The 576,716-nt window shown below is 37.2% G+C and overlaps 3 protein-coding genes and 4 long non-coding RNA genes across 33 annotated transcripts in view; 4 read left to right on the top strand and 3 right to left on the bottom strand.

The window, feature by feature from the left end:
• Positions 1-242,505: 242,505 nt before the first annotated feature.
• Positions 242,506-259,922, bottom strand: LOC102901339 (protein FAM170A-like). 9 transcript variants are annotated; one of them, XR_006598228.1, is made up of 8 exons: positions 259,877-259,922; positions 257,854-257,972; positions 255,916-256,050; positions 253,639-253,779; positions 248,879-249,013; positions 247,726-247,875; positions 245,455-246,489; positions 242,506-244,442 (listed from the first exon to the last, which is right to left on the bottom strand). XR_006598228.1 is itself a non-coding variant. In XM_045057962.1 (6 exons), exons 1-6 carry the CDS (start codon positions 257,921-257,923, stop codon positions 245,801-245,803), a joined length of 1,320 nt encoding a protein of 439 aa, XP_044913897.1. In that variant the 5' UTR covers positions 257,924-259,654; the 3' UTR covers positions 242,506-245,800. The 9 variants fall into 9 exon arrangements, 1 of the variants encoding a protein (XP_044913897.1); XR_006598223.1 differs by lacking the exon at positions 259,877-259,922 and adding an exon at positions 259,733-259,871; XR_006598219.1 differs by lacking the exon at positions 259,877-259,922 and adding an exon at positions 259,698-259,846.
• Positions 257,011-262,349, top strand: LOC111560553. Its single transcript, XR_002742554.2, has 2 exons — positions 257,011-257,109; positions 261,850-262,349. It is a non-coding gene; the product is annotated as an uncharacterized LOC111560553 (long non-coding RNA).
• Positions 260,005-484,526, bottom strand: LOC109499940. 18 transcript variants are annotated; one of them, XR_006598296.1, is made up of 14 exons: positions 483,702-484,525; positions 381,030-381,106; positions 377,908-378,049; positions 331,482-331,625; positions 286,065-286,168; positions 283,070-283,150; positions 274,588-274,851; positions 274,367-274,460; positions 271,356-271,403; positions 270,386-270,467; positions 268,279-268,344; positions 267,697-267,866; positions 262,151-262,341; positions 260,005-260,064 (listed from the first exon to the last, which is right to left on the bottom strand). It is a non-coding gene; the product is annotated as an uncharacterized LOC109499940 (long non-coding RNA). The 18 variants fall into 18 exon arrangements; XR_006598292.1 differs by having other exon boundaries at positions 260,009-260,064; positions 262,116-262,341; XR_006598299.1 differs by lacking the exon at positions 260,005-260,064 and having other exon boundaries at positions 262,168-262,341; positions 483,702-483,813; positions 483,984-484,525.
• Positions 272,392-277,391, top strand: LOC123385544. Its single transcript, XR_006598308.1, has 3 exons — positions 272,392-272,993; positions 274,419-274,679; positions 277,003-277,391. It is a non-coding gene; the product is annotated as an uncharacterized LOC123385544 (long non-coding RNA).
• Positions 343,340-343,579, top strand: LOC101092231 (transmembrane protein 258-like). The gene has a single exon (XM_045058021.1). The coding sequence runs from the start codon at positions 343,340-343,342 to the stop codon at positions 343,577-343,579; it is 240 nt and encodes a 79-aa protein (XP_044913956.1).
• Positions 396,945-483,708, top strand: LOC111560548. The gene is made up of 4 exons (XR_002742544.2): positions 396,945-397,250; positions 419,073-419,179; positions 472,135-472,265; positions 483,281-483,708. It is a non-coding gene; the product is annotated as an uncharacterized LOC111560548 (long non-coding RNA).
• Positions 484,527-485,493: 967 nt separating the features above from the next.
• PRR16 (proline rich 16) overlaps positions 485,494-576,716 on the bottom strand; it is a 953,840-nt gene continuing 862,617 nt past the window's right edge. For both annotated transcript variants that reach the window (XM_023254546.2, XR_002742536.2), the window contains exon 3: positions 485,494-486,783. The gene's annotated coding sequence lies outside the window, so the exon portion shown is untranslated. The remainder of the gene's footprint in view (positions 486,784-576,716) is intronic.

Here is a 576,716-nt window from a genome sequence, read left to right as displayed (position 1 = left end):
ATCATGAATTAAAGTTTGACTAATGCTCTTTCTCCATGTATTGATGATCATTTTACTTCATTACAGTACTGTGATATAGTGCATTATATTGATTGGTTTTTAAACACTGGCACACTGGCACAAACTTCCATTTCTGAAAAATTTGGTCATAATATATTGTAATTTTTATACATTGCTGAATTCTATTTTCTATAATTTTTAAAATACTGTGTCTTTATTCATGAGGGATAATGGTCTATAGATAGATTTCTTATAATGCTTTTGACTGGTTTTGTATCAGGGTCCTTATAAATGCTGTCCTTATAAAATAAATTCAGACATGTTCCCTCTTATTTATGGGAAAAGTTTGTGTATAAAGTGTATTTGTTTGCTTAAATGTTGGGTAGAATTCAGTAACAAATTTATCTGGACCAGGAGTTTTCTTTACAGGATGATATTTAACAATGAACCCTATTTATATAATGGCTAAGATTATACAAAGTATCTACTTCTTCTTGAATAAGTTGTTAGTTTCAGCCCAAAGGAATTTTTCTGTTATTTACATTATCAAAATTTGTTGTTGTATAAAGTTGTTCAAGCTATTTACTTATTATAATTTTATTGTAAGATGTATGGTTCCCCCTTCATTCATGACATTGTTTTAATTTTATCTATTAATCTTGCTAGAGTTTTATCACTTTTATTAATTTTTTAGAAAGAATCAGCTTTTGGTTTTCTTGATTTTCTGTGTGTGTATGTCTTTGTGTGTGTTTCAGTATGTATTTTTTGTGTGGGCAGGAGTGTGTTTGTGTATATTTCACTGTTTTCTGCTCTTCATCATCACCTTTCTTCTTGCTTTGCATTACATTTGCTCTTTATTTCTATGTAAGGTAGACATTTGGGATAGCTCTAATTTTCTACTGTAAGAATATAATGCTGTGCATTTCCTTCCAAGCATTGCTTTCACTGCATCTTTCAAGTTTTTTGTGTTTCCCTTTTCATTCAATATAAATATTTGCTAATATCATCTGTAATTTTTTTGAATCCATGTACTGTGTATTTAAATTAAAGGAGATTTTCCAGGTATTTTTTCACTGTTGATTTATAGTCCAATTCTACTGGGGTCAGAAAATATACATTGTACATTTCAATAACCTAAGTAATATGATCCTTGTCAATGTCCAGGTTTACTTAAAATCAGCAGGTACCCTTGAATTGCTGGGTAGTCCGCTAAAAGCTAAAAAGGTAAAATTATTTCATTTTGTTGTTCATGTCCCATACATCCTTATTAATTTTTTGTCTATGTGCTCTGTCAGTTACAGAGAGAGGAGCACTCTGTACCTTATACTTATATTTCAGGTATAACTGTGGGTCAGTTTTTCCTTTCAGTTCTTTCAGTTACTACTTTATATAATTTGATGTCATTTGTTGGGCCTGTAAATGTTTAGGACAATTGGCATCTTAACAAAAGTGACCTTTTTCATCCATCCACATGATTTGTTTAAGTTTTCTTTATTTTCTTCCAGCATATTTTGCAAGCTTGCCTGCATTACAGAGAGCTTCTGCCTTCACAATCTTCTCGCCCATCCCCCAGTAGCAAATTGCAGTTGTGTACCATTCATGGATAACTCTGTTTAAGCCAAAAGAATATTCTCAGTTTCTTTGTCAGATCATAGTCTTAGGAAGTTCTGTGCACTTGGGAATGGTGGTGGTGGTTGGTGGGAGGAATGTCCCGGCATTCCTAATCCTTTCCAGTACATGACCACCATTCTGTGTTTTTCAAGCCTAGTGGATTGGGCAGGAATAAATTTCCTTTCTCTGCCCACATCTGTACCAACTCTCTTCTTTATATTGATACAAGGTCCCAGGAGCAAGAGATTTTTCTTTCTGGAACAATTACTGGAGGTCTTTGCAGAAAAGCACGTGTGTCTACAAGCTACCCTTGTATCTGGAAACCCAGTTGTTCTAAACTGATGTCGTAGCCCAAACTCAATTTTAGAAATTTATTTAAGTTTGAGATAATTTATTCTTCCCTCTAACTATGGCAGCCAATTTTTCCTTCCATAATTTGTCAAAGGTGAAATGGTTCATGTCTTGTCTTTCTTCACAGGATTATGTCATTTTTTGGAATTCAGTTCCCTTGATTGCCTTCAACTTTGATGGACTCAATAAAAGTTATGGTTTTGTAGACCATCCAACTTTTACTCATTTGTTAAAACTGAGTGAGTTTCTTTTTCAGCTTTCTACATCCCAGGCAGAGGAGAAGCTCTGCTAAGTCAATCTTGAAGAAAAATAACACTACTGGAGGACACAACAGCTGCCAAATTTAAAGACTTACAAATATAAGAGTGAGAGCTTGGCAAAAAGCAGGCAAATAGAACAAGGAGACAGGTTACAGAGCTAATTAAATGAATGCACACATTGATGTCACTGATTCATGAAGAATACATCAAATATCAAGAAAAGAGTGTAAAACATAGGGATGTCCAGCTGGCTCAATCAGTAGAGGATGTCACTTTTGATTTCAAGGTCATGAGTTCAAGCCCCACATTGGCCTTAAAGCTTACTTCAAACAAACAAACAAACAAACAAACAAACAAAGAATAAAAAGAATATAGAAATATAAAAGGTGGAAAGATAGTAATGATATGGTATGCAAATTGACTAAAAAGAGTTGATGTAGCTATATTACTATAGATACAACAGATTTTAGATAAAAGTTTGAGATATAAATGATTGTCTCATAAATAGACACATATAGTTACCAAAAATATAAAAATTGTGTATAACCCAGAAATGAAATATAGAAAAGAAAACAAATTACATAAATATATAAAAAAAACAAATCAACAATTATACTGGGAGATGTTTAATACATCTCTCAGTAACTTACAAAATAAAAAGGCCACGTGCATTAAGTATATACAAATATTGAAGACTGTAAATAACAAACATCTTAATAGATATGTACAGAGCACTATACTCTAGACTTATGCCACACACACATTTTTTAAAGCCTTCATGAAACATTTATAAATACCGTATACTGATTCATACCAAATCTCGATAAATTTCAAATACTGAAGTTACAGAAAATTTCCTGTGCCTACAGTGCAATTAATTAAAAAAATTAACAGCTAAAATATAACTAGAACATTCCTGTGTTTCTGTAAATTAATAAGTCCATTTATAAACAATTATTGGGCCAAAAGAAAATTACTAACATAGTAAGACAGTATTTGGGACTTCATTTTAACAACAATATGACACAATAAAAGTTGTGGAATGCCATTAAAAGAGTGTTTTGAAGGAAAAATCAAAGATTCCAATGCTTCTATTAGAATAACAAAGGAAAAAATTAAAAGCTAAAATAGAAAATAGAAAAAGGACAGCAAAAATAACAGAGAAATTAATGCAACATATAGAGTATGAACAAAACAAATTATTTCTGTTAAAAAATAATTACATATTTTTAAAAATCTGTCTTATAATTGATTACAAGAAAAGAAGGTAACAGTAATTTTCACGAGTGCCACAGGCAATGAAATGATATAATGAATATTATAGAAATTTTTATGCCAATAAACTTATAATCTATGCAAATGGAGAAATACCTTGAAAAATTATTAATATGGACTGAAAAATAATGACTTTCTCTTGTTACTAACTTCTCTATTTATTCTACCCACTGGCAAACTATTTCTCTAATTCTCTGCTCTCTGTTTGTGAGTTTGACCTTTTTTTTTCTTTTTTCTTTTTTTTTTTTTTTAAGATTTCACAAATATTTCATACCATGCAGTATTTGTCTTTCTCTGTCTGGCTTATTTCACTTAGCATAACGCCTTCCAAATTCATCCATGCAGTATCAAATGACACAATTTCCTTATTTTGTACAAATGAATAATACTCCACTGAGTAGATGTTTTAAATATATAAATGCAAATACATATACCACATTTTCTTTATCCATTCATCTGTCAATGAACAATGGACATTCAGTTTGTTTCTCTACCTTGGTTATTGTGAATAACACTGTAATAAACATAGGAATGCATATATCTCTTCAAGATCATTTTGTTTCCTTTGGAAATATACCAGGAAGTGTGATGTCTGGATCACATGATAGTTGTATTTTTAAATTCTTAACAAAATTTCATACTGTTTTCCATCGTGGCTGAACCAATTAACATTCCCATCAACAGTGCATATCTTCAACATAATTGTTATTTCTTGGTTTTTTGATAACAGACGCCCTAATAGGTATGAAGTGCTATCTCATTGTGGTTTTGATTTGCATTTCCCTAATGATGATTGATGCTGGGCAGCTTTTCATATGTATGCTGGCCATCTGTATGCCTTTGAAAAAATGACTTTTCATGTCCTTTGCCCAGTTTTAATTGAGCTGTTTGGTTTTGTGCAATTGAGCTGTATGAGTTCCTTACATATTTTGGATATTAATCCACTCTCAAATGCATGGATTACAAATATTTTCTCCCATTCCATAGGTTAATTTCTCATTTTTAAAATTGTTTTCTTTCCTGTACAAAAGCGTTGTAGTATAATATATTCCCAATAGTTTGTTTTTGCTTTTGTTACCTTTGCTTTTGCCATCAGATCCAAAAAAGTCATTGCCAAGACCTGTGCCAAAGTGGGAACAGCCTACATTTTCTTCTAGTAGTTTTATAGTTTCAAGTCTTTAGTCAATTTTGAGTTAATTTTGTCTATACTGTAAGTAGTGGTCCAATTTTATTCTTTTGCATTTAGTTATCCAGTTTTCCCAGCACCATTTATTGAAGAGACTGTCCTTTCCCCACTGACTATTCTTGGCTTCCCTGTCATAAATTAATTGACCATATATGTGTGGGTTTATTTCTGGGCTCCTCATTCAGTTCCATTTGATCTCTCTGTTTTTATGCCAAGAATAAAGTTTAAAAAAATGAATTTACCCAAGAGATTTTAAAGAATTTAATACATAGTTAAAATTTTTCAACAGTGAAAACAGGAGACACAGTTAAAAAAAAAAAAAGAGTGACACGAGTGACTTGCATTTAAATTATCACCCTGTGTGCTATGTTGAGAAGATATTGACATAAATGGGATGAGAAGCAGGAGAAAAGTTGAGATGGTATAGTATTAGTCTCAGTGCGATAACAAGAGCAAGGTTATGACAGTGGAGATAACAGATGTCAAACTTGGGAAATATTTTGGAGAGAAGGTTGACTGGATTTCCTGATATGTTGAGTGGGAAATGTGAGTGGAAGAGAGTTGCCATAGATAAATCCACAATTTGGAGGTTGACCAAATAAAAGGATAGCATTTCTATCATTTGAGATGGAGAATAATATAGAAGGAGGAGGCTTAGAAATAATATAAGAAATTCTTTGGCTTTGGGGTGCCTGGGTGGCCCAGTCAATTAAGCATCCGACTCTTAGTTTTGGCTCAGGTCATGATCTCATGGTTCATGAGTTTGAGGCCCACGTTGGGCTCTGTGCTGACAGCATGGAGCCTGCTTGAGGTTCGCTCTCTTTTCCTATCTCTGCCCCTCTTCCATGCTTTTCTCTCAAAATAAATAAATAAATAAATAAATAAATAAATAAATAAATAAATAAATAAATTTTTAAAAATTGGGTTAGAAGTGTCTACTAAACTTTAGGACAAAGGGAAATAGTTTAATCAAGACACAAAAGCACAGATCATAAGTGAGAGGACTGAGAAGACTATACTAAAATTAAAAATATCACACAGTAAAAATACAAGCCCTGAATAGAAAGTTATTTGCAACCACACAAAGGATTAATATTTCTAATAAGGACATTCTATGGATTTGATTCAAAACATTTGCTCTATACTTGTGGACCCATATGCAATTCATAAGTGTACCATTTCATTTTAAATTGGGGGGAAATTTCCTAGATATCTTTCTTTTGTATATTTCCAGTTTAATTTCATTCAATCAGACACAAAATAGGAATTTGGGAAGGTAAATATTACTAGCTTTAATTTTAGTCATGCACTTTCTCTGTAAAGGAGTCCAACTTTCTTACATCTATTGTTTCACTCTTATTTGTCTTCAATTATTTTTCAGTGAGTAACTGATTAATTCTCATACTGCTAACGTTAACGAGTGCTAGGTGCCAAATGAGTCAGTCTATTTAATTTATAGGTCTGCAAATTTCTTCTGTTACCAATGTTTTTAAAAAATGTGTATATTAAAATATATCTTACAAAATGTGGGGAATAAGCTTAGCAATTTCCTGGGCTTACACCAATGGCTTAACAAGACATAAAGAATTACAAATCCATAGGATGCTCCCACCTGAGTTTGGGTAAACAAGATAAGGCACCCCATAATAGAGAGGGGTGCAAAGGCACTCAATACATAGGTATATGAAATAAACAAGATTAGGTATTCAGGGCAAAAGTGTCCCCCAATTTAGTACTATAGCAAAAAGCTGCTTTCACAGGATAGACCAAGTTAGGTAAACAGGTAAATTGGGCTATAGACCCCTGCACTGCAGGTGAAGGAGCCCAGAGCGGAGATGATTAACAAAAGAAAAGGTGCCTTGTTAACCCTGAGGCTATTTCCCCTATCTGCCTTATACTCTAGTTTATCTAAGAAAAACAGACAAGGGGCCTGCTGTCTGCCATTAACAACCATCTACCCATCTGCCCAGTGCCAGAATTTTGTTTTATACTGACCCAAACCCCAAACACCATATGTCTTCAAAACCCCCTTTGCCCTCAAGTCCCCAAGTTAATGCTCCCAGTTTCTTTGTCTCTTTGTGCACACCCATCACATTTGTAAGCCTTCTGATCTTAATAAATACGGGGCAAAAACCCTTATTCAGGGCTCTTGTCTTTTCCCAGACATTAACCATCTCTCACATTTTAATCCTGCATCCCACTCTTTTGCTGGCCAAAAGAGAACTTTAGACTTAGAGTCTACGACAACAAAATAACACATATACAACAAATTATACAACAAATTTAAGGGATTTAAAGAGGAAGAGTGAACACAGAAGAAACTACCAAATTGTAAGAACTAGAACATTATCTGTTCCTTTGCATTGCTAAAAATGCCTCTCTTGAGCTTACTTATATGGAAAGAAGCATGAGATATCTAAGTAGCATCTTCCTAAAGAAGCATTAGTCTGGAAAGTTCTTGTACACACAGTTCTTGAAAAATTTAAATGATCATGTGAACAAGCCTGATCTAACTTTCTGGAAAATGAAACAATAACAACAACACATGGATAAGATCTCTGGTTCTTCACTAATCAACCTCAAAACTCATGAGCAATGTTGTTTCAGATTATCTCATTGGCCAGGTGACTACAGATACAAGAGTTAGCCAAGCAGAGATTAGATAAATTTGTTCATAGAGAAGAACCACATAACAATAACTATAAACAACAATAAGGTCACTAACTTTTAGAGTGGTTTGTTATAGAGCAAAAGTCAGCTTATGCAAAGGATCACCAGTAGCAAAGGACAGAGGTAGTAAGGTGACTTGAAGAGCTTTGAAGAAAGGTTAGACAGATCTCTGGCAACAAGGAAGGTTCCAGAAGAACAAACAAATAATCTCAAAAGAATCAACACTTCAGTGACTGCTGCCACAAGAAACCACCTTCTAGTTAACACTAAATGGGGAAGAAATGACAACAAACTGAAAGAGCTCAGCAAATTTGGTACAGTCAGTCAAGCAAGAGGAGCGGACATCTGCTTCTTACTACTACCATCTCCATTCCATCACCAAGAGATAGATGCAAGAAGGAACACCGTAATACCCACCACTCCTGAAGTTGGGAAGATACCTGTTGTGGAGCTAATCCTGTATCCCTTCCCAACCTGAGGTTCAGCGGCATAAAACTAGTAAGTTGACATCAGCCACTGTTAGTGTATTTACACCACTCAAATTGGCAGATGCTACAGATCAGAGCTGCTTTTACCTTAGAAGGTCAGTAAACATTTACCGCTACAAACACTTTACATATTGTAGATCTTCCTTGGATTCTTTAACTTTAACTATATTTACTGAGATAGTTATTGGGATTCTTTAACTCTATTTACTTGGAAATATCTTAATAAAAATCTCAAATAATAACACAAAAACTAGATAGTATCTTAGCCTCAAATTTGCCATTTATTTTAACCTTGACTGACACTTAACATGAAACCACACTCTGAGTTCATGAACTATGAACTCAGAGTGTGGTCAACTCTCATGAAAAAAATATGTATACTGAAGACTTTTATACTACAGATCTGTTAATTTCCTTGATACCTTAAAACTTGAGGCCAACTTTACCTGTGGGAACTGTTGGAATATATTTCTCTAAAAAATGTTTCTCAGAATGCATGTTTCTCAAAAGATCTTTCAGAAGAAGCAAGCATGTGTTAGGTCCAATGATTCTATTTCTGATGGATATATATTCTATCACTGAGAAAACAACACATAATAAATAGTATTACATTTTGGCATTTACAGCAGTCCCTCCATCTTTCATGTTTAAATATCACATACCAGTATGTAATCAACAAAACACCTCATTCTTATCCATGCTGTCAATTCTTAGGACAAACTAGCATCAACTGTACCATAAGAGTAATAACTATTATTATTAGTTAATATCATTAATCTTATTATTATTATATAATTATTTGAGTTCAGTTCTTTTTTATTATCTTATACTATCATTACCAAGCTAGCCAAACGTTTCTGAATTCAGGGGTAGAGTGGGAACTAGAAGATAATTATCACGTAATATCTATTTTCTATAATGGGTACAGTGATATTCATTTATAACTTAGGCAACAGACTGCTGTTATCAACTCTTATTACATTCCTGATCAAAGGGTGATTTTTCATCCTTTTTGTTACTTTACTACAAAGCTGCAATGAATACATGTCCAAAAACTCAGTGTATAAAGCTTCTCTCTGAAGGAAAAAATAAATGACAGCCTTCATCAGAAAGAGTCACTCCTGTGTTCTGCCTCCATATCAAATGGCTGTAATTTAATGCTTTCTGAAAGCTCACTTTAGACTTTTGTATTAGAGAGAGATAAAGAAGGAATCTAAAGTGGTGTTTGCAAATGAAAGCTTATTAAAAATATGAACTCTTGGGGCACCTGGGTTGGCTCAGTCAGTGAGCCTCCAAGCTCTTGATTTCAGCTTAGGTCATGACCCCAAGGTTGTGGAATCAAGCCCTGCCTTGGGCTCCATGCTCAACATGGAGACTGCTTAAGAATTACTCTCTCTCTCTGTCTCTCTGTCTCTCTCTCTCTCTCTCTCTCTTTTTCCCTCTGCCCCTCTTCACTGTTCACACTCTCACTCTCTAAATTAAAAATAATAATAATAGTAAAAAGGAAAAGCAAAAATATGAACTCCTATATCCTAGACATATAAAATCATAATCTTTTGGAAAACAACAAAAATCTATTTATCTGCAGTCTCATAAGAGATTTAGAAGAGATTCCAAGTTTGGAGACAACTTGTTCGTAGAAGCGCACCTTTCAACTCTAAAAATTCCACAGTTAAGTAAAAAGAAAACCAAATACCTGCATGATTTATTCTTTGATCCTTGTGAAATAATATCCCTAAAAGTATGATTTATATAAATAAAAGTATATAAATAAATATATTTATTTATTATTAAATACTATACAAATATATTTATATAAATAAATATATTTATGCCCTTGACACTTTAGAAAATACCTATTTCAAGAATGTTTTTCATATTTTTGCAAATCCACAGTCACATATGCTATTGCAGTTGACCCTTAAACAACATAGGTTTGAAATGAGGGTCCAATGACACGTGGATTATTTTCCAATAAATACAGTAGAGTACTATAAATGCATTTTCTCTTCCTTATGACTTCTTAACATTTTCTTTGCTCTTGCTTACAATCTTATAAGAATACAGTATATAATACTTACATAAAATATGTGTTAATTGACTGTTTATGTTACTGGTAAGATTTCTGGTCAACAGGTTATTAGTAGTGAAATTTGGGGGGAGTCAAAAGTTAGACACAAATTTTCAACTGTGCAGGGGATTGATATTCCAACCCTTTTGTTGTTTGAGGGTCAAGTGGAATTACGCTATCCCATGTCTCTTCATGGATTCCTTTTATAATTTAACAGCTAATATTAGTGTTTCACTACATAGCAAACACATGTCGCAAAAATAGACAAAATATAAACACATTCTACTTCAACAAAGAAAAACTCTGTCCAAAAGTAAGTGGCTTTAGAGGCCGAGTTCTACTACCATGATTGAGAAGAGAAAGACAAGGATATTCAGAGATAAGCTGTTTTGTAGGAAAGGAGTTTATGTGCATGTGCTCTTATAGTATCAGATGCTAAATATCCAGGGCTGGGCTGTGGTCTCATGTTAAAAGCATGGAAAAAACCCAACAGTGGGTTTCAATGAGCATGGAATAATTATAGGCAATAAAATGAGATGGCTGTAGAGAAACAAGCTACCTGAAAACACATTCTACTTTATACTGGTGCTTTATTCCGGTCCTACAGTAGGAATTTCAAAATTCAGGTTAATGGCTTTTGAAGTGAAGTTGTATTTATACACAACACAGTATGTAACATTTAGAAAATAAGTCATTAATGCGATTGGGATTTAGACAGAATATTTGATCTGTAAAAGGACAACAAACCAGATCTTTCAAGTAATCCGAGCAATGAAATAAACTAGTAATCATTGTTGAAGTAAGTTTGTCTGCCTTTAAAAAGCTGTGAATTGGTATGCGACATGATCAGCCACATGGCGAAACCATTGCACAGTGTCTCATACTGAAACCCGAGAACGAGAGAGATGATAAAAGAACCCTGTGTAAGCAAGAGCTATTGGCAATGTCAAAGTCCCAAAGAGAAATATCATATGTCCAAATGTATAAAGAACATCTCGTTAAAGTATAGTCAAATGACCTGCTTGCTAATATTTGATGAGACAAAATAACATTTTTCCAAATCAATCAAGCAAGCAATAGTAATTAGTCTTTCTTGTGAAAAATTTTCTACTTCCATTATTCCTCCAGTTTACTTTTAACAATGGCATGGATTTAAGTTTTCAATCTGTAATATATTACCTGAATCTTTTCCCACGTGGGATAAATTCATTCTGCCATATTTGTGTCTTATTTCCATCATCACCCAAACTATTCATTATGTCTCTGCAATATGACATTTAGTTGTACCAAATAAGTTCAACATGAAGGAAAGAGGATCCAATAGAGACCATATGATCTTCATCTTTTCCAGCTTTGGTGACATATAACGGACATATAACACTGTGTAACTTTAAGATATACAATAGGATGATTTGATATACACACACATTGCAAAATGATTATCTCAAAAACTTAGTTAGCACATCCATCACCTGCCACGAAAAAATGTTTTGGTGAGGTGAGAACATTCAAGATCTACTCTTTTGTCAAGTATAAAATATAATATTGTCAGGTCACCTGGGTGGCTCAGTCAGTTGAGCATCTGACTTTAGCTCAGGTCATGATCTCACAGTTCGTGTTTAAGCCCCACTTCAAGATTTGCTCTGACAGTGAGGAGCCTGCTTCAGAGTCTCTGTCTCCTTCTCTCTCTGCCTCTACCCATCTCATACCTCTACCCCACTCACCACCCCCCCCAACCCTAGAAACTCTCTGTTTCTATGAGCTTGGCTGTGTGTGTGTGTTTTAAGATCATACAGTATTTGTCTTTCTTGTCTGACTTATTTCATAACACAATGCCTTCAAGTTCCATCCATGTTTTCCCAAAAGAAGAAAATATTTTAATCACGTTAATGAAGAAAGATTTTTATTGATGAGGCACCAAAAAGCAAGGGCATTTTAAGAGTAAAATATTAACAAGTTTGATGTATGTATTTATAAACTGTAAAGAATACAAAGAAGTCTGTGAGAACAAAATAACAAGTAAATAAAAAATGAGCAAAGAATATGAAGGGCAATTCACTGGAAAAGAAACACAATAGGCCAACGCACATATGAAAGGAAGTTTCATCACGCTGGTAATCAGGGAACTGCAAATTAAACCTCTCATCACGATTAGTTTGGCATGAATAAATAAATGTAACAATATCAAAACTATGAAAACTTACATAAATCCAAGTCCGAGCATACCTGTGCAACAACAAAATTCTTAATTATTTTCATAGTAGCTAAATATGCCAATCAAGTAAGTGGAAGATTGCTTCCAAAGGTACTCCAAGAAAGGAATATAAATAAGAAGTTATAGAATGAGTTTAACAGAAATTATTTTATTCCTTAGGCTGTGATAAAATGGAGGCACAAATAAGAACTGTTTATAAGGGGATGCCTAGGTGTCTCTGTCAGTTAGGTGTCCGACTCTTGATTTCGGCTCAGGTCATGATTTCCTGGCATCAGGTTGGACTCCATGCTGACAGCGCAGAGCCTACTTGGAATTCTCTGTCTGCCCCTTGCTCTCTGCTCCTCTCCCACACCATGCGCACATGCATGTACTAGCGCTCTCTCTCTCTCTCTCTCTCTCTCTCTCTCTCAAAATAAATAAATACACTTAAAAAAGAAAAGAGTGGTTTATAAGACAACACTTTGATGTAGAAGTAGGTTTTTTTTGGGTTTGGTACAGCTCATCAAAAAGATCAAGGATCCAGCACTCTGCCTTTCTGCTCTACTATTTGCAATATACATGCGTTTTATTCTTAAATGTTGTCCTACATATGTCCTATATATGCCAATGCCCTAAAGATTACATCCACCATAGGGAAAAAAGACAATCAAAGGAATATAGCTGAAAGAGTGCCCCTCTTTAGACATACTCTTTTTATTCAGGAAGAAACATTTTCCCAGAAACCTTGTGACAGATCTGACAAAAGATTTACTGGGCAAAACCGAGTCCGGGCAGCTTGGCAAACAAATACAGGACAAATGTATTGGGGAAAATTACTTTATATATACCTCAGTCCCAGTGTCTTCTTTCTGTGGTACAAGGTAGGGAGCAAATAATCTATGGTGAGTATAACATAATGTATAAACATGTTGAATCACTATGTTGTACATCTGAAATTAATGTGACATTGTATATCATCTAAAGAAACTAATTTAGGGGTGCCTGCGTGGCTCAGTCGGTTAAGCATCCGACTTCAGCTCAGGTCACGATGTCGTGGTCCGTGAGTTGGAGCCCCGCATGGGGCTCTGGGCTGATGGCTCAGAGCCTGGAGCCTGTTTCCGATTCTGTGTCTCCCTCTCTCTCTGCTCCTCCCCCGTTCATGCTCTGTCTCTCTCTGTCTCAAAAATAAATAAACGTTAAAAAAAAATTAAAAAAAGAAACTAATTTAAAAAAATAACACATGTTGATTGCCCGAAATGATGAAATTAACCAGATCATTAAATAATATCATTTATTTTCCATGGTATTATTTTAGTAGTGAACATCTTTGAAATATTTTTAATAAAAGTTAATGTGATCATCCTAATGAATTTTAATCTTGCCTAGAATGTCCCCCACCCGAAAATCACAGTTTAATTTTTTTTTCTTATGTTTATTTATTTTTGAGAGAGTGAGATAGAGAGAAAACAGAGGAGGGAAGGGAGAGAAGCAGACACAGGATCTGAAGCAGGCTCCAGGCTCTGAGCTGTCAGCACAGAGCCCAATGTGGGGCTTCAACTCCCAAACCACGAGATCATGACCTGAGCTGAAGTCGGACACTTAACCGACTGAGCTACCCAGGCGCCCCCAAAAATCACAGTTTAAGTAAATTAATACCACATAACAAGACAATTATACATTTTTTTGATAGTAGAGAAATATACAAACGTTAAAACCTAAAATTCAATTTCTGATATATTTTTGCTTCCTAGATTCAGAAAATTACAAAAGCAACATGTGTATGAATGCTTCCACATCATCTTCAGTGAGATTAAACTGTATGCATTTCAATTAGACAGTTTAATTATATTTTGCATATCAGTATTCTTAAAACTAAATCTGAAGGAAAGATTAATAACTGAATTAAGAATAAGAACAGGAGGCCACATTATTAATTAATGAAGATATTTTAATAATTATGGTCACACATAAACAACAATACAAACAATGAGACAGTGATATAAATTACAGAACAGTGATCTTTGGATTATTATATAAAGTAATTAGCAATTTTATTTATTTATTAATTAATTTATTTATTTATTGAGTATAACTGTCATGCAATGTTACATTAGTTTCAGGTATACAACATAGTGATTCAACTTCTTTAAATATTGTTATACTCACTTCAAGTGTAGGTGCCATCTGCGACTCTAGGCTGCTATTGGTAACAATGTATTAACAGTGCTATTAATAACGCGGACTATATCGCTTATACCTAAAAGGCGAATTTCCCTGATTTGTTCACTTTTTACCTGGAAGCCTGTACCACTTCCCTGCACCCTTTGGCTCCTCCCCACAAGCCCATCCGTTTGACAACCATCAACTCGTTCTCTGTATTTATAGGTCTGACTCTGCTTTTTCCTTTATTTGTTTCTTAGATTCCATATGTAAGTGAAGTCATATAGTATTTGTCTTTCAGCCTGACTCATTTACTTAGCATAATAACCTCTAGGTCTTCCCATGTTGTTATGAATGGCATGAGCGCATCTGTTCTTATGGCTGAGGAATATTCTATCACACACACACACACACACACACACACACACACACACACACAATATCTTCTTTATCTATTTGCCTGTCAATGGTCACTTAGGGTGCTTCCATATCTTCACTACTGTAAAAATGTTGCATTAAACCAAGAGGTACATTTATCTTTTCAAATTAGCATTTTTGTTTTTCTTTAAAAAGATTTTGTCACAAAGATTTTGTCATAAAGGAGTTGGAGTGCCTTTGGAGAGTTTGATCAGAGTAATGACATTATTTAATTTTTTTTTAATACTCAATAATGGAACACTGGATCATACTGTGTTTCTCTTTTTAATATGTTGAGGAACCTTAATACTGTTTTCCACAATTTCCACTCCTACAAACAGTGGACAAAGGTTCCTTTTTCTCCGCTTCTTCGCCAACACTTGTTATTTCTTATATTTTAGATTTTGGCTAGTCTGACAGGTTTAAGGTGATATCTCACTGTGGTTTTGATTTCCATTTCTCTGATAATGAGTGATATTGAGGATCTTTTCATGTATCTATTGGCCAGCTGTAGGTCTTCCGTGGGAAAAAAATCTATTCAGGTCCCATAATCATTTTTAATCAGATTATTATTATTATTCTTTTAGTATGGAATGTAAATACATCATTAGAGTCCAGCATCATCCTGATATTAAACTAAGACAAAGACATCACAAAAAAAGAAAACTATAGGTCAATATCCCTGAAGAAAAATTCTCAAAAATTATTAGAAAACTGCATTCAATATAAATTAAAAAGGATCATTCACCACAATCAAATGGGATTTATTCCATGAATGCAACCATGGCTCACTATTCGCAAATCAATGTGACATACCATATCAACACATCTAAAGATAAAAATCATAGGACCATGTCAATAAATGCAAAGTATGCATTTGATCAAAAAATCTGTTTATGATAAAAAGTCTCAGCAAAGTGGATTTAGAGGGAGCATACCTCAACAAAATAAAGGCCACATATGAGAGAAAGCCCCACAGCTAACATCATACTGAATGGTGAAAAACAGAGATTTCCCTCTAAGATTAGGAACAAGACAAGGATGTCCACTCTTGCTACTCTTATTCAACATGGTCCTGGAAGTCCTAGCCAGAGCAATCAGACAAGAAAAATAAATAAAAGGCATCTAAATACTGGTAAAGAAGAAATTAAACTGTCACTATTTGCAGACAAGATACTATACATAGAAAACCCTAAGTATTCCACCAAAAAAACAAAACAAAACAAAACAAAACAATTAGAAGCAATTTTCTTCCTATTTTTTTTTTCTTTTTTAACTTTAAAGACCAATCAGGGCACTTACTAGTGATTTCTGAGTTAGTTTTGAAAGACCTCTGTACTTAATTATCTCCAAACTACAAAGAAGACAATTCAGAGCAAGACTTTATAAAAATGTGAGACTCCCACTACCAGAGAGAATATTTATTATGAAATTAATCTATATATTTGGTTAATTTTAATACTAAAGTTGCATGCTTTAGGGTTCACTTGGAGTTCTCTACACAAAATCAACTTGCCCCTTCAACTGCATTTTTTTTTAACGTTTATTTATTTATTTTTGAGACAGAGAGAAACAGAGCATGAGCAGGGAAGGGGCAGAGAGAGAGGGAGACACAGAATCAGAAGCAGGCTCCAGGCTCTGAGCCATCAGCACAGAGCCCAATGCGGGGCTCGAACTCACAGACTGTGAGATCATGACCTGAGCCGAAGGTGGACGCTCAACCGACTGAGCCACCCAGGCACCCCCACAATTAATTCTTTAATGTAAGGAACTAGTGAGAATTAGAAGAGTATACAAAATTCTTGTAAATGGCTTTTACTCATTAACTATACACATAATAGCATGCATGGATGCATGTACGTAGCAGAATCTTCCACATATATTCATTGATTAGATTTATCAATAATTCCACAGCTTCCCATGTTTCAATAAAGAGAAACAGGATCAATTAGGATTGTATTATGACTTCTGTGGGTCATAGGCAATTTTGCCTTCCTTTGCCCCTTCTGCATGAAAACACACACAAAAATATTCAAAGTTCTGTTTTGTAAGTACATGAATATAAACATGAATATATTAATATTATATTCAATATGTATTATTTGACCTAAGAGCTCATTCTTTTCTTGTGATTTTAAACTAAGTCAAAGCATTTTTGTGGGTCCCTAAAAGTAATGAGCTCCCCAGCACTGTAGTTAAAGGAAAAGTTGGCCCCCAGTTCAATAGGAAAAGCTTTTTTTTTTTTTCTAATTTTTATTTATTTATTTTTTTTCAACGTTTATTTATTTTTGGGACAGAGAGAGACAGAGCATGAACGGGGGGGGGGGGGCAGAGAGAGAGGGAGACACAGAATCGGAAACAGGCTCCAGGCTCTGAGCCATCAGCCCAGAGCCCGACGCGGGGCTCGAACTCCCGGACCGCGAGATTGTGACCTGGCTGAAGTCGGACGCTTAACCGACTGCGCCACCCAGGCGCCCCTTTTTTTTCTAATTTTTAATGTTTATTTTCGAGAGAGAGAGAGAGAGACAAAGCACGAGCAGGGGAGGAGAGAGAGGGAGACACAGAATCCGAAGCAGGCTCCAGGCTCTGAGCTGTCAGCACAGAGCCCCACGCGGGGCCTGAACTCACAAACCCTGAGATCATGACCTGAGCCGAAGTCAGAAGCTCAACCGACTGAGCCACCCAGTTGCCCCCAAAAACTTTTTCTTTGAAATAATTTCTATTTTAATAGAAAAAAAAATTGAAACTGGAGGCTACTTAGAAGTTATACCAAAATTTGATTTTAACAAAAATATCTGTCTTCAAAGTACCTCCCTCCCTAGAAGTAATAAGAAGTGGTAAAATGGAGTGAATTGAAATCCACTTATTTCCTGTATGACATATGAGGGCAGGAGAAAAAAAAGAAAACTGGAAGCATAAGTGTGACATAGAAAACCAGAAATTGCTACGGATTTAAAGAGTCATCAGGGAAATATCTGAATTTCTAATAATAAATAATCTCAGGAGTTACCTCAAAAAAAATTTGCTGTGGTTGGCCAATGGAAAATGAGAAATCTTGTGATTTCCTAAAAAAAATATAGATTTTATATTCCAGTGGAGAAGGATTTTATATAGACTAGGAAGATTCTACCTTTAGTAAGAATTGAATAGAAAAAGGCAGATAGAGGCAAATTCTCACTGTTAGGGAAAAAATATATGGCTTAAGTCATAAATTTAAAAATACCAAACAATATATGGCTTCAGAAAATGAATTAAAAGATAAATAAAATGAAGACTAAAGTGATAATATAGAATTATTTCCAGGCAATGAAAATACCCATATGATTTCTCACAGTTTTGCTAATTACAATATTTAAATATATATATATATATATATATGTATGTATATATATATATGTATGTATATATATATATATTTAAATATGACCTACCCTAATTGAATGTCAGAAAAATGACTGAAGTGTTCTATGAAAACAAAACTAGCATAACGAAGTTACAATGTACATTTATGTGGTTCCCATTTGCTCTCATCCTGAGTGCCCAGAAATATTTTTCAGGCAGACTATCATATCCTTAAAATTTTGTTTTTTAAAATGATGTTTTCTATGATATCTCAGAGTCCACAAGACTGCATGAAAAAGTAATTGGTGCTAAATAAAATACATACCAAATGGATAAAAGGTTGAGATTATTCACCAACCTAACTTGTTCACACTTGTGCTAATACACAGACTTGGTTTATTTACCAAAACGAGCGCTAACAGTTACTATGCTAACCACACGTTTTGTGGAGATACAGTATTTATGGTAGAAGCTATTAAGAAATCATTATGAAGGGTGCTTTACAGAATATAAGTGAACCAAAAGGAACTGGCAAATGTATACTGGCCACAACTACAATCTGAAAAACCAAGAATGGACTCAACTGTATTCTTTCTGACTGAGGAGAACTTTGGGGCGGCAAAGGGAATCTAACTAATTATTTTTAATGTCTATTTATTTATTTTGGGGGGGGGGCAGAGAGAGAAGGAGAAAGAGAATCCTAAGAAGGTTCCACGCTGTCAGCATGGTGCCTGATGCAGAACTTGAACTCACTAACCATGAGATCCTGATCTGAGCCAACATCAAGAGTCCCACACTTAACCGAGTCACCCAGGAGCCCCCAGACTAATTATGTTTAATACTACATTTCAAGTGAGAAATTAAAGAACTTAAAGTAAGTATGTGTGTATATGAGTATGTGTCTCTATTTGCTTATGGAGATACATGCATTGATAGATGGATGGACAGATAAATATAAATTGATATGATAACACTGACTGAATTTATAAGGAACCAATTATATCCCTATTTGAGGTTTCAAAATTGCTGTAATGGTCAGCAACTTAAAAATACAGATTTGTAGATTATCTCCTGAGAAAATGAATGACATATACCAGGTATTGTGTGTATTATCCTGTAAAATCCTATCTGTTTATGAATTATTTGACATCACGTCTTAAAATAATATTTGCAAAATTAGCTTGAATGGGTTTGGAGAAGAACAATTATGTAGACTGACAAAGGGCTCTAAATTTATAAAGAGAGGGTAATCACACCTGTCATTGAATTGGGATGTGGTGAGTGTCGAGAGAATGTCTAGAAGGGCTGGCTTAAGTTGTAATGTTCTTTAGTATTAAATTAATGAGGTAAAAAGGGAAGCAAACTGCACATTTGTGGGAGGTGTGAACGATAATAAACTGGCAGGTGTACTAAAGAGGAGAATAAACAGAGAAATAAATCGAACCACACAGACTATGAATATAGTAATAAACAGAAGAAAATGAAATTCAACTCAGAAAAATGCAACTATGTCAGACAAATAATCACCTCCAATAGCAAGATCATAGGACTTTTAAAAAGAGCGTAAGTTAAAATTCAATAGCGTTAGAGGAAGATAAGAAACAGAGAAGGGAACTGTGTATTTGTGTGTGCATTTAGATATTATTTTACATAAGAATAACCAATATAGTTCCATCAGCTTCTATTCTAGAGCATTCTAGAGCCACAATAGGCCATTGATAACCAGTGCCTCTTGGCAAATATATTTTTTTTTCAACGTTTTTTATTTATTTTTGGGACAGAGAGAGACAGAACATGAACGGGGGAGGGGCAGAGAGAGAGGGAGACACAGAATCGGAAACAGGCTCCAGGCTCTGAGCCATCAGCCCAGAGCCTGACGCGGGGCTCGAACTCACAGACTGCGAGATTGTGACCTGGCTGAAGTCGGACGCTTAACCGACTGTGCCACCCAGACGCCCCTCTTGGCAATTATATTAATAAGAATTAGAGTCTTAGGACCTAGAGTCTACTACAGAGTGTGGATAAATACAGAAAGAGGTAGACCTGCTATTTTTACTACTCAATAACCATGTTTTTCATCTGTCCCCAAGAGTTACATCCCCACACTTTTTATGCTCAAATGTAACCAAAGTATGTAAATGTTCTACATACCAATGTACTCATAACTGAAGTCCAGTTTGAATGAAAACACCTCCAGTCTTTTACACTTTCTTGTCATTTGTCTCAGAATTCTTCCCCCCCCCCCTCATATTCTGTATTTTACAGATTATTTCCCAGCTGACTGGAAAATAGATACAAAGTGAAGAAGTGAAATCCATAGAATATTCCCAAACGGTCTTTTAATCAGTAATAAATTTCCCTCCAAACTGTTATACGTAGATTAATGTTAAAAGGTAAGTGATTTAATTACAAACTCTCTCTTTTCAAAAGGTAGGTAATGACATCATGAAGCGATCCTATCCTTGCTTTTTAATTACTCTTGTCCATATCTCAGAGATTTTTTCAGAACTCTGGGGTTTTAACGTCTCAAGGATTTCACAGGTATTTGTACACACAGCCTTCTGACTCACTAATTCAAAATTCCTCAAGTTGTTTCATGAAATACCCAACTTATATACATATATATACATGTATTTTTTAAATAGTTCTGTGATCCAACTGTTTAGAGAAATCTTGTGCTTATAACTTTGGAGAAGAGATTAAACTGATGTATTTACTACACGATTTATCAGAACCTTTTTTACTGTGATGAGGATGTTTATGGCATTGATTCTGGTGATAGTTTTACGGGCGTGTATCTCCAAACTCATCAAGTTGTATACATTAAATACAGCTTTTTGCAAGTCAACTTCACCTCAATCAAATAGTTTAAATAATTAAATTATTGGGGTACCTAGGTGGCTAAGCTGGTTGAAGGTCCAACTTCAGCTGAGGTCATGATCTCACGGTTCATGAGTGCTAGCCCCGCATTGGGCTATGTGCTAACAACTCACAGCCTGGAACCTGCTTCGGATTCTGGGTCTCCCTCTCTCTGCCCTCCCCCACTCATGCTTTTTCTCTGCCATTCAAAAATCAATAAGCATTAAACATTTTTTAATAAAAAAGATTTAATTATTGATCTCACTTTTTCCCGTACTAGGCCCAAAGTTTATTGATAAACTTTTGTTAATTTTTTTCATGTTTATTTATTTTTGAGAGAGAGAGAGAAATAGAGTACAAGCAAGCAAAGGCAGAAAGAGAGGGAGACACAGAATCCGAAGCAGGCTCCAGGCTCTGAGCTGTCAGCACAGAGCACAATGCAGGGCTCAAGCCCACGAATCTTGAGATCATGACCTCAGCTGAAATCGGACACTTAACTGACTGAGCCACCCAGGCGCCCCTGGTAAACTATTTTTTAATTAAAAAAAAAAAGATATGAACAAAAGAATACACAAATCATAGGTATATGACTTAATGGATTTTCACAAAATGGAAGAACTTAGAACCAGATCAAGAAACAAAATATTGAGAAGTTCTTCTTATGATCGTTTTCATTCATGACCCTCCCCACTATCCTGACGTGTAATGCCACGGATTATTTCTGCCAATCTGGACTTACTTTTGTGGTTGCTTTATTTATAAACTTATTTTAAATTAAACTATTTATTTTGCCATAGTTGTAAATTCACATGCAGTCTTAAGAAATAGTATATACAGATTACATGCACCCTTCTCCCAGTTTTCCCCAATGGTAAAATTGCGCACAATTGTAATTAACATATCACAACTGGAAAACTGACATTAATACAGTTCAACAAACTTACTCAGATCTCACATTTTGCATATTCATATGTGCACGTATTGTGTTCTCTGAAATTTTGTCACATGTCTATATTCATGTAACTATAAGTATAGCCAAGATATAGGTACATGTAAGTATAGCCAAGCTCCAAGAACAGTTGTAATGTTACAAGGATCCCTCATGCTTTGCTATCGCTTGCGTAGACACATCCACTTCCTATAGCATTCTCTCCCATCCTCCCTCTCCTTCACCCTTATCCCTAACCCTGGGAACCGGGAGTCCATTTTCTATCTCCATTATTTTGTCTCTTCAAGAACTTACACAAATGTAATTGCATGGCATATAGCTTTTGAGATTCGCTTATTTCACTTAGCGTAATTTCCTGAGATCCATCCAAGCTATAGCATATTTCAATAGTTTGTTCCTTTTAATTACTAAGTAGTACTCCATGTTATAGATGTACCACAGTTGTTTAAAAATTCACCCAGTGGGAAAAATAAATCACCCACTCAAGGACATTTGAGCTGTTTCCAGGGTTCTGTTACGGTAAACAGAGGTACTCTGAACATTCATGCACATGGTTTGTGTGAACATAATTTCTCAATTTCCTGGGATCACTGAGCAGGAAAGCAACTGCCAGATCACATGCAGGTGTATGCTTAGTTTTGTTCTGTTTTTTCACACACTGCCCAGCTCATTTCCAGAGTGTCTGTGCCGTTTTATATTCCCACCGATGTAAGAGTGATTTGGTTTCTCCACACCCTTGCTAGCATGTAGTGTTCTCACTCCTTTTTATTTTATCCATTCTGATAGGGGTTTAATGGCACCGACCGTGGTTTTAACTTTCATTTTCTTAAGATGACTAATAATGTCGAACAATTTCATGTGCTTACTTGCCATCTGCATATCTTCGTTAGTGAAATGTCTGTGTAGTGTTATTTCCCACTTAAATAGATTACATATTTTTGTTTTCAGAGTTCATTATATAACCTACCTACATTTTTTTTGTCAGATAAGCATTTTGCAAATATTTTTTCCGAGTAGACAGTGAATTTTCCCATATTCTTTACAAGAACTTTCACAGAACAAAAGTTCTTATTTTATAGTATTTGTATGAAATCCAGCTTATAAATTTTTCCATGTATGGGTCATGATTTTGGTGTCAACTCTAAGAACCCTTTGGCCAGCCATACTTCTTGTCTAAAACAAACAAACAAACAAACAAAAAATTCTGGTATTTTAATAGGAATTTCATGAAACCTACAGATCAGTTAGGGGAGAATTAACATCGTCACTTTTTTGATTTTTTTCAAAAATCAAATCTTCATTTATTTAGTTCTTTTTAAAAAGTTATTTCATTAGCATTTTGTAATTGTCATATAGATACCATACATGTTAGTATGGTACAAGCTTTGCACCTAAGTATGTTATTTTTCGTTATACTGTGTTTTCCTCGATACTGCAAAAGAGTTCCACATTTTCCCATCTTACCCAGCACTTGGTACTGACTGTTTGTCTTTTCAATGTTAGCCCTTCTGTTATGTTAGTGGTATAATACTGTAACTTAAATATTCCCTGGTCATTCATGATGTTATTATTTTCTTATGTTTCGCCTCTTCTACAAAGTGCCTACACAATTCTTTTGCCTATTTTTCTATAGACTCTTCTGTGTTACTGATAGGGAATAATGAATACACATACACACAGTTATATATGTATATACACACACATATATATACACATTTATGCTAGATATGCTTTTTGTCAAATCTATATATTTCATATATCGTCTCTCCATATACTTTTCTTATACTGTAAGTAGTGCTCCCAGATGAACAATTCCTTAGTTAAAATAAAGTCCAATTTGTAAATGCTTACCGAATAAAGCTTTTTTTGTGTGAATTTAAGAATTCTTTGCCTACTTCAAGGTTAATGCTCTTCTAATTTTTTTCCTATGTGCTACATACATATTTTTAAAGTTTATTTATTTATTTTGAGAAATAGAGAGTGGGGGGGAGCACAAGTGGGTGAGGGGCAAAGAGCAAAGGGGAGAGAGAAAACCCCAAGCAGGCTCTGTAGTCAGGTTGGAGCCCAGATGTGGAACTTGAACTCACAAACCATGAGATCATGACCTGAGCCAAAACCAAGAGTCAAGTGCTTAACTGACTGAGCCACCCAGGCACCCTGTGTGCTTTATATTTTTTACCCCATACCTCTTTATTAAAGAAACATTTTCTCATGCAGATAGAGAAATGTCACTGTAAATTTAAGAGTTAAGTGCCAGAGTTCTTTTCATGGAATATATATTCATCATGGCTGTGTTAACCTTTCCTAACAGACAAGATTTGTGGGTTTCCCTCTTCTTTCAATTAGTATTGTTTCAGATGACTATACTATTCCAATATTTCTCTTAGTGGTAAGACAATAACTGCACACTGAGTAATCTCAAAGCTTCAGGGAATAATATCAACTGAATATCTTAAATCAGAATTCTGGTTCAGTTAAGACTACACTCTGGACTCTATAGTATTAAGAAAAAACAATGTGATTTTTCCTTTCTGTCATTTTGGCATAAATATACACCACATTATGATGAATGAAAGCGGCTATGAAAATATATATTGTGCTCAAACCTGTAAGACAGAATTTGGTATATTCTATAGAAGCTCTTTTCCTCCAGCTGTTGGGGCCTACATAATGAAACCAAAACCAATTATAATATAGTTCAATGCCAGTAAGAATACTTTTTCTTAGAAATGAAACTAATTTAGAGAGGTATATGGGAAATGGAAGACCTTTTGATCTACAAAAAAAAAAAAAAAAAAAAAAAAAAAAAAAAAAAAACGGCAGCCAAACCCAACAAAGGCATATATTTGGAATTAAAAGGAAGATACACAAAGTGCATGAGTGTTATATATTGAGTGTATATATTATTTGTTAAAAAAAATCAGGGAATGAATCTAAACACCTGATCTTAAAACACGTATTACTTCACAGTATCTTATTAAAGCAATTTTTTTATTTCACAAATGTAAGGTTGGCAAGGTTTGAGGGTGAAGTAATTTTTAGAATATTTTTAAAAAATATTTTTCATACCTGCATTCTCCAAAAGTAATAAAACATGAGCTTAAAGCATTAAAAAGAAATTTTAGAACTTAATTTAGTACTCATAACAAATATGAAATCAATAAGGCAAAACACATAATTTCTCTGATATACAAGTTAATGTATTTGAAATAAATGCTAATGACAGTTTCAGCCGATATTGGGCCTTGAATCATAGATAATTAGCCTCGGACGAACAGAAACAATATTTAGATGCTACTGCATGGTGTATATTTGCTCTATGCATCTACTACTTGTTGACGTTACTAGTTCTTATCTTGACTAGCTATACACTAAATGGGATCTGTTCCTATATTTTTATAAGATTATTTGTTATCTGTGCAAATAAAACTGTGCAATATTAAAGCATTCAAATGAATGGAAATAAATGTAAGATTCTACATGGTTTTTATTGAGACCTACATACTTACCTGAACTTGCTCTTGCTAAGAGTAAGGTGATCTGTCTCCTGTTTGTAGGACGCCAATGATTATGTTTTTAATACAGAATATCTGTTAGTTTCAAACACAACTGTTTCCCTGGTTATTGTTACAGGGAAAGCGTTGATAATACGTCACTTTTTTTACAAGTAGTTCACATCAAACATACGACATGTGTTATACGGCTCCTTGGGATGGATAGATCACTAGAAGATTTAGAATAAAAGCTTAAAATACATGGCATGAAGCTTAGGTAAACCATTAAATTCTTTATCAAATTAGAGGATAAGGAAAGCAAAGTAAAATTGTTAGACACAGGGGCATTATTTTAATTCTAGCCTTCTTCCACACACACTTATGCAAAACATTCATCCTTCCCATGCCCACACGCCATCACCAACACTGGCATTCACAACTATCTTTAAAAGTAACCAGAGAAGTATGTTGCCCTAAACGTTTCAGGTACCTTACACACATTGCAAAGAATATACCCTTTTCTTAAATGCCCCAACTGTAGAAACAAATGGTAAGACTTAAACCTACTGTTGGAGAGAATGCTTTGCTGAAAAATCAAAGCTTAGGATGACCTAATTGCTTAGAAAATCATTGTAAAAGTTGCATAAACCATCCATATCGATCACTTTCATAGAGTGCTTCTGAGACAAGGAGCATTTCCTATCCCTTGTTTATCCCACTTAATAAAATATTTGACACCCTCACCTTTTTTCTCCCTCCCTTTCTATTGTCTAAATACTTTCACCAATATTTATTTAAAAATATATTCCAAATTGCTGAGAATCTTACCTCACTAATCCAGCCTCTATCAAAATTGCTATTTCATACGAGAAAAGATTGCACTTGGGAATGTACAGTGATTTTATTTTGAATACACTACTGGAGGACAAACAAATGTTTGGAAACAATACTAGAAAAGTCTGACATTGGATTTATTTTTTGCTTGTTCCAAAGCCACATTTTAGTGAACACTTTAAAAACAAAGACTGCATTTGCTTGAGCAGACTTTTATTATTTATGCCCTTGGAGTATAGTTTACTTTTGTAGGACAGACAGATGATGTTTCCACTCTATTTTATTAATTTAGGGGGAAAAAAACTAATTCTTTCATCTTTGAAAGCTAAAAACTTACGTCAACTGGCATATTATTTACACAGATGGTTTAAAAGGTATTTCCAGTTTCTTTCTAAGAAAACTGTTTACCTGTTCCCTTGAATTATTGAGGAAAGTTTCAATTATTCCTTTGTATCACTCCTTGCCAAATCTTTATTTATTTATGGCATAAATAAAATGACGACGTACTTATTTAATGTTAGCTGCAAGACTTTTTCCAGGCACTGAATAAATGCTGAATGATTTTATAGAATAAGTATATGCAACTTAAATGAGTCAAATTACAAAACTACTTTCTGTAGAATGTATGGGTTGTATTAGGAGAAACATACACGTAACAAAACAAGTGGAAGTTACCTTAGATATATGAGTTTTGAGTTGAGACATAATAAACACAGAAATATATTTAGGATAATTTGGCAGCAAAGAGTTCCTTGAGAAACTGGGATCTGATCAGGTTTTTGAAAATCTTACACAGAGTAGCGTCGAGGTGTTGAGGCAGTGGGAGGACAGAGGACTCTCTGCCAGATTCGCTCTGAGGAAGAAGTGAGTAACTCACACTGGAAATGCTGAAGAGGGTTTCACTGAACTGACACCTCTTCATCATCATCTGCAACTACCAGACACCAAGAACTTTCAGAAAACTGTGTGAGTTGGTGGGACATTGCGAGTTGGTGGGACAACCAACTTGGCTGTGAGTTGGTGGGACATTTTTGGGACAGGGTACACTGCCGTAGCAACATGAAAGTGAAATTAGCCCAACTACCACTCCATGCCTCCCACCTTCCTTTATCACTTCATCCACAACAAAACTCCACGCTAGGGTGTCCTGACATCCAAGGTTATAATACAGACTACGCCCGAGGACCTTGTAAAATGGACATAGTGGTATTTCACAACATCACTATTGTTTAATTGATCAGTCCTGGCTACCCAGCACTGTGCCAAGTGCTTTCTATTTATTAGCTATTTACTTAAATGGCATAATAACTCTGTAAGTTAAATACCAGGCAATAAACCTGAGATTTAAACTTAGGTCTACTTTCACATTTTAAACTATTATTCTCAGTTCTCAGATCCAGAAGCAAATGGTATTCATTGAGAAGAGGTAATTTAATACATGCCCTTTGGTATTTGTATATAAGATGTTATAAATATGTAATATATAAATACATAAAATAATACAATGGTATACACACACAACAACAACAAAGTACACAACATAAATTTCTATTGTCGAGAGTTTAGCTAAGCTGTCTTGGCATCCATTTTGTTTGGCCGGCCAGTGTGCAGTGACCTTATACTGACACTAGCCCCTTCATGTAAGCATATGCCCCAGATAACAGCCTGCAGAGTCACAAGGCAACACAAATTCTTGATATGACTTCTCCAACAACCCTCATGATCAAAACAGTCTCCCCTGTCTCACAGGGCATTTTGCTATGTGCCTTTTAGGTAAAACAACCATGTGGCTTGCCAAAACCCGGCTTGTTAAGTTTGAATTGACCAATATGGCATTAGTCTGGGAACCCCAAAGCATGCTACACATGGGCTCTAATAAAAAAGTATGTGCCCCCAGATTTTGCCCTGCTGTCTGCATTGTGTCTTGACCTCGCTATGTGGCCTCTCAAAGTGCCTCAGGTTTTTCCTCTGGAACCTATGAATAATAAACTTCTCTATTTCAAGTCCTCTTGAGATCCACTGTGGAGCCAAGGCTCACCATCTTGCAGCCTGTGCTTCACCTAGTAGGTATTAATTTGACAAATTCATAACATATATAAAATCCACTAAACTTCTATAAAACACTATTCACTCACTGTGCAACCTGTCAGATTAGTACAAATGTAAATAATATAAGGAGCAAATGCTAAAGGATGTGACAAAGAAAAATCGCAAAAGTGCTAAGGTCAGATCTTTAATCTTCTGCTTCTTCTATAACAACCTGATATAATGAAACAGACGAAAACCACGGCGTACCAAGCAAGTTCAAATTCTGATTTCAATGCTCAGTTGCTAGCTGACTCTGGCAACTTAGCTTCTGTTATCTTTACTTTCCACATGTATTTCATTTGCTTAATACAAACTATCGTAAATTTTGAGGACTGGGCCTATTCTAAATACAAGGATTAACAAAGAGTAGCTGCCCCATAAATAACAGGAAGTACAATTTTTAAAATATTTCCACTTCCTCAAGAAAAATGAAACTACTTCCCCCCCAAAGTTTTGAAACTGAAAACAGAGGCACCTTGGGAACAAACTGGAATAAAATATGAAATATGAAGATGGTAGGACAGAAATATTTACATATAAACTAAAATCAATCACGTAATCAAAATGCAAAAAGGTTAAGTGGGAAAAATGGTGTTTTAATTTTTAAATAAGAACCAGGATTAGAATCAGAATGTTAAAGCTATCATTTATAATGTAAATGTGAATAAATTAAAACAACGTTGCTTACAATGTAAACAAAGAAAATGAACTTGAGAGATAATGTTTGAAAAGTAATAAAGCAGAATTGAGAGATGATTTGCAGAAAAGAAAATTACAGTGAAACGTTTCCAGTGTTACATAAAAATGGAAAGCATGGCTGCTCTTAAGAAGAAAAATAAAGAGAAAGACTTACCCAAAGCAACCCCAATGTTTATATTTCTTACTTGGCAAAAGTTGCCATATTGCTATATTAAATGGGAAGAAAAATAAAAGGCTGGGTTTAATTTCTTATGAATAAAAGATAATATGTGTGTTACTGACTCCCAAACTTCCTGACCCCAAAAAGGCATTTAACTTCCTACTTTGAATTTTGATATCTTTATGATTTTAACCTAGTCCAAGATAAACATTATTATGACTTTAAAACGTTGAAGCCCTTTGAAAGCACTAACCAGTTTCTTACCATGTCAACTCCACTGACCACCTCTATAGCATAATGGTTGTATTTTTTACTTTGATTTAAAATTAAATTAATTCCCTGTTAATAAAACTGAATGTCCTTGCTCTATTTTCCCAAGGATGATTTTTAAAGTTGTACTTTAACTACACCCATCATGTTTTTACTGCTTGAGCCCAGACCCATTGAATTCCTCTTTCCACATAGTTTCATCTCATATGGAGATTATGGGTTCCTGTTTTCTCAGCTTGATGTTGGCTCACGGTCACTATTTTTCCATCATTGACTCGTCCAATCTACTTTTAAAGCATTAGTATATTTCCCCAGGCAGACTGTAATTAGTTAATAGTGAGAATGTGGAAATAAAAATCACAATCCAAAATCTGTTTTAGGGTTCATAGAGATTTCACTTAAAGTAATAGATCCATTTGGCAATGAACTATTTTTTCATATTTGAGGGATAACCAAAGCATTTTAACTATATCATGACCTCAATGGGTGTTACTTAGTATAGTAAGAGATTTATATTTACACAGGACTATTGTTCCCTGTTTTCACTTCAAGATGAAAAATGAAAAGTTTGGCTGAAACTGTACTTGTGTCTAAGTTGTTGTTATATTTATGTTTTCCTTTATAAAAAAAACATTTTTGATAAAATAAATCTTCTGTAATCTTCACAACCATCTAAAGAGACAAATAGTTGTTTGTTTGTTTTTGTTTGTTTTTTCTGTTCCACAGGGATAAATTGAGGGGTACCTGGGTGGCTCAGTCAGTTAAGGGTCTGACTCTTCATTTCGGCTCAGGTCAGCATCTCACATTTCATGAGATCGAGCCTTGGGCCGGGCTCTGCTCCAGCAGCATGGAACCTGCCTGGGATTCTCTCTTTCCCTGTCTTCCCCTCCTCCTGCTCATGCTCTCTTTCTTGAAATAAGTAAATGAACATCTAAAAAAAATAAAGTGATAAACTGAAGCAAGGTAATTTTAATTGGCTTGGTAACATTCATGCAGCTAAAATCAGATGTTGAGAATCAAATCAAATATATACATATACATATATACACACATATATATATGTATATCTATAATTTTGCCTGTAAGTACTGTTTTAGTTGGTTCTCTTAAGTCCATATGTGCCACAATTTCATTACTATTCAGCTGAAAACATTTTCTAAGTTGTATCATGATATTATTAAAGATTCGTGTGTTAGGGGCACCTGGGTGGCTCAGTTGGTTGAGCTACCAACACTTGATATCGGCTGAGGTCATAATCCCAATGTCATGAGATCAAGGCTGGTGTAAGACTCTGTGCAAAACACGAAGCCTGCTTAAGACTCTTTCTACCTCTGACCCTCTCCCCAGTTCATGCTCTCTAAAAAAATTTTTTTTACATTACATTTAAAAAATCCATGGGTTTTTGAGAAATATATATGCTAGTGTTTGGGGATTTTTCCATTATCATTTTTTTAGTTTTATTTTTCAGCCATTTCCACTCAGGCCAAAGAAAATGCTCTCTAATTCTAATTGTTTGAAAGGTACTCTAACTTTCTCTACTTTCCAGTCTGTGGTCCATTTTTTGTAATTATCATTTGTCCTTCACGAAAACAATGGTATTATATAGTCACTGAGTGCAAAAGTCTACACATGCTCATTACGTAAAGCTTGTTAAGATGTTTTAATCTTGTGTTTATCAAAAGTTATCATTAAGAGAGTGAGGAGGCAGGCCACACAGTGAGAAAATGTATGATAAATATTATGTTTAATGGAGAAATCTTCCCTGTAAGACTGAGCTCAAGACATCGCTATATAAACTACTATTTAGTCACTGCTGTTAGACATAAGACATCATTAAAATAAGAGGAAGAAATAAGAAGTCCAGGTTTGGAATTGACCGGTACGAGTGCTATAATTGTGCAAGACTATCATCTGCACAAGAAAAGCGGGAAAACAATGGCTACATCAGCGTGGAAGAAACGCGAACTCCAGAAATAGCTTTGCAGAATGGATGAGATATTTGTGGAAAAATAAATTTAGACTCGGATCTCACATCTTATATGGGAATACAGATGGAGACTTAAATGTAAATAAGAAGACCAGTAAGATATGGAGAATACAAAAATAATAGAAGGAAACAATAGAAAGTTGTACCAGTTGTAGTTTAAATCTAGGAGTGGGAGTGACCTTTTTTAAGTGTGACCCCTAGAACTAGAACTCATCAAAAAGAAAGTGCTGTATCTACTGACATAGTCCCTAAGTACCAAATTGCTACCTAATAACGTCCTTAGGTACCAAAATTATTTCAAATGCCTATTTCCCCTAATAGAGGTCTCAATTCTCTGCAGCTACAAAACAAATTTCTGGTGTATTGTTATAGGATATTAACCAGATTAATCTTATTTTTATTGAAACAAAATAAAGACAAATGCAATGCATTTCAAACACAATAAAGACAAATGCAAAGACAACTATTTGAATGCAAATAGTTATTCACTGAAAATGAATAACAAAGAAATGGTATTTGCTCTCCAACTAATTGAGATATATTATCAAATTTCAGAAACTAAAAAATATGCTAACACTTTCAGAAGAGACAAAAGACAGATGGGATTAAGGCAGAATTTAGCTATATTCATACTGTAACACAATTTTATACTGCCAAAGGGGGCCGTGGAAACTATACTGAAGACAGTGTTCAGGAAACTGGATTTCTCTATGGAGAAAAAGAAATTATACATCATTTGTTTATTCAATCTACAAATATTGACTGAACACCTTATAAATGCCACGCTTTACCATCTGTTTCAAGGACCGAAGATACATTCATGAACCAAAGTCTCAACCTTTATAGAAAGCACAATCTGGTGGAAGAAAAAAGTAATTAGGGAAAGAAATATATGATATGTCACATGGTGGCATGCTCACTGAGAAAAAGAGTCAGTAAAGAGGCTAGGAGGTTGTGATGGTAGTCACGTGACACTGAGGCAGGGGTGGGGCTGAGAGGCTGGGATGATGGGGAGAGTAAAGAACGTCAAGATATAGTGGTGCTCGTGTTCATGGGGGTCATGGTGGTGGCAGGGCAGGTGTTCTTAGATTGGGAATCCTTTAAGTGTTTTGCTATTTTATTAGTTGTTAGAGAAGACCTCATAAGTGTTCTTTGGACACATAACTGAAAGAAGTGAGGAAGTAAGCAAGGCAGACAGGGAAGTGTAAAAGCCATGTATGTAAGTTGCATTTAGCATGCATTAGGAATAGGAAGGAAGCTTGTATGCCTGGAGTAATGGACATATGATGTGAGGATATACAGAAGAGCTGTGCAAACTCATGATGCTCAGAGAAATGAAGTGAGTTAGCATGTAGAAAACACACACACATATACAAACACAACATACACAAAGTCTGCCTTCAAACAAATCTTTCTCTTTCATTCAACATTTAGTAATATTCTAACGTGTTGTTTCTCCTGTAGTCTAAATTGCTCATGTTTACTGTTATTCCTATTTATAGCAAATCCTTGGAATGCTGTGAATGTTCAACCTGTTAATCTTCTAACAGAATTTTGTCTGTATCAAGAAAAAGATTAAAGAATATACACTGATGCAAATGTGTTTTTTATGCTTAACCCCTTGATTTTAACAACTTAGCCAATTTCAAAGTCATTAATTTATGTCAATTCTTCGTAATCCTTTAAGTAAATGATACATTTCCTGGTATTTTCACTCAATATTTATTTCATTTTAAATAAATCCAGAAAAAGCCTACAAAAGTTCACAAGTCAATAACTGGCTAAGCCACATATCTTACTTATGTGAAGTAAGTCAGATTTACATAAATAAGTCCAAATTTCTGGCTTAGTTTTGTATTCTATTAAACGGAACACTGCATATTGAAATGAACGATTTCTAAAGAGGATTTTTGGTGCATCTACTAAGACTGTGTCTCTAACAGTTTTTACTGTATCAGTCCGTTTGGGAACCAAGTCGGTTATACCTTGACTTGTTTTAACTTGATTGTCAATTTAGTCCCATGGAAGACCACGAAAAGAGATGACAATTTTAATGTACTTAGGTTTAAAATTTCCTTGGTGAAAATTCTAGAGGTGAATGTTAGTCCTCATCCCTTGGCCTGATGTCAGGTCATTGTGAAATAAGATGTACAATCATGAATCCACATTCCAGGCAGCTAAGCTCCAGTTAACCTTTTGCTGTCTGGCAGGTGGCATGAGGCATGTTCTCAGAAACAGGACTAATAAAGGACCTTTAAAATATACAAGTAATACACTGAATTGAAAAACTTCGAAAAATGGAAATGATACCAAAGAATTGCTTAAACTCTATGAATCCTTTAAGTCCCTATCAAGGCTCAGCTCTATTATCAGGTTTTTATACTTCTCGACCTTATTGTATGTACTTACGTAGAATATAAACATCTGTCAGATATATGATCAAGTACATATCTGGCTGATACAGTAGTATGTGTCAATGTGCTTTAAGTATGAACTGACGATTTTTCTTCTACTTTTAAAGGTTAAATGAAATATATATATATGCTTTTTACATCTATACAGGCTATCTATCTAAAACAGGAAGTACGAAGAAGATGCAAAGACTGGTATATACCTCAACCCTACTATTATTGAGTCTAAATTAGGCTTATTATGTCATATTAATTTTAAAAAGTAGTGCCAGTGTCAATATCAAATATGATTCTAAATGAACACATGTACTTCATGAGAACAGGTATCATTTCTGTTCATCAATGTGAACCCAGCACCTAGGCATGAACTCTCATGTTACTATGCACTCAAAAACTGCTGCATACTCAAATGAATGCACTGAGGGAAAAGAAATGATTACAGATACAACGATGTGGAAATCTAGTTAGAATATCACCAAAGTCAAACTTGTTTGGTGAATTAGACCCAAGAGCATATCCAGAGAGAAACATCTGGTAACCCCATCATTTAAAACAGATTATTAAGCCAGCAGCATTATAATGAAGTATAATTTCCTTTCCCTAGAACAGAGTTGGCCAGTGTGTCAGAATGATCACTGGCATCTGAGATTTCCTATTTACATCATCATCACCACTTTTACTTGTATTCCCACCTGCTTTTGCATTACTTTGGTTCAGTTTGCTCTCCAAGTCAGCCATACTTATTTTAGGACCTCAGTTTCCTATCCCACGTACAATTCCCCCTCTATTATCTGAAGAACCATTTCAGTCACTAAAAACTTCCAAAATTAAGAATTAACTAGCATTATTCTTTCACAAATAAGATAACACTAATTTAACCAACTTATATCTGAAAAGAGATTAGTATACCCTTCCACATATAAAGGCATTTCTGTGTGTATTTTTCCCCACACTCAAATTCCCTTGTGCCCCCAGATGAAACTTTGTGGAGAAATTTAATTACAATACATTCAAAAATGAAAATACAGCTTCTTTTGTTAAAATTGTTTTTAATGTTTGTTTTTGATAGAGAGAGAGAGAGAGAGAGAGAGAGAGAGAGAGAGAGAGAGAGAAAGAGTGAGAGCGGGGGAGGAGCAGAGAGAGAGGGAGATACAGAATCTGAAGCAGGCTCCAGGCTCTGAGCTGTCAGCCCAGAGCCCAATGCGGGGCTCAAACCCACCAGTGGTGAGATCATGACCTGAGCCAAAGTTGGACCCTCAACTGACTGAGCCCCCCAGTTGCTCCAAAAATACAGCTTCTTTATTTTCCTGTTCTTATTTGGTTATCCTAACAAACCACTGTCCTATAATTGGCCTTTATTATTTTGCAAAGCTACATCCCTAGTGACAGCTACCTCTGCCTTCCTTGGCCAAGCTGGTATGCTTTGTAAACAAACTCCAAACCATTCCACTGCAGTTCAGGCAGGGCTCCTGAGGAAGTAGACATGGGCTCAATCTGCCATCAACATATGCAAGGTGAATAAACAGTATGGGTGGGTCACAGGGGCCAAGTGGGAGAATTCCTTTCACCACAGTATGCACCAACCACAGAGACTTTGCTACTCTTCCTTCATTCCAGAGCTGTTAGCCTTTCAGTTATCCAAGAAGCTACATCAGAATAGCCAGTCAAATGTGGTAGATATCTCCTATAAGGTCCCAAAGCCAAATAAATGTGTGCTGTTTCTGTCATCAGCTTATCTGAACTTGGTTTTATCACAAAATAATCAGAAATTCAAAAATTACTTATATTCGCTCATTAGGTGATCAGATATTCAATCTAACTATGTCTTAATTATGCCGCATTTTTTTAATCTCTATTTTAGATTGTCAACTATAAGGAGACAAGTTTTATTCATTCCTGATAATTATATCCCCACAACAGTGTCTTTAGAAGACAGTAAAACCTTGGTTTGTGAACATAATTCATTCTGCAAACATGCTTGTAGTCCAAAGCACTTGTATATCAAAGTGAACTTCAAGAACCACTAAGTTGTGATGTGATGTTCAACATCATGTACTACTCGTATTGTAAGGCATTGCTCGTTTATCAAGTTACAATTGATTAGAAATGTTTACTCGTCTTGTGGAACACTCATAGAACAAGTTACTTGAAATCCAAGGTTTTACTATATTTAGGTTTCGAAAGTTTATTTATTTTGAGAGAATGAGAGCATGCGAGTGGGAGAAAGGCAGAGGGAGGAGAGAGAGAATTCCAAGCAGGCTCCACACTGCCAGCCCAGAGCCTGACACGGGGCTTGATCTCACAAACTGTGAGATCATGACCTGAGTCAAAATCAAGAGCAGATGCCTAACTGACTGAGCCACCCAGGTGCCCCCAGAATATATCTTGATGCATTAATAAGCGTAAATTCAATTATATGTGGTATGCTCTCGACATTTTTCCAGGCAAGGCAATTTCTTTCTTGATTTCACAAACCATGTTCTTTCTTTCTAGAACTAGGAAAATACCAGCTCTAAAAAACTTTCAACTTATCTTCCATTACAAATATATTAAGAATTACAGTGTCAGTCACTGAACTGTACACTCTATCCCTATAAAATGTCAGGTTGTTATAGTTATACTATTAATTATTATTACTATTTCTTGATGCCCTGCTGATCCCCTTGAGAAATATACATTTAGAGAATTCAATACATTTAACTCTCTGCTGGAAACATTTGGACTAGTGGAAACAGCAAATCACTAAATCATTAAAGCTGTTAATTCTTATTATGTGTAAAAGCAATTTACCATTAAAGAGTAGTTTATCACAGCCAGGGTCATCCCCACTGAGGACTCTTTCACAGGGTTTTTTTAACCATGTAGGGAAGACATATTCTATAAGAGTATGAATAAAAATTATAGTTGGATGTGATATGAAAGCTTAAAATATATATTTAATTGTAGAGAAAGAGAAGTTCAAGATGAAGAGAAGGGAAGGCAGTGTCAGCAATGCTTATATTCAGAGATGTTCATAATTTTGCCTCTACTATGAGAACTGTATCCCTGGAAATATTAATAGGAAAACTGGAAGTGAAGACAATAGAATCAGAAGTTTAAGATTTGATAAAAGGCTTGTCATTTCCTTATCAACCTGAGATTGTGTCTTCCCAAAAACATCAAATAAAACTTGGAAAGATGGCTGTTCCTGTTCAGAGATTGGAAGACTCACCCTTGTCAAAAGGTCACTTCTTCCCAAATTGAACTATAGAATCAATGTAGTCTTAATAAAATCCCAGCAAGTTATTTGTAGATATCAATAAGCTAATTCTAAAATTTATGTGGAGAGGAAAAAGACCCAGAATCGCCAACACAATAATGAAGGAAAAGAGCAAAGTTGGAGGACTGACATTACCAGACTTTAAGATTACAATTAAGGTACAATTGCCAAATAGTGTGATATTGGCAAAAAAACAGAAAAATAGATAAATGGAACAAAACAGAGAGACCAGAAATAAACCCCATAAATAGAGTCAACAGATCTTTGACGAAGGAGCAAAAGGAAATAAAATGGAGGAATGATATTTATTGCTAGTTGGGGAACAACTAGACATTGATATGCACAAAATGAACCTAGATACAAGTCTTAACCCTTCACAAAGGTTAACTCAAACTGGATCACAGACTTAAATGTAAAATGCAAAAATATAAAACTCATAGAAGATAATACAGGAGAAAATCTAGATGATCTTGGGTTTGGCACTGACTTTTTTTTTTAATGTTTATTTCTGAGAGAGAGACAGAGAGACAGAGACCAAGAAAGTGTGAGCGGTGGAGGGACAGAGAGAGAGGGAGACAGAGTCCGAAGCAAGCTCCAGGCTCCGAGCTGTCAGCACAGAGCCCGACACGGGACTCGAACTCACAAACTGCGAGATCATGGCCTGAACTGAAGTCGGACGCTTAATTGACTAAGCAACCCAGGCGCCCCTTGGCGTTGACTTTTGAGATACAGTACCAAAGCCACAATCCACGAAAGAAAGAAATGATAAATTGGGCTTCATTAAACTAAAACTTTTTGCTTTATGAAAGACACTGTCAAGAGAATGAAAAGCAAGCCAAACTGGGGGAAAATATTTGCAAAAGGCACATCTGAAAAAGGATGGTTGTCCAAAATATTAAAAGAACTCTTACAATAGAATAATCAAAAAATAAACAACCCAATTAAGAAATAGGTCAAATTTTGTGAGAGACACCTGACCAGAAAAGAGATACAGATAGCAAACAAGTAAGCATATGAAAAGATGTTCTACATCACATGTCATCAGGGAAATGCAAAGTAAAACAACAGTAAGAAACTACTACGTACCTATTGGAATTGCCAAAATCCAGAACACTGACAGAACAAAATACTGGTGAGGATGTTTGTGGAGCAAAGGGAACTCTCATTCATTGTTAGTGGGAATGCAAAATGGTACCGCCACTTTGGAAGACACTTTGATGGTTTCTTACCAAACTAAACATACTTTTACCATACTATCCAAACTAGCCATTGTGCTTCTTCGTATTGACTGAAAAGAGCTGAAAACATGTGTTTACACAAAAACCTACACATGGGAATGCTTACAGCAGCTTTACTCACAGCTGGCAAAACCTAGAAGTAAGCAAGGTGTTCTTTCAGTAACTGAATGGATAAGTAAAATGTGGTACAGCCAGATAATGAAATATTAACCAGTACTGAAAACAAATGAGTACTGAAAATAAATCAGTCTGGGTGGCTCAGTCAGTTAAGCATGTAACTCTTGATTTCACCTCAGATCATGATCTCATAGTGGTGAGTTGGAGCCCCACCTGAGTCTCTGTGCTGACATCTCAGAGCCTGGAGCCCACTTCAGATTCTGTGTCTCCCTCTCTCTCTGCCCCTCCCCGACTCACACTAGGTCTCTCTCTCAAAAATAAACATATTTTTTTAATAAGATAAAAAATAGAATTAAAAATAAAAAATAGAAAATGTTAAATAAATAAATAAATAAATAAATAAAGCAACAAATGAACTATCAACCCATCAAAAGATATGGAGAAAACTTAGATGTGTATTATTCATGAAGTGTATGCTCAGTAGACATAAACAATACTAATGGTTCTTCTACAACTAAGTGAAAGAACACAATCTGAAAAGGCTACCTATTTAATGATTCTACCTATATGACATTCTGGAAAAGGAAAAACTAGAGACAGTGAAAGATCAGTGGTTGCCAGAGTTTGGGGAGTAGGAAGGATGAAGAGGCAGAACAGAGAAGAATTTTAGGACAGTGAAACTAGCCTGTATGATACTATAATGGCAGTCATATGTCTTATAAATTTGTACAAACCTACAAAATGTAAACCACCAAGACTGAACCATAGTGCAAACTACAGACTTAGAGTAATTATGACATTCCACTCTGGGAGTGTCCTCAAGATAGTAAGTTCATTTTGTTAAGTTTATCAGTTGATTACTATAGTCTACAGAACACAGAAAAGTTCATTCCATTTCCTATAAGACAAAGGATGAATAAAAGATTTAGATTGGAGAAAGTATGTAACATCCATATAATTCAAAAAAAGGTTCCCAACCTCTGGGTATTTGAAGCTTCTACCGATCACGTAATAGCACATACTATTCAAGGCTTCCCCCATGCTAATTTTCTTCTTCTGCCAATTTTTGCTTTCTCAAGTCATTTTCTCCTTTTCTGCTCTTCTTACAAAACTGGTGTCTCCTCCCATTAAAGGGAATCACTCCTCAAATATTGTGGCTTCATGTTCCTTTTCCTGACACCTAAATGATCTTTCTCTCAGCTACTTTCTATCTCTATTGTCAATAGGCAAAGATCACTATGTTCTTAAAACACTGAATGCGGGGCGCCTGGGTGGCGCAGTCGGTTAAGCGTCTGACTTTAGCCAGGTCACGATCTCGAGGTCCATGAGTTCAAGCCCTGCGTCGGGCTCTGGGCTGATGGCTCAGAGCCCGGAGCCTGTTTCCGATTCTGTGTCTCCCTCTCTCTCTGCCCCTCCCCCGTTCATGCTCTGTCTCTCTCTGTCCCAAAAATAAATAAACGTTGGAAAAAAAAAATTAAAAAAAAAAAAACGCTGAATGCAATGAAAACCCAACTTTCATTGTCTTCAGGCACTTTATTTTTCTCATTTCCTTCAAAATGTCTTTAAATAATTTGGGGCGCCTGGGTGGCTCAGTAGGTTGAGTGTCCAACTTGGGCTCAGGTCATGATCTCGCGGTCTGTGGGTTCGAAACCGCATCAGGCTCTGTGCTGACAGTTCGGAGCCTGAAGCCTTCTTCGGATTCTGTGTCTCCCCCTCTCTCTCTGCCCCTCCCTGTCTCATGCTCTGTCTCTCTCTCTGTCAAAAATAAATAAACATTAAAAAAAAATTTAGTAATAATCTAGGGGCACCTGGATGGCACATTCAGTTGAGCAACTGATTTCTGATTTCAGCTCAGATCATGATCCCAGGGTCATGGGATCCAGCTCCACATCAGCTCCTTGGGATATTCTCTCTCTCTGTCTGTTGCACCCTGCCTCTCTCTCTCTCTCTCTCTCTCTCTCTCTCTCTCTCTCGCCCCCTCCCCCAAACCCTCTGCTCACATGCCCACTCTCTAAATAAATAAATAAATAAATAAATAAATAAATAAATAATAGATAGTTTAATCAATCAATTTATTAAAAGAATAATCTAAACTCATCATCTACAGATCATCGCCTCAGATTCCTAACCTTGTCATAGTTTGCAGATCTGAGAATCCTTGTTATTTCCACAAATTTGGCCAGATGCTAGAGACATTAGGTTGCATAATTACGATCTTCTATAGCTTTTGTTTCTTTTAAGAAATTCTTTGTTTTTAAGTTTATGTATTTATTTTGAGAGAAAGAGAGCACAAGCAGAGGAGGGGCAGAGAGAGGTAAGAGAGACAATCCCAAACAGGCTCCGCACCATCAGCGTGGAGTCCGAAGTGAGGCTCAAACTTAGGAACCACGAGATCATGACCTGAGCCGAAGCCAAGAGTTGGACTGTTAACCAAATGAGTCACCCAGGCACCCCTCTTCTATAGCTTTTAAGTGTCACACTGGGTCATGTCAATGTACTTCTGTGCCACTTCTGGGCGATACACCACATCATCTTTTCATATTATAATGGACCTCATGTCATATAGATCTATGCACTGTCATACTTCCACTAAGGACATGTTAGAGTTATTTTGAGACACTTTGTGGCATAAACAATATTATTTATTTGAGGGGCACATTAGAACAAAAAAGATCTTGCATATCTAATGGTCTGCATTTCTGAAATACTATGAGACTCTGAAATGCAATTCGAATTCTAGAATCATCTCACTAAAAAGACTCTTCAGCTAAAACTATTACAAATGTGAGAAACTTAATATTTCCTTAGGGTAATCCACCAAAGCTCATTTCACACATTTTTTCCTCCTTACATTTCCCTTCTGCTCCGTCTGCTGAAGTGTTTATACTACATTAGTATCGCTTAATATTGTAATCTTCTAATAAAAGGGACTGAAATGTTTCCTAATATAAAATCTTTAAACCCTGATTTAGTTCAATTCTCTGTATCATGGTTAAGGACTTGCTAAGTCCTAGCACGGAAAAGAAAAATTTGTTGAAGAATTCACTCTCGTCCTGGCCAGATACATTCCAGGCCTTCCTAACCAATTCTAATTGGTCATTCATTCATTCCTTCATTTATTCATTGGTGTGGTCCGAAAATGGAAAACTGTCAGTATTATACATAAGAAGGTCACTGGAAGCATCAATGTTCTATTCTGTGACAGCTGACACCCAATTTTCCAATGATACAAGTAAAAGTGCAAGAAATGGCAAGAAATGCCTTTAATAAGAGAATCTCAGAAACAATCTTTTAACACAAAAGGTTCTGTATAACCAGCAAAGTCCCTTCCACTGTCTCTTTGCTTCTCAGAAGTAAACCTCAGAATTACAGCTCACCCTGCTCAGACCTTCTGCCTTGGACTAAAGCACCAATTGCCACCATCTCTATTTCTGGCCATAGGCAGCTCTCGGTCACAGTCCTTTTTGTCCGCTCTCCTTTCTCCCTCTCTCTCTGGAAAAACTTTGGAGGTTACGCCACCACAAGCTTCTGCTCTCATGTTATGGGTACTCAAAGTGTATGTTATCCAGATAAACAGATCTAACACACCATAACATTTGGCAGAAGGAGCCCAAAGTAAACTTCAATGATTAAGAGATGCCAGTATCATTTCATCTGGCTAAAAACTGCAGTTTAAAGAAAGGCAAAGTCGTCACTTTCAGTTTCATAATGACTTATTAATGGCTTTAAAAATAAGAAACATTGAGCTCTCAAAGCTATGGCATACTATTTTAAATCTTTAAGTTTTAGTTTATAAATACGGAGATTTTATAAACTGCAGTGGAAAAGAAGCCCATATAATATTCTTGATACATAGATGACCTCAGACAAAATTAGAATGAATCAATCACTTTGATTGTAAAACCATACGGAGGACGAAATAAGCTTCTGTTAGAACAACTCTCTCCCTGGAGATAAGTGCAAGCTCTGGACAGAATACAGAACATGGCCTCTCAAAGTAGTAAAGGGAGAACAGAGGCAGATGGGGTGCCTGGGTGGCTCAGTCGGTTAAGCGTCCAACTCTTGTTTTTGGCTCAGGTCATGATCTCATGGTTCGTGGGATCCAGCCCTGCACTGGGCTTCTGCACTGACAGCGTGGAGCTGCCTTAGGATTCTCTCTCTCCCTCTCTCTCTGCCTCCCTCTGCTTGTGTGTATGTACTCTCTCTCTCTCTCTCTCTCTCTCTCTCTCTCTCTCTCTTTCTCAAAATAAATAAACTTTAGAAAAAAATTAAGAGGCAGATGATTCTGGAAAGGGGATGATATTTGGAAGAAGAGAGTGGCAGTGGGTGAATTTCGCATTTTCGTGCCTTCTGGATTGAGGCCAGATATGGTTGAACCAGGAGAAACTCTAAATGGCCTGAGGAGCTGGAGAGAATATGAGACAACAAACTCGGAGATGTAGGGAGAATCACATCAAGAATAGAACTAGAGAGGAAATATTCCAAATCTGTATGTAAACTCTTCCAGAATCTCCAAGCAAACCAGAGTCATGCATGAGTAGGTCGTACCCCAAAGCAGCCCAGCCAGGAATAGAAGAACATATGTAGACTTTTGACCTGACACCGAAATACAAGAGTTGACAGTTTGAGTCCAACTAATTTAATGCCTACTAGGCTGAAATGAAGACATCAATACTCTTCCAAGAAGCACAGCAAAATCCAGAGTCCTCACAGCATGATATTTACACTATACATCTAAGTAGTTCAACGTTATCTTCTTGCTCCACTATCTGATTTTAGTTAACTGACTAATCAATACACAGTTGATGTCCATTCGCCAATATGTATCATTGAGATATGCTCACAACAAAGGGTTCGCTCTAAGGGAGATTTTCTAATGCAAGCAGTGGAAATTTTAGAGATGTTATTTTAGGGGTGGACAGAGGCCACTGTCTTCAAAAAAGTCCTTTCAGAAACAACTGAGAGTTAGCTTTTGCCCATGCACAGATTTGGCCGCCTTCATTTTCTATAAAACGTGTATGATGCTCTTTCCCATAAATATGTAATATCTTTTAACTTAATGCACTGCAACTCCCTAGGATTCTAATATTCTTTGCCCCAACTTGATTTCTCATAAAGCACTGTAGGTTATTTTCCTTTTGATGGCAATTTACATGTTTCATCTTTGATTAAAGAAATTCAAAAGGAAAAACTGCCAACAAGTGAGAATCTTTGTAATGCTATGAAAGACCAAGTTCTCTCATTTCTGTCTGACAAAAGCAATTAGTCTCATTAGTTAAAACTGATTCTAAGTAATCATGCACCAAAAATGACAACTTCTTTGTGGAAAAAACAATACACTCAACGAGAGCCATTTCCTTTGGAAAGTGCATTCCAGAGGTGAAACATTTTTTTTTCTGATGTTAGAATTTCAACACACTGGATAATGATTAAAAATTAAACATCATTTTTAAATGCCAACAGTCATCTATTATAATTACTGTCAATTTTGCAAAGAGAATTTAGAATAAATTATGAGTGACAGGCCCAGCGTACTATGTTTGGGGGTGGGAAGAGGCTAAGGTTAAAAACATTGCCAAGAATCGGGGTGCCTGAGAGGCTTAGTCAGTTAAGCATCCGACTTTGGTTCAGGTCATGATCGTGTGATTCATGAGTTTGAGCCCCATGTCGGGCTCTGTGCTGACAGCTCAGAGGCTAGAGCCTGCTTCAGATTCTGTGTCTCCCCCTCTCTCTCTGCCCCTCTCTCACTCTCTCAAAAATAAATAAACATTAAAAAAATTAAAAAAAAAAACATTGCCAAGAAAAAAAATCCAGAATATAATACTTTGGATGAAATATGAAGAAGCTGAAATGGAAAAGACTTAAATTATGAGGAGACACTGAAGATCAACAGAGAGAAAAATGTATAAATTACTAAGACAATATGTAAACTCACTAGAGAGCGAAATGAATAAATGTGTTTGGGAAGTACTATATCTAACAGCCCAAAGATGCCAATTATCACTCAAATTGCATAAAATTAGTACAAAGAGGTATGAAAATGTCAATTACTTATTTAAAGGATCTAATAGGACTATACACTTCTATTTTACCAAGGTATCCAAAAGTTCAACTCCTTTTTTAATGTCTTAATTTTTCATCCAGTAAGCAGTTAATAAGTTCTTCCTATTGGTCAGGCCAGACACTCTGCTAGGGGCTGAGATACCAAACCAAACAAAGTGACACACTGAGGCGTCCAAAAGGGAAGGTACTTCAGGGAAATGCATGCACATCATTTCAGTGGCGAATTCATTACTATAAATTAAGAAAAGAAAGACCAGGGGCACCTGGGTGGCTCAGTCAGTGAAGCATCTGACTTCAACTGAGGTCATGATCTCATGGTTCATAGGTTCAAGCCCTGCAAGGAGCTCCTCACTGACAGTGTGGAGCCTCTTTGGCATTCTCTCTCTCTCCCTTTCTCTCTGCCCCTCCCTCCCTCCCTTCCTCTCTCTCCCTCTCCCTCTCTCTGTCTCTGTCTCTGTCTCTCTCTCTCTCTCAAAATAAATAAATAAGGGAAGAGAAGGAAAGGGGAAGAGCAAAGAGTATGGGAAGGGGAGGGGAGGGGAGGGGAGGGGAAGGGAGGGGAGGGGAGGGAAGGAAAGGGAAGGGGAGGGGAGGGAAGGAAAGGGAAGGGAAGGGAAGGGAAGGGAAGGCAAGGCAAGGCAAGGCAAGGGACAGGAATGGGAAGGGAAAAGAAAAAGGAAAACGCAAACACCAGACCAGATTAGTGGTAGGAAATGAACAAAGGAAGATGATAAACCGGAGGGTCGGAGAAGGCATCTCCAAAAAATGACAGGAACTGAGAACTGGTGGATGACAAGCGGTTAACTAAGAAGAAAGGGATGGGATGGCAGGAATTTAAGACCGGCTTCCAGAAGTATAGCAACTGCCCCTACTATATGGAAACCCTTCCTGTTATGCCCAGTAAAGTTTATCAGTCCCTTTAGCTGTTCATTTTCTACTGCCTCACTTTTCACACTATATCATAATAATGTTTGGTATGTTTTTACCCTACTGAGCTCTCTAAAGGAACAGTTGCTACGAGGGAACTTTCTTTGCAAATTTAGAGAAACAAATCACTGCAGTTTTTAAATTCTGCAAGAGGTAAATGAGAAGTTTATGAGATAAGATAGTGCCTTTTTTGGTATAACTACTACCTTCCTTGATGGCTGGCTTCTAACAGATGATCAATATATACTAATTTTGCATTACTTATACATATCTATGCCTGTTTATGAAGATTAATATAAAAAGCAGTAAACAGTAACACTGTGCCCTCAGACAAACATATACCACACACATAGACACATGAGATACAATGCATATACACACAAGCACATGCACGGAAATACATACCTGACCACCCTAATTCCCATGATAACTCTTGATTAAGAGCAAATTTCAATTTGCAAAAGCCTATGTGTATTAAGTTTGAGTAGATGTTGGGGCGCCTGGGTGGCGCAGTCGGTTAAGCCTCCGACTTCAGCCAGGTCACAATCTCGCGGTCTGTGAGTTCGAGCCCCGCGTCAGGCTCTGGGCTGATGGCTCAGAGCCTGGAGCCTGCTTCCGATTCTGTGTCTCCCTCTCTCTCTGCCCCTCCCCTGTTCATGCTCTCTCTCTCTCTGTCCCAAAAATAAATAAAATTTGAAAAAAAAATTAAGTTTGAGTAGATGCTAACATACAATCTAAGTCAATCATATCCAAAACATAGTATTTCATGACACAAATAACATTTAATAGAGCCAAAGAAGTTAAGAAATCTTAGAGTATGTGTCCTAGAATGAAACCTATGTTATTTTTCTACGACTTTAATTAAATAATTGAAGGAAATGCTCAAAGTCTTAATAAAAATAAGGGAATAAAGTATGCAACACCTGAAAAGAGCTGATAATAATGTAATAAAAATTGCAAAGATTTCCAATTTTAGATATCATTTTAAGGTTTCTTTAATGAAAATAGGAATTTAAGAAATAAGTGCCCTATCTCCAGATATCCCCTTGAGAACATAGAAATTATTATCTAAAAATATACAGTTCTTATTTCTCTACTATAAATTGAGGTCAATATTTTGAAAACATTATAAATCATCAAAATAATTTGAGAAGAGCATAGTTCTTGCTCTCTAGAAATCTATAATGTACCTAATTGTAGAATATTAATGTAAAAAAAAAACCCTATGTATCCACTTATAGTCCCATTGTGTATGCATTGAATATCTTGTCTCTTCCTTGATTCATTTTGGAGCAAATTATTAATGCGCAGTTACCAAGTTCAAGTATATCTTATTTTGAATCTAATGGACCTCTTAACATTGAAGTATCCCAAAACTCACTTATGAGTCATCTATTTAAACTTATAGCATTAATTTTCTCATTGAGTCTTTAAATAAAATCTGTATGATGACTATTAAAAAATGTCTAACTCTAACACAGATCTTTTGAAGAACTCTGAACTCTTATATGCAGCTACCTACTCAACATTTCCACTGAATGTTAAGATGCCTCCAGCTAAATCTGTCTAAAACCTCTCAGTTGATGGTGGCTCCATTTGTACTTTTCCAAACAACAAAAACTACGGATGGCTATCTCACCTTTTTCTTTCTTTCGTGTCATTTTTAATGAATAAAGAAATCCTAGGGTCAAGCTTCTATATAAGCTTGTCCATGGTCTCACTCATGGCACCTTAGTAGATTTTTAAAACTACACAGGGGCGCCTGGGTGGCGCAGTCGGTTAAGTGTCCGACTTCAGCCAGGACACGATCTCGCAGTCCATGAGTTCGAGCCCCGCGTCAGGCTCTGGGCTGATGGCTCAGAGCCTGGAGCCTGTTTCCGATTCTGTGTCTCCCTCTCTCTCTGCCCCTCCCCCATTCATGCTCTGTCTCTCTCTGTCCCAAAAATAAATAAAAACGTTGGAAAAAAGAAATTAAAAAAAAAAAAAAACTACACAGAAAAACTTTTTTTTTTTTAATTAAAAAGTGGGTGCCTGAATGGTTCAGTCAGTTAAGTGTCTGACTTCAGCTCAGGTCATGATCTCCCAGTTTGTGGGTTCAAGCCCCATATTGGGCTCTGCGCTGACAGCTCAGAGCCTGGAATCTGCTTCAGATTCTGTGTCTCCCCTCTCTCTGCCCCTCCCTGGCTCACGCTCTGTGTCTCTCTCTCAAAAATAAATAAACATTAAAAATTTTTTTTAATTACACAGAAAAAAAAGAAGTTCATGAAGAATGCCTAGGACATATTGAAAAGCACTATTACATTTATACATTCATGCTAAATTCATAAAAATAACAATAATAACAACAATACTGACTTAGTCAGCCTCTATGGCTCTATTTATACTTCTTGAATTCATTAAGAAATTAAAATGCATTTTAGATCAAGAGATAGTCAACATGCTGGGAGTGCTGACTTTCTTGCCCTACTAGGAGAACAATGTCCACAGGAATAGGGCAAAGAATTAATGAGTTTTCATGGGTTCTGAGGTGTCTAGACAATGAAGTACTTACTGGTCAGTTTGTGACATAAAATCTTGAAGAGAACAAGACCTAGCAACAGAGTCTGGATCTGTGCATGTTTTAACATGGAATAAACTATGACGGCAGATATTAAAAATACTGAATGATTCCCCATGTATGTCATTTGATACGAAGTTCATGTTCACCATTTCAGCACCTAAAATAAAGCCCCGTCTGTCTGCATCCTAAGACGTGACTTTCCATATCACTTCAGTATCAACATCATGTCATTGTCATCATAAAACGAACCACCCAGGGATACAGTGTGATAGGGAACAGAGTACTTCATCTTACTTAAATGCACAGACAGTGAATTCTGAGAAAGTACCTGTCAGGAAGATAAAGATGATATATTGAAATCCACCTAAGACAAGGTAGCTATCATTAAAGCAATATACAATACTAGACTCCATAAAAAAGTATATTTATAAAACTTATAATGATTAACAAAATACTATAAAAAATATCTTTTTATCAGGTGGGTCTGGGAAGAGAAATATAACCCAGGGCCTTTAAGCACCCTCAATTAGCCCAACAGAGATCCTGTCCCTTAGAGGAGAGGAAGAGATACTTCTTTCTGCCTGTCTGTCTTCTGTCATCATGGATATTTGTCTCAAAGGCTTGGGAAGCTTTAAAACCCAGCACTCAGAATTATTTCTTGCTCCTCCAAGAAAAAAAATTCTACTCATTATCCCAATATCTCAATTTAAGTTATTCTCTAATTCCAGACAGACATTAATAAATCAGTTGACAAATTTGAACAAAATGGGAAAACTGTCATAGTTTCTTGCGACCAGTCAGTTATTCAGACTGTCAGGTAACATGGATGAGCCAGCCATGCGCTGTGATCAGAGTCCAGCTTGTTTGAAGCCATGTGACTCTCCCTCTGACTATTTATCGTGCACTCGGGACAAGTGGAGACGGCACAAGGTGAATAGAGAGCAAAAAAGGAAAGAGACCTCAAAACGAGTCATTTGTCATTCGTCTGCTTAAAACCACCCACTGGCTTTCAATCCCGTTTAGAAAATAATCCTTACTCCTTTCTAAGTTAGAGAGCCATACGTGGTTATCAGCGTTCGTCACCCCAGCCATCTTGGATTTCTTCAGAAAGGAAATCTCCAAACTCAGGCCCTCCCCAGAACTCTGCCCCTGCTCTTACCTCTTTATTCTATCTGATTCTTCCATATATCCCCCTTATTTCATTCGTGCATAAACTCAAGCACTGCTTTCCCAGGGAAGCCTTCTCCAAGGACGTTCTTTACAGTAGCCTCTCCTCCATCGCTGCCGTCCTCCTTACTTTCTACCACCTATTGCTTGACCTACCCTGAACTTTAGTCAAGGTGATTATCACTGCTTAGTAGTATATACAATCCACAGGTTTCTGCTGCCAGTACTTGGCCCATAATAGAAAACTGAGGCAAGGGTTCCTGTTGATGATTTATCCCAGGCACTAAGAACAGTGTCTGGCACATAGTAGATATTTAATAATATTTTCAAATTAACTATTAGTTTAAGGATATGTTTAAAAAGTATGAGAGGACATTTGTTTCTCCATTTACTTTGTTCCCTACTTACATTTAGACTAACTTATTTTAAATTTTAGCGGCTCCTTTGAGATGTGGCTCCTTTCTGAAATTTCCATTTGTTTCCAAATATTGTTTGGAAATATTAATTTGTTTCCAAAATATTAGTTTCTGGAAAATTGGCAAATGGGTTCATTACTAGCCCAGGGCCATCTTGCTCTGGATCTGATTTCCTATTACAAAATCAGTTCTAACAAAAGATACTATAACTTCTAAAATCATCTTTTGAGAGTTTTGCAAAATGGAAATATTACAATGATGGAAAGGAATGCAGATTTAAAAACAAGTACAAGTGATATTCGATAAAAATTGAGCATCTATAGACAATAACCTGATATACAAATTAGTGGCATAATTTAAATCGCTTTAAATCTTTAAATTGCTCTTTTTAGAGTACTACCTTGTTGTCATAATCAACAGAGTTACCTATGGAGTGTTTTTTAGGCTTAAGACACAGTTCTGGGCACAGTGTGAATAATAACGAAGCTCCAAGAATTCCAGTTAAATCATAAATCTAAGATATATATTAAAACACTGAAAACAGAAATTTCAGACAATACATGATAATTGAAAAAGGGGGGGGGGCGGCGGCTACCCTGGGGAGCACCTGCGTGGCTCAGTCAGCTAAGTGTCCGATTTCGGCTCAGATCATGATCTGGTAGTTCGCGAGGTGGGGCCCTGCGTCGGTCTCTGGGCTGACAGTTCAGAACCTGGAGCCTGCTTTGGATTCTGCGTCTCCCTCTCTGCCCTTCCCCCATTCATGCTCTGTCCCGCTCTCTTTCAAAAATAAACTTAAAACAAATTTAGTAAAAAAATAGCGGGCCACCCTGGGTCAAAAGACTGTAGGCTGAGACAGCTGACTGGAAGTGGAATATAGCAAGTGCAATTGAAGGCCATCTGTGATTTACAAAACAGATTGAAAAAAGAGTAACTCAACAGGGATAAAAAGTTAGGGAAGATTGTGCCCAGCATTTTGGACATCAACAAGTATGCTGAGCCTTATAACAAAAGGGAGGTTCTGCAACATAAAAGGAAAAGATAGACCTACAAAAAAAATTTTTTTGGCCACATTGTTGAAGTGTTCTGTAGGTATCAGAAAACATTATTCTAAAATTTTCTAAAAGTGAAAATATGAGTTAATCTTTCATAGTAAGAAACAAATTCCTTTATAGAGTTTCGCTTAAACTGATGCTGATGTGGATAGTTTTGTTAGCATTTGAATATATATTTTTCACCTCTGAGAGAATCTGCCTTAGTAGTAATACATAATCATATTTAAACAAAATATGTGTGCTTTCCTTATCATGAATTATATACTTTTGAGGCAAAACTAGCTTAATAAAAGATCCAGAAAAACTTCATGAATTACTTTGTCTTCATCATCAAGTCAGGGAAAAAGTTTTTAAATTTTAATATGAATATAGATATATTTTCCAAAACATTTCCTAAAGCAAAGGAGAAGAAAAATATTCCTTGAAGGATAAAATACTTTTGGTATAATATGTCAAATGCAGGTGTGACAACTTCTAGGATTCTTTGATATCGCACACAGCAGCATCCCAGAGGCACAACTGTTACCCTTTCTTCGGCATCAGAGGAGCTGAAATTTAAGCACCTGACTGAACACAGGGCCAGGACCTGGCTCTCATTCCTAAAGCCTAGTAGTTTAGGCTCCACACTTGGCTGCATTCCCATACTTAGTTCATGTAGACTGAGGCATAACCCTAAGATATTTGATGCAAACCCACTAACTTCACTACGCTGAATTTTATGAACAGTCTACTTGAACACTCGTAATGTGAGGAAACATTCAACCACTGTCCTACAAAAAAGAAAAAAAAAACCCTGATATTCAGAATACTAATTAGCAGCGTCAAGACAGGACTTCCTGATTAGAACAACATCTGACCTCCCCTGGAATGTGTGATCTTAATGAGAACACTTCCTGTACCTGAATTATAGTTTAAACTGCAAAACACACACCATGTATCACAGTGTGTGGACAAATCTGAAAGTAAATGATAGGTGTTGGTCTAAAAAATTATATGTATTTCCTCAAGTATACACTTTAGTCTGTACTCACCGTGGTGTATGAAATTGTGGTAATTATTCTAGTAAAAATATTCATCTAATTCTAGAGGTAAACACTAAAGAGACTAGGATAGCCCCATACCCTTTGTGAAGTGCATATAGCATCGGATTAATGTGAAGCAATCTTACAGATGAGCGTATTACAAAGATATTTGGGAAGAGAGATGTGGGGATTTAGAAGTTGCTAGGATGTCTTCTACACGGAGCGCATGGGGAGATAGCTTCATGGAAGAGTGGAGCTTAGCTGGGCTCAGAAAGAACAAGCAGAAGTATAGAGCAACAGAATTCTGTTTCTTTGTTTTTGTTTCGCCCAGAGAGAATAACTTCGTGAAAACCATACAGTGAGAAAATAAGCTTTGTCAGAGTATCACATAAAAATACACTGGTAAGTCTGGGACTTCTTTTAGAAGTCAGTATTAGGTGTCAGTATTTTTTAATCATTCTAAATTTCGTAAGAACTTAGAGAATTTTGATAATATTTAGATTTAAAAAAAAAAGTGACCTGGAGTTTGTTGTGGAAGATTACTCTGAAAGCAAAGCGGAAGTCAGAATGGAAGCTAAGAAAAGAGTCATGGAATACAGCTCATTCATTCATTTGCTTATTCAAATATTCCTGAGCGTTCATGGACTATGTGCCAGCCACAGTAATGGGAAGAGACAAATGTGTAAGCTATGTAGTTTATGGTAAGGGAAAAACAGTTAAACGCTGCAAACCTAATTTAAAATCTATTTCTTAAAAGTTACAGTTATCCCTAGAAGCAGAAAGATAAAGAGGGAGATTGGAAGACAGGCCTGTTTGGGGTTGGGTGGTAACGTAAGTTTTCTTTCAGGAAATAGTATCCAAGCTAAATCCTGAAGGAGACAAAGGAGTAAAAGAACTCTTGAAGCAGAGGGGACAGCATGTGTATGGAATTCAAGGTGGGAAAAGTCTCCAAGTAGCTGAGAGAAGAAAAACATGACAAGCAATTTGTACACAGAACAACATGAGATAAATTTACAGCCATATGAAGACACTAGATACTAAGGGCTTTAAAGCCCACTTAAAATTTTTATCTTTTATCCTACATGCAACCAACTTACACACGACTTTTAGATCTGAGAGTCAGGTTGATGTATTTTAGCTTAAAGATTACATTATGCCCAGGTAAAACACAAATAATAGTGAACACGGGTGATAACAAGAGAAATGAAAATAAGATGACCCAGGAGTTTATAAAAATTTAAGTTTAAAAAAAGATAAGTTTGTCAGAACAGGGCAACCAATTGGCTGATATGAGAAGTTGATAGAAACAAAAAGCTGTAGTTACAGGTTGAATAATAGGCCCATGAATAAAAATGAGAAAAAAAATGAAGAGAAGCTCGTGTCTAGACATGATGAGTTTGTATTAGACACTGTTAACATCTCTATCACAGCATGTATCTACTCATCAGCCACTTAAAAGGGGGCATAGATCTTCTGTGGCCAAGATGAGCATGGGACCTGATTGATCCTCTTGCCAGAAACAATGAAAAATACAGACAAAATAGATGAAACAATGCTCTTCAACATTTTGGAAATGAGGTAATTAGAGATCATGCTCTCTGAGAGAGATAAATAGACGTGTAAAACTTACAACTGTCCTAGCTCTATGCCTGAAGTAAATCGACAGATCTTGGTTCAGGCAGTTGGAAGCCAGACAGAGCCCAATAATCTACGTGACCTGAGGAGAGAGAGACCAGAGAAAACAAGGCAACTGAACTTTCTGAAGGAGAATATTCGAGAAGCGAGAACTACTCATAGAGGGAACTCTGGAAATTTACACAGGGTGCTCACGGATTCAGTTGGGTACTGAGCAGCACGTATACATGAGCAAACGACTCCAAGAGTAGGAAAAGAACCACCCCCAAAGACTTAGAAACAATAGTATGTACAGATCAGACAGGACTGGGATAAGTGCCTGCTTCTGTCAGCTAGACTGAAAATCCTCCTAACTCACAGAACTTTCTAGAATTCAAAAGGATTCTGCCTTATGAGTCAGAAAAAAAAAATAATGCTAGACAAAACATTGCTCTTGTCTCACATAACAAAGCTTAAATATAAGACCCCAAATTATGAAACTGCTTCCAAGTAACTTAACCATATGCCAGAATAAAGCTTGAGAATATTTTTGAGGATACAAAAATATCCGCACTCAAGAGGGTAAAATTCACAGTGTCTGGCATCCAATTAAAATTCATAATGAAAAGAGAAACCAACTGATCAAACTAAACCAGAAATGACATGGGCAATATTAAAAGTTATTCAACTGCCCCTCAAGAAGCTAGAGTAAAGATTTAATGTGTTAGCTAGGGACACAAGATATGTTAAAAAGAGACAAATCAAACTTACGGAGTTAAAAATAGCAAATACATTTGCTGAAATAAAGTGGCAGATAAGATATTGGAGGAAAAAAAAATATGAATAAACCTGAAAATAAAATAACAGAAAGTATCCAAAATAAAATAAGAGAGGAAAATTAAACAGAAAAAGTAAACATGATATCAATGAAGAGTGGTGAACACCAAGCAGCAAAATGTATTAATGTGTGTGTATAAATGTGTGTATATATATTATAAACAACTTGATAATGATGTGATCTAATATATTTTTAAGCTACTTTCCTGCCCTAGTTATTTCTTCAATTTTCTTGAATCTATTTGTTTATAATTTCATCAAATTTGATGCATCTTTGCCTATCACTTCTTTAAATATGGCTCTGTCCCCTTTCCGTTCTTCAGTGTCTCTCTGTGAAGAAAATTGATGACATATCATAAGGCAGCATTATGGGGGATTTCTCATGGATGATTGTAGAGATAGATATTCTGAGGCCTACCAATAAGCATGTGAGAAAACTTAGAAAAAGAATCTCCTCCAGTCAAGTCTTCAGGTGAAGCCCCAATCACAGCTGAGAACTTGACTACAAACTCATGAGAGACTTAAACCACACCCACCATTCAAGCTGTGCCCAAATTCCTGACTTACATAAACTATTAGGTAACAAACATTCATTGTTTTCAGCCAGTAGACTTTGGAGTAATTTGTTATTAAATAGTTGACAAATAATACACAGTAACAAATATAAAAAATCTTAGAAGCTAGAGAAAAAAATAAAATAATAAATTCCTTATTAGAAAACATGCAAGATGGGGTAGGTGGCTCAGTCGGTTAAGTGTCTGACTTCAGTTCAGGTCATGATCTTGCAGTTCGTGACTTCGAGCCCCGCATCGGGCCCTGTGCTGACAGCTCGGAGCCTGGAGCCTGCTTTGGAGTCTGTGTCTCCCTCCCTCTCTGCCCCTCCCCTGCAGGTTCCCTGGCTATCTCTGTCTCGCAAAAATAAGTAAACATTAAAAAATGAATAAATAGGGGAGCCTGGGTGGCGCAGTCGGTTAAGCGTCCGACTTCAGCCAGGTCACGATCTCACGGTCTGTGAGTTCGAGCCCGGCGTCGGGCTCTGGGCTGATGGCTCAGAGCCTGGAGCCTGTTTCCGATTCTGTGTCTCCCTCTCTCTCTGCCCCTCCCCCGTTCATGCTCTGTCTCTCTCTTTCCCAAAAATAAATAAACGTTGAAAAAAAATTAAAAAAAAAATGAATAAATAAGGGGCGCCTGGGTGGCTGAGTCGGTTGGGCATCCAACTTTAGCTCAGGTCATGATCTCACAGTCTGTGGGTTCCAGAGCCTCTGTGCTGACAGCTCAGAGCCTGGACCCTGCTTCAGATTCTGTGTCTCCCTCTGTCTCTCAAAGGAAATGATGCCAGATGAACACATGGATCCACACAAATGAATAAGTAGCAGAAACAGCAACTATATGGGGAAATATAAAGACAATATTCTAACTCCTTATATATCTTTAAATATCTACCTAGCTGTAAAAAAAAAAAAAAAAAAAAAAAAAGGGAATTACCTGAAGTATATCTGAGAAGAAACATACAGTAAGAAACTCTGGATTAGAGATCTAAGGATTGACCACAGGTAGCCCTATTCTTATTGCATAAGGCTGGTTCAGGTCTTATCTGGAACAATTCTGACAGCATGGGATGGAGAAATAAAGACAGTGAATAGAGTCATTATTATGTATTAGACATTTCCAGACTGTTCATAATTCAAGTAGTGGGTGACTTACGTTTATTTTTTTTTTCTTTGTATTAGTTTTTCATTTTGTTTTAATGTGTATTTATTTTTGAGAGAGAGAGCGCAAAGGGGGCAGGGGCAGAGAGAGAGGGGGACGCAGAATCCAAAGCATGCTCCAAGCTCTGAGCTGTCAGCACAGAGTCGGACGTGGAGCTTGAACTCAAAAGCTGTGAGATCATGACCTGAGCCAAAGTCGGATGCTCAACTGACTGAGCAACCCAGGTACCCCTATTTTTTTTTCTTTAAAAGCCCACTTTATGTGCTAGGTCTCTTTTGAGTCACAGTATAGATACTAAGCAACCAAGTTCCAAAAAACCAATTATAAATGGACATATCTAGAGATTTATTTTTACTTCTGCAAAACAGTCTTATACATAGTGAATCAGGAAGTCTCAACCCAATGTGTGGAAGTCTCTTTGTACTTTATTTGTAGTTACTAAAATGAATATTTCCAAAGTGACATTATCTGAAATAGGTCTTATAAATCATTGTATCAATAGTTTTTTTAAACATCAATGCAATATTTTAAGACGCACTCGAAGCCTAGACCCATACAAGTTAACTTAAAATGTCCGTTATTTTAAGAATATTATGGCAACATTTTTATAAAATTAGTTTACAATAAAATTCTGTGTTTTCTAAATCCACAAACCTAAGATGTGATCATTGAGATCAAGAAAGAAAGACACAAACTCAATAATGTTTATCAGTTTATTTAGTGATATTTTGCTGTTCAAAATGAAGTCATGTGATATATAAATTGGGACTAAAATATGGTTATAAATAGCTACCTATCATCCATCATGCTTACAGCTTAAATTCATTTGAAAGACCATGAATTGCTTTAATTTGTATTAAAAGAACATACTGAAGATTCAATTTTATTTCAGCTACGCAGATAAGGCCTATTTACACTTTCCCAGTTCACAAGTTGTAAAGTGTTTATGCTATTTCTAAATGTATTTAATGTCCATTTTCTGAGCTATACTGATGGCATTGTAGAGGTAAGCATAGTTATCCCTGAAACACACAAGATTGTCTGCTTGCTTTTGGAGGTATGGCAGGAGGGGACAGCTATATTTCACTGCTACGTCTACATTGGCAGTAAAACATCTTTTTTTGCGAGTATGACAAAATGTAGGGTTTTTTTTTAATGTTTTATTTATTTTTGAGAGAGACAGAGACAGAGTGCGAGTGGGGGAGGGGCAGAGAGAGAGGGAGTCACAGAATCTGAAGCAGGTTCCAGGCTCCAAGCTGTCAGCACAGAGCCCGATGTGGGGCTCGAACTCAGGAACCGTGAGATCATGACCTGAGCCAAAGTCGGATGCTTAACCAATGGAGCCACCCAGGCACCCAGGTTTTTTTTTTTAATCAGCCCAGTAGGCATTGTTATTTGTTCTTACAAAGACACTAGTCTTTATTTCAAAAGACAATAGTTTCTTGCTTCAGCTGTTTTCAGCAATTTAAATTTGACACCTCTCTTTTTATTCATTTAGATTCTGCCTTATGTATGTTTTTTAAAGGGTGAATGTTATTTTGTATTTATTTCCACAGTAGTAAATGTAACCGGTCCAAAATGACTGAGACAAACAGAGTTTACAGCTCATCTTCAGAATGGAGCAGGTCATTCCACTCTGTCCCTATTCCAAGAGTAAATGATGCTGCTTTTATGGTAGTTCTGGCTCACCAGAACTCTGTTATTTATTTACTAAATAACCTGCCCACTCCCATCCATGCCTTTGCCCTCCCTGGACACTACCTATTCCCTATCCTGCCCAAATGCGTGTTATAAACACAGGAAGAAGAGAAGAAAGTGCTGTCACAGAAATTCACCCATAGTCTCCTTATCAGATATTATTTTTAACCTGTGTTAAATTTGGATGTTGCCTTAAAGATATTAGGAACTGGGATAAAGGGGTCCCTGGGTGGCTCAGTAGGTTAAGCATTCGATTCTTGATTTCGGCTCAGGTCGTAATCTCACAGTTTGCAAGTTTGAGCCGCATGTCAGGCTCTGTGCTGACCCCGGGAGCCTGCTTAAGATTCTCTGTCTCTCCCTCGCTCTTTGCCCCTCCCCTACTCGCTGTCTATCTGTCTCTTTCAAAATAAATAAACCTTTAAAAAAACAGAACTAGGATGAAACGATGACAAGAATATGACTGAAGAGACACAGTGTTTTGATGCACACAGGAAGAATGATGCCATGCATAATAGACAACACGCACATATTTCCTAAAACAAAACATCATGCCTGAATTCAGTATTTATCCATACCAAACTATTTATAGTTTTTACAATCACCATGCTACCTGGGTATTCTTTATACACTTTTCCTCTTTTGGGAATGGATTTCCTTGTATGTTCTTCATGGTAAATTCCTATTGTTTGAGACTCAGATCAAACATGCTTTTACTCCAGGAAGCATTTCTTGCCTTATTCCTCCTAAAACAAAGTCGATCAACTTTTCTTTACACCACCACACTGGCTCTATTACCACATTTGCCAAACTGTTCCATCTGACAGCCCCAATATTGATTCTACATTGTATCCTATAAGCAACTACAGGGCAGGGAATGTTTATTATCTGTCTCTGCCTCACTAGCACCCAACAGAAGCCTGGCACATGGTAGATACTCTATCTTATAATAATAAATGAATAGACAGATTTATAATAAATGAATAGATGTCTGAGTGAATGAATGAATGAATGAATGAATGAATTCAGCATCACCCTGAGATAAAAACAATGGATACTAAGTCAAAATTTCTTCAACACCATAAATGCTCATTAAATCATGCATTTTAGGCTGGAGATACCTTCACAGTGCCAAGTGCATTACATGATGTAATTATTAAAACTTCATAAAGTGGCCGTTTTACTTCCGTTTTAGATATGAAAATAGTGAGACTGAGAGGTTAAATAACTTATCTTAAAATATTTAGGCAAAGACAGCAGAAGCAAAAGTACAGTGAAACTAAATCGGACTGAAAAGCTTCTGCCCAGCAAAGGAAATCATCAAAAAATAAATAAATAAAAAGGCAACCAAATTTAAGAAATTATTTGCAAATCTTATACTTGAGAAAAGGTTAATATACAAAGTATATAAAGAACTCATAGAACTCAATCGCCAAAAAACAATCTAATTTAAAACAGGCAAAAGATCTGAATAGACACACAGATGGCCAACAGTTATGTGAAGAGATGCTCAACATCACTGATCATCAGGGAACTAAATCAAAACTGCAATGAGATTTCACTTCATACTCATTAAAATGGCTATTATTAAAAAGAGAAGAAATAACAAGTATTGGTGAGGATATGGAGAAAAGGAAACCCGCATGTACTGTTGGTAGAAATGTACAATTGTGGAGCACTATGGAAAATAGTACAGAGGTTCCTCAAACCATTACAAATAGAAACTACTAGGGGTGCCTGGCTGGTTCAGTCAGTTAAGTGTCTGACTTTGGATCGGGTTATGATTTGACAGTTGATGAATTTGAGCCCCACATCGGGCTCTATGCGGAAGCCTGCTCTGGATTCTGTGTCTACCTCGCTCTCTGTCCCTCCCCCACTCATTCTCTCTCTCTCTCTCTCTCTCTCTCTCTCTCTCTCTCTCTCTCTCTCTCTCAAAAATAAGTAAACATTAAAAATAATATCGGGGCGCCTGGGTGGCGCAGTCGGTTAAACGTCCGACATCAGCCAGGTCACGATCTCGCGGTCCGTGAGTTCCAGCCCCGCGTCGGGCTCTGGGCTGATGGCTCGGAGCCTGGAGCCTGTTTCCGATTCTGTATCTCCCTCTCTCTCTGCTCCTCCCCTGTTCATGCTCTGTCTCTCTCTGTCCCAAAAATAAATAAAAAACGTTGAAAAAAAATTAAAAAAAAATAATAGAATTACCATATGATCCATTAAGTCTTCTTCTGGCTATTTTGCAAAGAAAATGAAAATGCTAACTCCAAAAGAATAATGCACCCCAGTGTTCACTGCAGCATTGTCTACAATAACCAAGGTATGTAAACAACCTAAGTGTCCACCAATAGAGGAATGAATAAAGAAATTGTTACAAACACATGTGCACACACACACACACACACACACACACACACAATGGAATGTTATTCAGCTGTAACAAATAACGAAATCTTGCCATTAGTGACAATATGGGTGAAACTGGAGGGCATTATGATACATAGAATAAGTCAGGCAGAGAAAGACAAATACCGTATCTACTAACTTATATAGAGCATCTAAAAAAAAATCCAGAAAACAAAAATCTGAGTTTATAGATACAGATAATAGATTGGTGATTATAAGAGCTAGGGATAAGGAAGTGTGGGTGAAACGGTTGAAGAGGTTCAAAGTTCCAGTTCAAATTTCCAATAATAAAATATGTATGTCTTGGGATTATAATGTAGAGCATGATGACTAAAGTTAATAATGCCATATGTATATTTGAAAGTTGCTAAGAGAGATCTTAAAAGTTCTCATCCCAAGTGTGGCACCTGGGTGGCCTGGTCGGTTAATCATATGACTTTGGATTTCGGCTAAGGTCATAATCTCAAAATTCATTAGAGGGAGCCTCCATGTGGGGGTCTTAGCTCAGTGCCTGCTGGGGATTCGTTCTCTCCGCCCCCTCTGCCTCTCCTCCACACATGCTTTAGCTCATTCTCTCTCAAAAATAAACATCTTTTTTTTAAGTTCTCATTGCAAGAAAAAAAAACACATTGTAATGGTGTGATGACCACTGTTCACTAGACTCTGTGATCATCACTTCCCAATATATACAATGATCAAAACATTAGGTTGTATACCTGAATCTCATAAAATGTTATATGTTAGTTATTCCTCAATATAAAATATACTCATTTATCTAGCTACCTCTACGTTGAACCCAGACAGTCTGACTCCAAAGTCATCATATAAAAATGGCAAACTAGAGTAAAAGGCAAATGCAGAGAACTCCCTCTTTAAAATGGACTTAGACTTGTAAGGTTCCTTGCATAGTACCACAATCTAAAATGAACCCCCACTGGAAATTATATTTTCTTAAAATTATTATAGGTATATACACTATCATAGAAATAAACACAAAATCATTAGGGATACTGAAAGTTACAGTGTCGTGTTCCTATTAATACATGTTTTAATCGCTTATGAAAAATCATCAGATAATGTGGAATATGAGCACAGCCTGAAGGAGAATCTCTCATTAACACTAAATTAATCAAATGAGTATTTTGTTAAGCTCTCACTATGCAACGTCTATTGTGTCTGAATCTAGGAGTGGAAGATATGGAGGAGAATTAGGAAGAATTTTCTTACTAGATGGGTTAGTTATAATCACATTGGTTAAGTATAACCTATTCAAATGAAACTAGTGACTAGCGTTTTATTTGCATACGCCCTAAAATTGCTTTTCCATCCGTCATTTCTCCCAACCCATCAGTTCTTATACTTTTTGACTAGTTATCTCCTCTTCTCCTTCCCATCTAATAATATTAAATGTAACTGCTTTCAGGATGTACTCTTTAATCCTTAACCTAGGTTATGATGTGTTAACATGGATTTTCTGTAGCAGCAATGCCCATTACCTATTGGAAAAATGTACCCTACTCCATCATAATCTTCCATTATGTCGCTGTTTTTCCATGAAATCAGAAGTTCCCTAAGGACAAGCATTACCTTGTTCAACATTGTCTTCATAGTGCTAAAAAAGCAGTATTAGGGAGACTTGCATTAAAGACTTAATGTAGACAAAACTATGGGAAAAAGCAAAACCCAGTGTGATACAAGGAAAATCAGGATACTCCCCCAATTAAAACCAAGTCTGTTTGGGTACCTGAGAAATAGAGACCAGATTATAAAAGACAGTGAAAGGTAGGGTGTAAACTTTGTGAGAGAGACTTTATTCTGAGTCTAAATCATACAAGTGAACAATAAATGTTGTGTTTCAATAAAAATAGTCTGGTGGCCTAAAAGGAGAAGTGATGGAAGCAGAGAAAACCTGAAGCTAGACAGAGAAATTAGGACTAAAGATAAGAGAGACTCAGGCAAAAGAAGTCCTTATCACAGTGACACTTATTGAGAGCTTACTCTGCTCTGTATGCTTTACAAAGACCAATTCATTTAAGTGAGACTAGTATCATTAGTCCTATTATGCAAGAAAAAAAAACCCAAAAAAAGTGACATGTTCTAAGGACGGTAGGGACCAAGATCTAAAACAACCCTCAGTGATCTCTCCCTCCTAATATTCACACCCTTGTGTAATTGCTCCCCCTGAGTTTGGGTTGGATTTACTGACTTTCTTCTAACAACATCAGCAACAACAAAAGACATGGCAGAAGTGATCAAAAGTCACTCCTAAGATTAGATTGTAAAAGACTGTAGTGTCTCTCTTGCAAGCTCTCTTACTCTATTTGACTCTTTTGCTCTGGGGCAAGTCAGTTGCCATGGTCCGAGCCAGCCCTGTGGAAAGGGCTACATGAGTTAGCTTGGAAACACACACTCTCCAACCTAGACAAGCCTTAAATTAACTGTAGCCTCAGTCAATATATAGATTGCACACCTTTGAGATATCCTGAACTAAAACCACTTAGCTAAACTGTTTGCACATTACTCATCCACAGAAAATAAACTGTGAGATGATAAACTTTTTTTTTCTGTTCTTAGGTAGTAAGTACTGGGGTGAATTGTTACACAGTAATTGATAACTGGTACAGAAAGTGATAAAGGATTAAAACCCAGGCTCCTGAGTTTATAGGTGTCATCGTGTACCAAGGTGACACTGAAACAGAATTGTTCCACATGAGAATGTTACTTTTTATGTTTATTTTAGCAAGAGATCATGCACGTAGGGGAGAGGGGCAGAGGGGGAGAGTGCATCTTAAGCAGGTTCCCTGCTCAGCATGGAGCCTAATGTGGGGCTCGACCCCACGACCCTGGGATCATGACCTGAGCCAAAATCGAGTCAGAAGCTCAATTAACTGAGCCACCCAGGCACCCCACACATTTTGTATTTCAACAGTTGAAAAGTAAAGGAATGTACATGATGAAACTAGTGCCACCAAATATATATAATCATTTTTCTTAGATACTTTCTTTGAGAAATACAGTATTACCAGCAAGACTAAAATTTACTACACATTGCCTTTGTAATTCTTCCAACAGAGCAGAGTTACAACTTCAGTATTCTCTAACCCCAGGGCAACAAGGCGAAAGAACGAGATACTGACATTTTCAGGGTCATAAGCGTGATATGGCAATTGAATGGGAAATGAAGACGTTGGTCCTTGAAATGAATGATTAATGAAGAAAATTCTTATAGCAGATGCCACCATGTGACTATTCAAACTCTTTTCAAAGATGGATTTTTTTTCCCCATAGTACAAGACCTGATGACTCAAGCAAATCTTATGACATGTGTTAACCTTCGGCTCAAGCCACATTTAGTGACCTTACTTTAAGTGGACTGTACAGGTGACGGCTATAATAGGTGTGAGAGGGCTCCGTATACTTGTTGTGCAGGATTGCAGAAATCTGCAAACATATACAGGCACTGCATATATTTCAAGTTATCCCAGCGTAATCGTCTACAGAGGTTTCCTTACAAATTCATTTTCCTGGCACTGACAATTCCCTTTTTCTAATAAAAAGCAAGTGTCTCACATCTCACTTAGGCTTATGCATCTTCCTTTGTTACAGTTGGGTTCCTCTTCTTTAAATGTCATCATTTGTAAATTAAACTAATTTATTATATATGATTATCATATGCATTATCAAGATCATCAAATTATTTTTTGGGGGGCACAAATGTATTTATCCTCCTGATGAAATGTCAGTTACTGAGACAGAAAGGGCCGTTCAGAAGCTAGATGGCTACTGCAGGTTGTAAACCAGTTACACTCTGATAATTTATGTGCCTTCAAATTTCCTGGGTTTAGGTGGTGCCTGGGTGACTCAGTCGGTTGACCGTCCGACTTCAGCTCATGATCTCTCGTCAGGCTCTGTGCTGACAGCTCAGAGCCTGGAGCCTGTTTTGGATTCTGTGTCTCCCTCTGTCTCTGACCCTCCCCCATTCATGCTCTGTCTCTCTCTGTCTCAAAAATAAATAAATGTTAAAAGAAAAAAATTATAAATATATACACATATATAAATGTATGTGTGTGTGTGTGTGTGTGTGTGTGTGTATATATATATATATATATATATATATATATATATATATATATATCCTGGGTTTGCAGCACTGTTTACTCCGGCAGGAACACTGTCTGTTTTCTTTTTCTTTTTTAAGTTTTTCTTTATTTTGAGACAGCAAGAGAGAGCTAGGGCAGAGGCATATGGAGAGGGAGAGAGGGAATCCCAAGCAGGCTCTGCCCTGCCAGCACAGAGCCCGATATGGGCTCGAATTCATGAACAATGAGGTCATGTTCTGAGCCGAAATCAAAAATCAGACTCAAACAAATGAGCCACCCAGGCGCCCCCCCCCTCAACACTTTTCTTTTTTACTTATTTTTATTTTTTACCTTTTAATTGTCATTAAAAAGAAAACCTCCACAATCCATAAGATTTACCCCTTTAACAAATTTTTAGGTGGAGAGTATAGTCAATGTCATTGTACAGTACAGTTCTGTCAACTCTAAGCCCAAGAGAATCCAGAACTCTCATGTTGCTTGACTGAAACTCTGAACACATTGAACAGTCAGCACTCAGTTTCTTCTTCCAGCCCCTGGAAACCACCATTCATTCTACTTTGTATTTCTTGAGTTTGACTACCTTAGATACTTCACATAAGTGGATGAATCTTGAGGGCATTATGTCGAGCAAAAGAAGCCAGTAACAGAGGTATGCATACTTCAAAATCATCATCATCTTTGAAGCAACAAATTGCTTCTGAAATTATTACCACAAACACAGAAGGGCATTCACACTCCCGAATGCACACATGCGAGAGTGACAACAAAGATAACCTTTTGGGGCACATGGGCTGGCTCAGTCTGTCAAGCCACCCAATCTCGATTTTGGCTTAGTTCATGATCTCGCGGTTCATGAGTTCCAGCCCCACGCCGGGCTCTGCACTGACAGCTTGGACTCTGCTTGGGATTCTCTGTCTCTCTCTTCTTTTCTGCCTTACTCCCCTCTCTTTCTCAAAAATAAATAAATAAACAGACAAAAATAAATAAAGAGCCCTGTTTGTTACCATATTACAGCGTGTAAAACAATCAGGCAAGAATCAGTATCGAGTCTTTCCTCGTGACAGCTGTGAACCTACTTTGTGAATGCACTGATTTAGATTATGGGTCAGGATAAACATTTAAAGACCTGAATCAGACTATTTCATGGTTTGCCACTTTGTCTCTTTTCGATTAACCCAACACGTAAGCCATCACTTTTCCATACTGTCTTCTGACTCCAGAGAATTGAAGATCTGACCTGGCATTCAATGGACAGATATTCTAAGGCACATCAATAATCTACTGAAGAGGGGCACCTGGGTGGCTCATTTGGTTGAGCATCTGACTTCAGCTCAGGTCATGATCTCCTGGTCCATGAGCTCAAAACCTGCACTGGGGTCTCTGCTGTCAATGCAGAGTCCACTTTGCATCCTCTGCCCCCACCTCTTTCTGCTCCTCCCCCTGTTCGTGCTTTCTCAAAAATAAATATTTAGGTTTTTTTTTAATGTGTATTTAGTTTTGAGAGAGAGAGAGAGAAAGAGAAACAGAGCGCAAGAGTGGGAGGGGCAGAGAGACGGAGAGACACAGAAACTGAAGCAGGCTCCAGGCTCTCATCCGTCAGCACAGAGCCCTACATGGGGCACAAACTCACATATTGTGAGATCATGACCTGAGCCCCAGGTGGACTCTTAACAGACTGAGCCACCCAGGCGCCCCTCAAAAGTAAATAGTAAGAAAAATAATCTACTGAAGAATATCAAAAGAACTTCAGAATTATTTATTTAAAAATAATATTCAAATGGGAACAGAGATCTAAATCTAATATCACAACTTAAGATATTAAAACATTAAACAAGAACCAGCCGGATGTGGAGAGGAAATACAAATGTTACTGCACATCTGAAAATCACACAGGTACACCGTACTCCCTCCTTTCCCTGCAGCACCGCACTCGATTAATAAAAAAAATGAATTCAAGGCAGCACGAAGCAAACTGAACCGCATCACTGTCTGCTGTTTCAACATCTGTCTACTGAGTGCTATTTTTCCTACTGCCATATGGACATTCTAATAACTAACTTTAAGGCACACGTACGGATAAGAAAAACACAGCCGTTTCCCACCTTGATGGGTCCTCTGGCCGATATGTACTCGTCTCCAAATCCTGTCACCAGATGGACATTCAGAAAAAAAAAGAAAAGAAAGAAAGAAAAAAGTGGGCAAGGCTTCAGCAGCTTCTTATCCTTTCTAAAGAAAGGAGTATGGAAAAGTTCAAGTTTTTTTCTTTTCTCTGTATTCAAGCCTATAAGCACAAAATAAATTACAGACGACTAATGATCTGAGACCTGACTGCTATGGCCTGTGTTGTGCCCTCCCAAATTTAAATCCCAATGTCACAGTGGTTGGAAATGAGACAGGTTCAGGTAAAAGTGGCTTCATGAGAGTGGGGCTCTCCCAATGGCATCAGTGTCCTTCTAAGGAAAGGAAGAGACTCCATAGTTGTCTCTTGACTAGATGAAGAAGACACAGTGAAAAAGTGCCTATGAACAGAAGAGAGCTCTCACCAGGATCCAGCTGGCTAGTACCTTGAATTTGGACCTCCAGCTTTTAACTATGAGAAATCACTGCCTACAGTTGAGGCCACCCAGTCTATAGTATTTTATGGTAACTAAGCTATTTCCACATACATTAGCAAACAAAAGGGATGAGAGCATCACTTCAAAGTAACCCTTATCCTTTATTTTCCCTCAGTAAAGCTTAATTTCAGTGTATTTAGCAAGAAAATAAAATGAACAAACCTACAGTAATCAAGTACATGTATCCTAGGTTCACCAGTTTCACCGTTAACATTTCTTCCACATTAGCAAAAATAAATGAATTCATTTAAACACAGTGCTCTTTATTTTCTCATTCACCTCTATTTACTTAGCTTCACTGCAATAATAATCTCCTCAGTTAAATAGCAGAAATGATTACCGAAGATGATTTCCCCATCACCTTGATCCAAAATAATTTTGTTCAAACCTCTCTATCTCTTGCTACCATAACAAACAGTATGATTTAACACATTTAATTGATACCTGGAAACAGAAATAATGCTGATTTACCATCTTTTTAGGAAACAATGTGTACTATTGGTTTTACTGCCTTGTCTCAATAGGTGACTGTATTTTAGTGTAATTCTAATTTGTGAGTTCTCTTGAATCTAAACTTTTTCTATTTGAATCCCTATCTCATTAGCTGTTTTTGTTTGTATTTTATGTTGCATTAATGTTATTTTCATTCACACTTTGGTACCATTAATTCAGGCGATATTTTATTCTTTTCTAACATCTTGGGTTTATTGCTTTTGCCAAGCGCAAAAATAGTTATTAAAAAAATGTAGTTTCATGTATACTTATTTTGGATAAATAAAGTAAATTACTACGCTACATGGAAATAATAAACCAGTGAAATTTATCCTAAGATTTATAATATAAATGGTGAATATTAGGATCAATTCTAATGAGAATAGTTGAAATTCCCAATAACATTAAATATTGATCATTGTTTCCTCAAATCTTTCTGCATTTTATTTCTTAATTTTTTTTTTTGTTCTTTAACTTGTTCAGGGAAGACAGATAATATTAACCCCAGCAGAAGGTCCTGACAAACCCATCCACCAAGTCATTAGTTGAACTGCAACACCTTCAGAGTAAATGATGGCTTCACAAAGGAATTTGTTACAAGTCAGTTAGCCACACTGATTAGCAAGGCCAGACAGGGACATTCTCATAAAATTCCACCACAGAAAGTGGAAAAAAAAGGAGGTTATACAGTTTCGATATTTTTTAAAACTTGATTCACTATTTGTACAGTGACAGAACCTTAAGAAGTCTGTCAGTCATTTGAGTCCTTAATGCTGATCATGGCTCACATTGAATAATTTTAAGCTTGAACATAGACTTATTCAATTGTGAACTTATCTAATTACATATATGTATCACAGGTAGGTCAAAGATTCATTTTTTGTCTAAAATTCCTCTCTACTGACCTGTATTACAAATGTGACATATTAATATCACCTAAAAAAATGTACAACCTGTATAATATTGGGGAGACAGGTAAATCCTTAAGAAAAGCACCTTTTGTGTGTTTTAATTAATTGTAACTTTGACAACCTGAAATACATGTTAATCTTTAACAAGTGGACAATTTTTACCCTCTCCACTTAAGTAGGAGTTAGTGCCTATTTCCCTGATTCGGGCTTTGGAGGCAACATCAAACCCAGGAGGAAATAATTTTTGAAATGCAAACACTATATGACATTCTGATGGTATATCTAAGACAGAATGCCATGTGAAAAGCAACAGAGAAATGGGCAGGGCGGAAATTAAACTGCTTTTCAATCTCCTTGAACAAAATATTCACGGCGTGACTATTAGGTCGGGTTTAAATTAATTTCAGAGAACGACTATCTATTCATAAATAAATATTCCTGTAACCATGCACATTGCACTTTCACGTTGCTTAGAGACAATAGTAGCTACAGCCTTAAAAATGAATTAATTTTATTAGATATCTACCATGCACAAGTCTCAGTTATGAAAAGGAGATTCCAGGAAACGATAACATGTGCCAAAAAATATGTTGGGGGTGTGAACACGAGAAAGCCTACAAACCAAGATGTGGATCTGAAACCTTATAAAAGGAAAGAGAGAAGGAAGAAAATTGGACAGGAAAGGTTTCAGACTACAGGAACCATGTTTCAAGAAATTTCTGCCTGGAGCAAAGAGTCTTCCCTCCAGATTTAGCCACTGGAGGAGTCCACATCTTGCCATGATGGGTCTCTGCCATGCTAAGCCACTGGGTGGAGCTTCCTGTGTTGCACGTGTCCACACCATAAAGGCAGTGATGGGTCCAGAGGTGTGCAGCAGGGTCAGTAAATTATGGCCCTCACCCAAGATATTGTAGTAACACATGTCTATGGTCATCATAAACTCCATGCTATCATTAATTATCCATTCTTTTAACATATTATCTATAATGTTCTAGGCCTATTGTAATATTTTGCTTTTGCTCATCTTCCCTGCATGGAAAAGCATCCCAAACAAAATGTGAGATGAATGACCATCACTTCTCTTGACATTACTCTGTAATATTACTGCAAATGCAATCAAAGATGGACCAATTTTATCTCTATTTCAGTTAAAAAAAAAACAGAGAGAGACAGAGTATTCTAAAACTTATTAGGAGAAACAGTGCACAAAGGATTCAAGATATTATGAACAATATGTAAAACACAAGGAGTAAATACAAATTTTGCAGCCATATTATGAAAACATACAATAAAAAGTTCAGTGGCAAATACTGTAGTGAGGTACTGCTAAGTGTCAAATATGGCAACATAAAATTTAAAAGTGAAAAATTTGTATTTAGAGATTCATATAAGAATTGACATTTAAAATTTGTGTGAAAAGAAATGTGTAAGACAACAAGTGTTATTTTATATCACAATAATTTGGAATAAAATTGATATATTAAATGTAAACATTAACTTGCAAGTGACTGAAGCATTCAACATAATTAATCAGAAATGCAGTAAAAAAGATACTATATATATGAGTTGAGAGAGCCTTCTCGAACATGACAAAAACAACAACTCCATTCTTTTCTGTGATAAATATTACAACATCAAAACTTAATAACTTATTTGAAAAAAAATGTATTGGGACACATAGATGACTCAGTCAGCTTAGCGTCCGACTCTTGATCTCAGCTCAGGTCGTGATCTTATGAGTTCGATCCTCACATAGGGCTCTTCACTGACAGCACTGACTTTTCGTAGAGTTATCTTTCCATCTCTCTCTGCCCCTACCTCCACTCATGCCCTTTCTCTCTCTCTCTCAAAAAAAAGTGCACCCTCCTATAAGAGGTTTAAATACTGCTCCCCAATAATGCACTTCCCATCCATTGACATTAGGCTTAGCCTCACTGTTGGTTTTAACCAGGGCACGTGAGCAGTAGTAGTGTTTGCCGCAAAGAAGAAAGAGACACGAGCCATATACAGAAGCTTTGTTTTCTGTTTGGATCCTGGAATAGGAAACACAGAACAGAACTACAGAAAACTCAACCTGTAGATAAACAACAGTATGAGGAAGAAATCAATCTTTTTGTAAGCTACCTATTTGTGGTTTGTTGACACTACAACTTTACCTAGCAAAGAATTCTGATAGATACAACATAGTAGAGGTAATCCTATCCTTACAGTTGCCCAAGACAAAAAAATCTCTTCCACATCCTGTGTCTCACATTCTTTTCTTTTTTGTCACAGATGGTCGAAAAAAATATGTGAATGCAAACTAATAAAAAAAAAAAGCTAAAAAGACTGATAGTTGGGCAATACTATCCTCCTGCATCTCGAGGACATAAACTAGTGGGATAGTGGATTCTAAAGCAAGCACTGCTTTTTTCTATTTTAAAAAGCATGATATGTATCCTCTAACTAAAGGATCTGGAACACAACTTAATGAACAATGCACAGCATTTATGATGGGTTATAATCATGACTTTGTTGTAAGTTAGCACTTAGGGAGAATCCATAAGGCAGGTGTCGTTAATGCTTTGGACTGCCCATGTCCTACCACAGCAGTAAATTAGATCTTTCCTTTTCCAAAGTGGGTTCCCAAAAGATGCTCCAGAATAAATGTGGTATGGTCACTGATGTTGGGAAACACTGTCCACCATAATTACCTCCAAAAACTGAAGTAACCACTCTCACAACTCAAGATCTGGTCACCATGAGGAAGATAAAACTATTCAATCTGACCCAGAATTTCCAAGCTTATTTCTCTTGGGGGCTTTTTAACCAGGAATCGCTGTCATCCTGCTAAGCTATTTTGCACATTTTAGGAAACGTGGTATTACATGATCCAAAGAAGTAAAGTGAGGTCATGTAAGTTTAACCTCCCAAGAACTAGCTTCCCTCATTTGTATCTTCAACACTTTATTTTTACATCATGACAAAAAATTAGCATATATTTTAAAAATATATCTTTCAGCAAAGTGATAGTAGATACCATTTTTTATTGTTGTTATAGCCCAACGCCCCCTCTTGAAAGAATGAAATAACAAAATACTTCTATAATGTAATACTAAAAGGAAACATTTCCCTATGTGTGAGCTTGTATATTTTCTTTTAAAAAAATTTTTTTTAGAGTTTACTTATTTTGAGAGAGACAGAGAGAGCATGAGTGGCGGAGGAGCACAGAGAGAGAAGGAGAGTCCCAAGCAGGCTCCACAGTGTCAGCTCAGAGCCCGATGTGGGGCTCAAGTCCACAAAACTGTGAAATAATGATGTAGGCCAAAATCAATAGTTGGACAGTCAACAACTGAGCCAACAAAGCTCCCCACATATTTTCTTTTAACACAACGCAATAGTTGGATTTAGCATTTAGAAAAGTAAAAACCTAATTTAGTGCACTAACTTCAGTAATATTTTTGGCATGTTTTGACAGGTATTTCTCTACTGTTTCATCAGTTTATTTGTTGAAATATGGATCTTCAGTATTATGTTTAATTTGGATAGACTGTCTCACCTCTTATCACAAAAGAAATCAATACATTTAATAAATTTTATGATTTTCTAAATAATAAGTGCTCACCTAGGGCTGCATCTTTATATATACTCAATGAACTAACAAAACAATGCTATTATATAAAGTTAGGAACGAATTGGACTATGCTATCAAGAGAACCAAGTTCTAGATATAAAAATAATTGGCATGTAAAGTGGAAAATTTCTCTTCACTTTTATGAGTCTCCTATTCCTCATCGGCAAAACAGGAATCATAAAGGACCTACCTCATAGGTAATCAGAATTAAAGAACAAAGTGATGCCAACATATAAATATTAGTTACTTCTAATCATTGGTCATGTTTTCGTGGCTTCCCTGAAAGCAGAGCGACTGTTCAAGAACAGCAAGAGACCTTTCTCAGAGCCAACAATGTAGCCAGCGTACCCCAGTTTCAGTTTTCTAAACCAGGTGTTATACTCATTCTTGCCTCTTCTCTCAGGTAAAATGTTTAGTTGTGGTGAACAGTCATGATGAAACCAGCAAATCTAATTAAAACAAAATAAAGCACCTCAGTTATCCCTCTCTCCCTTCCTCCTTAACTCTGTGTCTCCCTCCCAATCTTCTTTATTAAGCTTGTTTATTTTTGAGAGAGAGAGAAGGAGAGAGAAAGAGCAAGAGAGAGGCAGAGCAACAGGGAGAGAGAGAATCCCAAGCAGGCTCCGCACTATCAACATGGAGTCCTACACCGGGCTCGAAGCCATGAACTGTGAGGTCATGACCTGAGCCGAAATCAAGGTGCACACACTTCTTACTGAGCTTCTGACTGACTGAGCCACCCAGGTGCCCCTCTCTCCCAATCGTAATATATTCTCCCACCACCCTTTCTTGCTACTATTGCTGGAAGACTGGATGAGTATGGCCCATATATGAAAATAGATGACAATAATTAAGAAATCTTTTGTGTTTTAAGTTTATTTATTCACTATGAGAGAGAGACAGAGAACACAAGTAGGAGAGTGGCAGAGAGAGAGGGAAAGAATCCCAAGCAGGTTCTATGCTGACAGTGCAGAGCCTGAGGCAAGGCTCGAACTCACAGACTGTGAGATCATGACCTGAGCCTAAACCAAGAGTCGATGCCCAAGTGACTGAGCTGCTCATGAACCCTAATAACCATGGAATCTTTAAGACAATAAGTTATGACAATTTTAGCACTCATAGCTTCCCTACTGTACTTCCAGACTCTTCTACTCAAAGTACTGCATTCCTCAGGCCTTTAGATGAAAGCCTAACAGATCTAAATTTACATGCCATTTGGTCATTTTGGTCAGTGAAGTATTTCTGGGCAAACTAAAATCTGATTTCTTCATTGTTTTCCTGTCCACTTAGTAGAAGATATCCAATTCTCAATTCTGACTTTCTGGAATGAATTAAAAGGACATAGAACCTTTCAAGAACTTGCTGAAACGACCTTGTCAGTAAGGAAGGAAAGGAGGATAGAATCCGAAACTCCCAGATACCCGTACCTTTCTAGATCTTACTGACGGTTGTTCAGAGAAAGTTATTTTAGTTTGGTGAAGGTGAAGTAACATGAGGCATAACAGAGCCACTGTTTACAGTTTCTCCTGTGTGAATAGGCATCTGGCATATTCAGATACTTTTGAAAACTTCTTCCCTGTGAGTGCCATTACTGACTGATGCGCAAATCTTGCCTACTTGATCTCCTTGGTGGTTTATTTACCCCTGAGGCACGTGGTTGAGGAGGCTGGATGTGGCAAAGCATGGATTCCACTTACAACAGGAGAGGGAGTAGCTGGTTGGGATACATAACTCTCTCTGTGTATATAACCCCCTGCTTCTAGCTGTGAAAGCTCCTAACAGACTTTTAGAAATTGAGTGAATTGGGCCCAGTGGTGCCCTGCTGCTCTATCATGCATAACAATACTATATAATTTATCTTGGTTGTCCCTAACAACAGAAGCAATATATTTAAGAGACACCCAGGGATACAGAAAGAAATGGAATTTATGTCTGCATGCATTTGAAAATGCTGACAATTAAAAGCTAAATTGAGGAAAATAAAATGAGAAAATCTTAAAAAAAATTTTTTTTAATATTTATTTTTGAGAGAGGGAGAAAGAGAGAGTGTGCAAGCGAGCAGGGGAGAGACAGAGAGAGAGGGAGAGAGAGAATCCCAAGGAGGCTCTGTGCTGATGGCACAGAACAGTGAGATCATGACCTGAGCCAAAATCAAGAGTCAGATACTGCAAGGCTGAGTCACCCAGGTGCCCCAAGAACTTCTTTTAAAGGTGAATATTATCAACTCTTCCTAATAAACTACTAAAATAAGGCATACTCTTATTGTTTTAATTATGGATATGGGGAGGGGTGATCTATGTGAACTGAGAGAGATACAAGACACAGATTAAAAACAGAAAAATTACATATGAAGAGTGGATTTGGTACGAAGTCTTTAGAATTAAGAGGTGATGCTCGTTTTCCATGACCATCAAGGATTCCATACTATAGCAGGACACATGAGATAAGAAAAAAAAACATAACACAAGACAGTATGATTAAGTGTTTCATTCAAAATTTAAGTATAAGACAGAATGAAGAATAGAGATTCAAATTTCCTAGGGCCATTTTTATTTCAATCTTATCAGGTTTCTTAAGTTTTTGCAGCACAAATCTGATTTGCAAGTGGCCAGTCTTTTTTTTTAAGAGAGTGAGATCTTGAGGGAGGGGCAAAGAGCAAGGCACACAGAGAATCCCAAGTAGGCTCAGTGTGGTCAGCGCAGAGCCCAGTGCAGAGCTTGAACTCACCAATCGTGAGATCAAGACCTGAGCCGAAATCAAGAGTCAGACGCTTATCCCACAGAGAAAACCAGGTGCCCCTGCAAATAGCCAGTCCCAGTTTTTGAGACCTGGAGTGAAAGGGAACATAATCAACTTTGTAAGTGCCCATCAAGTCCCACGTGCAACATCAGCCCATAGTTACTATGCTCTTTGATTGCTACAACAACCTTTTCAATAAGTTATTACTAGCTGTATTTTACAGATGAGGAAAGCGAGTCACAACATTCAGGTAGTTAGTCCCTGGTTCCTGACCTACAAAAAAAAATGGAAGGAAGAGGACTCTTGGATTAGAAATCTTTTTCGTTGTCTTGCCTTTTTTACCATGAGTGTTTGTTTAGGAATAAACAGAACAAGTTTATATTTTTCCTCCTAAGATTAAGTGACAGTCTGAGATATAGGTGTGCTGTTTCAAAGGGACACATGCATCGCCATGTTTAGAGCAGCACTATCAACAACAGCCAAGTATGGAAAGAGCCCAAATGGACTGATGAATGGATAAAGAAGAGGTGGTATAAATACACAATGGAGTATTACTCGGCAATCAAAAAGAATGAAATCTTGCCATTTGCAACTACATGGATGGAACTGGAGGGTATGATGCTAAGTGAAATTAGTCAGTCAGATAAAGACAAAAATGCTATGACTTCACTCAGATGAGGACTTTAAGAGACAAAACAGATGAACATAAGGGAAGGGAAACAAAAATAATATAAAAACAGGGAGGGGGACAAAACAGAAGAGACTCATAAATATGGAGAACAAACTGAGGGTTACATGAGATAGGTGGGAGGGGGGATGGGCTAAATGGGGAAGGGGCACTAAGGAATCTACTCCTGAAATCACTGTTGCACTATTTTGGATGTAAATTTGGATGTAAATTTTAAAAAATTAAAAATAAAATTAAAAAAAAAAGATTAAGTGACAGTCTCCTATAAAAGGAACCCTCATTGACAGTGAAGCAGCTGTCACAGTTAATGAGGAAATGCAAATTTGTATTCTATTAAGAAAAACATTATGAAAACAGTAAGGCTAAAAGAAGCAATAAGGAGTTATTGGCGCACATGTGGAAGATAAATTCTTAATCTTTTCTCAATTTTTTATATGGAATATATATGTATATTTACACACAATATATAACTTATTATATACATATGACATATATATTCTTCTTGCAGACAAGAATATTAGCCTCTTTTGTTCACTAGTGTAGCCACATTCCTAGATCTAACACAAGATGGGTATTTTGTTGAAGGAAAGAGCAGAGGTCTCAAGTTCAAGTGGTACACGGGCAACACCTTTCTTGCAAATTGTACAATATAGCCATGTTCTAATTATTTCTGAAAAGTGTGTGCAATATTTATACAAAATAAAACTAAAATTTACATACCTACTTAAAATGAATACATTTGGGGGACCACAATTTGATACCCTTGAATTAATGGAACCAATACAAGAAGAAAAAGAATGAGTAAGAGAATTTGTGCTTCCAAAAATCAAGTATTACAGATTCAAGACTAAACCTAAACTACAGATCAGACATGTCTGTGTACAGTCCGGAATATGCATGGGGTGGCTCAGTCAGATATGTATGCATGAGTATCTTATGAGACTCTTGGAAAGAACTAATCCCAAAAGAAGACAGAGCCCCATGTGACAAGGATAACACACTCATAAAGCCTCAAGGACAGACAGGAGATGAATGTGGAGAAGTGTAGTCAATGTAGTATTTATTTATTTCATCATGGACTTCTCCAAGGGTCCTAATGAGAAGAACCACTAATAAATATGGGAAAAAAATGGTAACTTACAATTCTGTAACATATAAAAGCACACATAGCAAAAGTTTCATGACTTTCTAAAAATAATTTCACACAAAAATAAGAAAGAAAATCACAAACTCCAGGGTGTCAGAAACATCACTGAAAGAACATTAGGACATTATCAAGAGACGAGATTAAGACACCCAGCACATCTTGACACTGTTCCCTGAGTGTGCAGTGAAATCCAGCCACGGAGAAAGCAAGTTCAATGGCAGAAATTGTGTAAAAAGACATCACAAGGTGGCTGACCAGACTTGTGCATGAGCACAAAGGAGTTAACCCTGGGCATTCCTAAAAGTATTTAACCTAAACAGTGCCAATAAAAGAGACATAAAGCCAGGAAATGTGGTCTCATTTGTAACTGCTGATAATTACACACGTGAAAATTAGGAAACTACAGTAAATCATAAGAGAGAATGACAACATTTTATACACATTTTCTAATGTGAATACATTATTACATAACACAGAAAAGTGTTAAGTATTAGCGTGTAGCTTTTTGTTTGCACTGGGAATTTTAGGATTACAATTGTTATTCTTTATTTTTTCAGACAGCGATTTCAAAGGAGTGTCATAAAATATGTCCCTTCTTGTTTTGCTTTTCAGTGAACAGACTCTTTGGAAACAAAGAAATAGTAAAAATATTGGTTTAGTCCAGTCCTTGAGAAGATATATTCTCCAACTGATCTGTGTATCTTGCAATCCATACATTCTAAATTTACTATTGTGGAAATGCCTAGAAACTGGTATACCCACCATCTGTGGTTGTATTTTGTGCCCAAGACAGCCTTCATCTCCCTCTCAGCTTGACTCAACTTTAGATAGGTTTCTTCCTCACTGCAGACCTCTGATCTCCCTTTTCTTAGAACATTTACTTCAGAAAACATTTCCTTGTAAATCCCTTCACTGCCCTTTTAGATGTAAATCTTTTAAAAGGCTGCTTGCAAGTTTTATGATCTAGGCAGTCTTTCTCAAGGACTTGGGAGCCCTCCCTTGGAAGTATAGTTCATCCGGGAAGATCGATCCCCAATTTCTCAGTATCTGTGGGAGGATAGGAGCCCACCTTCTGCAAAACAACTTACTCCAAATTCTAAAACTACCTCCCATTATGAAAATAAGAGAAAGTTTACTGTTGCTCTGATTAAAGGCAATTAACAAGCAGAGATGTCCTATGATCTCCCCAACTTAGCTTTTAGAAATTCGTGAGCCTGTATGACTCAGGCATAAAAAAGAATGAAATGTTGCCATGCGCAATGATGTGGATGGGGCAAGAGTATTATGCTAAGTGAAATAAATCAGGAAGAGAAAGACAAATACCATATGATTTCACTCATATGAGGAATTAAAAAACAAAACAGATGAACATGGGTGGGGGGGAGAAAAGAGTGAGAAACAAATCACAAAAGACACTTAATGATAGAGAACAAACTGAATGTGGATGGAGGGGAGGTGGGTGAGGGGATGGGCTAAATGGGTGATGGGCACTAAGGAGGGCACTTGTTGAGATGAGCACTGGGTGTTCATGTAAGTGATGTACCACTAAATTCTACTCCTGAAACCAATATTACACTATATGTTAACTAGCTAGAATTTAACATTTTTAGAAAAAGGGGGTAATGGGGTTTAAGGAGTGTACCTATGATGAGCACAGGGTGTTGCATGTGATGAAATCATTCACTTGTACACTTGAAACATTACACTGTATGTTAACTAATTGGAATTTAAGTAAAAATTTGGAAAATAAAAATTTTTCCAGCCCAATGTTTCAAAAAAAGTTGAGCTCAGAATGGCTTCTCCAACCATTTATTTATCCTTAAATAAAAGCCTTCCTTTACCTGTTCAACTTGGTCCAGTTTATGTTCAGCAGTTTTTGTGCTGACATCTGCTAAAATATCAATTCTACGTCTTGTCCATATATTTAAATCAACATTCTTCATTTGAAATAATGAGTATCAAATTCTGCCTATGGGTTTCCCAAACATTTATTTCATTTGTCCAATTTCCTGTTGTCTGTTTAAGGCTTTGTTTTCTTGTTTGTTTTGTTTTGTCCTAGTAGGTAAACATAAGAAAGTAGAGTAGGTACTGCGAAGTTTACAAAAATTGTTACCATTTCTTAGAAAAATATGTTTGTTATGTGGGGAGGTATAAAGAAAATGGGTAAAGGATGTTTTAAAAAATAATCCATAAATTTAATTGTGCATGCTGTATTTCCCTTCCAGCTGCCAAGTTAAATTAAGAAGTGCCTAGTTTTGTAAACGCTCAGGGAAACACATTAAAAATGAATACAAATATCCAAAGATAAACTAACTGATGGCTTAACCTAAATTTTTAAAATATATTATTTCCCAAGGGGTCTGGAAATAATTAAGAAATCCAATGTCTTTAAGTCAGTATACCCAAAATCTGTTCTGTGTAACACTAGTCCTCCAAAACGCTATAGGAAAATATACTTCCCTTGTCAAATAATTGTGAAAAACGATGCATAATACATCAGCAACATGAAGATTCAAACTGCACATTAGGTTATAAAACCTGAGCATTTTGCAGTAAACCACGAGAATGTGTTTAACTCCATAATTCCCAAATTTGCTTTTCTAAGGAACTTTTCTTGCTAGTTTATGATTCTCTTTGCTGAGCTCATTTAATACAGATATCATATATATAATATACACATATTTTTTAAAAAAATTTTTAACGTTTATTTATTTTTGAGAGAGACAGAGACAGAATGCGAGTGGGTTGGGGCAGAGAGAGAGGGAGGCACAAAATCTGAGGCAGACTCCAGGCTCCGAGTTGTCAGCACAGAGCCTGATGAGGGGCCCGAACCCACGAGGGGCGAGATCATGACCTGAAGTCGGATGCTCAACCAACTGAGCCACCCAGGTGCCCTAATATACACATGTTTTTATATACTCTATAAAAATGCATACCATATCAGATAAGCCTACATTTAATTTTTAGGCTCTTGGTATTTTTCTTATTTAAATTACTTCTTGGTTCCTAGGACATTCAGGCCAGTTACACACATATGCTGAGCATTCTTTCTACATCGCAGCTCAGATTTCAGGCTGGAAAGCTAACATGTTCTTGGGTACATCAAGATCCCTTAAGGAGGAACATTAAAAGAAACACTAAAAGTTCTTGGGTCATTAATATCATCCTGATTTTCTCTAAAAGTAGGATTCAGCACTTTTTTAGTTTTAAAGACTTATCAGCTCCCCATTCCTCCTAAAGCAAAATGCAATTACTGTAAAATAGTATTCAAAATCCTTCCAATCCCCCACCAGCCATCCACACAAACATTTTTCGCTCACCCCATCTATTTGTGCTTCTCAAAAATAAACTTCAGTTCGTTTTTATTTATTTTCCTACTTTACAGTTGCCAACATCTTCTTCTGCCTAAGAACTTCTTCCAGTTTCCTCTCCTGGCACATTTTTATTCTTCTTTAATGCCCAGTGCAAACATTTTAGTAGTGTCTAGGGTGAAATGGCATTAACCATGCAGCCCATCTCAACCCGCTTCCAATGGAAAAACCTCCTCGGTAGAGACTGGGAGGCTAAAAGTTACATTTTCTAGAATCCTCTGCAGCCAGGGTCGTGGCTAGAAGGAATTTGGTATCTACCAGTCAGATGTACTCCAAATGTGGAACTCAGAAGGGAGACATAGATTTGAATCGTACTGCTGTTTTTATTGGCAAATAAAATCTGGGTGAAATTATTTTTTCCTGGGGAAATATTAACTGCGGTTGCAATGTGTAGTCATTGGCTTTATGGCTTTCAGAGGTGTGGAGCATTTGATCTGATGGTAAGGGTGATGGCAAGTAGGAACTGTTGTTTTTTTTTTTTTTTTTTAATTTTTACTTTTTTTTTTTTTGATTTTTGATAGGCAGAGAGAAAGCACAACTGGGGGACGGACAGAGAGAGAGGGAGACACAGAATGAGAAGCAGGCTTCAGGCTCCGAGCTATCAGCACAGAGCCCAACACAGGACTTGACCCCAGGAACCATGAGATCGTGACCTGTGCAGAAGTCGGACCCTTAACCGACTGAGCCACCCAAGCACCCCAAGCATGGAATTGCTCTCATGCTGGGCGGTTAAAAAAGTCAGTTCCTATCTGCCTTCCCCACTGCAGAGTGGTGATCTGGTTCTAACTCCACCAGCTACCACTGAAACTTGCTGAATAGTCATGCAGATTCCTGATCCCAGGAGATGAAGTTTCTCAATGGCTCAGGTCTGGAGGGTGGCTTTGGGGGCCAATCCTAAAAGCCAAACTTCTTGATTCTTCAGATGTCCTAAAGATTTAGCATCTGACTTAAGTATACAGGAATCAAGGCTCTTTCTGCTTAAACCAGCCATAGTGTATTCTGTTCTCTGTAACTGAATTCTGACCTTTAAAAATATCATATCGTCTGTGAGTTACAATTTCCTGGGCATTTAGCTGTTTTCTTACTCCAGCTGGTATACATTAATAGTATTTATTAAATTGTATTTTTATGCCCTTTCTGTTCAGTGAAACTTTATTGTCTTTTACGATTGCTACCTCTTCCTTCTGTGCTCACCAAAAGGCAAAACTTTTCTTGCATCCAGTCCTTTCTCTGAGAGATGTGTCATCTTTTAAAAAATTTTTTAATGTTTATTTATTTTTGAGATGGAGGAGGGGAGGGTCAGAGAGAGAGACACATACACAGTCCTAAGCAGGATCCAGGCTCAGAGCTGTCAGCACAAAGCCTGATGTGGGGCTCAGACTCACGAACCCATTGAGATCATGACCTGGGTGGAAGTCGGGCCAGAAGCTCAACCGACTGAGCCACCCAGGTGCCCTGACCTGTCATCTTTGTTAATTCAACTGGCTGTCTTGAGACTCAGCTCCTTCATGGGCTTTACCAAATTAAGCATTTAAATTATCTATTACTTGCTGTTAGGGTGTAAGTGACCCTCTCTTGTCAATTTCTGCATTCTAAGTGGAATCATAAACTACTTTTGTTTTTATGATTAGAAAATATTTTCTAACAATGATCAGATATATATTTTCAGCGTGCAATTTATAGTCATTTTAAAAATCGTATAATCATAACTAGAATTAACCTGGAATCTAATATATAATTTGAAAAAAAAATTGTTTTTAAACAAAAGGTCCTTATGATTTGAGATGCCAATTTTGTCATGCGCCATGAATGATGACCTCTATCCCAGACATCTTCTTCTGCTCCAGTGAGTATTCCTAACATGAAGCAGATATTATCAGCTTGTTGCTTTCAGAGTAATTTGATAATATGTTTAATAGATGACAGTGCATGTATTCCCATCTTTACTTTGAAAAAAATTCCATGTAATCTCAATTTTTGTTTACTTTTTGTCAGACGGAATTTTGGATTCATTTAATTTCTAGTAACAATCTCAGTGAAATAATTCAAAGTTTAGAGGTAAATTTGAAGAATTATTCAGTCCTTTGAAAATTAAGCCTTCCTATACAAGACCGAAGGGTCACTCTCAATTGATTCCGATTCTCTTTGGTTTTGAAATGAAAACCTTTATTTTCATTCATAGAGATTTTGAACATTTCTTCTGATTTTTACTGCTTTGTAGTTGGTATTATGAAAGGAGATTTTAAAAAGCATTCATTTCTAATTAGTAAATATTTGTTATTTATTTTTGAATGTTGATTTTTCAACTTTCCCATTTTATAAATAATTTATGTTTATAATCAGAAGTATGTGACTCTTAGGCAGGCAAACCATGGAGACTCTTAAATACAGAGAACAAACTGAGGGCTGAAGGGAGGTAGGGGGGTGTTAAATGGGGACCGGCATTAAGGACGGCACTTTTCAGGATGAAGCAGGCATCATATGTAAGAGGTAAGTCTCTGGATTCTACTCCTGAGGCCAAGATTACACTGTACGTTAACTAACTTGAGAATAAGAAGGTAAAATTAACTAAATAAATACAATAAATGTATGATTCTTATTATGAGCCTTTATGAAATCTATTAAGATAATATCCCTTCTGATTAATTGCTTATCTTGATCCCGATGTTCACTTTCTCTTTTTAGCAACCAGGTTCTTGAGCATTAATCTACTTCACTGACCTTTCTACAAAGAGCTTACGGATTTTTCAATTACGTTATTTTTTGTTTTCTAATAAATTTGTCCTTTGCTTTCATTTTTACCTTTCTTTAATTTCTGTTCTTTTGTTAGTTGGTAATGTCTCATTATGACGTTCTGATCGGTGTTTCTTAACATTTGCTGCACGTTGCAATCACACTCCGTGTTTATAAAAGACAAAATACCGTGAATGCCAAGATCCATAGCCAGACTTCTTTTCTAATTTAACCAGATAGACTCAGGTGGGATTCTTCATATGATCCTAAAATCCAGCCAATGTTCAGCTAATTTGGCTTCAATATTTCAGATTCATAATCTACACTCTTAGTGATTTTTTTATCAATTATTAATACGATGTCATTCCATAAGTATTGTTAGATGTCATTTCTCTCTCACCAATTCACATTCTATAATTTTAGTTTTTATCTCTTCATTTTCTTTAATTTGTCAGTTTTATTTTCCTTTGTAGTTGTATTCTTTTTTGCTATTATTTAAAATTGAATGATAATGTCCTAAAATTATGATAAAATACAGTCTATATTTTGTATTATTTACACATTAGGGAAGTTTTAACTGGTTGAATATATGCATTTTATATGTAAATAGTTTGATTTTGGAAAGACGACAAATTATCTCCCTTTTCATTGTCATGTCTATTCAATGTCATGTCTAACTATTACCTACCTTTCATAATGATAAGGATAAAATATATGTATCTATACAAAAAAGTTACCTTTTTGGTAAATGTCATATCAAAGACAGAAAAATTCTTAAACTTCCACAGTAAACCTGTATTCTTAACAACTTTTTTTTCAATGTATATGTTTATCCTTTTCTAGTTTGTTTAATGTGGTATTTTGATACATGAATGAGATATACTGATTTTTTTATTTAACTCGTTCTATTTTTTATTATTTTAAATTTACATCCAAAAAAGTCCCTTCGAAACAGCATCCTGTATCCCTTGGATAAATGCCTAGTATTGCACTTGCTGGGTGGTAGGGTAGTTCTATTTTTAGTTTTTTGAGGAACCTCCACACTGTTTTCCAAAGCAGCTGCACCAGCTTGCATTCCCATGCGATATACTGAATTTTACATTATTTACATTTTTATACAATGACCTTTTTGGTTTAATGTAATGATGTTTTATTAGTAAAGTTTCTATTGGAATTGTAACATCTCTTGCCTTTATATTATGTATCTTATACAGTTGCCCTTTGAACACAGGTATGAATTGCACTTGGCCCACTTATGTGCACACATTTTTCAGTAAATACAGTTCAGTACTGTAAATATATTTTCTCCTCCTATGATTTTCTTAACATTTTCTTTTCTCTAGCTTTCTTTTTTTATTGTTTTTTTCAACGTTTTTTATTTTTGGGACAGAGAGAGACAGAGCATGAACGGGGGAGGGGCAGAGAGAGAGGGAGATACAGAATCGGAAACAGGCTCCAGGCTCTGAGCCATCAGCCCAGAGCCTGACGCGGGGCTCGAACTCACGGACCGCGAGATCCTGACCTGGCTGAAGTCGGACACTTAATCGACTGCGCCACCCAGGCGCCCCTCTAGCTTTCTTTATTGTAAGAATACAATGTACATAAAACACAAAATAGGATCTCATCAACTACTGATTTTATTGGTAAAGCTTCCAGGGAAGGGTAGGCTATTAGCAGTTAACTTTTTGGGAAATTAAAGTTATATACAAATTTTACACTGCACAGGGGTCAGTTCCCCTAACTGAAGTGTGCAGTTCAAGAGTCAATGATATACCTCTTTTCATGTTTTCATTTTTAACCTGCACCATTTCATTTTTATGCGTCTTCTAAGCAACCTTACTTAATTTTGCTTTTAAGCAAATTTAGTGAGGTTTTTTTTGTTTTAATTTTTTTCAATGTTTATTTACATTTAAGAGAAATAGAAATGGAGCGCAAGCTGGAGAGGGGCAGAGAGAGGGGGAGACACAGAATCTGAAGCAGGTTCCAGGCTCCACAGAGCCATATGTGGGGTTCAAACTGACAAACTATGATATCATGACCTGAGCCAAAGTTGGACGCTTAACCGACGGAGCCACCCAGGCACCCCAACAAGTTTAGTGAGCTTTTAACCTCAGTTTCTGATGCAACTCGTAAGTACTATAATAGGCACTGAGTTTGGGTGTTTGTTTGTTTTTTAATCTTTTCGACTTTCTGGTTTTTAAAAATATTGTTATTTGCTTTTTTAAAATGTGAAATGCATCTCTGTTGTTATCCACTTTGCAACATGACATTTGAAACACCTAAATGTTGTTAATTTACATACCCATATTTGAACCTATATTTCCCTAATTTGAATATGAACAATAAGTTGCACTTGACCAGTCAGTCATATAACACAAGGAAATGAGCGTGTCTTTATTCTACTCCTAAGCACTTCTGCTTGCCAGTATGTGTTCATGAAATTAAGATTTTAAATTCAGACTTTATCACCACTGATTATTAAATTAGTAAAGGATTTCATTATTATTTATGACATTTTATTCTGCTTAATAGCAACATCTATAGTAATGCTCACACAGAAAAACAGAAATCATAACACCAAAAATAAGAGTATCAATATGAACTCAAAGAAATACTTGGACTGACCATCCTAATCAATGTAAGAATAAATCAAGCTTTCACACCGCAGGATGATTATTCCAGAAAACTGTATCAAGATTGCACCATCACCATATTCACTGTCATTGTGTGGGAAGTTCCAAGGCAATTTATATGCCTAATTTCATTAAATTTTCTATAACTGTCAGCACAAGAAACAACAACAATGAAAATTACTTTAAAATACATACTTGCACACAAGCTAAGTCAAGCAGATAACAAAAGGGCCACTAGTTCTGGTTCGGTGATTTCATCATTTCCAGAGCTCACAAAATAATAGCTATTATTGTCTTTTCTTCAACATATTCACGTAGGAAAAAAATAACCACTCCAGAGTCTAAATCAGAGTAGTACCGCAGTATCAACTTAAGTAAAGTATGTTGGTCACCGTAAAAACATTTACAAACAATCTTCTATGAGTCGGGATCAGTTAAAATACTGAAGTGGACAAACTATGTTTTAGTTTTAAGAGATAAGAATGCATTTCGTGTTTTTTCAAGACACAATGCAGTTTGGGACTAAAACAATGTGGATGTTGGTATCAAACAGTAGTGGATTAGCGTTTCAACTCACTATTACCGAAGAATTCTATAAAATTTGATTAATCTCTGGTGTTTCTGTTTTCCCTTTAAAGGGCTACCTATAGTGGCCCCTGGGTGGCTCAGTTGGTTAAGCAATTGACTTTGGCTCAGGTCATGATCTCACAGTTTGTGGGTCCGAGTCTCACATGGGGCTCTGTGCTGACAGCTCAGAGCCTGGAGCCCGCTTCGGATTCTGTGTCTCCCTCTCTCTCTGCCCCTCCCTGACTCATGCTCTGTCTCTCTCTCTCTCAAAAATGAATAAACATTAAAAATAAATAAAAAATAAAAAATAAACGGGGCTAACTATAGTAGCTTACTCGTGTAGTAGCTGTGAAGATTTAAATAATTAATGAACAAAAAGCTTTCAGCACAGTATCTGGTATGGACCAGTACTCAATAAATGCAAACTGGAGACTGATGGTCTATTGTGACTGGTTTATATTTTTCAATAGTGAAATAGTGAAAATACCTCTATGGACCTACTCATTCCGTATTATATGCAGAAATGGTATTCAAAATATACACAGACCAGTACAGTATATAAAAATATACATAGGGGCACCTGGATGGCTTAGTCGGTGAAGCAATCCAGCTTCGGCTCAGGTCACGATCTCACAGCTTGTGAGTTCCAGCTCTGCATCAGGCTCTGCACTGACAGCTCAGAGCCTGGAGCCTGCTTCAGATTCTGTCTCCCTCTCTCTCTGCTCCTCCCCTGCTTGTGCTCCATCTTTCTCTCTCTCAAGAACAAATAATAAAACATTAAAAAAATGCAGAAGTATATATAGACCTGTATCAGAACAGTCATCTGACCAATCAGAATAGTCCATCATGCCTGGCTACTGGTGCCCAAATGCTAAATATCAGTAACAAGATAAAAAAATTTTAAATTACACAGTGAGAGAAAGCTTCATATACATACCACTTAACAGTTGTTCATATATGTTCTTGTGTTTTTATTCTTATGAATTAAGAAATATAGATAGATAGATAGATAGATAGATAGACACAGTGCTCTTGATTTTCTGAGAAAATAATACACATGATCAGATGTTGAAGAAGTCACCATATTAAAGAGAACAAGAGAAATAAGCCAATACAGGAGTAATCCACTTGATACCATCATCTAATGTTATTTTTTTAAATATTTTTTACGTTTATTTATTTTTGATAGAGAGAAACAGAGCACAAGTCGGGAAGGGGCAGAGAGAGAGGGAGACACAGAATCCAAATCAGGCTCCAGGCTCTGAGCTGGCAGCACAGAGCCCAAAGTGTGGATGTTATTTTTATATATGTTTAATGTTGTTTAAGATAATAGTAAAAGAAAAAATAGTAAAAGAAGAAAATAACATGATTTTTTAGTTGGCAAGTTTTTTTTAAGTTGAACTGCTGAACTGAGAAAATTATAAATTACCTTGTGTAAGAAAATGTTAATATAACTTTATATATTATATATGCATATGCTCATCATAATCATATATATATATATACACACACAAACAACTTAATACAGCTTAATATTTCAAATTGACTTTTGAAATACTACAACAGAAGAGTTCCAATATTGAATTTCTGAAGTATGCTGAACTTACTGCGTCAGTGTTACAATATAAGGAACAGGTGTAATTTACATGATGTCATACTGTCACCAGCTAGACCCCAAGACCTGACCCTTACTGCCCACCTGCTTGTACTCACTGACCTTTGATCCACATTCCTTCTGAAGCTCTCTTGTTTCCAGCTCCTCCCTTAGTTCTGGTAAATGGAAAGCAAAACCACCCCTTGAGCAAAAGCACCTGACTGGACAAGACCTCCACCTGGCCCAGACCACCCAGATCACTTTGAGCCAAACTCTGACTTGTACTTGTGGACGATGGAGTGACTTCTAATTTTTTTTTAATGTAATGTTTATTTATTTTTGAGAAAGAGAGAGACAGAGCGTGAGTGGGGGAGGCACAGAAAGAGGGAGACACAGAATCTGAAGCAGGCTTCAGGGAGCTCGAACTCACCGAGATCATGACCTGAGGTAAAGTTGGAATTTTAACCCAGAGTCACCCAGGCGCCCCCCATGGAGTGACTTCTAGAATGACATACAAATACCCTTACCTCATTAGGATACAAAAAACTCTGCCCAAGGAGGAGCACAAGCCTCAGTGGCATAACATATGTATGTATAGGCACGTTCCCTTAAGGCACATGTGTGACCTTATGCCCACCTCTATATCCAATGACCTGGCTTCCCTATCTAAATATTCATCCTAACCCTAAATAAAAGGAACCCATCCATCCTTGCCCTGGAGGCAAGCCTTCCCCCTGATCTCCATATTTGCTACAAATCAAGGTTTCTTTTGTGCATCAACTCAACCTGGCACAGCTTCTGACTCACCAAAAAGTGAACTCACTGTTGGTTTGGTTATAATACACTGAGAAACCTAACTAACTACACTGTTTGCAGTGAGTCTTCTCAGGGAATAGTGAATGAAAACAACCTTTCCACTTAGATTTTTTTTTTTCTATAAAAGTAAGTACATTAGAAGGCCATGCAAATACAATTTAATCAACTTGCATCTTTTTTTTTAACGTTTGTTTATTTTTAAGAGAGAGACAGACAGAGCAAGAATGGGGGAGGGGCAGAGAGAAAGGGAGACACAGGAACCCAAGCAGGCCCCAGGCTTTGACCTGTCAGAACAGAGCCCCACGCGAGACTCAAACTCACAAACTGTGGGATCCTGACCTGAGCCAAAGTCTGATGCTTAACCAACTGAGCCACCCAGGCACCTGAAATCAACCTGCATCTTGAATGATTAGGTAATTCCTTAACAGTTTCCTTTGGGTCCCTAGAGTTTTATTTAAATACACATCTTTAAATAGCAAGGTCTGTGCCAAACAAGAAAATGGGACTAGGTGTTTATGTGAGATTTATTTTTTTTAGTGAAGATCTATGTAGGCAATGACTTTTTAGGAAGATTAAGAGGTCTTCAAAAATTATTATTCTTAATTCATTTAAATTTAAATGCATTTTCCAAGCCAACAAGTACAGCTCATTTATCAAGAAGAGTGAAAGAAAATTTAATAATTAAATAGATCACTTCGAATTACAGCCCTTTACTTTAGCAAATATGGCAACTTTGAAAACTGTGTGCTCCTCCTAACTTAGGGAGATTAATTCTGAATTTCAGCCTACCTCTGTTAATAAGAAAAAGTGCAGTTATTACAAATTAATAACCAATACTGCAAATGGAAACCCCAGATCCCTAGGAAGAGCAATGCTAAATAAGGTTAAGAATGCAGGTAGTAAAAAGGTTCCAAAAATGTTACAGAAATGAATGGCAATGGTGACATGAACATAGAAAAGGAGGCACCACAAAAGATCTCATTGACACTAAATCTTTCAGTTAGGTATTTTAAACTGACAACTAATTGTAGAGGTAATTATTTTTCTATTGACTATGTGAAACGATACAATTGGCAGAAAGCAGACAAGGTGATCAATACTGAGAAATATAAAGGAAGGAACAGAGACTCAGATGCCTTGTTATTTGCCTACCTATTTGTTCCTCTATCTGTTTAAGAGGGAAAGAGAAACATAGCAAAGGGTGGGCTGAGTTATCTTTTCTATGAAATTTAAATTTCCTCTTTTTAAATGTAAATTGTGTCTTCATTCTATCTGTGCTTTCTCAAGCCATTTTTTTTTAACCTAAGTTATTTTTCTATCTGCCCTGGAGGGTGAGGTTCTGCCCCCATTCAGACACCTTGTTGTTCTAACAGGTTTTTTTTTCAACGTTTTTATTTATTTTTTGGGGGGACAGAGAGAGACAGAGCATGAACGGGGGAGGGGCAGAGAGAGAGGGAGACACAGACTCGGAAACAGGCTCCAGGCTCCGAGCCATCAGCCCAGAGCCTGACGCGGGGCTCGAACTCACGGACCGCGAGATCCTGACCTGGCTGAAGTCGGACGCTTAACCGACTGCGCCACCCAGGCGCCCCCTAACAGTTTCTTTTCATCACTTAACAGATGGTTTGGGCTGCCTTGATTTGGTTTCTGAAATGTAATGAGTGTTGTTGTTGTTGTTTTTCCTTATTTTCTGCTCAGTTCTACGTAAATTTTTCCATGTCTCTTGAGTTTAGAGGTTCCATGCCTATGAAATCAAAATGATCTAGACAGAATTCATAATTTATTTATTTACCTAGACGGGAATACAATTCATAAACAATGACACTCATGACTTACCTCACACAATGACATTTAAATGAAATGATTTATGTAAAAAATTTAGCTTAGTTCTTGGAAAATATTGCCTTAAATTCATAATGGCAAGTTCTTATTGTTTTCTAGATGGTTCCTATTTTCTTTTTACCTAGAACCTTGGTTATGTTATTCATCTCATTGGTTGTCCTGCTTGTTGGTTTTGTCTTATCTTTTAATTACACACATACTAAATGAATTAACACTGTAAAAAAATGAAACAAAATAGATTAAATATGAAATCCAACTTGATACTTCTGTCACCAAATACATCTCTCTAGAGGCTGTTTAGTGCCAGTTTTCTAGTCCTTTTGATTACTCAAATGTACAATATCCATTACAGTTGTGTAAAAGAAGACACAATATAATTCTACCACAATGGTTCAATGCATATTAGTTATTATAATTACCATGTATATCATTGTTATCAGCATTGGCAATAATAGGGATAGTAGTATTATAAATAGTAGTATTTATAAAACAATAGGTCATTAAGCATACTTGGAGGAAGACAACACAATAAAGTCAAATAAGCAAGAATCACAGGTAGAGAATTTCACATTGTGGGATACCCTTGGTTAAATAATATTGATACAAAATTAGAAATGTAAACAAAAGCCTAATAAGAGCCTTGAGACACTGTGAGGTAAGAAAAACTCACTCAGTAGGTATTTATTGAGAAGTGAACATGTCTTACGTTCTCCTACTGTGTTCCAGATTCTTTGCTTGGATCTGAAAATGAAAGCTGCATTCTGGACATAGGACACACCTAAGGGATATGTAAGAGCTGGGCAGGTGACTTTGAGCAGGACAGTAAACGTCCAACGTGGGGTAAAGCCCAGTATCAAAGGAAGTAGAGCAGCTTGAAAACCTAAAAGTCAATTCGCTGGCTAGAGAACAGAAGGTAAGATTGAATATGGAGACAGAGAATCTAAAGAGATGGGCAGATTACATCAGTCACTGAAAGCCTTGTCCCAAGAGGTTTAGCTATCCTAAAATTATGGGAGTACCATTAAAGTAAGTGTTTTTAGGGGTACCTGGGTGGCCTAGTCAGGTAAGCGTCCAACTCTTGATTTCATTGGTTTCAGCTGAGGTCATGATCTCATGGTTTGTGGGTTCAAGCCCCAGGCTGGGCTCTGCACTGACGGTGAGGAGCCTGCTTGGAATTCTCTCTCTCTCAAAAATAAACAAACATTTAAAAAAAAAAAAGGTAGTGCTTTAATACAAAGAGTGGTAAAATCAGATGTCATTTTACTTTTTCGTGGGGGAGAGGAGATCAATAGGTCTGCAGATTACAGGTGAGAGAGAATATGTGAGAGAGAAATAATTCCAATACACATTTCAATATTTTAGTGTGGCACTACCATGACGGTTATAGAAATAGGAAAAAGAAAAAGAAAAAGAGCACAGAGTCCAAACACATTTGGTGATGAATGACAGGATGGAACGATTGGCTGGATAGGGGATGACTGAGTTAAAAGCAGTTATGAGAGATGCCTAAGATTCTGATTTTAGGTTACTAGTTGAATTGCAATGCCCTTTACTCAAACAGGAAACAGTAGAGTACAAACACTTTGGGAAGAGATAAGAATATTTGAAATACTTAAATTGTGGTTCCTCATGAATATTCAAGTGAAAATTTCCCTTCACAAAAAGGGTACATAAATGTAACTCAAAAGATGCAGTAACACCCCCTTATCCACAGCTTTGCTCTCTGTGGTTGCAGTTACCCATGGTCTAAAGGGCACATGGCTCTCAGGATATATTGTCAGAAGGTCAAAAGTCGCCTAACTACATCACCGTGTCCACATCCTTCGCTCCATCACATAGCTGTCTTATCATGTCCACGTCAGCACAAGAAGAAGGGTGAGCATAGTACAGTAGTATCCTTCAGGAGAGAGGGATCACATTTGTGGAACTTTTAATTTTGTATATTGTTATACCTGTTCCATTTTACTGGTTATTGTTTTAATTTCTTACAGTGCCTAATCTATAAATGAAGCTTTATCGTAAGTGTGCGTGTATAGGAGAAAATATTCTACGTAGGGTTTGGTATTATCCACAGTTTCAGGTATGCTCTAGGGGTCTTAAGTGTGTCCCCCAATGGAAAAGGGGAGATCACTGCATTTAGAATTTATCAGCATAGAGATTGCACTGGAAACCAGAGAGCTGAGAAAATTTCCAAGAAGCAGAAAAAGGAAGAGTCCTTAGAACTGACCCGTGGGGATGACAGCAGTTAAGGGCTGTAAAAAACAACTCCAGAGGCGCCTGGTTCGCTCAGTCAGTTGAGCATCCCACTTTGGCTCATGTCATGATCTTGGCTCAGGCCAGGATATCCAAGTTCAAGAGGGAGTTTGACCCCACATCAGGCTCTCTGCTGTCAGCACAGAACCACTTCTGATCCTCTGTCCCCCTCTCTCTCTGCCCTTCTCCCACTCATGCTCTCTCTCTCAAAAATACACATTTAAAAAAAGATTCTAAAAAATTTTTCTTCAGAAACTCTGCCCACTTTTTTTCACTTTTTTTAAAAAATTAAGACTATTTTCTTACAGCATTTTAAAATTCACAGAAAAATTGAGAGGGAGGTACAGAGATTTCCCATAAACTCTCTGCCCCACACATGCACTGCCTCCCTTATCATCACCATTGACACATGATTATTACTGAGAGCCCATAATCTACAGTTCAGTTCACTTGGGCTGTTCCACGTTCTATGGGTTTGGAAAAATGTGAAATGATAGTTATTCCTTATTATGGTATCATACAGAGTATTTTCACTACCCTAAAAATCCTACGTTCTCTGCCTATTCATCCCTACCTTACCTCCTTAACTCTCAACAACCGCTGATCATTTTACTATCTCCACAGTGTGCATTTTCCAAGGGCACCTGGGTGTGTCAGTAGGTTAAGCGTCCAACTTCTGCTCAGGTCATGATCTTGGGTTTGTGACAGGGATCTCTGCTGACAGCTCAGAGCCTGGAGCCTGCTTCAGATTCTGTGTCTCCCTCTCTCTTGGCTCCTCCCCTGCTTGTGGTCTTCTCTCTTTCTCTCTCTCAAAAATAAATAAACATTTAAAAAATAACTTTATAGTGTGCATTTTTCAGGATATAATACAACTGGAATTGTATAGTATGTAGCCTTTTCAGATTGGTTTCATTTAGAAACTTGTTTCATTTAGTTCACTGTTCATTTACTTCATTTAGTTCCATTAAGTGGCAATGAAGTTTCTTCCATGTCTTATCATAGCTGGGTAGCTCATTTCTTTTTAGTGTTGAATGATATTTCCATTATCTGGGGGTACCACAGTTTATTTCTGCCTCCACTTAAAGGACCTCTTGGTTACTTCCAAGTTTTGGCAATTATGAATACAACTTCCATGAAATACTGGGTATATGGGCTTTGATATAAACCTTTCTTTCTACTTCTTTGGGTCAAGACCAAGGAGCATGATTGCTGGATCGCATGTTATGAGTATATTTAGTTTTATAAGAAACCACCAAACTGTCCTCCATACGGTGTTCCATTTTGCATTCCCATCAACAATGAATGAGAGTTCTTATTGTTCCACATCTTCACCAGCATTTGGTGTTGTGAATGTTATAACAGACTTGGGTCATTCTAATACTACTGTGGTGATATCTCGTTTTCATTTTCATTGCCCCGGTGACATGTGATTTTCACGTGTTTATTTTCCACTTGTGTATCTTCTTAGGTGAGTTGTGTTAAGGTCTTGCAACTATTTTAAACTGTATGTGTGTGTGTTCGTTTATGGTTGCGCCTTTGTATTTTTTGTAAAATAGCCCTTTATCAGACATGTCTTTTGCAAATAAGGCTAGAAAAAAAGGATTGTTCGTGGAGCTGTGAGTGACTCAATTCAGTTAAGAGAGCAGCAAGCAGAATGGACAATAATCACTGTTGAGAGTGAAAGGGGCTGAAGAAAAATGCTTACGTATAGGACAGTGATGGGGGTGTGTGTGCACTGAATACCAAGGTAAAGATTTAAGATTTTATTCAGCAAGGGATGGAGAGCAAAACAGGTATTCAAGCAGGAAAGTGACTCAATGAGAGCTGAATCCACCATTTTATTTATAAGCACAATTAACTCTTAATTACATTGTGTCTTGTTAATATAATTAAGCTTTTAAACCTGGGTTGCTGAGCACTGCCAGGGAAAAGTACACAATTGTTGGAATTAGAGCCACAAAAATTTATGTTCCCCAACTTCAGCAGTATCATCAGGAGTATCGTCAGCACTGCATGTAAAAACTTTACATTTCCCTGGTCAGGAGTCATTCCCCGCCTACCTCTACCCCCAAAAGCCTTTAAAACACTCTCATTATTAACCAGTCCTTTATATAGAAATTACAGAGCTTCATTTTTTGCTTAAGAAAGGTCTGAATTGAGGAAAAATAAAAATGCATTTAAAATAATGCATCTATGCAACATTGATGGGATCCTAACAAACTAGTGAACATAGCAATTTTAATGATAACCTCCAATATGTTATTTTTGAATGAAAAATTAATCCTAGGTCATATGATGTCTAAGCAGAGCCCTTGCTTGACATGTTTGGCTTTTATGTTTTTCTGTAGAAGACACGAAACTATCACGAATCATAAAAACGAATTTAAGAAAAAGATAGAGCAACACAATCACTCGTCTCACGTAGTCCTAGAATTACTAGTATAAGCACTAAACTGTCACCGATGATATCAATTATGCAATCCTGACAGCAAATTAATGATGGAGAATTGAAATACGCTACACTGTGGGTGACACATTACAGCATTTTATTGAAAACTATATCATTAGGTAAGCACCTTACAAAACCACAATATATTCTCCAAAACACCAACCATTCCAATTATCCTAAAATATTTCAAACCCAGTAAGTTTATCTGTTATCTCTCCAGGACAAAGAGCCAGGGGCAGGTGACCTTTAAACTGCAGACTTATAGTTTTATCACTGAACCTTACCTAAGTTGAATGTCACTGCAAAGCAATGATTAAAGAAATATTCTGGAGGCGCCTGGGTGGCGCAGTCGGTTAAGCGTCCGACTTCAGCCAGGTCACGATCTCGCGGTCCGTGAGTTCGAGCCCCGCGTCGGGCTCTGGGCTGATGGCTCGGAGCCTGGAGCCTGGTTCCGATTCTGTGTCTCCCTCTCTCTCTGCCCCTCCCCCATTCATGCTCTGTCTCTCTCTGTCCCAAAAATAAATAAACGTTGAAAAAAAAATTTTAAAGAAATATTCTGTATTTGTAGTAGACATATTAACTGTAGTCATCAAACATTGAAATATTACAAGTGATAAAAAGGGTGCAGGAAGCTAAAATTCTCTCTGATGAATTTTGGGGAATGTAACTCACTACTTTTTCAGTATCACTTCAGTCAGAGGGGCTGGTGTCCTACCTAGTGTGATATGCTGGGTAGAATTAGTACCAGAATATCCTTTCCCCCTGATGACCAGCAATCAAGTTTACCCTGTTCACTAGAGGATGACTCACTCTACCTACGTTGTTATAATTTCAAAAGACTGCTCTTAAAATATAAGTGTATTACCTAAAAATTATAAGCTGATTAGCATCTATAAGGTGATGTAATTTTCAGGAGCTCTCATCTAGTTTAGTAATGTCTAAACAACATGAGAAATTAAAAGGGTAATAACTTTTATTAGAGCCTCTTATATATAAGGTCCCACCAGAACTCTAAATTAGTATAATTAACAGCAGGGGGAGGAGCCTCAAAAGTAGATCAAGTTTTCCTCCTCCTCCCATGGAAGCAGTATCTTTTTTCATAAACACAAATGTTAATTCTCTCTGTCTTTCTTAAGGTAAAGCCCTCCTGAGTTATTTTGTGTTGCTAACTATAAGAATTGAGAGACAAGACAGACAGTAAGACAAAGTTCATGTAACTCTGCCTGTGAAAAGGCCAATTTTTCAACCCTAAAATCTCTATTCTTCTTCCCCTCCGAGGGGAGAAGAGAATCATAACATAGAGGCCAGAATGGGTCTCAGCCCCTAAGAGGCAGTTGGGATTCTAATGAAGAAAATTTATTGATTCTGCATTTTGAATAGCTCTAATTTATTAGGTAATGTATTGACAAAAAAATCATGTGGTTACAAACTGAGCATTTTGTACTAGATAAATGTGATATTGGTTTATTTTATTGCCCAAGTAAGCAACTTTAAAAATATAAAAAACAGGAATGTGAAATATGAACTACTCACAACAAAGTAAACAATAGTGTATTGTTGAGTTGATCATTTCATTTCCAAGGAAATACTTCGTCTTTTCCAACGAGGTTTTCAATTGGTCAGTCAGGTAATGTTTAAGTTCAGAGTGTTTTACAGCTACAAGAACTGTTCTCTCACCAAGGAGGCCTTAAATTTCCTTCCCCAAAATAGCTACATGTTCTTTTCAAAGTAACTCCTTCCCAATTACTTATGTAAATACTGTCATAAAACAGACTTAGGATCACTAGATCATGAAAAATAGTGTATGGATCATAATATTCAGAAGATGTACTAGTATTTGAGACTATTTTGGGAAAGCAATGAATACTTTGTATTCTTTGACTTTGTAGTAAAGACCCTTCTATCAACCACCATGATTTTAAAAACTATTTGAAAACAGCAATGCATAACTACATACTAGAAGTACTCAACATGAAACAACAAACATATTAACCTTTGCTTAGGCAGTAATTTTTTCTGGGTATATACTTCAACATCCTTTAGAATATATGTAAAAACTACAAAAGTGGTCAATTTTAAAACATGAAGAAAAATATCTACCTGAGCTCATGTTGTGAAATACATCTGAAGCAAAGAAGTCCTCCAAATCAAGTAACAAAATACATGCCCATTTTTGTCCCAAATGTTTGAGCTTTTTTTTCCTAGAACATGCTAATATTTCAATAATTATCTGAATTTTTCACTGTGTAATCATTGAATACCATGTCTCTTATAATGTAACAACTATACAGAAACACACACACACACACACACACACACACATTTCATGATTTATTTTATTAATTACCTATCACCCATCTAGCCCATCCCCATCCATCTCCCTCCTCATGATTTATTAATATGAAAGATTAATACATTTTAGGTCTTTATAACTAACGTTTTTCTACGTAGACTTCTGTGTGTGTTAATATTAATTGTTGTCTGGATTTCTAACCACCATTTTAGTCTAGATCAATGTGATCATATCTAAAAACCACATTATGCTAATAAATTGTTTTTAAAAATTCAGTTTCTGTGCTATTCAAGATGTTTATTCTGGGAGTCTGGAATTCTAGATCTTTACAAATAATGTTATTGGTGATTCTTTGTCACATTATAATCTAGATCACTTATTTTTTTAAATAGATACATGCATAAAAGAAAAATCTCCTTTTTAAAATTACTTAGATAATTATTTATACTATCTAGTATCTATACATTATTATGATTATATGTGCATCACATAGTAGCTACCTATGTATCAATTCATCTGTATCTACTTTTTATATATAGCAAATTTGAAATAGTTCCTGATGTAATTAAGTCATAGCAAGTATGAAATGAAATGTATGGGTTAGAAATATCCCTGAATAAGGGGTGCCTGGATGATTCAGTTGTTGGGTGTCTGACTCTTGGTTTTGGCTCAGGTTAAGATCTCACGGTTAGTGGGATTGAGCCCCATGTCTGTCTGTCTGTCTCTCTCTCTCTCTCTCTCTCTCAAAAAAAGAAAAAAAAATGTAAAAAAATACAAAAAGAAACTTAGTTTCTATACAAAAGAAAAAAGAAATATCCCTGAATGGACATATAACTTGAAAAAGGGAAGTTGCTTATACTGATGGGATTTAAAGCTGAAGACTTTTGTCTCCCTTACTGAAGAGTAGCTAATTAAATAGTTTTTTTTTTTTAACTTAGCAGCACTTGCCCCTTGTTGCAAATTTTTGCAATGCTATTGAAATTAAGGAAGGATATATGACCTACAGAAATGTCAGTGTAGTTATAACTTGTATTCTTTTCACCAGTACCTCTAGTTATTAAATTTGGTCCTGATTTTAAGTCATGCTGAAAAATAAAGATTAACTGGCAAAAGTGTGAATTTGTATATGAATATAATTATCATTCCAAGATAAAAGAGGGAAAAAAACACTAGTGGATTCAATCCTTCACTCCATCTCTCTAATGTCTACCCCCTAACTTCCCAGAAATCCGGAATACACCACCTTCCTACCACATAGACATACACAAATTAACTCACATTTTCATAAAATATTCACATGACTCAGAAATTGCATGTTCAATAAAACTTGTTCCCATACAAAAATTTGGCCTCTAGGTTCTGATTATTTCTCTTATAAGATGATTCAGTATCTCTGTCTAAGATTAAAAAGCTTCTGCACTGCAAAGGAAACAATCAACAAAACTAAAAGGCAACCAACGGAATGGGAAAAGCTATTTGCAAATGACATATCAGATAAAGGGCTAGTACCCAAAATCTATAAAGAACTCACCAAACTATACACCTTAAAAACAAATAATCCAGTGATGAAATGGACAGAAGACACGAATAGACACTTTTCCAAAGAAGACATCCAGATGGCCAACAGACACATGAAACGATGCTCAACGTCACTCATCATCAGGAAAATACAAATCAAAGCCACACTCAGATATCACCTCACGCCAGTCAGAGTTGCTAAAATGAAAAAATCAGGAAACTATAGAGGCTGGTGAGGATGTGGAGAAATGGGAACCCTCTTGCACTGTTGGTCAGAATGCAAACTGGTGCAGCTACTCTGGAAAACAGTGTGGAGGTTCCTCAAAAAATTAAAAATAGATCTACCCTATGACCCAGCAATAGCACTGCTAGGAATTTACCCAAGGGATATAGGAGTACTGATGCATAGGGGCACTTGTACCCCAATGTTTATAGCAGCACTCTCAACAATAGCCAAATGATGGAAAGAGCCTAAATGTCCATCAACTGATGAATGGATAAAGAAGTTGTGGTTTATATATACAATGGAATACTACTTGGCAATGAGAAAGAATAAAATCCTGCCATTTGCAGCAACATGTGTGGAACTGGAGAGTATTATGCTAAATAAAATAAGTCAGTCAGAGGAAGACAGATACCAAATGTTTTCACTCATATGCAGATCCTGAAAAACTTAACAGAAGACCATGAGGGGAGGGAAGGAAAAAAAAACAATAGTTACAGAGAGGGAGGGAGGCAAACCCTAAAAGACTCTTAAATACAGAGAACAAACTTAGGGTTGATGGGGGGTGGGGGACAGGGGAAAGTGGGTGATGGGCATTGAGGAGGGCACCTGTTGGGATGAGCACTGGGTGTTGTATGTAAGCCAATTTGATAATAAATTATATTTTAAAAAGTTTGTTATATTAACTTAGTTTCGAAGATAATTTTTTTTTTTCAAATTTAACACTGGGTAAGAAAGAATAAATTATAATCCTCTCAGTTATTCTAGTGTTTGATTAATTTTATGGGTAATGTTTGTCGTATTAGCTTTAATCGTTCACCATCTTGCCAACATATTAATGGGGGGAAAGGAAAGGCTCGAAAAGCATACTAGTTGTTTTTTAAGCAGTTTGCTCTCCTATCCTCTCCTCTCCCTTTTCCCTTTTTGTCTTCCCTTTCCCTTTTTCCTTTTCCTCTCCCCTTTCCTTTCCCTTTCCTCTCCGCTTTCTTTTCCCTTCTTTCATTTTTTCTTTCATTTTTTCTTTCTTTCATTTTTTCATTTTTTCTTTCTTTCTTTCTTCCAGAGAGAGAGAGAGAGAGTGATGTTCCAGAGAGAGAGAGAGGAGCAGAGGGCAGGAAGGTGAGGGAGATGGAGAGGGAGAGAGAGAGAGAGAGAGAGAGAGAGAGAGAGAGAGAGAGAGAGAGTAAGAATCTTAAGCAGGTTCCATGCTCAGCATGGAGTCCAATGCAGGGCTTGATCCCACAACCATGGGATCCTGACCTGAGCCAAAATCAAGAGTTGGACACTCAACCAACTGAGCCATCCAGGTGCCTCCAGTTATTATTATTTTTTAATATATGCTTTCAACTTGATAAAAGATCACAGTAAGGGACAATATTGAAACAAATAAATCAGGGGGAGGGGGTTGCTTTTCATTGTCCTTAATTCCTTCATCTGTAAAATGGAAGATTTCCATTTTTTTTCTCTCAGAAGAGAGAAATATGCAAGTACATATTATCTATGAAAATATATTTCTCTTTGTCCAGTATTAAAATTTAGCATCTGTTTTTCTTTCAAAACTTGTTGTCACTCTACAATTTTTTGACATCTTGAAATTAGTGCTTTAAACAGACAAGGAATAAAGAAAGAAAGGAAAAGAAACAAAGTAAAGGGAGAGAAAGAATGAAGAAAAAAATTATTCATTCAGCAACCATTATAAACTACCGACCATGGGCCTGCATTAGGACACAGGAGGCAAATGATTAGAAATATTTAAAATGCACTGTGTTAGGGGCCCCTGGGTGTCTCAGTCAGTTAAGTGTATGATTCTTGGTTTCAGCTCAGGTCATGATCTCATACTTTTATGAGTTCAAGCCCTGCATTGAACTCTGTGTTGACAGCATGGAGCCTACTTGGGATTCTCCCTCTCCCTCTCTCTCTCTCTGCCCCTCCCCCACTCAAGCTGTCTCTGTCTTCCTCAAAAATAAATAAACTAAAAGAAAAATACACTGTGTGAAATTTTGACAGTATATTAGAAGATGTACTTCTCTTATGTGCTTACGACAGTACTAGGAAGTTAACATATACTTTCTTATTTAAATCTACTAAAATAGATTTATGTATGCTTATGGTAAGATGAAAACAAAAACAAAACCACTTTCAGGACCCCATAGAACTATGGAAATAGCATTCATTTCATAGTTTAAGTAAAAATAGAGGGAGAAAAGGGGTATATGTTGACTTTCTGACAGTTCTATCAAAAGGAGATTCAGATTTTGCCTCATCTTCACTTTTTCTCCCATTAAAAAAACTTCTTTCAATTTTTATTTATTTTTGACAGACACAGCGATAGAGTGAGAGCAGGGGAAGGGCAGAGAGAGAGGGAAACAGAATCTTAGGCGGGCTCCAGGCTCTGGGCTATAAGCACAGAGCCCAACATGGGCCTTGAACCCACAAACTGTGAGATCATGACCTGAGCTGAAGTCGGATGCTTAACCAATTGAGCCACCCAGGCACCCCTTTTCTCCCATTCTTTATCAAACTACAGGCCTCAGCTGTGAAGTGTTTTTTCCTCATCCCTCTGAAGCTCATGGATTTTGTCCTGAGTTAGCTCAGCCCCATTTCCCTAACTACCTTACATCAACATGCAAGAATCCAAAAGGCTGCCCAATATACTGTGGGGAGGTTTGCACATGAATGGAAAACCCTGGAATCTATGCAGCCTGTGGTAATTTAATACTTATAATACTACACTTATCCAAAGAAAATTCTTATTTGATACAATCACGACTGCTTTGTCTTAGGAGGAGGAAATCTCCTCTACCCACTAAAGAAAGTCGAGAAACCTTCTACTACTTCTTCCCAACCTTGTCCTAGCAAGAGAATGCAGGCATTGATAAGTGTTAGATAGCAGAATGTCCCTTCTGGGTATCTGTGCCTCTCTGGAAAGTAACAGGTACACAAAGAGTTTAAATTGTTTCAAGTTTCCAAGGGCATAGACCTCTATTGTTCTAGGAAGTTTCTTAACCAGACAGGTCTTGAGGAATGACCATGGCTGTGCTTCCTTCAACAGAAACTCTCTTGCCTCTTCTACTTTTCTCTGGCCTGGTTCCCTATTTCTTTGTGAGAAAACTACCTTACTTTAAACAATTTATATTTCTTCTTAAGTTAGCTGTTACAATAAACAAGCCCAACCAAAACATTCCTTCTCATCCAGAGGGGGATGCAGGACAGAGACCCAGGATGGGTGGTTACCTTAACTTGACAAGAGAGTCAGCTGGTCATGGTCAGTTTTTAGTAAGGCATTAAAATATAAATGAAGCAAATTTGGGAAGACAGTTAATCCAGAAGAGGAAAAAGTAAATAATCTTCGACTACATACATGCTGAATCATATGGTATAAAGTCCGTGTAATGTAAGTGTATAGAGAAAGGCAGCAATCACTAGAAAAATCCTGTCCACTTTTTTCCCAAGATTCAACATTCTAATAAAAAATCCTACTCTCTAGTCTCTCTCTCTCTCTGTATATATACACACACATACATATGTGTGTATGCAATGCACACATATGTGTACATGTGTGTACGTATGGATATATATACATATATAAGCATAAGCCATTAGGAATAAGCAGCATTCAATCCTTAGACTTCACATAAAAATATAAATTCGTTTATTTGCTGGGACTTTAAATTGGATTTCTATTAGATTTTTAAAAATAATTTATGTTCTGATATTGCATTAACATAGTTGATTTTTCTCATCACTCCACCCAGAAACACTGTGGTCTCACAAGAATCCTATTCTGGACACCACATTTTCCCATGAAATTATGTTTGACATGTGCTTGGAAAGACAGTGACTAGAGCAACTCTTTGCCAAGTAAATGATATTCCAGAAATGTTCTACAATTCTGTCAGCTGTGCTTACTAAGGACTCCCAGATGTGGGGGAATATTCAGACAAGCTCCCCAAGGCTAACAGTGTGATTCACAGGTCAGATTCCCAGACTTATCCATTCTTTAGTTACTTACCCTCTTAACATTGCCCAGAAGGAAGCATGAAAGATTGAAACAGACAATATACACCAAATTCATCAGAACTAGTAATCAAACACACTATAGCACCTAGAAATAATAGAAGATTGAGAGCTCGTTGAATGTTAATCAGATACAGACACTATGAGCTATAAACAAACTTAATTATATCACCTGCCCTTTTTGAAGGTTGTAATTCAATCCTTTAAGGGAAAATAAATTCAATAACCACATATTTTTCAGCATGATTGTCTGGTTTATAAATAAATTGAGGGCCCAACCCCCCAGAGGTCTACAGACGTATTTTGAGTCATTCTTTGCAGCAAAGCTTACAGAACTTAATTAAATTATTTATACAGCTTCTGAGAGAGATAAAGGAGGATAAAGGACGTCTTAATTTATGCTAATCTAATCCTAAGAGGATGGCATTTTAAATAAGGCAGTGCTTCTAATTAGGTAGCTATTTCAGAGGAAAAATAATTTCAATTTCACAAAATATTGCATTTAGAACAATTCAAGTACTTGAGAAAAACTGTGGAAAAAAGAACTTGAGAAATTTAGGCAACTATTTCTTAGGACTTCACAGCACTAATCATGAAAGGTAAAAAAAGATAAATGGAAAAAACTGATAAAAATTATAGGTGATAAATTAAGTTTCATCAAAATTAAAAACACATGCTTTTGGAAAGAACATGTTAAGGAAATGAAAAAGCAAGCCACAGCCTGGGAGAAAGTATTTCTAATACGCATGTGACAAAATATTTATATCTACAAAATATGAAGAATGCTGATAATTCAACAATTAGAATGTAAAGCATTAAAAAAAAATCACAAAAAGATTTAGACAGGGACTTTAAAAAACAGTTCTGTGAAACGTAAACACATGAAAAAGTGCTCGATATAACTAATTCAGGAAAAATGCAAAGTAAAATGAGATACCACTGCACAAGACTACATGATAAAAGTTTGACAATATGAAGTCTCAGCAATAATGCAGTGTAATTGAACTCCCGTGAATTATTAATAGAGCATAACACTGTGTAGCCATTTTCAAAAAGAACCTGGCAGTTTCTTATAAAGTTTAACATAGATTTACCACATGATTAAACCCCTACTAATTTATCCAAGAGTCATAAAAACACATGACCACACGAAAACTCATAGTGGTGCCAAACTGGACACAACTCAAAAGTCTATAAATAGGCATGAGCTTGGGGCACCTGGGTGGCTCAGTAGGTTGGGCGTCAGACTTCGGCTCAGGTCATGATCTCACGGTTCATGGGTTCAAGCCCCACCTCAGGCTCTGTGCTGACCGCTCAGAGCCTAGAGCCTGCTTCGGATTATGTGTCTCCCTCTCTCTGCACCTCCCCTGCTTGTCCTTTGTCCATCTCTCTCTTAAAAATAAATAAACATTATTTTTAAAAAAAGGCATGAGAAACTGATATACCCAATAACCTGCTTATGCTGAGAGAAAGAAGCCAGATACAAAATGTTACATACTATTCTATTTCATTTATGTAAAATTCTAAAAGAGGCAAAACTACTCAATACTGAATGAAACATATCAGCATCTCCCCGAATTTGGGTGTGTAGGGGGATATTGGCTTATGAATTTAATACAAGGGGGTAAGAGGAAGGTTCTGTGATAGAAATGTTGTGTATCTTGATTGACGTGGTGGTTACATGGATGCATACATTTCTCAAAATTAACCCAACGGCACATTCAAAATGCTTGCATTTCACTGTTTATAATGGTGAGTAAAGATGATTATTGAAAGTTAATTTTAAAAGTTAAAGTAAGTGAAAGAGATAAAGGAGATTAAGAGTACACTTAATTGTGATGAGCACTAAGCATTGTACAGAATGGTTGAATCATACTGTACACCTGAAACTAATAGAACGCTGTATGTTAATCCCACTTCAGTAAAAACAAAAAGAGAAAAAGTTCAATTAAGAGATAGTGATCATATCTTTTCAAACCTACCCAAGAAATTTTAATATGCTGTCATGCAGCTAGGACTGAATTCGGTTTTTAAAAGATCCGCATACTCAAGGGGGTCATCACACAAGATCCAACACTGACCATGAATGAGGAATAATAGTTCTTCCCACCAAAAATATTTAATGCTGATTATCTCTTTTATTTAGAGTAATAATTACCACTATTTAATGAAAACTTGCTTCACAACCATTTTTTAAAAACCGTCTTTGTAAATATTAAAATGAAACCCTCCTTGATAGGTTTGAGCTAAACCAATTAAATTTAAAATATGGTAGTAAAGATAGGAACTGGATTTTTCTTTTTTTAATTTTAATAGTTTTATTTTGAAACTATTTTAGACTTACAGAAAAGCAGCAGAAGATACTACAGACGGTTCTCGTATAACATCTTACGTAACTATGCTACACTGATCAAAACCAACACGGATTCAGGATTATTAACTAAACTGGACACTTTATTTGGATTCCATCTGTTTTTCCACTAATGCTCTTCGTGTGTTCCAGGATCCAATCCAGGATGTCATACTGGATTTAGTCCTTATGTTCTTAGCCTCCCGTAATCTGTAAAGATTCTTCACCTTCCCTTGTTTTTGCTTGTTTGTTTTTACTGCCTTAGATATTTTTTGAAGAAGGCTAGAACATCCCTCTTTCTGTAGAATATCCATTGACTTGGTTTGTCGATTTTCTCTTAATTAGGCTGAGGTTATAAAGTTTTGGAAAGACTATCACAGAAGTGATGTGCCTTTCTCACTGCACCATGTCATGGGATACATGACATAAACATGACTTATTATTAGACATACCAACCTGGATTACTTGGTTAAGGTCATGTTGGCCAAATTTTTCCTCTGTAAACTTACTGTTTTTTCCTTTCCCCCCACTGGGTTAGGAGTGATTAACTATGTCTTAACCATATAAAAAGAACAAAACAGTAAAATCCATCTCCTGATAGGAAGAGTATCCAAGGAACTGTGGACTTAAGTCAGAAACTACTATAATAATTAATAGATATCAGGCAGAGAGTTCTTTTTAACTGCAACTGTACTGTTTCTTCTTAAAGTCTCACCAACTAATTTTTGCCAACTAATTTTAGTGTTCCTCAGCTATGTTTACTGGGGTGCTCTAGTAATTTTATAATTCCTTCATTGTTTTTATGTGCTTTCTTTGGAAATCTTTGCCCTATTTAGTTACTTACTCAACCATTTATGTATACTAGCATGGATTCATGAATAGTGATTTCACTATTTAATTATAACTACAATTTTTTTTTCCAAATTGTTTGATTTTTGTCCACTGGGGGCCCTTTCAGACTGTCTCCTGTATCCTTTTTTTTTTTAATGTTTATTGATTTCTGAGAGAAAGACCATGAGTGGGGAAGGGATAGAGAGAGAGGAGGGCAGAGGATCCAAACTAGGCTTTGCGATGACAGCAGAGATCCCAATGCTGGACTTGAACTCACAAACCATGAGTTCCTGACCTGAGCCCAAGTCAGACAATCAACTGACTAAGCCACCCAGGTGTCCCAGTCTCCTGTATCCTTTTAAAATACCTCATCTATTGCTTGTTTTGTACCTTTTTACTTTGTGTCTTATGCTGCCCTTGGTTTAGTTCAGATTTCCCTCACCCAGACTTCAAATCAGACATTTCTTTAATGGCCCAGTGTCCTTTGAAAACCAAGATCTACCTGAAATCATTGCTCCTCGGATATCCCTGTTTCTAACCTCTCACAGAGAAAATATGTCTATGTGTATGTACATGGCTATATTTATTTCTGTCTCTATTTATAAGTACATTACAGTAAATATGAGTTCATAATTGTATCTGTGACTATAATCCAGCACTGCAGCCTCCATGATAGACTTCCTCTTGATTATTTGTAACTTCTTTTCTCTGACAGTAGAAAACCTGGCTTCTGTTATCTATAATTTATTTGCTTATTTGTTCATTCCTAGCACGCATGTCAAGGTGCTTCCGGATTATTAAACCATACCCATGTGAAAAATAAATTTACCAACTCAAGCAGAGTGTTTACGTATAGTTCTTTTCATATTTAGCCTTACAGTATCTAGACAAGACACTGCTGCCAGAGTTATTTAGCTCTGCTTTCTTTTCTCTTATCTCCCGTACTGAGTGTCTACCATACATTCATAATACGACTGGATTCATTTGCTATACTCTACACTTCATCCTGGATTTCACCTGTACCTTTGTAGATACATCTTTAAGTAGGCAGACAGTAAAAGTTTATCTTTGGGATGTACCTTTCTACGGGTTTAGATAAATGGCATAGTCACGTCTCCACCATCAAAATGTCACACGGAGTAGTATCATCATCCTAAATACTCCCTTGTAAAGTACCTTATATCATCAAACACAAGGTCATATAAACTTGTGTCCAAGATGTTTTATAGTCTTACATTTTACATTTAGGCATCTAGTATACTTTGAGCTAATAGAGGTCTAAGGTATGAAATACGTGTCAAGGTTAATTTACTGGCATATGGATGTCCAAGGAGGCAAATGGAAAAGGCTATCATTTCTTCATGAAAATGGCTGTGAATCATTGTCAAAGGAGCCGACTCTATTTGTGTAGGTCTATAAATGTCAGTTATGTAAAGATGGTTGACAGTGGTGTTCAGGTCACCTATATTCTTACTCATGTGCATCCTTTTATGTTATTACTGGCAGAGATGTGCTCAAGTACATGACTATAGTCGTGAATTTTTCTATTCCTTCTTTTACATATACCTTTTGCCTCACACAATTTTCAAAGACTGTTAAGTGTATACACACTATTAATTATTTTAATTACCCCTCTATTTATACATCATTTTACTCTTTATCCTTGATTAGGTTACTTGTTCTGGTACCTACTTTTCTGAAATTAACGCAGCTCTTCCAGCTTTCTTTTGGTTATAATTTAAAGTGAATATTGATAAGATTTAATTAATATTCTTATTCTAGATCTTTTCCATTCGATGCACTCGTTGTGTATTTTTTTCACTTTTTGTGTTTTCTATGTGCTTAATATTTTTGTATGTTTTATATCCCACTTTATCTATTTAGAATTACTCTGTATAACTCATTAAAAAGACTTTTAGGAGGCTTGACAGTGTTTATAAGAAACATTTAAATAATTTCCTATGCCATTGAATATAATGACACTGCTTCATGTTTTGTTAGGACCTTACAAAGGAACCCAAATCCCTCCCTCTCATTCTTTATGCTACTAACATTATATATGTTTGTATACGCTTTCTCGTATGCTTTAAGCACACGATACATTGCTATTGCTTTGCTTTAAATGGTCATCTTTCAGAAAAATTAGAAATGAGAGGAAAAAGGAATTTATCTTTTCAAAATTGTATTTCCAATGTTCTTCATTTCCTTGAGTAGACACATTTCTGACTTTTATGACATTCTTTCTACCTCCATAATTTCCTTTAACATTTCTTGAAGAGTTGGTCTGCAGGCCATACATTGCCTCAATTTTTGACTGAGAAAGTATTTTGGTCTTAATTTTTACTTGAAATAATTTTAGAGTTACAGAAGTGTTGGTAAAATAAGCCAGAGAGTTTCAATATACATATTCTCCTTTATTGTTTTTAATGTTTATTTACTTATTTTTGAGATAGAGCGACCAATCACACAAAAGGGGGGAGGGGCTGTCCGTGCAGAGGCTGATGTGGGGCTTGAGCCCAGGAGCTGTGAGATCATGACCTGAGCCAAAGTCAGATGCCACCAAGGTGACTGAGCCATGCAGGCACCCCAAGCATCTGACTCTTGATTTCGGCTCAGGTCATGAGCTCATGGTTCTCGGGATCAAGCCCTTCATTGGTCTCTGTGCTGACAGCATGGAGCTTGCTTGGGATTCTCTTTCTCCCTCTCTCTCTCTCTGGCCCCACCCCACTCATGAGCTAGCGTGCTCTCACGCTATCTCTCTCTCTCTCAAAATAGGCAAATAAACAAAAAAAAATGATGAGCATGGTAGGATGAGCATGGTAGGAAATAAAATGAGGGAAATAAGGCAGAGGACCAGATTATGTAGGACCACTCAAGTCATAGTTCAAATTTTTACTTTTTCTGTCTGAGATGCATATTATAATATTTGGGTCCTCAACCCAGGCTGCACATAACTGTCACCTGAGTAGTTTCAAAAATATCAATGTCCAGGTTTAGCTGAGAGATGTAGAGACCCAGAAAGTGTGAATTCCACTGTTATAATAATTTTCTTAAAATTTGGGAGAATTGATAATAAAAGACTTTTCTGTAACTCCTGAGGGAGTGGAGGGCATAGGGCCAAGAACTCAGCTGAAATATGGGCAGAGAAAAAAGCCTTCAAGAGGAAATTAGACCCAAGCATATGGGGCAGATGTTGATGAATGGATATAAGCCATGAAGAAGATTCAGTGAAAAAAATCCTTAACAAATTGCTGAAGACCGTGTGTGGGCCAACATGAGAGCATCAAGCCAGAAAGCTACAGATATAAGAACTCTTTTGCAGGTTTCTCCTTCACAAATTCTACCAGACCCACACAGGGAGGATCTGGGAATTGTGAAAAGCATTTTTTTTTCTCTTAATTCTAAGAGGGGAACAGCAGCCACTGTGAAAGAAAATTCCATCTAGACCCAACTTCCTTTTTCTCCTAAGGAAAAAAGAGTGCTTTATTCTGGTGGAGAAACATAATGAAAGTGCTTGCTTTGGGGCACCAGTGAATGCTTCCTGTGACCAGAGGAGAGCAATAATTACAAAAGTCTACCTCAGGAGAAAAGCTTCCTAGACCTGTCGCTGCAGCTGGATAAGAGGCACAGACATATGTAAAAGCGACAGTGTTAAGTCCCAGGTTTACATTGCCTGGACTGAGGTTGAATTAGAGTGTCAGAGAATGTCCTTCCTTATCCTACCCCTGACCCACCACCACTATACTACCATACTTTAATAATAACACCAGACCATGTCTGACAGACCCACAGAAGCTGTATTTTATCTGGTGCACAGTGCAGGGAGAATATTCTGGTTAAAGAGTGAAGTAGATATGGTTAAAGAGGAATCAAATGAAAAACAAGTTATTACTCAAGAAATGTGATACCTGTCGTGTACTGAGTGTAACCATAATGGCAAACTCCAATTCTATGTCAACTCCTGACTACAAGAACGCGAAAACTCAAGCTAAAGCCTTACAAAAGGAAATATGTGGTTGCTTACAATCACAAAAAATATTTACCTCCATGTCCACCGACCTATACAGTTTTTTCAGTTTCCGATAAACTGCTGGAATAAGGTAAGAGAAGACACAGTCTGAAGAGGAAGCAATCATCTGAACGAGATGCAGCCTCAGAGCCTCCAACAATTCTGCAGGTATCTGCCCATCTCATTCAAGAACATTTGATCCACTCCTCTATGTGGAAGACAATGCCCCACTGAATCATTCTTTATTCTCTTATACGTTTGTATTCCTTTTTCAGAATTAATAGGAAACAAAGAACTCAAAGCTTTCTAGGTTTTTGAGACTGAAGGATGAAAATACTATTCAAAGAAAGGGTCTTTAAAATGTGGACAAAATCCATGCTTGTGTTTTTGTATTTATTATTCCATAGACATATTTTATTTGCATTTATGGATCTATTATCTCTACTCACTGGAATAGAAACTCTATGAAACGAATGATTTTAGTTTGTTTATTGATTCACTGCTTCTCCCTTCATTCTTAGATCATCATCAAGTACATAGTTACAAGCCAATATTTCATTAAAATACGGATGGTACACTTCTTATTTTTGGACGTGCCTCCTGTGTGCCAGGTAAGCATTAGGGATTAAAATTCAAGGTATAATGTGTAATATCAAGAGTTTAACGTCTAATTTATAACATGAATAAAGTCCAGCTGAATGTGCAATCCTAGGCTGGAAGAAGTTTGGGTAGAAATTATGAAGGATTCCCTAAAAGGAAACCTGATGTGAACCTGAAGGCATTAGTGGACATATGACAGATTGTTTCAGTAATGTTATTATACATGCAAATGAGTTTAAAAAGACTTTTTTTTTTTTTTTTTTTTACCAAGAGTATAATATCTGACTCATAGGATTCCACCATGGGGCTAGGGCCACTTTCAAAGCATAGTGGAAATGGGAATTCTGTGATGATCTTCCCACCTTTGCCATGAATGCTTCAGAATAATTACCTTCATTACTGGTGCCCACTGCCTCAAAATATCCAAGCCATGCCTAGTTTCAGGAGAAGAGAGTTCCTCTTTCAATCTGACTGCTTTGTGAGTTGAATTCTAAGGTCCAGATGCTTTTGTTTTCCTTTCTTCTTTTCAAAAATGTTCCTTTACCTGCTCTCTCACCTCACCTTCTCCCTCTTATCCTGTAGGTCTTAGTCCTAGATCCTCATTCTGTTTCAAAATGCGTTCAGACAATAGTCTGAGAATTCTCACAGGAAGAAGAACAAAAGTAAAAGTTAATATGGGTTTTTAAATTATTCGATAAGACAAGGCTTAAGAACACGAATTCAATGTGACAAGCCATTAGGGGATCTTGCAGGTTTATGAGAAAGATAAGTGCAGTGAAAGCAGTGTTTTAAGAGGATTAGTCTGGCATCAGAGGACTGTGTGAATTAGAGGTGGTGACTCCCTATTCCCAGAGAACAGGCAAGGCAGTTAGAGAGATCCCGTGGTGGGCGGGGGGGGGGGGGGGGGGGGGGGTAGTGATGAAATTTAATGACAGAAGAAAGAACTCTAAGGTTCCTATGTTGTGAGATCAGAAAGATGAAAATGGGTTTACAAAATCACGTTTAGAGTAAGAAAGTGCAAAAGTACATGAGTGATACATTTTTCACGCTCCTTTTATTTATATCTGTGCTCTCTGTAGTAGCAGAAGGTCTCGGTAATGACTTAATAATTTCTTTACATTATCTCTAATAAAGCACAATGATAATTATCATTTTAGTGAGATAATGATAAATTGTTACAGCATGATTTTTTATAATTTAAGCAATCTGTAAGCACAGAAGCCTTAAATAATTCAACACTAGCCTTGAGACCAAATATGAATTCTATTTCATATATTATTTTCCTTTACCCCTGAGATCTATGAGACTTAATATAAATTTGTTAGTCTAGAGAATAAAATCCAACTTGAGGATATTAAATATTAAGAGAAATTTTATGGGATACCATGCAGCTTTTAGGTACTAGCAATATATTCCATGTAATTAAAAGAACTCCTGGTAGATCAGATGGCCACCAGATATAAATATAATTCTATGAATTTCATATTCATGACATTTGCCAACATAGTAAATATGTTTGTTGTTTCCTGCCCATCCTACCCCAAAAATACTTAGGTCTCAAAGTTAGTCTATGTGCATTATCCAAATAAAGTTTTAGGTGTCATATTTTAAAAATAAACTCCCAATATGAATTATAATTTATTTTTCCATTAACTTAAAAATGTTTTCTCAAAATCTCTAATATACTTTAGTGTTTGGAATAATGAAACACTATGATCATTTGTTAAGGATCTTATATCTTACATATCTTAATATATCAAAAGAAATTAAAATTTGAATAAATATGTAAAGACATTGCATGGCCAACACCCAGTGCCAGGTATTTTTCAGTCATGTACTCTTATCGATTTAGAATGTATTTTTCAATTTAGCATTCAAATTCATTCTATCAATGAACTGTAAATATTGTTCTGTAATAGGTTAGATAAAAGTAATGATATTTTAAAACCTCAAATTTCAACTTATTAAATAATATTATCTTTAAACCTCTTTTTTGGTAATGTTATATAAGTGTATATATTTTTAATGCATGAATAAGAAAATACATTAACACATAAAAACGTGGATTATGAGTTTGAGCACCACATCAGGCTCCACACTGACAGCATGGGTCCTGCCTGCTTGGGATTCTCTCTCTCTCTCTCCCTTTCTCTCTGACCCTCCCCTGTTTGTGTGCTTGCATGCTCTCTCTCTCTCTCTCTCTCTCTCTCTCTCTCTCTCTCTCAAAATAAATAAACTAAAAAAGAAAAATTAAAATGTCTATACTACCCAAAGCAATCTACACCTTTAATACAATCCCTAATAAAATACCACCAGCACTTTTTTTTTTGCAGAACTAGAACAAACAATCCTAAAATTCGTATGGAACCCTAAAAGACCCTGAATATCCAAACCAATCCTGAAAAAGAAAGACAAAATCAGAGGCATCATGATTCTGGATTTCAAGCCATATTACCAACATGTAGTCAACAAGACAGCATGGACACATAGATCAATGGAACAGGAAACATAGAAATGGACCCACAAATATATGATCAACTCATCGTTGAGAAAACAGAAAAGAACATTCAATGGAAAAAAAGGCAATCTCTTCAATAATCCAATATGACATCCTGTTTTGTCTATGGGCTAAACATTAGTCAGGCTTCTCTCCCCAGGGACCCCTGACCTTTAGTTTGCACCTCCTTCTACCACATCTGAGCAAGTAATGAGATGCAAGAACACATTCCCAAAAAAGTTAATCCCAAGAATGAGGTGAGCTCAGCAAAAATATTTCCTCTCAACCCCTCAATCCTGTTATCTATTCATGTGCCCTCCTTGCCCTATTTTCCCTTAAAAGTGCCTGCTAACTCTGTTTATCCCTATCTAGAAAAGAAAACAGGTTTTCAGGTTTTATTTGGAGGTGCTGCACATCCTGAGATCAAAGTTCACCATATTGCCATAGTTCTTTTGAAAAAAGTCTCTCTTATCTAATTCCATATTTTTTTATTTGACACACGCAAGCATGTACTCTGATGCTTCAAAATCTGTTCATATTTGTACTCCCATTATGATTTTGGATAATTAATGACTAATTATAAACATCTTCCTTATGCTACCGTCTGCTGCAACTATTAATATAGGATTCCTTTGGCCAATAATGCAGTCAAGGCTATAGCTGTTTCTTATTTTCAAATCTTTCTCTCTTAATACAATCAAGTACACAACTGGCTGATTTTAAATGTTACTGTCTCCAAGATGATGCTCCAAATAAGAAAACAAGTGTTGAGATTAGCAGAGTATTGCAGAGTGTGACAGTGACCTTCCAGTTGTCTGGTTGGTGGCAGAATAGTTCTTGCCAATCACTATTTTTCTGTAACCCAGGATATGATACACAAGGACAATCAGTTATGGGGACATTTCTTTAGGATTGAGTTACTTTTAATGTTTCCTATATTATAATGCGATCTCCCCTAGTTTTCCAGTATTAGAGTAAGGGGAATGCCCTTCTTTCCTTTGAGTCTTATTTGCATTAATTTTATTCAAATGAAGATGCAAACCCTTAATCATTAGAGTATGGGCTAATAATTATATGTATCTGAGATTCAAATATGCTCAAAAGTGTGAATGCCATTTGGTAGAAACTCCTTAAAGATTATACCTAGATTATTATATCCATAAGTGTTAAACATAGGAAGATCAAACATACTCTAGAGACATTGCAAAGTGAGTTTGCAAATCTTTACTAACATAGATATACTTTCCCTAAAAACTGGAGGTCAAAAATCTGTGTAGCTATAGTTCAAAATCAGAAAGATTGATGACCCTGGCCTTTCTGGATTTGAGATCTAAAGCAAAATGAAGGCTCTAACTCCACCCAGATACAATATTAGTAGACATGTTTATATGCCTTCTGTTTATTCTTCCAATAGTTATTCAGTGGAGAGCAACCATGAACTAGCTGACGTTGTGATGAACTGTTCCTCAGGAATCGTGATGATCCTTCATTGTGAGAAGCCTATTCAGTAGACTCCATTACACACCATCACTACTTGTAGAGCTACCCTTCCTCAAGCGATATTGTAAAGTTATGATGGTGGAGGATTAGGGAGACCCTAAGCTTGTCTTGTCCTTTGAACACAGCTGGATAGTTATCAACTCATTCTGAACACCCAAGAAATCAATTGAAAGTCTGAAAGAAAAAACTACAAGTTTACACATAGAAATGCAATCACCTTCTAGAAAGTAGAGGTGCAGAGAGTTGACTTAGGGGAGACATAGCCGCGGGTACAGTGATAGGGAGGGAGCCTGCTTACAGAGGTTACCAGAAAGTATTCTAAGCAGCAGAGTGCGAAATCTGAACTTTGAGAAGTCCGCTACAGTGGGGTATGTGCCTGGTGGTAGTCAGGTGGCAAAGCAGGGCAGAATCTCAGGAGTGACAATGTGGTCTGAGGATCCCCTGGGTCTCAAGATGGTTGGGTGGTTCCAACATGCTGTACTGTTTTCAGGCATAGGAGGGGGGACTGGGACTGAGGGCAAAAAGCAGTGGTGTCAACTTTCTGCTCTGTTTTATTTTTTTTAAGTTAATGTATTTATTTTGAGAGAAAGACAGCAAGTGAGCTGGGAAGGGGCATAGAGAGAGGGAGAGACAAAGAATCCCAAGCAGGCTCCTCACCATCAGCATGGAGGCTAACTTGGGACTCGAGCTCAGGAGATCATGACCTGAGCCAAAGTCGGACACTTAACGGACTGAGCCTTCCAGGTGCCCCTCCTCTGTTTTGACAAACTCTGAACTGCTGTGTGGCTATGGAACTGCTTTCTTCACTTGGACAATCAAAAGCAAGGTAAGACCCTTCCCCAGAGGAAGAGAGTGAGTCCACATGTAGGAGACCCTAAAATTTGGAGTTTTGAAAGTCATTGGCACAACTGAGATAAAGAAAGCTTGGATACAGGTGGGGTGAATGCAGTGTTCTGACAGGAACCAGGGAAAACAGAAGGGTGATTAATTGTTCTTCTGTAAGGGTTCCCTGAAGAGTGGGGGGTGTGATACTTCAGCTCCAGGGCTAGAGAGCAGGGCACTTGCATAATCATCCTATCCATCAGTGTTGAAAGACTTCAGCAAAAAACACCACCTAGTGGAGACAGGAGCCCCTTACACCAAGCCCGACCCCACTATACCCTGGAGGCACATTTCTACTGAAACAAGTCAGCCAGAGAATCAGCGTAGCAGGGCCCTCTCCCAGAAGACCAGCACAAACAACTCCCTTTCACCAAGTCTACTGATCATACAGTACTACAAAGCATCAGCTCTAAGATAAATTGGACCTACCTTTCTGTTTACTTTTATTCTTTATTTTTTAAATTATTTTTTCATTTATTTTTTTTCAATTCCATTTTTTTATTTATTATTTATTTTCTATGTATGTGTTTATATATTTTTAATATTTTTTGATTATTTTCTTTTTCTTTTTCTTTTTGTATCTAAATTCTTTTAACAAGCATACCAAAATACAGACAGGCTCTAGTTTTGTTGTGTTTTGTTTTTTGCTTGTTTCATTTTTTTGTTTGTTTGTTTATTTTTGCTTTTTTTATTTCTTACTTTCTTTTGCGGACAAAGTGACATGACAGAGAAATTCACCCAACATAAAAAACAGGAAATATAACTCATGGTCTGGGATTTACTCAATACAGTCATAAGTAAATAGTGTGAACTAGATTTTAAAACAATGATAATACGGGGTTAAAAAAAAGCAGAGACGATACTAGAGAATCCCTTTCTGTAAATACAAAAGAACTACAATCTAGTCAAACTGCAATTAAAATTTCTATAGCTAGATGCAAACCCAAATGGATGCCATGAGAGTAAGGATGGATGAGGCAGAGAATTGATTTAGTGATGTAGAAGACAAAATTATGGAATATAATGAAGCTGAAAAGAAGAGAGGAAAAAGGTCATGGATTATAAAGGCAGACTTAGGGAACTCAGCAACTGATTAAAAGATAGTAACATTTGTATCAGAGGAGTCACAGAAGATGAAGAGAGACAGAAAGGGGCAAAAGGTTTATTCAAACAATTATAGTTGAAACCTTTCCTAATCTGGGGAAAGACACAGACATCAAAATCCAAGAAGCACAGAGAACTTCCATTAAATCAACAAAAGCCAATCATCACCAAGGCGTATGTAGTCCAATTACAAAATACACAATCAGGAAAGAATCCTGAAAGTAGCAGGGTAAAATAAAAAACAGTCCTTAACCTCCTACAAGGGAAGACAGATAAGGTTCACAGATCTGTCCACAGAAACTTGGCAGACTAGAAAGGAATGGCAGGATATATTCAATGTGCTGAATGGAAAAATATTCCAAGAATTTAACCAGCAAGGCTGTCATTCAGAATAGAAGGAGAAATAGTTTCGCAGAAAACAAAAATTAAAGGAGTTTGTGACCACTAAGCCAGCCCTGCAAAAAATTTTAAGGGGGACCCTTTGAGTGCAAAAACAAAGACCAAAGCAACAAAGGCTAGAAAGAACCTGAGTGTATCACCAGAAACAGCAATTCTACAGAGAACACAATAGCACTAAATTCATATCTTTCGGGCATCACTCTGAATGTAAATGGACTAAAAGCTCCAAGAAAAAAACATAAGGTATCAGAATGGATTAAAAAAAAAACAAGATCCATCTACATGCTGCCTGTAAGAGACTCATTTTAGATCTAAACACACCTTCATATTGAAGGTGAGAATATTGAGAACAATTTATCATGCTAATGGACATCAAAAGAAAGCCAGAGTAGCCATACTTATATCAGACAAACTAGATTTTAAAACAAAAACTGTAACAAGATGAAGAGCATTATATCATAATTAAGGGGTCCATCTATCAAGAAGATGTAATGATTTTAAGTATTTATGACCCCAGCTTGAAAGCACCCAAATATAGAAATGAATTAATCACAAACATAAACTCACTGGTAATAATACAGTAATAGGAGGACTTCAGTACCTCACTTATAGCAATGGACAGATCATCTAAACAGAAATCAACAAGGAAACAATGGCTTTGAAAGATACACAGGACCAGAGGGACTCAACAGATAGATTCAGAACATTTCATCCTACAGCAGCAGAATGCACATTCTTTTAAAGTGCACATGGAACATTCTCCAGAATAGATAACATACTGGGTCACAAATCAGCCCTCAACAAGTACAAAAAGATGAAGATCATACCTCGCATCTTTTCAGATCATAACACTATGAAACTACAAATCAATCACAGGAAAAAATTTTGAAAGCCCTCAAATACATGGAGGTTAAACAACAGCCTACTAAAGAATGAATGGCTTACCTGGGAAGTTAAAGAAGGTAATTAAAGAAGATATAAAACATGCACGGAAGTGAATGAAAGATGCACCAAGGACAGTTCTAAGAGGGAAGTGTATTGCAATTCAGGCCTATCTCAACAAGTAAGAAAGTTCCCAAATACACAACCTAACCTTACACCTAATGGAGCTAGAAAAGGAATCGCAAATAAAGTTTAAAGCCAGCAGAATACCAGAAATAATAAAGGTTAGAGAAGAAATGAATAATAGGGTATTTTAAAAAAAAAACAGAAGAACAGATCAATGAAACTAAGAACTGGTTCTTTGAAAAAATAAACAAAACTGAGAAACCCATTTCCAGACTTATAAAAAAGAAAAGAGAAGGAACCCAAAGAGATAAACTCATGAATGAAAGAGAGATCACAACCAACAGTACAAAAATAGTAATAAGAAAATACTATGAAAAATTTTATGCCAACAAACCGGGCAATCTGGACGAAATGGACAAATTCCTAGAAACTGACAAATTACCAAAACTGAAATAGAACAAAACAGAAAATTTGAACACACCCATAACCAGCAAAGAAATTCTACCAGTAAAATCAAACATCTCCCAACAAACAAGAGTCCTGAGCCAGATGGCTTCTGAGGGTAATTGTTTTACCAGACATTTAAGGAAGAGTTGGTATCTATTCTTCTCAAACTGTTCCAATAAATAGAAATGGAAGTAAAACTTCCCAACTCATTCTAGGTAGCCAGAATTACCTTGATTCCAAAACCAGAGAAAAACCCCACTAAAAAGGAGATATAAAGGCCAATATCTCTGATTAACTTGGATGCAAAAATTCTCAACACGATAATTGCAAATCAAATTCAATACTACATTAGAAGAATAATTCACCATGATCAAGTGGAATTCATTCCTAGTTTTCAGGGCCGGTTCAATATTCCCAGATCAATCCACATTGTGCACCACATTAATAAAAGAAAGGATAAGAGCCAAATGATCCTGTCAATAGATGCAGAAAAAGCATTTGACAAAATGGAGAATTTTCTTAATAAAAGCCCTCAACAAAGTAGGGAAAGATAGAACATACCTCAACATCAAAAAGGCCATATATGAAAGACGCACAGCTAATATCATCCTCAATGGGAAAAACTGAGAGCCTTTACCCTACAGTCAGAGGTAAGACAAGGATATCCATTCTCACAATTACTATTTAACAGAGTAATGGAAGTCTTAGCCCCAGCAATCCATCAACAAAAAGAAGTAAAATGCATCCAAATAAGCAAGGAATAAATCAAACGTTCACTATTTGCAGATGACATGATATTTTATGTAGAAAACCCAAAAGACTACCAAAAAAATTGCTAGAACTGATACATGAATCCAGCAAACTCACAGGATATGAAATCAACATGCAGAAATCTGTTGCATTTCTATACACCAATAATAAAGCAGCAAAAGAAAGAAAGAAAGAAAGAAAGAAAGAAAGAAAGAAAGAAAGAAAGAAGTCAAAGATTGATCCCATTAACAACTGCACCAAAAACTGTAAGATACCTAAAAATAAACCTAAGAAAAATAGATCTATACTCTGAAAAGTATAGAACACTTATGAAAGAAGTTGGAGAAGACACACAAAAAAATGAAAAAGAATTCCATGCTCAAAGATTAGAAGAACAAAAATTGTTAAAATGTCTATACTACCCAGCAGCACCTGGGTGGATCAGTTAGGCAGGCAACTCTTGGTTTTGGCTTGGATTATGGTCACACAGTTCATGAGTTCAAGCCCCACATCAGGCTCCACACTGACAGCATGGGACCTGCTTGGGATTCTCTCTCTCTCTCCCCCTTTCTCTCTGACCCTCCCGTTTGTGCACTTGTGTGCACTCGCTCGCTCTCTCTGTCACAATAAATAAACTTAAAAAGAAAGGAAATTTAAAATGTCTATACTACCCAAAGCAATCCACAGTTTTAATACAATCCCTAATAAAACACCACCAGCATTTTTCTTTTTGCGGAACTAGAACAAACAATCCTAAAATTTGTATGGAACCCTAAAAGACTCTGAATAGCCAAACCAATCCTGAAAAAGAAAAACAAAATCAGAGGCATCATGACTCTGGATTTCAAGCCATATTACCAACATGTAGTCAACAAGACAGCATGGTAGTGGCACAAAAATGGACACATAGATCAATGGAACAGGAAACATAGAAATGGACCCACAAATATATGGTCAACTCATCTTTGAGAAAACAGAAAAGAACATTCAATGGAAAAAAAGGCAATCTCTTCAACAAATGGTGTTGGGAAAACTGGACAGTGCCATGCAGAAGAATGAAACTGGACCACTTTCTTATACCATACACAAAAATAAATAAACATGGGTGAAAGGCCTAAATCTAAGACAGGAAACTATCAAAATCATAGAGAAGAACACAGCAGCAACCTCTTTGACCTCAGCCAGAGCAATTTCTTATTAAACACATCTCTAAAGGCAAGGCAAACAAAAGCAAACATGAACTATTGGGACTTCATCAAGATAAAAAAAAAAAAAAAAAAAAAAAAAAAAAACAAAAACAAAACAAAACAAAAAAAACACTTCTGCAAAGAGAAGGAAACAACCGACCAAACTAAAAGGCAGCCTACAGAATGAGAGAAGATATTTGTAAATGACACATCTGATAAACAAATCTGTAAAGAACTTATTTATCAAACTCAACACCCAAGAAAAAAATAACCCAGTTAAGAAATGGGCAGAAGGCATGAATAGACACTTCTCCAAATACATCCGAGTAACAGACACATGAAAAGATGCTCAACATCACTCATCATGAGGGAAATACAAATCAAAACCATGATGAGATACGACCTTAAACCTGTCAGAATGGCTAAAATTAACAACACAGGAAACAAAAGATGTTAGTGAGGATTCAGAGAAAGGGAAATTCTCTTGCACAGTTGGTGGGAATGCAAACTGGTGCAGCCACTTTGGGAAACAGTATGGAATTTCCTCAAAAAAAACTATAGATAGAACTACCCTAAGATCCAGCAACTGCCCTCTTAGGTATTTACCCAAAGGATACAAAAACACACGTTGGAAGGGATACATGCATTCCAATATTTATAGCAACATTATCAACAATAGGCAAAGTACGGAGAGAACCCAAATATCCATTAACTGATAAATGGATAAAGAAGATGTGGTGTGTGTGTGTGTGTGTGTGCACGCGCATGTGTATAGACTATTACTCAGCTGTAAAAAGAATGAAATCTTGCCATTTACAATGCCATGGATGGATCCAGACTGTATCCTGCTAAGCGAGAAAAGTCAGGGAAAAATACCATATGATTTCACTCATATGTGGAATTTAAAAAACAAAACAGATGTACATGGTGGGGGAGGGGGGGAAGGGAAACCAGAAAACAGTGTCTCAACTATTGAGAAAAAAGTGAGGGTTACTGGAGGAGAGGTGGGCAGGGAATGGGTTAAATGGGTAATGGGTAATAGAGAAGACACTTGTGATGAGCACTGGGAGTTGTATGTAAGTGAAGAATCAGTGAATTTTACTCCTAAAACCAATATTGCACTGTATGTTAACTAACTAATATTTTAAAAATAAACTATCATATCAAAAAAAATCATTCGGTAAATTTATACAAAAACAATTTTCATATAATTGTATTTCAAATATGTTCAAATTGAGCATAATTATGTTTAATCAAACTGAACAAAATGTAATATTCAGAATATAATCACAGTAATTAGGAACTTATAGTTCCTTATATATATGCATATATATACATATATATACAAACATATATATGAAAATAATTATGTCTTGCTTTACATTTCTTATGATTCTGATGCTTATGTTTTCTGATATTATATTTTTGTGAAACTGCTAATCATATTGGGCAGTGTTTATTGTGACACTGTGTTCTTCAAATACTTATGAATAAATTTTAATTTTGGGGAGCTACATTTTCTAGTTGCATTCCATTTTGATAGAATTAAATATGTCCTTCAAGCTGGAGAATCAGTCCCAAATGTATCCATTTAGTTATTTGGCAAATTTATTCAATTACTTCACTGGGAATCATACTGTGTTTTAGGAAAAACCTAAATCCTCAATTTCTTAAATAACAATGACTCACCAATATGGCACTCCTTGCAATAATTTTTTACATTTTTATTTAAATTCCAGTTAGTTAACATACAGTGTAATATCAATTTCAGGTATAAAATATAGTGATTCAACAACTCCATACGACACCAGTGCTCATCACAGTAAGTGCACTCCTTAATCCCCGTCACCTGTTTCATCCATTCCCCCAGCCTCCCTTCCCCGCTAGTAACTATCAATTTGTTCTCTACAGTTTAGAGCCTGTTTCTTGGGTTGTCTCTGTCTTGTTTTGCTCCTTTGCTCCTTTGTCTTATTTCTTCAAGTCTACATATGCTTAACTGACTGAGTCACCCACCCCTCCATGTTTCTATTTATATGTAGTTCAAACACAGACAGAACTAATCTACAACATCAGATGTTAATAGGCAAAAACCTTCTGTTTGGAGGCTCACACAAACCACTAATATGGGTGAAAAATCAGTAGCCTTACTTCGGAGGAGGAAGATTTAATTTGAAGTGGAGGGCAAAACCTGTGGTATCATGCCAGTGTAAATAGCAAACACATTAGAAAAGAAAAAGGAAAAAACATGTAACTCTTCCGTGGAGTCACTATCCCAAGTGGGCAAGGAAACCTGCTTCATCCACAAATATAAGGCAAAGTAAGTCCCTCTCATATACTTTGCTGGGAAACTCTGCATGTTTCCAAGGAAGATCAGGCAGGGTGCCACACAAAGTAAAAGCCAAGATGGGGCGCCTGGGTGGCTCAGTAGGTTAAATGTCTACTTAGACTCAGGTTGTGATCTCATGGCTTGTGGGTTTGAGCCCTGCATCCAGCTCTGTGCTAACAGCTCAGAGCCCGGAGCCTGCTTCAGATTCTTTGTCTCCCTCTCTTGCTCTGCCCCTCCCCCACTCATGCTCTGTCTCTCTCTCTCTCTCAAGAATAAATATTAAAAAATTAAAAAAAAAAAGTAAAAGCCAAGAGAGATGTAAGTACAGGCTGAATTCTGAGGATATTGTCCAGACCATGCAGATCCAAGAGCAGAGGTTAGCAACCTTGTGGGTTAAAGGAGGTTAGACATAACTGCTACCCAAATAATTGGCTGAACCCAATAACATGCAGACAATGGGACAACTGTTCAGAAGCCAAGCAAAAAATAATAAAAACTAAGCATTTAAAGAATAAAGCAACAGCAACCACATACCAAGAAGGAGACAGATTACATCAATTAAGTACAGAAAATATGCTAAAGAACTTTCAGGAAAATATAAAGACTCCAGAATTGCCATAATATATCATCTACCATGTATAGCTTTCAACAAAAATTAAAAGGCTTGCAGAAAAAGTGAGATCCATAATCAAGAAGTCTCAACAGAGAAGTAAAAACTCTCCTACTCCAACAGTGAGAACAAGATGAATTATCTACAACATGCTTACTTTAACCGTATCAAAGAGCTGGTGCTGCAAGGTAACTTAATAAACTAAAATCCAATAGGAAATTTCCCCCAATGGACACAAGCTTTCTGTTCTGGCAGAGAGTGGAGGAAGGAAGGAACCATTACAGATGCAGAAAACATGCCCAGATTCTCAACTAATTTGCAAAGGTTGAGAATGAGCTCCTGAATCCTTGGGTACCCCAGTCACAAGGAGAATTTGCACCCACCTGCCAATTCTCTTTCACAGGCTTTGATGAAGCTCCAAAAATGGTGAGAAGAAGAAGAAAAATGAGAAAGACCTCCTGGAAGGCACAGGTGCACCAGGTATGAGATGGTCTGAAAGTTGAACAGGAAAACCAAGCAAATTTCTACAATCAGGGTATGATAATCCAAGTGAAAGAAACATCCCTGAGAACTAAACAAACCACTCCTTCTGTATATCATCTGAAGGCAGAGCAGGGATTCCAAAATTCTCCATACTCCAGGTCTTTCTTACAATGGGTGAGGCACTGGCCATCTGCAATGAGAAGAACCTACCAGTTTGTAAAGTTTAACCAACTACTATTTACATAGGCCCCTTGGGAAACAGGGATGCTCCATAAAGGACCCTTACTCATCTGTCCTCAAGTCTACCTGGTATCTCTACCTGATACCTCAAACATCTCACGTATGTTAAATTTATAAGCAGTCTTTAATTTTTTTTTCAATTTAATTTATTTACTTTGAGACAGAGACAGCATGAGAGGGGAAGGGACAGAGAGAGAACAGGAGAGAGAGAATCCCAAGCAGGCTCCATGCTGCCAGCACAGACCCAAGGTGGGGCTCAAACCCATAAACCATGAGATCATGACCTGAGACAAAACCAACAGTCCATCACTTAACTGACTGAGCCACACCAGTGGCCCAATAAACAGTCTTTACGGCATGTTGTGATCAGTTTAGAAAAGGAAGCTCTGTTTTTGGCAATATCTGTAAGGGTTAGGGAAGGTTCAAATCCACCCAAGTGGTTGGCAACTCACATGAAATGAAATCTTCCTTTCACTGCTGTAATCCTGCCTTTTCTCCAATCACCTGTCACCACCAACTTCAGGCCTCTGAAGGCTCTCCTCCTTTGAGAATCTCTGTTAGTGTCAAGACTAATACATTTTTTATTTCTTATGTTTCATGTTCATCCCATCATTAGCACAACCATCAGTAAGTCCCCAGATTGCCGAAGGAAAGCAGGTTTTGGGAGCTCACTTTAGGGTCAACCAAAACACAGTCTACCACTAGGTAAGGGGTAGAACTGGGAGGGACACCCCGAAGGTGCAGGCACATGGGGCAAGTCAAAGTAGGAAGACAGGATAGAAAATGTGAGACAAAACTTCCAGCCCTCAGCTTCTCCTTAGTGTGCCATTGGCTGGCACTGAGATTGATAAAAGGAAGCTTACGGCCCACCCTCCAAAATCAACTGAACTATATACACTACATCTAACTAGAGCAAAAGCAAAATCCAGACCCAGCTAAATTACAGCATAAATTGACTGATATCCCCACTCTAATAGCCTAAAAGAAGAATAAGCAGGCTCTTTTGGAAGAGTAAGCAAAATTTATCTCTCCCATACCATTTTTAAAAAATTAATGTGTATTTATTTGTGAGAGAGAGACAGAGCTCAAGGGGGGAGGGGCAGAGAGAGGGAGGAAGACACAGAATCCAAAGCAGGCACCAGGTTCTGAGCTGTCAGCACAGAGCCCAATGTGGGGCTCAAATTCACAAACCAGGAGATTATGACCTGAAACGAAGTCAGACGCTTCACTGACCGAACCACCCAGGCTCCCCTTGGGGTTTTGTTTTGTTTTGTTTTGTTTTGTTTTGTTTTCTACACACACAATATCCAATATGCAGTCAAGAAGTGTAAGACATGAAGAAAGCAAGAAAATGGCACCTACTGTTGAGTAAGGAGTCAATACAAGCAGACTCAGAGATGGTCCATTTGTAGAACTTTTAGACCAGAACTTCCAAACAACTAGTGGAAAAGTTGGATGACATATGTGAATAGCTGGGAGATTTACTCAGGATTGAAATCATTAAAAAAAAAAATGCCAGATGTTACATTATGGCCATTAGTGATAAAGAGTTCATTCAATGGATATATAATTGTGTTAAATATAAAAGAGAAAAGAAGTGAACTTTAAGGACAGAGCAATAGACATTATCTAAACTGAAAGATAATGGGGAAAAAGAGTACTAAAGATGAAAAAGAGTGCCCAAGTTCTGCAAGATAGTATCAGTCTAACAAGGGGTAATGAAGTACCACAAAAAGAAAATCACAGAAGAAATAACTTGAAGAGATAATAAATCAATGCAAGATGTCAACCCACACAAATCCAAGTAGTTCACAGATCTCCAAACAGGAAAAACACAAAACAAAACACACACACACACACACACACACACACACACACACACACACAACAAAACAAAAACAAAAATAAACCAACAAAAATAATATACCTAGCACAGCATAATCAACATCCAAAACAAAAGCAAAAACCATTAGCGCATCCAGAAAGAGAAAGAAAATGGTGTTAGATTCAATGAAAGAAATACATCACACACAGTGAAACAATCTTAAACATTGTGTCTCAGTCAAGAAGACCACAGAATTAAACCCCTGAAGTACTGAAAGAAACAAAATGCCTGTCCTCAGGAATTCTTACTAGCTAAATTTGTCATCAAAAATTAAGGCATTAGAAATGAAATAAACACGTTAAATAAAGACACTTGACAGCCGAAAAATGCTTGCCGTACAAGAATGAGGACTTTTTTTATTATTCTGGAAGGAAAGGACACGATTTAGAAAGTAAGTTTTATGGTAACAAATGAAGTGTGGAATGAGTAATACATTGATAAAAATAAAGGTCTTTAAAGAAAATCTCATTAAATATTACTGACTTTTTAAAATAAACATAACACCGATGTAATACTGAGCTTAGAACATATATAAAAATGAATTATATGACAGTAAGAGTACAAAGGATGGGGAGGTGATCATTTAAGTACTAATGTCAACCACCGTGACTTATTTGCCATTTATAGAACACTAGATTCAACATCAGAATATATGTTCTCTTCAAGCACACATGGAACATTCAGGGACTGTTTAGGTTTTAAGCTTCTAACCAAATGTTCTCAATTCTTCTCTTTAAAGTAGTTGTAGTTTAAAAACTGCTAAGTGTACGGTATTCTCAGGTTAGCTAGTAACATACAATATTTCCTTTAGTATTTCTCAATATCCTTATGCCCAGATGTATTCATGTAATACTGACACTTTGGAGCATTTGTCATTTTGAAACTCTTATATATTCTTCCGAGAAGTAATTACAAAGGGTCATAGGAACACCTAGAACACACAATCACAGAAGTATATGCATTGCTCTCAATGAATTAGAATAGAAATCCATTCTGCCAGACACATAAATAGCTGAGGACATGCCGTGGGAAATCCTCAGACATTTTTTTTCCAAAGCTCTCATTTTCCTCCCCACTCCCCAGGCATCCCTATCAAGAACTCGAGAAAGAACAGGGGATTAATTACATGTTACAGTGACTATTTCTCTCCTCCTGTTTTTTCCCTATGGCTAATGTCTCATAGCTCTCTTTCAAAACTCCTCTGAAATCATGAATGCTCGACAGTCTGAACTTTGGTTTGAAGGTTCATCACACCTTGGTGTGAGAATCAGAATGCTATTTTTTTTTTAGTGTCCAAAACTTTTAATGTTTGCAAACAAAACTTCTAGAATCCTGTGCTGTAGAATAGCATCAAGCAGATGGGTTGTTTTTAAATAATTTACATCTTTTGTTCTCAAGATGCAAGCACATGTTATTTTTCACTTAAAATTGTGAGAATATATAGGAGATGTTTACCAGATAGAGCAATTTTCAGAGAGTTACATATTTTGTTTTTTATGGCCTATCTTTATATTTCCTGACTTAGGTGAAAAATTGTCAACTAAGGCCCTCTGGTTGCTGTTACCATGGAGGTTTTTCCTATCTGTGAGAGTGAAAAATGCAAAGTAGTATAAAATAGGGTACACAATTTATGCACAGTGAGGTGAGGGTAGCAGTCTGGGTCCGAGGTACCATTATATCCCCTACTGTTCTTAAATAAAGACATAGCCATTCTCTATAATTATTCATTTATTCTTCAGGGTACTCAAAATAATTAGCAAAAAACACATAGCCTTTCCAAGAACAGCAGTGATTAATCTCAAGATTGCTGTAAAAATCACCATAACCATTTTACTTTGAATTAGCCAGATTTGAGCTTTCCTCAAAATCCCCGAGCAACTCACAGAAGGATGACCTGTTTCCTTTACAGAAGACTTGACTCACTGCTGATCTTTGTCTGCTGAGGATCAGTCTAGGTCATCCACCAATGTTCAGAAAAATAGTAAGATGTAAATAAAGAATTAGCACCAGTTAGTGTGGCAATGCTAAGCAGATACCCCTGGCCATCCTTAAATATCAGAGTTGAAGGGGCTCCTGGGTGGCTCAGTCGGTTAAGCACCTGACTCTTGGTTTTGGCTCAGGTCTTTTCAGGGTTCGTGAAAAAGCCGCATTGGGCTCTGTGAGGTCAGTGTGGAGACTGCTTGGGATTCTGTCTTTCTCTCCCTCTCTCTCTGCCACTGCCCCGCTTGTGCCCTCTCAATCAAAATAAATAAATAACTTAAAAAATGTACCACAGTCAAAGACCTTTTATTCTTTAAAAGAGAGTAAATATATGTCACAATACATCTTAAGCCATAATCATGTTTATGGATCAACTAAGCATCTATTTGTATACTGATAGTATGATTTACCTTTAACTGTCACAAAAAAACGTAAAATGTAATATGGAGTGTAAATAAGAAATACTGTCAACACAGACAGTAAATATTAAATAATTTTTGAGAACTGCAAAAATACATTTTGATTTTAGCAGAATTACAAAGTCTTTAGAGGACAGAGAATCTATATCATGAGGAAGCACAAAAAATGCAAGTATCATGCATTATGTCATTCTGTGGGTTAAACAAAACAACCTCCAAACACCAGAGGGCCTTTTGGTGAAAACTGGACACCTAGCTAACAGAACATGAATCAGTGTCTCCCGACTGCCTATAATTTTAAACAACAAACCCCAAGAAAATAAAAGTGTGTTTCGACTCTCTTTTATTTCCCTTAATTTTTTTTTTTAATAAACATAGTAGTAAATTAATCCTTTAAAGCTAAAGAACACTACTGAGAAATATTTCATACTGGTGCTCCAGTTCCCAGAGTCAAAGGTTTATGTACAAATAGACACAAGAAGAACCCCATGTTACTTCCTTCTGGAAGTTTCTAGTACATTAAGGGATCACATAATCAGAAAACGAAAAGAAAAAAAAAAAAAAAAAGAAGCTAGGTACTTGGTCCCTAAGAGAGAGATTAGAGCTTGCTAGACAAAGAGAAACACTAGCGTAAGGCCTTTAGCCAGAGTGACGATCTCCAACAGCAACTGAGGAGAAAGTAGAAGTGAGCATCATGGCCAGACTGAGCATACTTGCACCTCATCTATTAATCATCACCACAACGCGATACCCTTTACCCCATCCAAAGATGAATATATTATAAAAAGTTTTAAAAGGAGAACACCCCAGAATTGTAACAAGCCAAGCCGCAAAGAAACGCTTTCGGGCAGCACCAAAAATTTAACCTCTGAGCGGAATACTACCTCCATCTATAACAAATGCAAAAGCTTGGCAAATGCCACGGTGAATTACAAACAGAATGCAAGAAGGATGCTCCGCGGGGCTTTCATATTCTCCTTTACACTTGACTGTGAATATAATAGTATTTTTGGATATGAAAATACAGCTTGATTTTGTGTATTTAACTCAATGATTATTTAATTATAAATCCTACAGGCATAAAAGTGTTCAGTTCCGGGCGGGGTGGGGGGAGGTAAACAAATGAGTCACACATGGCTGAATTGTTGTACTGGGACTGCCCACATAGGGGGGACATCAGGCTATAAACCATGAGCTATCAGTGTGTTATGGGCCTTAAGCAGTATGGTTTTCTTTTTAATGTTTATTTATTTATTTATTTATGAGAGAGAGAGAGAGAGAGAGAGAGAGAGAGAGAGAGAGAGAGAAAGTAAGTGAGTGCACAAGGGGAAAAGGGGCTGAGGAAGAATCCCCAACAGGATCCATGCTGTCAGTACAAAGCCCGACACAGGGCTGGATCCCAGGAACTGTGAGATCATGATCTGAGCCAAAATAAAGAGGGAGTTGCTCAACCAAATGAGCTACCCATGTGTCCCTAGGCAGTATGTTTTGAAGATGCAACAGTTCTTTGGATTCAGGGGCCCTTTAGAAAGAAGCTAGTTAAAAAAGTTCCTTCCTTCCTTCCTCTCTCCCTCCATACATATATAGAGATTTGTTTTATATATACAAGTATGTTTTGTTTTTTTTTTTTTTCCAGCGTTTTTATTTATTTTTGGGACAGAGAGAGACAGAGCATGAACGGGGGAGGGGCAGAGAGAGAGGGAGACACAGAATCGGAAACAGGCTCCAGGCTCCGAGCCATCAGCCCAGAGCCTGACGCGGGGCTCGAACTCACAGACCGTGAGATCGTGACCTGGCTGAAGTCGGACGCTTAACCGACTGCGCCACCCAGGCGCCCCAAGTATGTTTTGTTTTTAAGTTGTATTTGTGACTTGTGTTTTTGGATGAGAAGCAAGGATAAAAGAGAAAGGGGGCCAGGAGGGGTCTTATGTGACCAGGAATCTGTAGTGGAATCTCATCACTGATACTTCTCCCCTGTAGCTCCCTGACATGACCAATACACTCAATACAACAAATACGGGGTCACTTGTAACTCCTTCCTCAATTCCTGAAGTAACTATTCTCATCAGTATCTTTCTTTTAACGTGTATTTATTTTGAGAAAGAGAGAGACTGAGCAGGAGAGGGGCAGAAAAAGAGGGAGAGAGAGAATCCCATGCAGGCTGTGCTCTGTCAGCACAGAGCCTGATGAGGGATTTGAACTCATGAAGCATGAGATCGTGAGCTGAGCTGAAATCAAGAGCCAGACACTTAACTGACTGAGCCACCCAGGAGCCCCACCTATCTCTTTCTTCTGCCATCTCTTTACTCCTCCCAGAAGCCCTCTTATGGTAGGAGGGATTTGAAGTCAGCTCCACAATGGTTCCACCAGCCCCTTACTTGCAAGCGGCCCGCTAGATGCAGCTTATGCTGGAAATCTAAGACCCATCCCATAGTGTTTAAATGATCTGTGGCTCCAGAGATGCTCCACATACCTCAGCAAAGAACAAACAAAACAAAACAAAAACCTTGCGTGACTTATTTACCTTATGAATCACTGGGTTACTTAGAAGTGTCTTTTCAAAATATACATCGTAATTTAATCACCTCCAGCTATTTTCGCTACTCAAAATTATGTAAGGCACCACTACAGTATTTCCAAGTTGCAATCTATCTTAGTAACTGGGATAAATCGAAAGCTGCGGGGTCCTCAAACTGGGTAAAATTTTTCACAGCTTGACATCATTGTACAGGAATTAAATGTAAACCCAAGTTTCTTTAATCAGGGGCAAAAAAATAAAAGCAAATTGACATAACTGGCATAAGCACAGTCTTCTTCATTAGTCACATGCATAATGTCAAGCGCTTGTAAGAAACCACTATTTACAGAAAAAGACTCTGATATGAGGACAATGTTGGCTTATGGTTTCGTCTGTTTAACAGTTATGGGTAGACCCTATCACTGAAAAGCGTCTAAGTGATGTATTTGTTGTATCTTCTAAAAGTGTGATTTTATATTTCAGCAGTGGATCTCCAGCAAGCTCTAATTTGTGGAAACATTATTTTATTCTCCATTACGTTCTGCAGATACTGTTTGTAACACACTAGGCTCTTACCATTCATTACAAACTCCTGGAAACCAGGTAATCCTATTATCTAAACAGGGCTTCCCCACCCCCACCCCCCTCCCCCACCCCTCATTCCCTACCCAAACTGCCTTTCTATCCAGCTCTTAAAGGTTTGCAGACCTTTTGGATCTGCCATATTCCTAAAACATGAATCTGCTGCCGCCAGAATTATATGGTCGATTTATCTAAATTACGTGCATCTGCCTTGGTACATTATCGATCTCCATTACTTATTCTGCTTTAAAAATCTGTCCCAACTGTTTTGTTTGTTTGTTTGTTTGATTTTAAGCGTTGTAAGATATCATATGATATATCAAGGTAATAAATTCAAAGCCTACTTCTTTACCAGTGTCCAGGAAAGGCGCTATGTTCTGCAGGCATGCATTTCCTGGCTACTCCACCCACAGCATGTTGACCTTAGTGACTGAGCCTCACACTGACATCATTTAAGGCAACAGGGGCTCACCGAGTGCCTCTCCTTATACCCATCTGCACCTGATCCAGTCCATGTGCCTCGTCGCCTCATTTTCCTCAACTGCAGATCCTGGAACCCCGCTTCAGGCTTTGGTAGTTACTTCTGTAGCCTTCACTTGGGGCAATCATTTCCAGATTCTTTGGGGCCCGTGGTAACTTCACTTTCTGACTCTGCTCTCAACTCAACTTCCCCCAACACTGGAGTCTCCTCATTCTTGGTTTCCTCTCCAATCTCATCCTCAAGTTCTGTTATATACAAGTTCACCAGACAGGGTAGAGAGAGGAAAGGATTCAGACTTACAGGAAAATTACTCAGACTATGCCTTTTTTCTTTTCAAAGTTCTCCTAGACAGCCCCTCTTGCATATACACACACAGAGATACACACATGAGTGTGTGCACAGTATTTGGTTAACAGTGCAATACTAAGTCCTAAATGCTCCACCACTCTGTATGAGTTTTTATTTTTATGCATTTGCACGTGCCGGGAGGGAGAGGTTGCCACAGGAGACTGCGAATTCCTCTTGAATAAACAAGTCTTCATTTTTGCTTCCACCTCCGTATCATGTGCCTAAGTGGTACTGCACATACGTGGAATTAAGTTGAACAGAAATGTCTGCCCCTTTAGGAAACTGACAGGATTTTGTTTTCATGGGATTTATCTCTGCACACAGGCAATGCACAAATGCCCAAAACACAGCTAAATGAATGAAGGATTCCAATACAAAACTAGACTCATGGACTCACATATACATTCCTAGTTTACAACCTGGTAGTCTATCACGGTGCAAAATCTACTCTTGTATATATTTTTTAAGTTTATTCATTTATTTTTGAGAGACCAAGGGAGCAGGGGAGGGGCAGAGAGAGAGAGAGAGGGAGAGAGAGAATCCCAAGTAGAGAGCCCAACATGGGGATGGAACCATGAAATCATGACCTGAGCCAAAATCAAGAGTCACATGCTTAGCCAACTGAGCCACCCAGGCGCCCATACTCTTGTGTGTTTCTGATCATTCTATCCAATGAATAATCTCTGCCTCACTGAGAGGAATTTTCATGACTGCTACCATTCTGCAAAGGACAAAAGAATGTATTTCAGAAACTGTTGCCACGTGGCCCTGTTTCCAGTTCACTCTTTTTCAGCCTGGTATTGGATGATTCTGCATGTACTACGTCATTCACGGTCAGTCCCCCACTGGACACATTTAACTTTCTAAAAAGTGATCCCCAAGTGAATTAGTGAATTAAATCATGGTAAGTAGTGAGTGAGCGCGTGCGTGCGTGCGTGCGTGTGTGTGTGTGTGTGTGTATAGGCACCCTGGTGCTCATACTCACAAGGCTCAGAACAGTTTCTTAATATCCTTCTTCTAAGAACACTGCACATCCCTTGGAAAACCTATCCCTTTTACTCATTTCCTGCAGCATCAACAATCATCAGGCTGCCTTCTGTGCCACTGCAGCGGCACAAATGTAACCAAGGCTGGGTCATTTGGAGTCCTTCCCGTAAGTTTTGAATTGCAAATGTAAGTCAAGATTCTTATCATCTTGGATCATAAATATTAAGATTACAGGGCTCTCATTAGACCTTTCTCACAAAGCAGATAAGCTTTATGGAAAAAATGAAATCCAGTAAAAACTAGCAGAGATCAGAGAGTCCTGCTAGCCCCGAATCCCAGGATCTTGTCTGAAGCCTTCATACTAAGTGTTTCTTCTTTGATTTTGTAAGCTGCTCCAGTATTCTTTCCAGCCACTAAGAAGCATTTATTTCTCTTTTGTTTGTATTTTTCCTTCAGGTGATTTAAGTGGTGATTTTTATCACTTGCCTCTAAAGACAAACTACTATTACCAGGAAAGGGGGCTGGTAATCTCAGAGTTCACACTATTTGCAGACTGCTTTAATCTCTGAAAAGTTCAGAAAATGGACCTTCTAAACTTGGAAGGTTTGTATCATTTCACAAAACGGTGGAGTCTTTCAAAAATATTATAGGTATTTTTATGAAAACTGTAAGCTGCTTTTCTAAGTCAAAAAAAAAAAAAACAGTTGTCTTTCCCAGCTTTCTGTAAATTGTTTTTGCTCAAAAGCACTGGTTAGCAATGGAATTTACATCTTATTTTTCATACTAGATTACAAAAAGTGTCTCATTTTAATCCTTACTGGGCTTAGAGCTAAAACTTTGCACAGTATAAAGTTTTGCCTCCGGGATCTTACCACTTCTGTCCTAACATACTCGATGTCAGGTAAGAGCAGACTATGGGGGTCAGTTGGATAGTTAAAAGGAGATTATGAAAAATAGATGATACAGGCTGAGAACAAAATACAAGTGGGTAGTACATTCATACAAATGTGTTAACAACTAGCATAAGGGTAGTCAAACCTACCTTAAACTCGAGAAGACTAAGAGAGATCTTTTCCTTATAAAATAAGGGGTACATTGACCTGAGTATTACCCAGCTCTGGGCAGAAACATGCAATGCCTGTTTAGTTCCATGTTGGATGCATTTACCAGGAGGGACATTCAGTTGTTTATAGCTCGATGTTCTTCTAACTGACTGATGCCCATAAAAGAGCAGGTATTAGATTATTGAATGTCTTGAAGATCATTTTAGGGTTTTAAGATTGAACGGGTAAGAAATTCGAGATATATGGACAGTATTACCAGGAAGAAATTTTAAGCAAATCGATATGTTTTTATATATTTATAAATATATATAATAAATATAAACCAAGAAATAATTACAAGGACTCTCTAAGATAACTAGAAATTTTATAACATTTTCTTGTCTAATTTGCTACTCATTCCTTATTTCTCTACAATAGTAATGGCATCATTGAAAATTAAAAGGTTTTCTCTTTCCTTCCTTCCTTTATTCTTCCTTCACTCCTCTCCTCTCCCTTCTCTCCTCTTTTTCCTTTTTTTTTTTTCTTTTTCTTTTCTTTCAGTTCCCTAGTGGAGAGGTCATGGATAAGTTATGCAAAAAACTTTTACTCAATAGAAAATTATAGAGTAAAAGGAGTTCCAAAAGGTGGGATAGAGGCACCGCTATAGAGAGAAGGGAAGGTAAAATCTGAATTTTAAAGAGAAGAGATTGGGAGCCCGCCTGGACATGTGCAGTGTTGTCTAGAATGGGCAATATGGTTTTTCCCTGCTTGGTTTTCTCTTATTTGCAAGATGGGCATTCCATAATTTACACTAATTCTTCTAAATTTCTACCAAGTGATTATGGAAAATTACTTGATGAAGTCTTTTCCCTCCACCTCTGAGCTAACACTTGAGACCCATATCCCAGTAATAGTTAAACTGTCTGGAGGACAAGGTGGTCCTTTTTGTATTTTTGTTTTGTTTTGTTTTCATAAATCCAGAACCAAGGCCATTTAATATTTACTAAAATGTTAGTAAATATACATTGGGATAACTTGGCAGACTTTCCAGATTTGTTTTCCTCTTTAAAAGAAACTCTTATGGTATATGTAGGTAGTACTTTTATAAACTTACTTTCCTTTTCAGAACCGTTTGAAATCCTGGAAAAAAGCAAAAATCTGTCTAAAAACAATGTGTGAGTATTTTTCTGTGTTAAGGGTGTACTTGGGAGAAAAATACTAGACAAAACTCATTTTCAAAAGCAGACCAAATTGTAAGCCTAGATTCAATTTGAAGAAGTGAAATGACATGTGACTTTCTTTTTTCCTTACATATGAGGATTTTTTTTAAACCAGCATAAACAACAAGGTAAGTGATTCACTAGAGGACTTTACACTTGCCAATGGATATGGCAGGTAAACAATTCAACGTACTATGTTGTAAATGGCACTGCTCTATTTCCTATTTATAGTCAAACCACTCAATTCATTCTACTTTAGCTCCAACCCTTGTAAGAACAGATAGCTGGAAAATAGAGTGCCTTATCTCATTTCATTAGTAAAAGGAAATGGCTCATTCCACTTGATTCCTAGAATTTCTTTTAAAATCAAGAATATTGAACCCCTGCCAACATTCATACTTTATTTGGGAATATGTTTTGATTATGTGTTTTGATCTGAAAATAAAGAAATCTGTCATTTAAATAAGCATGACTCTTTGAAAAACACAACATGTTAATGACAAAAACAGCAAGAGTATACCTACAAAAAATGCCCATCTTTTCATTTACAGTGTTTTGGCTTCAATATAACTTATTAAAATGTGCACTTGACTTTTTATTTCCTATCATCATATAATCAAGTAATTATTCAGTAGTATTAAAAAAACAAACGAAGATCGAAAAAAACAAAGCAGAAAAACAGAACAGACAGACTTAAAATACAGAGAACAAAGTAATTTACTTCAGGATAAATACGGCAAACCACCTCTGGTGGTGGCCAGACCAGAGGTGGTGGTGGGGGGATGGGTTAAAGAGATGAAGGGGATTAAGAAGTTCACACTTGCAATTATAAAATAAGCAAATCATGGAGAAGGAAAGTACAGCATAGAGCATACAAGAATATTGTAATAATGTCAAATGTTGACACATGGTGACTACACATGTCATGGTGAGCACTGTGTAATGTATAGAAGTACTGAACCACGGTGTTGTAAACCTGAAACTAATGTAACACTGCATATCAATTATATACTTCATTTTAAAAAGACCATAAACTTGAAAAGTGTTGATAGTTGAAAATTATTATTATTATTATTTTTTAATTTTAGACAGAGAGAGCATGTGCACAGGTGTAAGCAGGGGAGGGGCAGAAGGAGAGAGAGAATCCCAAGCAGGCTCCATGCTCAGAGCAGAGCCTGATGCCGGGCTCGATCTCACAACTCTGGGATCATGACCTGAGCTGAAATCAAGAGTTGGAGTCTAAACCGACTGAGCAACACAGGGGGCCCTGCATATTTAATTTAATAGTCAAAAATACATTAATTTTTGTTTTAGGGGCACCTAGGTGGCTCAGTCGGTTGAGCGTCTGTCTGACTTTTGATTTTGGCTTAGGTATTATCTGCATGGCTTGTGAGTTCATGCCCCATGTCAGGCTCCGCATTGACAGCTTGGACCCTGCTTGGGATTCTCTCTCCCTCTCTCTCCACCCCTCCCCAACTCGCAAATGCATATTCTCTCTCTCTCTCTCTCTCTCTCTCTCTCTCTCTCTCTCTCTCTCTCAAAATAATAAACTTTTTAAAAAATTTAAAGATGCATTAAAATTTTTAAAATAAGGTATAAAACTATGATGATAGCTCTGTATGTAGATCATGACAAGCCGAGATTGGTAATTAGGTCTTGGAAGGGTCTTGAGATTAAATGAGTTTTTCGTCAATGGGAAAAGAATAATGGTATATGTGTGTGTATGAAGGCTTATTTAATATACTATTATTCAACATATATCTGTATCTACTTTTTCTGTAGGTATTGTGATATGCTTTCTGTAGTAAAGGAGCTTAAAGTTTAGAAAGGGAGAGACACTGAATTTTAAAACTAATTCAAGAGGGGCGCCTGGGTGGCGCAGTCGGTTAAGCGTCCGACTTCAGCCAGGTCACGATCTCGCGGTCCGGGAGTTCGAGCCCCGCGTCGGGCTCTGGGCTGATGGCTCGGAGCCTGGAGCCTGTTTCCTATTCTGTGTCTCCCTCTCTCTCTGCCCCTCCCCTGTTCATGCTCTGTCTCTCTCTGTCCCAAAAATAAATAAACTTTAAAAAAATAATAATAAATAAAACTAATTCAAGAAAGTGAGGACTGTGGAACTGGGAATTCAACGACAGCAAAAGATGTCACTTTCAAACTGACTCCGTCCCTTGTTATTGGGAGTTGGTAACTAAGTGAATGTGTGTCCCTCAGTTGTCATTTCTATGAAAGAGGGATCAAAGCACATTTATAAAACTACTAAGACTAAGCCTTTAATATACACTACACTGATTGAATATTGATTTTACTTAAGTATGTGAAAGACAAAAATCAGGAAAGGAGTACAAACATTTGGGCTAAAATGAGAAAAATATATAAGCACACAAACAACTCAAACACACAGATATATCTACAAAGTTGTCTCTACCACTTTACATATTTCATAGGTGCTAGGCCATAAAACCAGCCAGGTAAAAATGATTTACTTTGTAAATTAATGTATCTTAAAAGTAAATAAAATGTACTTTATAAAATCTAAACCTTAAAATCTATGCATGTTTCATCACGTACTACAATCATTACATTTTTCCATCATAGGCTCTTTGTTTACCATGCTTTCTTTCATAATATTAATTCAAAAGTGTTATTAAGTTGACAAAAAACATTTTTCTTTAAAATTTTTATTTTACAAAGAGTGTGTGCATGACAGGGAGAGAGTGGCAGAGGGAATGAAAGAGAATATTGAGCAGGCTCCAGGATCAGCACAGAGGTCAATGTAGAGTTTGATCCCATGACTGGGATCATGACCTAAGCCAAAATCAAGAGTCAGACACTCAACCAACTGAACTACCCAAGAAACCCAAAATCATTTATGTTTTTTCTATTTTTTTTCAGTTTCTTTTTTTTTTAATGCAAGTTTGTTAACATATAGTGTGGTATTGGTTTCAGGAGTAGAATTTAGTGATTCATCACTTATATATAACACCCAATGCTCATTCCAACAAGTGTCCTCCTTAATGCCCATCACCCACGTAGCCACACCCACTTTCTTCCATCAACCCTCAATTTGTTCTCTGTATTTAAGAGTCTCTTAAGGTTTGCCTCCTTCTATTTGTATCCTATTTTTCCTTCCCTTCCCTTATGTTCATGTGCTTTGTTTCTAAAATTCCACATGAGGGAAATCATACGATATTTGCCTTTCTCTGAACTCATCAAGATCAAAAGCTTCTGCACAGAGAAGGAAACAATCAACAAAACTAAAAGGCAACTGAAGGAAAAGAAAATATTTGCAAGTGACATATTGGATAAAGTGTTAGTATCCAAAATCCATCAAGAACTTGTCAAACTCAACATCCATAAAACAAATAATCCAGTGAAGAAATGGGCAGAAGACGTGAACAGACACTTTTCCAAAGAAAATACCAGATGGCTAACAAACACATGAAAAGATGTTCAACATCACTCATCTTGAGGGAAATACAAATCAAAACCATGATGAGACAGCACTTCATGTCTGTCACAATGGCTAAAATGAACAACTCATGAGACTACAGATTTTGGCGAGGATGCAGAAAAAAGGGAACCCTTTTGCACTGCTGGTGGGAATGCAAACTGGTGCAGCCACTCTGGAAAACAGTAGGGAGGTTCCTAAAAAAAATTAAAAGTAGAACTACCCTATGATCCAGTAGTTGCACTACTGGGTATTTATCCAAAGGATACAAACATGCTGATTCAAAGGGACACATACACCCCAAAGTTTATAGCAACCCTATCAACAGCCAAAATATGGAAAGAGCCTACATATCCATAGATTGATGAATGGATAAAGAAGATGTGGTGTATATATAAAATCATTTACTTTTAAAATAAACCTTTGAATGAAGTGTAACACACATAATGAAAGGGGAGCAGATCATAAGTGTGTAGCTGACAGCGTGACTACCATCTAAGTGCAGAAAGAGAGCAACACCTGGAACTCTGGCACTTCTTGTTTCTTTCTAGTCACACATTCTATTTCCCTGTGCAGAGGAAACATTAACCTCTAACACTCTAGATTAATTTTGCCTATTTTTGAATTCTATGTAAGTAGAATCACAGATACATTCTTTTGCATCTAGTATATTTTTAAAACATTCTATTTGATCGATCAGCTCATTCTATTGCTTATAACAATAGTTGGTTCATTTTCATTGCCATATAAATTGTTATAATTAGTCCACAGTGTATTTATCCATTCTCTTGTCGATGGACATTTGTGTTGCTTCCACTTTGGAGCTATTATAAACAGTGCGGTTATATGCATTACTGAGCTTTTACTGCTGAACAGATATACACACTTTATTTGATCATAAGCTTTGCAGTTGCACTCTTGTAAATATACCTTAAGTTTCAATACTTATTGCTAACACATTTTTCAAAGAGATTATATGGAAGCAGTCTAAGTGTCCATCCACAGATGAATAGATAAAGAAGATGAGATCTTGTCATTTGTGATAAAATGGATGGACCCAGAGTGAATTATGCTTAGTGAAATAAGTCAGACAAAGACAGGCAACATGATTTCACTTCTATGTGGAATCTAAAAAATAAAACAAACAAATGAACAAAAAGCAGAAACAGACCCATAAATACAGAAAACCAAAGGTTGCCAGAGGGGTGGGGTGCAAGATTCATTTTCCAAATCAAATGTATCATTATTCATGGTCTTCCTTTCTGAATCTTGGTCTCCTTTGCTATCTGCTACAGAATCAAAGTTTGTTATTTGCTAATACAATCAAAATTTGTCATCTGGAATGGAGACACCAAGTTCCAAAGGAAATTTATCTCTTACAAAAATTAGCTAATTTTCTCTATTCATGTAATTTGAAGGGAAATGTATGACTTTCAAGCATCAAATAGCCCATCGTTTTATTTGTCCCAAAATAAAAGAGATTATCTCAACAAGCCTACACACACCAAAAATAAGTAAATAAATAAAAGGATACATTGATAATCGATATTTGGTGCTGTTTTCTGTGAACAATGGGAAAATTCTGAATGTCTTACAAATTTTTTTTAATGTTTATTCATTTTTGAGAGACAGAGACAGAGCACAAGTAGTAGAAGGGGCAGAGAGAGAGGGAGACACAGAATCCCAAGCAGGCTCCAGGCTCTGAGCTGTCAGCAAAGAGCCTGACACGGGGCTCGAACTCACGAACAGTGAGATCGTGACCTGAGCTGAAATTGGGTGCTTAACCGACTGAGCCACCGAGGCGCCCCAATACTTAATTTCTTTAAGCAGAAGAGTGCTGAGGAGATTGAACCACCAATTCTGTGGAATGTGAAAAAAATCACATTTCTATCCCTTGCAATCATGAAATTACACATAGTCAGATCACAGATTACCAGTATAACTTTATATTTTTTATTACTGTAAATTTTTAGTGTACCTACCTAGAGAAAACCCAGATGGGTGTGGGTGGTCTTGTCTGTTTCAGGGTCCTGGGTTTTGGAAGCATGCACGTAGTACTCTCTATTGATAAAATTTAATGAGGCCTCTACTAGATCAAGTTCTGCTAATACCAAACGTATTTTATGGACTATGGGCTCATAAGATAAATCGGGTAAATTTTGTATTTGTTTTCACTCTGTAAAGTGATCTTTTCAATGTTGGGAAGCAGAGAAAGGCCCTATCTCAGGGAACTTCAGTGAGGGAAGAAATCTACAAAATCATTTTGATTAGCATTTAACAAGGTAGTCACTTGTAAGCTTAATGTTAAAGAAAAACCAGGTGCATTTTATGTAACAATAAACAACTAAAAGAATAAAATAATTAAAGAGAAAATGCTAATATGAAAAAAAAAGTTAGCTAAGAATGAATCCAAGGGCAAGACCTTTTGCAGGTAAAATCTAAAAACTGATTACAACACTTTAGAGAAGACCTTAGTGAAGTGAGATGCTATATTCACAGAGTGAATTCACATAATGTCACAAATATGTCAATTACCCCCAAAGTAATCTACATACTGAATACAATTCAAATTAAAGTTTCAACAGTGATTTAAATGAAATGTTTTGGTTTCTACATTTAAATGGAAGATTCAAGAGTCAAAATCCACCAGGATAATAGCAGGTCTTACAAAGAAATAGAAATTTAGACAGTGTGCATTTAGCAAAGAATAGAGAAATTCATTAATGTAGTAAAACCATGTATTTATGCAACATATGAAAGGTAGAACACTAGATCATTCAAAGAATGAGGGACTACTGACAAAGCCATGCTCTAAAAAATGGTTATATATAGGGTAAAGAAAATATAAAGAACACATACTATATATACAATTCAACTCCAGATCAATTGAAAATATTAATATCAAATGTAAAACTTGTCTAAGCTGGGAGAGAGAGAATTACCATGAGATCATGTCCTGAGCAAAAACCAAAAGTCAGATGTTCAACCGACTGAGCCACCCGGGTGCTCCTCAAATGTAATTATCTTTTTTAACTTTTTAAAGTTTATTTATTTTGAGAGAGCCAGAGAGAGGGGGAGAGAGAACAAAAATCCCAAGCAGGCTCTGCACTGCCATCGCAGAGCCCCACATGGTGGGGGGGTCGTTCTCACAAAGTGTGAGATCATGACCTGAGCCAAAACCAATAGACGCTTAACCTCATGAGCCACCCAAGCACCCTTCAAATGTAAAATTTTTTAAACTCCGGTTGAAAATTTAGGTTCTGGTACTTTGGGCTTTGGTGTAGAGCAGGCGAGGGAATTACAAAACCCATTTATCACTGTTCAAAAAAAGTAATACATTTTACTCTGTTAAAATCAATGGCAGTTTCTCATCTGAAGGGATAACAAGACAGTAAAAGGACCTATTAAACATGGGGGGAAATATTTACAAGGTCAACAACCACCAAAGGAATAGTATGAAGAACATTTTTAAAATAACTACCAATCAGTAAGGAAAGCAAAACCAATCAAACTGAAAAATAAATGGCAAAATCTATGAATAGGCATGTTGCTCAAGAAGAAAACTGTAAGAAAACTATTAGAAGTCTGGGAAATTTAATCAAAGCCACAATGAGATGTCCTTTTACATTACTGAATTGATCAAAACAGATGGCAGGGACACTTGCGATGAAAATAGGATAATGTATAAACTTGAAAATTACTATGTCCTATATTTGAAACAAATGTAATATTGTGTGGCTAATGTATTCCAATAAAAATAATAATTAAAAAATAAATATGTGATAGTAGCAAATGTTAGAGAACACATGGCCATAAACAATCTTACCCATTTGTATTAAGAGTATAAATAGGTACAACTATTTTCAAAACAGTTTACCATTATCTCCTATGGCTAAACATCACATAATTTACAAGGGAATAATTCTACTTTTAAACATATACACAGAACAAACTCTTGTCCATGTACAACAGAAGACATGGGCAAGAATATTCATAGGAATATTGCTCACAATAGAAAACAAATAATCAAATGGAAAACAGTCCAATTGTTTGTGATGAGAGCACAGATCAGGTATGGTGTATTTAGACAATGGATTATCATAAAGCAGACAAAATGAATAAATTATGTTAATATGCAGCAGCATGGATGAATTTCAGCAAATAATATTTAGTGAAAAAAATCTTAACTCCAAGATTATGTGAAGTACGAGGTCATTAAACAATGTGAACAGAACTAACAACGAAAATATACTTCTTGGGAAATATTTAGGTGCACAAAACCATATTAAGAGGTATGTGTATAAATGATGAACAGACTTGATATGGGTAAGATTACATTACCAAAGGGATAACAGGGTAATGTAATGGACAAGAACATATGTTTACACGCAGGTTTAGTTAACTGATGGATTAGCTTGTGTTCCTTTTTATTTCAGTTTATTTATTTATTTTGAGAGAGAGAGAGAAGGGTAGGGGCAGAGAGAGGCAGAGAGAGAATCCTAAGCAGGCTCCACGCTGTTAGAAACCGACACAGAAAATGACTCAGGGCTCGATCCCATCAACCATGAGATCGTGACCTAAGCTGAAATCAAGAGTTGGACACTTAACCAACTGAGCCATCCAGGCGTCCCTGGATTAGCTTGAAATTACTCATGAAATTACACATGAATTACACATGAAAGTACTCTTCTCAATATGCACAATAAATAAAAGCACAGTATACTGGACTAACAAGGAGAGTGAACCAACTTTTATGATATCTAATTCTATACACATGGTGGAATTCTAAAGAATTTTAGTTAACTATCATAGATGGAAAAATGTGCGACATATTCAAACATGGCTTGGCCAAGAAAGTGATGGGTTCAAATGAAAAGGGATGTAAAGTCCAGTTTTATCCATCTTTCTTATTTTTCTCCAAAGGTTAATATTAACATAGTAGGACTTGGGAAGACATTCTGATCATACTCTTTACCTTTCTTACCTCTCCATTTCTATATACACTGAATTTTTTTTTCCCTAGTGGAAATACTAAGGCAGCATCTTAGACATAATCATTTGTCTCTATTGGCATGCAAAAGGATCCATCCAATGTGGCAGGTCCCAGGCTATCCAGTAATGCTTTCTTCAACTCAGAAGGTCTCCAACAAACATTATATATCCATCGGTACATCTGTATGCTATTCAGGTGAGTCTAGCACTACTATGTGGAAATGGAACAGAGGGCATAATGGACTATATGAACAGGGACTGTAAAACATGGTACAAAATATTATCAGAGCATTCAGTACACCATAACCTGTTAATCACCTGTTGAACAGGTGATAACCTGTTCATGTGTGTGTCTTCTTCAATGAACTTAACCCCTTGAAAGTAAAGGCTGCATCATCTTAAGAAAGATCAGCAATTCCTAGGGAGTGCTTGATCCTCTGTAGAGGTTAATTCAAGAAATAGGGGGGTGCCTGGGTGGCGCAGTCGGTTAAGCGTCCGACTTCAGCCAGGTCACGATCTCGCGGTCCGTGAGTTCGAGCCCCGCGTCAGGCTCTGGGCTGATGGCTCAGAGCCTGGAGCCTGTTTCCGATTCTGTGTCTCCCTCTCTCTCTGCCCCTCCCCCGTTCATGCTCTGTCTCTCTCTGTCCCAAAAATAAAAATAAATAAACGTTGAAAAAAAAAAAAAAGAAAGAAATAGGGGCACCTGGGTGGCTCAGTCAGTTGGGCAAGCGATTTCATTTCAGGTCATGATCTCACGGTTTGTGGGTTGGAGCCCCACATCGGTCTCTGTGCTGAAAGCTTGCTCAGAGCCTGCAGACTGCTTCAGATTCTGTGTCTCCTCCTCCCTCTCTGCCCTTCACCCACTCATGCTCTGTCTCTGTCTCTCAAAAATAAATAAATGTTAAAATAAATAAATAAATAAATAAATAAATAAATAAATAAATGCTTATTATCTTATCATATGATGAGGTTATATACCTTCCTATATTTCATAGACTGATTTAAGTCATGAAAATGGTCATTTTGGTGGAAGAACAAAATACAGTGCTTCCTGGAAGTGAACTTGAAAGGCATGTTTCTGGTGAGGAGGTATATCTTTATATGCTATGCAGAAACAAGATTCTTACAAATATTTGAGCACATTAATAGGCTGTCCTTCTTGAAGAGTAGCCCTAGAAAATCATTTATTTCTTCAGACTTTCTGTTAATTAGAGCTCTCCTTAATTTAACCTGGTAACTGTTCTCATTCCCTTTCAGAACTGCATTCTCTATCACTCAAACTCAGTAACTGTCACATTGCCGTGAAGAGTTTTCAGCTTGGCCGTCTGCTATTGGCAACACTTTCCCTACATGTCAAGAAGAAATGGGGCTTTCTAGGCAGAGATAATTCAGTGGAATAGCGCAGCAGTGAACGGTCACATACAGAGTAAAGAGGAAGAAAGGGGACTAGAATAAGTTGGTAAACAGGTACCATGGAGCCCTCAGATAAAACAACTAGAAGGTAGAGTCCAAAATGATAAAGGAAACACCACCAACATCTTCATGACAATAATATAAGAATTAATAGGAATGGAAGTCATGTAACTCAGGTAATAAGAGTCCCTTTGGCTCATTTATTTCTTTTCGAGGGTTTACACTTCTGGTTTCAAAAAATTGTACGGTATTACTTTCTCACCCTATCTAACCTCTGTGTTCTTGTTAATGAAATCTAATAATGAGTGTCTTCAGTTGGGCTATCTATCTTACGCATATGGTTAATAATATGAGATGACCCAAAGGTTTTCCTTAGGTCACATATGGGGATGACAACACAAATTATTTGGGAAACCTCAGATATTGTGGGGAAAAAACAAAACATTATAACCATAAACCAGATCATGAGAGCTTATACACTTTGCTTCTATTCTCACCTTCTTTATTCATAAAATACATCCCTCAACTCTCTAGGATCATAAACTCTCCATCTATTATTTAAGCAAAGAAGCTTTGAGAGGAAAAGACAAACGGGAAGCAAAAGACAAAAAAAAAAATAAGAGAGTTCAGGTGATAGAGAGCTATGTGAACATGAAAGTAAGAAATGTAGTACACAGAACAGTACTGCCGAGGTAAAACCACAAACACAGGGGAAGGAGGCCAGTGCTAAATAATAAATGAATAACACATTGAAAAAAGAAGAAGAGGTTGGAAGTAGCAAAATACTCTGCAAACATTTTTTTTTAAATCTCTATTTCAAACTTAAACCCTCCAAGTCTGGGGAACGCAAGCCTTTGGTAGGAAAAAGGTGATTTCCCGGCCAGCAACCTGGACAAAGATATGCACCTACACATAAAAAATGACAGAGCCAGGTAGGCAGGGATTTTAATAAAAATGTAAATCATGACCTTCAAAACAAAAAACAGACTATGCTTCTTCCAAACAGGTGTGAGAACTTTACTGAAGTGACATTAGCTACCAGAGGAAAAGCCACAGGCAAGTTTGAAGTGAAATGTTCCAGAATCACTTGTATAAAATAACCTCCGTAGGTTTCATTCAGTGGGTAAGTGATAATTATATGAAACACTAACAAAGTATCAAACATGTAAGGAATGAGTTCTAAAGTGAAGTTCGGGAGAAGTATTTTATATAGAAGGAATAAATTAATAATAAAGAAATAATTAACATCCAATAAACAATACATTATTGTAAAGTATCAAATAAATCTATCAAGTTAACTAAGCTAGAAAAGATCATAAATATAAAAATAAATGACCCCTGGGGCACCTGAGTGGCTCATTTGGTTAAGCATCCAACTCTTGATCTCTGCTTGGGTCATGATCTCATGGCTCATGGGATCGAGCCCCGTGTTGGGCTCCACACTGACATCATGGAACCTGCTTGGGATTCTCTCTCCCCCTCTCTCTCTGCCCATCTCTTGTGTGCCCTGTCTCTCGAAATGAATAAACTTTTTAGAACAATGACCAGAAATCAGGATAATACCTTGGTACAAATAGCAGTCTTAGTGTTCTTATTTGTTTGCCCTTTTTCAACAGGGAATATTTGAGGGTTAATGTATGTAATCCAACCTGACAAAAACTTCTATAATTCAATGATTAATGGCAGGAATCTATGTAAAAGAAGTATAAAATGGAAAGTCAAGAACTCTAAAATAGTATGAGTGTTAACACCAATAGTATAGTGTTAACACCAAATAAAACGACATGTTAAAAGTTGGACATAATAATTTTACATACTAATGGACATAGGGGATGCCATGATATACACAGTCAAATGAGGTGATCTAATAATAATGTGTAATAATTCTTCTGGATACATGCAACCATTAATAAAGGTGGATCATGCAACCAGATTGAGGAATGTGCAAATCAGAGCTCTTTTTAAAATTATTTTTAAATGTTCTTAAGTTTATTTATTTTGAGAGAGCGAGAGAGAGAGAGAGAGAGAGAGAGAGAGAGAGAGCGCAAAACAGGGGCAGAGAGAGAGGGAGAGAGAGAATCCCAAGCAGGCTCCACACTGTCAGGACAGAAAGCAGTGCAGGACTCTATCTCACCAAATGTGAGATCATGACCTGAGCCAAAGTTGGGTGTTTAACCAACTAAGCCACCCAGGCACCCCTAAAATTTATTTTAATAGATTTTACTTTATAGAGTAGTTTCACGTTTATATGAAAATTAAACAGAAGGTACAAAGGTTCTCCTATACCACTAATCTCATACAAGCATAGTTCCTGGCATTATCAACACTCCCCACCAGAATGGCCCATTTATTACAACTGATGATCCTATGTCCACACATCATTCTCACCAAAGTGCACAGATGACATTAGTGTTCACTCTTGGTGATGTACATTCTATGGATTGGGACAAATGTATTAGGTCATGTATTGACCATGATCATATCATACAGACTAGTTTCAACACCATAAAATCCTCTATGTTCTGCCTATTTAGCTCTCCCTCCCCACCCACTCCTGGTGACCACTAATATTTTTATGGTCTCCAGAATTTTGTCTTTTCCAGAATGTCATATAGTTGAGATTAAATAGAATATAGCCTTTTCAGATTGCCTTTTTTCACTCAGAAATATGCATTTAAGTTTCCTCTGTGTCTTTTCATGGCTTGATAGCTCATTTCTTTTTAGCAGTGACTAATATTCCATGGTCTGAAAATACCAGTTTGCTTATCCGTTCACTTGCTGAAGAACATCTTGTTTTTTTCCCAGTTTGGGCAATTATGGAGAAAGCTACTATATAAACATCTGTGTTCAAGTTTTTGTGTGGACCTAAGTTTTCAACTCCTTTGAGTAAATGCCACAGAGTGTGATTATATGCTAAGAGTTTAATAATAAGTTCAGCTACTAATAAGTTAACAAGTTTAGTTACTTACGGTAACAAGTTTAGTTTCTTAAGAAACTGCCAAACTGCCTTCCAAAGTGAGAATTAAAAAAACAAAAAATAACTTGAGCAAGAATACCCCATATATCTCCATAGTTCATTAAGGATGAATGTCAACAATTAATGCAGGTAGACTCTTTTCATGTTTCACATATATTTCATTATACAATTCTTTTAATAAAGACTAATCAGATCAAAAAGGATCAGTGCACTTTCCCAGAGAATAAACCATTTCAGAGATTGGTGGAGTATGTCAATTCACTCAGGCAGAGGAGTCTAAAATTTAGCATTTACTTACTTAAAACTCATAGATCTACAATTCAAAACAACTTTCTCAAGGACTATAACAAGGCTGCATCTACAGAAACAATGCAAAGTAGACAAACCTATCACAAATGGAGAACACATATTAATAATGGGAAGTTACAATTTGATTCATAAGTTGGTTTATGGACTGAGATTCTGTAAGTTGTTAGAAAAGCTTAACACAATTTTTTCAATATTATTTATTTTGAAATAAGGAGAGAGAGAGAGAGCACACACAGAAATGGGGAAAGGAAAGAGAGAGAATCCCAAGCAGACTCTGCATTGTGAGCCCAGAGCCCCATGTGGGGCTTGATCTCAGGAACCAAACTGTGAGACCATGACCTGAGCCAAAACCCAGAGCCAGGTGCTTAACCAGCTGAGCCACCCAGGCACCCCAACACAAATCTTTAATTCATTACTTTCATGTGTTTTATTAATGTTATGGAAGGGTAGAAAGAGTAAAGTGTGATTAAAGCATCTACCAATCTCCCTTGCCTGTCTGAAAGACTGGTTTTGGTCCTGAAAGATTACTCAGATGTTATTTCTTCTGTGAAGACTCCTGAGATCTTGTGATCTCTCTTACGTTCTTCTTCATCTGCCCTTCCAAATCACTTTGTTCATTTGTTCATACATGTGTTGGCACTTGTCACCTTGTTGTGGTTGTTTGTGTGTGCCTGTTCCTCTGGGCTCAAGAGTATCTACACACAGACATCTCTGAAAATCTTGTGCAATGAGGAGAGAGAAAACTGAGTCACACATTTTTCTGTGTTACAACCTGACAAATAAATGGTGAGGAGTCTAGGAAGTATCAACCATCTTTCTGGTTCTCTGATTGCAAAGACTGTTAATTTTATGAAGGAATAGTAACTGAAAGTGATGTCTTGTTATCTATCCGACAAAGTGATTGTTCCTATTTTTTTTAAGTTTATTTATTTATTTTGAGAGGGAGAGAGACAGCATGAGTTGGGGAGGGGCAGAGAGAGAGAGGGAAACACAGAATCCCAAGCAGGCTCCACGCTGTCAACACAGAGCCCAACACAGGGCTCCAACTCACAAATTGTGAGATCATAACCCGAGCCAAATCAAGAGTCGGACGTTTAACCAATTATGATTGCTTCCTTCAGATTCTCTATCCTTCAGATTCTCCAGGATCCATCTAAATACACTATGCATTACAAAACATTCTTTATCTGTTCCACTGCTTTACAATATCCACATACAATTTTAAGCACTCTTGTCTCCTTTGTGGGATATTTTACTACTTTTTCCATTTTCACTTCTTTTCTAAATAAATTCTGATATCCTAGAGTGCTCTGATTATTTTTATAAGCAAGAGTTCTGTTTTCCCACAGGCTGAGCCCAGTGCTTTACCCAGAATGCAATCACTGCCTCTTTGTTATTCATTTGAATAAACTGCACATTTAGAAAAATCAAAGTACACTGTTTGGAAAGAAAATATTTGTTCAAGAACTCCTAACTCTCTTATTTATGAAAATAAATGTTTAAAATGCTTTCTCCCCAATTTTGGTTACTTTAAGAACTGTGATATCATTTTCATCTAATGAAGTTGGGTACGAGATAAGGTTCACAGGAAGAGGGGTTTGTTTCTAGTGGGAGTTAGTTTCTGTTGGTATCCCTGACTCAATCTGTGGTATGAAGCAGCTTGAGTATTAAATCTCCCTTGGAAAATTGGGGTCACAGTCCACTTCCCCTGAAAAAACTTTCCTAAATCCTGGGATTATAGGTACATCCAGCAGCCATTAGGAATTTACTCTGCAGGAGGAAAGGCATTATACTCTAAGAGGTTTGCTCTGCATCACGTTTTGAGGTTAAAAAAAAAAACACCTTCTCGGATCCAAATACATAGCTGACCCTTAAATTTCAAAACCAAATTGTAGAGGACGCAGTCTACAAGCTTCTTTGATTTCCTACACGAAATACTTTTGCCAATGAATTTATATTCGAAGGCACGGAACTGTGGTGGAGAAGCGGTAGGATACCACAGAAACCAATGTAAGCAGACTGTTACTCTCCAAAACCAGACTGTAAATGTTAGAACCTATCAAGATTTAAAAAGAAGGTGACAGAGTCAGACATAGGTAGTCATAGAAAAAGGAAAAAGCTGTTTTATTTGATCATTAGGCATAGAAGCAGAAGATCAGAACTGGAAAGATTCTTAGAAAGAAGGAAGTACCACCCCTTAATGTATAGAGAAGAGCACTGAAAGCAACGGAAATTATGAACTGCCCAAGAGGCTTCTGGGTAAAAATGCAAGAGCAAGAGTTTCAGGCCTTGCAATTGGTATCACCCGCGAATAACAATTACAATGCCTGGTTCAGGTACTGGCACTGAGTAGGACTCTAAAACAGTTGCTTTCTCTTGTTTTCTTCCTTCTATCTTTCATTGCTATAAAAGGTATCGCAACTGACTGGAGCACCTGGGTGGCTCAATCAGTTAAATGTCCGAATTTGGCTCAGGTCATGATCTCCCGCTTTGTGAGTTCAAGCCCCGCGTCGGACTCTGTTCTAACAGCTCAGAGCCTGGAGCCTGCTTTAGATTCTGGGTCTCCCTCTCTCTCTGCCCCTCCCCTGCTTGCACTCTGTCTCTGTCTCTCTCAAGAATAATTAAACATTTAAAAAGAAATTTAAAATATACGTGTGTGTGTGTGTGTGTGTGTGTGTGTGTGTGTATATATATCTCACAACTTACTGATTTCACTAGCCAGACTTCCTGATTACATAATGGGTGTTTGGTCACTTAGCAGATGTGTAATCCTGGGCAAAAAATGGCAGCACCTTCCTGCGCCTTGGATTCCTAATATGTTAATAACAACTGTAACATAACTTTCATCACAGCATGACTGGGAGAAATTAAATTAGTACATACAAAAATGTTTGGAGGAGTACCCAGCATAGAGGACACATGAATGGAAGTTACCTATTATCCTATTATTATAATAATAATTGTGATTGCTATGATGTATCACCTCTTGGCATTTGCTTCCTTGTTCCTCATATTTAGATAATATGAAGGATATTTATCTGTCTTCCCTTATTAAAAGATACCAGAGAGCCAATCTAAGCTCTCCAACTGCATTAAATCCTGAATATATTTCAATAAATTAATTAAAGCCATATTTACAGTTGCTATTGGTTTTACATATTTAAAGCCAGATACAGTTTTCATGTTAAGGGTCCTTTTATTAATTTCACTAGGAAGAGAAACATAGGGAGAAATACAGGAGACCATGCAGGATCAACAGGGTCTCTATCTTGGTCTGTGTTAGAGTCTGTCCCAGGTGACATGGTGCTTTTTTCATCTGCACGTAAGACTATCCATTGTAAGCAGCCGATGAACAATTTAAGCTGAGGATTCCTATATGAGACTTCTTTCCTAATACAGCAAAATGTGACCAATTACCTGAGTCCTATTCATTAGGATCAACAGGTCTACAAAATAAAAACCAGTTTTTTTGAAAGCATGAAATCAACCTTTGTGTATATCACAAAGTGTGTATAATTTGTGTCATTCCATACATATGTGTTTGGTGTGTGTGTGTGTGTGTGTGCGCGCGCGCACATGTGTGTTTATAGTCAAATGCACACCTGTTTTCATATAGAGTCAAAGAGAAGAGAGATCTTTCACCTAACAGGCAACAGTAAACATATCAGAGCTTATTTACTCACTTCAGTTCAAAACATACTTATCTTTCTAGGTGCAACAATATGAAAGTTCCTCATGTTTACATTTTAATAGATCTTTCATTGAAATTGCTTTTTTAGGAACATTCTCTTAATGTCTCTGAAGGCAGTAAGGCAAACAAGTGTGTTATAAAATAATGAAAATCTGGGCTATATTGCTAGTACTTTCAGAGAGTCATTTGACTTTTTCTTACATAATGTTAAAAACATTTTCTTGATCTCCCAATTGGAAATGCAAACTAAATGGAAATCTGTACTGATTTTTACCCTTTCCCTACTTCCCATCCATGATCATTATTGTTTCTGCTTGCAAACTACTGAGGGACACTCAATTGAGACTCTCTCTGAACTATTAAGTTTTAAAAATCACACCAAATAATTTAAGTGATAAATCCCAAGGCATATTGAAGGCACTGGATAGACCAAGAGTTTCTATTTGTAACCCAGCTGTGTCTTCAGCAGCCTAAAAAGGGCTGCATTCTTTGGGAGGGGAAGTGGGAAGAGAGACGATGAGCTAAGCAGTACTAGAAAGATCTGAGTGATTGAAGCAAATAATGGCAGTGTCCATTTAATCACAATCTGGAAGAAAGGTAACTTTAGGCAAGGGACCCTGACCATTTCTATCTCATTGGAGAAATGATGACTCTCTTAAACTAGGAGATGTTTACATCTGTAAGCCTAAAACTTACATATTTGAAAGATGGCTTTCACCAAGCACGCAAGGTGAGTCTATGTGCCTTCCCATGATCTGATAGGTTAGTCAGGCAAAGACTGATATTCCAGCCTGTTTGAGAGCTACATTTCACATCATATATCCTGAAGCGTCATTTGTTTTTCTTCACAATTCTTAAGAGTTTGGTTTATGTGACTGGACCTCTGGGAAATGCTGTGCACTCTCATAAAGCATGGAAGGCTGTCTGCAAAATGTCACTAACAACAAAAATAGGAATAATTAATAATCAACAGTTGAATATTTACTAAGGGCTTTGCAGGGATTACCTCATTTCATCCTTATGCCAGTCTTACGAGGAAAGCAGTACTGTCCTCATTGTTTGACAAGGACATTGAAACCAGAGACATCTACTACTTTGCCAAAGTCAAATAAAACAGTTAAATGGGACAGGTCAGATGTGAAACCAGGCAGTCTGACTACAGGACCTATGATCTGAGCCATCAAGTTGGAGAGGCTTATTCTGTTTGCTGAGAAGGAAAACTCATGACTTACTCATCTTATTCAGCTGTTTAACTGACATGGTAACTTGAATCTGGAAGCTTGATAAAGATTTGCTGGACTGGGTCACAAAGCATTCAAGATCATTAGGGCTATGAACTCTGAACTAAGCAAACAAACTAAACAACAGGTTAAGAACTAAGTTCTATTAAGATTTTTATGCCTTTCAAAATAACCAAAAAGTTAAGATACTAAATCCTGGATGTGCAATAAGCACTTTCTAAGAGGTTACAATATTTCTTCTATTCCTCTTAAGAGAAAGTGTGTATGAACTTTATTTTCACATTAGAATGGCTTTTACAAAGGATTTTGAATGGACTTCAATACTTGTAAATCTCACCAATGTTTCCCTATACTTTCATTTTGTTCTCTCCATAATTTAATAGACCATTTTAGATCCACTGGGTAGCTGCCATCCCATTATCAGGAAAAAAGAACATCAACACTCATTTATTAACAGATGATATGATATCATTTTCTAAAATGAGAAATGGCTGAGACTGATGCTTCTACCCAGGTAATTATTTCATCAAGGAAGAATACAAAATCTAATTACTTCTGATAGATGCTTCTGGATATTAAGAATTAATTTTAATATTAGTTTTGGTGGTGGTATTATTACCCTAGCGTATACCTTGCAAACAATTTATCTGCTGAGTGCAACAAAGATTAGCAGTTCTGACAGGCATTCTATGGGAGCTTCAGAGAAGCAGATACATGTCTATAATTACTTTAATATCGTTCTCCAGATGGAAATATTACCGGCATGTCATATGACAAAGACTTCTATAACTTTTATCATAAATTTATCTCTGTATTTAGGCAAATTCTAAACAACTGCTTAAGGGGAATACCAACCCTACACTTCCACTCAGTGTAGAGTTGACATGATCTTAATTAAGCATGAACCTTTGTTGGCCTTGAGCTCTCACAAGGGACCACTGATCTCAACCATAGTCAATCAACTGTGGAGGAGGTGTGGGTGTTCACTCAGTAGAAGAACTGTTCTCCTCCATTCACCAGCCATTCCACCTTTTCCAAGGCTCAGCTGAGAGAAACCACATTAAAAGTGGACAGCTTGAAGTAGTCTACCTTATACTGATTCAGATCACCCCAGGGCAAGACTGGCATTCTCTCAGTCATCTAAAGCATGACTTATCGTAATTTCACTTTGATGTTATGTCACTAGTTTATGCTAAAGAGTCAGAATAAGATATGGTCTTATTGAATTGGCACTTAAATACACTACATGTCTCTTTTTGGTGGGATGGAGAGAGGATCCAGTCTCTTTATACTCGGGGTCCCCTCCCTGCGGCTTTCCTCTCCACTGATACTCCACCTGAAGAGGTCAAGATACTGGCTGGGGTGAGTGGGGAGGTAGTTCCTGCTGACAGCTCTCCCCTGGAACCCACTGATGGGTGGCATCTAGAGGTGGGTGCCCATCTTGAGGCCTGGGATACCACACACCCTTCTTCTGCTGGTGGCCATCACTACTGTCTGGGTGCTTATTACAAGATTCCATCTTCTGTATCTTTCATTTCATATCCTCACTTTTATACCAGCACATTTTGTGTATGTAGACCACTATGATAAACTCTCTCAATTCTTTTTTTTTTAATTTTTTTAGTGTTTATATTTGTCAGAGAGAGAGAGAGAGAGAGAGAGAGAGAAAGAGACATCGCAAGCAGGGGAGGGGAAGAGTGAGAGGGAGACACAGAATCTGAAGCAGGCTCCAGGCTCTGAGCTGTCAGCATACAGTCCCACATGGGGCTCACACCCACGAACCATGAGATCATGACCTGAGCCGAAGTCAGACGCTCAACCAACTGAGTGAGCCACCCAGATGCCCCTGGATTTCATTTTAAACAGCCATCAGTTTTGTTTTGTTTTGTTTTGTTTTTAGTTTATCAGGTTTTGCAATCTTGCATGTTATATATTCTCTTGAAGTGATGGTCTCCTTGAATGTGTAGACAAGATATAAGGAAAATCAAGTCATCTTATTTAGAATCTGCCCAATGATTTGGCCACAAAGTTCTCATCAATCTCAACTCCCTACCCTCCCCCTCAGCAATAGCTGTCCACTCTTCTCTGAGCTCTCTAGAGATATTTTCCAGGATGTTTTCTGAACTTTCTACAAAAAGGCAAAAAGATTCATGATCCGAGGCCACCTAGCATCTTCGGAGCTTCACTCTCATTTAGTCGATGTTAATTCTGAGAGAGAAACATGGAGAGAGAGAGAGAGAATGTGCCGTGTAAAGCTGGAAAGATGTATTTTTTAGGCATCTTGGGGAACTGAGCCAACTAATCCCAGGCTGAAAATTACAGATACTGCAGAAAAGTCAGAAATAGAATCACAGATCTCCATGGTATGGCTCCAGCACTCACCAGTACTCACATGAAGGCCTGAAGTAATCAGGATCCAGGATTCAGTACTCAAAATTTATCTGCCATTCTTAAATCTGTGATCATGGGGGTGAGGAGTGAGTCACAAGAAGAGCTATCTTCAGAGGCCAGCAAGGTAATGAAATAAGTGAACTTGGCAGAGTTTGCCTGTGGTTACATGGAAAGCGGGCAGGTATGATTCATTTTAGTTTGATTGATGCCATCTGGAAATACAAGCCCTAACATATCTGATTATCCTGCCAGAAATATGTCAATTTTGAAAGATATCAAATAATTTAAAAAATTAAAGTGCCATTCAGGCCAAAGAAAACAGCCTGCCAGTTTGTGAATTTTAGTTTAAAATCTATATAAATACCTCAAAAGACAGCTTGTGTTTTTTTAAATAAAACCCAGAACATTTTGAAAATAGCCCTTGGATTTAAATGAAACAGTGAATCATGAAGAGCTTAAAAATATTTGTATTTGTATAGCCATACATACATTCAATAATTCATCAGGTTATATAAGTCCATGGAATTTTGGAGAAGAGACTGAAAAATCAGCTACTCCAGAGAATGTTGAGAAACTATCTGGTAATTATGACGATGTAAGAATGTATGTTAAAAAAGACATTTAACCTAGGGTGACTGGGTGGCTCAGTTGGTTAAGCACTCAACTCTTTAATTTCGACTCAGGTCATGACCTTCAGCCCTGCACAGTTCATGAATCCAAGCCCTGCATGGGCTTCTGGGCTAAGGAACCTGCTTGGCCTTCTCTCTCTCCCTTTTCCTCTGCCCCTCCCCACTTGCTCTCTCTCTCCCATATTAAACAGACAAATAAAAAGTTTTTAAAAAAGACATTTAACTTAATTTGGTGCATTCTAAAGAGTATCTTATGCTCTGAGATGAAAATTCAAGTAAATATCGACCTTGATTGAAGCTTGGATATTTCACTCAATAAAATGAGTGAAATAATTGATTGGGGTAGGAGGCTATTGGTTTTGGAGTCATTTGGGGGCATATGTTCCTAATTTCTACACAACTGGAAAATGTATCTGCAACCAACCAGGTGAGTATTTCTAGATCCCACTTTACCACTTTGACTATGTCTGAAATCAAATCATTGATTGTATCCAGTTCTTCCCATCTCTTGACCCTTCTATACACCATGGAATATTAAACAAGCCAATTCACAGTAGCTATTATTTATGGAGAAATGCAAATGTTTTAAGAATGGGCCTCCTTTTTTATTATTTCATTTTTTAAATGTTTTTATTTATTTTTGAAAGAGAGACAGAGTACAAAGAGGGGAGGGGCAGAGAGAGAAGGAGACACAGAATCAGAAGCAGGTCCAGGCTCTGAGCTGTCAGCACAGAGGCCCACGCGGGGTTCGAACCCATGAACTGTGAGATCATGACCTGAGCCAAAGTCAGATGCTTAACCGACTGAGCCACCCAGGCGCCCCTGTTATTATGTTTTTAGTTAACTCATCTATATTTTAAAATAAATGAAAAATATTACCTGATAAAATACACTTAAAGTGAGTAAGAAAATGATTTAAAGTGACAAAACTGTACAGAAAATAATGTAAATCCAGGTAAGTAGGAGAGAGAGAGACAGAGAATGAATGAAGGGGGTAGAGAAAAAGCCAGGGATTAAACCCACACAGTCATATGCCATAACTCCTTTCCCCATTTAGAGGAAAATACATACTTGACTCTCAAGTTTCTACAGCCAAAAAAAAAAAGGTGAAATATGATTAATCTCATATGAGTATCTATAAGGAATAAATAACTGTTCCCAGTTTTATTTTTGATAGAGTTGCTACAACTCCTCAAGGAATTAACACTATGTATTGTATCTACATTATAATAGATGTTGGGATAAACTGCACAGTTGCTTCCAACAACCATCAATAAAGTCTAAAGGTATCACCTCAGTATATAAACCAATGAGTAATATAATACAGTGTATACAATGTATCAATGCATCATAATAAAATCCAATTACAGTTTTCCCATTTCTTGACTCTTAATATTTTCAGCCTGATATTTATTTGTTGTGGGGAGGTGTCCTGGGCATTCAAGGATATTTATTATCCTCTCTGGCCTCTACCCACTAGATGTCAGTAACCCCACTCTCCCCACTGTGACAAACTAAAAGGTACCTAAACGTTGCCGCATGTCCCCTGTGGGGAAGGCAAAATCAGCCCTGATTAAGAAGACCACCCTAGAGGCAAGGAATATTTGTACAGAATTCTCCAGAAATAGTATTTCTTTCAGCAGAAGCTTTGAAAGCTATTAAGTGGCTGTCAACTCAAGCTTAGTCTGTCTCAGAAGCATCTAGAGAACAGGTATTTGTCAGAGAAAATGGTATAACTGCAGAGATTTATCTTGAAAAATGGGCTGCTTCAATGTTGGCTGAGGAAGAAACTTGTGCCTTTTTACCACAGATGCACTTTCTCTACTTCCTGGGCATCCAATTGAAAAGCATTTGCAGCCTGCCTCACACATCAACATGGTTGTGTGGCAGAGTCCTGGCCAACATAATGTGAGAAGAAGTGATGAGTACCATTTCTGTGGAAGACTTAGAAGAAGCAGTTCAGAGCCCTCTTTAGTCTTTCCCCATTCTTCTTACTAGAGGCAGAAAGCATTGACTGCATGGGAGATGAGGAATCCACAAGATGGAGGGAGCCATCTTGAAGGACCAGTGGAGAACAGCCAATGGTCAACCAGTAACACTTGTGCTGTGCTATTTTTGCAAATGAGAATTATTTTTGTGCTTGAGCCTACAACCAGTTCGTGTCTATGTATCACTATGGCGTGGCTAATGCTAATAACACAATAGGACACAAAGCCTCTTCCAAACTAATGATGCCAAATATAGACCTTTTTATGCCATTTCACTGTTTGCACACATCAGTTTATCACATGGATATTTGTTTGTAATGTCATGTGAAAATAAGTTTCATAAATAAGTTTTTATCCTCAAGGGTATTATTTGGGAATAAAGATGACAAAGCTAGACAATAACAGCACAGGAACAAACCAGAATACAAAAATAAATAAAGCAATACATAGCAGATTATCTGGCTCAAGAATTCTAAACAGGAAAGTGACAATACTAAGCTTCATTATTATTACTAGTTCCACTCAAAGAATGTTGAAGTCAAAACAACTTACAACTCGCTTTTAATTAGGTCTTATCTCCTCTCTGAAGCTGCTATAAATTGATCCTTCTGCCCTATGAATTAGTGAATAGCTTCTCTCATTGACCATGTATCATTTGCTACCCCATATTATTAGTTATCTCCTATCTCCTAAAATCAACAGAAAGCCTGTTAACCTTTTGAGGATGGAGTTAGAATGGTCACAGATACTTTGTTTTTTCTAACAGCATCTACCATATATTCTCCAATTTAGGCACTAGGTGAAAACAATAAAATCAGAGAAGTTGGCCCAAATGTGTATTCAGTGTGAAAAGGATCAGTTGGGGGGAGGGGGAATGGTTGAAATAAAGGGGTCTACATACTTTTCCTGACGTGCCCAGAGAAAACGTGAGGCCCAAACTTCCCAGTCTTATAAATGTGAATTCCAAGGGTGCCTTCTAAAATTGACTGTGAAGAGGGCAAAGGAGACCACAAGAAACCACAGAAAAACTTCTCCCTTTTGCAATGCAGGTGCTGAATGGATATGCATACTGGCATTCTCTATTAGCCCAGACTAAAAGTTTAGGTTAAATTCCTGAAAATCATGGTATAATCTCATGCTTCAATTCTGCATCTTAAAAAAAAAAAAATACTAGAATCCAACCAGTATATTTTGATTTTGGTAAAACCTCACTGCAATGAATTGGCCAAGTAACTTAGAGAAAATACCTTTGTGTTGGGGACAAGGACACAACAGGTTTAGTCCTTAAAATAATTATGGATAATTGTACTGAAAATAGCTATACTTTTCTAAACATGTGTTATGTAAAAGCTGAAATCTCTGAATATAGAGTGAAAACACCCCAAATTCCTTGTAAAGCTATTAATGGATCACCCATTATTGCAATGGAAATAAGAAGTCATAAAATAAATCAAATGAAATATTCTAATGTCTATTATTTAGTTCTTGTGGCTTCTAGATCAGGAGTCATCAGAGTTTTCTGTAAACAGCTACACAATAAATATTTTAGGCTTTATAGGCCACACATTCTCCGTTACAACTATGTGTACTTAATCCTTTCATTTGGGTGCAAAAGTAGCTTTAGATGATTTTTAACAAATGCATAAGGTTGTCTTTCAATAAAACTTTATTCACAGAAGCCAACGGTAGGCCAGATTTGGCCTACAGGCCATTGTTTGCCACCACTAATCCAAATTATACTATAAAATAAGTAAAATCTTCTATATGGTGGATGATTTTTAAAAGCCTAAAAATCCTTTTCTGAATGTTGTTACATTCACTGACATCTTTAATGTGCTTTCAAATTTTGGGGTAAAACATTACTGAGATAATTACTATAATTATTTAAATGCCATTAAAATTGGAATTCAATTCTAAAGCTACTTGTCTTCAGTGGTAAATAGTACTTTTACCCATGAACATAAAAAATTTAAATGAGAATTCTAGGAAATACCTCAATTCTGGCATTTAAGAATTGAGAAACAATTCGCGTGTCTCTCAAATTTCTGCACATCCTAAATTTAAGGCACTAGCAGCTTTTATCTGACCTATAATACATGCTCAAGAATGTTGAGATAGTTAAGAGCCTCAGAAGACAGAAATAGAGTTTGCACCTAGATCAGATTATATTTGTTTTCTGCCCATTTAAATGTTTACTTATTGGGGGGGGGGAGCAGAGGGCCACAGGGGCAGAGAGGGAGACAGCGAGAGACTCCCAAGCAGGCTTCATGCTGCCAGCACAGATCCTGACACGAGGCTCGATCCAAGACCATGACAAGCTGATATCGAGCCATCCAGGCACCCCCTACCCATTTTAATAAAGATAACATCTTTGCAAAGGTTTGCTAGCTGCCCATTTTTTAAAAATACAGGCGATTCCTGGGGGGCTGAGTCAGTTAAGCGTCTGACATCAGCGCAGGTCATGATCTCAAGGTTTTTGAGTTTGAGCCCTGTGTCAGGCTCTGTGCTGACAGCTGGGAGTCTGGAGCCCGGGGCCTGGTTCAGATTCTGTGTCTCCCTCTCTCCCTGCCCCTCCCCTGCTCTTGCTCTATCTCTCTCTCAAAAATAAATAAACATTAAAAAAAATTTAGGGGCCCCTGGGTGTCTCAGTCGGTTAAGCATCAGACTTCAGCTCAGGTCATGATGTCGCGGTCCGTGAGTTCGAGCCCCGCGTCGGACTCTGTGATGACAGCTCAGCGCCTGGAGCCTGCTTCAGATTCTGTGTCTCCCTCTCTCTCTGCCCCTCCCCTGCTCAGGCTCTGTCTCTCAAAAATAAACTAAACATTAAAAAAATATTTTTTTTTAGTTTAAAATATTCGGGTTGCTTGTTTTAAAATAACAAAAGGGTATTGAGAAATAAAAATTGAAAAAAATCTCACTGTATAAAAATGTATCCAAATTTCTCTGGGCTTTTCTCCTATATAGCTCTCTATTAGGCTCAGAATGTAGGTCAGGAGTCCTTAAAGCCAGTGATGTGTGAAAGCAGATTTCTACGTCCTACAAGATGTAACTTTAATTTGTAATCACTATGGTGAAATATTTACACCACATACATCGCTAAATACTACAAATCACAAATTAAGGTTCTTTGCCATCCTTTATTTCTTTCTTTCTTGCTCTCTTTCTTTCTTTCCTTCCTTCTTTTCTATCTTTTCTTTCTTTTTCCCTGAGAGCTGCTTTTCTAGCATATAACTTATACCATTATTAATAGCAACAAATACACCCTTTAGGTACCTTCTCTAAATTCACAAATGCATCTTAGATAATATCCCAAGGTAAACTGATATGAATATTGTACATCAAAAGTATGCCAATTATATGAATTTATTAAAGTTTATTCTTACAGAAGCGTTTATTAAATCACAGCTACCAGAAACAAAAACCCAAATTAAAAAAAAAACTGATTTCATTCTTATTTAAATGCCTGGTTCCTATTTCCAGTAAGCAGGAACTTACTCATGGTTTAGACAGTAAATAAAATGAGCAAAACATTACATCACAAATTCCTACACTATCCTTTCAAAGTTTGGGAGAAAGTAAGAAAAAGAATGAGATGTTAAAGAAAAAAGTTACCAAAATCTGTAACTACACTAAACTAAAATCTGAAAAATAACCTTTGCCCCAAAAAGGATGGGGACCACATAAAACAGAAAAACTTAGAAAAAGATCATGAACAGCTGAAGAAGTTGCTCACCTTGACCTCAAGATCTTGGCCAACTTGCAAGGTGTTATATGTGTTGCCTTCAGTCTTACCATTTATAGGTCAAATTCGCCTTCCGTGAGAAACTTACACAATTAGGTCTTCTGTACAATCTGACCCACGGAGTCGGTCCTGACTGAGAAATGTGTGTTAAAACCTCTTGACCCGTGCTGAACCAGGCTAAACCAGACTGTCTTCAAAAGTACTCTGATAACTGTGATGAGGAAATTAGATTCACACATCCAACTGCAAAGTCACTTCCAAACAAAGCAATAAGCACACAAAGCGCTACCTTTTTTGAGTATCAGGAAGAAAAAATAATATTGTCACACATCAAAATGTATGGATAACCAAATCCAGTATCATACCAGTTGAAATGGGAAAAGGAAAGGAAAAACAACCATTTCAGCCTGAAGATGCTATCTACATGTTTTGGAAAAACAGGCTCTAGAAGGAGCCTGTGTGACTGTTAATGAATGCCATCCGTGAAGACTGAACTGGCCTTAGAGATTTGGTTATTTGTTGACAAATGAATACAGAATCAACAGGGAAATCTTCAAAAAGTCTTTGGCAGTGTGGGCTAGATGCTTGCTGCATATTAGATATATAAGGACAGGGCTTCTCATTCTTTGATACACATGCACTTCCCCTGGGCAAGTTTTAATATTTCAGAATCTGATGCAGTAAGTCTGGGGTTGGACCCAGGATTCTGCACCTGTAACAGGTTCCCAGGTGATGGCAACAGTGACCATCTACAGAATAGCCAAGACTTCATCTTATTGATAGATGAGTTTTAATAACCCTCAATTATATTTTACCTGTGTAAGGCTTTGATAACTAAAATCTATGACACCTGTCCTAGAAATAACTTCCAACACTTCATCTGGGAGTATTGCCCTGACTCTTAGTAGCCCTGCTGCTTCAGTACATCGTTCAGCCAGCTGGCCCAGAATGATCCAGAACAAACATGGTTACACTATTATCAGGACTCTAAACTGGCTCTATTAATACTCTAATCTCAGTATAAATCTTGCCCAGCCTCTTATTTAGAAGATTTCTTCTGTTTTAGATTACTGACAGAAGCAGCTCCCTAAAACCTTAAGAAGGCAGACCAAGAATAAAGAAATTACTTAAGGACTTGGGGATCTTGTCTCACTTGGTATTAAAAAAAAAAAAAAAAAAAGGAATTGGCAGTCTAAGTTCATTGCATGTAACAGTCCTTGACAGACCATCATGAAAACCTAACACAAATCAACAAAATTCAGGCAAATGAATAACTCCAACAATGTAGCTACTACAAATTATTTGTATCATCTTTTACTTTGTTCAACCTGGACTAAACAATCACCACCCTAGGAAATGACACTCCAGTTGCCGTATTTATGCCAACAACTGCCCCAAGCCCAGATGGATTGAGCTGCATCTGTCCTCAGTGTTCCAGCCAGGCTATTTGTCTGAGACCTGACCATCTGGGTTACATAAAGATATCGTTCAGATTGAGACTCACCCGTGGAAGTATGAGCTTTCTCAGCTGAGTTTCCCATAATGCAAGAACTGATACGAGTTGTGCGTGGGTCAAATAATTGGATTCATTATAAGCGGAACAAACAAGAGAAACTATTCTGGAAATTTTTCTTCTCCTGCACATTGTACTGAAATATCATTCGGAATGGGTGAGATTTAGATGGTGCTAATTTTCAGGACTGTTTGAGTCTTAGTGAACTAAAAGGTATATAGTTCTCCTCTGCCTCAGAATTAAATCGAATATCAGGTACTAATTATGTAGTTCTGAAATTCCAACTTCTAAAAATAGAATGCTGCATTACTGACTTTTCATTATTTATGTTAAAATATTTATGTGTGCTATATATGTTAGGGAATATTGTTAATAAAAGGGAGTATTCTGTGATAATTCTAAATTAGCATAAAACAAATTTATAAACATGAATAGAGTGTGCTTGCTACTACAATATTTGTTCATTTATTTTTTTTTAATGTTTATTTTTGAGAGAGAGGAAGGGAGGGGAAAAGAGAGAGAGAAAGAGAGGGAGGGAGGGAAGGAGGGAGGGAGAGGGAGAGAGCTCAAGAGAGGGAGGGGCAGGGAGAGAGGGAGACAGAGAATTCAAAGCAGGCTCCAGGCTCTGAGCTGTCAGCACAGAGCCTGATGTGGGGCTCAAACACACAAGCCATGAGATCATGACCTGAGCCAAAGTCGGATGCTCAACCAACTGAGCCACCCAGGTGGCTCTCATTTACTTTAATAGTATTTTCCATTTTAATAGCTTCACTGTCAACTCTACTTATTTTTATATGTATTTCTTGCCCATATATTGGTGTTTTCAAACAAATATCTCTTGGATTAACTTTTTATTTTCACTGTTTTTATGATACATATTTGGATTTTATTTATTTTCTCCATTTGCTTTTTATTATGTTTTAAAAATTCTTCACTCAAATGAAGATGTGATTGTTTTAAGTTGTTTTTTCAATGTTTATCATTATAAAGATAATGTGCTCCTAACTGTAAAAGTTTGAGAGTATTAGAAAATAAAGTGACTCCCTTCAACCACTTTTTCTTTATACCAACTACCCTCTCCTTCATCAGTTAGTTCATACACTTAAGTATTATAACATACATAATCTGTCGTGATAGTTTTAAAATTACAGTTCATAATGAATAAATAGATAGACAGATATACATATGACTAGGGATAGAAATAGAGATATATATTTAGATAGATCAACAGAGACAAAAATAGATAGCTGTATATTTGCATTACATTTAATATTGACAATTCTAAAAACATGCCTGTTTATACTAAATCAACAAACTGAAATTAGTTTTTATTTATCCAATATTATCCCAGGTAATATAAACTTATGAAACATTTGGATTAGTTTCTATATTTATGAGAGTTTTAGGAATACTTATTTTATATAAATGCTTATTTTTCTTTAAGTCTACTGAATACAACTCTTAAAAATATCACACATACATAATATACACACATACACATAGACATATTAACAGACACAGAGATCATAGCTTTTGTTTTAAATTTTAATCATGTCTAAGGTATAATAATACAAGATTCAAGACAATCGCTGGATCCAAATTGTTTCTGACAGATGGCCTAAGTTAAGGTCACCTGCATACTGTAAGGGCACTTTTAGAGAAGTTATTTTCGGAGTCATTTTGTCTTAAAAGCATCTGCAACCCAACCAGAGAATGTATGCCATTGTCTCACAGAGATCTGAGATTCTCTGCTTTCAAGGGTTCCTCTTAAGGTGGATTATCTGGTCTTAAGTTAAAGATTCCCCAAAGTAACTGCTCCAATTCCACATTCACCAAAAGTTAACCCATTTTCCAAAAGGCACAAGATCCTGGTCCATACGTGGGTACACATATAGGAAGCAGGACTTTTTGAGGGAAATGGAGGAATAACCGTAGACCATCTTCCTCTTTTGATCCCCCAAGATTTTTAACTCTGAGGGTGCCTATTTCTTTTTTTAAAATTTATTTGAGAGAGAGAGAGACAGAGAGAGAGAGGGAGAGAGAGGGAGAGATACAGAGAGAGAGACAGAGACAGAGAGAGAGAGGCAGGGAATTGCGTGAGCCGGGGAGGGGCAGAGAGAGAGGGAGAGAGAATCCAGAGCAGGTTCTTCCGTGTCAGCACAGAGCCAGATGCGGGGCTAGATCTCACAAACCAAAAGATCATGACATGAGCTGAAATCAAGAGTTGGATGCCCAAGCAACTGAGCCACCCGCGTGCCCTGAGGCTGTCTATTTCTTACTGGCTGTTCCAAAGCACAGGGAATCACGTTTACCCCCTTCTGAACAGAATGAGATGATTTGTCAATAAGCTTCAAAAAAGAAAATACAGGTTTGTACAGCAATGTCGGGGAGCTCAAAACACAAAGAGAGAGAGCACAGATCCAAGGGAGACTTACCCATGACTTCTCCAGTTCAGAAGATAGTATTTAGTAAGAGTTTATTATACATGAAAGAACATTTCACAGACTGGGAGCCTTAAAATTCAGAGAATCATATCAAACTCAATGGCATGAAGTTACACGATGGCTTATAAAGTGAAAATGAGGAAGTTGTCTACCCTTCAGAATGATTAGTTATTATAGTAGGTGTTTCCAAATGGCAGGGGATTGGTTAAAAGGGATTATCTCACACCATTTTCAGAAAGACGACTTACATTTCTTTTATGATTGTCAGAGGCATTTATAAGAAATAACTTAAGTTTCATGCATATTCATGGAATAAGATGAATTTAATTTCAGGGGCACCTGGATGGCTCAGTCGGTTAAACATCTGACTCTTGATTTTGGCTCGGGTCATGATTTCTGTTTCTGAGTTTAAATTCCTAGTCAGGCTCTGAGCTGATGGCAGGGAGGCTGCTTGGGATCTTCTCTCTCTCTGTGTCCCTCTCCGACTCATGCTCTCTCTCTCTTTCTTAAAAAAATAAAAATAAATCAAACAGTGGTAAAAGACTTCTAAAAAAATTAATTTCACTTGCATGGTTTAAGTGGTTTTATCTGTTAAGGAAGTTAGTTCTTAAGTTCAGTCATCATTTTGTTTTCAGTTTTATCAACAATATATAGTAAAAAAAATAAATAAATAAATAAGTCCTGTTCTTTGACTCAATGGTTTTGTGATTATCGTTTTAGTCTCAATATTCCTAAAACATGTCTGTCTTCATTTTCTTTAAATGAGTCTATCTTGTTTTCCTTGAAAACATGGGCTTTCCTTGAAGCCCAGGATTAAATTATAAAGTCATGAATAAAGTTAATGCTGACCATCACATAACTTCTTATTCTAACTAGTAATGATCTCTAAGTAATCACAGGAAACAGGTGTCCTTAAGGATTCCCTGTTTGTAGAAAAATATATTTTACATGTTCCTTTACAATTCATGAAATTATTTACTAAACTAACTTTGGGCATTCACAAGTGTATGTTTAACCTCTGAGGAAAACAAAGTTTATTACATACTTTCTATGTTGCAGACACTTGTCAGTATTAAAGTAGGCAACACAATTCACACTTGCTATATGGAAACCCTGCTGCAGAGATATTCCAATCAAATTATTGTTAATATCATTAGCTTGCTTTTGAGATAGATGTGTGAATTACTTAGGAGATTTGAAAGAGTCTCATAAAGAAAAGTCTATACCAGTAGCATATTTGTGGATATACTTTTGTGCTTGATTCTGAGAAGACAAGCTGGTAAAATAATTTCACGCTTTAAATTGCATTTCGCATATATGACATTGTTCCCTTTTAAATTTGTTCATATTCTATCTATGCTTTCTACTTGACAGCTAGTTCCCAGGTTGCCAATAAAAAAGACAAAAAGGATACCAAAATTGATTGTATGAAGATCTTGTTTTCTAGTCATTTCAAAATATATCTAAGAAGGTAAACCAAATCCATCTTTTTCCCTGTTTTACTAATAAACATAGTTTAGATGCCATAATTGCTGCTCTTCTTTGAATAAGCATAATTAAAGAAGATGGAAGCTTCTAAAAATTAAACAGTTTTCACATTTGTTTAAAATTGCTTTGTAAATCCTATCAAGTCAATTAAGCTTAGGTGAGAAGAAAAAATGAAAGTAACAAAAAAGTGGTAACTTGTTTCCTTTCTCCCCCAAAAAGATCCAAATGCAGGTGAATGAAACACTGTATGTAAACACATAAAATATACACAGTCGACCCTTGAATAACACAGGTTTGAACTGCTTGGGTCCATTTACAGTGTGTTTTCAATAAACACAGTACAGTATTGTAAATGTATATTCTCTCTCATTTTTTCTAAATAGCATTTTCTTTTCTCTAGCTTACTTTACTGTAAGAATACAATATATAATATAAATAACAAACAATATATGTATTAGTTGACTATGTTGCCAGTGTAACTACATAAGGCTTCTGGGCAAAGTAGGTTATTAGTAGTTACCTTTTTGGAGGCATCCAAAGTTACATGCAGATTTTCGACTGAGTGCTGATGCCCCTACAACCCATGTTGTTAGAGGGTCAATTATATTCTTCCTTCCAATAACTACTGTGTGTGAAACACCAAAGAACCTTCTCCTCCTCCAAAGAATTCTTGTTTCTCCCATCTGTCAGTCTTTGGGCTTGCTCCAATAAGCTTTACTGTTCATGTGATTATACAAAACAAAAGGGAAATCAAGAATGAGAGATAGTTTCAAGGTTTTAGGCTAAGTAGCAGAGAGGTTATGTTCCGGTTGAAAATGTAGAAAGTGAGCAAAAGCTATATAAAAGAAAAAAAAGTTAAATTCTAGAAGGAAGACTATGTGATATCCTTGCACACATCTCTGCTCAATGTGGATATGAAACTACCTTTTCAGGTAAGAGGTTGGGGCTCCTACTATAAATTAAGTGCTAAGAATAAATGCAAGATGCATATACCTAGGGAAAACAGGTAGAAAAATAGCTGTGATTCAAAGACCCAGGTTGGTGTTTGCACATAATTAAGAAATGGGATCTCAAGCCAACAAAGAAAAAGAGTCTAGAGAAAAAGCTAAAAACAATAATAAACAAAATATTAATTTATAATATTACTGTGTCTCTAATATTCAAAAATAAGGCAACTGATGTATTATCAATGGAATATACTCTTCCAGGCATTTGAAAAATTTCTTTTCCAGTAGCATGGAGAATATATACTTATTTTCATTCATGACGCAGAGGCAAGATATGTAAAAAAAATGGCCCATATTAGAAGTGAAGGCAAGGTCCAAAGTAAGAAATAAACCATCTGGCTTTATTATCCCAAATCAATTTGGTTCTACCATTGAGGACTAAATGTTCAATTTAAAGAACTCTGCAAAACAAAGAAACAACAGATCCAATGACTAGTTTCAAAGATATCACCTGCTCAAGTAATATGAGTGTCTCATAGTAAGGAGACAAATGTCATACTGGTCCTAAAATGAGACAAGGTACTATATTACAAGGGCTCAAAGTAGGGGCACAGAACTTAATTTGGTATTTGCGAAGACAGATGATTGTGCCTTACCCTGTGTGAAGATTTCTTCTAAAAGGAAGGATTGTAGCTGAGCATAAAAGATGTGCCCAAGAAGGAGTCACTTCTGACACTTACTGTTAATGAGGGAGAGATACTAACTCCAGGGTTATCGGATGAATCAACCCATAACAACAACACTAAACAGATGAGATCAATGCAGGTTATTGATCACATACACTCACAGCCTGGGGGAGAAGGACACAGCATACCATGGAGGGCCACAGGGCGCTTACATTTGGGAAGAGAGAAAGAAGCAGGGGACGTGGAAGACAGGTTCTGATACAGAAAGATATGGTTGGTTGGTTTTAATAATTCTGTAAGCTGGTGGACCACTGAACCCCACTACTTGGGAATAAGTAGAAATTGTGCTTGATCTCTTTGATAAGGAGACTGTTTGACGGTGGGCTTTATCCGTGGGAGCATAATGGAGAGGCAAATTTGTAGTGGGGCCATTTCAAGCCTTCCTGGTTTCACTAGATGTCAAGGTAGCACATGATATTGGGTGTCAGTTTTCGGTCTTACAGCAATGTATGGAGACAAAACATGGCCACAGAGTGAAGATGGGAACATGAATGCCATGCACAAGATGGAGACAATGCCTTGTGACACATAGCTTAGGAAAACCCAAAGAACAACGGGTCAACAGAGTCAGGTGAGACTAAAGAATTCCTAACAATCTGACTGAGAAATATGAATTTTCTGTCAGTTAAAATTGTTCATCTTTACTGTAGAATAAAATTCCTTCAAAAACTTACGAGCAATTTTGTAGTGGTGTTCAAGTAAGTATGTGACATTCTAATTATAGTCCACATTAATTTACTGAGTTTTCAAATGTGTAAAATGGTACTAAATTGGGTCTGTGTTAGTAGTCTTTAAGTTAGCACCTCTTCTTTATGCAATTTTCAAAACACTAATATAAATTAGATGGTCTGTTCATTCAATTGATCTGAATTTATGAGTTTAATGCACTATAGCACCGATAAAGCTCAAAATAATTTTGAATTTTTTTCAATGGTTATTTTTAAGAGAGACAGAAACAGAGAGACAGGGAGAGCAAACCTGAGTGGGGGAGGGGCAGAGAGAGGGAGACACAGAATCCGAAGCAGGCTCCAGGCTCTGAGCTGTCAGCCCAAAGTCCAATGCTGGGCTTGAACCCATGAATGATGAGATCATGATCTGAGCCAAAGTCAGACGCTTAACCATCCGAGCCACCGAGGTACCCCTATAAAATAATTTTGTAATATAAAATTAGCTTACCAGATATTCTGATTTAAAGAACATCTGTCTACATTACCTAGATTAATTTATAATGCTATTCTAACCAAAAATGAAATTAAATTAGTTACAAACCTTATTTGATTTTCTCTGTGTAAAATTTTGAGACAAGAGGAGTGCATGGGTGGCTCAGTCAGTTCAGCATCTAACTCTTGATTTTGACTCCAGTCATGATCTCATGGTTTGTAAGATTGAGCCCCACATTGGGCTCTGTGCTGACAGCACAGAGCCTGCTTGGAATTCTCTCTTCCCTGCTCATGCTCTCTTGCAGAATAAATAAATAAACATCTTAAAAAGTAAATAAATAAAACTGTGAGACAGGAGACAATTTCTTTTGTAAAAAAGATTATATTGAGTTGCAATCAATTTTTAGGAATGGACTTTACTATGAAATACACACACTGTGCCAACATTTCTGTGACAGTTGTTAAAGAAAAGCATCATGGCTTCCCGATACTGGAACCACGTCTCTCACTCCCAGGATGAGAGGACATTACTGTCTACCAGATGTTCCAGCAAACAGCCTGCCCTTCTATTCAGCTCTATCTGGGGAGCCAGTAGGAAAGAGCGATACCACACTAGGTGAGGAGGCAGAATGTATAAGGATCCTAAAAGAGTGGGAAGAGACTAGGCTCGCTCACATGCTTTGCCATGGATCAACAGCAACTAGCCCTGGTGGTCCAGGAAGGGGTTACATGCCATAGAAGCAGACTTATAACTCCCTGCCACTCTCAGTAATAGCAGAAGTAAATGCTTGAAAGGCTGCCACTTAATCTGTCAGACATCACCACCTGTTATTTACCTAATGCCAAAGAAACTCTCTAGTTCCTGTCTTTAAAAGCCCTCGAGGGCTGGTTTACAGTGACTGGAGTGCCAAATTGACTTTGTCAGTAAGAGACCCTGGACACTTGAAAAGTATCTCTGGAAAAGTATGAAGGACTTTCGCGAGCCAGCATTTTTGTTGGAAAGGTAGAATTGGAGTAATTTCAAGTATGTGCTTTTTTCTTTTTATTAAAATGATGATCACATCATGTTATCTACACTGGATCACTATACAGTTTTATTACTACATTTCTCATTAATAATACTGTAGTAGCCAGTGTGCAGTGTGTATTTAAACTTGGTCTTTTGGGCTGAATCGAAAGTCTCAATACTTGTGCTCTACAATCGTTAAAAAATAAATCTGCACGTTCTAAATTTGAGATTCCTCATATTTCACAAAATATGCCCCATGGGCTTTAAATTATATTTTCACATGCTCTCCAATCACGGGAGCCCTATCAAAGCAGGGAAATCACTTTGTAGAAGGCAATTCCCTCACAAAACTCCAGATACTACCTCAATGCTCATAGCTAAAAACCTCAGATGCTCAGACTTTTGTTCTTAGTTATTAAAGACTCCCTTTTGTCTCTGAATAAACAAGAAACATAAGTTGGGGTGCCTGGGTGGCTCAGTCAGTTAAGCGGCCGACTTCGGCTCAGGTCATGATCTCGCGGTCCGTGAGTTCGAGCCCCGCGTCGGGCTCTGTGCTGACAGCTCAGAGCCTGGAGCCTGTTTCAGATTCTGTGTCTCCCTCTCTCTGACCCTCCCCCGTTCACGCTCTGCCTCTCTCTGTCTCAAAAATAAATAAACGTTAAAAAAATTAAAAAAAAAGAAATTAGTTTCATATATTCATATTCTCACCTCCTGACCTCGTTTTTGGTCAAAGTCAGTTAATCTACCTGCATACGTAGCTTAGAATCTGTAATACTTTTTTAGAAACTTGATTTTAATTCACTGGTCCAGAAGAATAACGGCAAACCTTCAACATCATCCAGTTATAAGATACCACTTATGTATACAGTGAAGACCATTTATATAAAAGCAAAATTTTGTATTTAAAATAATAGACTAAAGGTACATTCATATATTATATAGTCTTACATGTTTTAAATCTCCTTAGAACTCAAGCTACCTTATATAAAACTGGTATGAAAATCCTGCTCTAAAAGGGATGGAGTGAGCTCCCTGTTGTAAAAATAATGCCATTTATGGTGCTGTATCCTGGCAGCAAGTGGCAGGTACCTAAGCAATGTTATTTCTTACTTTTCTGTCTGCCTTTACCTGTCATCTGCCCACAGGAGCTCACTCATGTGTATTTTTTAAGTTTTGTAAAGTATTTCATGTGAGTTATACAAGTCTGTTTTACAAAATGTATACAATATGAATCAAAGGGAAGAATACAAATGTGTCAATAACTTTTCAACCCTAAGACAATTCATGAATTCTTTTGGTATAATATTAATGGTTTTCTATGCATATGTGTGTATTCTTTTTAAAAAACTGTTTATTCATTTAATTTGAAAGAGTGTAGGTGGGAGGGGGCAGAGAGAGAGAGAGAGAGAGAGAGAGAGAGAATATCCCAAGCAGACTCCATGCTGTCAGTGCAGAGCCCGATGTGGGCCTCAATGTCTTGAACTGCGAGACCATGACTTGAGCCAAAATCAAGAGTAGGATGCTTAACTGATCCACCAAGGTGTTCCCAGAGATATGTATTCTTAATAAAATTGTGTCTTATTTACATCTGTTTTATTTCTCATCAACAATAGGTTGTAATAAAGAAGTATTTCTACATTATAATTATTACACATAAATATATTAGCTTCAACAATCCATCATAGTAACTTTCTTTGTTGAACATTTAAAATGCTTTCAGTGTGTTATTAGCAATGATAAAAACAAATACATATGCAAGTACATTTTTTCATTCAATTTTATCTTCTCAGAAAAAGTTCCAAAAATAGAGTTTATTTTTCACTAAACACACACACATACAAATACACATCAAAAAAGGATGAAGATTTCCTTGGTCTCTAGTTCAAGTGCCAACATCCAAATAAAAGAAAATTCTAAGCAAATGATTTCTTCTATGTTGTATAACTCACTTTTAAAAGTTTTATTTGAGATAGAGAGAGAGAGAGAGTGCATGTGTGAGAAGGGGCAGCGAGAAAAGCAAAGAGAGAGAATCCCAAGTAGACTCCACACTGTCAGTGCAGAGTCAGTTTATGACTCAATCTCATAAATTGTGAGATCATGACCTGACTAAAGTCAGACTCTTAACTGAATGAGCCACCCAGGCAACCCTATGTTATATAACTTATCAGACAGTCTTGAATGTAAGTGAACCTCTGGAAATATTTTTTAACCTTCCTCACATTTTGAAGAAATATCCTCAAAAGAAAATAACTACATGCCTGCATAAAAGAGCAAAAACATTTTTTTACTACTGTGTGACCGGGCTGTGGGCAACTAAGAGAAGTAGGGGAGAACAGAAACCATGAGAAAATGGGAATTCTAAGAGAGTAGTGGAGCTGGAATTCATTTCAGGGAACCTAAGATTTGGACTTAATAGAACTAAAACTTCATCAGGAACCAGGACATAAACCTGCTACCCACAAGAAAGTTTATCAGACCATTAAGGACAGGTCTAAAGTGGTAACTATTTCATTGAGTGAAATGAAGGCCAGCTTCACAGTTAATGAACTTACTTTTCTCAGGCCTTGCTCTACTAGAGCACAAGCAAGGGGACGGGGGGCAGAAAATACCTTGGCTGAGAAAATACAACCACAAAATTACTTTCACTTATGTTAGGTGCTAGAATATACTCCATATGGATTAAGAAAAAAATGGACAACCCAAAATAGAATCACAAAAGCAAAAGCAGAAAGTATGGAACAATTTCAATTGGTATATGTTGGGAGTCTTGCTTAGTAATTGGCAGGGATGCAAATCCTATTTGAAGAAATGAACCTTAAATCCTAAAATAATTCCCACAGATAAAGTTCCAGAATTTCCAGAACTTGTAATCAAGAGCTCAGAGACTGACAAAAATTAATAAACATATGAAGAAACACAGCTCACTGACAAAATATTACCAAGACAAATATCAGATTTTTACATAGGAAACTGAAATGATCACAAATAAACTATTTCCAAAGGCTTTTAAATATGCTAAAAAGAAAAGAACTTTCAGAATGCTTCATGAATGAATGAGCATCAAAAATAAGCAATCCAGGGGCGCCTGGGTGGCTCAGTTGGTTAAGTGCCCGACTTCAGCCAGGTCAGGATCTCGCGGTCCAGGAGTTCGAGCCCTGCGTCGGGCTCTGGGCTGATGGCTCAGAGCCTGGAGCCTGTTTCCGATTCTGTGTCTCCCTCTCTCTCTGCCCCTCCCCCGTTCATGCTCTGTCTCTCTCTGTCTCAAAAATAAATAAACGTTAAAAAAAATTTAAAAAAAAATAAGCAATCCAATCTTAGATTCCAGTATAATTTGTAAAAAAATATTTAACTAATATTAACAAGAGCCCAACTGCATACATTTTAAAGATCTAATTGGCTTTATTAACCGATTCTCGAATTGGGCAGCATCAATCTTGCAAGTAGAGGTGAGCTCCAAAGGGCTACAGAGAAGGAAAAGTGTTTTTTTAATGTTTATTTATTTATTTTGAAAGGTGGGGGGTGGGGGTGGGGATATGAGCAGGGGAAGGGCAGAGAGAGAGAGGGAGAGAGAAAATCCCAAGCAGGTTCTAGCTTACAAACTGGGAGATCATGCATGACATGAATCAAGAATGGGATGCTTAATGAGGTTCCAGGGAGAGAAAGAGTAGGAAAAAAAGAAATGATTTGCAAAGAATCCACTGTTTTAGGTGAGGCTACCCTCCTGAGGGGCATGGAAATGCTTCATCAGTAAATTTCCTCGGGCTGACCAGGATACTCCCATGCTCACTGGCTAAAGGTTACATTTCTGAGTGGTTGGAACTATAGTTAGGTTAGGCATTAAGTCTTTCTTTATTGACTTTCGACCTTAACCTAAATTATACCTCTGGTTTTCTTTTTAATAGTAGCAATTAAATTAGAAATCCAATGAACTAGAAAATAGTAGAGGATAAAAAATTTAGACTATTCATGAATTGGCTGACAAATCTGAAGAAATCATCCAGACAAAGACACAAAGAGAGATAAAACCTAGTAAGATAAGGTAATAGACATAAGGGAGAGAGTGAGACATTCTAACCCACGTCCATTCAGATTTTCAGAAGAAAAAATAAAAGTAATGTAAAAGAGGCAATATTTAGAATGATATTGCATGAAGTATGCTTTGAATTGCTGAAGGATACCCAGTCTTAGATTTGGTAAATATGATAAATTGCAAATGAGATAATAAAAAGAAATAGAAGTATACACAATTTGAAGCAAAACTACCAACACTAACTGTAGAGAGAAATCATTAAATGCTCTCAGGTAGACAAGACAACCCAAAAATGGCAATTAGGCCAAAAGCAGACTTTGTAAAACAATATAGAAAGCCAGAATGCACAGGACGCTCATCTGGAATATAGCTTTCAGTACAGAATTATGTTCCTAGTGAAGCAGCATTTCAGAAATGATTGTTAACCAACTCTATTTTTAGATAAACCAAAGCTGGGGAAGTTAACTACCAATAGATCTTAGCAAAAACAACTTCCGAATTTGTACTTCAGGAAGAAGAAATACCATCTGACAAAGAATTTCTGAGATACAAGAAAGAAAGGTGAGCCAAGAAACTGCATCCAAGAAAACTGATTGTACAAAATATCAAAAATGCAAGATAGAAATAAAATAAAAGACATAGACATTACTAGACATAACTCAAATATAGTAAAAGAAAATAGGTGAGCAATCAGAGTTCAAGTTTTCATGAGGCTTTAATTATTTTGACAGGAGTGTAAAGATGTCGACCAAACTTTGATGTTGTTAAATGTCTAACTTTAAATAATAAGTTAAAATCCATGTTTAAATTCTAAGGAACAACTAAATTGACAAACACAGGGAGTGCAACTTCCAAAACAATATAGAGGGAAAGGAGAGTGAGAAAAATAAGGTTCAAAATAAGGCCAACCTCACAATAAGAAGAGCAAAAAGAATGCCAGAAAACATAATATAGTTAGAAGAGGTGGTTCAGAATACAGATACCATATGTTTTCACTCTTATGTGGATCCTGAGAAACTTAACAGAAGGCCATGGGGGAGGGGAAGGAAAAAAAAAGTTAGAGAGGGAGGGAGCCAAAACATAAGAGACTCTTAAAAACTGAGAACAAACTGAGGGTTGATGGGGGGTGGGAGGGAGGGGAAAGTGAGTAATGGACATTGAGGAGGGCACCTTTTGGGATGAGCACTGGGTGTTATATGGAAACCAATTTGACAATAAATTTCATATTTAAAAAAATACAAATACTAATATCATTGATCTGTTTATTCTTTTAGGCCTTTTATTTCTTTTCCCCACTTTATTGCACTGGTTGTTCCCTTCAGAAAAATTCTGAACAAAGATGCTTCTAGAGGGCACCCTTTTATTTGCCTTTTCCCCCCCCAAGGGAATACTTTTAATGTATTAGTAAAGCATAGAGTAAGCATTTGTAGATACCTCTTATTGGATTGAAGGCATTTTCTTCCATTGCCCATTTTAAAAATAAATGGTGTATCAAGTGTTTGTCAGAGGACATATGACTTACTTCCTTTAATTGGCTAATGTGGCAGGTTGTATTCTATCAACCACTAGTGAAAACATATGAACTGGCTGCACATATCAAAACGACTAAATCTCAAGAAGTGAATTTTTCATAAAAAATAAGTTTTCATATCTATAATATGATCCCATTTATAAGATTCTAAAATATACAAAACCTGGTAATACATTGCTGGGGTTCAATTTAGCCAAGCAAAATGTAATGAAAAGCAAGTGATATTAATATGATAATTTATAATGGGTAAAAATACGTAAATTTTCTTCAAAGCTTGATATGTACCATGTTCAGTACTGAGTGATCTATTTATATTACCTCATATACTAACTGAAGAAATCCCAAGATACATGCGCTATTTTATTCCCACTTTACAAATGAGGAAAGTCATAGTTAAAGAGATTCATTAACTTATGCTGACATCACAGTCCAAAGTTTGGTATCCGTGTGATCAGCCACTAATGTACACTGAACCCCCCCTCCACAAACACATACACACATACTTATTGGTACACATATTCTTCCCCTCAAACACACAGAGACACAGAGAGTCTACATACAGGACATCTCTACAGCCCAGGCATTGATGTTCTTTCAGTTACATATTAATTTAGACAGTGTTAAGCCACATAACCCAAATGCAATGTCTATTAACAACACTTTTTCTGGGACTTCTGCCAGAATATGGTGTAAAAATAGTGTCAAGTGAGCCTGAACTTACTATTTAAGTAGAGAAATTACAAACCTATGCACATACAGAAAGAGCTTTTTTACTAACAGCTGTATTTTTTTTTTTTCCTGAGAGGGAGAGAGATAGAGAGTAAGCATGCACACCTGTTTATGTGAGGGAGCGAGGCAAAGAGAGAAGGGAAGAGGGAATCTTAAGCAGACTCCAGGCTCTGAACAGAGCCCCAAGCAGGGCTTGGTCCCATGAACCTGGGATCATGACCTGAGCCAAAATCTAAAGTTGTAGGCTCAACCAATTAAGCCACCCAGACACCCCTTCTAACAGCTTTATTAAATCAGATAATTTAAATACAAAGAAGAAAAAAACATTCTCACAAGGAATATATCATCCTATATTTGAGGTCCATAATTAAACAAATCATAACTTTTCTCAAATAATCATACTGTAGTGGAATATGTAATCTACTGTTTAAGCTCATTATTTCCCTAAGTTTCCAAGTAAACACAGTCTTCTCTGAAATAATCAGAGCGCAAACTCTCTTCCACGTAATGGCTTTGTCAACTTCCTAATCATTCAATATTTGTTCTGAGTGACATTTAAGTGTATATTACACAGAAAATTTATCTGTAGGAAATATCGTGAACCATTTACTCCGTATAAGATTTGACAATTTCCCTCTCACACATTTCCTTCATTATCTCTAATCATTCTCTATGTTAAAGAACTCAGGTTTTATTCTTTAGCCCAAGTCCACTGCTTCTCACTAATCACTGAATTTAATTCAGCCAAAGGTTCAGGACAGCACTGGTTTTATATCTGTAGTATACCTTTATTATCCGAAAGGAGAGTGATTTATGGCAGTGAAACTATTATTTCAATTTTACAATAACAGTTACATCACAAGATGTTCTTTTATATCTGCCCTTTTAGAGCATGTGATTTGCTCCCTTTCATTGTTACCTAGATCAGATCTAACTACATCTTGGAAAACTTGGAAAGATCTTGCAAACATCTTTGGAACTAGTGCAGATTAAATAGACGACAAATCAACAAAATAATCTAATATGTAGATACTGTCTTATTGTCTTTCAGAGCTGGTTTTACTCTTTGGTGTTTGAATAATTAATACTATAATGGAACCCATAACATCAGTATAAATTTAGAATGCCCATTCTACAGCCTCGAGATTAGAAAATTAACATGTATGAAAAAAACAGTATTTTAATCTGTGACTTTAATCATTGTTACATATGAAAAAGTAACTGCCTTATTCCTCTTCATCATAGTTGTTAGTAGCATTTTATAATGATCATGAAATTTTAAATTTGCTTGGTGATAATGTTATCCTTGTTTTCCAATTTTTATTGTTCTTTTAGATTTTTTTAAATGAGCAAAATGCAACTAAAAAATGTTATAAAAACTGTCTCAAACATCAATATCAAATGTCATTTAAAATATTTATCTTATACATATACTCATCTTTTACTTCCCCCCAAATATTATTTAAAATTATATTAATGTAATAAATATCTCTGGAAATTAAATAAAAATGGTAACATTATTTATTTATTTGTTTATTTTGAGAGAGAGAGAGATGACATGAGTGGGGAAAAGGTGCAGAGAGAGACAGAGACAGAGAATCCCAAGCAAGCTCCATGTTTAGCACAAAGCCCATTCGGGTGCTCAATTCCATGACCCTGAGCCAAAATCAAGAGTGGGTCATTCAACCAATTGAGCCACCTACGTGCCCCTTCATTTTTTAATAGCTTTATCAAGGTATAGTTTAGACACACAAAATAAGCCCATATGAAGTGTGCAACTCAATGACCATTAGTTAATTTATAGAGTTGTTCAGTTGTCATAAAAATCCATTTTTAGAGTATTTCCATTAACCCAAAACAATCATTCACATTTTAGATAGTCATTCTCCATTCCCAAATCCAGCCCCAGGCAACAACAATCTATTATTGATTCTGTATATTTGCCTTTTCTGGACATTTAATATAAACATAATTTATACAATAGTCTTTGGTTATTTAACACACTTTGTTCAAAGTTCATGTATGTATGAGCACATCATTCTATTCAATGTCAAATAATATTCCATTATATGAATATACCATATTTTGTTTATCCACTTACCATTTAATGGACATTTAGATTCTGTCGTATGTTTGTCTTTTCAAAGCTTCTTCCAGATACTTAAGATATATTTATTTTTGGTATTGATAAAACCTGCTGTGATGTTCTGCCTTTCTACACAGAAAAGGGCATTCAATGGAATTAAGAATATTTAAAAGAAAACTTATGAATAGAATCTTCTAGACTAGAAAATGATAGTCAATGCTAGCTCCATATTAGAATCACCTAATAAACCATTGAAACCTGGAGCCCAGAATCTACCTCCCAAATTTTTACTTAATCAACTAACATGCAGCCTGGGCAGCAGGCATATCCAAGTGACTAGGCATATACCAGCCTGGGAATATCCAAGGGACTAGAACATACAATTAAGTTCAGCAGCCATTACTATACAATTCTACCCTTTTATCTCACTTTTGTTTTGACTTAAAAATCTCTTTCAACAGGGGTGCCTGGGTGTCTCAGTTGGTTAAGCGTCTGACTTCAGCTCAGGTTATAATCTCATGGTTGCTGAGATTGAGCCCTGCATCAGGCTACATGCTGACAGCTCAGAGCCTGGAGCCTGCCTCAGATTCTGTGTCTCCCTCTCTGTCTGCTCCTCCCCCGTTTGTACTCTCTCTCTCAAAAAAATAAACAAACATAAAAAATAATCTCTTTGAATAAAAACCTCTTGAGAATATAGCTTGCAGTACCTCCAGGTGCCTTTACATGTGAAGATAAGTGAAGGAATTCGTTCTGTGAATAGAAACCCAAGATCCAACAACGGGCAGGGAAATTTCAAGCTCTCGGTTTGTCAGCTGACCACCTTATATAGCATGGTTAGTGTCTTGTGTGAATTTACTCTTTGAGAAATAAAGTAATCTGTCTTATTTCTGTAGATCACATTCACAATGAACATAGTTGACAGCAAATGATTTTTAGCTAACTGAATATACCTATTTTCCCTCAGAAGAAATGAAGGGATTCAGAAAGAAAGTCTCTGAATTTTTTCCCGTGATGGACTTCATAGAGAACAAAATTTTCCAATGTAAAATTTGACTCTTTAATGTATTTCAGGCATCAGTTTATTGCTAATATTTTCTAGTAAATTGTTGGTTTATTCAATGTAACCAGGCATCAATTTAAATGACACCTCCTAGGGTTGCCTGGGGGTGGCTCAGTGGGTTAAGTGCCTAACTCTGGGTTTCAGCCAGAGATGGAGCCACTGTACCGACAGAGTAGAGCCTGCTTGGGATTCTCTCTCCCTCTCTCTGCCCCTCCCCCCTCTCTCAAAGTTAATAAATAAATACATTTAAAAATAAGGTAAAAACAGAGAGAGAGGCCAGCCATAAGAGACTCTTAAATTCAGAGGACAGGGCGCCTGGGTGGCTCAGTCCGTTAAGCATCTGACTTCAGCTCAGGTCATGATCTCACCGGTTGTGAGTTTGAGCCCTGCGTCAGGCTCTGTGCTGACAGCTCAGAGCCTGGAGCCTGCTTCAGATTCGGATTCTGTGTCTCTCTCTCTGCCCCTCCCCTGCTCATGCTCTCTCTCTCTCTCTCTCTCTCTCTCTCTCTCTCTCTCTCAATAATAAATCAATGCTAAAAAAAGTTTAAAAAAATTCAGAGGACAAAGTGAAGGTTGCTATAGGGGAGGTAAGTGGGGGGATGGGCTAAATGGGTAATGGGCACTTAAGGAGGGCACTTGTTGGGATGAACACTGGTGTCATATGTAAGAGATGAATCACTGGGTTCTACTCCCAAAACCATACACCGTATGTCAACTAACTTCAGTTTCAATAAACACATTTTTAAACAAGAAAAGATAAATAGTTATGTGATCAAAGATTTTAAGTAAAATGAGCAAGAACATATACATCACTTAATTAAAAAAATCATTGAGTATTATAGCTTTGAGTAGTGATTTGAAGAAATGCAATAAACAGTATGAAGATAACATAAGTTGCATTTTCTAATAAGTAAATGATTGAACGGCTAAAAAAATAAAATTAAAAATTAAAAACCATACATAGAGGCACCTGGGTGACCTAGTTAGTTAAGCATTTGACTCTTGATTTCTGCTCAGGTCATGATCTCATGGTTCCTGAGTTCCCTGTGTTGGGCTCTGCGCTGACAGTGCGGAGCCTGCTTGGGATTCTCTCTCTCCTTTCTCTCTGTCCCTACTCTGCTCTCATCCACACAAGCTCTTTCTCTCTAAATAAATAAACATTTTTTTAAAAAAATTGGAATAAATAAGTAACATCTTTGAGGAGAGCTTCTGACCTCTGGTATAAAGGAATCGTCCAGTTGTGATCATGTTACCTTATTTTTTTTAATTTCTATATATATACATGTAACTTATTTCTGTCTGATTTTTAAGATTCATGTATATGGCTTTTGTATGCTTGTCTTATGAAAACTAAACTGCAAAAGAGAAAGAGAACTTGCTGTCTTATGCATCACTATTTCCTCAATGCTGACGGAGTGTAAAAATACTCAGTTCTCATGGTCAATGACAATGAGGAGGAATGTGCTGCTCTATTCCATGGCTGTACTTTTATAGAATAGAAGAGATTTGTTCCTTAGAATATAATTTTGTCATTCTTTTTATCTGTTTTCTTGGAAATGGAAACTCTGGCTTTGGTGGCTAGGCTAAAATTCATTTGTCATACATCATTGTTGATGGGACTGTTAGTGAGATCTCATATGTACTGAGAAAACCCTTGTAACAGGAAAAACAAATACCATTGGCAGCCCATATACTTGGCATCTTTTCATGCTTTTCTCTGGTTTCCAATGCTTAATACACATTTAAGTATCTCTAATCATCCGCTCAGTACCACTTGGAAAAGAGAAAACTGAAGACAAGCCACGTTGGGAGTTATTTAACATCTGAATGTTCGCATATTTAGACCTAGAGTTCTAATTGCAGCTAGGAAATATTCTAAAGAGCAGAATTCGATAGCTTTTTAGTTTTAACATATCGATAGGCAATAATGATATTAATAAAAACTATTACTTGTATAGTGTTTATGCTCTGCTAAGAACTCTTTTAAAAGCTTTATAAATATTAGCTCATTTTAGTTTTTTGAGAGAGGGAGGGAGGGAGAGAGAGTGAGTGGGGGAGGGGCAGAGAAAGAAGGGGGGAGGGGGAGGGAATCCCAAGCAGGCTCTGCGCTCAGCTCCAAGATTGACATGGGGTGCACAACCATGAGATCATGACCTGAACCAAAATCACGAGCCAGATGCTTAATTCGCTGAGCTACCTAGGTGCCCTATTTGTTACCAAATATTAGCTCATTTTAATATCAATAACTACTCTGTGAAGTTGGTACTCTTGTTACCTCTATTTTAGAGATAAAGAAGCTGAAGCACAGAGAAGAAATGTACCTCACCCAATATTAAACAATTAATGAGTGTCTGATATAATCTGAATCCAGGATCTGTGGTTTTAGCAGAAGACAAGAGATGTAACACTGTCACCCAGTTACACATTCAAATATTGCACCAACATGATACTATTTAGGATATCCAGCATTAGTCAATCTTTTCGCTTTAAATGTTAATGTCTTTGTTCAAATAAAAATGTACACATTTACATAATAAACACATTATTGTAAATTAATTTGTGTAAGAAGTATTACAACCATCCCGAATAAATGCAGTAGTACTATTTTATAAAATAACACTGAGAAGAAGAGGAAATCTAGCAGGATCCCTGAGATGTTATTTAACATAAACACGGAAATTCTGGTAGTTCAGGTGAAAGATTAGAAAAGAAGGGATATGGGGCACCTGGGTGGCTCAGTCGGTTAAGCACCTGCCTCTTGGTTTCAGCTCAGGTCATGATCTCACAGTTTGAGTTGGAGCCCTGCCCTGGGCCTGCTTGGGATTCTCTTTCTCTGTTTTTCTCTGTCCCTGATCAGCTCATGATCTCTCCCTCTCTCTCTCTCTCTCTGTCTGTCTCTCTCTCTCTCAAAATAAATGAATACACTTTTCAAAAAAAGGAAAAATAGAGGACAAAGTAGAAATTTTCCTAATTCATATTATTCTTGTAGACATAGCAGATTGTATTTATTTAGCTGCCCATGCTCATTTCTTTTCTGCAAATTTGAATTGCATGTACAGGAAGAAGCTATTGGCAGCAAAATTAAAATAATTTAAGGGTTCATATAATCAGGTTTATGACAGTGTCACAGCCCTAAACGGTAATCAGACAATGCATCTGAAGCAAAAACTCATAAAGTACACGCATTCTTCCTCATGTAAGTATATACGTTAATATGTATTATATGAAACATCTAACTTTCTACTAACCTTAGAAGGGCAAATTAAAACAGTGTTATACCACTTAACACATACTTGGAAAAACTTCATACTAACACAAATAAAGGCTTGGCCTTCCAGCATGAATTATGTCAAATTGAACATACGTGCCTTTTTCTAATCCATACTAAGATTTCTCTCAACTTACTGAAAAAAAAAACAAGAATAAAAAGAAAAGAAACAAATGTAAAAGTATAAAAATCAAGAAAAAGGAGAGAGATCAGTAGTGAGAAGGAAAATTCAAAGCTTCTGTGATAATTCAAGGGCTTTCATCGAAAGGCCATGAGGGGCACCTGGGTGGCTTAGTCAATTAAGCATCCCACTTTGACTCGGGTCATGATCTCATGGCTCCTGGGTTTGCACTTTGCTCGGTGACAGTGTGGAGCCTGCTTCAGAGTCTCAGCCCTCCTCTCTCGCTAGCCCTCCCCCTACTTTTTCTCTTTCTCTACCTCTCTCTCTCTCTCTCAAAAATAAACAATTAAGCATTCAGGAAAAACAGAAAGGTCATTAGAGGGACAATCAGGAGACGAGGTTTCAGCTTCCAAATGGGATACAGACTCCCTGTGTGACCAGAAAGAAGCACAAATTACCTTTGAGCCAAAATTTCATGATTTATAAAATAAAAGGAAACTCATCAAACTTCCAGTTCCAGAAGTGGATTTTAGATTACCACGTTGAAGAAGCACATACACTATGATTCAGCAATCCAAAGCCTGGAGCAACTTCTCTAAATGTGAATCTGGAGACTCGTCTAAGAACGCTCAGAGCAGCAGTATGTTACATCCCCAAGCTAAAAACAACCCAATTCTCCATAAGGAGAGTAATGGATAACTTGTTTCCATAGAGGGGTGAAAGCCAATGAGTCACAGCTGGATAGATCAGCATCCCAAAAACATTGTATTTAAAGAAGAAACAAGTCAGGTACAGCCTGGTGCTATTTCAGTAAAGACAGAAAAACAAATAGCTATTATTTAGGGCACACACAGGTGACAACTAGATCCTATAACCAATACCAAAGAATAATGGACACAATTTTTTTAATATAATTCTGGAAGGAGGGAAAGGGATGTGACTGAATCAGAGTACTAAGAGGGCTTCTAACTTCTATTTCTTTAGCTGGGTACTGGTACAGAGGACCTTATATTATTCATTAAATCACGCTTCAGTGTTGCATACATGCTCTTGTATGTAATTATGTATGCCTTATGTTTTAAAGCTTAGACAAATATCTCTCAGATGGCTAAATTATTGCTGTCATTTCTGCTAAAGGCAGTAGTGTGTCAAAAACGCACAACTGATTGATATTTGCAGAATCATCTTTACCCACACCCATGCCCATGAAGAGGACAGAATCCTCTCCAATATTCATTCTGTCGATATGGCCAAAGATCCACAATCCCTTCCCATGGCCCTATTTTTGCTTTTGGCCCTGCTGGCGATAAGGACACTAAGACTCTTCACCACTGCTTTCAAGGGCTCCTAAATCCACATTCATAATAATTACTCGCCATTGTTCATGTACCCAAGGTGCTTATCTGCCAGCAACAGCAAGGAAACTCTCACTTAAGCAATTCAGTGGACAGGCCCAGCTACTGGCCTGCTGTGATACAGAATAGCCCTCTCTCTGCTTGGTCCTATTTGAACAGGTCAGTCAGGCTCTATCTAAGTTTTAATTCTTAAACCATATACAGTATCACTGAAAAATTCCAGTTCTAACTCTGAAACAACTTCCATCATTCGGAAAATAATTTTAAAAGTTTTATTTCAGGACAACAAGAATCTGGAAATACAAACAAAAGCCTTCAGTCTGAGTGACATTCGAACACCACCTTTGTTCCATCTCACTCCTCTGGTAAGGTGTCATGGGCAATTAGCGACAGCTATTCAGAGCTCCCTGAGCACAGATCACATAGGAAGCTATAACAGAAATGTGAGCTAACAATTAATTAGGAGTTTGAGAAGAGCTCTACAGCTAGGAAATCTTTTTTTCCCCAGGTACCATGTCAGACTTACCCTTTGTCAGAACCACGGTCCTGAAGGAGTGAACAAATCTTGCTCTCACACAAAAAAGGGTACCATCAGCAACAGTATCATTAGGGGTACTTGAAAGAAATGTTGGGTGCCTGGATGCCCCAGTGTCTCACTGGGTTAAGCATCTGACTCTTGGTTTCAGCCCAGGTCAGGATCAAACCGTTTTTAAGTTCAAGTCCAACATTGTGCTCCATGATGACAGCATGGAGCCTGCTTGGGATTCTCTCTCTCCCTCGCTGCCCTCCCCCTCTCAAAAATAAATAAATCAACTTAAAAATAATTTAAACCAAGAAGTATTAAGAGACATACAGAAAACTATCAGGGATAGGTAGGAAGCCAGAGTCAGCACATATATTCAGACCATAATAAAAATCTTAAAAAATATATTAAGGGTTTATACAAGTAGATATTTGGCTTTTCAGGAAGGAAAAGTAGTGATGCATTCTATGATTAGGGCAAATACAAATATTGCAATGAACCCAATGTGACTCGGAAAGGCTTAAGTGAGCCATGTTCAGGCAACACAGCATCTATTTTGCTAGCGTGAAACATGTGGCTGGAGAGACAGATCAGGACCAGGTGACAGAAATCAGACAGGGATCACGGAAAGGATTTAGGAAGAAGCAGGAAAATGAGAAAATCTCTGGTTAGATATGTCTTTAATTTCCATGTACCTAAATTTGTAAAGTTTGGTTTCAGTTAGTAAAACATTCTCCTTGAAAAAGAGGATTAAAAGAAAATAAATGTCGAACATATTGTGCTTCTCCTGTCCTTTGTTAACATTTGTGGTGTAAACAACGACAACAACAACAAAATGCAGATAGGATTTTATGGAGACTAATGCAGTAGAGGGAACATTAATGAAAAACATTTCAAAGAAAAGGAAGGGAGGGGGCCCATGGGTGGTTCAGTCGGTTGGGCAACCAACTTTGGCTCAGGTCATGATCTCATAGTTTGTGAGTTTAAGTCCCACATTGGGCTCTCTGTTGTCAGCACAGAGCTCACTTCAGATCTTCTGCCCCCTGCCCCTCCCCACTTCTGTCTGATACTAAGAAAGAAAAGAAAAGAAAGAAAGAAAGACAATAAAAAGAAGAAAAGAGAAAATAAAGAAAAAAGAAAGAAAGAAAAGAAAAGAAAAGAAAAGAAAAGAAAAGAAAAGAAAAGAAAAGAAAAGAAAAGAAAAGAAAAGAAAAGGGGCGCCTGGGTGGCGCAGTCGGTTAAGTGTCCAACTTCAGCCAGGTCACGATCTCGCGGTCCGGGGGTTCGAGCCCCGCGTCAGGCTCAGGGCTGATGGCTCAGAGCCTGGAGCCTGTTTCCGATTCTGTGTCTCCCTCTCTCTCTGCCCCTCCCCCGTTCATGCTCTGTCTCTCTCTGTCCCAAAAATAAATAAAAACATGGAAAAAAATTAAAAAAAAAAAAAGAAAAGAAAAGAAAAGAAAAGAAAAGAAAAGAAAAGAAAAGAAAAGAAAAGAAAAGAAAAGAAAGAACAGAAAAGAAAAGGAAAGAAGGGAGACTGGGTTTTGTAGAGGCAGGTAAATAAAGGAGTCCTCCAGAAGTCTGATGGGAGTCCTGAGGAAAGAAGGAAAACATCTTAGCAAGGAATACGCAACGGTGGGGAGGTTTCATAGTCACTGCTGCTTTCTGAGGCCACAGGGCTCAGATGAAGTTCAACAATGCTCATGGTGACAGTAAAATCATCAATGCTGAGAAAGACCAAATCATCACTCTGAAGCAAGAGCTACAAGCCAGTAAGTGCATGGCTTGTGTGGACTGTCAACATATGAAATGTGCACTCTGCCTCAGTTTCTCCTCACTGGTGAGCATCCTGTCTTAAGGTCTGTGTCCAGCACTCTTAGGAGAGCTTTAGTTCCACATGGGATGCTCCCCAAGTTAACTTCCCAGAAGTCAAAGACACTCAGAGCAGAGCCAAACCAATGGCTCCATGTGACATGTTCAGAACAAATGTGTGCAGTTGTTTATTAAAATAAATAAGCAAATCAACAAAAACTCATCAATATCTCATCACAGCTCTCTTCATGCCAGGTGTCTGCCAAGCTGTTCCGCATGGCTTTTGTAAAATTCTTCAAATTTATTGGGTTATTTTTTGATTGATCTATCATTCTAAATAGAACATAAGGGTTAAGTGCTGAATATGGCTTAGTTAACTTCTCACAACCTGACTGCATTTTGAAGAAACCCTTCACTTATTATACAAAAGTGACTATGTGGACAGTCAGGTATTTAAGCAAAGGAAAAATTTAGTGCAACCAGAGGCTTTGGGACCTTCAGATTGTTTATTTGAATCAACTCCCTCCAATGTCTGCAGGTTAAACCTGTTTTCCAAAAGAATAAGAGGAGGAGGAGGAGGTGGAGGAGGAGGAGGAGGAGGAGGGAGACGAGGAGGAGGAAGAGGAGGGAGACGAGGAGGAGGAAGAGGAGGGAGACGAGGAGGAGGAAGAGGAGGGAGACGAGGAGGAGGAAGAGGAGGGAGACGAGGAGGAGGAGGAGGGAGACGAGGAGGAGGAGGAGGGAGACGAGGAGGAGGAGGAGGAGGGAGACGAGGAGGAGGAGGAGGAGGGAGACGAGGAGGAGGAGGAGGAGGGAGACGAGGAGGAGGAGGAGGAGGGAGACGAGGAGGAGGAGGAGGAGGGAGACGAGGAGGAGGAGGAGGAGGGAGACGAGGAGGAGGAGGAGGAGGGAGACGAGGAGGAGGAGGAGGAGGGAGACGAGGAGGAGGAGGAGGAGGGAGACGAGGAGGAGGAGGAGGAGGGAGACGAGGAGGAGGAGGGAGAGGAGAGAGAGGAGGGAAAGTAGGAAGAGAAGGAGGAGGCAGTGGTGGCAGTGGTAGTGTTGATAGAGGAGCAAGAGAAAATACTTTTCATTTAAAAATATAGATATTGGAGGCACCTGAGTGGCTCAGTCAGTTAATGTCTCTTGATTTCAGCTTAGGTCATGATCTCAAGGTGGTAAGATCAAGCACCACCTTGGGCTCTTCACTTACAGGGCAGAGCCTGCTTAGAATCTTCTCTCTCCCTCTCTCTCTGTCCGTCACCTCCCCCCACACAAGTAAAAAAATAAATCTAAAAAATTTAAAAAATATATATTGAAAATCAAAATTATCAAGAAAAAAATCATAATTTCAGATTATGATAGAACCATACAACTGTACCACTGTATTTTTAGTGGATACAAGTTGAAAACAAGGATCTTTTCATCCTAAAATTCATTAGTCTATGCACGTACACTCAAGGTAACTGAGATACGGGAGATGGGATGTGTTCAACTTTGTGGCTTTCTTCGTGATCACGTCAGAAAAAATCCTAATTTCTGTGGTGATTGTTCTACATGTGATACTTTTCTTGTTATGAACATGGTGTCACTTCAGACTGATTGATACACCCTTCTGATATACTCCAAAGTTCTATCAATTTAGAAAGCTTAGTCCTGAAAAGAACATGTAAATGCCCCAAATCACACTGAAACCTCCACTATTCCATGGTCAAGTTCTTAATGATTTCCTGAATATTTGTATCCTGGAGAGTTGTCAGGTGGATGGCAGGCAGTAAGTGGAAAAGCACAAAGGAATTCAAATATAACCTAACTAATTACTCTTGACATTGTCAGAGAATGTCTTTCATACTACTTTTAACAAACAGCCCAGTGTACATAAAATATATGTATAGCAAATCATTTGCCTTTCATGTATTGTACTAACTTATCACAAAAGTAAAAATATTTCACAAAATGCCATTGAACAGTATTTCATATTTTCCATTTTTTGACTGTCATCCTGAACAAGGCTGCATATCCAATGCTCTTTCTTGATGCAAATCTTTACATTTTGTGATTTAATTTTAAATCCCTGTCTTTAGATTGTTTTTTATGCAGTAAGATAATCTTGAATTGACGCACTTCTGTGAACTTGCTAAATGAAACACAAAATTCAAGTAACTTAAAATTCATAAAATATAATCCTTTGTGAAAATTTGGAGCATTTAAAATTTTTAATTTGGCATAATTACAGCCTTGGAGAAAACTGCAAAAACAGTACAAAAAAATCCCATGCATCCCTTACCTAGATACTTCAGATGGTAACGCTGTATCACACTACCACATGTTTGGTTTCTGATTCTCTCTCCCATCTTCCTTTCCATCTCTTTTCTGCCTTTCTTTTCTTTCCTTATCTTTCTTTCCATCCTTCCTTCCTTCTCTTTTCTTCTCCTTTTTTAATTTTCTTTTTTAATTTTTTTTACATTTATTCATTTTTTAGAGACAGAGACAGAGCACAAGTGAGGGAAGGGCAGAGAGAGAGAGGGAGACCCAGAATATGAAGCAGGCTCCAGGCTCTGAGCTGTCAGCACAGAGCCTGACACGGGGCTGGAAACTCATGAGCTGTAAGATCATGACCTGAGCTGAAGTCAGACATCTAACTGACTGAGCCACGCAGGGGCCCCATTCTTTCTTTCTTTTTTCTTTCTTTCTTTGTTTCTTTCTTTTCTTCTCCTTTCTTTCTTTACTTCTTTCTTTCTTTTCTTCCCTTCTTTCTTTTCTTTTCCTATCTTTCTTTTCTTCCTTGTCTTTTCTTCTCCTTCCTTCCTCACTTCCTTCTTTCCTTCCTTCTCCCTCTTTCTCCTTCTCTTTCTCTCCCCTTCTCTTTGCCTTTTTCTTTCTCCTCTTCTCTGTATCATTAATTGTTGCTGAAATTAGCCAATTTTATTAATCTTTTCAAGGAACAACTCAAGCCTTGGCGTCATTATAGTTCTGTCATGTTTCTATGATTTCTTTTTAATTATCTTTCCTTTGCTTTTGGCTTTATTGTGTGTGTGTGTGTGTGTGTGTGTGTGTGTGTGTGTGTGTGTAATTTCTTAGCATGTCTGCTTAGCGCACAAATTTTCACTCCCTCTTTTATTTTAATATTAGCAATTAAAGTTGTAAATTCCTTTCTAGCAATAATTTTAGAAAATTTTGACACTACATCCTTATGTTTTTTCAGTTTTACTTATTGACTTATTTTCATTCTTTTTTCTTAATTGATCCATAGGTCACATGATACTGTGTTTTTGGTTTGCCAAGCCTCTCCCCTATTATACTGTGATTTAATTTCATTTTGCTTGAAGATGGTGCTGCAAGTGATAGTTGCTGAGAGACTTATTGTTAATTGGGTACTTGTATATAATTGATTTTGTAGATGGTTACTCAATTTTTAAAACCTATATTTTCTACATATTAGATGTGATGATCAAAAATGTTAATTGTTGTAGTCCATATTGACTATACAACTATAAGACATTTTTGTCTGCTTTATATATTTAGCATTAAGCATTCTTTGGAAACACAACTATATGGTGAATTTGTTAAATTCCCTTGTAATTCTATTAGCTTCTGCCTTGTCTACCTTTGAACTATTCAGTGCGAGTTATAACATTTTTTTTCTTTCTTGAAAATTGATTTTTTTTAAATATACTGCCTGTATCACTGAGAAACATTTACAAATGTAGCTAATAATGTTTCCAGCATTTTTAATGGTTCTATATAATATAATGGGTTTCTTTGCCTCTAGACTTCCAACTGGTAGGACATACTCCTAGCATATGAGACATCATTCCAATGGGTATGTATTGATTTAGTATTTTTGCATTTTATTTTCATAATTGAGATTTGCCTAAATCTATCTTTCATTGATTTGTCTGTCTAGAGTTAGTATAATTTAAAATGACCTAATAAAACGATTTAAAATTTCTTTTCCCTTTTCCTTTGCTCTAAAAAAGTTTCTGTAACATAGAACAACATACCAAATTTTTTCTCAATTCTGGAAAAGTTCATAAAAATTAAATTACCCGTATCACTATTACTTGCTTGTTTATGTGTACTTTTGAAATCAATATTTTTTTCCATTCACTTACACATTTTCTGAAGTTCTTAGGTTGCCACTACTGTTTTGTAATTTCAACCTTTTCCTTGGATCATTTTTTTTTTTTGCAAGCACGTGTTTTTTTTGTATAACCAATAATTATTTTCATTTAACTAAATGCATTTTTTGGAACTGACTACATTTTTCCCCCTAATTTCTGTTTTCATCTATTTTTCATCTTGCTACAATACAAGGTCAAATAATTATTTGAGAAAAATTCATGGAGGATAAATCGCCTGTCTTTAGATATCTGAAAATGTATTAGTTCTGTCATTTACCTCAAGGACTATTTAGTTAGGCTTAGGATTCTACATATAGAAACTCTTCTCTCACAGAGAGCCAACCTGTCTGGTTTGATTCCAGCTCTGATGGTCTCTAGCGGTCACTCAAGAGACATCTCGGGGCCTCACTTTCTTTGGTTCTAACATATTCTTTGTGAGCAGTAACTATATCCCTTTGACCTCATGGACACAGACTCATCATTCAGCTCACTTACCTTCTCATTTAATCTCTTGAACACTGTGAACTGGGGTGATTATCTAGCTTTTGCTTGCTCCTGGCAATACGCTTTGAAAATAGAGTCAGAATTAAGACGTTATAATCCAGGGGTGCCTGGGTGACTCAGTCTGCACTGACAGCATGGAGGCTGCTTGGGATTCTCCCTCTCCCTCCCCCCTTCTCCCTCCCCTCTCCCTCCCTCCCTCTCTCTCCCTACCTCCTTCCTCTCAAAGTAAGTAAATAAACTTAAAATACAAAAGAAGCTATAATCCAAATGCATGCAAACTAAAGGAATGATCTTCAGAATTAGGGGGTAATAGCAAAACTTAGATTTAGTTGACTGTCCAGTAATTATAAAATACTCAATTCTTATCTCGAGTAATACTCTTGCTATTGTATAATATCATGTAATCTTTTCTGATACATGATATTTTGTAAGAATTTCATTGAGACCTTGATGGTGTTTTCTTTTGTCATTTTTCTGGATTCCCCACCTGTAATATTTAACTGAGAGAGAGGGATAATTTCACATGGTCAGCAAAACATATGTCTCCTTAAAAAAAAAGAAAAAATCCCCACGGAATGCATGCGGGGGGGGGGGGGGGTTGCATCAACATACTTATTACATCCTCTGCATATAAGTGCTTCCCCTGACCATTTTCCAGTTGGATTAAGATTCCAATTTAAGGAAATTCCCTGAACACCAGCATTCTTCCAAGGTCTGCTGCTTTGGCCATTAAACTTCAATAAACATGAATAAGATGGCATCATCTATTAAAAAGACTTATTTTCCTAGCTGGATAACCATTATTCTGTGCAGTTAGAAAATTCATAATCTAGTTTATTTCAACAACTTTTAATATAATGGTACTTATGAAAGGGAAGGAATTATGGTTTGGAAATATAGAGTGGGAAAAACCCAGACGCTTCTAGAAACACTGCTGCTAGGTAAATTAAATCACTAATAAAATTACTCTGTCTATTCAATTTACCTCGCACATTATGTACAGATGGCTTTCAGATTTTATTAACGAGAAGAATGAAAGAACAAGTGAACAAGAGAACTTGATGGAATAGAATATGTTAACTGTACTGGTATTCATTTCCTTTCTCCTATGCATGGGAAGGGGGAAAAAAAAGAAAAGAAAAAGGTCTGTTTGTTTAGCCCTTAAGTACATTAATTTCCATACAAAGTGGTTATTTTAAGTGAGGGCACCATATTTCAAGACTACATTCTTTTTTGCACCTCGAACTTGGCACACATAGAATCACCACGTTAAACAGCTAAAGCCCTTATTGTAATCAGTTGCATTCAGTTTAAATGCCTCAACTGTTGAAAAAAGTGACTTGAAGGGGAAATGATTCATCAATTCACTCTTTCTGGAGGCAATAAATCACTAAGTTGGAAGCCCAATTTTCTAATCTGGGCTGTTTTTTTCAATGTTTATTTATTTTTGAGAGAGAGAGAGAACGATTGGGAAGGGGCAGAGAGAGAGAGGGAGACACAGAATCCTAAGCAGGCCCCAGGTTCTGAGCTGTCAGCATAGAGCCCAATGTGGGGCTCGAACCCACGAACGCATGAGATCATGAGTTGAGCCAAAATTAGATGCTTAACTGGCTGAGCCACTGAGACACCCCTCTAACCTAGGTTTTGCAACATCTTTTCAAGAAATATAATATGGAGTATGTCAAGAATTCAAGAGGCCATTTCCTAGAGTTCTTAAAAATTTGTTTCAATGTTTATTTGTGTGTGTGTGTGTGTGTGCGTGTGTGTGTGAGACAGAAAGAGAGATAGAGAGTCAGAACATGAGTGGGGGAAGGGCAGAGAGAGAGAGGCAGACACAGAATCTGAAGCAGGCTCCAGGCTCTGAGCTGTCAGCACAGAGCCCAAAGCAGGGCTCAAACCCACAAACCATGAGATCATGACCTGAGCCAAAGTAAGATGCTTAACCAACTGAGCCACCCAGGCGTCCCTATCTTTCCATTTATTCAGACCTTCTTTAACGGGGAGGAGCAAAAGGAGAGAGAGAATATTAAACAGGTTCCATGCTCAACACACAGAGCCCGATGTGAGGCTCAATCCCAGGACCCTGGAATCATGACCTGAGCTGAAATTAAGAGTCGGATGCTCAACTGACTGAGCCACCCAGGCTCTCTGAGGCATAACTAGTTACAAAACTCATCTCTCAAAGTTAAACTGGTACTGTGATTACCTGTAGAAGCATTCGACCTAGGACTTAATCTTTATCTCTTAGTGTCTCTTCTCCCTTAAATAATGTCCTTTATCTTGCTCACAGATGCCTGAGGTTTATGAATTTTGTTGTCCTATTTGCTGTAAGTTTTTGTCCTAGGATAACATGTTAGGGTATGAAAAGCAGTGACATTCTTCCTTTGTCTAAAGTAACTTAAAATGGACTCAAACCCTCACTATCCAGACTGGAAAGGAATCCAGCATACTGGTCCTCCAAAGCCCACATCCTTTACTCTGCCTTCGAGGAGGAGCACATCCCTGTCATTTGTCATTTGGCTGTAACTGCTGTTTCTCCTGCTGCGGTACATAACATCACTGCATTCCACATCCTCTGCTGTCTGGAGCAACTTCCCAGTTGCTGTCCACTTTCACTGGCCAAATATGCAGCAAACAGGCACTACTTTGTTCTATACTGTTTTCTAGTTTCAAGCAATTTCCCATCATAATTTTAAATCCATAAAGCTTCTTCTAAAAACAAATAAACCAACAACAAACAAAAAGCTCTTCCTTCTTTTGCTGCAAAACCAGTCTTGATTATCCCCTGCTAGGGCTCTGCCTTTGAAACAACTCCCTTACCCCTTTTTCTCCAGGAATACTTTCTCCTCCTCAGATAAGTGTTAAGTGATCAGATAAGTGATCTGATAAAGATTGCTCAATAGACTTTCCACCACTCCCTTATCACCCCTTTCACTAGAAAATAAACCATGTGTTCAGACACAAACATAAGCATAAACTTCAATAGATACCAATTGCAGTGGAAAGATTTGACACATTAAAATAAATTGATTGGAGCAAATGAGCTAATCAGACCTTTTCCTTACAGACTTGAAAACGAGGCATGCAGAGATCTTATTATTTACACGAGTATCAGCGTGGAAAATTTCACTCTTCTTAACAAACTACCAATGTCCCATTGGTTCACCAGATAAACATTCCTATCATGTGTATTCTAATTCCAGGTTGGTTAATATACAGTGTTTTATTAGTTTCAAGTGTACTATAAGCCAGTCAGAGAAAGACAAATACCATATGATTTCACTGTTATTTTTATTTTGTTTTATTTTATTTTATTTTATTTTCCATGAGAGAGAGAAAGGCAGAGAGCACACGCTCATGAGCATGGGAGGGGCAGAGAGAGGGAGAATCGCAAGCAGGCTCTACAGTCAGTGTAGAATTCGACATGAGGCTCGATTCCACAACCCTGGGATCATGACCCAACCTGAAACCAAGAGGTGGACACTCAACCAACTGGGCCACCCAGGTGCCCCTACTATTCTAATATCTTTTACTATCCAATGGATTTCTGTTCCTGTAGTCAAGTTAAGTACTTATCTCAACCTTGATTAGGCAGTTCAAGTGATTACTGTAATTATAATTTAATTTTAATTTACCTAACCTTATGAAATGTGACTGCGAACAGAAAAAGGTTGCTCGCAGGAAAGAAAATAAAATGCTTTCAAAAGACCTTACCAAGGTCCTAGAAAATAAAACTATCTGTTGAATTCCTTATGTCGTCATATAGACTTGACAAAAGTTTACAACATGATTTTCAGAAAAACATAAAATGAACATAAAGCTCTATATTTAGCTAAAGAGGCACTCATAATAATAAAGCTATTTCTAAGAGCATTACACATAAATTTTGAGTATTAAATAAACTTAAGATAAAATTACTAGGTGAGTTAGACAACTAGGTCAATGTTCTAAAGTACATCAAAACCATAACCTTTTCTTTAAAATTTCTCTGGTAGATTGTCAGACTGTATGTAGGCTGTAAATGACACGTGTTAATAAAACACACTTTTCTGTATTCTCCCAGTGATTTGTGTTTTGGCTTCTGAGAGGGATGTATTCCCTTTACAATATAGAAAGTTTTTCCAGTGGTTTATAAGGAGCAAAATCCCAGCAGTATCTTAACTGCCTTCTCTTGATACAGACCAGTCTTACACACAAGTGTGTTATACAAGCTTGTATTCCATTTTGCAAATTAAAGCTAAAGAGAGGTTAATAATTAGACCGGCTCGTCTCTTGATACACAAAGATGCTGAAGTCCAAAGAGATGTGAAACCACAAGCATCAAAGAATGCAGATTTCTTTCCTAAGTTTTTTTTTTTTTAATGCTTATTTACTTTTGAGAGACAGAAAGAGAGACAGAGTGAGAGGCCTCAGAGGGGGAGGGGCAGAGAGAGAAGGAGACATAGAACCTAAAGCAGGCTCCAGGCTCTGAGCTGTGAGCACAGAGCCTGACACAGGGTTCGAACCCACAAACGGCAAGGTCATGACCGGAGCCAAAGTCAGATACTTAACCAATTGAGCCACCCAGGCACCCCTCTTTCCTCTCTTCTTAATGCTTAGGTTTACCTACTGCTGTCTTCCAGAAGGCCATTTAAAAAAAGTGGTTGATACACAAGAAGAAATAGAAATATGTCTTGAATCCCTACAGGAATTCAGACAACGCTTGCAGCTTTCAGTTAACTGAAATTTCTAAGTCTTGTTTTTCCCATTTATCAGATTTATTGCAACTCCTGAATTTTATTTTTAAAACCTGAAAGTAGGACTTTGTACTTTCTCATCCTAAATTGCACTTTTTGGTTTTTAAACATCATTTTAGCTTGCTGAGGTATATTTAAATTGGGATTCTGTCTTCCATCATAATTCATCATTCATTTTCTAAGATTAGATCAGCTTGTTTGGGGTTTTAATCAAACCCGTGATCAGAGATTTAACCTTCAAGAACACCAGTAAAATCTGTTTGCCAGAGGTTTCAGTGAATAAGGGAATCAGACTAAACATTCAAATAGAACCCAAGGGCACCTGGATGGCTCATTTGGTTGACCGACTGACTCTTGATTTCATGTCAGGTCATGATCCCAATGATCACGTCATCCCATGATCCCATGGATCAAACCCCATGTTGGGCTCCACACTGAGCATGGAGCCTGCTCAAGATTCTCTCTCTCTCTGCCCCACTTCCCCACTCATGCTCTCTCTCTGAAAAAAAAAAAAAAGCCAATTGAACCCTAACACAACAAAGCTTAGACAAGAAAGCATATTAAAAATCAAGCAAACTGATAAATTCTGTTTTAGATCTGGAAACATCCCAGAGTAAGAGACACTGACACAGATGTCAGTCAAAACACACACAGGACTTAATTACTGTCAATATAAAACTGATCAAGTTTTTATGACACTGACATGCTATCTACAGTGCTACCAAGTCACCTAAGATAAAGGTTTTAAAGAATCAAAGAATAATATTCCGTATGAACTGCTGAGTTAAAAAGAAAATCACAACATTTAAAGTAAGAACCATAGGAGAATGAGAAACATCAATCTACATTTGTTACTATGACATCCTCTTCTGTCTCCACTCCCACAGAGACACCTCAAGCGGTGAATTTCCTATTCAACTATCAGTGGTAATTAGTTTGAATTAGGGAAAAGATAGTCGAGTATCAACGATATTCAAATAACTCCTTTTTTAATTTTGACATATCAACTTTCATTTCATTATAGAAACCTTTAGCCCCTCTTGTCCCTATTCCAAGGTAGAAAATATAATTTCAAATTTCTATCAATTTACATTGTACAAATTGGAGAATTCCTTGGGTGTTTCCTGGTTCCCCTGTCTCCCAACCTCTCACTTTATTTGCTTTGTCTTGTTAAGTTGATAAAAATATTACAGCGTCAGAATTTCAGTGCACTGGACACCTTACTGAAGAAATCCATTTATATCAGTAGATGTCATATTTGCCTTTTATTGAGTAGGAATGACTATTAGTTAAGTTGTCCTTTTGAAGAACTAGAAATATGCCTGTTTAAAATCTTTGAGAATTCTTCTGAGTTTTCTGCCCGGATTCTCTCCTAAGTACATAAGGCACTGAAATAATCCAGTGTATTCAAGTATCTCACAAAATAAGAAATCATTGTACATCCTACATCCAACGTCACATTCTTGTGTTTAAAATCCAGTGTCGGGTGCCTTGTGCAGTATAATGGATATTAAGTACTGCTGAGACATAAACTGCTGTCTATGAAAATGTAGCCTGTAAATAAGCCACTGTCTACTTCCCAGGGGACAAGTGAGTATTTATGCCAGGCAAGTGCTGCATTAATTTTATTGCCTACACATCTCCAGGGAGCTAACTTGCAAACTACCATTTTAAGTAAGTTTTCTCTGATCCATAGCCTTTATGTTTACAGACTTTTTTTCAGGATGTCAAGTTAAGAGCAAACCAACTAGATTCTGAGACGGCCAAGGCCAATTTTTATCTTTCCTTTTGGATAAGAACTGAACACTACATTTCTGTTTTCTCTTCAAACTGCCTTTCAAGAGGCAGGCATATCAGGGCAAAGACCCTACCTTCCTAGGAACTGGTTGCCAAAAGTGTTGAAATATACTAGTATGTTCCACACTGCTTTCATTTTTCACATTGACTACTGCAATATCCCCAAATGATGTCCAAACCCAGTCCATAATATAGTCAGAATACTTCTCCAAAAAAAAAAAAAAAAACAACCCTTGGGGCGCCTGGGTGGCTCAGTTGATTAAGTGTCTGTCTGCCTCTTATTTCAGCTCAGAACATGATCTCACGGTTCCTAAGATGGAGCCCTGCATGGGGCTCTGTGCTGACAGCATGGAACCTGCTTAGAATTCTCTCTCTTCCTCTCTCTCTGACCCCTCCCTTTTCCCCTCACACACGTTTTCTCTAAGTAAATAAATATACATTTTTTAAAAATGCAACCATTACCATCCCATGGCCCTGTCAGGTGCCTCCCTTGATTTTCTATATGCAATTCAACCTCTATGTTGTACTCTAACCACACTTGCTAGTCTTTTCCCATTCTTCACCTCAAATTTTATTCAAAGGTAATAGCATACATACCACACACACACACACACACACACACACACACACACACACACACACATTGATGGTGTGTTTGCTTGTTTTTCAGAGGGTTCTCTGTACAGGGAGCTTACCTCCATGTCTGACTAACTTGATTTGCAATCTATATTTAACAATAGATTCAAAGGTGCTCTCCCATTCTGTATCAAGGTAAGTTAATAAACATAGATGGAATGAATTCAAAGAGGAAAGCTGCTTATATTGTCACAATCTCACTAGAACAGGATATAAAACACACTAGAAGCTGTGACATTTAATTAACAATTTCAGCCATGGCCATTTGCATTATTGTTCCTCAAGGATGTCTTTGCAGTGAGATCTTTAAGAGTGAAAAAGTGGCAAGATAAAGGGGTTTCCCTCCATGTGAAATGTTTATAGCTACTTTTAATAGTGTGTTACTTAGGACACTAAGCTTTCTAATCTATAAAATCAATTACGTTGCCATATATGCCCTCTTAGGTTATAAAAATTAGTGCTGTTTCATATCAAGAATCATGTACAGTTCTAGGGTGCCTGGATGGCTCAGTTGGTTAAATGTTCAATTCTTGATTTCAGCTCAGATCATGATCTCATAGTTCATGAGTTTGAGCCCCACATTGGGCTCTATGCTACCAGTATTGAGCCTGGTTGGGATTCTCCCTCTACCACTCTCTCTCCCATTCCCCTGCTCATGTTCTCTCTCTCCTTCTGTCTTTCTCAAAATAAATATATATATATATATTTTTTTTAAAAAGCATCACATACAGTTCATTACTAAATAAATAGTTGATGTAATTATTCACCATTAAACTATCTGATTGATGGCGGAATTCAGCAGTAAAATATAAAGAGATTTCCTTGAGTGACTATAGTTTCTTTTAGATAACTTATTTCTTTTTTTTTTTTTTTTAATTTTTTTTTTCAACATTTATTTATTTTTGGGACAGAGAGAGACAGAGCGTGAACGGGGGAGGGGCAGAGAGAGAGGGAGACACAGAATCGGAAACAGGCTCCAGGCTCTGAGCCATCAGCCCAGAGCCCGACGCGGGGCTCGAACTCACGGACCACGAGATCGTGACCTGGCTGAAGTCGGACGCTCAACCGACTGCGCCACCCAGGCGCCCCGATAACTTATTTCTAAAAATCCCTTCACAACAAAGGAAGAGTGAGAAGTCTTAATAAATGAAGAGAACGTGTGATGCCAACATTACTTTTTGCCTTGCTCTGTACTAAAATCTTATCCCCAGCTCCCTGATGGTATTGATAAATGGTAATAAAATAAAATTTAAATTTGATGCATATTATCATTGAATTACCCCTGATGATGCCACCAGGTAAAATTAGATTACAAAAACACATTGATTTATGTATGATGAAATAGAACTTTATGTTTAAAAAAAATAAAAAGGATATGAAGTTCAAACCTCTTTTTGTGTCTTAAGAAGACACTGCACCATGATTTAGAAGTTTAGAAGTTTATCTAAATAGTATATTAACATGACAAACATAAATAAGAATACCACATTGAATTTTAAAAAGTTATGTATCATACCTAATGGGACATAATTTCTGAATTCTGGGTTCCTTAAAAAAGTATATTATACAAGTAAGTTTTATGAAGATGTTTTTCTAGAAGAGGAATGTACATTTTCTCACAATTTCCCATGCTGCACAGGATGGTGGGTCTAGTGTCAATTAACCTCTAGTTTAGAAGAAAATTTATCTCTGAGATTTGGTTTATATGCTAAACACTTTATCAACGTTTTATTGATTGACTGGTTGGTTGATGGGGGGCAGGTAGGGGAGATGTCTGGCCAACTCTAATTCAACCTTTAATATCAAGGCCACAAGGTCACAGCACAAATACTCCAGAAAATCTTTACTGAATCTTGACATTAGCTTACTATGTTCTTTTTCTTTGCTCACAAAGCTTATTTTTCTTCACTCTTACCCTGTAGATCCCTTGAAAGTAAGAAATATACCTCATTCATACTACATCTCTGGATATGGAAGAGTACTTCCTATGTAAAATACATTACAAATAGTTCTAGATCTGTAATTGTGCATTGTAAATATTTAATATTTTAAATAAATGTTTTAAGTTTATTTATTTTGAGAGAGAGAGAGAGTTCACATGAGCATTGGAGGAGCAGAGAGAGAGAGAATTCCAGGCAGACTCCAGATCAGCTCAGAGCCTGATGGGGGGCTAGAACTCATGAACAATGAGATCATGACCTGGACTGAAATCAAGGGGCAGACGCCTAACTTACTGAGCCACTCAGGTGCCCCAGAATACTTAGTATTTTAAAATTGACTTAAACACATTTATTGGTCAGACAATAGAAAGGGTCAAAATGTTTCCAATCACAGTAAATGAAAAAGGTGGATTCCTTGATGAAGCACCCACAGAAAACAATCCCCAGTGTCCCCTCTCAACTTTTGCAGGCATGTATTGTTTCTATTGGGCAATATTTGGTAGTCAGAGACCCACCACTGCCTTGCTTATCAGGTGCTGGTCATGCCTGGCTAGTTGATGTTGGCCAAATGGGAAGGAGAGGACAGGGCCTGACTGTGTCCTGCAGGGCAGGCTTCTGTACTGACTCAAAACCAGGGCCAGAATAACAGGTTCTAACTGGGAAAACTGGGCCCTTTGTGTAGTTTTACAGGGTTCAGTGGAATTTGGGGCTTTGTCATTTTCAGGAGAATCCAACTCAGTTGTCGCCATTTGGTCCCACACTTTCCAAAGCCTTGACAGAGCAGACTTGTTTTGATCGGCAATTTTAACAGCTTAATAAACAACTATTGTGTTGCTTGTCTACTCTAGAAAAGAAGTCCTGGGCCACGTGCTCAGCTTCCTCAGTCCTCTCCCTTCAGGAGATACTACCAAAGAGGCCCTTCAACTTTTCATATTTACTCAAAATTGGCTATTAGTTATTGTGACATTTTAGCGACCTTCTCTCAGTATATCCCCAATTCCTCTGTCTTTAGAGTTACTTTGTCAAACACAGGGAACCTCACACTAGCTAATACGTTCCTTTGCACTAATATGCCCTTTATTATTTTTTTAATGTTTTTATTTATTTTTTTGCAACAGAGAGAGACAGAGCATGAGCAGGGGAGGGGCAGAGAGAGAGGGAGACACAGAATCCGAAGCAGGCTCCAGGCTCTGAGCTGTCAGCACAGAGCCTGATGCAGGGCTCGAACCCACAGACTGTGAGATCACGACCTGAGCTGAAGTCGGACGCTTAACCGACTGAGCCACCCAGGGGCCCCTAATGTGCCCTTTAAATGACCAATGAACAATGGGACAACATCCTTTTTTCTGGGGACTATCTGTACTTCCCCTGTGACCAGTTGTGGTGGTCTCATTGCAAGCCAGGCAATGTGGGATCCTGCTCCCAAACCCTGTCTTTGAAATGGTATACTACAACTCTTAGTGTACAGGGGGGTGATTAAGAAGTGTCCTTATGACCAGCAGCTGTGGAAGGAACAGAGTGAAAGCAGGAGTAGACAGATACATGACTGGAGCTTCAGTAGAAGCTCAAAGGCAACTCTGAAACATGGACAACTCTGGAGCCAGAATGGTCTTTCAGACGTGTCCCAGGTTAAGCAGAGATGGCCGGCCAGACCGTGTCTCTACATCATCAGTCAGTTACTGTGTGCACTTGCCCCTAAAAGGGTAATCAACTGGGGGGAAGGCAGCTTTCTGCAGCTGAGGCCATGTCTCAAGAGTTAACAGCCAAAAGCCATCCCAGGAACCTTACAACAAAGTTCTTTATTAAGGGCTATCATAATGAATCACAGTGTCACCCACACTGAGGCAACTTAAAAAAAAAAAAAAGAAAAAGAAAAGAAAAGAAAAATGAATTTGAACACAAAATGGAATGAATGTGACGTAAAAACAAATGTTAAGGTGGTGGGGTGTTTTGTTTTGTTTATTTATTTTGAGAGAGAGAGAGAAAGAGAGAATCCCAAGCAGGATCCACACTGTTGGCACATAGCCCCAACAAGGGGCTCAAACCCATGAACTGTGAGATCATGACCTGAGCCAAGATCAAGAGTTGGATGCTTAACCGAGTCACCCAGACACCCCATGATGGCAATGGTAAAATCATATATACATCAATAATTGTATTGCATGAAAAGAAAATAATACGGCTATTAAAATTCAAAAAATCAGTGGAATGGATTTAAAAATGCAACTAAAGAGGTCTTAAGAGAGATTCACTTAAATGTAAAGAAAAGAAATTATAATGTTAGTATTTATAAAAATATATGCTCCAAAGTGTTTGAATATCCTTGTTCTATTTTAAGGAAAAAACTATAGGTAAAACAAGAAATACTGTTGTAATTAAAAAAAAAATCAAGTTACCAGGAAGATATAAAATTTAACAATTTCCAGTCATAAAATAACTGTGTCAAAATACATAAAGCTAAAATTGGCATAACGGAATAGAGAAATGGGCAAATCCAAAATTATAAAAGTAGATTTTAGTATACTTTTCATAGTAACCAATAGAATATTCAGGTAAAATATCAGCTTTTTTTTTTTTAAAGTAATCACTAAACCCAAGATGGGGCTCAAACTCATGATCCCAACATCCAGACTTGCATGCTCTACCAGCTGAGCCAGCTAGGGTTGCTATAGGTAAAATATCAGTTTAGAAAGATGATAATGAACAGGCTTAAGATTTCTTAACTGATATCTGTTGAACACATACCATACAACTGTAGATCACACATTACTTTCATGTGAAATTTGAACGTTTACCAAGATAAACCATACAGTAGGCCATGAAGTAAGTTTTAACATATTTCAAAGAACTGAAAATACACACAAATGTTCTTTGATCATACTATATTTCAGCAAGGAATGTTTACAATTTAAGTAGAAAACCTTTTATTTCTAAATCAAGCAATACACTTCTAAATAAACTATAATCAAATAACCATTGAAAATAGAAATTCATTTTTTTGCTCAATGATTTTAAAACACAGTATTCAAAGTACATGGGAGATATTAAAATCAATGTTTTCAGGAAAATTTATAGAACTAAATATATGTTTTAAAAAAAAGAACATGAGTGTTTTAATGACAGAGCTCAAGGAGCTATAAAACAAAATTGTACTCAGTGGTGATTGAACCACAGAAACAATCAAGATGAAAGTAAAAATTTGGTAATGTAGAAGAAAAACCCACAAAACCAAAGTTATTTCTTTGAAAAGCTAATGAAATTGGTAATTTCCTACCAAGCCTGATCAAAATAAAAACTCAATATGTACAAATAAACATCAGTACAGATCTTTCAAATATTGAACAGATAAGAGTACTTTATGAACAACTCTATGCCAATAAATTTTAAAGTGTAGGTTAAATAGTTGAAGGCTTTCAGAAACACAACTTATGAAAAAGTATAGAAAATGTGAAAATCAAAACAGCCCTCTATCTCATAAATAAAGAGAATCTCTGAGTAGTAACTTTCCAATAGGTGTAACCTTAGAACTAGATGGTTCCATCTACATATTTTTCCTCATATTTCAGAAACAGAAAGCCAATACTATACATAATCTTTTAATCTTAGAAAGATACAGAGAGGGGAAGTTTCCCACTTTTGTTATTAAGTTACAGTAACGATACCAAAGCAAGACAAATGCACTAAGAAAAAGGATAATGTTATACCAATTTCTCTCCTAAAGATACAAAATTTTAAATAATATATTATCAAGCCAAATCTAACAGAGCATGTCATGACCAAGGTTGTTTCACTTCCAACTTTGTGAGTTTACCAACTCCAAAATTAATGTAATATACCATATTGATAAAATAATAAAAATCATGTAGTCATGCCAGTAAGTAATTTCAAAACCTCTAATAGAATTCAATATATATATATGATAAAATGAAAGCAAAAAAATAACAAGGTAGGAATACAAGTGAAATTCCTTATACTCATGAAGTTATCTTGACAAGAAAAACAAAATACCAAAAATTCATATGATATATGCTAATTAATAAGAAAATATTGTAAGCTTTGTCTCCAATTTGAGAATAAAAAAAAAAAAAGTCCTAGGTTCATTCAACACTGTGCTGTAGAATCTATACAGGGCTATAAGACCAATAAATCAAAACTATGATTAACAAAATTAAAATGAAGAAAAAAAATATAACATACACAACTGAACAAATGTGTATATTAAAAAAAAAAACGAAAAAGGAACCTGCAAGTCAACTATTAGAATTCATGATCAATTTTAGGGCTGCTGAATCCCAAATCAATATATAAACACCAATTTTATGTCCAGGTTCCAGTCACATGAAGTTATAAGATGGTAATTTGAAAAAAAACATTTCATGTGTAATCATCAAAAACATTAAGAATTTAGGCATAAATTTAATAAAACCTAATTCTAGTACCAAAAAACTATAAAAATTACTTAGAAAAATTTGAAAAGATTCCAACAAATGAAAATACACCTTTTCTATGAAGTTGAAAATTTTAAAGAAGGCGATTCTCTCTAAATTAGGCTGTCAAAACACTGTAATAATAATCAAAATTCCGGCAGAATTTTTTGGGGGTTTATGGCAAAGTTTATTACCTGATTGTAAAATGTTTAGGAAAATTAAAAGGCAAATAATAGCCAAGATAATAGTGAAAATAAATAATAAAGGTGCATTTCCACTATTATATACAGGTGTCATTAAAAACCACAGTACTGAAGACAGTATGATACTGATGCAAAAAAAAAAAAAAAAAAAAAAGCACTAGAGACCTGGGTGGTCAAGTCTTATCAAAATGGAGTAACTGTGGTAAACACTCCAGACATTCAACAAAGAGAAAAAGAAACATATTGTCCTATAAGCAAGAGACATTCTTTAGCAATAGGACAAAACAGAAGCAAACTCATCTAAAAACAAATCTTAGGATTCAAGTGGGCAAATGTCAATTTAATTATCTCTCAGAAAAGATTTTCAACCAGTTTTAGATAAAGGTCACACAGGCTAAAGTCTTTACAACATATTCTCTGAAGTGACAAGCATACAAAAATTATAGTAACAGTAACGTTAATAATAATCTCTTGGCATGAAAAGAAAAAAGTGACTAACAATCAAGAGACAGGATAATAAATATAAGCAGACCTATAAAGGATACAAACCTTAAAGGTAGCAGTGAAAGGCCTCAAAGTAACCATATTTAAGATAGTTAAGGTATTAGATAAAAGAGTTCACAGACACCAGAATGGACCATGTCTTAGGAAAGCTGAATTATATCTCAAATTTTTTGTCACTTTGAAAACAGAAATGAAACCGATTCATTCCTTGAAGAAAACAAATCTACAGCAGAAAAATAAATTGTAATAGTCCTGTATCTACTAAAGATATTGAATTCATAGTTTAAAACCTTCCCGGAAAGAAAGCTTCAGGCACAAACAGCATGCTGCACTAATGAATTCTTCTAAACATTCATGGGTGAAAAAATATTACCATTCTTACATAAATACAAAAAAAAATCAAGACACAGAAGAGTATGTGGTATGAATTCTATGTGAAGTTCACCAACAGCTATTCTATGGTGATATAACTGAGCTGCATGCCCGCATACACATTAAAAGTGCACACGTTTTTAAAAAGTGTGCATAAAGCTCATGTAAAATATGGCAAAGAGCTACAGAGCAGGGGATTCGAGAGCAGCCTGATGTGATGGGTAGGGCAAATGTACTATTTAGGAACTAGCAGTTTCTGAAGACCATAGGTTGTCAGTCAGGGGCACAACTCCACAAGAACATGTGGTTTTCCCTTGCAGCGTTTGGAATCCCATACACAGGACATGTAAGACTCGTGGTTGTACTGAACCGAAGCTGGAATTGATCCTAAAAGTAGGTGCTCTGGAACAGGTAAGACAAAGAGGGCTATTCAGGTGGTGGAGCTGGGCCAGAGAGGCAATCAAGGAGAGCCTTTAAGAATGAGCTGATAGAGGGGGGCCTGGGTGGCTTAGGTGGTTAAACTTCCGACTTCAGCCTAAGTCATCATCTCATTGTTCCCGAGTTTAAGCCCCACGTTGGGCTTTGTGCTGGCAGCTGGGAGCCTGGAGCCTGCTTCAGTTTCTGTGTCTCCCTCTCTCCCTGCCCCTCCCTTGCTTGTGCTTACTTTCTCTCTGTCTCTCTCTCTCAAAAACAACTAAACAATACAAAAATATTTAAAAAAAATGAAATGATAAATTGGGATGAGTCATCTAGAAACATGAGCTATCAATGAGGACCAAGCATATGAACATGCTGGCAAAGGCATATGCATATTCTATAGTGAATGAAGTGAATACCTAAGTGAATGAAGTGATACCTAAGTAAGGGAAGGGAAAATTGTCCAGGCTAAGGAAAACTGTGTACCAAGGTAAACGTGTCCTGAGGAGCTTAAGGAATAGAGACATGCTCAGTCTGGCAGGAGTCAAGAGATTTCTAGGAAATGAAGGAAAAATGAAGGAGTAGTTTTATTGGGTCAATACTGCTCAAAGTTAGAGAATAAGGAGGATCTTAGAGGTCATAAACACTTCCACAGGAGCCATTTCAGTAACTGCTGAATATAAAAATAACACTAAACTTCAGGGTAGTTAAGTGAGGAGATGAAAACATCATATACAGAATATCTATTGAATAATCATGCTTGAAGGAACAAAAAGAGATAAGCCAATCACGGACAAGAGTTTCAACTGAGACTTTTATTTGTTTTGTTTCATTTATAGGAAGAATAGGATTGATCCATAGGGACATTGGTTTTACATTCGGTACCATGAAAACGAGAGAATTATTAATACGTGTCTTCTCTTTTCTGTCTGAAGTAGGTGGTGAAGCTAGAAACTAAGAGTTGGAGTAATGATGAATTGAACATTCAAAGAAAGCCTGAACATATTGAAATGGATACAGTAGATACACGTGCACAGGACCACAGAAGATCAGTGGTCATAGACTACTAGCCATTGTGGAGACCCATTCTAAGGTGATGACCATGAATTAATTATGGATCCAATCTGGTCTTGCTCAGTGATTTCTCCAACAATGGCCCTCACTGTTTAGTTACAGGCAGTAAGTGAGATTCTAGTCGAAAACTAATGAGTCACCTACAGGAAGGTTATGGGGAAAAACAAAGGAGAGATGGGAACAAGTTGGAATCTACAGAGATGAATTTTGTTTAGATGCTATCTGTGACAGAGAAAAAGAGTTCAGGGTGACCTCAAGGTATTATTCACTGTGATAAGGAATAAAGAAAAATATTGAAATAGCATTAGAGTGGAGTAAGATAATGAAGTCTCCTTTGGAGGCGCCGATCTTAATTTTCTTATGGGACAGTACGATGGCAATACTTAGCAGGATACTAAGTAAAATCAATCTCAAAGACAGAAGGATCTTCTAATCTGAGAATTAGACCTTTTTGTCAAACATTCTCTTGGACTAAGTTTTTGACTGAAATCATGAGACTGGGTGAGATTTTCTAGGAATTAGAATGATCAAATAAGGCTACCAAGAAAGACATCTGACTTCAATATACTCTATCCCTTATATTCTCAAATAAGGGATATGAGAATTTTAGAGTATCAAATAAATTTGTTCTAAAATAGCATTTAGTTTTTGGAATAGAAACCAAAATATAAACCTCTATGCCTTCAGCCAAAGAAATATTCACACAAAATATTTAAACAGGACTTTAAAAGGTATCTCATTAACACATTACAATATGATAATTTTCTACAAATACATTTTATAAATATGCAAAGCTGTAAAAGTGTTTACACATTTGGAAAGAATCACGGATTACATCTGGAGTCTTCTGGACAATCAAGGCACCCCTTTAAGGCTACCCTTAATTACTGTAGTTCAACATCAGGTTCCAACTAACATTCTAACGTTTCTAATGAATTAAGTATTTTGTTTTCTCTGGTTTGAATAGTCAACATTAAATTCATTTATGACAAAAGGAATCTCTAACAAAGAAATTTGCTTATTTATTGCCCAATGTATTTCTAATAAAGTATGACTTTCATGAATACATCATTATAGAATGTTACATGGACATTTAGGACTCTTACATTTAAACCTTTTTTTGGTATTAATTTAGGTTTTAAATGGCTTTTGTTTCTAGGAAGACAGATTTCTTTGAAATCACACACACACACACACACACACACACACACACACACACAGAATAGGAGTCAATCCTTCTACAGACCAGGCAGAATGCTTCAGTCTAAGTGTGGTATTTAATATTTAGTTATATTAATATACATCCATCAGATTTTGCCAAATTTTACTTCAGAATAATGGGGGGAGATTTTAACTTATTAATCAGTTATTTTTAATATTAAAATATAAACATTTAAGAACTGAACCAATAAATATAGTATATTTGGGGTGGTTAACATGTTTCTTTCAAAATTTGTATTTTTAATATTAAAATGTAAACATTTAAGAACTGAACCACTAAATATAGAATATTCGGGGTGAGGGGGGATGTATTTTTATTTTTTTAAATGTTTATTTTTTAGAGAGAGAGAGAGAGAGAGACAGAGCATGAGCGGGGAGGAGATAGAGATTGGAAGAGCCTAATGATCCCTGTGAAACAAATAATGAAAATTTATTAAAAGATTTATTTAACTTTTTTAATGTTTATTTATTTTTCAAGAGAGAGATTGACAGAGCGTGAGCAGGGGAGGGGCAGAGAGAGAGAGGGAGACACAGAATCAGAAGCAGGCTGCAGGCTCCTAGCTGTCAGCACAGAGTCTGACATGGGGCTCCAACCTATGAACCTTGAGACCATGACCTGAGCTGAGGTGGGATGCTCAACTGACTGAGCCACCCAGATGCCCCAGGGGGTGGGGGAGAATTTTTACTTGTTTATTTTCCAGTTAATATTTTTAAGTTTAAAATTTAAACATTTAGGAATGGAACCGCTAAATATAGTATATTCCCTTATCAAACTCAATGCATGCAGTACTTTTGCTCAATTCTCTTCTTCACTGTTTTCACTAGCAGGCTACATGAGAATTAGGTAGAAATTTGGATTGAACTTTGAGTAAAGAGCTTTTTCAGCATAAGAAAACACACACATACACACATTATACCAAGATTACTAATAACTTCTTCTGGAAGAGGACATTTCAATATAGTAAATAATTAATCTATACTTCATAAAAATGTAGAGCTAGTGTCTATCACTCAAGGTCTCCTAGTACAATAAAAAAAAAAAACAATCAGTGGTCAAATGTTTAAAAGTCAGAAACCCTATTTCTTTGTCAATAAACATTCCTTCAAACCTATTACAACTTTCAACAGTTTAAAAAAATTTTTTTAATGTTTGTTTATTTTTGAGAGAGAGAGAGACAAAGTGTGAGCAGGGCGGGGCAGAGAGAAAGGAGGATACACAGAATGCAAAGCAGGCTTCAGGCTCTGAGCTGTCAGCACAGAGCCGGACATGGGGCTCGAACTCACACACCATGAGATCATGACCTGAGCTGAAGGTGGGTGCTTAACCACCTGAGCCACCCAGGCGCCCCCAAACTTTTAGCAGTTTAAAAGTAAGTATCTCTGGTCTGCTTACTCAACCCCAAAAGATTTAGTCCTGACCAAATGTTCACAGAAATACCTGAACATTTTACTTGGTCTACCACATGGCCTTGAAGAAGGAAAACTTACTCTCATATTCTCAAGCTTCTATCTGGGGGACACAGCAGTGCTTGCAACTAATGGGGAGAGAAGGCGCTGCTCTCATCAGCTCCAAGGACTCCTTTTTGGTTCCTCCCACTGCTCACTGTGGGGACCAGAAGTTACATGTGGCCAAGGGAAGATGGAGTACTCCATAAATCTGCCATTATCCCTATAAGAGTATTTCTCTTCCTGGTTTTCCTTCGGGTCTGTTGATCCTGTTGCCTCTATCAGGTTCCATACACCAGTCCTCAGAGCTCAGACTCAAGGGGGAAGGCCCGTCCCTACAATTTCTGAATGCACACCAGACATACTCTCTGTCAGAGAGCATGTTACCATTGCCAGTTACCACAGGGCTCACAACAAACAACTCGAGACCACTATAGGCCTTGGTCATTTTTTTCCTTATGTTTAGACAACTTTTACAAATATAAAAGTTGGTTTTGTTTTTTGTATTTTTTCCCCCCTCTCTGAACCAAGTTTCGTCTTTGAATGTTACTGGTATATTTGCTGGAAGATGGGCCTTAGGAGACAAGTTAATGAAGCACTTTTTGACTTTCATGGGATTCAAGTCACCAAAATGACAATAGATGTTAGAGACAAATACAGAACGTTACTCAGTTGTGAAGCCAACTTAGCTTTTCTAACGATGAAAAGGCTGGGTTTTCTTAAATAATGGAAGAGACCTCAGAAATCCAATGTGTAGCACAGTAAATTATTTTGGTACTGGCGTCGAATCAAAGTACTTAAAAGTTAACAACCTTTGTTTACAATTTCATATTAACAGCAGACCAATAACCTAAGAGAAATGTGTCCCTTCAACAAAAAGAAAACCACATTCTAATTCTATACCAGTGTACTTGTGATATTAATTCATTTAAGAAAAACTTAATTAAATCCATTCCATTAATGAAATCCATTCAATCCATTCAATCTTAGTTTAACCTCTCATAAAATTCCTTTCCCAAGACTCTTTTTCCACACACTTTCTACAATATTTTTGATAGCCATTAAGATTTTGTCCTATATTTTTCCTCTTCTCATTCCAAAACAATGGTTTTCCTTTCCTTACCTACTTTTCATGTGCCATTGTTTCCTCTCACCCTTATTATTTCTAAGTGGTTTTAATTACATATATTGATTAGAAGAATGATTAACCTTCAGAATCACTAATTCCTGGTTGAAAACTCAGAAGCAAGCAAATTGTGAACTTTTATACTAGTGTTCTATGCGTGGGCAAAATTAAAAACACATTTGGTAATTTCTAGAAGTATATTATTCCTCATAACAGGTTTTCCAATGTGGAAAACTTCCACATGTGTACTAATAGACCCCCCCCCAAAAAAAAAAAGTTTTAGTTCCTCTGTGGCATATCAGATCACAGTGTGAAAACCTTAGAGTCTTTCACATCCCAATCTTCTACTGGGAGGATTAGGACAAATAAACTTTCAGAGCTCAGCAACACAAAATAAGTGGAGCTCCCTCAGAGAGAGGCTTACCGTTGATCCAGAAGAGGGGCCAAAGAGGCAGCCAACCAACAGGACTCTGTGGGTAGATTTGCCTGCATTGACGAGCAGCCTCCAAAATCTTCACCAGCTGTCTTAAGGTCTTCTCTGGTTTCCAAAACCATCAAATGACTGAACTAAAACAATTTAGTAACGAGTCTAATGTCCTTTATTCAAGGGACAAAAATCCATGGATCGGAAGAACACAGTGTATCAAAAGCAATGGCACACTCTTCTCGAGAGATTTTGGGCAAGAGCAAATTCTGGAGAATGTTTAGCTGAGATAACACGGAAATGGGTCAGGATTGGCTAGCATGGGATGTCGGGATTTCCTTATAAGGCTAGTAAGGTCTTATTTTCTCTGGAAAGGTAAATTAGCTAAAGCTGAGTTAGATTGTGATTGGTATGGGTTAGGTTTCCTTCACAGGTGTTTCCTATCAGCACAGGTGGACTTAGGTTTAGTTTTGGGATGTGGACCCGGTTACTGCGGTAGCCTCTGTTCTGGGCTTACTGATGTACTAAATTAGCTTTTTCAGGCCCTATGGGGGAGGATCCTCTGATGATCCCCAATTCTCCTTTAATCTCTAGCATCTGATTATTTATCTTAAGAAAATATTGCATTGGGAATTGGGATATATATAACATGTCAGAGATACATGATTTTCAGTGAAATTTATATAAAGCTACTGTATTGTCAATGTTTTGGACAAATTAGTGGGTGGATACCACAACAGAAAGAAGGCTCAGAATTTTTATAAAGTGCTTTCTCCAAACAACACACCAGATGTCAGATTTTTACTGAACCATAATGATTCCACTTTAGAGAGACTCATAAATCAAGGGCAAAAAGTTGAAACTAGCCTTTCAAGGATTTAGCATCACATTTATTAACTAAATTCAAATTGAGTTTCTGAACTTTTCTGTATTTTGAGTATGTGCAATGTTAAACATTGTTAAACATTTCTACATTTGGTAACAGCACCAAACTATCTGGCCTGCTTTTCTACTACAAGCTTCATACCATGCAAAGAAATTCTAGCATCAAAGGTGGTCATCTGTCCAGAGAAAGTCATTTAACTCTCAGACCAAACCCAGAGACACAACGTTAAATATTTCTACATTTGGTAATCGCACCAAAAGATTGAGCTTGCTCTTCTAGGACGAGCCTCATACCATGCAGGGAAATTCCAATATCAAGGCTGATCATCTGTCCGGAGATGGCCATTAAACTCACAGACCAAATCTGGAAAACATTTGTAACTATTTAGCCACTCCTGAATAGCTTTCGCTGTAAAGCTAAATCATCTTCTCCAAGTGGTAATTGTTTCAATGTCCCAAGACATTAAAAGCTATTAAAGTCTAATGACCCAAGTCTTGTTTTTCCTAAAAGATGGAAACTTTTTTTGATACTCTAGCTTTTTTTTTTAATAGCCTTTAACTGGCTACCAGTTTTAGAAAATATACTATTATATCACTACGTAAAGCACAAATCAAGTAAGTCAGTAAAATTGTTGGTTTGGAAAACTTACATTTTTGGTTCATTATTTACTTCACTAAAAATACCTAAAATAGGCATTTTCACGTTCAAATGAAAGAGGTAAGGGTATCACTAGGTGATACGAAAATCCTCACATGGCTGTTATATTTTTGTGGTTTATTTTACTAATATTTTCAGTCTGTATCGTACCACAGATTTTTGGTCATTACCCGGTAAAATCTTGTCATAATAATGAAAAAGTAGTATTCACTGGATCTCATTTTATGATTTTCAGGTAATTATCTCTCTTATAAGAGTGCAAATATAGTACAGACTTTCTCATTTGCAGTTTTTCCCGTCTCTGGAACATGTTCATCTTGCCAAAAGGTAATGTTACAAATGGTACTTAGCTAATCAAAAGTTAAAAGAAAACATGACAGAAGAATGGATCGATGAGAAAAACACAATTTTGGTAATTATAATTACACTGGAAATCCACTTGAATCATCTTTTTGCCATGGTTAATTTTAGATATTTTAACTTTTCATGTATCATCAGAGCAAATGCTATCCCTACTAAGGAGGAGAGGGCCTGAAGAAATAGAAATAAAATCAACCGATTATTAACCCAAGTAGTAAAGGGGAAACTCCAAAGGAAAAATAATCAGTAAAAAATATGCATACTTATTCATTCTTTCATGAGTCAATCATTTAAATTTTCATTAATAAAATGATCAAGTTGAGTCAACTAATTATATCCATCATATCCTTTTTTTTTAAATTTTTTTAACGTTTATTTATTTTTGAGACAGAGAGAGACAGAGCATGAACAGGGGAGGGGCAGAGAGAGAGGGAGACACAGAATCTGAAACAGGCTCCAGGCTCTGAGCAGTCAGCACAGAGCCCGACGCGGGGCTCCAACTCATGGACTGTGAGATCATGAACCTGAGCCGAAGTCGGAGGCTTAACCGACCCAGCCACCCAGGCGCCCCTATCCATCATATTCTTTTAGCACCACTAGTATGATATGAAAAGATAGGATAAAATAGGCAGCGATGGAAAGGATTAGGACCTGAGGTCCTGGGTGGGGAAAGACACCTATTTGGGAGCAATGCTGGGAGATTTTGACACTAGCAAACCCCTTGGGACATAAAGTTCCTTTTAAGAATGTAACAGACACCACCTACTGCCACCCCCCACCCCCCACCCCCGCCAGGGTTCCCTCAGGACTTTGACAAAAGACCTGACTAAAAAAAGTAGACCATAAAACCTATGACCCACAAGGAACAGTATGGCCATACACTACCCCTCATAGAATGGGAACGAGCCAATCAGGAATGGACAACCCAAGACCTAGAGTTAGCCAATAAGGGTAGAACCTGAGAAGGACCGAGGAGGAAGGATGGGGGGGAGGGGGACAAGAACCTTGTAAAAGTGCCCCCTCTCTGCAAAGAGAGCTTTCCTACTATTCTTCCTTTCTAATCTTATACTCTTAATAAATTTTTGCCTGCTCCTCATTTTGTGTCTACCTCTTCATTCTTTGAAATGGTGAGACAGTGAATTCTGGGTATTGAGGTAAAAAAAATACTGCAACAGTAGAGAACAAACATAAAGCTGATGTTTACCTTGAATTATAAGGTATATTTATGAAAAATACAGTTATCTGAATGTGTAGAGCATTTTCTAAATCTTACCAGATTGCTTAACTTGAATGCTTATTATAATGTCTTTGTATAATATTTTTCCTTTTAATTTTCTTGATGTTTGGAGAAAAGCAACATAAAGAATATTTTTTAGCCAAATTCATTCATTTTAGTTTTCCAGTCATTTGTTGTCATTTGTTCAACAAGTATGTCTTTTTTACTATGTGGCAGTTGTCACATTAAGGGTTGAATGTATATTGATGAAGTAGAAAATGCTGTCATTCAAAATTAGTGACAGATGCCTGGGTGGCTAAGTTAATTAAGCATCCAACTGGCTCAGGTCATGATCTCATAGTTGGTGGGTTCGAGCCCTGTGTCAGGCTCTGTGCTGGCAGCTCAGAACCTGGAAGCTGCTTCAGATTTTCCATCTCTCTCTGCCCCTCCCCTGCTTGTGCTCTCTCTCCCTCTCTCTCTTTCAAAAATAAATAAACGTTAAAAACAAAACAAAAAAAAAATTTTTAACTTAGCGACATATCAGGGCACCTGAGTGCCTCAGTCATTTGAATGCCTGATTCTTGATTTTGGCTCAGGTCATGATTCCAAGGTCTTAGGATCCAGCCCTGTGTTAGGCTCTGAGTTAAGCATGAAGCCTGCCTAAGATCCTGTCTCCCTCTCTCTCTCTCTCTCTGCCCCTCTCCCCTGCTTGTGCTCTCTCTCTCCTAAATAAATAAATAAATAAATAAATAAATAAATATTAGTGGCATATCTATCAAAGTAATAAAGTGAAATAATTTTAATATGATACAAATATTTTAATAATTCTAAACTAATTCAGTCCTTGGTGATCAAAAAACCAAGTTCACATGACAAAAAATATACACAAGGAATTAGTGCAATTTTACTGTGGTGTTTGAGGAGCCATGGTTGAGACTTTGTGTGCAAGTTTGCATTTTTTTATAACTGGTTCACCATGTCATAATTAGGAACTGTCTACAGCTAAATGTGGAAACTCCAGTTTTCAAAGGGTGTCTCAGCAAATTAGATTTGCTTCCAATACCACATTCTTCACAGCAACGTGAAGATTTCTGACATATGGTACAGTTCCTAAACTTGTTTAGGTTAATGTTGAAAATTAATCCTAACAACTGACATTTTCAATGTACAAAAATCTCCCAGCAGGATCTGACCAACAATACAAATTGAGGCATTCTGAAGACAGAAATTTCCTGAGTCCAAGTGTAGGGAAACCTGATCTAGAAGAGGGCGAAATATTTAATGGGCTTTAATAGCTAGGTCCAACAGAAACAAATCACAAACATTTTATTGAAAATTCCCACCATGCCTTCACTGGACTGCAGTTCTGCTGGAATCCCTGAGTTGAAAGTAACAGCTATACGACATAAATTAAAACTGAGCGAATAATTGGTTTGAAATGACCTGGAAATCCCTATATCCTTAAACATTTTTGTTATTACCCTCTCTTTCGGCTTATATTCTCTCCATATGCAACATGCCCAATGGGACATCCTACAATAATCAGAAATATAATTGTTCAGTTTTTAATTTCCATTAGATAGTAATGTAGCAAAATGCACCTGTAAATACCATGGCATAAATATCTCTATTTGCTACTTCTACTAATCAGAAAACAAAGGGCCTGTGACTCAATTGTTGTATTTATATAAACATAAATATATACTATATATTTATAAACATACATATATTTATACATTTAGATATTTACATAAATTAATGTAAGCATGTGTATGTGTGTGTGTGTGAATCCAGAGACGAGTCTATAGAACAGGAAAATGAGAAATGTATTTAAAAATTGAATTCATTACCACTTCTCAGATGTGTAACTAACCCCCATGATCTTTCCAGTCTTCCAGAATTAGAGTAACTTTAGAGATATTACTTTTGTATGTGCATGCATGCGTGTGTGTGTGTGTTGTTATTTTTTTCCCTTTAATATCTCAAATCTATAGCTATATCTCTGACCAATGTATTTTCTATAAACAGAAATTGGATATACTGGCATTCCCTTCTTGGGCTGGCTAACACCAAGGGTGTTAAGATTTATTGGTTTATTTTTCAACAGAAAAAAAGTAGAGTGAATTTTTCACAGAATGATTCTAAATAATGTCACTGAAGTTAAAACCTAGATGAGAATAGAGTAAAAGTTAGTGTATAGGCATGTTTATGAAACTTTCCTCGTTTTAACTGAATAAAATTGAAGAAAAAGTAAAAACTGTCATCTGAGCAGAATGCCTCCAGCCTCATAGCAGAAATGAACAAGTGAGAGTTTGGAACCAAGTGAAAAGGACAGCAAACATGAGCAATAACTCCCATACTCAAAGGCATGGGAAAGTCTGTGAGAAGAAATTGCAAAAGACCCTACCGATGTTTTCTGTCACAGAAGAACCAGAATTGTGGATATGGGCGTGTTGTACAGAAGGCATCGGATAAAAAATTGTTTTCATCCTATTTCATCAAGACATGTCAGTAGAAGACCAAAGGAAAGACTGCCAGGCTATATACCAACCATTTTTGACCACTGGCCTAGATCCCTAAAGAAGAAAATTGAGGTTGAATAATAAAGGTAGAGAGTAGGAAACGGTGTAAACAGCCTATATTATGAAAATGATGGTGGCCAACCATAAGAAATCTTGGGGTGAAGAGTAAATAACACACATTTTAATTCAGTTCTCATTGTCATGTCACCCCAAGGGAGACAAGGCACACCCACCAGTGTCTCTGTGTCAATGGGAAAAAGTAGACATGTTTCACCAATTCTGATATAATTTAGAGAAACTCAAAGAAAAATTCCACAGACTGCCATTACCCATATTTGTGTTTGTTTCCTCTGCTCCCAGGCAGCTGAATGAATGAATATAGAAGAGACATTCTTCAGTCAAGCTCTTAGGCACAAACAGAACCCAGGTAAACAGCTAGTCAAAAACAGCCCACTCACATGATTTTCAGACATAGTTGTCTAGATATCTGTTGCTTCTGATAAAAAATGAGTAGCAAAGTAAATGGGAACCATGGAATCATATTCAAGAAAGGAAGAAGAGAGAAGGGAAAAGCGGAGAAGAGGAGAGAAAGCAAAAAAAAATTTTTTTTTGCAAAGGATAGCATTTAAATATGAGGCAGAATTCATCTAGCAAGTAGAAGATAATTTTAGAAAATCTGTATTATTCCACCCCTGCCATCCCCACATTTAATTTAAAGAAAGTGTGAAATCTAAAATGCTGGATAATGGGAAAACTGAATATAAAAGAGATAGATAATAAAGAAAATTATAAACAAGAAAGAACAGCACCACAGTAGTCATTAAACATTATAATGGACAAACTAATATCAACACTGGAAAAAATGAGCAAATCAGGAGACTATAGATGCTGGAGAGGATGTGGAGAAATGGGAATCCTCTTGCACTGTCAGTGGGAATGCAAATTGGTGTAGCCGCTCTGGAAAGCAGTGTGGAGTTGCTCAAAATTAAAAATAGAACTACCCCAAGAGCCAGCAACAGCACTACTAGGAATTTATCCAAAGGATACAGGAGTGCTGATGCATAGGGGCACTTGTATCCCAATGTTGCACTTTCAACACTAGCCAAATTATGGAAAGAGCCTAAATGTCCATCAACTGACGAATGGATAAAGAAGTTGTGGTTTATATATACAATGAAATACTACTTGGTAATGAGAAAGAATGAAATCATGCCATTTGCAGACACAGATGGAACTGGAAGGTATTATGCTAAGTGAAATAAATCAGAGAAAGACAGATATCATGTGTTTTCACTAATATGTGGACCTTGAGATACTTAACAGAAGACCATGGGGGAAGGGAAGGGGAAAAAATAGTTACAAACAGAGAGGGTGGGAGGTAAACCATAAGAGACTCTTAAATGCAGAGAACAAACTGAGGGTGGATGGGGGAGTGGGGAAGAGGGGAAAATGGGTGATGGGCATTGAGGAGGGCACTTGTTGGGATGAGCACTGGGTGTTGTAGGTAAGCGATGAACCACGGGAATGTACCCCAAAAACCAAGACCATACTTTACACACTGTATGTTAGCCAGTTTGACAATAAATTATATTTTAAAAAATACTGGAAATATAAAAGTAAGTGAAATAAAGCACAGACTTATAAAAATATGTCCAGTCGATTGCCTAACATCAAACACTTCACTGTGGAAAGAGATCGTGAGGGTTCATATGCTTGTGTGTGTGTGCACGCCACGTGTGTGTGTATGTGTGTGTGTGTGTGCGTGTGTGAATAAGGGAGTGATGAGTATGAAATTAGTTTGGGTATTGTACTTAAATGGATTAAAACTTTTTAAAAAACTATAAGATTAGTAAAATATTTCAATATTGTAGCACATTACTTTTTATCTTTCTGATATGGATAAAGCTCATGTATATAACAAAGTTATTAACATCTGCCCGAAGACTGCAAATTGGAATGCAGTTTGGTCAATCTCTTACACACAAAATGCAGGGATCAAAAATACGGCAATGACTGGGAGAGCATATAAGATGGGGAGGGAAAAAGACATAAGAAACAAAAGCAGCAGACCTAACAATAGAGTTAAGGTCTTTATAAGAGATTCCAGAGAGCAATTTCTTCCTCTCCCTCCCTCCCTCTCTCCCTCTCCCACTGTGTGTGTGTGTGTGTGTGTGTGTGTGTGTGTGCCCATGTACAGTGGAAAGACCATTTGAGGACAAGTAGAGAAGGTAGTCAGCCATCCACAAGCCAGAATGACAGCCTACATGTACAAACTGATCATGGACTTCTTGTCTCCAAAACTGTGAAAAAATAAATTTCTGTTGTTAAAGTGGCTCAGTCTGTGGGATTTTGTTATGGCCACCCAAGCTAATACAGTAATACATCATCGATGTTTATAATTCTCATACCTCCTTACTATTTCTTTTTTTTTTTAGTTTATTTATTTATTTTGGGAGAGAGAGAGAGAAGGAGAGAGAGAGAGAGCACAAGCGGTGGAGGAGCAAAGTGAGAGAAGGAGAGAGAGAATCCCAAGCAGGCTCCGTGTTGTCAGCACAGAACCCAATGCAGGGCTCGATTCCACAAACCGTGAGATCATGATCTGAGCCAAAACCAAGAGTTGGATGCTTAAGTGACTAAGCCACCCAGGCGCTCCATCCTTCCTATTTCAAACATAATTCTTTATTTTCAAAACATTATTTCATTGCACTGAGTTCCAATTTTCCAGCAGTATCTTTTCTAGTAACACAGAGATACATGTTCCTTGATAAGGTTTTTAATAATAGCAAGTAGTTCTTGCCACTTTTCACACTGCTACTCCTCATAGAGACCCATCCATGGTGAGGGAACAAAAATACCTCTATGCATTCCCCAGACATTCCATGTTGTTTGTCTCTGTGGCACTACATAAATTATATGGTAATATATATGATAACATAGTATACATTTATATTTATCTCAATGTAAGTAGATATTTAAATATATTTAAAACAATATATGGTAATATAAAATCTGTATGTGTATATATACATATGCATATATTTTTATATAATTTAGAAACAAATAAATGTTTCTTACGATTCCTGGAATTTAAAACTCAGCCCCTGGGTGGCTCAGTCAGTTAAGCATCCAACTCTTGGTTTTGGCTCAGATCATGATCTCACAGTACAGTACAGATTTACAGAAACAAATAAAAGAACAACACCTCAATCTTAACAATTCTATGAGAGAATGAATCAGATCTTCAGTTTATTCTCTGACCATAAACAAAAAGCTGGACAATTCTAAAGTCAATTTTACTATAGTAGTTTTTGTGTATTGTTCAAGATATTAGTGTAGTACTCTCAATTACATGGAAGATAGCAATATAAAAAAATCACAAATAGGACAAAAGTTTCAAAACATGTCTTCAATAATGCATTATGGTAATGGCAAATCATAGTTAATACGCTAAAGGAAGACCATATAAGAAATCGCATAAACATATGTAAGGTGTAGCAAATAGATACACAATAAGAGACAGAATTATGGATCAGGCAGGAACTTTGAGATCTTTACATTTAAAAGCTTCAATGTACTGGGGCACCTGGGTGGCTCAGTAGGTTAAGCCTCTGACTTTGGCTCATGTCATGATCTCTCTGTTTGTGAGTTCAAGCCCCACGTGGGGCTCTGTGCTGACAGCTCAGAGCCTGGAGCCTGCTTCTGATTCTGTGTCTCCTTCTCTCTCTGCCCCTCCCATGCTCACTCTCTGTCTCTCAAAAATAAATAAACATTAAAATAAAATAAAAATAAAATAAAAGCTTCAATTTATAGATGTATAGATCATTCCCCATTTGTCCCCTCACGTCCCTTTTCTAATCATCTTCACCATGTTCTGTTCAGACAACTACCAAAGACTGTTTCATATTGTAGCCTGGTTGTGTTTGAACATTAAGCTCCTGGCCACAGACCAAAGGGTGGGAGGAGAGAACCATTGGGGTGCTGATTCCCCAGCTCCCTTCCTGCCAAGGCAGCAGGTTGACAGAGCAGGTGTTATTCTTCCAAATGTCACTACTCCTGCACAGTCATTGGATAGCTCTCCCCTCCAGTCTCTACAAGCCCACAGAGAGGAGCAACTTCCCACTACTGTTAGTACTGGACTCATTCACCCTTCCCTCTTGGTTTCCATTAACATTTGTTAAAACCCCTTATGAAACTCCTGCCAATTGCCCCTTTTTAATGCCCTATTTTCCCTGGGAAATGAACTAATATGAAAGATGAAATCTCTAAGTCCTAAAGAGATAAAAGTACAAGGGCTAATTTATCTCGGTCATATTATCATTTGCCTGTGGTCTTACAAAAACAAGGAGCTTTATGATAGCCATTATAAATGCTGCCCACAAAGTACCAGCTTAAAAATAAAATTCACAGCTCCTAGTATATGATAAGAGTGTTTCTATTCATTCCATTTCATTAAAATGCTGAGCACAAAGGAAACACAAAATGTGTACACATTAGTTGGTTTGTCTGTCAGACAAGAGTCTAGAAGGCTCATATGTTGCTTTTTGTTGTGTGCCTCCCTAGGTGCCAAAGGTCTACAGGCCCTGATCACAATGACACAGGTTAGTGGTAGAGCCTAAGCCAGAACTAAGCCCTTCCCACATTTGTGCTCTCCAATGGGATCCGACCACTGGTAAACAATGATGACACACTATTTCTGAGAAACTACATTATGTCCCCACATTAAATAGATGCATGGGATAAAGAGAAGGGAAACTTTGGAAGCAGACACAAAGAATAAGATGAGTGGAGTGGTGACTTAAAAAGGAGCCCAGAGCCCTTGATCATCATCAAATTTTGGGTTTCACTCCTTCTTGTTGGCTCCTATCTCAAGGAAGCCAAAGTAAGCACGGATATCGATCCTCGGATTCCTGGTAAAGAGTGAGAGCCTGGGAAATTGTGTCATACAAACAGCTCAAGTGAAACCACAATGGCCAGGAACGGGTTTCCTACACTCATGGAGAAATAACAAGAACATATTGGCTGCCTTCATTTTCCTACGCTGTTGCCAAAAGCCACAACCTTAACCTGTGTGCAGTGACTTGACCCCGTTTTGCAGCATTCCTGTTCACTAGGTTTCAGATAACCATTTAGCAACAATTGGTTAGGAAAAAGGCTCAGAATCAACTGAATTTCTGGATTACGGTATCATTTGTAAACTACGTCTCATCATTATCAGGGTAGAATCTTTCCATTTTCATCAGTTCAAATTGTTTCCATTAGGACACACAGATTTTGCACAGGGACTATAATCACCAACAATTTATGTAAACTGATAGATTACTTGCTGAAACACACCAAAAAATTCCATTATATATTTTGTTTTCCTTAAGCTATGAAGGGAGTAAAACCCAATTCCTTTCATCCTTGTTGGAGCTTCATGTTTCTTTGCGTGCCCATTTATATCCTGCTGCTTTTTTTATGCCTGCTACAGGAAGGGCTGTGACATCAGGACTCTTGACCATGACAATTGGTTAACTATGCAATAGTTAATGGAAGTAAACATCAGGAATAAGGTGAAGTTATAGTGGAAAGAAGAGTAAAGGGGCTAAAATGTTAGGGGAAATTGGCTTTTTTTTTTCCCCTTTCCTTTCTATAAATGCAGAAATCAGAAAAGAATGGGCTATCAGATTTCTGTTCAGCAGGGACCTAAAGTTGTAATCCATACCAGATGTGAGGAATAATAGGAGGAATCAACAAAAAGGAGTTTTAAATCCTACATTATTATAATGAAAAGGAAATGGAAAATTTTTTTTCTTTCTTGCTGTTTTAAAAGAAAAAGCAATACATAAAACCATACAAGGAAACTTCAGTTTTAGCGCACTAACAATCATCATGTTTTGATGATATATGGGTAATCCAAAAATAGACAATTTTCATAGGGTTGGAACACAAGAGTAGATCACTAGGAAAATAAATGTTTCAAATTATTGCAGATCACTTTGCACTAGTCACAAATATTTACATTTCTGACAAGTTTTTATTTTATTTTTTTAAGATTTTTAGATATTTACAATTCCCAGTGTTCTAGACTAAGATGTCATTTTCTCATTTCTTTTCCATTGGAAGAAAAACATCCATGAAATGTTAGTATCCAATTTTTTTTCCAGATCAACTTTTAAAAAATTTTTTTCAATGTTTATTTATTTTTGGGACAGAGAGAGACAGAGCATGAACGGGGGAGGGGCAGAGAGAGAGGGAGACACAGATTCGGAAGCAGGCTCCAGGCTCTGAGCCATCAGCCCAGAGCCTGACACGGGGCTCGAACTCACGGATCGCGAGATCATGACCTGGCTGAAGTCGGACGCTTAACCGACTGCGCCACCCAGGCGCCCCTCCAGATAAACTTTTATGTTAGGTATTTGTGTTCAGTTCCAACGTCCTCATCAAACTGAAACTAATCTTAAAATCTCTGGAGAAAGTGTCCTATTTTCTTTTCTTGTATTGATTCACTTAAAATGTTGGCAAGGGGGGGGGTGGGGCCGCAGGAAGGAAATGTGAAGAAATGATCTTCCAGAGAGTCATAAAATTAGGAAGATCATCTCTATTGAAATGCATTTGTCTCTTATTTTCATGCTATTTGCCTTTAATGTTCATGAAGTATTGTCCCTGGAGTCTTAGATAGTCAGCCAAAGGGTTGTGGTTTACGATACTTCTGTCTGGCTCTCACCTTGACTGTGAAGAGCTTCTCTGTTATTCATTTGGACACAAATCTATTTTGCCTGCTTTATTCCTAAAATATGAAATGATCCAATTCTTGAGCAGGCCACAGAATAAGGACAGAACAGCCATTCCCAATTTAACTAAAACAGTCGTCTGACTTTGTGCAAACATGGATTGTCCAGGATTGTTTATCTATAAATTTATAACGGCAAAATAAATTCCTAACACTAGAGAGTTAGTTAAATAGATCATACTTCTTTATAATGTATGCAGGAGAGAAGCTTAAAACATGTTATATACACATATTTATTTACTTCAAATAATATTTTCCTGTATTGTTAACTAATTGTATTATAGGAGAATATGATAAGCAGATGAGACCACTCTAGAAAAATGTACTCATTAATGGCTATATGAATAATATTTACCTTTTTGGTAATGACTTTTCTGTCCTGTGTTTCATGTGCTAATTTTCTTCACTGAATTGACATTAATTTTATAAATAAAATCAAGCAATTTAAAAATTGAGACTACAGTGGTTATCACGTAGAGTTCACCATGTTTATTCTCTGCCCTCTCCATATGTTGAAATATTTGAAAACACATGAGCTTGAGCATTGTAAGTCAAAAGAATTAAGGAGAGACAGTTTGAACAAAACCTTCACAAGGGACAAGGCTTTTATGCAGTCTGGTGGACAAGAAGCGACACACTAAAATTTTGACAAATGTATCACTAATATTCCAAGAGGACAGTATACTGTGACTTTCACACACTGCTTGAAGGAAGTACTTGTCACAGCTATAGGGAGTCAGCAGACAACATCATATGTCACTCCTTGGAGGCTTCCTCAGCTACACAGGGCAACATCATCCAAGGGCCTGACCTGTTGGGGGAGTTTACACCAATAACCAATCCAAGAAGAGTACAAAGGCCACTACTACACAAGCCCCTGGGGCTCCAGAGCTCTCAGTGGTGTGGGCTGAGGCAATTGTTGGGCCTGTATCACATTCACCACCTCCTTCTGTCCAGTGCTGCTTCATTCTGCCATCTTCCTCAGCTGTCAGTCTTGAAGGTGAGCTAAACTCTCCCTCAGAATCTTTGTTTTCAGCAATTCAAACTGAGTCCAAAAAAACAATGGGAAAAAAAATTCTGATCCTGAGCAAACACAAATATATTTTATTGTAACATTATAGTACATTTCGATGTGGAAGAGAATTTGCATCTACTTTATTGCATTAGTTATTCTCTTCAACATAAAATTAGGAATTAGCATGATGATGTCCATTAAAGACTTTTACTAGAATGCACATGTGTTTTGACGTCATACAGTAAATCACAAAGGCATTATATTTAATTCTTCCAATAAATAGCACATAATTATCTCCATCTACTCAAATCTTTTCTTGTACACCTCAGTGAAGCCTTAGTTAATTCTTCAAATAGGGACTGAACATCTCCTGTTAAGAGTCTTGTTCTATCTTTTAGTGCTTTCAATCCATTGTGAGTGGAATCTGAGTTCCTCTTGGATGTCCTGATATGTAGGTGATTTTCTTAATATTAATATTCCCGCGATTAATCACTTTGTAAACATTGTTCATATCCACATTTTCCTTTGCTATTATCTTAAAATCTTCTGACTCATTTATTTTGATATGTCATTTAAAAATCACAGAGTGGCCTATGTTGCAATGGTTTATTCCTTGCTGAAATGAGAATCTCTGGTGTTTAAGGATTTCACTCATAACCACTTACTGTGATCACTAATGTGCAGTTGTATTTTACGTTTGTTTTTGACTCTCTATCCTACATTTTTTCCAGGTCTTTTGGTTTGTATATACACAAAGCTGTACATAGTCTACCACCAAGAAGGTACTTGTACTTCTTTATCTCTTAGTTTTGTCTTTTACATTATATTTGCATAATTATTTAGTATTATATTTTGGGGAACCCTCTTAAAAGCCATGGCTCTGTTTTTTTTGTTTGTTTGTTTGTTTCCCTCTTAGATACAGGTAATAATACCAATGAGCACTTTGAAACTGTTCTGACACTTTCCTGATGTTTGCTGAAAAGTTCTATTTATTCTCAGATTTCTGAATGTATTTTCTGAATGGACCAAAATGCCACTTTCATTATTGTACAGGATGTTTTTTGTTACTCCTTTTTTGGCTAGTAAGAGCACATTCAGTACGTCTTTCTTAAGCATTAGGATATTTTCTCCCATTATTTCTTGGTTATTTTGTTCCTTTTATTCTATTCCCTTCTACTGTTTGTACAGAAGAAATCCTCGTGGCAGTTTCAATGTATTTCCCTAGATTAAGCTTCCAGCTCAATAATTTCTCTAATTTATTTCATTTTACTACTTAATCCTTTTTTTAATTTTTGTTTATTTTTGAGACAGAGAGAGGGGGGGGCAGAGAGGGAGGGGTACAGAAGATCTGAAGGGGGCTCCACACAGACAGCAGTGATCCTGATGTGGGGCTCAAACCCACAAACTGTGAGATCATGACCTGAGCTGAAGTCAGATGCTCAAATGACCAAGCCACCAGGTGCCCCACTACTTCATTCTTCCACTGAAGTTTACTTCAGTGTATGTTTTTCTTCTGCAACCACAATTTAAAAATTTCAAGATCCCAATTTTTTTTATGAAGTATATTTATTTTGCAAGAGAGACAGCATAAGTGGGGTAGGAGCAGAAAGAGAGAGGAGAGAGAAAATCCCAAGCAGGCTCCAGACTGTCAGGCTGATATAGGGCTCGAGCTCACAAACCATGAGATCATGAAGTGAGCTGAAACCAAGAGTCACATGCTTAACTGACTGAACCACTCAGGCATTCCCCCACCCCAATTTTTTAATAGTACCCTTTTCTATTTGATTTATGAAGATTATGTATCTTTTATCTTTATGAGACTAGTAATGACCTTTGTTTCAAATGTTCTCTTATCTCTACTGCATTTTGTCTTCTTATAGAATTACTTTTATCATTTGATGCTTCTACTTCATAATTTGGTTTCTCTTCGGTTTATTTGGTAACAGAATTATTTTTGATTTACTGCTTGTCGTCTCAATGTTACATTAGAGAGTACTTGATACTGTTAATCTCCTGGAGATTAGAGGCTGCTGTGGGAGGACACTGTATTCAATTATTTTGGCTGAAAAACAGATTTAAATATTTAATATATACATGCACTTATATTCATTCTCAAGTTTAAGTTCATTACATTAATCATGAGGTAACAAAAACAAACCTTTCATGAAAATGGGGTCTTTTGTTGATGGGAAATTATTTATCTAGGTCACTAACATACCCAGCTTTTTAACAATAATTATTTTATCTTCTGAATTTTTTTATAGAGTGCTAGGATAAATATTAATCCAATAAAGTTGAGATTATAGTTACACTCTTGGGAAGTATATTTTTGTTAATCTTGATGTTTACAGAGTGGTAATTCTTACCTTTGCAACTTAACTTATCTCTAAAAATTTATATCCAGAAGAAGCCAGAGTTTATTTAAAAATCACAGGTTTTCAACTAGGAAGTAAGTTTTCAGTGTGTAATGTGTTTTGATGCTTCACCTCATTTCTTTAGAGGATTTAAGATATTCCCCTAAGGGATAATACTCCGAGGTATATATAAAATTTAAAAGCCTGCACAGTGAGACAACTTCATTTCAAACACTCTGTAGGTCTTTACAAAAAAAAAATAATAATAATAAATAAATAAAAGAAGCAAGCACTCTTTCTAAATGTCAGAACTAATTGAATCCATTTTCCTGTAACATATTCAATAGCTATTAGGGACACTTTCTTCTTTCTGCATCCACAGTCTCATTTCCTCCCTTCCCGCTTACATATCCAGAGGCTCTTCTGGCTTTTCACTTCAGAGCTTGGACCAGCCTTCACTGCAGTGAAAAACTGGTCACTTCCCTCTAAAATACAGAGGCATCCTCCTCTGCTATTTGTGTACAGAAAGATATGCCATAATCACAATTATCAGAAAAACCTAGTAAGAAACAGTAGATAGTAACAAGAAAGAGAAGTAGAGAAAGGCTTAGAACAATGGTTAGGAAGTAAAACCTTCCCTCCCGCTGTCCTTCCCTACACACACACACACACACACACACACGCACGCACATACACACACATGCACACACACAGCTTTTCTCCTCCTCGGAAATCCCTGTGGGAACTATCTCTAGTGATTTCATGCCCTGTCAACATCTCGCTCCTACACCCTTACATAGACAGTGCTCAAATCCCAGCAGTGAGATGCATTATAGCCTGTGGCAGTTAAAATCTCCCAACTCTAGAACTGGACTATGATTTAAACTGGGTTTGGGGGCATCTGGGTGGCTCAGTTGGTTAAACGTCCAACTCTTGACTTTGGCTCAGGTCCTGATCTCATAGTTCGTGAGTTTGAGTTCTGCATCAGGCTCTGCACTGACAGGGTGCAGCCTGCTTGGGATTCTGTCTCCTTTGCCCTCTTCCCCTCCCCCACTTGTGCTATATCTATCAAAATAAATAAACTTTAAAAAAGAAAATAAATAAACTGTGTTTTGAGAAATATTCTGAAACTACAAGGCACATAACGCCATTGACAGGTAAAATCCAAGCCCAAACAAACTGCTGTTCATAGGGTAAGACAGGGTAATAAGAGAACCTGTATATTGTAAAAAGTTGCTGCTTTTATAATTGCCAAACTTGGGAAGCATTTAAGATGTCCTTCAGTAGATGAATGGATCAAGAAACTGTGGTTCATCCAGACAATGGAATATTATTCAGCACTGAAAAGACAAGAGCTATTAAGCCATGAAAGGACATGGAAGAAACTTAAGTGCATAATCCAGAGTGAAAGAAGCCAATATAAAAAGGTTTCACGCTGTATGATTCCAACTATATGACCTTCTGGAAAAGGAGAAACCATGGAGACAATAAAAAAGATCAGCAGTTGCTGGGGAGTCACTGAGACAGTGGAGGATTGCGAAGTGAGAAATAGGCAGACTACAGAAATTTTTAGGGCAGTGAAATAGTCTGTATGTTCTAATAATGGATGTTATGTCATTATATATTTGTCCAAATCCACATAATGTATCCAAGAGTGAATTCTAAGGTAAACCATGGACTTTAAGTGATTATCATGTATTGGGTCAGGTTCATCCTTGGTAAAAGGTACACCATTTGGGTGGGGGATGCTGATGATATGAAAGGCTATGCATGTGTGTGTGGGAGGGACAGGGATTATATGGAAAATCCCTGTGCTTTCCTCTAAATTTTGTGGTAAATCTCAAAAACAAAGTGTGTAGGGCAGGTGGGTGGCTCAGTCAGTTAAGTGTCCAACTTCAGCTCAGGTCATAGTCTCACAGTCTGTGAGAATGAGCCCTGCAACAGGCTCTGTGCTGACAACTCAGAGCCCGGAGTTGCTCTGGATTCTATGTCTCCCTCTCTCTCTGCCTCTCCCGCACTCACGCTCTGTCTCTGTCTCTCTCAAAAATAAATAAACATTTAAAAAATTTTAAAAATATAAAATAAATTCTTTAAAAAAAAGACACTGCTAAGAGTTTTGTCTGAAACTAAAGATATAAGTTGAGATAATTTGACTTAAGACCTTGAGGTGATTTGTTAGAGGAACTGCTTGTACTGTTTAATGAAAATAAGACAGTCACATATTTGGATTGCTTCCCAGCCTCTAGAACAAAAGATGTAGGCACTTGAAGAAGAAATAGACAACCCAGCGTTGATGGGTGATTACTATACTCTTTAACACTGGTCAGCTGAGAAGAAAACATCCTACCTAATATCTAGTGTTTTCAAGAATTGGTGCAGGTGAATGAGAAGAATGAAGGGAAGAAACTCAACTAAAAGATAAATTCTTCTTGCATAGGATAAAACAAAACAAAACAAGAAACTGCAATAACATCACAGGGACTAGGTTTTCAATCAGGGGCAATTTTTTTTCACCCCAGGGGACACATTTGGCAATGTATAGCAATATTTTTTTTAAGTTTCTATTTATTTAAAAAAGAGCATGAGCAGAGGAGGGCAGAGAGAGAAGGAGAGAGAGTATTCCAAGCAGGCTCCACACTGTCAGCACGGAACCAGATGCGAGGCTGGAACTCAAGAACCGTGACATCATGACCTGAGCTGAAATCAAGAGTCTGATGATTAAACAATGGAGCCACACAGGTGCCCCAGCAATATTTTTTATTGTTATAACTGGTGTAGCAAGGGAAGGGGGGAGAGTACTTTCATGTAACGGTTAGAGGCCAGGGATGCTAGTAAATATCCTACAATGGACAAAACAACTTTTCATCTCCCACCCCAGCAAAGAATTATCTAGTCCAAAATGTTAATAGTGCCTAAGTTGAAAAAATCTGCCATGGAGGAATGAAACATCATCATAGAAGAACAGATGAATATGGTGGTGTATCAAGTTCAAAGGCAGGATGATGCTACAAGTGAGGATATACGGAGGAAAAGGTACTTTGTAGGTGAGGTAAAAAACCAAGGTATGACCTCACAGTGGCACAGACAGAGGTAACAGATAGGAGGACCATTACATATGTTACAAGTTTTTTTTTAGCCCACTTTTCACCAAAGAACAGCTCAGGTTTCTTTAAAAGAAATAATAATGTTTATTCCCTTTTTGAGAGACAGAGACAGAGTGTAAGCAGGGCAGGGGGCAGATAGAGAGGGAGACACAGAATCGGAAGCAGGCTCTAGGCTCTGAGCTGGCAGCACAGAGCCCGACGTGGGGCTTGAACTCACAAACTGAAAGACCATGACCTGAGCCAAAGTCAAACACTTAACCGACTGAGCCACGCAGGCACCCCAAATAGCTCAGGTTTCTTGAGAAAGGCTCACATAGTTTCAAAATAAAATCCCCATCAAAAAAAACAAAGCTCCACAGATAACTACAAAACTAATGGTGTTAAATATGACCAAACCTTAAATTTATCTGGGGCCCGAGGAAGGAAAAAAGGGTACAGTGTCACTGAGCATTTTCTCTCACCTCCTACCTTCTCCAAAACTATCGTTTTATTTTTTCTGAGAGAGTAATAAAACCATATCATTTCCCCCCAACTTTACATCTGTGAATCATGAGCCCTGTTATCCAGTGTATCTCATCAAAGAAAAGACATAGTATTACATTTCAACAGAGAAAAAGAACATGACAGATTATTAATAGGGGAATGAGAAGCAGTTTTGTCAAAAGCAAAATGATTTTTCTTGTAAAAGTCAAGAGACAGACATCATCATGTCTGCTCTTTTTATAAAGCTATATATCTTTGTTATCTGGGGAAAAAATCTGTCTAGAGGGTCTCTATGAATTTCTGAGCAGACAAAAGAAAATCAAGACGTCGTGAGAGGAAAAGCAAAAGCAGTTGCTCAGGACTATGCTAATAACAGCACAGGAAAATGAATAATGGAGCGAAATAAACATGTACAGAGATCACAGGACCTGTATATTATACTTAAATTTTAACAAGCCATTATATTTTATATTTCGATCCATTGTTTCTCTGGTGATTACAACTAAGGAATGAGCAGAAGACTGTAATTTTAGGCAAGCAATGGTTTGCTGTGCCTGAAATCACATCAGCAAGGTTTGGTATTAATGCATAAAGTCAATTCAATGCTCACAGACACTTACAGCAATGGTCTCAATATTTCCGGATCACTAACGCCACTGCATTATTTTCCACTGTTCTTAACTAGAAGACTAGCAGGAAGATTCCCTTTGCTACTTTCAACCATAAGTTTTAAGGCATAAAAAATAAGAAAGGTTTGCACCCTGAAATAGATTCCACTAGTATTCCTGGTCTGTCATCAGGCTGAGAGTCAATTTAAGATCAAGAATTCACATAGGGAAGAATCATTTTGCTGGCCAGTAAGTTGTTATGTGCCCATTGGTGGCTAATCAATGTAATTGTCCACAACTCTACTAATTTTTAACAGATTAAAAACAAAATGTTCCTCTACCATAGGTAATGAACAGATTTAAGATAATTTTGAAACTGGGTGTCCAATGTACAGATTGTAAGAATAAAACCTATTCTTTTGGCAAGAAGTTGAAGCTCAACACATACTGTGAAATGTTGGAATTTATGAAACATGTGATTATGTCAGACATGCTAAAAGCTTTATTTGGCAGACACAAGGTGAAGTAATTACATGATGTACAAGTCTTCCATCTAGGTCTGAGTCAAATAATGACCTCCCAAATGATGCTGGTAGATAATATAACAAATACTGAAGGTAAATGTAAGCTTTTAGAAATACCAGAGGTAATCTAGTAAAATAGATATATTAATTTGTTCTGAGAAGAGTGAAAGAAGAGCTACTTAAAATACTTTGTTAAACCCTATAATTAACTAATTTTACCTTCTTAACAGAAAGTAAAAATCCACTTTATTGGCACCAGATTTATTTGAGACACAGATATTTCATGTTGTACAAATTATCAGAATAATCAATTCTCAAACAGCATTGAGAAAAATAAACTACCAATAAAGACAAAGAATCAAACTGAAAACCTATAAACCCAATCCTCAGTGAAAAAAATAACATGTATGAAATATTAGGATACTAGTTTTAGAAATATTGAAGTTTAAATGGAATCAGAATGAATTGCACCGGCAACCTATATTTTTGGCTATGTTAACCTCAAAGTCATATATATAAATAGCCCCTATATGAATTACATCTGACCACAAAAATTTATTTAAAAAATAAATATTGGTAAGTATCTGCAGAATCTTAAGCTTCAAAGAACATAATGACATATACATTTATATAAAACATGACTTGTGTTTTCCAATTCCATATTGTAGAGTAGTAATTTTAAAAAGACCATTAATACTACAACTAATGGATAATAGGTCTTCTTTTACCAGCATTAAAAAAAAAATTATCAAGATCAATGAAAGTTCGGGGCTTTACTCTACTTGAAAGCCAAAAGGTTAGCTGCCAATTTCATGAATGATGGTGGAAGATACAAGATCCCTGGGTTAGCAACAGAGGATTTTATTACTTATGGCACAGAAGACAACAGGGTCATGATACTCACATTTGTCTCCCTTGCTCTGCCTGTTCCATACAACTGAAGCACAGTTGTTCAGCTGGATGCTATACTTACTGAAACTTTGCATTAGGCTGAGTATGCTATTACTAGTCACACCATTTTATCAAGGATGATAATGAAAAAGGTGATGATCTGTAGACAACAAGGAGCACATAGGTCACTGTAGGGTAAGCCCTAGGTAGCTCATCAGCCTTCAGCTCAAGTCATGATCTCACAGTCTGTGAGTTCAAGCCCTGCACGGGGCTCTGTTCTGACAGCTCAGAACCTGGAGCCTGCTTCCGATTGTGTGTCTCCCTCTCTCTTTCCCCTCCCCTGCTCATGCTCTGTCTCTGTCTCTGTCTGTCTCTAAAATAAACATTTAAAAAAATTTTTTTAACATTTATTCGTTTTTGAGACAGAGACAGAGCATGAATGGGGGAAGGTCAGAGAGAGAGGGAGACACAGAATCTGAAACAGGCTCCAGGCTCTGAGCTGTCAGCTCAGAGCCCGATGCGGGGCTCGAACTCACGGACCGCAAGATCATGACCTGAGCCGAAGTCGGACGCCCAACCGACTGAGCCACCCAGGCGCCCCTAAAATAAACATTTTTTTAAAAGGAAACCCCACTGTGGGCCAGGTTTTGGTTCTGTACTAAATATTCATATTGATAATCTTATGAAATTTTCACAATAACATCAAGTTGTACAATTTATTGAACTATCCCCAGAAGGGATGGTGGACATTAAGAAGAGAGCATATTTAGCTTAAGTTTACAGAAAAAAAAGATCCTAGATGCCTGGTGCCAGAGCTCATAGTTGTAATCACAAATTACGAAAGTTGTAATCTTTTGTCATGAAGAAGTGACTTCCCATCAGGAACTCTGAGAGACAAGTGGTCAACTTTCTCCTTTAAAGTCTTAAAACTACCCAAACAGGTAATGATCCCTCATTGGGATACATGGGATTGGCACATTTTGCTAATGTATTTTAATAAATTATACTGAGAAATATGTGCAAGAGAAATTTTATGTATTTCAGTAAAATATTACATAACATTTGCAAGGTTCGTGTAGGACAGTGGTTATCAAAGTACAGTCCTAGCACCAGCAACATCAACTTGACCACACAACTTGTGACAGGTGCAAATTTCAGGCCCCATAACTACCAAACACAAATTCTGGAAATGTGTCCCTGCAAACTGTTTTATCAAGCCCTCAGGGTGTTTGTGATGCATGGTAATGTTGAAGAACCACTTCTGGGGAAAACCCTCCCTGGCTTCCAAATCAGGAAAACCAAAAACAGTAAGAATAGGGAGGGAAACATACATTGTGAAAACAGGGAAACTGAACTACTTCAGACAGAATTGTTACTTAGTCCTCTTCCAACAATTTGGCCTCAAGAATATTCTGGTAAGCATACAGATTCCCAAGCTGGAGATTTTAATACTTTTTTTTTTCTGGAGACGGGAAAGGCCCCTAAAGAAATCCCTACATATCTGACATTGAAAATGGCCAGTACTCTCTCATTCACACCACAGGCAAGCCCATGAGTTAACAAATCTTGCATAGGATCATAGCAGTTCCAAGAAACCTTTTATGACTCACTCTAAAACATTTAAAAGCCAAACCATCAGTGAAATGCAAATGATAAAAGCATTTTCAGACATGTAAGCTCTCCAAACACACTCTTTCTTAGAAAACTCCCGGAAGTTTTACTCCACTAAAACAAGGGAGTAGACCCAAACAAAGATAGACCTGGGATCCATCAAGCATAGCTCCCAAGAAGAGCACTGAAAATACATCCCATGAGTATATTTGTGCAGATCTGGCAAGTAACTATTCCAGATTGTTTCTCAGAGATGAAGGACTGTAGGTGGAATGCCTCAAAGGAAAACATGAGGCTGTTCATCTGATGGTTGTGAATATGTAAGAAGTGGCATTCAAAAAGGTTTTTAGTACTGTTGAATAATTGGGCAAGGCTTAATGAACTAGAAATGGAAAAAAAATAAAAAAAGTAGCTGTAAACAGAAGAAATGTCATTATATAATTACATGTCTTTTTAGGGAAGAAAAATTATGGAGCTGTAATAAAGCAAATAATCCTGATTCAGTCAAATCAAGCCTTCAAATCCAAAGATTAGAGAATGTAAGTCAGCAAAAATGGAACCAAGAGAAATCTGTGTGTTTGTGCAGGCACATGTATACACAAAAGTGTTTAAGTAAATGTTATAAATAATGGACAATCAAATATGAATGAATTTATTAGTCTAAAAATTACTAAGGACCTGCAAAGGCATGTTATCTAAACATATGGCAATAAATGCCAAAAAAACTAAAAGGATGGAAAACATGTTTTAGCATAAAACTTGCAAGATTACTTTCATAATTTATATAATTATTTGAATTATTATCACTTACTTTGATAAAAATAAAATTTATAATTAAAATAAGGGGTAATAGGGGCCAGATTACTCACTGGCCTAAAACAATAAAAAATAGGCAAAATATATAACGGCGCTTAAAATATCTGGCAGTGAAAAACAGTAATATTTGAGAGACAGGAAACTAATAAAGCAAACCCTTAAAATGCTCCATCCTACTTCCCAGTAGAAATTTCAAGGTGAAGGGAGGGAACACCCATGTAGAGCCTGCTGGACACCTTAAGGTTGACACAGAGTTGAGAAAACAAGGAATCCAGTGAACCTAGAGTTTGTAAGACACGGGAAAAAGAGAAGAGAGCTGCACAGAGAGAGGAGTCTGGATTTATGCAGTAGTCAAATATTCAGCTGAGTACTAATCCAGGAATACATGTAATGAAATTAGTCAAGACTAGAAAAAAAAATTTAGGCCCTGAAAGGACTAGAGAAAAGAGTGTCTGTAGTTGACACAGGGCTAAGAATGATTCCAGTACCTAATAGCCAGAGTGTAAAAGTCATAAATCAATGGGCAATGATTAGAGTATAAACTGTCTTCCCAAAATAGCAGGAAGGAGGTAATTTAACCCTAGAACTCCATGCAAATGTAGCTTTGGTTCTACCTAACAAAGTTTATTTTTTTTCACTTGAAAAAAAAATTAATGTTTATTTATTTTTGAGAGACAGAGAGAGAGTGGGGGAGGGGCAGAGAGAGGGAGACACAGAACCCAAAGCAGGCTCCAGGCTCTGAGCTGTCAGCACAGAGCCCCATGCAGGGCTTGAACTCAAAAATGGTGATATCACATCCTGAGCCAAAGTTGGGATACTTAACCAACTGAGCAACCAAGACACCCCTTTAACTATCAAAGTTTAAAGGTCAGACCAAGCATATCAAAATGTTTCCAGGTAATCTGATCTTATCCTATGAGAAAAGTTCTGTAATAATAATTTAAAAGCTCCAGCATGCAATACGTAAAATACACAATGCCTGACATCCAAATGAAAATTACCAGGCACACAGAGATGCAAGAAAATACAACACATATTAATCAACACTGGTCCAGAAATGACACCATACTGAAGGTGGAGTAGTGGATAAGGATACTAAAATATGTATCATGATAATATTCCATATGGTCAAGAAACTAAATAAAATACTGAATATGATAAGTAGAGAAATACAAGACATTAAAAAGACTCAAAAATCATACTTGTAGAGATAAAACCTAAAAAATACGCTCAATAAGATTAACAGATTAGACATAGAGTCATTTGAATTTTTAATTTTAAAAATAAAAATGTAGCAAACTCTTGCCAACTCATTCTATCTGTAATAGCAAAAATATTTTAAAAATTCTATGCTACATAAGAAAAAGTTACAAAATGTAAAAAAAAATAGTGTAGATTTAAAATGAAGGCACGGTTCTGTACTATGAGAAAATCTTTTATAATGGGACACATGCAGGAAAACTAAACAGCTGCTCTTTATTAAACTAAAGAGATAATTTTCCATAGTTAAATCACTCTGTGGTTGCCACCGTACAAAGCAGACTTTAAAAAATTATCTTATACTGCACTTAATGGCAGGTATATTGGAACTGAGGGAAAAATAAAGACAAGAACAAGGAGGACTGTGAATCTCAGAACCATATGTACACTTTTATATGTATACTTTTATAGGAAAATGGGAAAATCAAGTTAATGTAATCATACAGGGGCACATGGGTGGCTCAGTCAAGTAAGCAACTAGCTCTTGATCTTGGCTTAGGTCATGATCTCATGATTTGTGAGAATGAGCCCTGCATAGGGCTCTGCAATGATGGCATGGGATTTGTTTGGGATTCTCTTTCTCTCCCTCTCTCTCTGCCCCTCCGCCACTTGCTCAACTCTGCTCTCTCTTCTCCTACAAAATAAAATAGTGTGTGTGTGTGTGTGTGTGTGTGTATAAAATGCATACAGATATTAAAATTATTAATAATCATATAGGAAATAATAGTAAATGACAAAAATGGGCTTGGTAGCATGCTAGAAATTTTATTTTATTTGCCCAATTAACAAAACCCACTGGGCAACTCTTCAATATTTATCATTTTGTAGAATGCATACTATGCTCCATCACTGAAGAAATATACCAGTTGCTGCAAAGGTTGATATGAATTATATTTAAAATTTTTTTTAACATTTATTTATTTCTGAGAGACAAAAAGATACAGAGCATGAGCGGGGTAAGGGCAGAGAGAGAGGGAGACAGAATCTGAAGCAGGCTCCAGGCTCTGAGCTGTCAGCACAGAGCCTGACGTGGGGCTCGAACCCATGAACCGCGGGATCATGACCCAAACCAAAGTCAGATGCCCAAGTGACTGAGCCACCCAGGTGCCCCTGAATAATATTTTTGACAACAGTTAAGGATCCTTAAAAATCCACTACGTCCCTATGATTCAGCTTCAAATAAGCTGTACTAAAGATTGAAAATGAATGAAAAAATATTTTGAGTATACATTTCGTGCCAACCCCTGCATAGCACATAGGCAGGATGGACCTGAAGGAGCACAGCAAAGGCTTTGCAAACTGAACTGACACTGAAACCATGACCTACATAAAATGATAAAGAATTTGCACTCTGAACTTAGCCACGTTGATTGCATTCAAAAATATAAAATACATTTGTCGTACAACTTTAATAGCATTCAAAATCTTCCACTTCAATATTGAAAATGTATCAGATACAATTCTAAATTACCCCAAAACAAAGAAACATAAAATATGATCAACCCTCAGGGTAATATATAACTGACAAATGTCAATCTCATGATGTCACAGGTGGAATTTTCAGAAAAAAAAAAAAAGCTTTAACACAGCTGCTATTAACTGTGGTCAATGAGGTAAAGATAAACAAATCTAAACGAGTGGAAAATGAGCATATTATAAAGATATACAAGCAGTAAGAGCCAACTGGAAATTTTGGAACTAAATATTACAATATCTTACATCTTAAAAATTATGAATGGGGGGGGCACCTGGCTGGCGCAGTCAATTAAGTGTCTGACTCTTAATTTCAGCTCAGGTCATGATCTCACAGTTTGTTAGATTGAGCCCCATGCTGATTTCTGCAGTCAGCGCAGAGCCTGTTTGGAATTCTCTCTTCTCTCTCTCTGCCCTCCCATGCATTCTCTCTCTCTCTCTTTCTCTCAAAATAAATAAAAATTATTTTAAAAATAAATAAAAATTATGAATTGGGCCAAAGAGCACAATGACAAAGGAAAGATTCAGCGAATCTGAAGGTAGATAAAGAGAAATTCAATTATGAAAAAAAAAAAAGAATGAAAAAATGTTAAAAGAATGAACAGAGCCTCAGACAAACAGGGATAATACCAACAGTTCTGACATTTATGCCACTGGTGTCCCAGAAGGCGAATTTACAGATTCAAGAAGCTTGTGAATCAATCTTGTAAATCCTGCACAGGGTCTGTAGAATGAAAAGTACAAGCACTGATAAAAAAAAAAAAAAATCAAAGAGGACCTAAATAAATCGAGAAACATATAATATCCATGCTTTGGAATGCCAGGCATATTTAAGATGTCAGTTCTTGACAAAATGATGTAGAGATTAAATGTAAGCCTTATTAATATCCCAGTAAGATTATTGGGTATATATTTACAGGCTTACCTTAAAATTTATGTGGAAACACAAAGGAATTAGAATGGCTAAAACAGTATTGGAAAAGCAGCAACCGATTGGAAGAACTACACTACCCATTTTTAATAATTAGTCAATATCTATAGCAACCAAAACAGCATGGAATATCAAAGAGATACACACATATAAATTGATGGGACCTGAAATAGGGAACTTGGAAATAGTTCCCCACACAAATATGACTAGCTGATTTTTGACCAAAGTTACAATATCAATATAAAATGATGGTGGAAAAATGTATAACAGTGACCATAATCATCCATCTAACCCTCACATTCCACGCAAAAATTAACTCAAATGGATCATAGATATACATGTAAAATGGCAAGGTATAAAATTTTTAGAAGAAAACATAGGGGAAAATCTTTGGGACCTGGAGTTAGGTAACAAGTTTTTAGACATGACACCAAAGGTACTATCCCTAAAAGACAATAGCTGAAGTATTTGGATTCATAAAAATTGGAATTCTGGGGGCACCTGGGTGGCTCAGTCGGTTAAGTGACCAACTCTTGATTTTGGTTTAGGTCATGATCTCACAGTTTATAGGGTTTAGCCCGTGTCACGGAGCCTGCTTGGGATTCTCTCTGCCTGTCTGCCCCTTGCCCACTCACTTGTGCGCACTCTCTCTTCCTCAAAATAAATATACATAAATAATTAAAAATAAATAAATAAATAAAAATAGGTAAAAGTCTTATACTCACAATCCACAAAAGAAAGATTGCAAATGATAAGTACCTGAAAAGACATGCAGCATCCCTAGTCATAGGGAAACACAAATTAAAAACACAAAATACCACTGCATATCTACTGAAATAGTTTAAAAATATTTACATCTATATTTGTCATATATTATACTAATATAAAAACACTCAGGCATTTATATGGGGAAAACTCATGTCTACATTAAAAACCTTTGTCACGGAAGCTTTATAATCACCACAAACGTGAAAGCACCTTTGAACACTTGACACGTTAAATGGCTCTACATAGCTCGATGGAATACTACTCAGCAATAAAAGTAATGAAGTATCAAAGTATTCAGACGTTTTGGCTGGATCTTAAGAAAATTATGTTTAGTTGGAAATGCTAATCTCTGACGTTTACATATGGTACCATTCCATTTATATGAAATTTGTGAGGTAAATAAGTTATAGAGATGGAGAACAGATAGGCGGCTGTCAGAAGTTGGGGGAAGGGAGAATGGGTGTGCCCTTTATGACCAGCTTGAGAGAAGTGCTTTGTGGTATCAGAGCATTTTTGTACCTTGACTGCAATGATGTGTATATAATTCTATACAAGGGACAAAATGTCATAGAATTATATATAAAAACATACAAGAAATGAGCGCATGTAAAAATAGTGACATCTTAGGAAGGTCTACAGGATGGTTTATTGTATTGTTCCAATAAATTTCCTGTGTTTGGTAACGCACTACAATTATGTTGAAGGAAGCAGGGTGATAGGTACATGGTACCTCTTTGGAGTGTTTGCGCAACTTCTTGTGAGTTTGTATTTATATCAAAACTAATAGATTTTTAAGGTGCGCCTGGGTGGCTGATTCTTGATTTCGGCTCAGGTCATGATCTCATGGTCTGTGGGTCTGAGCCCCAAGTTGGGCTCTATGCTGACAGCATGGAGCCTGCTTGAGATTCTCTCCCTCTCTCTGTGCCCCTCCCCTGCTCTCTCTCACAAAAATAAATCATTAAACTAAAAAAAAAAAACAACAAAACCCTAAAAGTTCTTAAGAAGCTCAGCATATCTAAAATAATATATATAAAAAAATTCCTACCCAGACATATGAAACTACTGATAAAGGTAAAGAAAATAGTTACTAAAAATGTATGAAATTTTATTTGTGAGTAACTAAGTTGGGTGCTTTTACCTGTATCTTACTCACCTCACAATTACTATTACTTTAGGTACTATGATCTCCAGTTTTTAAAATAGAGCACTGATTCAGTGTACAAATATGTTAAGTGGCAGTAAGAAATCTAGTCCAGTTTGACTATTTTGAAGCCCGATCATTTTGTTTATACACCCAAATATTTGTAATGCACTTTTCTAATTAATCAAGTGTACATACTGAGTATAAGCATATCTCTTACTGTTTAAATACAAAATCAGAGGAATATAATAATGTATTACTGATTTCTAGGCCACATCATTTCAACTATTATAATGGAAGAAATTATCATGTTAAAGTTGATTTGCATCATTAGGTAACAAACATTAGGTAACAAACAAAGTAATTGACTCAGGATAATGGAAACAAAACAAGAATTTATTGAAGTGGTTAGTGGGGGTGCTTAGCATATTAGACTAATAGTTAAAACAGCCAGGTCTTCTAAAAAGGAGGAATTGAAGCGTGTCCAGTCATAGAGGCTCATAGACCTTGAGTTGCAGACAAAGGAGAACTCCCCACCAATTGCCCCAGTCTCCAGCTCCTCTATTTTAATTTTCCAAGCTATCAGTACAACCCAGACTGATGATTATTCCCAGGGTGAATCATGGAAGCCAAGTAGCGAAGTAAGGACTTCACTAGTCTGACTTACTTGCCCATATATTTGTGGCCAGAAAGTAGAGCTTCTTATCAAAGGAAGCAGGAAAAAGAATTACACAGATGAAAGCAAAAGCAACTATAATCCACCCCTTCTATGACACACGGGTACACACACACTTCTTATATGTACATATCCATAGGGGCAATAGACATAAAAATAGTTTCAAGATAATCATATATATATATGACATATACATATATATAGAAGAGATGTGTATCTGTATATATATTACACACACCTGGATATACTGTATATATACATATAGGTGTCCCAAATGCCATAGGTCAGTTTTAAGCTTTAGTAATACCAGAACTGCAAAAGCTACAAATTATAAACACCACCATCTGAAAGTTGAACTATTTTAATTTCCCTTATATAGCTTTGTGAACTGTCACTAATGCTTTAAAAACATTTTTTGTGTGTATCTGTCCCTCTGACTGAAGATGGCAGATGACAAAGAAAAATTACAATTTATCTTTGAAAATGTATTATTACAGTGTTAAGTGGCATGCAAATAATTCAACATGCAAATTATATTGTTCAAAAATTGGTAGCTTTTAGGTTTCTAAAATGATTAAGCTTGAAAGTGCGCTATGACTTTTGGGACACCCTTGGGTACATATACTTGATCGTCTCTGATGTTTGTCATACGTTCCATCCTTCCTACTTTGATCATGTAAGAAGTGTGTGTACACCTACACGTGCACGAGCTCATGAAAGCCAAGGAGTGGGTTTTCTTTACTTTTGGTTTCGTCTGTACACTAGCTTTTCCTGTCTCAATGATAAGAATGGCTCCCCAGGCAAATAACTGTGTGGGTGAGCATGTTAGAGAAAGGTAGGGGAAAGGTATATGTGCGTTTAAAGAAAAAGATATCGAAAAATAAGTCAAGTTGTTAACAAAGACTATGTTGGTGGGAATGCGTGGGTGAAAAGGTATGGATGACAATCTGTACCATCTGTATCCGTCAGTGTTCATGCTCTGCTACATGTATTCTGGATAGAAGGTATGGAGGAGGGGAATACATTTGGTGGGTTGAAGAGCGACAGCTGGGCTAGAGAATAAGACTACAAGCCAGGTGGTCAAGCCTCCACTAAATGAAAGGGACCTGAGAAGCTACAAGTAGATCTGAGACTGGGAAAGAAACTGACATATCCTTTTAAACCTTCTGTTAAGTTAGCAATCTCCTCCCTGGAGTCCTGCCAAGTCCTCATCAACCTTCTGTTGCACCGGTGAAAGGTCTAGGTATGAGAAATGTGCTTTCCACAGTACTACGATTTCTCTAGGGATATCGCCCTCTTCTCCACAAGGCAACCTTGCAGATGTCTGCAATGGCATCGGACTCCTGGAGGGGTGAGGTGGGCTGGCAGGGGCAGGAAAGTTGTCTTGCAGATCTCCTGAGTGCACAGTATTCCTGGTGTTCCTCGGGCTCCTCACAGGTCCATGTGGATATTTTCTCCAGACACGGGCACCACATTTTACCAGGGTAACTTGGGAGCAGCTGCAAAGGATCAGGGACATCCATCTACAGCTAGCCCTCCCTGCTATGGGGCTCACGAGAACTTTTGTGCTCCCATCAGACTGTAGGAAGGTACTGGATACCATCACTTGAAATCTTTGGGCCATAGGTCTCTGTTGCTGTGAGAAAACCAAAACAGAGAAGAGGGTCCCTTCAGTGAGGAAGGCAGCTTTTCTTATTTTAGTGATAAGTCCTCACTCACTCTACATTATTCAGAAAATTTGGGGCCATTCCCAGGCTACAGTCTAACTGATTTCTGGAGCATGGAAAATGAGCCCTTCCTTCGTCCCATTAACTAAAAAGACATACACCCATTCGTTGTAGTGTGAAGCTGGCTTTGCAATGTCTTTGTAGTTTCATCTATGTTTAACCCCTCTATAGATCCCTTAGAACAAGGCACTTGATACTGCAGCAAAAATAAAGAATAAGATGTGGGGACTGTGCACTTTCATAAAAGAATATGAGGATCCTCCAGGAAGCAACACATTAAAAGCTTCCAGAAAGGATCCTTGGCAGAAGGGTACCCTCAATCCCTCTCCTCCTCCAGTTGCATCTGACACTTGAGAGAAAGCAACCAGAACTACAGGCAAATAGTATATACCAAAGAGGTAAAACAGCAACAACAAAACAACAAAAAAAGGATTCCATTGGTTGTTTCTCTCAAGTGGTTGTAACTCCCCAGCAGATTCCTCAAGGTATGCAACTCACAATATGACACCTGAGATCTCACTCACACCTAGGGAGACTGGCCTGTGTACCAACCCTTCCTCTAGGAGACAATATTTGTCCCTGCTAAGCCCTGTGCCTCTTGAAAGGGAGGCAGGCCCAGGAATATATTTAGGGTGGATGTGACTCCCAAGACATTTGGTTTACCTAGGAATGATGGGCCCAGGCTTGTCTGACCTACTGAACTACCAGACTGGTCTGTCTTTACTCCTGTCTCCTCAAAAGACATAAAAAGGAAGCATTCTCACTAATTAATTCCACTTTCAAGTCTATATTCTTCTGAAGGAAATTCATCATCACAGTTACTGGAGAACCTCGGGAGGCATCTCTGCTGGCTGCCACCTTTTCTCAGAACCCTGAATCCCAAATACCCTTGAGGTGCTCTCTTACCCCAAGGGCCCTCACCTCTTCTACAATTTGGCCCCTAGCAGTTGCCACCTTCCAGTGAGTCTTTTTTTTCTCAACTGTAATGGTGGCGATGATATACTGGTGTTCACTGTTCTTTCGTTGGCTCAAGAACATCTTGCTGTTCCGCAAGGTGTGACCTCCCTTCTTCTTCCTCCTTCTTGGGAGAGGAGTGGGTAAAAGTGAAAATGGGTCTCTGCTCCTATGGGTGGTGTGTGATAGTGGTGAGGGTGGGGGTGGGTGTAAATAAACAACAGTGGGTATTAGGGCTGTTTAGAGAAGATGAAGCCCCCTCAGTAGAGTAAGGCCTACTCTACTTCCTCTTAGGGGCTGAAAAACAGTCTGTTTATTTGTGTGAAGATTTCATGCCAAAATGCTTTCCTTTCTGGCATTGGAACATTATCTTCCTGACTTTCTCCCTCTTCCTCCTCCTCTTCTTCTCTATCCTGCTCTTCTTGCTCTTCAGCCAAGTCAAGGTAAGATGGAAAGTACGGCAGCTAAAGCCCTCACTGATCCCATGCTGCACGTGCTGCTGGAGGACTTCTAAGGTGGGGAAGACCCGGCAGCAGCCCATGCACCTGACACCACTATCCTGGGACACCAGCCATTCGGGCGTCTTGGCCCTGGAACACTCATCTACAGCTGGAGGTTCTGCTGGACTCTCAACCTCCTCCTGTTCCCCTTGGTCTTCGTTGTTCCAGCTTGACTCACTGTCAGTCAGGAGTTCCTTCGTACCCACATAAGAGAGGGTGGCTTCTGTAGGGCTCTTTTCAAGAAAGGTCATTTCTTCCATTCTTGTCTTCTTTGAGGGAGGCTCCAGTCCTTCCTCTGTGTCACATAAGGCAGCCACTCCCCTTTTCATCTGGACACGCATATAGTAAATTTTCATGAGCCTTTCCTCTTTCGTGTCTTCTGAGGTAAAAGAGGACTTAGTATCACTGACCAAATGGAATGGGAAGGAGACGTGTGGAAAGGGGGAGGAAGTCTCCAACTGGTATCGAAGACAAGAAACACCTTGATGTAACTGATGGATTCCTAGGAAAGAAAATTCCAAACATAAAATAAGTAGAATAAGTATGTGATGTCTGGAGGACTTAATATGGCCAGGAGAATATTCCTATGTGGAAATGTGAAGCAGAAGCGTATGTACATGTTACACTGCAGAATTCTGGGAATGGTATGTTTTACTTGAGGTGCACCTGGTATAACTGGGGAAATGAGGGTGTGGTGTGTCTAGCGGAGTTGTACGTGTGTTTGGGGACATCTCTGGTGAGTGTTTTCGATACTGGTAAAAGGTGACGGTGGATGAATGTGCGCATGTGCGTTAAATGTAAACAAGTGCAGGAGCGTTGCCTATTCTTGCTGCGAGTCGATATGACATCGAGTGTTAGCAGAAGTGACCTGAGCTCTCAGAATGTGTGGCTCCATGAGGGGCCGAAGTCTTTGTGGGTCAAGTGGCATATAGATTAGAAAGGCAGTATATGAAAGTGCATTCCCTCCAGGGTCTATGAATTTTCTGCAGTTTGGCTTAGCATGAGGGAGTTAAAACAAGTTATCTGTGTGAGGCAACATAAATTACTTAGGGGATTAGTGTGTAAGTGGGTGAGTCGGAATGAAGGTACCGGGGCATACCTACACCATGTAACTAGAACACAGGAAGGTTAATGAGGAATGAAGGCAGGTAAGTTTGGTAGAAAAAGTAAAAGGAGGGGCGCCTGGGTGGCGCAGTCGGTTAAGTGTCCGACTTCAGCCAGGTCACGATCTCGCGGCCCGTGAGTTCGAGCCCCGCGTCGGGCTCTGCGCTGATGGCTCAGAGCCTGGAGCCTGTTTCCGATCCTGTGTCTCCCTCTCTCTCTGCCCCTCCCCCGTTCATGCTCTGTCTCTCTCTGTCCCAAAAATAAATAAACGTTGAAAAAAAAAAAAAAAGTAAAAGGAAGGAGAAATGGCACCATACCTGGTAGGAAGGAATACAGATGAGTGAGTGTGTGTGAGCATATGAATTCATGCTCCTCTGAGGGAGAAGGTTCCGATGAACTGCCCACACCAGCACTGCGCTCTACATGACCCATCCCAGTGTTCATATGAGGAGCTGTGTCTTATCTTTGAAGGGACACTGACTCTCTTTGTTCCTCTGCAGAGGCTTCAGCCCAATGCCTCCGCCCTGAAACACTTTTCTGCTTTTGAGGGGAGACTAAATAAGTAGGGCTTGGGCCAAGCAGCTCAGTTTTACCTCCTCTCCATACTCAGACCCCACCTGTTTGTTTTTCTTACCACACTCATCAACAGGAACGAGCTTGCGTACAGAGGAAACACAGGAAAAGTATTCTGAGACAGAGGACTTTTCTTCTGCTGCCTGATTGCAGGCAGGGACCACTACACATGACTCAGCAGGAGGGACATCCTCTTGACCTTTCGTGACTTCTGGAGAATGGAATAAACACGAAGAAACACACAAAAAACCCAAAACATTGAGGTGGCATTTTGTGGAGTCATAAAAACAAACAAAACCAAACAAAACATTGAGACGTGGCATTTTCCAGAGTTTGTCAATTCAAAAGACACGCATTGAGTGGACATTAGAAGCCACACATCATTACCAAACGTGAGACTTGCTCTCATTAAAATGAAGGTGACTTTCTCATTTGAAACCCAAAAACTTTAAGGTGCGTTGGCCTTTGAAAACTTCACTTACTCTAAGATATAAGTAAATAATAATTATTAAAATTGTGTTTATGGTGGATACCCATGATATTTAGTACCTTGTATGTGATATTTCTGGAGATGTGTAGAGAATACTGAACACTTAGAAAGAACCATTCCTGGAAAACAGTATGCAGTCACTTAAGTTGGATATTAATAGCTTGATTTTCCTCATGGGAAATTGTGTAATTAGGGAATGTGGGGTACAAGCTGTATGAAGACCTCTGCATCTACATCTACTTACATATGGATATGTATCTATCTACACACACATATAATGAGGATGGATAGATGATGGATGGATGGATGGATGGAGAGAGAGAGACAGAGAGAGGGAGGGAGGGAGAAAGAGAGAAACATAGATACAAAGATATGTATATATACAGATAAAATCGATTTTCAAGATTCCCTCGGAACTCTGGTGCTGGAGATGGTCAAATTAAGACTTCACAGACTCCTCTTCTGGAAATGTATTTCTACATTTCTCTTAGATTTTTAATCTTCCCACTCAGATCCATTAAGGGCTTCTTCCAAAGAAGACAGGGATGCTGAAATGGTATATTCTGCCTAACAATTATAAACAGAGACCCTGGGCAGTCCTTGAGAGAAGAGGTCATCTATGGACATTGCTGAGCAAAAGAGCTCAATTCTAATTTTTGACTAACACGCTGCCTCACCACCATGCCTGAATCCCCCTCAGCCCCTCCTCTCCCCCATCACATACCACTGTGAATGGGCCTGTCTGGAGAAGGGACACCGAAGATCTGTTCTGAGCCTGAAACCTTTGCCATCTGGTTGTGGAACTGGACCAACCTAGAGGGTCCAGAATGTGAAGAGTCTTCACCTGATTTTAAGACCTCTGGGGAAGAGAAGGAAAATCAGATATTTTTTTGCCTCCATAAACATTCAAGAAATACCACATAGAATCACACACATGGCACTTATCTTCATGAAGATTATAGTCTAGTTTCTTTTCAAAGTCCTAAAATCAAGGTATATAAAAGTATTTGTTGGAATGAAGTATCTGATGAACTATGAGTACCCTATGTTGTTTTCTGGAGTGTATCTGAGCTCAAATTCTTTCCAGGTACATGATAAGGTAAAGGTCTCAGTTGGACAGTTGTGGTTTATGATATATAAGTCCTGCTGCTTCATGGTAGGTTTAGAATTTACAGGAAAGAATTGACTGACTTCCACTGCTGGTCCTTATCCTCCCCTTCCAGTTTATCTACTCTTGTGGAACCTCACATGAGGGCCCTGCTGAACAGGTATGCAATGCAGGACCTGGAGACTCCAGTAAGAACCCCAAGGTGGACTTCAGACCACACCTCTCAACAATGGACACAGCTCCCCTGTCAACAGCTACTGACTGCTAAATGGTTCAGCCTTCATTTGGCCCTGTCACTGGTGTCACTTTTCTCACATTCCCCACACATTGTTCTGATCAATTTTTGCACCTATACTTACCAAACTCATACCCTACCTTTAAATCTTCCCAATCTACAGGTAAATTCTAGGTTGTTGGTTATTTTCCTACTAAAATATGCATATTTCTTGGATCACCTCTATCTCTACCATGACTTTAAACACATCATGGAAATCGCCAGTTTGTTTTCCTTCCTCCTACATTTCCGTGGACTTCCAGTAATAGGTGAATTTTTGTTCCTGATAAAGTAACTCAGGATTAAGTCTCTTATGTTTAAAAACTTCAGTTAAGCCTGGACCCCAATTTTCACTTCACAAAATACATCTATTTTGTCTCTTGGATGACTGGTAGGTCATGTTGGTGTAAGGATGAGACAAGTCAGTGGAGGTGGTGTATCTTTCAGAGAGTTCGTATGTGTACCAGATTTGATGAGTAGTCTGATGTGTGCATGTGTCTGTCAGGTTTCTTCAATAATTTTATGTAGACAGTATAGGGGTGACACAGACATTGAATGTGAAGGTGGCGTTGAGTATGATGTGTTGGGTGATACGCACCATAATTCTGTATAGGTACAGCCAGTACATCTTCCCTGTATCATGAGTGATCTGTGTGTCATATACTATTGAAGTTCAAGTAGTTACATAATATCTGTTGGTTTATGACAGGCTATATGAACCTGGGTGATTCTGTGAGATCTGGTGACACCAAGAAAGTGTTGGAAGACTAACCATGTGAAGGATACATGGGAGACCTCATATGAGCTCCCAGATTGTGGAATTGCATGAGGAACCCAAGGGATTAGGAACAGAAAGGTTTTAGAAGATGGTATATGATTGTGTTGGCTGCATGCATTACTGTGCAATACGAAGTTCTACAAGAGTGAGATTATCTGTGTGAGTTAGAGATTACAGTATCTAAGGAATGAGGTTAGAGAAAGCAAACGTGAAGAATACAAATGCTGCAAAATGAGACGTGAAGGTTTACTATGTGAGGATCTGAGCTTATGAGAGTGTCTGGGAGTGTAAACAATTGGGAGCAGAGAACGCTGAATGAAAGGATGAGTGTTAATACGTGTAAATGTGAGGGCACACGGTAATGAGTCTAGTTGTGGGTGTGATGGAATAAAGATTCCTGTGTGTTTACAGGGGTAGGAGGTTGTTAGAGATAAAATTTAAGGATTCTTTTCAAATCTCTGTCCCATCTTCACCCATTAGAGGACATATGCTAAGGAGTTTACTCCTCTCAAAGAAAAAAAGGAAAATCTGTGGTTCCTCCTTACTCTCTCTGGTCCTTGCTGGCCCATTTCACACTGGTTGTCAGAACTCTGCCCACATTATGACCAACCAAGTTCATCTTCCCAGGTTCAGACTGAGTTTATCTTGCCATTTCTCAGAGATGTCTGACATTTCCTTAGCCTCCATCTTTGCAAACACGGTTCTGTTCTGATATCCTTGCACTTTGGGCTATTTGTCCTTTTTGAGATTTCCCTTGAATCTCTCAGTTTTATTTTATATGGCTGCAAATGAGTATCCCCCAAGGGGGAAGACACCTTGCACTCTCACTGTAGTCCAGACGTAGACTTGGATCAGCTGATACCAGTTTGTAGACAGCAAACGCCGTGCTTACTTTCTCTGCCACTCCCTACCTCCAGTCCAGACATCTCTACTTACGAGTATTCTTATTGTCAGAGACAGAGAATGAACAGTTTGAGAAAATGACATTGTTTTCTTCGTGCCTGGGAATAGGACCAATCAGTGTAGTTTCCTTTTGCTTGTTTAAGATTTCTGTTAAAGTGCATCCAAATTAAAGAGATATATCCAATCATTCATACACTCAGTTCATTTGGGTTTCTAACTCAGACATACGTGTCCCACGTATGGAGAATACTGCATGGAGAATAGAGTCTTTTTTCTGGCCAAAGCTCCAGAATATAAGTATTCAAAAATTTTTAAAAAAATGTTCCCAAGTGTTGATGGTCAGGTAGATATATATATATTGTCTTCATGGAGACCCCTACAGTGTGTCCAGGAACTGTGCTATGACAGAGTGTAGTCAATATATTTTAATATTTGTTTACCTGACTCTACATCTGCCATTGTGTGTAACACATTTTCATTTTTGTTGTTAACCTATTCACATGTCTTTGCGTGTAACACATTTTCATTTTAGTGGTTACAGGCTGAATAATACCTTAGCCAAAGATGCCCATAACCTATCCCCAGAACCTGTAATGTTACCTTATAAGGCCCAAGGGACTTGACAAATGTTATTAAATTAAGGACCTTGAAGTAGAGATTATTTTGGATTAGATGGGTGGATCTATATGACATATTTTAGACTTCTGACCTCTATAATAACAGGATAAAGTGTTGTTGTCTTTAATCCACTAGATTTGTCATAATGTTATAGCATTTGATAGCTGATAACAATTACCTTAAACTAAGGACCTCCATATTCACTGGGAGCTTTCAAAATGGGCAGGCTCTATTTACCCAATTTCCTTTCTTTTCTGAGGGCGAGTTGCTTATGTGAGTCAATGGTGCTGCCCACTCTGTGCAAAATACACAGCTTCGAATACTTGAACTCCCAGTCATGTTACATGTGACTATCATCTAATACTTCAGGTATACCCGTTTTGTTGACCATCTCTGAATTCATGATTACCAGTCTGGGTGTATTAATCATCAAGCCTATTTACATTCAATCACAGACTTACCAACTCCTCAGCTCACCTTTTGTTCCTGTGTTCCATTCCGTCTTTCTGAATAGATTCTGTGCTTTTAACTTTTTTGTATTTTATTTTTTACTCTTTTTACCTGAAGAATGTCTTTATTTCATCCTTATTCTTTATGATATGACTGTTCTTTTCCTTCAGCATGTAATTTTACACTGTCTTCCAGTGTTGACAATCGCTGCTGAGATGTACACTGCCTGACAAATCACCGTTCTTTTGAAGTATTGTGTGCTTCTCTCTAGTTGCTTTAAGGTCTTTGTTATTGAGGTTGTGAATGTTTGTTTTAGTATACTCAGGTTTGGATTTATTTTTGCCTTTCCTGTGATCAGCTTCCTAATAATGTTTCCTGATTCTAAGGATTTGTATCTTCCATCATTTCTGAAAAAAATCTTGACCATTATCTCTTTATGTTGTCTTACTTTCTTCATATTACTCTTCATGAACCTCAGTTTGATATGTCATACTATCACATTTTGTCCTCATTTATTGTAATCTCTCTCTCACACTTCCCATCTATTTATCTCTCTGATTTCTATTTGTAGGTAATTCCTTGGCTATATCCTCTGGGTCACACATTTTCTTTTCATTTGTGTCAAATGTGATGTTTAATTCATCCCACACTTTTTATAATTTCTAAAATGTTAAAATTTCTCATTTCTAAAACTACCACTTTTCTAAAAAATCTTTTTTCTTGGTAGTGTTTTCAGTTTTTACATCTTTAATAGTTTTAAACATTATTTACCACCCCTAAAGCACTATTAAATTAAGTGAACTTTGAAGCTAAAACTTGGTGTTCACGGTGTTTGCAGAATCTACCTTGAAGGTATATATTTTGTAGTTTTCGATTGTGAGCTCAAGTTCAGCAATTCATTACCTATAGGACTCTTTAACATAGATAACTAATGATGCAGGGCTCTTTTATATTTTCTGTGGTCATGTATTACTAGAGTGCTACAAGCTATGGTTTAATTTTATATTAATTCTTAACTTGTAGGCTTAAGGGACACCACAGCAATTGTGGATACTGTGTCTTTGATTCTACTTCTTCCCTCAATAAATGATGTTTGTCTCAAAATGAATGCACAGAGTACCTTCCTACCCCCTATGAGTGAAAAGTGTTTATATATAATGAATTCCTATTGAGGGTACAGAAACAGAGACCTAGACTCCCAAATAAGAGAGGAGGAGAATATGATAACTGGACCCAATGTGCACCTTTCCCCCAGTGGCTGAGCAGAGATGCTGAGCTGGACGTCTACAGGTCTGTTCAGGCTCCCACTGCCCTGATCTGCCTACCCTTTAAATGCCCTTTCTTTCTCCTTACCAACATAAGGGTGATGGTGAAAGGAGGAGTTACAGGAGAAGTATTTCAATTCAGAGTGTCCATCTTTTGCCTCAGAGACCAGAGTACTGTCTTCCAAAGAAGACTCAGGTGGTGGATCATATTTGTGTGACTTTGGGATTCCTGGAAAATGAAATCAAAGTCATAAAAATAGTTGGTTCCATTCTGTTCCCCTCCTACTGTCTTCTCCCTAACCTACTCTCCTCACTGCCAGCACCCTCCTGGGGAAATACTTATTTTGTCCTGAACAGTACTTCAGCATTCCATTTTTCTATCTGGATCTTGCTACTATGGCTCCTCATATCCATTCACCCTGGTGAGGATTTTTGGTACCATTTGCTTTCCATTTGATACTCTTTGACCCTCCACATTCAACATCCTAGAGATTTATAACCTCAAATGAAACAATTGATGAATTTTTATTTTTGAAGAACATATTTTTTATTATTATACCAGTGTCTCTGTTTCCAAGTTAACCAAGCTCACTGCTCACTAATAGTTTAAGATTATGATCGTTCCTCTGGGGCGTCTTGGTGGCTCAGTCAGTTATGCATCCAACTTCGGCTTAGGTCATGATCTCACAGTTTGTGAGTTCGAGCCCTGTATCAGGTTCTGTGCTAACAGCTCAGAGCCTAGAGCCTACTTCTAATTCTGTGTCTCCCTCTCTCTCTGCCTCTCCCTGACTTGTGCTCTGTCTCTCTAAAATAAATAAACATTAAAAAAAAAAAAAAACGATGATCATCCCTTATGGATGTGTCTGCTATGTGTATAATGCACATATTGTAGCAAACTGTTGTGATGGATGCAATGTGATTTGTGTGTATAAGTTCCTAACATGTTGCTTAAGACCGGACTGATGCTTAATATATGATTGATTTGGTGTTTGTGAATCTGAATACGGGGTGAATTTTGCGTGAGTGAGAACAGTAGGTATGCTTCGTGTCTGTTTCAGTTCAGCTAATATCTATGTGTGTAGATTGCATGTCCCACGATTACATGTTTGAGTGTGTATATGCTGTTATGATTCAGATGTATAAGGTAATGATTAGGAATATTCTCTTTAAGACTCACAGAATTAGTTGATTTGTGAAATCTAAAGAAATAATGAAAGAACATTAGAAGGTGTAAAAATCAAAATTGTAAGAGAAAGAATATATGAGCTTTGAGACTATGTGAAGATCCAAATTAAATGGGGGTATAGAGGAGGATGTGGAAGGTTAAGTGTACAGTGACATGTGACTGCATAATAAAGGCATAAAAGACTCATGTCTAAGGGATTAAGATAAAATCTGAAAACTACCACCTAATAATTTAACTCAAGCATTCTCCAAACAGAAATATGTCAGATAGCAAAATGCATGTGATAGAATATTCAAACATCACTTTTTTAGAATAGCCCCATATTAAAAACAACCCAAATACTCAGAAAAATATAATCAATAAAGAAATTATTTATATTCATAAAATATGTGTTTGTGTGTGTATATATACATGTGTGTGTGTATATATATATATATATATATATATATATATATGTATGTATCTGACACACAGAACATAGATAAATTTCACAGATATTATGAGTTAAAGGAATCAGACACAAACTATAAATTGTGTACTACTATTTAAATGAAATAAAAAAAACCAGGGATAACTAATCTAGGGTTCTAGAAGTCAGAGAAATTACCACTGTTTGTATGGTAGGGACAAAAATATGGCATAGAGAATTTAGACACATATGGAAGATTATAAAGAAATGAATGATGGGAATAAGGAGTGCAAAAAGTGTATATGGTGATTAAGTGTGAGAACACTGGCTATAAAAATACATGAAAGGGACGGGTATTAGACTGGATGTCTCTGAAGTCCACCTCAAGTCCAGATCTCAAGGATCCTACCTCTTTTGGTCCATTTCAAGCTTTGAGTAATTTCACACCTTCCTGATAACATGTATGCTTTGCTGGCTCATACTGACATTCTCTTCCACATTTCTCTAGTAAAATTCTCATACCCAACACTCTCCCACCATTTCTTCAAATAAAACACCACTCTCCACTGATATTTTGGGGCTTATTCTAATCCTCTTAAGTATTTTTCTCTTGCAACTGATGGCTTCCACAGTTGATCATGGAAGAAGATGAAGACACATTGTGAGTTTGTTTCTGTACTAGGGAGCCTTGTATCAACTAATGGGCAAAATCACCCAGTTTCTCTCTGGCCTCAGCCTAGATCCCAATTTATTCAATACACTCCCCTTACCAGCACCAGCAAACATGTTTTCTGAAGAGATGCAGGAGAAGTAATCTGAAGAGGAAGAATCTCCCCTTGCTATCTGGTCTTGAGTTGGGGCCATTCCCTTGTGTCCATGATGCAGAACTTTTAAATTCATATATGCTGAGAAATTACAGGAAAATAATAGAGATGTAGTCCACGTTTGCTGTTTGTACATTTATCCATCCATTAAACAAACAAGAAGAGTCTACCATGTGACATGTTTTGTGAACAAACATGGACTCCATTTTCATGGATAGCAAAATATAGCTCATCTATTGTATTTATATCATGATTGGTTGGGTTTATATAAGGGCACTCTTTGTAAATGGAGCAGAGACTATAAGCTGTCTCCTTTCGACCTGGACATACTACTAAATTATATTTGTCAACTTCTCTTGTGGTAGTTCTGACCACGTGATTATGTTTTTCACAATAGAAATGAGTGGAAATGGCACGTGCCACTTCCAACCAGAATCATAAAGACCTCCTCTGTGTCTCTCTGAGCTCTTTCCTTTTCTAGCTGATGAGCATGTTGATAACCCAGGGTCTATTGGAAAACTGCATGTTAATGATAGCAAAGTTTCCATCAGCCCAGGAGGCTTGACCCACTCCTCCTCATATACCCTGAATTATTAAATAAGTAAGAAATAGATGCGTTTGTGTATGAGTTACAAAGGCCAAAGTAGAGATGTAACGTGTTCTTGAGGGGCAAATAAATGGACCTAGTACATAGTACATAGTACATACCAAGCATATGTGATATTAGTATCTACATTTTCCTGGCTTATTTACATTCTACATGTGTGTATATGTGAACACATGGTTGTGAGTGCATATTTTACAGCTCTCATAGTTTACACTTAATAACATCTCTCAACATACACTCATTTTATTGTAGGTAGACATGACTCACTTTCTAGCCCTCTCTCCCCAGAAACCCCAAACACTGTTGGAAGTGCCAAGTTCTCTTCATGAGTAACAACTGCCACTTGGAACTTTGGGGTTGGTTCTCAACTGTCCCCCACCCCCACTCCCTTGAACAATGGTCTTTCTTTCCTCAGAGAAGTTACTTGTTTACTGTTAATCTCCATGGTAACCAGAATTATTTCAGTTTCCCATTTTTTTTCAGGAGAAAACCACAAACTTTCTCCTCAGTTCAACCATTACGGCTAAACAGTGGTATGTATGTGTATTCTGCCTTTTTCTTGCATTTCACATAGGAGCCCCACATTTACATTTTCATAGTCTGAAGGAAAACAATTCTTTTTTGCTTCTGAATAAATTATGACTTTAAATTCTCATCCCTCTACAACCAGTTTTAAATGTTAATTTTTTCTCACTTTTATGAGCCACATTTTCTTCTTCATTAACAGAAGAAAGGACTATTAGAAGACTCATAATAACATCATATACTTACCCAATGCCCTTAGGCAAAAATCAAATAAAGGAAAATACGATTTTTTTAAGTAAAACTGTACTACTCAACCACTACACCTGTGACACAGTGAGTGACAAGGTATAAACAGTACAGATCTTAAGCTGCAGAGACAAGGACTTGGCCATTTGAACTTTCTCTTTACTCTCAGATGACCTGTGGCCTCAGAAAAACCAGCATATACACATCCCTCTCCTACCCATCCCTCCTCCTCTCCCTTGCCACAGCTAGGGATATTCTCTCCCTATTTTTTTAAGTTTATTTATTTTGAGAGAGAGGGAGAGGGAGAGAATCCCAAGAAGCCTCAGCAGTGAGCCCAATGTGGGGCCTGAACTCATGAACTGTGAGATCATGACATGAGCCAAAATCAAGAGTTGGACATTTAACTGACTGAGCCACCCACGTACCCTTCTCCTTTTTTTTTTTTTTTTTTTTTTAAGAGGCAATTCCATGGTATCCTATGCTCAGAGAAGATGCTTAACACATACCTCTTGACTTCTTGGAAGTTTCGGGAAAGTATATACTTTCCAGATGTTTCCTTTTTTGTTTCTGCTTCATGGTTCACCTCTTCAGAGTGACTCAAATCAATACCTTTCTCCCTGAAACTCTGCTCTCAGAGAGTCAGTGGAAAATAACAGAGAATCAAATCAGTATATTCAAGAACAACAACTCACTTGAGAAGTTACCTCCTCACTAAATCACTGTCTTGACCAGTGCTCAGTACACCATCAGGACTATTATGATGCAAGTCAGCATCAGAATTCTGTGACCTATGCGTTACATCAGTGCACCCCAGGGACACAGCTGGTACTCACAGGACAGAAGGAGTGCCATGACCCACTGACTAGAGCAATTGCTTTCCCCCCAGTGAAAACCCCATCAGTGGCTTGAATTTGTGAACTTTGCACTTGATATCAAAACTAGACATGACTTGGATCAAACAAAGAACATTCTTTTATGTATCTACAGTAACCGCATTACTAAATCTCCCCATGTAGAAGATATTAAAATCGTACCTGAGAGAACTAGGTCTGAATGGTAGAAAAGAGTTGACATTAGATCTTATTAGCAGTACTATTTAACTTATGTGAAATGGTTATATGTAAGGTATATGTTGGTATATACATATGCAGTTGAGGACATCTCATAATCCTATACAACCCTAAAATGTATTGACATTCCCCACTCCCGGGAATAGTCTTATGTATTGTGACAACAAGCCGTTGTCTCTTTTGCTACTCTTTTTTCTAATTATTTCCCAAGAGATTTGGGGAAAGTTAAGCCCTTGGATTACATTTACATTCCCTGGATGACATAATGAAGCTTGTCCTCAAGCATGAAGGTCTCATTCTACAGGCTACTGTTCCAGGCCCCAGTCTATGTCCTCTGGAAGGAGCGGGGCTCTGTATAGGGTTTGAACTCTGTGGTTAGCTCCATCCTATCTCCCATCTACCACTGCATACACCCCCTCCCGTAGGGACAATCTGTATTTACTTCTACCACAGCAGCTGGACTAAAACCAGGCCATAATCTATGGCCTCCTTCTGTCTTCTTTGGTCCCAGTAGGCACTGCCTCTGCACATTCCCCTCACTCACCAGGGGCTCAGCCTCTTACAGCCACTGAATGGCAGGCACATTTATCAAGAAATGCTCAGCCTTGTTAGCAAAACAAAAATTAGATACTATTTTACATGTATCATATTGGTAAAAAAAATAGTAAAAAAATTGGTAAAAAAATGATTATAAAGATATGGGTAAAAAAAGGAATCCTCATGATCTAAAATGACTTATGTAGCCATGGTGAAGAACAATTAGTCAATATTTTGTAAAATTAAATAAGCATTTACTCCACAAGTCTACAATTTCATTCCATAAAGAGGTCATTACAAGAGCGATACTCATGGCACTATATATACCAGCAGGGAGCGCTAATTTTTGTTTACTTTAGTTTCCAACTCAAGAAGAAAGGGCAAGCAAAGTATGATAGGTACATGTGACAGAATTAATTTCCAAGGGTATAAGTCATGCCCCTTAAAATATATGACTACAGGGAAGAATGTGATCAGAGATAAAAAGAAAATATAATGCAATCAAATTATCACAAGTACTTCCTTAACCAGACTAGTTACTAAGCAGAATTATGAACTCAACAGTCAATACTTTTTGGAAGAAAAAAAAAGAGTAATTTCACCCAAAAGTAAAATGCCTCAGATTATGTCTAGATCCAAGAGAAAGAATTGTTCTGAAGATTCTTTACTGTATTAGTTTCCTTTTGCTGCTACGGCAAATTACCATAAACCTGGTAGCTTAAAATACAAATGTATTATCTTACAGTTCTGGAGGACAGAAGTTCAATATGGGTTTTACATCCTGAAATCAAGGTTTTCGGTTCTGTCTGGAGGCTCCAGGAGAGAATCTGCTCTCTTTTCTCCTCCGGGCTTTAGAAGTTGCCTGAATTCTTTGGATCTTGCTCCCTCCCTTCATCTTCAAAACATACCACTTCAGGGGTACCTGGGTGGCTCAGTCAGTTAAGCATCTGACTTCCGCTCAGGTCATGATCTCCTGGTCTGTGATTTCAAGCCCCACATAGGGATCTGTGCTGACAGCTCAGAGCTTGGAGCCTGCTTCGGATTCTGTCTTCCTCTCTCTCTGCTCCTCTCCTGCTTGTGCTCTGTCTCTCTCTCTCTCTCTCTCTCTCTCTGAAAAATAAATAATTATTTAAAAAGAAAATATAGCACTTCAATATGTTTCCACTGTCTCATTTCTGTTCTATCACTCTCCCATCTCCCTCTACTAATGATTCTTGTGATTACATGAGTCCCACACAGGTTATCCAGAATACCTTCCCATTTCAAAACCTTTAATTTAATCCCTTCTACAAAGGCTCTTTTGACACTTGGAGTAACCTATTCAGAGGTTCTAGGGATGGGTGGTGGGAGGGGTTTGACATTTTCTTCCAGGGCAGGGAGAATGAATATTTCAGCTATCAGAGAAAGACAAAAACAAAGCATGTGAGAGTAAATTCACCTAAAGTAAAATATAGTGAGGTAAGAATACAAACCCTAAATGAAACAAGAGCAATAGGGGAAAAAAAGACACACCAACAGTGGATATCTATTGAGTAAAACAAAGCAGGACAAAATATAGGAACAACCCCAAGTGGGACATTAAACATAACCCAAGGAACAGAAGAAGAATTACACGAGATTTCTCCATGCTGTAGAATTTAAACAACTAGATTTAATAAAACGAGAGCTCTAAGACAAGATGTCATTGTCAATGCAAAGATATAAAAATGGAGAATTCAGAGCTGAGGAAAAAGCAAAGACTCTAAACAAGGTCAAAACAGGGTAAGTAAACAAAGGAGAACCAGAAAGAAATAAGGTTTTAAATTGAAAAACTGGCATCTTGACTTAAGTGTAAAGGGAAGAGAGAAATAGGTAATTAACTAGAAGACAATGGATATAAAAAGGCTAAATGATGATACATAATTATAAAGAGGTTAACAAATAAAGCAGACAGTTATTCAAGATATAATACAGTAAAATATCCCTAGAATACAGAAAGAATGGAACCACAAAGGAAGAGTACACATTTTTTCCAAAAAAAAAAAAAAAAAAAATTGAGAGCCTTACAGGAATTTATAAACCCCAGTTATATATATATACATATATATGTACATATAATATATACATGTATATATATAACATGTGTACATATAACATATATGTATATATACATATATGTTATATGTACACATATATTATATGTACATATATACGTATATATGTATACATATATGTATTATATGTATATATACGTAATATACATATATACATATATGTTATATGTACATATATATTATATGTACATATATACGTATATATGTATATATATTATATGTACATATATGTATATATGTACATATATATGTATATATATGTACATATATGTACATATATATACATATACTTATGTGTATATATATGTATATAAATATATACACATATATATACATATATACGTATATATGTATACATATATTATATGTATATATACATAATATACATATATGTTATATGTACATATATAGTATATGTACATATATATGTACATATATGTGTATATATGTACATATATGTATATATATACACATATACATATGTGTATATATGTGTATATAAATATATACACATACACACACACAAATGTATAAAAGACATATATAATCTTAAAGGATAAAAGGAACAAGCAAAATTCTTCAGGTATTCTAAGAGAAGGAGCAAGTCACTTGAGAGGGGCAAACAGGAAGCTGGCTTCCCCATTCCATAGAGCGACACCTAGTGCTTGAAAATAGAAGAGTACCCCCAGATACTGAAAGAAAGAAGGTGTGAAACTGTGATAGTATTTGTAGCCAAGTTGTTTTGAAGTGCAAGAGCAACTGGCAGACATGGTCAAAAGTGTATCAATTTTTTTTTTTTCAGAAAGATGTGTGCTGTTAAGAGCCATGCCTGGAAAAGTCAGCTCTGTGATAGAGCCAATTCCAATGCCGTGAGAAAAGGACAAATGGAATACTCCATGCCAAAAGACAGGAGAATTTTGACAGTAAACAACTGAGGGTGGGGACAGGAGTGGGGTGAGAACTATATGAAAATAATAGTTTTACTATACCATTCCTTCTGAATAAAGTTTGGGTTTCAGGGCTGTCAAGAGCCTGCCCCTGACTTCCTGTCACCCGGTGGTGTCTTACCATGTGCTCCCAGACTGGCCAAATTTCGATGGTACCTCTGCACGATTGTGTCTGATCTCTGTGCTTGTGCCCAAACTCTTCTCACTCTTGAAAACTCATACAACATCTGGGGCTTCACTGTTACTGTAGTTAGTACAATATATGGCTGCTTGGTCAACTTTAAGTCTCCCAATTGAGGAATTTCTGTGTGCACATCTCTCACATGGTAGTGAGTGTTCACTGTCTTCTTGCAAGCAAAAAAAGAAAAAAAAAGCCACACGTAATTATAACATTTTAAGAGCCAATAGAATTCTCAAAAATATATCATCCATGAGCCTTAATTGAAAAGGCATACAAAAAAAATTAACATGATGATGAAATCCAGCCAACCCAGAGATGACATTTTAAAAGTCCCCTAAATACAATGGATATGGTATAATTGTTTGGGGAAGAGCAATGAATCCATTGAAGTATAAAAATAAAATAAAGCAAGCGCAAAGATTACAGTTACAGAAGAGAATGCAGAACAGAAATAGCTACAAAATCTAAAAAACAGAGAGAGAAAAGGGGAGTACAGATGGGCTACTTTTATCTTTAATGGCAGGATTAAATGGATACTATCTAAGAGTGAAACTTAAATTCATACCTATCTCAACATTTTTAAAGTTTTTATTCTTAGTCATAGGGGTATTTTAAATATTACTACATTTGTGTTTATGGAACATTTACAGATCAACATTGTTAGCTTCATTCATATTTCATTTTTGATAAGTTCAAGTATACCTAGTTTAATTTTTTAATAACTATAGTACAATTCGTTTTCTGCAAAATAACTTCTGTTCCTCTTTCCATCCATCCATCCATCCATTCATTTATGTATCCATCCATCTACTGATCTACTTGTATACAGGTATAAATGAGGGTATTCAACTAGTTTGATATCCAACAAATGTGGAAAATGGTTACATTTGAGTAATTTTGAATAATTTTAAAACATAATTTTCAAGAACTTTTGAGGTCCCATTTTAATATGTATTACTTATACTAAGCTCACCCTAAAAGTTAAAGACAATGTAAATCTGGGGAAAAAAAGTTTGCAAACTGGATAATTCCTTTAGCATTCCTTTCTCTGAGTACTTCCTCTTTTCAAAGTACTTTTGCTTAATAACAATATCATTCAAAGTCTCCAAGTTTTAAAGGAACATAATACTCCTAAAAAACACTTTTATGTGACTGTGCTCTTATAAATACAAGACAGAATTTGTGTGATAATGGATAACAATTATGGAAGATTTCAACAAAAAATAATCAACAAAGGAACAGCAAACACATTCAGTAACATCGCTAATCTACTTAATCTGGTACATGATCCAGTGAGAGTGAAATGCATATAATTATGTAACTGGCAACCCCATGATGTACCTGTCCTGAAGACAGTCTCACAGGTCAACAATGTTTGTTTGTTTGTTTACACAGGCCCTGTAACACTTAATAGTAATTCAGGCCATGGCACAAATTCTTTTAAATGGACAGCCAGAATTATACAGAGTTGGGTGAGTCAAGGCTAAATTAACTCCTACTGAACCTTTAATGGGAAAATATATCCTCAAGAAATTATCCAGCAAAATGTAAACCCTATAAGAGCTGGAACTATGATCTAGCTTTTCTATTATTTTTTTAAACATTTATTTATTTTTGAGAAACAGAGACAGAGCGCCAGCAGAAGAGGGCCAGAGAGGGAGACACAGAATCTGAAGCAGTCTCCAGGCTCTGAGCTGTCAGCACAGAGCCTGACATGGGGCTCAAACTCACAAGTTGTGAGATCACGACCTGAGCCGAAGTCAGATGCTTAACTAAGCCACCCAGGCGCCCCTGTGACCTACCTTCTTAATTGCTCTAACTCTAATATCAGGAACAGTTAGACCTTTTAGATTTATTGCAAAAAAATAATAAATCTATAAGTGAATCATAATGAATAAATTCAGATAATCAGAAGTGCATTGCGGTTTTCTCTGGCTTTAATTACCTGACTTAAATTAACTGGCAAAACAATGTTTCTTCTAATAAAACGTATCTATTCCAACAGAGAATATTTTAACTTTAAAACTCATTTCCATCCATAATCTCTTCTCACAAAAGAATGGATCGGACTCATAATATATAAAGAGAAAGGTTAAGAATGCTTCAGACAGTTAAGCAATCTGCTTGGTCATAGAACTTTGTGAGTATGGAAAAAGTCTTTCTGCTAAATTAACATGAAATGAAATTAGTTTTTCCTTAAACTAGGAGAGGCTGTATTTTGTTTTGAATGCTGCTCTTAATACACTGTAAGCTTACTACAGCCATTACTTAGCAGGTTAATATATCAGTGGAAATTGTGACTTAATGAACCAGCCACAGGAGTTTTAACAATGCTTATCTTTTTAACACGCCCAAAAAGCAGATTTTTGTAGAGGTCAAAGACACTGACTAGAATAGCACTTGCTTCACACCAGCTCTCAAGAGGAAGCTTAAATAATAAATGTCACACCCTACTGTTAACAAGTCTTCCTACCGATGCAAAGCTATCCAAAAAGAAGTGTGAGGGTAAGTACAAGGAAGAAAAAGAGAAAGCGAAAAGAAGGATGTGAGTTAGCCTCTTCAATTTTTATCTATTTGAACGCCTTTGCCTCTGACAACTGGTGCAAGGTGGAACGAACATCAGAGGATAGAGTAAGCAAGACGGATGTGAGAGAGGGCTGATATCCCTACCCTGCCTCCAATTTTCTCCTTTCAGTTCTGCCATTACGCCATAGTGAATGTGTAGCTTGAAGGAAATGCGATGAGTGAGGTTAATTCCTGTAATGACCTCGCTTGAGTCAGACTTATGACTGTAAGGCAGAGCAGTTTAAGAGCATAAGTTCAAGCCCCGTGTCGGGCTCTGTGCTGACAGCTCAGAGCCTGGAGCCTGCTTTGAATTCTGTGTCTCCCTCTCTCTCTCTCTGCCCCTTCCCTGCTCATGCTGTCTCTCAAAAATAAATAAACATTGGAAAAAAATTAAGAAAATATGGTGCCAATCTTATTGATATGAAGATTAAGTGATCAAAGTCTTTTTTTTTTAAGGTTATATTTATTTTGAGAGAGAGACAGACAGCAAGCAGAGAAGGGGCAGAGAGAGAGGGAAACAGAATTCCAAGCAGGCTGTCAGCATAGAGCCCACTGTGGGGCTTGAACTCACAAACCCTGAGATCATGACCAAAGTCAAGAGTTGGGGGGCGCTCAACCTACTGAACCACCCAGGCACCCCAGTGATAAAAATTTTAATATACTTCTTGGATGATTGCTAACACTCAATAAATATGCGTCAAGAGTTGACTGTATGCTGAGTGTTTTCATATAAGATGGGTATACAGAATTACAAATCTAAGTCAAAACGTCAGGTTTAGCACTGAAAATCGGGCAAATGCAAACTGAAGACATTTGAAATAGCTAATTTACTTTCAGCACTTATTCTGTTTAAATATTTTCACATCCTACTTAATTTTAATGATGCTAGTCATTTAAGTCAATTTCCCCTCTCTGTTCTCCTTTATTAGTCCAAAATGGCAATTCTCATTTGCTTTTGACAATCTGATGAAAGTACTGCTTTTCTAAAATTCTCTTGAAAATTGGCATTGTGCTTTGATGAATATGTTTCCATTATCATTTAAATGCACTTTAAAATGGGTGCTCTGACAGATTAGATGCAAAAAGTTATACGTTGTCTGGCATTGGCTGTCTTTTACTACCTGTGGTGATAAAAACATTTCTTCCTATGGTGATAAAAGGACATTTAACATTTCATTTTGTCAAATTACCTGTAGTTAAGTTCCTTTATGGGAGTTTGCATAATAGGAAAAAGTAAGGTTCTACAAGTTTTTAATAAACTAACTGAATCACCCCAGGAGAAAGTAGTTACTAACCAACAGATGGTTTGCAAACATAAATCTTTTAACAGAGGCATAAGGGCTAACTGCCTGATGCCAACATTTGAGATTTCTTGGGGGATCTATTTTATTTATTTTTTAAACTATGATTAAAAAGTACTTTAGTTTGTACAATTTATTATCTGTACATCCATGATAGAAGTGTAGCCAGGTTTTGCTAACAATAACAACTTTTAATAAAGGTGATCTATTTTTAATTGCTACAATTTCCTCATAATATTCTATTATCATTTTAAATATATCTTGACATTTATTTCCAAGCAAAAACAGAGCTGATCCAGTGAAATGCATTTCATGGTAAGCACAGATGAGAAACATAAGATAATTATAAACTCCAAATTATTTCATAGAGAAAATATTCTGCAGCATATTACAAATGAATTTAAATATATACTTGGTTTGTGAAAGCCTTATGTAAACATAACCTGAATACACTTTAAAAGGAAAAACAGAGACGAAAACAAACATTTTTATAACCAGCCCAAAGACAGTCAAATATACATTTAAATAATAGACTAGTGAAAAAAAAAGAGAAAGAAAAGTAATTTTAGACAGAAATGTTCACAAAGAGTTCACTAATCAATCATCACATGCACATTCTTCCCCTAACAAAACAATGTTGAATGGCTATTCCTTCCACCTCTTGCTTGCTTCCCATAAACAAGGAAGGGGGAGCTATAACTGCTTTACGATCTTAAAGAAACAGATTCTTGATCTAAGGTTCATTTTGAGGAAAAAGTGCAGTTTGCTTTTCAGAAACAGTTGTTCACTGTCATTTTTCCTAGAGCTTCTGGATCCAGAGAAAGAATGGGAAAGCATGGATTCAAACCTCCTGACATGAAGAGTTGTTGCCATTTCTTATAACCCAATAGGTTTCAAAGGTATCTTTTTCAGGTAACACTCCTTGGGGCCTTTTTGCTCCTTAATTGAAGAAGGGTAACCACTCTCTTCTTTTATAATGAAAAATGACTTTCCCAATGAAGAAGCCATTACTACTAACATATCACCATCCTCAGACATGGAGGACTGTAAAACTTTTCTTCTTCATATAATTACTCTGCATCATTCCCTACTACCATGAGGGCTATGAGGCTGTTTTTTTTTTTTTAATTTCACTAAATGTTTTCATTTTGAGGTCAGCAGGTATATCCTGGAGTTCAGGAGGAACTACACTATCTTTTTCAGAAGGCTTTATGGAGAATTTGGAATATGCACTGATTTGGGCTCAAGTTCCATCTTGGCTATTTTTTTCTTTTAAATTATTTACTGGTTTCTCTGTATGATTTATTTCACTTAGCATAACACTTTCCAGTTCCATCTGGTTTCACTCTTATGTGGATCCTGAGAAATTTAACAGAAGATCATGGGGGAGGGGAAGGGAAAAAAAGAGTGAGGGAGCCAAACCATAAGAGACTCTTAAAAACTGAGAATAAACTGAGGGTTGATGGGGGGTAGGAGGGAGGGGAGGGTGGGTGATGGGCATTAAGGAGGGCACCTGTTGGGATGAGCACTTCGTGTTGTATGGAAACCAATTTGGCAATAAATTTCATAATAAATAAATAAATAAATAAATAAATAACTGGTTTCTTTGTCAAAAGTCTGGTTTCTTTTCATTTTTTGTCATTGATAATAATTACTTCACACCATTCTTTACTCGCATTATAATCATAATAATTTGCTTGGCCTTGGAATAATTTTCTTCTGAAGTATTCTTGAATGACTTCAGTAACATTTTGCATTGCATCTTTTAAAGTTCTAACAGCGGCTTCTTAGCATCCTTTTCATTCTTTACAAAAGTCATTGAATCCTGTGGAAGACAAAGCAGAATTCTGATTTTTAGATGTTTAGACAGATGACACCTTGAAGAAAAAAGAATTTAGGTGACAAAGCTAACCAAAAGTTCATTTGGGGTCTTTGGGAATTCAAATTGGGGAAATACAGATTGAGGAGGAAACTGAAATGTGTTCTAAAGGGGAGGAGAAAGACAGAATTTATAAAGGCAAAAACCATATGCTTGTGTAAGTTATTCTGAAAAAATTACGACTGATAGGTAAAGATAATTAAGGTTGATCCATATAGGCTAGGTTACTATGCTAAATGCTGGGCTGAAATACAGCAAATTAAGCCTCATTCTGAGAATTCCAACAAGATGTACTTTTGTGGTTGGCACATTCTAAAAGTTCATATTCCATCCAAGTATGGAAGAGCCTAAGACTAACCTCCCCAGTGGTCTTCTGGCTCCATTTTATGGCCTCTTGGTATTCTCGACTTCATTTCAGATGTTTCTGTGAACAATATCAAATTCACTCCTTTTATTTTTTTTCTACTCCTTTTATTTAACAGATGAATAAATCAAATTACTTTCAGTGTCAAAGTAATATTTATTGTTAAAATAGGAGAAGATTCCAAATTCCTTAATTTCTAGTGCTCTTTACACTGTATCATAGTACTTCTTAAGGATTTCTTTATATTAAGCCTAGTTATTCATGGAGTTAATCGGAAGGAGAAAGAGGAGAAGGCAGGGAGGTCAGGGAGGAAGAAGAGGATGAAGAGAAAAGGAAAGATTTAGTTTATTGCTTTCACTATATACTTGAACATGAGTTTGAATTGTACAGATTCACTCATACAGAGATCTTTTTGTAAATATAACAGTACTGTAAATGTATTTTTTCTCTTCCTTACAGTTTTCTTATTAACATTTACTTTTATCTAGCTCACTTTATTATAAGAATACAATACAGAATATGTGCAACATATAAAATATGTGTTAATTGACTGTTCATGTCATCGGTAAGGCTTCCAGTTAATACTACAGTCAATAGTAGTTAAGTTTCTTTTGGGGGGGGTGACTCAAAAGTTGTACCTGAGCTTTCCACTACAAGAGGGCTGATGCCCCCACACCTGTAATGTTTGAAAATTAAGGGTACTAAGATTTCTTGGTTTTCCTCAAATATCTAATATGCTTAAGGGTTCTAGTCCAAAGTCTATTCTGCTCTCCTTGCAAACTCTTCTGAAATTCTCAACTACCTCATTACTTCCACTGTCAGTTGTTACCTCCCATCACCCTTCAGGTAAGCCTCAAGTGTGGATCTGCAGTTCTCTCATGGTCTTGGTCACCCTTCAGATTCCACTTGAGGTGAATAAGCACCACCACAGATGTCAATGAGAAAAACAAAACAAGATTTATAAAGTGTCAAAGAAAACATCCAAGTCCAGACATTAGTAAGGAAAATGTCATGAAGGATGACTCTTGCACTTAGAGAATGCTCTCACCATCTGCTAAGAGTCTTGAAGATCAGACAGAAAGGACATTTTCAGGGAGGAGCAAACAAGGCTATGAGGAATGAGGTGGGGGGTGGTGATGAACAGGTGACATGATCAGACAGTTGAGCAAGGAGAATGCGTGTGTGTGTGTGTGTGTGTGTGTGTGTGTGTGTGTTTTATTTTTGGTCCTAATTCTCAGGAGAGACCATAAAGAAGAGATGTTTCATGATCCAGTGCTTGGAAGAACCTCAGGAACAAGTCAGAGTTTAGAGGGGAGAAGAAAAGTCTAACTAAATTTTAGTGGTCACATGTTCAGATTGACCAGTGAGAATAAGCAGGGCAGGTAATCGTTCACTAAACAAAGAGTGGGGATTTAGAATATTTGTGGCTAGGTTTGTCACGGGGAATCTAGGGGAACATCCCAAGAGTTATCTATGTCATACAGAGAAGGGTGGTTCTTTGCATTGAGCTGTTGCCTGGAATACAAAAAAAGAGGGAGTTTCCTTATCATTGCTATTTTCCAGGAGTACAGAGATTAGGTAAAGGTGAACACTGCCACAACAAATACCAACTTTTCTTTTACTCTCATGAAGTATTATTTTACCTCAAGATGATGTTTCACCTTTGTAGCTTCCCCATTCTCATCAGTAGTATCACTAAGAGCTCAGCGGCTCTGTGACAAGTGCCCACTCAGAGGACTTTTAAAGTGATTGCCCTTGATCACATAGCACTCCAAATTGATGCAGGTAAGCCACCATACATGCTTGGGATAAGTGATGGACAGTTCCTCCTACTCCACCTCCTTCTTGACAATCACTGTTATGTCTAGAATAACCTCAACTTTGGAGGGATATTAGCATATCTCCAGGAGAAAATTAGATCCCAAATACTTTTCTATTGTCAAAAATCTCTCTCTACAACATACCATTCAGCATCCTCATACTGCTATTTGCAGCTTCTTTATTTCCTAAAATCCCCTTCAGTGAGCCTTCTGGAGTGCCCCACTGACACCACCTCACTATGTGTCCCCAACTCCCTCCTCGTGTGCTACGCGTCCATCACCTTGATGACATTGCTTCTTCCACGGCCTCTCAAGTGGACACTGCTTTCTCTCCTACCCAGTGTCCCCTGAGCTGCGATAGTGCTAGAGAGAAAAATCAAAGAACTCATTTGGTGTATTTATCAGGTTGGTGTTACATTTATAAATAAAGTTAGAGATAATTGATATCTTTTTGATGTTAAATCTACATATCCCCAAATACTGAAAGCATTGTCATTTTTTCAAGTCTCCTTTTGATTTTTGGTTCCTTCAGAACAATTATAATTTTTCTCACCTAACTAACTCTAGTTAAGACTATTTAAAGGTATTTTATTTTACTTTGTCATTTTAAATGGGGTATACTCTTCAATATATTGTCTAGAGAGATGCTTTTACATGTGAAGATGATTGATATATATGTTAATTTTATGTATACCTTAGCCCACAATTCTTGCTTTTCTAACATATTTAACTTGGCTAATTGTATTAGTTAATACTTCAAATAAAATGTAAGTAGTAAAGATAATGGTGAACATTTTTGTATTTTTTATCATAGGAGGAGTATCTCATTTTTCTCCCTAAATTGTTGGATTTTAAGTCAAGATAAATATTTTATCATGTTAAGGAAATATTAACCAATTTTAATTTTTATTTAATCATTTGAAAATCAAAAAGATGCTAAATTTTATGACACACTTTTTCAGCATCTATGGAGATTTATCATGTGGGATTTATCTTGGGACATAATATGGTGAATTTTACTATTATGCTTTTTAATATTGAATAACACCTATATTTTTAGAATAAATCCCATCCTGATCCTGAGGCACTGTATTTGCTATGGCAGAGTTATTTTATCTTTTCTCTTAGTTCACATATGTGTTCCTGGGTCGTATCCATTCTGCAATTCAACTTCTCTGTGGAGTTGTTTTTTTCATCAACTATATTATTTTTCAGATTCAGTATTTCCAATCAATACTTTTAATGTCTTACCTTGATTCATGTTTCTGTTATCATTCCCCATATTTATTTTGCCTCTTCCTGTAAATCAAATTTAGCTGATTAAAAGGGTGCGTTTTCTTGTCTTTTTTTCACTAATGGTTGCTCCGCAAAAATGTCTTTTAATGTTTTCTGAATTCATTTTTTTCCTGGAGAAACTGGCTCATTAGTCTATGATTTGAATCTGTGTGGAGAGATCAATGGCCAAGTCCTAGTATCCATGTTTGGAGGATAGAAATGCATTGTTTCTCAGGGCAGAGAGCATTGACACTTCTTTTTCCACAGGGTAATCATCATCCTTTGTGCTGTGTTGTTATTTAGTCCCTCCCCTCAACTGGGGCATCTGAGAATAATTCTGATGCTACCCTACTAGTCTGGCTAGCCCAGAGCTAGATTTTTTTTTTGTTTTTTTTCTACTTTCAGAAGGAAATATTGTGGTGCTAATATACAAAAGTCGATACGAAGACCAGAGACTACTTAAAAACCTCTCCTCAACCCATACTCATATCTGCAGTGTTTTTCCCTATTCCACCATGTATGTTATTTTAATAGACAAACTGTTACCATCTTGTATTTCTCACCCTTGGTGTTTCTCATCTTTCTAATAGTTGTTAAACTATTTGTTGTTAAAACTAGTTGTTAAACTACCCATCAGCCTCCTTAAGCCTTCAGTACCATCTCCAAAATGGGGGCCATGCAAGAAAAAATGTAGGTCCATGCTGGTTGTACTATATTTGGAGGAAATAGAAGTCTCCATGCATTTCTACTAAGAATTTGTTTCTTTAGTCATTAAACTGATTCAAAGAAATTAAGGGCTTAAAAGTGATTGAAGCAACTTGATAATATTCCTAGCAATTTATTTAAAACACCAGTAGTATGTTCCAAGTGTGAGACTGACTTATTTTAGTTTGATATTTCACCAGGTCTGATCAGATACCAAGGCCAAGACTGTCTGATCCCAGAATGCCTAGCCACACTCAGTAACAGTCATAAGTGAACTCAGTTGGTCCCATCCATTTCCTCAATGACTTAAAGGATTTTAGAATACCATCCCCCATTTTCTATACTTTCATAGTTGTTCTGCCTTCCCTGGAATGTTGGGAATCTGTAACCCTAGAGACCTAACTTGACTAGAAACTGACTGCTTCCTTCCCGACCCTATCATTGAAGGAGCATTAAAACTAATTTAATTCATAATTTATATATCTGTATCACAGTGTACAGGTCCATTTATTTAAGGGGAGAAATACCCATTTCCAGTTTCACCACTATAAACAGCTGATTTATAATTAGACCAGCAGACAGTTTACTGGGAATCTGTTTCCCTACGAGCTGGAGTTTGATATCTGGGTATTTTCAACAAATCTCTACTATAGCCAAATGATAGAAAAGCTCAGGTTCTGCTCCCTTGACTGAAATTTAAATGTCCTGTACTGGGGTCCTTCCTATAACTAACGGTAGATGTCAGATGGTATATCTTTCCTCTAAACCAGAGTAGACCTCTTACAATAAAGCTTCTGCCCAAGAATATCATCTAATCATTCATGTCTCTCTCACCCTCTTCTTAGTAGCAATAATTTCTAGATGAAACAGAAAACCAGAGAATGGTAACGCATCAGTATTAATCCCCAGGTGAGTTTTCACCCTTCACTTGGACTTCAGCATGCTGGTCCTGGTTCCAGGTTTGCACGTTCTCATTACTCTTCCCTTTACTGGTTATTATTCTTGGTTGCCCACTGTAATCCTTGGGGAGCTTTTGTAAATACCAATGCCTTGTCCCAATTCACCCTACTATCTCTACCCTCACGTCTACCAAAACTCGTATTTAATTGGTCTGAAACATGACCTGGGCATTGAAATTTTAAAAAAGCACCCCCCACCCACCCACCCAGGTGATTCTAATATGTGGTCAGAATGGCTAGTGCCCCATTCAGAATTTTTCTGCCAACTCGTGAGACCAGATGTGGATTTTTTTCTGCCACAAATCAAGGCTGGCTACATAAATTGTAGCACACAGTGCAAAGTGGAAATACAGACTCCCTTATTCAAAAATTGTTAAGAATTTCAAGCCTGTGATAGGAGAATATTAAATCCAGCCTGGGATCTGTCTGAGAATATGCACAGGTGGATTGTCCATGAAGCTAGCCCTGTCTGAGATCCAATGGTAATAGTTCATTGCTTTTCCTCTTGTGGGTTTTTTACTTTCATATTTTTCTGTCTCCCTACTAAGTCTCTTTAGTCCACCCATTCTCCAGGTGGCATTATCCTTTTCCCACACCTGACCTCAGCTTTGGTGGGTAAAGGTAGTCTATTAATAGCAACCTGAGTCGTGAGAATCTTCTGTCTCCTTCCTTGGCCATTCCTTTTTGAAGTGGCATTGTCCTCTTTTCCTAATTTGGTTGTTCCTGGGACATTCTAGCGACTATTTCTGAAGACTATATTTTAAAATTTATTTTGATAGATTTCAGGGAAAGAAGATACTTAGAAAGAACTTTAACCATAACATTTTACCCAGAACACACTTCATAATTTTGTTTTTCTGGATTGTAATATAACTTGTTATATGGAAGTAGTGAAATCATTAATTGGCAAAGGAAAATTAAGACAGAGAGTGAGAAAATGACCTTAAAGGCATCATTATATATGATGGGTATTCTTTTTAATTAATTAATCAATGTATTTATTTATTCATTTTGGGAGACAGAGAGATTGCACATGAGCATGAGCAGGGGAAGGGCAGAGAGACAGGGAGAGAGACAAAGAATCCTAAGCAGGCTCCACATTGTTAGCACAGAACCAGATGTGGGACTCGAACTCACAAACCTTGAGATCATGACCTGAGCTGAGTTGAATGCTTAAGCAAGTGACTGAGCCACCCAGGTGCCCCAAGCAATGGGTACTCCTAAAACAAAGCTCCTATCTTGGGCTAAAGGAAGACCAAGAATAATGTAACTACGGGCTACTTAACAAATATATTGTAACTCGGTGAGACTTTCTGGACTTACTTTTCTCCTGCCACGCCTGCCCATTTCAATTACAGCTTCTTCTCCTTCCCAGCACTTCCAAAAACTTGAAGAAGTGACAACACAAGATGCATGTCTGAAAAGAGATTTAAGGATCAGAGAAACATAGCCCATAATAATCATCACATCTTTCAAGATGAAAGCATTTTTTTGACTCTTGGGCCAGGACTGCAACCGAATTTCAGGACCCAGCACTCCCTTACCCTCAGAAAGATGGAGCTGTCAGCACCTCTGACAGGACTCTGCATCTAATACTCGGCTGACCTTGTGGCGTGCAGAGGATTTACTACACACGGTGTGTGGGGAAGGAGCCAGCACTGCCGTGATATAGTGCGGTGTCAAATAAAGTGGGAGAAAGGCTGCTCAGTCAGGATCTCAGGGAGACTTTAATCCTCACTAGACCAGAGCTGAAGTTTATATGACAAGCAGATGTGAAATCTCCACTGGGAATTCAGCAGCCAGGGGCTCTAGAAAGGGAAAAGAAAGGCCCAATAATATGAGAGATGTAACAGTGAGCCCAACAGGTTCACTCAATTCTAGCTGGTCTGTGGTAACTGATGTGTTATGATCTGCTGATCCTGCCTTCTTTCTTTTTAACCATGTTCTTCCAATTCTTTAAAGTTAGGCTCCAGTCCAGATGCCTAACTCAAGTTTTCCCTGATGGCATCAGCACTATTTTTTTCTTTGAAGGTTTATTTATTTTTTGAGAGAGTGTGTGCACACAAGTCGGGGAGGGGAAGAGGCGGGGGTGGGGTGGGGGGGAACAGAGGATCCTAACTGTTCTACACTGACAGCAGAGAGCACAATGCCGGGCTCGGACCCATGAACCATGAGATCATGACCTGGGCCGAAGTCAGATGCTTAACCAATTGAGCCACTCAGGCACCCCCTATTATTTTCTTTTCTGAATATCCCCCCTCCTGTCAGTCCACAATTTAAAAACATATATATATGTTATACATATATAACACATATATATATTACTCTATTCTGTTCTGTTGCTGAGTCAATTATTTTGTAGATTAGAAAGCCAACATGAAATGCATACGGATGGTTTACTATACTCATGTTTTGTCACACCAACTAGAATGCCTGATCCTGCGGGCAGAGCCACTGGACAACCCGTGTATAGTCATTTGGATTCGAATGATGCTGAATGCAATGCTATGAACCTATCATGCAACTTTCAGTAAAAGTGGGTGTTGCTGCATATATTGAAAGACAGATGTAATCTGTCAATTCAGAATTAAGCATTATTGTAGGTAAATGTAATTCTTGTGAACTTGGAAAAAAAAAATTCAGTGGAGCTAAATTTGTTTTTCCTTTTTTTTTTTCTTTTTGACCAGGTTTGAAGTTTGTTTAACTATACAGAGGGGCGCCTGGGTGGCTCAGGCGGTTAAGCGTCCAACTTCTGCTCAGGTCAGGATCTTGCGGGTTTGTAGGTTTGAGCCCCATGTCAGGGTCAGTGCTGACAGCTCAGAGCCTGGAGCCTACTTTGGAATCTGTGTCTCCCTCCCTCTCTGCCCCTCCCCCACTCATGCTCTCTCTTTTTCTCTCTCTCTGTGTCTCTCTCTCAATAATAAATAAACATTAAAAAAATTTAAAACTATGCAGAAAGGGTGAAAAGCAGAGCAAAAGAAGGAAACAAATCAGAAACACAGAACAGCCTGATACTGTATGAAATAAATGGAAACATCTTCCTCAGCTTCTGTATCAATAATGTGTTCAAATCTCACAGGCTAGTTTTTCTTCTAAGGCAGCTGACACAGGTTTTAAATGTCTACCTAAATACACAGTCCATAGTACTGTTTCCTTGTAAGAAGAAGGCAGATCTTGGGATGGGAATTTAATACGAATCAAACAAACTGAACGATAAAAATATCTTTACCAAATACCACAGGTCTATTTGGTGGTAAAGGTTTGCTCCCGGGGGAGGGGGGAGGGGGGAATCAAAACAAGACGATAATTTAATTACTTCTAATTTTAGCACAACAATAAATTTAGTGGCCTGAGAGAAACTTATGCCAACTTGCGACATAGAAACTATGAGTGAATTCTTTTTTCCAGCATAATTTATTTTTTGAACTACCTCTATCTCATCCATGGATTAAACATGAACATCTCCAGTTAATATTTCTGACTTCTGTAAATTTATGCACAGAACTCTCTTTTCCTTTAATTCCTTCCAAGGGATCTGGCTTCCAATTACCTCCGGAAGCAAGCATATATAAATGATTACTTTTCCAGGGAAGTATACCTTGTGTCACTTCTCGTCTTTTACACGAGCATCCTTAATTCTCAAACCCAGTCCAATAAGCCAGCTCTCCTTCTCCACATGCAAGAAAAGCCCTTATTACTACTTGCTCTGCATTATCCCAAAACTACCATTAGTATATAATTCAGGTTAAGATGTGGGAAATTATCACGGTCAATTCCCTCACATTTCATCAATTTTTCTGAATTTTCATAGCGATACTCAGTTTTAGCTGTCCTGACACCTCTGCAGGGCCCACATAGAGTATGAAGAGCAACGGATACCAGAGCTGTTCAAAAAATGCTAGAGGAACAAATGGAAGGACCATGGCCATCAGGAATTTTTTTTTTTTTTTTAATTTCAGAATCTGTGGCTGTTTAACTGAATTGAGATGGGACACAGGAATCTGGCCTACAGATCTATGGAAATCACAGATGCTCTCAGCTATTGACCTACTTAGGGTACAGATCCTCAGAACAGATGATTTATTATGACTAAACTCAGGATATATCTATAGTCTCAGAGTTTATGTACCTAGAGCCTTTGAGGATGCAACGTGTACCAAATCCTAAGTACTTTTCACTCCTGTAGTTACTATCATTGCTTTGTTTTGTTTGAGTGGTTTTCTGTTCACCTGACTTATCTCCTCTATTATATTAATAGAACCTTGGGAATCGGTGGCATATTCCAAAAACACAATAGACACTTACATACTTCAGAAACTGTAAATAAAAATTCCTTACCTACTCTGTGCCTAGAAAATAAAATAATAATAAAATAAAAATGAAATAATAAAATAATAATTAAAAAAATAAAATGTTTAATCAATCAATTGATCATTTTACATTTACATTTTACATCTGATTCTTTATGACAGTAAAGAATACTTGTCCATGATATCTTCCACTCAAGGAAATGAACTATTTCAACTGAACTTACTGGTTACTTTGGTAATTTGGTAGCAAACTGAATTAAAAACAGTCTTAAAATGATATTAGAAGAAAAGCGTTTCTAAGTTTGATTTAAAAGTGTGACGTTAAAAAGTAAAGAAATAATACAATCTGGTACCATGGGATTAATCAGGAAATGGAGTGCTTAGTTTTAACACATTTAAGAAAGAAATCTTCAAAAAATGTCTAAGAGATAAACAATTGAAAATGCACAGAAAATAAGTAAAATATAAATGTAAAATAATCAGTGTTCATATAATTCACAAATTTCATGATGAGTAGATCAAAGTACTGTATTCACGTATTATAAAACTAGAATAAGGAACAAAACAGTGATTCCTCACTGAATATTTCCAATGAAAAAATAAAATTATAATTATTTGGCTTCTTTGTTTTCATGACCACTTTATTAGCCTAAAATATAAAATGCTCATAAATAAAACTGTTTCTTTTTTTTTAATTTTTTAATGTTTATTTATTTTTGAGAGAGAGGAAGACAGAGTGTGAGTGGCGGAGGGATAGAGAGAGAGGGAGACAAAGAAAACGGAAGAAAGCTCTGCTGAGCTTTCAGCAGAGAGCCTGATGCGGGGCTGGACCTGACAAACTGCTCGATCATGACCTGAGCAGAAGTCGGATGCTTAACTGACAGAGCCACCCAGGAGCCCCAGTAAAATAATTTCTGAATATTACATAAGTTAATTCTGAATATTACATAAACTCATGAAAAGAGTAGTAAATGTATTAGCACCTTTTATAGAGTAATATGAATTAATAAAGCAAGATGTTACAAAATTTAACACTGACATTCTAGAATTATCTTCTTCAACCAAAAACTATTTTTTAAAATGTCAATTTTAAAACGTCATTATTATGCAGATTTAAGGGCATTTACTAATAATCATTTTTTATCAGCTCTCTACTCACTTTGGGTATGCAACTACAATAATCTGGATTCTGAGCTTTTAAACTGAGCCTATGGTATAAACTCAGAACTCAAAATTCTAAGCTAAGAAGACATACCGTCAACATATGTGTTATGCACACAATTTTGGAAATAAAAAAGTAATTTCATTTAAGAATAAAATGACTTCAGTAACTTCAACAACTTCAAATAAAAATGATTATCAGAAAATATTGGTTGCATATGTTTTGATTTAAAGTGTTCTGGCATTTACTTGATTCTCCCCCACTGAGCAATCTTTAAGGCTGCCTATATAATGTGTTTACCTATACTGATTTACCAGAAGGTTTAAAAAAAAAAAAAAAGTAAAAACTTACAACATATTTCATGACCCAAATCCCCAAATGTCCTTGAAACTCTGCTCCAGGGAGGCATAAGTTTTTTTTTTGTTTGTTTTTTGTTTTGTTTTGTTTTGTTTTTTGTGGTCAAATGGAACCATGTGTTTCCTTCACACAGAACAATGAAATCCATAGTCTTTATTTTCTTTTTCTGGGGTATTTCAATCGACTGTCAAAACCCCTCCACCAGTCCTAGGATTAACTCATCATTTTCTTCTCTGTTGGGATTAAGTGTATGTTATTTAGAATGTTAATTTAAAAGCATGTGCAGCAAAGAACCTATTGTGGTTCTAACAGAAAACAACTTATACAACCATGGAATAAATAAATAAATATGGTGAACACCCGAAAGCAACCCAAGTGTTCACTGATGGAAACATGGACAAACAAGATGTGGTGTATACATACAGTGGAATATTAAATGTCAAAAAAGAAGGAAATCCTGATACATGGTACAACATGGATGAACTATGAAGACAGTTCAAGTTGAAATATACCAGTTGCAAGAAGATAAATACTGTACGATTCCATTTATATGATGTATCTAGAGTAGTCAAAAAAGTGGTAGCTGACAGGGGCTGAAGGGAGGGAAGATAAGGAGTCATTGTGTAATGGGTAGAGTTTCAGTTTAATAAGTTGAAAAGACTTTCACGGCTGGATGGTGACGATGGTAGCACAGCAATGTTAATATACTTAATGCCACTGAGCTGTATACTTAACAATGGCTAAGATACCAAATTTTACGTGGTGTGTGTTTTACTAATTTTTTTAAAGAAATAAATTTGGTGAAACTCATGAATGGTATACTTGGATTTAAGACTGGTATCTGGAGTCAAACAGGGTTGAGTTTGAGTCTGGTTTACTATTTACTATGTCCTTGGCCTCTCTGGCCTTCAACGAGAAGGGAACACATATATGCTCAGGATTGTGTTGTTCTGACATATGCCTTGGAAAACATTCACCAGTTATGTTACAGGATAAATTTGTATAAGGTAAACTGATTGTAATGTGACCTACTGGGTGATGAGGGAACAAGATTTGCCTTATGCTTTGATTCAATTCAGATCAATCATTTCCAGCCAAAATAAATAACTGTGGCTGCAACACACATGCTGTACTTGAGGGTTTGCACTTTATTTATACTAACAGTGAACTACCTATCTACCTATCTATATCCATATATATGTCTGTATCAATAAGTAAGAAACCTGTGTTTAAGTCCTAAGGGTGAAAAGAGAGAGTCACATTATTCTTGAACTAAAGCTAGATGAAATCAATGCCAGAAGTACTCAGGGATATTTAGGTTTTATACCTATACATATATAACTATAAAAAATACCTTTGTTATTGAAATATGAGCGAGAGGGAGAAATAAAGCCTTTATTATTGTGAGTCATGAACACTAGGACTCTTAAGAATTCTTTTCTTAGAAAAAAATATAAATCATGGCATCTTAGAAATACAATAATTATATATAAAATTATCATAGACAATATCTAATGAGGGACTCACCCAGAAGACTCAATAAATGTTTCTTTCATTCTGCCCTATCTCTTCAGTGTATACAGTATGTAAATAGGAAGAAGAATAAAAGTCACAGAAGGAAATAAGAATATGAAGTTGAGGAGGCATTTGAATAAAACAGGGAATAGAGAACATCATAGAAAGTCTGGCTAACGTTCTGCAATTAAATGTGAAGAATCAGGAGATTCCTCAGATGGTGAGATCTTTCTGGGGAAGCCATTGGTTATATGGTAATCTATGTCACATAACCAGGAGAATGTTATCTGAACTATATATCATATTTATGTCTACTTAATTCTCACAATTTGAATATTTTAAACACAAAACATTCTGACTAAAATATAATCAATACCATATGGTGTTAATGCCACATGTTTGTTCTCTGGAGCTAAAACTGCCTTGCAGACATAATCTGCCAGTCATTGTCTCCATACACTGACAGATAAGAAATCAACAGATAAAGGGGGTGCTGAGAATATGGTGAGTGGGAGAGACTCTAGGACACAAAATCCAAGGAGGCACTTAGTTTGGGAATCTTAGGAAGCCCAAGTCTCCTTGACCTGTGTGTCTCAGGTGTCTCACATGAGTCCTGGCCATGAGAGAGGTGTGGAGATAAAAGTTTGTCCATCTGACCAAAAAGAATAACCAAGAAACGAAAATATACAACCATCTACTCCAATGTAGTGTATTAGTGTTAACATGTCACCTGCCAAACACCTATACTCCCATTCAATTGTAGATTAAAGATGGATTCTAAGAAATCCAAGTGACCTGATACTTTGGTCCTAGACATTTTAACCTCTAGCCTAATAACTTAAATAAATTAAAACTAAGTAAGGAAAGATGTAAGTAGAGTACAAACTTTCGAATTTCATGAAACCAGCTATGCACGAAACATTGCACACACTCACTGGAAGTACCCGGGATTTTAGTGTTCATATGTACTCATGTGGTTTCAACCACATGTATCTCCAGGACTATATCTAATTATGGATGTCCATTCACCTTCTAAAAATAGAACCCAGGGAAAAAAGAAACCAGGACACTAATGGAAAATCTGTGCTATCTCTGTCACAACAGCTCTTCCAAACATGCAGCCCAATTTTAAAAAGTGTCATTTAGCACGATTTAACCACTGTCCCTACACCTATAATAAATTTTCTTAAATTGAGAAGATGTCCTCCTACAAAAGAAAACCAAATATCTAGTTAGCCAGCTTTCCACATTAGGCCACCTTAATTCTGTGGTTTTAGCTGAGTTACTGAGACCCATTAAGAGACATTTATTACTGGGTCACCTGGGTGGCTCAGTCGGTTAAGGGTCTGACTTCGGCTGAGGTCATGATCTTGTGGTTCGTGAGTTTGAGCCCCCCATCAGGCTCTGTGCTGACAGCTCGGAGCCTGGAACCTGCTTCAGATTCTGTGTCTCCCTCTCCCTCTGGCCCTTCTCCTCTCGAGCTCTGTCTCTCTCTTTCTCTCTCTCAAAAATAAACATTAAACATTTTCATTAAATAAAAAAAAAGCATTTATTACTGCCAGTAAAACAAACTTTACTCAGGTAGAAATGTCCGTAAGCTTCATGGCCTTCAGTAAAGTATCAAATATTCAGGAAATTTTAAGACTTTATAAGAGGGCAAAACATGGCAAAACATAGATAGCATATTTACCTAGTAATAACATCTGACATCAAATAATCTTGTCAGATACAGAATGCTAAGAGATAAAATTAGGTATAGACACATGAACTGTTTCAAAGTCATTAGTGATGAAGGTTCATTTGTATCTAGATAACGGCTTGGATATTCAGCTCAATAAATGACATGAATCCTTTATGCCTCACTGTTACAGACAACCCAGTTTATAGTTTTCAATAAAGCATGTAGAATCTTCTGACACCAGGGTAGGCAAACTCTGGTCTATAGACCAAACCCGGCCCACTGGCTAATTTTGTAAATAAAGTTTTATTGGAACATGTCCTTTTATTTACTGCTGCTTATAGCTGCTTTCCTACCACTACAGCAGGACTGAATAGATGCAACAGAGACCACATAGCATGAAAAGTTTAAAATATGTACTATCTGGCCCTTTACAAAAGGTTTGCCAACTTGATACAACATATTAATTCATGCTACTATAGTTGTAGTCCATGTAAACTGCAAAAGAGTTATTTGAACTGTTATAGTTTTGTAAAGGCCCTCCTAAGCCAACAGAAATGCTATATTTCTCTTCTCTTGTTCACTTATTGTTTTGCTTTTAACATCTGAATTCTGGGCATTTTAACCACATATATATACCATGACTACGGACTTAATAAAAACAGAAAGGATCCCTTAAATAAATAACAAATATATATTTATTCCATTTGTTGCTAGGTACCCAACTAAATCAACAGTGAGAGATTTAACCACCTAAACCTACAGCAATGTGAACTTACATTTTTGGACCATGCTAAGGTACATTCATTTTCTTTTCACAATGTCAACAGGTAGACTGAATAAATCCCCTCTTTAGAACACTACAGATGGTTAGATAGGTTTCACATACTTATGAACATAACGACGAAATTGTAGCATTAGAATCACATATTCCATCTCTTAATCAACAGTTTATCCATTTAACATTCTCTGTTGGTGACATTAAATTGTGTGCTTTGAATTACCTGTATACTCTCAGAGATGTTTCTCTTCATCAAATCTCCCTCTTGGCAGAAATCTTTCCTTCCAAAGTGTTAGTGAGTGACCTGGGGGAAAATGAACAATGTTCTTTTTAACCCCACCAATGTTCATCTCTATTAGTACAATACTTTCTAGACCTACACAACCCAACTAGAGAGACAGAAAATAAATTCTAAATCTAGAAGGAAGTACCATTTCTGTTGCCTCCAGCAGAGTAAGGATAGGCTGACACAGTGAGGCACGTATCTCAGCTACAAAATTTAAGGGTACGCCAAAAAGTTTGGCAATCAATATAAATAATGTTTAATGCGACGTTTTAAAAACCAAAAAGAATGTGAATGTCCGCAGGAAATAAAATATAAAGATTTTCAACCAAGACAGGATCAGTCACAGTGCCTTAGCGAGCCAGGTGGGACCCTAAGTCAAAAGAAAAATCAGTAATATCAATCCCACTCTGAATTAGCCCTGACTTTTTGTGTATTCTTTTAAATTTTGCACCCAGAGGCACTTGTCCCTCACCTCAGTCCCATCCCTGTTCTTCAACCAGTTGACTAAAAGTTCATCAAATGGTAAGTAAATTGAAAAGCCCCTTTGTGAGCAGCTGACCTGCAACACAGCTGGGGGCGGGGCGCGGAGAGGGAGAGGAAGGGAGAGGGGGCTTCTGGCAATTTGCCAGCAGCAGCACTTACAGCTGATCATACCCAACCAAAAGAAAACATTCCTTCTTTCTGTTTTTGTTTTTTTTTTTCCCCTTTCCCACGTTCATCCTCTCTTTATATTCCCTTGACACCTTTTCTCTCAAAACACAACCTGGTCTTGCCCTTTATAGTCAAAGATAAATAGAGGCCTGACCTTTGCTTTTCAACCTGGGTACTTATTCCTAGGGTATCATTATACAGATAGACAGACAGATTATTGGACTAAGGACACTGAAATCCTAAGGGACACAAAGAGGTTTTTATCAAACATAGATCCCATTTCTATCGCCTGTAGCTAACAAGCAGCCAAAAAATCTGAAAGTATTAATTGAAATGTTACCATTTACTGCATTACACACCACTTCCCAGGCCCCTTAGGATAAGGCTTGGCCAATGCATGGATATTCTTTGCGGGCTTTACCATGAAAAAGAACAACACAAGGCAATTTCTTTTTCAGAGTACATGAAGCACTGATGACCCATAGGTTGGCCATGACAGCCTTAAAGTTCTCCTCCATTTGACTAAACTTTAGACAAGTTTCTCCCCAATTTTAGTCCCTGACCTTCCTTTTCTCAGACCATTTACTCTGGAAAACTCATAGTTGTAAATTCTTTCTCTACCTCTTCGGGATATAAATCTTCCCCCAGTCTCTCACCAGATTTACAACTCAGGAATGTCTTTCTCAAGGACTTGGGAGTCGTCTCTTTGAAATGTAATCATCAAGGAAGACAGTGCCTGTTATGGAATGAATTGTGTCTGCCCCAAATTTATATGTTAGGGCCCTACACCCCCATTTGAGTGTATTGGAAACAGGGCTTTTAAGGAGGTGATTAAAGTTACATGAGATCATAAGGGTGAAGCCCTGATCCCACAGAACTGGTATCCTTATAAAAGAGAAAGACATACCACCCATCTTTCTCCCTCCCCCCCTTCCCCCCCCCTTCTCAGTTGCTTTGTGAGAACACAGCAAGAAGGCCATCATGTGCAAGCCAGGATTAGAGTCTTCACTAGGATCTACTCCTGCTGATACTTTGATCTTTGGACTTCCCAGTATCCAGATATGATCTGATGAATTTGTTGAACTGACCTTATGTAGACCTCCTCTTTCTTTAATATCTTGCTGGCTTTGTTCCGCAGGATGATTAGAAACAAACAGAGCCACTTAAGTGTTCAATGAAACAAAGTTTTGTTTTCCAGCAAGATGCTTTTTAAGTAAAAATGTCATTTCTCCACACCCACCCCCCCGCAGAAGTGTATAGGACATTGACCCAAAAGACTTAGATTTTCCTGCACTATCCCTGTTTTAGAAAGCAAAGTCCAATTTTCCAAGAAGACTCAGTCCCAGGCAAGTTGGTTGAATAGATGTCTCTTCCTCTTTTGGCTTTTCTCTAAGATTAGTTATCTACCAGGTGGTAAGAAACAAAGCCATTGCAAATGATTGGTATATTCTCTATTGGGCTTATGATCTGCAATGGATAAGGACAGAAAAGGGATGGGAGAGGGGCATCTGTGTGGCTCAGTTGGTTAAGCCTCTGACTTCAGCTCAGGTCATGATCTCACAGTTCATGAGCTCAAGCCCCACGTCAGGCTCTGTGCTGACAGCTGGGAACCTGGAGCCTGCTTCAGAGTCTGTGTTTCTTTCTCTCTCTGTCTCTCTCTTAAATATAAATAAATATTAAAAAAAAAAAAGAAAAGAAAAGGGATGAGAGAGAGAAAAAGGAAAAAGGAAAAAAAGAGAATAGAGTTAATGATAGCACACTTCCCTATACTTATTACCACATCAGGAGAACTACAATTCTTAACATATTTATCTGCAATTATTAAATAAATTTCCACAGCTATTGTGTCTGTTTTTATGCATGTATAAAAAATGTCTACCCTTAAATATATTTTCAAGCTCATTTATCCCTCAGTAAATCCAAAGATACACCAGTATTAGGTAAGGGATACCAATGTGTTTTAGGACAAAGATAAATGCTTCAAAGCAAAAGCAACTCAGCATATCCACAGCATAAAAGAAAAATTAAATTCAAGTTTAATGGTGGTACCAATCACTGAACAATCCTGAAAAAGTGAAAAGTGTTTGAGTTATTGCTTCTGTGACTACCCCTAACATTTTTATTAACTTCCAAATACACAGTAATGATATTTCGGGAAAATTACCATACTTACAGATGGATTTTAAGAGAGAAATTATTCCCTAACCCCGGCCCCACAGCTATCATGATAATAAAAATTTCCTGCCCATGGCAGCATTTAACTCATTCAATGTTTTCATACCTTCAACTTGACAGACCCAAGGACACAGACATACACAGGGTGAAACTTGAAATTTCTTGCTCGGTGTTGCAATAAAAGTGTGTTTTCAATTTATATGTTTTCTTCTATAAGATAAGCATAAAAGAACAATTTTATTTATATATCAGTTTTATCCTTCATAAATTCATTCAACTCATTTTTTTCATTGAGGCCGAATTTTTCAGATATATGGGTTAAAAAGTGTTTAATACAACGTATTCAAGTGGATATTACTCTTTAGGAAAAGATCATATTTGCTTATTCACATATATCCTAGTTTATATAGAGCTTACTCTATCGAATATGCTTTTAGAATATATATACTTCAGAATATATATTTTTCTTAAAAATTTTTTTAATGTTTATTTTTGAGAGAGAGAGAAAGCACGAGCAAGTGCACAAGTAGAGGAGGGGCAGAGAGAGAGAGGAAGACACGGAATCTGAAACAGTCTCCAGGCTCTGAGCTGTCAGCACAGAGCCTGACACAGGGCTTAAGGGCACGAACCTCAAGATTATGACCTAAGCTGAAGTCAGAGGCTCAACTGACTGAGCCACCAGCGGCCCCTATTATTTTTTTTCTAACGTTATGTTTTGGTTCAAATTATCACTAACCACTGACCACAGTCTCACATTTATATACTTTTCTTCATGTGAGAAATGTATAAATGCAAATGGAAAGTTCTATCAAGCATTAAATACACAGAAATGTTTTTCCTTCGTCATGTGTCGTCATTCGCAAACATCCAGTTCCCTATTCAACTTGTCCTTTTATCTAACTTACCCTTCTCCTACTCTGTACCTATCAGAAATACCTAGAAGGACTGCTAAACATGCAGATGCTTTAGCTCAACCTCTGGAAATTATTATTCGATAAAACTCAGGTAGACTTGCTGACTCTAAACAAAGCCATCTTAATTAAACAGTCTGTGATAGGTCTGGGAAACTTTATAAAAGATGTAACATTCTTTTCCTAATTAGAAGGATGTAAAACAAGTTCTATGAAAAAAAGGTTTCTAGCTATGAAAGGGACAGAGGAAAACACACCACTCATCTTTTTACTATAGATCTCTCTAACTCATGGATTCCTTCCTGCACTTGCAGTCTTCCCTGCAATCTCACAGACCTCTGACTTTGAAATGTGAAAATTCACTGTATGAGCAGATGAGGGGGTAAAGCAATGACTCAGTCTCCCTGTGTTGTGATAACTACAGGGTATTAACTAGCATATGAAAATGATACCCAATAAATCATGGCAGCTCCTGAGGACCGACAGTGCCGGGCCCTGTGCTGAGCATAGAGGGTAAAAAAAGTGAATGGTGTCTACGTGGAATGTGAAATTTAGTGAAATCCAATATTAAGATACTTGCATTTCCACATACCACTCAGATCATACACTGCTTATAAACTTCCTCTCAAGGCTACCTTTGATGTTTCTATATACATAATTTTTCTTTTTACAATTTTTTTTTAACTGGAGGAAGAAACAGGAAGCTGTTATAAGGCAGTAACAAAGTTTCCACAATCTGCTTCCATCCCCCAGCACAGTCCCATACCAGCAGGGCCTTAGGGAAGACTCAGCCTTTACTGGCAAGTGGTGCTGGTAAACAGAGGGACCAGTATCCCATTAACAATCAGAAAAACCTTCTATTTTTATTTTCTTTCGTGACAATCCTCCCTTTCCCCACTGTGGATACTTCCTCATTTTAGTATTTGAACTCCAGTTGCATCTGAATAAAAGAGATTTAAGAAACCCTAAAAGAGGGGGAATATGTCATGAAAAAACATACACAAAATTACATGAGTACAGTAAGCTGGAGTAGCCATTACACCTCTTTTCTGCTTCCTTAGGACCCTTCTTACTATTTCCCTTTGGCCATTTGGTTAGATTTGTATTATCAGTGGAAAATGACCTCTTTTAAAAGAAAACCAGGAAAAAACATACTGCTTCACAAGAGTGAAAAACACAAAAAGAAACTGTTATAAAGCTGTAAGTAGCAAAACTTTAAAAAACAAAAGTGAATACAAATGAAATAGACAGGACTTACATCATTTACATGGAACCACATCACAGAAGCAAACACTCAAGAATGTTCTATAACTTTGGTATCAATAATACAAGTTTGTGAGTCCTGGGATCCAATGAGGTGGATTAAAAATTCCAAAATGTAAAATCACTGTACAATTATTCAGCCTGTTATTTTTCCACATTTTATTGAAAAGTTTAATTTATGACTTGAGTTACTTAAGAAAAAGTAGGAATGTGGGATTATCATTTTTATCTCTACTATAGAAGATGAGGCATTTGTTTCTAACTTTCAAGAGCAGAATGCATCATCAAAAGAACTGCTGTCATGGCCAAAATGAAAAGTTTAATTTATGAATTTAAAAACCTTTATGCTAAAAAATGTTTTCATGTAAAACTTTTCTAAATGTTCAGATTTCTTATTGAATACACAAAATCTAATGGGGCACTTCCTAGACATTTGAAGAAAATGAGTAGGTTTACTAATGCTTATTGATTCCTAATCTAACACTTTTAGTGGCATTCCTCATGGAATTGATGCAGTTCACTGCATGTTTAAAACAATTCCTAGGGACACCTGGCTGGCTCAGTCAGCCGAGCATGTGACTCTTGAACTTCAGGTCAAGAGTTCAAGCCCCACGTTGGGTATAGAGCCTACTTAAAAGAATAAAAAATTAAAAAAAAAAATAAAAGTGGCAATAAAGAAATCTCCCAAATGAGTATTATTATGTGTGGAAAAGAGCTACTCTGTGGTAAATTATGTCATAGGGCACTTCTGTTTTCAGTAAAACTGAATCGTTCCCTCCACATTCCAAACCCCTAGCTTTCATGTTACCATTGAAAATACCTAGTCTTGAAGATTATTTTTACTCTGAAAGGAAAATATATACATAAATCTTAAAGCAAATAAATCATTTTCTATATACAACTGATAAGCAATAAAATTCTGAGAAAGTAAAAATTCTAAAGTATTATTTCTTTACTATAATTCTAGTTATTGGACAAATCTAAGGACAGTAGTCTTTAATGTTTTAACAAGGATTCTCATTTTCTTTAGCGGTCTATCATCTACAATTTCTGATGAGAACATTTTGTTGTCTGGTAAGCTCCCTTTCACTATGCTTTGATAGTGTCTCAACAAAAAAAGAGGTGAAGTTATGGATTAATATGCTGAATCAGTATATAATAATGGAAAAGTAAAACATGCCTACAGGAATGAGTAAGCTGTGTGGCTACTGTTGAGAATCCAAACCTAATTACCAGTTTAAGAGCTGAGTCAAGGTGGGCAGTATTGAGCCCTATTTAACATCACTGTCTGGGCCAATAAAACTAAACAGAACACAACAAAAACACAATAAAACAAAGTGAAAAAAATGAAAACAACAACAGCAGTGACAGAATCTTTCATGTGCTATGATTTGGAATAATAAGAGCTCAGGTCTTAGCAGTACTGTTTAATTAAATCTCACTATGTTGGTAAGCAATCAAGAGCACTATACAGATGACCCTTGAACAAGGCAGAGGTTAGGGTTGCTTATTCCCCACGCAGTCAAAAATCCACATATGGGGGGCGCCTGGGTGGCTCAGTAGGTTGAGCGTCCAACTGTGGCTCAGGTCATGAGCTCACGGTTAGTGGGTTTAAGCCCCGCATGAGGCTGTCTGTGACCAGCACGGAGCCTGCTTCAGATCCTCTGTCCACCCTGCCCACCTGCCTCTGTCCCTCCCCTGCACGTGCATGCTCTCTCTCTCTCTCTCAAAAACAACTATTTTTTTAAAAATCCATGTAGGGGTGCCAATGTAACTCAGTCTGTTAAGCGTCTGACTCAATTTCAGCTCCGGTCATGATCTCACGGTTCGCAGGTTTGAGCTCCACACTGGGCTCCATGCTGACAGTGTGGAGCCAGCTTGGGATTCTCTTTCTCTCTCTGCCCTTCCCCTGCTCATGCTCTGTCACCCAAATAAATAAACACTAAAAACAATCCACATATAACTTTTGACTCCCTAAAAAGTTAACTGCTAAGAGTCTACTTTTGACTATAATGCCTTAACAATAACCCTATCAATTAACACAGATTTTATGTGTATTATATATTGTATCCTTACAGAAGGTAAGCTAGAGAAAAGAAAATGGTAATAATATCATAAGGAATACAAAATACATTTACAGTACTATACTTCTAGTTATTGAAAAAAGTCTGTGTATAGGTGGGCCAGGTCACCCCTCTGGGACAGGATCAGGTGTGGTGGCAGGCCTCACCCCAGGATGGTGATGCTCCACGGCCTGGTGGCCTCTGCCCACCAGCAGCTTCTTCCAGAACGGGCCCACAGATGGCAACAGTGGCCTACAGGAATATAGCTACTCCATCTCTCAGGAGATGTACCACCAACTTGTGGCCACCAGCGACTATAGTCTTAAGGAGGCCAGGAGGCTGAGGTGTCACTCAGGGCGGATCGTAGGCCCGTAGCTGCTCTGGGACATGAAAAACTCAGGGGGCAAAGGCGCCTGGGGGCTCAGGGCTAGTGTGCAGTACCATCTGTGCCCTCTGGGCATGTTCACCCACTTCAGTCCCGCCTCCTGCCCCCGAGCCTCAGACATGCAACGTGACCACCCTGTGAGCCAGTGGGGCGGACTACAGCCCTGCCTGGTCCAGGGACCTCCAGAGGCTGCTGATGGCCTGGTGGGCCTCCCTAGGTACTCAAGTTTTGCAACCTCTGTATCAGTTGCCTTCAGTTTGGTCCTGTGGAGACGGGTAGGCAGCTGTAAATAAATGCCTTGTGGTTTTGCTTGCTGTTAACTTTTAAAAAACAAAAATGGGTACAAGTGAAGCTGCTCATTTCAAACCTATGTTGACTGAGGGCCAACTATATAGGACTAAGTTTCCTCCTCTATGAAAGGAGGAGGTTGGATGGATGATCGCTAAGTAACAGTCTACATCTAATGATGTCTGTTTTCATCTGACAAATAACAACTTCAAGAGGGCCTGTGAACACAGCAAATTTTGCTGAGGCTGATTAAATTCTTTCCAGTATTGCTACAGAGAAGCAAACATCAGAACTCAGTCCTAATATACCCAATAAAATACAGTCAGAAATGATCTTGATAAGGGGGCACCTAGATGGCTCAGTTGGTTAAGTATTAGCTCAGGTCATGATCTCATGGTCACAAGATCTAGCCCCATGTTGGGCTCAGCATGGAGCTCAAAGTCTGCTTGAGATTCTCTCTCTCTCTCCTTCTCTCTTTGCCCCTCCCCTGCTCATGCTCATTTTCCACTCGATTTCCACTCAGGTCATGATCTCAGGGTTGCAGGATCTAGCCCCACTTGGGCTCCATGCTGACAATGGGGAGCCTGCTTGGGATTCTCTCTCCCTCCCTCTCCCTCAGTCCCTCCCCAGTTCATGTTCTCTCCCTCTCTCTCTCAACAATAGAAATAATCCCGATAAAGTGGCATCCCAATATAATCAGTTTACATATATTGGGAGTGATTCAGTGGAATCTGTGCTAAAACATACAAACCAATGGAACCCTATTTATATGAATAAAAATCAAAATATTTATTCCAGAATGATCTTAGAGACTAGTTATCTAAACCTATCAATTAAAGGAGTAGGAAACCAAGGACCAGTAAGGTAGAGAAATGCCTGAGGACGGAATTCATGGCACAGCCATGGCTCATATCCTGGCCTTTTGATATACTAAAATTATATTTTATCCCCCCTCTATTGTGATAACTCACTTTCTTCTAAATAAGAAATATGGGAAAGTAAGTGACCCAAATTCTTCTTTTGGTTTAATTATCTTAACTAAAAGTTATTATGCATCAGGCATATTAAAATAGCTCATTAACAATGCAAAATATAAACTCTTTAAATAGTTTTACCATTTATTTATTTATTTATTTATTTATTTATTTATTTATTTATTATGTTTTTATTTATTTTTTGAGAGAGAGAGAGTGACCAAATAGGAGAAGGGGATACAGAGAGAGGGACAGAGGATCCCAAGTGGGCTCTGCACTGACAGCAGAGAACCCCACGTGGGGCTTGAACTCATAAACCATGAGATCATGACCTGAGCCAAAGCTGGATGCTTACCCGACTGAGCCACCCAGGAGCCCCAGTTTTACCATTTTGAATGAATAAAATGAACCACATATTTTTCTCTGGTCCCTGCTGAAATTACACCAGAGATATTTAAGGGGGGAAAAAAAAGATAAAAAAGGACAAGGAGCAGGAAACATGATCATCAAGTGAAATCTGAAATCTGAATAACAGACAAATTAGTAGCAGATGATGGAGACTGAGAAAGCCAGATTCTAAACTAGCCATTGAAGACATACAGAGCAAACCATACCAAAGAATCACAGAAAAACTAAGGAGTTTCTGGCAACATAACTCTCTGAAGCTGGGTTATAGATCCCTTCCCCATCTCAGAAGTAAGAAAACAACTTCCTCCAGTCATAATAAAAGCAGAATTTTCCTCTCTAGAGAACTATAGCAAGGGAGATGGGGAATTAGGAAAAAACATGGCTCCCATTGAGGATGTGGAACAATATAGAAGGATATTAAAGAAAATTCTTCCTGGGGCACCTGAATGGTTCAGTCAGTTGGACTTCTGACTCTTGATCTAGGCTGAAGTCATGGTTCCAGGGTCGTGGGATCAAGCCTGGCACTGGGCTCCGTGCTGTCAGCATGAAGCCTGCTTGAGATTCTCTGTCTCTCCCTCTGCTCCTCTCCTCTGCTTACACGTTCTCTAAAATAAAATTTTAAAAAAGGAAAGAAAATTCTTCCAATCAAATGGTGAGATGCTATATCCTTCCTCTATTTGATCTGAGAACATTGGCAGTCAGTTATACCTTTTAGGTACTAGAGGGAATAAGTCCTCACTAGGGAACTTTACCAGTCCCAGAGAAAAACTTAAAAAATACTTATTGTATTTGACAATAAAAAAACAAAAAGAATCTAGCCATAATATTCTACAATGAATCCTGGTAATCCACAAGCAACAGCATGTGCAGAAACTTCCAATCAGCTATTTTAGTGCCCCATGTAGTTTTCTGAGAACAAAACAAAAAAATAAATTAAAGGAAGTTCAAGACTAGCAATAATCAGAAGAAAAGTGTTTAAAAAATGGCTAAGAGCTTCAGAAAGAGGAGGGAAACTATTACAGCAATAAAATTAAATGGTAGAGAAAGCCGTCAGAAATAAAACATGGGATTATGAAAAAGAATGTGTTCAAGTTAAAAATCTGAAGGGGAGGAGATTCCACTACTGGCATCATGTCCTCTCCTGTGCTGAGAGTAACAGCAGGTGTCAATCCAGAGGGCCTGCTCTAAAAAGCAATCTGCATGCTAAACTCTGCCTCAGTGTCTTCTTTCCGAAAACCCAAGCTTCAAGAGTTCTCTAGAAACCAAGTTTCAGGTGTACAATATAATGATTCAACAATTCAATGCATTACTCAGTGTCCATCAGGATTTTCATGCAGAGCTTCTGGCTCCTCTTATTTAAAGATGACACCTGGGGCGCCTGGGTGGCGCAGTCGGTTGGGCGTCCGACTTCGGCCAGGTCACGATCTTGCGGTCCGTGGGTTCGAGCCCCGCGTCGGGCTCTGGGCTGATGGCTCGGAGCCTGGAGCCTGTTTCCGATTCTGTGTCTCCCTCTCTCTCTGCCCCTCCCCCGTTCATGCTCTGTCTCTCTCTGTCCCAAAAATAAATAAACGTTGAAAAAAAAAATCTGAAGGTGAAAAAATAATACTTAAATACAATATTTGGAAAATAAAATTTAAAAGATCCCTAATTCCTCTATCCATTTGTTTGTTTAATGCTATTTAATGAACTCCTACTCTGTATCCGGTGCTGGAGATAAAGTAGTGAAAAAACAAAATCTCTTTAAGAATTTTTTATTCTAGTAGGAAACACATAATCAAGGTAAAAAAGTGGAATAGTGTACAGGTAGTGTTAATAACTAAGGAGAGAAACCAGGAAGGGGAACATGAGATTTCGGAAGAGGAGTGGAGTTGTGGAGTTGGTGGCTAGGGAAGGCTTCATGGTGACTTCTGAGAAAAAGGCCAGAAGGAGGTGAGACAGGGGTGTGGACATCTGAGGGGAAAACACTCCAGCAAAAGAAAACGGCCAAGTCTCTCAAGAACATGCTTGCTATGTTCCGAAAACACCAAGGAGCGGTATCCTGGAATTGGGAAAATCAGGGCAAGGGACTTGGAACCTAAGTGAGGGAAATAAAGGAAAGCAAGGTTGTATAAGATCTTACAAGTCAAGATGAAGTGGGGCTTGGAGCAGAGAGATGATCCAAGACTACCGGAAGTTAGAAATAAAGAGACATATATCTTAGGGAATTGAAAAAAAATAGTAGACAATACATAAAATAAAGTCATTTTGAAAACATAATTTCAAAAGCAGTCAAAAGGAAATGAAACAACCAAAGGAATAAAGACAGATAAGGCAGTCCAAGATGGCAGCATAGAAAGACCTTCGCTTTGCCCCCTCCCATGGACAATCCAAATTTACAGGTACATAGCAAACAGCTCCCTCTGAAAAAGACCTGAAAACCCACTGAAAACCTCCTTCAGAACAAAGGATAAAAAGGCCACATTGAGACAAGTGGGGGAGGCAGCGATACAGTCTCATTCAAAATGCCACGCCCTGGTCAGGAGGGATCTCACGAACATGGATGGAGCTTTTCTCTGAGGAGCAAGGGGTTCATGCCCCACATAAGGTTTGCCAACCCATGCAACCTGAACTAGAGAGAGATGAGCCCCCAAAACATCTGGCTTTGAAAACCAACAGGGCTTACATCCAGGAGCCAGGAAGGGCTTCAGGGAACTGAATATCTGATTTCGAAGGGCTTTACATGCAGACTCACCCCAGAACCCAGTGCAAAAGCAGGTGTTTGACAAGTGCCTCAGGGGCACCTGCGTGGCTCCTTGGGATAGGCCTCAGACTTTGACTCAGGCCATGATCTCGCAGTTCCTGAGTTTGAGCCCCATGTTGGGCTCTGTGCTGACAGGTCACAGCCTGGAGCCTGCTTGAGATTCTTTGTCTCCCTCTCTCTCTCTGCTGACAGGTCAGAGCCTGGAGCCTGCTTGAGATTCTTTGTCTCTCTCTCTTTCTCTCTGCCCTTCCCTCACTCTCTCTCTCTCTCAAAACTAAACACTTAAAAACAAAAGAAAAAATGAAAATTGTTTTAGACTATTTGCGAAGAAGATTCATTTGCTAATCTTTAAAGCATCTGCCAGAGGGACAGGGCTCTGTTGGGACTCTCTCCAGGACAGAGGTACGGGCGTTCACCATTTTTGTGCTTCCCTTCCATCCAGCTAGTGCTGACAAACACACAGTCACGGCACCCTAACTAGTGGATGTGCCCTGACCCTGTGCTCTCCAGCTGCCTCACTAAAACTAAATCCAGTGCATATGCCCAGGCCCTGCACTCCCCTTGCCATGCCAAAGCTGGCAGGCATATACAGTCCAACAGGAGACTCCCTACCCAGTTATGTGGCTCTGGTGGTCAGGGAGGCCTGCCTCTCTGGGCCCCACAGGACAGAAACAGTTGAAGAGTTAGTTCTCGACAGGCTACCACCCCCAGGCACTGCACAGACAGCAGACAGAAATATAACTGAACTCTTACTGTGAAAAAATACTAACTTGTCTTATAGCTTCAGCCAGAAGGGCAGGCCTCAGGTTGGCCACACATCAAGAGGCGACAGAGGTGCCAGGGCAAGTTATCTTCGTGTTGTCCCTAGGTCTTGCTACAGCTTGGGACTATCTCCAGGAAAGGAGCTTATACACTCATCTGAAGACCCAATTTTTGCAAATGTCGAACACCTCTACATCTCCTGAAGAAGAGGCCAGAATGCTGTACAATTGTGGCCCCAAGGGACTATATATATATAGTATATATATATATATATATATATATATATATATATATATAGTATATAGTATATATATATATAGTATATAGTATATATATATAGTATATAGTATATATATATATAGTATATAGTTATATAGTATATATATATATACTATATATATATATACTATATATATATAGTATATATAGTATATATAGTATATAGTATATATAGTATAGTATGTACACTATATATATATGTATAGTATGTATAGTATGTATATACTATATATACTATACATATATACTATATGTATATACTATATATACATACTATACATATATACTATATGTATATACTATATATACATATTATATATATACATACTATATATATACACTATATATATACACACTATATATACACACTATATATACTCTATATATACTCTATATATACACTATATATACACTATATATACTATATATATACTATATATATACTATATGTACTATATGTACTATATGTATATACATATATACTATATGTATATAGTATATGTATATATATAGTATATATATAGTATATGTATATATATGTATATATATGTATATATATACTATATATATGTGTGTATATATATGTATATATATACTATATATATGTGTGTATATATATATATATATATATATATATATATATACACACACTTGCATAGTTTAAAAGTGGCTTCCTAAGGGTGTGGCTTCCAATTAGCCTGAAGCTAGGTGCCAAATGAGATTCCTTTCTTTGGAACACTGACAGGTCTTGGCAAAGCTTCAACAACTGGAACCTGATGGACTTCCTGGTGAATTACACTAAACATTAAAGGAGATTCAATACTTATCCTTCTGAAACTCTTCCAAAAAACTGAAAAGGAAAGAATTCTTCCAAGGCCACCATGACTCTGTTACCAAAGCCAGACAAGGACCCTAAGAAACAAAACAAAACAAAACAAACAACCAAACAAAAATTACAGACCGATATCCTTGATGAACAGAGATTCAAAAATCCTTAACAAAATACGAGAAAACCAAATTCAACAATATATGAAAAGGATCATATACCATGACCAAGTGGGGTTTGTGCCAGGGATGGAAGGATGGCTCACGATCTGAAAATCAATCCACACGATACACCACATGAACAAAGTGAGAGATAAAAATTGTATGTTATCTCAGTAGATGCAGGAATAAAGGATGTGACAAAATCCAACACCCATTTATAATAAAAACTCTCAGCAAAGTGAGTATGGAGTGAACATCCCTCAGCATAATAAAGGCCATGTACGACAAGCCCACAGCTAACATACTCAATGATGAAAAGCTGACAGGAACTAAGATCAGGAACCAGAAAGAGATGTTTGCTTTTGGCACTTCTACTCACCACAGTATTGGAAATCCTAGACAGACAAATTAGGCAAGAGAAAGAACTAAAAGGCATCGAAATTTGAAAGGAAGCAATGAAACCACCACTATTTACAAAAGACATTATTTCATATATAGAAAAGTCTATACACTCCTCCAAAAATCTGTTAGGTCTAAGAAACAAATTCAGTAAAGTTGCAGGTTACAAAATCAATATGCAAAAAATCAACTGTGTTAGGATACACTAACAATGAACTATTAGAAAGAGAAATTAAGAAAACAATCGTATTTACAACTGCATCAAAAAAAAAAAAAGGAAATGTCAAGGAATACATTTAACAAAGGAGGTGAAAAACCTGTAGTCTGAAAACCATTTTTTTTTTTTTATTGAGAGACAGAGAGTGAGTGGGGGAGGGGCAGAGAGAGAGGGAGCACAGAATCCAAAGCAGGTTCCAGGCTCCCAGCTGTCAGCACAGACCCCAAAGTGGGGCTCAAACTTCTGAACCATAAGATCATGACCTGAGCCAAAGTCAGACACTTAACCAACTGAGCCACCCAGGTGCCCTGTGTACTCTGAAAACTATAAGACACCAATGAAAGAAACTGAAGATGAAAGAAGTAAATGGAAAGATAAACTGTGCTCACAGATGGGAAGAATTAATATTGTTAAAATGCCCATATTACCCAAAGTAAATTTACAGATTCAATGCAATCTCTATCAGAATCCCAAAGACATCTGTCACAGAAATACAATAAATAATCCTGAAACGTGTATTCAATCACACAAGACCCCAAATAGCCAAAACAATCTTGAAAAAAACAAAACAAAACAAAACAAAACAAAGCTGAAGGCACCATATTCCCTGAATCCAAACTATATTACAAAGCTATGGTAATGAAAACAGTATGGTACTGTCATAAAAACATATAAAGATCAATGGAACAGAACAGAGAACCTAGAAATAAACTGATAAATGTATGCTCAATTAATTTTTGACAAAGGGGCCAAGAATGTACCAGGGAAAAAGTGCCATCTGTTCAGTTAATAATAATGGGAAAACGGGACAGCCACAAGCAAAAAAAAATAAAACTGTATTACTATCTTACATCATACACAAAAATCTAGAAATGATTAAAAGCTTCAAAGGAGACCAGAAACAATAAAAGTCTTAGAATAAAACAGTTAATCTACTATAATCAAGTATGGTCAGGATTCGAAGTAAATCATTTACAACTAAAAAATGAAACATGTACTAACATATTTAACAATTTCAAGGAAGTAATTATAGAAATATAATATTATTATTTTATATCAGGTGATAGAGAAAAGGAGAAGAGAAGGGAAGAAAAAAATGCTCATTTTAACATTTCTCACTGTAGAGAAATAGATATTGTAAATTTTGCTTAAAGAGATAGACCATTTTCATAAAAGTGAAAAATGAGAGATATGATATTACCTTCCACACCTAAAACATCCTGAATTATAATCTAAACATGAGGGGGAAAACATAATGTTGTTTAGTTAGCAAATCTGATGAAGCAATAAAGCAGAACTTCTCAACAAATATGTCCGAGCACAATACTGTCGTACCAGTGGGTTAGAGGCATGCTGAGATATATTTAATTGATATAGCCTTAGATAATATCCCTTTAGTCTTATGAATGAGATGTCCAAATACGTTCTTTGACCCTCAACTGTATTATCCACCTTCATATAAAACACGGATAGAGTTTTGTTAGAGATCACTTGATTGCTCTGGCTTTGATCATCATTTTACAGGGGCTTGGGTGTATGTGGGAGAAGGCAGGTGAAAATTTGGCCTAGAAAAGAAAATGGACAGGGTAGCAGGAGTAAAACAGCAGCTATATTGAAGGTTGCTGTAAAGTCAGAAGAGTGCCCAACTGCCCAGGACAGGGCAGTAACCTGCCACTCCTTAAACATCTGTGACTATGAAAAGGAACAGTTCAAACGTGCAGGGTGAGACCAAATCTACATGGAGGGTAACAATAGCTTCAGCTTGGAAACTAGAGTAATATACTAGAGTAAAATACTTCAGGTAGGTCATCAAATTCATTTCTTTAAAGATATGTAGAATCAAGTTGTTACCTTACCTCTTAGCTGAACTGCATTCAAGTTCTCAAAGAGCACATCACTGAGCAAAGGCAAAACAGTTTGAGGAGGCAAAATATGTCACATACACATATACAACTCTTTCATATATTAAATACATTGTCAATAGGCTGACTCAAACAAATGCCAGTGGAACATGATAACCTCAGTGTGCCTAATTTCACAAGCCTTTGTTTCTTGGAGTTGGTATTAACAGTAGACAAATCAGTTTTAGCTTCTTAAGTATAAGTTTTCTTCAGGAGCATGGTTTTCCATATAAAACTTAATGATGAGTGTAATCATGAAAATGATCACTGTCTTCGTTTGAATTTCTCTCCCAGAGCAGACACCAAGACACCACACTGAGCACTAGTAGCTTATTTAAGAGGTAATAAAGGAGCACAAATGAGGAAGTGGAAAAGGAGAGGGAAAAAGAGAAGCAAAAGCCAACAGGTTTCATAAATAGGGGTTACCACTATGGACATGTGGGAATAGAACTGTCTCATAATTGTCCTACACAGGGACAAAGAGTACTTACCCTAATTGGTTGAGGTGGGTGAATTATACACTACAGTTTCAAGCGAATTCAGAGGTAAGCTGAGAGTATTCAGAATGAGGATTTACATCTTTGCCATAGCCTATCACTTGCACCACACATATTTATTCATATTCCACATTACATACATTTGGTTACTGATACCTCAAGCCATTGGCCAGCCAAAATCTCTCTCTAAAAAGAGAAAAACAAAACCTACAGGATTTGAAAGAAGCTAGAACTCATCAAACAAGCTAGAGTTCTATGGCTCCAAGAGTTTCTAAGGTAGTAACTGCTATGCATCAACTGTCTTCTGTCACCTATTCTAGATTTCTTTTTCCCTTTGTCATCACTTCTACTTATCTAGGTTGTTTACCCAGTAGAATGACCTAGATTTAATCTCTGAGAAGTATGAGCTCCTAGTTATCTTAGATTGCTGCAATTGCACACTGACTGTTTTCATTGATTGTTGAAACATCAAGGGGTACCATAGTTATTTCCAGCCTCCACACATACTCTACCCTTTCTGCAATGTCTACTAGTAATCTTAGGTCCTTAGGTCTTCGTGCTTATTAGTGTTGATTACATCAGGGAGTGCAATAACTTCTTTCCTGCTGCTCTGTAAGAAATAGCAGGCTTTCTTAAAACTATTGGAGAGGCAGCATTATTCAATAGCCACCGGTTGAATACACACTGTATCCTGTATCAGATATACTTTCACACTTCCACCCAGAACAATCATCCCTATTTTTAGTACCTTGATAGCTTCCAGATAATGTCATAGGACTATATGCCTATTGTACCTGTTTATTATAAAATCGGCCCTTGGATCTAAGTCAGTGTTACAATGGATCACACTTGAGGGAGACATAGATATTCCTCACTCAGCTCTCCCTTGCAGGAAGAACTCTTTGTCCATCTGGAAAGTACAATCAACAGACACTGCCAACTATCAGTTCTCACAGCTGCCTGGAATAGTCAGTATTTAGTGCTTAATGCTTGTTTCAAAGCTGTCCACTTTGGGCGGGTAAAATCTTTATCAAATAAACTTCACAGCTGAACTTCTCTCCATGCCCAACCCAGCTTCTATTCTCCTATTTTGATAGGTTTCAGACCCTAATAAACATCTTACACTCTTCCAGAAAATCTGAAGAAGAAGAAAAAAAAGGGGGGGGGGAGATGGTCATTCCTAATCCTGCCACTGGTCTATATATATGCAGAGTCCAGAGAAATGAGGTAGCATCCATAGTTTGGAAATGAATAGGACTTTTCATGTGCTTCCTGGAAAAAGATTGCCCGTTGGGGGAACAAGGATCTCTAATCACACAGAGTATGGAGTTTCAGAAACAAGAAACAAAATGTCCCCCCAGTGGGTCACTGGGAGTGATATTAAGTTAGTCAACTCCTTTTCCACTCCATCTACTCTTCCCACTAGGGCCAAAGTATAGTATTAAAGTATTTGCTACAAGTGATATATTGTATACTGGAAGAAGGATTCCATGAACTTTCAGAGTATTGCCCATAACTTGGCATTTTAATTATATCATTGGTTGGATATTCCAATACTCTAGCATCTGGGCATCTTCTGAGTGGTGCAATATGTGGTAAAAAAGGGAGAGCCCACAATCCTGGACGCATTTCCATACTTCCATTGAGAGAAAAAGGATCCCTTTGTCTGTTTTGATATGTAATATCCCATGTTGGTAAACCAAACACTAAACAGCCTGTTTGAAAAATGGTCCTAACTGGAGCCCTGAGAGGATAAAAAGCAACTGCATATTCAGAATGTGTCTTTTCATATTTGAATAAATAGAATGGAAAGGATTCAATATGTCAACTTGCCACCTCACAGTCAACAGGAATTCCTGAGGAATGGTACCATCTGGTGACAGCCAGGTGAGCCTTGGATAAAAGGAGTCCATGCTGTTAGGCCTACACATAGCCTCCTTCTCTGCCACTGTGACCACTTCAGGGAGTTCTAGGTTGAAACACGTGCTCAGGTCTGGAAACTGGACAAGAGATGGGGACTTTATATTAGAAAGCCAGCACGAAGCCTTTAAGATGTCCATCCCTACCCTCTTCTGCTGGTACAAACCGAACAGTACCCTTGCCGGTAGCCCATCTATTTTTCCCCTGGGGATGACATATTCTGTTAACCATCTCCATAATGCTCCGTAGCTAAACCCCTCTGGCTGCCTCTCCTACTCTACTACTCTGTGTGACAACTGCATCTACCAGTTTATGGAGGTTAAGTGATCCCAGGCAGCCTCTATTCTCTTTTTTCAGGATTCAGTCACTCTTGTAGTTATTTGTGAGCCTGTGTCTATCTTCCTGCCCTTTTCATAAATACCATCATCTGACAGATTTCCATTTGCCCACTTCTCTAAACATTTTATTACTTTCTCACAACAACTGCCATCACAACACTGCCATATCTACTTGTCTTAGCATGAGCCATCAGTTTTTCCAGAGGTCCTTACCAGGTTGCTTATTTCTTTATCCTAGGAGGGTTGTTCCAAGTAAGTAAACTCAAAATGCAATCCCACTTAAACTGTGGTGGGTCCTGACAACTCATGATGGTTATGTTTTGCAATTCTTACAGGGTATAGTAATTTTTTTTTTCCTTACTAGACCTAGAACATCCCAGGATGTCTTAGGTTATAACTCAACCCTAGCTTTAGGTCTAGTGGCCAGAAAGGGCAATGGAAACTAACCATGAGCACCACACATGAGTTACAAAAGAGAAGCATTTGTACCATCTAAGGGCAAAAGGAAAATTCTACATCTTAATAGAGAAGGGTACATCATTTCTGTGGGCTCAAAGAGCCCAGGGGAATAGGAGTTCCTGACTTGGGGGGACATCAACCATTCCCATTTTATGTATCTGGGCTCCAAGCTGTCCTAGCTTCAGTCCTGGCCTTAGTAAGCAAATCCTGCTTTTGCTGAGTTTAACCTCTATGGGAAATTGTCTTGACTTCTAATTAGGACCTGATCTGATTCTCAACATGCTATTCTCTCCCAATGCAGGAGAGGCAAGCCTCTTTATGTACTACCAAGGGAGACTTCAGACACTCTCACTTAGCTCAAAAGTGGCAGTTAATTACTCTCAGTTTTTCCAGGAAAAAAAAAAAAGCAAATGAAAACAAACAACAACTTTTCTAAAGCATCAATGAAAGTGGATGTGGGTGTTCACCACAGGCTGTTCCTGCCACCCCAGATTGTTCCATTGTACTGAGTATCTCCTATCTGGTCAAATGTTTTAGCATTTCATTTACTTCCCTACCAGGCTCTCCAGGGTTAATATAGGAGGCATTCAAGGCCATGGAGCTCATCTACTGTATAGCTCCACCACTCTTACAATCAAATCTTGGACCTAATTTTTAGCATAATCCTCTCTTGCTTCGGTTGGTGAGGTGAGATTTAAATATGGCCATAGATTTCTTCCAGCTTTTGAAGCATGCTCTGAGTAAACAGCTGGTTCTCTGATGCTATTGTTACCTTTTTTCAAAATATTTGGGGCAGTTAACAAAAGTCAGCCAAGGGCACTGTCCTTATAATCACCATTGGTCCTATAACTGAATTGCTACAGCTATTGACTGTATAAGCCTCAACTTACCCTTCCTTCTAAATGTCATCCCAGTTTATCACTTACGGGTTTCATGGCAAAAAAGCTGCAATCATACCCAATGGTTATTAACACTCATTCCATTTACTACCAAAAAGCATTACTTGTTGCCATCTGACTAATGAGTAATTCATTTCCAGACTATTATTCCACTGTTCTGCTTTATTGGGCCATTTCCATTACAACGTCCATGATGTGGGAGAAAGCATTTAAGAAGAGATAAAGAAACATTCAGGAACTTGATGTAGATAGATATCACCCTGCACATTAACTGTCTATGTGGTTACTCAGAGGTTAACTGAAGATACATATGGTGGGCATCAAAAGGGCTTCCTGTAACCACTTAATCATTTCTTTTTAAAGGAAAATTCCAATGAGCTGTTTGAACATGCTTCATCCTACCTTACCCATAATTTTTCAAAGAGTACACCTAAACATAAGATAAATCAATTTGAATATGTAGTTAACCCATTATTTATACCTGGCTTCATGATCAATTCACAGCACACGTAAAACTGTGTTATGTGAGCTTGCGCACACAAAACCAAACACCCAAACCAATAAACAAATGCTCTGTAAAACCAAACCTGTTGCAGCCTTTTAAAGTCATTTAACCTGATGTAGTTTTTAGGTATACTATCTCTTAAAATGAGTTTTGGAAGTAGTCCTTTCTATTAAAAGACAATCTACTACTCTTTCAAAAACTAGTGTGAAAGATGATACACAGAAAGTAACCCCTGACTCATTTCTGACATTCCTAATGGAAAATTTATAACACTGAAAAAAAAAATCAGTAAAATGTAAATGATGTGACTGACAGTGAATCGCAGTAGAGAGAAAAAAACAAAAAGTGATCTGACTGTATCATTCTTAACCACTGCTTCAAACCATTCTTTTCCCCAAAGTTTCAGTCGATTTTTCAACACAGAAAAAGTGAATGAAAGCATTCTAAGATTAGCAAGTGAATTTTGGAAGGAGAATAATCCTATAAGTAAGATATCTTCTTATGGGCAGATAATCTGAAATCCACATGTAAATGATAATAAATTTTTCTTCATAATGATTTGATCAGAGAACATGTAAGACAAAGTGTGCATCAATACTATGGAGTTTTTGCAATGCCAAGGATGAACAAGAGTTATCAGTATTCTCCACCAGTGCCCTCATAGCCATACACTCTATCGTTCTATGAAGAAAAATGGCGTATCTACTTTCCTAATTGATACTCCATAAAAGGAAGGTCCTTCACTACTAGTAATTAAAAAAAAAAAGTATGTTTGTATAACCTGTTTTCTAAAATAAGATTGAAAAAATTAAAACTTGTAACCTTTGCACTATCTTCTTTAACAAATAGCTTAAGAATATAAATGAAATGGAACAAGACATAGCTAAACTTGAAACCAAAAAGGAAATTCACAAAAGCCCAATAAAAATAAAAACCCAGCTTCCTAAAAATATTACTTTTCATTAACATAATCTCCACCAATTTATTCCTTCACTTTCTGCAATATTTTTTGCATATTATTTTCTTCTGATTTCCATAGAAACAGCACTAGTTTTCTCATCCTAAGATAATTACTGTCTCACATTTGCTTTGCTCACTTGTTGCCTTTCCATTGATATTCCATCTGGCCCAAACCAGCATTTTCATAAAACTTTAGAGAAAAGATAAAAGAGAGCTTTCTTTTGCACTTCTCAATAATACCTTACGTTCCTATGATTTAGTGAGTTTCCAATCAAAGGAAAAGAGAAAAGGGTATTTGGTTTCAAGTGAAAAGAAATAATGAATTAGAGATGACTCACATGTATTTAGAAAAAAAAATAAACTTTAATGAGAGTTTATGAAGAGTTGAGAAATATCTAAAACTGTGAAATATAAATATTTACAGCACAGACCAATGCTCCAGAACTTCAACCCTTCCACTGGCCCATCCATCAGTAATGAGTGGTTTGAGACCAATCCTCTGAACTGTGCCTCTCCCAAACCCAGAAAAAGCATGATACGAAATCATTATCTGTATAATCATTGCAACAAATCTACTCCTTCTATTTTATACTAAAAAATTAAAAAAAAAAACCCTCAGAAATAGGTGGTAATTCATTCTTCCCAAAGCTGTGATTTCTAATTCTAAATCTTTATACATTGCAATACCACCTTCAACCTCATAATATTTCTTCCTGCATCTCATTCATTAATCAATGTCAATTCCTTATCTCATAGGCTATACACCTTTGGTCTTTTACTTTCCTCCCTTTGAGTTGACCCTATACTCAGCTGTCTTTGCATGTGCTTGACCACCCTAAAACTTTTGCAGTACAGATTTCCCTTTGCCTTAAAGGAAAGATTACGTGAATCTCAGCTCCAGATACTAGCATCAATCATTTTTCTTCTTGCATTGTGTTTTCCATTTCTAAAGATAAAATCAATACATCTTTTGAAGTGCTCCTAATACCTTGATAAATTGTTAAATTTACAGCAAAGAGAGAGGATTATAAGATTTTCCTTCCTAAAGCATTTATAACATTGAACTCTATCCAAAGTGCTTTGCCACTAATGACCATATCTGTGCCATAATCTGTGGATTCAGAAGTACAGGTAAAATGTTGGCCCTTGAGCTTATTTAAATCTTTTCTCAACAACAAAAAAAAGCCAACTGTACTTGCTACTTAGCCACATGCCTATTAAAATCCACCTAAAAACAGGAACTCATTTTTTAAAAATTGACTCAATATGTGACTAGAAAAAATAAAAGCCTAAAGAAAACGTATGAAAGATAAATGTATTAATGTCCTTGGATAATTAGTTTTCCAATTTTAAGTTCTTACCTATAACTGATACAGAAATTATTTTCAAATTATTATTTGAAGCTTCTGTAAAGAAATTCCTTAAAAAGAATTTTATTCTGAAATTGTCATTTCATTGTCTTTGCCTGTATCATTGTGAAACCTGAAAATACTAATGGACCAATCAGGAAAACCTAAGGTATATCCCCCAAGTAAATTAATATTTAAAGCAAGGGTGTCAAAGAAAAAGCCCTGATGGAGACCCATGCATCAGACTTACATGTTTCCACACTGCACAAAAATTAGTGGATATAAAAAGACCAATGTATCAAGGCTAATTTGCAGAGTCATGGGGGGAAATAGATTTATCTCATTTCCAATCTAAGTCCTTTCTAGTGCTACTGTAATTGATGTGACTTGAAAAGGGAAGAATGCTGTGGTATCTGTCTTTATAACGGAGCAGAGAACAAGGTCATTAGAGAGGCTGTCCTCATGGAGTTCATAATGCTGAAACACTATACTCTGCAAAATTCACAACTACATTCTTTTATTGAAAAAAAAAAAGGATGAAGAAACTAGATCACTGTCATTAATGAAAATGATGAAAATGTTCCCAGAATTTACAAAATAGATTCATATTCCGATTATATATATAGGGAGCTTTTAAGTCAGAAAGAAAATCAGTGACACATGGAATATATAAATCCAGCCACGCAATCCAAGGCACATCAACCTAATGCTGTGTTTTCGCTTCTGTGTTATTTCCTGGTTCTGCTCCTTCCATCACTTATGGCTTTGACAAAATTTTAGAATAGCAATGTTCTGAAGATCACTATATTAGAAAAGGAGGAAATAATGAAGAGGTAAAGGAAACTGAGTGTTGACAGAACAATCTCCCCAAAACGCAGAACAGCAGGTGAGCAAGAGTACAGCTTGATTGTTAGCCAAAGAGAGTAGTTTGAATCAAAATAACCTAAGGAGGAGAGCAAAATTTGCAGAGGCTTGACAACTACATAGAGCCATGTGCTGAAATCTTCTGTAGACATAGACCTAAATGCCAGAAGAGGGTTGAAAAATTATGGGACATTCTTAGTAGGGGAAAAATTATAGAAAACCAACAAGAGAAGAATAAAAGAATGTGAGAAGTATAGGTGAAATTGGTTGCGATCACTAAGATTTCGTGATTTGTTTAGGCGGAATTGCTTCAGGTAACTATAAAATTCAGTGGTGGGCTGTGCTAGCAAATGGTTGAAACAGCTCAGATGAAGTATCACCCGATTTGAGGAGGGGCTGTGAAATTTCCAAGTTCCGTGGGTCATCAGTGGGGATGCTGCAGGCATCGAGATGATGAAATATGGCCAAGAAGAAATGAACATTTGAAACAGATATGGAAGCCCTTGGGAAAGAGATTAAGAAAGAATGGGATGAGTCATTTCAAGAGGAAATTTAATTTTGAAAGTTTTAGTCATGTGTACTCTAAAAATCAATTGGCAACGGGATTAGGTAAATTTCTCTCCTTCTTACTTTAAGCTAAGGTGGTATTAGAGAACTCCTCATTTAGGCTCTTACTGTATAAAAAATGGGATTAGCAGAGCAACTGTGGCTGTGAAGTTTAATGTTGTGTCAATAATGTTTCTACCCTGAAAATTTGGTGAAGGTCTTGACGTTGGGTTCTCCTGATATACTATGGCTCTTCAATATAAAATACTGGGAGAGCATTCTTATTAGCATGAAGAGTGATTACACAATGGAGGAAGACCATTAGTTATTTGATTAGGACTATCCACCTGTGTAAGTCTTCCCTTGGTGACATCAGTAGGAAAAAAGGAAGAAGGGGAGAGGAGAAAGTATATGTGGAAGGTGTAAGAAGAAGTTTCTGATGACAAAGTTGAAGGCTTCTCAGAGGGTTACAGGGAGGGAGGTGCAGGAATAGACAAGAATAGGAAAGGCCTGGGGGCACCTCGGTGGCTCAGTCAGTTAAGTGTCCAGCTTTGGCTCAGGTCATGATCTCACTGGTTTGTGGGATTGAGCCCTGTGTAGGGTTCTGTGTTGACAGTATGGAGCTTGCTTCGGATTCTCTCTCTCCCTCTCTCTCTTTGCCCCTTTTCCACTTGACTCTTTCTCAAAATACATAAAGTTTAAAAAAAAATAGGCAAAGCCTAGGTAGCGTTAAGTCTAGAAATGAAAGAAGCCACAGTAAAGTAGAGGGTCAGAGAAGACATTCTGGGTTAAAAAAGCACTTAGTGGTTACCTCTTTGCATTTGACTAGTTTTTTAATATAAAACTTTGCAGTCTTTGTTTAGAATTTGTTTTAATCAATTGGTAAATGTTTGGTAAAGCACTGTTTAAAATTCACAATATTTCAAACTTATTAGAAAGAAAATGTAGAATATTTTCCTCAAAAGAGAATTTTTTGTGTGTGAACATATAGTCCTCATTCTGTTACTGAAATTGTTTGTTAAAAACCAAATCATTGAGATTATTTACAGAGTGCATAAATTCTCTTTCTCTCTCTCATGTACACACAGACACACACAGACAGAAAATTAACAATAAAATATTTCACTACCATGATTCTCAGGGGGAGTCTTGTAAGTGTCTGTAGGAATAAATGTAATTTTGAATGTTTACTGAAAATGTTTCTTTACTTATCAACTGCTAAGAAACATCATACTACATTTATAAACATCACACTTTACGCAGGCAGACGACACGGTGTTCTGGCTTTGTCGATTCCCCCATCAAACCATTTTAGAATCAGAAAGTCTGAACTGTATTTAAATAGATTAGTTCAGCTTCAATGGTGCCATGATTTTTCTTTGGGACATTTCTCGCAAATTATTACTTTTTTTCTGATATATGTAGATTATCCAGAGTTTACTTCCTAAGAAGGGTGGTTTGATGGTGATGATGGGAAGCAGTGACAATAGTCCTGGAAATACCAGCTAAATCCAGAGAAATGAACAGCAGATGCTACAAATGAAAAAGCTTCAGAAACTATGTCACTAGTTCTTAGTGTTCTATTTCTAGAGGAAAACACCTTGGTTTTCCATAAAATATTACCAAAGTGTAAATATCAAGCTCCAGCCTTTCTAGTCTGCTCAATTTTCTATAAATTTCAAACACAAAGTCCATTAATTAAAAAAAATATACAGAAATAAGTGATACCCCTAGATTCTATGTATCATTTTTTATATTCAACAAGTAGTTCCAGATATGGTTATTTAGTTACAATATACGTAAATCATTATATAAATATGCTTTGCCAAAGGTTTTCATTAGGACTGCGTATTTAGAAAGGAAAGGAAAAGATTTCTGTTTTACAGTATTTTCCAAAAGAGCTCTCAGGTTCCATTGAATTTTTATAACCTAATTTTTTTCCTGTTTAAAATTTATGACATTTACTGAACTTGCTCCAAGCTAACAGACATTGGTTTACATTGCTTTTGGTATTTTCTGAGCAATTTATTTAAGAGAGTGAATGGTATTTATTGCTCATCCCATGAGACAAACATGATTTTGGCCAAGTTTTCAGTCCAAAAAAGTCAGATGAAATATGAGAAGATGATGCATTCTTATTCAATCTTAATGAAACTTTAAAATTAGCCATGTGGACTCAGTGAAAAGCTGAGGTTACTTTTATGCCTTTGAGCTGCGATAGGTCTTGTGATGTTGAGGCATCATTAATTCTTATGCCTCAAAAAGGAAAATTAAGACTCCACCAAAAACATGTTGTGAAAGGGAATTCTGCTGAAGAGCATGGAAATGCCTCAAATGATACTGTTTTGTTTTGTTTCTCAAATGATCTTGTTGCCTGCATCTAGTGCTTAATACTAGCACGGGAAAGGAAAGAAAGGAAATTTGAGCCAAGAAATAAACTAGGTTGCCTGTGCTTGAGAGCGCTTATCTGCCTTTCTTCACACAACTTGCTTCCAAAAATCATTGAAGGAAACACGAATGTAGGAGTATGGTGGCGATACTGCATAACTTCATAATCAAGAATGTCAGTAACTGGCTCAGGAGTATATTAGCACAGGAACATCATATCACATTCTTTTTTTTAGTGACTTAATTTTAATTTGTAAGCAATTATATAAAGTATGAAATAATCAAAAGCATTCAAGGAATTTTAAATGTTATCTTATTTTAACTAGTAACTTACTAAGCCCTTTAAAATAGAATTATTTTACTGGAATATAATAACTCTAAATTTAGAATAATAATTCACATTTGGTAGAGTCCGTTAACACCCTCAGAAAGAAATGGCCTTTTCATTAAAATATTTAGTATTTTTACTATTTTTTTTGTTGCTGTTGTTGAAGAGTGAGGGTGAAGGGAATATTTGTTTTTACCTAAAACGTACAAGCTTATAGAGTAATATTTTACTATTTGTGTAAGTTATTCAGGGAGTGCTTTGAGTAGCTATATAAAATTTCTCAAACAGGGTTAGGTTACATGAAATCTTGGAATACATGCCAAGTATATGTGAATAAGCTCCTATAGAACAAATAAAGCATATTTAATTGGAATACCAATCTTATTCACATATTTACAGAGGAAAAGTTAGTTAATATACTCCATAAAAAGCTCTTGATGGATATTTAAGGTAATAAAAATGTGGTACTCTTTGAAGAAAAATTAAAAGATCAATGTGGGGGTGACTGGGTGGCTCAGTTAAGCATTCGAATCTTAATTCTGGCTCAGGTCATGATCTCATGGTTCATGAGACGGAGCCCCATGCCGGGTTTGATGCTGATAGTGCCAAGCCTGCTTGGGATTTTCTCTCTCCTTCTCTCTCTGCCCCTCCTGCTCTACTCATGCTCGCTCACTCACTTTCTCTCTCTCTCAAGATAAATAAACATAAAAAAGATAATGTGAAGGTTTGAGTGTAAACACAGACGTGTAAACAAATTGTATTCATGAAGCAGGCTACTTCCAAATCCAGACCAAGCCCGTGATTATCCTTCAAGTTAGGTAGGGAAAACATGAGAAGCTCAGCTCTAATTTAAGTGCATGACAGTAGGTTAGTATGGTAAAAATATTGTTACTGTTACCCTGTCCCCCCAAGAAAACCTTGAGAAATGAGAAATCACAACTTCTAGCATTACAAAAGAATGATAAAAGTGAATTCACTCATTCAATCATTTATGCATGCACCCACTGCATAAGTACTGAGAAGCTATTATGCGTCTTGAAGAGTCAGCAATGAATAAAATAATCTCAGCCTTTCCTTTCATGGAATTTACATTCTATGTGGCAAATGCTTGGCATAAATGAACTCAACCACAGAAGACTTTCAGGCAACAAAGCGCCACTTCAGGACATAGTTACACAGCCTGGGAAGACTGATGAGCATAAGCACCACAAAGATGGCTGCCTCTTACATTATTTATTATCAGGACTGTTTTGAGAAACATTTTTCTCCTTGGACAGATGCAATGCACAGACTTAGCTACACCCAGTACCCCATCATCTCTGAACAAAGCAGCCTGCAGGCTACAAGCTCAAACCCATTACCTACTGGGGTTCCGTTTTTTTCTCCTGTTGCTATACATTCCATAACTTATGAGCAGTGGTATACTGGGAAATAATTAATACTGGCTCTCCGAAAAAAAGTATACGGCTATAGATCTACGGAGATGGATACAGAGAGACATACATCCATCGTAAACGGTACTCATAAATGGATGGCACATCATTTATAAATGATGATAAAATATAAATACTCATTGTCATTTCCACATAGTCAATTAATTCTCACAGAATGCTTTAGTTGATTTCTGCCAACCTCTTGTATTTGTTGCCAACTTACAGTGTCACTTGATGAGGTGGTATAGCGGCATGAATGGTGGTGGGTATTTGGTTTCCTTTAATGAGTAAAATGAAAAGGAAGCAATGAAGAATTGAATTAAAACTTCCCTCATCTGTGAATGATGGGAGCTACATTTTTATTGAGAAAGGTAACAGTTCTCCAACACTGAAGAATATTTCCTCTTTATTGAGTACACTACATACAATGCAACAGTTGGACACACATCATGCACTATGAAGTTTAACCAACATTAACATTTTCCCCACTGCATTCTAGACCAACAATAGAACATCTCCCTTCCTAATTCGTGCCACCAGTATGATGCCACTGAACGCACAGCTGGGAAGAGATGGGCAGTAGCCTACCATTTGTAGTAGTTCTAACCGTATGAATCCACACAGTAAACATCAATAACCTCAAATCACAGATGTGAGAGGCCTTCTCAAAAATTAGAAAGTGGTGACTTTTGAACATTTAATATTTCAGTATAATTAATTGTAAGTTTATATAATTTAACTTTTAATAATGGTTAGCCAATGGCTTAAACAATTTCTGAAAACTGAACAGTTTTCATGGGCAGCTTTGGCATAGCATTGCTTATGAGCTTCTAGAAAGCCCCAAGTACCTAAATACCTAGAATTATTCTCCTGGTTTGCTGCAAACATTCCAGGTTTTAGTGCTGAAAGCCCCACATTCTGAGGAACACTTCAGTCTGAGGCAACCTGGGACATCTAGTTATCCTAATCTGTGGACTCTCCAGAATATGTATGTAACTGCCTACTTACTGATAGAGCTGGTGTCTTTGAACCTTAGAGCCCTTGCAATGTCTTTTCCCCTTAGATTCCTTGCCCTCCACTCTGGCTGTGGGCTTGGAGATAGAATCCATAAAATAAATTATTGTCATGGTCCCGGTCGGTCACTGTCAGACTGAATAGCACAGTGCCGCTCACACTTGGAATGTGTCCTAACTCAGGAACATACCACCTTCTTTTGCTTTATTGTAACCAAGCCTTTGGAACCATTAAGCTCTTTTGTCTTCACATAATGGGGGCTCCCAATATTTACTTCAAGGAGTAACTCAGAAGATTAAATGAGATCATGTTCACACAATGCTTAGGTTACATGTTCAATAAGCAGTAACAGCATTCTTATAAGTAGTCCTAGTCCCTTTGTAAACCATCTGCTTTTGCTGGTGGCCCCTGCAGAGAGCCAGCTGCCAGCTAGCCTCTGAGTACATGCAAGCCTGTCTCCATCACATGGTAATTGGATTAAGCAAAGGAGTCCTACGTCTAGCATTGACACCGGAGTAGCATCAGTCATGACCTTATAGCAATGAATCAGTCCTTGGCTCCACACCTTTCCTCTAAGCCAGTTGTAATCAGAGCTAATTCCCATAGTCAACCCCTGTGAACCATGTGTTACTTCAAGCCATTCGTCTCACAAGTGTTTTTTTCAAATTTAACGCATGTTCCCATCCCGGAAGAATAGGGGACTGTTTCTTGCCAGAGTGACAAATACTTCCCACCCCCGTGTTATCACTTTGGCTGGAAATCAAATCTAGGAAGAGGAGTGCAAAATGTGAGGAGCAGGGAGTTTTCAGTTTTCTTAGGAAACTGTTTATACAGGGAACTGGACAGATGACCTGGAAGATAATCCAATGCTCTGGAGTAGAGGCCAGCAAACCCTGGTCAGCCCACAGTCTGCTTTTGTAAATAAAATGTTACTGGAACACAGCCTTGCTCATTTATTTACATATTGTCAAGAGCTGCTTCGGCGGCACAAAAAAGTTGGGTAGTTGTGACAGAGACCATGTGGCCTGTGAAGTCTAAAATATTTACCATCTGGATCTTTATAAAGAGAATAAGGTTGACAATCCTCGCTCTAGTGTCTAAATGAGGAAACACTTTTATCGATTCACCTGGTCAGGGGGAAATGACCTGGGAAGAGGGAAACACTGGTTGTCTCCAGCTGCTCCCAGATTTTCAAGTAAGTAAGAGGCTATGCTTACTCCTCCTCCAAATAAAGCCACAAAGGCTTTGTTGTGACTGCATTTACCTAGAATGATTAGAGACCAAGCTTGTGGCCATTGTTTGTCAGAATTTCCTAAAACAAAAGCTAGAGAGTCCTAAGAGCCTGCACTGTCAGATACTGATATGTTTATTCTAAAAACGCAGGAATTATTTCTGTTTCCCATGCAGCTTTCAGAATACCATCATCACTCTCCAGAAATTATACCAAAAATCTCTGACAGGGAAGCACTAGAAACTTTTATCACCCTGGGCCAAAATTAAATTTGACCTTTAATGAAAAAAAAATTTTTCATCTTTTATGTAGAGAAGTAATCATGAGTATATATTAACAAATTCTTAGCAAAAGCTGGGATTTATGTAAGAAAAATATAATCTGTCAGTCTAAGAAATGTGTTAATTATACCACGATTCTCTTATTTTGCTTCACTGGAGAGTTGTTTAAATTGGCATCATTTCTTTTTCAGTTGTCACGTTGTTTTTCTCCACAGGTTTTCATAAAATAAAACCAAAAGCAAATCACAATGATTATTGAATTTTGTGACGTATGCTTCAAGTGATACAGTAGAAAATTAGGTTAGACTGTCTGGATGGATCCTTGTTTTTCAAAGTTTTTTTTTTTTAGTCACTTCAGACAAGATGCCACATTCTTGCCTGAAGCACTGGCAATAAAAGAAAGGTGTTAGATACAATAGGGAAGCACTTCCAAGGTTAGCATACAATGCCTAATTTTTTTTTGTTTCTTTAAGGATTTCATAAGGCTCCCTAGTTGAGTAGCTGTCCTATGAAGGCTTTCCATTAGAAATGATGGCCTGAGTCAGGCCCTAGAAAGAGGCACATTTCTATACTTCAAAGAGAAAGGAAAAGAAACAAAGGCTGGAAGAGAAGGACAATCTACCTTAGGAGTAGATTTCTTTTTTTGCTGTGCTGCACAAGTGTGGGGATGAGCGTGGGAGGAACAATTGGGATGCATACTGTACAGCCAGGCCTGGACATTTCTGAATCAGTAGTCATTACCACCTCTCCCTTCCCAGGGCTCTGCCGCTCTCTGTGGGCTGTGTCTCCCCACCACAGACACAAACGGACACACACACACACACACACACACACACACACACGCGCGCACACACACACACACACACACACACACAATGAGTCATTCATGGCTTCAAGAAAATTAAAAAGTAACATAAAAGTTGTCACCTCACAAGCCAGTTTGATCTCACTGCAGTAAGTACTGGCTCTGTCTATTCTTCCTTCTCTGCAACCTTCAGTCCCCCAGGCATGACCAGAGTGAAGCAGACATCACTTCTGCATCGTCACTCTTGACTGAGCTTCAAGCAAGATTAGTTGTAATTTATAGCAGAATCTCAGGGCTCGGGGAAGAAAATGTGGCCTGGTGATCATCATGAAGATTACCTATCCACCTACTCTGCTTCAGGACTCAATCTCTTAGCCATATTTTCATTTGGTGCCAATGGAGGGAAGAGAAGGGCATGCTTTCTGTCGTCTCTGTCGTCAAAACCAGCTCCAGTCTTTAGGGCAAATGTTCCCCTATTTGAAAAGCATTCCTTCACCTGGAGAAGCAGATTTAATTAAATTCTCTTGGGGAGCCTTAGTGGCTCAGTCGGGTGAGTGTCCCAGTTCGGCTGAGGTCATGGTCTCCCGGTTTATGAGTTTGAGCCCCACATCCAGTTCGTTGCCATTAGCCTGTCAGCATCAGCACAGAGCCCGGTTTGGATATTCTGTCTTCCTCTCTCTGCCCCTCCCCCACTTGCGCTCACCCCAAAATAAATATTTAAATAAATAAATAAATACTCTTTACTGAAGTACTCAGAAACTGTAGTCCCAGCTTTACCACTTTTTTTTTTTTCCAGGGTGACTGACACATAAAGAGACATTCACATGACTTGACTATGACTGAGAGGCCAGGCTGGGGAAATGGAGTGGACCCTTTTTTTATGATTCATTTGTTAAAACCGAATTGACTGACTTGTTTTGCTTTTCTCTGAAAATAGACTCTTCTTTCTCCTACTTCAAAACTCCAAACATGCGCAAAGTGACTCTTGTAGGCCACAGATTTCTGAACAAAACACTAGTGATTTAAGATGTAAAAACGGAACAGAAAAACTAATATAAAAGGAGATTCAATGAAATATGCACTACATATTTTTAAGGCAAAATGTTACAGAATTAATGAATGTTTTGTTATTTATACACATAAGCACAACTATGTTGATACGCACACAATCTTTTATCTTTGTAACACCATTTGATAAATGTGTATTGGGTTAATAAACAAAGAAACTATTACACGCCTAGAACCTATTTAGTGACCTAAGTAAGTTCAATCGTATAAGAGATCCAGCTCAAGAAATGACATTTTTGCTCCCAAGTTAAATATATAATCTATATAGAAGGATATTATTATCGAATATTAAATTGAGATTAATTTTCTTCTTTTCTAAAAAATATGAGACCTTTCAGACACTAAGAAAATTGATAATGTTTTTAAAAAGCCCACGAACCCATCATGCAGCTAAAATTATATTTGTCTCTTTAGAGACATAATTTTATGAAACATTAGACGTTGATATGTCTATGTTGAGATAAAGATAGTTACAGATAGATCTATTTCACTCATTTTAACTCCTGAATACATGTAACACATTATTTTTCATTCCTCTGTTGGATGACTTCCACTGAATAAGGTTTTCATTTCCAGAAAATTTTCTGCTGCAATGTGATCCTTGAACACATGGAGCAGAAGGTGCTGCCTAGAGGGACAAAAAAACGAATCACTTAGACTTGACCTTAAGAAAGGTTTTTAAAAGTGCTTGTAGGAAACAATAGTCTGAAAAAGAAAGAAAGAAAGAAAGAAAGAAAGAAAGAAAGAAAGAAAGAAAGAAAGAAAGAAAGAAAGAAAGAAAGAAAAAGAAAAGTCTGGAAAACAATGCATTCATTTGCAAGAGCTGGATTTCATTAAAAGCAGAAAACTTTTTTTTTCTTTTTTTTTTAGAGAGAGAGTGTGCATGAGCAGGGGAGAGGCAGAGAGACAAAAGCAGAGAGAGAGAGAAAGAGAGAGAGTCCCACCAGGCTCTGTGCTGTCAATGCAGAGCCTGACACAGGGCTTGATCTCCGAACTGTGAAATCATGACCTGAGCCAAAATCAGGAGTCAGATGATGATCTGGGGTGCCCGGGTGGCTCAGTTGGTTAAGTGACCGACTTTGGCTCAGGTTATGACCTCGCGGTTCATGGGTTCAAGCCCCGCATCGGGTTGTGTTGACACCTCAGAGTCTGAAGTCTGCTTCGGATTCTGTGTCTCCTTCTCTCTCTGCCCCTCCTCCATTCATGCTCTCTCTCTCTCTCTCTCTCTCTCTCTCTCTCTCTCTCTCTCTCTCTCAAAGGTGCATACATGTTTTTTAAAAAATTAAAAAAAAAAAGAGTTGGATCCTCAACCGACTGAGCCACCCAGGTACCCCAAGAAATTATAGGTTCAAAACATAAAGACAAAAATGAGAGAACAGAGCAGCAGAAAGAGAAAGACCCTTACTAGACTGTAGGGAGGGCAGGGACAGGACTAGAGAGAAGAGCACCAGTTTGCACTTGAGTGCAGAGGCTGACCCTGACCTTTCTTTCAAGTTTCTTATCTACAGCACAATAGGGAAGCCTACGAATTAAGTTCATTACATATGAAATGACTTAGCTAAGGTTTTCTAGAAAACCAGCTCCAGGGAGGGAATAAGTATTGATGTTTTCTTGGTGTGATACTGTGATTTATAATAAATATTTTGTCTTTGTCCTCATCGCTGGTACAGAGCTACTAAAACCCTTGGAGTTTTCTAAGTAATGAGAGCTATAGAAGTGTCTTGTTTATCTTAATGAGGTCAGTTTTGGAAGCACCTAGGAATAGTGGCTTCTTGCCAGAACTGCCAAACATGTGATTAGGTTAGAAATTTTAGTCCCACCCCACCCCCCCGAACTTCAGGGAGGGGAGATGGGCTGGAGTTTGAATCATTTGCCAATAACAATCATGCCTACTTCATGAGGCCACCATAAAACCCTGAAAGACTAGGTTTAGAGAGCCTCCAGGTTGGTGAACACATGGAAATGTCAGGAGAGGGTATGGAAGCTCCATGTCCTTTCCCCATACCTTGTCCTATGTGTCTCTTCTGTCTGCCTATTTCTGAGTTATATCTTTTTATAATAACCTGATGACCTAACAAGTAAAATGCTGCTCTGAGTTCTATGAGCCATTCTAGCAAATTAATCAAACCCAAAGAAGGAGGGGGTTGTAGGAAGCTCTGACTTCTATCGGTTTGATCAGAAGTACATGTAATAACCTGGACTTGCTACTGGCATCTGGAACCTAAGGCAAGAGTTGTTGGAACCTCCAATCTACAGCTGATTGGTCAGGAGCCCAGGCTTCAGACTGGTGTCTGAAGTTTTTGTGGGGGGCAGTCCAGTAAGACTGAACACTTAATCTAACGGAACTGATATAAACAGACAGTGTCAGAAGTGAGCTGAATTGTAGGATGCCCAGCTGGTATCTAAGAACTGCTTAGTGCTGTGGAGGAAACCAACCCCAACCTTCAATGAAACTGGTTCCAGAACACCCCAAATATTTGGTAAGATGTCTGAGCAAGAGAAAGAATACATGAAGTATGGAAGGAAGGGAGCCAACCCATGAAATGGCCTCAAGGCCCCATATTGGCTGTGTCTTCACAATAAACTATTTTCTAAGCAAAGGTCTCCACTCGATGAGAGAGGACATTTCTGGATAAACTCCACAGAGAAACTATACTTTAGGGAAGTTTTTCAGAGGGAAGAAAAAGAGAGATCATGTTTATCTGCAAAGCTTCTTAGAATGTTCTGTCTTCTCCATAGGAAGTTAGTTACCTCCAATTCCAAAGTGTACAACCTTGGTAGATTATTGAAAAGCAGTGTCTCATGCCAGTAGGCAGTGTTTTGTCTCAGTCCAAAAGTGGCAAGAACTCTGAATAAGCAGGCAAGTCACAGGGCAAAGTGGTAGCTGACCCGGTCAAACACGCACACCAAAATAGCTATGCCTGAGGCTAAGCAAACTGCTAAGTGTTTAAAGGAAGAGAAAGCCAAGAGGATCTGAAGAGACCCTTCAAATGTATTCCCTCCCTGCCTTCTTAGAAAACTGAGAGGAACCATGTATTTGGACATATGACACTACGAGTCTGCCAGCATACAACAGACACAACAGCCATATCACCCCATCTGGTCTCACACACTTCCAAAGAGCCACAGAGGAGATCTAGAAAAATGTCCTGGACCCTTTCCTGCTGTGGAAACTGAGATTTCCTAGTGTGTGATGCGATTCTTGAAAACTAATAGACCCTTCATCAGAAGAAATGTGAACTCCAGAACTTGGCTTAGTTCCAAGCAAAGCTAGCTGTGGTGCAAAAGGATAACTAAAATTGCACATGGGCATATCTTGAGTTGCAAATGTAAATCTGAAATCGCTTTAGATGAAAATAACCCCCCCCAAAAAAAACCCAAAATAACACCAACACAAACCCCCCAAAAAGATAAGGTACAAATCAGATCAATGGATGTTGCGTACCATATGGACGGCATAAGAAATATAACCGCACTTCTCATGACAGAAGCTAACTGATGGCTGGAACATCAGGGACAGTTAATAAAGATGGTGTGACTAAAACTAGGCCTCTAGGAATGACGAATTTTGAGAAGCAGAGAAGAGCTCCAAAAGTGTACCACGAAAGGGAAAGAAAGGCAAGAAACAAGGATTTTGGCAGTGCGTTTGATGCAGGTGAATGCAGAAGTGAAATGAACCCAGATCATACGGCTTTGACGGCCAGACATAAGCAAGTGTTATCGTAGAAATATAAGGAAAACAATACACAATCTTAAGCAAGGGAGTAACATGAACTAAGGTAAGCTAGAGGAAGAAAAATCAAGAGGCCACGATAGAGTCTGTTAGGAAGAGAAATGGAAAGAAAACTAAAGTGGCGATCGCAATGATCTAGACATGAAATAATAAGGGCTTGAATCAAAAGAGATGACAGTGGAGTCAGCAAGACTCCAAGGAAGAACCAAGTCTATTGTACTTAGAGATCATACTTGATATGGGGTAAACTACAGGAATACTTCAGAGACGACTGAATTTGGGGACTGGGTGACTGGGTCATTGTTGGCTCAAACCAGAGAATTAAGAAAGCCTACAGGGATATTGTGAGAAAAATATGAGCATAAGTTCAGTTTGGGGCTTACAGAATTTGAAAAACTGGTAAGACATATTAGGAGAAATGGCAAGGTGGCAGATATAAATGACATTGTAACTCCAGGGAGAAAAAGACCAGGTTGTGATTAAGATTTGGCCATTCGTACTGTATCGCATTAACAATAGAAGTCAACAGAGAAAAATGATGACCCTGCATCATGGCTATGATGATAAAAGTCAAATACTAAACCTGGAAATTGTGTGTGAAATAAAAGTTGAAAACAAAATGCTCCTATAAAGCATTGTAACAGACTGAAATGTTTGTGTTCCCCTGAAATTCACACATTGAAACACTCACCCTCAATGTGATGATACTTGAAAGCAGGCCCTTTGGGAGGTGATTAGGTTTTCATGAGGTAGTGAGGGTGGTACCTTCATGGGATTAGTGTTCCTATGAGAAAAGGATGAGACCCAAGAACTCTCTCTAGAAGCAGCCTTGAGGATAGGTCCTTTGAGCACATAGAGAGAAAGGAGCTGACTACAAGCCATTCAAACAGCTCTCACCAGGCACCCAATGTTAACACCTTGACCTTGGATTCCCCAGCCTCCAGAATTGTAAGAAAAAAAAAAAAAAATGTCTATTGCTTTACCCATCCTGTCTAAGGTATTTTGTTATAGCAACCTGAACTGACTAAAACAAGCATTTCCTTTCAAGTACAACCTGAATCCTTCTTGTTTTTTTGAAGGATTTAGTAGCTAAACTGCAAAATAATTTTCTGATAATTTTTTTTTCTGTTTAGCTTTTGTTATACATAAAAAGGATTTTTCCCTGTTTCACTCCTTACTTCTCAGAGCAGCCACATATTTGGTCTTGGATAATATCTGGCTTTCCCTAGAACCTGAAAAGTGTTATTTGGTGTTTTGGGATGTCCCAGCATGGCTTCAAAACTTCAAGGGAGAAGGGGATGATTCAACTACAAAGAGAGAGGGAACTGAGTTTCATGACTGATGGAGAAGTAAGAAGGTTCTTGGAAAAGCAGCTAACTTAAAAAAAAAATCCTTCACTGCACCAGAGAACAGAGGGTACCTGTGAAGGGCTGACTTACAGCTACCTGTGGTCTGAACACACACAATGCCCATCCCCCTTGGGAGCCATAGCCAAGGGTCAGCAGTGTGGCATGGCAGTAAGGAAGCAAGCATTTGGATTTATGGGGGCTTCCTGCTTTGGAAGAGATTAACTCAGCTCAATCATCAGTGACCAGCATGGACAGAACAACAGAAATTCCTCCCCCAAATTTCCTGCATTACTCAGCTCCAAGGTTTGTGTTGGGGAAGGGGCTCCAGGAAATTACTAACATTGGCTGTTCCTGCAAAAGTTACGGGAGGGATGTGAGCCGTGTTAATTGTGATTTAGAAAAGTAAACAAAAAGTTAACTAAATAGGACCACTTCTCTTCTAGTTGCATGCCTTGTGTATAGCGTTCTAAAATAAGGACGGGAGATTATGAGACAAACAGGACTGTCTGGCATCTTGCTTTTCATAGAGATTTCCAGACTTGATATTTAAATTTAAGTATTATTTTAGAGCAGGTTATTTTCCTGAAGAAGTAAAGAGTAAACAGCTTTTTATATGTGTGAGGAATGTACCTATTATGATGTAAATTTTGAAAACTCATTATTTTACTGTAATGCCACCTTACAGCGCTTGTCACATTACTGATACTTACTAAAGTGATGTCATTTACACATTTTTAGAAACTAATCCAAATCATAGCTTGCAATTCTGAAATCCAAAAGACTGAGTGCACAGAAATGCAAAGGAAACCAAAACTATGTAAACAAACCTATACTGTCCTGTGCAACTAAACTGAAAGGCTATGGAACCCTGATATTTTCCTTTGATATGAGTCCATTAAATGGCATCTCTTTCTAGACAACATTTAAAAATGCACAGTATGGCAGGCTCCCTCTGCACTATAAAAGGATGAGTTAATGTTCTTGGCTCCATTTTTTTCTCTTCCTTACTTCATGTGAAAGATTCTATTTAACATCCAACACTTATCTAAAATATTTAATTTATGTCTATTTTGTTTCCATCACTTCAACATAACCAAATTATAGTTCCAAGACTTTACATTATTTATGATATAGAACCGGGATGTCTTGGTAGCTTATCAAGCTTGGTTAAGCGTCTGACTTAGGCTCAGGCTAAGATCTCACGGCTTGTGTGTTCAAGCCATGCATCAGGCTCTGTACTGACAGGTCAGAGCCTGGAGACTGCTTCAGATTCTGTGTCTCCCTCTCTTTCTGCCCCTCCCCCGAGCGGTTCGTTCTCTCTCTCTCTCTCAAAAATAAACATTAAACAAATTTAAAAAAAAAAGGAAAAAGAAATGACAGTAAGCCAGCTTACAAGGAAACTTGTGCTTTAATTATAGGTGAAGTATGTTAAAAACCAAACAAGTGTTTGAAGTAAATATTTACTTTACTTTTAACTACTCAAATCCAAGGCAGGATGTATTAAAATCTCTGTCTACCTCTTTTAACTTCTCCCTCACTTTTTTCTTCGCAGTAGAGCAAGAAAAGTTTATCAAACCATTTTTCTATATAATACCCTACATTTCATTTTCTTTTTTTTTAAAATTTTTTTAACATTATTTTTGACACAGAGAGAGAGCATGAACAGGGGAGGGTCAGAGAAAGAGGGAGACACAGAATCTGAAACAGGCTCCAGGCTCTGAGCTGTCAGCACAGAGCCCGACACGGGGCTCGAACCCACAAACTGGGAGATCATGACCTGAGCCGGTCGGACGCCTAACTGACTGAGCCACCCAGGCACCCCATACATTTCATTTTCTAAAATTTTTGTTAATAAGACTTTGCTTGATTTATATAATAATAATTCTATTCCTGTGTTTTCTCATGATGACCTTATGTCCTTATATATGTAATAATCACACAATAGCATATGGACACAAAGGGACTCCCAAAGGGAAAATGATTCTTTTTTTTTATTTTTTTGATGTTTGTTTATTTTTGAGAGACAGAGAGAGACAGAACATGAGCGTGGGAGCAGCAGAGAGAGAGGGGGAGACAGAATCCGAAGGAGGCTCCAGACTCTGAGCTGTCAACTCTGACACGGGGCTCAAACCCACAAATTGTGAGAGTATGACCTAAGCCAAGTTGGACGCTCAACCGACTGAGCCACCCAGGCACCCTAATAATGTACATTTTAGATCTCAAAGCAGTAACTTTCTTTGATTTTCCTCAGCTAATTTTGTGGATATTTAAGGAAGATAAATGATCTTGGATCATTATTATTCAGCAAATCAGTAGGAGCAGATAGTTACAAAGTCCTATGGCAAATCCAAATGGCTAAGAACATTTTTGCCAAAATTGCTGAAAGAGCGACAAGTAAATTTTAAAAGTAACATATTTGAATGAAAATGAGAAGTATGTTAATTTTATGAGAGAGTTCTATTCAGAGGTGGAGGAATAACTTTAAAAGGTAATCATTCAGTGGCTCTCCCTGTCAGGTATCCTGATAGGTTTTCTCTTATCGTACTACCCCAAATTCACTTAAACTTGATTCCTGGATCATTTTGTTTAATAAATTCTGTTTTGCTTCTCTCCTGATCTATCCTCCCTGTATGTCTATTATGTCTCATACTGATTTCATACCTTCTTTCTCTCTCTGTCTCAATCTTTTTCTGACACACACACACACACACACACACACACACTCCATCAACTGTTTGTGTATCAGGTACAGATCTTTAAGTTTACAAACATGGGTGTATAAAAGCAATCATATTTATTTGTTTTCCTTACAATGATGCTGTTTTTCCAGAAGAAGCACCTAATTCTGGTACCCTGTGCCAAGAACTGGGGCCAGGAACATATCACTCTCAGGTGGTGTTTTCCCTACTTGAATTTCATGCCTGACTTTTCTATTTCTGAGTCCCTCAAGAAGAAACAAGAAATGTTGCATATTGGTCTTTGAAATAGATAATAATATAACTAACTTTACGAAAGCTGTATTATCTTGATTCCAGAATCAGACGTGTGCAGAAAAACCAAAACAAATAAAACCAAAAAACATAGTGGGTCAATTTTACCTATGAATTTTTATGCAAGAATCCTAAGTAAGATATTATAGAAATACATAAAAATCGTCAGAGTAAATCATTACCAAGTATAATTTAATCACAAGAATGTAACTGATCCTTTAACCTTGTGGGCAGTCCCTTTAAGTAGTTCACCAAACTGACCCATAAAAAAAAATCAAAAGCCAAATGATAATATTAATAAATGCATTAAAAACTGGGTGAAAGTTTAATGAATCATGATTTAAAATAAAATCCTAGTGAATAAGAAATAAATTTAAGTTCTTTAACTGATAAAGGATCTATATCAAAAAAAAAAAAGATAACATCACACGAAATGGTGATATGTTGCAAGATATCTCTTGAAAGTTAGAAGCAACACACGGATGTCTGCTATTATCATTCTCTTCACTACTGTACTACAAAATTCAGGTAATGCAACGAGACAAAGTAAGAGAGAGATTGAGAGAGAGAGACTGATTTTACGATTAGAATAGGAGAAACAGAAGTGTCATTGTCCACTAAATGTGCAACGTATTAATAAAAAAATCCAGAAGAATCTACAAATCATCAAAATTGGTAGGTGACATCAGCTGTATAAGAGTATGAAAGTTTATTACACACACAAAAAAATCATCTTTTTCCTAAAAACTGGTAAGAAACATTTAGGAATAGAAGTTTTTAAAGTTATTATAATAGAAATAAAAAGTATAGAGTAATTGGAAATAAACTAAGGAAAGTTATAAGAAGAATGATTTAAAAATGTATAGAATATTACAGAAGGACATGAAGGGATACTTAAAATGTAGGAATATACTATCTTAATGGATGGGAAAACTGAACAATAAAGATGACAATATTCATAAAATATATCCTATCAAAATCTAATTGGCTTTCTCATAATATTTGAAACATGTTCTTCAAATTCATAAAGCTAAAATATTAAGAATAAAGGAAGGCATACCCTAGCAGACGTGACACTTTTTATAGTGTTATTTACACTAAAGGGTTTAGCAATACGATGAACAAATACACCAAAGGACAAAATCAAGAGCCCACAAAGAGCTCTATTCATATTTAGAAGTAGTATCAATGAGAGCTGGCATTATATATAGTAAGGCAAAGGAAGCTGGAAATAATACATTTGAATCATCATCTTACTCCATAAAAAAAACTAACCTAGCTACTAACCTAGCTATCAAAAAGGGTAGGCAAGAAGGGCCTGACTCAGTAAGTCTGGCAAACAGTGCTTTGACTGGATGCTATTAGACTAGAGAACCACACTAGCTCTGCAGCATAGATGGTGAATTCATTTCTCAGAGGGGGAAGGGCTAGCATTTCTGATATTTAGAATCAATTTCTCACTATCAGATAAAGACTCTACAAATAAGCAAAGGGGAGGTGGGGGAGGGTGGAATGACTTCCGAGGTGAATTAAGGGTAAGAGATGTCAGTATGAACTCATGTTTATTGTATCCACATGAGAAAACATCACAAAAACAAACTTGTGGGGCTCTTAAAAATATCTACCTGTTACTTCTAAAAAAACACTGTCCATTCCATGGAAAAGAAAAACACTGAAACGCTTTCACAGATCTGAAGACTAAGCACACATTACAACTAAATGCAATGTGGGATCCTGAACTGAATCTTAAAACAAAAAAAGTGGCAGAAAAACTGACAAAATCTAAAGAAAGTCTGTAGTTTAGTTGGAAGCATTGTACCCATGTTACTTTCTTGGTTTTGATAAATGTACCGTAATTATTCAAGGTGGTAATCGTTAAGGGAAGTTGGGTAAATCGTATATTGGAAATTTCTGTGCTGTCTTTGGAATCTGTCCTGAAATTTAAAATTATTCAAATAAAACAGTTGTAACAACTTAATTTCAATTTTATTCACTCCTTGTTCCTTGTTTCCTTTAAAAAAAAAAATGGCATACATGTAATAAATTACATAGAACATGAATCTTGTTTTATCTAAGAAATTCATGTAGAAACAAAGCATCAGCAAATACATTTACTTATTCAAAATTAAATTATGTAAGATATGACCTCCTTACACAACTTAACTTCCCATCAAGTGAAAATTGTGTACCTGGGCAGTAAAATTAATTGCATGTTATATTTTCAAGGGAGTTTTTTAACAGACAACTTGTCCTATTTTTTCCTAAGTAACTAAAATATTTCTAGGGCTAACCGAAGTATCTCTTTGTATAAAGAAATAGATATAAATGAAAACTGGCAGTATTATAATGGTCATTTCTTTAGCAATTGTTTCTTATTTTCATTAACATATTTCATTTTGAAAGATGCTTGTGAAACAAGATTTGATATGAGACTCTGAAAAATTAATCAAGGGGCACATGAGTGGTTCGGTCGGTTAAGCGTCCAACATCGGCTCAGGTCATGATCTCATGGTTGGTGAGTTCGAGTCCCGCATCGGGCTCTCGGCTGACAGCTCAGAGCCTGGAGCCCACTTCAGATTCTGCGTCTCCCTCTGTCTGCCCCTCCACTGTTTGCACTCTCTCACATTGTCTCAAAAATAAACAAACAATAAAAAAAATTTTTTTAAATAATCAAGACAATTTCACAGCTAATTCAGAGCAACACAGAGTCAAAAGTGACTTCTATCTGATTTGTTTCCATTCTTCCATGTGAATTATGCATGTGTGTGTGTGTGTATGTATATGTGCTGGGATTATATAATAATCATACACATTCCACAAGCAGTCTGTCAGCGGATATAGAACAGAAACAATTTGGGATTTTAGTTGGTTCCCAGTCTCTATGAGGCACATAAGATCTGAACTTCATATTAATTATTCATTTCCTCTAATTCAGTCAACACCCTCTTTTGTTTTACAAGGCTTCAAATATTCATTATGTAATAATCATATTTTCCCAATACTTATTGCAATGGAATCCCTGTTCTTTAGAACAGTCACTCACAAAGTTTAGCAAGCATTAAAGTCACCTACAGGGTTTGTTAAAACAGTTCCTCAAGCCCCATCTTCAGAATTCCTGATCCAGTAGGTCTGGGGTGGAACCCAGGAATATGCCCTTCTAAGTCCCTAGCTGCTAAGGATGCTACTAGTGGTGTCAGATGCACACATTCTTACTGTATCTGTCAAATGTCTCTGCTTCCAGTATTTAAAGTAGGTATTTTAAGCTTCTCCTCTCTCCTAACATCCATCATGGCAAGAGAGAATTACAAGCTGATATGTGAAACTAACTAAAGGAAACCTCATCTAAAATGGAGGCCAGAAGAGGGAGGTCTAATGCACCACCCCTCCTTGTCAATTGAAGACCCCAACAGAAAGACACACCTTGCATTCCCAACAGGAAGAAGCTTACTTTACTGCTCCTGCAGGAGAAAGGAAGAACTTCTCCTTGCTCAGCAACAAGTTCAGCCAATAAATACCTTAACTCAACAAATGAGAGGCCATCACCACACTGAATGCTCACTTCCTTCCTGACCTTCCTTCCAAGCAGCTCTTCTCAACTTCCTTCTCCAGGCTTGCCTATGGTTTGCCAGAGCTTGCTGTTCTGAATTGCAATTCCTCTGCTCTTCCTGAATAAAGCACTGTGCTGGCAAAATAACCAGCTGTTTTGTTTTTAAGGTCAACAGGGATTTATACATAATGTGTGAAATATGAATCAACAGGTAGAATGAAACAGATTTGCAAAGAAAGAGCTGACATGTTTCCAAAAGCCATTTTATTTTCTAAGAATGCTAACCCAAATTAACTACCAATTGACTACACAGCTGTTTATCTCTAGAACATCCCTACATTTTGCAAATCAATATATATTTGTCTGAGTATAGTATAAATCAGAGAGCTCCTGAGACAGAAAGGAGTTCCTCATATACATTGTTCTCCCACCTGGTGAACAATGAGAAACTTCTGCTAGTCAACAATTTCAAAATATTTCCACGGACATTTGCTTTCTCAGTAGTATATTAACAGCTTTAATCAGAAGTAGCTTAATAGAGGAAATTTACTACAGGGATTCTTGTGTTTGTATTTCTGAACTACAGCCATACCTGTGTATGAATTAGTATCACAAGTCTGCTAGGGATTTTTAAAAACTATTATTATTTTTACTGTATTTAGTGGTCTAGTAGCATAAAGTCATCACATCATCACAACAATCAGAATTACATTAAAATATTGTTTTGTTGTTATTCAATGTAAGGTTGTTTAAAGGCTTTTCTTTTTTAAAGAGTAGTTTTAGGTTAACAGCAAAAAAAAAAAAGATTAATAGGAGAAAAACAAACACAAGTTTAATAACATGTATACCTCCTGTATAAATGAAAGATACTCAGGAACACTGAATAACTCCCCCAAATGATCAAAGCCACCACCTTAAATATCATCTCCAGCTAAAGACAAAAGAAATACATTGGATGGGTAGAGAAGGCCAGTTGCAGGAAAAGATACTGTTCTTATACAGTGTTAAGACCAAGTCTCCTCCACGGATAAGAATTTCTAGAGATTTAGTCCTCCTCTTCCAGGTATAGAGAGGGAGACACCCTTACACATGTAGATTTTACACAGGTAAAGCTCTTTTTACATATGTAAGTTTCTTTTACAAATGGGTTAACTTCTAACCAGAAGGAAGCTTATTTTGGACTGGTATATTCTGTTCCCTTTTAATTTCTTCTAAGACAAGATGGAAGCTACCAAACCCAATGGACAAAGATTCTTATCCTATAACATTCATGTGCATCTACTTGCCAATTCCCTTAAAAAGTGCATACAAAACTTTAAAATCATTTGCAAATGATTATGAACTCACTAGAAGTTATAAAAATCATATCCTGTTTCAGATATTCATTGGGTCTTCCAAATAGCTCTTTCTAAAATGTATCATTAATTAACAGCAATCATTTTATTATATTAGTGCACTGATCTGTTTTTTATTTTTTTGTGGGTTTTTTTGGAGAATTCTTCTTTTTCTCTGTATTTTCTTAGTATTGGGAGGTTTATAGCCTTATATAGTTAAATAAACATTCTCAGAGATGAAATTTACTGAGAAGCTATGTCCAAATTTTTTTCATATACTATCTTAAAATCTTCTGACAACCTTTTCAACAAATTTAAGAATGCATTATAATTCTCATTTTGTAGGTGAGGAAAAGAGCTCACAAAAAAAAATCACTTGCTTCAAGTCACACAACTGGTAAACATCATTAATATATAGAACTCAAGGATACATTGATTGTACTCACTGTACAAGTAAATAAAAGAAAAGAAGTTTGGGACAGATGTTTTATTTTCTATCAAGTAACAAAAATATAGCAATTAACTTGGAATGGCATTCTCAAGTTTGGTTTACTTTACTCTAAAGAAGCAACTTTTAATTTCCCTAAATTCCTTGAGCCAAGATATCAAGAGAAATGGACTCCAGAAAGGCAAAGGGGAGGGTTGTATCCTATCTTTGGCTTTCTCTTCTGTTTACCTTATAATCTCAACTACATTTCAGTGTTTATCTTCTTTTGTTTAATAGTAACTTATGATTTCCTGCTCTTCAGCAATTCAGCGATTTCTGAATATACTGAGCTTTGCCTAAAGGGAATGACTCCCCACTGATATTCTGATTCTGTTATTCGGTATCTCATTTGACTGGGAGGTTAGTGTTGCTTTCAGTTCAGTTAGTTTCCATTTGGGAATACATATGACTTACTCAAATCTTAGAATGCCATTTGCTAAAGTAAGTGGAAAATAATATCTTGCAGATCCTCAACTGACTTAAGAAATAGACATTAAACATTATTAGAGGCAGAATTTGTATGATCCTATTCAAAAACTTTCTTCATGCCTTCATACTGTTCCCTCCTTCAAATCTATTAGAATTTTTCATCCCCATCTCCCTAATGAAAACCCAGTTATGTTCATTCAGCTGACAAATATAACCTGGGTTTGGCCCTGTTAACCTATACTCTCAGGAAAAAACAGAGAATGGATGAGACAAAAAAAAAAAACCAAAAAAACAAAAAAACAAAAAACAAAACCTTCCCTCTTTCCACATATGCCTGATTGGCCTGAGATCCAAAATGTGTTTTATTTAATGGCCTAAGTCCAGAAGCCACTGCTGATTGCATCATTACATTATCATTTGTTTATTTGCTATTTTTCCCCCCTGACTGACTTGAAATGCTGTTTCTAAAACTTTTTATTTTTTTGTCAGTTTTGCTCCTGGCAGTTGATACCCTAAAATGAGGCAAGTTCCACGACGGTGGACTGTCTCTGTTCCCAAGGCTTTGAGCTATCTGGGACAAACCAATTATAATTGGATCACTTAGCTTTTAGAAACCTACCTACCTCTTCTAACTTGTTCATGCTGCCATCCCAGAGTCTGTATGAAACAGGCTATAATGAGCCAGGGACTGCCTTGGAAGAACTCAGAAGATTAAATTCCAGTTATATCAAAATGGTAGTTACTTTTGCTTTCTAAGCAGTGTTTCTGAAGAGGAGATGAGTGAGAATAAATCTAGGCCTCAGGTAAAAACAAACACCAAACAACACAAGGCAGGAAGTCTCATCTTATTCCTGATGATGAATGGTAAGAGCATCAATCTGCTAGTGATCAAGAATGGACAGTTATTTGAATAGAAGCCCAGGAAAGAAAAAAAAAAAAAGGAAGATTAAAATTAATTCAGGAAAAAGACCATGTAGCTATTTCCTTCCTTCATCATTTATCCTTTCTTCAAAGGGGCCACTTCCCACCCGTCTCTTTTCTTTACTTTCTATGCTTCATGCTTGAAACTTTAAGGTAACAGGTCTCAGGGCAGACAAGCGGGTGGAGCTGTCAGGAGAAGAAAGGAAAAATTTGGTAAAATGATCAGAGGTTGTTTCTGAGGGACAGATTGAGATGTGTGTAAGGAACCAACTTTCCTTCCAAATTTCTTATAATCCAGATCAGCTCCTTCCCACGATGAAGCTTTGTCTGCCGTGCTCCAGTCAGGGAATCCTGAGCCCTAAGAAAGCACGACTCCAACCACTGTGGCCAAAAGGCTGATTTGTTTCTCACATATCTACAGAAAAAAAAATGTTTCCTTTTTACTTATAAATGCTTTCTCCAGAATCAATAAATAGGATACATATGTTTTAAATATACGCCAAACAAATACAATATATTTTCATAGCTTAAAAAAGTTCCCACTGGTAAATAAATAAACCCATAATTCAGAATTCAGCCTGCCACTATGGAAGGGCTGTAGGGACCTGAGGCTAAAGAGGCTGAAAAGAAAAAAGACTCAGAAGGCTGGAATGGAAGTTTCTTTTTTTTTTTTTTAATTTTTTTTTCAACATTTATTTATTTTTGGGACAGAGAGAGACAGAGCATGAACGGGGGAGGGGCAGAGAGAGAGGGAGACACAGAATTGGAAACAGGCTCCAGGCTCTGAGCCATCAGCCCAGAGCCCGACGCAGGGCTCGAACTCACGGACCGCGAGATCGTGACCTGGCTGAAGTTGGACGCTTAACCGACTGCGCCACCCAGGCGCCCCTGGAATGGGAGTTTCTAAAGCTCAGAAATTCTAATGACTATTTTTTATTTTTAATTTTTTTTAATTTTTTTTTAACGTTTATTCATTTTTGAGACAGAGAGAGACAGAGCATGAATGGGGGAAGGTCAGAGAGAGAGGGAGACACAGAATCTGAAACAGGCTCCAGGCTCTGAGCTGTCAGCACAGAGCCGGACGCGGGGCTTGAACTCACGGACTGCGAGATCATGACATGAGCTGAAGTCGGACGCCCAACCGACTGAGCCACCCAGGCACCCCTCTAATGACTATTTAGAAGTGGACACTGACTCTTTAGAGCCATAGGGATGGCTATCACAGAACTAAAATGTTTCTTACCCTTAGGCATATACAGTGTCCAGGCTTACAAGATTATTGGAATTCTATAAATAAATATTTATAACTAATATTGCAGAGATAATTTACCAAAGATACACCTAAACTGTCCTGGCTGATGCCTTAAATTTCTCCAAAATCAATCTACTCTGTTGGCTTGATGCTCTATAACATTATGGGTGGCTAAAATTTATTTCCAGTGTAGCTTAAATTTTGAGTTACAGACCCATTCCTAACAGTATGGTCAATGGAGAAAAGCAAAGGGTGGCAATGAGGATCTGACAGATCTGGGGAAAGTTATGCCACCAAGGTTTAAAAAAAAAAGAAAAGAAAAGAAAAGAAAAGAAAAGAAAAGAAAAGAAAAGAAAAGAAAAGAAAAGAAAAGAAAAGAAAAGAAAAGAAAGAAAAGAAAAGAAAAAAGGCAATGAATCTACAGGGGTTTGACTATTCCCCAAGTTGATTAAGAGGAAGACTTAAACCTAATCACTATTAGACTCCAAAATTGTGTCATTATGCCAGAATTGAACAAAGGTAAAAGAACAAAAAAACAAAAAACATCTGATTAAAAATTCTTTAAATATCTGGTACTTTGAGCTATCCTATTCAGGATATTAAGACAAACGTTGTATATTATTACAAGTTATTCTTCCTTCCTGCTCTATTAATATGGAAAATTCCAAATATATAAAATAGTTGACTATAAGATGAGGATCCTATTTTGATTCTAAATTTTATAAAAGAATAAGAAAAGACAATGAACACTGTCAATGGATTTGCACAGTGATCTGAAATTCACTTCTCAACAAGAAGTGACTTATTTTATAAAAGAAATGTTTTCTTTTAATCTATATTTATCATATCATCAGTATAGTTGGTAAAGATTTACCACTAATATTATTTTACATTCTAAAAAGATTACAAGCTACTTTCATAGACTGCCTGAAATCTGTCATTTTGAATGACATTCAGAGGGGACACAACACTGAAAAAAATTAAAGATACTGTTTAGCCCCCTGAGAAGCATGGAGCCTGCTTGAAATTCTGAGCAATTCACTGGTTATTTTGAAGTCTTTAAGTTAAAATTAGTAAACTCTCAAAAACTGTTTGCAGCTGTAAGATCAAATTTTATATTATATTTATGCAACACAAATGCAGACATCAGGAACAAAAGGCTTGCCCGTCTTAAAGGCATTCCTAGTTTTAAAATCACAGAGGTTACGCTTTTCTCTGTGTGTTTCTGAGTTTACTGTCAAAAAACCCTTAGACAATCTGTTTACTCAGATCCCTCTGTGACCTCTCCTTTCATTTGAACCTTTCATGCATAATACATTTTAATACCGGGGTTGCGCACAGAGTCCACCAACTAAACATATGAGCATTGAATAAACATTCCTGAGACAAACGAAACTTGTGGAATGTGAAAATCATTACAACTAAGTTTCATTTCTGTCCTTTCTTTATATACATATTTTTAATTTTATTTATCTGAGAGAGTGGGGAGAGGGGCAGAAGGAGAGAATCTTAAGCAGGATCCATGCTCAGCAGGGCACCCGACATGAGGCTTGATCCCATGACCTTAGGATCATAACCTGAGCCAAAATCAAAAGCTGGACATTCAATCAACTAAGCTACCCAGGCCCCAACATTGCAGTCCTTTTAATTACATAGTTTGTAAGTGTAACATGGCCAAGAACCAGATTTACCTCCATTTCTAAAAAGGTATATGCCAGCCCCAAATCTATGACAATCAACCATTTTGGTCCATTCCCATGTGTTTTTTCTATTTTATCTTGGCTTTTGGACCCTATCTATTTATATAATTTTTGGGTGCTCCTCTATTATAAAAACCCGGAAGTCATTCTTTCTGGGTTGTCATTTTTTATTCACCTCTTCTACTCAGTATAACCTGTTCCTCAATCTTTTAGAATGGTCTAGATATATTTTTCTTGATCAGCGTTATCCAAAATGGTATTATATAGCTGTCTTATACAGTTCAGTTTCTGAGATCTGAGTTAGGAAAGGCTGCATTCTACACTGTCTTACATAGTTACCATGGACATCTTACATGAAAGATTCTGAGAAAATCATGATTAAGAAGAAACAAAACTGTAATACATATAACTTTTTCTCAAATTTATCTAATTACAAAACATTTTTTTTCCATAACACACAAGAAGATCTTAGAGAAAGACACAGTGACAGGAAATATTATTCTGTATTCTAATCTCTTGAGCAACTGCAGCCCTTCACTACTGGCCTCTGATATGCAAACCATTTAAAAGGCATATTATTAACAGGAAAGTAGTATTCAAGGCACAGGCAATACTCCTAATTACAGATATTGAGAAGGCTATGTTTTTAATTCCTTCATATGCAATAAGCAAAGATCGCATGACTCAAGATGGCAACAGCCAGAAAGTGTCTTCCACCCATACATAAAGGTTAATGAAAGCTTTTTCATTCTTTCCTTATATCCTACAATTAATTTAACAGAGCTAACTTGTGTTGTTCCCGTTGTTAGTCACCTGAAGATTATCTATATAAAAAAAATTAGAAGAAATTATACAAAACAAATAGTGTACAATGAAAACTAACCAATCAATAGAATTGGACTATCTCAACTTAATGGAAGAGTCTGAACTAATAAGCTATGTAATAACAAATAATTTTTTTTTAATTTTTTTAATGTTTATTTATTTTTGAGACAGAGAGAGACAGAGCATGAACGGGGGAGGGTCAGAGAGAGGGAGACACAGAATCTGAAACAGGCTCCAGGCTCTGAGCTGTCAGCACAGAGCCCGACGCAGGGCTTGAACTCACGGACCGCAAGATCATGACCTGAGCCGAAGTCAGCCACTTAACCGACTGAGCCACCCAGGCGCCCCTAATTTTTTTTTAATAATAAGCACACTTAAGGTACAGAAATCCAGATCCAGATATACTCCTTGAAATAGACAGAGCCATTTAAGAGATTGACAAGGGTAAGATGATGTACTATGAGTTGTCACTGGTTTGTATAAATACTTGTATAAATATAAAAACACATATTGTTATGTAAAATAAAATACATATAAATAAAAAATACACGTTTATACATATACATATGTTTACATATATGCATATGCACAAAGAATAAGAAATAGATGGCATTGTTCATATCTTTAAAAGAGACATAAACTGAACCACAAAACAGAAATAAGAAAATGATAATCCTCAGAGGTTCTCAAATGATAAAACTGAGAGATCCCAGGTTGTGAGGGGGTGTGCCCTTAACTAATTTAGGAAAGAGGCCACTGTAAGAAAAAATACAAAAGTAAGTTTAAGACCCACATAGTATAGACATATAGACCAATGAAATAGAATTGAGAGTCCATAATAAAAATAAACCCATACATCTATGATCAGTTGATTTTTGACAAGAGTACCAAGATATTCAACAGGGAAAAAAAGAGTGTCTTCAACTGGATTTCCACATTCAACAGAATAAAACTACATCCTTACCTTATGCCATGTACAAAAATTAACCCAGAATGAATCAGTGACCTAAATACAGAGATTAACAATAAAAGTCTTAGAATAAATCATAAGGATTCATCTTTATTACTTTGGATTTGACAATGGATTCTTTTTTTTTTTTTTTTTTTCACTTTTGAGAGAGAGACAGAGCGTGAGCAGGGGAGGAGCAGAGAGAGTGGGAGACATAGAATCTGAAGCAGGTTCCGGGATCTGAGCTGTCAGGCCAGAGCCTGATGTGGGGCTCAAACTCACAAGCCGTGAGATCATGACCCGAGCTGAAGTCAGATGCTTAACCAACTGAGCCACCCAGGCGCCCCGACAATGGATTCTTATATATGACACTAAAGCATGAGCAACAGAAGACAAAACAGATAAAGTTGCTCTCATCAAAACAAAGTAAAACAAGCCTTTTGTGCATTAAATGACATTACCAAGAAAGTAAAAAGATAACCTACAGAATGGGAAAAAAATTGCACATCAGGCATCTGATAAGGGGTTAATGCCCAAAATATGTAAAGAACCCCTAAAACTCAAAAACAAAGTCCCATGTAAAATGGGGCAAAAGACTTGGATAGACCACAGAAGCCATATAAATTGCCAATAAGTACATGAAAAGATTCTCAACCCTATCAGTCTTAAGAGAAAAGCAAATCAAAACCACAATGAGATACCAGTTCATATCCATAAGGATGGTATATATAAAAATACTGCAAACAGCAAGCGTTGGCAAGGATATGAAAAAAAATGAGGGACCTCATACACTGCTGGTTGGAATATCAAACGGTGCAACCACTGTAGAAAATAGTTTGGAAAGCTAAACAGAATTAGCATATGACAGCAATTTCACTTCCAGCCATATACCCAAAAGAATTGAAAAAATAGACTGGAAGAGAGATATTTGTATTTCAAAGTTTGTTTTGGCTTTATTCACAGTAGCTAAAGGTAGGAAAAAAACAAGTATCCCTCAGTGGATGAATGGATAAACAAAACATGTTATCTCCGCACAATGGAATATTATTCAGTGTCAAAAGGGAGTACAATGATACATCTGATACATCTAATACACACTATAACATGGATGAACCTTGAAAACATACAAAGTGAAGTAAGCCAGACACAAAAGGACAAATATTGTATGATTCCCCTTATATGAAATATAAATTAGAGGAAAATTCACAGAAACAGAAAGTAGAATAGAGGTTATAAGGGGCAAGGTTAAGGAGTCAGTGGGGAGTTATTGCTTTATCAGCCCCACAAATATTCAGAATGGTTACAGAATTTGTGTGTGGGTGATGAAAAACTTCCAGGAATAGACAATGATAATGGTTGTACAATACTCTGAATATAATCAATGCCTTCTATTTGTACACTAAAAACTAGGTAAAATGGCAAATTTTATGTTATATTTTAACATTTTTAAGCTAGGTATAAGTAATAAAGATTTTAATTTTCTATTAAGACCATGTATAGATAAAAGATAAAAGAACTACTTAAAAAAATGGGGCACTTGAGTAGCTCAGTTAGTTAAGCATCTGACCCTTGATCTCAGCTTAGGCCATGATCTCACAGTTCACAGTTCATGAGAACAAGGCACACATCAGGCTCTGCACTGACAGTGTGGAGCCTGCTTGGGATTCTCTCTCTCTCTCTCTCTCTCTGTCTCTCTGTCTCTCTCTCTCTCCCTTCCTTCCTCCCTCCCTCCCTCCCTCCCTCGCTCTCTGCTCCTCTCCTGCTCATGTTCTCTCTCAAAATAAACATACATTAAAAAAACAAAAAACAAAAAACAATAAAAAAACTAAAAGGGAAGAAGGCCCATCCCGTGCTCTTCCTCCTAGGGAAATCACTGAATTTATCTCACAGATGTGTTTATCATGTGAACAATATATTAATCTTTAGAAAATCCCTCAAAAAACTAAGCACAAGAGTAAACACTGATTTTGAATAAAGAAAACATCACAAAAAATTACCACTTCAAAAACTCACAAATGTCACACAAATCCACACACAAAACTTTTGTATTAAATGACTGCTTGATACACTCCTATGCTTTTCCTATTTCTTTGTGTTCTTTATTCTTTGCAAGTTTCCTCAAAAGATAATGATTTGCAAACCACTGTCTACCAAAGGGACAAAAAGATGATTTTGTGTTTCTTCTAGTATGACCTGTATTAGGAACTCAGCTGTGTGGTGAGAGATTTCCCAGAAGCTTCAATGTCACTTCAGGGAATCTGTCTTTAACTTTGTTTGTGTATGTATGTATGTATGTGATCTCTGCACCCAATGTGGGGCTCGAACTCATTATCCAGAGATCAAGAGTCACCTGTTCTTCTGAATGAGCCAGCCAGGTACTCCTAACAGGGAATCTTTCTTATCCTCCAGCCATTCTAGTTTACTTTCGCTCATCATCAACTGAAACCTCCTGTCCTGCAGAAGTAAATGCATGTCCTAAGGGCCACGTTCATTATCCCAAGGGACTTAATTTATACCTGAGGCAAACTTCTGAGCATCCTTAGTATAACTTCATGTGGATTTCTTGCCATACCTCACTGGACACTTCAGTCTCTGAGAAGTTTCAGGGTTTCCCATAAGGAAAGATATTTCATAAAAGCACTGAATGTTGAGGTTCAAAATGATCATAAAAAGCACCTACTCCAGAATTTTTTGAACGTTAGTCACTAAGATCTACCCTCAGAGCTTTTCCATTTCTAAATACCTCTTCTTAAATAAATGTTAAAAAAAAAAATTAAATGCCTCTTCTGAGGCTGTTCACGTACTATCGCTTTTCCAATTTTTTACTTAGTCATGGACTTCAGTCTGACCTGACACCATTCTTTCTACAAAACTGTATGTTTGAATCGCAACATATTTTTTTTTATAATGGATGTTAAAATACATTGATGGCTGAAAAAAGAGACAAAAAGAATCTCCCTGGGTCCTGCTAAAATTGCCTCATACCCTGTGCACCAATGCAGCAGATGCTTAAACAAAGTAACTCACAGGGACTGGAGAAGACTTTTATTGGGAGAGTTAATAATAGAGAATAAGAAATCCCCTGGGACGCCTTGGTGGCTCAGTCGGTTGGTTGAGTGTGTGACTATGGCTCAGGTCATGATCTTGAAGTTCCTGAGTTTAAGCCCCCTATTGGGCTTGCCACTCTCTGTGCATAGCCGGCTTCACATCTTCTTTCCTGCTCTCTCTGTCCCTCCCCTGCTTGCACTCTCCTTCTCAAAAATAAATAAAACATTAAAATTTAAAAAAAAATCCCTTACGTGATGGAAACTACATAGAAATCTTGTTATTTTCCAAGGCCAACGTAATTATCCCTTTTATTAAAGTTAGGTGGTGAAAACAGCTATATATGCAGTTGTTTGTTTTCTTTTTTTTTTCTCTACAAGTGCTTTAACAAAAGTAATGCCGTTCATTACATTATTGCAATGTTTTATGCACTCCAAAGTCATTTTAATCAAATGAAAAAAAAATGAGTAAAATTAAGTAATAAAGAAAGCAAGTAAGGGAGCCAGACCCAGGGTTAATGAGGGGCAGAAAACAGATCTTGGTTAGTCACTTCCTCCCTGAACCTATGAAAACTTTCTCTTTCAATTCCTTAGTCAGTCCCTATGGGAAGAAACAACCACTCTATGTTTCACATACTACCCTGCCTGTGTAGGCTTTCGCACATTGTTTCCTACTCTTTTCTCTATGCTCTGTAAGCACAGCAAAGGCATTATTTCCATAGACATCCCTAAGTCACGCTAAGCACGTAGAAGGTGTTTCAAATTGTTGAATAAATGGTCAAATGGTATACATAAAAACAGACATATAGAAAAAAAATCCTTTTAATAACCATCATTAATAATACTTAATAAAATTGATAGCATTCTTAAAACTAGAGCACCCAGGATAAGAACTGGATAAATACAGATTTAAGAGGAGGTAAGACTGGGAATATTTTGTTAACTTACATAAGACATCGTATTGACCTATATTTAAGTGAGACAAGTGTTGCCACACTCAACACTATAAAAATATGGTTTTAGTGTTTTCTACCCATCAGTCTGACAGATAGTATTGTTGGCACTTATATGAGATCGAAAAAGGGGAAAGAAAAGATTTCAACGTATCTAAAGCAAACACAGTCTGAGAAGGGCAATGGCAAGATTAAATTCAACAGGACAGAAGTTCACTGGTGGGCAGTAGGATTTAAAAACCACCTGAGTATAAGCAGAAGCAGGACAGAAGGACCCCCATGTAATCAACCTAAAGGTTTGTGGAAGAATAAAAGTGAGAGATGTGGCAGTTAAGTCTGAGACAGTCTGGACATGATGAAAGAGAATCCTCTTTGCTGAGCCTTGGGGCATGTTCCATGCTTAAGGCCTCACCAAATTAACTGTCAGCAGGAGCTGGATGGCTGATACAAATGCACATACATAGTGCATCAGGCAAGGATATGCTGGAGAATACATGGTTCCAATTCAGACCGAAGTTGCTCCCCGGCATCTACCAAGGCTTCATCACATAAAAACAGAGGGCCAGTGTTGCCAGCACTGGAATTTGCTAAAGAAAAGCCACAAATCTTGACTCCTACGTGAAAGTTAATGATTATTAAGTCTTAGTGATTACTTACAATATTTAGAATACCATATAGGACAGACAAAACACATCTGTTACTCCAACTTGACCCTTCATCCTTCAGTTTGCAAACTGTGGTGTCACTGCACTCAACAAAATTTAAATTTTTATAGAGGTTATGTTAGCAAAACCATGGCTCTCAAAAGTTTTCCTGTGATTAGAGTGCTAAATATTAATGCACTGAGAATGTATTAAAATGCTAGGAGCGCCTGGGTGGCTCAGTCAGTGAAGCATCCAACTTCAGCTCAGATCATGATCTCACAGTTCATGAGTTCGAATGCCCTGTCAGGCTCTGGGGCTGACAGCACAGAGGCTGGAGCCTCCTTTGGATTCTGTCTCCCTCTCTCTCTGCCCCTCCCCCACTCATGTTCTCTTTCTTTCCAAAATAAAAATTATAAAAATTTTTTAAAAAGATGTATTAAAATGCTCAAGAGAAAGATCACTTCCAAGCATTATATACTTCCTAAGCATTATATTATTGCACCAGATGATGTAAGACCTCAAAACTCTTGAATATGGAGACCACTGACTTTCACATTTTATATAATTGCATTACAGTTTGCATAATAAAATTCTTATAATTTATATTGTTTCTGCCTCCCTCTCTCTTCTAGAATTATGCACCTTAATTCATGGAAGATTATTACCATTAGTCCCTTCCTCAATTCAATTATTTGGTAGATTCCACCTATGCCCCAATCCCATTCCATATCTCCCTAAAAGTATAAACTATTCCAAGGTATTTGATGTATATACTTCTTTTCTGTGTGGCCTCATACATTAAATAGTTTTTGTTCCTACTACCTTATTTTTTAAATTTAATTTTACTTTTTTAATATTTCAAGTTTTTACTTAAATTTTAGTATATAGTGTAATAGTGGTTTCAGGAGTGGAATTTAGTGATTCACTAATTACATATAACACCTAATGCTCATCCCAACGAGTGTCCTCCTTAATGCCCGTCGCTCATCTAGTCCACCCCCATCCACCTCCCTCTATCAACCCTCAGTTTGTTCTCTGTAGTTAAGAATCTTTTATGGTTTGCCTCTCTCTTTTGTTTTTCCCTTCCCTTGTGCTCATCTGTTTTGTTTTATAAACTCCACATATGAGGAAAATCATATGGTATTTGTATCTCTCTGACTTACTTCACTTAACATAATACACTCTAGCTCCTTCCATGTCTTTGCAAACAGCAGGATTTCATTCTTTTTGAGTAATATTAATGGAATCTTCTTTACCCATTCATCAGTCAATGGACATTTAGGTTCTTTCCATAATTTGGCTATTGTTGATAATGCTGTGATAAACACTGGGTTGCATGTGACCCTTTGAATCTGTATTTTTGTATCCCTTGGATAAGTACCTAGTAGTGCAGTTGCTAGGTCATAAGGTAGTTATATTTTTAACTTTCTGAGGAAACTCCATCCTGTTTTCTAGAGTGGCTGTACCAGTTTGTATTCCCATCAAGAGTGTAAGAAGGTTCCCCTTTCTCTACATCCTTGCCAACATTACTTGTTTTCTGTATTGTTAATTTTAGCCATTCTGACAGGTGTGAGGTAGTATCTGTATGGAAACACAAAAGATCCCACATAGCCAAAGCAATCTTGAAAAGGTAAAGTGAAGCTAGAGGCATCACAATTCCAGATTTCAAGCTATAGTGAAAAGCTACAGCCATCAAGACAGTATGGTACTGGCACAAAAACAGACACACAGATCAGTGGAACAGAATAGAAAACCCACAAATGGACCCACAACTATCTGGTCAGTTCATCTTTGACAAAGCAGGAAAGACTATCCAATGGAAAAAAAAGACAGTCTTTGCAACAAATGGTGTTGGGAAAACTGGACAGCGACATGCAGAAGAATGAACCTGGACCACTTTCTTATACCATAAACAAAAATAAATTCAAAATGGGGAAAGCCCTAAATGTGAGACAGGAAACCATTGAAATCCTAGAGGATAAAACAGGCAGCAACCTCTCTGACCTCAGCCACAGCAACTTCTTACCAGACGCATCTTTGGAAGCAAGGGAACAAAAGCAAAACTGAACTACTTCATCAGAATAAAAAGCTTCTGCACAGCAAAGGAAACAATCAACAAAACTAAAAGGCAGCCTATGGAATGGAAGAGGTATTTGCAAATTACATACCGGATAAGGGATTAGTATCCAAAATCTATCAAGAACTTATCAACCTCAACACCGCTCCCCCCAAAAAAGCAAATAATCCAGTTAAGAAATGGGCTGAAGACATGAATAGACATTTTTCCAAAGAAGGTAGTCAGATGGCTAATAAACACGTGTTCTTACCTTCTTAACTTACAGAAACAGTACACTGTGTTCTAGAGCTACTTTTACTTTCCTACAAAGCATGTTGTTTTCAACATGTGTGTTTATTTAGTACTGAAATTATGGATGCCCAGAAAGTCTGTAGCTTGCTGGTACCACAAGCAACATTGCACGAATCAATCTGTGTGCATTCCTTTGTAAACTTTAAGGTTCATGACCAGGACTGGGATTGCTGGCTCAGAGAGCATTAATTTTACTAAGTACTGCTTCAGTGCCTTCCAGGACTCCTGCAGCCATCACATTCCCACCACAGAAGGTAAAGATTCCTGTTGTTTATGTTCTGCCAAACATGTGGCATGATCCATGCCCAAATGTATCTAGAATGATATCTCTTTATGTAATTTTCATTTTTTCTATTCCAGAGGTGGAGCAATGGATTACCTTGCTCCTGGCAAAATGGAGCTCGAGGCCATGAGTAGATATACCAGCCCAGTGAAACTGGCTCTCTTCCCCCACCTGACCACAGTGCTATTGGCTGCTAGCATATTCTTTACCCTCTGGTTCTTCATTTGCAAGGTTACCTCCCCCAAGTGCACTCTGGATATCTACAAAGAGTTCCTCATCTCTTTGGTGGCCTTGCTCCTCATGGGATTTGGAGTCCCCTTCCTGCTGCTCTGGGTCAGCATGTACATCTGAACTCTCAAAGGTTCCAATCAGGTGGCTTCATGGAACCCCTGCTTTGGTAAACTGATTGTTTTACTACTGCTGGGAGCGCCCTCACCAGCTGCTCACAATAAAGGTAGATGTGTGCAAAAAATTTTTCATTTTTTGTATTTACCAATGAACATGAGCCTCTCCTTATAACACTAGTGATTTTTTTAGGCTTCTTCTGTAAGTTCCTGGTCCAAATTTTTGCAATTCTATGTTGAGATATTTATATTTTTCTTACTGATTTGTAGTAATCTCTACTATAGTAAAACACATACACACACACACACACACACACACACACACACAGAAACACATGCATACAAATCACTTGGGGACCTTGATACAATACACATTCTGACCTACTGGGTTTGAGGTGAGTCTCCAAAGTCTATATTTTCCGTAAACTCTTAGATGGTAATGATAATGATGATGAGGCCTGTCCAAGAACCACACTTTAAGTGGCAAGGTTGAAGATTATATTTGACTACCTGTTAACCTTTATCCTTCCATTTATATTTAAATTTATCACAGTTCACAGAAGTATCCAACTGGGGGTTTGCATGATATTGGTCAAAGTAATTAATAATAAAATTAATTTAAGTATTCTAAGAATATATATTGTTCTTGATTAAAGGACAGGCACATCTTTCCACTTACCCAGATCATTTTCTATGTTATTAACTTCAAAATTTTTCCATAGATTTCTCATGTAGCTTTAGTTAAGACCTAAATACACATTAGTTTTTGTGAATTTTCTGAAAAGTGTATTATTTATAGTTGGCTATAACTGGTTTGGAGAGGGATGCTATTGATTTTATTATGTTTGTACTTTACCGACAACCGTGTTGAAAACTAACCCTTATTAGTCCAAATACTTTGCTGATCGTTATTTACGGTCATTGTTGTTGTTTTTAGGTACATAACCACTTAATGTGCCCCAAATCCCAATTTTATCTTTTCTCTGTCAATTCCTAACACTTATTCTCAGAGCATTGATCAAGATATCAAATACTATATTATACAGTAGTTGTGCTAGCAAATGTCCTAATCTTGACCTATATTTTAAAAAGAGCATCTAAATGTTTTCAGTAGGTATAATGTTTGTGGTAGATTTTTAGCAATCATTGAACTTAATGGGAAAAAATGTATTTTATATGTTTTTAGATATATTTATTAGGAATATGTTTTTATAGGAATATGCCCACACATATGTACAATTATACACACACACACACACACACACACACACACATATCCTTATATAATATAAAAACAAATACATTTGGGGCGCCTGGGTGGCGCAGTCGGTTAAGCGTCCGACTTCAGCCAGGTCACGATCTCGCGGTCCGTGAGTTCGAGCCCCGCGTCAGGCTCTGGGCTGATGGCTCAGAGCCTGGAGCCTGTTTCAGATTCTGTGTCTCCCTCTCTCCCTGCCCCTCCCCCGTTCATGCTCTGTTCTCTCTGTCCCAAAAATAAATAAACGTTGAAAAAAAAATTAAAAAAATAATAAAAAAATAATAAAAAAAATAAAAATACATTTAATAATTATCAGTCCCCAAGTATCCCTAATTTATGAAGGGTTTTTACCAAAACATTACTGAAGAATTTTCTGCATCTAAAGATATCAAAGAGTTTTCTTCCTAGAAATCATTAACACATAAATGGAGTTATACGAATTATAATGATAGAATTTCTGATGTTAAATCATGTTGTAACTTATGTAATTATTACTTGATCATTATGTATTATAAAATACATCTTTATTTTATCTAGCTCTTGCCTTGTTTCAAATTTTTCACATATAATTATAAGAAGAGCCAATACTTTTCTCTTCCTCTTTATCTACTGGGATTAAGATTACAATAGTCTCCTTAAATAACTTTGGAAGGTTTCCTTTTTCTCTTTTCCTCAAGTTTGTGTGGACAGATTAACAGAATTCCTATAAAAACAGACCTTGGATACTTATGGTCACGAAGTTTTGAATACTATCTTTATTGTTTACCTGTCTTCATGTTTTATTTTCTCCTGTTTTAAGTTCAGCAGTTTGTAGTTTTGTAGAAATTTTTCATCTAATTTTCAAAATTATATCAATTTTTTCTATGAAATAGCTTTTAGTTTTGTAATCTTCTCTAGTGTTCTAATTTTCATTTAATGCAAATTATTTAAGAATATATCATTTGATTTCTAAGCATACTGAATTTTTAATATAGCTTTGTGTTATTAAATCTTAATTGCATTGCATCATAACTGAAGAATTTTTTGTGTATAATATTGATACCATGGATCACGCAGGTTTTTTACTAGCCTATCCACAGTCTGTTTTATAAATGTCCTAGTTTATTTAGTATAGGTGCTTTTACAATTAATAATTCAAGGTTCTATTCATTCTGTTGCTCTTGTCTCAGATATCTTTTATTATTATTTCTTACTTGATTTGTCTGTCTCTGAGATGTTTAAATGGTTGATTTATTATTTTCTGCAGCCTGTTTTACACAGTTCTTTAAGCTATTTACGTAAAAATTCATAAATATGCACTGCTATATTGACTTTCTATATTGTTCCTTTTTAGAGGATAAATTATTAACCATCATTCCTCAGAGAAATTAAATCACTGCTTTGTATACAATAAAATAAACTTCTGGTAATCTTTTTCATTGAATTAGGTAAAAGCTGAATTAGATAATGTAACTGGTTTTTAAGAGTGGGCAAACAGGGAATAGGGAAGTGGGAGGCCTACAAATGAATTAGAATTTGCAATATGTCCTTCTCTTCTTGGAATTTTACTGAGATTGAATGTCCCCAAGAGTTTCAAAAGCCAATTTATTTTGAGCTCCAACCTAAAATATCACAAGCTTATGAAACCAAGACTAGAAACCAGATCTTCTAATTCAGTTCGAAAAAGAAAGGGAAACAAAGTCAGAGAGAGAATCCGAGGCATATGCACGCTCAAGAGACCAAAGAATGAGAAAATCAGAGACGGAGCCAGCAAGAGAAGGAGAAAGAAGAACTAAAAGAGAGAGACAGAGACATAAACACAGAGAGAAAGAATTGCCACTTTCCTTAAGCAATCACTGTGTTGCAGGCAATGGGATATGTTCTTTAAAAATACTATTTTGGGGGCACCTGGGTAGCTTAGTCAGTTAAGCATCAGACTTTGGCTCAGGTCATGATGTCATGGTTTGCGATGTTCGAGCCCCGTGTCGGGCTCTGTGCTGACAGCTCAGAGCCTGGAGCCTGCTTAGAGTTCAGTGCCTCCCTCTGTCTCTGCTCCTCCCCTGTTCATGCTCTCTCTCTGGCTCTCAAAAATAAACATTAAAAAATATATATATTATTTTGGTGCACCTGGGTGGCTCAGTCGGTTAAGTGTCTGACTTCAGCTCAGGTCATTATCTTACAATTGGCTCATGAGTTCAAGCCCCGCATCAGGCTCTGTGCTGACAGCTCAGATTCTGGAGCCTGCTTTGGATTCTGTGTCTCCCTCTCTCTCGGCCGCTCCCCAACTTACACTCTATCTCTCTCTCAAAGATAAATGAACATTAAAAAAATTAAAAAAAAAAAACACTATTTTGTTGAAATGCACAAACATACTCCACAGAATCATTTTTAACACACATGAAAACCATTTCTAAGAGACAGCACAGATCAGATTTTTTCCAACACAGCCTAAATACTTACAGTTTATGTCTTTATGGTCAATTCAATTCAGGACAAGAAGATGATTTTCATAATGCACAGGCATGATTTATTTTTAGCACATTTTGTAAAATATTTTACTAATAATTTTAGCAAAAACTAACAAGGCCAAAAGGTATGCCATTGGCTAGTATATTTTTCCGACATTTCTACTCTAATGCTCTCCAAACCCCATTATAAAACTATACCTAAATATATATCCAATATATATTGGATCCAAATATATATCCAACATATATGTGAAAGAAATGCCCTTAGGAAATAGAATTCGAATCTGTTAGTAACAAATAATCAATAATTTCTAATGTTACTCAATCTAAAAATCATATAATCATAGCTGCCTAAAATATGAATGTTAAAAAATTATATATAATATATATAAAAATTATATATATAATATATATCATATATATGATATACATATGATATATATTATATATAATATATATCATATGTATATCATATATATATGATCATAATATATATAATCAACATATATATATGTTGATTTTTTTTACACTTTGGTCTTCAGTTTCTTAATCAGGGATCCACCGAAACTTAGGGTTTTCCATTGGCATGTTTTCACTTGATCTTCTGAATTTCTTATTTAAATCAGCTTGAATTAGTATAATACTAATTCAACTAGTAAAGTTGAAAATAATAATTGGATTGATTCTAATCAACAACGTTTATTCTCGCAATAAACCAGTAAAGCACGGGGCGAATCAAGTGTTAAAACTAGCAAAAGAGCAGACTCCCCCAAAATCAGAAAATACTCCACACCTGTAACACCACCTCTTCCCCTGAGAAAACTCTAAAATTATTTGCAAATGTGTGTGTACATGTGTAACAATTAGGGGATTACTTAAGGAGTAATAACTGCTTTGATGAATGACATTTAGATCGCTGATTTTTGTTAATATGTTTAAAACTTCAAAGACGCTAAGTCAAAAATAATTAAAAATCATCTAACCACTAATGCTTTCCATCTGATTATTTGTTGTAAATTAATCTATGAGTCATGTGTAGGAAGACAAAGGTCAGGAAAGTTGTTTAACACTCAATAACCATGGTTGAATGAAAATGTTTATTACGAAAACTTTATTCTCTGACTAGGGATTCTACCACACCAATCCAAATAAACATTTATTACATAGACTTGATTTAGGATATATAAATATGTCCTGAGTTAAATTTATCTCAGGTATAAAAAAATTTATATTAAAGGATAAACATAAAACATATGCATTGGTTCATAAAAGATTGTCTAATAGTCTGTAAATGAGCCATCATTTTAAAGACTCTCATCTGGAGATAAGAAATTAATAAGTCTCTTGAGGATAGTAAATTGTTTTAGTCACTTAAAAAAGATTGGCCCCTCAAAGGACACAGAATAAAAGTTTTAGGGCTGTAATTCTTGAAATTGTGACAAATTGTTACCCACACATAAGAATTAGGTACTTGACAAAGCAAAACAATTTCAACATTTATTGGAAAATAAAAGTACAAGAGATGAGACTTACCCTTTGAAAAGCATCTATACTGTGAGAGTATAAAGCAGGAGTATATTCTAAGAACCAGATTTGTGGTTTGTTTCCATTTCTGAAGGAAAGTTATTAGAAACACCAAGTTCAAAATAGTGAAAATAATGTATATTATGCCCTTTATAAGAAGCTATAACTAAAGATCCCATAAAATTTGTTATCCAAAGTGGTAACGTTTAATAGTTTTAATATACTAATTATACTGGGCTGAAAACAGAGGCTTTCCAGGACAAACTGGAAAATATGATTACCTTAGCTACAAAACACTTTGAATCCTTCCAATTTACTTCTTTTTTCCCAGGAAAGACTGTCAGCACATGAGGCTTTGGGCTCTGTCTAGAGAAACAGACTCAGGATGGCAAATTGGTTTCAATTCAAGCATCACCTCCCACTGACGCTTGGAGCACTGCACTAATTGAAAGGCCATGTTGGGACTTGGAAGGAAGGCATGCCATGATCAATTCTCAGTGGAGTAAGTAGTGCTATAGGTGTGTAATATTTTCTGATTTTTACTGAGTCTGCTGCTTTACCAGTTTTAACACGTGATGCATCCCCTGCTTTACTGGTTTACTGACAGAAGAAGCAGTAATAAAAATGTGCTAGCAATTTATTGATACCATCTACATTATCAATCTTCAAAAAACTTTATATGATACATTAGAACTACTGTGCCCATTTTACCAATAAGAGAGCTCAGATATTCAGAATTTTAAAAACTTCTCAAGGTTACAAAACTGATAACTGGCAGAGCTGGGACCCACATGGTAGAATTCTAGCCCCAGATACTGTATATTTAACCAAAAAAAAAAAAAAAATCCCAGTTGGATATTACATGACTACTTATAAATAATGTATATACCAAGTCACCCTAAAACTAACAAATTCCTATGATGAGCAAAAAAAAAAAAAAAACCAATGAAGGGAAATATTTAAGTATGGATGAGACGAGAAAGTCAGAGTCCACAGAAGAGGAGGCCATAAAAATCATCTATATTTTTTTTTATCCATTTTGCTTAAAAGAATCACTTTGTTCACTTCTGTATCCATGGTAACTAGAACATATTTGGTATATTTATGGTGCTTAAGAAATCATTGTAAAATGAGTGACTGGCTACAGATAAACCTGTGAGCTTGTTTCTTGTCCTTTATTTCAATCACTGTCCATAAAAGCCAAGAGGGATAAACATTAAGGGAAAAGTGAGGCTTCTCAACAAGCTGTAAGTATATTTAACTGGAACCAGACAATTGGAATGCAATAGGTGATGTCTGGACAGGCCTTGCATCAAGATGAGTAATCAGTTCATTGCCACATTCTGCCTCTAACTGGTGGTCTGGTCTTAAAATCTGATGTGGAAATATGTAAATTCTCTCAGTTTCTCTTACTCCTAAAATAAGAGGATTAAACTAAACATTTCCAATGTCCCTTTGAAATTCTTTGTTCAATCTATTCTGAGAACATTTTAGCAAACTTTTTCCCCTAATGGTTATGATGTACCCTACTTACTTCGGATTGAGCATATCTGATATTTTAAATTTTTTCTGTTAAAACATATTTGAGAAAGATGTGCATCTGGCAAAAAAAATCAAAAGGATGTTACTACTTAAAAGGCTTTGTGTTGGAATGAGTGATACCCGTTTCTATGTATCCATGCTGATATATTGGAGGGTTGATCTGGGTGGCTGATTATTATCACTTTATTGGTTAAGGGTTCCCCAATTAGCAAACTGTGGTGCAACTCTATCATACTTAATAGAATGAAGAGATTTCCTCAATCCCTACATTAGCAATTGAGAATAACCTAAAACCCCTGGAAATCATTTCTAATTCACAAACGATCCCCAGTGAAAAATTTCCCAGGTGCTCAGATCTCAAAATCAAAATGTTTCTTACTTGGGGTCAAAGGAGGAAATTTGTATGCCTCATACTGTTTTATGTGTTGTAACAAAGATGTATTACTTTGCAATATAAAAATTAAGCTTGGTTTGTGGAGGATAAGCTTAGGAATCCCCCAGGGCTTACACCAAAGGGTTGACAAGGCATAAAGAAATACACAGTCATAATATGCTCACACCCGAGTTTGGGTAAATCAGATAGGCACCCCAAGAACAGAGCTGTGCAAAGACACCCTGAGAACAGGGAGGCACAAAGGTGCTAGGAATAGGGAGGTGCAAAGGCACCCCAAAACAGGGAGGCGTGCAGAACCCCCAAAAATAGAGAGAGAGAGGCAAAGGCTTGAAATAGAAATGGTGCAAAGGTGCCCAATACATAGGAATAACAAGATTAGATATTCAGGGTGAAAGCACTCCAAATTTAGTACTATAGCAGAAAGCTGCTTGCACAGGAGGAGAATAGGGCCAGGTTAGGTAAACTGGACTATGGACTGCTGCACTGCAGGCAAAGCAGCCCAGAGCAGAGATGGTAAACAAAAGAAAAGGTGCCTCGTCAACCCTGAGGTTACTCCCTGTATCTGTCTCATCCCCTAGGCTAGCTAAGGTAAATAGAGATACTGCCTCATGTCCGGTGTAAACAACCTCTTCCCTGACAGCCTGGCACCTGGATTTTGTTTTATATTAACCCAAAACCCTAACCATGAATATCTTCAAGACTCCCTTTCCCTCCTATCCACAAGGTAATGTTCACAGATTCATTGTCCCTTTGTGCATGTCCATCACCATGTTTGTGAGCCTTCTGATAATAATAAAAACGAGGCAAGGACCCTTATTTGGGGCTCTTAACTTTTCCCGGACATTAGCCATCTCTTGCTTTCAATCCTGCGTCCACTCTTTTGCTGGCCAAAAGAGAACTTTAGACTTAGAATCTACGACATCGGTTGATTAAAGGTAATAAAAATTTTGTTTTTTTTAAACATTAAAAATTGTGACTGCTAGATGCAAATTGTTTAATACATTACTTTGTACAACACTCAATAAGATAGATTCTATTAAGATCACCAATTTATAGGGGACTTAAGACTTTAATAGTTTAACAATTTAAACTCACACAGTTGTATATGATTTCAGTGAGTATTTTTTTTCTATCTATTTGCATAATTGAGATGTAGGAAATTCTCCTAGAGGTATAATGGCTGTGTCCAAAGTTTATGTTTTAATTTTCAGAGTTATCAGTAAACTGTCCTCCAAAATTATTACTTACATTTACACACTCACCATCAAGGAACATTTGCACACTTTCTTTCTAATATGGGTTATCAGTCTTTTTCATTTACCAAACTGACAGGTGAAAACGATATTTCATTTTTCAAAGTTTTATGCCACTTATTTTATTCTTAGTGAGGGTCAACATTCTTTCAGATGTTTGTTGCCCATTTATAATTTACTGCTGAAGACCAATATCAATGGAAAAAATACAAAATATCAAAGATATAAGCATATTTTTTTTACAATTTCAGAAGAATGATTTTACATGTGGGATTGTGTCTTTGCTAATTGAAAAAAATCCAACATCATAACTGACCCCATGAATCGTACTGTTAAAACCCTACATCTAAATATTTCAGAGATAATTATTGGCTATATGCAGTTAACTGTGATATGAAAATAATCCTAATGCAATATAAACATTCCAATCCAAGGTTATCAATTTTATTTCTGAAATTACCCCCAAAATAAGTGACTGTCTTGTATCTCCTCTTTCTTTTTCTTTAAATGTTCTAAAATGTGGATGTGGGTTCCAACTATGCCTCTGTGGATCAATATTGCCATGGATTCCTCACTTAACCACCTTAAGGTTTGATCTTCTAATCTGCAAAATAGGAATAATGATAGTTTCTCTTACAGAGGAATGAAGAAAGAGAAGAAGATAATGGTTGTCAAGAACTAGTCACATTAAATACTCTCAATAAATGTTGCTATGACTAAAATTTGAAAAGCCAACTGATATCTATAGAAGGTTTATAATGAATCATTTATATCGAAGAAAAAAATGCAAGGAAAGTTAGAACATGATGAGATTGAAACTGGTTTGAATTTAAATAAAAATGGAGGCTAATGTTGCTCCTTTAAATCGTGTTACTCATTCCACTTCTTTCAGAGGGTCTGATTAAAAGATTAGAGAGGGAACAAGAAATTCTGTAGAATAAGTATTCAACCATATAATGAAATACTACATGGTGAGTGTGGATTAATAAAATGCAAAATGAAAAAGAGAAATTATTATAATTTTGTGTGTGAATTACATTTTAACTTGATTTGTTAAATTATTTTGTTTTGTTTTATTGCAGTAAGAATACTTAACATGAAATCTAGCTTATGCAACCTTTAAGTGCACAATAAATATTGTGAGGTATAGGTACAATGTTGTCCAGACCTCTAGAGTCATTCATCTTACGTAACTGATACTTAACACCTGTTGAACAGAAATTTCCCATTTTCCCTTTCCCTCAGCCATTCTGCTCTCCGCTTCTGTGAATCTGTCTTAGATATTTCATGTAAGTTGAATAAAGTAGTATTTGTCCTTCTGTAACTGGCTTATTTCATTTGGTATAACGTCCTCCAGGTCCACCCATGTTGTTACATATGGCAGAATTTCCTTCTTTTTTGAGGCTGAATAATATTCCATTGTGTGTATACACTACATTTCCTTTATCCATTCATCTGCTGATGGGCACTTACATTATTTGCACATTTTGGCTATCGTGAATAACGCTGCAATGAACATGGGACTACAGATATCTCTTTGAAATCCTCATTTCAATTCTTTTGAATAAATACCTAGAACTGGGATTGCTGGGTTATATGTAAGTTCTATTTTTAATTTTTTGAAGAAACCCCATATTGTTTTCCAGAGAGACTGCACCATTTTACATTCTTCCCAGTATACAAAGGTTCCAATTTTCTACATCTTTGCCAACAATTGCTATATTTTGGGGTTTTTTGATAATAGCCATCATAACAGGTCCAAGATAATATCTCACTGTGGTTTTGAACTGCATTTTCCTGTTGATTAGTGATGTTGAACATTTTTTTATATACTTGTTGGTTCTTTATATGTCTTCTTTGGAGAAATGTTCATTTAAGTTCTCTGCCTATTTATTTATTGCTATTTAATTAACTCTTTGTCAAATACATCATTTCAAATACTGTTTCCCATTCCATAGGCCGCCCTTTCACTCTGTTGCTTTGTGGTGTAGAAGCTTTTCAAGTCCTACTTGTCTACTTTGCTTTTGTTGCTTATGCTTTTAGCATTAAGCTGAAAAGCTCAAGAGCTTATCCTCTTGGATTTCTACTAGAAGTTACACGTTTCAAATCTTAGACTGAAGTCTTTAATTTTGAGTTGATTTTTTATGTAAGGTATAACATGAGTTCAGTTTAATAAAGAAAGCAGAGAGTAGAAACCAAATTTAAAAATCAACAAAGCTAAAAGTTGAATTTTTGAATAGAGAAATACAACTCACAAATTTTAGCTAGGCTAAGAAAAAAGGAGAGAACACTCAAATAAGAAAGATCAGGAATGAAAGAGGAGACATTACAACTGCTGCCAGAAAGATAACAAGGATAATAAGAAGCCACTATTAACAACTACACATCCACAAACTGAATGACCTCAAAGAAATGGGTAAATTCTAGAAGTATAAAACCTACCAAGATTGAATCAGGAAGAAACAGAGGTGCACCTGGGTGGCTCAGTCAGTTACATGTCCCACTCTTGATTTTGGCTCAGGTCATGATGTCACTGTTGGTGATAGCTTTGTACCGGGTTCTGTGCTAGGCATAGAGCCTGCTTAAGATTCTCACTCTCCTGCTCCTTCTGACCCTCCACCTCTTATGCATGTGCATTGTCTCTCTCTCTTTCTCTCTCTTTCAAAAAAAAAGGAAGAAATACAAAATCTGAAAAAAAATTAATAACATGAAAGGAGACTGAATTAGTAATCAAAACCTTGTGGGGCACCAGGGTGTGTCATTAGGTTAAGCATCCAACTCTTGACTTCAGCTCAGGTCATGATCTCATGGTGGTCAGATAGAGCCCCCTACCTCAGGCTCCACAGTGGGCATTGCTTAAGATTCCCTCCCACTCCCTCTTACCTTACTGTGTTCTCATTCAATCTGTCTCTCACTCTCAAAAACAACAACAACAACAACAACAACAACAACAACAACAACAACAAACAATAAAGAAAAGCCCAGGACTGATGCTTTCACTAGTAAATGTTAACAAAAATTGAAAAAAATATATTAATGCTGAGCATTCTCAAACTCTTCCCAAAAATTAGAGGAATAAACACTCCAAAACCCATCTTATGAAGCAAGCATTACCCTGTTACCAAAGCCAGGCACAGATACTACAAGAAAGCTATAAGCCAATGTCCCTGATAAATACAGATACCAAATCCCTGAAAAGTATCAACAAAATGAATTCAACAGCACATTAAAAGGATCATGTGCCATGACCAAGTAGGATATATACCTAGACCCAAGGATGGTTCAACAAACATAGATCCATTAACATGATACATCACATTAAGAGAATGAAGAGTAAAAATCACATAGTCATCTCAATAAATGCAGAAAAAGTATGACAAAATTCAACACCCTTTCGTGATAAAAACTTTCAACATCCTAGGTATAGAGGGAATTTACTTCAACATAACAAGGCCATATATAACAAGCCCACAGCTAACATCACATTCAACAGCTAAAAACTAAAAGCTTTTCCTCTAAAGATCAAGAGAAAGGAAAGGATTCCCACTCTTGCTGCTATGCAGTAGGGAACTGCAAGTCTTACCCAGAGCAATTAGGCAAGAAAAAGAAACAAAAGGCATCCAAATCACAGAAGAAGAAGTAAAATTATCTGTTTTTTTACTGATGACATTTGCTGATTACATGTTCTTATACATAGAAAAACTCTAAATAATCCACAAGGAAGCTGACAGAATAATAAAAGAGTAAAAAAAAGTTGCAGGATAAAAAAAAAATCAACATACAAAAAGAACATCAGTTGTGTTTCTATATATTAACAACAAACTATGCAAAAAGCAAATTAAGAAAATTATCCCATGTAAAACAGCAACAGAAAACAAAACAAGACTTTGGAACAAACCTAACCAAGGATGTGAAACACCTGTATGCTGAAAACTAAGAAAATTAATGAAAGACACCAAAACTTTTTTTAAAAAATCAACATTTCACCATTAATAATTGAAGCTGTTGTTAAGAATGAATGCTTTTTAATTTTATGTGAATATGTTTATTATTTTCCCCAACAGCTACTTTAATATTAGCATGACTGACGACTCTAGGGGAAAAGTAAAATTAAAATAATGGAGACTCTAAAGATTTGGAAACAGAAAAGGAACTCATAATGAAAACTTTTAAATAGACTCCGGTAACACGGTGTATTTAAAACTGTCCATTCTGAAAACCAAAACGTCAAAATATAATTAGACGAGAATTTATTTGTGGAAACGGAATTAACTGACTCTAAGAACAAGCTTCAAACAGGTTTTCTTTTTGGCACCAGATAAAATATAATTATACATTTTCAGAAGATTAATGACAAATCTGAGGAGGCAGGTCATTTTGCTAGGTGTTTTCTTTGCAATGTAGACTACAATTGAATCTTTTCAGTAACATGGCAGGGATCCAGGGGAAGGATGAGTTACCTGAAAGGTACTGTGCATCCACTGTTTTAGAAGTTCACATTTATATCAATGATATTTAATCATAATAAGCATCACAAGAGTCTCAAAATGCTCATGAAAAAATCACGTGAGAGAAAGTTACTCAAGATAACACAGCAAGTGAGCAACAGAGGTAGCATCCAAACTCATCTCTTTCTGAGGTTAAAAGACACCAGAAATGCATGCATATGTGTGGGCTTTAAAATCAGGCACAAGAGATGTAAAACTTTACCATTAAAAGTGCATTTCAAATTCCATTTAATCCTAAATTACTATTGTTCTAGTACCCTAATTTCAATCCCAGTTTCTTTTAGACATTGTTTTTTTTTTCCTTTGGTCAATCTCTAAGCCATGGAAATTGTATGAAGCTTCAAATTCCCTCGTGAGAAAGGTGATAATTAAAATAATTAACAACTTCCAGGGCTTTGCTGCTACCCAGTCAGAACTGACATCAGGTACTGGCTTTTCCTTTTCCTCTATGTATACTTCCCATTCCAGCCCCTCTGTTTACCTACCAGGCTAAACCTCACCAACCCTATACAAACTGGTGAGAGGGAACGCCAAGAAAGGATTGGCAGACTTAAAATAACAACTTTAAAGATAAAAAAAGATAGATGGTTTTCTTTTGTTTTAAGTTTATTTATTTATTTTTGAGAGAGAGAAAGAGAAAGAGAATGAGTGGGGCAGGGATAGAGAGTGGGGGGAACCCCAAGCAGGCCCCACACTCCTCGCTTAGCTTGATGCGGGCCTCAATCTCATTACCCTGTGATTATGACCTGAGCCAAAATCAAGAGTTGGACGTTTAACCAACTGAGCCACCCAGGTGCCCCAAGAAAGATGGTTTTCTTGACATGTGTCTCCAATTTAGAAAATTAATAGAGATAGGCACTTAATTTAAAAACTAAGATAAAAAGAGACTATGATTTAACTAAAAATATCTTATATTGCACTCAACTAAAAATATATTAATGGAACTCTATCCAGTAAAGATGAATATATATTCTCCATATAGTGTTTAAATGACCAGAGTGGTCATATCAACAAAGACAAAACATTAACCCACTTCAAAGTAAAGACTGAAATTAGAGGTGAAGCTTCCAAAAGACAAGAAAAATGTCTTACTTGAGGTAAAACTACTACGGTTTTTTACCCAGAATATAGAAATGGAAATTTTTTTTTAACTGAACTGCATTTTCTATGCACTAAGCCAGGTGTTTTTCACGTGCTATTCATATTTTTCTCCTAATAACACTGTATTTAAAAAAAAATTACTAGTCCTCATTTTACAGGTGAAAAAACTGAAGTCCAGAGAGTCTAAATAACTTCACTAGGGATTAAGTGGCAAAGACAGGGACAGGGCATGCTTTTTTTATTTTTTTTTTAATGTTCTGCATTCCAGGGAGAAATTCTCCTAGAATAGGAACTATTGCTCATAACTCAAGGGAGTGGGAAGAAAACAACAATTACTACTGGAAGATTTAACTGCAGGTGTATCTAATTTCTGAGGGTTTCATTTGGCTAAAACAATGAGTCCCCAAAACAACAAACACAGAAATATTTTCACCTACAAACAAACTTTTCGTTAAACTACGTACTTAAATAACAGAACTGTTCTCTTTAGGATCCAAAGCTTTCCCTCTTCCTCATCCTGAATGTTACTGAAACTGACGGCACTAACATCACTACATTCCAAAGACTGAAAAATTTAATGACTTGCCATCATAAAATGACACACTTCTATGCTAAAAAAAAGTATTAAAAAGCGTGCTCACGGACATGTTCCTGGAAATCATGATATCTGTGGGACATCCTGTGTTTTGCAGTATGTGGTCAACCAAATAGTGGCTCTGGAACAAAATGGGTCAGTTCCAAAGATAACATTATTCCATCTCCATACTATTCCTCTTTGGAGATTTGGGGAGGGGGGTGGTTACAGATTACCAGTAATTAAAAATATTATCAGCTTGGGGGCTCCTGGATGGCTCAGTCAGTTGAGCATCTGACTTCAGCTCAGGTCATAATGTCACAGTCCATGAGTTAGAGCCCCACATCGGGCTCTGTGCTGACAGCTCAGAGCCTGGAGCCTGTTTCAAATTCTGTGTCTCCCTCTCTCTCTGACCCTCCCCCATTCATGCTCTGTCTCTGTCTCAAAAATAAATAAACGTTAAAAAAATGAAAAATATATTATCAGCTTCTTGGGCAAAAGCTTGGAGCAAACTTTCTTTTGCTTCATTCTCTCTGATCCCAGCATCTCATGAATCTAACCAAAGGCCTTCAGAGATTGTAATACCTGCAGTGCTTCTGGCATATTTTGGAGACTAACAATGTTTCCAAGCTGTACTGATAAAAGGTTGTGCATTATGAAGGAAGGCAGCCTACCATAACTGTTCCATAACTGGCATACATGCAGCATGTCCTTCCTAAAAAATGCTTGAAAGCCAAGTAAAACACGAAGCCTACTTCTCACTAGCATCTGTGTGTATCTGAACTACTGCTCCTTTGGCCTTCTTGGAGCAGGTGACTATCATAAACTGAAATAGGAGAGTGCTTTTCAGTCTCCAATGAACTGTCATTCTTTGAAATATTTTATGTTGTCTGTCCAATTCCCTTCTACCCTGCTGAATGCTGGGTGATGGAGCCAGATGCTGACTGAGTGAATGAGTGACCTTGGGTTCTGCCAGTTGAGGACTCAAGTAATCAGTTATCACCTGAGAAGAACCAGAAGGTCAGGACTGAAGCCATGAGTAGAGAATGGAAATATCAGAGCCAAGAACTGAGCTTCACCTGCTGGGCAAGGCCTAATTCGAAAGAACCAGAGAATATCAGTCATAAATCACAGAGCCAAGAGGTGAGTGATGGGGAGAACAAATGAAAGTAAAGTAAGTGGAGAAATATCTTAGGTTGTTTCTGTGCAATTTTGCCAAAAACTGACCAGACTCAGGAGCAACCCTTTGGGGATTCTCGAGGGATTTCAACTTAGGTAAAGGGTCCAATTTGGGTTGAACACCCTCTTCCTTGGCTTGTGTGGCACAGCTTTCCTGTCTCTCCCTGGAAGAAAAGTGAGGTATATGTAGAGCTTTCAGAGTTACCACAGCTGCCTTCAAGCCATTTCTTTCCAGATAATGAGATTCGTTTTGGTGCAGATGGGGCTCAATATGTCCTCCACTGTGGACTCTGGTTCCTGTCACGGGCCACTAGGAATGAACTGAGAGGCACAGAGACATGAAACCACAAGCATTCCAACAGAGATACTAAAGAATGGGCAAGAAGACACAAGAGCTAGGAGAGGGGAACAGTGTACTTCTCACTAGCATCTGTTGTATATCCAAACTACTTCTGGCCTTCTTAGGCAGATGTTATAAACTGAAATATTAGGAGAATGCTTTTCAGTCCCCATTTAACTGTCACTCTTCAAAATATTTTATGTTGTAGATCCAGTTTCCTTTCATATAAACCATGTAATGTTTCATAGTACATGAGTAGGTCATACAGTACAGAAGTAAATAGTCTATAGAACCTGGACCTGTTATGAATTGGAAGGTTTTAAGTTTCTCCAGAGCATCCTGATGCTTTCAAAGCTATGCCGGTGTAAAAGCCAAGAATCAAATACCAACCAAACAGAATTCCCAAATCACACCATCACTCTTCTCCTCCTTTCCACACACTTGATTTAGAGGTGAAGGTTCAATAATTGATAGACATGACTAAGCCAAGTCGAGGTTCATTTACTCGCAGGCTGACAACAATGGATCCCATTACTGGAGCCATGATTATATCCTACAAGTAGTGGCTTTATCATTATAAAGATTATCACCAATTTTAAGAATTATGGGATAAGCTGGTTTCTATTAATAGAATTGGAAATATTGGGGGTGGGGAACAAAAAAGGCTCACAGCAGTCATCTGCTAACTTAAGGTACAATCTGAAAGCCAGAGGGTCTCTCCTCCATCTTTGTAAAGAGACTCCCATCTCTTGACATGTTAAATGTACTGAAAATCAGCCCAATATACTATGACAGTCACCAAAGAATTACAGACAGGCCTGAATGTACAATTTCAACAAGCAATTTGTCAAATTCAGATCCTTGATAGAAAAAGGAGAAAACTAAGAAATCTAATATGGGGGTATTTGTTAGAAAAGCATGAGAATCTTGAATCCCCAAATTCTCTGAATCTGATGCATGACTAGGAGTAGCCTATTGACCCGCTGGGCAACACGTTCCTGACTGGAACTCATGCAATGACTTCAGATGAAGCTGATGCATCTGATGACAATATGTGTTTTCTTCCAGATCTGCCCCAGTTCTCCCCATTGCCTCTATGAAGATAGTGTCACGTCTTTGGACGGCTCAAGTGGTAAAATAAAGCCCCTTCTCCAGGCAAAAATAGCTCATATGCCAAAGAAATATGAGTACTTGTCTAAGTCACATGGGTAGGCACCAGGGGGATGCACATACAAGTGGATCTTACAGAGCTGGACTAGAACATGAAGCAGAATATATATCAAGTTGGACAAGGAAGAATGTATCTTGAGCCCACTCACAAACTGACATTGAGTGTTCTGACATCTGGAATGAGTCCTAACTGTCTGCTGGCATGAACCCTTAAAGCTGTATACAATGTTGACCTACCAGAAATGAGTAGAGATGCTGGACTCCCTCAGTACAGATGTGAGAAAGGGGGTCAGAAGACAGATGTGCCAACGTAAGGCTAAGACGTTATATGAATTTGGAGGCGATAATCTCTCTGATTTGATCTTTACACATTTGAAAGACAGACATAACAATACCCTACATCAGAGTATACATTCCTTGACCGTACAGACTATGTTTTAATACACTCTTGTATCTCCTGCTCCTTACAATGTATCACAAACATTTCTTGATTGAGCAAATAAAGGAATAGGCTTTACTCTCGGGATTCAAGCGACCCAATGTACAGATATACATAAAGTATCTGACACATAAAAGGTACTCACTACATGAAAGATTTCCCTTCCTGACTTGCTTTCTTTTAAATGTACCTCCTATCTTTCCATCCCACTCTGTGCAGACAGTCACATGCTCTGTGCTGTTTAAGACCATTATTATCTTCTGCCATATGTATTAGAAGGACCTTTTATCTGTTAATCCCTATCAGTTTCAGCACCATTATCCAGAGAGCTGGCTGTTACAATTTCTTTCTCCATCTAAGATCTAATCACACTAACATTTGCTTTCCACTTACTTGAGGACAAAGCCGAAATTCTTTACCCTAGAAATCAATGCCCTTTGTTGGTATGGTAGAAACTGTGTGAGAAGAGTTAGCAAATGCTTAAGGAATGGCTGTTAATCAGTGAGTACTTATTGAATTTAATCCCTTAAATTCATTCCTTTATCTGTGGAAGTGGTATACAAACAGCTAATGTAGAGATACTGCTGTAGTGAAGAATAAAAGAGACAAAACTTGGGACACCTGGGTGGCTCAGTCGGTTAAATGTTCGACTTCGGCTCAGGTCATGGTCTCACGGTTCGTGAGTTCGAGCCCCGCGTCAGGCTCTGTGCTGACAACTCAGAGACTGAAGCCTGCTTCAGATCCTGTGTCTCCCTCTCTCTCTGCCCCTCCCCATCTTGCACTGTCTCTCTCTCTCTCTCTCTCTCTCTCTCAAAAATAAACAGAACATTTTTAAAAAATCTAACAAAAGAGAGAGACAAAACACGAGAAGCACTTAGGACATGATGGGTGCCAAGTCAGCTTATATATACATGTATTCGTCTTTCTAGAAATACCTCCTGTCATCTCCCCTTTCAACTCAAGGTGGGAATCACCCAAGTATTTTGTTTTGAGAAAGTGAGTTAATGATGAGATGATCCAAACCAATTCTAAGTTAATATCCATAAACTAAGTACTTCTAGGTGTTTTCCATACTGCCTTTCTTTCAGGGTGTCCCATTTCTTTCTTCTCCCAGAAAATTCCTATATTTTATCTGAGCTCACCCCCCAGATGCTCTCTTTTCTTTTCTTAATTCTATCAAGTGTGTTGCTTAATTTCATTATAATACTGATCCCACTGTAAAGTAACTGCATGTGCCACTGCCACCTGCCATTAGACTATGTACTCTTGAGGGTAAACGCCACTGAGTCGTCCTTGTATCCCTTCCAAATCTAAGCAGATTCTGGCTCACATGCTCACGCCCAATAAATACATGGATGTGACTCAGTGAATGATCGAAAAGTCCAAATGTCATCAATTTATTTTTTTTTTAAGTATTAAACATTTAATGACAAAGGTCCGTTTGGGTAAAATTTATGTGTAACACATCAAGTATTCCCTATAAAATAATAAAAGGCAATGCACTTTATGAAATAGGAAAGCATCATATTAGAAGATACAGTGAATAAACTCTTTACTTAGGTTATCCAGACACTAGTAAAAGTTTTCCCCAAAACCTTCTGAAAAGTTTGGCATTAAAGAAAAGTGAAGAAAAGCATAAATGCAAAAAGTGAAGAAAATTATAGTAGACGGGACATTTTAAAATGGTATATGCTAAAATATTTATGTTTGCCACTTTCTAACAAGAGAGTTAGTGTCTTATGCTATCTCACTGCCTCTCATCCATATGTTCATATTTTGGTTAACAGGTCCCCTGTGAGAGGAGATAAGAGGAGAAGCAGGAGTTTAAGATTGGGAATTACTACCTGCACTGAGTCCCAGTCCAGAAGGAATAAGGAAGAAAAATAATAACAACAGAAAAGGAAAGTATCAACTGATATGATTTATACATCATTATACCATACAGTTTTCTGCCACTTGCTCAGCCAGCTTTCTTGGAGTTTGACAGTTGTGAAAAGAATTGAAAGAAAGAAAGAAAGAAAGAAAGAAAGAAAGAAAGAAAGAAGAAAGAAAGAAAGAAGAAAGAAAGAAAGAAAGAAAGAAAGAAAAAAGAAAGAGAAAGAAAGAAAAGAAAGAGAAAACAAAAGAAAAAAGGAAAGAAAAGAAAAGAAAAAAGAAAAGAAAGGAGGAAAGGAAAGGAAAGGAAAGGAAAGGAAAGGAAAGGAAAGGAAAGGAAAGGAAAGGAAAGGAAAGGAAAGGAAAGGAAACACTTCATTTGGTGGTAGAATAAATTCAGTGCCTGACTTATTATGTGGGGCCATCAATATCAAGAAAGTAGATGGTAAAAAGGCACTTTGGGGATTCAGTTAAATGTATACATATTAAAAATTATACAAAGGATCCTGACACAGAGAGTCCATGGGCTCCTTCAGATCAAAGCATGATAAAGAACCTTCCAGATGTAAATAAAAATTTAGTTTCAAGCAAAGGGAGCAACCTCTAAGTGCCTGAAATGTTATGCATTTACCAAAATATACAAATAGAGCCTTCCAGGTTTTTAGGTGATTAACTCCTACAAGTCTGGGTATTTTGTACAACAGACTAGATGGAGTTTGCTTTGCATAGCACCTCCAGGAAATAGGCTGAATGCAATATTTTAAGTAATAGTTAAGAACAGCAGTATAAAAAGATGAAATATCCTAAACTCGCATCCCATAGTCTTGCAGAGGGGAAAAAAAGGAAAATTAAACAAAAACTACACATAGCAACTGCAAGTCTTCCTTTTGATCCTCCTCAATTAAAGAGCAATAATTGGATTGGTTCCATGATTAAAACATACGGGCAAAAGTCGATTCGTGTATTCTCTTGTCCTTCAAATGACAATCAAAACGTGATTTTAATTAGAACTGTCTGAACACATTATACACGGTGCATTTTGATCTTTGACATCACGTTACCAAGTGCTGCCTACATTATATGGACGCTGACCTCTGCAGGCCTGACAACCTCAGCCATCAGATTCTCCTTATACACGGTGCCTTGGATTATTTTATGTTCTACATTAAAAGAATAAAAGAATAAAAGCCTTTGCATTTTATCTCCACTGAATTCTACACTAAAAACATGCATAGAAATCCCTAAGGCAACAAGATCCTTTTCTGACAACATTCAATGACTGACTTTTTCTATAAATCCACTGCTCAATAAATCTATCAGGAACAGACATTTACATCCCCGCCCCTCTACTTCTTATGTGAATTAATCTCAGTTGTGTTCTTCAGATTCTAAGCCTTTTGGAAAAGGTACATAATTTTTTTTCTGGCCTCCTAAAAGCTGTTAAGACCTAGATATATTTGCAGCTTCACACACAATAAGTATCTTAGATCATCAGTGGAAATATGTTTGTGAAGCTAATAAGCCTTGAGGCATGTATCCTGAAATCCAATCTGATGTGAAGCAGGTAAACTTAGCTCCAGAATGTATACTGTGTACCTGCCCATTTTGAAGGTACAGACTGAATTACCCTGGGTCATTTAATTTCAATATTTTTAGAAAAGCATTATCTGTAAAAGTAAAAATGACAAGCCATTCCATTTTAAACAGAGAAGACTCCCCAAGACCTTTAGTAATACTTACCTATTTGGAGTCATGCGAGAACCCTGGTGACTTACAAATCAGGGGTATGATGAGGAATAATATACCTATCCACTATAGGATCCCCAATGACACTCAATAAACCATGTGCTGGAAGCCCTAAGACATTCTTGGCTCCCGTGAATAACTGTGGAGGATCTAAAATCCTGAAGGAAACCAGAACATCATCAATCTTTGTTCAAACTTATATTTAGACCATACTTTTAAATGGCTGCGAAAAGTGGGCTTCCACAGGCTATGCCCAGAATGGTTAGCCCTCATAGACTTCCTCCCTTCCACTCCACCCCAATCCAGAGACAGGGGTATGTAAAGCCTTCTGGGTCTCCCATTGTTTAATAAGGATATTCAAATAAAAGAATTGGTTTACATGAGTTCCCTAAGGAGGTAGACAGGCTTTTGGTCCACGTATAAAGGATTTGGGGAAGATACACCCCAGTTCACAAAGAACGATATGGTACCAATGATTCAATAGCGTCTCACGACATACCCTAACTTCGCTGAGCCTGCCAAGCTAAAGAACTATGGACATTAGGATCCCAATCTGAATCACATCATGTATTTCCATGCAGAGCACTTCATGTGTACAGACATAAGTAGAATAGAGAAGAAACTCTTTTGGCAGTTTCTCTATTAACATAATGAGGTGTGTTTCAGAGAGTGGACAGGGCATTATGATTTCTTCACTATTTAAAGTAAAGGAACAATTTCTACTGTAGTCATTAAAAGTTCCCAAACCTGAGGTGTTCAGATCACTGCTAGACTGCTAGACAGTCTCAATTCTTTGCATAAAATGGATAAAGTTTCCATATTCTTCCTTAAACTTTGCTTTTGGATCTTACTGAAAAATACCCCCATTCTTCCTTGGGATTCTGAGCCCAAGCTCTTCCTAGTTATGTTAGGTTACAAAGCACTGTATAATCTGTTTAAAACGTCCAATCTCATATCCGAGGAAAAGCTCTTTCCTTCCCAACATTCATGCTCCCTTTCACAGACGCTTGCTCTTCTGGGTGGTGGAGAACCAGAAAGATTATAAAGGACCACAGTCTGTTTACTTGGTTTCAGACCACTGCTCATGGAGAGCACGGATGGCTTCTCTGAAATGCACTACAGGATCTCAGATCCAAAAAATTTCTTGATGTGGGTAATGTGGATCTAGCTTCAACTCTTCCATTTGTAGCTGTTCACATATAGCCCCTTTACTTCTGGGGTTCTGTCTCCAGCGAGCAGAATGGATGGGGGGCACTAAGACCCATCTGAGCTATTTCTTTATGCCTGCTGCCTAGGGAAACTAAGCCTGCATCACAACCAACCCCTCCTCCATCTCCCCCCACCCTCTTTTCTTGGTTGTCCATGGAACTGGGACAAATATAAGCAGATTCGCCAAGAAAAATCACATCCTAATTTCCCCTTCTTTCAGAAGTCCCTAAATGTTTAGAACAAGTTTTCCTAATGTTCTATTTTCCAATTGGCTTCAAGGAGGGGAATGAATCACCTCCTCTTCTACTCATTGGAGAAAGAGTCTCTCAGCAAGAATCCTACCCAGTGCACAGACTCAAGAATCTTTCCCCAGGTCCTTTCCCCTGCAAATCAAGCCCCCTCCTCCTCCTACATGCTGGAGTGAAGTGGGGGTCATAGGAGCACCAATCTACTGATCCTTAATAACATACACAGAAGTCTTTAAGCCCCCTGTCTGACAGCGGTGACCTCGTTAGAGTGTAGGAAGACTTATTTTCATGTGTGGGTCCTGGTAGCCAATTCTGGGTCCCAGGAGCTAATTGTAGTTATGTGGAAGAGCCCCTGGAATCCTGTTACCTAGCTTTTAGGAAGAAGGCCATTTCAAACCTCCCCCATGGCCACACCCCATAATTAACCTCACCAGTCATAATAGTAGCTCTGTCTCCACTCATCATAGTGGCAGAGCAATACAGAACAAATACAGTCTGATTTTTAATTAAAATTTGTATCAAGGAAGGTATTGTATACACTGCTTAGTTCCACTTAGTTAAAACTCCATTAACTGGATTTCCAGATTATCAATAATCTCTGTGCTCTATGCCCCTGGGAGCAGTAGCAGCAAAGGCCATCTTGACACAGAACACCAAGCTTGGATCTAGAAAGCATGCAATACATCTTGGCATTAAGCCTCTGCCTGTGAAGCTGGTCGTTTTGTTTGATTTTTTTTTTTTTTTTTAACCTGCAGATTACAAAGATCTGCTTGAAACTGGTTGGACTAACCCCTCTTCCCTGTTAAAATATAGGGAAGAATGGGGTTTGAGGAACCATTCTTCTCAGATGGCTCAAACAGAGCCATTCAATGCTTATGTTGTGGCACTTTATAATAAAAGCAATCTTAGGGCTTCAGAACGAATCAAAATGGTCCTTAGCACAAAAGTCAGAGGATTTTTCATCAATAAGTAGAATAAAAGCTATAAAAATAGAAAGCATTTTTATTTTTCAAAAAGTATGATATGGTGCTGTATTTTTTTAAAGAAGAAAAAGGCATAGGTATTACAAAGATATTTTGAGAGAGGAGCGATTGCAGATCATACTGGTGGAAAGCGGGGACTAGAAGTAGAGCCTCCATGTGTGGACACCCCTCCCACCCCTGGGATCCCATCTCCACTTGTTCCCTGCAAAGTGACTTTTTTTTTTGACATGTATATTGCATAATGATGTCAAAGTTAAGGGCATCATTTATATACATTACAGTCACATAACTGTACGGACTCAAAGTTATCAGCGGACAGACAGGTGCAAAGCTTCTGAATCTCCCTGATGAAGCCTAGAGCTGGAAGGGGAGGGACGCTGCCTACACATATCCGGGATCTGCACAAGCAGCCACAAACACAGTCCAGAAGACAATGTGCACACACACCTCAGCACACCTGTGTATGGGAGTGAGTGCTCCCCCTGCCCCTGCCATACTCTCTATGAACTCTGAAGTGGCTCTTCTCTCCCAAACCTGAAATGCGTGCCCTTACTTTGAGGAGATTGACAGGGAAGATGCACAGCCAGCTAGGGAGAGGGAGTACTTTGTAGAAGCTTCGCCTGATCTTTAAAGATCCAATGTGTATGTTCAAACCATTTTAAAAAAAGGTTTTATATGTGAGACAACTTTTCACACAAACTATATATTACCAAGTAAACTCCTGAGCTCAAACTTCTCAACCTACTGAGTGAGCAATCATATGGGATCAGAATTTGCAACAGTATACAAGCTTGCCCTCCCTCCCTTCCTTCCTTCCCCTCCCAACACCCCTCCCCTCCCTTCTGTTCCCTTCCCTTTCCCTTCCTTCTCTTCCCTCCCTCCCTCACTCTCTTCCTTCCTTCCTCTCCCTCCCTCTCCCCTCCCCCCTTCCTTTCCCTTCCCTCCCTCCCTTCTTTCCTTCCTTTCTTCCTTCCTTCCTTCTGAGTTAGATGGGAAGTACCTTTGTGTATTACAAAGGCACTTTATGCAGAGCCTTAGCAAAGTTTATGCTTAAGAAAACCTGAGTCTGCAGGATATAAGAAAAGGAAGGGTCTCAAGTTCCTTCAAGAAATAGGAATGTGTGGAGTTTTGTGAGGAAGGAGATTTTTGATAGCAGAGATGAGGCTGAAAAGAATTTAAGGGTAACCAGAAAAACTAGACTAGAGGACAGTGGAGTGATACTGTGAAGTTGTGAGAGGGACTATCTCACGCACTCCAAGAGCCTAAACTGTCAGTGGTCCTTCTGCCATATCCAGCCCATTTTGAGGCGCATGGGAATGAGTTCCTTAGGTCCCAACTGGTAATTTCCTCTTTTTATAGCTTTGGGATGCAGACATGTCTGTTCACTTACAAATAACAAAACATACTGTAAACATCTTTCTGAGTTAGTGGTGTGTGTTCTCTCTGGGGGAGGCTAAGGAAGAGGCAGCATCTCTCTCCAGTCACCTGACCACACTCCTCCCCTGGGCTGGGGGACAAGTGTCTGCCCTCAACAGCATTCCCAGGTGAATAAACCACAGCAGCAGACAACTCCCCAAGCAAGAGAAACCAGAGGCCATTTGTCTTGTTTTTCTCTCAGAGCTCACGCAAAGACCTCCCACTCTGGGAAAGACAGAACCAGTCCCAACACTAGGGTCCTCCACAGAATTAACAAAACAACTGCTGAGAGAAGATTCGAAAAAAGTTATGTGTTCTCTTGAAGTTGCTAAATATAGTAAATAAGCCAGCTACGATACGCCATTTACCATGTGGCAAGTCTGATAAGGAAGAGCAATCCTTCTCGCTGCCTCTTCATCTATCTAAGCTATGTCTTTCCCCAGACGCACAAAATTCATCTTTCTCCCACTCTGGGATTTCTGGCTACGTTTCTCTACCTGGCTCTATATTTCTTGTGCCCCTGTTTCCTCCATGTTTCTTGAAATGGTGGTCCATTTCCCCCATCTCTGCTTGTCTCATTTTCTCTTCGTTTCATTAATCTGGCACCTTCCCTTTTCTAGTCACCCGGTGGTTTTTGTCATGATGGACATCCATATTATCCAGTGCAAAGAGTATTTTTGGAATTTCATTTTTGTAATGGCCTACTATCAAAATTCTCTAAGGCCACAGTTTCTAAGATATTTTTATACCTTTCCGAATACATAGTGCCAAAATCTTTTCAGTTTTCTGTGTTCATCTGGGATCCCAGAACTATACCCTTGGTCTGTATTCTTTGCTCCATGATTTTATCCAGGATTAGGGTTTTCATTACACTGCCCATGTGCTGATGAACCTTCTAAGCCCTAATATACACATTCCACTATGGCTGGACTCACCCCTGTAGGATGTCCTTAAAAAGTCACACATCTACCTATCTTTATATTTATCATCTTTCATTGAAAATCTTCCTTTGTTTTTTATTCATGTATAGTCTCTGGTGTAGTCCTTAATCCGAAATATTGCCCATACTTTTTTTTATGTTTTTTTAACATTTTATTTATTTTTGAGAGAAACAGAGAGACAGCATATGAGTGGGGTATGTGCAGAGAGGGATACACAGCATCTGAAGCAGGCTCCAGGCTCTGAGCTGTCAGCACAGAGCCTAACATGAGGCTCAAACCCACAAACCACGAGACCACGACTGAGCCAAAGTCAGACGCTTAACTGACTGAGCCACCCAGGCGCCCCAGCCATAAATACTTTTTGAATGAATTTGTAATGTTTAATCAGAGTCAATGATGGCTTCTCTAAATTGACTGTGTGAACCAAAGTAGTTTACATATTCACCCAAAAGCATCAAGTTACTTGAGTGTGTAGATGTAATCCCAAAGACTGAAAATATAAAAACCCTCATGGGGCTCCTTCTATGAGGACCTTCCTGACTCTTTCTGTTTCTCTACCACCCTGCCTCTCACTAGCTATAGATAGCTAGGAAAATAAATATGACAATTTGTGTGTCAAATAATATATTACTTCATCTATAAAAGTATAGAGTCGACCACACTGTAACATGGTTAGTTACATATCTGTCTTTCTTACTATAATGCAAGCAAGCTTCCTAAAGGCAAAGTAAGACTGCACTTAATTATTTTTATTCCATCTGTGCCTGACACAGTTGGCACTTGATATACTTGGATGAATAGTGAAATCCATTAGACTTTGTTTTAAATGTAGGAGTTTCTTCTCACTTTAATTTTTATGTAAGGTTTTACAAGATGATGAAATATTCGCTTTTAAACATTCTTTAATTAATATGTTTTAAGCCACCTACTCTGCTTAGAATAAAGGACAGGTAAATCCTAACATCACCTGTTTGAAGGTAACCCCATGAGTGATGAATCGTAGGCTCTTAAATATTGAAATAAACAGTGCTATTCAATTTCAGACACAAGGATACAAATATCAATCTTTGGAGAGCTTCTTCAATTGCATGCCAGAGACTCTGATAGCCAATCTGGGCACTTTTCCTTTCACAACCCTCAAAGAGTCATGGCCAGGAGCGATGGAGTCTTCCCTGTCTCTCAGGTGAACAAGAATCGAAACACATCAGAGAGGTGATAAAGGTGAAAATTGCCACAAAATACTATTTTCTCCATCTGCAAAAAGTATGTAAATATTATTTTATAGCAATATTCCAAGAATGAATGGTCATCTAAAATAAATAGTGAAACTTACTACCGTTATCAGAGCATTTTTATTTAATAGGACTACTGTTCACATCTCATATCTTAACCCTTCAACCAGCTTTGTGAATTTCGACCAGGAAAATGGCAACTTTTGGGGATATGGATCAGATTATCCTTAATCAGTCTACTATAACCATTTCAAATGTCAGACCTTACAAAGACCCCTGACTAGATGATTTTGATTTAGTTTTAAGCTACCCAAAGAAAATGAAGTTAATTACATGGCAACCTGAAAACTTAGTCAGCAATCCATCATTCTTGTGGCTAAGACACCAAACTGGCAAATAATCTATTCAGTGATATGGCTCAAATGGTTTCATAGTCTGAATGTTTCTGGTTCATTTGTTGTGGTCAATAATCTGAAAATTGTTTCCTCAATGATCCGGTAAATTCATAATCTTAACTATGATACTGTTAAAAGGGACAACAAAAACATACTTCAGGAGCAAGTGACACAAATTGTCTGTTATGCAGAGGAAATTAAAGAGAAGCCAACACTTTGGTGAACAAAGCTAAAATTCTATTATAAACATACAGCTGTCACACTACCAAAAATTACTTCTCCCTTCAGAATCCACCAGCCAAGAGGGTGATTATTCACTGATAAAATTTTATTTTTTAATATTTGTTCCCCATAATAGACCTAGGTTAAATTCCTTTGAATTTAAAAAGTTAAAGCAACTCTTTCATAGAAGTAATAACTCAAACGAAAAGCAAAATGAATAAACATGATTTTGCAATCATTCCTTTATCTAAGAACATATCTCAAATATTCACACAGCTCTACACTGATTAGCTGAGTCAATGACTTTTAAAGTGAGTCACTCCACAAAACAAAGACATAAAAAGTCATTATTTGCTGAAACCCAAATGAAAAATATACCACATATATTTAGATAATTAATCTCAAGTCCAGTTATGAAAAGGAGAAAAAATAAATGTTTCATGGCTTTAAAAACCAAACATACTTGATTATTTAAGTCTCATGACAGTAAGAGTTTCTGAACAAAATTATTCAATGTTATGTGAAAATACGGGCATAATAAAACCTTCTGAGCACTAGATAAAGTCAGAAGTTGTGGGTCCTGATTTCAGTAGCATGAGTCACCATGGCAAATGTGGTGCAAGCTAACTTTATCTCAGCTCTCCTTGTACACATTAAGCAGCTCATGACTACACCATAACTCAATATTCATAAACAGTCTATTACGTAGCTGAGGCTGCCAGATTTTCATTTCCTACTGTCTAGACAGCCAGTCTAAACACTGTATTATGAAGCCTCCATGGAGTATAATTCCCCAAAGACTTCTTAAAGCTCCTGGTGGTGTTAACTATGCCAGACACTCCCATTTTATTGCCTTTCTATGGTACAGTCTGTGTGCACAAAGACAGAATATAGGATTCCTTGGGAGAAAAAAAGAGTCAGTCATTCTTTAACTTGTAAAATCAATAAAGCCTTAACAACCAAGCACCCTCTCTCAGCCTACAATCCTCCTGATGGCTTTTAAACTGTGTTCAGCAGTCAGGGTGCACAGTTTTCAGTAGAGAAAACACTGCATTTTCATGAAATACACAGTGCATAAAATATTTCCTGAGAGAGAAACTCCTGGAATTAAAATGCATGCTTTTACAGATTATTATAATATTCAGGGTATTGACATGCCTAAATACTTTGTAAAAGTATTTGTAAAAAATAAAATAACTCTGTCTTCAGCTTTAACACCAGGTGAAGAGTCAATTATAATCAGTTTTAAACCAAAACTAGAAGAAATGGTTTAAATCTGAGAATACCCAAAGGACAACCAATGACAGTCAGCCAAAGTCAGGCAGGGCTTCCAAAAAAAGTGTGTAAAATAAGAATATAACCTAAACATCAGGTGCAAAAACCAACATGGGATCAAAAGTCAGAGAAAGAAAATGGCAGAAAGAATCCAGGCAATTATGCTGTCCAAAAAACACTCAATGGAAAGTAAGACACTGAAATATGTGAGCAACAGTTTGACATCAGGAGAGTTTCTAAAACTATTAGAGCAGATTACATGGAAATTATTAGTTTGTGTATGCCTTCCTACAAAATTGTGATCTTACAGGCAGGAATGGATTTTTAAATCTAAATCCTTATTATAAAACACAGTTCCGGGGCGCCTGGGTGGCGCAGTCGGTTAAGCGTCCGACTTCAACCAGGTCACCATCTCGCGGTCCGTGAGTTCGAGCCCCGCGTCGGGCTCTGTGCTGACGGCTCAGAGCCTGGAGCCTGTTTCCGATTCTGTGTCTCCCTCTCTCTCTGCCCCTCCGCCATTCATGCTCTGTCTCTGTCCCAAAAAATAAATAAACGTTGAAAAAAAAAAATAAAAAAAAAATAAAACACAGTTCCTGGAACATAACAATATGGTCACAAGAAGTTTGTAGAACATATTGAAGGAAAAGAGGCAAAACTGGCAGATATAATCACAAAATGATTGACACCTGACTCAGTTTACCTGTAAACCTTAGGCTACACCTTGCAAAGAGAAGTAGATATGTAGGAGTATATGGCAGAAATGAAACAGAAATTCGTCAACTTCCAATATGTACACCGGACATGAGTTTTTCCACGTAAAATTAGAAGGGCAGAGGACACATTCTGGGTTTATGGTAGATACGGTACACCAGCTCTTTAATATGTTTTTTTTTTAATTTTCTTAAATGTTTACTTATTTTTGAGAGAGAGAAAGAGAGAGAGAGAGATAGCGAGCGAGCAAGCGGTGGGGTGGGAGTACAGAGACAGAGGGAGACACAGAATCCTAACTAGGCTCCAGACTCTGAGCTGTCAGCACAGAGCCCAACGTGGGGCTGGAACTCAAAAACCGTGAGATCATGACCTGAGCCTAAGTCAGAGGCTTAACCGACTGAGCCACCCAGGGCTCTTTAAAACATGATACACTAGCTCTTTAAAACATGATACAGGATGGTCCCCTGCACACCAATCAAATCAACGATCAAAAAATATTTTCTAGTTGTCAGTATTTACATATTTAGGATATACATTTTGTTAACCTTATCCCCAACTATTTTTGTGTTGTGGGATGGCACTATAAATGCAATTTATTTTTTAGTTGTTTATTGCCCGTGTATAGAAATAAAACTATTTCAATCACTTAAATCCATTAAGATTCATTTTGTGGCCCAGGGTATGGTCTTAATGCATGTTTCCTGCGTGCTTGAAAAGAATTTATGTTCTGCTGTTGAGTGGAATGCTTTAGATATATCAACTAAGTCATATTGGTTGACAGTGTTGTTCAAGTATTTTTATCCCTAATAATTTATGAATTACATTTCTATCAATTTCTATGACAGAGATGTTGAATCTTCAATTGTAATTGTTCATTTGTCTATGTTTCCTTTCACTTCTGTCAATAGATGTTTCATGTATTTTAAAATAACTACTATTAGATTATTATATATATCTAGGATTTTTAAGTTTTAGTAAATTGACTCTTATCACTATGACATGTCTCTATGTCTGCTAATATCTCTTGTCATGAAATTTACTTTTATATTTACAATAAATTTTTGAAGGTATATAATTATGTCTAGATTTCTATCTACTCTTATGGTTGCTACATTTTAAGTGGAGAATTTATACCATTTACATTTATAATATTTGTTGATATGGGTTGGTTTAAATCTATCATCTTGCTGCTAGTTTTCTAAATTTTATATTTGTTCTTTCTTATTTTTTCCTTTTTTTGCTTTCTGGATTACTTAAATTGTAGTATTTCATTTAATGTCTCCCTTTAGCTTACTAGCTACACTTCTTTTAAGTTTTTAGTGGTTTCTCTAGATTTTACAATAGGTATTTTTCACTTCTCATGGTTGGGGTAAAGAATATGTTTATTATATTGATTATAGTGATGTTTCATGGTGTATGCTTGTGTCAAAAGTTATCAAATTTATACCTTACAATGCTGAACTTATTGCATGTCAATTATTCCTCAAAAAATCTGTCTTAAAAAAAAAAGAGGAAAAATAACATCAGGGTAATTGGCACTAATATTTTTATAAGGTTTCATAAGGTCCACTGCATGGTAAGAACTGTAGTACTAGACAAAATCCTGCCCAGTATATATATATACTATACATGTTGTATGTATGTATGTGTGCGTGTGTGTATATACATATATACATATACATATATATAGCATGTGTATATATATATACGTATATATATGTATACACATATGTTATATATGTATATATATTGTGTACATACACATATATACAATACCAAGTAATACTGTTGAGTTTTTCCTTTGGGAACTTAGAACATATTATTTCCTTCTTTATTTATTTTTCTAAAGTTTATTTATTGAGAGAGAGAAAGAAAGCGCAAGCTGGGGAGGGGCAGAGAGAGAAGGAGACACAGAATCTGAAGCAGGCTCTAGGATATGAGCTGTCAGCACAGAGCCTGATGTGGGGCTTGAACTCACAGACCACAAGATCATGACCTGAGCAGAAGTCAGATGCTTAACCTGAGCCACCCAGGTGCCCCAGAACATATACCTTTTTTAAAATCCAAGATAAATCTTGAAACATCACAAGTCATTTTTGAAATGTTGGTATCTCCAACTGTCTTAACTACAGAATAGAGTTGGAAGAAAAAAAAATGACCAAAATTTCATAATTTAAAGGAGCCAAAAATCAAATATTTAACTATGAGTATTTCATTCCAAAATGTGCTCTTACCTATATTAGATTCATCTATTCCATTTTTTTCCTCTTACTTTTCCTCAGTAATGCTTCTGAAAATAGGTTGGCAATTTTTTTTCCCCATTAAGGGCCATAAAATAAATATTTTAAGGTTTGCATATTACATTCAGTCTCTGTCTCATATCTTTGTTTTTCTTTTTTATAATGCTTTCAAGATGTGAATACAATTCTTACCTTGAGGGCTGAACATAAACAAGCCGCAGGCCATAGTTTGAAAACCCTGCTCTAGAATAAATTGCTTTTTGATATTATTTGGGACCTCATCAATTACCCTGGGCCATAAGCACTCCAAAGGCAGACACACAGTAATTGGGCATCATAGTATACATTCAACATATTTCCTTCTTACATTTCACCTAAATATGTATGAGAAAAATATTCAAAAACTTTTGCCTCTATTCAGTTGGCACAGAGTAAGAATTGACACGTTAACATTTTAGTGGTTTTCTTGAATTCTAGGCTTGGCTTCCAAATATTTTTAAGTTAACGGAAATCTTGAAAAACCTTGAACTAAGCTAAGGAAGTCAACTGTTTTGTTATTGCAAATATATTTTAAGCTAACTGGTAATATTTTTGCTGTACAGTTTTCTCATAAGTTAAAAATTCATTTTTCCCAAATAAAAGTCCATATACATGTTGTACAATAATGCCACTTTTTTTTTTGTTTGTTTTTTGGAAACTGTGATTTTTAAAAATTGAATTAGAGGTATATTTGGAAAGGCTAACAAAAATACATAAAACATTTACTCCTATGTATAGAGCACATTTTTTTATTTTTTTTTATTTTTTAGAGAAAGAGAGAATGTGCAAGGGAGTGAGAAGGGCCAAGGAAGAGAGAGAATCCTAATAAGCAAGCTCCATGCTCAACATGGAGTCATACGTGAAGCTCGATGAAGGGCTTGAACCCACGATCCCAGGATCATGACCTGAGCCAAAATCAAGAGTCAGACACTCAACTGAATGAGCCACCCAGGTGCCCCTAGAGCATACATATTTTTAAAACTGTCTCCTCTATCCTTATTTTGTTTGAATGTTTCAGCATTATTATTTATACATTCATCAGATGTTTATTAAGCATCTAACTTTTCTTCTTAGAATACAATGGAAAACAAGATAATCATGGTCCTTACGATGATGAAGTCTATGGTCTATGAGAAGGAAAGGTGAAAAAAAAAGAAACAGACAACATAATTACAAACTACTGAAAGTGAAGGAAGTAAACAGGACAACTCTGGATACAGTAGCTTCCAATATGAAAGCTAGGACCTAAAGGTAGAAGAAAAGACAACATTTCGAAGATATCAAAGATATCAAATGAAGTGAAAAGATACCAAATGGAAGTAGTCTTATGCGTTTAAGGAATTATTTAGAGATTAGTTGTCTGTGGTGCTGCCCATGAGGAAGTGGCCAAAAATAAGGCTGAGGAGGTAGTGGGGAGTAAGACTCAAACTGCTACTCAGAAAAAAGACTGAAGGGGAAAGAGAAGCAGAAAGACCAGGAAAGAATCCATATGCCCTCTTCCCCCAAGGAAACATAGTCCTGAGATGAGAAATGACAGTGGTTTAGAATAGACTGGGGGCAGATGGATGAAAAAGGATGAAGGGACATGGAGGTATAGAGCAAACGGGAGGTTAAATACCACAGTCTATTTGCATATCTGTAGGAATGATACAATGGAACTAGAAAAGGTAAAGACACACACACACAAACACACACACACACACACGGAAGAAATAAAGATTCAAAGCGCCTTAGAACTTAAATTACACTGTTTTATTCAGCATATTTTTTAGAATAATAAAAATGAGGGAGGGGGAAGTTGTTAGTAGACTAAGCTCCTGCAAAATTTGGAAGTGTAGTTTAAAACACAAACCATGAAGTCATCCCATGCAAGTTTTAATTCACTAATCATAAATATTTGCTACGTGCCACGCCATATGCTACATACTGAGAATACAAATATGGAAATATATATAACTTGACATCTGTGAGCTTATAATTCTGACACTACTTAGTCACTGCAGTGTAAATATTTTAGATTTTTCCTTTACATTTGCATTTGTAGACAACTGAACCAAGCAAAGAAAGTAGATACCTTAAAATGGTGCAAGGACTCTTCCTCTTCTGCCTGTTCCTTTCCTTTTCTGAATAACTCACTTGCCAAACAGTTAAGTGAAGCAGAACAAGGTCTATCTGGACCAGGGGGTGGAGCTGCTGTGGTGGCCCAGAGCTGGATGCTGGAATACAAGAACAATGACAGAAGTGGGAGTAGGGGTAAGGCTGGGTAGAAGGAACTGTTCAGCTAGAACAGGCAGAGGAGGGTATCCATGCATCTGGGAAGTCCAGTGAATGAAGTGAGATCTTGAGCAGGACGAAGACAGAATCTACACCGGACGGCAACTTGCTGAAGGGTTTTAGAGCCCTAAAAGAGTGAGGAAGGTATTCACACAAAGAGTAGCCCTGTATGTGCAGTCAGAGGCAATGCTCAGTAAGGAAGGCATCCATATTCCAGGGTCAGCCCAGCACAGGGTGTCTGAGTAAATGTTTTATGTATTTTTGTCAGCCTTTCCAAATATACCTTTAATGCAGGAAGGAGTCCCCATATGGGTGCAGCCTGGTGTAAAGATTCAGAACTTAAATGGGACATGTAATGTGGGGCAGAAAGTCTGGTATAAGGAATCAGAGCCTCAGAGGAATAGGGAAGGCATCCATGAGACAATGCAGCCCCACGAACTGAGAACAAAAATCAGGCTTAAAGGCACCTAATAGGGTTCACAGGGCATCCACATGGGGACAGAGCAGCCATGAAGATGGGTGACTAATTACATACAAAGGGATTGTATGTATACTGATAGTAATGGGAGCCAGGATTCTCACTGTCAGAGAGGAAATAGAGAAAAAAAGAAAAAAAAATAGAAAAAAAACCAAAGGTGTTGAACTGGAATTAAAAACATCAGTGTGCTGGGGCACCTGGGTGGCTCAGTCAGTTAAGCGTCCGACTTCGGCTCAGGTCATGATCTCGTGGTCTGTGAGTTCAAGCCCTGCGTCGGGCTCCATGCTGACAGCTCAGAGCCTGGAGCCTGTTTCGGATTCTGTGTCTCCCTCTCTATTTCTGATCCTCCCCCATTCATGCTGTCTCTGTCTCAAAAATAAATAAACATTAAATAAAAAAAGAAACATCAGTGTGAACTCATGATATACAATCTTTCTAGATCATATAAAAGTATGTATAAAGGGTCAAATGTATGTAAACACTCTAGCTCTGTCTACTCTGAAAGCCTGATGACAGTAAGCACATCTATGATCTAGAGTGTGGCTTCTGAATGCATTCTCCTCTAAAAGAAGTACAGTACCTTGAAGATATGGCTAATTCCATTAATGGATCACGAAAAATGCAAAATAAACTTGGAATCCACTGCTGGCTCAGAAAAAAAAAAAAAAGAGCTTAAAGAAAGAGGCATATTAAAAGGACACAAATAAAGAAGCCAACTTAAATTCATTTAATCAAAAAGATTCCCAACTAACTTCCCAGAAAAACTAGCAGAGGATCAGGATGGCAGTGTGAGCCAAAGGAGGCTGAGCTACAACCAATAAAAATCCTTCGTCGCTTTTCCTTTTTCCTCTGAGAAAGAAATTATTCTGACTTCAACTTTTTTACCGGAGATCGAATGGGTTGCTTTCCATTGCAACCACTAAGAATGTGAGCGGGAGTAACTGTGCCTCCCAGGCAGTCTGAACAGTAGGGAAAATGAGTGAGGGAGGACTGCTCAGCTCAGGGACAGAAGGTATAGATGAAGGTCCTGAGGATGAGGGCAGAATGTTGAGTGGGCTATGAAGAGCTCCCTCCCTGGCTACCCACTGTCCCTCAATATATAGGCCAAAGAGATCAAGGTACTATTGGTGTTTGGGTTCATGGGAAAGCCAACAACAGACAAAGAATGGTATCAATCCGCCCTTGGGGCAGAGGTTGTAGGAAGGTTCTAGATCTGCACAGCTGGGAAAATGTGGTTACCGGCCTCATCCTCCTGAATCTCAAAGAGCTAAGAAGCCCTTAAGGGTGCTTGGGTTGTATAAAAAGTGTCCATACACATCATCAGATTACCATAGTCATGTATATTCACTGGAGGGTGAGGCCAGGAGAGAAGCAGAGAACCAAGATTGTTCAAACTTGAACTGAAATTCAAAAAAAAAAACCAAATTTTCAGTTTTTTCCAACTGTGAAGAATTTTGAAGTTTTCTTCACCTGTAATTTGTATCATGAAATTCTTAAATATAACTGAATAATATCTATATACCTATACATATACATACACTATCACAAATACTGATTTTTACACATGTAAATGCATACATACCCATATGAAGTAGATTATATACAGAGAGGGAACATACACAATGAAGTCTCATTTTGTGATGAATTAGATTATACCATGAAGAGTGAAAAGCTCTTGGAAATACTTCAGGGAAGTGCCACACCTTAAAACACAGACCTGCCCTCCTCCAATATTTATAAAACAATAAAGACTTCTGAGTAAGGAATAAGACATCATTTATTTGGGGGTGCCTGGGTGGCTCAGTCCATGAAGTGTCGGACTCCTGATTTCAACTCAGGTCATGATCTCAGGGTTCCTGAGTTCTAGACCCGCATCAGGATCCACGTTGACAGTGCATAGACTGTGTGGGATTCTCTTTCTCCCTTTCTCTCTGCCCCTCCCCTACTTGCACACGAACTTGCTCTCTCTCTCTCTCTCTCTCTCTCTCTTTCTCTCTCAAAATAAATACATAAATAAAACATGTTTTAAAAGGCATCATTTATTTGAGAACCACAGGAAGTTGGCAGACATCTCTGTACCTTTAAACATGGGAATGGCACTTAGAATATGGGTTTATAAGGAGATGTGATCCTCAGAACCGAGATGGGCTCTGACGCAGTACATTCCCAACTCCCATCACTTTCTTTCCCATAACGGAAGCTCGGGTGTAAGGAAGTACCAGGAGTACTTAAAATATAATCATTTTCTTTTTGTGGGGAAAGTATGCAGATTTAGATTCACATAAATCCAATACACATGATAAAACTATATTCCATGACTGTGCATTTGTATGTATGGATTGTGTCACAAATCAAAGTGTAGACTAAAAAAATCCATGCAAAAAAAAAAAAAAAAACTGTAACAAGAATACCTGGAGGAAAATTGATAAGAAAAGGCATTTTACCTTGCCACCTACTTCAACGAATAGTTATGTTGTGCCAATCCATGACTGCATGTCAAGTACCATGAAAAGCCTCTTGCCTAAAGATAGGAAAAAAAAAATTAATGGGTTGGGGGGTAGCTAACTAAAGGAAAGAAGCTCTATTTTATAATTAAAAATATATTTTAACTTTGCTTTATCATATTTATAAATTATACTGGATTTCAAAACGCATAGAATTTTTATTAATTCAACAAAACTAGAAATTCTGAAGACTCAATAGGCATTGCTAAAAATAAGAAATCTGAAAGAAAAAACACGTCAGAAAATTCAAAGTATTGGCCGCAGATTAAAGAGTGGGTTAAGTGGGATTAGACTGAGCATGTCTGAGTACAAAACTGATGATCAAAGGAAGTTCAGTGCTCAAAATGTGTTTGTGTATATGTAACGTAACATCCACCCTATCCGTGCAACCTGGTAAACTGGAAATATATCTCTTTGCAACCAAACTATAGAAACCAAAACCTATCCCCTGTAGGAAACCAGATCGGAAAAACCAGAACCCCACCAGAACCCCAACTTGGAATGTTCTGTGAAATCTGATCCATTTCATTTTCCTCCCCCTGCAGGCCCACAGAGCAATCCCTCATGCAACAGCTCCACTGCTGAGGTCTGTGTGGCAGCAAGTGACATAACAGGCCCATATAAATTCTCTTAAGGGTGGCAGGATGGTTATTAAATCACTGCTGAGTCACATCTTTGTTCATCTTACAGAAATGCTACAAGCGTGATGGCCGGTAACTGTGGATATGTCGCTGGCTCTACTTCAGTAATTGCACAGAAGCCAAATCCATCTTGCTTCCTGTGGAGAGTATCTGAGGAGAAAGGAAAACTGCCGTAGCAGGTACGCATACACACACCTGAAACCTAATGTAGGCTGGGGCCTCTCCAGTCCTTGAAAGCAAGGTATGGATGCTGTGAAAGCCTGTGCAGAAAATGCCTCATCTACTTTCTGCTAAGAACTGAGAATTGTTCTCTGTTTCCAATGTGTTTCTCTTTCACACTGTAGTGCTTTATTCATTCCAAATATTGGTGTTCACAAAGTTCTGAAAAGCATATAATGAATTTTAGCAAACTTTACCTACAGTCACAAAGTAGGGAGAAAGCGGGTCAATGGGCACCTTCCCTCTGAATGCATACACTTCTGTCTCATCTCCCTCTTCCGTAACACCCTTCTTCTACTCACAATTCAAGCAAAACTTTCTATCATCTAGAGAAGAGACTCATCCTCTTCTTCATAATGCTGGTAGTATCTGACACACAAACACTGATTGAAAGTCTACCTTAAATGGGTTTATCAAGTCAGACACTGATTTCAAAGTCTATCTTAAATGGGCTTATCAAGAAATCACTCTCAAATTAATACATTGTGCACTGCAGGAGAAATTATCAACCTTATTATCTGTAATAGAGAAATGTAAAAGTCATGTGTACTCAGTACAAGTTTAAAAATCTAAGCATGTATGCCAATCATTTTTTGAGAAAAAGTAAACTCACAAGGGGCTGAAGAGAGTCAAGAAAGAGGATTAACTTATGACTGTTAAAGCAGGGCTGAGATCATATATTAACAGAAAACCTGTAATAGCTATGATGTTTAGATGTCCCCTTTCATATTCAAGTGTTTACAAAATATGGTTCCAATGGGTCTTCCAGCAATGACCACCAAATGCCAAGTTACAGGGTGGCCACCGTTACCCTGGATTCATACTTTTATGAGATTTCTCTTAGAAGAATGCTACTGTCCCCCCGCACCCCACCTCTGTCTGCCTATTGCAAGAATCTGCCCAAATCTGGAAGAGGGAACTGAATGTACCCTGAAAGCAACTAAGGACCCCATGCAATCTCTGCTTCTCCACTGAGAGGGCCTTCCCAGTTCTCTCTCCACACAGCATTTGATACAAGTGCCTTCCCTAAAAAAGCAGACGTGAAATTACTCCAACATGCCATTGTTTGAATATGTTCAGAAGAGCAGTAAAGCAGGGGTGCCCGGTTAAATGTCTGGCTTCGGCTCAGGTCATGATCTCGCGGTTCACGGGTTCAAGCCCCGTGTCGGGCTCTGTGCTGACAGCCTGGAGCCTGCTTTGAATTCTGTGTCTACCCTCTTGCTCCCCCTCCCCTGCTTATGCTCTGTCTCTCTCTATCTCTCACCCCTCCTTTCCTCCCTCCCTCTTGTCTAATCCCCTCATATGTTCTAAACTCTGAGCATCAGTGTATAAGGACAAGAGTCAGTGCTCTCTCCAAAATGTCAACATGATGTAAAGTAGCTTTGCAGAAAACATTTAATGTACTATGATTATGAACTCATCAGTGAGCTGATGACTGGTGTGAAATAACCTAGAATTTCCCAAGTTTACAGGCTCTGTAGAAATATCTTTTATTTACAACCCTGTCCCAGCTTTATATGACCTCCCCCTGCAAAATGACTCAAGCGAACATTTGTCGTGTTTTAAACATCCAGCATTTTTAGAAGATCCATTTTCTGTTTAGAAAATTCCCTGCATTCTTATTACGTGGCAATGAGAAAAAATGAAATATGGCCTTTTGTAGCAACGTGGATGGAACTGGAGAGTGTGATGCTAAGTGAAATAAGCCATACAGAGAAAGACAGATACCATATGGTTTCACTCTTATGTGGACCCTGAGAAATTAACAGGAACCCATGGGGGAGGGGAAGGAAAAAAAAAAAAAACAGGTTAGAGTGGGAGAGAGCCAAAGCATAAGAGACTCTTAAAAACTGAGAACAAACTGAGGGTTGATGGGGGGTGGGAGGGAGGAGAGGGTGGGTGATGGGTAATGAGGAGGGCACCTTTTGGGATGAGCACTGGGTGTTGTATGGAAACTAATTTGTCAATAAATTTCATATAAAAAAAAAAAAAAAAAAAAAAAAAAAAAAAAAAAAAAAAAAGAAAATTCCCTGCATTCTAAGTTGTGGGGTTAGTAGGCTCTTCTCTGGTAAATCAACACCATCAGCCTCTAAGCTGGCTCTTAAACTCTCCTGATATGATGAAACATTTGCAATAGCCTTTGATTGATTCCTTGACTACTTAAACTACACTGGATTCTGTTAAATACAGTGAAAAGCCCAAATAAATCTCTGAATCTTTTCCAGGTAGAGTTAACCAGAATGACCCCCACCACCACCTCCCATGAGTTACAGGGGTCTTCATTCACCTGTGGCTTTGCACCTTAGAACAGTATTAGAACTAAATTATTAGAAATATTATTAGAACTAAAGTTCGAGGTACATTAGATTTTTTTTTTACATTTTTCAAGTCTTAGAAGAACTTCCCACCTCCCCTAAAAGCTTCTGCTAAATACATGCAGCCCTCAGGTTTGTTCCTTATTTGAACTCTGAAAACATAAACTGTCTCTACAATAAAAGTACCCTTACTGAAAATAGATTGCTCCTTAAAGAGAACACAGGGAGCTAATCATTATTGTATACGCACTATGAGACACACACTGAAATAGATGCTTTATGTAAATTATGTCCTTTCATTTTCCCGTTGTAACTACAAAAATAACATGAATTTCCTATTTTTTTTTTATTACAGATGAGGAAAGTATGGTTCACAGAAATGATGTAATTTTTAGAAAGTGACAGAGCCAGGACTTGCACACAAGCCTCATATAAATCCAGTTATTTTCTTTCACTACCTCACCGTGATACAGATCTCATTTCCAGGTCCATCTTATAAACTATTAAATACTATGTCAGGTATAGCATGCTGTATTTCAGGCAAATGCCACAGGGCAGGATGGTTTCCATGGAAACATGGGACCACAGAAGAGGGAAAAAAAAGTGAAGCTTGAAAGAGCTCACACACTGGAACAGGATAGGCCTGGCTGGTAGGTCCTTAGGAGCAGGTTCCTAGGAACATCAGTCAACACAGAGTAGTCTCATGCACACTGCAGAAAACGGTTTGCATTTCAAAAGTGATGGCCACTAGAGCAATTTCTATAGTGGCTAGCAGCAAGAAATCTGGATTATAGCTATTCAGAAGCTACAAATGGACCGTAAGGTCACTTCTCATCCATTAAACAGTTATTAGGCATTGACAATATAGAGAATAATTTGATATTTGGGATATCTGACTGCCAGTAGCAGGAATCAGCTGCAAAGTTTTGAGATCACAGCATTATAACAATTCCAAAAGGAGGAAAAATCTAGAGAATCAGAGTGAAAAACAAGTTGTAACCTGGAGGTAGGATCTCAGGCACACTATAGGCAAGAACTGAGGATGATGGAATGAGGGCTGGATCACAATGCTAAGAGCCAGTGGTCACCACATGAACAAAAGATTCCAGAGATAGCTATAGACATAACTGCAATTTCAGTAATGACCCCTCTACTCTTAGATCCTTGCTTTTAGATTTTAGTAGAGATTTCCAGGGTCTCGGATTCAAGAAGAGGACACACTGTTCTCTATGTTATGTTTCACATCTTTCCATTAAACTCACTGTAAAAGCATAATACTGAATATCTTATTGTTCAATTGTAGTTGTAAATCTTAATGTATCCCCTATGGCCAAGGTTGCTCTTATACTATATCATAATACTTTCTTATCAATCTATTGAATTTGGGCTATTTTCTTGATGTGGGACAGTGGATATTTCATTTTACATCTCTTGAATACAGGTTTCACGTTTGGGACTGGTCAATGATCATCAGCATAACAACTGGTTATCATTAGAAGGGTAATATTTTTGAAGATGATCTTTGAGCTTTTTAAAATAAACATGTACCTACTATATTGGTGTTGCGTGTGCCACCTGATATGACTGTGGAACTCCGATGGGCAATACGTGTTCTTTTAATGGTTTTTCATGTACTTCTGGATTTTCTAGGTAAGTATCAAATTTCCATATGGATAGAGGTATCAAAACTCAATCCAGAATTAAGCTGAATGCTCAGTCATCATCACATCAAATGGTTCAAATTTTTCTAAAGTAAATTTATTTTTGTCATCCCATCCCCAGTATTACCTGTTAGAGACAGATCCCAATTGCTGATCTTATATTGTTCCCTTATTTCCCTAGTCCTTTCCATAGTGTGTATTGATTTTTGCAGACATTTTTAATGCAACCCAAAAATCTAAGACATATATGTACCTGTCCTTGGTACACATGATACTCAAATTTTATGATGGGTTGCATTATGAAAATTATAGTAATAGTGACAAACTGATGAATAGACAAATGGAAGTAATTTAGACCAGGGATCAGCAAACTTTGTCTGTACAAGTTCAGATGAAAAAACATATTAGGCTATGTGGACAATGTAGTCACCACTGCAACTCGTCAACTTGTTGTTGCAGCACAAAAGAAGCCATTAACAATAACCAAATGAGTCATTAACAATAACCAAATGAGTATGGCTATGCTCCAACAAAACTTTAAATACAAAAAGGGTGGGTTATTTAGTCTACGGCCCATGTTTGCTGACCTCTGATTTAGCCACCATCTCTAACAACACTGTGGTTTATTTAACTGTGATAAAATTATAGGATGCTTTTAACGAGGGCTCACACATTTAAATCAAAAATGCCAATTATTCTGCATTTAAGGATGGCCAAATATAATTGGGACACACACCATACATGAGGGCATAACAAGGTCAATAAAATCAGATCTACTACCATCATCCCCGTGTTCCTCTCTTACAGCTGCCATGACCACTCCACATTCTACTCCTTGATAAACTTCAGAGGAGGAAAAAAAAAAAGTTTGAGAAATATTGCTGAGAAACAATGCCCCTCTCGGTAAAATGAAGAAGTTATTTCCCCCGGTGTCAAGTTCTCTGGAGGCATATCTAGCTGAACCACTCACAAATAGTTGAGGTGCTGAGAAGAAAGGAAGACGACCACTTCATTCCCTGGAAGGTTAACTCATGAGCTGTATGTAGAATCCTGAGTTCCATCCTTGTGCCACAGTCAGAATGAGATTGATCACGTGAACTGAGCACAATATCCATTTCTAGCCTCTGAATTTCTAAGGATTTGAAATTTGGGGTGAAAGCTTAGAAGAAAGAGCAAAAAATCATTTATAATATTTTTGTGAAAAAAATATAATCCTCCTCCCCATCTCAATCCTACTTCTTGGAAGGTGTTCTTCAAAGCCTTCACAAGAGGAACTTGGTATTTCTTCTGAAGGGGCACAAACATTAGAAGACGTGGCAAACACTAGAAAAAACACCCAGGGCCATCACATCTATTGAGAAGAGCATGTATTTACACAAGAATTACTTGGAGACATGTACCACTGTCGAGACTGAAAATGAACCAACCAACCCTCTCTGAAGGTTCTTCAGTAAAGAAAGGAAACTGCATGAAATTCAACATCTTCCCAAAGAAAAGCACACACATCCCATACAAAAACAATCACATTGGTGGAGTTGGGATCCACCTGCTGAAGATGAATTCAGACAGATTGACACTTCCCCAAGATTAATAAAACCTTGCTTATAATAAAAAATAGCTTTCTCTCACGTCCATGTGACTCCAATTCTGGTACTATAACTAAACATTAGAGATGGATTTATCGTGGTTGCCCATGCCTTCCCCCTTTACTCAATGTTAAGGAACATGAAAGGACATACTTTGTATATCATACCTGAAAACAGAAAAAGTCAAACATTTCATATATTCCATACATGCCAACTCAGTATATAACCCACAGGACAATGGACAGTTCACTAAGAACATTCTTATTTTATTTTTTACACAATACTTGTTTCAAAAAGAGATACAGTGAAAATTACTATATGTCATAGACAGTATACATTTTATCTAGACCATTAATCCATGACACTGATTCCAAATTTGGCTAGTGCTTTAGTGTGTTCCTTCAAGAAGAAAATTGTGAAGTCATTTCTGTTCCACCTATTTATCACGAATTCTAGAACATCCAGGGGACAGCCTCCTGGACACATTTCATTTACATATGTCACCTACACCTCAATTAAGAGTCAAGAAGCCATCTTTGAGAGTTGGGCATGGTTAAAGTAGCAGTGCATTGTCAAACTATAACAGAAGCTTATTCTGTGACTGAGTAATAAATCCAACGATATCATCATGTATCAAGATGATGAGTATGCCACAGCTATTAGGTGAACTATGTGCTAGTTCACAATGAATTTTTTTCAATTACTATGGGATCAGTTATTCAATATGAGGACAGTAAAGGAATCAGAACTATTAAATATCATGTGAGTATTTAAGTGCCTTGTCTCATAAAATCCTTTAACCAAACAGTTCTGCTTTCACTAACAATGTTAATCCCAAACACTGCAATTTATTACTCTTAGAACATGACATAAAAATTATATATTGTGCCCAGTAAGGAAATGAAAGATTTTATAACACAATTTTATTTTTTTTCTATTAGTCAAGGTAATAATTTTAACAGAAAGTGTTATCCTGAGGGCATCTGGAGAAAAACATGTTAAAGACTCAGAAGCACATAAAAGCAAAAAGCATACAATCTTATTTTTCAACCTAACTCAATACTGTATGAATCCAACATAGAGATGAATATTCTAGAGATTTGAGCAAAGCTATAAGACGGGGTTGTACAGTATGAAGAAAAAACAATACTGTGTTAACTAATCTGGTAGATCAGTGTCTTTTTAATACTTAGAAGAGGTATGTAAAAAACATAAGAGCAATGAACAAGAAAGCAAACAACCATAGCCATAAATGTAGATGCCATGTGATTAAAAAAAAAAAAAAAAGCACAATGATAATTAGCTGTGTGGTGACTAACATGAGGCTTTCAATTAAATGTGATGAGTTAAACATGTTTTTCTTTCTAAATCCTTACTGAAATAATATTCAAAATATATAAAGCCACACGAACAAAACAACAGGAAAGAATATGACAAATGACAGAAGATTAAAAACATCAAAAAGTTTTGGAAATAGGAAGCAGAAGAGCTAGAGAAAACTATCTTGTCAGAATGAAATATATATATACAAGTACACATATACATATACGTTATATATATGTATAATATGTGTGTGTGTGTGTGTGTGTGTGTGTGTGTGTGTGTGTATTTACAATTGCTTGTGGATGAGTAAGCCAACCAGAAGCAAACTCATGGCCACAGCATAATTCAGAGACTAGACACTCCAGGATCTCTGAAAGGCAGGGTGAGGGGTCTGTCTCAAAACAGGAGAATTTTTTGAAAATGTATATATGTGCATCCTAAGGTCTTTTCCCCAGTTTCACCCAACACAGGGCTGCTGGTCACCTATCCCAGCAAACACTTAGAAATAATGCATCAAAATCAGGTCAGGAATGCTTCTGGACTTGGGGAAGCCAGGCACAACTGAATGTGATAAAGCTATATACCAAAGATATGATGATTAATTATAACTCTAGATTGTGAACAGTGAAATCCCCCAATTCCCTATTCAAATCTCAAAACAGGCTGGAAAACATATATATAGAGAGAAATAAATATGTATAGAAATATATATATTTCTAAGCATTGTGGCCCAAAATGAAATGTAAACTTAAAAGGGCTGTGATCATGGCAGGATCATGGCATGGTAGACTGTATTTTGCCTACTATGTCTCTCCCTGTACCATTGGCATTACTATGTGATTTTCTTTGTTCAATTATATGTGACCAGAGACAGCACTTCCTGGCAGATGTTGTTAAAGCTCTTTCTTGATTTACTTTATTTCTTTTTCCTTTGCCATCAAATCTTGCAGACATATCAACATGGGTCCCACAGTAAAAACAATATGGAGGAGAGCCACAGGAGAGCAGCTGTGGACAAGTGGTATGAGTGAAAAGTAAGAGATATGGCCTTCAACAAAACAGAACCACTTTGGAATCCAGTGAAAAAATAAAAGACATAAATAATATGTAGAAAGTAATAAGGTGGCAGAAGAGCAAGTCTCATACAAATAATCAGTTTTGTGAAAAGCATCAGATTATTCATTTGAAACACTGGAAGCCACAGGAGAGTGAACGAATGCCTTGCAAATCTTGACAGACTACTGTTTCCAACACTGATGACTATATTCATATAAACTATCCATAAGATGTGACAAAGAGATGTATCTTTAGGTAATATCTGAGAAACAATGCACGTCTTATGAACCAGGGAAAGCTTCTCAAAGATGCATTCCACCAAAATAATGTAACAAACCAAGAAACAGGATGAAACACTGTTGTACAATGAGAAATTTGACCATTATTTCTGGTCCCTGGAGAAAGACTAAACCCTTGGAATTTCCAAAGTGAGAGGAAGGTCTCTGTTAATCAAGAACCCTTTAGATCACACCTTAGTAAACATTAATGAGATGATGAGGACTGAAGGCTGGTCAAGAGAAAGGCCAACCATCTGATCAGAGGGTTAGGACTTTGAGCCAACCCAACCTCCAGGGAAGATCAGCCATGGGGCCCATGATTAAATCAATCACACTTACATAATGAAATCCCAATAAAAAAATTTCTACATCAAGGCTCACTAGAGCTCTCTGGCTGGCAATATGCTTACACGAGGCACACTCTGATTCCATGGGGACAGGGTATGGAAACAGGGTAGGAGAAGACAGGATTCAGTAGGCAGAGAGGGAAAGGATTAGCACCTGAGGTCCCTGGATTGGGAAAAACATGTATTTTGGAACAATGCCTGGAGGGTCTGACCACAGCAAACCCCCTCAGGCATAAGGTTCCTCTTAAGAATTTAACAGACCCCACCTACCCCCTCCCCCCACCTCAGCTTTCCCTCAGTAATTTGACAAAAGACCTAACTGTGGCCAAAGACTACCCCGATACAATGAAAACAAGCCAATCAGGAACGGATAACCCAGCACCTAGAGCTATCAAACCTGTAAGGGTAGAATGTGAGAAGGAACAAGGGGGAAGGGAAGATGGAGGGCTGATCAGCAACTTATAAAACAAGGACCCTCCCCTATAGTCCTGGGGCATTCACTTAAGAGAATATCACTTCTATGTAAAGAGAGCTTATCCTACAATTCTTCCTTTCTGATGTTCTAATTTGCCTGCTGCTCATTTTGTGTCAACCTCTCTATTCTTCAAAGCAGCAAGACAAGGAATCCCAGGTATTGTGGTAAAAAATCCTGCAACAGAAGCTCTGGGTTTGGGACTCTCCCAGACCTGCTCCATAGTATCCTGTAAAGTTAAAATGTAATTCTAAGAATACTTTTCTCAGTTCTGTGAGTCTAACAAATTATTGAATTTGAGGATATCCTGGGATCCTGTGAATTTGTACACAGTTGGTCAGAGTTGTGGGTGGCCTTGGGAGACCCAAAGTGGAGCTGGTGTCTGAAGTGAGGGCAGTTGAGAATCATGTCTTTAATTTGTAGCGTCTGTGTTAACTCTGACTCGTTATCAGAATTGTACTGCCATATACCAGTTGGTGTCAAAATATATGCAATCTAGGGAATATAAAAGCCACCAAAGGAAAACAGTCAAAAAATTCTAAGCCTGCTAATGCAAGGAAGCCGCAGATCGGTAGCCTGCAGAAGAGCTGAAGAGAAATCAGCCCAGAGCGCAGGATGAAGGAGGCCTTCAACAAGCTGATAGGTGGCTTGATGGTTTTGGTCATATTTACAGAATATTTTTAATTCTTTGATGAATTTTGGGTAAACTTGTGAAAGTTATATTAAAAAAAAAACTAAGCAAATAATAAAAGGCAAGTACTTATTCACTCCAGGTAAGTCCTAAAATTATAGAAAATAGAAAACATAATACACTGTATGTCTCAGTTCTAAATTATAAAGGCATAAAATTTAAACACCCCCCCAACTACAACTCTATTAGAAATATAGGAGAGTAAATGTTTGTTTGATATGAGAGAAATAAATATCCATCTTCCATATTCTTATTTGTAAGTCAATACTGTCCAAAATTGGAAATTCAAGAAATTGCATAAAGTGGGTTATTAAGAAATATGAAGGCACAAACCATAAACGGTGTTTGGTTAAAACTTGTTTTTAAAATCATATACATGCTACCAAGGGACAACAATGCAAATCCATTTTTAAAAGGCATATAGGTAAAGAATCAACCATAATTAAGAAAAAGTTAAAAAATACTTCGGGTCCACATTTTCAGAAAAAAAACAAGCAGGTTTACAAAATATGGCTGGTGACTAAAGGCAAGGAAAAGCAGAAGGAAAAATTCTGAGTTTTGAGTCTTTGAAACTAAAAGAGCCAGCTAAAGGGCGAACCAATCCAGTTAGTATGAGGATAGCCCAATAAATTTTACTATGTAAAAGTACATTTTTAGAATAATGGAGCAAATTCAGTTTATCTTTAAAGAAAATATAAAAATGGTAAATGGTATTACAATAAATTTATAAAAAATAAATGATCAATACATGCAGAGTATTTGAATGACTTTACAATGGTTGAGAAGAAGTTGTTCTCAAAGACTCTTCACTTAATGGTTTTAGTGTTTGGGCACGGAGATAACATAAAGTGCAGGAGAGGGCTAACCTAGCCTTTATTCAGGACTGCTCTTGGCTGACTCAGGACTGCTGAGCTCTGAGCCTTTGGAAAGTTTTGCCTAATAAAACTGTTTTTGACTGCCTGCAGTCTTGGGCTATACTGTTCCTGTTTGACCAGATAGTTTATCCTAGCAATATGACTTATGGTAAACCGAGGCTTCTTCTCTTTGATGTTCTGGAATTTAACTAGCAGAGTAGTTACCTGTATAAGCCACATGCAATGCCTGCCTGAATGACCACTAATACAAAGGCTCAGTGCATCCTGGGACATTCCACTGGAGAAGACACCTAGAAGCTTATGACTGATTTCTCCAAGACCTTCTCTCCCATGCACCTTTTGCATTTGTTCCAACTGGCGATTTTCATCTTTTTCTCTTCATACTTCTAAGCCATACTCATGTATAGGAGCTCCTATATAGAGCTCTGACTCCTGTGAGTTCATCTAGGGAATCAGTCATAGGGTGGCCATGGGGACTTCTGACATTTGTAATGTTAAAGGTTATCCTAAAATACTAAAATTTGGCATTATGTAAATATGCATGTGTTTCTAATGCCTGAAAGTTAAGTTAATGTGACTTCTCTGGTTAAAGTTGCCAGCTATTGTTACTCTTATTTACTATAAATTTCTTTTAACTTTAGATGTATTTTGTTGTTATTTTACATGTTACTAGCCTACTTGCAATCCAAAACTCTCGCATTGGAGTAGAAGTGAGCTTTACCTGCTCTTCTGATTTCTTCTAAGTAGATCCATTACCTCACCAATCCTGCACATAAAATTTAACCCCAAATTTTGCTATGAGCCACAGTAACTAACAGGTACCATATAGAAGAAACTAGTAACCCTCCCAGCTGAGTTCAGGACAGCCAGCCTACCAAAATCTCTTTTTTTGCTATAACTAAGGTCAAATTGGTAGCCACCAGTACCAAAAACAGATACACATTTCTCCTAATTCACAGTGCTGTTTAGAAGGCTCACCAAAATAAGGTGCCTGAGAAGGGCTTTGTAAACTCAATAAAGATGTCAGTTGTTCCCATGACTAGATGTTTACGGATTAAAGCAGTTGCCAACAGGCTCAAATGGTTTCTTTTACTCATGTTTGACTCCCTACTCAGCTTCATCATGAAGAAAAGACTCTCTTGAGATATGTTTGGGTCTCAGTGATGACCCAGTAACAGAGGAAAGATTTTCAGAGTAATATCCTGCTTACCAGGGTAGCACAGGATCTGCAATGAGGTTTTCCCAAAGTCAGGATCAAGAAATCCCTTTTGAGTGGTGTTTATCAGCTAGCTGGAATGGGTCACATTCCTTCAGGAATTTCTAATTTGAAGAATAATTAGAACAGATTCTTTCAGACTAATGAGACTGGGTTTTCAAGGTTGAACACCAAGTGTGGGGAGACTAATTTTTGTGTGTGTGTAAACAAAGCTGCATCTGCTGTGATCATTAACTGAACACCTTTCTCTAATACATAATTGATGTTTCCTATTTTTTTGTTTGTTTGTTTTGTCTTTGAGCTGTTGTTTGCGCCAAGCATGCCCTGCCCCTTGCTGTGTTTCTGGTCCTTCAGACTCCTGTTACAGTAACAAGAAGCAATCCTGCAGGGAGAGCATCAGGTCTTTTCCTTCCCTCTGTGCTTTCAAAAGTTAGTTTCTATGAAAATGCATGGTGCATGTAGAAAAAGATTACTGTAATGTGTGAAAAGCCTAGCTTCAAATTTTTCTAAGTAAAATGAATGCTTTATTTTCCTTGAGAAAAACAGCAAACTGTAATGTGAAGAGGAAAAGGAAGAGGTACAAACCATCAACCCTCTTCTCTTTCTTCCCCTCATGTCTCACACACAGTACGAAGAACTCAGCCCACCTTCCCCAGCAGGAAACTAGGAAGGTGCCCTTTAAAAGGTAGAGAGAAGTACTGATGTGACTAAAAATATAGAGTGACAAAAAGTGTTTGTCTGATCTTCCTCCGCTTTCCCTATGTTTTCCTTTATTCTTACTCTCCTATTTGCAGCCTGCAAGTTTTAATAAAAGATGAAGGTATTATTGTAGAAGACACAGAGGCCATTACCAATGCAAATTCACTGAATAAATATGATCATGGATTGTTTACACCAAGGATATCCTATTAAAATGAAGAGTAGCCTAAGAAAAACAAAACCAACAAAATCAACTTTCTTCAACATGATTATGCAAACGTACAAAGCCAACGCTTCAAAAAATTGTTACTGATCTTATTTCCCTGTACCAATATTTTGTGATAAATTGACAATCTCATTTTGCTTCCAAAACAAATTCCATCTTTGAATTGCATCATATTTATTCACTCAAAAGCAAGTTACTGAATGCTGGATCTGCTAAGTGCCACTCTTTTAAGGACCAAGGATACAACACTGAACAAAACAGACCAATCTTCGTCATGATAGAATTTGTGCTCTAACGGAAAAGGGGAGACAACACACGACATGAGTTAACACGTTTGATAATGTACCTTAAAAGTAACAAGTGATTTGGGGTGCCTGGGTGGCTTAGTGGGTTAAACGTCCGACTTTGGCTCAGGTCACAATCTCGCAGCTTGGGAGTCTGAGCCCTGCGTCGGGCTCTGTGCTGATAGCTCAGAGCCTGGAGCCTGTTTCAGATTCTGTGTCTCCCTCTCTCTCTGACCCTCCCCCGTTCACACTCTGTCTCTCTCGGTCTCAAAAATAAATAAACGTTAAAAAAAAAAAAAGTAACAAGTGCTTTGATGAGAAAGAAAGCAGGCTTATGGGTTGCACAGCAAGGGGGAAGGGCAACTTGACATGAGGTCAGAGTAGTAAGGGTACTCAGCACAAGGTGGGCTTTGCAAACCATCATTAGGACCCTGGCTTTCAATGTGAACAAAATGAGACAGGCATTGGGCTGTCACGTGAAGGAATGATATTATCTCAACTAAGAATTTTTTTAAAAATCTCTGGGATGTGAAATCTTAGAAACTTATGTCTAACTTCAATTTCTTCTTCCTCTTAGAAGCCTCAGGAATTAGGTGTTTTTTGTTTTGTTTTGTTTTTTTACGTTGTTAAAATTGAAGCTATGGCATGAACCAGGAGACCTGATTTACAATCTTTGGAGGCAAAAGCTAGGTTCAGAAACAAAAAAAGGCTGAGGTAAGCAAATCATTTAGAAAAATGTTCCAGAAATATCAAGAAATGGCTTGACAAAATAAAACACCAATGGAATCATTCCATCTTCTTTCCCTCCTCCAGTTCTTCTTTGTTTTCCACTCCTGACAGTCCCCTCACTCACACCCAAGTGTCAGCCATTCAGCCAGGCCTCGAAGTTACAATGCACCTGCCATCACAGACATTGTGTGGTCACGCCACATCAGAAACACATTATATCCCCTTGACTCAGACTCAGCCTAACTTACTTCATTTACTGCAGTCCCCTTTAACATAGTAATTTTTCTAAACTGCTGTTTTAAAGACCTCTCACTTCAATTCCACAAGTATTCTCAAGTGCATATTGTGCTTTAACCCTTTCATAGATATTCTTCAAAGCAAAAGCCATCTTAAGAAGGCACAGTCTAAATTGCTAATCCCCAAAATGAAGACATCCAGGGCAATTTCCAACCCTTCAGAAACAAAACAAAACAAAACAAAACAACAAAACAAACAAACAAACAAACAAAAAACTTCAAAGGAAATAAAACCATTAATTAATTAGAAAAACTTTTATGGACTGTATAATACATCTACATACATTCACTCTCCTAGAGTTTTATATTTGAAAATTACACACTCTGAGCTTTTTAGGAGCTCACAGTCCAGTCAATTATAAAGAAAAGAAAAAGCCAAATATCAGTAAGAGAGATAAAGGAAGAGACAGAATATACAGGATTAGTAGCTTCTACACTTTTGGTAGACGGGAGTAGGGAGTTGTTGAGGTAAAGAATATTTCTGGAGGCACCTGGGTGGCTCAGTCAGTTAAGTGTCTGACTCTTGACTTCGGCTCAGTTCATCTCAAGGCTCCTGAGTTCGAGCCCCAAGTTGGGCTCTGTGCTGACACTGAGGAGCTTGCTTGGGGTTCCCTACTGGCTCGCTCTTTCTCTCTCTCTCTCAAAATAAATAAACAGACTTAAAAAGTAATTCTGAATACAACTAACATTGTAGGTTAAAGAAAAAACAAGTTCCATGGAGCAGCTTAAAGAAGCTCATGAAGGAAATCCAATCCTCCAAAACTCAAAGGGTGAAGTTCTAACCCTAAATGTGACTTTATTTGAAGAAAAAGCCCTTTAAGGAGGTCATTTGAATTAAGTGAAGTCAGAGGGTGGGGGCCTAATCTGTCAGGACTGTTATTTTTTTTTCCAAGTTTACTTATTTATTTTTAGAAAGAGAAAGCATGGATGGGTAAGGGGCAGAGAGAGAAGAGAAAGAGAGAATCTCAAGCAGACCCTGTGCTGTCAGTGTTGAGCCCATTGCTAGACTCTTAACTCACCAACCATGACATCGTGACCTGAGTCAAAGTCAGACACTCAATGGACTGAGCCACCCAGGCACCCGAGAACTGGTGTCTTTATAAGATGACAAGACACCAGGGGCGTGTGCAAAAAGAAAAGACTATGTGAGGACACAGCAAGAAAGCAGTCACCTGCAAGCCAAGAGAGGACTCAGGAGAAACCAAATGTGTCCACACCTTGACCTCAGACTTCCAGCATCCAGAACTGTAAGAAAATAATTTTCTGTTGTTTAAACAACAGAGTCTGTGGTATTTTGTTAGGGTAACGTGAGATGGGTAAGACCAAGAGAATCCACACAGCCAGGACTTCAGTAAATATGACTAGAGAATAGGATGTGGGGGAAGATTTGGAGAAAGGGGACTGGCTAGCCTCATCTCTAGTGATAATGGGAATTATTGAATCATAAAGGTGGTTTGGGAGTTAAGTTTGGGCTGAAGCCTTAGAGAGAGGTCATACTTAAGCAAGCTTAGGAAAAGAATATGAAGTGAATTACAACTTGCTCTGAAATACATGCTTGTGTCCCCAAGAAATTCTCATGTTGAACCCCTAATACCCTTCCATTGGGCACCTTCATCACAGACTTCAAGCCTCCAGAACTGTGAGACATAAACATCCGTTGTTTGACACTGGTATTAAATGATCTCTGGTATTTTTGTTACAGCAGCTCAAAACTGCTAGGGTTGTGTGACTAAGACACAAACAATCCTTAAAAATCATGTGGAAAAAAAAAAAAAGATTTTTAACACAGTTCTGCATCAAATGAGCCCAAAGGCACAAGATGTAAATTCCAGTGACATCTAACTATATATAACAAGTGTAGATTACCCAATTATGAAGCACACGTGATCTATAAGGTCTTTGAACCTCACTTCCTTCATCTACTCTAGTTACCACAATATTCCCATTCTTTATTATCTCCAACACAACTGAGCAAATCAATGTACCTGTATACAATAAGCAGTATGATTAATATTTTCAGGAATTTAGAAATAAGGTACAGAATTAAACAAGGCTTATACAAGAAAAAAATCCCAGGTAGGGACACACTTAAGGTTGAGAGACAGTGCAGCAGTTAGAACTCAGATGTGTTTGGAGTCCCTGGGTGGCTCAGTCAGTTAAGCGCCCAACTCTGGATTTTGCTCAGGTCATGGTCTCACAACTTGTGGGACTGAGCCCCGCATGGAGCTCTGTGCTGATTCTCTCTCTCCCTCTTTGTTTCTTCCCCTACCCCGCTCACACACGTACTCACTCATTCTGTCTCTCCTAAAAGAGATAAACATTTAAAAAGAAGAAAAAAGAACTTACATGTGTTATATTTCCCACATCTGCTCCATAAGCTCTGCTTATGGGCTACATACACTCAGACAATTCTTATCACTAAATCCTAAGTAGCTTTAATTCACAGATTGAATTTCAGGAACTATGTAATTGGACAGTCTTTCTCTTATAGATGGTAGAATTGAAACTTAGATGTTTAACTGATGGGACACAACATCATAGACCAATCTCCTTGTAGATATGGAGCTAGACCTGAGATCTATTGACTTACAGCACTGCTTGGTGCCTAAAGCAATTGTGTACAAGGACAAGGTGGTCAGGGCAGGCAAAAAGAGGATGCACTGTCTGAACAGAAATTAAGACCAATAATAAAACTGACTACAATTTGGTCTGTTTCTAATTATCCCCACGCACCATTAACTCTAAATAATTACCATGCTAAAATACGTCTCCCTGACATAATCTTATTCGTCAACATCCTAAATGATTGTTGAGAATACTGTTTAGTTTTAATAATGGAAGCCTAAGCTTCAAAACTGCACATATTATTTAGCCTTTAATAAACACTGTGTCCTACATGCAGGTAAACTTAGAGAATCCCCGGTTGTACAGTTAAACACCTGGACTCATTTTATGTATCATAAACAGTTCAAACTATGATCAGCTGTTAAGACAGTAAAAATGCATTTTGTTTAATAACTCACCTTCAAAGATAATTTGAATAGATTCACCCCTGCTTTTAAGTTAGCTTTCATTATAAAATAAGTAAGGTCATAGTTAGTAAGACATTCAACAAATCTCTCAACAAACATCTTTGGGGCTAAGAAAGTTTCATTACAACATATGTTTAAAAAACACATGAAAGTTCCCTGTTTTATCACATGGCTTAATGTAGGAGAAATCATGAAGCCTCATCTAAGCTGAGCACAGTGAAATACCATGTCTAATAACCTGCATTCTCCATTCTAGTCTCCATATTCTATCAAAGGACAACCTGAAAACAGTCATAGACACACACACACACACACACACACACACACACACACACACACACACACACGTGTATGTATACAGCTATATGTGTATTTATGACCGTGTTTCCTACTACTTGAAAAAATGTTCTGGACTTTACTACAGGATCATTAACTTACTCGAAACTATTTATTTAAAAAACAGTTTAAAATTACCTCCACTTATTTAAAACTTTTATAATTTTGAATCCAAAGATTCCAGCTGCCTTTTGTTATTATGGACTTACTCAATTTTTCATAAACAAGTTTCTCAAGAATGAATTTCCTTAAGACAAAAGCAATAAATCAAAATTTCTTTAAATCAAAATCTTGTCTTAAATTATTTAAATGTCTTTAAGTCAAAACATTGTAATAACATTTCAGACAGAGGTACAGTTTACTATGTGGATTTTAACTATACAAAGAGACAGATATGAGAATAAAACTTCTATACTAAAATAAATCCAGATTTCTATGTTAACCCACTGGAAAATACTGAAGAGAATTGAAGTTTCAACTATTGTGTCATGGTAAAAGCTGTCTCTAAACCCCCAGGACACTGAGTGTGGGTGCTGAGACCTTTGTGAAAGCTTCATTTCACTTCAGAGTAAAATGTGTGCCTTAGAGAGACATGTGGATGGAGAGAATCCATTCAAAGCCATTTGAATTGAAAGTACTTTTCCCTATCATTTTTTAAAGATTAAACTCTTCCTTTTCTTGTTTTGATAAATATACTACTGCCATTTACTTAATGCCAGAGTAATTTTGTTCAGTTTGTACCAGTGAAGTCTTAGAGAGAGGGAGAGCCAGAAGGAGGGAGGGAGGGAGTGAGGGAGGAAGGGAGGGAAGGAAGGAAGGAGAGGAAGAGGGGGAGAGAGAGAGAGAGACAAAAGCACTAGCATTTTTTTATTAAAGGAGGCAAAATTCAATCGCCTGCACAATAAAATCACCATTACTGTTCTACATTTAGTCAGCACAGTTTAATTTACCAATGACTAGGTTCATACATTAGAGAAATATTAAAAGGTGTCCTTAATGCCCAAGTCACTTACATTATTGTAATTGCTAAATTCACAATTTAAGGACCTTCCAATGCAATGTAAAAAGAAATTACAGAAGCTTTTATTTGCAAATCTCTGGTTTCAATAGGGGGAGCATAACAAAAATGAGTAAAGCATTTTTCTCCCTAAAAGATTATCTTCTAGTAAGGAAAAAAAGGCAAGATAAATTTGGGTTTTTTCTTCTTTTAAAAATAAAAAAAAAAAAAAAGGCATGCAACCTAATAGTATTATACTTACAACCCAGTAACTATTCATTTAAGCACCACTCAGATTTAACAGGGGTTAACTTTTTGCCATATGTAATTTGTTTTTAAAAAAATAAGATGTTAGGTATTTTTCACTTGTTAAATATATGTACCTTTTACTTCCTCCACCTCAGTCCTCTCCCACCAAATTGCCACCCTGAAGTTCGGAATATCCTTCCGTGAATGTACTTACAGCAATGTATAGTACTGTTTTGTGCAGTTTTTAATTACTAAATGGAAAACATAGCTCTATTTTAATTTCTAAATAAAGTAGTCTAGCCTTCTCTTTCACCCATTATCAAATATCTGTTATCAAAATTTTAGTATTTAAAAAATTGCTCTATTTGGAAAGTGAAAGTGTTCTATTATCTGTGAATGACTGATATAGATACGAATTAATCCATATTAAATAGAGGAAAAATGGTTACATAGTGAACAGAAAAGTGATGAGGATGTTACCTTCACAAACAAAAATTATGAATATGTGCTTACTCTATCCTGATCATTTTTTATAATTATGGTTTCAGTGTTTACATCCAGTATGTATTTTGCTGAGGAAAGCTATGATAGGGTAGCAGTCATCATTTTGCATATGACTTTATCCTCATCTTTTTGTTATTCACTTTTACAAAATTTCCAACAATTCTTTTATCCACTGACTTTCAAATCATTCTCTGCTGAAACTCAATTATGTGAATACTCTTGCAGATTATCTTTTTTAAATGTCAACTGTCCCATCTCTGCTATAATTTTATCAGTGGCTTTGTTTGTAATTTATACTTAATACCCCTTTTATTAACTTTCTAAAATTTTTTAATTGGCAATTAGTTTACATTGTCTTTTCTTTGTTTCCTGCGACATTAACCACATCAGATTATGAGGAAAGACTTATCAACAAAGATTATAACAGAAAAAATGACTGCAATTTAGATACACTTTATAATAATTCAATTCATCAGTAAATAACTGCACAATTTTTTTTTTATTATGAAATACCAAGATGGCCTACTGCTCTTCTTACTTTGACTAAATTTTAGACGCCTTTCTTCCTGACTTCAGGCCCCTTGACCTCCCTTTTCTTAGAGTGTTTACTCTAGAAGATTGACTGCAAACTCTGTTTTGCCCACTTTTACATATATGTGCATCTCCTTTAAAAGTCTCTTGCCAGCTTTAAGACTCAGGAAAAATCTTCCTCAAATATCTGGAACCCATCTTTTTGAAATGTAATCATCCAGGAAGATAATACCCCCATCTATAAGTCTTTCTGGAAAGATAAGAGACTAACTTCAGTGGGTATCCTACTGCAAAGCAGAATTGCTATAATGAAGGTACCAGCCGGAAGATACCCTTTCCACATGGTCAAGGCTCATTAGCAAACAAAAGTAGCCTGTGATATCCCCACCTGGCGCCAGCCCTTTAAACTCTCTTTCCTCTATTTCATTAGTTTTCAGCAAAGCCTTCCTTGCCTGTTGAACTTGTCTGAAAAATTTTTCTTCAACAAGGTTTTCCCCAATTCATTTTATTAACTGCCAGAACTTCTATAATGAATATTCTGCTAACCACAAATTCCTGAATTTCAGTATGTGGCAATGTGGAGAATCCTAGTGTTTTTTTTAAAGGGCAGTCAAGATGCCTTGAAATGAACAAAATGTCTTTATGAACATATTTACTGCTTAACCTCCATAGTTATGTAGTATTTTTATCATTCAAATAACAATGTTTGATTTTTAAAAACAGGTGTCCTGCTTTACATTTTTATTTCTATAATACCTGACATAATACCTACTGCATAAAATTTATCTCAAAAATGTGTGATGTTCTACGATTATAGCCATTTGATTCCTAGATTCTACATCTCTGAAAAATGGCTAAAATATAATGACAAGTTATATGAAGTTAAATGTATTTACTTGTGTTTCAGATAGCACAGCTACACAAGACATGAAATTAACCTAAGAGTCCAACTGTAGGGAACTGGTTGAGTAATGGTTAATAAAAATTTATTCAATGGGATCACCTGCAATATATATGCCAATATACTTGATTAGAGAAATGAGTGATTAACAGAGCTGGAGGTAGGAAATACACAAGGTGAAACTGTGATATCTCAATGGCAAACGGAAGCCATCCTTGAATTTAGGTTTTAACAAAATAGCATAGAGCCAGTTTGAACGGGACAAAATGAAACAATTTGAATACACAATTAATCATACATATAATCATAAATATCTGTAAATATATATATAAATACATAACTATATGTAAATACTATGTAAGTACAGGGTCAAACACACTAGTATCAAAAACTTTTGAGTTCCTTCTGATATTTTAATCCAGGAAAAAGAAAAGTAAATCCAAAATCAACTAATTTTATGAAGTCAGAGGAAACTTAGCATCAACTACTTGTCCTGAAAATTATTTGAAAGGAAATAATTAGACATTTATCCTGACTTTTTGTACAAATAATTTCAGTGTAACCCAACCAACTCAGTTTTTAAGAAAGAAAAAAATTATTTTCGAGAGGTAAATTCCAACTAATGTGCACTGATCAAGTTTAAAAAAACCATTATGTTATAAATGCAGTGAAATCAGCAGCTCAGACAGTATTTATAGATATATTAAACCATTAGATGAAATGTTAGGATAGTTACAAAAGAGGGTTCAGGATGCCACGAGCTGAACCCAATGATTAGTCGTAGACTTTCTAAGTATACGATAAGCAGACATCGCACGCATGTCTCAGGACTCCATGCAATGTAAAGATTAAAATACCACCTATCAAGTATTTTGCCAGAAAAAGAAACGTCTAATCTAAATGTAATCAAGACTGTAGAGCCAAATTACATTATGATAAAAACAAACAGGAAAAGTTAATTCATGTAACAGAGAATGAAACAGATACAAGGAGAATGGAAATGCTCTGCAAGACATCTATATTAATTTTTTGTGGATGGTGTAACAATTTACAAAAAACTTAGTGGTTTAAAGTAATACAAATTTCCTGCCTTAGGGTTCTCTAAGTCAGAGGTCCAATGTCTATGAGCTATGGTCAAAATACTGGCGGTAGTACATTCACTCTGGAGGCTCTACTGGAGAATCCACTTCCTTCTCTTTTTTCGCTGACAGAAATCCCCAAATTCCTTGTTTTGTGGCCCTTTTGCTCCATCTTCAATGCCAGAAATACTATGTTTCTCTGACCACCCTTCTGAATCACATTTTCCTCTGAATCTCCTCTCTTGCTGGTCTCACAGTTTGAAGTACACTCGTGGTTACATCGTACACACCTGGATAACCAAGGAAACTTCTCAACTTGAGGTCCTTAATCACAGCTGCAAAATCTCCTTTTCCCTATAAAGTAACATATGCACAGGTTCTGGGGATTAGGATATGGACATCTTTGGGGACTACTGTTCTGCCTACCTCAACAAACGACTCATTTTCCTTAATGAATCAGTGCAATTAAAAAAAGCTGAGAGTAGAGATGATTGTTCTAAGTTTAGGTATAATTAAGAGACATAACAAAATACTCTGTATGGTCCTTTTAAATACTAATTCAAATTTTACAAGGTAATTTTACCAGAAGCGATGACTGCATTTTGCATTGTGGGCAAACGAGAAAATATCCCTATATTTTAGAGATCTATCATTCCATAGTTAATATATGATATGCCTTTCCAGGTAATGCCTACATGTGTGCACATACACACACATGCACACGCACACACTCGTTTAAAAAAAAGAATGGATTTAAGTGTGGTTATTACCTAGGATAGCAATTATGGATAACTTCATCCCTAGTTTTATTTATCTATACTTTATGACTAGCCTAGAGTGAGAATGTGTAACTGGAATGATGAAGACTCGTGATGAAAATGAGAAACCACCAACAGCATAGATTTATATATTCCAAGACTCAGAGAAGCTAACATGTATTGAGTATGTAGTTTGTGCCGGACAATATATCAGAAGTTTTGTATACATTTTTTTAAGTTTATTTCTTTAATTTGAGAGAGACAGAGAGAGCGCGCGAATCCCAAGCAGGCTCTGGTCTGTCAGCACAGAGCTGGACTCTGGGATCCAACAGACCATGAGATCAGGACCTGAGTCAAAACTGAAAGTCTGAACTGAATGAGCCACCCAGGTGACCTGGAAGCTTTGTATATATTTCCTATGATCATTATGGCAGTCCCATGAGCCTTATACCATAATCCCCATAAGGTAAGTTCCTCAGCATCCTACTTTCAGTAAATAATCACTTTGGATTTAAATCCCTCTCTCTCTGGTTTTGAATCCCAATTACTTTTTGAAATGCTGTGCTAACACAACTGCTTCATCCCCGCACTCAGAACAGGCTTATGCACAAGCTGAACAGAAAGAGCTCCATTCACTTATACAAGCTACATATTGATGTAGAAAGCTGTCACTTCATTTTGAACCCAGCTTGCACTATGGTTCTCCATAAGCTTGAACAAACTTGCCATCACTAAAATGTTTTTAATGTTTATTGACTTTTAAGAGAGAGAGAGAGAGCACGCAAGTGGGGGAGGGACAAAGAGAGAGGGAGACACAGAATCCTAAGCAGACTCCAGGCTCTGACCTGTCAGCATAGAGCCTGGAGCAGGGCTCGAACTCAGGAACCATGAGATCATGACCTGAGTCTAAGTTGGACACTGACTGGGCCACCGAGGTGCCCCTGCCATCCACTTAGAAATAAGTATCATTTAAATGACATTGCCAAACTTGCTCCCACTCTTCTGAAGCAGTTTCACTTCTGGGATTATTTGCAATTCCCTCAGGCCTACTGGAACTCTGTGGCTGTACTGCACACACTCTCAGAGAGATGGGCTGGAAAACAGTCTCTTCCCCTCCAGGCATGACACCTGATTCCCCAAAGTTCATTCACTGCTCCACTACTCTTCTTTGATGCAGAGCATCTGGGTGACATCTCATTTGTTGTCATGACGCTCAACAAAAAAAGTGGGGCCCATTTTACACAATCATAACAGGAAAAGTGAATAGTGCATGACAGAAGAAGTACTAATTACAGAGAGAAAGCAGATTGCTTTATTTTGTGTTGCTTTGTTTTCAACTTTTTATCATTTTCTTTTCATTTTTATTTAAATTCCCATTTGTTAACACAGAGAGTAACATTAGTTTCAAGTGCAGAATTTACTGATTCATCACTTACATGCAACACCCAGGGCTCATCACAAGTGCCCTCCTTAATACCCATCACCCAGTTAACCTATCTCCCCACCCACCTTCCCTCCGGCAACCCTCAGTTTGTTCGCTATAGTTAAGAGTCTGTTTTTTGGTTTGCCTCTCTTCCCCCTGCCCCAGGATCATCTGTTTCTTAAATTTCACATATGGGTGAAATCATATGGTATATTTGTCTTTCTCTGGCTGACTTACTTCGCTTAGCATAATACACTCTAGCTTCATCCATGTCATTGCAAATGGCAAGATTTCATTCTTTTTAATGGCTGAGTAACATTCTACCATCCCCTCCCCCCCACCCACCCACACATACACCACATCTTCCTTATTCATTCATCAGTCGAGGGGCATCTGGGCTCTTTTCATAATTTGGCTCATGTTGATAATGCTGCTATAAACACTAGGGTGCATATATCCCTTCAAATCAGTATTTGGATAAATACCTAAGTAGTACAATTGCTGGATTGTAGGATAGTTCCATTTTTAACTTTCAGGAACTTCCATTCTGTTTTCCAGAGTGGCTATACCATTTTGCATTCCCACCAAGCGTATAAGAGAGTTCTCCTTTTTCTTCATCCTCACCAACACCTGTTGTTTCCTGTGTTGTTCATTTTAGCCGTTCTGACTGGTGTAGTTTTGATTTGTATTTCCCTGATGATGAGTGATGTTGAGCATTTTTCATGTTTCTGTTAGTTATTGTATGTCTTCTTTGGAAAAATGTCTATGTCTTCTTCCCATTTTTTAACTGGATTATTTGTTTTTTTAGGCATTGAGTTTTATGTAGCTGGTCACCCTACAAAAGCAGTACCCATCCCAACTTTCTGTGACACTGTCCTTCCAAATATCAAAACCTTTATTCAACCAAATCTGTCAAAATAAAGGCAAGGGCTGGTTTGTGGACAACAAACATTAAGCTGTCTCCACTAAAAACTAAAACTTAATAGGAGTTGTGTCCTCTGATTTAAGGATTAGAGAATTTCTATAATCAGTCCTCATGCCTTAGAATAAATTCTTACCATTTGAAATCCAAATTCTGTCTTTAAATTAATATATAATTGATATAAATCATATTAGTTTCTTTTTTTTTTAATTTTTTTTTTTTAGCGTTTATTTATTTTTTGAGACAGAGAGAGACAGAGCATGAACAGGGGAGGGGCAGAGAGAGAGGGAGACACAGAATCTGAAACAGGCTCCAGGCTCTGAGCTGTCAGCACAGAGCCCAACGCGGGGCTCGAACTCACGGACCGTGAGATCATGACCTGAGCCAAAGTCGGACGCTTAACCGACCGAGCCACCCAGGTGCCCCAAATCATATTAGTTTCAAGTATACAAAAGAATGATTTGATAATCATACATACTGTAAAATAATCACAATACATCTAGTTAACATCCATTACCATACAGTTACAATTTTTTTTCTCATGATAGGAACTTTTAAGATCTACTCTCTTTGCAACTTCCAAATATACAATACAGTATTGTTAAATTCTTAGTGAGCCTGATGTCTCTCACACTGATTACACAACAAAAGGAGATCATTTTCTTAGGAACAAATGTGTTTATACACACCCAGATTTCTAATCTATTACACAACTCTTGAACTACACAGGTTTGAACTGCACAGGTTCGCTTATACGTGGATTTTTTTTTTTTTTACAGTACAGTTACTGTAAATGTATTTTCTCTTCCTTGTGAATTTTTAAATAACATTTTATTTTCCCTAGTTTTATTGTAAGATATAGTATATAATACACATCGCATTCAAAACGTGTTAATATGTGTCAAAATACTGTGTTATCAGTAAGGCTTCCTGCAATAAAGTTTTGGGGGAGTCAAGTTACATGAGGATTTTTGACTCTGCAGGGCGTCAGAACACCCAAGTTGTTCAAGGATCAACTAGAGTCTCTATGCGTTTTCATTTCTTTATTTTTGATATATTTCCTGAATCTACCTAACTCTTTTGCAGCCCTTTTACCAGAATGTGTCTCTTCATTTCTTTAAGGTAGCTCCCTCCTACCAGGCCACCTGCTTCTGATCTTACCCTTCTTCAAATCACCTTCCACAGTAAAAAGAGTGGTTTCTCCTAAAAAGGAGATCTGCCCAATAGCTTTCCATTAAACAGGAGATACAATCCTAGGTATTTAGCATGACATATATATGATCCTTATGATTTTAGTCTTGCCAAATTTTCTTTTTTTTTTTTAATATTTATTTTGAGAGAGCAGGATGGCATGTACATACACATGCATGCAAGCAGGGGAGGGGTGCAGAGAGAGAGACAGAGAGAAAGAGAATCCCAAGCAGGCTTCTTGCTCTAAGCCCAATGCAGGGCCTGAACCCACAACAAGGGAGATCATGACATGAGCCAAAATCAAGAGTCAGACACTTAAGACACCCAGGCACTCCAAGGCTTGCCAAATTTTTAATTTCACCTATGCTCTGCATGAAATTATCCAAATCCACTTGTATTCCCCCCAACCAAAAATAAGTTCAAATCTCAGAAATACTTTGCTTCCACACATACTTCTATAGCCCATAGACATAAAAAAAAAAAAAAAAAAAAAAAAAAAAACCTCCTGCTTAGCAGCACCCTTGGACTCTCTTTAGACACTATACTGTTTGTTTTCTGAAACAGACTCTTTTTTTTTTTCTTTTTAATGTTATTTATTTTTGAGAGAGAGAGACAGAGTGTGAGCAGGGGAGGGGCAGAGAGAAAGGGAGACACAGAACTCTAAGCAGGCTCCAAGCTCTGAGCTGTCAGTACAGAACCTGACGTGGGGCTCCAATTCATGAGCCCTGAGATCATGACCTTACCCAAAGTCCAAAGCTTAACCAAATGACCCACCCAGGCGCCCCAAGAAACAGATTGTCTTAATGACTCTATGATTCTCATCCCACCTTTGGTCTTCTACTATGCCTTCATTCTCCCACCAAATGTTCTGCCTTACTCCAAGTTCTGTCCAGGTTAAAGCCTTGATCTAGGTAAAAGAGATCCCCCAAAAGAAAACTGTATTTCCTCTTTTGAGAATCACCAGACCTTTCCACCACCATTGACAGCTAGCGGAACTCCTACAACACATTATCAACCCAGATATCATCTTCTCTGAGAAGGTTTCCTTATATTTCCCATGAAGCAACACTCTTGGCTCTCTCTGCTTCTACAGCACTATTGGCATATTTTTATAATCTCAGGTATGTGTTTTCTTATCTGCCCTTGCTAGACTGTGAACACCTAGAGGTCATAGGCACTCTTTTATATATAATTTCTAGTGCAGGGACTGGAATATCCCAGCTGCTTTCTAAATATCTTTTTAAATTTACTTTACAAAAAATCAGGCAATCTTCTATTCACTCTCCTATTCATTTTCCTCACCTCAGGTTCTGTGTTACTAGTGCCTTTGGTCCCTACATGAAGAACTAGATTCGAATGACAAGATATATTAAAGAAATCTGTGTAGAATCTCAGAGCAAGGCAGGAATTGGTCAACATTTGTTTTTTATAAAAGACGGCGAAAAGATGATTTTATTAATGACCAAAAAAAAAAAAATTGTATTAACATAAATGAAGTTTCTCCTCCCCCATCTCATGTGAAAGAAACTGTCCCAAACATAATCCTACCACTATGAAAATATGAGAAGCATTACATGGAACCACATGCAGCTAACTCAATCCTAGTAATCCACAGCCCTCAACTGATGCATTACAGTATTTACGCTTGCTCTTGTTATTAGAACGGATGAGCACTGCCTCCTTAAAATGTATACACTGGTAATGTGGAAAACAAATTTGACACAGTCAGCAATTTTTAAAACTGCTCGACTCTAGTTGAAGAATGTTTTTAATCTGTGGGTATCCATAAATCAGAGCCTGATACTTTACAAAAAGGAAAACACTCAGGAAAAGCATATGTAGGAGAACACACTATGGAAGCTGAAAGTTTTAAGGGGCTACAAAGAACATTTTCACCACTTGGTTTCTAGTCATTCTATATTCAAAACAGAGCAGCGCATGAGTAGTAACTCATACTCTGCCAAGTATAGGCTTCACTTAGAATTCAAACAATGGTGAAATTTAATGAAATAAACAAGACCTCTAAATTCCCAAGGGCCAAGCCAATAGGCTACATTGTTAAAGTTCCCAGAGATTAAAGGGTCTCTCCTTTTTACTCACCGATGTGCTTTTTCCCCACTCTAAGCAAAATCATGTTATCTAACTCAGAGACTCTTGGCAAATAGGTGCTATATACACCCAAAGTGACAAAAATGGGTTTTGATCTCCTGATGCAACAGGCCAAGTGCAAGTGTGCTCTGGAAGCAAAGTGGTCCCAACTGTCAGAATCACCTGTACTGAAGTTGTAGAGGTGGAATAGACCCAGACAAATGGAAGCTTCTCTTTTCATAGAAACTCCTGATATAATTATACCCTAAATGATTAAAATCCTACAAAATCCTAGGAATCCACCTAAATCCTGTTAGAATAAATGAATTCAGGAGTTTTAGGACACAAAAGAAAACAAAGAAAAATCACTTGTATTTCTATACAATAACATTGAACGATCCCTCCCACCAAAAAATACAGAAAACAATCCCATTTAAAGTCACATCAGAAACATAAAATACCATAAATTTAGCCAAGAAAAAGTACTGCACTCCAAAAACTAGAAGACGTTAATGAAAAATAAATTGAAGAAGACACAAATAAACAGAAAAACAATCTGTGCTGATGGATCAGACGAGTTGATATTGTTTCTAATCTATACTCCCTAAATCCATGTACTGATTCAATGAAAACCCTATCAAAATTCTAATGCCACTTTTGCAGACATAGATACATATCCTTAAATTCATACAACCACAAAAGCCTTCGAAGTAGCCAAAGCAATCTTGAGAAGGGAATACAAAGCTAGAAGCACCACACACTTCCTGATTTCAAAATACATTATAAATCTATGGTGATAAAACAAGTATGATAATAGCATAAAAACGGACACAAAGGCCAAAAGAATCAAGAACCCAGAAATAAGCCTTCATTTATAGAGTCAACTTATATTTGACAACTGCGATTTTGGGAAAAATGGACAATCACATGCAAAAGACTAAAACTGGAACCCTATTTTTTACCACAACAGAAACAACAGAAAACCCTCAAAATGAATTAAAATCTTAAACAAGCTTGAAACTGTGAAACTCTTAGAAGAAAACATAGGGGGAAAGCTCCTTAAATTAGTATTAACAATGAGTTTTTGGATATGACATCAAAAACACAAGAAACAAAAACAAAAATAAATAAGGAGGACCACATAAAAAACAACTTAAGGAACGGGAGAAAACATGTGCAAATCATATATATGATAGAAGCTTCATATCTAAAATATACAAAGAACTTATAAAAATCAATAGTAAAAAAAAATAAAACAATCTCAATAAAAATGAGCAGATAACTTGAACAGACATTTTTCAAAGAAGATATCCAATGGTCAACAAATACATGCAAAGACGCACAACATCACTAATCATGCAATTGCAAATACAACAACAAGAATGCTATCTTTTTAAATGTTTATTTGTTTCTGAGAGAGAGAGAGAGAGAGAGAGAGAGAGAGAGAGCGAGCGAGCAGGGGAAGGTCAGAGACAGAGGGAAACACAGAACCTGAAGCAGGCTCCAGGCTCTTAGCTGTCACCACAGAGCCCTAATGGGGCCTGAGCTCATAAGCCAAGAAATCATGACCTGTGCCTAAGTTGGACACTTAACCCACTGAGCCACCCAGGAGCCCCAAGAATGGCTCTTCACAAAAGTGCAACAGATAAGAAATGTTGGCAAGAATGTGGAGAAAAGAAACCCCTATATATTGTTGATGGGAATGTAAACTGGTACAGTCACTATGGAAAACAACATGGAAGTTTCTCAAAAAATTAAAAGCAGAATTACCATAATATCCAGCAACCCCACCTTGGGGTATATATCCAAAGGAAGGAAAAGCATTATCTTAAAGATATAGTGCACTCCCACGTAATCCCATGCTTATTGCAGCATTATTAACAATTGCCAGGGCATGTAAACAACCTAAATGTCCATCAGTAGATGAACAGATAAAGAAAGTGGTGTGTGTGTGTGTGTGTGTGTGTGTGTGTGTGTGCGCGCGCGTGTGTGTGTATTCTAATATTCAGTCATTAAAAAAGAAGAAAATTTTCCCATTTATAACAACATGGATGGACTATTAGAACATTATAAGTCAGATAAAATAATTCAGATAAAAATAAATACTGGGTGATCTCACTTATGTGTGGAATCTAAAAAATATCAAACTTGGGGCACCTGGGTGGCTCAGTCGGTTGAGAGTCTGACTTCGGCTCAGGTCATGATCTCGCAGTTGATGAGTTTGAGCCCCGCGTCAGGCTCTGTGCTGACAGCTTGGAGCCTGGAGCCTGCTTTGGATTCTGTGTCTCCCTCTCTCTCTGCCCGTCCCTGTCACGTGCTCGCTCTCTTTCTCTCTCTCTCTCAAAAATAAACATTATTATTATTTTTTTTAACATCAAACTCAGGGAGGGTAAACTCATGGTTACTAGAGTTTGGGAAACAGAGGAAATGTGAAGATTTTGATCAAATGGTACAAACTTCCAGTTACAAGATAAATAAGTTCTAAGGATACAAGGTACAGCATATGGACAATTTAGAAAAATATTTTGGCAATTTCTTACAAAATGAAACATACTCTTACCATAAAATCTTTTGTGTGTGATTGAATTTAAAAGAAAAAAGTCTGGGGCGCCTGGGTGGCTCAGCTGGTTAAGTGTCTGACTTAGACTCAGGTCATGATCTCGTGGTTTGTGGGTTCGAGCCCCGTGTTGGGCTCTGTGCTGACAACTAGAAGCCTAGAGCCTGCTGTGGATTCTGTCTCCCTCTCTCTTTGACCCTTCCCCATTCAGGCGCGCTCTCTCTCTCTTTCTCTCTCTCTCTCTCTGTCTCTAAAATAAACAAACATTAAAAAAATAATGAAATGAATAAAAAGACTATTATTTACATTAAAAAAAATTTTTTTTAACGTTTATTTATTTTTGAGACCGAGAGAGACAGAGCATGAATGGGGGAGGGTCAGAGAGAAGGAGACACAGAATCTGAAACAGGCTCCAGGCTCCAAGCTGTCAGCACAGAGCCTGATGCGGGGCTTGAACTCACGGACTTCTAGATCATGACCTGAGCCGAAGTCAGCCCCTTAACCGACCGAGCCACCCAGGTGCCCTATATTATTTACATCTTAACAATGCACATTAAGATTGGGTTATTCCACAACAAAATAAGAATTTCTGTGTAATTCATCAGGGGAGAGAAATTTCTCTCTGTTCTAGAAGTCCTTTTTGAAAACTGGTAACCTGACTGAATGTTGCATAACAATGTTACTTTTTTTTTTTAATTTTTTTTAACATTTATTTATTTTTGAGACAGAGAGAGACAGAGCACGAACGGGGGAGGGTCAGAGAGAGAGAGAGGGAGACACAGAATCTGAAACAGGCTCCAGGCTCTGAGCTGTCGGCACAGAGCCCGAGGCAGGGCTCGAACCCACGGACCGCGAGATCATGACCTGAGCCGAAGTCGGACGCTCAACTGACTGAGCCACCCAGGCGCCCCTACAATGTTACTTTTAAATAGACTACTTTTGAAAGCAGAACCATTACAGATATAAATGTTATCTATTTGATATGTATTTGCAGACAGATTGATATTATTATAGTAATTACTCAGTTAATATTTTCAAGTAGTTAGTTGAATTTAACTGTTTCTGATAATAGTGGAATGCCTTTAGCAAATATACTTCCCAAGAAAAACAACTAGAAAACAGCTACCAAGGAAACTAGGATTTCAGACGTCAGAATTCAGGGAAAGAATAAAAGCTCACTGAAGTGAGCCTGGCATAGAAGTGAACTACACTCTTCCCTGAAGGCATGTTGCAAAATCCTAAACTACATAAGGCATAGAGGCCAGAAAACCAAGCAGGAAACATAAGCTAGAAGGATAAGAATGTGAGGTAAACTTTCATCAGCCTTGGAGGGTTGGATAACCCAAAGTTAAAACCTCAGGGCTACTAATCAACCAGGATCTCCAGGGCAATAATTCCAGAGAGAAAGAAAGTGCATTACAGTAAATACAATATATTGTGTTGCTGAGGCATTTACTGATTTATAAGCAGCTTTGTGGCCAAAAGGCTCGGAAGGTAAGCAGAATACTGACTAAGAACAGAACTTTGGGAAGTTTCACAGAGCAGGGTTAACAGAAATTAGAAATTAGAGCCTGCCAACAGAGAGAGACTTTGGCATACATCCCAGACTTCTACATAGGACTTTGGAAGCTGCACTTTAGGAATAAGAAGAGTCCTGAATACGGACCTAACCTAACAAAACACTCAAACCTACCTTTGCATAAATGTAATACCGAACTGAATCAAAGTAATTTGCCCCTACTTTAGCTACAAGTCAGAAAGCAATTACATTTCCTTTCTGGTAAGAGATAACATTTTCTTGTGTTTATAATGGTCTCTTAAAGTATCATAAAAAAATGTCTGGTATCCAATGGAAGATTACCAGTTATATCACGTTAAAAAAACAAATGGCTGAAAACCAAAGGGGAAAAAAAACAGAAAAAGATTCGAAGGTGACCCGGGTGTTAGTATCTTACACAGATGTCAAAATAACTGTGACCAATATATTCTTAAAAGATGAAAAGTTGAAATTTAACCAGAGAACTGAGTCTATTTTAAAACATTACATGGAAAAAAAAAAAAAACTAAAATATATTATACCTAAAATTAACACTTGTTCAATAGGAGCTAAGACAAAGTAGAAAAGAGGAAATGACAGGCAATATAAGTAAATAAAAAGTATTCAGGGGCACACTGAATTCAGTGGCTCAGTCAGTTAAGTATCTCAGGTCACAATCTCACAGTTTGTGAGTTTGAGCTCCATCCTGGGCTCGTACTGAATTCCTGCTTGGAATTCTCTTTCCCTCTCTGTCCCTCCTCTGTGCACTCGCTTGCTCTCTTTCTCTCTCTCAAAATAAATAAGCATTTTAAAAATTATTCAGATTTATACATGGACAGCTATAAATGAGGGAAAGTATATAATGTAGGTAGAAATGTGGGATAAAAATGTTTTTAATTAATTAATTATTTAATTAATTAAGGAGAGAGAGAGAGAGAGACAGAGAGAGAGAGAGAGAGAGAGAGAATGCTGAGGAGGGGCAGACAGAGAGGGAGGGTGAGAAAGAGAGAATCCCAAGCAGTCTCCACACCCCAGCACAGAGCCCGACACAGAGCTCAAACTCATGAACTATGAGATCATGACCTGTGCAAAAATCAAGAATCAGACACTCAATTGACTAAGCCACCCAGGCATCCTGATAATAAAAATGTTTAACTGGAAATCTGGGGAGAGAGGAAGAAATATTTGGAGATAATGATTAACATTTTTTTAATGATTAAAAAATGGAAGGCACATACATAAATCTCCCTAGAAACAAAGGAGGATAAATGTAAAGAAAACCACACCCAGGCACAACACAATAAAACCTTTAAAAATCAAATATCAAGAGAGAATCTTAAAAACAGCCAGAAAAACTTCTACTGACAAAGAAGCAACAATAAGACTGACAGTTCTTTTTCAACAGAAACAATGGAAACCAGAAGACAGTTAAAGCACGCTTTTAAAATGTTAAGGGAAAATAAATGTCAACCTAGAATTCTGTAGTATTCCTCAAAATTAGTGAAACAAAGATGTTTGTAGGTAAAAAAAAAAATAGAATATGTGACTAACAGAGCAATACTAAAAAAATAATTAAAGGAAAATTTATAGGCAGCAAGAAAAGAATTTCAGATAAAATTAAAAAAAAAACTGCAGGAAGTAATAAACATGAATTAGAAAGCATAACCTTGGGAATGCAAGCTGGTGCAGCCACTCTGGAAAATAATAAGGTGGTTCCTCAAAAAAGCTAAAAATAGAACTACCTTACGACCCAGCAATTGCACTACTAGGCATTTATCCACGGGATACAGGTGTGCTGTTTCGAAGGGACACATGCACCCCCATATGTATAGCAGCACTATCAACGATAGCCAAAGTACGGGAAGAGCCCAAATGTCCATCGATGGATGAATGGATAAAGAAGATGTGGTACATAAATACAATGGAGTATTACTCAGCAATCAAAAAGAATGAAATCTTGCCATTTGCAACTACATGGATGGAACTGGAGGGTATGATGCTAAGTGAAATTAATCAGTCAGAGAAAGACAAAAATCCTATGACTTCACTCATATGAGGACTTTAAGAAACAAAACAGATGAACATAAGGGAAGGGAAACAAAAATAATATAAAAACAGGGAGGGGGACAAAACAGAAGAGTCTCATAAATATGGAGAACCGAGGGTTACAGGAGGGGAGGTGGGAGGGAGGATGGGCTAAATGGGTAAGGGGCACTAAGGAATCTACTCCTGAAATCACTGTTGCACTATATACTAATGTGGATGTAAATTTTAAAAAATAAAAAAATTAAAAAAAAAAAAGCATATCCTTATCTAAAATGATGGGGGCGCCTGGGTGACTCAAATGGTTAAGCATCTGACTTGATTTTGGCTCAGGTCACGATCTCATAGTTGTGAGATAGAGCCCCATGCTGGGCATCATGCTGGCAAGGAGCCTGCTTAAGATTCTCTGTCTCTCTTGCTCTGCACCTCCCCCATATGCATGTGAGCTCTCTGTCTCTCTGAATGAATGAATTAATTAATGAATGATGATAATGGGGATACTGGTTTGGGGAGTTTAAAATGGAGAATTACAATAATCCATGTCAACAAGTGCAAAAGATAGTGTGTTAAAAGGACACAGAATGGTATATTACACAAGTGGTAAAAGTACAAAGTTATGTCAGATTTATTAAACCAAGAATTCATATTATAAACTCCTGGGTAATCACAACAGAGGAGTAGAAGAATATTTACTTAAAAAGCTAATAAAGGGCAATGGTGAACACCAACAACTCAAACTCTGTACTGACAAAGAAAGAGAAAAAGAACACAGAGCATTAAGGCATACAGGGGGGAACTGTAAGATGACAGGCTTAAACCCAAATATAAGAGAATTTTATTCATTAAAGTCTAAAGATTTCCAGTTACTTGGCAGTCCCTGCTAATGCTGAAAACAAAATATTATATGAACTGGTAATTACACTCAGAGTCATAGAGCCCACAGAAATGGATGCGTCCTCACGTCAAACGACATGCACAAGAAGCTATATAACAGCATTATTTGTAAGAGCTGAAAACTGGAAACAATCCAAATATCCATCAACAGTGAAAGAAATAGACTGTATGACACAATTTATCCAATGAATTACTATACAGCCAATGAAATGAACAAACCACTGTCAGAAGAATCACACAGCTGAATTTTGTAAAATTCTATGTAAAAAAAAAAAAAAGACATTAAAGAGTATATAATGCATGATCACATTTAGTTCAAAAACAGTCAAAACTAATATACGGTATTTAAAAGCAGTCTGAGGAGGATGGAGAGGCGTTAAGTGGAAAAGGTACCAGAGATTTTCTAGCGTGCTGTGAATGTTCTCTTTTTCCATCTGGGTAATGGTCATGTGGGATCCCTTTATGAAATCCATTTGAGCCATATATGTATGATTTGTGTTGTTTTCTGAATGATGTCATACTTGAACAAACAAATTCATTTTTAATGTGAATAGGTAATAAGAGGCTCTTGATATAAAATAAATTTTAATATGCAGGATTTAGCAGTTAATTAAAATAAATTTAACATTTAGACCCACATGTGAACTTTTTTTTAAATTTTGTTTTTAATGTTTATTTTTGAGAGAAACAGAAAGAGAACAAGCAGGGAAGAGGCAGAGACAGAGACACAGAATCTGTAGCAGACTCCAGGCTCCAAGCTAACAGCACAGAGCCTGATGCGGGGCTTGAACTCACAAACTGCGAGATCATGACCTGAGCCAAATTGGACGCTTAACCGACTGAGCCACCCAGGCTTCCCAGACCCATATGTGAACTTATTTCTAAGATATTATTTTCTTGGGGTGCCTGGGTGGCTCGGTTGGTTGAGCGTCTGGCTTCAGCTCAGATCATGATCTCATGGTTTGTGAGTTCAAGCCCTGCATCGGACTCTGTGCTGACAGCTCAGATCCTGGAGCCTGTCTTGGATTCTGTGTCTCCCTTTCTCTCTGCTCCTCCCCTGCTCGTGCTCTGTCTGTCTCTCTCTCTCTCTCTCTCTCTCTCTCAAAAATAAATAAACATTAAAAACATTTATTATTTTCTTGCTTGTCATCAACACAATAAAAATATTAGCAAAGTCTAGTTTTCCAGTATGGATGTTCTCCTGCAAAAGGGATTGGGAAATAACTTTATTTTCATCTACTCCTTTGGCGAATACTTTCTCTTCCATGTGAAACTTTAGGGACCTTAATGAATACAAAAAATGTAAATGAAATAGTAACACTCCAGTTTATGTGACATAGGCATGAGAGAAAAAATGTGCTTCCAGGTTAATTTTCCATTCCAGACTATTTTCCTATCTTTTCAAGCATCTCCTCCAAGGATGATATATCATGTCTAGGAAATTATAACCAAAATGCTGAGCAAATTTCATGTTAGTTGTTCTCGACTTAGAAAATCGTACCAGAGGTATCCAAAAATTATAAAATTCAAAATTTATTTTCTATATTTTAAATAAACTTTACTAGGACAAATCTATCATGTCTTCCTGCCAATAATATTTGAGAATAAGAAACAAAGCAAAAAATATGGGGGAAGAGCTCACATGTCAAAAGAACAATTGAGAGCCTTCTTCATGAACTGCTTGGTTACATTTCATCTCAGACTTTGGGGGCTGGTGTACATTTAAGTTCAACACTAGGGCTTGGACGACTACTTGATGGCAGTCTGCAAGGCCTCTTGAGATGGATCAGAAGATGCCAGGCTGCACTTCCAATGCACCATCTTTCACAGCAGATATTAAGTCCACGACAACCTAGGGAAACATTAAGACACTAGCTCCAGAGTTGGTACAGAGAAAAGGGGCATGCTCCATCTTTTAATAATATCCTCTCCAAGGCTCAAGGTCAGCTTTTAACACTTGCTGAGTATTAAACTGCAGCTACATCTGCTACCAAATCCCCAAAATTATATGATGCATCTCTTTATAGAGAAAAAGTGCTGGCGATTTGTAGAAGACATGTGCTACCGGAAACCTGAAATCTATTTGAAATTGACTGGAAACTACTGCCACCTGATCCCTGAGATCTGGAAACAGGTATTTATGAGAACCTGAGGGTTCCTTTAGAAAAGAGGTTCTGTTATACGCAGAAAAGCATATGTTCTCACATCCTACACTTCTACCCTACCATATTTTTTACATTTCATACAGAGAGTTACGATCTAATTTTCAGTAAATCAACTGCACCACATTGGTTGAGGACCCCATTCTTTACTGCCTTCCTGTTGTTGTGTCATTCAAGGAGCTCACAACTTTGTGGAAGTTATAAGAGAGTACAAGGATTGAAACACTGTAATATCAATATAGTACAATCAATCTAGAACCAAATGCCAGACAATATGCACCAAGGAAATCTTGGTTAGGGTGAATTCTAGGCAGGATAAAGAACATACCTGAAGACAGAAATAAAAACAAAACAAATCAAAACAAAATCAGTTGTAATTAGAGATAGTGATAGAAGAAGTTATATGCTTGGGAAAGAAGTTGTAAAATGTAAAGAAAGCATTAAGATGCAAGTAATGGTACAATAAGCTAGGATGCCAGAATGAGCATTATGGACTCACTTATTCGGACAAATCCAGCAAAGTGGTAAAAAGAGTAAAAAGGAATGAAAGGAGCCCAAAATGGATGAGACAGCTAAAATATCTGTGGAGTTGACTCCAACATGTGGTCTTGAATACCATTTCTAAGTATTAAGGGGGCACCTGGGTGGCTCAGTCAGTTAAGTGTCCCAGGTCAGCTCAGGTCATGATCTCCCAGTTTGTGAGTTCAAACCCCACATGGGGCTCTGTACTGACAGCTCAGAGCCAGGAGCCTACTTCAGATTCTGTCTCTCTCTCTCTCTCTCTGCCCCTATACCACCCATGCTCTGTCTCTCAAAAATAAACAAACATTGGGGCACCTGGGTGGCTCAGTCGGTTAAGCATCTGACTTCGGCTCAGGTCATGGTCTCACGGTCCATGAGTTCGAGCCCCGCATGGGGCTCTGTGCTGACAGCTTGGAGCCTGGAGCCTGCTTCAGATTCTTCCCCGCTCGTGCTCTGTCTCTGTCTCAAAAATAAACATTAAAAAAAATTAAAAAATAAACATAAAAAAAAGTATAAATGAGTGTTCAGCCAATCTTTTATAGTGCTCTTTACTTGACAGAGTTGAAAGACTATACCACAGGAATTAAGATACCTGGGTTTTAATATGATCCAATAATTCCACTACTGGATATTTACCCAAAGAAAACAAAAACACCAATTTAAAGCAGCACTGTTTACAATATTACAATATTTACATTATTCCAGTAGCTAAGATATGGAAGAAATCCAAATATCCATCATTACACACACACACATACATACACAATGCAGTATTAAGCAGCCCCCAAAAAGGTTAAAATCTTGCCATTTGTGACAACATGGATGGACCCAAATGGTCTAATGCTAAGTGTAAACAGAGCAAACCAAATATCATATAATCTCACTCACATATGGAATCTAAAAAATACAAATGAATAAACAAAAAGCAGGATGAGACTCATAAATACAGAGAACAAATTGACGGTTGTCAGATGGGAGAGGTGTGGGGGGAATGGACACATGCGTAAAGGGTAGTGGGAGCTACAGGATTCTACTTATGGAAGGAATAAGTAATGGGAATAAAAGGCACAGCATAGGGCATATATTCAGTGGTATTATGATAGCATTGTATGGTGACAGATTGGTAGTGACACTCATGGTCAACAGAGCATAACATACAGAAAAGTTGTATGTTGTACACCTGAAACTAATGTAACATTGTGGGTCAACTATACTCCAAAAAATTAAAAAATATGTAATATGCACATAAATTATATTATTTCTAATGTATATTCTGATACAATTGCTAAATATTGAAAAAAAAAAAGTTGATAAAGTAAACAAAAAAACCCGACTTTTGTCCCTGGAGGAATACAGTTTGGGTTGCTGGCCAAATCTGTGCTCATGAATGGCATTTCTGAGACCCTAAATAAACACTTTTGGGGAGAGATGCCTGGGTGGCTCATTTGGTTAAGCATCAGACTTGGGCTCAGGTCATGGTCTCACAGTTTGTGAGTTCGAGCCCACGTCAGGCTCTGTACTGACAGCTCAGAGCCTGGAGCCTGCTTCTGATTCGGTATCTCCCTCGCTCTCCTCCCCTGCTCATGCTTTGTCTCTCTGCCTCTCTCTCTCTCTCTCTGTCTCTCAAAAATAAATAAACATTAAAAATATTTAAGAAAAAAAGTTACCTGGATTTTAAACTTTGGTCTGTCAGTAACCGGTTCTGTCACCTCAGAAAAGTCCATCTTGGTGGCTCACAATTTCTCCACAGATAAAATAGGAGATTGGGGTATTCAGATTCATTTACGCATAAATAAACTAAACTAAAATAAAATATTTACCATTGAATTATGTTTTCAGAATCACCAGGGATTTGCAATTTGTGCTTTTCTGGTTTTGGTATTCAGAGCGATAATGATCCCTTGTTTTTCTTTATAATCAGAGACTTAAGGATGCTTGCTGCTTTCAACCTCGACTTTTAAATACTTCACTTCATAGATGTTAATAAATACTTATTTCTTTCAAAACACATTATTTTGTCCTGATCACTCTGCCGGTTGTGTTTTATTCTAGATTTCATTGGGTAGAATAACTTTAAATTTTTACTATCGGCATTAACATTCAATCATGAGTTATCATTAAACTCGTGATATTATACCAGTAAATCCATTTAACGCATAAATGCATTTACAAAAGACACACTTAGCATGGATTATACTGGCACTCTACAATTAGGATCCATTCTCTTCTAGAAAATTATAACTATGAGAATAGTGCATGAAGTTGGAAAAAGAATTTAAATTATGGTTTTTAATTTTAAAATCACAGATATGCATACACACACGTATATCTCAAAGATATTTTTTGCTACTCCACATCTGGTAGTAATCTGAGTCACAACTTCCTCTTGCTTGAGTTTGGCACTAACTGCTTTCTTAAAATGTTAAGCATAAGCTCTATGAATAGGTTCCAAAGTCAAACACCAAATCCAGTTAGATAAATTAACTAAAGGGTAAACAGATTACAGAGATTAAAGCCAATCTCATGGCATTCAGTTAATTATAATAAAAATAAAAAATCATATATTTTATAAATACTGATTTTTTTAGAAGAAAACAATAATAAACAGCCATAAATCTGGTTCAGGTTTTCCTGAAATATCAGGAATAACTAAATATTTCATTTTTTCCAAAAACATAAATATGCAGTCCGTCTAATGATATATCACAACATTGGTGTTTCTTCTGTTACATGTAAGTTGATAGAATTTTTAAGTCTCCTTCTTTGAAACATGCAAAGTTACATCAAGCTGAACATACATTTCACTTGTACTAACTGAACTCTAGGTAAGAAATGAGTGAGGAAAAAATATCAATTTTAATGGTTAAAACAACTTTTCACTAGTTGCATAAGCTTAGGCATGAGACAGGAGGCAGAATTTGCTAATTCTCAGGGCATCTGGGTGGCTCAGTAGGTTAAGCGTCTGACTTTAGCTCAGGTCACAATCTCACAGCTCATGAGTTCGAGTCCCACACTGGGCTCTGTGCTGACAGCTTGGAGCCTGGACCCTGCTTCAGATTCAGATTTCTCAGGTGACTCTTCATCCCACTGTGCATCTCGACATGAATATCTCACTGGTTTTAACATAACAGTTTAATCTCAGCGGATCAAAGTACAACATGTACAACAGGTTTACAACATGTCCCCATACAGTAGCCAAATGACTTCAACATATTTTTGACCAAAAAAAAACCAAAACACCAATCTGTCCCCACGGTAAAGACATTACAGGCTTTGTTGGAGTTATTAAAAGTCCTTATACCTCTAACATACTGCTCGCCCAAGGAATTTTCAATGGTAAACCTGCCAACACGCTACTTTGTTTTTGTCTATCAGACTCATTTTAGAATAAAATTTGTTCTATTGTGTAACTCTACTAGAAGGTGTTCTTCAGTTAGACATCCACGTATTTGTATTGACACTTTATATAGCAATGTAAGCACACACTGCTATGTTGATTTCCCTCCCCCACCCCATGCTGTGGTGCAGTCCCACAAAACCAAAATAATCTTTTTGCGGACTTTGTAGACAATACATGCAGATGTGAAGACACAAATTCTCCAAAGTATGGGTATCAGACTTTCTACTCCACTCAGCTGGAGGAACACAAAATGTAGAACAGATTCTCAAGCCAAGACCAGATTGCATGCAAGTTCCCAGACTGTGCATGACACAGGACACCTCACACACACAGAGAATTAAAGCACTTTTCTACCTCCTGCATTTAGTCCTCTGAGAGGCTTCTAATTTTTTATTTAATATTTATTTATTTTTGAAAGACAGACAGAGTGGGAGCAAGGGGGGGGGGGTGGGGCAAGAGAGAGAGACACAGAATCAGACCAGGCTCCAGGCTCTGAGATATCAGTACAGAGCTTGACGTGGGTCTCAAACTCACAAACTGTGAGATCATGACCTGAGCCGACGTTGGATGGATAACCGACTGAGCCACCCAGGGAGCCTCTCTGGGAGGCTTCTAGGAAACCACCAGATCCTGCTGGGCATTGGGGAGCTCTGATGAACAAAATTTCTGACACATCATGTGGTTTGGAGAGAATAGATTCTACACTTCTATCTGTAAGAGAGACCTAACACTCACCCCTCCTCTAGCCTTTGCTTCTATTAACTATTTGAAAATTAACCAGTTGGAAATCAAGACTCTTGTAAATAAGTCATGAGTTAAAGGGAAAATCAAAACAAATTGCACATCACTTGAAGTTAATACAAATGTATTTTCTTTAAAACATAAGAACACTTTGTTCTATGTATCTATTAAGAACTTTGAAATTACTCAGCAATTACAGGAAATGGGTACCTCTGGAGACAAGCTTCTAGAACAGAGTTCAAAAGCGAGGATTTTTATAGTCCTGAATCTGGAACATTCTAACCCCTCTTGAACTTTAAAAGAATTCTGGAACAAAGTTTCTCTCTAGAGAAGCAGCTGATCAAAAGAGCTTTGGATTTAGGCATACCAGGACAGCTGATGGAAAAGACAAAGTGTACTACAGAAGCAATTAGGTCTATGCATAATGAATGGTGATCTCCAATCAAGACAAGAAAAATAAATTCTACATGAAAATATACAGCATATCATATTTTATAATATGCATATCATATATCACAATGTATACATTTTACATTAATATTTTACTATTAATATGGCTGAAACATTAACATGTGAGATAATATTTAAATAGAGTCATCTCACATTTAGCTAAGTTGAAGCCATAAAAAACCTAGGGCTTTACACATAATTTTTTACCTTGCCAACACAATATTTTGGTTGAGGGAGAAGGGTATAACATTTTTTATTTAGCAATATGTTTCTGGATCTTTTTTAACTTTTAAGTAATGAGATATGTGAAATGTGGGCCTGCATTTGTATTACTATAGCAGGTCTTACAAATATGAATGGTGGGCCTGTTTTTCTTATGCTATTTTTCAATCAAAATCTATTCAGTGAAAGAAAAAAAAATACGTGTGTTTTTGTAACACTCACAGGTCATATTTTAACTGAAGAACATTTCTTAACCATCAACTCTATTTATTACCAGAACAGAACTCAGGATATAAAGCCAGTAACAGACACAAGAAAGGAGAAAGCAGAAATCAGTACTTGGTCTTTATTTTTACTTAAATTACTATCTTTAGAGGTTGTTCATTTTGATGGGCTTTCTCCTATACTTGTGAATGCAGGAGGGATAAATTTAAAGACTTATTTCTTCAAAAGAAAATTTATATGAATGAAACCCAGTATTGGCAAATGGGCTTTACTCAATACAGATTTCTAAAAGGAGATATTAATGTTATCTCATTTCTAAAATGAGATATTAATGTTATATTAATGTATTACTCATAAAAGCAATTTCAATTCTACAAATAGTTTTTAAAGGAGTAGTTATGATAATTGCAGGGTGACTGTACTTTAACCATAATATTGATAAGTATTTAGTAAGCTGAAGGCACACTAAAAACTTCACACTATTCCCTATGAAAAAGTGTGTTGTAGGAACCCCACATAAAGTCATAGAAATAGTCATCCTCTTTGAAATCAGAACAGGTCCATATGCCGGAAGCACAATGCCCCAGTCATACAGATTACAGCTTGCTTGCTTTCCTTTCTTTCTTTTTTTTCTTTTATTTTCTTCTTTCCTTCTTTCTTTCTTTCCTTCTTCCTCCCTTTCTGCCTTCCTTCCTTCCTTTTTCACTTTTCTTTTCTTTTATTCTTTTATTTTAAAGAGAGAACACATGCATACCCGCAAGCAGGGGAAAGGCAAGTGGGCCCCTCATGCTGTCAGTGCAGGACCTCACATGGGGTTTGATCCCAACTCTGGGATCATGACCTGAGTGGAAATCAAGAGTCAGATGTCCAACCGACTGAACAACGCTGGCACTGCCCCCCTTTTTTTGAGATTACAGCTTTTCTAAGACACATGTGGAAATAATATCTGCCCCACAAATTGTTTGACATTTCTTACGACATCAGAAATTTCCTATACCAAAAATGTCAGTACACCAACACCCATGTCCACCAAAAAAAAACCTTCAAAAGGTAGAGTGATCAAACAAATATTATATACTTTCAATGATACCAATCCTAGAAATTTCAACTAAACTCAGCCTGAGTAGAATTCAACTATTAATGGATATTATGAAAAAAGCCATTTGGGGTTTCCTTCATCATCACCTATTTCAGAGGTAATAATGTGGCTCAGAGGGAAGTGACAAGAAGAATATCAAACGTCAGTTCAGAAATTTGCCTAATCACAGATTCCTTGGTGGAACATAAACATTACTTTATGTTTCTAGTCACTAGGGATTGACAAAGTTTTTAGTAACTACTTCAAAAATAATACTTTTTTGCCTTTAAAATGTTTTGGGCAGGGCACCTGGGTGGCTTAGTCGGTTAAACACCTGAGTCTTGGTTTTGGCTCAGGTCACGATCTCATGGTTTCATGAGTTCGAGCCCCACCTAAGGCTCAGCACTGGCAGCTCAGAGCCTGCTTGGGATTCTCTCTCTCTCTCTCTCTCTCTTTCTCTCTCTCTCTCTCTCTCTCTCTCTCTCTCTCTCTCTCTTTCTCTGCCTCTCCCACACTCATGCTATCTCTGTTTCTCTCAAGATAAATAAACTTTAAAAAATAATAATAAAATAAAATAAATCCAATACAACGTTTTAGACAAACTGGAAGCTGGTACAGCTCCACTGTCGAACTGGGCACCTCCAAAGTGGCATAAGGTCAAGAGAGCACAGCACGCCTGGTACACTTAAACAATAACTTTCTGTTTGTGTGTTTACAGAAAGTCTCTGCAGGAGCTCCTTGCTTAAAAGCAGTTGGGAAGATAGATAATGGATGCTTGCTTTGGGAGAGACGACTTTCCAGCAATACATTTACATGAAGTTTCACAAAATGAATGTGATCACTGTACAATTACACATTGTCAATGGAAAGCACTACATGAGAAAAGCCACTCACAGGCACACATCTCAAATTTGAAACAGTGAAAAGTCACCTGAAGTCCAATGTAAACATCCATATTTCTGGAAAAGCTGATTCAATTTGATTACATTTTTAAAGTCTGGAAAGTGTTCTCTTCTGCAACAGTTTCCTAGAATCTGGCAAGAAAAGACTGTTGTGCTTATGTAAACGTGTATGCAGGTAACCCTGTCAGCAGTAGCTTCCTTCTTATACTCCTGTAAATCTCTGATAGTGTCTTTAATCTTGGTATATTTAAATATTTTTTAATGTTTAATTTTGAGAGAGAGAGAGAGAGAGAGAGAGAGTGTGCGTGCGTGCGTGCGTATGAGCAGGGGAGGAGCAGAGAGAGAGCGAGACCCAGAATCTGAAGCAGGTTCCAGGCTCTGAGCTGTCAGCACAGGGCCCGATGTGGGGCTCAAACCCATGAACCGCAAGATTAATGACTTGAGCCAAAACCAAGATTCAGATGCTCAACCGACTGAGCCACCCAGGCGGCCTTAATCTTGGTATATTTTAATTAAAGGAGTAACAAGATGGCTACAGTTTTATGTATGTCATTGCCGCTGGCTATAACATTGTTTTCTTTGAAAAAAAAAAAAGATAGATACTTGCATACTTGGGATAAAAGGAAACAAATGTTTAAACACAAAACAAAAGCAACATGGATTTAAATCTATTTTTTGATGTAACAAATAAAATGGACAAGTATCACAGGCAAGTGATAGCTCAGGCCACCCTCATGATTGCCCCTAAGAATAGATGCAGCTGCACAGTGAAAAGGCTCTGTGGCTGTTAGATTAATAGCATTGTCACAGATAACATGGCGAACCCAGGAAAAGAATGAAAGCAGGAGGACAGCACAGTGAATCCCATGAGCCAAACTGTAAGAGAAAAATGTAGAGGGGCACCCGGGTGGCTCAGTCAGTTGAGTGTCTGACTTCAGCTCAGGTTATGATCTCATGGTTCATGAGTTTAAGCCCTGCTCCAGGCTCTGTGCTGACAGCTCAGAGCCTGGAGCCTACCTCAGATTCTGTGCCTCCCAGTCTCTCTGCCCCTCCCCTGCTTGCGCTCAGTCTCTGTCTCACAAAAAGAGAGAGAAATACAAAGAATTGTAGAAGTTGTTCAAAAATAAGTGGAAATGATAGAAAAACAAACCATAGTACACTGAGAAAATGCAGTATGGTTCAAAGGAAATGCCTTGATGGAGTGTGAAACCTGTGTGTACACTTGTGTCTATGTCTGGGTGTGTGTTTATGGACATGGTATGTATCTGCCTGTCAAGCATGTGTTTTCTGTAAATTTTCTACCCTACTATCAAACATGTAATGGGAATATGTGGCTATGCTGCTTTTGGTAATTAGTCTTAACGTTTAAGCATGTATTTTTGTAGTTATTCTTTGTGCCAACAAGCTACCTGGAAATAAATTTCTTTCAAGATCTATTTACAAAGAAAATATAACCTTTTTATTTCACAGTATCTGCTGATAATTTCTCTTTTATAGCTGATATGATTACACAGACTTTCTACAAACATCTAGGACACTTTTTTTTTTCCCCTTCAATTTCTTCCATTTCTATTTAAAAAACAGACTCAACTGTAAGTATAGTATTCAGGGTTTTCTTTTTTAAGGCTGGAAATTTCTCAGAATGGACATGGATATTCTTCAATTACAGTGCATGCAATTAAAATATGTGCACAGGCAGGCGCGTGCGCACACACACACACACACACACACCAAGACCTAACTCAATGCATTTTCAAAATCAACCTGAAGGAAGAAAGAGAAATGGAATATGTGGTTATGCAATTTGGAAGACAGGGACTAGGTTGGAGCTACATCACACGAAGGCAATGGGAAAGGTACTCTGGAAAGCGTCGAGAATGGCCAAATTGCTGGACATACTATAGAGGGAATGCCTGGGAATGGCAGAGGCAAGAAAAGATTTAGGGAAAGTAAAATGTCTCATACAATTTTTAGATTTATATATGTATTTCTCCCTCATTTCCTACTTGACATTCTCAGTAACACCTATATAGCATTCCAAAGCTTTTTCAAATGAACTCACTGGGGAAAATTTAAATTGGTCCTAAGTCTGGAATAAAAGTTCAGAGAGGATGAAAGGCAGAAAAGGAATAAAGCAAGGAATGGATATAACCAGGATACATATGTTCTACAACATTTCTTCTCCATTTTTTATTAAGATATACTTAACATGAAATATTGAATAAATTTAGGATGTACAATGGGATGATTTCATACATGTATATAGTGCAAAATGTTAACAAAATGTTAGTTAATACACTTTTATGCTCACATCAATATCATCTTGGATTGTAACTGTCACGGTGAGAACATTTAAGTTTGACTCCCATAACAACAATATGGTACTGCTTAGTGCCATGCTATACATTAGATCTCTAGAACTTATTCATCTTATAACTGAAAGCTTATACCCTTTGACCAAAATCTCCACATTTCCCATATCTCCCAGCTCCTGGTAACCATCAATCTACTGCTACTGTGAGTTCAACGTTTTGAGATTCCACAGATAAGTGAGATTATCATACAGTATTAGTCTTTCTCTATCTGACTTATTTAGCATAATGCCCTAAAGGTCTATCCATGTTGTTCAAAATGACACTTTTTTTTTAATGGATGAATAATATTCCATTGTATGTATATACCAATTTTTCTTTATCCATTTATCTACTGATGGGCAGTTGTTTCCATGTCTTGGTTATTGTCAATGCTGTAATGAAGGTGGGAATACCAATATCTCTTTGAGATTGTGATTTCATTTCCTTTGAAGATATGCATAGAAGTGAGACTGCTTTTCATTTTATTTATTTTTTATGTTTATTTATTTTTGAAAGAGAGAGAGAGACAGAGTGCAAGCAAGGGGAGGGACAGAGAGAGAGGCACACACACAGAAACTGAAGCAGGCTCCAGGCTCCAAGCTGTCAGCAGCCAGTGTGAAGTTCGAACTTGTGAGCTGTGAGATTGTGACCTGAGCTAAAATCAGACGCTTAACCGACTGAGCCACCCAGGTGCCCTGGATTTTTTTTCATATGTTGGTTCTATTTTCAGTTTTTTGAGAAACCTCCATGGTGTTTTCCATAGCAGCTGAACCAATTTATCTTACCACCAACACCACGAGGGTTCCCTTTAATCCAGATCCTGGCCAGTATTTGTTATCTCTTGTCTTTATGAAAAAAGCCATTCTAAAAGGTGTGAGACAGTATCTCATTGCGGTTTTGATGTTTTATAATGTTTAATACACTCTGATCTATATAATTCTGAGCTGACCATACTAGAAAAAAAGGATTATAGTGATTATTTTAATGCACTGTCAATGTTTCTAAATCAAGTGCTGTTCTGGGGCCAGTTAGGAAATGGACTAGCACAGACAAAATCACAGGTGTGATTTATGTATAGGCCAGTTAATATCATTCAGTGCTGTAACCAGGGAGTAAACCCTCTCCTTCGTATTTCTCTGCTCTTAAGAAGACCACTGCAAAAGACACATGAATACACGAACACTAGATTTGAAGGGGGGAAAAAAGGCTTAAACATGATGAAACTGCATTACATTAAAAATTACAACTGTGCACATTTGATTTGACAATTGTTAATGTCATCTTAACAGGTTTAAATGAAGTTTTCCCAATTTTTTAAATGTTTATTTACTTCTTTTGAGAGAGAGACAATATAAGTAGGGGAGAGGCAGAGAGAGGGAGAGACAGAATCCCAAGCAGGCTCTGTGCTCTCAGTACACTGCCTGACATGGGGCATGATCTCATGAAACATGAGATCATGACGTGAGCCAAAATCGAGAAATGGAAGCTTAACCAACTAAGTCACCCAGTGGCCCAAGTTTTCTCAACTTCAAAACTACTGAAATTTTGGACCATACTAATTCTTGTCCTGTGGGGCTGTCCTGTGCATTAAGATATTTATCAGTATCTTTGTCCTTTACCCACTAGACGCCAGTAGTCCACCACCCTAGTCACAAAAATTAAAATTGTCTCCAGATATTGTCAAACATGTCTGGTGGAACAGGAATGGGGGAAAACTACTAGTTGAGAACTACTAGTTTATACTAAGATAAACTAAGCCTCAAGATGAAATGCTTTGGAAACACAATTTTTCTAGAAACATTAAATTTTAATGTTTACTTTCAAAGGTGAAAATAATGTTTTCTAAACAGTTACTAAATAGCTTCAGCAGTGTTCAACTTTCTAGTGTACCATTTAATTGTGGATATTTCCCCACACCTTAAAGTAACTGAATTGAATGCATGAATCTACATGTGCCTCATAAGCCAATATTTTAGGCAAAAAAGGAACTTGGAAACTGTTTAAATGACAGTTATGCTGGATTTCCAATTAGGATGTCACCATCCATCCACGCTCCTAATACATTATATCTGTCCAAAAGACACAGTGATAATAAAATATAAAAAGAATGGGGATGTCTGGGTGGCTCCGTTGGTTAAGCATCCAAATTTCAGTTTCGGCTCAGGTCATGATTTCACAGTTTGTAGGATCAAGCCCGGCACTGAGCTCCACACTGACAGAGCAGAGCCTGTTTGAGATTCTCTCTCTCCCTTTCCCTTTGCCCCTCCCCTGCTTGCACATGTGTGCGCGTATTTGTGCACACTTTCTCTCTCTCAAAAAAAAAAAAAAAAAGACAGAGAAATGTAACGCTACGATCAAACATAAGATAAAATTTCTATAGCTTCCAAAAAGAATTACAAAGAAGAAAACAGAGCCACATTCACAAATCTCTCCTCACAATGTTTTAGAATCACAGTGAGGAAGTGGGGAAGAACAGCTGAAAGGTAAAGGTGATAAGGCAAACTGGAACTTGGATTACTGAGAGAAATCAGCAGTTAGATTGGAGTTCTTTAATAAATTAAAAAAAAAAAACCCATTCTGAAACTCTGTCTGGGCCTCAGTTTACATATGGAAAGAACCTTCCTCTCCTGAATTTCTTTTGAGATTTTTGTTTACTTCTTCCTGTAGTTTATCTTTCAGAAAAGAGCTTCCCAAAAAGGGGTGTCCTGAAGAGCTTACAGATGTGCATGAGATACTGGAAATCCCCAGCCCTCAGTGTGGTTGGTGGACACCAGAATGGCCAGAAACTCTGGACTGATTTCTGGACCATGACCGTTCTCCTCATCTTCTACCAGAATACTTGAAAAAATATTATTATTTGAGTATGCTGTGATTTGAAAATGCTTAGGAATCCAAGTATTAGTACTTCCCTTCATGAGGGTCTTCGTTAAGACTGCTAGGACTGCCATAACAAAGTCCACATACTGGTGGCTTAAAAGTTTACCTCCTTACTGTTGTAGAGGTTGGAAGTCCAAGATCAAAGTGTCAGTAAGATTCCTTTCTCTGAGACGTCTCTCTCTGGCTTGCAGATGGCTGCCTTTTCACTGTAAGCTCACAGGTCTTTTCTTTTCAATTTTTTTTAATGTTTTTATTTATTTTTGAGAGAGAGAGAGAGAGCACACAGCAGACAGCAGGGAGGGGCAGAGAGGGAGGGAGAGACACAAAATTCCAAGCAGGCTCTAGGCTCCAAGTTGTCAGCACAGAGCCTGACACAGGGCTCAAACTCACAGACCATGAGATCATGGCCCGAGCCAAAGTTAGACACTCAACTGACTGAGCCACCCAGGCGGCACCCCTCACAAGGTCTTTTCCTGAGGCACAGGCCCCGAGGGTCCTTTTGTGAGTCTACATTCTCTCTTCTTATAAGGACGTCAGCCAGATTACATTAGTGGCCATTCTCATTTTTACTAAATATCCTTTTTAAAGGCCATATCTCTAAATACTGTCACACTGAGGTATGAGGGGTTAGAGCTTCAACATGTGAATTTTGAGGGAAAACAATTAAGCACAAATAAGGTCTTATTGTTAATAAACTGAGTATTTTACTTTAAAACACCTTCATCTCACCCCCAGTATTAAGTGATAATTTATTAGATATAAAATTGTCGGTGGAATTATGTAATATCCAAAATATAATATTGCAGACTTCAAATTATCTTTCACATGTATCTACATCTTTCACATATATGTATATACTTACACATTCATACATATTTAAATATATGCTAGAGGGGCATCTGGTATATGCATACTATACATATTTAAAAATAGCCAGGCATTTGAAGATACAAAGCAATGTGAACCAAATTCTTGAGGAATAAAAGATAACAGAGCAGATACCAAGGGCTTCCAGATAGTAGAGGTAACAGACACAGATTGCAAAACAATTATTCCTATTTTGTCCCAGGAAATCAACAAAATGATTGAAAACTTAAGCCCAGAACTGAAAATTTAAAATGATCCAATGGAATTTCTAAAAACAAAAAAATGTAATGACTAAATTGAAAATTTCCTGAATGTATTTACTACCAATTTTCACATGATAATAGCATTAGTAAACTGAGATATGTCAGAGAAAATCTATAAATTAAGCACATAGGAAATATAAAAACATGAAATACTGAAAAAAAAAAACTTAAGGGTCAAACATGTGCAGGAATTAAAAGGGAGAGAAGAGAAAAATGAAGAAAAAGCAGTATTTGAATAAATAAATACTGACTGACAAATACCAAAACTGACATAAAACTATCAAGCAACTAATTGCTTTCAGAATTCTCAGGGAAGATAAATATAAAGAAAATTAAACCTGGACACATAATAATAAAACTACAGAAAACTAAAGAAAAGAGAAAATCACACATGCAGCCAGAAAGAAAATGTTCAAATGAACACTGAAGGAGTTTAAATTGCAACCAAACATAATGGGAGCCAGAGACAAGGGAATTATATCTTCAAAGGGCTTTGGGGGGGGAAAAAAAGGAGACTGCAAACAAAGTATTTTATTAAAATAAAACACTTAATGCAGTAAAGTGTCCTTCATAATATAAAGTGCAAATGTTTTTGAACTAGATAGAAGTTTTGGTTGTACAACACTGTGGATGTACTAAATGTCACTGCACTGTTCACCATAAAATGATTAATTTTATATTATGTGATTTTCACCTTGGTAAGTTTTTTTTAAGAGAAGGTAAAGTAAGTTCATTTTCCTACAAACAAAACTGGAGAGGATTCATATCACCAGTAAATCTATACTAAAATCACATAATGATCTCAACAGTTTCAGTAAAATATATATATATATATATATATATATATATATATATGTGTATATATACATATACACATATATATATATTACTGTATATATATATTTTACTGCATATATATTTACTGTATTTTTACTGTATTTTTACTGTATATTTTACTGTATATTTTACTATATTTTATATATATGTGTATATATATATATATATATACAGATAGATATAGATAGATATAGATAGTTAAAATTTAACAGCCATTCATGATTTAATTAATCTTATACCACACCATTAGGAAACCTCTCTAATGTAGAGTAACATGATACTAAATGGGAACATGTTGAAATCTTTCTTCCTGAGTTTAATAAGGAGCTATCATTGTAATAAAGGTTCTAACCAAATAAATTAGATAAATTTTTAAATTCTTAAATACAAGTCCCAAGTATCAATCACTAGAGGAACTTGGAAAGACTTTATGTTCATTATAATAATAATAATTAGTAAAATCCAAGCTATTTATATTTACTTTGGAAGCTATATTATTCAAAAAAGATCCACCATGGTAAAGTAGAGTTTCAAACCCAATGATTTGTGGAGAAAGAGAAGACAGCTAAAATGATCAGCACTCACCACACACACACACACACACACACACACACACACACACACAAAATTATAAATAGCTAAGACTCCAGAGCAATGTATTTGTTTTTCTAAGAAAAATTAACAAAGAGACAAAATCACATGAGATGGGATTTATGTTACTGTCGTTATTGGAAAAGACAATAAGGAAGCTATTGTCTAAGTTTTTTCTTTAAAATCTTATCTTTTATTGATTTCACACACAGAATCTAAATTAGTATTATCATTTTAATGAACAGACATGTTTATTTTAGAAACATGGAGTACGAAAGAACTGTCTTCCTTGACTCTCTTTTCTCTTATAAATTTTTTTTTTTTTAGTGTTTATTTATTTTTGAGAGAGAGACATACAGAGTATGAGCAAGGGAGGGGACAGAAAGACACAGAATTCAAAGTTGGCTCCAGGCTCTGAGCTGTCAGCACAGAGCCTGATGTGGGGCTCAAACCCACCAACCGTGAGGTCATAACCTGAGCAGAAGTCCAAAGCTCAAACCACTGAGCTACCCAGGCACTCCTCTTTTATCTATTCTGATGAAAGCCTAATGAGATGTGCAAACTTCTATCAAATTCAAGATGATAACCACTAGGCATTAGAAAATCTTTAATTATTAATGAATTATAAGAAATCTGTTGAATACATTTTAAGAAACATTTAAACAACAGTGGCTCAGTCGGTTAAATCTGACTTCGGCTCAGGTCATGATCTCATGGTTCATGGGTTCCAGCCCCGCATGGGCTCTGTGCTGACAGCTCAGAGCCTGGAGTCTGCTTCAGATTCTGTGTCTCCCTCTCTCTCTCTGCCCCTCCTATGTTCACACTCTGTCTCTCTCTCTCTCTCTCTCTCTCAAAAATAAATAAATGTTGGGGCGCCTGGGTGGCGCAGTCGGTTAAGCGTCCGACTTCAGCCAGGTCACGATCTCACAGTCCGTGAGTTCGAGCCCCACGTCGGGCTCTGGGCTGATGGCTCGGAGCCTGGAGCCTGTTTCCGATTCTGTGTCTTCCTCTCTCTCTGCCCCTCCCCCGTTCATGCTCTGTCTCTCTCTGTCCCAAAAATAAATAAACGTTGAAAAAAAAAATTTTTTTTTTAAAAATAAATAAATGTCAAAAAAAAATTTTTTAAAAGAAACATTTTAACAACAACAAAAAAACATTTAAATATGATAAGCCAGAAGATGCTGATCCAAAAGATTTCCAATTATTAGGAGTAAAAAGTTAAAGTTTGTTTAAAGTGTATTTATTTATTTTGAGAGAGAGAGTGAAAGAGCAAGAAAGGGGCAGAGAGAGAGGAAGAAAGAGAGACAGACAGAAGCTTGCTCAAAAGCAAGCAGGTTCAATGCAACATGGGGCTCGAACTCATGAACCATGATATCGTGACCTGAGCCAAAATCAATAGTCAGATGTTTAACCGACTGACTGACCCACCCAGCTGCCCCCAGAAGTAAGAAGTTAATTAAAAATGTGGACAGCCAGAGGAGCTATTTTCATGCATTTACTCCGCCATTCCTTTTCCATGTAAATACCCTGTCAGGGTTAAGGAATTGCAATATAACAAGATTATTTTACAATGCTGCTTCTTTCCAGGATTTTATAGGCTAATCTGGGACCAAATAAGTTTCTTGGTGGAACAGCAGCAAATTGGGTCTTTGGGACATCTCTCCTGGGTTTATCCCTTGCACTTTCTCCCAAATCACCAGGAGTGACACAAAGTATGGTCTAATATGGAAACATGACCTCATAAGCTAAAGTAACTATATATGAGAAGTAGAACCATATAAAAGAGAAGCAACAAAGTGGACATCATGGACCATATACAAACTTTTTAGAAAAGAATGTTCTAGAACTTTTAAGAAAAATAATAAATATCCTAAATTGTATGAGGGATGACATGGTAATATGCTTATGAGATGCTATAAAAGTAATATATGAAACCAAGATTCCATCCAGAATAGTAACTGCAAAGGTGTCGGGGAAGTATGGTCTTCAGCTTTCCATTCTTCCCACACTCTAAGACAGGTCACAGGTGATAGGAAATACATATAGATTAGGATCATTCGCTATATTTATTTCTAATAAAAATATCAGCTAGAGAGTGGGTAAGTAACTTGTGATGTAGTCATACACTAAAATAATGTACACTATGGACATAAATAAGTCATATCTTCACACATCAAAATGGATGAATCTCAAGGACAGAACAGTGACAGAAAACATCAAGTAGGAAAATACAGTAGGATTCCATTTTTGTCAAGTTCAAAACTATGCAAAACCAAATAGTATTCTGTTCAGAGATACTACTGCATGTGGTAAATGTTTCAAAAAATATTAGATAATACACTTAGTGAGTGTTTATCTCTATGGGTAGAGAAGGACAACAAGATCTGGAAAGGACCTCCAGAGGCTTCCAAGATTGGGGTAGTTTCTGCTTTTTTTCTAAGGCAGAAAGGAAATAAACAGGTGTGTGTATCAGTATTCTTTCTAGTTGAATAGAAATGTTATTCTGTAAATACTCAAGTTTTTCTTCAAGTTTTATAAAAATGATTTTGACAAAGAAGAGCAAAAGGAAAAATTCAGGATAACCATAATGAGAAAATAAATATTATGTAGATTTTTTTTTAACTCATTGGAAGAGGGAGGATGCTCAGAGAAAGAATTCCACCAAGTAAATTCAAGAAAAGGAGAGCTGAAGCATAAATTGATAAACAGGATCTCAGCAAGAGGAAGGGTAAATGATACATTTGGAAAAGGGAATATAGCTGTCAGGGAATGGCAAGAAACTGGTGGCTTTCCTGTAGGCTGGACAGAGCCAAAGATGAGAGATGAGCCCGAAAATACAAAGGCAATGTGAAAGGACTTCAGTGCGGAGTTAATGAACTTTGTTTTATAAGAAACATTACAATTTTGTTAAGAATTTTTTAATGTTTTTTTTTTAAATAATAAATCCTTTGGGGCACCTGGGTGGCTCAGTTGGTTAAGCGTCCGACTTTGGCTCAGGTCATGATCTCACGGTCTGTGGGTTCTAGCCCCGTGTCGGGCTCTGTGCTGACAGCTCAGACCCTGGAGCCTGTTTCGGATTCTGTGTCTCCCTATTTCTCTGACCCTCCCCTGTTCATGCTCTCTCTCTCTCTGTCTCAAAAATACATAAATGTTAAAAAAAAAATTAAAAAAAATAATAATAAATCCTCAATATTTGTTGGAAAACAAACCTGTTTATCCTATGGAGGATGAATTGGAAAGAGAAGTTAAGGCACAAGAAGAGGAGTGAGGAGCTCAAAATCATCTAATCAAGGCCTGCTTGTTATGTTTCACATTCAATGCAAGCACTATCCATTTTCATAAAATGCATTTCTGCAATGTGACTTGCTGTATCCCCTTGCTCTGTGACTAGAGGCATTTCCTCCCCACTTTAAATTCTTGCACTTCAAATATTTACAGTGGCAACAGTGTTAGTTTCTTTCCCCAGAAAGCAGAGGTAGAAAGAAAGGAAGAGAGAGAAAATAAAGAAAAAGCAAAAGCTAAGATGAATAAACAAAAGTCAAGCAAAAGAAAAAGAGTGAGCAATAAATAGAGGCAGAGAGGCCAAGAATGTAGTGGGCTGGGAAGAAAACAGCCAAGCTCAGTGAGCCTGCATGGCTGTAAGCAAAGTACTTAACCTTTCTTGTTTTCTCTTCATCTGTAAAAAGAGACATTCAGCTAGATAACCCTAAGTCCCTGCAGATACATAAATGGTCGGCATGCTTCTATTACATTATACGAGTCTATTAAAAAGGTACAAAGTCATTCTTGGGTAGCTTTCTTTGTATTCCAGATGCTAAAGCAAGTATTAAAATGAGACTAAAAATGTATTATACAATTATATAGAGACATTAATTTCAACTTTATAGTGTTTTTAGGGGCTTAATTTGGATCTAGGAACAAAATAAAACATGAATGCCTGCCTGAACCTCTCAGCAAGTTATTATTTTGTTGATGGAAAAAGGGGAGATTCAGTGATGTGCCAGCCCTGCTCACCATCCCGTGTTGTTAGTGAGACCAGAATTCAGTATCTTTTCCCTTTGCTGTTTTAAAACGATCTCATTTTTTCCTAACACATGCAGACTGGCCTATTTAAGCAACCTAATCCTTCATTCCCTGATAACTATTCCAAAAAGAACATTTTCAAAAGCAGCAAAGGGAAAGATTTAATGGTTAAAAATAAATACAAATCAATCAAAATGAATACCACCAATAAAATGATAATGGAAAGAATTGCTATTATTACAATTTACAATTGTAAAGGTTGTGGAATGAGAATGTTCTATGTGGTTAGTACCTCTTAGATTAATTTACCTGTATCTTTCCATTTCAACTCTAAAGCAGAATAATATTTGTGGACTGGTCTAATGGTTTTTTTTTGTTTTTAGCTTTGTGTGTGTGACCTGACCGCAGTTAAATCCTCTTTTGTCCAGGTGCCTTGCTAATAGTTAAGACTTTAGTTAAACGGTTAAATAGTTAAAACTTAATTACTAAAATAATAAAATTCACAAGTATAATTTGAAATAGCTAATATTGGGCGGAGTTCAACTGCAACAGAAATTTTGCTGAAAAATTTAGGTACATTATTGTAATTAATTGCCAAGATTCTCTCCTAGGCAGGCTTTTCTGAGACCTTTCTCAATGAGGCCTCCACCTGGGCCTATAAAGATTTGAACAAAGCACTAGCACAGCTTCTAACATGTTGGTCAAGGCCACAAATCTCTAGGATGATTCTAGCCCCATTAATAGGGCATTCTTGCAAAAACTCAAGGCTACCAAAAGAATTTGATATTTGCTCTAGCCAACACCTGAAGATAGAGCCCCTGTCTCCAAGTTTCTACAACAAGGTAGGAGTCTAATGTCTGTAAGCTGGTTAGAGCAAATCAGTCTCCTAAGGACCAACCCTCCCTCCTTCCTGCTTTTTATAATTTTTCACTTCCCTTACTCTACTGAGTCCCAACTCGCCCACCTCCCTATTCCCTCATTTTCCCTATAAAATCATCTCTGTACAAATCAAACTTGAGTTCAGTTCATACTAGTATTTTCCTTATTTTTCTATTGCTGACTAAAATCTGTCCTTACCACTCTAATGTCCAACACTGCTTAACTGTGACACTAGTAAATCCTAATTTAGTGGTAAACAAAAGCCAGAAAAGCAACTTATTCAGCAAGATAACAAAATTAGTAAATAGTAGAGCCAAAAGTTCAATCCAGGTCTTTGTGATAATCACTGTTAATTACCTCACTTCTCATTTGGACAAGTATTTCCTAATATTGAGAATAAATCCTATCTTGAAGGTTAGTCAATGACATAAAAGTATGAGATCTGGGTTTTTAAAATCTATATGGCATTAGAATTTACAATTGAGGGATATAACTTCTGTTAAAAATCACAGTAAAATAACTGAATTCATAAAGAAAATTATGAAAGCCTAAAAATAGATCTATGTAAAATACAAACAAAAAAAGACCATATATTCAAGGAAAAGTATATTGACATGCTTTCCTTCTGGAATTAATGGAATCAGTAATAATGGAAAAAAAATTTTTGTATAGAATTCAAACTAGATGTTTATAAAGTTCTTCAGCTGAAGATACAGGTATCAACAGTAGAGTTTATAGTCCTCTGTTTATCGGTCATGTGATGTAGGCAAATTATTTAACTATCTGAGCCTCCATTTCTTGAGCTACACAATAAAGACAACATCATGTTACACAGAATTCCAAGACAGTTTCCAAGATTTCTGGTCCTTTCCATACATGCCCTATGAGGTATTGTTTTTGAATGTGCATGGGACCTATAAATATGATGAACTATCAAGTTCACAATTAGGTTCCATTATATGGTAAAAGTGATCACATTTTGCAGGCATACTAAATTTCCTAATCCATTAATTTTGCAATATAAAAGCTATTATCCCAGGTAAGTTGGGAAGCTCTAAAGACAGGATTCTGATGTTAGAGAAACACACTTCTGCTGGCCATGAAGAAGTAAGCTGCTATGTTGTGAGAGGATCTAGACGTATAAGTATGCAATCTCTCGGAGGTGAGAGCAGCTTCTAGTTAACAACCAGAAAAAAAAAAAAGAGAGAGAGAGAGAGAGAGAGAGAGAGAACCTCAGCCGTACGACCACAAGGAACTGAGTTCTGCTAACAATATGCATCCAGTTCTAAGAGAACCTCTAGCTTCAAAGGAGATCACTGCCTGACAACTTGATTTCAGCCTGCCTAAGACCCTGAGCACAGATCCAGCTAACTTATTCCCACTTTCCTTCGGATGGCTGAATCACTCCTTGGCCCTATCATAGTACTATCACAGTACTAAAAATGCAATCCCAGATTATAAAGCATTTTTTTTAAAACATCTCAGCTTTTTCTCCTACAACAGAGTTAAGAAGGAAATAAGAAGGTCCCACTTGACTTATTACCATTTTATTAATTATTTTCAAGACAATTTGGGGAAAAATAAAACCTCATGATTGCCATACTCTTGTTTTCTTTTTTTCTGTACTCCAAATATTCAAATCCAATTTCTAAATATGGAATGAACTCTCATATATAGTCATCTTCTTTCCAAAACTATGGATGGTCACCGAATGGGTCATCTCTGTTATATGGCAGCTATGTCAGTTAGGATCTTTCAGCCACAAGTAAAAGAATATTTGACTAAAGTGGTTTAAGCAATAATGATGTTCTCTTGTTCCCTATAAAAAAGAAGCCCACAACAGGCTGGTTTAGCAGTTGAATAAGTGGAACCTTGATTTTTCCCAATTTCTATCCTACCATTATCAGATTATCAGGTGTTGGTGATGGTTTTTCTTAGCACAGGACGGCCGTTGTAGTATTGATGGTCATATTCTTAATAGCATTCCAGGAAGGCAGGAGTGGATAATATCATAAAGGGCCTTTACCTTATGATGCCCTTTTTTTTTTTTAATTCCTAAGTTGAGCTTGATAAAAAGCACTCCACCAAGACTCCCTTTTAGTCTCCGCCATTAACGCTGCCAAAGGAGAACGGGATTGCTATGGTTGGCACAGACCAATACAACGTATTCCCTAGTAAGAAGCATGTTACCATCCAAATATACAAAGATGTCTCTTAACATGAAAACAAGGAGAAATGGCTACTGGATGAACTAGCAACAACAACCACCTTAACAGGGATCTTTCCTTGATGCTGTACAAGCTGAAGATGCTTCTAGTGACTGTCTTATACTACAGCTTGGGACAAATTCCATAAATTCCTACAGTGTGGATTAAGGAATAACTTTACTGGGAAAAGGGGAAATTTTTAAAATTTACAGATTCTTTGAATAACAAAAGAAGGGAAGGCAATTATTCTCCATTGTCCAATTATTCTACAAAGAAATGTGCTGGGGCCTGAGAGGTTTGCTGGAACAAAGTTCAGGTTTCTATTTCAGCAAAGGGACCATGCCTCCATATTACTTTTAATTCTTGTATGTATCCATTAAAGGATGCACAGACTGCATGGACACCAGGATTTTGATGCTCCCTTTTTCTAGGAGCTCTGGGGAATGACTGCTGCCCAGCACTTGAGGAAAGTGTGTTCTATAAAAAGTTGCAATGTCCTTCCAAAAAAGAGATCTCTATTTCTATGCAAACTTTTACCAGGTGTGGACCCGTTCAAGCTGGCTCATTTCCCAGGCAATCCAGAATGAAAAAATACAATCATTTTCAAAAAAAAAAAAAAACTCTTCCCCATGGTCTCATCAAATATAAATTTTTCCATCATGGGAAGTGGCAAATCCATCTGATGAATGGGAAGAGAACGATGTTATCTGTCATTCCTTCATCCTAATCTCCCATTCCCTGTTTGACTTTGATGTCCAATTAATTGGGATTTACCATTCTTCTTGGGGGTGAATCAAATTGGCCATTTTTTATTTTGTTTTACTGTTGCATAACAAGCTCTGTGGTGACAGAAGAGTTGAATTTTGTCATCACCACTGACCTCCAAAAACAAGGGGGGGTGAGCAGAGAACCATCCAATGCAAAACCAGTATCTCTTTGGGCCCTTTTAGATACAATCTACCCTTTTCCCATCAAAATCAAAGTAATAACTGGACAAAGATTTACTGTTCTTGTCCCTTCCTCACAGATTTCCAAGATCAGGGGCCCTGCAAAGACAGAGCTTTAGCTGCTCTCTCAATGGACCTTCCCTTCAATACATCCATCAGCAGAAATCATTGATTTGAATCACCTCAAAGTTTCAGCTTTTGACGAGCACAGAAACCACTGTTACTGACATAAGAGATCATTTCCTAAAGTCACAGTTGGCACCAGTGATGTCAAACTGATAATACTGCTGTGAGTGTAGAGGAGTGCATGACCATCACCTCTACCTTCCAAAGGAATTAAAAGTGCTGATGATGATCCCAGCCCTGAAGTGCTAAGGGCCACACTGCAGCTAGAAATGTCAAGGTTCAGGGGTTGATTTCTAAACAAAAGCCAATGGCTCCCTTTGATGCTGAATCAAGTTCTGCAAATTCATTGTTAACTTAAGTCCTAAGTCTTTTTATTTCTTACTTCCCCCCCCCCTACAATTCTACCACCTTAAGATTTTTATTTTTCATATTAAGCAGGAAAGTAATTTGAGTAAAATAACCTTTACTGTAATTGTAATATTTTCTGTAGATCAATGACACATGTTTTAATTAACATCCCTTATCATCTTCATTAAGAGTATCCTCATTCTACCACATAATAGACCAATGCTTGTCTTAAAGCATTAGATTTCCACACGTGCCTGAATGCTGGGATACACAGAGCACAGGCTCAAGCTAGTGACCCCTTCCTCTCAACTCACAACATAAAAAGCTAAAATATTTATCCTTTCCAGTATTTATTTGTCATTTGTTCCCCTATGCTGATTGTCAACAAAGTCCCTGAAAAGTAAATAAGCCCAAGTGACTATTTCTAAGAACATCAATAAAAGAGTTGCTTTCATACTCTCCCAAATGTATTTCTACATTGCTTATAAGATTTTAAAGAGCGCGTTCTGTTTTTACACTTTTAAAAAATATAAAAAATAAACAAAAACACAAAGATACAACAGCTAGAAATAAAGAGGAAAGGAATCTTCAGAAGACAGGCAAAGCAGTGACAGCTATTGAGTGAAAAGAAAGGAAGCTGAAGGTTGGGACTGAAGATGGGGATTCCTATGAGATCAGGACAGGAGATGCCATCAATCAACAGAAATGACCCTGCCCTGTGGGTTTACCACACCCCCATTCCCACTTACATTACTTCTTTCCTTACTTAAGCTCTTCTCAGACCAAAGTTCCTGCATGCTGCATCTAGAAAGGACTAATTCTCTCCCTCTTTCCTTTTTAAATAAAGGACATGGGAACTCTGAAACTATATTTACGATAAAGAGGATGTAGTATTCCCACCACATATGAGATTTCCTTTCAATGTTACCTTATAGAACAGCAAGTTCAAGGAGCAATGAGATTAACACACACCAAAAAAAAAAAAAAAAAAAAAAGTCAAACTGACCTGAGTTTTCTGTCCTTCAGTGAAAGGCAATTTATAAAACATTAAAAAAGAAAGAACAAGGATAAAAAGGGTCTGCCCAAAAAATGTAAATTGGAAGAAAATCATCACATCCTGGAGGTAAAAGAAATCTTAGCACTTTAAGTATACTGCATTCACATGTCCAAGTCTCTACCCTTCTTCTTCCTATCCACATCTTTTGCATGGGACTTGGCTGTTCTTCCTCTTAGGAAAGAAACCACAGATATATCGCCACCCCTTGTTTCTGGGTTGGCCACACGATGTGCTGTGGGTAATGGACTATGAACAGGAAAAAAAAAAAATTGTACTATCTGCCTGCTGTCTTTCACATGTGTCACAACACAAGAATATGCCTGGGCTGGCTGAGGAGGAGGATCAAAGACATGGGCAACTGCGCCACTCATGGCCATCCCTAGCCTAGATCAGTAGACCCTCAGGTGCCCTGCAGATCTGTGGGCTAACTAAATGCATACTGCTCTATACTACTGAGACTATAAGGTTGTCTGTGGCCATAAATGAGCTGATACCACAAACAGCAATTTCAACTTCTTTCATTTACAGAGGAGAAAGTTGGACCCCATGAGTGGAACAAACCAAGTTGGTGGCAAGGCTAGAAATTAGGCCCTGAGACAGAACCTTGAAGGCTTGCACTAGTACTCTACACTTAGATACTTACCATCCTTATGGGCATTGGAAAGCCAGTTAATATCTCTGAACCTCAGGGTTTTATTTGTTCATGGAGGAAATACATACCCTGAACAAATAACTAGAAACCATCTGGCCAAAATAAGGGAATCAATGTGAAAACACGTTATAAAAAAGGGAGAAAGAAGCTAAAGATGTTAGCACTTAGTGTAGGCCAAGTATGTGATTAAACACTTACATTTATGCCATTTGATCTCACTTAATTATTGGGATAAGATTAATTGACGAGAAAACTGAGGCCTCAAAAAACCTAAGTAACTTACCTAAGGACATTAACCCCACAGCACTTGGCCTGTTTTTATTGATCAGTAGGTAGCCTACTGATTGTATCTCAAGAGAACTGTTAACCATTGTGAAATTAATAAATGTCTGCCCTTGGTCACCTAGAAACATGCTACAAAGTTTTTCAAATTAGAATGACAGTTTTTGGGGTGCCTGGGTGGCTCAGTCGGTTAAACATCCGACTTCAGCTCAGGTCAAGATCTCACGGTCGGTGAGTTCGAGCCCCGCGTCGGGCTCTGGGCTGATGGCTCAGAGCCTGGAGCCTGCTTCCGAGTCTGTGTCTCCCTCTCTCTCTGCCCCTCCCCCGTTCATGCTCTGTCTCTGTCTCAAAAATAAATAAAACGTTAAAAAAAAAATTAAAAAAAAATAGAATGACAGTTTTTATATCTTTGATCTTAAAAGTACATTAGCAGCATTTCTGTTTTTACATGATGTAGACACCTGTCACCTGCCATTAACGGTCACCTTTGTTGCTAATGACAGCATTCTGCTCTGGAAGATTATTACCCTTCTCTGTGAGGTGCTCCCAGAGGCATCAAGTACATTCCAAATATGCCACATGGCCTATATTTTGATTTGTATGACACCAAACATACTTCCAAACTCATTTAAAATATGTATTTTTAGGTTTAATCCTCTCTGGATGAGAAGGACTGTCTTAGAGGTGTCCCTTAATATTTTTCTAAATTAAAAACCTCAAGAAATGCCTCTGCAAAATTGGGGGTAAAAACATGGTAAGAAACAAAACAATTTAATTTGCACCAACAAATACTATTTGAGAAAATATGAGGTCAGTGCCTTAAATTACTGGGAATGCTCATTAGCAGTACAGCATCTTGACTTAAATGGGATTTAAGAGAAGCAACAAAAGAATGAATATTGTATAAGAGCAAATAAACACTCTGAACTTTCTTCAGCCTCAAGAGTCCTGGGTTAAAACTTCTTTACTGGCTTCCTAATTGCATGGTGGGTTGACATATAAGAACAGCTTTCTGTGAGATAAAATCTCATGCAATTTCTTAGGGTCTTCAGGCATTTTGGTTAATCCAGATTAAAGTAAGTCAATCAGAAGGATTAAAGGAATATACTTTTATTCCACCTTAAAATCTCTTTCCCAATAAAATGTGTTTGACATAAATTCTACTAGTAGGTCTTACAACTTGCAATATCCTGAAGAAAATGAGGAGTGAAGCTGAAGAAAGATAATGGAATCCTGCTGAAACGTGAGATGACTTTTCCCACGGCTAAATTTCATTCTAATTATTTTCAATGCACTTAGTCACAAATTTCAGGACACAAAGAAAGGAAGGGGCAAGGAGTGATAACTTCCTCTTCAACTTCCTAAAAAGCATTGTATGTCCATGTGTCTTATTTTTGAAGAGAAATATATTTTTAAATTGTCTTATTTATTGCTTTCACATTTATTTTGGAAGAGAAAAAGTGTGCAAGTGCAAGCAGGGGAGGGATAGAGAGAGAGGGATAGAGAGAGAATCTCAAGCAGGCTCAGCACTATCAGCATGAACCCTGATGTGGGGCTTCATCCCATAAGCCATGAGATCATGACCTGAGCCAAAACCAAGGATGCTTAACTGACTGAGCTACCCAGGCACCCCTTAAATTTTATTATTTTTAAGTAATATCTACACCCAACTTGGGGCTAGAACTCACAACCCCCAGATCAAGAGTTGCATGCTCTACCAAATGAGCCAGCCAGACACCCTTTGAATAGAAATCTTGAAGTCATAATTTCTGAGCAAAAATAGACTGTGGACAAGAACTCTGCAAATGTTTTATATTCCTTCCCTCATTAAAGTAGCTCTAAATTGTATTGGGGCTTGAAGCACACAGTTGGAAAGAATCTCTCAGGCAACTTGTTTAATTGTGATAGTTAACTGTTTTAACAGTAAAAAGCTAGTTTAGTAGTAAATTGTGTGGGTGCATGTGTGTATGTATAAAATGACAGGGCAGTATTCCAGTTCACAAAGGGAATTTTTAACTTGAAAAGCCCTCTTTAAGGGACAAAATATACAGTACTTTCAGTAGGAAAATATGAATGTATACCTTGAAAATTACTAACTGGAAACCTCACTACAATGAAGTCATGAGGCCAGCAGGGGGAGTTATCATGTTCTACCACTTGTCATCAATTGCAGACCCCAACAGGAAGAGATGGCCTTTCAGATACATACTACTTTGCTCCCTCAGCAGGAGGAAGAAAGGCTTTCTTCCTCCCCTAGCAACAGCCCAGCCAATAGAAGACAGCCACAGCTCAGCCAAGGAAAAGCCACTACACTTCCAACTCCCAATTTACTCTAATAGACTTTATAACAGTCTTCCCAACTTACCCCTTTTCCTCCTTTGTTCAGTTGATTTGTGTATGAGTTTGCTGTAGCTTGCTTATCCTGATTCCAATTCTCTGCTATTCCCACATAAACCCACTTTTTTGCTGGTAATACAACTGGCAGGTTAACAATGCTGTGGAAGACAACTGTGGCTTTGCAGGAGAATCCTTTCTGCATTTTGTAAACTCTGGGAAGTGCTTGCTGACATCTTGTCTGCATTTCAAACAATACTTACGGATGTGCCAGATTCAAATTATGTTTTATGTTCACCAATACAAAAGTGCTCTTGAAAAACCATTATTTTAGTATTGAGCATTACTGAGGTATAACTGACAAACAAAATTGTAAGGTATTTCAAGTGCACAACGTGATGATTTGATAAAAATATTTGTCTTAAATAAAAGTCATCTACAGGTAGGAGAATGAATTTTGTGTTTGTCATGTGTAATCTCTACCCAAATCCATTTCCCTTTTATTTGGGGTTAACAAAAATAAGCAAGTAAAGCCGGGGCTTTCATATCTTCTGGGTGTGTTAATGCTTAAAGATAATAAAGGATAGTATCTAGGCCAAAACATCTGCTGATATAAAATGAACAAACCTTTTAGAATCTCTAAAAGTAAGAAAGAGAGTTTCAATCGAGCCAAAGTTTGGACAGCTGCCCAGGAAACATGCTCTTCACATGAAAAGTATTGTAGAGAATGAACAGTTTTCACAGACTTATATACTTTTTATATCTTGTCAAAGCTCAAAAGATTATAGATTAGCATACAAGCAGGAATCACAAGGTTTTTTTTGTTTTGCTTATTTTTTTATCTTAAAAAAAGTTTTGTTTTTTTTTTAATTTTTTTTTTTTTCAACGTTTATTTATTTTTGGGACAGAGAGAGACAGAGCATGAACGGGGGAGGGGCAGAGAGAGAGGGAGACACAGAATCGGAAACAGGCTCCAGGCTCTGAGCCATCAGCCCAGAGCCTGACGTGGGGCTCGAACTCACGGACCGCGAGATCGTGACCTGGCTGAAGTCGGACGCTTAACCGACTGCGCCACCCAGGCGCCCCAAAAAAAAGTTTTTTTAATGTTTATTTTACTTCACAAGTTTTAATGTCAAGGAGTGTAGGAAGTAGGAGCATTGATAGATACTAAAGGACAATATGGTTTTCTTTTAGGCTCCACATCTACAAAGCAGGTGTACAATGTATGCTTGGTGGGTCATAAAGTCAGGCTTTTGGTTTAAACAAAGTTTATGTACAGTCATTGCTGACTTAGAAAGATATCCAAAGAAAACACTATAAATAAAACACTTCCTTTCCCTATTTTTTGTCTTGGTTGTGTCTTTTGGCTAGACACCCACCAAGAGATGAACCCAGTTACAGTTAATAGTGGGTCCTGGTCCCTGCCCACAGTAAGCCGAATAACTGAAATCTGATTGTTTGGAGCTGGTTATAGATGCACACGAAGATCACTTCAATCTGTATCTAGCTATCTTTTCTTTCTTTCTTTTTTTAAAGTTTATTTATTTTTGAGAGAGAGAAAGAAAGCGAGAGCAGGGGAGGGGCAGACAGAGAGGGAGACACAGAATCTGAAACAGGCTACAGGCTCTGTGCTGAGGTGTCAGCACAGAGCCTGATGCGGGGCTCAAACTTACAAACTGTGAGATCATGACCTGAGCTGAAGTCGGACGCCTAACCGACTGAGCCACCCAGGCGCCCCTCTTTTCTTTTCTTTTTAATGTTTGTTTATTTTTGAGAGACAGAGAGACAGAGTATGAATGAGGAAGGGGCAGAGAAAGAGACACACAGAATCTGAAACAGGCTCCAGGCTCCAAGCTGTCAGCACAGAGCCTGATACGGGGCTCGAACTCACCAACCACGAGATCATGACCTGAGCCAAAGCTGGATGCTTAACTGACTGAGCCACCTGTGCTTTTCTTTTTAACACTTTCAAAGGCAAATGCAGAACGCTCAAGTATTCTTAAGAAGCCACTCTCCCCAGTGCCATCACAAGACTGAGATCTACTTCTGTGAGTCACTGAGGTGGGAAGACACACAGGGGCTCATCTGTCAGCCTGAGCCCCTCCAGAAGTAGTTGTTAGACATGGAGGTCACAGAGAATAAAAAGGAGGACAAAGGGGGTAGAAAGTGAAAGCTTTGCATTTCTCAAGGTTCCAGGCAAAGGGTCTGCAATTGCCAGAGCCCCCACCTTGGTGTGGGGGAAGAGGGATCATTTAGTGAGAAAAGAAGACACAGGCAGAAATACTCAAACATTAAAGGAGGAATTTGCATTTTGAAGTGATAGGTAGGGCTAGAAGCTCAGAGCTTAAATGTGTGGAAGCACTACTTTGCAGGTCTGTGTTATGCCTCCCTGGAGTGTGATGTGCAGGCGCAAATGTGCCTGACAACCAGGAATGTGCTGGTTACTTATGCTAATTCTGGGCAAGAGCTCCGAGCTCCCTGCCCCACAGAAACTGCTGAATAAATATGGTTGGATGCCTCTCATAAAGCACAGCTGTGTGAAATAACCTGCAGAACCTGAGGAAAGTTTGAGGAACTAAAAGAACAACTTTGTATTTTCCATTTGTACTTTGCAAATAGCACTTTTGTATTTAAAAAAAAAAAAAAAAAGAAGCCACTAAGTGCATTTTAAATCATGCTCATAAAATTAAACCTGGGATTCTCTGTAAATACATATACTTTTTTTCTATTTTAGAAAAATGTTTAATACAGAATATCTAATAAAAGAATTTGACAGCTCAGAGCCACTCACTACCTCACATTAGAAGGGGTATTTGAAATTTGGACTTTGAGAGAGTTATAAATACAGATTGACTTTGCAAAAAAAAGAAAAAAAATGGGAGCAGGGAAATTTCAAAGAAAAACCAGAGGCTAGCAAGACTTCATTCAAGACTATAGCATTAGGGAATCAAGACTATTACAGCCACGGAGAGAAACTGAACTGTGTTGAAATAAAAGGCAGGAGATAGCATTAAACTGCCTTGGTTAGAAGGCAGAAGTGGATTTGGGGAGGATTTGGAGATATGCTTCCCTCCTAGCACAAGGGCACCATCTTAGGAAAACGGAAACTCATGACTTGCAGAACCCTCTTCTGTTATTTGGGAAAAGAAGAAAGAAGCTTTTGTCTCAATCTCTGCCTGAGTTCTTTCGGCAATGGTGTGCCGGTAAAGGTTTAACATGTATTTTTCTTTGGCTACAAAAGAACGTTATTTTGTAGTGTTTGTTAAATTCTCCCACTATGACTGATTCCCAGCCATCAATGCGATGACACTGAAACGTTAATATGAAAGAAACACATCAAGTCTTCGGAAGTAGAACCAACCAGCTCAAGTAGACCCCCACAGCCTTGTAACCACACAGGCTGGCAAAGGGCAAGCGGCACAGACATCCAGAAATAGTGGCAAAATATCTTACTGATCTAACTTCTAATTAATGCGACTTTAGATACATGCACAAAGAAAAGTTAGGGATATGAACAGTTTAAGAATTATAAACTAGGGCGCCAGGTGGCTCAGTCAGTTAAGCATCAGATATCGGCCCAAGTCATGATCTTGTGGCTCCTGAATTGGAGCCCTCCGCATCTGGCTCTTTCCCAGCGCAGACCCTGCCTTGGATCCTGTCTCCCTCTCTCTCTGCCCCTCCCCACCCCGTGCACATGCTCTCTCTTTGTCTCTGTCTCTCAAAAATAAACATTGTTTTAAAAGTGAAAAAAAGAATTATATTGTAAACTTATCAACCTATGATACCTTACAACTTACAGTTGACTTAATTCCCATTACTGAATTCAGATGATGAAACCAAAGGTCCCAGCTTCACATAACGAGTAAATGGCCAAGCTGAGAATGGACCAGAAGACTAACTGCTTCCTAAACTATCTTTTTTCCATAATCTCAACTATGAACAACATTCACAAATTCTTTTCTCAAGACCCACATTCTCAAAAATATCCTTTATTGTCTTACCTAAGAACACACAATTCTTACAGGGTGATACCTCCTTTAGAGGTAAACACAATTCAGGATATTGACGATAAAATGAAAATGTGTGTGTGAGGGATATCACCCCTCCATCATCATCCCTGCCATGTTAGTGTGAGATATTCTGATAGGATTTCATGGGACAAGAAAGGAGCCATTTTTTTTTTAATTTTAAAGCAGAAAGATATAGGGGATTTCAATAGGTTGATGCCCTATGTGATAGGTGGGAAAGCAAATGTAAGTCTAGAGGGGGAAGAGGCAAAAATAAAGGCCCTGCTAACAATAAGCATCTAACTTACTCATCTAGCCATTCTATCAGCCTGTGGCTGACCTCATAGCAGGTGCTGGGTACTAGTTTGAAGGAGAGAGAACTGGAAGGATAGATGAATGGCAAAGGGTCGAAAGACAGAAGGACAAGAGGGGAGGATAAAGTATAGGAGGGTTCAAGGGCCGCTGATGGGTTGTAGTCTTAAAAATAAGAAGAATGTGCCATGTGGGTGGCTGAGTCAGTTAACTGTCCCACTTTGGCTCAGGTCATGAACTCACAGCTTGTGAGTTCAAGCCCCAATTCAAGCTCTGTGCTGAGAGCTCAGAGCCTGAAGCCTACTTCAGATTCTGTGCCTCCCTCTCTCTCTGCCCCTCCCCTGCTCAAGCTCTATCTCTTTCTCCTTCAAAAAAATAAACAAGTATTAAAAAAAAATACAAAGAATGTCTGAAAATGGAGCTCTGTTAGAGCTGGGAAATATGGCCTTACTTTGACATGTACTTAGGTGCTGGCTTCTGCAGGCCCCTAAAGTTAGATGAATTTTATCTGTAACCTTCACTGTGCCCATCTTGCCACAACATGGAATTCTCCTGCTCACAAAGGGGATTCTAATGTCCCATCTTTGTACTTTTACATTTAACAATAATTACAATGAAACCAACAAACTATGTACATACTTAGATTCTGAATTGCATGGACATGATATGTAACTTTTTCTATGAAAAATAACGGTGACTGTTTTATTCAAAGCACATGGCAATAAGGAGTGAAGTAAAAGTTATAGGAAATGCTCCCTTTTCATTCAACTAGGCAAATGGACTCTCCACCTGGAAGACGATACTCTCTTTGGAAGAACTGTCGTAGATTAATGGCAGCTTTTCCTATGCAATGATTGATAAAGGCTTTTTCTGTTTTTTTTTTTTTTTATAAAGTACGTTCCACGAAGGAGGTTATCATCTCTCCACACGGTTCTTTTATGGAGTGGTTTATTTTTTTTCCATTTGCATAATTTTCATTTGTTATTCACACAGTAATACTCTCTGAAGTACACTTAGCAGAGTAGACTTAAGATTGTTACTGAATTTTTAATTGTCACAGTTTTAAACTCAGTCACTACCAAGGGTTAAACATTACTCCATTCTACATGAGAGAATGTAAGGCCTTCCATATTCTCTGTACTACTGCATGCTATTAACTGCTAAGTTTTCCACTACCCTCAATAAACAAATTGCATTCTATTACCACCACAATGGTAATGATCAGTTGCTTGTTGAGCTGGGATAACTGATTTTCAGAAGCAGAAGCTGATTTTTATTGTATGAGGTGCAAGATGTCATTTGCTTCCTGGTTTATAATCAGTAAAAAGTCTTTTTAGTGTATGTGTGTCTGTGTGTGTCTGTGTGTGTCTGTTTATGTGTTTCCTCTGCTTTATCTCTACCTGTTCAGAAGAAAAATGTTTATTGTTGGTAGGTGCTAAGTGCCTCAGGAAAAGTAGAATCCCTTGACAGAATGGGTTTCCACTGGATGAGGGGAGATGATGGACTAAAGTCATTTTGCTGACTGAGGTTTCCAAAATAAACCAGAGGAAGACATCTGAGATCTATTGAATGAGCTGCTGTGAAGATAAGGCCACACTCTTGTGCCCTCAAAGAATGAGACCTGGGAGAAGGAGGCAGGAGCAACAGATTTCATGAATTCAATCAGCTCCTACTCTAGGAGCCTCAAATGCACAGAAATGGCATGAAAATGGATGTTACATTAAAATTTAATTTAATAAATGTTGGGAGATTTTTGCTGCTTACAGAGAAAAAGTGTTTCAACATTCATGTACATCAGAGGTGATGATCAGAATGGCACTCATCCATCAGGAAGGACACAAGTGACAACAGGAATTTTGGGTCCTCCAGGTGTCCTGACAAACCAGGCTTAACCCTTTAGATGCTGAACCATGGAGACTTGGGGGATGCTGGGTAGCAAAGGTTAATGAGTGAGGCGCCTGGGTGTTTCAGTACATTAAGCATCCAGCTTCAGCTCAGGTCATGATCTCGTGGCCTGTGAGATCAAGCCCCACGTCAGGCTCTGTGTTCACAGCTCAGAGCCTGGAGCCTGCTTCAGATTCTGTGTCTCCCTCTCTCTCAGCCCCTCCCCTGCTCACTTACGTGCATGCTCTCTCTCAAAAATAAACATTAAATTAAAAAAAAAAAAGGTTAAGAGTATCTACCAATTTCAGCATTTTATTATCAGTGCCTTCTAAGTGAACATAAGTCCTGTACCATATTTAATTTTGTGCATGCTTGTTCTAACAGATACTCTTCACGTTCTTTTTGACTGATGCCAGTTCCTTCCTATCTTCCTAATCCTGATACATTTTCAACCAGGCAATATTTCATCCTGCCATCCAATCATAATGTTTAAAATGTTATTTTTAAAGTGTTTTTGTAATTACTTTGAAAGAGACAGAGAGCACAAGTGGGGAAAGGGCAGAGAGAGAGAGAGAAAGGAAGAGAGAGACAATCCCAAGCAGGCTCCACACCACCTGTGCAGAGCCTTAATGCAGGGCTTACAGACCCTGAGAGCACAACGTGAGCCGAAATCAAGAGTCGGGATGCCTAACCGAATGAGCCACCCAATTTTCAGACTTTTCCAGCTTTCAAATCATTCCATTCTTCTTTCTTCAAACGGCAATTATTAAACTCATAGGAAATGTCTCATCATTTAACTCACGAGACAAAAATTTACTGTCTTATACAGAAATACATGGAATAGCCACACAAAAAATTAACATCTGAATATTATACCCCCTCCTCCTCCTACCATCAACTTCATCTGAACCCATAGAAGATTTTGCTCAGCACTTTTCCTCTCACCTGCTTAATATGCAAATAAAACAACAGGGGTAGTACTGGCAGACAGAGAAGAGAACCAAAATATGAGTACTCACGTGAGTCATAATTCCTGTTACACACATACAGCTTTAATGGGATTGTCTCGCCTTACTGAAAGAGTAACACTGGAAGAGGTCTTCCAGGTAACAGGTGCTGACTGTGGATTTGTGAAGACATGAAGAGGTTCTGTCCAGGAAGGTTCCTCATTAGATACATCTGCCCAGTCATCACTGCTAGATTACACTCTGTAGTTCAAACTGAGAATAGCCAATTATCAGAGTTGGAAGGTAATCTTAAAATCAAATTCCTCTAGACTCGCAAATGCTCATTTCACACATTGAGTAATGGCACTATCTTTTTCCTTTTTTAATTGAGTCCTCTAGTATGGTGAAGTCCGTGCAAAGCTAGAGGGGGGAAAATATGATTAAATTCATTCTGTAAATGCTTTCAATACCTAAATGTGCTGACGCATACATCACTCAAAATCCTTTTGAGAGGTAGGTAAGGCACTAGGGCACCAGGCACCGACCAGGCATCAGGAATGCTAGAGAGGCAAAAAGGATTATGATGTGGTAATAACAAGTGCAATGATAAGGACAGAAGTTTTGGGTATTAGTTATAGCAGCAACACAGATGACACCCGTGCAAGGGCAGGGGTAACTACAGAAGGCTTTTTGAAGGTGTAGATGCTGAGCTGGGTGAATACCAGTGAGCCTCTCAAAGCAAAGAGGGAAAGGATGCCCCATGCAGTGACTACTGAACATAGTTAAAAAGAAAATAGGCTGTAAAGTTTTAAAGGTGTAATGGGTCAAGGAGAAATCTGAGTCTAAATTCTCTGGTTTAATAATTACTGGGTCTCAGCCGATGACTCTTCTATGCATGTGTTTAATCATAGGCAGCTTTAGAATTACAGAGTGAAAGAGAGCCCTCAGCAGCATGTAAGTACTCTATAAATGATATTTCATCTGCAAAAATCTCAGTGATGCTTTCAGGGGACAGTAATGATTTCTACCTATTTGGAGTGAAAAGATTTAAATCAGAAAATGATAATCAAGGCAGAAGAATTGAGAGCTAACAGATTCACTGGTAGAAATGGCTAGTTGTTGCAGGTTGTGATTTTTCAGAAGCAGAAAATCACGTACAACTTGGGATATTTGTAAGGGATCAGAACTATGAAGGAAAGGATGAAGCAGGGTAGGGAAGACAAGTCAAACTGTGAGGCAAGCCTCCCCCCTGCCCCAGCACCACCCAAGGGAGCTTTTAAATAAGCAATGCACCTCAAAGTTGTGTGAGTGGGTGGAGATAGGTCTTTATACTTCTAGAAGGTGGGGAGCCCCAGGAGGGGCCTGACCTCAGACAAAGCAACTTTCAGCTACTGATGATAGACAAACTCCCTGCACTTTGGCAGACACTCCCTCCTTGAAAGGAAATCTGGGAGATATCTCTCTGCATCTATCAAAATAGTGGTCCTTAAAAACATGTCCTCCTTCCCTTCTTGGTGAATGAAAGATGGCTCTTCTCAGCCCTCTCAGAGCCAGGCAGGGTACCTGACTGTACACAAGGGAGACTCCAAGTGTGAGTCTTCTGTTTTTCTCCTCCCACACTATGGTCATCAAGGGGACTATATGTTCCAGATGGGACAGCTGCTGGAGAGAGGAGCCTCCATCCACTAGCATGGCAGAGTGGCTACATGGATATCATTCAGAAGAGTTTAACCTTCAGGTGTAATGTATTGAGGAAATGTTACAACATATTAAGGAAGATGGTGATCTTTATCAGATCTGGCTTCAGAAAGGTCAAATGGGCTACCACATGAAAGATGGGCTACCATAGGCAAGGCTGAAGACAGACAACTTAGTATCAGCTTTTGAGCGAGACAAATAGGATGACAAGAACCAAGTGGGAGAAAGTAAAGTTACAGTAAAGAGTTAACTATACAATTTGATGACAGATCAGATGGAGGGCAGAGTATACAGTCTGGGATATGAGGCTAGTGTCATTTACTTTATTTCCACCAGAGAGGCTCTGATAGGATGATAAAAGCAGCTAATATTTACCAAATACTTTTGTCCATCAGCCACTGTGCTAATAATCACTTTGCATGCATTTCTCCGTCTTCTCAATAGTCATTAGGCATGACTTCTATTTTGCTGGCAGAACCCCAGCTTTATTTAGAAACTAGTTTTTGTTTTTTGTTTTTGTTTTTTTTAAGCATCCTTAGAGGTCTTCCCCATCCCAAGGAGTGAATGTTCATTAGTCTATGCCAATTGTTATAATTCTATTTTCCTTATCAGTGATTTGTTAGACACAGTGCTGTGACAGAAAAACAAAAAGTGGAAAGTCTACAGAGAGACTTCCGGGATCATTTTCCTCATAATTAAAAAAGAGGAAATAAAAAAAGTTAATTTCCTGCCTTTTAGCATTGCCATGTGAGGCCCCTCTGCCGGTACCATCTTGCTATGCTCCAAAAGGGAAAGTCTAGAGACTCCCAAAGAAAGTGACCAGGATCCCTCATATCATGGAGCCACTGAAGTAACCAGCTCTGATAAAGCCTACCTTCTGAGTTCTTGTGATTTGAGGTAGCACATTGTTCTCATTGTTTAAGCCACTATTAGGTTACTTGATCTTAAAGGATCCTAGCTGATATAAAGGCTGCATGTAGTGTTATTATCTCTGCTTGAAGGAGGTAGGAGAAATAAGAGAAGAGTCCAAACCCCATATCTCTCTGTGACAGTGGAGATTCTCTTATAGATTTGGTAGTCATCCCTATCGAAGTACTAAAATCTTAAATGCCAGTATTTGGGAAAATAATTGGGTCATTTTTTCCCCCCGAGACTTGCGATCAGACTGTCACAATCTCAAGTTTTCTTCTCATTTGTAAGATATCCTTTGTTTCACGGGATTTCAGTCATAGCTGTTTCCTCCATTCTTGCTATGACCCTTAAATATTTCACCAGCACCAATCACCACATTAGATAGAGTGCCATTAGCTCTGAATGGTTGTCAGAGGCTGTTAAAGAACTATTGAAATGCAACCTTTCATTAGTGACTGGTGTGCAATTTTGTGACATCTAACAGGGCCCTAGGCTGCTACTGTGGCAGCAGACTTTTCAAGGACTATATTCTTCTGAACAAAAGACGTTACCAAATTCAAAGGTTCTGTCTTTTGTTTCCAGCCTCATTAGTGGCTCAGGTGAAACTATCCTTTTCTTCTGAATAAAATTGTTCATGTTTTCTTCAACGAAAACAACCTCACACTGTGTAACCTTTAGAAAATGCATTATTTTCATTTTAATTTTATAGTAGTTGCCTAATGAAGGCAAGATACTCCTGAAGAATACACAAAACTGGGAAAATCACTTATTTCAAACCAAAAAAAAAAAAAAATATGCATCAGAGAATTTTAACCAAATCTTAACTGTAACCAAAACTTATTTTGCTGAGTTTATTTTGTTTAGTCCTCCATTGAGTATGAAAGCATAGAGAACAATGACAGTAATACATTCCCTCAGCATGATGCTGTCATTTCCCAAAATGAAATATGGTATTAAATGCCAATCCCTGCACCTAATGTTTGCATCCTATGTCTTCTCATCTTCACAGTCTTGTCAAACACTCCCTCTCCTGCATCAATAACCTCTCACTTCTTGATGTCCTATTACCACCAGCATACAAACACACACTAATACTGTTCTCTGTGAAACAAACCAAATAAAACCTCCCTTGACCTTGATGTGAATCGTTTCTGCCATTGCTCCACTTTTCCCCAGTTAATTGTAAATTTTCTTGACAAACTTAAGAGTCGTGTTGTAGGATCTTCTAAATGTCCTCCAATCAGGTTTCTGCCTCTCTATTTCAAGAGAGATATCTCATCAGAGCCACTACAAAAATTTGTCCAGAGGTCAATGTTCTTTCCTCATCTTAACCACAATGATCCATTGATGTCAGCACAATTGCACATCTTTCTTCCTAAAACTTTCTCATCTCCTGATGTCTAGAACCCCACATACTTGTGATTGACTGCCTACTTTGTTAGCGGCTTCATTACAGCCTTCTTTGCTGGTTCTTTTTCCCCTGCTGAACCAGTGCATGTCCCCGGAGCTCTTATCAGCTCTAAATAAGTTTTCTCTCTAAGTGACAGCTTTTCAAGTCTCTGGCTTCAAGTAGAACCTGTTTGCTATGACTTCCATGTCTGTACCTTTAGATCCACATTTGCCCTAGAACTCTAGACTCACACATTGACCCCCTGCTTGATATCTGTCCACAGGTGTTTCAGTAAACTTCTTAAAATTAACACAGCCCAAACAGAACTCTTGATTCTCCACAGGATCCATCCACCAAACTAGCTACTGTCTGACATTAGCTTCTTTGAATAAACAACTTAATTCAGTTTCTCAAATCAAACTTAAGGATTTTTGTTGATTTCTTGCTATCCATCAGAGATCCCCACTCTCAAGTATACCTACCAAATCATCAACATATCATGTTCAATTTTGCCTCAAAGACCTATCCTAAACCTATTTCCTAGTTCCCCATTTCTACCATATAAACCACTACTGCTCAGTCAGATTATTCACAGCACCATAGCTAGCCTCTCTGCCTCCATTCTGTCACCACACTAGATTTTTGTTTTGTTTTTACCGATTAACTCCAGAGAGCTATGATTTACATGCAATACAAAGCACCTATTTTAAGTTAACAAATTCAATGTGTTTGTCAACTGTGGATCCCCAGAAAATCATTACCCCAGTGGAATATTTCCAATAACACCCCAAATTTTCCATTTGGCTATTTGCATTCTACCCTCCCTTACCTCTGGCCAAGGGAGTAACTGTTAAGCTCTGTTACTGTGTATTAGTTTTACCTGTTTTGTAATTATAAATACATGGGTTTATATAGTATGTGCTCTTTTGTGCCCTACGTAGCCCAACATAATGTTTTACGATTCATCAATGTTGTAGGTCTAAGTAGTTTGTTCCATTTTATAGCCTGGATATACCACAACTGAAGAGAGAAAAAAAAAAAAAAAAAGTCAAAGAAAATCTCTGTGACTTTAAAGGATAAAAGCACTAAGTAGATTATAATAAAAAACTAAACATCATCACCACAATGAACTCCCTAAAATTAGTTAATATTCCTAGTCCTGAGGACTTATTTGATATTAAAATATATTTTCCCATCGTCTTACTGTTAAATCTATAACTTCATATACAAAATGCATTTTCTCTAGATGAATCCACTGTAATGTACTTTGGTTTTTAGTTAAACAGTTTAGAGTATTTATAATGAATATAATTATTTACATAGTTGTTTTTAAGTATACCATATGACTATCTGTTTTTCAATTTGTCCCATATATATTTTTTTTGTTCTTCCTTGCATTCTTTTTGACTGTTTAAATATGTTTATCATTAAATTTTTCTTTACTGTGGTCTTATTAACTGTAATTTTTAAGTTGATAAAGCAGGAGCTCTAGAGCTTGCAGAGCATCTTTTGTCACTATTTTCAAGTATTATGACACTTCAGAGATTAGAAATGCTTAACAGTATACTTCTAACCCACTCTTCTTTATACATTTTATGTCAATCTTCATCTACACATCATAAACTCCCCAAATATATTACATTTAAAATTAAACAATAAAATATATTTTATAGAAATTGAAAAATGAGGGAACATTTTTATTTACCCACTGAGGGACTATTCACCGTACTTTTTCATTCCTTAGTAAAACTTATTAAAATGTTCCTTCAGCTGAAGAAATTTAAACTTTCTTTTTGGGAAAACCTTCTGGTGAGGGATTCTCCAAGTTTTTCCTTTCCTGAACATACATTTATTTTATTTTTATCTTCATTCCTGAAGGGGATTTTTTTTTTCAGGATATAGAATTCTAGATTAACATATGACAGAAAGTCAATCATCTTCTGATGTTTATCACCCTCCATTTGATCTTATTTTTCTCTTCTAAAATTGTATTTTTAACAATGATTTTATGTAATTTGAATTATGTGTTTTGGCCTTTTTTCCATGATCGGAATTTTTTGAAAATCTGGGACACGTGACCGTATCATGTTTGTGCAAATTTGGAAAATGTTAGTCTGTTATTTCTTCAATTTCTGTCAACCTCCTTTTGGAGTTCCTTTTGGAACAACAAATATATTTGTTGCAGTAATGATTTTTTTCTCTCAGTGCTTCTGTATGCACAATTTCTATCACTGTGTCTTTCAATCCACTGATCTTTTTTCCACGGTGTTCAACTTGCAGAAAAATTTATCAATGCACATAATGTATTTGGGGTTCTAGACATTCCATTTGGTTCCTTTTTAATACTTTATATTTCTCTCCTCACTATGTTCCTATATACATCAATTCTTGAATGATCTGGATATTTCCTTTTCCAAGAGCTCAGATACCTAAATTAAAGGTCATGGGTCACTTTGGTCAAGTACTGGGGAATTCTACTACACATTTATCACAGTGAAAAATGATCCTTCATCATAGGCAGAACCTCTCTTTCAGTCAATAGGTTCATGGTCTCAGAAATGGATCACACCTAGAATCCGGGGAAAGACTATCGTGTTTTGATGGGCAGCTTCTCTCTGCTTCTTCATCTTCCATTTTTTAAATCTATTTTGATTGTATACATTATGCAAAACCCTTATTTGCTATCTACTCATTTTTCCTTAAGGACTAACATATTCTGTTAACCATCTCCTTATCTCATTGTGAAGCTAGCCTCCTCTGTCTGCCACTCAGAACTTGCCACCTACTGTGATCACTGCACTTACCTTGCTTTTGATTGCTAAGCATGAGCATCTGGTCTTATTTGAGATGCAACCATAACTAATTGCTATCAGTTCTATAATAGCACCCCCTACTGTCATTCTTTGCCTAGAAAGAACAGCCCTCACTGAGCTAATCTTTTATTCCCCTTTCACCATTCCTTATTGCACTGGAATGTTCTCTCTGCCTTCCCATAAAACATTATAAGCTGTTCATCCAGCCTCGTGTAATAGATTCTGCCCACCTCTCTGGGTCCTTTAATTCTTTTTCCTGCCATCCACCCTGAAAACTCTGGAAATTCTACTTAATTTACTTCGGCTCAGTATTTGTTCCCTGTTTCCAAGAATTATCCTAGGAGAGAATTAGCATGACTTCCCAGGGTAGATGCCAGAATATTAAATTGTTTCACAGGACACTGCTCCCATATTGATAAACTCTCCTTTCCCCAACTTTCTTTCTCTGCTGTCCTACCGTGTTCAGCACCATCAGGATCCAAACTGTGCATAGACCCTCGTCTTCTCCTGGTATACTGATACGTATTAGTGAGATTGTGCAGCAACTTCAGCATGTGGTCACTCTTCTCCTTCCCAAGCCCTATACTTCTTCATATTGGTATTCTGGGATTTGAGATGGCAGTGCCTTATATTGGGTTTCCTGAAAATGGGATTTTTCAATGATAAAGGTGACTGGACAATGCTCTTAGAAAGTTCACCTGAGACAGTGTGTGAAAGGCGGGCTTTGGCAGAAGGAGAAGCTGAATCACAAGGTAGTTGTAACTGAGCCCTCAGCCAATCTACACAAAGTCCTGGGGCTTTGGATGCCCTTTGGAGTTTTTCCCAAATAAGCTAAGGATGCCAGGTCTTCAAATCTCTGCATCATCTGGTCATTGTCCACAGGTTTCCTACCCACACTCCTTACCCCATTTCAGGAAGGAATGTAATTTTGAGCAAAGCAGCTGCTCGTTGCCAAATAAGAAATCACAATGAAGGCTTAAGCTTTAAGCGAGTCTATCAGCAGCTGGTAGACAGATAATTTGACCTTGAAGAGGTGACCTGGGTGGGACACCTAATATCCACTAAAGACATACACAATTGTTGAAAGCAGTTCCCAAGTTTCTTCTGATTTCCATACTTATGTTTTTTTAATTTTTTAATTTAAATTCAAGTGAGTTAACATAGAGTGTAGTATTGGTTTCAAAAGCAGAACTCAGTGATTTATCACTAACATATAACAAATTGATCATTCCAACAAGTGCCATCCTTAATGCCCTTTGCACATTAACCCATCCCCCCCACCCATCTCCCCTCCAGCAATCCTGTTTGTTTTCTATATTTAAGAGTCTCCTACGGTTTGTCCTCCTCTCTGTTTTTATCTTATTTTTCCTTCCCTTCCTCTATGTTCATGTTTTTTTCTTAAACGCTACATATGAGTGAAATGATGTATTTGTTTTTATCTAATTGTGTTTAGCATAATACACTCTAATTCCATCCACGTGATTGTAAATAACAAGATTTTGTTCTTTTTGATCACCAAATAATATTCGTGTGTGTGTGTGTGTGTGTGTGTGTGTGCGCGCGCGCGTGTGCCACATCTTCTTTATCCCTTCATCAGTTATGTTTGCAATTGCTTGGTACTTACAAAGCCATCCTGGTCAAATTCAGCATCATGCTACTTCACTCTATTTAGTCAAATCCATCTAGTTTTTCTATGTTTCATCTGTTGGTGGTATCACCATTCACCTTTTTAAACAAGATAGAATTCATCTCTAATTCCTGCATTTTGCTAATTTTTTTTTCATGGTCGAAATGCCCTTTCACCCTTTTCTCTACAAAGTAAAATTTTATTCACCCTTCAAGGCCAAGCTCAGGTATCACTTCCTTTCTGGAGCTGTCTTTGGTTGTTCTAAGCAAAATTAATTATTCTGTCCTCTAAGCCACCGACATAGGCTATACATCATACTCCTCTTCTACGGCTGCCTTAACAAAATACCACAGACTAGGGGGATTAAACAAGAGGAATTTATTCCCCATAGCTTTGGTATCTGGAAGTCCAAGATCAGGGTGCCAGTATGGTCATGTTTTGGGAGAAGCTCTCTTCCTGACACGCAGATGGCCACTTTCCCCTGGTCTTCACATCCAGAGCATGTTCTCTACTGTGTCTTCTGACAAGAGTACCAATCCTGTTGTGAGAGCCCCATCCTCATGATCTCATGTAAAGTAATTACCACCCAATGGCTCCATCTCCAAATATCATTACAATGGAGGTTTAGGGCTTCAATATACAGGACTTCGGTGATGGGGGCAATGTATAGACACATTTAATCCATAGCACACATTATTCTGTGACAGGACTTATCACACTGTGTTAATGTAAGTAGTATACATGTATAAATTCTCTTTAAACCATGGACTTCTAAAAGGCAGGCACAGTCCCGTTTCATTTTGATCTCGAGTGACTTACACAGGTTCAGCTATTGGGTTATGCTTAAGGCTTATTTGCTGAATTATAAATAAAACTGTATTATACATGTGCCTTTTTAAATATAAAAAGGCAAGTCTGGGTTCCTAATTCTATGTTGATATATGCCGGTAGCTTGCCAGTATCAAGATTCTGGTAGTGACAAATTAGTTATGCTTAAATGGCAGACCCTATTTTGTACGCACAGAATACTGTACTTGCACTTCACAGCACTTTACAAAAATGTAACAAGTTAGACGTATATTGAGCTCCTTAGTATTTTATGCTCTAGTTACACACAGAGTCTATGTATGTCCTATTTACCACTACATATCTTATGCCTAGTACCTAGAACTTGATAATTTTTTTAATGAAATCATAGACATGAATATATTGATCTCCCAGATGTGGAAAACACAGCTACAGAAAAAAAAATTTCCAATATTCATCAAGGAAAAATTTTAGACAGATTAGCTTGAGTACTGATGGACTGTAAAAAACAAAAAGAGACAGAGACAAGAAAGAAAGAAAGAAAGAAAGAAAGAAAGAAAGAAAGAAAGAAAGAAAGAAAGAAAGAAAGAAAGAAAGAAAGAAAGAAAGAAAAAGAAAGAGAGAAAGAAAGAAAGATGTAAGCCAAGGAGTGAATCACATAGAAGTAGGACTAAGAAAGGGCCCGCTTTCTCTGAGAAAAAGCATGTAGACTATAAGGCTAACTTGAGTTCAAAGTAAGGACTAACTGGAGTTACCAACCAGTTAGCAAAACGTCTAAACATTCCAGATATTGAAAGCTCTGAATGCCCTACATCAGAATTTAGTTACATACAAGCACATGGATAGAAAAGATGTAGATTCCAAAGAAATAAATGTGACAATAAGCACTTTATAAGCATAGTATTTTCTAAAGCCAATACCAACTCTGCCCACACTGAAGTAAAAAAGGCAAAATGCCTTATGAAGGATTACTACAGGATACGGATTTCACAAAATGAAAATAAGACGTGCTTACTCACTGGCACATTGAATTCTTAGAATACTAAGTTGTCAGTGGATAGGAACACGACAAGGATTATGATTTATATTAATATGTTCTTTTTTTTAGTACTTATATGTATTTTCAAAAATGCAAAAAATAAAAATGAATTAGTTTCAGTGACTTAGTCAACTTTTTTTTAAACTAAATTTTAGAATTAGTTTCAGTGACTTAGTCAATTTTTTTAAACTAAATTTTATTTATTTTTTTAAGTTTATTTATTTATTTTTCAGAAAGAGAGTACAAGCATGGGAGGGCAGAGAGAGAGGGAGACACAGAATCCAACAGGCTCCAGGCTCTGAGTTGTCAGCACAGAACGTGACCAGGGCTCAAACCCACAAGCAGTCTCCAGGCTCTGAGCCATCAGCACAGAGCCTGACGCAGGACTTGAACTCACAAACTGTGAGATCATAACCTGAGCTGAAGTCGGACTCAACCTGCTGAGCCACCCAGGCACCCTGACTTAGTGAACTTCTTGTTGTTAATAACAAAAACAATTGAGCCTAGAACTGTCTATCGCATCTCTGTTTCATTCTTTGGTTGAGTCTCCTTCAGTTGATTGCTAGTGAAGCAGTGTAATACTGGTTCTTACCAAGAGTCATTTGATGGAGGAAATGGCTTTATCAACTAAAATCGATGCTTGGCTTAAATTATGATATGAACTCAAACCTCCATTAGCCAAAGGACAGTGATAAATACAGCAAGCCCATCAGGGCCTCCAAATATTGATGACTCAATAGGCTGATTTAAATAGGGATGACTCACATTCCAGTAAATTTTCATTACTGTGAGCAAACCAGGTTGTAACCTTTTAGTGTTCTTAGAAAAAATTGGTTATTGATCAAAAACAAAAGTCATAGAATCTGATACACACATAATGCAGTGAGAAACAGGGAAGTATCCTTCATGTTAATGGCAGTTGACACTGCCACGGACCTTCTTCTGAAGCAATTCAGATCGACTTAATGGGATTTTCTCCCATAAGAAACATTTTCCAAACCCTGAAATTTACTGTGTTCATTTCCCATGTTTTGTGGCAGGATTTATTTTCTAGAGTAATGGCTTTAAGCCCATAGAGCTTTCTTCAGTTTTGGACTTATAACCTCCTTGTTCTTATTTCTTTCTTAGTTTATGACTAAATGGAATAGCCCATATAAATCTTCACAATTAATCATTAATTTCTTATAGGCTTTTCTTCATGCAGTCTCAAACTAATTTCCAAACAGATAGTCTTAAGTCTATCAGCAGCCTGCCTTTAAAAAATAGTAAGTAAAATATATCTTTTGCCCTATCTCCATACTTTTGGATTAAAGTCTGTTATGTTTTTCCACGACATGTCTCCTTGCATTAGGTGCTCCATGTCAAATAACAATAAATGTTTTAGTATTAAACCAAGGAGTAGAAGGTGTAACAAGCAGATATCTTAAAAATAGCTTCTTTTTAATGATGAATATAAAAATGGCTCAGAATAGGTTGAGGTATGAATGGGATCCTCTCCTTTCTTGCCTCAATACACAGAAATTATGAATAAAATAAAATCCTGGATAAATATCCTTAGTTGCACGGAACAGTTCCTTGTTAATTAGCCTTTAATTACAATTTTTTTGTGTGTCAGCTTAAAAACTAATTTATACTTTAGGCAGAAATACATCCATATGAAATTATAATCTGAGCTCAAGTTTTTGTTGTTAAATTAAAATGCAGAAATATTATGTCATTTATTAATAAATATTAACACTGTAGCAAGATATCTATCTAAGCTCATAAATTCTAAAAGTAGGTCACTAATTATGCATTACTTTGCAAAGCTTGAATGGTAGACATAACCTTTTTTTGGAAGGGGGGCTTGACACATTTAGTATCTCTGATTCAACCTTACGTAACTTCGTAAAATAAGAACATTACTTGAATATTTAAATATATTTAAAGCCTGGGTGGCTTAGTCGGTTTAGCTCCCAACTTTGGCACAAGTCATAATCTCACTGTTCAGGAGTTCAAGCCCCACGTCAGGCTCTGTGCTATCAGCAAAAAGCTTCTTTGGATCCCCTGTTCCCCTCTCTCTCTGCCCCTCCCCTGCTCATGCACTCTCTAGCTCTCAAAAAATAAAAAATTAAAAAATTTAAAATTTAAGTGCAATCAGAAGTAGCATGGGTACTGTTTGGTTAGAATTAAGCAAACAGAACTTACAAAATTTATAGAACCTTAGTAAAACTGTCAAGAAAGCAGAGAGAAAATAAAATTATCAATATTTGGAACGGAAGAGGGGTATTTTTACAGATCCTCTGGACTTCAAAAAAAGCAAGAGACAATTATAATCAACTTTATGATAATAAACTTGACAACATAGATGAAATTGAAAAATTCTTTGGAAAACACAATTAACCAAAATTGACATGAGAAGATATAGAAAGTTTTGATACCATTGTAAATACTACAGAAGTTGAATTAATTATCAGAAATATTTCCACGAAACTCCATATCATTCCACTGATGAATTGCATCAAACTTACAGGGAATAAATATTACAACTTGACAAAGACATGTCCAAAGATGACAGAAGAGGAAACACTTGCCAATATATGAAGCCATCATAACCCAAGTCCCAAAACTGGACACAGACGTTTTAACAGAAGATTATATAGGTTGACAGAAATCCTCAGATGTAAACTGAATCCAATATTTGAAAAGAAAATACACAATGATCAAGCTGGGTTTCTCTCTGGAATGCAGTTAATTCAACATTTGAAAATCAACCAATACAATACAAGACATGAGAATAAAGGAGAAAAACCATATGTTTATTTGAACAGTCACCAAAACAGCAAATTAAACTCACATTCATAATAAAAGAGAGGACCAGAGAGGGAATTTATTCACTCTATAAAAAAAAAAGTCACCTAATAATACAGCTGAGACCACATACAATGGTAGGGAATTGAATTTCTGATCCTGAACATCAATACATGGTATGCATTTCACATGTAGTATAGGTTCTAGGCAATGAAATAAGGTGATAATAAATAAAAGATATGAAAATCAGAAAAGAAGAAAACTGTATCTATAACTGTAAATGACATGATGGTCTATGGAGGTAATTCTTGTAATTTCAAATCAACTCTCTCAACTAGCAAGTCAGTCACAGAGAGAGGTTTCCAGGAACAAAGTGAAAATACAAAAATCAATTGTATTTCTATTTAATTGTAGAAAACAATTGGAAAATGAAATTTTAAAAGACATATGTAAAATAGTGTAAATATATCACACTTCGATAAAATTTTTCAAAAAATACAGGATCTTTGCACCAAAAACAGGGCTAAGACAAGACAGAAAGAAATGAAAATATACCTTTTCCATGTATTAGAAGATTCAGTCCTGTTAAAAATGACAAAATTTGACCCCAAATTCAATAATACCAAATCAATATCCCAGCTGGCAGTTTTGTAAAAATTGACAAGCTAGCTCTAAAATTTAAATAGAAACGTAAAGGCGTAAGATAGCCTAAATAATTTTGAAAAAAAAAAAAAAAAAGAGCAAAGTTGGAGGATTTAAAAATCCACCTGAATTTAAAGTTTAGTATACAGACATAGTAATCAAGACATTGAGGCATTAGCCTAAACAGAGGTAAATGGACTAACAGAAAAAAAAGAGAACAGAAATGGACCCATACTTACAAAATCAACTGAATCAATGTAATTCAATGGTGAGTGAAAGTACAATCTTTAAAACAAATGCTAATGAAATAGATAGGTAAAACATTGGGGACAAAGATTATAACTTTTAACTCATACCAAATTCTAAAAGATAAACTTTGAGATGGATTACTGTCCTAAAAATAAAAACTAAAATTACAGTACTCTAGGTGAAACCACAGAATATGTTTGGGATAGGAGTAAGTAAATATATCTTTAGCAGGGCATAGAAGCAGTTCTAAAAGAAAAAAAATGACAAATTAAACCATCACAATTTCAAAAATCTGTCCATCAAAGGACACTATAAAGAAAGAATAGGTAATCACAGACTGGGAAAAGTATTGCAAATATGTATCTGATGGACTTACAGCCATAATACATAATTCTACAACTCATTAACTGAGATAAATAATCCAATAAAAAGCAAGAAAACTACTTTCATAAGTACTTCACAAGAAAGGTATATAAATAGCCAATAAATAGCAAAATATGCTCCATGTCATGTTTCATTAGTCATCATGGAAATTCAAATGAAAACCACAACAAATACCACTACACACCCACTAGAATGGTAGGATTAAATTAAAAAAAAAAAAAAGTTAAACGTTAAAAGACCAACAACTCAAGTTTTGTCAAGAGTGGGGAACACCAGAATTCTCATCTATTTATGGTAGAAATACAAAATAATACAATTATTTTTAAAAATGGCACTTTATTTGAAGTCTAAATATATACCTAGTTTGTAATCCAGTCATTCCAATTCTAGGTACTTACCCAGAAGAAATTTTAAAAAGTACATTCACAAAAAAAGACAAAACAGAGATAGAAATAAGCATAGCCCAAATCTAGAAACAACCCAAATGACCATCAACAGAAAAATGGATAAACAGATTGACTGTAATACAGTCATATTATGCAATACTACTCAGCAACAAAAAGAAGCAAATTGCTTATACATAAAACAGGGTTAAATTTCACAGACATGCTAAGGAAAAGAAGTTGAGCACAGAATATATACTTGAAGAATGAATTTTTCCAAGAGTGAAAACTAATCCACCGTAAAAAAAAAAAAAAAAAAAAAAAAAAAAGCCAGAGAAGTGGTCATCCCTAGGTGAGTGGCGATTGAGTGTTAGGGACACATGGAAATTTTTAGATACAGAAATAATGATACAGAACAGAGAAAAGATGGTTACTGGAATGACACCTTGATCAAGCAGCTGAGATAGAATATACTCTAGTGCATAAGCAGAAGAATTAACTTCAGACAAAAGCACATATGGAGAAATGATGTGAGGAGGAAGCAGAATATATGAGTGGAAGAGAGAAGCAGAGTAAGCTTTCAGACAACATTAAATAAATCCCATTGGCTCTTTTTGTTCAGAATTTATAATGGGATGAAGAATGTTGTGTGTTCTTCCCAATCTTATCTAACTTCATGGATATGTATGTGAAGTATCTGAAGAGTTGGATTTAACCATAGCTGCAGCTGAACCCAACTAGCTAATGAAATAACAGAAGACCAAGAGAGCTGAGGGTTTACCAAAAGGAAGGTTTCTAATGATTAAGCAAGTAATTTGAGCTATGTAATATGGGTTAAGTTGCTGAGAGTGTGAATGCCTATTATTTCAAGTGAATGAAGCAAATGGGGTGTTAAGAGTGAGTAGTGAGTACTACAAAGGGGAGCTGGGGAAAGAGAAATGAAATATAGGAAATAAAGAGGAATAATGCGTAACGTGGGGTAAAAATAAGGTCTAGCATATGGCTAGGGAATAAAGAGCTCAGGAAAAAGGGAGGTCAAAAGAAGAGATGCTCAAGAAATGGAGGGAGCAAGGTGCTGGAAGATTTATCTATGAATCCATGAATATTCACACTGCCACAAGTTAAAATGGAAGAGGTATTGATAATGACAAAGAGCTGAGAGCTAAATCTCCGAGAAATGAAGGGAGAATGACCAAGGCACAGGCAAATGCCAGAAACAAGGAAAGGTAGTGGGTAATAAATCTGTTATCATGAGGTTTAAACCTTGATGGTGGGGGTGCTTAGAGAAGAGCATAAGGGAATCATCCAAAATGGTCTGAAAACCACCATGAAAAGTAGAGGTGACACAACCTCACCTTAAAGGCCAGTGTCAAAGCCCAGTTAGGGATGAAAAAGCAGACACTGATTAAAAGCTACAGGGGAAATAGAGTTTTTAAGGAAGACCCTAGGTTTTTTAAGAGCTAGAAAGCAAAAGTATGTTCAGAGAAGAGTTTAAAAACCCATTATATTATGCTGATAATGGATTATGAGTTCCAGAGAACACAGTAGAAGGGTTTTTGGAAGCTAAGGAAGAGTTTAACAAAGGAAGGGAACGGCAGGTAGAAAGGGTGTTTAGAACCAGTGAGGTGAAAGGACCAAGAAGCATGAGTTCCTGGTGCTAACTGTACAAAGGGGAGTAGAGGGTTTAATGGCGTTACTTGTTCTGGATTTAAGCCAAATAGAAACAACAAGGCTATAAATGTGGGGGGTTGAAGGGTGGTGTAAGAAGGCATAAATGTATGGTTTACCACCTTGACCTCTGTTGACTGAGAATAGGAGGTCTGGGATTCAGAACTTGTTCATTGTGTGAAGACCTCTTTATGGCCAGAATGATAAGCATCGAAGGCCTAGAGAGACGTGGTCTTAGATCACTGTGTGGATTTATTCTTGACTTCTGTTAACTTATTTTACACCAAGTTTAGACCAACTTAAAATATTTCTGTGCTTTGTAAATAAAAGCTACACATTTTAATCTAATATGTATCGAGCACTGAGTATATGCCAGGCAATGTCAGTATGTAAGTGTATACATGTTTTAACTCAATTCAAAAAACCATATGAAGTACATGTAATTATCATCCCTATTTTATAGATGAAAAAAACTGATGCAAAGTAGGTTAAATATCTTTCTGAGGATCACAAAAGTAGTGTTTAGGGGTGCCTCAATGGCTTGGTGAAGCATTTGACTTCAGTCAGGTCATGATCTCCCAGTGTGTGGGTTTGAGCCCCGCATCAGACTCTGCACTGGCAGTGAGGAGCCTGCTTGGGATTCTCTCTCTCTCCCCCTGTCTCTCCCTCTCTCTGCCCTTCTCCCGCTTGTGTGCGTGCTCTCTTAAAAATAAATAAATAAACATTTTTTTTAAAAAAACACACCAAAAGTAGTGTCTAAAGCCAAGATTTTAAGAGAGTCCACTTTATAGACCGTGTGTTTACTTAAATGCCAATAAATGAGAAGACAGTATTTTTTGTTTGTATTGTTTTGTTGGTCTTAGTAGACCTTCATTTTTATATGTTACAAGCTTGCTTAGAAAACTTCCATAATAATATGTGGAATGAGAAAATCATGTTGTTCTCTTTTAATTCTTAGCCTTTAACAGAACACCTGGATTTACACCTTTTATATTTGATGATGAAAATGATGTGTTTAATGGATTCAATTACTTCCCCTTTGCAAATTTTAACTATTGAACTATGGTAAACATTCATTTTTACTGTTAATTACAGCTATTAGGCAAAATAGAAAGGCTTTTTCACCATAAGAACAGAAATTTAAAGAGTATTTCTGACAACAGTGCTCCCAAGTCTGTTTCTTATATTTAGTTAAAGCAGCCATGAAAGATACACACGTGGGCTGTGAAAGCAATACAGAAGTGCAAGTATCACTGGAAGAAATGGAACAGCTCTTCAAGGAATGAGACTATACAAAGGTCAATTATTTGGAAAGCCATTAGGTAAGAGCCTGCTCTTATTTTCATGCCCTAAACTCTGCATTCGGGATTCCAGGGTGATGAGTTTGATCAAGCATTATTTTAAGAGGCAACCAGATGGATGCTCACTCAGATTCCATGCTTTGGCCTCAAGGAGTTTTCCTGATAGGTACACTTTACAGTATTTCCTACCCTTAGCAGGTGCCTTAACATCCTTCATACAAAATCCCAATTGATGACTAGCCAATGATTATCAAATGAGCCAAACTTTGTCCTGGGTTAATATTTTCTATAAAGTAAATATTCTTTTGTAAATTTAGTTAATTATCAAACAAATACCCAATTTTGAAAATTAAAATTTATTCTGTTAATTTGGGGAGAGTTTTGAGAATCATATACATGCACCACGCTTCTAATTTATCAGATTTTATTTATCCTTGCTATGACATATTATTAATGTCATCACTCTGAACAGGAGCAGAACACAAATTTCCACAACTGCTGCTTCTGCTTCTGGATGGAAGAAACCACATAGAAAAAAAAAATCAATAGAAGACAGGAAAAGATTAAAACCTCAAAGTTTAGTAAAGTACACACCATTAGGAAGATTTCTCCTTTCAGTAAAAAAACAAATCTGTTTAATAAAGCCTAATTAAGCCAATTTACTTGGTCCTCGTGGAAGCTAACTATTCAGTCATCTTTTTTGTAAGGATTTTTCACACATTTGATAGTTATTTGTCAATCTGTCTCTAACCTGTTCCTTCTCCAAATGAAATCATGTGCAATTATTTTTGTATTGGTCTTTAATCATCTCTGTATGTTGTTTTGCCATATAATTAACAAGATTTATAATATTCTTCACAGTGAGGTTTTAATGTATGAAGAAACCAAGAGTCTAAAAAATGAAAAAGAAAGTGGGAAATATATTAACTTCTTCCATTATCTAGCATCTTACCGAGACTCCATGACTATATCCCAATTTTTAATGTATAATCAATACGAGATGCACGTCCCATATACGAATACAGTGCTCTCGGTACTCAGGACTCAGGAGATTTCCTTGCTGTTTAGAGTAGTAACAGTAAAGTTAAACCTAGCAAACACATTTCCTTGCAAACTCCCTTGACATCACTAATAAGCACTGCTGAGAGAGCTGGAGGGTACCCTGGGACCATGTGTATCTGGAAGTGTCTTCTTCCTCAGTAACCTCGCAGCTGTCTGTTTCTCACAGCCTAGACGTCTCATGCAGTATTCAGAATGACAGTATTACCCAATATGTCCAAGTTCACCAAGGGGAGGGAAGCGAGAGGAAGATCTGACCAGGCCTGCATCAGCTGAACAATGCCCTAATCAGCCTGACATCTAGAAAACTTTGCACAGAAAAAAAAAAAAGTGGGAGGGGGGCTAACTGGGATAGAAAAAGGAGCTCAGGAAAAGCAACTTTATTGATGGGACCTGAGGGAGAATGAGGACCAAAGCAAGATGGTTGGGTTCCTCAAGGTTCTTCCAACAAAGAAGCCTGATAGAACATTCATGATAAATCCTAGCCTGGTAATAGGATCCTTACTCCACTCACTTGCTGTCTCACATTTTTACTCAAATCCCTAAGACAAACTCTCATTTGGAACCCGAAGCTCTGAGCATGATGGCCCACCTTTACTACTTTTATTTTACCAGCTGCCTGTAAGCCTTCTCACTGTGCAGATTAGCACCACAAATGCCATCCCTGCAAAGAGAACTTCGGTCCTGGATAACATCACCCTCGACCATCAATTACTGGGTGCTTCTTTTGTTTCTTCCTAGTTTGCCTTTTGTAATATATCATGTTTAATTGCTTCTTTTAAGTTGAATGATACAGTCTCTGCTTAAGATTTAACAGGGCCATGAGCAACCTGGACATCTGCCTGGCTACACTTCCAAAGTGAGCATAATATGACTCAGAGTAGCTCATAAATATCACTTGAATTGAATTGGCTGGGGTTTGGAGAGGTGGGAGAACTTGAAAGTGATTTTTCACTAGATCATAGTCCTAGGGCATTGTCACTGTCCCACAGCCAGATGGAAGACGGGCCATCATGATCACCACATGCAGTCCACGCTTGTGGACTCCTCTGTGAGAGGCTGTCAACTTCCTCCTAACACATAAGTGAGCCTAAATAAAATACACAGATTTTCTGTGGACGGGCCACTATGCTTTGTGCCAAAATAAGTAGTGTCATTGTCATGTCATTTGGGATTTGACCTCTTAGAATGTATTTCTTTGTCACTTTTAATTTCCCTTAGTTTCCTTCCATTTTACTAGTCCATCTTCTACAAATATTCCTTTGCTGTTACCTCTTCATCTCGACTCTAAATACTGGAGTGCCCAAGGGCTCTATCTTTCAACTTCTGTATTTATTCTCCCTCCTTAGATGATCTCATCCAGGCCCATGGATTTACTCAACACCTACATCCTGATGATTCACAAATGTATATCCCCATCGCTTATCCGACTTGGAACTCTAGCTTCCTCTCTTGACATGTCCACTTGGATATCTATTATTCATCTCAGGCTTAACATATCCTAAACCAAATCCTGATTCTACCTCTTAAATCTGCTGTTCCACCTACTTCAGACTTACCCATCTGAATGAACAGCAACCTCACTATTCTATTTACTCAGAACTCCAAAAAACAAAATACCTGAAGTTACTCTTGACACTCTATTTCTCCTACAACCCATAATTTATCCATCTACAAACAAGTATCATTAGCTAAACTTTCAAAATATATCCCAACACTGAGTACCTTTGACCACTTTCACTGCAATCTACCTGGGTGTAAGACATCACCTGTTTGCTTCAGGATTATTCCAATAGGTGACCCAACTGTCTCTTGGCTTCAAACTCTACCCTAAGTCCCATTTGCAGAGGAAAGTGTTCCTTTTAAAAGATAAATCACCTCGCTCCTTAGATCTTGCCACTTCTCAAATATACTCCCTATCATAACTGTTCATTTTACTCAGAGTAAAATCCACAGTCCTAAAATCCCTGTAAGATTCTACAAAGTCTGACACCACCATGCTACATCTTTACCTCATCTCCATCTCTCTGTGCTTAGTCACTCGGCTCTAAGCTAACTTACTTTTCCTCCTTTAAGCACATTTCTGACTCAGACCCTTCACTCTTGTTCTTCCTTATCCTGAAATGTGCTCCCCACAATCACATACTGCTGACTCCCAATGCTCCTCTGGGTCTCTGCTCAAATGTCACCAATTCAAAGGAGTCTTGCCTCACTGCTGTATATAATATAACATTTTTACAACACTGATTTTCCCAACTTGCGTCATCTCCCATTCCCCATGTACTGCTCTATCATTTTCCATATTTCTAACTAACAACAGACATTTGCCATATTTGTTATTAAATATAAAAGATTTGTATTTACTTATCATCTGCCTACTCTCATTATAATGCAACCACTGCTGTTTCTGTGCATAACTATATCCTTGTTCTTAGATGGTGCCTTGGCCCAGAAGACACGGATTCAATTTTTATTGAATCCATTCATTAGTTTTGTAGTAATGGCACCATAATTCTTGGAATTCCAAGAGATGTGTTTCTCATATAATTAACATATTCCTAAAGTAATCAAACAGCCTGTGTCTTCTCAAGTGATTTCTACCCCACCAAATTATATTAACATTTGACTATTGTGTTTCTGTCATACCGAGTACCTTCATAATTTAAGCCAAAATTATGAACAGAAGAGAACACAGATCTCCAAATACATTAAGAGTAAAATACAGGAATTTAAAAATACTAATAATAATATTAATGATTGGGCTAATCATCTTATTACAAGAGGAATTAATTTACATTCATTCATAAAAATCTATTCAGGAGAGTTCCGATATAACTGGAAGAAATCAAAATAGGCAAAGACAACAAAACATCAACAACAAAATCACTATTTCCAGTCCTACAACTTATAAGGAGTTAGATCAAATGGAAGATAAAATATTTTTACTAGCATCCTATCAAGTGCCTAAGAATTTCATTGGGTAAACAAGTACTCTCTTATTTCTAAATTCTAGTGGGAAGCTTGGTAGAGGTGGGTCTTTAAGTTTATATATCTATTTTGAGAGGGGAGGGGACAGAGAAGAAGAGAGATAGAATCCCAAGCAGACTCTGCACTGTTAGTACAGAGCCTGACACAGGGCTTAAACTCATGAACCGCGATCACGATCTGAGTCAAAATCAAGAGTTGAACACTCAACCAACTGAGCCACCCAGGTGCTCCTGAGGTGGGTCTTTATTGCAGGAAATATCTCAAATAGTCTTCCTGGCTTTGCAAAATGAGGTCTTAATAGCATACTGCTCTATGTAAGAAAAGGGCAGTAATTTGGGGTTGAAGGCAGCTAGAAAGGGAGAGCAATGACCTTAATACAGAACGCGCTAAGGAGACAGATGGCTATAAATTTGATAGGGAAAGGAAGAGTAGGAAGTGACCAAAGAGAAATCACCTATCATGCAATACGAAACGTGGCATTTTTGGTGTACAAACTAAAGTGAGGGCTGCCATTTGAGCAGGATGTAATCCTCCACTTTCTCCTTAGTTTTATTAAAACATGCTAGGCACAGAAAAGTCTTGTGTTGTTTGTGCTTTGGCAAGAAGACAATAGGGGTGGTGTTCACCTGGGGAGAAACTGCATGAAGGAGGACATCTGTTCTGATGCGCAAGTTGCAGAACCACGATCAGTGGAAACAGGGAGAAACAGACACTCCACACAGACTCCGGGAAGGAGCTGGTTTATCCCCCAGCATGTACGGGGCAAGAGTGAGGTTATGTAGGGTGAAAACACAGAAATCTAGAGGATTTGGAAACTCTCAAGCAACACAAACTTGGCTTATACAGGAGACAGGCTTTCACATGCAGTCTTCCACTTACTCCAAATTTTGGTCTTGGAAAAGTAAGAAACAACAAACAGAGTGCATTAGCTTACAAGCACACAAAACTTCTTTCACTGAAATGCACAGGACTTCATTGTTGAGCTCTTGGCTTTTATTGAACTTCTTGACACTTTGTCTTATTCTTTCTAACAAATTACACAGCTCTATATTTTCCACTTATTTATAGTTTGTTCCTGACTTCCAGGAAGCTCCAAGTTAAATTCTATGCTTAAGCAGTGAGAATTTGGAACATAAGAGTCACTCGATATTTGCTGAAGGAGTAAAGGAGAATAGTCAATAGGAAGACATTAAATTGGACAAATCTCAAATTCAAGGATAATGGGGTTGCATGAAAAAATATTGATGGTCTGAAAGTTTTGGATGACAGGGAGGGATACTCTTAAGGAAGCTGAAACTTCTCTAAGGCTGAGATATTTTGTCCCTAGAAGAGATGGCAGTATTCCCAGCAGGTGATGTTGACAGATGTTTTTTGCTCTGAAAGATTTAAATCTAAAAGAGCTTCCTTACAGAAAAGGAGGCTGTTTCTTAAACTCTTGGTTGAAAGCAACCTATTTTCCCCCTTCTCTCTTTTGCCTCCTGCTTTGCTCCAGGTATCCAAATTTCTCAGTAAAATTCCATTATTTTACTCAGGAAAGTATCTGGGTGTCCAAATGCTGGAAAAAACAGATATGCAAAGGAAAATCCACTGGCAAAGGACATTTCTACTTCAGCACGCTTTTTGGCCTCTTCTCAAATGGACTTCTGCTTTGAAAGAGCAGTTAAGAGCTTTTATTTTCTGTTATTTTTATTTATTTTATTTTATTTTATTTTATTTTATTTTATTTTATTTTATTTTATTTTATTTTATTTTTGCAGGAGAAGCAGTTAGGGTGGGTTTCTGCCTGAGAAAATTAGATGGTTTTAATTTCTCAACCACCTGCTAATTGTTCATTATAATAAAATGTTAAAGCCTATGGATGTAGTCATTATCGGGAGAACATTAATATTTTACATGTACAAATAAGATCTTATAGCATTTGAAATTCAAATAGATACACATTTTCATTTAAAAGGAGGGCTAGGCTACCTAAGTGAATGTCTGTTTGCTCTTCATTAATTACTATGTACATTCTCCTGTTGAAAATGTTGATTTGTAAGGGAGGCAATTTTGTGACTAAAACACAGCGATCATAAATTGTCACAGGGGATAACACACCTCACATTTTATACTGTAACTGAACAATAGTTTTTTTGTTTTTTTCTTTTTTTATCTCAAAAGCATTATTTCAGAAAAGAGAATTCTAATGGCATCTTTAAAAAGAAGCCTCAACATTAACTGAAACCAAACAACAAGTACGACTTAACAAATATAGTTGTTTCCAATGTTTTGTAAGCATAATTAAGGAGCATGATTTGCCTTTTGAAATATACCTATCTTCTATCCTCATGTTTCCGAAACTAATGCCTACATCTGTACTTTTGGAAAACAGTAATTACTGCGCCAAATGACACTTCTCCAGTGAAATCTATTACCCCCAAAAATCTATGGTTCCTCTCTCCTCAGTTTCATTTCCTGTTAATTAAACAGAATTTCCTGATATAAAAAGAGACTTCTGACACACCACTACCACTAATGCCAAAGAAGTTTAATAATAAAATTTCAAAATCTGTGGCAATGCTACATGCTATATAGCATTGGCCATGTCTGCTTTGGATTCTGTGTCTCCCCTTCTCTCTCTCTGCCCCTCCCCCCTCACACTCTGTCTCTCAAAACTGAAAACTTAAAAAAAATTTTACAGCATTGGCCATGTATATTCGTAAAGAAAAACTGATCTCAATTTTCACCTTAGAGCGTGCAGATGTGCACAGGAAATCACCTATGCTTGTGTTGCATGCAGTGTTGATTATAACAGCAAAAAACTAAATAATCTGAACATCCAAACACAAGAGAAATGAGTAAATACTATATATAGGGAATTCCTAGGAGATACAAGTAACAGTGGGGAAAGATCTCTAAAATGTATTCATCAGTAGAACAAATGCAGGTGGCAAAACACTAGATAAATTATGATGCCATTAATGGAGAACACACGTGTTCATATCCATATACACACCAATACTATATTATTCTATTGGTATTTGTATCTGTGCCACAGGTTCCCTTTGGAGAAGGGATAGGATAGACAAATGGTGGTAAATGGGATAAATTTTGTAGTTTATCTAATTGAGTAAGTTATATTAATTTATAATAAATACAAATTAAACATATATTTTTAAAATAAAGTGAAAACTTGAATTTTAAGTAATATAACATGCTGTATACCTTCCTCTTTTTATCCCAAGCTCCTTTCTCTCAATTTCTAAGTACTCTAAATTAAAATGAGTATTTCTATGGGGGGGGCACCTGGGTAGCCCAGCCAGTTAAGCATCTGACTCTTGATTTCAGTCTTAGGTCCTGATCTAATAGGCATGGGATTAAACCCCATATCAGGCTCCAAGCTGAGCACAGTACCTGCTTAAGATTCTCTCTCCTGCTCTCTCTGCCCCTCTCTCCCACTCATGCTTGCTCTCTCTCTCTCAAAATAAATACACATTTAAAAAAAGAGTAGTTCTTTGGATTATGGTAAAATATTGCATATTTCCTTCTTGGTAATTTTCCAAAGGAATTGTCATTAATGTACAAAGTGCTATTCAGGTTTGGTCTCATTTTCATGTTTCATTGAAAAATTTATTCTATGTTAGCATGCAATATAGAAACAGAAATTATTCAAAACACATATCAGGTTAGCAAATTGTGGGTTCAGTCTGCACATTGGATAATAAAGCATAAACACTTCTGGAAGATTCAGACACTTCCCCAGAGAAATTGAAAGAAGCTTGCAGAGCATATGTTCCTAGGCTGTAGAACAGCTCATTTGATCATAGTGGTCGGTTAAATTAGTCATTCATGAATTAACTTTATTTTATGATTAAAAAGACTGGTAAGTCCTGAAAAGTACAGACTACCCTCTTTTTGATCAATCACACTGAATTCCAATTTGCGTGCTATTTTTTATCTCTAAATCTCAAATAATTTCAAACATGTTTAACATTATTGTATGCATTTATAACTGGCACGGGACCAAAGAAAGTCTCTGTGTTAGGTAAGTGCATACGACTGTGGGGACCTGCATTTTCTATAGGAACCCATACTACACATACTTACAAGCATTTACTTTTAATTTTATGGGTATACTGATTTCCTCTATCTAAGCCTCTGGAATACCTGGATCTTGTCACTATACCCAATGAACAACCCCCTCTTTATGCCCAAACCAAAAAATACTAAAGGACGCTTACATAAAAACAGCATAAAATATGCCCGCAAACTTAAGGACCTGTTCATCTGAAAGATGGTAGGCAATTCTAACACTACTTTTTTCCCCAAAACAATTTATAAAACCCCCTACTAAAGTATGCACTAGTGAGTTACTGATAAATTCCATTTATCAGTACATTAGAATATCATAATAATGAGGTATGATAGACTCAAAATGTCCTGTGAAAATTCCCTCTACAATCTATAAAGTGCACTGTTCTTTCTGGACGAGAATCAAAGTGTGTTGAGATACAACAGGAAACATATAGAGATTTTCCATATGATTGTCAATCCTGTGTATATGTCCATAAAAAGGAATAGATGTGAGCGTAGTAAAAGCCAAAGAAGATTAAATGTTCACATGATGTAACTCCACTTGTTATTTCCCTCCTGAAAATATGAGCTGAAAATTGTATTCCCTCAAGCCTGCATATCGTTTAGTGTTTAAAATCTCTAATACTCAACCCAGGGAATGATGAATTGGTGCTACATTTTTGAAGTCCTGTGGCAGAATTAGATAGCTATGGGTACCATAATTCATTCCCCAAAATTTTCAGTGTCAGAATACCAAGTTTACTCAAAGTGACAAAAGAACCCAGCCAAAGGACTACATTCCTTCGTTCTTATGCTCTTGGGGCCAGTTGAACAATGACAGATATACTAAAATACCCTGTGAAAATTTTTCAGTAAATTTCCTTACAAATGAAGTGGTAAGCTCTCTCCCCACTGTACTGCCTGCAATGTGTATGTGATGTCTGGAGCTCTAGCAATTGTTGTGCACCATAAGGACAAAAGTCATATTCCAAGGACATCAGAGCAGAAAATTGGAAGACTGGATCCCTGATGACTTTAAGGAGGTGCTCTGTCATGTCTGAACAGCCTCTTATTTGTTAGTTTGGGTTCTCTGACACATAGAGGCAAATCTATTTTTACAGAAATTGGTCTCAACATGTTTAAATGTTAGTCTACCTATAGTTGCTCAAGCCTTTATGAATTTAAAGATAGCTACTGAATGCATTTTTGCATCTTCATTGAGAACTATACCTTATATAAATAAAAAATGCCCCCAAGGCCATTCTTAATGTTTTTCTTTATAATTCTGCACTCTTTGATTATCTTTTGGAACCCGCCCCCACTCCACTCCCCATTTTTCTTATGGCTTGGATTCAATCAGGTATATTGGGTACATATTTTCTCTGTGCTATCGTCTTTATTTGCTCCAATCTAATTAGCCTTGTTTTCAGGACTTCTGAAATTCTATTTTCTTTCTCCTTTGTACTGCTTTGCTCATGATTTTGCCTCATTTATCTGGTAGTCACTCTTGAGATCTCGGCTCAAAGTTTACTTTTCCCACTGAGTTACAATCACTGGATATATATAGCTTCAGCATAAAATGTACCTTTCTTTACAGAACCTAGCACACTGTTGCATTTTCTTTTTTGTTACCTAGTGAAATCACATGTTTAATGTATTTCCCTCTCCAATCTTCTAGATTTTAAACTGCGTCAAAATAGGACCCATGCCTTTTTTTCTGAACCCATTTCTTTCTGGTGCCTGGAACAATTCGTGTTGCAGACTAGGCACTCAGTAAATAAAGAGAATCATCTAACCCATACAGATACACCTGGTAATTATGTGAACTGGGGCCAGCAAGAACAGTTGGAGCTGCATGTAAATGTAACAAACCCACACTCCAAAAGCAAATGTCAGGAAGTGGAGATTATCTACATCGGCATGCTCAATTCGAGAAATCTGTAAATAGTAATTCTCAACGGGAACTCAAGATTGTTTAATAGGTTTTGTGAAAGTAATAGTGAACTGTGAAAATAGCAAAGGGTACATCTAAAATTTGAAGAGAACAAAAGAAGAGAACGTGATTTTAAAAAGTGACATAACTTAGAAAGTAAATGTAATTCAAGTTGAAGAAAATAAATGTAATTCTCACCCCTACCCACTTCACAGCCTCATTTTTTTTTTTTTTTAGTTTATTTATTCATTCTGAGAGAGAAAGAGTGCATGAGAGAGGCACAGAGAGAGAGAGAGAATCCCAAGCATGGTCCACACTGCCAGTGCAGATCCATCCAATGCTGGGCTCAAACTCCCTACCCGCAACATTATGACCTAAGCCGAAATCATGAGATGGTCGCTTAACCAACGGAGCTACCCAGGTGCCCTAATTCACTTTATCAATTACCAGTGGTGTTATCTTACCCAAGCGCTGGCTTGATAAGGTCAAAATTCTTTGCAAAATTCTTTAGGGTCTCACGATAGACTATCGCAGAGACAGGACTGCTCAACAACCAGTATATTCATCAAGTAAAGAACTATGATTTTTATCACTTATTTTTGATGGATTTTACTTCTAGATGTTTGGCGGGGGGGGGGGGGGAGTTGATTTTCCTATTTATGATTGAAAGTAATTCACAGCTTGAAGCAATCAGCATAGACGTTAAAAGAATGTGAATGAGCCCATGCATCCATATTTCAATGCCTAACATCTCACAGGAACTGGCAATTTGATTCCCAGCTGGATTATTTTCACGCACAACGTCTTAATTTTCACGGGTTCAAATCATGCATGGCAAACTAATTTTCATTATGTTACAGGATACTTTAAGTACTACCAGGAGAGATTGCCGACAATAAATCAATTTAAGTGTGCAGAACAAAATGGGAAGTGGTTTCGGGTCATCGTTGGGGAATAAACCTAATGACCTCGTCTTTTAATTATTAAAAATAATTTATCTTAGGTTGTTGGGAGTTCCAGTTCAAGATGGTGACAGAGGAGGATCCCTGGCTCACCTCTTTCCGCTGACATACTGAATCTGAAGCCACATGTCGAACCACCTCCTGGGACAAAACCTAAGAGCAGACCAACTCTTACCCAACCAGGCTAAAGACAGAACGTCCACATCGAAGGCGGGAAGAGGGGCTGGGGCACAAACTCGCCCTTAAACCCCAACCCCTGCAAGGTGGTCCAGCTGGGAGGGAGCTGAGCTTCTCCCCAAGTGAGGAGTCTGAACCCCACCGCGGGCACCCACATGGGAAGAAACCCTCCCCGCGCCCCCTCCCCCACACCAAAGGTCCAGCTTTGCAAATCAAACGGTCCACAAGACCCACAAGACTAAAAAGCTGAGGAATGGCTCTTCAAAGGCTCTGACAAGCACTCACCTGCCCCAGGGTTCAAGCGCAGAAGCAGCCAATCCAGAAGCTCCCAACTTTGTGGCCCTACGGGCGCCATTTACAGATCTTCAAGTCGCAGCCTGAGGGTCAGGCATGTAATCTAGGACACACGCAGAGGCTGCTGGCTGGCGGCCACCATCTCCAGCTCTTCCTCTCTCGGCCTCACTTCAGCTAACAGGCGCCATTTTTGTCCCCCTCATTTAATGCTAGGGTTTTTTTCTTTCTTTCTTTTTCACAGAAAAAGAAATACACGTTTCCTCTACCACATACCAAAGCGTGTGCATCTCCCAGAGGACTGCTTTCACACATGTCCGTTGGCCGGCGTTCCGCTACTGCTGCGCGGTGACCGCGCGGCTCAGGAGGGCAGGGCAGCGTGTGTTCCGGGTCTCGCGAGACCACAGCAATGAGCGCGAACGCTCTTGGTAGCCTACCAACTCCAGGGTCCTGCGTTGATAACATACTGGAGCAGACCCCCAGTCTTTCTGAGACAGAGGCCTATTTGCCTGTCCTGGAGCTTTGGCCTTGAGGGACAGGCTTCTGATCTGACACACATCTACAGGCCACACATGAGCTCTCAGGAAACAAAGGCCGGTGGATGCCATCTTCCCGGTCTCCCTCTGCCTTGCACCAGCTCACCTGTGTATTGCAGAAAAGAGCTTAGACCCTCAGCTAGTGCCCAATTTTTGTGGACATCCCTACATGACTCTGGTGGCCAGGGGGAATTACCCTCATGGGTCCCACACAACTGCAATCAATGGAGAGAGTTCTTAAATAGCTCCCATCCTCCAGGGACAGCTGGAAGCAACAGACCCGGGAGCTCCATGTTTCTTAAAAGGAACCCATTAGCCTACCTCCATAGTTACAGCCTGAGGGGCAGGCTTCAAATGAAAACAAGCATCTGAGGACTCACTGTTATCCTTTCCAGAGACCTCAGAGGGCTGGCACTATCTTTGCATTCCCTGAGCTGCATTCTAGAGCACCACAAGCCTGACTATAACTGTAGTTAATAATACTGGATTGCATATTTGAAAGTAGCTAACAGAGTGGATCTTGAAAGTTCTCACCGCAAGAAAAAAAAATATAGCTATGCATGGTAATGGATGTTAACTGAACTTGCTGTGATTATTTTGTAGCATAATACACAAATATTGAATTATTACATTGCACGCCTGAAACTAATATATCAATTACACCTTAATAAAAGAAAAAAGAAAAAAATAATTTGTTTGAGCTGCGTGCTACTTATTGGTGGTAACAAGGATCATAAACAATGACGCCTCAAATGAGGATGAACACTGTAAAGGTACTTACTGAGTCCTTAAGCAGAATTTTATTTTTGCTCTAGTACGATTGCCTAGTCTGTCATTTTTATATGCACTAGTGAAAGTTCTCAGCAGACCTCTGGGAGGGCATTAATGAGAACTCCTTAGGCATGAATAATGGTTTAAAAAAAATCTAATTTTCATCTTCTAGAGATTTCTAGAAAGAGTACATAGGGAAAATCCTTGCTGATATAATACGTAAACTTTCTTGTTTCCAGCAGTTTCCATATATTAAAACCAACTCTGGGTGATTAGTCTAACTAGAATGTTAACATAACGCTTGACGAGAAAGTCATGGTGTAAGATAAATCATTTCTTCAGGGTTTAGGAAATAGAAAGCACAATTTGATACCGTACAAATGTTTTAAATTTCAGTCTTCCGTGAGTTCTTAATTAATATGACAACAAGTAACTTATTTGTCAAGTAACGAAAACCAAACTGAATAAGCAACTACAAATAATACAAACAACACATTTATTTAGAAAAATAAACTGAAAATGCTGTTTGGTACATTTTCCCATGAAGCATAGATAAATGGCTATAAAAAACTGTTATATGTCAAATACAAATTACAAATGATTTCTTTAATTAAGAGAACAAATAGATGTTCAACACAAATGTTTAGTGTGTAGTTCACTGTATCTGACTTCTTGGCTGCTTATGATAAAAATGATCTTCACTAAAAAAACAAAACCAAAACCAAAAATAAACTTTTGATCCCTTCTTCATTCCTTTGACCACACTGATGCTTTTTCATTATTATTCTGTAGTTTTTTAATCTGATACAAGTCCATGTTTTTTTTTTTTTTAATAAGATAACTGATCTTTACAGAAGAAAGAGAAACCAATGTCTGGAGAATTTTGAAATGTTTCCTTTTTGGACTCGTGCATGTAACCGCTTGTGGCCGCAAAACTCATGGGACCATCTGTGCAAATAACGGCACACATCATTACCCTGAATGGACGTGACAGTGCAAATATTAGAAGTGCATTGAGAAGTAATCAGTAAGAACTGGCCTCCCCCCTCTCTTAATATGGAGTGAAGGAGTGAATGCAGAAACTTTTCAAGCAATCAACGACAATGCTTTTATTCCATTATGGCTTTGAGGGTGTACACAAGATGGCAGACATCCTCTCTGCAGACAGCAACATTCTGTCCTAACACTGTTCCTTGCTGATGTGCTCCTCTGTTTGTTCATTGTTTTTGTCTACTTGTTTTAAACTGCTAAATAATTCTAGCTAGAGACACCTCCTATCTCTATACTTTCACCTTCCCAAGTGATAAGTCAACTTACAATTTTCTAGCTTAATTGCTGAATATAAATTTTTTCAGGCTCACATCTGGGAATATTTTTTCCAAGGTGAAATAAAATGGGTTGTGTTTGTTTTTTGTTGTCGGTGGTGGTGGTGTTGGCTTGCTTGTTTAGTTCCTTTTATTTATTTTTTTTTTTTAATTGTCTTGGTAATTTCAGAGTGAAGAGTTAAGGCTGTGGCTTTTTTTTTTTTTTTTTTTTTTTTGCCCCCAGGGTTCTGCTCATGGCTGTCAGACTGAGGCAGATGATTTTATGCAGACCGTATCAGTGATCTTTTGTGCTCCAAAGTTGAGGGATTTGCTGCTCTAAGATGGACAGGTTCCTGGTTACTTCAAAATTCGTTCTGGCCTCAAGAAGTCATATTGATGAATCTGAAGTGAGAAAAATGAGCTGACATGCCTCCAAATAAAGATATTCCTTCCAACCTGAAGGACCTGTCAAAGGAAGGAAAACAAAACATAAAAGATCAGTTTAACTAGTAAAAACAGTTTAACAAAAACACATTACACTTATTAATGAGCCAATTGTTTGTTAATGGGATGCGTAATTTAAAATTATTTGATTTATCGAGGATTTTAAGTGTCTACGCATATTTTAAACACATATCCCATTTATATTTCATATATAAAAACGTATGAAAAATTAGTTGTCAAAATTTAGTGGTAGCATGCTTATCTTTCAATGAAAAGATCTTATTTCTGGCAGTTTTTATTTTATTTATTTATTTTTTTTAACATTTATTTATTATTTTGTGAGAGACAGACAGAAACAGAGCAGGAGCCAGGCAGGGTCAGGGAGAGACACAGAATCCGAAGCGGGCTTCAGGCTCTGAGCTGTGAGCACAGAGTCCCACACGGGGCTCAAACGCACAAACTGTGAGATCATAACCTGAGCCAAAGTCGGATGCTTAACCAACCAAGCCATCCAGGTGCCCTAGCATTTTTTTTTAAACTTCAGATAAATTTGTCCACTTGTGAATGTACCAAGTTCTCAGGATGTTTCATAAATTTTTAGACTATAAACTTTTTATATATACCACCCTCAAAAAATATTTTATCAAGCAATCACTTTAAGATAATCTTTCATTGCCGTCTGTATAGTCTCAGTATATTAACAAATTGTCAAAATAATATCCTTTTCCTGATGCAACAGAGCATTCAAAGAGCTAGTCTTTTTTTTTTACTTCATGAATATCTACAATACTTTTTAAACTAGCACCTTAAAATAATTTATATTCATATTTGTAATTAATGAACATATTTTTTTAAAAAACAAAAAGAAATGTAGCTGTAGCTCTCACCCTGCCCATCCACTATCCAACATCACTTAATGAGAGAGCGTCTATGGTCTGCTCTTTAAGTTACGATGTAATAGAGAATATTTATGCAATGACTTACTATAATAGGTCGAGAAAGTTATTAAAATAAACCTGATACAATAATCAATTGATTAATAAATTACTTTAAAAGTCAGAGACAGTAATGACTTTAAGTATACATTTTAAAAGTTTGTTTTTATAGAGTAAGAGAGCATATGCATGAGTATGGGACGGGCAGAGAGAGGGAGAGAGAGAATCCCAAGCAGGCTCCGCCCTATCAATGCAGAGCCTGACTTGGGGCTCAATCTGATGAACCACAAGATCAAGACCTGAGCTGAAATCAAGATTCGGTTCAGGCACCTGACAAACTGAGCCACCTAGGCACCCCTAACTATATTTTTTTAGCCTGAGAACCTCTTGCTTTAACTCCCTCATGAGGGAGGAGGGTAGGTGAACTCCAAACTCATGATGCTTTCTCCAATACAGAGCCACAAACATACACACAAACAGAATAAATAATTTAATCCTTTTGTGACAAATTCAGTCATTACTGTTCTAGTAGGTTAATCATAATTCTTCTTCATTTTTTTTATTCTCACCTGCCACAGCAAAGTCCTAGTACTAAATAACTTCAACTATGAAAATGAAATAAAGTAATGATCCTCTCTCATTTCCAAGATGAAAACTAGAAAAATCACCATACACGATTAATCAATGTGTGTTGGGGGGTAGCTCTGGCTCATCACTAAAGATGTTGTATGAACAACACAGAAGTAGTGGAAGACAGAGTTGCTTACAGTGCAAGAGTATATCAATATAGAGGAATTCAGAGGGCTGGAACAAACTGGCTTAAGCTACCCTTAATCTAACAGCATGATTTGCACCTGCCTATTTATGTTATTTTTGTATGTTCTAGAAACATAAGCCTCCATGCCTGTAAAGGAAATTGACGTTAGAGCTGTTACTAATGTATCAGCAATAGTAATATAATAATGAAAATTTGGGTTTTACTATTAAGTAAGACCATACAAAAGTGACTTTCTACAAGCATACAGAAACACAATTCATGTACTTAGGGCAAAGATAATTAAATATGCCAGTTATATTTTCATGGATCTCTGATATAGGAGTCTTTATCGCTCCACATCATTATTTTTTAAAGCTTATTAAAACTGGTAGAACAATCATTCATTCAAAACAATGTATTCCCTACCCACCATATACCAGATACTGCTCTAGATGTACTAATGGGATATGAGTACCCAGAAGGTAAGGAGACACACAAAAATTCATGGCAAAAGCAGATTTGTGCCATAGTGTATCAAATAAAGAAGGAGCATAGGACTAGAAGCTTACAGAAGATGACACATGAATTGAGACTTAAGGAATCGTTTGAAATTTGCAAAAGTGACACGTTGCTGTTAGTTATGATATAAGGAATTTCCAACAGAAACAGGTGGACAAAAGTAAAGGAGAGCAGTGGTGCCTTTAATACCGTGTAGCATACAATTGAGAGGAGAAAATATAGTTTTTTTCTGGAGAAGCTTTCAGGGGCCAAGGTGTCCTTTCATACTACGTAAAAAAAATTTTCAGGGGCACCTGGGTGGCTCAGTCGGTTAAGCGTCCGACTTCGGCTCAGGTCATGATCTCACGGTCTGTGAGTTCAGGCCCCACATTGGGCTCTGTGCTCCCAGCCTGGAGCCTGCTTTGGATTCTGTGTCTCCCTCTCTCTCTGCCATTCCCCTGCTCACACTCTGTCTCTCTCAAAAATAAATAAACATTAAAAAAAAATTTTTTTTTTAAATTTTAGAGTTTTATCCCAAGGGTAACGGGAACTACTGAAGAAGTCTGATGAGGAGAGTGGCCAGAGGAAGCGTGGAGAATACGATGGAAGGCAGAGCGAGCATACAGAGGGCAGATGCTTACAGCAAAGGAATGGCAAAACCATCAGCTGAAAGCAATAACTAATAATCCCAGTTGCAGATGCTTCCTTAGTGGCAAATTGAAGAGGACAAAAGAACCCATTCCTTTTTAATTAAATTAAGAGACACTTGCATTCAATTTCCATCTATTTAAGATAAGAGCCAACATTATTTATGAAGCTTTTCCTGTCCCACCAATTTTTGTAGGTATCTAATGGAAGCAGACATTCAGCTCAGTCCTCAGTGACCATACATTAAAAGCAGAGACTAAAATCTTCTAACAGCAGATGTCTATGTCCGCTGATTGAATTCTAAGATTGGGTATTAGTGGAATGCATTGAAATCGTACTGAGTTCTGAAGATTTGTTAGTTTTCCAGGCCTCTCCCTGGAAATAACGGTATCAGATATCACATTCAATCTCTTAACTTCAGGCTCAAATATTTTCTTCCCTACAAAACAAAAGCCCCAAATAATTTTTCATGTATAATTTGCAAATTGAAAAATTTCATGAACTTCAATTATTATTTTTTAAAATATATTTTCAAACCTCCATATGCCCTTTTTTGTATGTTTGCTTCAAATACGCAGACACAACATTCATCGTCACGATCGTACACATTAAATAAATGTACTCAACGTTGAGATAAGGAAACATAAATCACATACACCAAGATCTTATATACCCAACAATGATTTGAAGCATTCATGGAAACGCTTTGTGACCCAATCTTCAGATCAGTGGATTAATTGCTTCATTCTGTCCAAAAAAGCCTTGCTTAAGGGACATCGCGGTGGCTCGGTCTATTAAGTGTCCCACTTTGGCTCAGGTCATGATCTCACAGTTTGTGGGTTCCAGCCCCGGGTAAGGCTGTGTGCTGACAGCTCAGAGTCTGAAGCCTGCTTTAGACTCTGTCTCCCTCTCTCTGCCCACCCCTTGCTTGTGCTTTCTCTCTCTCTCTCTCTCTGTCTCTCTCTTTCAAAAATAAAATCATTTAAAAAAATCAAAAAGGCTTTGTTTAAAATTAAAATTTTCTTCACTTTTTGGATGGAATAGGTCAACGATTTCACTCTCTTCAAGGGTCATTTTTTTTTTATTTTTATAAATTTTTCCAGAAACAAATGTGATGTACAAAATATGAATGGTAGTAGATAATTTTTAGGCTTTAAGTCATTAGATGTCAAGTTAATTAATTTATATAAGTGGCACTTTAAGTGACTGAAAGCATGCCAATGCAGTAAGAGCAGCCTGATTTTAAATGTCAAAGACAGCACACAAAGTTAAGGAAACGCTAAAAAAATTACAAAAAGTTTGTACAAACAGAAGGGTCTTGTAATCCTATATTTATTTGGACCCTGATGGAATTTTTATAATTTTATTTTTGTATTTTATATTTATTAAATATAAATACAAAATCTGTATATATTGATTACATATTGTTGTAAAATATATGCTTAATAAAATGAATACATACCTATAAATATATATTTCATTAAATGTATAATTTAAAATATTTTAACTATGCGACAATGTGTCATGTGTCTGCTGCATTTTCAGAAGTAGAAACTATGAATAAATCAAAGGCATTTTCAAGAAAATCTCTTTTTTTTCCCCTCAAACTAATAGCAGCAAGACATTCACTTCATTCATTTAAATGGAAATGTGTGGAAAACCTACTATAACTCAGGCATTATGCCAAGCCTGAGGATACACAATTAAATATTTCACATTTTATTCAATTGTTATATTAAGCTGTGAAACGGATATTCCCACGTGAGGAAATTCTGGCTCTGGTGAGATTAAATCAAGGTCAGCATTACCACCTGTGAGCCAAATTCACTATTCTCCAAACCATCCCTTTGGTGCTGCAAGTACAGACATGAGTATTTATGACAAATAGTATGGCTTACATAGACTAAAATATTTACTATCTGGTCCTTTAAAGAAAAGGTTTGTCAATTCTGGTTGAATCTACCTATGCAATTTGTTATGAAATTACTTCCCAATCTGACCTTTTATTTCTCCAAATGGATTGCCAAATGTTTTAAGCGCAAGTATTAAATTACCCATATTTCACTGCTCTTTGATACGCTATTCTTATCATGTAACAATTCACATCTCCACATGGTTATGTGTGGTGTATTTCTGGAAGCTAGAAATTCACTTCCTCTCCAGTATACGTTTCAGATTCAGGTTTTCTATTTTAGCAGAAGGTACATATTCTGTGGGATAACACTGAATTTCTAGAATAATTGGGACAGAAGTGGTACCTGTACAATATTAAGTAATCATATCAAAAATGCGGCCGCCTGTCACATTTATTTAGACCTTCATTTTAGGTCTCTCAATAGTTTTATCATTTTCTTCATAGATACCTTTCATGTCTCTTGTTAGATCTCTTCCCGGAGGTTCCATTATTATTTGGATGAAAAAGTTTTTAAATTCTATTTTGCATGTCTTTATTACTAGGTATATATTGAATTTTAAAATATTCTCATATCAGGGCATCTGCGTGGCTCAGTCGGAGACTGATTGGAATTCTCTCTCTTTCTCTCTTTCTCCTTTTCTCTCTGACTCTACCCTACTCATATAATAAATAAATAAATACCCTACTCTCAAAATTAAAAAATGAACTTAAAAAATATATTCTTTTTTTTTTTTAACGTTTATTTATTTTTGAGACAGAGAGAGACAGAGCATGAATGGGGGAGGGTCAGAGAGAGGGAGACACAGAATCTGAAACAGGCTCCAGGCTCTGAGCTGTCAGCACAGAGCCTGTCGCGGGGCTTGAACTCACTGACCGCGAGATCATGACCTGAGCTGAAGTCGGCCGCTTAACCGACTGAGCCACCCAGGCGCCCCATTAAAAAATATATTCTTATATGTAGCGAGTTTATGCCACTTTCTTATTGGTTTTAACAGGCTTTTGTGTATTCTCTTGGATTACCTAGATAAGTAATCATATTGTCTATAAATATTGATACTTTCATCTTTCCTTTTCAAAATTTAGATTGTATGTGGTTTTTACCTTTGTCTTATTTCATTGTTTAGTATCTCCAGTACAATGTTGAACAGTGACAGTGGTAAGCAAAGGCTCATAGAATCATTTCAGTATGATGCCTTAGTTTTTAGTGTGAAAGTTTTGACTACTTTTCACCTTCTTTTGGTATTGTTTATTTAAATGTTTTTGGGGTTTTTTAATGTTTACTTATTTTTGAGAGAGACAGAGTGTGAGCAGAGGAGGAGCAAAGAGGGGGAAACATCGAATCTGAAGCAGTCTCCAAGCTCTGAGCTGTCAGCACAGAGCCCGATGTAGGGCTCGAACCCATGAACGGTGAGATCATGACCTGAGCCGAAGTCACAGAATGAGCCACCCAGGCACCTCTTAAATGTTTCTTGAAGCAAATTAGGTTATTTACATTTTTTGAAATAAATTTAACTATTTTATCCACACTTAAACAGAAGCCTTTTAAATGTTCTTCTTGCTGATTCCTAAAGTCACTCATTTGTTTCTTCTCTATTTTTTTTCTTCTTAATCTTCGATGGTGCTACAGACTGAATGTGTCCCTCCCGAATTCATATGTTGAAACCTAATTTCCAATGTGACAGTAGTTGCAGGTGGAGCCTTCAGGAGGTGAATAGGTCATGACAGCAGAACCTGACGAATGGGATTTGTGCCCTTATAAAAGAAAGGCCTGAGAGCTCTTTCACCCTTTTTTTTTTTAATTTTTTTTTGTTACTGTTTATTCATCTTTAAGAGAGAGAGAGAGAGACAGAGCATTAACAGGGGAGGGGCAGAGAGAGGGAGACACAGAATCTGAAACAGGCTCCAGGCTCAGAGCTATCAACAGAGTCCGACGCGGGGCTCCATCCTACCAACCAGGAGATCATGACCTGAGCTGAAGTAGGACGCTTAACCAACTGAGCCACCCAGGTGCTCCTTTCTCCCTTTCTGCCATTAAAAAATACAAGAAGGCTCTCTAGAAACTTGAAGCGGCACCAAAAACACCGAATCAGCCAGAGCCTTGATCTTGCATTTTCCAGGCTCCAAAACTGAGAAATAAATATTTGTTGTTTAAGCCACCCAATCTATATTATTTTTGTTATACCAGCCCTAAGGACTTAAATATATGGGGGGGCGGGGGGGGGATCTATTTTGACATTCTTCAAAAAAATAATTTTGAAAATCAAACTTTCCTTTTTTTGTTTGATCATTTTTCTAAATTAATTTGCTTGTTATCTTTATTAGTTGTCCTTGTCTATTTTAAGATTTTGTAATTCTTTTTACAGTATTTTGAGTTAAATGTATAGCTGTCATTTTGAATTTTTTTTGCATTTTTTTTGCATTTATTTGAAGAAAGCCTTGTTTGGTAATCAAAATCCCCAAATATTTATGTTTCCTAATGTGAATAAAGGGATAGCAAAACATTTCTCTCCTTCTTTGAAAAGAAAAATGACACTGAGTTAACTTCCTAGCTCTGTTTCCATAGAAACCTGATACTGGTAGAATGTCAGCTGTATTACTAGGCAACATTGCTTCTAATAAAAATAAATTCTGAATTGTAAACTGCATCTGGTCTGGGGGGACTGTGAATGACTATAAATAACCTCTTGGGATTTCTTGACTGGGGTGCACACTTGTAACTGGTCATTTTCTTTGTTTCGGGCTGTTATAACAGATGTTGATTACTATTGTGGGCATGGTGAGTGTTAGGGTAGATCTCACACCTACCCATGATCTCAAACTCTCCCACCTGAGCTGTCACTCTGCATGGTTAGAGAAAGATGTGTACCCTCAACACCTGTGGGAAAACCCTCACGTTAGAGAATCACTGGATACTGCCCCACTGTCATGCTTTGTATCCTTCTAATCAAACCATGGTCAAGTGTGGCCTTTTGGGGTCATGTGAGATTGATTGTCCAGTTGAGCCCACAACTACTAAGAGTGGGTGTTATACATACAGAGGTTCTTTGTTAGTGATGAATACATCAAAATGTTATTGGCTTCCTATTCTGAGACATGTTGAGGACTAAGGGTGGTCAGGAAGGCGGTACAGGGAAAGATTGTGCATTGCTTGAAATTGTTATCGAACTTTTAGATGTTAGTAACACCGGAGACCCCTCTGAATCTTGTCCCTGATACTTCCGACCTGCAGCCAGGAAGTCTGATGCAAGAGGGAATTTTGAGTAGGAAAGGTACTATCATTCCTTCAGAAAGAAGGAATTAACAACAATAAATAAAATTCTATCATGGAAGAAGTTGGGCAGGGTTTCCTTGAGATGTGAAGAAAAACATTTCAAAGAGCTTTCAATGATAAAAATTATATTTAAGCTGGTTCTTAAAAGATAGGGAGGTAATACATTACCAGTTTGAAAAGAAAAATGTAGGTGAAGCCACCTAGGTAGTCAGATAAAAAGACTTAGGATCATTTTTAAAACATCATGGGCTATTTCCTTTCACCCATTCAGTATATTTTATATGCCCATGTATTGGTTCCAAGTTCTACAAAATTTGTTTTAGTTCTTCTACTGATACATATAGAATGTAATGCGTATGATCAAATTAGGAAAAAGCCAATTGTGGAGGCACTTCATTGGAATCTTTAAGTTCTATTAAATATTAAGCTACTTCAGGAAAACATTTCATTTCATGCTTCACAAATTATGAATGATGAGAAAATCACCTTGAAAATAATTATTTTAACATGAGGAAAAGGACACTGCTCATTCTACCAGTGCTTTCTCAATTGACACACCTCATGTCTTGAAATGAATTATCTATGACGTTTTCTAAAATGTGAGACCCTCTGATAGCTGCCTTGCTTTCCTGAGCCCAGTGGCAGGGCAGGTACTGCCCAAGGAATCTGTACATTCATGAGCGAAACATACACTGAACAAACTTGTAAGTAGCACACGCTGTAGAGAGGATATTTAGTAAGTGTAATGTGTCTAACAGAGCAACAGTTTATTTTCTTCTTATTTTTTTTAATGTTATTTATTCTGAGAGAGAGAGAGACAGAGACAGAGCATGACTGGGGGACGGTCAAAGAGAGACGGAGACACAGAATCTGAAGCAGGCTCCAGGCTCCAAGCTGTCAGCACAAAGCCTGAGGAGGGGCTCAAACCCACAGACTGCGAGATCATGACCTGAGACAAAGTCGGACACTTAACAGACTGAGCCACCCAGATGCCCCTAACAGAGCAATAGTTTAGAGAGATGATACTCAAGTGTTTAAGGCCAGATAGTCATTTTCTAAAATAAGTACCTGATACCTTATAATATTATGCACGAGAATGACCCTTCTCATGTGAGCTAGCATATCAGACAACATTCAACAACATCAGTTCCAAGTTACCAAGGCTAGCCACAAAATGTACAAGGTCCAGTGAAAAATGAAATTTAGGAACTTGTTCAAAAAGCAGGAAAAAAGCTTTGTCCTTTCTTGCCTAGTCACTCTGCTTTTTTATTCACTATTTAATACCGGGCTTGTTTAGGCACAAGTTGAGTGCATACCCCGTATATCCCCTTGGGGCTCTGCCCTGCAACTCGTACCTGGAAACCCAGCTGCCAGTGCTGACCTCCATGGAGACGGAGGGCAGTAGTGATCTCTTCCTATATGAGGTGAAATGGGTGGCCAGGAGCTCATCCGTCTGGGTGGCAAATATGGAACCATGCATGAAGGGAAGCCTCAAGCCCTCCAATGCATTCCTCATTAGCCCATGGGACTTCACTTATAAAACACAAATTTAAAGATAAAAATGTCAAGTCAGTGACTGCAGAGCATTAAACACCAAGTGTAGCAGGGTGTGGGTATGGTGGCAAGGACTTCTGAAGACAGGGTCTTAAGCAATGGCAAGGGTCACATGCCCTCGAAGATGACGCTGCAAGTCTGTCCCAAATAGACTTTCATCTGTCCCACTTCAAGTCTTTACAACGCAACTCAAAACAGCTCCAACAGCATTCCCAGCTTTGCCTAATACTATGCTCTATTGTGTTTAGTTCATCCAGAGCATTCAAAAGCATATTCCATTCATACAAAAGTAACTACAGAAGAATAATGTACATGAAATATAAGAAGTAACATTAAAGTCAGTTTAAGGAATGACTTAAAAGATTTTTATGCCAGATCACTCCTTTTACTCATTTGTGTAGGTAAATGACAAGTGTCTGCTTATTAAGGTTTTGACATTTTTACATAGAAAAATAGAATATGTATCTGGTATGTAAATTGGCCCTGCAAACTTTACCCTCTAAAATAAAAACTTCAAAAGTGTTTGTAAAGTCCATCTATGATATGTAAATTCTTGAAAAAATAATTTGTTGAAATCCTCTATGAAAATTAGCTATGGATGTGAGTAAAATATAGAAGTTCTCTTCTTCATGGAACATCTACATTCACCAGCAAAAATCTATTATTATCTTAAGTTGTATCTTTTTTTTTGACATATGTATATGTCCATGCAGAATGACAACAGTTTGGAAAAAAGGTATTTTTCAATTATGTTGCAAATTAATTTTAATTCGGCTGAAATGAGTTTAATGACACAATTTTTAATAATGATGGAAGTTATGTTTTATGAGGGATGTTATTTATAACAGTTGAGTTACAATGATGTGGTAATGTTTCAAGATATTAATATATGTATAATTATGTCAATATATTTTAATACACAATTATTTCAATTTCAATATAAATTTCAATATTTCAATATATTTATATCATAAAGGATTCCTAAAAAGTATATCTTAGAAGCCTACCACAGACCTGTTTTGGGACATTTTTGTCAATCTTTTGAAAAAATGTTATTATTGATAATAAACTTTACAATTAAATGTCATAAAGTCTTCCATAGAGAAGGAGTTAATGATGAGACAAAAATGACACTCTTTCTTATCCTTTTAGATTCCAAGCTGAAAATATTTGCTGGAAGAATACTTTCCAGAAGTCTTTCTTACTGCTGATGATGGGCCCAACCCACTAACTTTGTCAAGAGTATCACCAACTTATTAAGTGCAAATTCCAACTTGTACATACAAAATATTCCTTCCACAGAATACACTGCACCATATGCCTGCATGCTCAAAATTAAGCTCTGGAGCTCAAAATTAAGTTTCATTCCACAGTAGCTAGAAGAGTCTAGACAAGATAGTTTCTGAAACTCAGTTTCCTCATCTGTTGAAGAAGAGGAGGATGAGGAGGAAGAGGAGGGGGAAGGAGGAAGATGAAAGGGAGAGGAGGATGAGGAGGAAGAAGAAGAGAAAGAGGCGAAATATACATTCATATCTATCTCCCTGCATTGGTGAACAAAGTAAATGAAAACAGATAAAAAAAGATTTTGCAATGTTTATGTATTTCCTTTTTACAAAGAAACATAAATACATTGGGGAGGGGTAGATAATTCCACAGCAGTGCTGAACAAGCTACGTGAGAATCAGATTCTCAAAAAAGGATCTCAGGGCAGGGCGTCTGGGTGGCTCATTCGGTTAAGTGTCAGACTCTGGATTTCGGCTCAGGCCATGATCTCATGGTTTGTGACATTGAACCCTGTGTTGGGCTCCATGTTGACAGTGCAGAGCCTGCTTGGAATTTTCTCTCCCTCTCTTTCTGCCCCTCCCCTGCTCTCGCTCTCCCTCTCTCTCTCAAAATAAATAAACTTAAAAAAAAAAAAAGAAAAAAAAGATCTTAGGGTTGCTTGCTGTATCTTGATAGAACTGCCCTAATCTGGTGTCCCATCTCCCACCACTGAAGGAAGCCATGAAAGTGGATTTGCCAAGAAATAAAAACCAGAATCAAAATATCTTTCTCTCTTTGTTCTGCCATTATTAATAACATCAGCATCGGTGCTTTTTGCACCCAAAGAATTATAAGTACTTTCTAATATTTAATTACAGTAGAGAAATATAGCATGTAGTGTTAGAATACTGAAATATAAATGCTACAGGAACAAATTTAGAAAAATAGGTCCGGGACAATTTTTTTCCATGAACATAGAAAAGCATACTGATTTACTTCATTATCTGGGGAAATGGGGGGCTCAACTCTATAAAAATGCAGCTGTTTACTTATCCTAGTTCCCCTTCATCTTCACTAGAGGTGTTTAGAAAAGAGTTTTAATTTTGTTTTTATTTTCTAAAAGAAAAATCTCACCGTTCATTATGTTTTCAGTACCGTAGGCCAAGCGGGAATTTTGCTCAAGCTAATGATTGTGAATTGTCTTCTCCAAAGCCAAACATGCTTTTGACAGCCTCCTTCTTCCTCAATCCCTCTTTTCCTGCTGCTCTTTTTAATTTCCTTTTTATTCACTGATGTGTGCAGTTCAGACAAACAGTTGCAGCCAGACTGGAGAGCACTGTGAAATGAATGGCTGTGATATTCATCCCTTCTTTTGGCAAAACCCCTTTATGGAACTGCATGAAAGCCTGCCTGAGCTAACGTTAACACGTGTACATTCTACTGACTTCCATTGGAAATGAGGCGTGCGAGAAGAATGACATTGTTTTTCCGTGGCACAACGAGAGTACCTTCAATCAAAACAAAATTAAAACACGAGCATTGCTCCCTCCTCCTTGTTTAAACACTTCTGTCAAACCACATTCATTTTGGGTTTTTAATTTATTACATGGAGCAAACAGTAACAACGCTCCCCCCTCAAATGTTCACTGATGTTTTCCAACGATTAAATTCTGTAGACAAGTAATAAAATGCTGCTCTCGTTTTTACAAAATGGCCTTTCTTTCTTCCTCTGGCTTTTAAATAAATGATCAGATGTGTTCCCTGAATCAGCAAGCTGGACTTATTGGTTGCCTTTTTTATTAACCTAATATAATCAGGTTAACTAGTCTTCCCTCGCCAAGCATGGCAGGGTTAGAAGTCGAGGACAGGAGGTCAGCCATGACAAATCAGCTGAATAAAGTTATGTTATAGTCTGGAAAGGAATCAAGGATTCTCTTTGATTATTAGAGTCTCTGAAGCAACTGGCCTTGGAAAAACATCCAGTCGCCTATGCCAAGAGACCATCTCTAGTCATTAAGATCTTTTTTAAAACGTACTCAAAAGGGATTGGAAACAAAACAAAAGACAGTCTACTTAAATTTTATTTTTCTTCTTCCCAAATGCTTTGCATGTTAAGCATACATGACTAAATATTGTAGGCTCAAAGATAGGAAAAATGTCTTGCATCGACTAACAACAGAATGGTATTTCTGGAAAGTCTGTAAAATGCCACATATAGAAGGTCTCTTACAACGGTTTTGTTTTACTTAAAGGGAGTAAGATAATACTTCAAGGTTAACTGGCAGGCATCCAAGATATTTTTTACTTAATGAAAGGGTCAATTTCCTATCATCTTTTCTTCAATCTTGTCACCATTAGGAAGGAGAAAATGTGAGGATGTGTATTTATACACCCACACAGCCAACAGAAAGCAGATGACCCTTGTAAATGAGACAAATAGCAGAATGACAAGCAGTCTTTACTGTCATTACACTTGGAATTAATCAGAGGGAGGTCTCAGGCTCTCTAACAATATTTGCCATGCTACTTTTCGAATACAATTCACATCATAACACTTTGAAAGACATGAACTACACTATCTAAGTGCCACCATTGGGTTATATGCAGAATTCAGTAACTTCGATCATGGTCAAACCAAAACTAGTCTCAGGGACTCTCAAGGCACTTTTGGTTCAGGTAGGGGCCATCCACTTTTACTAGCCTGAACAATGTGCAAACAAACAACCCCTATGATTTCTACATTTTCAATTCCATTGTTATCAGTGGAATTCTGAAATTAATGGAACCCCAGAAGTCAGTGTGCTCCTGGATATAATGGACTCAGGGAGAGGGAGCATAATCTCAATAAGGCCTTGTGGTATATACACTTAAAACCTGGGACTCATGGTTGGGTCAGTCAGTTAAGCATCAGACTCTTGGTTTCTCCTCAGGTCACGATCTCGTTGTTTATGAGTTTGAACCCCACATCAGGCTCTGCACTGACAGTTGCGGAGCCTGCTTGGGTTTCTCTCTCTTCCCTCTCTCTCTCTGCCCCTTCCCTGCTCTCTCTCTTAAAAAAACAAATAAATTGGGGCGCCTGGGTGGCGCAGTCGGTTAAGCGTCTGACTTCAGCCAGGTCACGATCTCGCGGTCCAGGAGTTTGAGCCCCGCGTCAGGCTCTGGGCTGATGGCTCGGAGCCTGGAGCCTGTTTCCGATTCTGTGTCTCCCTCTCTCTCTGCCCCTCCCCCGTTCAAGCTCTGTCTCTCTCTGTCCCAAAAATAAATAAACGTTGAAAAAAAAATTAAAAAAAAAAACAAATAAATAAACTTTAAAAACCCCAAAAACCTAGGAGCCTAAGGCCATTTAGTTTAAGTAAAAACAACCCCTTGCTTCATAAGCTTTCTATACTGAGAACAAACTGAGGGCTGTTGGGGGGTGGGGAAGAGGGGAAAGTAGAAGATGGGTATTGAGGAGGGCACTTGTTGGGATGAGCACTGGGTGTTGTACGGAAAACAATCTGACAAGAAATTATATTAAAAAAAAATCCCTTGCATTTATTTTAATAGCCTCTGGTTAAATCTCTCTTAAAGTATAGGGCAATGTTTCTCATTCCTGGCAGTACTAACATTTTTGGTTTCCATAATAGTTTTGGAGGGGCAGGAAGCTGTCCTGGGCAATTGTAGCATATTTAGCCAAATTCCTGGCTTTAGGGTCATTTCATGTCTTAAACAAAAACTTAAATGGTGTTACTTTGTCCATTCACTCAACTTAAAACTTGTGAACTGTGCCACTACCTGCAATGCATTAATAATAAGGAAAAAATGTGCTTAAAAAACAGCACAACATTTGTTCTATACAAAAATAATGCTCTGTACTCCTAATAACAGTATTTCAGAAAGCCAAAATACAAGTTACAGTGTTTAGAGCTGATAGTGAATTTTTTCATTTCATTCCTTTCATGAATTCATGATCTATTTATTTAGCTGGACCAACAAAGACAATTTTTGTCCATGATGGTCCAGTCCTGAGCAAAGTCTTGCATTTGCATGGCTGTTGTCAATCCAATTATGGAAACCTTTATTGGAAATGTACGTACGTGCATGAACTGCTCAAGGCACTTGGAAAACAAAGGTGAACACGATATTAAACTAAGTACCAAGTGAATTTTGAGCAGACCTAAAAGAAAAAAATGAACTCTGCCTGAGGGAACTGGAAGAAGGTTTCAAGGCCAGCTTCCTTCAGAAGGATGAAAAGAATTTCAACAAGAGGGAAAGCATTGAAGCAAAGTAGGGACAGAGTCAGAAGAGCACATATCCAGAAACAGACAGAAATGGGTGCACTTAGAACCTGGCCTACAGACTGGTAGCAGTAGCCAGAGACAAAACCAGGAAAGGGGGATATTACCATGTACATAATGGGGAGAACTTCAATGTTTTTAACTAGAAAGTGACTGGTCAGGTTTGCAAGACAGAAAGATGGCTGTGCAGGTCTATAAAGAATGAATCAAACAGGGGCTCCTGGATGGCTGAGTCGAATAAGCGTCCAACTCTTGATCTCTCTGCTCAAGGTCATGATCTCACAGTCCGTGAGTTGGAGCCCTATGTCAGTCTGTGCCGACAGCTCAGGGTCTAGAACCTGGGTCAGATTTTGTCTCCCTCTCTCTCTGCCCCTCCTCTGCTCGTGCTCTATCTCTGTCTCTTAAAAATAAATAAACAACAAAAAATTTTTAAGATGAATAATAAAAAAAGAAAGCAGACTCCGAATGAGGGATAGCAGTGAAGAGTCTATTATTAAGGCAATATTTCAACTGAAAAAGAATGATATCCTGAGTTAAGAAAAACAGCATTAGGAATTGAGACGAGGGAATGTGCCCAAGCAGTATTTAGGATGTAGAACAGAAAGCACATGAAAAATAATTGTAGTGGAAATCAAAGAGGGGAGGGAGATTTTTCTTTATGGTTTCTGGTGTGGGGACTTGGGTGGACAGAAGTGACAATTTCCTGAGGTAAAAGAAGGAGCAGGTTTGGAGGAAATATACTAACTGTAGAGGATAAACTATTATCCCAAACACCACAACACATGTGTCACAGAGGCCATTTAATATACTCAAATGTAAATTACAGAAATATTGGTTAAAATGGGAAATCTGGCTTCTTAAATCACAGGCTCTTCAAAAGGAACTTTTCTTGTCAATATGACTTCTGTTAATTAAAGAGGATCAGATGGGGAATCTTTTTTTTTTTAATGTTTATTTATCTTTTGAAGAGAGAGAGAGAGAGAGAGAGAGAGAGAGAGAGACCGACCATGAGCTGGGGAGGGGCAGAGAGAGAAGGGGGACAGGATATGGAGCAGGCTCTGCTCTGACAGGCTGAAAACAGCAAGCCCCATGCAGGGCTCAAACTCAGGAACTGTGAGATCATGACCGGAGCCGAAGTTGGACACTCAACCGACTGAGCCACCCAGGCACCCCCAGATGGGGAATCTTTAAACTTTACTTCTGTAAGTATCATGCCTTAAATACAGTAAGGTTAAAGAATTTGCAGGGAAACTGCCTCAAAGAGTAGCTTGGCTCATTCAGGGGGAGATAATGGCTGATTAATTCACTTGAATTCTTTGGCATTCTAAATAAATTCAGTGGCAGGCTTCATAGGGTCATAAATCCCTTGGAGAATCAGATAAAAGCTATGGACTTGGCCCCTTAAAAATGAGCAGATTTATATACAGAGAACATTTTGCTTATGATTTCAAGATGACTCTTCACGAGTACTCATATACTACAAGGAACTTAACTTCAGGGTCTTTGGTTTAGAGGTGGATAAATTTTAATCAGAGATCAGTATTGTTAAATAAATAAGTCAAATATATGTTTAGAGGTATCTCTTTAGTGTTCATAAAAAATACTCTCTTTTCCAAATAAACTCATGCAAATCTGGGTTTTACAACTCAATACTGTTGACACTTGGGTCAGGTAATCGTTGGGGCCTGGGAAGGAGATACTAGCCAGCGCAGTATAGAATGGTTAGCAGCATCATTAACCTCTACCCACCAGATGCCATTAGCAATTCCCAGTAGTGACAACCACAAATGTCTCTAGACAATGTCCAATATCTCCGGGGAGGCCAAATTGCTCCATTTGAGAGATATCGAGATAGGCAATGACTTTTATCTTCACACAACTCCCACATAAAAAAAAAAAAAAGTTGGGTATTCTGTTTCTGAAGAAAAATATTTTCATGGGAAACCTTCCTACAACAGATCCCAAGGTTGGTAAGCAGCTAAGGCCAGTGTTTAGATACCCTGGGACAACTCTTTTTTTTTTTTTTTAATTTTTTAAAAATGTTTATTTATTTTTGAGAGACAGAGAGACAGAGCATGAGCTGGGGTGGGGCAGAGAGAGAGGGAGACACAGAATCTGAAGCAGGGTCCAGGCTCTGAGCTGTCAGCACAGAGGCCGACATGAGGCTCAAAGTCAGGAGCCACCAGATCATGACCTGAGCCGAAGTCAGATGCTTAACTGACAGAGCCACCCAGGTGCCCCTCTTTTTTTTTTTTTAATGTTTATTTGTTTGGAGAGAGCGTGCATGCACACATGTGAGCATACGTGAGTGAGGGAGGGGTAGAAAGAGATAGAGAGAGAGAATCCCAAGTAGGCTCCATGCTGTCAGCATAGAACTTGGGGCTCAATATCACAAACAGTGAGATCATGACCTGAGCTGAAATCAAGAGTTGGCAACTTAACTGACTGAGCCACCAGGAGCCTGTGGGTGGACAACTCATAATCTTTCCCCTACATTCCTATTCTCATTGTAAGAGAGAAAATTATCTCCTCTTCATAGATGGCTAAGAATTACACAATAAAATCATAGCATAGCCACTGTCTTTTATCTATCTGCTTCTCTCTTCCTCCTTATAAAAAACTTCCTCTTTAAGAAATTAAATGCTTTAACTTAAGCAATAAAGAAACTGATATTTTCATAGCAACAAGAATCCATCAACTCAAAAATAAATCAATCATCATAAAAACTAGTTAGTAATTGAATATATAACCATCTGTAGCATGAGCAAGTCTGTGTTCTTATGGTAAATCTTACCTTTAATTAGTTCTATAATGGGAAATCTGCAAGCTATGGAATAGATTGGCAACAGATACAAAAATCTGCTAATACCCATATAGAGAGATACTGAAATTTCACTACAAGTGCCGTGTTACTCCTCTCTGCCATTTCTTTGTACCCAGTCTTGCTCTGGAAAACGTTTTGTCTCTCCATTTATCACCATTTATATTTCTTTTTATTCTCATTTGTCAACATGTTAGCTCTCTGTGTTTGCTCCCTGTATCCATTGCCTTATCTCCTTATAATATCCTTCATTTTTATTGTGGAGTACAGACATTCCCCATCCCACTCCTTCTCAACAGGTTTTTGGTAGTCTGATAGAAATAACCTTTTTGGGGCACCTGGGTGGCTCAGTCGGTTAAGCACCAGACTTCAGCTCAGGTCACGATCTCACGGTTTATGGGTTCGAGCTCCACGTCAGGCTCTGTGCTGCCAGCTTAGAGTCTGGAGTCTGCTTTGGGTTCTGTATCTCCCTCTCTCTCTGCCCCTTCCCTGTTTGCACTCTGTCTCTCTTTCTCTCTCTCAAAAATAAATAAACATTAAAAAAATTTTTTTAACTGAATAAAAAAAAAATAAGTAGCCTTTCTTTCCCTCAAAACGGAACATCTAATTTTTAGCTAAGCCGCTGCTCATGCAGAATAAATACTACCTTGAAGATATATGTAAACGTGACAAAATCAGAAAAAGATGGAAGTAAAAATATCAAGCGGTAGCTCCTGGCAAACTTCTTAAAACAAAGCCGGTCCATACCCGTGGCTGAAATTTTTTCTTCCTTTCCTCCAACCTCCTGCCAGGAACATAGATTTGATGGCTGGAGTTCTGGCTGCCAGTTTACACAATTAGTATGAACACAGTTTTGTCAGAGATGGCCACAAGGAATGTTTAAAGGAAACTCAGTTCTTGAGAGCTTTGTAAACCAGAGCTGCCCTATCAGCCCTGATCTGCCTCAAGACTTGCATGTAAGAAAAACACTGGTAATTTATCTTTTTAACATCACTGTGATTTGGGGACTCTATGTCACATAGGGATCAAATCTTAATGGATCCAGGTAAGAATCCATTCTAACCTCAAGATGGAGCATGTGACCTAAGTCTGAGCCAAATACCTGACTGTATTCCTCTGTATCAGAGGGACCCACACACTCTACCAATATTCTATATAAAATGGTATATTTCCAGTTATCTCAAGAACCTGGATTGGCCATAAAAGTTTGATGAATGAACTCCAAAGATGCTGTCATTCTGACAAAAGCTCCAAGTGTATTTTGATTTAAATATCAAAATTGACATGAGCCTGGGCCCAAGTAAAACCTTCATGGGATGACTGCATACGGTTTCAAGGGATGGCACTGAATGACTTCAGGGTTTTGCAATTAAAACAAATATTCAGGCAGCCACAAACATACTTTGTAGGTGCTAAAAGCTATAACTAAGAGAGTCTAATGTGAGTTTAACAAGCTCTGGGATTCATCACTGGTAGACAACTATGGTATTTGGTGCCTCGCTGCATGATACGTTTTGTGACAAAACATTACCCATCAGGTTAGACAATCTTCACTCATCCATCCAACCAGTCCTTCTGGGTCCCTCACACAAATGTCACAATCACCATGTCTTCTGACCAGTGTGTGAGAAAGACAATAAAGAGGTTGGTTAGTAGCTCTAGGTGTAACAAAAGAAAAATGTAACACAGTGATAATAATGCCAGGAAATATTAGTCTCATTAATAACAGTCTTCAATTCTGTTATTCAATTCAATTCAAATAGAATTTATTGAGCACTTGGAGTACTACTTCAAATACATAGGTCTTGCCTTAGTAGTATGTTAAATTAATTACCATCATTAGGCACAAAGATATTTGACCAATAATGCATTGTGTATGCCCTATATCAGGGAATAGTGTATATATTCCAGAAAGAGCAGCAAGCAAAAGAGACAGAGGTCTTTACGTTTATGGGGCTTACATTTTAGTGATGAAACCATATGCACAAAGGAGCTAAGTCAGATTATAGGGCACTTTGGCATAAAGATGAGCAGGGGAGGAAGCAGAGACATACTTCTCCCAAGAGAAGAAAACTAATCTCTGTAATTTTGACCTGTTAAAGGGAAGAAAGAAAAATCAGTGTTCCAATGCCTCAAAAGGTGAGAGCGTGTTACATTTTGAACAAAATTATGTCCCGCAGGAGGGCTGGAACTTAAGGTCCGCAATTAGGAAGGGCCAAAGGGGCCTAAGGGGTAGAGGGCGGACAACAATGAGAGCTCCATCTTGTTTCAATCTGAAAAGATTTATCCAAATCTCAGAGATAAGATGTGGAAAATACAAGATGTTTCTATGCTAGTTTTCAACATTAACATACCCTTTAATTTTGAACGAACACATGACTGATGAAAATCCTTGGAAAATACGAACAGCAAAAAATAGTAAAATATACTTTCTGACACACAGAGGTATCCAATATTAGAGCTTTGGCATATCTTACTCCAATTCTTAAAATTTGGTCCTAAGTTGAACTAATTTTCAACATAAAATATTTTTGTAACATGATATCAAAAGATTAATGTAACATTATTTAATGGCAATATATATATATATTATTTGAGAGAGAGAGAGAGAGTGCAAACAGGGAAGGGGAAGATAGAGAAAGAGAGAGAGAGAGAGGGAGGGAGGGAGAGAGAGAATCCCAAGCAGGCTCCACGCTCAACACAGAGCCTGACACAGGGCTCCTTCCCACAACCCTGGGATCATGACCTGAATAGAAATCAAGAGTCAGACGCTCAACAAAATGAGTCACCCAGGTGCCCCCATGGCTATATAATATTTTAAGGTAAAGCTATGTTCCTGCTCATTTTTTTAAATTAATGTGCATAATTCCTTAACACAAAAAATACGAATAAATATATTGGACACATTAGATTTTACACCAAAATAAATACACTTAGAAGTTGCACAAAGTATGCCGTTTTGACATTAGTCCCAGGACATGCTTTGAAAAAAAAAAAAACATAAGAAATGGTCCCGAAACAAGTAAGTTTGTGAAATAATGCATATAAAATTTTGTCCCCATTGGAGAATCTTATAACACAGTACCATTGACATTTTGATAATGATGCTTTAAAGAAAACCAATTGTATTTTCTTCACATTTCCCCACATTATTTTATGACAAAACATACTCTGCATACTTTCTATTTATATGTTACACAATCTAAGGAAAACTATATTAAAGAATCAAAAAACAAAAAGCAAATTAGAGATCAAAATTAATTAGTATAATTCAAATATCCTAATAAAAGTATATTCTAAATACTTCTTAAAGTATTCTTTAAATCTTCTTTTCTAAGATTTTTAAAAATGTTTATTTACTTTTGAGAGAGAGAGAGAGTGGGAGAGAGTCAGAGATAGAGGGAGACAGGATCCAAAGCAGGCTTTGTGCTGACCTGAGCCAAAGTCCAACACTTAACCAACTGAGCCACCCCATTTTTTTTTTAACATTTATTCACTTTTATTCACTTATCACAGAGCAAGAGCAGGGGAGGGATAGAGAGGGAGACACAAAGAATCTGAAGCAGGCTCCAGGCTCTGAGCTGTCAGCACAGAACCCACGTGGGGCTCAAACCCACAAACTGTGAGATCATGACCTGAGCTGAACTCAGATGCCCAGCCCACTGAGTCACCCAGGGGCCCCTAGGCATCCCATGTTAGGGGTGCCCCATGTTAGGGGTGCCCCATGTTAGGGGTGCCCCATGTTAGGGGTGCCCCATGTTAGGGGTGCCCCATGTTAGGGGCACCTGGGTGGCTCAGTCAGTTAAGCATCTGACTCTTGATTTCAGCTCAGGTCATGATCTCATGGTTCATGAATTCGAGCCTGGAATTGGGCTCTGTGCTCACAGCGCAGAGCCTGCTTGGGATTCTTTCTCTCTCTCCCTCCGTCTCTGCCCCTCCCATGCTCGCACTTGCTCTCTCTCTTAGAATAAATGAACAATAAAAAAATAAAAAGAAATAATAGATGCTAATATTAAAAAATGAAAACAAGGCAAGCAACTAAAATCTCATTTCTTCACCACATCTTAATTCTATCCTAAGAAATCACCATCATGAACATGTGAGAAATACTATTTCAGGCATTTCTCAAATCACATATGCAGATATAAGGGCAGACAGATAAGTAGATAAATAGATAATAATAGATTTATAGATAAATAGATGACATTTAAATTTTGAATTATGCTGTGTTCTATATTTAAGAAGTATTCAAAGGGCGCTTAGGTGGATTAGTTGGTTAAGCATCTGACATTGGCTCAGGTCATGATCTCATGATCTGTGAGTTTGAGCCCCTGACAGCTGACAGCTGGAGCCTGGAGCCTGCTTCAGATTCCGTTTCCACCACCCACCCCCCCGCCCCGCGGCCCCCCACTCTCTGCACCTTCTCCACTCACCCGCGCTCTGTCTCCCAAACATAAATAAAAACATTTAAAAAAAGAAGTATTTCTAATATTACCTTACATTTAACAGAAGCAGTGTAAATTTAGTGTGACCTAAACAAATTGGTAAAGCTCAAGTCCATTTTTTTTCAAGAGATAGAATATTATTTTTTAAATAATCCCTGTAAACATAAGGTAAAATTTTGATATACGGTAAGAGGTTCAAGTCATTTTTAAACTAAGGGATTAGATTTGAAAAATAGACATTTATGAATTGCAATCAAAGATAAAGAAAGTAGTTCATTTAGATTTCTTTCCACTTCCACTAGATTGAAAAGTATTGGAATGAGTTTTTCTCGAGACCCAGACTCGAGCGTGTGGGAAACACTATTTCAGGGAAAATTTCCTCTCACATCCCTGAATATATTTGTGTCCTCCATATTCTTTAAAACTCCAATTACACTTCACTTTATTTTCTTTGACTATTTCCAAAGTCACTTTTATGTCTTTATGGCTTGCTCTTTAAGTAATCTCCTCCAGTCTCTACAGTTGGGTTTTCAATTGTTTTTATTATGTTTCTTATTCTATCATTATCTTGTCACTCTCTTTGTAAAAGAGAAGTCACATTTTTGGGAGTAATTTCGTTGCAGTTTGAAGAACTATCTAAAATCTTGTTTTCCCTCCCCAGGTAATTCTTCCAAAATGTAAGTTCTTTAAGAATCTTTTTTCTTCGTTTATAGTTGCTGTTCATAGCGCCGTATGTTTTATCGCCTGCTTTTGAGTTGTCATTAAGAGATAGCCTGTATGCTAAACACTGTCAAATGGTCAGATAATGGAGCAAAAAAGGGGATAAGCTCCAACTTGGAATGATATCATTTCCAGTACTCTCTTACCAAGTTTGATATTTCCTTTTGGTACAAAAACACCCCCCATCCTCAAACCACGAGTGTCAGCATTTAAGCAGTGGTGGGTTGGTATAGCTCATTGTGAATTTCCTTCAAATATAAGCACTTCATGTTGAGACCTGGTGATTGATGTTTCCTCTCCTTTGGTCATCCCTCTTGACATCCAGGACTCTCCTTTGCAGAGAAGTTTCAGTTACAGAAAATGACTTTCCTTTGGTTTCTCCTGCAGCATGAATTCCATGCCAAGTTGTGAGAATGAATTAGATTTCCCCACAGATGTCCCCCGATGCGGTAGTGGCCTGTCCTAGGGCTCAGACCTCCTCATTTTACCATAAAGACGGTGAGACAAGCCGCCATGACCATGATTCCTCCTTTCATGGATATGTTGTGGCACCTCATCTTACAGGCTTTTCTCTGGATCACACCTGACAGTGGTAGTCTTGCTGATACTTGCATCATTGTGAGCACTGGCCATCAACAGATTTTGAAGGAGGAATATATGTTTAAAATGTTTTGGGGGCCCCTGGATGGCTCAGTCAGTTAAGCATCCAACTTCAGCTCAGGTCATAATCTCACAGTTCGTGGGTTTGAGCCCTGCATCAGGCTCTGTGATGATGGCTCAGAGCCTAGAGCCTGCTTCTGATTCTGCATCGCCCTCTCTCTCTGCCCCTCCCCTGCTCACACTCTGTCTCTCTCTCAAAAATAAATAAACATTAAAAAACATAAAAATCTCTTTATTCTGCCACCCATAGCATGTATTATTTCTAAAATAAGGGTACATGTAGGAGGAATACAAGTGGGTTTGGATCGATCCACATGGGGCAAGATCATTAAGCACTTTGAGTTTTACTCAGAGAAATAAATAGGGGATAACGCAGTACACAGTTTTGAGATTCTAATGAACTCTGAGATGCAAGACTGACCCCATTCCATCATACAATGAGTCTTTTTCAAGTTTATTAATTCTGCAGAGTTTCCAACTAACACATCTTGTCATCACAGCTTGAACTCTGTCCATTCAAGCGTAACTACTCATAACGAACAATCCTATTATGTCTTAATGCGAGTTTTGTCCTCAGATACTATAATATGAAAGGAGTTCAAATCCGTTATTTAATTAGTTTCACAGTAATATATAAATGAAGTATATCCACTCAAGACCACAGTGGTAGGCAACATCTGAACAATGCTTGTTCTTGAACTGTTCTGTTACTCTTAAGTTGAATTTGCCAAATAATGTGTTTCTTTCAAACATTCTTTGAATTTAATAGAAGTCCTAAGAAATGTAACTTGCAAACAACTCTTACTGCAATCCTTTCATTTCTTCCAAATCATTTTGCAAACATTCATTTCTTGTAATTTCCTGCTCATAAAATCCCAGGTGGATTTGGTGAATAAAATGTATTCTTTTCTCCATACCTATTAAGCCAGGATTATGAGTTCTTGAGGGTCAGGTTTTTGCTTCAGCTTCTCCAAATGTTCAATTAGAGACAGAATCAGAAAGTCACTAAATTCAATTTATTCTTTTGCAAAATGACTGATAATTTCTGAGGAGTGAGAGTAGAAGAGAGTGCCTAAAATATTTTAGACAAATTCCAGTATGAGCAAAATGTGAATGAGTAAAGTGAGTAATAAGCAATATTAAGGAAAGATCTAATAAATTATAATATCTAGCCCTGGTTCCTCAAAACTTTTCTGGAATGGTATTGTGTGATTCTACCATTCTGCAGAGACTCATCTGTGTTGATTGGAAACAAACCAAAAAAAAAGCGAAAATTTACCGTAGAGAGTGGAGATCATTCACTGTATGATTTCATTTCTAAGAAATGTCCAAATAAAGCAGATCCATAAAAAAGGAAACTGGTGGCCATTTAGGGCTACAAATGGTGGCAAGGTGTGGTAGGAGGTGACTTTTAATAGATATGGGGTTTCTTTGGGGGCCATAAAATGTTCTAAACTTAGAGTTTAGACAGTGATAGATGCATAATTTGGTGAATATACTAAAAACTACTGGCTGTGTACTTTAAAGTGGTGGTTTTTATGGTATGTGAATCATATCTCAATAAAGTTATTTTCTAAAAAGTTGAGGAGCAAGAACTAGGTTGTGAATTTTTCCAATGCCAAGGATATATATATATATAGGAGGGAGAAGTGGGCTCAAGATGCCATACTGACTATTTCTTCTCCTTCTGTTTCTTTGAATAGTGCCTTTCAATGATGACTAATTACATCCGGTGACATCCAAAGATTTTTATGCCATTTTCAACCCCCCCCCCCAACATTGTGATTTGGCTGTTGTGAAAGAATACTCTTAAACCCTGTGAAATTCAACCAGTTTCTCGATATTCAGGGACTTAAGGCTGTTGAATTTAGAACTCAGATGACAAACATCTTCAAATCTTCAAATTTGAGGGCAAGAGGGTTGATTGTGCTGCACGTACAACCCCTTTCTTCATGTCCCTCCCGATACCACTCTTCCTGAAGAATGGGATGTACATTGTTTTGGTGACGTCGAGAGCTCTGTTTGAAGAAGTCGTGAAATCCATTGTCTTATCGAAAAGAATCATCAGCACAGAATTTTTTGAGAGTCTGCTCTTTGAGCCGGGCATGAGAAAACATGTTGCTCAGTCCCCTGATGCCATGAGACATCACAAGTCAACCACGTCTCCTAAGAACCTGCAATTTGGACTGAGATGTGTTGCCTTGGTAACAACAGGGGTGTCATGGACCTAAGGGTATGAGGTTTCTTTCAGCAGTCTAACATAAATAAGTGAAGGCTAAGTTTTAACCCTTTTAAATGAGTTGCTGTTATTTCTTGCTATGTTCACATCAAAATGTTATTACCCAATTTTGATCAGCTATTTCCAAAATCTGAGCAAATGTGAGGTGATTAAGTTCAAGAACAGTTGCATAGACAGATCTGTTTTAGCACTGGCTTTCACATCACCTTTTAAAATATTTACTCCCTCTTAGTATGAGAATCTCTGGAATCAAGTAACCACTGATATTTTGTCTCCATACAGTCACCATTTTGGGGGCAAAAGAAAAGTTATAGGATTTGAAATGACACATTTAATTAAAAAAAATTGTACACATCAGAATTTGCCATTAACTGGAAAAATATCAAAATCTTGTTATTTATCTTATTAATATAAAACAGGCACCATTTTGTGAATTGTCACAGCAACATCTTTCAAGGTCATTCATTACATCAAACATTTCATTAGCATCTATTGTATACCCATCTCTAGAATTGAGCTGCTTATCTTCTTGGCGGGGGGAAGAAGACTTCTGTGCTTTTTGAGGATTCAGGATGTTAGGACATCAGTGAAAGGGAAGATAAGTTTAATCATATTAGTTCAAGGAATAATTTATTTTAAAAAGGGGGTGGGAATTGAGTTGAATATTTAAAAAGTGGGTAAAAATAAAAGACACCACTTAGATAATGAAAATGTAGCTCATACAGGATGTAGATGATATTTGCAATGTGCATATCATAGGAAAGATTCATCCAGAATGTATTAAAACTTCTATGTATCAGAAAAAAAAGTGAGATAACACAATAGAAAAGTAGGAAAGGAGTTGAGGAGATACTTGACAAAGGAGGAAACCCAAATGGTGGAAAGAGATTTGTTTTTAAAAATGCCCAACTTCATTAAGCAGCAGACAATCCAACTAAAAAACACAACAAGATACCATACACCTCTGTCAGAAGAGATACGACAAAGGACAGGCAATGACAAGGTTTTGGAAGGACGTGGTACAATCAGAACTCTCCTATATCCCTGGTGTAAGTATACATTTGGACAGACTAAAGTTCAACATATGGATACATATCCTCTTCAGTTCCATTCTTAGGTCTGTACTTAACACGCAGACAGGTTTACCAAAGTGCAGGGAATAGAATGTTTATAGCGTCAAGGTTTATGATACCCCAAATGGCAAAATGTACTATTAAGGATGTCTAATTGACACTGAAATGGATAAGTAAATTGTGGTATATTTCATAATAGCAGTATATAGCAGTCAGAATAAAATCAAAAGCTACATACAACATGAACGAAACTCCAGACATAGTGTCAATTTAAAGAAGTTATGAAAGTGTGTACTTACCTTCCCATATATATAAAGTACAAAAGAGAAAACTAAACTGCGCCATTAGAAATCAAGGAAGCAGTTACCTGGAGGGTGAGAGAGTGACTAGTGACGGAAAAGGAGCATATGGGGCTTTGGAAGTGCTGGTAATTATCTATTTCTGGAACTCAGTGCTGGTTACACAGTATGTTTGGTTTGAGAAAATCCGTTGAGCTGTAAACTGGTGATACATGAACATTACTAGATGCATTTTATAACTCAGTAAGAGTTTTTTAAAATGGGTGAAAGAGGTTTAGGAAAAAGTAAGAAGATTAATTTCTTTATTAAGAGATAACTCTTCACAGGCAAATATTTTCAGAAAGAAATGCTTTCTCAAATGAAAATAAAGATGAAAAGAAAGAACTTTAAACACTCTAAAAAATTTCACCAGGGCTGTATTTTTTCACAGTTTATATAATGCAATCTGCTTAAGCTGATGTATCCTACACAGCCATTCACCACCATCACAGTCCAAAATCAACAATTCTTATTTATATGTGTAAGGTCATTCCAGGGGACATTTGAATCATCAAAGACAGACAAAAATGTGTTCAATTTCATTTATGTCTGTTTGCTTAAATCTTCCCTCTTTGAACATCCATAGGGCCATGTGTGATATCTAAGAGAAAATATTTCTGATTATTTGCTTAAGGAGATGGTCATGCAAGGGTCTGTGGCCCATTATTTATATTTTAAACACTTGCTACTTTATTTTAGAACCGTGTGGTTTTGTCCTCTATATTCTGTCTTCCTTCTTTTCTTCACACTGAATATATCATTATACATGCCTCTTCCTCACAGAGTATCTTAAAACTTCCATGCGTCAATTTAAAAACACAGAGAAGACAATAGTAAAGTAGGAAAAGTTGAACAAACAATGCACTGAGGAGGAAATCCACATGGCCAAAAGACATGTTTTTTTTTTTTTAATGCTCAAGTTCACTATGCAACAGAAAATGCAAATAAAAACAATATGATACCAAATCCTTTAAAAGAGATAAAACAAAAAACAAGTTCTACCACAATTTCTGTATCCATTGGTCTGTCAAGACTTTGTTGGATTCCATATCTTGATTATTATAAATAATACTGCTGTGAACATGGGAATACAGTTATCTTTTTGAGACAATGAATTTCTTTCCTTGGATTTGTACCCAGAAGTGAGATTGCTGAATCATAAGTTCATTCTATTTTTAATTATTCGAAGAACCTCCATACTTTTTTCCACAGTGGCTGTATTAAAACTCTTCATGATAGAAAATTTAAAACAAATACTAGATCTCTTATTTCTTCTGCTGGTTTTTTTAAAGTTTATTCATTTTCAGAGAGAGAGAGAGAGAGAGCTCAAGCAGGGGAGGGGCAGAGAGTGAAAGAAAGAGAGCCCCAAGCAGTCTCCACACTATCAGCACAGAGCCCAAGATAGGGCTTGAACTCACAATCCTTGAGATCATGACCTGAGCCGAAACCAAGAGTCAGTCGCCTACCCTCCTGAGCCACCCAGGCACCCCGTTTTTCAAACTGTGTTAAAACTTGCCTAACAAACTAGCTTCTATTTGTTGAACACAATTAATACTTGACTAAGGAAAGCAGATGTCCAAGAGACAACATTGCATCCAGAGTATTCATACATTCACCCTTCCCTCATATCCTAAATAGGAAATTTAAATCCAAGGAAGTGAAGCAACTTGAAAGAATAACAGTTAATGAAAAGTAAAATGAATTTAAAACAGGTCTCATTTAAAGTGTTAATATTTACTCTATACTATCTCTCCAAAACACAGGACATTGCATATATATATATATATATATATATATATATATATCCTATGTTCTCTCATTTCTATCCCACTACCCAAGCAAATAAGTTATTATCTTTCCCTATTCAACTGATATGCAAACACATTCCAAGAATTATGCTGATATGGGCATCAGAGCCACTACATGAGTCTGAGTTAAAAATTCACTGGACTTCAAGGCCAGCATCCCTATTCTAACATAGCAAGAAGCTTGCTGGGGAGTCAAGGTTTGAGTATGCTCCCCTGAGTGGAAGTTTTTGACATACACTTGGGTCTGGGCTCACCTTCATTACATATGACAGTCTGGAGTTACACCATCATAGCTATTCTCCATAAATCAGAAAATTCATCAACTACACAGAACATTCATTACAGGGTATCATTGCTTGAGTCACTTTTTAGTGCATATAAAAATCACTAAGTGTCTGTCCAACACAGGGAAAAGAAAACAAAGCAAACAAACAGAAAGCAATAACAACAGAAGTAAAATGTTCCCATTGATAAAAATCAAGTTCCTGGAAAGAAATTTTGGCAGAAGCTCATACTTTCTCCCGTGATACGCTTCACAACAGAAGAAGAACATACATCATGATAAATCGTGAAACATTTAAAACAGCAATCAAGGAATATCAAGAAAATATAAATTATGACACGAGAAAAGCACAACCCTTTCAATATTATCTACAATACAGTTTCTTTTCTCCTCCCCACAAAAATTAAGCAACAAACATTATATTGAAGAACATCAAGTCTAAAATCTCTATTTCTGAAGTTACTAGACAACTCACAGATCACTTTATAAGTGTTACATTATAGCTAAAGAATTAACATAAACCAGTATCCCAATCAGTAATTTTCCTTTCTTAAGCCTGGATGATCAAAATCAGAATAAATAAACACAATGAACCACATGCCGTAGTCATTTCAAATATTAAGTGCATTGTTAAAGTTTTCTTTGATGATCTTTTCCCAAACCAAATGTGAAATGTTTACTTGAGCTAAAGTGAGTCTATGTGCTAACAGTTAAAGCAACCCAGGTATTATTTTCTTATGGTTTTGAATTTCTATTCTATATTTTCTCATAGAACTGAGAGGAAAAATCCTAAGTATAAAGAGGTTAAGCAGACCATACTGTAAGCACATGCACACACACAGAAAAACACCCCCCAGCCTGTATTGACCCACAAGTTGCCCGCAGGCAGTTAGCTTTTACTGGTACTTCATTTTGTTGTGTCCTCTGTGTTCCTTTCTTTGTACCCAATGGATAAAAAAAATAGACTTTAGACCATGTAAACCGGGGGCCTTGGAGTAAACTGCCTAGGAGCTAAAATTTGAAGAAGTTATTAATACAAACCAGAAAGGTATTTTCAATTAGCAAGAATTTGTATACACTAAGTCCCACTGAGATTTCTCTGGAAAATGAAGCTGATACAGTAAAGCCTTTATTACCTGAAACTCCAGCTGGGATAATTACATTTTGTTCTAGAAAGTTGTTTCAAAACTACTCAGTAATTGGTTTTGGCTCTGGGAAAGGAACACAAGAGGATTCATTTTTCTACTAAAGACAAAGCATAAAACATTTTTGCTTAAATTTTCCATTTTGGTTATATTACTAAATTGCTGGTCATGAGACTGACACCTCCAAATTTTTTCTTAAGGGGCCCCACTCATCAGAGAGGGTGATGTCCAATCTACCATATAATTGGTATGTTCAATGTCATATGCATATTGTTTTTAAAGCCATGCATAAAGAAAAGGCAGTCATTAAATTGAACACATGGAAGAAAATCACTTGAAATTTCAATAAATAACCATATCTCTCAATTATATTGGATATTAGATAAGTCCTTAGAAATTTAGGCATTACTGCATTATTTTAGTGTCTATCTTTCTCAAATCAATCAATCAATCAATCAGCCTATCTATCCATCCATCCATCCATCTATGATCTGTTGCAGAGATAGAATCTTTACAGAGGCAATGAAGTTAAAATGAGGTTGTTAGGTTGAACCCTAATCCAACATGACTAGTATCTTAATAAACAAGGGGAAAATCAGAAACAGGCATGTACATAAGGAAAACATGGTATGAAATGAAAGCAGAGATTACATTGATGTTTCAATAAGCCCAGGGACCCCAAAGTTTATCATCAAGCCAACAGAGTCATGGTAGAGAATCCCTCTCATATCCCTGAATAGGGACCAACTCTGTCAGCACTTTGATCTTGGGCTTCTGGCCTCCAGAACTATGAGAAAAAACATTTCTGTTTAAGACCCCCAGGTTGTGGTACTTTTGTACAAAAGCTCTATGTGACTCATACAATCATACTTTATTCAGTTTCCATAGTTTTGCATAATGCTTCTTTTATGTTCCAGGATTCCACATTATATTTCTTTATCATGTCTCCTTAGGTTGCTCTTGGCTGTTGACAGTGTCACAGACTCTACTTATTATTATTATTTTTTTTGACCTTGACGGTTTGAGAAATAATGGCCGGGTATTTGGTAGGATGCTCCACTATTGGCATTTGTCTGGTATTTTTCATGTGACTGGGCTGTCGTTAGGGATTTTGAGAAGAAGACCACAAGGGTAAAGGGCCTTTTTCATCCCACATGAGCTTATAAATTATCAACATGATTTATCACTGCTGATGTTGACCTTGATCAGCTGGATGAGGTTGTTTTGTCAGGTGTCTCCAGTGTAATATCACTCTTGTTTATTCCCCTTTTCACACTATACTCTTTGGAAGGAAGCCACCTGTATCACTCACACTTCACAAGTTCTAAGTTATACTCCTCTCCTCACAGCATAGTATTTATGCAAAAATATTTGGAATTATCTGCATGGGAGATTTGCATCTTCTCCTCCCCTTATTTGCTTATTCAAATATATTTTTCTTTTTTAAAAATGTTCATTTATTTATTTTGAGAGAGAAACAATGCACAAAAGTGAGGGAAGGGACAAAAAGAAAGGGAGGATCTCAAGCAGGTTCCATACTGTCAGCACAGAGCCCAACATGGGGCTCATTCCCATGAACTGTGAGATCATGACCTGAGATGAAATCAAGAGTTGGATGTTTAACTGACTGAGCCACCAAGGTGTCCCTATTCAAATATTTCTTTATATCAGTAAGGACTCATGAAAATTTATTTTACATTCTGGGCTATAATACAATAATAATTTATTTTATGATGCAAATTTTTCTACCTTGGCCATTGGTGTTCTTTCAATTGGCTTCTATCCTTGACAGATCTGTATCAACGCAGTGTGTGTGTGTGTGTGTGTGTGTGTGTGTGTGTATTTTACTTCCTTATTTTCAGGCACTTATAAGATGCTGAAAGATCATCTTGTATAGTCCCTATTCCAGTGTTAGAATCAGGCATTCTCCAAGGATCCCTGGTTCCTTTTTTTAGAAACCAAGGTCTGGGCTCGAAGTGTTTCTCCATTGCTACTGAGGTGCCATTGCTTTTACGGTATCCCAGCTGATGGCACAAAGCAATATATGTGTGTGTGTATTCTAATCTATGCATACACACCTTTTTATGATCATTTTGGCATGTAACCATCTCTATATATGTTAACCTAAATATTAGCTCTTATTGATCTCTCCAACTCCAATCCATTACCACATGGACATTTCAAGCCTCCTCTTGCTAATCTGTACATCTACTACAACAGTGAGAAATTGGGCTCCTAACATCCACCGTCCACTTATTTAATTTTTCAATTCTATTACACATGTATAATAGCATTAGAATTAACTTGTACATTGGTATGAAACAACTTAATTAACTAGAGTTCAGTATATATGTGCCAATTCCTTTTGATTTTAGTCTTAGACACTCTGCCCATATCCTCAGTTACTTGGTCAGCACCTTTTATACCTTTCCCCATAGGAGAGTTTGTTTCACCCATTTTTAATACAGTTAGAGTCTCTTGTCATGATCTGCATTGCTTCATGGGACCCCCCCCCATCTTTTAAATAATCTTATAAATTTGTGTATATTAAAGTTCACTCTTTGTGCTTTAAAATTCTATGAGTTTTGACAAATGCATAATGTCATGTGTTGACCATTCTAATATCACACTGAATATTTTCTCATCTTAAGAAACAAAAAAAAACCCCAAAACTGTGATTCACCTATTCAACCCCAATCTCTCCCTCTGAGTCTCTGGCAACCACTTCTGTTTTTATAATATCTATGTTTTTATATTTTCCAGAATATTGTATAATTGGAATCATATAGCACATAGGCTTTTTAGATATTTTGCTCTCTCATTGTTGAGTTAAGTGGATCCTGAGAAACTTAACAGAAGACCATGGGGGGAGGGGAAGGAAAAAATAAAAGTTAGAGAGGGAACCAAAACATAAGAGACTCTTAAACACTGAGAATACACTGAGGGTTGATGGGGGGAGAGGGAGGGAGCAGAGGGTGGGTGATGGGCATTGAGGGGGGCACCTGTTGGGATGAGCACTGGGTGTTGTATGGAAACCAATTTGACAATAAATTTCATATAAAAAGAAAAGAGTAGTAAGTATGTTTTGGATACAAATCTTTTAGAAGATAAATATTTTAATAAGACTTTTAAGTAGCTCTAAAATTATTAGGGTGTATGAATTTTAATTTTGTTATAAAGAAAATTTTATGAAATAATGCTATAAAAAAATCAATGGACAACATCTCCATCACTGCAATTTCTTTTTATGCTAAGAAAAATGTTTGAAAGGACATATGCTCAAAATTTAGAATAGGTTGAAGTTTAAACCACTATAGAAAAATGTATCTTTTGACTAAGTAAAAACAAGGTTACCATTTTTCTGTGCCATTGCTTATGCTCTACAACAGAATAAAAATGTCACAATTCCTTCAAATGACAGTAGACAAAAACTGATAAACAATAATATTGATAAATAACAAAAAACAATTGCACACGAGGCATGTACCATGGAGCCTAACAATAGCAAGCCTTGAAAAATATTTGTTCTTATTATTTTCACTTATTATGAAAACCAATATTCATATAAAATATAATTTGAGGATACATAAAGTTTGCTTAACACATTTCATAATAAATAGAAGACATTTTCATTATTTTTGCATCAAATGTGATTCTAAACAAGAGTTACTTTCCTCAATGCATAATTACAAATAACCATCATAGAAAAAATTGCTAGAACAAGTTAATGCTGTTAACAATGAACTTACCAATAAAGTAGTTAAAATACAGTTTTACATTCTAAGTTCATTTGAAACCACACCCTCTCTATTTAACTAGTAAATCTTAGATTACCTGATAAATTTTTCTCTAAAGCAGTGTCAAAAATGATTATGAAGATGAAAATTATAGTTCCTTTTTTCCTACTGAAATCCAGGAACTAGAAATACTACTTTCACTCTGTGTCTGTGATTCATGAACATTCTTAAAATCAAAACCATAAGAGGCTTCTATTTATATTATATTTATAGTAAGCTAGACACCATCAACTCCCAAGACCTAGGATCTAAATTTATCTGGTATCATTTTATAATCATTACTTTATAGAAATATCTTGACCTTATATTTTGACAATATCCAGGTCCAAAGGGTTTTCATGACCATTCCAATGATGATAACCAACAAGTTAAAATAATTAATTAAGCTCTAGATTCCAAACACTACTATTTGTCTTGTATTCCCCAGCAAAAGGCAAGCACTAATGGGACCAGTTTCCACCCAGTGCCAACCCTGCCTATCCAAGATATTTTTTAATTGTGAGTAATGGCAAGTCAACTGATTTTACCTAAACGTGGCTCATTATTTCTTATTATTAACAACCAGCCTTCAGCTCTTCTAGTTGTGAGAGACACAGGCTTAGAATGCTTTAGGGGCTGTAGGTTATCCTAAATTGTAGAAGGAAAAACGGAAATTACCATAACAGAGGCAGAGAGAGCCCTCCACAGCTCATTAGGATGAAGACGTTTAATTCCTCTATTTTTGTTTCTTTCTGCTTTAAAATAAAGACAATGATACCAATAATACAGATTGAAGAGTCAATACTTACTGAAGAGAAGTGCTGTGCTATCTGCCTGACATTATACCACATGGAAGGCCTTAGAGGCAAGCCCAATGACTTCATTTTGCCGATGAGAAAACGCAAAAAGTTAAAGAAGTACAGAAACTTGCCTAACTGAACCAGGGAATGGCAAAGCCAGGATTGCAACCCGCAGCTTCCCTCCAGAGAGTACCCTCTATGCCATTCTATTCTCCATTTCTCATTTCCTCTAGCATTTCCATCTAAAATAGTTGCACCCTCCTTTCCACCTCAGGGTGTCTGGTTACTGAAGCAGAAAGTTTCGGCTCGTATATTTTAATGTCACCCTCAGTCTTTTTATTGCCAGTGGTACAGGAGTTAGTAATAAGATTAAACATATGGTCTTCCTCTGCTGAGGGAGAAAAACTCTTGTCTTTTGCTTGAGTTTTACTTATGTCAGGAAACAAAAGTCTAAGATCATTTCTACAGGTTTTCTGGTGAATAAAACATACACTTCGCCTAAAACTGGTAACACATTGCATGTTAACTGGAATTTAAACAAATACTTGAAAAAACAAGCAAACAAAAATAAACATAAGCTTCATGTCAGAGTGCACATAATTAAGTAACTAAGTAACCTTTTTACCCACACGGGTACACTAATAGTTTCTGCCTCATACGGTAGTTGTACGAATTCAGTGAGATCACGCCTATGAATTCACTCCGCACGGTGATGGCTGCAGAGTAGTTCCATGTGAATGTCTCTTAGATCTTCACCGTCACCATCAACATGCTAGTCTGAAGGCTGACCCAAGTTGAATGTTTAGCAAGTATTTCAATTTTTAATATGTCTATATTAATATGTATAATTACTATATACAATATATAATACAGTTGACCCTTGAACAATGCAGGGGTTAGGGATGCTGAACCCCCACAGCTAAAAATCCACATATAACTTTTGACTCCCCCAAATTGAACTACTAACATCCTATTGTTGACTAGAAGCTTTATTGATAACATAAATAGTTAACACATACTTTGTATGTTATATGTACTATATATTGGAATCTTACAATTAAGTAAGCTAGAATAAAGTGTTAAAATCATAAGAAGAAGAAAATACTTTTACAGTATTGTGCTGTATTTATTTCAAAAAAATCAGTGTAAATGTGGACCCATGATATTTTAACCCACGTTGTTCAAGGGTCAGCTATATGTATGTGTCTGTATGTCCATGCATGTGTATGAGTGTGCGTGCAGGTGTGCATGGATATATGTATATGTATGTGTGTATGTATGTATGCACATGTGTATGCAAGTGTGTATGTGTGCATTTGTGTATGTAAAGATGTGTATATATGTGTATATGTATGCATGCATGTGTGTATGTATTTGTGCATGTGCGCATTTGTATATGTGTATATGTGTATGTATGTATGTATGTATGTATGTATGTATGTGTATATTTATATATGTATATATGTGTGTATGTACACATGAATGCATGTGTATATGTGTGTATGTATGTATATATATATATATCACCTACCAGTCTTCATCTTGTTCAGTCTCTAAGACTCCATTGTTTACTTTAAAATATCTAAGTTGATCCCAGCAAAGCTGATGCCCTTCTGGCCAGCCTCAACAGAACACTTTCATTATATTCTTGTTTTAGTTATGTACCTGTTCTTTCTCCCACATTAATGTTAACTTATTACTTGGAGGATATAAGGGAAATTTTAACCCCCATATGTCCTTATCGCCAACCAGATCACTCTACTGAAATTATACTTTCACAGGTGAGGGACTGATTTAAAGGTCATTTGTTAACCCCTATACTCCTGAACTTCTTTAGAACTTTTGAAACATGTCAACCAATTTTTCTCGAACCTCTTATGTTTAAACAGCCCCCAAACCACCCTGCACACAAGGCTGACTCTTACAAATAGCTCTTTCATCACATCACTTACCTGCTGAAAAATCATTAGTGTTTCCTTATTCATGAAAGAATTAAAAAGTCCTAACTTTTTCATACTACTATCTGCATTTACCTATAGAGCATATAATTTGGCTTAAATTATATCAGGATGAATTAATAATTTGCCTTATCAGGGGGTGGCTGGGTGGCTCAGTCAGTTAAGCATCCAACTTTGGCTCAGGTCATGATCTCGCTGTTCACGAGTTTGAGCCCTGCGTCAAGCTCTGTGCTGACAGCTCAGAGCCTGTAGTCTGTTTCCATTCTGTGTCTCCCTCTCTCTCTACTCCTTCCCCTTGGCACTCTGTCTCTCTCTCTCTCTCTCAAAAATAAAAATAATTTTTTTTAAATAATTTGCCTTATCAGGTTCTTATATTAAGCTTTAAAGATATCAAAACTTACGCCTAAATACATTTTTTCCAAGATGCTCTCTGACCAATTCAGTTAACAGTTAATTTGTTTCAAATTTCCACAAAATTCTTATTAACTAAACAAAACCTTGCTGTTAAATGCTTTGGTACAGAAAGGTATCAAATTTTCACAAGGAAAATGAATGAAAAATGATTCAGAGTATGAACTATGTTGATTTATACATTTTGTCTGGCTTCAAGCATGTTCTGATTTTCATTTCATCATGAGGTGAGGGGAAGCGGTTAGGGGAGGCATTTGTCAGAGATCTTTTTTCAACAATAAGTCCATCTAAAACTATATGAGAAAAGTTGATCTGAAATTAGCCTTCGGAAAATTTCAACTTTGAAAATACCCTCTCATACTTCTCCACTACTTACTTCTCACAACAACAGCAACAACAACAACAACAAACTCAGAAGAGAGATATTGTGTATGCAGCTTCCTTTCTGTAAATACTTTTTCGTGATATTACACAGTTCCTTCCACCTACTCTTGCTGTTTGAAAATAAATGTTTCTAATTTAAACATAAATAATTATGTTCTTTAGTATTAATTATTTTGCATTATAGATGAAATAAGTGGTATTCTTATCAACTTTTCCAATGGGAGAGGAAAAGCTTAATGAGAATTTTAACACATAGCTTGAGGATCTAAAATAAACACTTTGATTACACTGACTGTAATTTTCTGAATTGTGTCATTGTTTTCTCAATTTTCTACATCTCAATTAAGGTAATCCAAATTCAGTTTCAAATCTCAGGTCAAGGTGATTAAAAATAGGCTTTTTTTTTTAGCTTTTTCTTTCTAAAATAAAAGAAAGTTGTGTTTACAAAGTGATTTAAATGTTAATAGCATTATGTTATTTCTTTGCACTATTCAGAATAAGAACATCATGAATAACTGCCATTAAGTGAGAGATCTATACATTCTGTGTTTCTATTGCTTCAGACCAAAAAAAAAAAAAATCCACCATGAGAGAGTCCTTACTATGAACACCAATCAATGATTTAAAAATAAAACATTAAGAATTGCATTTGTCTTTTCTCTAACATTCTAGAACTATTCCAAAACACAAATTTTAAAGCTCAGGTACCATCAACACTCTTCCCACATACAGGTAGAAAATAATTTATGTGACATAACCAAGCTCCTAATAAAAAATTTTGTCCTATTTAATTTTAAGTTAAGTTTTGTGTTTTACTTCATTGGAATTCTCTAGTTGCTTCTGTAGTGTACATACAAGTATCCACAGATTCGCCACTACACAATTCTGAAAAGTTGTATTAGCAAACATGAATACGGATATGTTTCTTAATGTAGAACACAATGCTTCTGATAAATATTCTGTATTAATACATATTTGAGCCAAAATGTTTTTTCTGTATGTGACTCAAAAAATGTTTTTGACATTCTGGTGATCTTGTTATGAAACAATATTAGCAATTCAGAGTATTGGGTTACCAGTTTCATCTCAGAGATATAAAAAATTTCAGTTTAGACCTGCAAAGAGCATTGCTCCCACCACTACAATGAGAGAAAAATTGACAAATTGCAAGTTAAATACTTTTCTTGAAATCTCCAGAGACGTGAAATCACAGAGAAAATGACTATCCTGAGACAGGGAGACAGATACCTGCCAGAAGAAATGAAGTGTCACCTAGAAATAGATAGATGCTGCCAAGTGACACATAAGCCAGTAAGAAGACTGAGGGTTTTTTTTTTAATAAACATTTTGCCAAACCAGGGGTGCCTGGGTGGCTCAGTCGGTTAAGCTTCTGACTTCAGCTCAGGTCATGATCTCACGGTCCGTGGGTTTGAGCCCTGCGTCGGGCTCTGTGCTAACAGCTCAGAGCCTGGAGCCTGCTTCTGATTGTGTGTCTCCCTCTCTGTGTTCCACCCCTGCTTGCACTCTCTCTCCTCTCTCTCTCTCAAAAATAAATAAACATTAAAAATTTTTAATAAAAACATATTGCCAAACTAAGTGTGGGCTAGCATGAGATGGTGAAGTCTCTAGGGCTGCTAACAAAGGGCATTCCAATACTCTAAGAGGATCTCCCTACCAAATAGCACCAGGGAAGTTCAAGAAGATGGGCAGTTTACACACAATAATGACTATGGGAGATGAACAGCAGCCACTGGCTAAGTTTACAAAGATAACTCAAGACCCAAATGGTTGCACTGCTGAAACTGATGGAACACTGAAGAAAAACAATTATGCCAATTCTATACAATCTTCTCCAAACAATAGAAGAAATAAACACTCTCCCAAAGTCAATAAAGGCAACTTACCTTAATACCAAAACCCAATAAATGATTTTGATTATCGACCTAGTATAAATAAAGGTATAGAAATTACTCAACAAAATAGTACCAAATCAAACTTAGAAGCAACATTCAAAAATCAATAAATATTTACCATATTAAAAAAGAAAAGCTATATGACAGTCTCAATAGATAAAGAAAAGCACATGACAAAATTCAACATCTTTTTACAAGAAAAAATTGTTCAGCAAAGTAGAAATAGAAAAAAATCTTGGCTTAATCAGCATTAAACGAAAAACTACAACTAACATTACACTTAGTGGTAAAACACTCAATACTTCCCCTCTAAAATTGGGATTGAGATAAGAATATCTTCTTTTATTGCCCCTATTCCACACTGTACTGAGAGTCCCAGGTAGTGCAATAAAAAGTAATAAAAAGCATACATATTGGAAAGAGAGATGTAAACCCATCTCTGAAGATGACCCAAAAGTCTTTGCAGAAAATTCAAAGAATCTATACAAAAGTGGCCAGGATTAATTCATGAGTCTAGCATGTTTTCAGAATATAAAGCCAAAACACAAAACTCAATCATGTTCCAATATATCAGCATTGAACTGGTGGAATATGAAATTAAAAAAAAAATACTGGCAATGAAATCACATATATGACACCAAAGGCACAATCTGTGAATGAAATAATTGACAAGCTAGATTTTATTAAAATTAAAAACTTCTGCTTTGCAAAGGACAATGTCAAGAGAATTAGAAAACAAGCCACAGACTAGAAGGAAATGATTTTAAAAGACACATCTGAGAAAGGACCCTTAGCTAAAATATACAAAGAATTCTTAAAGTTCAACAAGAAGAGAACAACCAAGGGGATTAAAAAATGGGCCAAAATTCTTAAGAAACACAACATCGAAGAAAATACACACATGGCAAATACACAAACAAGAAGATGCTCTACTTTATATATCAATGAAGAAATGCAAATTAAAACAATGAGATGCCACCACACACCTACTAGAACGGCCCAAATTTGGACCACTTACAATAGCAAATGCTGGTGAGGAAGTGGAACAAAAGGAACTCTAGTTCACTGGTAGTAGGAATGCAAAATGGTAGAGTCTCTTTGCAAGACAGGTTTGGTAGTTTCCTACAAAATGAAATATACTCTTATCATATGATCTGGCAAATGTGCTCCTTGGTATTTACCCAAAGGAGTTGAAAATTTACGTGTACAGAAAAGCATGCCCAAGGATGCTTACAGCAGCTTTATTCATCATTGCCCAAGCTTGGAAGCTGCTTAGGCATCCTTCAGTAGGTGATATATCCAGACAACAGAAGATCATCCATTGCTAAAAAGAAATGAGCTATCGACTCATATAAAGACATGGAGGAAGGGGTCCCTGGGTGGCTCAGTTGGTTGGGCATCCGACTTCAGCTCAGGTCATGATCTCTCAGTTCATGAGTTCAAGCCCCACGTCAGGCTCTGTGCTGACAGCTTAGAGCCTGGAGCCTGCTTTGGATTCTGGGTCTCCCTCTTTCTTGGCCCCTCCCGTGCTTGCACTCTGTCTCTCTACCTCTCAAAAATAAATATACATTAAAAAATTTGTTTTAATAAAAAAAAGATATGGAGGAAACATAAATGCATATTACTAAGTGAAAGAAGCCAATCTAAAAAGGGTACATACTATATGATTCCAATTATGTGACATTCTGGAAAAGGCAGAACTATGGAGAGGGCAATAGAGTGCTGGTTGCCAGGGGTTGAAGAGGAGGAAGGTAGAGCACAGAGGATTTTTGGAGAGTAAAAATTCTCTGTCTGATATCATAATGATTGATACATGTCATTATACATTTTTCCAAACTCATAGAATGTAAAATACCAAGACTGAATTCTAAAGTTAACAATGGACTTTGGGTAATTATAATGTCAACGTAGGTTCATCAACTATAACAAATATACCATTCAGTAGGTGATGTTCATAGTGGTTGAAGCTATGCATGATTTGAGGTAGGGGCAATCTGTATATCTCCTTCTGTTTTTTTAATGTTTATTATTTATTTTTGAGAGAGAGTGGGAGAGAAAGAGAGAGAAAGAGTGAGAGAGAGAGACAGAGAGAGAACCAGCAGGGGAGGGGCAGAGAGACAGGGAGACAGAATCCGAAGCAGGCTCCAGGATCTGAGCTGTCAGCACAGAGCCCAACGCAGGACTCGACCCAAGAATGTGAGATCATGACCTAAGCCAAAATCGGATGCTTAACTTAACTGACTGAGTCACCCAGACATCCCTGTGTATCTCCCCCTTAATTTTATTTACTCTAAAAATTTTACTTTACTCTAAAAAATTAAGCCTTAAAAAAAACCTTTATAGCAGCACCCAAAAAAAAATGATTACACTTAGATGTATATCACACAGATTATATGCAGGATTTATATAGGCTGAAAATTATAAAATATTCCTGAGAGCAATTTTAAAGAAATAAATAGAGTAACATACCATTATCATGAGCTGGAAGGACTCAGAGTTGTTTAGATACCAATTCTCCCCAAAGTGACCTGTACATTAAATGCCAACCCAATCAAAATCAAAGTGGGTTTTTATAGAAGAAATTTAAAAACTTTTTCTATAATTCACATGGAAATGTACAAGACCTAGAATGGCCAAAATAACTTTGGGAAGAAAAAGCACAAAGTTACAGACTAACCCTGCCTTATTTCAAGCCTTTTTACAAAGTTACAGTAATCATAGGGCACCTGGATGGCTCAGTTGGGTAAGCATCCAACTTTGGCACAGGTCATGATCTCGCTGTCCATAAATTTGAGCCCCACATCGGGCTCTGTGCTGACAGCTTGGATCCTGGAGCTTGCTTCAGATTTTGTGTCTCCCTCTCTCTCTGCACCTCCCCCACTTGCACTCTATCAAAAATTAATAAACATTAAAAAATTTAAAAAAATAAATAGTGCTTCTTTTAAAATGTCAAAAAAGAAACGACCCAGAAAGACAGTCAGAAGCTTAAGATTTTAACATAGGCAAGAGAAGAGTTCATACTTGAAATAAGAAAGAAAAATTAATTAAAGATTTAAGAGAGATTACAAGAATTACAGGAGAGTAAGACATATAACTTTCTGGCAAGCAAGGAAACAAACAAAAAAAATATAAAGAAAAAGAAAACCATGAGGAAATAGAATATATTCCATATTTTTTTTCCAAGTGAGAACACTTGATTTGTCCAATTCACATACACAAAATATCAGAGAGATGATTAAAGATCTATCCCTGACGGGCACCAACATAGAAAAGAGATTAAGGAGAGAATTGGCAGAAGTTAAGATGATTCCCAGAAAACAGGAGAGGTACAGATGGGCGAGGTCAGATAACTGAAGACCTAACACTTCCAGCGACAGTCAGTAACAGAGCGTGGTTTAGCCAAGTGGAGGACAGAAAAAGTAGACGCCAAAGGCATATTCTTTCAAAGATTGTTTTATATTTCTTATACGCAGTCTACTCCATTGACTTATGTCCAATAACCATCCAGATGACTTATGTAAATACATGAAGACAATCTTATGGATCTGATAAAAGGAGACAGGACAGCCTCCTGTTGAGTGAATTCTTCACTATTTGGTCCAGGGGATTAATTCAATCTCCTTGAGGTAGGAAATCCTATTTATTTTCCTGAGTGACAGGGTCCCCCTGGCCTGCAAGGTAAATGTGATTGCTTGTTGAAACTGACATTGATAGAGATAATGTCAGATTTCATGAAATTACTGGGTTAGGCCTTTCGATCATTTCTAAAGATCAGATGTCAAGATCGAATACAGAACAAGTGCAGGACACTGGAACCAAAGAGAAAGCTTTACATAAATAAAAATCTCAAAACCCTGCATAGCAGGTCATTATGACTAATTCCCTAAAATTTCACAATCAGAAGAAAATAGAGCTGTGATTTTTCACCCTGTCAACAATTTTCTAGTTCCTCTGTTCCACTATCATTTTTTTTCCTATTAAAAAGGGACAAAGATTTTTCTACATCAGAGAATCATGGACATTCTGGATGCAAAGATATTTTTAACAGTGATTTAGTTCGATAACGAATGTACAGCTTGACACTTGTGTATTCACCAAGATTCTCTGGTTTTAAACAACAGAAAGCAAATCTGGAGAGTTTTGCAATATTATGAAGTGATTATAAAAGTGAGAAGGATCTCTGAGAATTGACAGTGAAAAGATGCTTCCTTGGAAGAAGTGAAACTAGAGCAACTCCCAACAGAGTTTGGGGAACTCACAGGTAGTTTCCATTGTGTTGGTCTCAAGGGATGAGTAAGATCCCATCTGTGACAGCTCAGCTTGTAAAGAAATTCTGAAAGATCTACATCAAGTTGCCCACTTAGCCAGGAGAGGAAGACATTCTATTAGCAGACTCTCTAAACCTTTTCCAACAAAGGTAGATTAGTCTCTTAATGCAAAACTTTATCACTGTGCAGGAATATGGAATGTGCACACTGGGCAGGCAAAAACAGCAAACATTCATGCCACATTCTCTGTGATTTCCAGATCCCCAGCTGTCTATTCTGTTTAAACATCATCAGCAAATGGAAAACCAACCAACCAACCAAACAAACAAACCATAATCAGCAATGGGAATCCACTCACGGTTAGATGACTCAGTTATACATGTTTCTCTTAAATTTAGTAGAGTTCCCTTTGTTTGTAGCTTTCATCTTTTACTTTGAATGCCAGCGCTTCTTCAAACCAGTCATTTCTACTCTTCTCTATCAAGTATTTGAAAGGAATTTCAAACCATTTCAACCAATTACTGATCCATTTGGTAGTCCATATATCCAGTATGTGTACCTATATTATTTATTTGTACCTTGTCTACAAAGAATGGGGGCAAATATTGTAAAAATGCCTTGAATCTGTTTTTCCCTGATAGCGTGAAAGAAAGCAGCTGAAATGAACCTGACTTTGTACAGAATCTAGGCTTTCTAGGCTCTAGTGATCACTGCGCTCTCTTCTCTTTTTTATTTCCATTAATTACTCTTTTAATAATATTTTCTAGACTTTTGATGCAAGTGACATCAAGCACACGGGTTATGAGTTTGACTCTCCCCTGAGATTATAAGACTAACTCTTGTCTGTCATGCTGATTTCAACAACCCTTCCATTTCCCACAATCTGTCTTTTAAATGCTAAGTACTCTGAGAATGTAGTATTTTTTTAAGCCCTAGAGAGGCACTCTCTTATAAATCCCCAGCATCAACAAACCTCATAAGTTAGAATTTTAAGAAGCTTTAAAAAGTGGTTCTACATCTCTTATAGGTGAAGTAGGGAACAAAAGTCATTCGTCTATGTTACTTACCAATTTGGAGCAAAATTCAGTTATCAATCATGTTACTTTTACCACCTACAGTATTTCCAAGCGCAAAGTCATTATCTTAGATGTTGACCTTTTCTTGCCTCTACTATCAGATCTGATTTTTTATTCATTAAATATATTCATATCTATTTACTTAAATGTTGCTGCTAGCTTAATAGTAGATAATATTTATATAGACTTTATCGTGTTCCAAACATTGTACCTGTTTACGTATAATATCTCATTAATGCTCACAACAGCAAACACAGAGTTTAAAATGGCCTTGCCTAATATCACAAAGGTTGGTTGATCAAGAATTTAAAGCCAGGGGGTCTTTAGATATTACATTTATGAATACCACAAAATCCTGCCTCTCAAAGCTCAGCTGTGAGCATAGCACTGAGCTGCTCCAAGTATATAATAGACTACCAATGTCCTATGTATATATACACATACTCTTCAGCACTGGCATATACTATGGTTTTTGTGATCCAACACAAACTTCGTTTTCTAAAATGATACTCTTCCTGTCTCCATTTCTCGTTAGTCTTGCCCCCGAATCTGCAATGTACATAACAACATGCTCTGCAGGTTTACTCGTAGTATCACCATATTCTTATCATCAGACCCTTTACCCAACCTGGTTCCTAATCACTTTTCAGTATGCATCTTCCTCTGGTCTGGGCAGTGCTTCTACTGCTTCCTCCCAGAGTCCCACACACTCTGTTTTCTCAACTTTGTACAAGGAATTGATTCACAGATATTCTGTGTTCTCGCTCTTTCTCACTGCCTGCCAAGGTCTGCCCAATTCTCTAGGTCTATTTCAAGTATAAAAAAGCCACACATGTTTCTTAATGAACCCAACTTGCTTTTACCTAGACCTCACAACTGCATTTTTTGTTTTTGTTTTTTGTTTTTAAGTTTTTTATTTATTTTTGAGAGAAAGAGAGGGAGAGCATAGGGCAGAGAGAGAGAGATAAAGAATCCCAAGTAGACTTCACACTGTCAGCACAGAGCCTGATATGGGAATCGAACTCATGAACTGTGAGATCAAGACCTGAGTTAAAACCAAGAGTCCAACACCTAACCTACTGAGCCACTGAGGCACCCATTCTTATCTCCATTCCATTTGGCCTTTCATTACCTCTAATCCTAAAAATCTGTGAGGGCACTTTTCTACTTAAATTGCAAGTTGACGGAGGGCAGTAATCATAACACACTTCTTTCCAACCACTTAACACCATGATGGACTAAAAGAAAGTGCCCAGCAAGTATGTGTTCGTTAGTTCTTCATCAACAGTTTCAAGACTTAAACAGGGTGGAACCCTAAAATTACCTTCAGCGTGAGAGTATACCATTCTAGAAACTTTATAGAAAAATACTATGGGAATTTAAAAAAGAAAAAAAACTTAAGACTTTTGCTTTCAAAACCCTACTCTGCACTGAGGGCAGTGCATACTACCTGAGGGCAGCCATGCTACCATATTTTAATTCCCAGACATTAGTTTTGCTTTGTCAACTTCAACAATTTTTTGAAAAATGGTTTATCCTGGAGATTATAAATTACATAAGACAGACGTCAGTAGATGTTTCAGTTTGGTGTTACGATGAAGCGCAGGGAGAGAGAAATAGAAAGCCAATACAAACTCTTAGAACTTATGTTTCCAAATTACTAGAAACAAGATGAGTTGTATAATATTTAAATCAGTATGTGTTGTAAAGGTAAATTAGAATGTGGTTACGATAACATAAAGGATATCATATGAGATCTTCAAATGTAAATACTTACACATTTTCTGATGTTTTCTATGAAAATGCGTCTGACCTTGATTTAGCAATAATGCATAGATACATGTATAATGTTTTCAAAGAAAAAACTGTTCTTACACGTATGTCTATATTTTACTATTTGACCTGTGTGGCAAAGGCTTTGCCACACTACCACCACTCGGTAAGGGGATACACAAGAGAAATCCAGTTTGTCCTTCAACAAAACCGGTTCGAAGTTCACAGGTCCACTTATACTTGGATTTTGTTTCAATAAATACAGTAGAGTAAATGTGTTTTCTCTTCCTTGTAATTTTTTAGTAATTTTTCTTTTCTCTAGTTTCCTTTTACTTTATTGTGAACATATACTATATAATACATATAACATACCAAATATGTGTGAATAAACTCCTTATGCTATTGGTAAGGCTTCCAGTCAACAGAAGATTAGAAGTTACGTTTTGGGGAGATCAACATTATTCATGAATTTTTGGCTGCACGTGGGTGTCAGTACCCTTAACCCCCTGCATTGTTTTAAGAGTCAACTGTTCAAGATCTTTTAAAAATAGGGGCAAAAAAATTAAGCTGTGAAGTTTTCAAAGTAAATTTAAGCAATTCTAACAACAAAATATCACTTTTTGATCCATCTCTGTCACCTCCCCTAAATAAAAGTAAATTTTCATTCTATTTCTAGATTGTTCCATATGCTCTCATTGTCCCTAATACTTCTTTCTCTTGCTCTTTGCCCACCACCCACATGAGCTTTCTTTCAGCTCCTTTAATTCCCCATGCAGATCCTCTTTTATGTCAAAAATTTGTCAGATCTCATTTATCTGTCTGAGAGAGTAGTGATTAAATGAATGTTTCTTTGATTCTTAGATCTGTGCTCAAATATCACTTCCTCCTATAAGCTTTCCCAGACTTCCACTTGAGATAATGTCTTCCAAATGCTTCCTAAAAACTGGTAATCTTCTCTCACAGCATTATTCAAGTTTTATATTACACATTTGTGTCTTTATTTGTTTAATTCCCATTTCTCTCATGATTCAGTCTTCTCCACATTGACAGATTCTTTCCTAGCTCTCCACTACAGTAGCTGGTATGTACTAGATGTATATAAAATGTAAAGAGAATGAATGATTCAAAAAAGAATGAATCTTGCATGGAAAGAAAAATGGCATAAAGGAAATATGTTATATTTTGGTATTGGGTCTCTAAAACTAAGACAAATATGCAGAGAGAATCACAACTATTTGGCCCAAGAAGGTTAATGTCATCCTATTTTGGCTGCTTTATAAGTGTTAGCTTCACTCCCATCTCAACAGGTTGTGAAATGTACATGATTGATTAAAAAACACATGGACAGAAGCAAACCTATTTTTCTATTTCAATATTTTACTCTCTTAAGGCAAACATTATTGAAAGGTATTTGATGATTCTATCCTGCCTGAAAGTTTAACCATTCAATAATATATAAACCAAAAATAACCCACAGAGAGATTTGATAGTGTGGAGATTACTCACATTTTTAAACTAATGGATAATACCTAGAAAATATATGATGTCAACTGATGATGAATCACTTAACTTTGTGTAAGTATTAAAAATATATATAGCAAAATGTGGAGAATAGATTGTTTCAAATGTCAATTTTTTTTTAATTTTTTGAAACTAGATGTACCTATAATGCTTATAATTTATTAAGCCTAATAATCCATGGAGCAACATGAATTACAAATCTGACTTTAGAAAAAGTTTGATAAACTAAATTATTTTTCTTCCTTCCTTACTCCCCTTCTTCCTCTCTTTTTCTTTAAAACAGAGTAAATTCCTAAGTTCCCAAAACCATCTGATGCCATGTCTACATCTTGCTATATTTCTTGGCTAAGTAATATCTATAAATTTAACATCATATTGTCTGTCTCCAGGCATCTGTGGTGGGTGTAGGTGGCTAATAGGACAGCTTTCATAGTTAATGGGATATCTCCCTTTGGAAGTCTTAGAACATGTGGGGAGTCACCGATCTGATCAGGTCTACTGGCACTGGAATATTTCTAAAAGATGAAGCTTTCCACATGAGTGAGACAGAACCTGACTGAAAATCCATCCTTTTTGTTCTAGTCTGGTAAAGGGCAATGGGTCTCAGCAGAACAAAAGCTGGAATGCTTAATTTGCTGCTCAGATTAAAACAAACAAGCAAACAAACAAAACCTCAAATGGATAAAGCATTCCCAAGGTAAACTTTCTAGTAGCACATCAGGTTAACTGATAAATGTAGACTATATCCTTCTCTCTAGCCTCACACAAATGGATAATCTCTGAACATAAATCTAAATGTCTTTGTTTTGTTTTGTTTTGTTTTTGCAATGTTAGGGATTTAAAATATCCATTTAACTTTGAACTCTTTCTTCATAGTGATAGCAAATTTCAAGCAAATCTGAAACCAAGCTTCCTGTTCAACAGTCAGTGAAGAACTTTACCTTTCAGGAATTCTGATAGAGTAAATTACTTTAAATAGAGCTGACTGTAAAAATAAGATTTTAATATTTTCCATTCAAATTTCAAAGGACAGCTTGCTTTCCTTTCCCCAGAAGTAGGTGCTTTTATCCAATTACTACATTGGACAATAGTTTAGATCAATGTAATGTCTCATGTGGCTCCAGGTGAAGGGAAAATAATTTACTTTCATTTATCCTGAAGTGTTATAGTGTTAAGCTGGTATTCCCATAGTTTCACTCCTTAAAAATGGGTATTCTTCCTGATTGATTTTCTGTTACAATGGTTCTCAACTCTGGCTGCACATGAAACACCCCTAGGAGCTTTTAAAAATACCACTGTCAGAGTTCCACCCCAGACAAATTGAAACCACATTTCTCGTGCTAGGATCTGGGCACCTATTGTTTTTAAAACTTCCTGGGTGATTCCAGTCTACAGTGAAGGCTGCCAACCATGAATCCCACATTACATCTGAAAGAAGTGAGTCAAAGACAAATGCTGAAGAGTTAAGAAAAAATGGTTGACAAAATTGGGAGGTTCTGGATGTAGCTCTCAGCTTGTTCAAGAAGTCCTTTTAAGGTAAGCACCTTGGGGCACCTGGGTGGCTCAGTCAGTTAAGTGTCCAACTTCAGCTCAGGTCATGATCTCAACAGCTCAGGAGTTCAAGCCCCATTTCGGGCTCTGTGCTGACAGCTCAGAGCCTGGAGCCTGCTTCAGATTCTCTCTCTCTCTCTGTCTCTCTGTCTCTCTCTCTCTGTTCCTCCTCAGTTTAAGCTCTCTCTCTCAAAAATAAATAAACTTAAAAAAAAAAGATATGCTTCACCAAACAATGTTCCTGAACTTTTGTTGTGGCTCCACATTTCTTATTGACTCAAAGAAAGAGGGTATATTTCAGAAAAGCAATTTTAACTTCACAGAAGAGCTCTTCCCCAGATTCAAATCATGCTCAACTAGAACAGCACCAGGGCTTGGAAGCAGATCTCAGGCGCCTCACTAACATTACCTTCATGCCAAAGTCAATTATAGTTACGGTTGCCCAGGCCATGCAAATCACAACCACCAACATCGTTCTGGACCAAATATATGTGGAAATGATCCAAAAGAACAAAAAAGTAATATAACTGAGTGGAAGAGCAACTATTTTAGAAAAGACTGAGCAACACTAAATACAAATCTCCAAGATAATACAGTTATGATAAACCTTAACATATCACTGCCTCCAAACCTAAACATATGAGCCCAAATAGGCTGAACACAAAAGGAAACCTACCAGCCAACAGACAAACAAAAAACAATTTCACAAAAGCAACAGAAGCGATCAAGCCAAGAGGTGATAGAGAAAGAGAAGGCTTTTAAAAATATTCTCCAAGGCACACCTTGGTTTAGCTACTTCTGACAGACCAGTAAGAAACACGGGGGAGATATGTGATTTCACAAAATCCTTAAAAAAAAATCCAACTAGAAATGCACGGTTGGCAAGAGCATAATGAGAAAGTGTGGAGCCAGCTCAAAGAGGACCCAGAACCTCAGAAAAAAGCAAACACAGTTGACATTCTGGTTTTGGTTTTCCTGCCAGGAGAAAAGCAGAGAGAAAAAGCAGAAACATTCCAAACGGATCTTACCCAGAGGTAAGATCCAATGCATAAACAAGAATTTAGTTAACTGTAAGAGAAAAAGAAAGAGATTTCTGTGGTGGTAAGGAGAGGAACCTGCTAAAATATCTCCAACCCACTGTAGACTCAACACCTGGGGCTAGAATCAAATTGCCAATCTCATCATCCATTTATGCTTATGGAGGATTTAAAAAGACTTCTGGAAAAGCCAGAGTGGGGGTGCCTCAGTGGCACAGCCAGTTAAACATCTGAATCTTGAATTCAGTTCAGGTCATGACCTCACCATTTGTGGGTTCAAGCACTACCTCAGGCTCTACACCAACAGAGTAGAGCCTGCTTGGGATTCTCTCTCTCCCCCTCCCCATTCATGCTCTCTCGGTCTCTCTCTCAAAATAGATAGATAGATAGATAGATAGATAAATAAATATGTTTTAAAATAAATATTTTAAAATAAATAAAATAAATTTAAAAAAATAAAAAAAGAATAAATTAAGAAATAAAGACAGAAAGATAGGAAGATCAAAGGAAGGAAGGAAGGAAGGAAGAAAAGAAATGAAAAGAAAAGAAGAGAAAAGAAAAGCCAGGGAGGATTAGGGTTAAAGCTACTTAGGCAGCCTCTCTTGGACAAATGCCAAGACTCTAAATTCTGCACCAAATCCATAGGTGCTATTAAAAGCCTGAATACATTATGGCATGGATAGCCCATAGCCCAAGTGACCCCTAGTCACTTGGGTTATAGAAGATGATATACAAGGTACAAGCAAGTGCACGTGATTAGGTTTTACCTAATCCCAGCGGATTCCTGTTTCAGCACAATTTGTAATCCCCTTCTCTCAAACATTCAGAGAACATGCACTGAGGGTATCTGCAGCTCGGAGAGAAGGAGAAGTCAGGTAAGAGGAGATAGCAAACATTTGTAATGAAGTTACACAAACAACATCAGTGGGATGAAAAAGTGTGGGCCAAACTGTTCATGTTAAAAATGAGCCAGGTGAAAAATATCATAAGCTTTATTTTAGAAGAAAAAGAATGGGCAATCTACATGTAAAATTGTAATAGAAAACATGATTCTACTTAATATCTCAAAGATAAAAACATAAAACAAAAGGACGGGATGAAAACGAAATTTGAGGAGTCAGGGAACAAATATAGGGCCAATGTTTCAGTATTACCGAATTAGTAAACGCCTTTGATGCAGAAAGGAAAAGAACATATAAGGGAAAAACACTTTACTGACAAATAGGAAAAATTAGTATGTTCAGAATGATGGCAAAAGATAAGAAAAAGTAATTAAAGCCTATAGATATGGAAAGTTGTCAAACATGATCAACCCAAGGATAACGGGTCTTCCAGAAGACGCAAATCCATTCAAAAAATGTAAATGCTTTCAGAAACTGAGGAAAAATTTCCTGAAATTTTAGAAAAGTTGAAAATGAAAATGAAAGCACATAACATTTTCTTGTCTTTTTTAAAAAATAAGTTTATTTGTTTATTTTGAGAGAGAGCATAAGCTGGGGAGGGACAGAGAGAGTGAGAGGGAGAATTCCAAGCATGCTCCATGCTGTCAACCCAGAGCCAATGCGGGGCTTGAACCCATGAACCATGAGATCATGACCTGAACTGAGATCAAGTGTCAGACACTTAACCAACTGAGACACCCAGGCAGCCCAAGTAACATTGTCTAGGGAAGAACTGTGATACAGAACCATTAACAATGAAATATAACTTGATTAAATAATTGAAGTTCAAGGAGGAAGGAATTTTGCAAAGACATTTACAGCTGTAAAAAGATGAGGCTATCTTCAGACTTCTCCACTAATTCAAATGCAGAACACATTAAACTCTAAAATTCTGAAGGAAAGAAAATTTGACCCAATACTACTATACCAACCAAGCTGACCATCACAATAAAAGCTATAGTCCATATTCCCCCAAAAAAACAAATCACCTAGGAAACAGAGCACTAGTGAGATAGTCTTGGATGAAACAACAAAAACTTCTCAAAACTGAATTTCACTAATTACAAAATAAAAGTAACACTGTCATCGTCGTTGTTGTTGTTTAACTGAAGTATAAGATGGAACAATTGGGAAACAGGATTACAGGAGATTGTTGGTTCACAACCTTGGGAGTTTCTCCAGGTGAAATCTGAAACTAACCTCTGTGCACAGAGGGTAAGGAGAGAATTAAGAGAGAATCCAACCACTACAGACTGGTAGAAAGCAGGTTTAATAAGCAATGGAACTTACTTAGCAGGCTTATCTTGAGAGGCCACAAGACAAGTAACTCTTTGCACCTGCCAACCAGAATCTTAAAATTTTATACAGAAGCCTTAACTGGGTTCACTCACATGTAATATCCATGTGGTATCAACAACATACTGCTCTCTCGAGTATGTGTCCTTCAAAAGGGCTCCCATTATCGGAATAGCGGCAGAATGTACATTCCAAAGACTGGGGATAGGGTGAGGAGTCCCTCTGATTGCCCAGTCCAGCTCTTAGGTCAAGCCCTCTCCATGACTTCCTCCAAAAGAGATAAATGTTTGAAAATAAACCATATAAGAATATTTGAGAAGAAAATATTAAAGGAAGAAAAAAGGAAAGTAGGTGTGGTAGATATAATAATCCTGCCTTCTCTCCCCAAAATGTCTATGTTCTGGGGTGCCTGGATGATTCAGTCAGTTAAGTATCCAACTGTTGATCTCAGCTCAGGTCATGATCTCACGGTTCATGGGATTGAGCCCCACATTGGGCTCTGCACGGACACTGCAGAGCCTGCTTGGGATTCTCTGTCTCCCTCTCTCTCTGCCCCTCCCCTGTTTTCTCTCTCTCTCTCAAAAAGAATACATAAATGGCAAAAAAATATCTGTGTTCTAATCCGAGGAATTTATAGATCTGTTACATTATGTGACAACAATTAGAAGAGAGGATTTGCAGATGTGTTTAAATTAAGGGTCTTGCAATGAGATTATTCTGGGGATTCACTCGGGTTTGATGTTAGCAGAGACTGGACAGATGCCATTGCTGGCTGGGAGGGGCTCATATCCTAAGGATTATGGACACTCTTGGGAAGCTTAAAAAGGTAAGGAAATGGTATCTCTCTTAAAGACCATAGGGAACCAGCCCTGTTCATACCTTGACTTTAGCTCAGTGAGACTGATTTTTGACTTGCAGATTCCAGAGCTCTGATGTGACTTTGCACTGTTTTAAGCTAGTAAGTTTGTGATAATTTGTGAAAACAGCAATAGGAAATGAATACAGATGGAAAACAGTTTGAATGTATTCATTTTTTAATCTTCCTTTAAAGCAAACCAAGAAGTATTGACTACATGAATATATGACAAAAATATGCTTTCAATCTATTTCGTCAAATTATAAAAGGCAACTACGAAAACTTTAAAATTAAAACTAGCAACTCCAGTGGTCAAAGTGGTAGCCAGCATTAAAAATTAAAGGAACTTACACAAGAATATTATATATAATATAAAACAAAAAGTTTTTAATATTAATTACCTGAGGCAAAACAGACAGTATAGTCCCTAAACTATAAAAAGGCACTCATGGGGAAAATAAAACAAAAATAACAAAACATTGAAAATATAAGAAGCATTAAAAACAGAGAAGACAACAGAATCACAAACTAATATATACACTGAATCAATAAATGTAAATTAGTTTATTCATTGGTTAAAAAAACATGCATTGTATCAAAAACATTCAAGTTCGATACATTTTTTTTAAAGCAATGCATTAAAAATGTAGTAATTGAGGGGTTCCTGGGTGGCTCAGTTGGTTGAGCATCCAACTCTTGATTTCTGATCAGGTCATGATCTCCGTTTGTGAGATCAAGCCCCTTATCAGGCTCTGTACTGACAGTGTGGAGCCTTCTTGGGATTCTCTCTCCCTCTCTCTCCACCCCTCCCCCACTCACGATGTCTCACTCTCTCTCTCTCTCAAAATAAATATAAAACATCTTTAAAAAATCTTTAAAAATGCAGTAATTGAGAAAGCATAAATGTAAATGAATGTAGACAAAGCAGACCAATGCTATCATGGGAAGGGGGATCATCTCAATAAAGAAAGCTCACTTGAAAAAAAAAATAACACTCATTGATGATTACAAACATAAACTCTTAGCAAAATAAAAACAAAAACAAAGAAAACAAGGAAACATCACACTTAATGGTGAGATACTGAAAACGTTCCCTCTGGGATCTGGAAGAAGACAAAAATATTTACTATCACCACTGCTATTCTCATTGTCCTGAAGGGCCAAACTTTTGCAATAACTGAAGAAATAAAAGTTGTAGGGATGGGGAGTGGAGAAATCAAACTTTCATGACTTTAGAAAAATGAAAATATCTACATAAAAATTATTAAAAATAAGTGAATTTAGGGGCGCCTGGGTGGCTCAGTCAGTTGAGCGGCCGACTTCGGCTTAGGTCATGATCTCGCGGTCAGTGGGTTTGAGCCCCGCGTCGGGCTCTGTGCTGACAGCTCAGAGCCTGGAGCCTGTTTCAGATTCTGTGTCTCCCTCTCTCTCTGACCCTCCCCCGTTCATGCTCTGTCTCTCTCTGTCTCAAAAATAAATAAACGTTAAAAAAAAATTAAAAAAAAAATAAGTGAATTTAGCAAGAAGACAATTTGTCAACATGCAAAATGAGTATAATTCTCTATATAAGAAATAACAAATGAGAAATAAAAATAATAACAAAATAAGTAATTTCTAATACCAGCAGAGTATACCAATGTGGAGGAATCTATGTATAGAAACACTTTCAAGGCTTCTACATAGAAAACTACACGCTATTATAAAAGAAATTAAAGAACAACTAAATAAATGGAGGGGTTATGGTGCTTTGGATTAGAATACTACATATTAAAAATGTCACTTTTCCTAAAATCATTCTATATATTGAAAAAATTGCTTCAAAATCCTGAGTCTTTTTTTTTTGAGGAAATAAATAAATAAGTAAATACCTGGTTATAATATTTATATAGAAATGAAAAAGATTAAGAATGTCTAAGTCAAGATAAGAAGGGAACCAAGGACTTATGCTACCATATATAAACCCATTTTACGGGTCCATTGTAATTAAGATACTGTGGTACTGGTACAGGGTTACAAAATATGACAAATGCACAAGATAGGCCAAAAACAGACTCACGTGCTTGGTCAGGAGGCAGTGTGGGGAATAAGTTTAAGAATTCCCTGAGTTTGCACCAATGGGTTAACAAGGTTTAGGATGAAAGCACTCAAGATTGATATTATTCTAGAATCCTATGAACTATAATATGGCCATTTAAGCATGTGAGTATATTTGCCATAGAACAGTTTAGTACATCAAGAGTTTTCCCCTTCCAATTTGATTAATTTATTACACAGATTTTAAAATATGTTTTAGATTTTCCAGTAATTCATTTGAGGCTTACTGAAAAACAACTTGCAGAATACTGTTTTCTCAAAACTCATAGGAATTTCAAACTTTCTGGAAGGTTGACCAACAAGAAACATCCCAATATTTTAAAACATAATTAAGATGCTACTGTCTTATAAAATTATCTACTTTTAGAATGTTTTTTTTTTCCTAATGAGAGGACAAAGATTTCTGTATCCTATGGCCAAAATAGAATACAGAAAAGATTTTTTAGCAAGTATTCCAAGGACACACTTAAACTCACTGTATGATATTGTGCATATGATGTGAAATAGATCCATCTGTAAAGATAATCTAAACAGACTCTCAGTTACTTGTAAACTTGGTTTTGGTCCCAAATTCATAGTTAAGTGTTCAAAGAAGTTGATTTTTATATATAAAACTCAGACCTGACAACTGTATTTTTTTCAACTTAGTCTCAGAGTTGAGTTGGACAAAGAAAAGTAACCCATTCTTTTCTCTTCTAACTGGATAAGGGCTTGAGATTTGCAATTTCAGCCCTGCCTTTTTTTTTTTGTTTAATGTTATTTATTTATTGTTGAGAGAGAGATAGAGAGGGAGAAGGGGGAGGGGCAGATAGAGAAGGAGAAGAAGAGTCCCAAGCAGGCTCCACTCTGTTAGCTCAGAGCTGGATGCAGGGCTCAAACTCACAAACTGTGAAATCGTGAGCTGTGTCAAAACCAACAGTCAGATGCTTAACTGGCTGAGTCACCCAGCCACCCAAGTCCTGCCTTTTGAGGGCAGCACACTCCTTGATGATCCAAATTTGGATGTACATGATTTTAGGAGAGCAAAATTTGAACACTACAAATTTTTATAAAGATATCTAACAACGCATAATAAACAAAGCATGTTTTTTATAAGCATCTTACTAAAGTATTGCTCTCTGTGGTACATACTTAGCCTAACCCTTCAAAGAGAAACTTCAGTTTTCAATGTCTTTTGCTACCTTCTGTAAGAATGGCTTACCAAAATTTTACCTGCCTAATTATACCACTTGCTACTGCTTACCACTATTTATTTCTATTTATGTTCCCTGAGAACATGAAAGATGCCTTATTAGTCTATTTTTGCCAAGCGCCCAGAAGAGTGTTCTTGTAATATGGAAATACCATTTTTATATGCAGGTTATTAATGAAGTTGCACAAAGATTCAGGGAAGTGGATCTCCTCTGCAAAGGTCAGTATTTAATCAATTCTGTGCCTTTTACTTTATCTTAGCTCGTCTTAAGTAGGTGGCCCTGTCTCTCTGCTCTGTGTTGTTTGCTAAATAGCCTTTTACAGGAAGGAAGTATCTGCTAAAAGCAGTAATTACTGACACTGAACACAAGTCAGTCAGTCACCCTCTGATAAAGTCAAATCAAATTGGTACCCCAACGCAGCCACCGAGATTGTATGCCGAATTCTGAGCTTTGTGCTAAAGAAGTAAGATCTAAGAGAAGCTGCAAGCCCATGTGTTTGAAAATGGTTTGGCTTAGGTGTAGACCTAAAAGATCAGTTTGAAAGGATCTTTTAACCTATGTAAAATCATTCCTTTGCTTTTAGTTACAATGATGATGTTGTCAAGCTTGTCAGGTGGACAAAGGTGGGGGACAATCATGTCGGTATTATGACCTGAAAAGTCAACAGCAAACCTCAGATAATTAAAGAAAAGAATGTGTAAAATCACAATATTAAACCTATTTATAAAGAGAATAGATCTTTAAATATTACGAGGATATACTATCTGGGTTGAAAGAATCTAAAGACCAGGCTGGCAAGTTCAACCTCATTTCCACATCCACCCTCCAACTTAATGGCAGAGTTAACTGGTTTATTAAATGAAAGATCAGCACACGGTTATACCCAGGAGCTCCTGTAGATGCATGACTGATATGCCCAAAGCTTTAAAAAGAATGTCAATCATTCTTCATTGTAATTACTATAAATATTGTATTTTCTATATAGAAAATGTTTTATTTCTGTCCAGTCATTTTTTTTTTCCCCTCTCAGGGATTCTCTCTACTTCCCTAATATCCAATTCTTACACCTTTTGCCCCCAAAGGCATTTTCCCTGGCTTTTTTTTCCCCTTTCATATATTTCCTAATTCCTGAATCACTTGCCAACAGGTTTTAAAAAATTTTTTAGAATATAATGCCAGACATCAGTATTAAGTTAGTATACATGTGTATAAATATCATTATTTGTCTAGATATTCTGAAGGTGAAACTTTTAAAAACACACATTAGAATTATCCTGGGTATTCAAAACTGCTTCAACTACATACTTTCTAAAGCATATTTTATCCTTTCAGATGTAAGCATGTAACCATCAGGAGCCAGACAAAAACACAGCCCTTGAGCGCTTTCTTTCTCAAATTGCCCCAAACAGTGTGATTCAGACATTTGGTTGGATGTATTTTAATCAGTTTAAAATTCTGGTTTGCAAAAGAAATAAAACAAAACCAATGTCTTTACTTGTGCCTACCCTTCTCCTTCTAAACTCCTTAAAATTATGATGTTCTGCACTACAGCCTGTGGAACCAGGCTCAAGCAGACAAGGGTAGCTGGAAGCATAAGAGGTTTATTTTTAAAGCACAAAGACAGACCAATATTAAAATTCAATGCATGCTAATCATTCTATCTTTCAAGTGTAAAAGAAGCCATTTTTTCTTTTTTTTTCCTCTTCTGTGTGTCTCAGAATCTAAACAAACACAAAATTCATTCATTCATTCATTCATTCATTCGAGAGACCATGAGTGGGAGAGAGGGGGAGAAGAGGAGAGGGAGAGAATCCCAAGCAGGCTCACACTCAGCACGGAACCAAACATGATCTCATGACCCTGGGATCATGACCTGAGTGGAAATCAAGAGTCAGGTACTCAACAGACTGATCCACTCAGATGCCCCAAAACACAAAATTCTTAAACAACTAGTAGATTTGAGATGATGGGAGAGAAGAGTGAAGGTTATAAACCCATGCCTTATCACTGAATAATCTTCTGAAGCTTCTAACATTTAAAATTTGGAGATTTCTATGAGTTAGTTACAAACGAATTGCCAAGAAATTTGCCAAGCTACTTTGAGAAAACATTCTTCATTTTCTCAAATAACTAATTTTTTTTAATTCTAATTTTCCCAATTAAGTCCTTAATTTGTATTCTAAAAATCGGTATACATGTGCTTAGAAGATTCTTGACTCAAACACTTAACATTATTTAAAGGAGAGTACTTTTATAAAAGGGGAAACTGAGGCAGGGGTGGCTGAAAAAGGAAATTAAATCCTTTGAATTCAAAATGTAGGAGTAAAGTCACTGAGTAGCTAACACATTACTTAGAATTCACACAAAGAGTCTTAAGTATAAATAATTTTGAAATTCAATAAATCAAGAAAAGATTGGAAGATGAAAGGAAATCAGTCAGACAACTTTATCAGTGGATTAATAGGATCTATCCCTGCTACACACACTTACAATTTTAATTAAAGGATGATATAAGTTGACATGAAATACATGTAACTTATAAGTACACTTTAACATTCAAGCTAGAATAAAAACATTTTAGTTGGTAATGTCTTCATTTTTTTTTTTTCCCAAGCTAAAGAACACATTGTCAGAGCCCTTTTACCAGGCAGGAAAACTATGGGAAAACTATGTAATCTGTATGCAAAAGGTTTTGGAGTCATTACGCTACGAAAGTCATAGATGCTTCCCAGTTGTGTACAAAGCTACTGGAGGAGATCACTTCTTACAAAGCTGAGCATAGGTCCAATGCTGTTCATGATTACAGACCTGCTCGAGCCACTGCAAGAAAAATGTCAATAATTTTTAGTAATACAGGCAAAAAATTTGGCACAAACTCTGTAATGGAAAGAACAAGTTGAGTGGAACAATGAAATCAAAGGTGATTATGAGCCTGCACAGATCAATATGGTACAGTAATGAATGGGTGGGCATTCTGCAGAATTGGGTCTACCTACTCACTGCATAATGTGCTTTCATTTCCATCTCATTGGAATTAAGAAGGGACACACTTGCATTGAGCAACTGTGTTTCAGTGCAGCAGAGCGTGAAGAGAACCCTATAAAAGGAGCAGATAAATGCCAATCACATCGACCTGTCTCTACTGTCAGAGAAGTACCAGTGACATTGTAACAACTAGCTCTCCAGAAAAAAAGGAAAAAAAAAAAGAAAAAAAGAAAAAGTAAGATGTGTGGTCTTTGCCAACTTCGACGGGGTAAACACTCCCACAATGGTTGATTTCAAGCTATCAACATGACATCACTGGATGGGGAGCTGAGAAAAGGTGTGTGTGAATCATCGGCTTCTACGAGTAGGTGTGAGCCAGATCAGACACACCACTGAAACAGCATCCTCCCCAACTCCATAACATGGGCAGCCCAAATCATTATTCTCAGAGCTTCTGGTATGACTGAAGAACATTTCTGAAGATTGCTGATAGATTGCATAATTCTTCACTATGGACCCAGAAAATATAACACATTTTAACCTACTATACATTCGTAGATACAAATGTCTGATGTCAACACAGGTCTCTATCTTTTCAAGGGGAACGTTCTATCAGATCCAAGCACAAGGAATTCTTGCTCACTCCTCAGATCTGGTGAATAATGAAGTATGCCTTTTATCTCAACTTTTCCACCAATGTTATGAAATCCAAACACCATGCTCTAAACATTTGCCTAAAGGGCTCACGCTTAACGCTACTTTGTTCTGGTGCATAATTTATGTTTTAATGATACATTCACCCTTCACAGAAGAGAAAAGGATTAATTCTGATCACCATATGTACACTTTTCAGTCTGGGTAAGGGAATGAATGAGTCTGGAGCTAATAAAAGAACAAAAGATTCTCTGCTAAGCATAAGGAAAAGTCAAATTCAGAGGATATAGGAACGCTAGAAAAACATCTCAGGGTAAACAATAATTTTATTTCTCATATGTATGATTTATAATTTTGACTCCCTGTTTGATAAATCCACCAGACATTTAACATTTCACACTCAGTCATCTTTTCTTAAACTCCACATGCCCTTGGCTTCCATTGATGTTGATGAAACTGTCATAGTTTCCTTTGTATGTCAGTAACAATTACTTCTGTACCTCCTTGCTGGGCTCTTTATCCTACCCTGATCTCTGAAAAGGCAATTACTTTCAAGGATCCACCCGTGGTCCACTGCTGTCTTCTAAGTGAACCTTATTGGTTATTTTTAGTTACTCTTGTAATTTTGCCTTTATGTAAAACACACTCACATCTATGAAATTTGAAATTCAGCCCAGAAGTTTCCCTGAGCTTTGGATTCATCTACCCAACTTTTAGTTGAACACCCACCACAGAACATTCCACAAGCTGTTCCAAGTTTGTAGGACCTTAAATGTTCCATATCTTCGTACTAAAATCTATGGGTGCCTCTGGTGTTTTCCACCTATGATTGTACTGACTCACTATGATACCTACTTTAGAAGCCCGAAAATGTACCCTTCAGAGAGCTCCTATGATGAGCTAACAAAAATACAGAGGTTTCCATACCATTCCTCTGCATCAAACACTCCAGAGTTGCCATTAAAATCGTATTTTTCTACCTATTATAATGTAGTAGAATTATTCATAAAAATAAACTGTAACTCAAAACCCTAAAAATATTACTCAAAATATGTTAAAGAAATAAAAACAGTTCTGGTTGGTACCCTATCCTGGGATTTGGGGGGAAAATGAATCTTCTAGGATAAAGGCCTGTCCACATGGGTTCCTCTTCACTTCCTTGCCAGTTGTGAGGTACTCTGAGGAATTCATGTGGGTCAGCACAGCAGATACTGAAAGCCGCTGAACTACAGAATAAAGTTCATTTCTTGGCAGGGTCCATAACACATTGCTCCTCCCCACCTTACTGTTCACAACCCAGGCATATGAAACCCATGGCGGTTTCTCCAGAAACCATGCTGTTTCTCATTTCCTGCCTTTGCTTATGCTACCCCATCACAAAGGATGCCCTTGAGGCTCTCCACTCATATCATGTAGCCACTTACTAAGCAGCTGTAAGACTTAAATCAGATGACATTTCATTCATTTATTTATTCAGTCAAACATCAATGTTTGAGCAAAATATTTGGTCTCATGAAACTCGTAATTTTACGGAGGGGAGACAGACAATAAGCAAACAGACACGCAAACCCAGTGAATGGAGAACTGCTTGAATCACCTACTGGTGCCATATTAGCCTTGTACTAGACACACAGAAAAACATTAGGGAGGATCTTAAAATTGTCGTACACAGTGCTAAATGTCTTCATGTGTCTGCTCATTTTAATTATCAAAATTATGTTAAGAAATAAATGTTATTCTGCCACTTTGGAAGATGGGGAGACAAGGGCTCAGAGAGATATACCAATTTACCTAACGTAGCCACATAGCCAGAGTGTGTCAAAATCTAAACACAAATCCACAAATATCTCATTTCGGAAACCATTTATGTTCATGATAACATTTGTTTTCTGATGCTATACCAGCAAACGAAAGGGTGCATCCTTGCCCAAAGTCAATTTACATGTTCAAATCTCCCAGTCCTAGGTGGATTTCTCCATAGTCTAGAAACTTAGAGGAAGCTTTACACTGTGGCAATTTAGAATTCAAAAGGATTTAATCATGAGCAGTGCATCTGCAAAATATGCTCTTGGAGCCCCACCGATTCGAGCCATAGGAGAGAACGGTCTCCCGCAGCATCTGTTAAAATGAAATGACTTTGAGGAGGTAGAGGAAAAGCATAAATGCACTGAACACCTGGTAGTCAAGGCATTCTTGGCTATATAAGCACCATATTAAAGCTTGGGTTATTCATTCTGAAAATGTTTATAACTTTGCAGTAAAGACCATCAAATACATGTGGGCTCCAAACATAATCACTAAAAAATGATTCAATAGTAATATACGGTTGTGGTAACAATTTGGTGAGAATAAATAAACATGTTAACACGAGGTATTTGAGCATATGGATAGGTTACTTTGCCCAGATGTGGAGAAATACTCCATTCAGTTTGACAGACAGATAAAGTGTTTCCCTGTAGAGTCTGAATACATGCTCTTCATGAACCTGCCAACATGAATTCCCAAGAGTAAACAAAACCAGAAAAGCTCAAGATCACAGCTGATTCCAAACTATCCCCTTTTGTTTACTGTTTAAAGAGGGAGGCCATCTGGGAATTTAGTATAATCCGACAGGTATGGTTTGCCATCACTGGAAAACTATCCTCTAAGATCACTTCCTAATTGTTTCATTAAAATGTAATAACTTAAAAACTGCCTCTTTGTAGGACAATAGAGGAAAACTCATTTGCTGTTTTTGTGTTTATATATATATATGTATATATGTATGTATGTATGTGTATATATATATGAATGTGTATATATATATATACATATATATATATGAAAATGTTTCTAGGCAACTGGGTAAAAAAGTCATTTTGAAAAAAAATAAGATTTTCACTGTTACTATCTCAAAATATTGTAACCTGTTTAAATATTTATACTTATTTCGTTTCTAGATCAGAGACTGCTGCTTTAGCAGTTTGATTTGATTTTCTAAATTATAAAAGTGAGGAACAATAAAAAGACTTTTAAAAGTTAGCTCAGCTATCATATATAGTTACAATATGCATTTTGAAATTTATTTTTTATGCAATGCTCTTTTTATGCATAATTTGACCAAACAATATGTGTACTTTTATACCATAATTTCTTCATGTGATTTTAAATTATAAGCGTATTTCTACCATATTTAATATATGCCTAATAGTCCACTGAAATGATATTCTATAGTTTACTTAAACTTGTTTTAGGACATTTAGATAGTTTCTAGAGGTTTTTTTTTTTTTTGGTATTATTCTTACCTTTTAGTCTAATCTTTAATCAGAGACTTCCTGCATTTTACGTATTTACAAGTTTTCTTAATGGTTCTAAAAATAAACTTATAGAAGAGACTACTAGTCAACTTATTCAATTATTTGTCTCTATAAAATCTTCATTTAATCTGAATCCATTAAACATAGAGCAATAAATATTTTTAAAACAACAGCATTTGTCAAGTCGACTACCTATCTTCACAGCGATTCTGCAAGGCAAACATTGTTCTCGTTTTACAGATAAACTATTTGAAGCACTTAAGCGATACTCTCCCATCTTGTTACAAAGGGTGTCTGCAAGGGTGACTGGATGGCTCAGTCAGTTAGACTTTGGTTCAGGTCATGATCTCACAGTTTGTGAGTTCAAGCTCTGTGTTGGGCTCTGTGCTGACAACTCAGAGCCTGAAGCCTGCTTTGGATTCTGTGCCTCCCTTTCCCTCTGCCCCTCCTCTCTCTCTCTCTCTCTCTCTCTCTCTCTCTCAAAAATAAACATTAAAATGTTTTTTAAAAAGAGTACAAAGGGTGTCTACAAGGTGGTATGAATGACAGCTAACAAAGAAGAGGAACAGTACAGGTTTGTGGAGAGGAGACTGAATTCCTTTCTTAGACACATTGGGATTTTGCGTTGCCTGCAGGATACCCAGATGCAGTTATATGGTAGGAAGGTGAACAGAGATGTGGAGCTTTGAAGACAGCATTCTTCTGAAGACACCAGTTTTGAAGTCCTCAGTGTATGGCATAGGGGGCAAGTGGAGAATCTTGGAGTTGCAGATATATTTGGCAAGAAGAAAGCAAAGTGAAGAAAGAAAGGACTCAAGTTAAAGAATGGTGGGTGACATTTTAGAAATCAAGGAAGGAGTCAATTTCAAGATAGGACATTGATCATATAACGATAAAGATGCCACTGGTGATCTTGACTAAGAGAAATTTCACTGGTGTTCTGGGACCAAAGAGGGCTTTTAGTGGGTTGATTAGCTGCTGTCCTAACTGACAGGAACAATCTAGGGACAAATGTGGAAAATGGAAAGGACATTTTGCTGCTCTCCTATAAACCATGGTGGTAAAGTTCCTGCACAGGTGGGCAGGAGGACTAGGTAGCTTGTCATGGACATTCTCAAAGGAGCCCTCGGACTATGTAGAGCCCTGGATTTAGCTCTGCTGTATGGGAACTTGGCACAGATAGTTTCTGTCCTGCAGAGCGGATATGTCAGTCAGGAAGGGCAACAGATACGACCTCTCCATTACCCTCCTCCCAAAGACTAAAACCAACACCAAGGGCTCCCATACTTTCTATCCTGTCCAAGCCATTATTAACTATTAAAACATACTATACTGTAAAATGTTAAAGATACTAAAATGAGAATGGTTAAGGAATACAAGCAACACAGTAAGAACTCATGATAATGACAGAGGCCTGAGTTCCCTTGGCATGCCATTTCTACTTGCCAAGAGTCAAGAGAAAATGGTACGATTCTGGTTCTGAGCACTTTATAATTGTTAGCTTACATAATTTTTATATACCTTTTTTAAAAAAAAATATCCATATGGGTCACCTGGGTGGCTCAGTCAGTTAAGCATCCGACTCTTAGTTTCGGCTCAGGTCACGATCTCAGGGCTTCATGGGTTCTCAGAACCCTGCACCGGGCTCTGTGCTGGCAGTGCAGAGCCTGCTTGGGATTCTCTCCCTCTCCCTCTCTCTGCTTCCTCTCCAAGTTGTGCTATCTTTGTCTCTCTCAAAATGAACAAACTTAAAAAAAATCCACAAATTTTCGAGTATTAAGGAACATTGTGCACACGTGACTGCCCCCCATCCCATGACCTTTAAATAGCTAAGGCCTCATTGTTCACCTCCAGCTGTGCCACCACATAAGGCTTTCAAAGGAAAAATGCAACTGTGATTTCTTGACACCCACAGATAATTACTACTGCTCTCCGAATCTGAAGGAGATAACTCTTTGTTCCGACTTTCTTTTGTTTGACAAAAAAGAACTATTTGTATCTCAACTTCCCTTATGTTTTATATTCAAAGCATTATCAGAACTACCAAGATCATGGGAAGCCCGTGGCATTTTCTTATACACTGTCTTCAATACTGCACTGACTAAAAACACTTTTAATTCCATGGAATGAATAAATTTAGTACCAAGTACAAGGACATGTGTTTAGCATAATAAACCACCCCTCCTTCCCAAGACAATCCAGAATGTTGGATTACTAGATGGCATCCCTAACTTCGGACTCTCCAAGAGGCTGCAGGACGGATACCCTACAGGCGGAGTTAGTTGAATCCCTTCCTTGGATGACAGGAGCTCCTCTGCCTATTTACTGTAGTATCCAGTCATGCCTCCATTCTAGAAATAAATAACTGAACACCAGTTTTGCCCATTGTGTTAAGACCTTGAACATTCAGAAGAGTGAAAATAATTCCTGCCATGAAGGAGATCACAGTCCAGTGGGAGAAGGTGATCACGGCAGCTTGAGAATTCCACAGTCTGGACAGAAGGTACTTTTGCCATCCAGGCTGCAGGTGATGGGTGCATGGGAGCATTCCTGTGTGCTCCCAGAAGACTGATGGGGGGGCTGGGGCTAGAGTTTGCTTCAGCTTGCGTCTTGAGATATTTCTGATTATAAACTTATTCCGTATAACTTTCTGCCAGCAAGACACAAGTCTGATCACAGGGGAAAATAAAAAAGGAACATTTCCTCTTGAAGGTGCAAAAGTCACTTACCAAACCCACACAGATCAATGAAGAAAGATAACCTCTATATGTGTATCTAGACCTATATTTAGATGTATAAAATTAATGGTGATATCAAATAAATTGATACTGAAAAATATTAATAAAAATATGACAAATGTGTTTTCTTTTACCAGAGGGTGAACTCTCAATTAATATAAATTTTAATTTTTTTAATGCTTATTTATTTTTGAGAGAGAGAGAGACAGAATGTGGTCAGGGAAGGGGCAGAGAGGGAGATGCAGAATTTGAAGTAGGCTCCAGGCTCTGAGCTAACAGCATGGACACCGATGTGGGGCTTATAACTCATGAACCGTGATATCATGACCTGAGCCAAAGTTGGACACTTAACCAACTGAGCCACCCAGGCGCCCCTCAATTAATGTAAATTTTAAAGTGAATGTATAAATCCCCAGCTTTAAAAAAATATTGACAATTTTGAAATGTAATTAAGTTTTAAATATTAAGATAAATTTTTAATGTTTATTTTGAGAGAGGGAGAGAGAGCATGAGCATGGGGGGAGGAGCAGAGAGAGAGACAGACAGACAGACAGACAGACTGAGAGAGAATACCAAGCAGGCTCCATACTGTCAGCACAGAGCTCAACACAGACGTTGAACTCACAAACGGTGAGATCGAGACTTGAGCCAATCAAGAGTCAAACGCTAGACTGAGCCAACCAGGTGCCCCAAATATTAAAATACTTTTTAAACATAGCCTCTGAAGGGCAGCAACCATGCAACCACATAATAATTTGTTTTGCTTTCTCTAGGGCGTGCATATTGCCTGATACGGAGGTCAGGCTGTAAACTTCTCTGGTTCAAGTTTGTTGAAGGCTGAGAAAGTGCTGGGAGTTCTCAGGCAACTAAATGTCCAGGATTTTGTGTATCTCATAAAATTTCAGGTTAGTATATATTTCCCTCAATTGCATGATGGAAGAATACAGTGCTTTTTGGTACAAGAGTTGTTATATCTATGCATTAGCTACACGATGACATTAAAAAAGCATAATAGTGGCCATTTTAACTTCCCGATTCTCTGTTTTCATTTCACAGCTTTGTGAAATAGAGCACAATAACAACATGAGTGTGGAGAAATAACCTAGACGTCAAGACAAATTTCCCAGAAGGGAGATATTTGGCATGAGTACAAGGGACTTATTTAATAAACCAGTCAGAAAAACTGCAACTAAATGCTCATTATATGATTTTAGACAAGCCTAGGGAATCAAGTGATGTTTCCAAAGAGGTTGCTGATAAAAATCAACCTCTTTAACAAAATAAAATTATTTGATTTTTTTTAATACTTTGAAAAGTTTAAAACACTGCACTGGGGTTTTGATTTCTATTATAATTAATGCAACATGTCTTAATTCATTTTTTTTCAAGATTTTTCCATCTGTTGGTGCCATAAACCCTTGAGTGAACTTGGGGATTTTGTATCATCTTGTTTCACAGACAATATGGCAAAGATAACACTTAACTCCATTTATTTCTCTCTGCTCAGACTCTTGGCTGTAATCATCTGTTTACTCCCAGAGAAAACTGAGAGGAAATTATATACCACTTCAGTCACACAGTTTTTTCTCCTTTCCTCAAGCTTCTAATGCACATCTAATAAAATGTGCTGGTACGTAAAATCCTAAACAAATATTTAATGAAGAACTATAGGTGTAAGCCATAATGCCAGAGGAAATGATGGCAGGGTGATATCATACACAGTCCATTTCTTACTTGGTTAAATTTGGTTGGCCAGACACACAAGTAACCATTCAAACAATAAAGGCTAATGTTATTTCCTATCCACAGACTCTGATCTTCCTGCTCTGATGCCAGGGCAATGAATGGCCTTTCATATCAGGTCCTAAATCAGAGTATTGGGTGCTGCAAAGTCGGCTTCGTTTCCTTAACCCAAGTATATAATGCATTGGAAATCCTATAGTTTCTACCATGTTGGTATACCTTTTATATCTGACTCCTCCTTCCACTTACATCCTTTTTTCATCATTTACCTTACCAGGAGACTGATTTTTTTTTTACCCCCCAAATTAAATCGTGATTCTATTATGTCCTGCCAGTAAGTCTGCACTTACCTATGGAATACAATCTTAGCTCTTCCCATTGGTACCAAGAGACCTCATGGTCTGGTGCCACTCAATTCTCTTGCTTCTCTCTCTTAGTACTTCCTGCCCAACTCCCTCCCCCGCCCCCTTTCAGCCACATCAACATGCTGGAGGTTTCTGAACATTATGGCTGCTTTGTTCATTCTGCTTTGACTGACCAGCTATTTAAATGGCATTTACCCCTGCTTTTGGGCCATTCCTTTTATTATTATTGTCATTGTCATTATCATTATCCAACAAATATTTACTGAAGACCTAGTATGTGCCAGATTCTGGGATAAGTCTTGGAAATAAAACAAAACAAACAAACAAACAAAAACACAAATCACTTGCACTCCAAGTGCAACACTGCAACAGTCAAGGAGCTCACCATCTTGAAGCCAATAGTGACATTCATCCTATAGTCATGATCTTAGCAGGAACTCAGCTCCTGCCCTTCTTTATATCACACTTTTATATATTTCCCAATTATCTTATTTTACACTCAAAAAAGATGTAAAAATCAATGAATGAATTAATATCATCAATGTACACTCTCAAAGAAACAGTAAAATTAATAGCTTGAAATAATTCCACTTTGAAAAAGAGACTATTTTGAACATTTACAAACGACAACTTAATAAAAAGACAAAGTTCTAGCCAGATAAACGTAGAGTTAACCCTTGACAATACCACAGTGAAGGGCGATTGAAAACCTGTATAGAACTTTGACACTCCAAAAACTTAACTACTAAAAGCCTGCTGTTGACAAGATAGCCTACTGATAACATAGCATTCAGTTAACACATATTTTGTTTCTTTTATGTATTGTATACTGTATTCTGAAAATAAAGTAGCGAAAAGAAAGTGTTATTAAGAAAATACTAAGAAAAATGCATTTGCAGTATTGCACTGTGTTTCTCAAAAAATATAAAGCATGTAGAAATGGATCTGTGCACATTAAACCCATGATGTCCAAGGTTCAGCTATATACAGCAGAGGGGAAAATTAAATGAAGAATCATATAACCTGAAAAACTATGGAAATAAAAAGCACAGAGAAATTAACGAGTTTCAAGTAACTGTTTCTTTTGTGATTAACCTCTTTAAAGCTTGTTTACATTATTAATTTACTAAAGATAACTACTTCTCATAAAGAATACAAGGGTTTACTCCATCTACCCCTGTGTAGAATTACTTATCAGAGGCATAGAAATTATTCCAATATTATGTTCCATAAAAGCAGATTTCAGGGACGCCTGGGTGGTTCAGTCGGTTAAGCATCTGACTCTGGCTCAGGTCATGATCTCGCGTTTGTGGGTTCGAGCCCTGTGTCAATTGTGTGTCTCCCTGTCCCTCCCATGCTCACATTCTCTGTGTCCCTCAAAAATTAATCAACATAAGAAAGAAAGAAAGAAAGAAAGAAAGAAAGAAAGAAAGAGAAAGAAAGAAAGAACACAGCACAAATCAAATTGCTCTGAGGTGACTTACAGCATCAACAAAACTTGAGGGCTTACAACCTGCCAGGTACTGAGCTCAGTGGTAGGCACTGCCATCTAATAATTTACCCTGAGCCCTACCTTCAGTAGAACATTCAAAATTACAGATTAGGTTTAGATTCTGTGTCCTGAGATTATTATGTTCCTCAGTAAAAACTCTTCTGAAGGGTGAAGTACAAGGAAGGATAGTGTTGCAAAAAAAAAAAAAAGTGACAATTCAAATGTGTTTTCTGTAGAATCTGAAACTGTATGCCCCATGATATAACCAGATTGTACATATTAAACATTTCTTTAAATGTTATTTTTAGTACAACTTTATAGCTGATTGATATGGAAAATACTGTGTCAGCCACTATGTTCAGTGTGTGTGTGTGTGTGTGTGTGTGTGTGTGTGAGAGAGAGAGAGAGAGAGAGGGAGAGAGAGAGATGGTTCAGTGTGTGTGTGTGTGTGTGTGTGTGTGTGAGAGAGAGAGAGAGAGAGAGAGGGAGAGAGAGAGAGATGGAATCAATTATTCAGGAACCTCATTTCTTATTCTTCAAATGCCTATTATTTACTAACTCTTGATCAAAAAGTCAAAAAGAGAAATGAGAGCGGATTTCCTTCCTTCCCACCAAATACTGTTTCTCCTAGAAATTGATAAAACCAGGCACAATGAGATAGTTATATGATATTAGAAACATTGCTATTATCTGAATGTGAGGACTACATGATTCATGTATTGATTCATGAATCAAAGCATCTGAGAGGCTTGGAAGAATTTAATGCCTTTTCATTTGGAAGAGATAAAGAAGATGGTAAAAGATCAAAAGGAAATTTGCTAATTTGGGCTAAGAAAATGGCAGAATAAAGGTGAAGAAAAGAAAAGGAAGAATGGTGCAAATACAACAGAGAGAGAAGAGGGAAATGAAAAACAAGGAGATAAAGCTAGGGTTCATGTCCTGACTCTGATGTCACACATTCATAGAGATAGAGGCCCCAGTTCACAGATGCGGAGATAGAGGCAAGAGTAGTCATCTTATAGCTATAAATCTCTACTTTATTCTCACCCCCATATGGCAAAATGAAATACCAATAATATATAGTAAATATTCCTTTTGGGGTACTGGGTGGCTCAGTCAGTTAAGAGTCTGACTTTTGGTTTCGGCTCAGGTCATGATCTCACAGTTCATGGGTTTGGGCCCCACATCAGGCTCTCTGCTGTCAGTGCAGAGCCCTCTTTGGATCTCCTGTCTCCTCTCTCTCAGCCTCTCTCCAGCTCACTCTTTGCCTCTTTCTGTCCCTACTCTCTACCTTTCAAAAAATAAACATTTAAAAGATCAATAAGGAAGGAGGTAAATAAATAAATATTCCTTTGGGGCCCATATCCCCTCAACCAAATACAAGGCTCTGTATAGAGTTCTTTACATTTTAGTCACCACAGTTTCCTATGCCATGACTTCTTCCAAATCAATATCAGACTTGATCAATACTTCATTGTGCATGAATTGTATATAGTTTCTAAGGATTTCAAATCAATTAGAAAGTGGGTAGGTGATCCTCACCTAACATAAATTCACATGGAAGATAAAGATAAAATAGTTTTTTAAACCAACTTACTGAAGCTGTGTGATTAATTGAAACTATGTAAATTTCTTCTCTTCGAACTGTCATGCTGTTTTCCTAGCCTCACCTGGAACTGAGAAGATGCATCGCATAAGACAGTAATTGGCTTTTTTGGCTATTGTTGCATAATACGTCTCAAATCATAATACTACTTGCACTTGCATTTAATGAGCGTAAGAACTATTCCCATCAGCTACATATTCAAAATGTCATCGTATCTACCCTTTCTCCTTTTATGATAACTTTAACAGAAAAACGAAACAAGCAACAAATTTTCTGGTATTCATATGACACATAATTGACAATTTCGTTAATGGAGTTAATTTACTGCATAAGGCTTAATGATGTTCAGTGTACCAATTCAAAATCCAGGACAAAAAGTTTCTACAACTCATCTGACGTCACGTACAGTCAGACTAGCAGTGCCATCACATCAACATCATGATCATCTATCATTACTGTCATCATGACTCCGGTCAATCAAATTCACCAGGTCTGAAATAACAAAGTCGACCCCTATAAGAAAGCTTTCAATTTACCTTACTTGTTGATATATATAGTCCAAGAAAAAGTATAATGGTAAGTTATTTGAAAATCTAAATGATAACATGACTGAAGTGATGAAAAATAATTTTGAAAGATACCTTTCACAATCTGTCAAGCATAATCACACGGAAGTAATATTTGTCTTCGGGTCTTCTCAGCTGTACTATCTTCATTTTCTCCCCTCAACCTGAAATCATAAACTCTCCAGGGATGCCTGAGTGGCTCAGTCAGTTAAGTGTCTCACTCTTGATTTCAGCTCAGGTCATAATTTCACAGTTTGTGGGTTTGAGCCCCATGTCAGGTTCTGTGCTGGCAGTGTGGAGCCTGCTTCAGATTCTCTCTCTCCCTTTTTCTCTACCTCTCCTCCACTAGCTCTCTCTCTCTCTCTCTCTCTCTTTCTTGCACAACAAATAAACTAAAAAATGAGTAAAATTATAAGCTATCCCTTCTTAGATGCTTCTCTTCATCACCTTCGTGACATCACTTACATGCATCTATTGGGGCTACACACAATAGATGTTAAGTAGTGCTGTTAACAATCCTTTATTGTCTTATCCGTTTCCCACACTAGACTGTCTAATCTTTCAGGGCCAGAACCTAGTTAAATTCGTGACATCCTCTGTGTTGCCCACCAAAAGCTGAATCCCTGTAACTACTTAATTCCAGAGTCCTGATTATATTTCAGATGTGACATTATATGCTGTGTTATCTAGGGAAGGGTAATAGTTCTCCTGGTCGAGGGTGAACCATGGATTATAGCTAAACATTTTAATTCCCTTGTGTTTCCAGTGATTGCTTTAGGCATAGGTGTTAGACACAGCACTGGCCAATGAGAAGTGAGGGGAAACCTTTTGGGTGGCTTCTGGGAAAGGTTTATTAAACTTTTAAAAAAGAATCAGGGAGGAGGTGACCACTGTCCTTTTTCAGGAACTTTGGAGTCTACATGTCATGTCTCTAACCGCGGAAATGATTTTGTAACTGTAAAGAGAGTTTCCTAGAGATGCTAAGGACAGGATAAAAACTGGTTTCTTGCTTATATTCATTATGATATTAATTATATCTGTTGAACCACCATTTCTGGAGTTACATGTCTTCTTGGCATGTAAGATAATTGATGTTTTTTGGTTGTTAAAGCCTGATTGGTTGGAGTTTTCTGACATTTGCAATCCAAGGTCTCCTCATATACACTTTTTAAAAACTTTTTAAATGTTTATTTTTGAAAGAGAGAGAGTGAGCAAGGGAGGAGTACAGAGAGAGAGAGAGAGAGAGAGAGAGAGAGAGAGAGGATCCGAAGCAGGCTCTGCACTGTTGGAACAGAGCCCGATGCGGGGCTTAAACTCGTCAACTGTGAGATCATGACCTGAGTTGAAGTCAGATGCTGAATCAACTGAACCACTGAGGTGCCCCTCAAATATTTTAAATGAATAATTAACTCTGGTTTCAATGCAGAAGGTAAATACCAAACAGAAAAAATTTACAAAAATATCATCTGATGCATAATACAACCACTTTGTAGGATTTCTGAAAAAGCAACTGCTTTTTCAGAATATTGAAATATCAACTTTCAATATTCAAGGGTCTAGCAGGTCTAGTGTATGACAAAGATGATGGGTTGAATCTCCAAGGCTTTTGCCTTATTAACAATATATGTCTAGAGTAGGGAAAGAAAATAGCAGAATATTCAATTACTGTTCCTTCATATTTGCAGTACTGAATGTAAGGCACAAGTTAAATGTAAAAAGAAATCTAACTTACTATTTCTATCTTGATTTAGATACGAAAGTATAAAACATTAAAAGTTCCTTATAAAGTTCCCTTCTTGACATTCAGATTTAATGAATACTCTCTTGATTCTTAATAGTGTGGTTCATTTTTCAAATAAAGAGCCCGGAGTCATAGAGAGCACCAGGTGAGGAAGGATATTACACCAAGTTCTTCACAAAGGAAATATTGCACACTGCTCATATCAGCTTTTTTTTTCCTGTCAAATGTCATCATCTTTCTAGATTATTACCAAGCAAAAAGAGCCTGTTGATGTGACAGACAGCATTGAAATGTTGTTTGCAGCCAGAGGCTAAGTAGGAAATTGACAATACACAGGTGTAAGAAACAGCTTTGTGATTTCTATGCAAATCTGTCTATCCCACATGAGTTTATTAATCAAATCATTATTTTTGTCAGGTCCCCCATGAGTTCCCTCGAAGTTTTCAAAAACAAATGATCAAAGATAACCAGAAAAAAAAAAGTCAGGTAGAATTATTTGACCAGAAATAAAATATATAGGACTACAATATTCCCCTAAAGACAACATTTTCCTCTGGCTAAAGATAAAAACAAAAATATGTCAATACTTATAAGTCTCTTATTTTGCATGAAAAGGAAGGAGCTAATGAATAATTAAAGCTTCAAGTGTTCATATATTTTGACCCATGGATTCTATGACAGGAAAGCAATTCAAAATTATTAGTGCAGAAAAACCATTTTTAGTAAGATGTTCATTACTATATTATAATAAAAACACTTTACCATCAAAATACTTGTCAAATGGTGAGTGATAGGGCCCAGAAATTCTTGTGAGACTGTAAATTTGCTGATTACAAGAACCATTTCCATATTCCCCACCTCCCGTTCTTAGCACATTGCCTGGTACGGAGAAAATTCTCAGGAATCATGATCCATTCACTCACTTGTACATTCTACTTACTCATCCAACAACCAGGTATCAAGCCTTCCATTCCTTCCATGAATCACACCAGCCACTGGGGATACAAGGAAGAAGCAATTGTGTCTTCAAGGGATTATTGTTGGTGATGGAGTTGGGGAAGAAAAACAGGACACGTAAATGCTGAGATTGAATGCTCCTGCTCTGCAGGTGTCTGCTGGTTGTTTATGGAGTAGTGAAAAACATGTTTTTTGTTTAGTTTTACCAATGGAAATAAACAGAAAAGTATTAAAAGTTAAAGTAAAAAAAAAAAGGGTAGAATTCACTTAACTTCAAAGATAAAAGGAAGTCACTGATGCTGCCTGAGAGGATGGGCCACATAGGTGAGAAGACAGATCCCTGCTGGTCACAAAGTCAGCGAAGTTGAGGGATTTGAGGAGTTGGATGAAAAAGGAGCCCAACGAACACTCGTTGAATAAATGGAGCAAGAACGTGGGAGAGGATGATGATGGAGAAGAGGCTTCTAGAGTGGCCCATCTGGCATTGCCATTTCCTCGCGTCGGAATACTTCCTGATATGCTTGTTACTAGGTACTCCTGCTTTTTCTTCTTCTTTAAATTTTTTTTAATGTTTATTTATTTTTGAGAGAGAGAGAGAGCATGAGCTGAGAGGGGCAGAGTGAGACAGAGACAGAGAATCTGAAGCAGGCGCTAGTCTCCGAACTGTGGGCACAGAGCCCGACATGGAACTCGAATCCACCAACTGCGAGACCCTGACCTGAGCTGAAGTTGGACGCTCCACCTACTCAGTCACTCAGGCGCCCCTCTCCTGCTTTTTCTTTTTAGTTTGTGATAGAGATGCAGATGAACGGTCTTGGGGGCTGGCTGATAGCTGCTGCTGCTAACACCTAGAGCCAGTTCACTGTTAAGAACCATGCCAGGGGCATGGCAGGTTGGAGGGGAGCAAGATGGCTCCGGGGTCTACACTCCAGAAGGAAAGAAGGTCTATGTGAGTAAAGCAGCATTATAGAAACACTCCCCTGCTATTCTCTTTACTCTTCATCTGAAAGGGGGTTGGAAAGGGGCAAGAGGAGTCAATTAAAAAAAAAAACAGTGCATTTTCTGGAACGTTCACAGGTAAAGAATAATAAAGAAAAAACCAAACAGTTTCATGTACTTTGATTTTCATACATCACCTCTGCTTTCACACTTTTTTTTTCTTTTTTCAACGTTTTATTTATTTTTGGGACAGAGAGAGACAGAGCATGAACGGGGCAGGGGCAGAGAGAGAGAGAGAAGACACAGAATCGGAAACAGGCTCCAGGCTCTGAGCCATCAGCCCAGAGCCTGACGCAGGGCTCGAACTCACCAACCGCGAGATCGTGACCTGGCTGAAGTCGGACGCTTAACCGACTGCACCACCCAGGCGCCCCTGACTTTGTTTTGTTTTTAACATGATAAGAATAGGATAGCACAAGACGATCTGGTACTGGCTCAGAAATGAAATCGTAGAACATGTCTACATACCATGTAGAAATTGAAAGTGTAGAATTTAGAACATATTAACATACAACATTCCTCAATGGAAATCATATTAAATATTCTATGAAGTATATATTCATATTCATTCAATTTTCACTTATGAATGCCTTTGAGAAACACTCACTTATAGCTTACTTATTACTCAATTATGTCATAAATAGAATATATGCAGGTGGATGTTTATGTATTTTACAGTGAGTCACAGAAGATATAAATATGAAATAGTGAAATCAAAGCAGCTTCCATGGGCTCTTCCTCAGTATTTTGTTTACTAATAATAAAGCCCTATAATTTATTTTAAAGGCAAGGCATTCAGCGTTCAATAGTTTAACAAGATTGGTGCTTTCAGATTAGACACAGGAAACCAACTGCTCTATCCCACAGCACAGGCCAATTCAGGCAAAACTAAGTATTTTTATCAAAACATTTGCCTTCTCAGAGACTAAATCAGTTCCAGTTACATATGTTATACTCTGTACTTCTATGTTTGATTTTAATAAAACTTCTAGGGACACCTGGGTGGCTCAGTCACCTGACTCTTGATTTGAGCTCAGGTCATGATCTTGGGATCATGATCGTGGGATTAAGCCCCATGTCGGGCTTCAGGCTGCCACCTAAGATTTTCTCTCTCTTGGGGTGCCTGGGTGGTTCAGTTGGATAAGCAACAGACTTTGGCTCAGGTCATGATCTTGCTGTTGGTGGGTTCAAGCCCCAAGTCAGGCTCTGTGCTGACAGCTCAGAGCCTGGATCCTGCTTCAGATTCTTTCTCTTCCACTCTCTCTCTCTCTCTCTCTCTCTGCCCCTTCCCTGGTCATGCTGTCTCTCTCTGTCTCTCAAAAATAAACAAACATTAAACAAAATTTTTTTTAAGATTTTTCTCTTTCTCTCCCTCTACCCCTTTCTCCCACTCACGCTGTCTGTAAAATAAAATTAATTAAAAAAAATTCTAACAAGTTGTTCAACATTTATCATCAAATATAATAGCACATGCCATTTATTTATTAGGGAATTTATTTTAGTGGACTTAATATTGGTGTTTCATGTAATATTATGCATAGTTAGCACAAAGAAAAAAATTGATTGCCTGAAGAAACAAGATATTCAGTCAGAAAGTTACTTTTTATAATTGTGTTCTAATCATAATGTATGTAAAGCCAATCCATGGGGGCACTAGAAAGACCATAGGTCTTGAAAATGTATCACATTTTTGGCCAAAGGACAGTTTTCCCATGTAATCTGGGCTTTAATGTAGGAAAACTGTGTAGAAAAAGATTAGTTGCTATAGTCAAGGTGTGTTTGAGTGGTTTTATATTTTTCTACATGTGTTCTTATTTATTGTAGAGTTATATACTTAAGTGTTACAGTTTTCATATTTTCCATATTCTATGAATTCAACCAACTATTTATTTCAAAATTTTAACACATGCCAGAAAGAAAGAAGGAAGAAGGAAATAAAGGGAACAAAGGAAGGAAAGGAAGAAGATAAAAGGAAGACTGGAAAAAAGGAAGGAAGCAAGACAGAAAGGACACACACTAGCAACACAGTTGAGGGGAAAAAAAATACTCAATAGAAAGCCCAACTTATAGGTATGACCCACTGTGGGGCTGTGAGAATGTGGGTAAGCCACTGAATCGATATCTTTTGCATTCAGATTTTCATCCATAATATCAATGGTTTAGTTACATGGGCTTTAAATTCAGATATTCCAAGATTTAAGATTCTGAATTCCCATTTCCCACTTACATACTATTTCTGGGTTGATACCATAGTGGGAAGAAATAGATTAAAACAAGTAAACAAGTAATTAAAAGAATTGTAATTGTGGCAGGTAGAATAATGTCTCCATAAAGATGTCCATATTCTAATTCCAGGAATATATTATTACAGTATCATATTATAATTATTTTATATATTGATTTTATAATTTTTAAATGGGGAGCTAGAAACGTCATGAAATTAATGCTGAGTCTTTTTTTTTTTTTTGAGAGAGAGAGAGAGATCACATAAATGTGTGCACCATCGGGGAGGGGCAGAGATAAAAGAGAGAAAGAATCTTAAGCAGTCTTCATGCCCAGCAAGGAGCCAGACCCAGGACTCCATCCCACAAACCGTGACATCATGACCTGAACCAGAATCAAGAGTCAGACGCTTAACCAACTGAGACACCCTGGCACCCTATTAATGCTGAATCTTTTTGTATTTAATATTTCTTGTTTATGCTACAAAAAGATAATTACCCTATATACCTGAAAGCATTTCTAGATTGGTCAGGACATTCGTTTTCTGGCCCATCAAAGGCAAGTTATAAAGTATGGAGTATTCATAGATTGTAGGTATATTTTTGTAACTGGGTTAAAGAATATATTTTCTTTCAATTGCTTCTTTTTTGAGAGAGCACGAGCAAAGAAGGGGAAGAAGGAGAGGAAGAGAGAGAATTTTAAACAAGTTCCACACTTAGTGCAGAGCCTGCCTTGGGGCTCTATCTCACAACCACGAGATCATGATATGAGCCAAAACCAAAAGTCAGACGCTTAACCAAGTGAGCCACCCAGGTGCCCCAAGAATATATTTTCGAGAGCCTGAAAGTATCCCAGCCAGGACTTATCCACGGAGCACTGATATAGAGTAAGAAGCTCATCAATAAGAAAAAAAAGCAAAAGCAAAAGCGTGAGACCATACATGTGGTTGAATGAAAGTTGACCACTCAGCACCCTTTTCTCTCGCTTCAGCCCCAGGAGGGACTCCATGGAGTGACAGTGCTGGCCCCTGTCTGCTGGCCCCTCATTCTCCCCGCAGAAACTTCAATGATCTTGAGGTGAATTTGTAAGCAGGGATCGCACTTGGCTCAGCCCAGTCCTCTTTGCAGGTGTTTGTGCTGTAGACAGGATTCTCAGATTCTCTCCTGAGCACTACAGGGTTTGCACCTGAAATACAAGCCAGGCTTTGTCCGGCACTGCTTCAGACTTGGGAGCGGAGTCTTTTGAATGCAAAACAGATATACCTGCAGGACCACAGGCCCAGACCCCCAACCCCCACTAATCACGGTGACCTGTCGATATCCTTAAGTTGAACCTGTGTGGAAATCTCAAATGGTCCCTAACACAGGGGCAAAGAGGAGAAATATGTGTTGTGTGCCCTAAACCCTGACCAACAGCATGTTTGATATGTTTTACTTTTCCATTCATGTATTCAGTCTTCACTCAACCAGTATTTGAGCACGAGCAAGTGAAAAAGACAGACATGATTACTATTCTCACGGAGTTAATATTCCAGTGGGAGGAAACAGCTAAAAACAGGTAAACAAGTACATAAAATGATTGTAGTTGTGGTGGGCTGAAATAACAGCCTTCCAAAAATGTCCACATCCCGATTGCAGGAATCTATGAATAGGTTAGGTTACACAGAAAAGGGGAATTAAGATTGCAGATGAAAAACAAATTGCTCATCAACCAACCTTGAGATGGGAAATCACTTCGCATTGTCCAGATGGGCTCCCTGTAATCATGAGAGTCTATTAAATGGGGAAACAGGAGACAGAAAAGCCAATGTCCATGTGGCCACAGGCATGGTCACACCATGTAGGACAGACATACCTGGCCATGGCTTGCTTTGCGGATGAATGGGTCATGAGCCAAGGAATGTAGGCTGCTTCTAGAAACTAAGAAAGGCAAAGGAATCTGTCTCTAGAGCCTCCACAAAGGAACACAGCACTGCTGACTCCTTGATTTTAGACCAATGAAGCCCATTTCAGATTTGTGATTACTAGAGATAGAATACATGTGTGCTGTTTTAAGCCATTGAGTTTAGGGTCACGTGCTGTGGCAGCATGGAAATAAATATACTCGTACTAAGTGCTCTGGGGACATCTGTACCTTTCTTTTCTTTTTTTTTTTTTAACCTTTATTCATTTTTGGGAGACAGAGTGAGGCAGAGCACAAGTGGGGGAGGAGCAGAGAGGGAGACACAGAATCCAAAGCAGGCTCCAGGCTCCAAGCTCCAAGCTGTCAGCACAGAGCCCGGTGCAGGGTTCGAACCCACTGACTGCAAGATCATGACCTGAGCTGGAGTCAGACACCCAACCGACAGAGCCACTCCGGCACCCCGAGACATGTGTACTCTTAATGAGACTGAGCATACGTGGGAGAAGATGGGCAAGCTATCATGCACTTCCTGTCATTATGATGTTTATATGATTACGAAGACATTGAGGAGAACTAATCAAGGTTCAAGGAATTGAGCTATGTATCCAAGTAAGTGATATCCCATCCCTCTGTAGTCTGTTTACTTTTAAAAGTTTATTCTTCTACAGTTTGATAATAAATTATATTTTAAAAATAAAAATAAATAACAGTTTATTTTTCTTGAAAACTCAAATTCTGTAGCTCATTTGAAGCAATCACCTCCAAGAACAAAGTTGTACAAGGAAATGTAAACTATAAATCTTCCTTCTAAAACACGCACTGGAAAACTTCATTGCAAAGATCTTGTTATTTATACCATGATCCCTGGAAGAACCTGTAATTCACCCTCTACTATCACCAGAGAAAAAGTATCCTTACATCAAGATAACCGTGGTATTTCTTAATTTCTATTTGCTTCTAGAAGGACAAAAATAGTACAGATTCAAAATCTTTCAATGTATCAATTTGTAGCACACCATTGTGAAATTGAAAACATACTATCACCAAAACTAATGTTGTTTAAATCAGGCCACTCTGCTTGTGAGGTCAAAGGGTTATAATCAAAGGGTCCTATGTGGATAGTTTGTGTTTATAAAAGTTGTTTCTTTTGAGTAAACACTTTTCCAGAAAGAGATGATAATATGTAATATTAGATACAATTATGAGCATCTTTACAAGGAATGCCAAAGACCGAAAATAAAAGCAGAAGATATTTGGACCAATCATCCAATTCTCCCCTGAAGAATCTCACTGCAAAGTAGGAGCATCATTTGCAGATGATCAATTAAGAAGGGCCTGTGGATACCAATAACTAAAGGTTAATTCACACTAAATGTGTTTGATAGGCCCATGTACCTTCTTTAACTCTGCTATTTCCCCCAAACTCTTAAAAAATTGAAGCGGTGCTTGTACATGTTGCCTAATTCTGGTATCCTTTTGAAATAGACATGTTTCCTACACACCCACAATAATCTTCCTCCTTGGGTTCAAAGTCCTTGAAAATGGCTGCTTGTAGCTCATAAAATTCCAAGTGTTTCCTTTCCATTTTCCACTCTACCTGCTCAATAATAATAAAATTTCTTAAATAATAGCATTTTTAATTTCTCCTGTCTGAGGATTACCAGAATCTTGGCATATTCAAGTAAAAATATTCTGAACCTAATCCTAAGGAAACCATTGCCTGACACTTAAAATCCAACCAGGAGTTCATAACTACTATTATAAAAGAAAATGACCCTTTTTTCACAGAAGAAAAGCTGGTAATCCCAATTCTCTGGAAAAGTTGAGATAAATAACTGATAGCCATGATTAGAGCACTTGGCTGTAATTTTCTACGCTTTTGATGCATTTATTGTCCAAAAAAAGGTGGGGAGGGATTGTTTTGTCTTTCATCTATCCTAAGATTAAAACCTAGGAAGAATGAGCAACTTTTCTTACAGTACTGGGAAAACTTTTCTTATGGACTGGGAAAGATGAAGGTGTCAATAGCCCTGGCACTTAATTCAAAAAGAGATTTCACTGAGGGGGTAAGAGGTGTCTTTCTCTGTCATCAAAAACCCTGAAAGAAACATGGTTGTCTTTTGACAAACTATAAATCAAGAGTAATGTTATTAAAGTGAAAACTGGTAAATATTTTCAGGGATGCTAATCCTGTGCCGACAAACTTCAATGTTTCCTTCCATTCTTAGAAGTGAAAAGCAAGCTGTGCCTCAGTTAAGCATCCAACTTTGGCTCAGGTCATGATCTCACGGTTTTTGAGTTCGAGCCCCGCATCTGGCTCTGTGCTGACAACTCACAGCCTGCTTCGGATTCTGTCTCCCTCTCTCTCTGCCCTTCCCGAACTCTCTCTCTCTCTCAAAAATAAATAAACATTAATTTTTTTTTTTTTTAAAGAAGGAAAAACCTAATCACTAGCCAATTGGGAAGAAGACTTGAGTCTCCCCGGGCTGTTGGCTTACAACCTGCCACAGGAATGTGAATTTTCGGGCTCAGATGATGCTTTTCCAGCTGCAAATCCTTATTAGGATCTGCAACAGAACGGCCCCTTACCCTTGTGGGCCCCTGACAACCTTGTTGCTTTCAAGATTTGAGTGAAGTAATCTCCCTTTATTAATAGTTGTTTTCCTGAACTTTCCTTCTTTTCTTCTTCCCCTTATCACAAATGGTGCCTAACTCCTAAGTACCACACATGATTGTCATGTAAGAGGCAAAAAAAGGGAACACTCTTCAAGCTGTTTCACAAACACTCCAAGAGAATCATGTGCAGCCCGTAAGAAGTCTTTATTAGAAATGTAGAACACGACAGGCAGGCGCATGACATGGCTCTTGACTTATAGTTGCATCTGCTTTTAAGCCCATGAAATACTCAGATTGGTGAAAACTAGAGAACGTGGGGCATATGATAGTTTTAGACGAACAAAACTTCTTTAGACATGATCGTTTCCCTTAAGGGGCTGGAGAGCTTCAGGAAACTATTTAAGAATGCAAGCTTTGACAATTCCCGTGTGCCCAGGGTCCTCCCCTTGCTGGGATTTTGACAAGGCTGAAGAGTGTATTGGGAAGGGGTGTCTGGGTGGCTCAGTCAGTTGAGCGTCCAACTTCGGAGCAGGGCATCACGTCGCAGTTCTTGAGCTCAAGCCCCACGTGGGGCTCTGTGCTGACAGGTCAGAGCCTGGAGCCTGCTTCGGATTCTGTGTCTCCCTCCCTCTCTGCCCCTCCCCCAATCATGCTCTGTCTCTCTCTGTCTCAAAAATAAATAAACGTTAAAAAAATTATGTTGGGAAATAACACCGGTTTGGGAGCAGATCAGGATTATGGTCAAGTCAAAACTTCACAGTTTAACAGCTGGGAGACTGAGGGTAAATAAACACCTGCAAGCCCCAGTGTCTTTGTAGCAAGAGGAATAAACATTTACCTGAAAGAGGATCAAGATAGGCTCAACTTCCCCTCAACTTTTCACAGGTTTCTTCCTGACCACAGGACACAGACCTCCCTCTTAGAAGAGCATTTACTTTCCACAACAACTTGCAGTTACAAACCCTTTGAGGTGCAAAACTTCTCTCAGTCTCTTGCTGGTTTTACAACTCAGGCATATCTTTCTCAACCTAGAGCATCCTTCTGAACAATAACCATCAAGAAAGAAACCACCTGTGCCCCTATCTTTCAGTTCTCTGGACGTGGAGGGGGGTGGGGAGGGGGGAACCTAGTTTCAATAAGCACCAAATAGCAAAAACATGAGGTCTCACCACACTGACCAGTGTTCCCAGGTGAAGGTCCTCCACTAGCTCATCAGAGTGCTGAGAACTCATCTGCCTTTTCAGTTCATACATTTCAGACTTTTCCTCTGTTAGAGTCTTGACCCCTACTGTGGTTGTCTTGAACAAAGTCCTCCCTGTCTATTAAACCTCTACAGTGCAATTTTTTCTTTGCCAAGAGTTGTTATAAAGATGAAATAAAACAGCATATGTAAGATCCCCAATGTGGTTGCTTATTAAACGTTACCTTCTCTCTGTCTTCCTCTCTTTCAAAGCACACCATTCTTCTCTGACTAGAGGTCCCCGAAAATCCCAAATAGCTCTTTTCAAAGATCAGGTATAGTGTTATGATAGTGCAGTTAAACAACTGAAGAAAAAAGAGAAGTCCTGAGTGTGTGTGTGTGTTTATAGAAGAACAGATTCAAGGAATCAAACAAGCAAGTTCCACTTGCAGTATCTGCTCAGCGGGCTTGAAGGGCCCACACATTAGCACCAATAACGATGATTGGGCTTTGACAGGTGCATACTGATCAGAGGACCCGAAAGGTCTCCAGCCTCAGTGCACTGCCACCAATACCAGAATCCAAGTAGAGAGGACACCTATGTTCCCAAAGTCAAACAGCAAGTTTCATCTTCAGGAACTAAGATCACAAAGCAAGAACACTGGAGTGTCCTCACACCTCGAAGGCTTGTGGCTGACACGCTCACCAACATTAAATGTAAAATCTCCAAGTACCGATCACTATTCTAGACGTGCTCCAGAGTTAAACCAAAGAAACCCTTCTTGCCAGTTGCTGAGTTAGAAAAGAATAAAGTCCAAGTCACTTGCGGTTCAGTTTTCATAAATTTAAAAACGGTCTCCTCTCTTTTTATTCTCTAGTGGGATCACCCCCTAAGCCTGTTTAGAGCCATTTCTATCTCCACTTCAATTAGTTGCATTTCTCTGAACTTTGCCACATGACTGTTAAAGGGGAATGATAAAAGATACAATGGGAATTTTAAAATCAAAGTGCTTTTTCAAAGATGCCTCTTCTGTTAGGCAATAAGCAATCAATGACATACTGAGATCTTCTCTGTTGGAATATTTAATGATTTTTTTAGATTGAGATGCTTTACTCCTTTTTTCTATCCACAACATCTTATGACAGGCTTCAGTTCAAATTTATTACCTGGAAATATTTATTTCTAAGAGTAATTAATTATCACAGGGTCAGAAAAGGGCATTGCAAATTATTTATAGTCACTGCTAACTTTGATACTTAATACAGAATTTGAATATGTGTAATGATTATATGTTCTTATTTATGTCCTGAGTGTCAAAAAAGGAGACTTACTTCCTTAGCCAAAGAGCACCACACATACACACACACACACACACACACACACACACACACAAAGAAATAAAGACAAATTTCATGTTTGTTAAAGCTAGTGTGAAAAATATAAGCTGATTATAAAAGATAAACACAATTACTAGAATATATAATTTGGGGGAGGTTATGAAGAATGTTTTCTAAACTTTGAAAATTGACTTCTACTTTCTTTACATAAAAATGAAAGAGGGGCACCTGGGTAATTGAGTGTCCAGCTCTTGATCTTGGCCCAGATCATGATCTCAAAGTTTGTGATTTCGAGCCCCATGTCGAGCTTGGACAGCACGGAGCCTGCTTGGGATTCTCTCTCTCCCTCTCTGCCCCTCCCCTACTCACATGTGCTCTCCCGCAAAATAAACAATAAATAAATGAAAGTGATAGACACTTGAAATTTGTTTAAAGCACGTGTGGAAAATACCAAGATAATTTATTACAATGGACATGAGTTGTGGAAAAGTAGAAACTGAGGGAGGTCATAAGAATATAAGATTTCTGACAATGTCAGAACATTATATTGGATACTTTACCTTAAAGTTACCATTAACAATATGAATAACAGCTGACTGATAATGAATTATTGTCATAAAACTAGAGTAATGGTCTATAGTCATAATAGGTTTAGAATTTCTGATACCTAAGTATATTACTAATACTTAAGCAGTATTCTTAAAACTTACACAACTAAACTTTTGGTTTTTGTCACAATTTAATGTTAAATTTTACTTTTAACTTCTTGAAATAGATGTTAACCCAGGGAATCACAGAAACTTTGAGCGGTAAGAGAATTCACAGAAACCATATATTGGCCACTTTAAATTTACCTTAAAGGGATCTCTAGCTGAGGGATTAATTACCTTTTTTTAACACTGCATTCACTGAAACGAGATTTTAATGCTCCACTTAAACTTTTTAAAATGTAGATTTCTAAATATATTCCTGTCTCTTCCTCCTATGCAAAATAAAGATGTAAATAGGCTCCCTAAGTACTGATTTCATACTATTGCCATTAGGATACAATAATTAATACCAGATGTACCATTTTATTGTTCACTATTATTCAGAGGTTTTTAATCATGATGACGTCCTGGAATCACATGGGTAATTTTAAAATCTTAAAATCCACTGATGTTTGGGCCCACCAGGAGGAGATTCTGATTTAATTGGTCCAGGATGGGGCTCAGGGAGTAAAACTTCCCGGGTGATTATGATGTCTAGTCAGCACTGACATCCACACTGGCATATCCGGCCAAGCAAATGAATATCCTGAGATCTAAAATATTTCTCAGCACAGTGGTGCTCTAGTTTCTATACCATAAAATGCTAAGAATTTTTAGAACATATATTCTCAGATTTCTTCAACTCTCCATCTGGAAAAGAAAGACAGGTTCTCTTGGGTGCAATCAGTACCACTCTTTTATAGGAACCCTGCACTCTTTCAGACTTGCAACCCACCCCTAGGCCAAAAAGGGGGAAAAAAAGGAACTCATGCCAACAAAGTCCATTGCCTATGCTCATAGAAACCTTGCCCCCATCACCACCCATTTCCAAGATCCAAGGTCAGATGAAAATTCTGTTTTCCACAGCACAATCCCCCCAGAACCTACAAGTGCCACCACCTTCATAGGGGTTTGCTACCTCTCCTCCTTCGTTAAGAAGCTTTTTTCTGGGGTGCCTGGGTGGCTCAGTTGGTTAAGTGTCTCACTCTTGATTTCAGCTCAGGTCGTGATCTCATGGTTCGTGAGTTCCAGACCCACAATGGCCTTTGTGCTGACAGTGTGGAGCCTGCTTGAGATTCTCTCCCCCGTCCCTTGCCTCTCTCTCAGAGACTTGCTGTCTCTGTCTCTCTCAAAATAAGTAAATAAACTTAATTTTTTTTCAAAGGACTTTTTTCCCTAGGAATTTTAGAGAGGACTGTAAGGGCTTGTGTTCTTATAACACTGTGTTTAAATTTTGATAGAAAAAAATTAATTCTTTGCTTAGATAAACTTTGATGCATTGTTAGTATCTAATTCATTATTTTAAAAAAAAGTTCTAGGACATCTTGAGGTAGTATCTATGTGGAATATTAAAAAATAAACAAACACCCAAGCTCAGGGATACAGAGAACAGATGGGTGGCTGCTACAGGCAGGGGCTGTGGAGAAAGAGGTGAAGGGGGTCAAAAGGTAAAATAAATAAATAAACAAGTAAATAAATAAATAAATAATTTTTAATAAAGAAAAAGAAAGAAAGAAGTGAAGGAAGGAAGGAAAAAGGAAGGAAGGAAGGAAGGAAGGAAGGAAGGAAGGAAGGAAGGAAGGAAAACAAAAGGGAAAGGAAAGGAAGAAAAGAAAAGGAAAGGAAAGAAAAGAAAAAGGAGGGAAGGAAGGATGAAGTTACCTCTAGAGAGGCTCACCTCTAGTAGAGGAAACAGCCATCTAAAAACTAATTGTTACTATAACATGGTAACCATAACAGTATAATTAAAAAAAAAAAAAAAAAAAAAAAACCTCTGAGGGAATACAGAATATTTTGAAAGAGAAGAAGACAGTTTCTAAGACACCTTGAGGTAATATATACTTTCAAATCCAACCCCATTGCCCTGTTTTCTAAAAGATGAGTGTACTATCAGCTGCTTTTTATATCAGCCCATACGTTATAAGAAATCCAGAGTATCTGCCCTCATTTCTTGGATTAGGAAACTTATTACGACTAACCTTTATACATGTAAGCTAAGTAAATGTCACACTTCAAAACTATCAATGAGAAAACTCACAACTGAACCAAATATATAAAAAGAGTCTTTTCAGATATCTCTGCCATTTGCCCAAACATTATAAGGAATAACACATTAAATAAAAGCCATAGAAAAACCTATGAGAAAATAGAAAATAACCAATAAAACACTCTAACCTTGTTGTTCATTCTATGGATTCAGTCCACAGACACACATCGAGATGGCTGCTGTGTCTTTATCAAAGCAATTTTATCACGCTCTATAGAAAGAATATTGCACACTCTTACTCACATGATAGGTACTCTCCCGGAAATAAAACATAAGGATTTGTTTCACTAGTTTTAGGAAACACAGTTGGTGTGTTTCCTAAACACAGCAGAAAAGGACTATTTGAATGTTCTCAACGGGAAGAAGACTCATGTATCTTTGCATATTGATTCCAGTAAGTGGAGACAGGTTTAGGGTAGTGTAAGGAAAACGTCCCAGGCACAATTTCAGTTGCAAATTGTTACTTACCTCTTTTGTCTCTGAATCTGGCACTGTGGTCCTTGCCAAAATGCGGGGAGCACTCATTCCTGTCCCCATTATGTCATCCTAGTGACTTGGACAGAGCTTGGCGTGAGATTGATCTTTCTTTTGAATTTTTTTAAATCTTTATTTATTTTTGAAAGACAGAGAGACAGAGCGTGAGCAGGGCAGGGGCAGAGAAAGAGGGAGACACAGAATCTGAACCAGACTCCAGGCTCTGAGCTGTCAGCACAGAGCCCACCTGGGGCTGAAAGTCACGAACCCGCACATTCATGATCTGAGTCAAAGTTGGATGCTCAACTGGCTGAGCCACCCCGGGCGCCCCAGGGTAAGACGGATCTTAAGCACATGCAATAGAAAGACTAAATATAAAACTGAAAGTCTTACTCTCATGGGAACATTTATAGGCAGAATTGTCTCTTTGAAATCCTTCTTATCAGCTGTATACATCTGGAGAGGAAAAAGTGTCTTTTCCCCATGTTGTTAGTCAAAGTAGAGTATATCTTCAAATTAAAAAAAAAATAAAAATGTGAAATATGAGTGGTGCGTTATAATAACCTTGGTTTAAATGGTCCAAAATACAACTAAACTTTCACATGTTAAGTGTGTAACCTTCATTTTCTTCCATTGTATTCAGGTTAATCTTTAAGTATAAGATTTCAATTGCTCTTCCTTTCAGTTTCCTTTTCACTTCCTTTCCTTCCTTTCGCCTAGCACTTTCTGCATATGTGACAGTACCTTACATTGTTAGCTCAAATTTTCTAGCTTATTTCTTCTTC

This window comes from Felis catus, chromosome A1 (assembly GCF_018350175.1).
Source record: "Felis catus isolate Fca126 chromosome A1, F.catus_Fca126_mat1.0, whole genome shotgun sequence".
Lineage (NCBI taxonomy): Eukaryota > Metazoa > Chordata > Mammalia > Carnivora > Felidae > Felis > Felis catus.
This window is presented reverse-complemented; position numbering and strand designations above follow the sequence as displayed.

Coding starts and splice junctions, on each gene's coding strand:
- LOC102901339 (XM_045057962.1), bottom strand. CDS start 257,923: ATGAAGCAGAAACAAAAAAGGAAACATCTGGAAAGTATATACTTTCCC. Junction 256,051..257,853: donor AACTTCCAAGAAGTCAAGAG/GTATGTGTTAAG, acceptor GTAATTTCTCAG/CATATATGAATTTAAAAGTT. Junction 246,490..247,725: donor CGTTCCTGTTGATGAGTGTG/GTAAGAAAAACA, acceptor TTTCTTTCCTAG/GAATCCATCAGTTACATCAA.
- LOC101092231 (XM_045058021.1), top strand. CDS start 343,340: ATGGAGCTCGAGGCCATGAGTAGATATACCAGCCCAGTGAAACTGGCT.